Below are 576716 nucleotides of genomic sequence, written 5' to 3' on the forward strand. Positions count from 1 at the left end.
CGCACCTCGTCTGGTCAAGAAATTCCATTTGAATCACCCCGACAAGCCAAAACCCCCGAAGAAGACACGCTTGGGAGGGGCCTTGAGGGGGGGTGCTGTCATGATCACTGCTTCCAAGGAGTCAGGAACAGCCCAACATCCTTGGAAGCAGACCCCTAACCGTTATTTTAGGCACCAGCCGGTCCCCACTGGGACCTTTTGGACCTTGTCCTGGCGCCGGTGGTACCAGGCTCAACAAAGTCATCGGTCCCGGCACTGGAAGCGCCGGGCTCATATTATGTATGAAGATGCTTGGGTGGACTTACCTGCAGCAGACCATGCTGCTTACTTACCAGCCACTTAGAAGTCCTCTGTGAACAGGAACTACTTTCTTACCTGGGTGGGGCAAGATCCACTCCCTGGATACAGCACTGGAACTCTTCTGGAACTGGAACTCTTTTCTTACCTAGGCGGGGCCGTGGAGGAAGACGCCTCATCACTCCAAGGCTATTTAAACCACACCCGATAGATGAAACGTGCTTCGCGTTATTCTGCATCTGCAGCAGAACGCTCACCGAGTCTGTTCCAGCCTTTCTTCTTTCGATCCTGAACCTGCAAGAATTATACTTACCATTCCTGTATCCAGTCAACAACAGCACCTGCAAAGACAAGAAACAACAGGTTAGCAAGGCAACCTTTACACGCAGTGCTTACTCACCTGATCCATCGGCTGCGGCCATTTCTTCACGCTGCACCTCCGCCTGTGAAGACAAAAGCATTGTTATTACTTACCGGCACTCCGCGAATTCCGGATTTCTTCACGCTGCACCTCCGCCTGTGAAGACAAAAGCATTGTTATTACTTACCGGCACTCCGCGAATTCCGGATTTCTTCACGCTGCATCGCCGCCTGTGAAGACAAAAGAAGAGACATTAGACAGGTATTTACTTACGCCCATCGCGCTCGTCACAATAGAACGCCTGCAAATACTCCGGCGTCTCTTCAGCACGAACTAAGCAGCAAGGGAAAAAGACAGTTTGAGCGCTTGCATTTACTTACTCATTTCCAGGCGCTTCACTCCATCTTCCATCTCCAGAGTCCTGCAAGACAAAAAGGGAAAAGCATTATACAGAGTCCTGTTCAATATTAACGTGCCACGCACCTAAAGACTATAAAGACTAAAAAGGTGTCCGGAAACTCACCGCTCGTGCAGTTAACCACTGTAACGATCCTCTGAGTTCAAAAGGCCTATGTTTCACCAGTGAAGGAACTGGCAACGGCACCCTGCACCAGACGCAGATGGAGAGTCCAGCATTCACCTATCTAAGGTGAGCACGTTGACCTTGGGGCTCTACGGAGAAGCTAGGAAGAGAGGGAGAGAGAGGGACATTCAACAACCCAGACCCTTAACCCCTATATTCTTTCACCTGCAGAAACCCCACCCTTCGAGTTCGACACACAGTGAGAAGAAGTTCGACCCCAGAAGCCAATCGAGTCCTGCACATCACTTTTCGAGTCGCAGACACCTTCCTGCCAAGACCAGCGCCTCCGTGGGAATCAGGTGAGCGTTACACACACACATCCAGTGCACCCACGCACCTTATGACTCTTCCCTCTCTTTCTCTACTGACTTGAACAATGATTCCCAAGGGCGTTCAACCTAACAGCACCTTGGGATCATACCAATGATACATAAGGCGCTATATAAATGCAAAGTAACATACATAACATAAAGGCCAGTAAGTGCCAGACTGGACAAGGATCTGTGGTCTACCTTGGACATGAAGTAGGTGGAGGGAGGATTCAGCCTCTACCCAGTAAAGTACAAGCAGTACAAGACTGGCATACCTCCACTAACCAAACACAGGTGAGAGCCTTCTTAGGTTCCACTGGGTACTATCGAAATGTCATGGCAGACTATGGCACCATAGCTGCCCCTCTGACTGCTCTCACTACTCCAAAGAAGCCCAAGAATGTCTATTGGTCTGAGGAGTGTGAGAAGGTCTACGATGGCTTAAAAGGCTCCCTGTACTAGGCCCCTGCCCTCCGGGCCCCTGACTACAAACATGCTTTTATTGTGCAGACAGATGCCTCCGGCACTGGGATAGGTACTGTACGATCACAGGTAGATGAGAAAGGCAAGGAACACCTGATTGGATTTAGTAGTCGCCAGCTTAAGGACAGAGTGCTTAGGTGGTCCACTGTAGAGAAAGAATGTTTCTCTGTTGTGTGAGCCCCAAGGAAGCTGAGGCCCTACCTCTATGGGATCCACTTCACTATGCAAACTGACCATAAGCCCTTAAAGTGGCTAATGAACATGAAGATGAGAGAATTCAAAGTTGCTCAGGTTGCCCATAAGCCTGTAAGTGTTTGACTCCACCATTGAGCACAGGCCAGGAAGTGTCCAACATTGCAATATTGATGGGTTGTCCAGAGGGTTTAGTCAACCTGAACATGAGGTTCATCCAGGGGTGGATTCATTCCCCCTGTCCTTAAGTCTGGGAGGGGCGAGTGTTAGGAAAGATTTCCCATAGGTGCAATTTTCCCTCCATTTGTGAACCCCGCCAAACTTCTTGCTTTTGTTTGGCTTCCCTAACTTGACTTTTACCACTGGAGCACAGCCTTCAGCTGGACTCCTCTAGGCTTTCGATCATTTGCTATGGGGAAACTGACACATCCTTCAGGCTGTCAGTACTGGGAAACAATTTTTCCCTTAGTCTTCGACTATGTTGCCATTTCTTGGTAATTTTTCATCTATGTGGCAAGTACCTTACAGTACTGCGCATACAGATCATTTTGTTTTATGGCCCTAGCCACCCTCTAAGGATTTTCCGGTGTTTGTGCAAGTGGACCTAGGATGAACTGGTGGCAGCAGTTTACTTTTAAAGTATTTTATTTTTCTTTGTTTTTATGGACCATACCATGTTTACCGCTTTTGGCCCAAGACTGTGGCCAGTGCCAAAAATGGCCTTGCCACAAAGTCTTTTGTTCTGTCCTTTGGCCATTGTGTCCCTTTTCCTTCACCCAGGTTTAGAGACCCAGATATTTCTTATTTGGACATGCAGCCTCCCACAAAAACAATCTTTCGCTGGCTCCTGCAAGACATGTGTGCTAGTGTCCAGGAATAGGATTGGGACTGTCTGGTCCCAATCCACACTAATGGTCCACTATGTCTGGTAGGCCTGAATGACTGGAACTACTGTGGGCCAAGACTGGCCCACCCATGGCGTGTGCAAGAGAACAGATCTTCCATTGTCTATCTGGGATTTGAGCACAAAACGAATCTTGGATAAGAGAAGAGGCTATGTATCCATTCCAGGTCAATCAATTTAAGTTCACACCGAACTACAGAAGGAGCCAAGAATCCTTAATGAAAGAACAGACTTGAGGAACTGCCAGTGACGTGCTAGGAAGGTTTGGCACCCTGACCCTGCTGTTGTACCGTCGGACCCCTGCTTTTGCATCATTGCAAGAAGGCCTGCAAGGGCGCTTCACCCCTTTGGAGTAGTGGGAACAACTACCCTCTGCACCTCCTGCTTACCCTCGCAAATAGCCCCTTCAGAAGTGTTCATAGGCCATCCAGCAAACTTTTCACCTCAAACCCAGGGTACCGCACAGGAACACCTCTGTTCTGAGTTGAGACTCAAGACTTTGGTAATCGCTTACTTTTGGTCCTGGGCCCTCTCCCGCCAAAACCTGTTGTCCTAGCATCACTGGGTCATGATTTATGAGAGTGTGCCATGCTGCAAGCATTTGCAGTCCCCTTTGTCACCCCGCTGTGTTGACTGTTGCTGTAAGTGCCTGCTGACCTGCCCCACCGTGCTCTAAGACGTGCTGCACCATATCTATCCTTCTTTCTTCGAGAGCTGAGAAAAGGCTACTGTACCACCATGGATGATCATCCCATCCCACAGCAACAGAGACCCAGAGCGTCTTGTAACTGCAGGGGTGAAACCTACTAGCAAAGTGGACTAGACTGGCAAAGTTTGTTCCAGGCTATGCTGAGGGTCGGTGAGCACTTTCATCATTTACCGGTGGCCCCCTGGCATATCTATCTGTTTTTACGGACGGGAATCCCTTAAGAGATACTCACCTTGGCTGGGCTAGCCTGCGCTCCCCAGTTATTCCCAAACTCCGAAAGTCACTCTATCTGCAAGGGTAGACCCTCCGCAAGGAGTAGGACTTTATTCTTCATTGCCTCAATCCCCTTCCTGAGCAGCTACAGCTCCCTGAAGAGAACCCGCTTTTAGCTTTACGCACGACCGCGCTTTGTTAGCACACTGCTGTACTTTGAGCACAAGGCTCCTCACTTCTTAGGGCTGGACTACGTATATTGGGGATTGACTATGAAGAATTACCTAATGCGATATCTGTGTTGAACTTTACCCTTTCTGTTGCAGGTTGCGGTTATTTTCTCCCCTTTCATCAGCATTATGCTAAACGCATTTTGTATATATATTACATAGTGAATAGGCATGTGTGGTGTCTGTTTTCTTCATACTGTGGTTTAATTGTGTTTTGTTATAAAGGCCTATAATAAATGTATTTTTGAAATGAACCTGTCTAAGAGTGATCTGTGGAGTTTTACTGTATGTGCTCATTGTGGGCTTCTGATCACTCTCACCCCTGCTGAGACTTTGTCTTGACCACCTGCCAAGCTACAGTAGATTGGTCTTGCTTGTCCAAAAAGGTTCCCCTGTTCCACTAAACTAGGTTGGGCTCCTAAACCTCTGCCCACCAGGTCAGAGTTTAGAAATCCATCTTAACACCCACCATTTCCACAATCCACCCGCTGCTCCACACAATCATCCCATCTTGGTAAAGGACACAACACAGATTCAGTCTGAGTACCCACGTAAGAGGAAATTGTAGTGGTTCTAGGTTTGGACAGGGTCACAGTTGTCATGGCACCGGCCTTTGGTATCTAGGCAGAACAACATCATAAGAGCATTTGACAAGGGCAAAAGATAATAGAAAAAAGACAAGAATAGTCCAACCAAGGTTCATTTGTGATTCCTGCCTCGCTCTCCATGATTCCTCTGAGCCTGTGCAAGGCAGCAACAGTCTGAGCCAGGTATCCATTCTCTGAATCATTTGGAGGCACAAATGTGCAGCACATGCTCCCTATCTTCTGGCAGACCCCTCCCTCCATAGCTGTTAGGAGGTTAAGGATATACCTATTTTGTAAGGCTACAAACCTCAGGGGCTGCAGTTTTTCCTTGATGGCACTGAAAGCTGATTTGGACAAATTGACAGAAATCAAATGTTCTTACCAAGTCACCTGGAGCCACTTGGCATTTGCCGCAGCTTGGATGCCAAGTGTCAGAAGGGATGAAAAAAGGTCTCTTCACGAATAAACTGCTGATACTATTCTGGGATGTCCATTAAAGCTTTTGAAGATGCAGCTGAGTGGTATTTAGACCGCTTGATCTGTCGCAATAGTCCCTCATTTCTGTGATCAGACAGAATCATTGATATGTCCATGTGTGATGATAAAGGGAACACAAGGGACACAGTGGACAAGGGGGGCACAGATGTGGCTTTGAGCATTGGTTGGTCAAGGACTAAGTGTTCATCAAGAATGACAAGGACAGGCACGTGTAACATCATGAAACTGCACACACCTCACCAGGCTGGAGGCAACTGCCTGTAGGCATACGGTCTGCAAATCCCAAAAATGTCCAGAGGTGCAGCTTTACCTCCAGCCAGGTCAGCGATGTTAAGCGTGTGGCTGCAGTTCCCATTTGTGCAAAGAGGGACCATGCCATTGCCCTTAAAATACAGAGAAATAGGGTAAGTGTTTGTATCTCAACATGTTTTTTTGGCTCCTTGAGCCATGTCAGATTTTGTAAATAGTTCTGCCACACATTTCCACATTCTTGATTTACACATGCCACCCCTTCATCTGAGAATCCCCTCATCCCTCCAGCTCTACAACTCTTCACCCCTTGCTCTCATCAGTTATTGATGATAATAGCTCCTTTAAAACTCAAGTGGACTCTTTTCAAACACCAAACCTTCTTCTGCTCATTACGTTTTGTAGCTGAAAATTCTTCGTCAACAGATAAAATGGATGCTTGACTGATAGCCCTTGAAACTGCCCTTGGACCCTGCACAAAGCTAGATGCACTGGACACAGTGTGTCTTCTATCTCTATTTCATCAGGGATAAACACCGTAGGGACACCTGAAGCATGGGGGATGAGAGAGCAGATGAGGCAGAATCCTACAGATCTCTCTCTCCCAACTCTTCTCATGTGGTTATACCATACGTTATCTGTTGCAAAACCATGTGCATCTACTATTGGGTCTACATTTTCCTCGTCCTCATTGTTCAGGAAATCAGCATTAACATTTTTTGAATCTTAATAACATGTCCCTGAATTCTTTCAGGCTAGATACATTTACATCATTCACACCCATACTGTTTGTCATCTTTGGACATGATGACAAAAGAAACAAAAAAGACATATGAACAATCACCCTAATATACATTTAAATCCAAAGTTTTCTTTATCTTCTTGAAAAATGTCAGTTCCTGGTTTTTATCCACACACCCTTTTCCACTGTAATGAACTGTGAAGCCTTAAGGCATACTCAACTTTGAGTCTGCTCCTGTGCCGGTGGAGGGACACCTGTATTCCTTTGTATTTCGCCGATATGGACCCAGTTCTTGTTGCCCCACACCTTCACAGCAGTCTGAGTTGGAAAAAATCACACAGTTCGGCCCATGGAAACGCCACTCAGTCCAGAGTCGCACAAAGGTTTGGATAAAGATCCAGTCCCCGGGGAGCAGAAGTTGCTTATGCAGATCGTAGGATTCTTTACTGCTTCCTCCTGTAGGCTATTGGTAAAAAGACACAACCTGTGAAGATATACTTCTGACACTTTTGGTTAAAGCCCTAAGGTACTCCCTAAATTCCTCATTCTGGAGCCCTGTGGTCTTATGTGCATCTGCTGCTGTGCATGCAAGTGAGAGCGGTGTGTGTAATCTATGCCCCGTCCTGATCTCAAGAGGGCTGAGGTGGTGCTCTTTCCCTGGCTAATTCCTCAAATATAACACCAAAGGCAGACATTACAACCATTGTTTACTTAAATCATTACACAAGTTAAATGGAGTCACCTATTGTTCTGCGCCTCAACAAATTGACATAGATTGAATATTTCAATGAAATATTCTCTTAAATCTCAAAGAATCTGATGTTGCTTCACATCAAAAGGACATAGTTCCCACAATTCCCTCGACGCGTGTTTCTCCAAAACAATCATTTGGTTCTTCAGGAGGTTTGGTCTAACATTCAGACATTTCAAACATTCATCTCTAGATAGGAAACAGCACAAATTATATGCATTAATTTCACTTATATTCCTAATAGTTTACTAAGCTGATACACCATCATTTGATGCTTGATTTGGATTAGCAAGCTATTCTCCTGTCTCTGCCATCTACATCTCCTGAAGTAATTAGATGTGTGCAGCAGGATTATCATCCAGCCACATTGTTTTAGCTATAACATAATTTATAACTGGTATATCAGGATATGTAATTTGCAGCCCCCACCGTACCTGCGCCCTGCAATTAGTAAACGCTGCTCCATCATGGGCATTTGTAGCCAACTGAACTCACGTATACCCTGCTCTCCTCCAAAGCTCATCTGACCCTTCCCCATTAGAGCTGTGAATAAGCTTTTCATATCCCCTGTGGCCAACATGACACCGGCAGTATGTTTCTCTAGTGCATAAATCCACTTCCCCGACTCTGCAGTGAGTGAATGGAGTATCTTCATGAAATTATTCCGGTCCAGGTGTGACCACGGGACATAATACGCCTTTCCCACACCCTTCTGGAGCAATGGAAACTGAGTTGCACCCGCTTTTACTGGGGCTTCCCCCATCTCTACCACAGAGGGTCCTGCGATACCATGGTATTCACTCTGTGGAGCGGGAGGTGGGGCTGCTACACCCTGCTCTCCCTGCTCGACATCGACATCCAATTCCCATTTCCCTTCAGCTCCGACTCCTGTTTTCACTTCCCCTGACAATTATAAAGGCACAGGAGTATACTCAGCACTACCATAGGGTGCAGTTTCCCATTCTGCCTGCTCAAATCCTGTACCCATAGCAATACGTCTGTTCCCCAGGTCCACACTGACCTCTTTGATAATCAATTTATCCAACCTTCTTTCCTCTAAGTCCTTTACCTGTCTATTCACTTCTTCTCGCTGTTCATTTCTCTGCCGCTGTAACAACACTACCTCTTCCTTGGCTAGCCTCAGTTCTTTTTACAATTTTTTCCACTTGTGTTTCTCAACTACCATTCACAGCCTATCCTCTATTTTAGCAGTTAAAGGCATAGTCTCCTCTTTTGCACTTATTCTCAACCCTTCTTCAACTCTTCTTACTGCCGGCCTCAATCTCTCTCATTCCTCCACCCTTAATCTCTCTGCTAACCTAACAGTTGAGGGAGTTCTTTCTTTCCTGATCTCTGTTTTCAACCTTTCTTTAGCCCTAACCCTTGAAGGAGTTCCCTATCCACAATATCCTCAATATCCCATTTTCTAGGAATCGTAGCTGATGGAGGCGTTACCTGTGTCCGTCTCACAACCACTGGAGGGGTCACTGGAGAAAATGGAGGTTCAAACTCTGTGTCTGTATACCCTTCTGTGGGCGAGAAAGCATAGCCCCCACATGGGGGGTGGTGCAGGAGGAATTCCTGCACCCTCCTTTTTTTTCGGCCCTTCCTCTGAGACTTTAACATTCTGGGCTTTCCCGCATTTTTATAGATCCTACATACCTCTAAAAGGTTTAACCGCTTCTCTAACTTTGAGCCCATGTGCCTTGTACTTAAAAAGTATGGATGTTTTTCAATATCCCCTTATCATAGGTCCCGTCAGTAAGCCAAGAATTGAGCATTTTAACCTTAGTTTCCCATAACCACTCACAATGGTATTTTAAAATCTTCACCTTATAGCCAGGAGGTACCTGCCACAAATGTTTCACCCAAGGAATCCCATTCTTCCCCATTTCTAGTTTCCTAGTTATTCCCCACACTCACTTGCCTTACTCGCTTTCACCACAATCAAATGTCTTAGCTTTTCACTTTAATTATACTTCTCACTCTTACACAAAAGACAACATCTTTATCCAAAAAACACATACTGGCCAATATCTCTGAGATATCTCCTTCGCTCGAGCATAGAAGGGGCACATATGTTCAACTAAAACACTGCTACTCTCACTCCCTTCATCACTAGCACAGTATTCTATACTACAACACTACCTTTTCCTGACTACAGGAAGATACCCTTCACTACTTCGACTAACCAAGAAAAACAAGGCTTGGTCTCCGTCTGCACAGTCAATACAAAATGAAGGGATCCAAGGGTGTACTTCAGGAAGGTATCTATGGGTGGACTTACCATAAAATGCCACCTCACCTCTGGGTGAGGGCTCCAGCCAACCAAACAAGCAAACTCAAGGATACCAGGACAAACTTCACAATGGACGTATCGGTGTGGATACCTCCTCACACCTCTAAGATAACAAACTAGGTAAAAATGTGTACAAAGTTATACAAAGAACTTACAGCACAAAACAGCTCACTCACTCCTTCAAAGCATTCACCCTTTCAATCCCTGTTACCCGGCTGACTCCTCACACCCACTCCATCTCTACCCTTACCAACCCCCTTAAATCAAAGAAACAGCCCTCTTTTCCATCCTATTTCCCCCTCTTGTTTTACCCCCCAAAAGTGCACTCGCGTGAACCCAAAGTGCTCTGAAGTGGGGCTCCTTCAATTCACCTGCACAGATGGACCACAGTACTATGCCTCTGGGGAACAGACAGGCCTTTAACCAATATTGCACCCGTAAACCTCTCTTTTTCACCATGCACGGAAGACTGGTCCCCACAGAGAGGCGCTGCAGCTGAGTTGTGTGGACAGGCGCCCCGCAACTTCTCGGAAAGCCTGGGGTCCCTTCATGGTCGTCAGATGCAGGTATGGGCCCCCAATTACCTTAACCCAAGGCAGGTCCACCGCCTAAGAAGCGAGTGCACGTTTACATGTAACACAAGTTTATTGTACAATCATCCCGGGAAGGGGCTAGATGACGCTGTGTAGTCAAACTAACCAGTCTCTCCGAACCACATTAGTTGACACATTATATACATCTTTGCAACTGTTAAAACACTTCAATATATTTTTTTAGAACCCACCCCAACATGTGATCGGACAAGACCTATACAAAAAAAAATGCAATCTTTCTCCAATTCTCCCATTCTCATTGGTTGCAGTTATCTTAACTACCATCTTCATCTCATGTGTACAACACACCCCTTTTTAGGATTTGTCCATGGCAGGTCATGACATCATCATACAGTTACACATTCACATACAAACATAATACATTACATGTCCCAGCTGGCCTGAGTCCTTTTAACCCTAAATGTAATTGCACATGGTTTGTACTGATACTGCAAATGACATGAGGAGAAGGAGAATAAACAGTATTAGGTCAAAAGACCTTTTTTGAAAAAACGAAACAAAAAAAGTTTGATTTAGAAAGACTGCACAGAGCGGTCTTTCTAAATCAAACTGTCGTGCCCCTACTGCACACAAGTGCACGCAGAGGCCAACAGGCTCACCAGGAACTGGAAGCGCCATCAGGGGATAAAACAGTATATGTGTGCATGTGTCTGTGTGCGTCTTTGTGTTTTCTTGGGGAGGGTAATTCTTGTGTGGGGAAGGAGGCAGCGGGAATGGAGGAAGTGGGATTTGGGGGTGAAACCCTCCATTTTCTAGCACATCCTGCCCAAGAGGGTGGGTGGCAGAGCTAGGTCATGATTTTGCTTTATGTGGGCCGCCAAAATCTGCCGAAAAATGTTTTTCTTTTTATGAGGTGACCTGCAAAAAGTAAAAATATGACATAGAACCGTATAAACAGGTTCCCTTTGAAATGACGATAACCATCTCACCCACCCCAATTTACTGGCATCTCCAGTACATTCTAATCTATATGACTGGATTTCTCTGCAAGCTCCCATGCACTAAGATTACATCTGCCTTCTGTGAAACTGCCAGACCATAAAAACCCTGGCCAGTTTGTTAGCTTACTGTCTTCTAAAATCATAGTTATGCATTACCTCTCCTCTGGGCTCTCAACCCCTGCAAAACCAGTTGTTCCCAAAGACTCATATTCACCTCACAAACTCCTGACTGCAGAGTTTAATCAATTTATAAACAAGGCACACTACATGTAGATTTATAAATTTCCTGTGTATGTAGTTGGTCCGATAGCACAGCGAGTAGAGCGCTCGCTTTGACATCTGTGCAGGTTCGAATCCCAGCAGGGCCCAACTCAGCCTTTCATCCTTCTGAGGTCGATAAATGAGCACCACACACCGTGGGTAATAATAAGCAGTGCTCAGATACCGGAGGGTTCGTAGCGCTATACAAATGCTAAATTATATTTATTATTATGTATACCAGTGTGCATGCATGTTTAATATAATCTTTTCTTTACAGTGGGTTCTTCATGACAAGTCCCCTTCCCCCCATGCGTATTATGCAACTCCTCGTCGCCCAGCTTCTAGGCATTTCATAGCACACTGTAGAGGAGGAGCCAAGTGCCTCTACCAGAAGTCCAGCCCCCATTTTACCTATATGTTGGAAACAGGACATTGCGACATGCACAATGCCAATAATGGTCCCTATACTGCGAAGATTCCTCAAAACAAGGTATCCATTAAGAAAGCCCTATATGAAGTACCCATGGAGAAATGACAGTCTTTTAAAGGAGGTTCCTGAAGAAGTGTGAAGATGAATGAAAGAGAGAACTGATGATGTCACATGAAGGAGGAATGATGCACCCAGAAGAGATGCCAATTAATAGAATATATAGACCTTATATAATCTGATGGCGAAGTAAAGAATTGAAAAACGTTTAATGTGCAAAATGAAGATTGCACATGCAAAGAGCACTGAAGAAAATGCATGACATTTATAATTGTACAGATGTTGAAACGCAAGTAGACCAAGTAATCATAAGGCTGGCTATACATAGTGAATAGACTGCAGGTGGTGCAGCCAATATATATATATATATATCTGTATAGAATCTGGATTGTCCACAACGCATTTAAACAAACTAGGACCCCATGAACAGAAGTGCTGAAAGTGTTTTGCAGTTGAAGAAAACAGTTGACAATGAGGGAAGATTCGAGAAAGGTTGTCTGGCCCAGTGTCAAGGGTTGGGGCAGCCAAGAAACAGGTTATCTATTCGAGAAGATACAATGAACTTCAGAAGCGGAACAAGCTCCTTTTGAGGTGTAATGGAAAAACTCTAGAAGTGCCAGGTTTTCTTCATTTAATAGTGTTAAATGCAAAGAAGGAGCTCAAAACACGATCTCCTGTCACATGGTCAAGATGAAAATAGACTTTGGGCGAGCTACACTGAGACCTGATGATAAGGTCATGCTCACACTCCCTTCTATTCTCAGGCGCAGTGATACTTGCAAGGCTGAGTTCAAATACTAATTGAAAGGCAGACAGCAGGAGTGATGATGGATGATGGGTTAATTGGGGCGGGAGGCATGGTCAAGTCCAACCCTCCAGCACCTGGGGTACCAGTTTGCGTGGTGCTAGCGCGTGGAATATTCCAGAAGGGTAAAAGCGTGCCAACCAATTGTAGAGGGCCACGTAGCAAAGAGCTCGATAGTTTGAAAGCCAATTAAACGTTGTGTATTCATGACAGCGAAGATGACTTGCTCTAGGGGTGGGCATAGCTGTCCACCTGAATGTAGAGACCCAATCACAACCCGTCCCTATATAGAAAGTATACTTAGATGTTCCCCTTAAGCCTATCCTGATCCCCAGTACATTTTCATTATTTGCCACGCAGTATGACTTCACGTATGACGAATGTGTGTTGTAAAAGAATGTTTTTTTAATTAAATGCATTGAGACTTAAGCTGTGGGACATCCGTTAATGCCTGTTGTACTCCCTGTTTTAGACATTTGCAATTAAAAACAGTTGTGTTTTGCCAACTTCTTGAGTCAGTCTTATCATTGGTGTAAGAGTAAAATTTGCATCCCCATCCGTACCATAGAGCGCTATCTCACTTAAAAGGGTCTGCAGGTTCACGTGGTAGCAGAGGGAGGATGGTTCAAGAAAATCCATCGATTAGTAGGGCTCGAGATTTTCAGATAATCGAATACCCTCTGCCATTTAGCCAGAAGATCGCAAAGTTTCCTGTTCAGAGCGGCCGATATAGAACTCTTGCAAGAAAATCGATACAGGTGGGACGGGTCTCTCTTTGACGAAATCCCTCCTGGTTTCCACAGGCACTGAGGGGTCTGAAGGCGATGGTGGTCGATTGGAGGTGGGGAGAGGATACCAGGGGCCTAGAGCTGAAGAGCGAATGGTGAGTAGACTAAGGGGAATGGCAAAATGCAGGGATGGGATTGTGGTAATATAGAAAAGTAACATGGGTTTGTTTAGTACATAACGAGGAGTGTTAAAGATATATAACGAGGAGTATTAGAGAGCCCAGTTTCCTAGCTCAAGTAGCTTTAGAAGGAGTCATTTCAAAACTCAAGGGGGTAAAACTAGGCAGCACAAAAACAGGTTTATGATAGGGAATGACTCAAACTCCAGTCGGGGTACTTCAGAGGCTAAGAGAAAGGGAGCATCATGGTGTAAATGTGGAAAGTCGACTAGTTTGTATGTTTGTTTGTCTATTTAGAAATTTAAAAGAGGTGTTGAAAGCGATGAGAATAAAACTGTGAGGTTAAAGAAGAGATAAAAAGTTATGTAATCTAGGTCATTGTCGGCGCCGACTGAACAGGTAGATTGAGATAATTGAGAAGTAGAGGCATTTTGCGGAGAGGGTTGGAGCACACTCATACTTGTTGCTTTTATGAAACATGTCTGTGTAACTAACGGTAAGCAATTACAGTCAATTGAGACTTGTCACAATGGCGGATGTTACTACACTGATGCATCTGTAGAAGACGCTGCCAAAACACGCACCTAAGCTCAGACAGTATAGTGCAGAGTGGGTGAAGGGCACTGCAGACAAGATGGTCATACCTTGGCCATAAGGGGGATCGCTGTCAAAGGCGTTATTGCAACACATGACCACATACTTGTACGCTACATACACAGGGAAGAAATTGGAGTAGAGGTTAGCTATTTTAGAGCACTGGAAAATGTACCATGAGGAGCGGGAGGATCCGCCTCCTGAGGATTGGATTCTTATCAGTGTACGGACGAAGGTGTTGAGCCTTCTTTTCCCCTTACCTTTCCCGAAGTAAACAGCGATAGTACAGAAGGTGTAGGATTGTATCCTTTAAAGGCAATAAAAGCGGCGACAGGATATAGTAATCTGATATATGAACCACCTGCCTACAGCAGTGACGATAGTCCAGAAGAGACTAAAAGAAAGGAGGAGGTCTTTTAGGTCTTACAGAACAAGGAGGAGAAAAATGAACGACCGAATATGTCGATAGACATAGAGCGAGAGATTAAGATCGAAAATGGAAAGGAGAAAAGAATAAAGCTGACAAGGTGATGCTTGTGCAGAACGAATGGATGGGTGGAGAGGTATTGCTCAAGCTTGATGGGAAAAGTATCAAGGAAGTGAGGCAAAGGGAAGATCAAGATGAACAGGATACAAAAGATAGAGAATGAGAGAAAAGATTCAAAGAAGATGAGCATAAGTGAATGAATAGACAAAAATGAGAACAGATGTATCAGGAAGAACAGCAGAAAAAAGAAGAAAGGGCAGAAGAGAGAGCAAAGGAAGTATGACAACAGGCAGAGGGTAATCGAAGAACTAGATAGGCAAGAAAAGAAGAGAGAAGCGGAGGAAGCACAGAAGTTAAGGGATAACGAATACAAAGACAAAGGGAAGAAGAGCGAAGAGAGAATTAACGAAGGGAAGGGAAGAGAAAAGACCAGAAGAGGAAAGGGTTAGACAGGAAGCGAGAAAGCAAAGAGAATTAGGCAAAGAAATGGAGCAAAAAAGGGAACACAACATTAATTGCATTCAGAAAGAGTTAATGGAAACGACTCCAGTGATATGATGGAGTAATATAGAGGAGTTCCTCCCGTCGCAGGGAGCAGCGCCAGGGCCATCTAAATTTACATTAGATAAGAACTTCGAGATAGGGAGTATCGGAGATAGGATCGATAAAGCCTATCAAGATATGAGAGCAAGAGGTGACTCAGGAAACAGAGGAAAAGAAGATCGATCTATAATCGCCCAATCACAGGGTGGAGAAGGAAGCCCATTCAGTCTCGAGCATAGAGCCTTGTCATTAGTCAGGGTGACTCTAAATATGGGTGATGGGGACGAAAGCCATACTAGTTGGGCACTAGATATGTCAGACGAAGAGAGAGAAACCTTCCGTGAGGAGGAGGGAGGAAATGCATGCGGTCCCGAGTGATGTCTGCAGACAGACAAGGAAGTGAGATGGACTGATCCAGAGCAGCCTAAGAATAGGACGCCAGATCCCATGGCTTATCCAGAGTGACCTAAAGGACGATTGTATAGCGAGAAAGGAGGGTCACCACCATATGTGAACAGGTTGAGGTCATTGCAAGGCAGAAGGCGATTAGGAACCATTGCCCCCACTATGGATAGGCAACCAATGGGAGCCGATTGCGGATTTGAGTTCACATAGTTCCCTTTATTGGAGAAAGGAGGAGCTAGACCGCAGTATATTCCCTGTCCACAAATGGATAAGGATAACTTAAGATGCAAACTTCTGAGCATAATGGCGGTTGTGGAGAAATGGATTCATGAGCGAAAAGAAAAGATGACGGGGGGAAATACTCTAGCAATAGGTCTCCTAGCAGCCATTCTTGGGGGCACAGAACACAGCGCACAAAGGAGCACCATTTAACAATTGTAGAGCAGATGTCTAGAGAGCGCCCACGGTACAGTATCCTGATACATCAGATATGGGTGCAATTATGGCAGTAAAATGAAAGATGATGAAGATCAGCTTGCTTACATTCAATGTAGTCAGGAATGGTGGACTCTTGAAACGAGGGAGCTGTGGGGGAAATCAGTGACAGTATTTTACCACATTTTGTGTCAGGGATTGCCAGAACAGGTACAGACACAGCTTAAGAAACTAGTGGAAATGGAAGCAAAGCCATGGGCAGAAACACAGTTCGCGATAGCACATCACTGCCGGCTGTTGCAAAAGAAAAATAAGAAGGAAAATGCTAGAAAACTTCAGGAAGCCAAGTTAGTTCAGAAGAAATTGTCAAAGTATGCCTTAGAAGGGGCGGTACTGACAAGCAGAGAAGAATTCGGAATGCAGCAAGCAGCGGGTGCATCGCAGGTGAATAATGAACGCCAAATGCATCAAGGAGGGGATGGGTTTATGCTGCGAGACAGAGGAATGGGTTAAGGAGGAAGAGGTGGTTTTCAAAATAACCAAGGCAGGTTTCACAATCATCAGAATGATAATCAAAATGTGCAAGGAGGATTTAGTCAAGGGGGGGTAGTCAGAAGAGCTCCTCCTATATGTTGGACGTTTGGAATGACAGGGCACATTGTGCGAATGTGTAGAAGCCAAGGGAATGCATAGAATGGGCAATTCTCAAGAGGGGGGCAGCCTCTCCTCCAGCATGTAGCTCACAAGCTAGGGATGGGTTTGCGCAAGATCAGACAGTGTACCAAGCACAAGCGTCACAAATGCAACAGGCATTGCAGCTACAGTAAGCACCATTGAATCCGCCACAAGGGCAGTCAAAACACACACACATACAGATACAGCAGGATGCAAACACAGGCCAGTTATTGACACCTAGAGTAGGGGGTGTCACTGTGGTAGGAGGAAGTCCTTTTACAGGTACAGGGATACGTATTGACCCACAATAGGACAGCTCACAGGGATACTTGATGTATTCAGTACTATCAGCGACATCAGACCCCCAAGAGGAACCAAGGGTTGATGTCACTATAGGAGGCAAATCTTTTCCTTTTTTAGTAGACACTGGGGCTACTAGTTCATGTATACGAGAGGGAAAATATCCAATGTTGGGAAATGCCATGAATGCGCAAGGTTTCTCTTGAACTAAAAGCAGAGTTCCTTTTACTGATGAATTACCAGTCTCCAAAGGAGAGATGGCTGTGCCATTATTGTTAATTTTCTGGGGTGAGATTTAATGACAAAGATAAATGACAATTTCTTTCACTGATAAAAGCATAGTGTGTTCTACTCCAGGGATACATTATATGAATGCGGGCAAATTTATATTGGCGCTTACAGGGCAAATGGCTCTGCGAAGAATGCCATTAGAGCCAGATGTTTTTCTTTATGGAGTACGCATTTTGTTGACATGGCTACCCGGCTTAGTGGGAAAGATTATGAGAATACCTGATGAATTTTTGTTCAGGCCGCAGATACCTATGGACGAAGAGGCGGGACAGATTATTCCCCTAGAGTTAGATACAGCATTTGTGCGAGGAGAATTGGCCATGCTCTGCTCAAAGGAACAGATGACGAGGGCAGGCCATTGAGAACAGTGATTGCCATTGGTGAAGGGTATCAGTTGAATGACGTCACTGATGAGGATATGTTCAGGGATGATCAATCAGATGATGAAGTAATATTCGAGATGAATATTACATATTGGATCAGAATAGAGAAAAGAGAGATCCCACAGCGAATGGTGACAGTGCGGCAGCACCCATCATTTTTTGATGAGGATTTGGAAAAAGTGCCAAACTCTTTATGGACTACAGGCCCCTATGACGTAGGCCTATTGAAGGGGATAGGGGTGGTTAAGGTTAAGATTAAGCTGAAGCCAAGAGCAATTTTACCTTGTGGAAGACCGTACCCAATGTATCGAGGGGCGGATGAGGGTATTTTTAACACTATATCAGCCCTGATGGAGCAAGGTATTATAGTGACATCAGAGTCACTTTGCAATACCGGGGTGTACCCTATGAAGAAATCGAAGGGAGGGTCATGGAGACTAATTCAGGACATGAGACCAATTAACCAGATTGTAGAGGCAGAGTTTCATTTTGGTTCCGATACTGGCGACAATACTATGTAGTATCCCCACAGAGACACAATATTTCACAGTGATTGACTTGAAACATGCATTTTTCTCAATCCTGTTGCATAATGACTCACAAGACTTGCGTGATTTATGTTTTGCCAAACTAAACTGAAGAGCACTTGTTTGCCCCAAGGGTACTGTGAATCTCCATCAATCTTTAATAGGGTCCTGCAGATGCAATATTGATATGAAAAGTGTTGTGCTGCAATACGTGGACGATATTTTGGTTTGTAGCACGACAGAAGAGGAGTGCAGGCAAGATTTGATTCAGTTAATGATTATTCTACCAGACAAGGGATATAAAGGGGACAAAGAGAAGTTGCAATATTGCCAAGAAGAGGTGTTGCACATAGGTCAGTTAATCTCACAAGAGGGGAAGAGAGTCACACCTGAAAGAGCTGAGGTGATTATGAAAACAGTAAAACTGCACACGATAAAACAAATGCAGCAGTACTTGAAATTATGCAACCATGCTAGAGCATGGGTATTTGATTATAGTTCATATACAAGACCCCTTTTGAAGAAAGCACAAGTGAATAAGGAAACAATAGAATGGACTGAGGAAATGGAGGATGGGTTTGAAGAATTGAAGAAAGCAATTTGTACAGCTCCAGTTTTAGAAATTCCCAACTATAATGAGGAATTCTTCTCGTTCTCACATACGAATGGGACAGTCATGACAGCAGTGTTTACACAGAGGACTACATTGGGCATATTACAGTGGGATTTTAGATCCAGTTATGAGAGGGTACTTTCCTTGTGAACAATTGCTGGCAGCAGCCATGTTCACAATAGAGAAGTCTACTAATATTGTGATGGGGTGGTCTATGACTTTGTTTGTTGAGCATGCTTTGTTTGCCATTTTGGAGAAACCTAAGGGTACATTGACATCTCAGAGGGCTTCCACATATGAGGTAGTTATATTGAATCCAGCAATCAAGATAGTCAGGTGTAAAATAGTGAACCTTGCCGCGTTTAAAGCTGAGCCTGTGGCAAAGGGTGAGCATGTGCATGATTGTGCTAACTACATAGAGTTCTACGGCAATATCCCGCACGTAAAGGAAAATGCGCTGACAGGGGGGGAGATTCTCTTTATTGACGGGTCTTCAAAAATTGATCAAACTGATGGGAAAAGGCCTTCAGGTTCAGCTGTGGTAAGACACAGAGTTAATGGGGAATTTGAAGTGGTAGCAAGTTCAAGACTACCGTCTAACTTTTGGGTATCCTGCCTAATCAAATGCAAAGACTTCAAAAAGCTCAACCTGCAGCAGTAACAATGATCTTCAAGCTAGGTAGAACTGCACATGTTTCTCCATCTCGTCGTGCTCTTGAAGACCGCATTAGATTCATGGTGGCTTGCCTTATATTTAAGTGCATTAATGGTCTTGCCCCAGTATATTTAATGGAATTGATTCAACCGTATCAACCCTTAAGACACTTGTAATCTAGTGATTGTCATCTTCTGTCTATCCCCGCTCTGTGTATACATCCACGGGAGATAGTAGATTTGCTGTTTTTGGTCCAAAATTATGGAATTCACTTCCTTTAGGAATAAGGACCCTTGAATCATTAGCTCGGTTTTGTAGGGCCCTGAAGACTTTTCTGTTTACATAGGCCTTTTCAGTCTATTCTACTGTTCTGGTTTGCTCTGCCTTTTGGGCTAGACTATGCTTTACATTAATGTTTGCTCCAACTGCGCCGCTATACGGTTTGTTATGTCATGTGCACAATACAAATGTAAAAAATCAAAATCAAATCACAGGCAGCAGAATTGGTGGCACTTATTGTCGCACTTGAGAAACATGCAGGGCAGGAAGTGACGTGCACAGTGACTCCACCTATGTGACGTCAACTGTGCATGCAGGGCTAGCATGTTGGAAAAGGAGCGGCTGCCTCCAAGCGCACAGCACTCCAGTGCAACTCACAATATTATTGGACAGGCTCATCAAGGCACTACAACTCCCAGTAGCCATTGCAATAGTTAACTGTGCAGCACATACTAAACAAACTGACTTTATCTCTTGCAGGAACGAAACCGCAGACAAAGAGGCCAAAAGAGTTGCATATTCACCATATATTTCAGGTTTTGATACTCCAGATGTAAAAGAGAAAGTAGCCACAATTATGATTATAAATGAAGGGTTAAATCATTTGTCAAGCACACAGTTGATGGAGTTTCAAGGCAGTGCACCGCAGGAAGAGCAAGAATTGTGGAACCGAAGGGGGTGTTCTTTGTCCCCCTCCTAAGCATTGTGGCGACAGGAGAGCACTGGAATGCCGGTGATGTCTGTAGCCTTGTTAAGGGTAGCGCTTGTTCAGCTGCACCAGAGAAAGCCTCACAGCAGCTTTTGCGGAGGACTGGTTCGTACCAAACCTGTTAGAATACATTGCATTTTATGCAGTAAATTACATTGTATATCAAATGTTTACTGCTGGGCACACACTCTGAATGATCGGAGGAGGGATTCCTTGACTGAATCGTCCTTTTCAGCATTTACATATTGACTATGTTGATCTGCTACAAGTATGTAGTGGATACAGGTATATGATAGTGGTGATGTGCCTCTTTTCTAGTTGGATCGAAGCAGGTTCTTGTACACACCCTGATGGCACTTGCGCAGCAAAGCTTTTAGTCCGAGAAGTCTTTCCTAGATGGAGAGTATATGAGGTGCTGAGATCTGAGAATAGGCCCCATTTTGTTAATGAACAGGTTAGCTTATTGCTTAGTATAAAACACTAGTTTTCTTCTGATTATCACCCGCAAACGAACGGAATATGTGAGAGACTCAACGGTCTTCTCAAGGAGAGAATTGCAAAATTGAAATTGACACTGAAGAAGGGATGGCTCTATTGCCTGCCCCTTGCATTATATGAATTAAGGAATCAGCCTGGGTCGGACCACCACCTCACACCCCACGATCTAGCGACAGGGAGGCACATGAGAACACTCTTGGTTCCTCCATCAAGGAACAGAAGTGAAGCCCAGAAGACTGCAGAATTGCTAGGAAATTAGATACGTACTTATTTTACATGTATGATCGCTAGTATCTCTGTCATTTTAGATCAACTCAAGCACACGGGGTGTTGGTCTCAGGACGCAGATGAAGACCATTCAGCAACCAGAATTCAAGAATGACTTCCTGTGCCTAGATTGTTTGTGGAAGATCCAGTCCTAGTGCGTAACTTCACTAGGAAGTGGCACAAGCCCCGGGTTAGTGGTCCCTACATTGTGGAGAACATTACTCCCTCAGCAGTAAAAATCCAAGAAAGAGGCGCATGGATACACTTGGGTGACGTAAAACCGTATGCTGGTGAGACCAATGCACCCCAACCATTGATTCGGAAGCAAGGCAAGAAGAAAAAGTTCAGCATGTGCAGACTTGATTGATGACGAGGAAGAAGGATTCGAAGATTGCTGATTAAATAAATGCAAGTGTGCATTTGGACTTTGACTCACCCCGGACACACTTTATAGATATTATGACAGGAGTGCTAATCAAAGTTCTCGAGTCATAGGAATCTTTGAATTGGACTTTAGAAAGTGTTGATGTGCTAGATAGGCCTAAACTAGAGTTTGATTTTCACTACTGGAAGCGCAAACAGTTTCCTGATTCTTTTCTCAGAGAGTTTCTCTTTGGTTAACCCCATGAGCCTATATGATGCCAATGTCCATAGGCTACTTCTTGCTGTTTTCGTTTTTATACTCAGAGTTTATACTGCTATTGTTGGATGCTGTACTAATATACATGATTTCCTGCAAGATCCTAAGAATGGCCCTACGATTAGGAGGTTGCTTGCAGCAATAATTGAACAGATCTTGCAATTACCTGGTCATTTAACAAGGTTGCCCGAATAAAAAGGTGTTTTCCTTCATTAAAGTAGTACACATTCACAATGTGGACTGTCGAGAATGGTACAGTTTTGGAAAGTGAGCAAACAACGACGTGTGAAGAAATGCAAATGGTAGGGTCTGATGTATTGGTTTATAATATATGCGTTCTCAACATTTATTATTGTTTTTCTGATTTTGCTAATCCATACTGTCTACTTCATTGTTCTAAGTAAGGTAGAAGTCCCTTTGATTCTTTGCACTCCAGTGGCTTAAGCAGAAGTGTCTATTACTGAAAGACCAAGGCCATATGTGATTATCCCAACACCAGTGACATACGTAAGGTCACCCATTTCTCTCACAAGTGTTCCTATGATTCACCCTGTAGGAAGGACCCTTATTGACGTACTTCATGAGCATTATGCATACACCCTCCTTGCAATAGGGAGACACAAGAGAAGCATAAGGAAAGATGATTATGGTTAAATAACTATCTAGATAGTACAGCACATTTGGGGAATAACATGTGGTATCAGCACATGAAAGAAATGGGAACATGGACATCCAAAGAGAGTTGCTAGTTTTGTGCTCTCCTACCTTATTCGATTGGGAATTCCAAGATATTCATAGCTATAGAAGTAGCAGTCTAGAAAGCTCACTGCCTGATGCACCTTGCACTCTGCCATGCAAGAGGTCAGTTCCAGGGTCGAACAGCATCCTTGCTATGGGTGAACGAGAAGACAGCTCGAGAAGAAGATGATTATGTGCAAGATTTAAAGACAAGAGACAGACCACATAACATAGACCATGTGATAAGATATGAAGAACCTGGAATGAAGGGAGCAGGAATCAGATGGGAAATAAACAAAAAGCTCAATTGTTAAGGAAATAATTATGAAGAAATAAGAAGATGCAAGGAGAGAGGCCCGCTGCAAATCAAGGGAACAGCACTTTCTCCAGAACGGTGGGAGGAAGGCCAGCCTTGTTGTGTGCAGAGCAGTGGCAGTAACAGGATATTACAAAGCAGTTATAGATCATGTGGAGAAGGGGTGCAAACCTCTTTGGCCGAAGCTTGTAAAATTGCAGACATGGGTTCAATACAAAGGAGGCCAGCTGCAGATAGTGCCTCTAGCCAGTGCAGAACTATGTTTCAGAAACAATGGCACAAGAAAAGTTGGAATGAATCAGCAGTGCGGTCGAATTTTTGATGTATCAGGAATGAAAGATGGAACAGTAGTGATAATGGACCACTACTAGGCCTGTGGATCCAGAGAATATATGAAGTTGCCCAAGGAATGGGGAGGGCTGTGTTCTATAGTAATTGTTCATGTTCCAGCATTGGTGATTCCAAAGAGTGACCTGAACATTGGAGAGTTTCCAAAAGCTGATGGCTCACCTGAGAAAGAGATCAGTTGAATTTCTCAATCGACCAAAGCGGGAGAACTACTTTTCAGATAAATCGATACAAGCCTTTAATGACATTCCATATGAACACAGGTTGTTCAGTCAGACTTCGGCAAAATTCATGACAATCTTCATGCCAGGGATCCAGACGATGGCGAATGCCAAATTGTTACAGATTACCAGATTGGAGCTCCTGCAGATGATCAACACTACCATAAAGGGATTCAACGCTATTAAAGAAGAGTTGAGAGTCATAAGACTGATGACCCTTCAGAATAGATATGTCCTGGATATGATTACAGCCATGGATGGAGGGGTTTGTGCCAAAATCAGAGAATCATGTTGCACATTCATACCTTCTCACAATGACGAGAATGGGACCCTGACAGAGGGCATAACGATGCTGATGAACTTACACATCAAGATGGAAGATGAAGTAGAAGATATTGCAGATGACAGCTGGTTTGCGTCGATCTTCTCATGGGTTCCACAATGGATGCCGAATATCTTCAAGTTCCTTGGAGCATTGCTGGTGATGATCATGTTTGGATTCTGTGTGATCAGAATAATAAGCACACAGTGCAAGAAGACAGCAAAGAAAACAGTAGGAATGAAGATCATGATCGATATCGATTCAGGGTTTAGACCCAAAGGGCCAACAGATGAAGAAATCATGAAGTATATAGAAGCAAGTATTCTAGCACCTGAGGGAACGAAGTGCCTGTATCCAAGGAATCACAAGAAGTATGTGGGAAGATGGATCTATTGCAGCCCGCACTGACAATGTAGTCTCTTGACCTGGAGTGTTGATGAACATGTATGATCTCTGAAAGGAGTAATGAAGATATGGACTCCAAAGAAGCACTTCTTCAGACGAGGATGTCTAGATGTGAAGACTGATGGGAGAGTGGTCGATGAATCAACCAGAGAGGGCAGTGTAGAGGAGGAGTCGAGTGCCTCTACTGGAAGTCCCACCCCCATTTTACCTATATGTTGGAAACCGGAAATTGCAGCATGCACAACGCCAATAATGGTCCCTATACCGCGAAGAGTCCTCGAAACAAGGTATCCATTAAGAAAGCCCTATATGATGTACCCGCGGAGAAATGACAGTCTTTTAAAGGAGGTTCCAGAAGAAGTGTGAAGATGAATGAAAGAGAGAACTGGTGATGTCACATGAAGCCGAAATGACCCACCCAGAAGAGATGCCATTGAAGAGAGTATATAGACCTTATAGAATCTTATGGCGAATTAAAGAATTGAATAAAGAATTGAATAACATTACATGTTCAAAATGAAGATTGCACGTGCGAAGAGCACTGAAGAAAATACAAGACATTTTATAATTGTACAGATGCTGAAACGCAAGTAGACTAGATAATCATAAGGCTGGCTAAACTGGTGTTTGTTAACACATACAGTAACATGTCAAACAGCATCAAAAAAATCATCCTAAAGAAGTAGGTAGTGCTTGACAAAAGTGAGACACCAGTTCCGAGACCGATAGTGACCTTCAAACGTAGCAAAAACATCAAAGACCTTATAACATGCAATGACATTACCCACAAGAAACAAAGCCAGAAAAAAAATAACAGAAATTTGGAATCTACCCCCTGTGACAGGACATTTTCCATGTGGTCATTGCATCTACTGCCACTCAACTAGCAGAAGGACAGAAATCGATCTCGGTTTAAGCTCGCCATGGAAACAGACTAAACACACCAACTGCAACTCCACTATGGTAATCTATGCCATATGGTGTCCATGCAAAAAATTCTATATCGGCAAAATGGATAGAAAGGTGAAACTAAGAATGGGAGAACATAAAAGTTGTCTTAAGAATAGAACTGCAAACGCACCACTGGTAGATCACTGGGTGGAAAATATACATACACCTGAAGACATTAAATGGACTGTCCTCTACAAACTAACATCTAGCTCAGACACTAACAGAGACAAGAGTCTACTGTTACGGAAAGAACAACAACTAATCTTTCTGACCAAAAGTGCCACCTGAGGTCTGAATGAAAAAGTCGACTGGTTAAACATATAATGTGAATACAGCTCTGTAATTCCAGCAACCTGTGTAATATCCTTATGTGTATAAGACATCACGATAGACGGCTTACAAACATACAGGTCGCCTACTTGATGTGGGTGCTCTGAGTCAACCCATAGTTTCCCTGCTCTGGACACTGCACTGGGTAGCTGCTGCATCCGTCTATCAGCATTAGAGAATTGTGCCTCCCATCATTTTCCACTCGGATATGAGACTGCAGGCAAACATACAAATAGTATATTTGATTGCCCAGTCCACGGAATGGACACCTTTTAGTCCTCGTGACGTGTGGGAGGGACCTCTTGGTCCTCGTGACGTAAGGGAGGGACCAATGTTCCTGCACCACAGCCCCGATACATCGGTCAATCACACAGCACGCAAGGAGCAAGGGCTTCCGTATTTTAGAGAGTCATGCAGTCATGTGACCTTATACTTTCAGAACGCAACTGAAAGAGACGGCACTGAACACGAGGACCGTGTACACTGGAGTTCAGCTGGACGAGGTAAGCGGAGCTCAGGTCCTAGAGTTAAACTTTACCGATGTAGAGCCCCATGCTAGACACGGCCAGATCTAGCATTAAGATGTTTTCGTGCCCTGCCTCAACGTGGCCCTGACGCGATCCCCCTGTTTAACTTTTCCCAGCTCTCCGACATGATGCACAGCCCATAACCTGCCCGAATCCAGCATTTGACAGACGCACTTCCAACTCTGTGTAGCATTTGAAGAGCTACAGTGGACGCATTTACGCGAGCCCTGATCTCCTCGGCTCACCTTTCTTGTGCAGACCCGAGGTAAAGATGGAGCCACAACACATAAGAACGGTGATAAATAGTCACATGCATTTTACTTTGGTTGGCTCAAAAATGGAACGTCAATAGTTAAAAATGGTGGCTTGGACTGCTGCTTCCTCTTTTGCCAAGGATTGCTAAAACCAGTTCCAGCGTGTTTAGAGAAACTGTAGGTGAACACATTCTGATCATTCTCTCGTTGCATTTTGCTTGTAGACCAGACACTGTGGTCGGTTTGCTGTTCCACTGCCTTCCGCTGCGCCCTGACTTGACGGAAGCGTAGCGAGCCTTCTATCAACTTAACTACTTAAAGTCTGGTAGAAAAGCTCCAGCTGCAGCAATACTAACGGTAAGATCCGCTGCTGAGATCTTGTGTTATTAGTGTTATTTTCCTCATGGTAATTCTCACTCTTCTCTCCCAATTAATGCACTGAATCAACTAAACTCACAAAAGAGAACTTTAACAGGCATTGTGCCTAAGCAAGCTTAGATAAACCATCATCGGTCTAGGGAGCCTAACCATCGTGTATGCCCCAGCTGATATTCTCTGCTTCTGTTTTCCAATTCCAGGGCTCACACCGGTTAGCCAGAGTATCAATTAAGTTGTACTTTACCTAGCCTGATCTTGGAACATCAGGCTTTTAGTTACTGTTGACTTTGAACAGTGGCTTGCAAGACAGATGGAGACTGATCCCGTTGTCTTCCTCTTTTTTTCCAGGTGATACATAGAGTCACCAGATGCCACGTCGTGGATGTGCCTTCAACCTGACAATTGTAGTCTCATAGGTTGTAGTTGTGTTGTTGAAGCATTACGTTGAAGTGTTTGTTTCAACCTTGACTGATTAGTCATTAGATGGGTTTAACCCATATCAAGTTTAGCATCTTGAGTAAACTGTTCCCCACAGTGCATTTTGCTTTACCCTGGACAGTCCCTGACGAATTTCCCTGCATTGAATTGAATTGATGATGGTGAGAATGAGTGGAGTGTTGAATGCAGCCTAATTTTAGTATTTGCACAAGCATATGACACGTTATTGATACCACGGACATTACTGTGCTTTTCTTTGAACTATAAGCCCACCACACCAACTTAATTACTGTCTGTTGATCTTATTCCACTGATTTGTTGTAGGTTACAATCTTGTAGAGTAGGATTCCAAGGAGGAGGATGGTATAAACTGAATTTGTCATATCTCTCCTTTGTTGCACTAACCCTACCTCAACTGTGGAAAAAGATTCTTTTCTTTTCCTTTTTTTTAATTGTATATAATTGTGGTTTACTGTATGGTGTGTTGTTGCACTTAAATAAAATGGTCTTATTGTTTTCGATACCATTGTTCTGCCTCATTATTTAATCCAATAGAGGCAGCTGCCCCGTGTGGCATACTGGTTCCTCTACGATACCTACCTGGGATGTATTGCCAATTGGCACCCCTCTGACCTTATTGTATTGTTCTAAAGGTGATGTACCTTCATGAGGGTTGGTTAGAAATGGGGTACCCACTCCCTCAACCGCTTGTTGTGTTGTGTTGCTAGCAGTTGAAGAAAACAGCTGACGATGAGGGAAGATTCGAGAAAGGTTGTCTGGCCCAGTGTCAAGGGTTGGGGCAGCCAAGAAACTGGTTATCTATTCGAGAAGATAAAACGAATGTGGCAGGTTTTATTCATTTAAGTGTTAAATGCGAAGAAGGAGCTCAAAACACGGTCTCCTGTCACATGGTCAAGATGAAAATAGACTTTCGGCGAGCTACAGCGAGACCTGAAGATAAGGCCATGCTCGCACTCCCTTCTATTCTCAGGCTCACTGATACTTGCAATGTCGAGTTCAAAGACTATTTGAATGGCAGACAGCAAGAGTGTTGATGGATGATGGGCTAATTGGGTGGGGAGGCATGGTCAAGTCCAAGCCTCCAGCACCTCGGGTACCAGCTTGTGTGCTGCTAGCGAGTGGAATATTCTAGAAGGGTACAAGCGTGTCAACCAATTGTAGAGGGCCACGTAGCAAAGAGCCCTATAGTTTGAAAGCCAATGAAACATTGTTTAATTCATGACAGCGAAGATGACTTGCACTAGGGGTGGGCATAGCTGTCCACCTGACTGTATAGACCCAATCACAACCTGTCCCCATATAGAAAGTATACTTAGATGTTCCCCTTAAGCCTATCCCGATTTTTTTAATTAAATGCCTTGAGACTTATGCTGTGGGCCGTCCGTTGACACCCGTTGTACTCCCTGTTTTAGACAATTGCAATTAAAAACAGTTGTGTTTTTCCAACTTCCTGAGTCGGTCTTATTATTGGTGTAAGAGTAAAATCTGCATCCCCATCCATCCCATACAGCGCTACCTCGCTTAAAAGGGTCTACGGGTTCGACACCATATCTGGATTGTTTATATTTCATTTGGCTATTTTGACATTTATCTTGCTGCGTGTGTAAAAATCTAGTATGTATCAACTTGAACACAAAGTAACACTTGAAGTAACACATCCCATTCACATTTAACTACAATGGATACATATATAAAATTGCAACATCATGCTAACTTCATCTCACCACCAGTCACACATATGGCACGCACAACGTGAACCCCTCTTCATCATTGGGACATTTCCTGGCCACCCCAACATGATCAGGGCGGGAGTACTACTAATTTAGCACCAATGGTGCAGTTTCTTTCCACTGCTATGTTGTGAAAGTGGTCTGCAATGGATTGGCGGAGGAGGAGCAGGGAGGGGCCTTGAATTCTAAGATGATCTTGTGGAGTTACCTGCTGGTGTTATGAGGATTAGAGATTCTGTTCCAGTAGAAGGATTTTTTCGCCTTCTGGATTTCTGCCTTGTAGACCCTGATCTGATAGGCGTATGCCGCTTTATTCTGTTGTGATGGGAAGGCCTGCCATCTGTGTTCCAGGATGTGATTTTGTATTTTGAGGGCTTTGAGAGATGGGGTGAACCATATGGGTGATAGGGCTTGTCTGTGGGAGGAGGATCTGAAGGGGGTGAGAGGTCTGAGAACATTGGAGAGCCATTGGTCTAAATGGGTGATGGAAGGCAGACCTCCAAAGAGGGGGAGGTTGGGAAGGGAGGCAAGCAGAGTCAGCCAAGTCCATAGTTACTATGACCTTGTACCACAGATGGAAGCAGTTGATGTTCAAGGGGTAGTTGGGTGGGGAGCAGGAATTGCTGTCGTTCATGTGACGAAGATGACCGCGTGGTCCTTCCAGATTAGTGGACAGGGGGGTGTGGATATCGGGTTGGAGGAGCTGAAGATTCCATCTGGGGTATGACCTGTGGAGTGTGTGGTACCTGATACCAGTTAAGTCATGTGGAGGGCTTCCCAGTTGTCCAGGAGTGGTCGTGTCCTAGGGATATGTGGCACATTGAGCCACATATTGGGGTCTCCTGGCATAGTGAGGGAAGGGTGGGTGACCAGGATGGCCACCAGTGCATCGCTGAGTGTATTAGCAAAGTATCTGTTGTTGCAGGGAGGTATGTATATGAGCAAGAAGCTGTGGGTTGTTATGGGGCTGATAAGGAATTTCACTAGGAGAGATTTGCAGTCTGCATCTCAGGCTTGTTCCTCAGAGTTTGAGATGGTGAAGTGTGATTTGTAGAGGATGGCGATTCGGCCTGCCCTGCTGGTTCTGTTGTGCATGATGTGAGTAAAGCCTGGGGGAAAGGCGTCATGCTGAATGTGTCAGAAATCCTCGGAGAACCAGGTTTCTGTGACGAAAAGAATATGAGGATATAAAGTCGTATATGTTGTGGCGATTTTTGGTGACGGATCTGGCATTAATTAGGATGCATGAATGACTGCTGTTAGGATGGCCATTTGCAGCGGTGTAGGGGGAACAGCAGGGGTGAGTAGATGGACAGTGTTAGCTGTTCCCGGTAGAAGGGAGTGGGGGTTGGTGGGCAGAGGGGCGAGTGAGGGCAGGGGCGAGGATCCCTTGTGGCTTGTCCCGCGGGAGTGGTCAGTGCAAGTCTGTGGTTGGTTAGGCTGTGCAGATAAGGGAGAGCTGAGGGGATTGCTAGAGGGAAAGGGGTTTATGGGGAAGGTGAGATGTCATGTGATAAGAGTGCGCACGAGGTTTGGTTCTTTACGGAGTGGTCCGGTGTGGTGGTGTTGGGTGGAGTGAGGGCGTGGGGGGGAGATATGGTGAAGTCCCTCATCAGGGGGGTGGAATTCATGATGGAGGGCGAAAAGGGTTCAGGCTGGTAGCCAGGTGATTGGGGTGTATGGTTGGGGATATGATCTGGTTGCTGATTTATACTGGAGTGCAGGGAGGGGTGGATGGTGCTGGTGCCTGGTGTTTTGTAATGTAGGTTGAATAGTGATTTCATGGGGGTTGGGTAAATTGGGAGAGGTCATAAAGGTGTAAGTGAGAGGTGCAGTCATGGATCTGGGGTGGAGATAGGGTGAGGTGTGCTGGGAGGAGAGGGTTCGAGTGGTACGGTGTCTGTGTTTTAAATAATCTGAGGTGCCAGTGGTGTATGTGTAAGGGTCAGTGGTGCAGCTGAAAGTGAGCTATTGGCAAGAGTAGCCTAAGCATCATTTATGGAAATTAAGACATTGATGGGTTTGTGTGGTAGGGGGAGGAGAGGGGTGGAGGGCCATGTGGTGGTGGGCGGTAGAGTTCTAGGGGTGTGTAGGTTGATTAAGATGGTTAGGATGGAGGACTTTGCAGGAGGAGGTGCAGCAGGAAATGTCTGGGGAGGTGCAAGAGGTGTATTATCCCACTGGGGGCGATCATGAGGGGTGGAGGAGGGTGGGGTAGGGGGCTGGGAGAGGAGTTGGTAATTTTTCTGGAGCACTATAGTGCCCCTCTAACCTGCTAGGTGTGATGCGTGCAGGTAGATTCAAAGCGGGTGAAGATGCAGCCAATTTCGGTTGACTTTCAAACAGTGGCAGGAATCTAGTTGCAGCTACATTTAAAAGCGTGGCTAATGTCAAAACCGCAGCGCTATTCAAAACAGTGGCTAGCTTCTCAATGCAGCTAGAATGACTACACTGGCTGGTGTTGCAGCACAGCTAGATTCAAAACAGTGGTTAGATACTAAAGCGCAGCCAGAATAAAACCAGTGGCAAGATTCTCAATGCCGCAAAATTCAAAACAGTGCCAACATTCTAAAAATGTAGTTAGATTCAAAACAGTGGCTAGATACTAAAATGCAGTCAGAATCAAAACAGTGGCTAGATGCTCAATGCCACAAGATTCAAAACAGTGGCTACATTCTAAAAATGCAGTTAGAATTAAAACGGTGTGTGCTCTAGAACCTTGAAGCATCTGTGTGCTAGATGGAATTACCAATAAATTATCTCAGACCAAATAACCGGGCAGATTCAAAGGAGATGGTAAAATATTTCTTTAATCTCAAGAGGTAAAGCAGGGCGAATAAATACACATCAAGTCGATTCATGCAGGATGACAATGACCTTTCATCCATTTGCAGTTTATATAATGCTAGATGCGCATCTATGGCATCATCCTACATGGCAAGTTAGAAAAACCTATCGAGGGTTGGGATTGTATTTGGGGAATATGCCCACCTATAGAATATACGCATGTCATTCCTTTATTGGCGGCCTCTTATCTGTAAGAGACACCCTTAGCTACTTCTATGCACCTGGTATAAGACACGTGTCATAGCAGAGAATGTGGCAGCTGAATAATACTTAGCAACATTGTATGCAAAAGTGCATGGCAGGCTTTTCTAATTGGTTGGCAACCCAGCTCTAACGTTGGACATTTGGCTTGCTAGCAGCACGTACATAGAAATGAAACTCAGGTCCTTGGAAAAACGTCAGCTTTCCCCTTGTTTCCCCAATTAGTCTGCCCTCTCTCATCAGTAGGCCTCATGCCAGTGTCTTCTGTTTGAAGACCTTGCCAGTCTGCACTGCCTCGGGACATTCAAGGGAGTGTAGGCACATCATTATTTTAGCTCTGGGCTTAATGAATAGCCCTTGTTTGCAAGCTCTTTGTCATGTGTTACAAGACCATAAAATTGTGCATTTCTACTGTGCTTTAGTACCATTTGATTCAATTATGCTGGGCGCAGTTGCTCCTCTTCGCCTTTAGAGACTTGCTCACTCTATCCCATATTAACTTTGTGCTCTTTTAATTGTCAAATATTTGGCATCAGTAAATGTTCTTGTTGCTCCTAATCTTTGGGAAATATATCCTTGCTCGTAGACCCCCTTTGTGCTTTTTTCCATTTCTAGAAATAGCATCTTTGGTTCCAAGCCAATGTACTCCTTTATTTCGCAAGGGGAACAGCTTCTTCTTCATATTTCCATGTTAAAATCCTGGGCTCGTATTAAGAGGTAGCTGGGTTGATTGACATAAGCTGTCATCCATTTTCTTGTAATGGTCATCCTAAATCTCTCATAAGCATGCTTCTATGTATTCTTTCTACCTTGCGTTTCAGCATATGTACAGTTATTGACCAGTGGGTCACTTCATTTTTCTTTGTGTCCATACTTACTGCATCATGGAGCACATATTTTCTTAGTAATCCAGTTTCATCGTTGTTCTTAAGTATTTTCATATTGTTTCAGCATAGATTCATATATCTTCTTTTGGACATTCTTTTGCGGTCAATAGACTTTGTTTAAGGTACATCCATGATGCATACCATTTTATTCATGGGTGCATTCCGACAACTTGGCAAGAGACATCCTTCTTGGTAGCTTTCCTCCACTGTTTCAATGTGAGGGTATCTTCTGAATGACTGCCTAAGTGCATATCGTCTTTCAAATAATCGACATAGTATGGACATGTCGCATTAAACTTGTGCATGGGTTCCCAACTGTGGCTCCTTGTCTGTCATTCCAATAGGGTGGTGGTGAGGGGGGTGACTAGGGAGAATGCACCCACTTGCTCCTCTACAAGTGGCTACATTCTAAAAATGCAGTTAGATATAAAACAGGGGCTAGATTCTAGCTAGATTCAAAACAGTGGCTACATTCTAAAAATGCGGCTAGATTCAAAACAGTGGCTAGATTATCAATTCAGCTAGATTCTCGACAGAGGTGCATTCAAAGTATACATAACTGACCCAAGGCAAACAGGCAAACAGCTGATGCAGGCACCCAGGCAGGTACCTTTTGCTTTGGTGCTGAGCCTGCTGCCCGGGTAAGGCTGCCCAGGGTGAGTCTCTAAAGACGGGGAGTTTCGGTCACGTGTCCATGTCATGGACCAATGAGGAGCAGTCTGGATGAGCAGTGGGAGTGGGCAGAGGCGGGCCTGGGTTGGGCCAGCAAGTGCACAATGCACGGGGAGCAAACCAGGGAAACCACTAAATGGAACGTGAGAAGCCATAAAAAAAGGTTACATTTTACTTAAGAGGGTTATCAGCCCTCAGTTCAAAGATAAAATGGCTGATGGATGTCTGAGACAGAGAGATTAGGTCTCTGATGCCTTCTTGCAGTTCCGTTCATGTGTCCCCTCCATGGACCAATCGGGGGCATTCTGGGTAGGCTGTGGGAGTGTGGAGAGGCGGCTTGGGTTAGGCCGGCAAGTGCACGATGCAGGGACGTCATTTAGGGGTTGCCTTATTAAATTTATTTATTTATTTTTAGTAATGCAAGCTCCTGGGCTGTGGCCAGCACCATGTCGCTCTTTACTTCTGGAGTGGCTGGCTTTCTTGTTCAGGCCCCTTTGAAAAAAAATAAGAAAAATAAGAACAGGAGTGCCACAAGTCTAACACTTTCAGCACTGACCCTAAATAAGAAAGAATAGGAATAGCAAATAATGTGTCTTTCTGGAATTGTATACAATAATTGCTAGACTCATCAAAGGTTTATTTCAGGCATACTTCGGGGGGCGAGTCACTGATTAGTCTGTTCTTAAATGTCTCAACTCAGTCTTTCATCCTTCTGAGGTCAATAAATGAGTACCAACACAGGTTGGGTGATATTGGGTGTACATTTTTTCTATATAAAGTGCTGAAAGGTCGTGTTCCATCGCTTCCCGCAATATCACTTTGGGCGGGGTCAAATGACATCACTTCCTGTCATGTCATCGGGGGTCAAGGGTCGTCTCATGTCACTTCCGCTACCCCTGGCATTTTGGTGAAATGACGTCCCTGGCACGATGCACAGGGAGCAGACCAGGGACACCACGATATGAACGTGAGACGCCACAAAAAAAAGGTACATTTTACCCAGAGTGTTATCAGACCCCAGTTCAAAGATGAAATGGGCGATGGGTGACTGAGGCAGGGAGATTAGGTCTGTGGTGCCTTCTTGCAGTTATGGTCACGTGTCCCTGACACAGACCAATCAGGAGCAGTTTGGACAGGCAGTGGGAGTGGGGAGAGGCGGGCCTGGGTTAGACTGGCAAGTGCATAATGCACGGCAGCAAACCATGGAAACCACGATATGGAACGCGAGAAGCCACACAAAAAAAAGATAAATCTTACCCAGGAGGGTTATCAGCCCTCAGTTCGAAGATGAAATGGGCGATGCGTGCCCGAGGCAGGGAGATTAGGTCTTTGATGCCTTCTTGCAGTCTAGACAGGCAGTGGGAGTGGGGAGATGAGGGCCCAGTTAAGGCCAGCAAATCTAAATAGTTTTCTAGGTGCAGAGGAGAAAATAACGACCCTGGCATATGGGTTGTTACCTGGAGAAGCAAAAATAAAGTTCCCAGATTGGGGGAACTCGCGTCCCTTGCACACTGTCTATGGCTCAAGAATAAGCCGAACTTTCTTGAAAGTAGCTACCCCAACCTGTGGCCAGCTTTTTTGACTCTTTGTTCAGATTCAATGATTTCCGTAAACATTACACTCTCAATTATTGATTCAAAAACAATTTTTTTTACAAAATAATGACAACTTCATTTCTTCATTTGAGGCTCCTTATTCCTATTGCCCAACGAGTTTCAAGATTCATATTCTCTTCTTCAGGGGCTAGCTATGTAAGATAATTCTAAAAAAAAAAAAATCAGATAACATAGTTTTTGTTTAATCGCGTCACTTTGATCAATTGTGCTTAGGCCAGCAAGTGCACAATGCACAGGGAGCCAAACAAGGAAACCACAAAATGGAACATGTGAAGCCACTAAATAAAAAGGATTAATCCTACGCAGGAGGATTATTAGCCCTCATTTCAAAGATGAAATGGGTAATGGGTGCCTGAGCTAGGGAGATTAGGTCTCTGATGCCTTCTTGCAGTTACGGTCATGTTTCCCCGACACAGACCAATCAGTCGCAGCATGGGCGGGCAGTCGGTGTCGTGACTTGCCGCGTAGTGAAGAGTAATGGACCTCCGTCCACAAATCACCCACAGGGAAGAGTAAATGAACTCCCTGTGCGAGCTTTGAGGCCACAGGTGGTTTGATGGTTCGCCGGATCTGATGACGCCAAGGACCCCAGAGGCTGTTGAAAGGAAGTAAGATTAGCACAGGCAAACACAGTACTTTGGTATGAAGAAGTGTGCAATAATCTCTTACCTAAACCCAGTAGGGATGATCCTGGGGTAACTTGGGTCTGGTGCGAGGGAGTACCGCAGATCCGGACAGCCGTGTCCCAAAGGGTAAGTACCGGCTGTACCTGTGGCGCTGTCGTAACTTGAAAGGTACTTGAAATCACGTAGAGCCAATGTTCGAAGAACGTAGAGCCAATGTTCGAAGAACGTAGAGCCAAAAAAGGGTGATCCGTAAACAATCCGTTAAGCAAAGCAAAGTGTCCAGAATACCGAGATCCGTGCAGTTCCAAGCGACAAGATTTAAGGAGTAAGCAGGTCAGTCCGTAGTTCATAAGCAAAAGTCCAAATCCGAGGTAAACAAGAAACAGGATATCCGCAAGCGCCGAACAGAGACGTGGAACAGCTGTGAAGCGGTGAGAAACTCGAACTTCCCGGTTTTTATGTACGTCGACTCCCTATCACGTGAGCGGTGCTCTGGACACGTGATCGGGAAGTCTTCGCGGAACCAGGAAGTAACCGCGATCGGATGCTCCATCTCGAGCGCAGTCTCCATGGGAGTTGCCAATGGAAACGAGGCAACAAACCGGTCCAGCCTCTACGCACGACCTGCACTCGCTGGTGACGGTGACTCCCTCGCACCCTAAGTGAGGATATGTCTCGGGAGGTGGGCGGCAACCCGGGGAAAGTAACAGTGTGTGCTGGGGTGACAATCAAAGAGGTGCCTTGTGTCGAGACTGGTTTGTTGTGCATGACAGAGCCCCCCCTCAATGGCCCACGACCACGTGGGCAGGAAGGGAGATCCCGGTGGAAACGGGAAACGAGTTTCGGGGCATGGACATCTCCAGCAGGGACCCAACAACGCTCCTCGGGGCCAAAACCCACCCAGTCCACTAGATACTGAAGACCACCCCTAAACACACGAGAACCCAATATAGCAGAAACCTCATACTCCACTGAGTCACCCACCGTGATAGGGCCAGGCGTAGACCGGAGACGAGTAGGGGCCGGACAAGGTTTCAACAAAGAGGTGTGGAAGACGGGGTGAATGCGCCAGGAGGCAGGGACTGAGAGGCGATAGGCTACAGGGTTGATCACAGCAGAAATCCTATAAGGGCCCACAAAACGGGGAAGCAGCTTGCGACAACCAGGAAGCCTAAGGTGACGAGAAGAGAGCCAAACCCTGTCCCCCACTACATAGGAAGGCGCCACTGCCCTCTTACGGTCCGCTGCAGCCTTCATTGTTTCCCGGGCCTCTTGAAGATGTGAAAGAGTTTGGGCCTGAACGGCCGCCAAGTCGCGGGCACAGGCGACAGCAGCCGGGTTGTCAGAGGGTGCTAGGTCTGGGATAGGTAAGGTGCGGGGGTGTTGACCATACAAAACATAAAAGGGAGAAGAGCCAGTGGAGGAATGGGTGGAGTTGTTGTATGAGAACTCAGCGAGATGCAGCAAGCCCAGCCAGGATTGTTGGTGTTGCAGAATCAGACAACGCAAATACTGTTCCATGGCCTGGTTCACTCTCTCAGTTTGGCCGTCCGTCTCCGGATGGTAAGCGGAGGAAAAGCGGGAATCGATACCCAGGAGAGCCGTGAGAGCACGCCAGAACCGAGAGGTGAATTGGGGCCCTCTGTCCGAGACTACAATGGTGGGTAACCCAAAGAGACAAAAGATCGATTTAAAGAAGATATCGGCCAAAGCTGGGGCGGAAGGGATACCAGAACAAGGTATGAAGCGAGCCATTTTGGAAAACGAGTCGACCACCACCCATATGGTGTCGAATCCCTTGGTCCTGGGTAGGTCGGTTACAAAATCCATGGAAACCGTGTGCCAGGGTCTGGGGGGTACAGGTAATGGAAGCAGGAGCCCCACCGGACGCCCTCTGCGGTGCTTACACTGGGTGCATATAGCACAGGTGTTAACATACCCTTCTACGTCGTGTTTCATGGAGGGCCACCAACACCAACGTCTGAGAATGTCCAACGTGCGCTTTTGTCCGGGATGGCCATTGATGGCGCTATCGTGGGACCATTCCAGGGCGAGATTGCGAGCGTCGGTCGTAGGTAACCATAATCTGTTTTGGATATACGGCAACCCTTCATGAAACACCGGATCCCACTCGGTGACTTGATCGGGATGTAACGTAACCCATGTGCGGATCGAGTCTAACAGAGACAAAGGAGGGGTGCAGAGACAAATGACATGTTGGTTTAGGAGGTTTTCTGGGTAAACAGGTAAGGACACCCCACCCGGAGAGCGAGACAAGGCGTCCGCCTTCTCATGGGACAGCCCGGAACAATGTTTGATCTGGAAGTCAAAGGCTGCGAAGAATAAATGCCACCGCACCTGCCGACTGTTAATGCACCTCAGCGAGGCCAGATCCTGGAGGTTGCGGTGGTCTGTGAACACCGTGACTATGTGCCTTGCCCCCAACAAGTGATGCCGCCAAACTAAGAAGGCATCTTTGATGGCCAACAGTTCCTTCTCCGTGACGGTGTAATGCAGTTCCGTAGCAGAGAACTTTCGGGAATGAAACGCCACCGGATGCAATTGACCCGATTGAGGGCATCGTTGGGACAAGACCGCCCCAAGAGCGAAAGAGGATGCATCAGCCTCCACAATGAACGGGAGTTCTGGGTCGGGATGTTTCAAGACAGGAGCAGTTGTAAAAGCAGACTTCAGGGCGTTAAAAGCCGCTTGGTGTACTTCCAACCAGACAAAGGGTGATTTGGGGCTGGTTAGGGCAGTGAGGGGAGCTACCAGCGACGAGAAGTCCTGGATGAAGCGTCTGTAGAAATTCGAGAACCCAAGGAAAGACTGCAGGGACTTGATGTTGTTGGGTTCCGGCCAGTCCAAAACCGCGCGGACTTTGGACTGGTTCATGGCTAAACCCCCAGGGGTAATATGGAATCCCAGGAATTCAACGCTGTCGGTGTGGAACTGGCACTTCTCGGGTTTGGCGTAGAGCGAGTGTTGGCGGAGGCGTGACAGTACCTCACGGACGTGCCCTATGTGTTCTTTTATGCCCTGCGAGTATATCAGGATGTCGTCAAGGTATACCGCCACGCATACGTCCAACAAATCGTGAAACACTTCGTTCATGAAACGCTGGAAGGTAGCAGGGGCGTTACAAAGACCGAAGGGCATGACTACGTATTCAAACAATCCGTAGCGTGTACAGAAGGCTGTTTTCCACTCGTCTCCGGAGCGGATTCTGACCAGGTTATAGGCTCCGCGGAGATCGAGTTTAGTGAAAATGGTAGCGTGGCTTAATCTGTCTAGTAATGGTGTAATCAACGGTATGGGGTATCGATTTTTTATGGTGATTGAATTTAGTCGGCGGTAGTCCACACAAGGACGCAGATCGCCCTCCTTTTTAGGGACAAAGAATATAGGGCTGGCAGCTGGAGATGTGGAGGGACGGATATGACCGACCTTCAAGGCTTCATGGATGTACTCCTTTAATGCCTGTTCCTCCGAAGGGGATAAGGAGTAGATGCGTCCTGAGGGGATTGTGGAATCAGGGACTAGGTCAATGGGGCAATCGTAGGATCGGTGTGGTGGGAGCACCTCCGAGGAACCCTTATCAAAGACCTCCTGGAACTCACTGTATTCTGTAGGGAAACCAACGGCAACTGCCCCCACCACATGAGACTCCGGAGTTGCAGGGACATCCCCGTGCAGTGTGAGCTGCGCTATGGCCCCTAGGGCACGTGGAGGTGATTCTGTGTCGTCAGGAGCGGTGAGACAGAAATTCTGGCACGTCTCAGATTCGAAATGGACCTGCCCCGACTTCCAGTCAATCAAGGGATTGTGTAGATGTAACCAAGGAAGACCTAGGATGATTCCGAACTGTGGCATTGTAATCAGATCGAAGGTGATGACTTCCTGATGCGTGTTTTGTACAATGAGAGTGATCGGGGCGGTTTGTTGCTTGATAGGGCCTGATATCAATGCTGTACCATCCACCGCTTGTACTGGCTCTGGATGTTGTTTGGTGATCAGAGGTAGGTTCAACGATCCGGCCAAGGTTATGTCGATGTAGTTACCCGTGGCGCCGGAGTCGATGTAAATCGAGACTACGTGGGCGGTTTCGGGTGTAGGGTTAAGTGTAGCCTGTACCAACACTGGCCTGATCCTACCAAAGGCGGGGTTCCTGTCTGGGGAAACGGGAGTACTGCTCGAGCCGGTCCCCGGATCTAGGGTCGAGCATTCGGAAAAAAACGGATTCTTGAGCTTAGGGCGTCTGGGACATGTCTTTACAAAATGGCCATTCAGGCCGCAGTAGAAACAAGCATGGTCGGTTCTCCTGCGTTCCCTTTCTTGTTGCGTGATGGGACTGCGAATGCCACCTATTTGCATGGGTTCAATGCCTGTACCAGAGGAGGAGGAAGGAGTAGTGGCAATGGGGATACCTGTTTCAAACCGACGCTCGGAACGTCTGGCGTCGATTTGTAATGCGAGGTCCACTAACTCAGTGTGGGACGTGGGCAAGGATGGGACAACGGCCATGGCATCTTTCATGGTGTTATTGAGACCCCTATAGAAAACGACTGCCTTTTTTGGTTCAGGCCAGGATGTTTCAGCGGCTAGCTGGTTGAAACGGGCAATGTATTCCAGGAGAGTCCCCTTCCCTTGAGTCAGGTCTAACAGCTCGAGGTCCCTAGATTGGGCTTTGTGACGTGTGTCGAACACACGGGACAATTCTGTGACTAGTAGCTCAAAATCGTACAGGGCAGGGTTGTCGTTTTCCAACAAGGGGTTGGCCCATTCTGCCGCGGTACCGGCCAGATGGGACAAGGTAGATGCCGCTTTAGTGGTGGCGTCAGGAAACGCCTGAGGTCTACAGAGGAAATGTAACTTACACTGGTTTATAAAGGTACGAAACTTTCGGGGGTCACCGTGGAACCTTTCAGGGGCGGCCAAGGGAAAAGGCGTGGGCATGAGTACCGGTAACTGAGGTGTTGCAGGAGCGATAGGAGGCTGGGGAATAATCGGCTGAGTAGCTGGGGGCCGTGCTGCAGCAGCGGCCTCTCCGAATTCGGCATCAATGGGCAAAGGAAATCGTGTGCTCTGGAGTAAGTCTAGCCTCTGGTGTATCGTAGCATTAGCGGCAACCATATCCGCTCTTAGCAGTGTGAGTGCCTGTACCAAGGCAGCCACGGGGTCCTCAGCCGTAGGCTCCATACTCTCCACGACGCAACGGCTTCACAGTCTGTCGTGACTTGCCGCGTAGTGAAGAGTAATGGACCTCCGTCCACAAATCACCCACAGGGAAGAGTAAATGAACTCCCTGTGCGAGCTTTGAGGCCACAGGTGGTTTGATGGTTCGCCGGATCTGATGACGCCAAGGACCCCAGAGGCTGTTGAAAGGAAGTAAGATTAGCACAGGCAAACACAGTACTTTGGTATGAAGAAGTGTGCAATAATCTCTTACCTAAACCCAGTAGGGATGATCCTGGGGTAACTTGGGTCTGGTGCGAGGGAGTACCGCAGATCCGGACAGCCGTGTCCCAAAGGGTAAGTACCGGCTGTACCTGTGGCGCTGTCGTAACTTGAAAGGTACTTGAAATCACGTAGAGCCAATGTTCGAAGAACGTAGAGCCAAAAAAGGGTGATCCGTAAACAATCCGTTAAGCAAAGCAAAGTGTCCAGAATACCGAGATCCGTGCAGTTCCAAGCGACAAGATTTAAGGAGTAAGCAGGTCAGTCCGTAGTTCATAAGCAAAAGTCCAAATCCGAGGTAAACAAGAAACAGGATATCCGCAAGCGCCGAACAGAGACGTGGAACAGCTGTGAAGCGGTGAGAAACTCGAACTTCCCGGTTTTTATGTACGTCGACTCCCTATCACGTGAGCGGTGCTCTGGACACGTGATCGGGAAGTCTTCGCGGAACCAGGAAGTAACCGCGATCGGATGCTCCATCTCGAGCGCAGTCTCCATGGGAGTTGCCAATGGAAACGAGGCAACAAACCGGTCCAGCCTCTACGCACGACCTGCACTCGCTGGTGACGGTGACTCCCTCGCACCCTAAGTGAGGATATGTCTCGGGAGGTGGGCGGCAACCCGGGGAAAGTAACAGTGTGTGCTGGGGTGACAATCAAAGAGGTGCCTTGTGTCGAGACTGGTTTGTTGTGCATGACAGTCGGAGTTGGGGGAGGCGAGCCTGGGTTAGGCAAACAAGTGCACAGGGAGCAAACCCGAGAAACAACGATATGGAACATGAGAAGCACAAAAAAAGGATAAATCTTTCTGACGAGGGTTATCAGCCTTCACTTCAAAGATGAAATGGGCGATGGGTGCCTGAGGTACAGGACTGCTGTTCACCACTCGTATATGAGTACTTGCTCACTTGCAAAACATCTGTGGAGTGTCTCTCTACGGAATGCTGGAAATCCGATGCTGCTCACATGAACTGGGACATTGTTCAGAGTGGGCTGGCATTACCAAAAGGTGGCAGTCCCGCGTGAGGAAAAAGGTAAAACAGCATTTCCCGATTTTTATGTATTTACCTGATTGTGACGCTACGCTGGTGGGGAAACCAGTGAGGAAGTACCAATGGGAGAAGCAGGGGAAGGATAAAACCAGGGACACGAAACAGGAAGGTGTGGGTTGTTCAGGTGAGGTCAGAGGAGGTGGAGGTGGCAGACCATGAGACCAGAAGGATGAAGGGTGATGTGGAGGAGCATTGAGGACATTTCTAGAAAAGTTGAGTGTTAGGAAAGATTTCAATTATGTGCAATTTTCCCTCCATTTGTGGACCCCCCAAACTGTCAGTACTGGGAAACTATGTTTCCCTTAGTCTTTGACTATGTTGCCCTTTCTTGGCAACGTTTTAATAGTGCACAGTGTACTTTCCAATACCGTGCGCAGAGGTCCCTTTTTGTTTTATGTCCCCAAATACACCAGAACGATTTTTTGGTGATTGTAAAAGTGTACCTGTGACAAACTGGTAGCAGCAGTTACTTTTCATAATGTTTTACTTCTTTTTACTGTGTTTACTGTGTTTTGCGCAAGACTGTGGCCAGGTCCGGAAAAAAAGGCACAGCTTCACAGTATTATTTTCTATCCTATTTCCATTTTGTCCATTGCCTTCACCCAGGTCGAGTAACCCGGGTTTTCCTTATTTGGGCATGCAGCCTCCCGCGAAATCCGATCACATTTGCAGGCTTCTGCCTGTCATGTATGTGTGACCAGGAAGTGGGTTGCGACTGTCTCATCCCAATCCACGCCACTGGTGCCAGGATGTCTGGAGTGCCTGAATGACTGATACAACCATGGGTTGTGAATGGTCCACGTCTGGGATGCCTGCAAGAGAGCAGATCTTCTATTGGAAGTCCTTGATTTTGGCATGAAACTAATCTTGGATAAGAGAAGGGGCTCTGCAGACTTTCCAGATCGATGACCTGTGTTCTCACTGAACTACAGAAGGAGACAAGTCTCCTACACAAAGAAACAAACTCGTGAAACCGCTGGAGACGCTTTGGAAGGTTTTGGCACCCTTCACACTCTGCTGTCCCGTCGGACCCTGGTTTTCTTCATCGCCCCTTTGGAGTAGTGGGAACAGCTACTCTCAGTGCCCTCTGCTTACCGCCTGAAAAAGCCCCTTCGGAAGTGTTCCTGGGCCATCCAGTGAACTGGAAAGAGTAAGAGGATCCGAGATTGGAATCCTCCCATCCCCTGCACACTCTATGATACCACCTATTGGGCGGTTAATGATTAGGTTTAGATAACGGTATTAGAAATAGCTTACAATACACAATTTCAGTTTGGAAGTTCATGAATAATACACGCAGACAAATGTTGTAAAACAAACATGGCAATTTAATTGTAAAGAGTCTACAAGCAAAATATATCCACTAGTCCAATACAATCGGCTGACGCGTTTCAAGGCGATTCCTCTTATTCAAAAGCCTAATCGGACTGTGGAAAGATATCACATAAAAAAGACACAATGAATATGTTGTTGTCCCTATCTCTAAATTTAAATCTTTAAATGCAATGAAAAATATCATGCAGAAAAATGCTTTGTGATTAATACAACATGGACGTGTTGAAGACATCATGGAAGAAGCAGAAAAATGCTCTGTGATTAATACAACATGGACGTGTTGAAGACATCATGGAATAAGAGAATGCCTAGCAGAGAAATACTCTGTGGTTAATACGACAACAAAATATTGAGTACTACATGGCGTGAAAGAGTACACATATTCGACCGTGTCGAGAGGTCTGGTCAGAGTATAAATGAATACACGTTGATAGATATTAAATACCCAGTTGGGTTCAAAGCGAACGGATCAATGCTTATGTATGGAAACATCCAGTGAACTGTCCAGCTCTACCTCAGGGTAACCCACAGCTGTGCACCCTCTTGAGTGCAGACCCAAGACTTGGGAAATCGCTTGCTTGTGGTCCTGTGCATTCTCCTGCCAAGTTTCACAGGCCGATCTCCTCTGGGTCCCGAATTAGGAGAGTGCGTAACACTGCCCGCATCCACGATTCTCGCATCACTACTTAGTGGTGACGGTCGCCATAGATCCCCTGCTGTTCTGCTCTCCTGTGCCCTGAAGCCAGCTGCATTGGAATTTTCTTCAGACCTCCTTTGGAAGCTGAGAAACGGCTACTGCCCGGTCACAGACGATCGTTCTCCTCCGCAGCTGCTCAAAGCCGGAGCACCGCGAAACTGCAGTACTCAAACCTACTAGTACCTAGAATAAACTGGTGAAGTTTGTTCCGCACTGTGTCAAGGGTCGGTGAGTACTCGCATCACTTACTGGTGGTCCCCTGGCACAGCGATTCTTTTCACACATGAGTATCCCTTAAAGGTATTCGACCTTGGCTGGGTTAGCCTGCCCTCCCTAGCTATTCTCGACATTTGAACACTGCTTTTTGCCACCAAGGGCAGGGCCTACTCGAATAGTGGGAACCAATTCTTCATCACCTCAAACACCTTCCTGACTTGCTACAGCCCTCACAAGAAGACCGCTTTTTTTCACTTGCACGATTGTGCGTTTTTAGGCACAACTGTACTGTTGAGCACAAGGCTCCAATCTTCTTAGGGTTGAACTCGAAAGTTAGGGAATGAACTCTGAATAATTACCTAATGCCATCTGTGTGCTTACTTAATCCAGGCTTCACAGGTTGTGGTTATATCCTATCACTAAATTGCATTAGGAAACGTAATGCATGTATGCTGTATAGTTTAAGGATTTGTGATTTCTCATTGCAAAAGTTACTTGTGTCTAATTGGTCCGGCTGACAAATGTATAGATATTTTCCATATATACTTGCCTAAGAGTAATTTGTGGTTTGTTGCTGTGTGTGCTCATTGTGGGCTTCCGATCACTCCAACCCCTCCTGAGACGTAGTCTTTACCTGCCAATGTACCTAGATTGGTCTGGCTTGTCCAGAAGGTTCCCTTGTTTCACTAAACCGAGAGTGGCCTCCTAAACTTCTGCCACCAGGTCAGAGTTTAGAAATACATCTTAACAAATTGGTGTACAGCCATGGGATAGGATCGGAGGTACCCAGTGTTGCACACTGCTAAGGTACCCAGGTTACACTTGCTCGAGAGACACAGGGCCCGATTAATGAAATCGGGTGCAGAAATGGCACAAGGGGCGTGTGCCGAGAAGGACCCTGCACGAGCTGTGGCGCAGATAAAAACTAGCGCAGCACTCGTATTCATGGATTTCCAGAGGTATCAGTAGCCGTCGTGCAAGTAACAGCACGCTGCGCGAGAAACGCCTCCACGCACACCAAAAAGCAAGTGAAAGGCCTAACACGGCGTAAGCCTCCGTGCCATTGCTGGCCCAGCATCCAGGACCCTAGCATAACCGTGCGTCAGCTCCTCGCAATCCCAGAGAAAATGCGTGCCCTCCCATGCAAGCCCAGGCTGTACACCAGTGAAATCGCACGTCAACACCTCTCAATCCCCGGCCGCACCCCAGCAAAATCGGGCACCTCTTCGTAAGTGTAGGTTACACATCAACCACTGTAGAGCACACACCACCCCTGGGCCCCCGCACCCGTGACAATCCCTTGCAGGCAGCCCCCTCCAGAAATGACACCACCTGCAGGCAGCCCCCTCCAGATGTGACACCACTCCCAGCCCCCCTCACCTGTGACAACCCCCTGCAGGCAGCCCCCTCCAGAAGGCACACCACTCCTCAGTCCCCCTCACCTCTGACAACCCCTGCATGCAGCCCCCTCCAGAAGGGACACCACCTGAAGGCAGCCCCCTCCAGAAGTGACACCCCCCCTCACCTGTGAAAACCCCCTGCATGCAGCCCCCACCAGTAGGGACACCATCCCCAAGCACCCCGCACCTGTGACTACCCCATGCAGGAAGCCCCCACCAGAAGGGACACCACCACAGCTACCCTCACCTGTGACAACCTCCTGCAGGCAGCCCCCACCAGAAGGGACACCATCGTCCAACCCCTCTCACCTGTGACAACCCCCTGCAGGTGGCCCCCTCCAGAAGTGACACCACCTGCAGGCATCCCCCTTCAGAAGTGACACCAGCCCCCATCCCCCCTCAGCTGTGACAACCCCAAGCAGGCAGCCTCCTCCAGAAGGGACACCACCCCCAGGCACCCTCACCATGACAACCCCATGCAGGCAACCCCCTCCGGAAGGGGCACCACCCTCCAGCCCCCTCAACTGTGACAACCCCCTTGCAGACAGCCCCCTCCAGGCGGGACACCACCCCCCAAACCCCTCACCTGTGACAACCCACTGCGGACAGCCACCTCCAGAAGGTAGACCACCTCCAGCCCCCCTCAGCTGTGACACCACCTGCAGGCAGCCCCCTTCAGAAGGGACACCACCCCCAGCCCCCCTCACCCGTGACACCACCTCCAGGCAGCCCCCTCCAGAAGAGACACCCATGCAGGCAGCCCCCTCCAGAAGTGACACCACCCCCATGCCCCCTCACCTGTGACACCCCCCTGCATGCAGCCCCCACCAGAAGGGACACCACCCCCCAGCCCCCCGCACCTGTGACAAACCCATGCAGGCAGCCCCCTCCAGAAGGGAAATAAACCCCAAGCCCCCCTCACCTGTGACACCCCTGCAGGCAGCCCCCTCCAGAAGGGACACCACCCCCCACCCCCCAGCCCCCCGCACCTGTGACAACCCCATGCAGACAGCTCCCTCCAGAAGGGAAACAACCCACCAGCCCCCCTCACCTGTGACAACCCCCTGCATGCAGCCCCCACCAGAAGGGACACAACCCCGCACCTGTGACAACCCCATGCAGGCAGCCCCCACCAGAAGGACCGCCACCCACAGTCCCCCTCACCTGTGACTACCCCCTGCAGGCAGCCCCCATCAGAAGTGACACCACCTGCAGGCAGCCCCCTCCAGAAATGATATCACCCCCCAGCCCCCCTCACCTGTGACAACCCCCTGCAGGCGGCCCCCTCCAGATGTGACACCACCTGCAGGCAGCCCCCTCCAGAAGTGACACCACCCCCCCATTCCCCCTTCAGCTGTGACAACCCCCTGCAGGCAGCCCCCAAAAGAAGGGAGACCACCCCCAGCCCCCTTCAACTGTGACAACCCCCTGCAGGCTGCCTCCTCCAGAAGGGACACCACTCCCAGCACCCCTCAACTGTGACAACCCCCTGCAAGCTGCCTCCTCCAGAAGGGACACCGCCCCCAGCTCCCCACACATATGACAACCCCCTGCAGGATGCCCCCACCAGAAGGGACACTTACCCCCAGCCACCCTCACCTGTGACAATGCCCTGCAGACAGCCCCCACCAGAAGGGACACCACCTCCAGCCCCCCTCACCTGTGACAACCCCCTGCAGGCAGCCCCCTCCAGAAATGACACCACCTGCAGGCCGTACCCTGATATTGTGACACAGCATCACTGCAACGATTGTGTGTTGCACACCTTGAACGCCGTGTTGTGACATCATCCTGAATATCATCAGGAACATGCATTCCACAAACCAAAATAAATGCATTCACCAGAGCTACATCCATGTGTGCTGCATATGCTCACACGCACTTCCTGGCCTTAACCATCCCCCAACATACACGTGACAAGTGAATGTTAAAGTGAGGTCCTGCTGCCCATGCAACAATGGCATGTCATTAAGCTCCAGTGACTGAATATTTGCCAATGACAGAAGCAAATATACCAACAATGTGTGTTACATAAACAATGGGCAGTGTCATGGCCACTGGGCAAGGGCCCATGTCTTTATTACCTATAGGGTCCAAATGGACCCAGTCCTGGCACCTCTGCACCAGGCTCATAAAAAAGTGTGCTTTGCACACTTTGTGCCTAAGGCACGTGTATCAGGGCCGAGCTTGGCCATAGAAGATCATTGGGGAGCATGTGCAAGAACCTCTGGGAGTGGCTAGGTGGAGCCACAAGGCGTGTCCAAAGGGAGGGGCCGGGGTCAGCCTATTTAAGTCCAACCCGCCCACATACTGGCGCTTTGCGTTAGTCTGCCTTCTGCAACGTAACGCTTACTGCCGTCCTTACCTGTTTTCCTGCTCATCTCGTCGCGCATGTTCCAGATACTTCATCGCTGAAGGCACATCTTACCGGATTCCAGCTACTCCATCGGTGAAGGCGCATCTTTCCTGATTCCAGCTACTCCATCGCTGAAGGCGCATCTTACCGGACTCCAGCTACACCATCGCTGAAGGCGCATCATACCTGACTCCAGCTACACCATCGCTGAAGGCGCACCTTGCCTGTCTCCAGATATACAACCGCTGTATGCGCACCTTACCCGTCTCCTGCACTCCATAGTCTGCAGCGCATCGCATCTTATCTACTTTCCATAGTCATCGTGTGAAAACAAAGAGAACATATCAAGGCTGAGTACCCCAAAAGGAAATACACCGAACACGGTTTACAAAGGAACATACAAAGATCTTTATTTTATACTGAACAGTTTCAAAGGACAAAGCAACAGATAGCTATCGGACCTCAGTATAACACAGCGAACTCCAGCGTGGTTCGATGTGCTCAGTGAGTGGGACTGTACATTAGAATAGTCGCACCTTATATACCTTTGAAAACATGATGTCCAACCCTACTGTGGGTTAATATTTGTTAATAAATTACGGATCTAGGATTCGTGCCGAGTTCACACATCTGTACACTTAGGGTTTACCTTAAATACATCCGCCAACAAGCCTAAATGGCAACAGTGTACTTTAGGATTTCTCATAGAGACCTTCTCAAACATCTATACAATGTAGTTTAAACAAATGTTCTCAGTTCAGTATTTGGATACATTGTTTGTAACATATGCTCGCGGATTAGCTTCATTGGCACAAGTAATCCTTTACACACAGGTCAACGAAGGACAAGGTCTCAGTTCATGACCCTAACAAGTGGCCTGCAGGCAAGTTATACATTAGTTTTTACACAGAGGTCAAGATGGCCATGCCACATTTTCGCAATGACACTGCCCACCATTTTAGCTCACAGGGTGACTTTGCAGAGAGAACCTAAAATGGCGGATTGTCCTAAAATGGTTGATTCTAAGGTCGGGACCTTGCAACAAGGATTTCTTCGCAAGTGGCTTACAAGCAGCTTGGCGTAGGCCAATATACATATATTCATCACAATAGGAGGCACGATATAATTTCCCGTTTGACAATCGGAGTTTGAGCGCTTTCTCACCTGTTCCGGATGTACAGCTATGCAGGAGCTTATCTTCCATTCTACATCTTCGCGGAACACTCCACCCTGCAGCCGCGGACTGGTGCAGCCGCGGACTGGCCTCCGAACAGTCATCCTCTGCTCGACGTCGCCATACCAGAGCCTAGCGTTCTACCCTGACAGCCAACTTACCATCTAATTCTAAGGCTTCATCATCCTCTGGGGAATCAGAGGACTTGCTCCAAACACTGCGACTATGGGCAGCCATCTTCACACCTATAGAGGAGAAAAAAGACATTGTAAGAATTACGAACTATAATCACGGCAAAAGACATTATAATAAGAATACGAACAATAATCATTGCTAACAACATTCACCTTCTAAGTGGTCGGTCACAACCGGTCTGGGTCGCCACTTCCACGGGCCAGTGAAGCAACTAGGACCACCCAAAGCACCCCTGCTATAAGAAGCAGGACGTAGAGCACATCATTACGAAAAAACAGGAGAGCTTGCATGGGCAAACGCTTGCTCACTTCATCCTGGTACAAAAGGTTAGAAGGGAATCACAACACCACCACGCCATTACCATTGCCTCTCATCTTCTCTCAGGGGCAGTTCCAGCATCCAGAGCAGTTGACTTCGCAGCCGCTGGGGGAGAGAGCCTACCCAGGGGAGCCAAGTCCAGGGAGGGCTCCAACCATGCCCCAACGTCCCGGCTGAGACCAGGTGAGCGTAACAGGCAGGTGCGTCACAGCCTGAGCATCAATGAGCTGGTAGTATTCCAAATATTCCCTAACAATCACATCACCGTTCCAGGCATGTGTGAAGCACAGGGCAGTTAGAGAGTGCACAACTCACAGAGACTGGTGAATTGGGCAGCAACTGTGGAATAAAAAAGAAATGCCACTATTGTATCCCAGTGCAAGAGGTTGACTAACGCCTGAGCAAATTAATACTGTGGAAACACATGCTGGTGAAGGTTAATGCACTACATGTGTGTTGCACACCATTAACTAAGGCATGTGCCCTGATGGTGAACATGTAACACTCCTACAGTCACCCCACCTCCCTCCACCGCAACCGCAGTGATGGCAAACAGAGTGATGTAGCACATATGAAAGGAAATACCATTTGATAGTGCAAAACCATCCGTCCACTGCACACACCACCGGTCAGCCACATGTGAATACTGCCCTCGACAACCATCCTAGAAACAATACACAGGTATGTACGCAACCAGACACATGACTACCAATGGAGAGAAGCACAGCTTCTAAATAGTGTAGCAAACATGCACACACTAAAAAGAACAGCAAGAAGTGATGATTTTGAGTAAATAAAAAATATAATATACAGAAGTATTCACATCATGCTGTGTCCTGCCTGATGCTGTGCACCTACCCCCTTGCGATGGTACACTGTGAGAAAAAGAACCTCCTCCTTAGAGCCTGCTTCTGCCATAGCGCACTGTGCCAGCTTCGTAAGTACACCTTCTGGGCTGATGATGTTACCCGGGGGTGTATGACCCATGCCCTGCTCGTGGGTACCCGCTCTCTCTCCATTGCATGGGCTCCTGTTAGTGCCTGGATCGGCACAGTGACCACATCAGCTGATTCACTGTCAACTCCCAACTCAGGCACGGATGTTGTCTCCATCAGATGGGCCAATATGGGTGGGACTGGTGCACAGGGGGCCCTGGTGTTATCTGGGCCGGAAGGCGCCCCCAGAGGACGACTGGCACACAGAGGAGGAAAACAAGGAGGGGGGGTCACATTACTGGACAGACCACACAGCACAATCTGGATCACGAATGTTGCTAGCCAGTTGCGTAGACGCCATACGTCATTGTGATGATGTGCAAGCACTCGACAGCAAGCCTGCACTTCATCACGTATGACGCCGGTACGCCTCTCAACACCGACCAGCGGAGGTATCACTCTGTCCCGAATGGCAACAGCCGCTGGCATTGGAGTGTTGGTCTGGGTGGAAGCATCTGACACCTGGGGCTGGGTCCGGGTTGAGGCATAACGGCAAGTGCATACAGCTGTAGCCGCTGGCCCAGTGACAGGAATTTGCACAGGCAATGCAAGAGGCCAGCACAGCCTCATGCCCCAGGGGTAGGACTGCAGTAGTCACACCCACCTCACCACCCCCGCCTGACCCCATGGGCTGTGTTACTAAGGCCACCTCCTCCCCTCCACCCCTGCCAAACCTGCATGACTCCTGAGCATCTTCTGCACTGGATGGCCCCTTTGTTGTCTCACCTGTCCCACCCACCCCCGCTGCTGAGGAGTCCACGACTACCTTTGCCCTCTTGGACTTACCCCCAGCAGCATTGGCCAATGGCCCTGACCCGGCACCAGCCACCTCGCTCCCTGACGATGTGCTATCCAGGGGGCGTGGCTGAGCCTTGCACCTCTGCCTGGTGGAGGCATTGCTGCTGCCTTGCTCCACAGCACTGTCTCCGCCCTCTTCTTCCAACACAACTGTGGATAAGGAGGCATAGACCACAAACATCAGAGCACTGCACCAATGTGTGCGTGGCAACGCAAACTTGCACATGCAGTTTACTATTAAAGGGAACAACCATCATCCTCCACCACAACAGCCATGTACATGACTACACCACATACATGCCTGTCCATCCCAACAGACAATCACATCCGGGGACATGGCACTGTCACAACCTATCAATTGCGCATGCTACACACACATGCATCATGTTCTCATACACATGTCATGCACACAATGCAACGTCAATGGCAATCCCGCCACATGACTACGTCACACATTGAAATCCACCTGTTTTATCCAGCCATGAGTGATGGCCAGTCACACAGTCACATCTTTGACACATACACATGAACACCATGCATGCACAGGTTGCCAACACCACCTCATCTGTCACTTATCACACGTGCACGTTTCAGACACATGTAACAAAACACGTGCACATTGTGAAAGGCAGCAGTACAACACACAATGCAAATGAAATCTCATTAAAATTACACATGGTTCACTGCACTCATGTAGAGCACTGTCTGGGTCATGCATGCAGACATCCGTACAAGAGGCATACTTGCTGTAAGCCTAAGGTGCTCACTCCCAACATACAGGAACATGCACATGCACTGTGGAGCCTAGCAACATATGGACACTCACCTGACGACTCCAGACGTTGCTGCAACTCGCTGACCTGGGTGTGCAGCATGTTGGTGGTGTTTTGATCCAGCACCTGCACCCCTCTCCGGTGGCACCTGCCTGGAGGCAGCGCAGGGCCTTGTTGTGGGTCCTGGATTTTAGGTCCTCCCAGCACTTGTGCACATGTTTGAAGGTGTGGGATGCCCCCCTCTGTGTTGATGGCATCCACAATCCCATCCCAGATCAGTTTATGTCCTTCCTTGCTGCGTAGCGTCGGTGCATTGAAGAGGGAATCATAATGCCCCAGGACCTGCTCCACCAGGATGTCAACTTCCTTGGCAGTGAAGTTGACAACCCTCTGCCTCGCTGCCACAGGGTTTCCGCTTACTTCAGAAGATGTTGGTTGAGACATGGCAAACCCAGAGGCAGGTGTGGGTGGGCAAGGTGGTCCTGGGGCTGGGCTGTGGAGCGGTGGTGATGGTATGGCACGTTGGGAGTCTGGTGAATCAGCTGAGGTGGTCACGGGGCCAAGGACAGGAGCACTGGAAATGGCTGGACAGCAGGCACTCAAAATGCAGGGCAGGTGGGCAGCAGGCACACACAGTGGGCAGGCAGTAGCAGATGGCTCGGTAGGAGGCAACTCGGGGCAGTAGGAAGCAGGTAAAAAAGGGTCTTAGGCAGGAGCGTGGGTCTTCTGTGTCTATTGCGTGGGCAGACGGAAACAGAGTGACTGTTACTTTGCGTGTTCAAAATTAGCGCAGACATGAAATCAGAGGAAAGGCCCTCAGCGCGTAAGTAACGTGACACGCGCTGCATGCGTTCATAACACCAGAATCGGGAGAAAGAAGTGCGTAGAAGCAAATCCGACCGTACGTTCGATTGGGAGTGGACAGATGAGTGCATTACTGAGAATTCTGGGGTGCCACACAATTTGTACAGTACTGTGATAGTACGAACTTCTTATTTTGGTGGGGGATTTGCCTACACACATACGCGCATCTATGCTCTCTTTTTTCAGAGACTAATGGTGAGCCGCATACCCATTATTCATACTCTGGGTGCCCCTGTGCATCGCGTATCTCCATTATTACCATTACAGTAGCTACCCAGGCTTCGCCTACACATTTTTTGTGTTGTTGGGTGCCACAGCGTATCGCGGAATGCTTCTTCTTTTTACGGGAGCTACCGAGGTGTCACGTACACACATTTTTGATTTTGGGTTGCCTGTGCGTTACGTGTCCCGTAGCTTTTTTCACCAGAGGCAATATTGAGCCTTGCTGGACCACAAAAGTATGTTTTCCATCACATACACTGCCCCCTGACAACCATTGCCCAGGACAATTGCTTGGTGTGCCTTCCATTGTACAAGCCCATCTGTACCATGAATGGGAAGGCCCCAAGAGGGAAAGGTGATAGAGGTGGCCAGGGTTGGGGATGTGCAGCAGAGGCTGCTGCCCCCCCTTCAGGGGTAGGGAACATGCTGAGAGAGCTGTGGTCCCCCCGCAACAGGGTGAGGGTGCTGCAGGGGCAGCTGCTGTCCCTACCACCTAGGGTCAGGGATCTGCAGAGGCAGCTGCTGCGGCTCTGCCCAGGTCCGGGACCTGCAGTGGTGGCTGCTGTCGTCCCCCACCAGGTACACGGTCACGCAAGGGCAGCTGCTGTCCATCTCTCAAATGGTAAGGGACGTGCAGGGAAAACTGTGGACCCCCCCGGTCCGGGACCTGCAGCGGTGGCTGCTGTCATCCCTCCCACCCCCCAGGTACTGTCTGAAGTGTGTGTTACACATCTTCCAGTACATGGTGTATATAGTTCATCCACACATGTACGTAGGTGCTTCCTTGCTACAGATAACTTCCACGATGACTACCAGCTTGCCTCACAGTGTGCCATGAGTGATGTTGCATTTCACAACACTGTGCACATCCCCAGTGCAGCTATGGCACTGACCCTATAGTCAAACATTAGTCAGGATTCATCCATGTTAACCTCCCACACTCGGCACATACTCCATGGGTCCATGCCCCTGTACCTCCTGTGTGTCACTGTCCCTTCTTCCTATTTCCCAGTGCATGTAATTACTCTTTCCACATCACACACCTGGAAGTCCATACTCAGGCCATGTCCACATTGTGTGCACTCTCTTTGCCAGTTCTACACTGGTGTGGCATGTAATTGATGTGCATTTGGTTGTGAATATCTGCGTACGTGTACACATGTAATGTAATGGCATGTTACATAGCCACATGACGATGCCCATTTAGTATGTATTTGTCAATAGTTTGCTGTGCCATGGGCCAGAATATGCTTTCGGAGAACCATATCTGATGTCAATGTGTCCAGTGGCTGCATGGTCAGGAACATAGGATGCAAGTCTGCATACGCCATGATCTGATCGCTTCTTGCACGTAGTGTGTGTATGCAATTTCTGGCATGGTAACATGCACGGCAATGTGTTGCAGGACAGCCTTGTGTTATCAATGTATTTTGTCGACACAATTAACATGATTCTTCATGTCTTTATATGTTCTTGTGCAGGTGATGAGGCACTAGATGCAGGGAGGAGGTAGAGGAGCAACGGGAGTCTGAGCCGGAACAGACCACCAGTGGAGGACGTGGTGTGGCAGCCCATGAGAACCCACTGGTGCTACAGGCCATCCGGGGAATGTTTTGGTTCGACAACGACTCCTATGAAACCAGTAGCTCTGGGGCTGAACTGGATGTCCAATCGTCAATGATGTCGGAGGTGAGTGCACCAAGTGTTGGAGCTGTTGTTGCCTGTGAGTCTGCAGGTCAGATGCCCTCACAGGGCCAGTCAGTGGTGTTACATCCGTCTGTGGTGGTTACGGCTGCAAGGCCACGTTCCACACTATTGGTTTCTGGTCCTGGGCCAGATGTCCAAGGGAGGTATGCAGTCCTGCAGCCACAGATAGTGGCATCACAGCAAGTGCCATGCTCCCTTGGGTCAGGCAGGTGTGGGCCCTGCACACGTGGTGGACGTGGGCAGGCTGGGGAGACCTTGTGGGAGCAGTCGATGTTGCTTCTAGCGCAACAACAGGCTGCTGCCTATGAGATGTTGGCTGAGGGCATGGATAGGGTAGCCAGTTCCATGATACCACCAGAATCACAGGTAGAGCATGAGCTGCAGGCATTGCGGTCCACATGTTGCACACACAGGCTGTATATGGAGGCCAATAGCAGGAGCCGACGGGCCGATCTGGGGTCTCTGCAGGCATCCCTGCTTGCAGAGGGTCGGGCCCACAGGGAAGCCCTGAGATGAGAGTTGTTGGTCCTCAGAGCGTCAATCAAAGTGCATGAGGCAGCCCGCAGGACACAGTACCAACAGGAGATGCAACTATTGAGGCAGACCATCTCAGAGGAAATCCGTGCATCCCTTGAGGAGTTGCATGAGGACCTCTGAGGCTTCATGTTTCAGATGCATTCATCAGTGTCCCGCCTGGCCGCTGCCACTGAGGACCATGCCAGGGCACCACGTGGTCAACCTCCCTTACCACTACCACCTTCTGATTCTACCCAGGAAGGTGGTTACAGCAGTGACATGCCTCCCGGTCCATGATAGCCGAGTGATCCATGAGCCCATGGAGGAAATGGTTTTTTTGACCATCCACCCATGTGGGAGTTGACGTGCACTCTGCCCGTCCCCCACTCCTCGGTGGGCCCCCTGCCCATCCACCCTGCTGGGTCCCCCCCTGGTCCATGATGTATATTTTTATTCTTGTTTTATTATTTTTTTACAACCCCCCCCCCCCCCCTGGCCAGTTGTTGGCAACGCATTTTGTTTTGCCCTTTCCTGTTTTTATTTCATTTTTATCTCGATTTCCCTTGAGGTGTGCCATTAACTCCTCAAGGACAACATGTGTGCTCTGGTGCACATGCAGGCATGCCTAGTGAAGTCAACTAGCATGTTTGCATGGTGGTGCACAGGGTGGCATGTGCAGGTAATTATAGGTATGTTGTTTCGTTGCACGTGTGTGCTCGGTCAATGGTACTTCACAATAGCTGTTTTAATGCATTCTCCCATGTTTTTTCAGTAATCCGCGATGTGGCAGTGACGGCTGCCCTGAGGGAGACACCCTGCCCCATTTCAAGTCCATGTTCCCCATACCCTCCACCAGACACTGGTCTTCCTGTGCTAGATTAGGAAACGCAGTTCCTGTGATGGTGATGTGGGATTGACACCATGCAGGCAGAGTCAGCGGGTAAGCTTTTGCACTGTCTTGCATGTTGAGCATGTGTCATTGGTGTGCATGTTTGCTGCATGTGTTGGTTGTCTTATATGTCCTTTGCATGCTGACATTCCGGTAAGGTAATTTGAGTGGTGCTCTTGTCACTGTGTTACCTACCTATGTGTATACCTCTATGGGCGCACCTACTGTGCAGTAGAGTATGTCATTGTACATCTGAAGACCAGGCCGTGCACTCCTTGATCTGTTATTTCCTTGGGATTCCCTCTCGGTGTGACTCTCGCTACCTCTCTCTGTTGTGGTACACTGTACTCCTGGACGAATCACTATCAATTTCCAATCACCCTGTGTTGCTGCTGCACTGTGTGTTGTATTCATATTTCCTTTCAGTGATCATGTATGTGCATGTTGTTTGTGCTGTTACTCTGCATAGTATTCGATTTTGGTGAAGCGTCTCCCGATGGTGTGCATCGTATGCAAGGCAGGTGAGTTCCATGGACTGGTAAGTTCTTGGCATTTGCTGACACTTCTGTGGTGTTTGCATGGGAGTGTGTCACTGTGTGTGTTCACTTTGGATTGACTTACTTTCTGCTCAAACACTATTCCTTGAGGGGGGCATGTTTCACACAGGGGTGATTGTAATGGCTATGGTCATGTTCATCAGATGGATTGCTGGGGCCACTGCTCACCGATTATGATAGCTGTGCATTCTAACTGTGGTTTGAGCTTTCATGGTTGTTTGGGAGTGTGCAGCATGGTCATCAGTTTGGGGACTGTGGCAGGTGGGCCTCATGGAACTTTTATCGTGACTAATGAGTGACACATCAGATCCCTAGCAGGGTTTGTGGGATTGGGGCTGTTCGTCACATTTGGCACGTCCAAATTATGGATCAACTATTAGGGTGTGCTAAAGCATTGTGAAGCCACAAACATGTTGATATGTCTGATGTTATGTGGGATAGTTGGTCTTACAGCACATCAGGTTTCGTATTGTTAGTGGGTTGTCTTTCATTTCTCATGCATGCGGCACCATGGTGTATGCAGCTTCTAGTGCAACACGTCTGGGTGCAAGGTGGTGCTGCATTGGAATAGATGCAGTATTAGACCATTGCTATGCAGTGACAATGAAGTGTGCATTGAACATGCTCTGGTGGTTAACAGTGTACATTTAGCATGAATTAGTTGTTTATCAATGTATCACTTTGCTTTGTGTTGTCGGCTTATGTCTTCCATTGCGGCTCCATCAGTGTGCAGCAGTACTTTGTGCCATCAAGCATGGTTCTGGCGGAGGTGCAAGAGGTGAGTGGCTCAATGATTACCAAGACCTCCACTATATGTTCTGCAAGAACTCCTTCACAGTACCTTTGGTATGCACTCGCAGCATATATGTCTTGCAAATACACATGACTGACAGAACCGACTAGTGACAGGCTTTTCAAACACAACCCTCTGCACCTCTGCACCCCCTGACACTCACCATCGTCATTCTTTATTCTCCTCATTCACTCATGCCTCCCCTGAAGTAGTCAAGAGAAGGGGTCATCCCTATTGGTGTCCCGCTGCTCCTACAGAACCATCATTGCCAACATCTCCTCTCTGTCAAATGCTCTTGGTGATCTATGCAAACACTCCTTTCCTGGTGTTAAGTTTCCATCCTCCATCAAGCGCTCACTTGTGTGCACCATCCTTACCATGACATATGCACAGCCTTCCCGACCACCAATATACTGGGGAATAGCTTTAAACACCTTCCAGGAGAAACTGCTTGCCAAGTTGGCCCGCACACAAATGGACACCCATGAGGTCATTCTTGGGGATGTACATGGACACCAGTGTGGATTGAAACTGTCCGGAGCACCAGACACTGCTCTACAGGACTCACATGAATGAATGGTAGCATCCCTGAATTCATAATGACCTGCAGTCCTCATCATCCTTGATGTCTCATATGCTTTTCACACAGTGATGCATTCCATCATAATTTTGATGCTCCATGAACGGACAGTGAACTTGCTTAGGTCATTCTGAAAAAATTCTATTCCATAGATACACCATACTGTGCTGCCCGTCTCGATTTCCTTTGAGAGGAGTCACTCATTATTTAACCTCACCTGAATATTTGTTTTAGGATGTAAAAGAACAATCAATCTCAACAGTCCCCCACGATCCCCCAGCTGTATATTTTTGCCATAAGAGGCTTCTATTAACTGAATCGAATGTGGCCGAGAGATGCATAGATGCTATGAAGATACGTCTGTAGCTTTTTGCCCATGCCAAATCTTGTAATGGTCTAATGACAAAACCATTGAAGAACTTGAATAATCACAGTAGAGGCTGGAAGACTGCATAAAACAGAATAATTAGTCTTGTAATTGCAATGCTTTCCTCTTACCGACCTCCCATCTCAAAGGGCCCCTCCTTTTTCTGCTCCTACACATTCTGCCAAGCAGCCCTAAAACCTTTCTTGCTAGGCTCTGAAAATACATCTCACCTATTACTTAATCTATTCACTGATCCATCAAAAAAGTTAATTGTCTTAGTGATCAGCAAATAGGGGAATTCCCACGGAACTATGATCCTGCACACCTTTGCTTGGGAAGTTCTTAAATTAATTTTAGACAATGCAGCAAGTCAATATATAGAGGTAGAGAACATTTCCAGTATTGCACATTTCTAACTAGGGCCTTGTTCTGTTCATTGTATCACTGCTTTGAGAGACATTACACAGATTGTAAAATATTTTTGGAGCTACTTGGGTCCAGTAAATGCCAAAGGAAAATGCACACCTCTACATATGTTGCGGTTTATTAATAGTAGAAGGATTTGCAAAAGTGTGACGTATCAACTTCCGGGGCACCAGTGGTCCAGGGATGAAAATCGGTTTCTAAACCATCAATCGGCACCAGAAGGGATCCGAATAGATTGGAAAAACAAGCAAATCATAAACCTCCTTTTCAATTTGGTTATGTGGACAAAACAGCAGGCTTATCTCTGAAAGTTTGTGGATTGTTGGTTAATTGCAACACAGCGAAAATACAATTATTACCCAATGATAAAAAGGGAGAGTTCAGTCGAGGCTGTTTAACAATATCTACTTTATTATTATGACAGACAGTTTGAGCAACACTACGAAATACCACCCACACTGGAAAGGAATGCAGAGGATAGACAGTTTCAAAGAAGGAAAAGGTATGCACTCTGGATACTGACAGGAGGGCAGTCGGTCTGGTTAATAACCACAACCGTTTAAGGTTTCTTGGCTTCAGCACCAACAATCTCCTGTATGTGTGAGGTCATAACCAGAGTGCTTTGCAACCGAAAAGGTAAAGGGGTGAAAACATGTAATACTAAGTCCCACCCATCTTCCTGTCTGTTGTGGATCAAAGGGTCTCTCTGGTTAATGGAGCTTTTTGTTGTTCCGGTTTAAAGCAACAGGTCTCCCTTGAAGCTGCGGTGAGACCAGACGCACTCGCTCCTGCAAACCACATTCTCATACCTTATGAATGGGGTCGCCCTGCGGGGAGGACTACTGTAAAAACACCGTCCCAGACATGACAGTTCATGGTCAATCGATATTGAACAATGGAGCCGGCTTCAGATTGACACATTTGCATATGAATGGTTGTTAGGGTTTCCTGTCTCATTGTTAGCCTCTCTGGTGTCATGCCCCATTTGGGCCTGTTTGGATTACCCAATGAATGGTATGTGAATCGCTGCCACCAGCTCCAGGCCCCCCCAAAAAAAAAGGACAGGGCAGATCGATGGAGCATTTCTTAGTCAATCGGGCTGGCCATGGCAGGGGGAAGGTTTGCTCTCCCCACATCTGGAGATGCATTGTGTACTCCCCCAGAGTACACAGGTCTATGCGTATGTCGTGCTGCGAGCATAGGAAAATGTGTGTGTGTTAGCCCCAAACATTTTCCCCAAGTTTCATCTACCATCATTCAATTTCATTTAAACATCTCAAAAAAGCCTGTGCGGATGGTCTAATTCCTCACAAGTGTGCATATTTTATAAAGGACAATAACTATATGGAGGAAAATAACATTCTTATTTTCATCATTCACATAGCATTCTATGGTCCATGTGCCATTCTAAATTAAGAATTGCTTTGGTAATGACTATCTGTTTTGCCGATGGGGTCTCTTCATGTTCCATTTTGGCCCTGGAGTACAGTTCATAGGAAACTACTTTTGCTGCAAGGGTGAGGTGAAAATAAATGCACTTTGTGCTGATGCAAAGGCAGATCTCTTTGAGCGGCGCTGACACTAAATAGGCCCTTCCATGTGCTCCTGCAAATCGCACGCTCGTCTGGCCCTCCCCACAAGACTTCAACAGTGGTTGCTGCCCTGTTATGACCCCGATTTCTCAAAGTCCCCTCACCAATTGTGCATGCCACCTCCCCCTGCATGATTGTCAGGCCTCTGTGCCCCTTCAGTCCTATATGCAGGGCCTTAAGTCGGACCCTACAACTGGTCCCTGGTTTTAACCTTGAGCTGGGGCCAAGCCGGTGCCCAGGTCGTGTGCCGATGTCCCTCTCCGCAGAGCGCTGCAGGAAGGAAATGTGTTGCTTGTAACATGTGCCGGCATTCTGCCCGATGGAAAACTTGTTCCCTTAAATGAAAGGCAAATTATGAATTTTTCCGTTTTCGAGGAGGGCTGGTACTACCCCAGCCCGGCCTTGTCGGGGGTCGGCGCAGGAATGGATGGCATGAAGGCCTAAGGAGGGCCCTTCTGGGAAGTGGTGCGTCCAGAGATGAGGGATCTTGCTGGGTGACGGGACATCCGTGGAAAGGGCATCAAAAAATGGCTCCTTCTAGGGCAGGAGTAGCCAACCTGCCACACTACAGATGGTTTGACCTAAAAATCCCACGATCCCTCAGCACTATGCTGACAGGCACTGATGGGAATTGGAGGCCTAAACCACGGAAGGCTGACAGGTTGGTTACCCCTGTTGAAGGGTTTACGTATTGGCCAATTCTAATCAATCTGAGGGTCTTGGTTGCATTTCAAGTGTCTCTCGTTAATTGTGAGAGGAGTGCAGAGGCATAGCCAGTCTAGGGCCTGAGCGGGAAAGATAGGCGTTCATATTATTTAATGAACACATCAGTGAGATGAAGTCAGACTCTGTGTCCTTCTTCTGACCCGCCACACTGAGCATGTGTATATGCGTGTGCATGTGCCTGTCTGTGTGAGTGTGTGTCTGATTGTGTGTGTGTGTGTGTACGTATCTATGTATGCAAGGCTGGAGTTCGGGGAGGGACATTTGAACATGAACATTTTTTTGACGGGCATTGCATGTTTTACTGGCGTTTTTGGGCAAAGCATTGCCGACTTGAGTCGTGTTATGTGAAGGAGGGGTTAGGGTACATGGGGGAAGAGGGCATTTGTCCAGCCTGCAAGGCAATGCTTTCTTAATGTGGCATGACATTTGTTTTACTGATGTTTGGGGGCAAATACTACACGATGAGTTCTTCTTATATGGGGGAATATGTGTAGCCAGTAAGGACATGTCCTTTTTACTATGGCGTGGCTTTTTTTTACAGTCATTAAGGCAAAGCCAACAGGAGTATGTTCTTACATGTGGATACTTGCATATATTGGTGAAGCTATCGTCAACATGTTTTGTTATAGAGTCATTACTAGCATTGTGGGCAAAGCAAATATGAGCATTTTCTTACTTGGGAATGCTGGCATACATAAGTGCACCAGAATGGGCATGTGTGGGCACAATCAGTAAAACATTGCTTTTTTACACTTACTGTAATATAATGGGGAAAGGCATTATGAAAATACATTGAAAAATGCTCCTATGCTTTGTTGGGGACTTGGCATCTAATGGACTTTTTCATGTCTTACTCTACAAAACCTATAAACTGTGTAGCTTTTTACCTAATTTATCATAGAAAGTGTACTGTAAAATACACCATTTTAACTCATTATTTAAAAAAAATGTTCTCCTCCAAGCCCCCCTTGATTGGTGTGTGCTGTCTCGCTACGCTCTTCGGCCGGGGAAGAGACCATGCAGCCTTCCCTCTGCAGGCTCCCCTTCGATGGGCCCTACTACATTAGCTCCATGCCCCGCTTGTTACAAAATCCTGACCACGCATCTGGAGGAGTGCCAGTGAATTAGAACTAATAAAAACATATTTACAGTCTTTGACCAAAAAGTGGTTATTGGCTCTTGTTATACTTTCAATTGCGAGTTAAGCTATGGGGAAAAAAATAAAGTACGCATCAACAATTAATATTATTTAAACACATATATACATGAGAATAATGAAAACAAATGGGAATTCTTTTCTCAAATAATGTCGATTTTTATCTGCCTTTGTATGCACTTTAGTTACAAGTAAACGCATCCAGCTTTCGTTGATATTCCAATGATTTTATAAGGTTGGAGCTCAGTTTGCAGTGATCATTCTAGTGTTTCGCCATGGGCGCCATGTTGTCTAGAAGCTGCTCTGTAGGTAGGTGGGCTCATTTTGGCTGCCTACCACCAGAAGAACCTGCAAAACACACACAAAGTAAGGCGTTACATAAATGCTCCTGAGGCAATCCAGGAGGACGCATACACTACTGGTAAAAGGACTGCTCCAGTGAAAGTAAACCCAAGCATTGTTTGGTGTGTTGACCGCCTTTTTAGTGTGTGAAAGCAGGTGATGTCTTCTTGGGAGCTAATTCCCAAATGTTAGTCCTCCATAACTTCAAGTGGGCCGGGGCTACCGTGGGCAGAGTGCCGGCAGTCTCCAAAAAATGGTTTTCAGCTAGGGCTTTGATGGGCGCCCTTATTACTGATTGAGCCTGAAATCATTTTGTGTGCAATCTTCTGTCGCCATCATGTGGCAAAAACGTGAAGTGCCCCTTGGTTTCGTTTTCCACTGTGAACAATGATCAAAGTTGTTTGGAAAGGGTAACACAACCAATGTCACCTTCACATGTTTTCCTTGTGATGCAGGCAGAAGACGGCGCGCAACACACACAGGTAGCGCGCATTCATCTTTGTCCAGCCCGCAGTGCTGAACTGCTGCCTCTAGGAGACAAAGCAGAGCCTTCAGCGGAATAATGGGGGGTTGGGGTGGGCATGAAATCCCCACTCGCTGTCACACTGTTCGCTGAAGTGCACTGCATCTACCCTTGCACGCCAAGTTCACTTCAGCTGACAGGGTGTGACAGCAGGTGGAAAGTTCACTCTGACTTGTTGATGGCTCCATCATTACACGCTGAGCCCCCTGCTTTGTGCCCTAAAGGCGGCAGCTAGTCTAGTTTTAAGTTTAAGGAACTCGATGTGCTGTTCGATATAGTCTAGTGTAACGTAATGGATGTTTTAGATAAGTTGATACTGTGTTATCAAGACAAGCAGTAGAGATTTTTTAAAGCAAAAACAACACATGATTTTTAAACTTAACCTTAACTGTGAAGAGCCTCTGTTGATTTAAAAAATAGCAATCTGCACTTTTCAGCTTGATAACATGGGATTCCAACGCATCTAAAAATACAATGCTGATTTACAATAGACTAAGTTACAAAGCAAAACAGTGTCCTTAAACTGAAAACCACAAGTTAGCTTATTTATGTAACTTACTATATTTTCTGTGTTTTTGTGTCAGAAGGCACCATGTATTCAAATCGTGCATAACAATACATGCATGGCTGTTCCAACATCTGAAGTTGGCCTGATGTGAGATGCACGAGGAAGCCTGGCTTTTTGGCTCCCATCCAGACTTGATGCAAACAAGAACACCTGGGGCCATGCAGAGTGTAAATTCCTTCTGTGTTGAGTGATGTATGAGTACTGGAACTGTAACTAAGAGACCTTGCGGGTCACATGTAACCTGCCTACTGAAATTGCTTTAAAAACTCTTATAACAAGCACCACAATGCCTCTGGGCTGTGAGTGCGCTATACAAATGCAAATAAATAAACAGAGTGACCAAATAAGCCACCTGCCGCCCCTACCTTCTGAAAGGTTGCTTCGGGCAGGCGGCCCTTGCCAAAGCACCTGCCCCTTAGACCACGCCCAACAATTAGGTCACACCCCTTGTTAGACCCCACACCCTAATTTCTCATCCTAATGAAAGCACTGTTTGACCCTCTGAATTAATAACACTGGCTTTGACCTTTTTTAAACCCAAGCTGCACCAACTTCATAGTCTTTGTGTGCAGTTATTTCAATGTCCTTGTTTCTAACCCCGCATATGATATAATGCTGGGGTATGTGCCTGGGGGGTAGAGGGGAGGCACAGCCCAGACAGATGGGGGCATTCAAAACTCCTTTCGCAAAGTGGAGGTCCCCCTCAGGGGGCGTCTGGCATACACCATCCCCACTGCTCTAGCTCATAGATCCTCAGCTATGGCACCACACCATGGACCTCCCTAGCTTGGCAGCAGGGATGGGCTGGCTATTAAACAGAAGGGGTGTTGGCTAGTGAGCCAGCAGCATCGAAGACTCCTGGGCTGCTTGCTTGTTAGTTTTCGGGTTCCATCTGCATGTGGTCTCTACCCTACCCCATCCCCTCCCAAGCCAAGGGCTGCCTCTACGAGACACGCCATTTAAATAGCACACGGAGCCTGAGACTTACTCCAGAATCTCTCCTCCACAGTCATCAGTGTAAACAGATGCATGGTCACTGCTGATATCTGTACTCACGTTGCAGATAATATGTTCAAGTCCTGGAATGGCCAAATCAGTGTTTACTTCTGCGGTTAAGAAAATGGCTAACATTAACATCAAGGCCGTGAATCAGAGTGCGGCGTGCTACTTAAAACAGACTATTATTAGCTATGTTTATTTTTACTATGGCCCATGCGCACTGCTCTGTACCAGGCTATATGTGAAGGAAAAGTGTTTGTTTGGGATATAGCACCAGACCTGCGGCACAGCGATTACCTGTGGGGCCAGAAGTCTTCTTGTTGAGGCAGTGTTTCTGAATGCAGGGGCGCGCTCATGGCGGTGAGTGTGAAGGGGAGACATTTTAAACGTTTTCGATCTGGGCTGGAGGCCCCCCACATATGGCGCTGGCTGCCTCCCACTCCCACCCGTGGCCCATGCTGCAGCCCAGCAGGCTGGTGGTCCTGTGAGCCTGTATTCTCCAGGTCGACCACTCGCTATAACCATTCTCAAGCACATCAGACTCCACAATGCAGGACTAAATAGTGTTTAATAACGTTCATGCCATGGAGGCGGCTTCCATAAAAGCTCTCCTGAATCATGCATAGTACAGTGCTAATGACTTAATTGCATACAAAAATAGTGCACAGGCTCTGCTTTATGTACATCATTCTATAGACGGGCCCTTCTGGGTTTCCGGGCACGATGGCGGAGGGGCGGGGATGCGGTAGCTCCCTGTGCTTTGCCACATCTATCTATACGCATGCGTGCCTCTCTTCATTAGCCGCCAGGGGGCGCTTCAGAGGTGGGTGCGTCTGGGCACCCACGTTGTCTCGTCCTTACTTTATTCAAAGTTTGAGCCTTCCCTTTGAAGAAGAGGATGAGGCGCTAGAAAAAATGGCCATTTCACCTGTTGAACTAAGGACATCAGGCTTAAAGGTAATTCAAGAGCTTTTCATTGGGGGGCCATGCTCCCTAAGGACTAGGGGTGGGTCTGATGGGTGTGGGGGATGTTTTTAGTCACCACACTAGCATTTTGCCTGCTGTGCCTCTTTTGTCATCTCATGCTTCAACAGTGGTATTCAAACTGGGGATGGGGGAAGTGGGAGGGGGGGCAAAGGATGTCTGGGGAGAGGGAAGACTCTTTAAAAAGGGAGTAAGATTACTGTTTTTAATAACGCAATAGAACCCGATGAGGGGAGGAATTAACAGCTGGGTAATGCCCATGGGGCTATAGTTACAAGCCAGAGCGAAATGAAGGCTTTCAAAAAGCCCCGGGGGCATTACCAGACCGGTAATGTCCCCCCTCCGATGGTCCTATTTCTATTAGACCCAGACACACTGTATCAGGGTACTAATGGCATATTTTCTCCAGTGGAGAAACTGCGTTGAAACTGTTTCTCAACTCGAGAAAAAAAAGCAAACAAATGGCCACCAGGGATAGGGGAGAAAGGACTGCACGTAGTCCGTTCTCCCTTTCTATGTCAGACATTAAAAAAATAGAAAATAATTTAAACAAACAAAATGGCCACCATAGAACGGTGAGAAGGGACTACATGTAGTCCCTTTTCTCTTTCCATGTCAGACGGGGAAGAAAGGAAAAGAACTTGGGACACGGCACTCCGAACCGAGTGCTTCAGGTGAGTCTTTCCCGGACAAGTAACGACCCAGTGAGGGCCAATCAGATCGTTTGTAACAATCCAATTGTCCCTCACTGGGTACTCATATAAAGTATATGCATGATTTTCTACTGCTTATATTTTCTATTAAAGGCAGTCACCTTAATCCTTTTTTAAAGAAATGGGCACGCCTTTACATCCTATGGGTCCCTTAGTGGGCCAAGCCCCTATGTAGGGGGGCCCAGAAACAATATTTTTACTCAAGGGGGGCCTTGGTATGAACAAGTTTGTTTTAGGCAAATGGACCCACCTCTGGGCATTTGAGAGGATTATATGCACAGATGCGGTGTGGACTGAGAACACTGGAGAGAGTCCTCCCATAGTGGGGAGAACTTCCCACACTGCCGCCGGGACGGGACCTTCCAGTGCCTTTTAAGGCTGACCCGGGAAGGCCAGACACTACAGTCCATTCGCACTTTGCCCTCTGTACTGAGGAGGATAATATAATCGTTGATTTGAATGGAATCATTGGGACTAGGAGGCTCACCCGGTCAAGTAGCAGGCAATGCTATGACTCGTGGGTCTGAAAGCAGAGAACCAATCTCTTATTTAGTTACGAGAGACTGACTCGATAGTGTCTGTGTAAGGGCACTTGGTTACTCATGGTGGGAGCATTGGGGTTGCTAGCTTCATATTGGGACCTTTGCGTGGGGGAGCAAACTGTGACCAAATTAAGTCTTTGTTAGGTGTTACCTTCCCAGAGTATTATTATTGGTAATTTAGATAGTGCTTCGTGCTGGACTTCTCCAGCTTCTAAGTGCCAGACTGGGGATCAGGGGTGGACCAGCATCAACATTTTGATTTTGAGATGAGGAGGGTTGGATGAGTTTTAAAAGCTAGTCATGAGTGGGGCCATTAACCTATCAACCCGCACTCCCTCCCCTACCTCTAAACCCAGGAAGGTGAATAGCTATTACGCCAACCTTAGGCCCATTAGAGGCATCTTTCATCCCAATTCAGAGGATGTTTAGTCTTAGAAATTGAGAGGATATTTAATTTTAGAAAGAGATGCTAATCATTGGAGGTTGGGGCACCTAAACGCTGAGCCAAGCAGTTAAGCCTTTGGCTTGATCATAGAGGATATATTGATTTCAGCTTGGCTGGTCTTTTGTCCACTGCCACTGTATGCATACTTTGCTCTCCTAGGTGATAATGTTGGCAGGCTCTTGCAGTAGCTCGCCTTTCCCATCAGCACCCCTGGGTTGAGCGTCACGGCCGAGTGTTGCCTTCTGCCTGCAACCTCCTCAAAGTGGCAGAGCCCTCTCAAGCTAGGGGCTGTCGGGATGGGACCTATTTGCACAGCATTGTCTTGTTCTCGTGACAAGTGCATTGCCCCTTAGCGATTACCCCAACCTATTCTAGTGTAGCCCGGTAGCTCCCCATATCGCTTTCCTGGGCTCTGCGGGGTATATTCCATGTACACTGCTTGGCCCGGTCCATAGACCTTACAATACCTGATCCACTCTACACAGACAGCACAAGAAACCTCTGGGGAGTTTATAAGGGCCGGCTGGTGCAGTGGGATCCAGGGGTATACAAGGCGTGGGAGGGGGCCAATGCGACTGCACAGGTTGCTCTCCCCTAAGCTTCTCGGAGCAGGGAGGGTAAGAGTGGCATTGTGAGGGCTTTCCTTTCAGAACTGGGAAGGGAATAGGTGTGGGGGCAGTTTAGGGGCCCTCTTATAATGTGAGGACGTGAACGTCAGTGGTGCTCTTTTGTCACAGCAGGGGGGGTGCAGCAATTTATCGGTGGCAGCTCGCATAGCTTTGTAGCCACACCGTGGGGTCGAGTGCCCCTCTGTGCGTACGCTTGGCGAGGTGGCAGCAGGGCAGGGGGTCTCTCCACAGGCATCTTGCCGAGTTAGAAGGGTATTGGTGACAGATGACGGCGTAGACGGAGTGTGCACCCCCCTTTGACCGTGGTTAGAGAGATGACAACAGTCGCCCATCTAGTATAGGGTGGGGACGAAGGGGTGTTGTTCCTTACATCTCGCTTGATGTCACAGTACGCACCTCGAGGTCTCGCTATTGTTGTTGAGGGAATGGAAAAATGCGGCTTGTCGGCATTACAAATGGAGAAAAAATGCGACATCGGCCGCACTACTAAACCTACCCAGCATTTGCTTTTGGAGATAATGAGGCGCCCGCGGGTGCTGCAGGGAGTGCCTGACAAGCGCACCCTGTGTTCTCAAGCCATGAGGCCAGGTCCAGACACACCCAACCACAGCACGGGCCGCCTCTAGAACCTGCATGGAGGAAGCTGGCGTCAGCGGCTATTGCGAAAGGCGCTCCTCTGGTCAATCTTCACGCATTGCGCACAAAAACACGAGTTTACATTTGGGAAAAGGGGTTTTAAGGAGCACAACATTGCAATCCAATTGACTTCGCATACATAAGTGCCACAATGCATCTCCTTTTCAAAATATCTGTCTCAGGATATTTGGGGGTCAATCGGCCAGACCCCATTGCCTAACTCCCAGACGGCGCCAATCATAGCGCGCCAGACGGCAGCCACACCATCCTCAAGCGGCTGCCCTAGATTCGAGGCTGAGATCACCGGCAGACCACCCCGCCCCCCCCCCCCCCCAACTCCCCGTGTAGTTAACCAAACTGTGCAGTTACAATATGACAATTCACCTGCATGCTGTGGAGAAAAAAAATACACAAGACATCAGCGCTGGAAGAGTCTAATGGGGAGTCTGGAAAATTCGGGAAGGTGGCCAGGAGTCAGTTACAGATTTGTCAGGAAACGTCCAAGTCATGATTTTCACACTCTCTTTAGGGACAGTTTTATTCCATATTATATTCACACCCCGGAGGAGCACACATCCTGATGTTACCTGCCATGTTCTCCTTTCCCGGAGCAGGGGGGGGCCTGTGCGCTTTCTGACAGCTCTGCTTTTTGGGTTGTCAAGGAAGAAAGGCGCCACAAGGCCAACACGTCAGTGTGTTAGCCCTACATTGTCTCACGAATCAGGCTTGGCCATTGAAGTTCATATAGGTTTATAAATATATTTTCATTTCTATATATACAGTGTATAGTCCGGGGAGCGTCGCGCGCAGTGAGCACGACCAGCGTTACAGTATAATCCGCAGCAGGCCAGCGTAGCCGACGGCCAGCAGCAGGCCCGGGCTCCCACGCAAACGCCAGCCGGCGCTGTAGTCCTCGGGGCAGGAGTACACCTTGCCCCACTGGTTGCAGAGATTGCCTGCACAGCACTGGATCTCTACCTCCTTGGGGATGCCACTCACAGCGGGGTAGGTGTCGGAGCACAGGTCCTCTGTACAGCAGCCCTTCTTCAGCGTCTTTCGGTCCGGCCCTTCAGTGGAAAGAGAGAGGTGCGTGTTATTATGATGACAGAAGGTAATTTTTTTAAATTTCCATCTCGGTTGCCTTGCTCTTAAATAATGGTACAAAGCCTATAGAACACACATTCGAAATTTGCCCTATATTTATTTTATTTATTTTTTAAATTTAAATTGTCTCGGGATGATAGCTTAGGGGCAATGTGCTCGCCTTGGATATAAAACGACAGGAAGCAACACAGGTTCGATCCCCTGGTCCGCGCTTAGAAACCTCTGTGTATTAAGCGCATTATAAATAACCTATCATATCCTTTATAAAGCGCACAGGGCAGCCCTTGGGCATCATGGCACTGTTACAGTAGAGCTTAATTGGTTACAGTAATGACAACAGAAACAAGACAAATGAGAGTGATGAGCGTGGAGCAGACCGAGGTACATACAAGCAACCTGGTGCTGCTATATAACAATATTATCACTCACTCGACGACGAGTGAAGCATCAAGCCGGAAGATAGCCCTGGGCTGATGGAGGGGAAGGAGATAAAGATGTATGTGTCATCGGCCAAGAGGTGGTGATACGAGAACCCAAAGGACGAGGTGAGCTTGCCAAGGAACACAGTCTAAAGAGTAAATAGGCATGGACCAAGGACTGACCCATCAGGGGCCCCGAGTGAGAGAGAAGGGGCTGGGGCTATCACACTATTCCTGGATACAGAAAATGGTCAACCTGCAACCCAGTGAAGCGGAGAGCACGAAGACTGAGCTGAGTGGCAGTTCGGAGGAGAGGGGAGTGGTCAATAGTGTGGGGGGCAGCAAAGAGCTCAAGGAAGAGGAGTATGGCAGATCGGTGGAAGTGTTGAGCCGGAGTGAGGAAGTTAAAGATATGGTTCAGGGTAATTTGCATGTACTGATGGCCGTGGAACGTAGACTGTGGAAGGGTCGTTGAGTCCATCAGTTCCAGGTGGAATACCATGCATGTCCGTTTTTTTTAATAGTAGGGACGAATGGAAAAAGATTGATTCAGGCTAATCATAGGTTTGCTTAGGAGGGCTAGGACAGCGGTCGCCTTGCAGTGGGTTGGGAATTTCATGGGAGGAAGGGAGAGATTGTGGAGAGGAAAGAGGGGAGTGCAGAAAGGGATGTCAGACCCTTCATGGTCTGTTGTGCAAAGGCATCTGAAGGAGGGGTTGGCAGATCGGAAGATGGGTGCCATCGACTGGTGGAGGAAAATCAGGGAGAATAGGGGTGCTAAGAGCGGAAGTGGTGAAGTAATTGGTTTTTGGGCATATATACTTCAGGAACTTATAAACTTCACAACCCAGCTGTGCAAATCTTCAATTAGAGTTTTCTGGTCTGATGTTTCTCCTACCTTTTTCATTTGTTAAACAAGATCCAATTTTACATCTGTACTTAAATTGATCCCTAAAAATTGGGTTACTGAAGTTTCCAGCCCTCTAGGAATTAACATGAACAGAATCATGAATGCGATTTTTCAATCATGACTCGCTGTAAACAGTCATCAATGAGGAAGGATGCCTATTCAAACAAAAGTCTATTATAAATGTTCTGGGTTCGTTTCCCAACCAGAAGGGAGCAGGATAAATGAGTTGGGATGAAAATGTTGAACATGAATATTTATTTATTTCACGCCGGCAGGTCACAGGCATCGGGGCACATACATATACATGAGACAACATAAACGGGACAAACAGTCATGATTCAAGATTCACTAAGACTGGGAAAGACTGATTACCTGAATAGTAACGTTTTTAGTTCCTTACAAAAGCAAACCAATTTCTCTACCAATCTTAAATTCGGCTGGAGAGAGTTCCATAACTGGGCAGCCCTGATGCAAAAGGACCTTCCCAGACCTCTTGATTTTTTTAAAGCGGGGCATACAATCTGTGCATGGTTGGAGGAGAACAACGTTCTTACTGGTGTATAGCGGGTGATGGCAGATTTTAGGTCGGATGGAGCATTGCCATAACCACAACGGTGGACAAGGGTAAATACTTTTAAATCTATGTGGTCTTGTATTGGCAGCCAAGGGCGACCTCTTGTATATTTTGAGATGTGTTCTTTCCATGGAATATTCTTAATGATCTATATAGCGTCATTCTGAACACGTTGACATTTCTTTATACAAGAGATATTTGAACCAAGCAACAGGGAGTTACAATAATCCAATCATGACAGGATTGTGGCTCGGGCAATGGTAGTGCAATTTTCCTCTGTTAGAAAAGGGCGAATGTTCCTTGAAAGGCGAAGGTAATGATTACAATTTCTGTTAATCTGGTTGGTATGTTCTTCAGTGTTAAGAGAGGATTCCAAGATAACACCCAGCGTTTTTACTTTGTGCTGAACTGAGATGGTTTTGTCATTTATGAGGAAATTTTACATCCAGGTTATACCTGGCATGGGATGAACCGAAGATCAGAAGTTCGGTCTTTCCTCAATTGAGGCACATCCAGTATTGGGACATCTGGGACTCAGTCAGATTATATGCAAAAAGAAGCTTTGATGAGTCCTGGGAGAAATCACCACTTAATTCTAAGACCAGCTGCGTGTCATCCTCATCGTTGGTAAAAAAATAGGCCAGAGTCCTCAAGGAGAGTGCACAGGGTCCTGACGTAGATGTTAAACAACACTGGTGATAAACAGGCTCCCTGAGGCACGCCACATAGGATGGAAGAAAGTGGATAGAAAGCATCACGCCAGTGTATGCTTAACACACACAGTGTGTAAGGAAGGATTCAAACCATTCAATCGCTTCTTTAGAGTAGTTTCCTACGGTGTCAAGTGTGCTCAAGAGGCGCTGATGGTTTAGTACATTAAAAGCAGCGGAAAAGGTCAAGAAGGACCAGGCGGCCAGTCTTGCCTTTTTCCATGATCCCAAGCATGTGAGATTGCAAATCCACAAGAGCAGTCTCCGTACTGTGGCCAGGTCTAAAGCCAGATTGCCTATGGTAAAGTATGTTGTTAACCTCTACAAAAGACTGAAATTGAAGATTTGCGACTTTATCTAAGATTTTTAATAGGAAGTTGCCATTTGTGTTTGGTCTGAGGTTCGTTAGGTCTCTGGGGTCACCTCTGTATATTTCTGGGAGGGGGTCACAGTGACTGCCTTAATGGACATGGGAATATGCTTGTCACGAAAGGAGGCGTTGACTATGCGAGTTAGAATCAGTGAAAAAGTGGTTCCATATTTGAGGATGACTTATGAAGGATGGATGTTTTCTTCAAATGACGTGGGTTTCATTGACGAAAGAAGTTTCCCCATGTCTGAGATAGAGAGAGATCGATGATAAAGAAAATTATGGTCGGGCGGAGTGACCTTGTAGAGATGTCAAATGATTATCCCTAGGTGTCGGAGATCTTTGAGCAATTGATACCTTATCCCTGGCCGTGGTAATTTCAGCTTCTAATGCTACCTGAACTTTGGCGCAATCTGATGCTGAAGGAGAGTGCAGAGTGGATAGCGCTTTTAATTGTATACCAAAAACAAACGTATTTCTATATCTTTGTGAGACAAAAAAAGCTTTGATTTATATGGGATCGAATACCACTCTTGATAGTTTTATGCATATCTTTTTAAGACTTTCCTCTATCAAAAGTGGATCTTAAGCAGATGCTTGATGACTGTGTGCTTTTATTTTTACACAACTCATCTTTCCCTGACATCAATGAGATGCTGCTTAAAGCTAAAGACAGGCTATATCCCCCTTTTGCAATCTTCACAGTTAAATAAAAGGGATGTGCTTGGGTGGCCCTGTCATATATAAAGATCTGAAATGCGTGTATTTGGTCTTATCCTCCCAGGTGAGTAGAAAGACATTGTTCCATCATCAAAAGACATCTATAAGAACCACAGATAAGCAGTTATTTAGATGCATCTAAAAAGGAAAATCCTAAAGGATGTCCCATAGTACCTCTGCAGACGGCTCTCAACTTGACTACGGTCAGGGTTCGTGAATCAACTATGAGAAAATAACTGAACAAGACTGATGGTTATGGAAGGAGAGCCAAGGGGTCACCGCTGCGCTCTAAAAGTGCATTACTGCCCATTTGAAGTCCGAAAACGTGCACATATATGATGCACACGACTTCTGGGACAGTTCTTCCTGGATAAGGGGGGACAAAAGTAAAACGTTTTCGTCTCAGTATGAAACATTCAGTGAAAACCAAATACTATGTCCGAACAGAAGAGCCTCGTGTCAAAAGTACATCATGTTGGTGGGAGCGTGATAGTTTGAGGCTGCTTTGCTGCCCCAGGCCCTGGACAGCTTGATATCACTGGCACCACCATACAGTCTGCATTGTAGCAAGCTGCCCAGGACCATTCATATGAGATGAAAACGTTTTACCTTTGTCCCCCCCCCCCACTGCCTCACCCCTCCTCTCTCTGCACTTACATGTTCTGAATGCTCACAAGGTCTTGTAGGTCTTTCTCTATCTTTCATTGTTGTATTGTTCTTCATTCCCATGTCCCCTCCCTGTTGCCCTGTCGGCGCTTTGAAACACAATTTACTTGATATATAGGGGCCTTAGAAATGCACAATAAATAAATACATATATAAAGTTTCTAAATAAGAATGTCAGGCCAGACATTTGGGAGCTAAAACTAAATCAAAAGTGTGCCATGCAGCAAAGCTATGATCCAAAACATAGACGCAGGCCGATAAATGGGTGCAGAAGAATACATTATGTGTTTCAGAATGGCATACTCACATTCCAGACCTAAACCCCATTGAGATAGTGTTGCAAGACTTCAAACAAGCTGTCCATGTAAGGACGCCCTCACATTTCACCGAATTTAAGTAAGGGAGAGTGGGCCCACATTTCTCAAAATGGGTTTGAGAGACAGACCAAAAACTATAGGACTCCTGTAGTTTAAGTCGGTGTGGCTCAAAGGGGGCCACCAAGTGGAGCATCTGAAGGTTTTCATACTGTTTCCACACGTGGATACTGAATGTTGAACCACTTGTGGATGAATAAATGTTAAATGATGATCATGTTTTTGAGTCATTCGCTTAATCAGGTCTTTGCCTACTGTCAGAATGAAATCTCATAACATGTTAGGTTTACAACACTGCATGTGAAAGATCCTGAATGCCCCCATAGCGTTTCAGCCTTGAAACGGAGGTTATTAAAGCAAATCCAACCCATCATTTCTTTAGGTGACTCCTGCTCTAGACTCTTTTCTCGTCGGTTTATTTTGAGGAGGGCAATCTTCTTTGGTAAGCCATCCTCAGACTTGCTTGTGCTCTTAAAAAACTGTTTTAACTTCAGAGTTGTTTTATTAAATGAGCACTTTTCAATTAAGAGTGTACTAAACTTTCCTAATTTGTTGCCCTCGTTCTCCTGGAGCTGCAGTGTCTACCTCTACAAGCCCAAATCGCATTGAATGGGTTTTAAAGCTCTGTGCCTCAAGTGCCCAGTTCCTGTAATTGACAACTGAAGATTCTCAGTGGTGTGTGCAAATTGTGTGGGTCTCACAGTGCCACGAACATCTAACACAAAAGGCAAGTCCATGGAATCTGTTTTTTCCCCTCGTTAGGTCCTCGCCGGGTCCTGGGATTGTTTTGTACTGTTGCAGAGCGGATGTAAACCTCTTGTGTTCTTTTATCGCTGTTCATATGTTGGCATATGAATTTTGTTTCTCACTACGTTAAGTGTTTCACTACCCTCTTTGGGCGAGCAACATACTGTAAAATGTCATAAAATAAATTAAATGAATTAGGCATCTACACTACGAGTCGCTGAGATCTACACCTTTGTGTACCAAGGGATGCTCCTTCCTCCTTTGGCTCTCTCCTCTATCTTCTATTAACAGTTAAAAATACCCAAAGGGAACACAGCTTCTTAGCTCCATTCACGGGATCTGGGACTTGAAGTTTGAAGAAGCGCCATACTAGTGCCACAAGATCCATTTTTAGAACAGGCAGCTGCAAATATCATAACTTTATTTGAACCACCAATCACAGCTCCCAAGTGCTTCGAGGCTACAGGAGTTGTAGCACACCGGATGCCAGCTCCTATGACTTATTCACTGAATCTGGTTTTATCTACAGAGATCAGAATTGTCCAAATTTGCAACACATTCTGACAACCTCCCCCTCCTCCACTTCCTCATCCTTTGTCTACAACTAACCTACCGACTGGCAAAAGACACATTCCTCTTTTGCGGGGCTCTTGGTTAATACCAGGTTTGGACTTAGTTACTCTACTCCACTTCGTTTCCCACTTCCCTGTCTACATTCTTGCGGCTTGGGACTGCTGGAGAATGCCGTGCACAGAGGCCCGACCAGCCTGTAACATCACTCTATCGAACAGAACAATGTAAATTGCTAGCTGGCTGCTCCACGGCATCCAAACCCCTTGTGGGGTAAAACAGATGGTTCCCTATGTTCTGGGTAGAGATGCCCTTTGTTTTACCATCAACACTGTCTACCATCTTTCACTATCTCACTTACAAATCAAGAATCTTATGGCAGTTAATAGGCACTTAATAGCACGTCGTGGTCATGCAAATGATGAGCTGTGCACTCAGATAAAACAACAATAAAGCAACTATCACCACCATTCACAAATCTCTCCATTATTTATTGGCCAAAGTGCAGACACTAACAATCCCCTGTGGCAACACCACGGGTGCAGCGCCTGCTCCCGCCTCATCACATAGGCCCTACTTGATGCCCTAGACCAGGCAAAGAACATCAGGCATACTTGCCTGTCACGATCTCAGCCCAGCACAGACACTCACCCCGTTTTTGCCGTTCTCTGGTTCCCCCGTTCTTTCGGCGGTGCAAATTGCCATGGCAACTGGGCAGATGCTATGCACAGAGACATTGCTCTGCAGCTGTCCCGTTTACCAGTCGAACTGCCTGCAAATCAATACGGTCACAGGACCGACAACGCAAAATCTTCACGTTGAGTCTTTTTCCCCAGGCTCCATAATAAAGCACGAATGGATTGAAGTTAGTGCCTGTGTTTTGCGCTCTGCTTGAAGACACGTTTTGTATCCTTTTGACTCCGTTTCCTCGTCACGGACTGCCCTTGCCTCTCAATTCTGTTTGGGTTCTGCTGATTTCCTGGTAACGATATTTTTTGCTTGCCTTTTGGATTGCCTCTGGATTGTCCCCGTGTTTATTCTGACTTGTTGCTCTCTGAATCTTGGGATTGGATACTACCTGTTGTTCCTTGGGGACTTATCTTGGATTCGCTTCTGTGTTTTCAACCCCAGTTACTAACTTCTCACTATTCCTTAGGTAAGATACACCTTATAATATACTCTCTGTTTAGTAAAGTCGACCAGGAGATTTCTTTTCCTCTTCTCTTCCTATTCTTTAGTGAGAACAGAGTTTTGTTTGTACACTATCAGACGACAATTGAAAGCCCAAGTGTGCCAAATCATACGGTTAGTGTTGCTCTTTTCCCTTTATTTCGTCTGTTTTCTCAATTCAACACTAAGACCTGCCCTTATTCTTAAAGCCTGGCGCACACCTGGTGGTGTTTTTTCTTTGCTCTTTCAGTTGAATAACACCTCTGTTCATATACACATAAACGTACAGAGGGGTGTATAAATAGAAAGGTCGCCCTCATTGAGGAGATACACGGACTTCTTGGTCTGGGTTGCACAGCAGCATAGATCCCGTGTCAAGTCTCTAGGAGTATTCCCTTGGTGAGTACTGACATTGGGGGTTATTAAGACTCTGGCGGTAGCCGTGCCGGAAAAAAGAAAATCCCCATTCCCATTGGACTCAATGGGAATGGGGAGGACGGATGCACCGGCACTGTGCGGAACAGTTCCGGTGCATCCGTCAAGGTCTGCGAGCGGGTGCCCTTCCGCCCGCCAGGTCAGACGTGGCGGGCTGAAAGGTACTTGCTCGCAGAACTCGTAGTTTGCCGGTCCGGAAACAACAGTACCGGCAAGCCTACCGGTACCGTTGTTTCCGGACCGGCAAACTCGTAAAATGGCGCTCACACATATTGTACTTGAAAGGTTTAAGAGCTGCAGCCTCCATCTCAAATAGATTAACACAAGCACAGCAATGAAATATCAAATGCATGTGTAGGATACACCAGGCAATTAATTGTTTCTGGGCACTAAGTACCATGCATTATAATATATGAATTAACACACAGCAGGCATATTACTACTAAGAGCATGATTGTACAAAAATCTCCTATTTCAGAGAGATTGTAAAGGTTCATGAAATGTACTAATTATTGCAAAATAACACCAGCCAACCAGACTATTAGATGATTCAGCAAATGGAGTATATCACATCTCTGTCATTGTCATCATTTCCAGTGACACGTGCTGTACTTCCATTCGGTTGATGGTGCCAAGCGGCGAGATGGCCCGGCTTACCAAAGGCTTCCATGCAGCGAACCAGGCTGCCACTGCATTTGACCATCTGTTGCTTCTCAGGAGCGCACTCATTATTGCCCGTCTCGTTGCAGCCCCAGCACATGATGCCGTTTGGGAACCTGGGCTTGGACACTAAGAAGAAAAAAAAAAAAGAAAAAAAAAGGTCAAACGGAGCAGTGGAGTGCTAGAAGCTGGGGTCCTTCCCAGCCAAGGTAGCCTCATCTATGCCAGGGTTCATTACAAGACATTGATTGGCTCTGGTAGCCATAACCACCGTGCATAAACTGGTGGAATAGGAAGCCATGGTCGCATTCCATTCCAGAAGTCAAACCACCCCATAATTGCAAAACCATTATGTACATTGACCACACCATTTTGATTGTCATCAACGTGTTTTTTATGATTACAATTTGGTCAGAAACTGCATCACAGTGGAAGCACGTTACTTTGTCGCGTGCCTCGCTCTGTCAAAGACCAGAACCTGAATCTGCAGAGTACTATGCTCTCTGCAGATTCAGAGTGCATAACCCTGCACCATGTACTTAAAAAGGAGTTGCCCACTCCAAAGCCCACCCTTGGTCTTGCTCATGCCACGTTGCGTTAGGTGCTTTCCAAAACTGCTTTTATCCTAATTTCTTGTCCAAAGCTGCAAATCTGTTGATCTTATTCTGGAGACAATGCTATGACTTTTAGGCTAGAAGTCAGGGATGGACCTTGTGTATGGGGGGTCTTTGCCTTTTCCCCTCTGAACTCTGGTTTTCTCATTTTATCAGCTCCATCTGAGCTGACTTGATGATGTCATTGACACCACAATGGCCAGATTACAGATACTTTGCACCGGTGCAAGTGCAAAGTTTGCACGGTATTAGCACTAGGGCAAGCAGTGTTTCCCGGTGTTCCCCGCCAGCTCTGCGGCGTAATTTACTATAATTCAGGACCAACATCACTGCGTTGGCCAACGGTTGTGCTGCTATTGTTAGGAAACCACTGGGATGAGACACCGTAATATTAAACTGAGCGCTTCTTGGCAATCTACACTTCTGTATTGTCATCTGGCCAGCAAGGGACACATTGCGGTAAGAAATACACCTCGTATTGCTCTGCTGCTGAGTGCAGCGGCAATCCATGATCTCTTTCAATCAATTACGCGGCTGCTGCTTTTCTGCCACACATATAGTCAGCGTTGCGCACCCCAATAACGCCGTCAGCGGTAATTGCGAAGTGCGTTAAAGGGTTAACTCCATCTCCCGAATAGCACAGAATCAATCAGAGTGCGCCCATATACCACACCTAGATTAAGTGCTGGCAGAACATTTTAACTTTCTACTTCAGCTACCAATTTAACTTGTTAGGTGTGAAGAAACTCTCAAAATAACTTTACATTAAATACAATTACAAACAATACTGAGAGTGCCTTTATAATGCCGGACGAATTGAAAACTCTGACGAATAATTACAACCTGGGGAAGAAAGACCAGGCCACCTCTGCTACTACACTAAGCATCACAATTCAAACTCTCAAGCGACCAGTTCACCATGTAGAACTACAATAAAAAGAATGGGAGTTGGCACAATAAGTCCTTCTTTACTGTTGAAACTGTCACACAAAATAGGGAAAATTCAAATGTTGAACCCACGTGCTTACTGCAGAGACAGGCTCCTGAGAGCAGCAATATTGAGAACACTATAGATCCCTCACTTGCGGCAATAGACAACAACAAAGTTTTGCCCGCATTATGTTATACCTTGCGTGACACTATTGGAACGGACAAACAGTAGCTGATGTGACTGAAGCAGCTAAATCTAGAGCACATCGCTCAGTTGATACTGAATCTGCACATGCAGTAATTGTCTTCCCTTTGAACGATAGCGGCACACAAAGATTATCTACATCTCCCAACATGGGCCTGGCTGGGGAGGATTCACGTGTCTCCAATGCGGTCTCTGAATCGATAATATCCCAAAACGAAGTGCAAGCTCAGCTTGCAGCATCACAGTTTGCAATTAAAGTTTTGTCCCGCTTGAGTGGAAAAATATTGGACGAAGTTACATGGATATCAACTAGTAAACCCTAACGAGAGGATAAAAATAAAGATTTGGATGCCTCAATTGTGGCTGCCGAAATACAGGCCCAAAACCCGGTACTACAATAGGGAAAAGAATCCATCTTGATCTTCAGTCCAGATGAAGCAAGTCCAGCACAGGTCGAATTCGATGAGGACATTAGTGAGGTATCCACAATTCACCTCAGTAGAAAACAACGTAGACAAAAGAAACGTACAAACCGACAAAAACAGAGAATACCGAGATATTGGCAGCTACGGCTGTTCAGAAGAAAAAAGTTAATATCACATAGACAGCCATAAGCAAGAAGAACAGTACAAAGGTAAAGAAGAAGAAGAGCGCCAAATCTAAATGTGAATTGACTCGTTGGTTGATAAATGATAGAAGTAAAAATGAAATTGTTGAGGATAAAAGACCGGCAAGGATTGCCAGTGAATATACTGCTGAAGTGGAAATAGTAAAAGTCAACCAGTATTTACAATAACACGGTCTACCCAGGGAATTACTAAACGGAAGCCACACAAGTCAGATCTGACTTTTTAAATTTTTTTACATTTTTTTTTTGGAAAATGTATTTTCAATTCAAAACACAAGAATAACATCATCATACAATACAAGAACATATTTACAAAAATATATATATACAAAGTCACAAAAAAAATCTAATTTGCCCCTTAGGATTCTGGATATGAAAGACTGACTTTTTTGAACCAATTAGAAACACAACGCATCAGTTCAGCAGAGTTCACTGTACTACGATTGAAACTGCAAACTTGGTGAGACTATATAAAAGCAGATTCTCTGAACTAGGGTATGACTTGGATGTGGTAGTGGAAACTATCCCTCCCACATATTGTCAGCCGCAGGCCATTGGAAATATATGGGAGCGTTTGAAGTCTGCTAGCACAAATATGGGAAATTAGAGCAATACCAATACCTTGTGTAAACCCGTATTCTTTGTGGGTTTAATTGTGTGAATGGGCAGAGTGTTACCGTTAGCGAGCATTCTTTTTCTGTCTCCCTTTCTCGCTTCCCACCACCCCTGCGCTCACGCCATATACTGTCATATTGCTTTGCGCTTCCCGCCCAAACAAATTGTTTCCAGCAGCACATGGTATGCTCCGCCTGCCGGGGGAACAGACCTGTGCGTGAGGTGTTTTCACCTCAAGGGTGACTGCAGCTCCCCTGCCGGCCACCGCAGGTGGAATGTCCCTGCAGAGGATAAAGCCCTGCGGGGATCCTCGCCGGGCAGCCAGCGCCGGGAGATCCGTGAGGGAGACAACTCTGGAGCATCTCAGTGGGCAACCAGGCCCACTGTCGTGACAGGACCTCCACTGAGGCCGTCCTTTTTCTAGTCCGGCTGTCCTCTCTCTCCCCTACCCAGGGTTGAGAGCATGTGCTGGGGTCGGTGTCAGTAAGAGAAGCTCAGCGGGTGCTGAACAAAGGGCACCTCACGTTAAGGGACAGAGCAGCGTTGACCGATTTGCGCTGGGTATAGCCGACAGGTAGGAGCGGGAAAAAGTGGGGAATAAAGCACTGCATATCGCGTTTTTAAATACTGCAAACAAGTGGTTCCTGTCAGACAGGCCGTACTGTAAGTTCTAAAAGGATTGTCGCAGAGAACTCAGGGGGGCCTAACGTTATGAGCTAGCCCCACAGAGTGAGGTAGTGAAGTAACTTACCTCAGGCACACGTCGAGTACCCAGTCAGGGTACCAGTTGGCAGGCCACAGTGCTACTTGGAGGGTGTTACCCACCCGGATTGTGGGGGGTGTGCCATTGTTTCTACAGGGGCCGCATTTGGCCGTGGGTGGCAAGTTGGAAGGTCTGAGTTTTTTGTTGTTTGGGCAATACCTGCCCTGTGTGGCTTTTCCCGGCCATGCACGTGTCTCGTGCAGCAGTCTGGGGAGGGGACACTGACGTGGGAGAAAGACTGTTCACCTGAGTGGCCCTGGTTTTTGGGGTGAAACAGGACCTGGGCTGCCTCGCTCAAGGGACCGTTATATATTCAGCCCAGCCTTACAACAGAGGCGGCCTGACAGGAGAGTTGTGACTCCTGTTAAGACATATCAGGGGGATCGCGGGTCTATGTGCGATGGATAGTTACGCGACGGTGATCTGGCGGGTCGATCTGTGAATTTGTGTTTTAGAGGTTGAATGCTCATGTGGTAGCCTGCAGCTACCAGGAGTATAGCATTTCTGACGCTGGGCTCAGATTACCCCATGTGTATCGGGAGGCTTGCACTTGTTCCCAGAGTAGGGAGTGAATTTATTGAATGGTTTATGTACCAAATGTGAATAAACATGGTCCCCAGTGACCCTGTGAACATTATTGAATTATTTATTTACCAACTGCGAATCCATTTGTTCCCAGAGTACGTAGTGAATGTTATTGAATTGTGTATTTACCAAAGGTAAAACAACTTGCTACCGGTTTACCCCTATGACACTAATTATTTATTGACCAAATGTGAATTATCTTGTTTTCAGGTGACTCCAAGGATACTATTTAATTATTTATATACCAAATGTGAATCATCTTGTCTCCAGGTGACTCCATGAATGTTATTTAATTATTTATTTACCTAAAGTGAAGAACATGCTCGCAAGTGGCCTACTGATGTTATGTAATTATTAAATATCTGTGATCTGGTTTTACACATTCTGTTTATAAAGAAGGCTGCCAAGCTTTATCAAATAAAATAAGACTGTGACCGTTATTTAACCAGGTGCAGACTTATCACGGATAGCCACCAGGGCTGTCCTGGCAATAGGAGAGGGCAAACCCTCCCCCATAGCCCCTCACATGTGGTTCCAGCCATCATCCCCCTGGGTGGTCATTTATGCATGTGTGCCGTGAGGTGTACGTATTCCATGTTCAGGACTCCTACAGGTTGCTGCTCACCCCTTTTTAATCGGAAACATAGGGAGTTACACCTTATACTTGCAAGAGAATATATGAGGGGTTCTGAATTGGTTGATCCAGAATAATGATCATTAGGCCTCACCAAAAAATTGAAGCTCGACTATCAGTACTTCGAACACGCAAGGCTTTACCCATTTTTTAGAAGCAGACGGGTCGATTAAACCTGTTACAGAATTATATCTTCCTCTTGCAAGAGAGATGGCTTCTCACTGAACTTGGCATAGATGGATACCAAATATTCCAAATCATGCCAAAAAAGGCCCCAGGGGAGGTCCATTTGTGGGACTGATAATTAGAGTAAATAATTATATAAAAGCCACCAAAATTATATCTAATGGTGAAAATCCATCTATGCTAGCCGTGAGAGTCCGCTTTCCGAATAGCTTAACAGATGTTGTAATCATAAATATATACAACCCCCCTGGATCTTCAGTGTACTGATAATATCATAGAATCAGTTATAGAAATAAACAGTGATACAAACGTTCACAGTAAACAATCATTAATTATAACAGGGTAAGATTTCAACACCCGTTGTTGCTGTAAGAATGATATATCGGAAACTGAATTTGTAAATAGTTCCTCAAAGATGGCAACTAACATTACGAACCATTAGGGAATTGTATGGATCGATTCTTTGCTAAATTGGGACTGTTACCTAGTGAATGGATGCGTGTTTGGTTATAGGCTGGGTAAGTAAACCTGGAAAAGTGTGGCAAAAACAGCTACATTGCATTACCTGTTTTGTAATGAATCAGTTATCCCTCGCATTAGGACGTTGGAAGTTAAAGGAAATTAATTTAGTGATCATGCAATCATTACTCTAACCTTGGTGTGCTGGGGGCAGTGTGCTGGTCCAACACAAGTAGGCGGCTTATAAGTGACTCAAAGCGGCAATCGAAAAAACTGGACAGAGAAGAATCTAGAGAGAGGCAGTAAGTTTGTAACTATTAACCCTGCAATATTATTAGATCATCTCATTGGCCAGAAGGAGGAGGGGATAGAGACATGGATTACAGACACAATGTCCAGGCTTACCATACAAAAGAGTATTTAACTTATTTGACCAGCACTAAGAAGAGACAATACTTAAACTGTTAGAGACACAAAAAGGGACATGAGAAGTGAGGTACGACGCCTCAAGAATATGGAATTAACCCATCCATGAATCAAGCTGACCCATTTTCTATACCATTTTTTGACTAAACGGGTAAAGGGTGGTTAACCTCTAGTAGAAACACCCAATGGCCAATTATGATGGCTAATACTAACAATGAGAAAGATGTGGACATTGCTTGTCAAGTTTAAGTCATCTAAAGCAAATCAAGTCACTTGTAGTATTGGGGAACAAGAATGAACTAAATATATTGGCGATACATTTAATTCCCTTAACGAATACTTGGAAGTAGCGGACCCTATCAAGGAAAGATTTGAAATCCTCTTTGATCAGGATGATATTGAGATGAAAATATGTAAGCTTAAAGACTCAACAGCCCCAAGCCCAAATGGCCTTTCAAATATTCTACTGAAAAGGTCTCCGCGCGCGCACCAGGCAAGTGCACTGGAAAGTGCCAGGATCGTGCCGCTTAGCTGTTTTCAACTCTGCTCTGAAAATACAACGTGATATATTTAACGTTTATGGCTATATTCAGCTTTTGCTAAGAATATCCCTACCCACTTTCTACCTGCTGCCTATAAACACTGGCACGCATGCGCATCAGGGAAGTGAACTACTGCCAAGATCGTGCCCGATTGTGCCGCTTAGCTGCTTTCCTGCCGAGCGGAGAGTGGAGAGCTTCTCCTGGGGCGCTGTCTCTTGAGTGTTTATAGAGACAGTAAGGTATTCACGATATACTCCAACTATTTACCATTGTATCAGTTAACAATGACTTCGGGCGTGTATTCATTAAAATCAGGCATGCCTCAGTCAAATTGTACAAATGTGGACGCCCCACTCTTAACATAACTCACTAAGCAAGTCCATGGCTACAGTGGCTGTGAAAACGCACTGCCTAAAGTCTCAACCTCGACCGCATTCATTGGGGATTGATATTTGCTCGTATTGCCGGACCAACGCTGCTGTTACAGCGACCTCGCTGTTAGAAGAAACTCAAGTCACCTCGATTCTATTGCAAGATGACTATCAATGCGCAGCCTCGTCCGTGAGAGCTACCTTGATTACTGCTGACCAAACTGAATTAAATTTAGCATATATAACAGATTCTGTCCTGGAAGCCGCCTTCCCACACTCTAATCAAACATTGACGGGTCCAACTTCTGCGGCTTGCTGATTGATTAATGGTGTCTCCGTTGCATAATATTAAGCCTATTTCCACCAAAACAATACAGCAACAATCATGCACCTCTCGTAATGCAGCAATAGCAATGATACATGCCAAGTCCACTACTTCATTGTTTGACAATGTGCGAGAAGCAAATAATTTAACGAAGATGTGGTATTTGTGCATTCTAACTCTGGTGACATATTAGAGCCAATAGTGCAAAAACGGGACATCACGTCACTCAATCATACTATAGAACCATTAGATCTCGATATGCCACAGGATGCTTAGACACCTAGTGAACATAATTTATCTCAATCACGAGTTATGTTTGCGCAGTCAACGCATAATTTGTCCGCCTTGTCCCTGTATTTTGCCAATCCTACTCCCAGGTGCTCTACTCTACCTCCAGCTAATCTTTTGAATCGTCAAGCACACCATACCTCTCCCACTAATGGATCAGCTGTAAATAATGCTCTAACCGCTATGAGCACAGCTTTATTGTCAATAGTGAGACTGTATGAGACCTTAGACCAAAGGATAACGTATCAAACAAATATCATGACCCCAAATTCTAGAAGAGAATAAGCTCCTTACTGAATATTATAAAACGTCAACGACTAACTCCTTGGTTTTAAAAGCACCTCTGCGTAAAGCATCCTGTACGCAAACGGACAACACAGAGAGAGAAAACATCTTACCTCTCGAAAATAGTACTCCTGACGACGCAATTATGTTGCAGCCGAATCAAATAACGGAAGCCTCAACAAATGATCCAGCGTTTGAATCGATGGTTCCAACGAGTAAAAAAAAAAAACTTAGATATACAATCAGATACTAACACTCAAACTGTACTTCGGTTATTTAAAGAGGCTAAATCTACACCCACATTCAACATCTATGCAGGAGCCACGAGGAAAAAAAAACCTATCAAAACCAATTTATACAAAAAATACCACAAATCTGATAGCAAGCCATATGCAAATGCGATCAAGGCGCTTTATTAACAACTTGACTACGCGCACACGGCTGGTGATGAGATCTAAATGACCGGTAGAGAAGCAATCAATCACAATTGCAAACAAGAAGTCTAATCAACCAACATTGAGCAAAGCAAAGTTAAAATATCAACCTCTAGATGATGTGGTAGCTATATCTTTAGCTACCAACAAGCGGGAAATAAATACTCCCTTGGTGAGTCAATCTGATGTACAAAAACCAATAAATTACGAAAAGGTTACGACAACATCACAACCAATGACCCTCACGACTGCTCCTGTGGCTAGAGACATAAGAGATGATACTCAAAATGTTTTAGGACAGCAATTAAGGGAAAGCAACATTGAAATAACAACTGAGCAGCTGTCAGTGGCACCACAGAATCAAACCCCGCCAGTTTTCCAACGATTGAGCAAATGTGGGTGGAAATACAAAAATCTCTTGCAACTTACATGTCACTGAATAAAGATTGCATTTCCAGTGACAATCCATTACCAGTACCTTCTTCTGACCCAAATCTGTGTGGTACAAAATTACAGCCCTCAGTCAAGAGGACTGAATTCACTCAGTGGCCATCTATGGCAAGCACCAAACCGCTGCACTGTAGAAACGAGGCACCACGAACAATCCTAGCAAAAAAGAATATACAGCCGATATAGAATGCAAGGACTCTGCAATATAAAAAATATCACCACCAGTTGATACGATGCAGAGAGCTTCTGTTTCCTCAATATGATCTGAATAGATCCAGTACATTGAACATTTCCATGGAATTACCCAGCCTAGAAGTTATTACCTCAGTCAATATTGAAGCAGTGGAATTAATTCATGACTATGACTTGCCCCTGCTCGGCTATCGTTCAGGTCTGGGTTGATATTGAATACCCTGTGGAAAGCAAGAGCCTCTTTATATGATCTAGGATTTCTGTTAGTCCAACATAACTTGATTCCAAATGAAAACATACAATCTCACTTAGTAGACAACCAACCAAGAATGTATGGTCCTGGTAAACTACTAGTTGATCATAACACTGGGAAATTAATGGTAATTTCTGAAACTATGCTTAACCCTTTTCGCCCCCAAGCATATCAATGACTTGCCTCTGAGGTATTTCGCCTAGTCTCCTGGAATACCAGAGGATTTCGACATCTGGTGAACTCGAACACAAGCAACCTTGTGATATACAGAATTTTGATATAGTTGCTATCCAGGAGACCTGACTCTTGACTACCCTGGAATGACTGACATAATCAGTGTACCGACAAGAGCCGTCCTTAGGGGGAGACCTGAGGCAGGCATTTTGATTGCAACTCTAAGATCAAAGAAACTAATATTAGAAGTATGGTTTTCACCCAGCCCGTGTATGCAATTAGCTAAAATCAAAAGACACACCTTCACATTTGCCCTCCTTAATATCTACCAGGGTCGCGTAGACCCATCAGAATATGACATTTTTCAACAGATAGAGACCATAATGGACAAGATAGCCATGGAGACTGACCTGATTCATACAATAAATTTAGGAGATTTAAATCTTGTTTATCACAGGTCAGTGGACAGGGGCAAATTATCAAACAACGATGGATACGATTGATGAGAGGCGTTCTGTGATGCTTAACGGCACTCTTCCAGGTGATATTCCATCGCAATGCACCTTGCAAAGGGGTTTGCAAAAAGCCACGATTGATTACATCTATAGTGATCTGATATTTACGATTATGGCAGACTCCCTAAGAATACAGCACAATGACTACAGTGACCATAAACAGCTATGGGCCTCATTACGAGGTTGCAGGTAGCCTTGCCGGTTTTACCGGCAAGGCTACCTCCAAACTCGCATCCTGGTCAAGCACCTGCGAATGGGCAATTACCAGGCTATTCCGGCCAAGCCGGACCTGGTAATTGCCCTTTTCCGGGTGCCGGGCCATAGGGCTCAATGGGAATGGGGAGGGTGGTAGCACCGGTACCGTTAATAATAGTACCGGTGCTACCATCATGTTCTGCTCGCGGGTGCCGGTACGGCCTCCAGGTCAGGCCTGGTGGTTGCAAGGGCACCCGCGGGCAGAACTCCTAGTATGGCGGTACGGTAGCAACTCTGCTGGTAGCGATACCGGTGCCGTTGTTTCCTTACCGCCATACTTGTAATGAGGCCCCATGTCTCTCGTGGTCATGGCTGAATAAACACTCAGATATACAATCTAGTAGTTATCAAAGACACATTTGAATAAATAACGGTAGATCCTTGATAAAATTGACCAAATCTTCTTTAGTTTCTCTCAGAGAAATGCTAAGGCTGCAAGCTGTCGAGAGTAGACCATATCTTGAAGGATCTCATGTAACCGCTCTGCAAAGCTTTACGGAGATAAAATCGATAGGCAAACAAATGTCACCAGCAATGGCACGTTTTTGATCATGAATTGAAATTAAAGATGAAATATGCAGAGGACTCAGTGACCTTCCATATATGCTGAGACAAAGCGAAACCAAACATCGCAAATATGTATATAAAAACTGGCTACAAGGGAGGAAAGCTCTGCAACTACAAAGAGATGGAGAAAAAATGCTTAAGCAGATTGTCACTAAAACATCTGCGGGAATTTGGTCACTAACAAAAGAAGCAACACACAGAACAGTTATCTGTGCAAATAAGTGCTAGCTCAGAACAACAGTGGAGGCAATATTATTCAGATCTTTATCAATCCCCTCTCCCTAGATGTCAAATAAATATTGATAATGTGATATCTAGTCATCAGATATGTTTCAACAGAGAAGACATCCTGCAACGGATAGTCAAATTGAGTTCATCAAGGACCCCTGGTCCTGACGGCCTTAGTAATATTGTTCTGAGGCAGCACCTGGAAGCCTGCGAAAGTATTTTACACCTAATCTTTAATCGAGTCTCAAACACAGGATGCATTACTCTATCCTGGAGGAAGTCAGTTATAATCCCCATTTTTAAGAAGGGAGATAGGACAAGCCCTGCATCCTATAGACCAATTGCTCTACTTGACTAGCCAGGAAAGATCTTTGCTGGGCTATTAAGAGATTTTAACTCGTGGCTAGACAACATGAAGCTGCGAGACCCCTTCCAGACGGGGTTTATCCCTGGTTTAGGCACAGGTGTGAATCTGCTCACGATTAATGCAATCAAGGCTCATGAACAAAAAAGGAAACAACCGTTGTCCATGGCATTTGTAGATTTCCGCACAAACTGCTTTTCAAGAAACTACTTGATGAACACTGTTTTTTATACATCGTAAAACTTTTATATCAATAACACACGGATACTACAATACAGATTCGCCTCAGCACAACTGGGCAACTTACAGCCTCCATATGAACATATTGAGGGCTGAAGAAGGGATGTATTCTTGCTTCGACCCACTTCAATTTCTTTATTGTCGACTTGGGCCGAAATATTGTAGGCCTTATAACTGACTCACCGAAGCTCGATGGACAGACAATGAAGTGACTACTTTAAACTGACGATTTTGTACTTATGTCCAAAACAGAGAGGGGCCTTCAGATGCTACTTAATGCCTTTAATAGATATGCACAAGCCAATTATCTAACAGTCAATACTATCAAAACCCAAATAGTCCAATTTGGATCAGCCAGAAATAGGAAAAGAATTGTAACTGGCAGTTGCAGAATCAAACGCCTCCAGTGGTTATAGAGTATATCTATCTTGGTCTCAATATAAATAATCACCCTTCTGATCTTCCATACTATCAAAGCCTTAGAAGTAAACTAGCCACAGTCATATCGCAAGCTAGAATAGTAAATGGGAAGTATGGTACATTTTCTATCATACCGTTGCTTATGTATTACAAACAAAAAGTTACTCCGATCTTACTATATGGTCCTGAGTCCAAATCTTGGAAATAATGACACCTTCTGGAAACAGCTTGAAGGCAAGTACTGGAAGTCTGTTCTAAAGATGCCAATGTCACAGCCCACACCTGTTCTTAGGTATGAGCTGGGCTTGTTATCCTTGTACAGCATCTATACTTGGAAGCTGTGTTCACTGTTTCGCAAGTGTTTACTCACAGGAGATTCCGTTGATTTATTGTCCACGATATCCACTTATGTCAAGACATCTAATCATAACTTCATCAGCCAATGGAGATCTAAAGTTCAGAATATTCTTCATGAGTCTAACATTTAATTTGATTTATTGGTTATGAATCCTGAACAAGCGAAGAAAAAGCTTTGGCAGATCGATTGCATTAGGACAAAGGATCAGTGCATGCTTTATAAGGACTTCCAACAGAATCAGTTTCTATTGGAAAAGCATGGAACTCTACCCTCCTATCTGATGAGATCGCCTGATCCAATAGACAGGTCTGCGTTCATGCATTTTAGACTCAATTTGTGGTATACAAATGAGATTTTGATAAGACAAAAACTACTCCCAAACTGATGTGTCGTTTTTGTCATTAAGACTGTGACATCATCAAGCACCTTATTGTTCAATGTTCAGAGTTGTTGTCTGGTCACATTGTTTTTTAAAGATCATTTTAAAAATGGTGCTGTTATGACAGCACATCGTCTATGGGAAAGTTTATTCCACACTTAAACTCAATCAATTAGATATTCAATTACGATTTTTTTATTTTCTTTGTAATTAGATTCTTTAGAAAAATTTTTGGGACTTATCACTTAGGGGAAAAATGTGAAAATGTATCTGTGCGTCAATTTTTAGTGGTGGATATTCAAATCTGATTTTCTGCATTTGATCCTGCTATGCTATGTTTCTTTCTTAGTTTTTTAAAAATCTTTTGTATTTTGAATAATATGTAATGGAAAAATTGTAAATTTGATCAATTAGTAATTGTACAATAACATTGAAAGGTTGATTCAGAAAAAATCAGCCATATCAATAAAAAAATGGTCTCCTGAATTTTGGGCACAGTTGCTTTTTATCCTCTACTCTAAAGACTGTGTAGAGGTTATTATCCCCTCCTCTTGGCGAAGTTCATTCTTAGTCCCCATTTATAAAAAAGGTAAAAAAAGAACATCGCCTGCTAATTTGAGACTACTCGTGATGCTTGACGTATCAGGGAACATTTTTGCACCTTTAAATTTTGGACGGTTTGGAGAAATGGGCTCTTTCCATCAACTTGCTGGACAAATTTCAAATGGGCTTTAGGGTGGAACCAGGTACAGCTCGCTACTATTGGCTTATTGATACCCTTACTATGGGAAACAAAAAACTAAAAGGTAATCTTTATTTGCATGTGGCCATGATTGACAGCGCTTGACACAGTAGATAGAAATGGACTGTGGTAACAAACGGAAGCACTAGGCTGCCCAGAAGACCTTTTGCGTGCTGTACGTGGGCTGCACGAAAAGACTACTGTACAGGTCAGGTTGGACAGTATGGGCACTGTCACACGGCCAATAGTAACTTGTAGAGGTGTGAATTCATAACTGTCCCCCAAGTATAGCTGGTGTGAAAGTGGTGTGCATTTCATATGCCGATGATCCTGTCTTGTGTGATCGTACACATGGCGGTCTTAAAAGATCATTGATTGAACTACAAAAATATGCAACTACAAATGGGCTACAGATTAATTATGACAAAACTAAGATGATGCATTTTGCCTATAGGTATGTATCAATCCCTAAGATGATGGTGGTGGAGAATCACATAGAGCATGTTAATTGTCTCAGATACCTGGGCCTGGAATTGACTGCGAAATGTGATTATTTAGCTATTATATCAGAGAAGAAGAGAAAAGCAATCACATTGACAGCAATGATCTCAAGGTGTGTTAGAGAAGTATCTGGCTATAGCCTGCATGGCATATTGACGTTATACAAACAGATATTTTGTTCGACTATGTTGTATGGGCTTGAGGCGCTGTGTATGGCTGACCTATCCTGGCTGAAAATCGCCATAGAAGGAAAAATCTGGAGAAACATCTTATTTTTAGAACCAGGTGTGCCTATAGAAATAATAAAATTGGAAATTTGGAAAATGGCTTAATATCCTTAGTAACGCAGGCCCTGAAAAGAAGATGCGTGTTATACTTCAAATCTAGATCCGTGCCGATATGGCCATTATTACAACTACTGGGAGAGGAAATCAGCATAAATGCGAATAGTACATTTACACAGCTGGTGACTAAGACCTTTGAAGTGATAGGATGGAGCCCAAATTGTACGCCACATGCTCACAGAATGCCATGAACATGGTTCACTTTACATGAAGCTGCTGAGTCCTTTTACAATGAAGTTTAACAATATAAAAAAGTGATTAATTCAGGTGCTACTGTTTAAATACAGATAATCAATCTATGCACATAGCACTTTATCATGTCTGGATTGGTGTAACATCAAAAGGAAAGCTCAATAAATCTAGTAGGTTAAGTAGAATTTAAGATTGCCTCCTAAAAATTGATTGCAGGTGGCTGGTCTTCAAATTATATATTAGATTTTTTTAAATTGAATTGATTGTTTTATTGTTAAATGTGTTATTTGTAGGCTTTTACTGAAAGATGTTATTAGAATTAATTTTCTGTAACTTTTTGTAATGAAAGGTACTATTAGAATGAATTTGTGATTATTTTTAGTATCAAAATATGCAATTATATGTGTGTTTTGATATGTGAAAGGTCGCATGAACTACCCACATTAATAAATAAATAGAAAACCCTGTTCTTATATTTAGCAAACTATCTGGGAAACATCCACTAAATTTAATATTGAAGGAAATAATGGGAAGAAATTGTTAAGAAGTCATGCTCTTCGGCAAGGCAAATTAAACCTTTATTTAAGAAACTGCATTGGGAGGTGCATATTGATCTATTAATGCTGATTAACGACTAAGAAAAATGCCAGCCGATTGGGTTGGAATAGGAACTTGACTTCTTTGAATAAATATAAATTCTGTAAGGAATATGTTCAGATGGCACCCAGATATTTACGGGTAAAAGACTACCTAAAGCGCTTATCAAAAGAAAAACTGGACAGCAGAGGGTTTATGAAACTTCGATTTAATCATTTTGAGTCCTTAAAAGTGATGCATCCGAAAAGAAAGATGGAGAAACAGATGCGGTCTGGTCGCTTGTAAGTAAATATGAACTAGAAACCGTGAAACATGTATTGATCTATTGTAATATTTTATACAAAGTTTGCATACTTGTCTTAGTTTTGTGGAAAGAACCAATATTTTTTAAAAAAAAGGATTTCTGGATGTGCTGTTTTAATGGACCCCCACATAATTGATTATTGCAGTAATTACAATTTGGGAGCACATACAATGTAGATTAAGACAGGGAACAAATTTAATGTTATATTGTTATGTCATATGTATTCATATGTAATAGTTTCTTGTATAAATGGGGTTGGAATTATGCACTGATACATTTTTATTATTTATAATTTAATGTCATTTTATGCCACTGTTCTTTTTTTAGAGGAGTCTATATGGTATTCTGAAAACCATAGATGCACTTTAAATAATTTTTTTAAAGTTTGACCTTACAAATAAGCACCTTTCCAGTGATGTCTGAATAAAAGCAAATTCTGTGTTTCCCAAATGTTAACTTCACACATTCCCTAAAAGCTGCATGCTCGATTTCCCAAATATGACACAATTAATCAGACTTGGTAAACTGTTTTGGTGCAAAATGTAGTAATGATTGATTAGGAGGAAACCACATTGTATAAAACGTTCCTAAAACAGTCTGGCATATAATTTGCTATGCAATCCTACCTTTGTTGTTTTTAAAACCAATAATGCAAAGGAATTGCTTTATTTTGACGAATGACAGCTTGTTAATAAATGTGAAGCATTCTGCAATAATTCTTTAGCATGCAATATAAAACATACGTAATCAGGAACAAGCGCTTTATGGATCCAAACAGCTTTTTAGCATACTTGCGACACGTATTTCCCCAAATGTCTCAGTGGCATTAAATGCATGTGTGTATGAGGGGGCGTGCCATGCAGCACCAAGATGGTGGCGTGAGCTCATAGCTCCGGCTGACAGGAAGAACACATTACTTACCAACTGGTAATGTTCCTTCGACCGGATGTTCCTCCCACGTATTCCTCATCTTTCATATTCGTATCATCAGCTTTGTTGCTTCAGAAAAAAAATTCCACATCAGAGGGCGCTGTGCTTGATGTTGTGGCATCTATGTCCCTCAAGGGCTGCCTTACAGCATCAAGCGCAGTACAAATAGCCGTGCCCGTTGGCTTCAGTTCTGTTTTTTCGATATCCTCAACAGAGGAGTTGACCGGGCGTACCCTTAGACCATAAGCTCTCTAGGAACCCGCAGTATAATTCATGTAAATTGTACAGCGGGGTAAGCTGAGAGGGTCGATGAGGAATACGTGGGAGGAACATCCAGTCGAAAGAACGTTACCAGTTGGTAAGTAACTTGTTCTTCGAATGGATTGTGTCCTCCCACGTATTCCTCATCTTTTATAGACTTTCAAAGCAGTGAAAATCTGGAGGAGGGAGTACCAATTAACCCTAATCATGGACCGTATGAAGAACGGCCTTAGCAAAAAGACTTTGTTTAGATTCGACCTCATCCCAACAATGTTTCACAAATGTATGTATAGACGACCAAGTGGCCGCTGCACAGATATCCTGCACTGGGACACCCCTTTGAAGATCTGTCAAAGTTGCCATTCCCCTAGTGGAATGAGCTCTTAGCTCATCTGGGGGTTCTTTACCTTCCAGTTTGTAACCTTCTCCGATTGCCAACATTATACATCTGCATAAGGTTTGTTTTGTTACTGCTAAGCCCAATTCGTGGCCGGTATATCCAATAAAAAGTTGGTCACTTTGTTGAAACTTTTCAAGTCTAGAACTATAAAAGCTGAGAGCCCTTTTTGGGGTCCAGCTTGTGAAGCCTTTCTTCCTCCTTACCTGCATGAGGGGGAGGATAGAAAGATGGCAAGTCATTTTTTGAGACAAATGAAAGTCAGAGACTACCTTGGGTAGGAATGAAGGTTTGACTTTGAGTATTACTTTATCTTTATGGAAAATGGCATGAGGAGGCTTACAAGAGAGAGCCTGTAACTCCCTCACCCTCTGGGCTGATGTGATAGCCACTAGTAGGAATGTTTTTAATGTGAGGAGCCTTAGAGGACAAGAATGCAAAGGCAGGAACGGAATGCATGTAAGGAATTTTAATACTAACTTTAGATCCCAAACAGGGACATGGATTGGGACTGGGGGGTACATGTTAGTGAGACTCCTCAAAAATTGTACAATCAATGGATTCTTGAAATAAGATACTTCTTCAGAGGAGCGCTTAATGACAGAAAGCGCCACTAGGTATCCTTTTATTGTACCAATCTGAAGCCCGAGATTGGCTAAATGTAACAGGTAAGAAAGTACCATAGGTGTTCAACATAGGAATGGATCCACATTCTTATCCTTGCACCAGTTACTGAACTTATTCCAACGATACCGGTACAAGGATTTTGTTGCTGGCCTTCTGGCCGAAAGTAAAATCTCCATTACGTCATCCAGGAGGTCCCAATACTTATATCCCAGTCTCTCAGAAACCATGCGTGAAGGCTGATTGTCTTGACCTCTGGATGGAGAACCCGACCTTCCCCTTGCTAGAGAAGATCCTCTCTTTGTGGAAGACGTATTGGAGGACAGATGGACATGTCCAGAAGGTCCGGATACCACATCCTCCATGCCCAATCTGGGGCAATTAGAATCATGGTTTTCCAAAATGTTCTCACCCTCCTGATTACGTGAGGAATCACGGGGACTGGAGGAAACACGTACAGGAGTGGAAATTCCCAGTCAACTACTAACGCGTCCCCTAGAGCTCCTCTTGGAGGAAATTCCCTTGAGCAGTACTGATCGCACTTCCGATTGACCTCGGTCACAAACAGATCCACTTGAGGGGTTCCCCAAAGGGTGAAGATCTCTTGAAGGACTTCCTGAGCTAGTTCCCACTTGTGGGAGACTGTGCTCTGCCTGCTCAGAGCGCCCGCCACCGTGTTCTTCTCTCTGGCTAGGCGAACTGCCGATAGAGAGATTCCTTTGTGTATTGCCCAGAACCAGAGCTGCATTGCCTCTCTGCACAGTGGTAGTGACCCTACGCCTCCTCTCTTGTTGACGTAGTACATGGCCACTGTGTTGTCCGTAATTATCAGGACATTCTTTCCCCGTACAGAGGACAGAAAGGACTTCAGCGCTAGTCTGATGGCCCTCAGCTCCAAAAGGTTGATGTGTAGTTTGGACTCTAATGGAGACCAACGTCCGCTGATTGTCAGATCGCTGGTGTGGGCTCCCCACCCGTGAGTGAGGCGTCCGTCACTACTGTTATCTCCGGCCATGGTTGTCAAAAATATTCTCCCTTGAGAATATTGTCCTTGTAAGCCCACCATAGCAGATCTTGAGCCACTCAGGTCGGAATTTGCAGAAGATCTGACATATTCCCCGAAAACTGGCACCACTGAGTCCTGAGGGCCCATTGAAGGGATCTCATTCTCAATCTGGCCTCTGGCACCAGAAAAATGCAGGATGCCATGAGGCCGAGCAACCTCAGAAAATCAAAGGCCGGCAGATGCTGGGCATACTGGAACTTTGTTACCATCTGCAGAATGTGCTCAGCTCTCACCTCGGGAGGCGATGTTTTCCCCGAGGAAGTATCAAGGACTGCTCCGATGAATTGGAGTCTTTGGAATGGTATAATAGGAGACTTCTTGTAATTGAGGCAGAAGCTCAGTCTGTGTAGGAAGTGGCAGGTAATCCTCAGATGTTCCTCGGCCTGTTCGGGTGAACGAGCCCTGATTAACCAATTGTCCAGGTAGGGGTAGACATGAATCCCCCCTCTCCTGAGACTTGCTGCCACTACCACCATCAGTTTGGCGAAAACCCTGGGGCGGAGGTCAGCCCGAAAGGCAGAACTTGAAATTGAAAATGAGAACGACCAACCGCGAACCCCAGGTACCTTCTGTGCTTCAGATGGATTGGCACATGAAAGTAAGCATCCTGGTAGTCCAATGATACCAATCAGTCTTGTAGTTGTGGAGAGCCTGAAGGATCTGAGAAAGGGTTACCATCTTAAACTTGTCCTTCCCGATGAATTTTTCAAATTTCTTGAGTCCAAGATGGGTCTCAATCACTGTCCTTCTTGGGAATGAGAAAGCTTAGGGAATACCAACCCTTGTTCCTCTCCACTGCAGGTACATGTTCTATTGCACCTTTCACTAGCAGGGTTAAAATATCCTGTACAAGGAGTGGATACAGAATTTTGACAGTTGTATCCCGGTGGATGATCCGGAGGCCTTTTCTGAAAAGGAAGGCAGTAACCCAGGGCTACTGTTTCCAGTCCCCAAGCATCTGAAGTAATGCCCCGCCATTCGTTCAGATGGTGAGAGATTCTGCCTCCCACCGGGGTCTTGTGGGTAAAGACCTCAGAGTGGCTTAGAGGCGGCTGCAGCAGCGGCTGAGGCGACATTTCCCACTGCTGGGGCTGATCTAGCACCTGTTCCTCATCCACCACAAGGGAATCATTTTTGTCCTCTTTGACTAGCCTGTCCTCTTTCCCTTTCAAATGAGGAATAGAAACGAAAATGACAACCCCTCCAGGAAGATGAGCCTGAGTAGGAGTGCTGCTGAGGTTGTCGTATGGAGGTGCTAAGTGACTTACCTGCCGCCTTAGAGGTCTGAAGATTCTTTAGACTATCATCTGCCTTGCTGTCGAACAACCTCAAGTCGTCAAAGGGCATATTGAGTAGTCTGGCCTGCACATCCAGTGTAAAGCCCGACTTTCTCAGCCACACAAACCTGCGTAGCACGGTGCTAGAAGCCATGGACCTACTGATGCGGTCAGCATTGTCCTGACTGGAGACATTCCCCCATTGCCTCCTTTCCATCCTTCACAATAGTCAGGAAGCCGTCTAGTTCCTCGCCTTCTGGAATGCGTGAGCCGCCATGCTAACAGTCTCACAGGGTGCAGGTAAACCTCGAAAGGGTACAAGTAACATTGGTTGACTTTAAAGTCATACTGCATCGAAGAAAAAATCTTGCAAGCCCAGACATCAATTCTCTTGCCATCCCTATTCGGGGGAATAGAGGGATAAGCAGACTGTCTGGTGGATGTAGCTGCTTGGACCACTAAGCTTTCAGGCGTAGGGTGCTTAGTTAAATTGCCTGGATCAGAGGATGAGGTCTATATTTTCTGGGGAAGTTTTTGTTCACCGCAAGTCCGGATTCTGGAGTTTCCCAGTTGGACATGACCTTCCTTTCAAGGGCTGTATGACAAAGCAGTACTGGATCCTTCTGAGGACCCTGGCTCAGAATATCCGTCATGTCATCTTGTTGGTTGGTAGGAGAATTCCTGCTCCAGTCCATGAACTCCACAACCATATTCATAATATTCCTGTATGCTGAATCAGCATGATCAGCTGGGTCAGGTTTATCAAACTCCAAATCAGTCAAAGATCAGACATCTTTGATTCTGGGTCAACCAGCTCCTCAGGAGTGTTCTTTGTTCCATATTTCAACCCAAATGGGGAAGAATCCTCCTCAGAAGATTGCTCGTCCTCATAAATAGAAGTCATAGACTTAAGTCTTTCCTTGGCAAATGGGTATAAACCTTACCCGTGGGTTGAGGCCATGAAGGCATCAGCATTGGTTTCACCAATGGCGTTGATGACGCAACAGGAATCGACGCTGGCTTCAATAAAACCGAAGGTGTCTTAGACAAAGGTGTTGTTGAGAATCGTGTCGACGAAATCTTCGACACTGGTGTTGAAGGTTTGAAACCTCACGCTACTTTGTCCGGCGTTAGCTTCGATTTATGCACAGATAGGCTTGTCGACTTGCTCTTTTTCTGAGGTATCGTAGAAGGTTCTCTAGACATTACCCTCGACGATTTCTCAACAGATCCGAAGGATGAGCTGGGGCATGATCTTCGCGTGACTTCGAGGGGGTCGGGCAGCATTCTCGAAGATTTGCATTATTGAGGCTCTGAAAGCCTCCCATTTTCTAGGGGAATCATGTTTAGTTGGATAAGTGATAACCCTTGTAGAGTCAGAAGACGAAGAAGAAGAGGGAGATCGGTGACGTCTCTTCTTCGCCTTCTTCTTCAAAGAAGATTTTCTCGACCGACTCCTCGATCGAGACTTCGACTTACACCGAGACAGGTCCCTAGACTCCTCATAGTCTTTATTCCTCTTCGAAGAAGCCTTTTGAAGTTTCCCTCCCCACTGCCAATTCCTTGAGAGCTTTTCCTGTCATGGCCTGACAGGACCCGCAGTCATCGGTTCAATGGTTGGGACCCAGGCACCACAGGCAGACGCCATGCGGATCAGTGATGAACATTTTCTTCCCGCAATCCTGGCATTTATTTAAAACCAGTTTTGGGGGTCGAAGGATTAGAAAATGAAGACATCTTGACAAAAAACTGAAGCACCGTTTCATAAGGTTGCAGTGATGTATTTCTTGAAATACTCCCAGTCGTCAGATGAAATAGTCTTCATGGCTCTGAGGTGAATGCTCTCTGCATGGACTAACTCCATATCTTCATACATTTAACATTGCATGAGTTTACTGCAATGGAGAAAGGCCAGACGCTTGCTATTATCCTTGTCGGGTTGTTAATATTGCTGCACAGAAGGTTCTTGAAAGTAAGCTGCAACTTTATTCTTGTGGGTGCATCGGCTTTACAATAGCTGCGTATATTTTCACCTGCTCGCCTCTGAGGAGATGTCAGTCCGCCGCGGCGCTTAAAGCTTGCTGGCAAAGTTCACATTACGGATCTGAATAGTAAATATTACTTCATTGCTGGTGGGAAGTTTAATTTACACAAAATTCTTCCATCGTTTTCCGCAGAGTTCGACATATGTCCCACTCTCCATCTGCTTCCTCAGTTCAATAGTTCCTCCCGCATTAGACGGAGTCACTGTCACAATGAGCAAACCAGATCGCCCAGCCCAACAGCAGTGGGAACATTGGGGCACATTAAGGGCCCTGACTGGATCAAGCCTCAAAGGAGGGCCACCTGGGCTCAGTCCTGGCACCTTTGGCACCAGGCCATTGGAGCTAAACCCAAGGAAAACACAGGTGTAGTCGATCTGCCACCGGATGATTGACTTCTGTGCTAATTTCAGTTAAGGGCGTGGCTCTGAGCCATTAGCTTTTGCATTAGTCTGAAATCATGGGCGTGGAAGAGAACTTCTGGAACTCATTGTACCTTGGGAGTGGCAGGGCGTGGTTGGCTATATATGCCCCACCCAAGCCCTAAAGCATGCTTCGCGTTATTCTGCAGTTAGCAGCGTAACGCTCTCTGAGGAACTCCTGCCAGCAATCTTCCACAAACCTGCAAAGAAAAGCCAGAGACCATCGGGCCTCGCATACTCGCCTGTGCCTCCAGCAACGTCCCGGTTGTTCGACGAGGACTCCAGCTTTCATCGGTCACCGGCACCTGCAGAAGCAAGAGAAGGAAAACAAGGTGAATCGCTGAGCTAATTTATCGCGCTCTGTCACCGCCGCGCATTACTCACCGCTTCCGTCGCCAAGCAACACGATCAAGGGTCAGTGAAGTAACTGGATCCTACAGGACATTGCGCTGCTGCTGAGACTAAGCAGGAAGGAGAGCCCACCAACCAAATACACAAGGTGAGAGCATCCCGGAGTGGGGAACACGTGTGGAAGGAACAGGGTGGGGGGGGGGGTCACAGGTGGCAGCACAGACAGTCTCACTCACCACCCTTTCCCTTATCGTAGGAGCTGAACCAAGGCCAGTCCAGGGAACAAAGGGCACGCAGCGCCTCAAACCAGGGAAGCAGACACTCCACGCACCAGCGCCCGATGCCCCCGCTGAGACAAGGTGAGCGTTACAGTGACGGAGCACACCACAAATGGTGTGTGAATACTAACTGAGGCCTATTCATCATTGACACCCGGTGTCTGAAGGGGATATTGTGTGTACTTTTTATATATAGACAATTAGTTATTCTACTGTATACGGTTACAGATACACATGGCTAATTACATTAAAACTATTTTCATTGAAGACAACACTACATTAAACACTTGTATGGAGAAAATCCTTGAGGAGCTCAGAAGCATTTGCTCTTCTATTTCTTCACTTGACACTCGCTCCTCAAATATACAAGAAGAAATTAAGTGTTTTAAAAATGAAATGAAAATGATGACAGGCAGACTTGGTGAAGTAGAGGAAAGAATATCCTTTATTGAAGACAGAGTTGAGGGTTTAGAAAATATGCAACAAAAAATATTCCAAATGGAATCTGAGATCAGGGAACTAGAAGACAGAAACAGAAGAGATAACCTGTGCTTCTATTGCATCCCTGAGAAAACTGAAGCAGACAACCCAATAAACTTCATCACTAATTGGATCCCTAAAGTTTTGGGAATTACATTTTCCCCTCTGTTAAAACTGCAACAAGCTCACCAAAATTGGACCTCAGTTTTCATCAAGTAATTCAACCTTGAGACCCTTTATTGCTCATTTTCCTAGGCATCAACAAGCATGCCAAACATTATTAGCTGGCAAAAAGAAATTGCCTATCCTTTTTCAGGAGCACAAAATCTTTATTTCTCCTGATTTTTTTCAAGACCACGCAAGCCAAAAGAAAAAGAGTTCTCGACATGAGACCCTTCATGAAAGACCTAGCCATTATATACGGTTTGCTTGTCCCGGAGAGAATGATCATTACAATCCCATATGGCCCCACCAAAGAATTCACTGACCACAGTGATCTCTTCAATTTGCTTCAACCCATTCAATCAACTCTGATGGAGGCCACTTCTGCCTCAAACTCAACTACTCCTGCTTCTAACACTGAATCGTCCTCACAACTCACAGTTGTAAGAGCTAAAAATAAATACAGTACAGCTCACAGCAGATCGGAATCGCCAGCCCTTTCTAAAGTTCAGCACAGCCAAGACCACAGTAGAGATAAATTAAGATCATCAATTAAGGCAGCAGAACCATCTCTTTCTTCCTTGCAAGTCTAGCATCTATTATTTTTGTAGTCATGTTTCTTGTTGAGTGCTTCTTGACATATTAATTAAAAGGCAGTATTCTCTCTACTCTTATTGCACTCTAACCTTTTATTGATTTTGTCCTATCCTTTTGTTTATCTGTATATGTGACATTTCTCTCCTGTCAATATGCTACTACACCTTAGGTCCTGTTTATCTTGTGCTTCTCAAACTCCCATGATATGCTTGCTTTATGCATTTTTTGTGTGGACTTCTTTCTTTCATTGATGTTATATCTTTCCTTTACACCTTAATTCTTTTACAACTTTAGCATACCTTTATGATAGAAGTCATTTATAACACCCCTGTACACAAGTGTTTCTAGGCGCAACAAGACAAGGAAGGGTAGACAGAGGGAGGACACAACAAACAATCTTACTTGGCCTTCTGTCCTTCAGATCGTGCAAGTGTGAGGGGGAGGGAAGAGAAGTGCCAGGCGGAGGGGAGAGTACAGTGCAGTGGCAAGACGCGGTAAGTGATGTTAGATGCGGTAAGTGCTGCCAGGGTGGTGGCTCAAGTAAGTGTAGAGAGGCAGAGGACTGTAGGGTTGCAGGTCCAGTCCCTAAGTTGATGGGAGGCCCGGACACAGTGTAGGGGCTACTGGTCATCTGGTCATGCAGGAGCCTGGAGCCTGTGAGGTTCAGTGGATGGCCAGGTAACCAGTTAGTGCAGCAGACAGGAGCATCAGCAGGGTAGAGAGAGAGAGAAGGCAGAAGCAAAGATTATGGTCTTGAGTTGCTTCCAGAACCTTAGGTGGTCCTGCTCAAGTTTGAGAGAGGCAGGGTGGCTGTTCCAGAGGGAGGCCCCAACCGAGCACAGAGTTCTGCCCTCCCACTCTCTGCCTGGAGAACCGTCTGACCCTCAGAGAGTTGGAGGTGGATGAGCAGAGGGCTCGAGAAAGAAGATACTTAGGAAGAGAGAGTTGGATGTTGTCTGGTCCCCAGCCCCAGAAAGCCTTGTGGACAATGCAGAGGGTCTTAAACTTGATCCTTGCAGCCACCGGGAGCCAGTGGAGAGATTTCTGGGCTGGAGGGATATGATCCAAGGACAAGTCTTGCAGTCCTGTTCTGGATTAGTTGCAAAGGGCGAAGAGTAGAGCAGGCAGATTTAGAAAAAGGCGGTTGCAGTAGTCCAGCCTAGAGAGAACCAGGGCTCTGGAGAAAGTGAGCTTCTGGGGGGAAATTGAGAAAAGGAAGAATGTCTCAGAGGAGGTGCATCCGGTAGTGTGACTTCTTAGAGATGTCTGAGATGTGAGGAGAGAAAGAAGGGAGTAGTTTCTTATCTGTAACTCCATTTCTCCAGCATTGGTACATTTCATGGATTCACATGCTTAGAATATTCCCCGTCGTCAGGCTGGGAACCCTCGGTATATTTATAAAGACGCTTTACATAGGAAAAATTTCGACATTTCTGTGTCCTATCTACGTCGTTTTGGCCCACTTACGCCTGCCCCAATAGGACGTAGTGGTATAAATAGCCCCGCCCCCGTGGCTCCCTTTAGATGTTAACCCCCAAAGTAGTATGGGGTATATAAGGTTTGCATGCAGGGAAGGCCGGCGGGCGCATGTGAACCCATGAAAGATACCAATGCTGGAGAAATGGAGTTACAGGTAAGAAACTACTCCCTTCTCCAGCACTGGATCTTTCGTGGATTCACATGCTTAGAATAGATTGTATAGCAGTACTCCTAAACTGGAGGGGTGCAATGCAAACCAATATCATCATAGCCACACATGCATTTAGCAATGGAAAAAACTTCCAGTCATGGTACATTAACAGTAAAAACCAATTAAGATACATTGATAGAAGGATACACCCCTCTATGGGGCTTACCTTACTGAAACAGGTGTCGTAGGACTGCTCGTCCCATCTGCATATCCTCTGCATGTTGCTGCTCGTGGCAATAATGCCGGGTAAATGTATGCGGCACCGACCAGGATGCCGCTTGACAGATATCCCCCAGCGGGATTCCGGACCACAATGCTGCCGATGACGAAGTGGATCTCGTTGAATGGGCCTTTGGAAGCTTTTCCACAGGCTTCCCTGCTTTCGAGTGGCAAAAAGCTATCGTTGACGATACCCAGCGGGCAAGTCCTTGCTTTGAGATTGCTTTTCCCTTTGCCGAAGGGCCATAAGCCACAAATAGTTGTCTTATAACTCCTAAAATCTTGAGTACGATTGAGGTAAAACTTTAGAGCTCTTTTTACATCCAATGTATGGAGAGCTTTTTCCGCGAAAGATGAGGGTGTTGCGAACAATGTCGGCAGTACCATAGAAGAATGCTTGTGGAATATAGTTGGGACTTTTGGTATGAAATGAGGGTTGGTTGCCAATACCACTGTCTTTGAAAAACCTCAAGTATGGAGGATCAATAACTAACGCCTGTAGTTCCGAAAGTCGTCTTGCCGAAGTAATAGCCACCAAAAAGGTTAATTTCCACAATAAGAATTTTAAAGATTACGACGACAGGCGCCTTCATTAGTCCTGCCAGTACCAGGTTGAGACTCCAGTTCGGAGGAAACTTTTTGGTTGGAGGAAAAATTCGAAATAAGCCTTTTAGGAAATGTTTAACTAATCTATTAATAAACAGTGGTGTTGAATATCTTTTACGAGTGAATCTCAAAATGGCTGCCAGATGAACCTTTATCGAAGAAAAAGATAAACCCCTTTCTGCCAAGTCCAGCAAGTATGGAAGAAGTTGCTCTGCCGCGATGTTCAAGGGTTCTAATCTTGGTTGATCCTTGCACCACATACAGAATCTCCTCCACTTACATGCATACGAAGTATTCGTGGTCGGAGCCCATGCTGCTTGTAAAATTCGACGACAGTCCGATGAAATGGTCAGAGCCCCAAGTTTGGAGAAGTCAGGAGCCAGGCTGTCAGGCAGAGGCTGTCTGGGTCATGATGCCAAACTGCTCCCTTGTCCTGAGATAGAAGGTTCAGAATCTTCTGGAACCTCACTAGTTGCGTTATCGACAGCTGGAGTAGGTCAGAGAACCGCGACTGTCTCGCCCAGTAAGGGGCCACTAGGATCACACGACATGGGTATTTGTGAATCCATTGTAGAGTTCGCCGGATGAGTGGAAACGGAGGGAACGCATACATAAACTTGCCCGTCCACGGGAAGGAGAATGCTTCCCCCAATGAGTTGGGTTGTGGCCATCTGCTCGCATACTGTGTGCACTTCTTGTTCTCTCTCGTCGAAAAGAGATCCAGGGAAGGATGGCCCCATTTCCTGAAGATATTTGCCAGTTGTTGGTCGTTCAACTCCCACTCGTGCAGTTGATTCATCTCTCTGCTGAGAGAGTCTGCCTGTAAATGTTTTACTCCTGGCAGGTGGTAAGCTAATATACTGATCTTCTGTTCGAGAGCCCAATGCCATATTTCTTGAGCTTCGGTCGAGAGAGTTCTGGAACAAGCACCTCCCTGCTTCCTTAGGTAGAACATTGTCGTATTGTCCGTTAATATTCTTACGACTGACCTTTATGCGTGGTAAAAATTATTTAAGGGCCCAACGTAGCGCCCTCAATTCCAGTACGTTCATATGAAGGGTCGACTCTTCCGGGGACCACTGACCTTGCACTTGCAGGGACTCCAGATGGGCTCCCCATCCTGTCAGGGATGCATCCGTCACCACCTTCATCTGAAACTCCGGTTCCTGCAGGGGCATCCCTCTCGTTAGATTGTCTAAGAGTTGCCACCAGTGAAGCACTTGTAGAAGCTTGTTGGTGATAGTCAATTTGCCTGACCATAATCCCCGACTTAGGAACCATCGGTCTGCCATAAATTCTTGTATTGGTATCATGAATAGACGACAGTTGTTTACTAATGGGATACACAATGCCATGGCCCTTAGTAGTGACACATTTTCTTACCGACACTCTGGTGTTGGCATTCCACTCCTTTGCCTTGTGCCTGAGTTTGTGAACTCTCTCCAAGGATGGTTTTACCAGTCCTGACTGCGCCTGGAACTCTGCACCCAAAAACACCAAATTCCTTGAGGGAGTCGAGGAGGACTTCTCGAAGTTGATTGCAAAGCCTAACCGCTTCAGAAGTTGCATGGTGGCTTTTAGACTTGCTTGTGCTATTATCGGCGACGACCCCCTTACCAACCAATCGTCCAGATAAGGGTAAACATGATGACCTTTTCTTTGTAGCCAAGCTGCTACTGGAGCCTAGCACTTTGTGAACGCCCTGGGAAATGACTTTAGTCCGAATGGGAGTACTTTGAACTGATAGTGGGTTCGTCCGACAACGAACCTCAGAAATCTTCTGTGTCATCAACGTATTGGTATATGAAAATATGCGTCTTGTAGGTCTAACGACGCCAGAAAATCCCCCGGCTGTATAGATACCTCCTGAATCGTAAGCATTTTGAACTTCAGGCTTTTCAGTGTCTTGTTGAGATCTCGGAGATCTAGAATGGGTCGCCACTTGCCGTTGGGTTTTTTGACAACGAAGTAACGGGAGTAAACATCCTGACCTCTCTCGGCCACTGGGACCAATTCTATAGCCCCTTTTTGCAGCATAAGCGCCACTTCTTGTTGTAATATTTGAAGATGGGGTTACACAGAAAACACAGGTGGAATGTGCGGTGGCACGTTTTTGAACTGCAAAGAGTGGCCTCGTTTCACTGTGTCTAACACCCAACGGTCCGATGTTATGTTCTCCCACTCGTCGATGCGGCGAGACACTCTGCCTCCCAGGACGTCCTGAAGCTCGTCATTGTTGGGTCTTTGACTGCTTGTCTTTTGTGGAAGATGAATAACCTCCTCTCCTTCTCGAAGCCTGATAGTCTCGGCCTCTTCGAGTCACCTGGGCAGCTCGCCTATAGCTTTAAGAGGAGTACGTTGGCCTGCCGAAAGCCCGGTCCCTGGATGACACAAATTGGGAATTTCCTGATGCTCCTCGGAAGGGACGAAAAGATCTAAAAGTTCTGCCGCTCTGTAGGGCTCCAACAGAGCGTGCTGTGTCCGAGTCTTCTTTCATGCCTTTTAAGGCCTCGTCCACCTTCTCCCCAAACAATTGCTCCCCTTCACACGGCATTTCAAGCACTTTGTACTGTACCTCTGGCCTAAAGTTTGTACACTTAAGCCAGGCTTGTCTTCTCAAAACCACTCCATTGTTTATTTATTTGAAACCTGATTCCACCAGGTCTACGGCGATGTTAATTGAGTGGTTTGACGCCTCTTCCCCCTCACGCACCAGCAACATGGCAGATTTTCTGTGCTCATCCGGTAGATGTTCCAGGATGGAGGCTAAACTGTGCCACATCTTCCTGTCATATCTCGCCATAATAGCCAGTGAGTTAGCTGCCTTTACCGTCGTCGCTCCCATCGACAAAACTTTCTTGCCAAAGGCATCCTGCCTCCTGGCCTCGTTGTCCGAGGGAGTTGTGCATTTATGCTGTGACCCCGCCTTTCTTGCAACAGCTGCCGATACTACCGATTCCGGGGAGGGCTGTGCAGACAAACATTTTGGAGTAGACTCCAGAGCTTTAAACTTCTTTTCCAGCCTACCTTTAACCGCAGGCTCTGAAAACGGATGGCGCATGGTTCGTAACCCTTCTTGCCAGACGTGGTCTAGAATGGGGACCGAGAATACAGACTTCCCATTCTTCCCCATATGATCAAACAAGAAGAGTCTTTCTTTTCCTCCTCTGGGGTCAAGCCAAACTCAATACATGCCTTGCCCATCATTGCGTGGAAGGAACCAATGTCATCCGGCGCTGATGGTTGTGCCGGACCTCTTGGAGCTTCCACCCCTGCCTCCGATTCCCATGTCGGATCTCCTGAAGGGGATGATGAAATGTCCGAAAAAGACTCTCTATGTTCTGACTCGGAATCTGTTAACTCTCCTTCCTCTGGGTTGGAGCGTGGAGGATCCTCGCTAATCCGACGGGATGCTGGCACCCTGGTCGTTGACCGCAGGGCCGGACCTGGTTCGTCGTCGGCCGGCGTAGTAGGTACCACTGCAGGTGTACCAATGTGAGGCAACTTCGCGTCCAACCAGCTCAATAGAGTCTGTAATGTGGACAACACTTCCAAGGACAACACCGCCTGGAGATTCAGTAAAGACGATGTAACTGGGATACTTTGCCCACTCGAGACCATCAACTAATTGACACTTTGTAGTCCCTTTGGACCAACCACCTCATCACGGTAGTCTTCCACAGATGATATTGAGAAGGCTGCTTCCTGTTGTAATAGGGCCTCTGGTAAGATCGGATCATACACCTCCGGTTGCCAGCCCTCCGGAGGGTCCACCGTCGACGATGCCAACTTCTCAATCGTCGTCGTCTGAATCGACGAAGCGACTGTAGGAATAATCTGCGTTGAAGGTAATGAAGGCGTCAACAACCAAACTCCCGTCGACGACGTTCACGCCTTTTTTGAGCTTGATTTATGCTTCGACGAATCTCAACTCGAGGATGATCTGTGATGGTCTCTTGAGGAGGTCTTTAACAGATCTTTTCTGTCCTTTTTTGACGAGGAGGAAGAAGATTAAGCTTTTTCTTTTGATGACGATTCCCTCAAAGAATGTTTCTCAGAGGGACGCTTCTCCGTCAAACGTGGCTTCTTCGCCGGGGGCTCTGCAGATACAGAGCGTCAGGGAGCTACCGGAGATTTAGATATCGAGGCCAAACTATGTGTAGAGCCTACCTCCAAGGAAGGGTACACTCCCGCCCCGTCATTCACCAGACGTCTATTACGGTCTCTCGGTCTTCTGTGAGAAGCCTTTACAAACGTCACAACTGTCCGCAGAATGATGAGGATGAAGGCAATACAGGCAATCCATGTGCCCATCTCCTTTGTAAACCTTTTTCAGTCTGCATGTAGCACACGGACGGAACAACGCCTTCCCAGACATTGGGAAAGAAAAACAAAATCAGCCTTGTAAAAGAGAAGATAACACGAGGTGATCCCACTACTTTGGAGATGGTTGAAATCTGAAGGGAGCCGTGGGGGCAGGGCTATTTATACCACTACGTCCTATTGGGGCAGGCGTAAGCGGCCCAAAACAACATAGATAGGACACAGAAGTGTCAACATTTTTCCTATGGAAAACATCTTTATAAATAAACCGAGGGTTCCCAGCCTGTCGACGGGGAATATTCTAAGCATGTGAATCCATGAAAGATCCAATGCTGGAGAAAGGGTGGAGTCGAAGATGACACCAAGGTTCTTTGCCTCACAGGAAGGTGCGGGTGGAGGACCCAGGTTGAGCGCCCATAGTGCAAGAGGGAAAGCGGGAGTAGGGGTCTGAATGAGAAGGATCTCAGTCTTACTGGCATCAAGGCAGAGATCGTTGGAGACACACCATTCCTGAATCGCGGATAGACTGTCAGGAATGAGCAAGAGATCAGAGGAGGCTGAGGGGAGCCTGAAGCCGATTGTCATCCGCATCACACTGAAAGTTAGAACAGAAGGTAGACATGAGGTGGGCCAGGGCAGCCAAGTAATGGTTGAAGAGCCAAGGTGAGAGGTTAGAACCCTGGGGAAAACCACATTTAGATAGAAAGGTGGGAGAGAGAAAGGACCCAAGTTGGGCCTTGGAGGGTCGATCAGAGAGAAAAGATGTGAACCATGCTAGGGTCTGACCCGTGATGTCCAGGTTGTCACAGAGACTATTGATTAGGACGGTGTGGTTGACCGTATTGAAAGCAGAGGATAGATCAAGGAGAAGGAGGACAGAAAGAAGTTTAAAGTCGAGATTAGAGAGCAGGTCTTCACAGGTGTTCAGGAGAGCAGTATCTGTGCTTATGGCTGCTCTAAAGCTAGACTGGTGGTCATGGAGACAACCAACAGATTCAGTATGGAGAGCAAGCTGGGAGATAGCCAGCTTTTCCAGGAGTTTGCCCAGGAAAGGAGTGATAGAGATTGGGTGGTAGTTATGACGGAGAGGAAGGATCGACAGAGGGCTTCTTGAGAAAAGGGTGCACAAGGGAGTGCTTTAGGGGGAAGGGTAGGTTCCAGTGGAAAAACAGTGATTTTCGGGGGTGAACACGGGGAAGGAGGAGAAAGGAGGAGGAGGGAGTGGTAGAGGAGACAGTGGACAGGATGTCTTGAGATTTAGTGGTGAAGTGCATAGCCAGTGCCATGCAAAGGACCTGGGAGGGAACGGGAGAGGTGGAGACTGTAGCAGGATTAGCCAGCTCCTTGCAGATTTTGAAAAGTTCGGCCAAGTTGTTAGAGTCCGCAGAGATGTGGACTTGGATCTAGGGTCTCTCCTTGGACAGGACAGAGAGTCTATATTGCCTTTGGAGAAGGTGACAGACTATTTTGACTGAGAATGAGCCTGATGCCCTCCACTTCCTCTCAGCCACCCTGGCGTTTAAGGGTGGAGAGGTCGGAATCATACCAAGATTTGCACTTGGATGTGGACTTCAGACGGATCCTCATGAGAGGAGCAAGTGTTAGAGATTGAGAGATGCAGGTTGGAGTGGGCTGTGCCAAGAGTGTGAGTCAGTCGCAGGGGAAGGAGGAGGAAAGTAGCGCCGAAAGCTCCACTGACACACACCTCATGGGCCGGATTACCGAGAACGTGGGTGGCAGTGCTGGGGTCGGCTTTGCCTGGGGGACAGAGAGCAACAGGCGAGAGAAGAGAAGAAAGTGGTCAGTCCAGGAGAGAGGAGTGGTTAGAGGGTTGGAGAGGGGGATGTCTGAGGAGATGAGAACATCCAGCAGTGTGTGTCAGGTCAGAGGGAAGAAGAGAGAGACTCACAGAGATTGCGAAAGAGCCCATTGGAGGGGCTAGAGATATCCAAGTGGATGTTGAGGTGTCCAAGGAGGAGAAGTTGAGAGGTAGAGGCTAGGAGGGAGGAAGAGAGGTCGACCCACAAGACGAGGGCGACCTGGCCAGGTGGCCTGTAGATGGTGGCCACAGTAAGAGAGGCCAGGAGAGATAGAGACCCTGCAGACCAGGCTTTCAAAGGAGGAGTAGGCCTGCATTTGAATGACAGAAGCAGGGATCCACTCTGGGAAGATCAGGGCTACTCCACCGCCTGGATGGTTGGAGTGTTTGACAGCAGAGCGAGAGTTAAGGGTAGCGATTTGGAGCAGATTGCTACATTTGAAAGACTTCCGTGGAGCGGTACAGACATGAGGTATGCCCTGCAGAGGTGTTAGAGGTCCCTGAGAGTGGGCGGAAGAGGAGGAAGGAGATGATGGAGTAGTCAGAGAGGAAGAAGAGAGGGCCAGAGAGGTGGCAGATGTTAAGACGGATTTCTGAACTCTGTCCTGGTGGCGCAGAAGTTCAGAAGGCCAACCTAATTACTTGGAACAGGGTAACCTCTGGACAAGCCAGACCAATCAAGGTAGCGATCGCGGCGGTCAAGACTAGGTCTCAAGAGGGGTGAGGGTGACTGAAAGCCTGCAATGAGCACACAAAGCAAGAGCGCTTACAAACTACTCCAAACAGTTGTTATATCAAAAATAGATACACATTTATTTTAAGGCCTTTAAAACAATGACCATAGCGAGAAAATCACAATATCACAATATTAAACCAACACATACCATATCAACACAATATATATACAAATACACAGTCGCAAGCGTTTAAAGCACGAAATGTGTAGTCCACCTGAAAGGAAAGGAAAACAGGCAGTGCGATAACGCTTTAGACTCAGTTCGCCTTCAGAGGCACCTAACTAGATGGAAGTCCGAGCCCTGCGAAGAGTGGAGCCTTGTGCTCAAAATACCTGCCACGCCGGTGCCAACGGGCAAAAGGGGAAGCTCTTCGGAGGAAGTCAGGCAGTTCGGGTTAGTGCACAGCAGAAGGAGAACAGGTTCCGCAACTCAAGCGCAGCCTCCACAGCAAGCAGAAGCAGAGCGCGAGTACGGCAAAAGGGTGCTGTTTTTACACAGCAGGGAAAAGCAATGGGATACTGCAGGAGGGCGACCGGATCCTAGCTAAACTACTCACCGGTCCCCGAAGCAAGCAGACCCAGGCTTCTCCACGTTAGTTTCAGCAGCTGGCAGGTTCAGAAGAGCAGGGAACGCCTCGTAGTCGTGTAGAGCAAAAAGACGTCCCAATCGACGAAACCAGCACAGTTTGTTGCCGCAGCAGGATAACGGAGCGGCCGTGTGTATTCAAGCCAAATGTACACTCCTCCCTTCAGACTTGGGAACGCCAAGTGTACGAAGCGTGGGAGAGTGACAAGGACTCGAAATACAACACAACCTGGCGGCAGTTACAGAGCAGGACTCCCTTGTAAGCTGGTCAGTCAACTGGATGGCCCAGAGACACTTCCGAAGGCTTACTTGGCAGGAGATGATGAAGTCGCCGGGAATAGCTGTTCCTGCTATTCCAAAGGTCGAAGCACCAGTACAGGCCTTCTGGTTCGATCCAAGGAGGAAAGGGTTTCACAGGACGACAGCAGTGCAAAGGAGGATTCCTTCAGCGGGTCACCAGCGATTCCTCGGTCCAGCCTCTTGGTTGCAGGATACTTGGCTCCTGTATTCCTTAGTTCGTGAGAACTCAGGAGATCGACATGGTAGTGGTGTTTCCAGCCCCCTCTTATCCACGGTTCCCTTCGCGCCAAAACGGAGTGGAGCCAATGGGAGATCCGCTCATCAACACACACCATACGTGGACCAATCACGGACCACGGTGGTCCCAGGCATTCACACCACCCTAGACTCTCTGGCACCCAGGATGTGTATTGGGACCAGACATCCCAGCCCACACCCTGGAGGCACACAAACGACATGTAGAAGCCCGCGAAAGCAACCACGTTTCGCGGGAAAGTACATGCCCAAATAAGGAAGGCCCCGGGTCACCCGACCTGGGGAAGGTGAAGGGAGCAAGACGGTCAGTGGACAGGACAAAGGAGCCTCGTGGTCTGGCCATTTTGGGAGCCAGGCCACCATTTTGGGTTCAGTGCGAAAAACGTGCTCAGAACGCCAAAAGGAGCTCAAAATAAACAAAACGATCGCTGCCACCATTCCAGTCCCTGAATGACTTGCACCGATCAAAATACCATCCTAAAAGAGTATCTAGGGTCTGTAGAAGGCTAGAGAACCAAGAGAGCTGTAACTTAGCTTACAGTGCCCTCTTGTGTCATGTTGCACTAAAGCCGCAACATGATAAAAGAAACTACGGGAAACAGCGTTCCCCGGTACTGACTGTCTTAAGGGCATGTCAGTTTCCCCGTAAGAAAGGAGCGAAAGCCCAGAGAAGTGCGGCAGAAGGCTGTACTTCTCTGGCAAAGTCAAGAACAAGGTTAAAAACAATAGCAAAAAGTTTAGGGGTTGCCACATGGAAGGAAAACTCCCTACAATTACGAAATCTTTCCTAACAGCAGAGGAAAGAGGAGGCAGAGCAGCCAGAGAAGCAGAGAAGGATGCCAGAGAGGTGGCGGAAGATGAAGGTGGCGGAGGAGCCAGATAGGTGTAAGTAGGAGTAGCAGGAGAAGGAAGGAAGTTGATAAGACGCGGAAAGCATCTATCGAAAAGGAGCAGATTGGGATGAGGGCCCTGGACCAAAATGGTGCCATTCACATAGACATTAATGATGGTCTTGGAGGAGTGGTAGGGGGCAGGAGGACCTCCCACCGACTGCCACCATTAATGGGAGAGGAGGAAAAAGGAGAGAGAGAGAGAGAACAGAGACCATATGTGGGGTCCATAGGCCTGGAGAAGGAACGACAAAGAGGATGTCACTGAGGGTCTGTCTGGAGGAAGCACTGGTGTAGGTATCAGCGATAGGGAGGCCTGGGTTGGAGACCAGTACGTCCCTTTTAAGCTTCTTCCTACCAGACATAGTGAGAGGGATAGGATAGGAGATAGAATAGCAGTTAGAGAAGATAGGGGAGACAGAGCACCACGGAGGGGTGTGAGGCAGAGAACAAGAGAAGGCAGCCCAAGCAGGAGGGGGGCAGGTCACACACTAGGGGCATACAAAGGGGAAGGCACAAGAGGAGGACGGATACAGTGAGCACAGAGAACCGAAACTACAATGCTCGCAGTTAGGGGGGGGCTAAAGTGAGGGAGACAGTGCAATAATGTGCGATAATACAATAGAGACCGGGGGGGGGGGGGGACAAGAGTGAGAGGGGAAATGCAATACAGTACAGAATACGAAGAACACTAGTAACCCTGGGGGGCCTAGAGGAGTAAGAAGAGAAATGCAACAATGCCACAAATATACAATATAATACAATAGTCACAAAACAATAGAGAGTGAGAGGGGAATGCAAATGCAGTACAATATTCGCAAGACACTAGTAACCGTGGGGGACCTAGAGGAGAAGAAGAAAATACACACAATACAACAGTTGAACAATAAATAGCAACAGCTAGTGGGGACCTGAAGGGGGAAGGAAGAGAGGGGGGATGGACCCAAGAAACGTGGGGAATGGCACGAGGAGATGGGCAGAGACGGGAAGAATACACAATGCTGGGAGAAAGTGGAGCCTGAGTTGCAGGGGGAAAGTGCACCTGGCGACGGGAAGAGGGGGGGACAGGATGCATAAGGCCGGGAGAAGCGGAGCTTCAGTTGCGGGTGGAAAGCGCAGGTGGAGACGGGAAGAGAGGGGAAGGACGCATAAGGCTGGGAGAAAGAGGAGCCTGAGTTTCAGGTGGAGAGTGCACGTGGAGACGGGAAGAGAGGGGATGGACGCGCAAGGCATGGAGAAGCAGAGCCTGAGTTGTGGGTGGAAAGTGCACATGGAGACGGGAAGAGAGGGGAAGGACGCGCAAGGCCATTCCCTTTGTCTTGTGCACCCTTCCTCATATATCTCCCCTTATGTTTCTTCACTGCTAAATTGATGATCCGTTATTATGACACTGGTTTATTTATTGCGCTATCAATAGTTGTATAGGTTATCAGTTTGTGCTATATTTCACTTATAATACTTTTAGTTTACTTAAACTACATAATCACATTCATAGATGGCTATTAAAATTGTAACTTTGAACGGTAAAGGATTAAATAACCCCATCAAACGCTATAAAGTCATCTCCTAACTTACTAAATATAATGTTGATTTTGCATGTATTCAAGAGACACATTTGGACTCAGAAATCGAGAATAAGGGGATTAAAACCTCTTGGATTGGTCATGCATTTTGTTCAAATGCTATGTATAAAAAGGAGTCTCTTTCTTGACTGATAAAAGTATTCAATTTTCCCTAATCAAAGAAGAAAAGGATACAGATAATCATTGGATCATTGTGGATGTGATTGTTAATAACTTACCAGTAACCTTGGTTAATGTTTATGGTCCTACTTCACCTGACCCCTTTTCTGTTTAAATATGAAACTGAAACTTTTACAGATAAACTCTGACCGTCGTTTTATTTGTGGGGACTTCAACCATATTGTTCACTTTATTCTAGTCCGAAAGTCCTCCTCCAACTTTGTTAATTCTAAATCACGTAAAAGTGTCCTTAATATCTTAGGTAACCTTAGTCTAATTGACTCATGGAGATTTTGTCACTTTGATGCTAATGATTATACCTTTTTTCACCTCCCCATCAATCCCTATCTAGAATTGATTACATATTCATTAATTCATCTTTAACATCATCCTTAATCAATTCTGATATTGGCTCTATTACAATCTCATATTACGCTCTAGCTATTTCTATGTTAGAATGGATACTTGCACCCAAACCTTCACCAATATGGACATTTAATTCCTTTCTACTAAGAGATGTCTCTTTCAATGAAAAAAAAACAAGACTTTTATGAAATATTCGTTTGATATCAATCGCCCAGAGCATTCTTCAAGTCAAAACAACTGGGATGCCTTCAAACAACTCTGCATGGGTTCATTATCCAATTCGCTGCCTCAAAAAAGCAAGCTGGTTCTATATCCAATGAACTGTTAACCACCATTAAACAACTTGAAACATCCTATTATAGTAACCATGACCCTAATACTGCTAAATCTCTTACGAGTAAACATATAGAATTCAATAAAGTATGCACTGATAAAGCTGCAAATTCTCTAATTGGCTCCAAATCAAATGTTATAGTGGATCAAACAAAGCAGGTAAAATTCTGGCTGCTTATTTAAAAGTTAAAAAGAAATATTGTTAATTACCTCCATTACTGGCCCCGAAATCAAAAGATTAGCTAAAGAACATGATATCGGTAAGGCCTTCCTAGATTTCTATTCTTAACTCTACTCAGCACACCCTTACATAAAATTGCCTGAAATTGTCTCTTTTTTTAAACAAAACAATTCCTACTGATCCTGTTGCTCTATCGTCACTTAATAGTCTCATCTCTTTATTAGAAATCAGACAAGTCATTCTAGATCTCAAACCTGGAAAAACTTGAGGCACAGATGGATAGTCCATCGATTTTTATAAAGCATTTATTGACTTTATTTCCCCCAGGCTTTTAGAATTGTATTCTCATTTTATCGATAATGATAATAGTGCTGACTCCTTGGTGAAGCATTTCTTATACTATTTCTTAAATCTGAAAAAGACCCTGCATTAATTAAAAACTATAGGCCAATTTCCCTAGTTAATTCAGACTCCAAGATTTTTGCTAAAATTCTAGCGAAAAGATTAGAAACCTTTCTTCCTAAACTCATTCATATTGATCAAACTGGGTTTATCAATGTTCTGTCCCATGCCTCAAAATCTAATGATTCCCTAGCTCCCCTTACCTTAGATGCAGAAAAAGCATTTGATCGAGTTTCCTAACCCTTTATGCTACAATCCTTAGAATGGCATGGTTTTTAGCCTTATTTCATTAATCTTGTACAAGTCCTTTATTCTTCTCCCTGCACCCGAATCATCATTAAAAACTCACGCTCTACTTCTTTTTAAATATTGAGAGGTACATGCTGGGGATATCATCTCTCCCCATTATTATTTAACTTGTCACTTGAACTTCTTTTACAGAATATTAGATATAATGCAAACATTAAAAAGGTATCTTTTTAGGAAATACTGAAATATCAGCTAACGCAGATGACATTCTATTATACTTATCTAACCCCATCTCTTCTATGCCAAACTTAATCTTTACCATAAAATAATTCTCTCTAGTTTCGGGATATAGACTAAATCTTGACAAATCTGAATTTTTACTACTTACTACTGCCTGCACTCTCCCAAACACCCCGCTATTTCGAATGTCTTGGCAGCCTTTGCATATTAAATACCTGGGCTTACATATCACTAAGGATGTACTCACTACTATTGCTCTTAATACCAATCTTATGCTACAAAAAACTACCAATATAATATTGTGATGGACACCACTTTTTCTATCCTGGTGGGGTGGTCTTTACTCCATCAAAATAATCATTAGTCCGACAATCGTTTATTTTCTATAAATGATGCTTGTTTCTCTTTCAACAAATTTTTTTAAAAAACTTGACTCCTTACTTCCAAAGTTCTTATGTAACCAAAAAACACCAAGAATTGCCATTAACAAACGTACACTCCCTAAACTTGCTGACGACAGTTAAATTCCTCGATTATCTACTATATCATAAATCACTTGTTCTCCAAAAAATGTCCTAATTTTTCTTTATGAAAATCAATTACGTAGTGGATGAATATTAAGGCCAACCTATCTGCCACTCTTTCCCTTTCTCATTTTCTTTTAAGCTCATCTTGGCCAAATATAATTTCTTATCCCTCTCTAGATTTTTTAAAGATAATCTGGAATAAACTTCCAACTAGCTCCTTTTCTCAAACTGATCTCGGGGAGATCTTCTTTTGGTTTAATAAATATTTTCCTAACAAAATCAAACATTTTTAATAGATGGTACTCTTCGGGTATTAAACTTATAAAACATTTATTTCCCAACTATACAGAAATCCTTTTGCACGATTATCTCAACAATATAATGTTCTATATTCGTACGCATCCTTTCATAGATCTCTTGTTAACTCCTTTACCAAATCTCTTCCCACATTAAGGCAAAAATCCCCCTCACCGTTATATCAATGCTTTACAAACCCTCCATCAAGGTGGCCAAGCTGTATTCCTTTCTAAATGATACCATTAAAATAAATCTATTTATTACCACTTTAATCTGGCAGTGGGAACTAAACTGGGATTTCCAACACTCCTGAGATGATTGTACCAATATTTGGAAACTATACCACTCCTCTTCAGTGGCCCCCAATTTTACTCACTCATTTCTTTATTTTACATCGTGCATTTCTTACTCCCTCAAGAATTGCCAAAGCCTCTAATAATTCAGCAAATAAATGTTTGTCATGTCATCTTCCCAATGCAGATTTCTCTCATTCAATCTATCAATGTAAATGTGTGCTTTCCTTTGGTCCAAAATGTGGGGTTGCCTTCAAAAGATTTTCCATTTTCAAGAACCAATGTCACTTTGCAATCTTATGATTGGTCTCATTTTTAATCCCTATCTACAAATAATTGAATCTTCTAATTTGCATAACTTTGTTAGTATTGCGTTTCATGCAATTACTTCAAATTTGAAAGGTGCCAGTAAACTATCCTTTATAACTTGGTGGAATTACATCGGCTCTATTCATTGTGTTGAAAAATGTTATGCCTTTTCAAATAATTGTCTTCATAAATTCAAGAAATGGGAAATGTTTATGTAATATCTCAACTATTCTGATTAAATATCCAAATGTATTTTCGAAATTATATTCCCTTTTCCTCTTCCTCCCCTTTGTTCTTTGTCCCGTCTAGTTTGTTTACCCTGTTTATTCACATAATTTCTATTACTTCAGTTTCTATGATCATATTGCCATTTAAAATGTTATTACTCATGTTCAAACATTATATTATTCTTAAAATGTTATTTATCATTTATGCTACTTAATTAATACATTTATATGGTTAATAAAATTAATAAACAAAAATAATGTATGTATTATATAATACCTAGACTTAGTTCCACTTTACAAATCTTCCATATATAATTTATGATTGGTTAAAGTGGTTTGATAACATCTATATAAGATCGCACTACGATTATTCTTATGTAAGGACGTCTGCCATGGTAGAAAACATTTGATTACATGCCATCCTGCCGCAGGGGTTCTAGAAAGTGAGCTCTGATGTAACCCTGGGGAAAGATGGAAAGGGCCTGTGGTTAGGGAAGCACTTCGGCAGGCCAGGCTGAGGAGCAAATCAGACAGGAGCAACCTAGCCACACAGTGGGTGGGTGTGACCTTTTCAAGTGCTGGTCTTTTATGTCTGCCTCATCTTATCTTATCCCTCAACCTTTGCTCCGGTCATGCCTGTGCTTGGCAATGGACCCCAGCCCATGATCACAAGAACCTTACCAGAAATTGTTCTGTTGTTGCAACGGTTGCTACTGCAGCACTGGAACTGTGTGTACAATTGGGAACCCCCGGTGTTGTAGGATAATAGGGCTCCGCAGGCTTCCCCTGAACCACAGCCCTTTATGGAACTGTTGGTCATGGTACCTGAAATACAGAAAACGGATAAAGTGGGTTAGAGAGATGGCAGTGCTGAGAAAATAAAAGGTACTCCCTAGCAGTCACTGGCACAGCAACTGGAACATTATTTTATTTTATGTAACTATTGAGTGCTAGTAGTGGGAAGCAGTGTAGTACTGTAGCTTAGTAGGGGTTATGGAGCGGGGACAGTCCTTACAATATACCACTTATTACTGCCCATTGAAGTTTATAGTTAGTAGGAATATGCAGAGTGTTGAAAAAGAGGGGTGGTGGAACGCGGTAGGCTGCAGATGGTGGTCATAAGGAGGTATACTGGACGGGGTGGGCTTAAGGGGTGTCCATCTTCTTGGTTGTGAAGAAGGTGCTCCTTGGAGAGTCCCAAATCCTTTCCCATTCTTTATCAGCTGCTGTGAAAAACGTATCGCAGTTAAAGGGGACAATTTCCCCCAAAGATGTGAAACAAAGCATTTGGAAGCATAACCCGACCAGTCCCACAAATAAGCTGCATCACATTTACTTTCACTCCTTAAAAACTTTCAAATGCCCACCCCCCCGCTTCCACTCAAAGAGCTCCATGTACATGTTCAGGTCAGTGGCACCAGCAGAGCAGTGCCAGGAAGGAGCTCCACTATTATGACTGTCCGATCTGAAGAGAAACTTGAAGTTACAAGTGCTTCTTTCAATTTACAAAAATTACTAATTACAATGAGGTACGTCTACAATATATTTGTACATTGGAAAAGCGAATTACTTTTTTACTCTCCAAAAAAATCACTTCACTCACAACTTCTAAACATATGGAAGAAAATATTGTATCTGGAGCCCGAGTTTGACACACAAATCATGAAAAATAGATTAACACTATCGAGGGAAAGAACTCCAAGCGAAACAACAACCACACCAGCAATCCTGCCCCATCACATGCCTGCATTCTAGCAAAGACTTTAACCCTTGGATTAAGGAATTACTATTCATACAGAGAGAGAGAAAATGACATGAGTACTTACCATGCCAGTGAAATTAATAATATTATAGCTTTTCCACAAAGGAGTTCAGCAAAACTAATTTACACGTGTTTTGCTCTCACTGGCACTCAGAGGAATGTAGCTTGGACCATACAAGAGAGAAGCAACCAGTACAATTGAAAATAAACTTCCAGAGGCCCGTAGTTTCACACAAAAGATGCAAAACAGGGAAAGAAATGCCTATCTTTCAATTTTAAGACTATGCTGAAATCCCCCAGACACCTGGAGGAGCAACTATTGATTCAAGTTGGCCCAAACATCAGACAGCACTCTCCAGCCAATACATGTAATGCTCAAAACTTGGCAAGCACCATACTGTAAACAGGTTGCCTTATGTTCCCCTTGAGATGTTCTGTGTGGATTACAGCAATGAGTTACTCAATGCATGGTGTGCTTTAGTTTTAGATAATATGAAATATTTCTCAATTAAACTAAGGAGTACAAAGCTGTTACTTGGAAACAACTACTGTTTTTGTGGCCTAAGTCCACACCTTCTCTTCCTCCCCTAAATCGCCATCTATCTGGCAGAAGAAGCTCTAATTTTGGGACGATCAAATGGTTTGCCAGATACTGGGACGAGCTACGTTTAGTGGTTCTGAGAATCATAGGCTCATCTTCATTGAATTAGGAGTTTTGCAGAAACAACCGGACACCACTGGACCCCTCTTCTTGTGCCCCTCTGTTTAACACATGATCGCTAGGGTTTCATAAATGGCTGGAAACCTTTTTGTGGGTGCAATCTGTCCCTTTCTTGTTTTTGTTTAATATGGCGCCACTATGACCAGAAATATAGTCTCAGATCACTTGGTAACTCATGTTACTGATTTCCCACAATGTGGTACTTGGGTTTATCACATGGGGATGGGGGGGATTTGTGGACAGTGAAGGGCTGTGTTGGGCCAAGCAGGGTATCAAATCTAGGACGCGCTGCCCTGTTACCAAGGCGAGCATGTTACACTTGTGCTAACCTCCCTGCTGTACTTTGAGCGCATTCCAGTTGCCTGACGTCTGTCTGCGCTGCCATTAATGCCAGAGTCAGAGTTTCTGAAAATTGTCAATTTTCTGGCATCCTGTTCATGATATGTATTTTGAACAATGTTTGCTATTATGCATTGCAATTGTTCTAATGTTTGTATTCTACTACTGTTTCAATGTTGCTTTGCAGTGCTACAGCGCATTTCGGTGCTATGTCTTTGCATTTTAAAAATTATTAAAACATTCTTGCGCAATTTAAAAAAGAGTATCTGCCGACTTGAGGAGAATCGGAAAGCATCCAGAGGACTGATAAACAAGATTAATAGCCAGAAGCGGCTCAGAGAAGCTTCTGATTGAAGAGCAAATCCATCCCTTTTTCTTGTCCTCTTTAGTGAGGGCAGAAGAGCTCAGTTGCATGCGCACCGGATGCCACCAGCAATGGTCACGTAGGGATGGAGCAGGGGTAACATCCCTGGAAATTCCCCCTAGATGTGGAGGGAATCGTTGCCCTTTAAGGTCTCTAAATCTTTGCATGTTTGGGGGTTACAGGCAGAAAGGACATTGTCAGTATTTATTTGCTTGAGGTGGCAGGATGTCTGGTAACAAAATAAAAAAATAATAAAAACGTTACCTGTTGAATCAATGAACATTGGCTATGTGTCCGGCAGTGCTGAGGCAGTAGACGCCGGTCACTTACTCCAACCAGGAGCAACAGAAGCTTCCATAATACCTGTGAAGGAGTCTAAGACATCGAGCATAGCGCTCTGCAATTGGGTGCTCTGTTTGATATCTGCTTTCCAAGTCACTACTTGGCAAAAGGGGAGCATTTGCCAAATTGTTTTGCCCACTTCAACGCCGTTTTAGCAGGGCGAGATGAAGTGGGGCTCGGAAAACCTCTGACTGTGCCTGTGTGGCTGAGAGGGAGGCAGAAACTCCTTCTTGTGGGGAAAGATTCCACACTTGATGGCATTAGTGTACAGAAAACATGGACAATCTGATATGGCACATGTCTCCATCTCTGAGGCTTTCATCAGAATCCTCCTTGGATTGGGAGTCTGCATCGTGGCCGGCTGTGCAGAAGAAGGCATCGTTTTCTCCCCAACGTCACATATGGCGGACCCCGGTTAAAAGAACCGACTTGGTCCGACCCTGAGGAGTAATGACTGCATGATCACGGATATCAGTGCATGTAGCATCAGAGGTGATGGTTGAATTCTAAATCAACAGCTTTCAAAAAATAACTCAATCAGCAAATCCCCACCCGTATCCCCGTTCTCAGGTTCCCGGCCAGGGGCTTACCATTGTTGTATATTTCAGTCACTACGTCCACGCATTGATTGTTGGTGTTTCTGCAGGCGAGCTGGGTCGGAGTTTTGCAAGTCTCGGCGTCCACGCAGCTGCTACACTGTAGCTGTTTGGAGACAACCCCCACAGCTGGCAGGGAAGAAGAAAATAAAGCAAGTGAGACATAAGGAATTAAAACCATCTAAAGCTCTTGATGTTTGCCTTTCTCTCTCTATATATATCTCCTTTTCTCAGTCTCTCTCTCTGTCTTTTGCTCTCCCATTTGCTTTCTCTATGTGCTCTCTTCCCCTACGCCCCCTTTTTGTCCCCCCTTTCTCCCTCTGCGGGAAGAGCCGCATTGCCAGAGGCATGTTTGCCAGAGCCACCACAGCCAGGAAAAAGCAGCTGGACCAGAGGGAGCCCAGGAATCCTGATTGAAAGAAAAAAGATTTTAGTCAATTTGACTATTAACAGAAAGAAGCTCGTTTTAAACTTGTTCAATGTTCTTTTCTCACGGTCTCTCCCAGTGTATATTGTAGTCATAATAAGAATGCTACACTTGTTTTAGCTAGAATAACCATGCACATTCCTTTCTGAGAGAAGGCTCCCCAGTTTGGCACACTCCTATTGTACTCTTTCAAAACATGCTTACGCATGAAATGAAAGAGCATTTCAGGAACAGAAGGAGACAGATCTTTCCGTTTAACAAAACTCAGCCTAACATTAAAATAACATGCTTGTATTTATGAAACATATACATTCATTTGTGTAGCCTGAGGATTTGAGGACATAGGTCGGATTTTTTTCTCGTTTCTGGAGAGTTTTAGAAGAGGAGGGCTGGTTCTCTTTGTGAGCATGTCCGGTGCCCAACGCACAGACATCCTTAGAAAATATATATACAGGACAAACGTATGCATCTTAAGACAAGTATTTCTAAGCACCAAAGAGTGGAAACACCAGCACTCTGCGGTCAGCGGTTTGACGCCTGAGAATTCATCTTTTAGTCCATCGAAGCCACAGAAATTGGGTCACATGCAGCAGGGTGTAGGTAAATATATTATTTTTCTTTACTATAGTTACCATGCACCTGCAGTAAAAATATGACATTTCTCTTATATTTGTGTTTCAATAGCAAACTCTAGTGTGATGCATGCTAGTGAATGGAAGGAACACTATGCTTGTACTCCATACAACCATTGATCCAAGCATAAGTGTGCATGGGTGCGCCTCCTTTTATGTTCCATGCAAGGGTGCACCCACTATCATATACTTTTATTGTTAGAAACATGAAATGCAATTAGCCAGCATGTTATTGGATTCGAGTCGTAATTACATGTAGTGCGTCTTTATAAATCCAAGACTAAAAGCACCTCCTTGGTTGTGTCTGAAAGGCTTGCACACTCCAACTCCAAGAATAGGCCTAAATTCCACTTGCTGGCGCGTACCACTGTTAGTGCCTGCTGGAAGATGATCTTTTTCAAAGAAATCTAGCTTGTATGACTCTGTATCATAGAGTGCTCAGAAGTGTGCCACTTTGGGATAGTCTATTGGGTTCATTCCATGTTTGGTGCTTTGGTAAAACAATGGCGGAAAAGTGGTGGTAATTCCATTACCGTCTCTTTGCCACCACTTGTCTGTACCGTCAAAATAAACATTTACTGTAAAGTGGAGGGGCCTTTGGCTGGAGGTAGCTCCCCCTCCTAACTGACAAAAACAGTAGAATTCCTGTTGAACAGAATTATCAAAAGTGATTATTCCTCTAAATCCCTCTATGGCGCCCTACATCTGCAACTCCCTCTCCTCGCTCTCTATCTTCCCCTCTGGCCCGACTCACTCTGCAGGGCACACTCTGGATGTTCTGATCTCTACAGATCTTTTGAGTGGTGACTCCTCTCTCCTGGAGTGATCACTCTCTCCACCCCTCAGGCCAAACCAACTCCAGCACTGCCACCTACCTTCTCGGTTATCCAACCCATGAAGCATGTGTCAGTTGAGGCCTTCACTGCCACTTTCTCACCCCCTCCTCCCTGTTTGGCTGACTCACACCCTGAAACAGCCCTTTCTATGCTCCACTCTGCTATATCTGATACTCTTGATGTTCTTGCCCCTGTCATGAGGATCCGCTTGAAGCCCAAAGCCATTTGCAATTCTTGGTACGACTCAGACCTCGTCACCCTTAAATGCAAGTGTAAGGTTGCTGAGAGGAAATGGTGTGCTTACTGTACATCCTCTGACAAACTGGCCTGCCGCCTGCTCCAAAGGCAATACCGTCTCTCTGTCCGCACCAAGAAGAGAGCCCTCATCCAAGCCTGCATCTCTGAAGAATCCAACAACTCGGTCAAACTCTTTAAAATCTGAAAGGAGCTGGCCAATTGTGCTGCAGTCTCTACCTCGCCTGTCCCCTCCCAGGCTCTCTGCATGTCCCTGGCTTCTCATTTCATCTCTAAAACTCAGGACATCCTGTCCTCTCCCTCTTCCTCTCCTCCTCCCAACTCTACTCCCCTCTCTTTCTCTGGCCCTTCTATGGCTACTTCTTCTCCCTCCTTCTCTGCCTTTCCCCTGTTCTCCCCAGACGAGGTTTCTAGACAAGTCCGATCTATAAAAGTCTCGTTGAAACAGGTTCTCCACTGTTTCTCTAAAACCATCAAGGACCATGTTGACACCATGGCTCCTGCTTTGGCTGACTTCTGCAACCACTCTTCGCCACTGGAGTCTTCCCGTCCCCCCTGTAGCACTTCCTTGTGCACTCTCTTCTCAAGAAACCCTCAGCTGACCCCTCCTGCCCTGCTAACTACCGCCCAATCTCCATCACTCCTTTCCTGGAAACTCCAGCCATCTTCCAGCTTAATCTTCACACTGAATTGGTTGGTTGCCTCCATGACCATCCGTCTGGCTTCGGAGCTGCTAGAAGCTTGGAAACCACTCTTCTGAACATCCGTGAAGACCTGCTCTCCAACCTTGACTCCAATTCCCTGTGTCCTCATCTTACTTGATCTCTCTTCTGCCTTTGAGACGATCAACCATGCCATCCTGCTCAACCATTTCTGTGATAACCTGAGTAGCACCAATCTGGCCCTGGCTTGGCTGACCTCTTTTCTCTCTGATCGACCCTCCCAGGTCCAACTTGGGTCCTTCCTCTCCTTGGTCTCTAACTGTGGTGTTCCCCAGGGGTCTGACCTCTCTCCCTGGCTCAACACATACCTGGCACTTCTTGCCCACCGCATTGCTGCTCTTTGCCCCAACTTTCAGTGCTATGCGGACGACAGCTCATTTTTAGGCTCCCTTCTGCCACCTCTTCTCCTTCTCTCATCTCCGACTGTCTGTCCACTATCCAGGAGTGGTGTGCCGCCAACAATCTCTGCCTCAATGCCAGTAAGACTGAGATTCTCCTCATCAGCACACCTGCTCCCGCCTTTCCCTTTCCTGTCGCTCACTGGCCGGTCCCTCTTCTTTCTCCCACCTGTGAGGCTACAAACCTTGGGGTCATCTTCAACTCCACTCTCTCCTTACATCTCTGTGTCTAAGAAGACACACTATCAGCCTCACTTCCTCAGAGGTATTCTTCCTTTCCTCTCCTTCCCCCAGAAGCTCACAGTATCCAGAGCTCTGGTTCTCTCTAGGCTGGACTACTGCAACAGCCTCTTTCTAAATCTGCCTGCTTCTACTCTCCGCTCTCTTCAACTCATCTAGAACAGGACTGCAAGACTTGTCCTTGGCCTTGTATGGGAGGAAAGGTCTTCAAGACCCCCTCCCCTCCATTCTAACCCTCTCGCAGATTATGATTCGTCCCACGGCCACCCATGCACCTGTGGCCAGGGATGCGGGATGGCTGCAGGACGACCCATATGGATGCACACCTTGGCCATAAAGCTGGTCCCAGACCCCATTTTGTACCACAATCAGGATCCATTTTGTACATGGTACCACAGGCCTCATGGACAAAGGCTGCCTGCAAAGCTGCAGCTCTCCCCTCGAGATTGCGCACAGCGAGCCAGTCACCTCCATCAGCCCCTGCCCTCTGCATCCCTGCAGTAGGCATGTTCCCACAGGAGACTAGGTGCGAACAAGCTACATGAAAAACACTATCTTTCACCTTCCGCAGTTCATCGTTGACCTAAGAATGACCGGGCAAAGGCTTGGGTTTGAGGAAAACAATTTATCTCCACAAACATGACCCGTCCCCTTGCTGACCCCACATTTATGACAGACACTGTGGATAACTACCCAACCTTGCTCTCCTTTTGAAGTGACAAATACATACCCCACGCCTATATGACACTGTTTCACCCACACTGCTAATCCCGTAAAGGTCATAAATCCCCATCTGTAGTTGTGTATAAAGGGACTGATTCTATGAAACGAAACAAGAAGAACTTTACCTATTTTACTGCACATAAAACTATCGGTTAGATGCCTAGGCCCCATGCAGTTGGGCGAATCTTATTCTCTGCCAAACACTTGCACTAATGCATGATATGTTAATTTACTTGTTCGATATGATGCAAGGTACACGATCCAGATGCTCACTGGTTCTCCAATATATGTATGCTTTTCAAACATGTTCAACTAGCATACAGTTCTAAAATGTGTATAATGCAAAAACGGTAAAGCCACAAGTCTGTTGTAGATAGTTTATTTTATAATATGCATGTACCTGCAACTACACTGACCTAGTTCTAGCCTGCATCCTAATGATTAGTATGTAATCCTGCAAGGTGGACAGGCAGCAGGCCACAAGGTCTTCTCTTCCCACTCCTGCAGCGCTGCGCACATAGCCCCCGCCATCCTCCCCCCACATGCTGGGCTAATGGCTAAAGGCCCTTGTTCTCTGATGCTACAATTGTATTCTCTCGCCCTTCTGCTGAACCTGAACCAAGTATCCACCCTCCCCTCAACCCCCTGACCTGTGATGTCAATATAAACTTGCTGCACACACCCAGACTCTAGTTAAAGAAATATGGGCAACAATCCCCTCTCCTCAATGCCTTTTGAAGTAACATCACAGGCCCCATGTGCCATGTACCACCCCAGACCCATGTCCCCCCGTGTGGCAATATATTTCTCTCATGATAAACAATAAATAAGTGCCTTAAGAGATGTAAAGGAATGATTGAGGAGTGCGATAACAATCTCATGAATAAGCTTGTCACCTGGACCTATGTAGTCTTACTTTTATTGTTCAGGTCAGATGGTTAGTGATATATCTCTTATGTGTTAAACTAGATAGATGACAGTTGAAGTATGTGTGGCCACAGGGGCAAATGTCAAGTAGGGTAAATTGTAGCAGCTCAAGACATCACCTGACCCTGCGCTCCACCCCGAAGAGCACAGCTGATCCTTGCACCCTGCACTGGCACCACATGGACTTCCACCAATCCTGGAGCAGCGTCCTTAAACATTGTATATTGCCTAGTTTATGCCACCCAATACCAACGACTTATGTGCCCCATATAGATTACCTCATTGATGACATTTTGTAATAAATATGAATGCCTTCAACTGTTTGGCAGAGTGCTCTTGGAGTTTGCAGAGTTCTCTGCTTGCCCCATTTGGTTTTGGATAAACTTTACTTTTTATCTTCACCCACAATTGGTCCTGGTCTCATTCCCTCCTGGGGTGTGTCCATTATTGACTCTCATTGGGGAGTTCTTATTGCATTTGTGGGGATGCTCACTTTCAACCTAAAGCCTAGGGATTGTATCTCTACAGGACTGAAATCTCTGCACTGGCTCCCAGTGACTACGAGGATTAAGTTCAAAACACTCTGCATTGTCCACAAGGCCTTCTGGGGCCTGAATACCTCCAACTCTTTTCCTAAATATCTTCCTTCTCGTGCTCTTCGCTCATCCGCCTCCAACTCCCTCAAGGTCAGTCGCTTCTCCAAGCAATGAGTTGGTGGTAGATCTCTTCCTTCGACTGGGGCCTTCCCCTGGAACAGCCTCCCTGCCTCCCTGAAACTTGAGGAGAACCATCTCCGGTTCCGGAAGCACCTCAAGACCTTCCTCTTTGCTTCTGCTTTCTCTCCTCCTCTCCCCTGCTGAACTCCTGACTGAAACTGCACTGGTCACCTGGCTACCCTCCGATCTCGGGCCCAGGTCTCCTTCCCCGCCAGCTGCACACTTGCGCTGCCTCCTGGGCAACCCCGGCCGTTGGGGGCTCTTTCTGTATCCCTACAGTCCCCACCAGCTCTTCACACTTGATATCTGCACTTACCCCTGCACTTTCCACAAGCTGGCTGCACTTTTACCTATTGCTTTTATTTATGTTTTACTGTTGATCCTATGTATTGCACTGCCCCCTTTGCACTTTCCCTTTCCCCCGTCCCCTGCACTTCCGCAATCTCAATGTCACCTGGCCTAGTAAGATCGTTGTCTGTCTTCCCTCTGTTCCCCCTCCCTTGCCACATCGCGCTTTGAAACACTTGTGTATAGGCGCGTTATAAATGCCATATCATATCATGAGTGGGGACCAACACTGCCCTTACACCACTTGTAATATCGCAGTAAATTGGTCAGACCAAATGGTAGAAACAATGTCCAATTTTGGCAGTAATTGCCATCGAATTACGGCCAAACTTGCAATGAGGAGCTATGTCTCTGTTCTTTATGGCTGTGATCAGTGATGCAGAATCCGATTTCCAAAGATCCGATCATTGACCGTCTGTACATGAGTCTACATGGACAACACATAAATCACAAAGGCAGTTGTCGCACATGTGATTTTCTTTGTCATGCCAGCAAAGGATTTCTTTACTAGCACCAATTTACAACCCTAACATTTGTCGCTTTTCATGAAACTACCCTCGTCTGCTCTTTAATAAAACACTTTGCTTCAAGCAATGGTAGCTGCAGCAGACTGGCTGGCAGATGGCTTCGTGGAATTATTTGCGTGTAAACTGGGTATTTAGGTGCCATTCTGCCCACAAATTCCCATTCGCCAAACAGGGATTTGCGGACAGATTGGCACGCAAATCACCGTTTTACACACAAATAATTCCATGAATCAGGGCCTAAGTGCCAGGGGTTTTGAAAATGTCATCCGCACCCCATCTACTTTAGATCCGGGCTGTCTTGCCTTAAGCACTGCCGGCAGGACCTATTGCAGGTCCTGTTGCAGTGCATAGCCTGGTCAGTGCCACCGGTCCATGGCCTGCTGCCATGCCTCAAAGTGCGCTCTCTGTGCCCGCACAATCTTCAGTAATATGGTGTTAAAAAGGTGTGCTTTCATTGTGATATTTTTTTATCATGATATATAGGGATTTATTAGATTAAGGGCACATGGGTTATAAGGTAATATATCGGCGTTTTTAGTAGTTTGTGATTTCGACCTTCGGCGTTTAAAGACAAAGTGAATCCATGTAAAATTGTATTTTATAAACTAAATGACGAAAAAAGCCATAACATATTTTTTTAGGTTCTGGCTCATAGCTCCACCTGGTGGAAACTGCATAAATATGCATCTTCCGAAGAGGTCTGTGATTATTCCCTTCTTTTGTCTGTTTCTGGAGTTGTGATTTGATGAATGTTGAACATTTTCTGCATGAACTTAACCTGCAGTCAACTTACTGGAAAGACTAACGGATGTCCAGACTTGATACAGCTGTGCTTGTTTGCCTGATTTTTTTGTTTCAAGTGTGTACCCGTTTCTTGTTAAATAATTATGATTGTGATGACTTGTAATGATGTGGAGGCACATTGGCTGTGTTTTCGTCATGACATGAAGTGTAGCAGAGCAAGTGACAGCACACTGAAAGTCAAAGCCTATTAGCGTTGCCAAGTCCTATTTTATCTTTTATGAATTTGTCAGCACTCCTTCCCGTGGTATCACACCTGCAGCAAGACCTGGCATGCATCACTCCCAAGTAAACGTGAACCAACAACCTATCAGATCGCTGGGTCATGTGCCTTCCAAGTGTTTTGGCTGACGTTATGTGCTGCACAGCGCCGCCGAAAGGGCGAGAAGGAATAGTGCTGTAGATGAGTAGCGAGGATGGCTGCTACATCAGGGGGAGAAGTACAACCTTGGTCTTGTTTGGCTGCACTGCTGTGTGTGTAAGTGAGCAGCACATTTAAGGCCAGGCATGTGTTCATGCTGTCTCGGAGTAGGCTTTTTACAGTCAGGAAGTGGGTAACGTGGCTTACATTTCTATTTTTGGTGTTGCATCACCAGAAATGCAATGTTAGAGTGATCTTGAGGCTGAAAAATTGAAACGGGGTTGGGTTGGTGAAATTTCTTTTCCACTTTTAACTCTGGTAAAGGGGGTGTTTCGATTCTTATTAAGAGAAACCTGCCAATATCAGTCCTCTCGAGCAAGTTGGATAAAGAGGGGAGAATTATGTGTTTTGCTCAAAGTGCAGGATGCAAAGATACTCTTTTGTAATGTGTACGCTCCAAATCTGGATGATCCACTTTTCTTTCATGAGCTTGCTGCACTGCTTCAAAACTACAATGTGGATTCAATCGTCATGGCGGGTGATTTCAATCAGGTGCTAGATCCGGCACTGGATCGTTCAAATGGGGATCGTTCTAGAAACCCCAAGAGAAGCAATTTAGCATTTCAGAGTTTAATAAGGGAATTCACCTTGTCGGACATATGGAGATTACAACACCCGTGTGACAGGGACTACACTTTTCATTCTCATTGTCACGATACATACTCCCGCATCGACTTTTTCCTGACCTCAGAAGCTGCTACGATTCCAAGATTGGCCTGATTGCCCTGTCAGATCGAGCTCCAATATCCCTAAATCTCTCACTGCAACATACTTTGAATAAATCCGCAAGACGGAGAATGAATTCCAATATTCTCAAAAACGACCTATTCAGAGAGGAGATTAGAGAAGAAATGGATAACTTTATTCAAAGAAATCAGACGGCTGATGTTAAGATCTCCAGTGTCTGGGAAGCTTTGAAGTACTTTGTCCATGGAGTGTTGATATCAAAAACCAGCAGACAAAACAAAAAAAACTGAGAGCTCAGGAGTTGCAGAGGTTAACAGAGGAAGCTAAGCGATTAGACAACCAATTTGCTGCCATGAGAAGTGAAGGGACGAAAATTGAATTGAGAAAAGCCAAATATGAATTGAATATACTCATCTGCTCGCAAATAGATTATGCACTTTTCAGACAGAAAATTAACTATTTTGAAAATGGAGAAAAAGCGGGAAAATTGTTGGCAGACACATAGGTGGCCAATAGTAGTCGCAATTGAGTGTCAAAATAACGTCATTGAAACTCAACAAAAGGGATTTAACAAATTGTTTTGTGACTTTTATGGAAAACTATATGAATCTGAGCTGACATGTGAAGTGGCGGAGATTGATGAATATCTTAATTCATGTGAGGTGTCTTGTTTGTCAGAAGAACAAGCAGCTGGTCTTGATGGACAATTCACAATTGAGGACATACGATTTGCTATCTTAAACCTTACCATGGGTAAATCTCCCGGAACGGATGGCCTAGCTGGCGAATTTTATAAAATTTTACCTGATTCAGCTTTAATCTGATGTATACAAAAATCCTTTTGATACCGACCTGCTACCTGATTCAATGCGCCATGCATTAATAACTGTTCTGCCACAAAAAGATAAACCCGCTACAAAATGTGAGAGAGCAACAGACCAATAAGTCTGATTAATTGTGATTGCAAAATGTTGGCAAAAATGTTGGCGGTACAATTGGGAAAAGTAATAAAAACTCTTGTTCATGAAAATCAGGTTGATTTTGTCACTGGTAGGGCTGTAGCGGATAACATGCAGCGCCTATTGCTGTCAATTGAAAAAGGACACACTCAGCCAGTAGCCAATGCAGTTATCTCGCTGGACGCTGAGAAGGCATTTGATCGAGTGGAGTGGACCTTCTTGTTTTCGTGTCTGAAGAGAATGAAATTTGGTCAGAACTTTCAACGATGGGTGCATTTGTTGTACAATGATCCGTCTGCGAGTGTGATCACAAATGGCCCCATCTCTGATAAGTTCACGCTTCACAGAGGTACGAGACAGGGCTGCCCGCTCTCACCTCTGTTGTTCATCTTGGCTATGGAACCTCTAGCAATATGCTTGAGAGCAGATGTCCATCTACAACCAATAATTGGTCGCAATCGTAACAAATCTATCTGGTTGTGCGCAGATGATCTACTGATTGCCCTTCAAGAGCCAGCTACTTGCATTCCTCACTTAATGATTGATATTCAGATGTTTTCAAGAGTCTGCGGTTATAAAATCAACTGGGGGAAATCTGTAATACTTCCAATCAACAATCTGTGTCAACAAGCCACTTGTGCACAATTTCAGTTTAGATGGTGTGTGGATAAAATGAAGTATCTGGGCATATGGATTAGTGGTGAGGTGATGAAATTACCAATCATAAACTTTGGATTGCTCCTCCCCAAGCTAAAATCAGATCTGGAAAGATGGGGCCTCTTGAAACTGACTATGTGGGGGAAAATAAACTGTTTAAAGATGAATCTAGCACCTCGGGTAAATTATATTCTGTCAAGGTTACCAATCAGGATACCAGGACACTTTTTTAAAGAAATAGACAATGCTATGCAGAGATTCATCTGGGATGGGAAACCACCAAGGCTGGCAATTTGGAAACTACAACTTCCCCTGCAACAGGCAGGGATGAATTTACCAAAATTTAGTGACTACCATCTATCTTTTTCTGCACGCCATCTGTGCAAGTTCATTGAATCTACTACTGAACATCCATGTGATTTGGTGTGGGAGTGTGGTGTGGTGTCCCAGCTGGACCTGGAAGCTCTGTTGACCACTAAGAAATGTAAATCCAAAAAAGCTAATCCTTTGACTAGTTTCTTACAGGATTGCTGGTGTGAAATATCCAAGCATATGAATGCAGATCCTTATTGGCACTTGAGTGCCCCCATTTGGCTCAACCCTGCCTTGAAATGTCAGGAAAAAAGTTTTTTTTGGCCGGACTGGTTCCTGACGGGCATAAAGTACATCCATGATCTTATAGAAGGGGGGAATTGGATCTCTTACACACAACTTTGCCAATCTCACAACATGGTGGATTGTACATTCACCGAATACAGGACATTGAGAGCTATTGTGTCAAATTGTCTTGAAGAACCTCAACTGAAAACTCAAAATGTCGCCTGGTTGGCACTGCAGACATGTTCAAGTGCTTTCCACCCAGCTGCCACATTATATGGATTCATGAAGACATGCAGAATAGGGCAACTGAGATTGGCAATTGTCAGGGAAGAAGATCTAGGAGAGGATATTGATCAAAAATGTTGGCAACACTGCTGCGAGAACATTCGCTTGATGTGTTTGGACTGGGGCCTTAGGGCATCACAAACGAAAATTCTTTTTAGAGCCTACTGGACACCAGCTAAGTTATTTCGGAGGCAACTCTTGGCGAACGATCTCTGCTGGAAATGCAAAAGTGCAAGTGGCTCCCTCAGTCATTTGTTGTGGTTTTGCCCAAAAAAAAAACATTTTGGGAATATGTGAATGATTAGGACTAGTTTTGAACTGTACAATCCCTCTATCTGGCTCCCTTCTTATTTTAGGCGACACATCTCAGCTGGACGATTCTACCTTTGGAAAGAAAACTTGGTTGCTCCGGCATGTATGATCAGCAAGAGGATGACACTGAGAATGTGTAAGTCAAGCAGCTCCTTTAACATCGATGAGTGGGTGGAAGAACTACTCACTGTTTCTACTTATGAGAAGGCCATTTACAAAGACTCAGGAGATGTTGAGAAATGTTGGGACATTTGGGGAAATTTCATTGCGGTGTATGGGTAATGTATTCCTAATTATTTGGTCTACTAGGTCTCTGGACTGTGAGCTATAATACCAACATGGCTCCCTCTTTGTCTTATTATCTGATGCTTTGTTAGCCATTACCAATGCTTGAGTGTTTAATTATGTTTAGGCTTTTTATTCTTTGTTCTATTTTCCTTTTCTTTCTTCTCCTTTATTTCTTATCCTTTTCAAATGACCTTGGTACTGGTTTGATTTGATATGTTATTGTGCGTGTTAACATGTTTCAGATGCTTGTAGGATTCTTGTTATTAACATCTATTCAATTGTTGTGGTATTTTGTTTATTTGAAAATAAAAACTTTGAATCTAGAGCGCTTGGCAACTGATGTTACTTACCATCATTAGTATTCCTCACAATGTGATACTTAGTTTATCAGAAGTGGGTTGGGAAAGTGGAGCACTGTAATCCGGTTATTGAACCCATTCTGCATGGCAAGGTCCTCCGCCTTAGACATGCATGTTCTGCTTGAGCGATTCTTCCACATGTGCTCTGCCCTTCTCTCCTGCAGTGCATCCTGGTGTGTGAGGATGGCTTTGAGGACAAGCAATTGATTATGTCTATTGCTGGAGACTGTGCCTGTGATCCTCAAGGGTGGACTGGCCAATAGGGAACTCTGGAGATTTCCCGCTAGGCCTCTGCACCCTGGGGCTCTGTCGTGTGGTAACCCATCTTAATTTTCAAATGTTTCATAGGGAAACGCATGTGCTTGCTGAACGCTTATAATACAGGGCTACTTTTGAAAAAAAAATTTCCATGTCCACTTTTGGTTCCCAGTCCACCCCTACTGGTCTTTCAACTATATCTAGTGTTGGCTTCTGCTGGCCAGTCCTTTCTTTGTGTCCTTTGATGATTCGGTAGGTGGAATCTCTCTGCTCTTCCGGTGAGCTCTGTAAAGAAGGTAACTCACCCAAGTACTCTGCTCACTTGGTTAATAATCTGTATCGACTTTTTCAAAAGGCCATCTCCTCTACTGGTTTCTTTCCCTCACTTGCAGATGGAGGCTTGGCTCAGCAGGGCACACTTGGTCTTACCCTGTCTAATGTGTGAGACTGGAGGGTGGCATGGCCATTAGCCACTGTGATGTTGTCCGGTGCTGGATTGTAGCAAGAAGAAGTCTTCATATGCACATTTGTAATATAACCGAGCCTGGATGGGGGCAGCGAGGGCATTACAGACTGCAGGCTACATCCATAGCCCAAGATGCTTGGTGAATACCTTTCGGACAGGATGGGGCTTGGCTGTCACATCTACTGTGGGCTGGGTGGGGGTCCCAAGGCCTCACAAGTATTCCTGCTCTGCCGTGAACTATCCTTCCACATGGTCCCTGCCCTTCTATATTGCAGCGCATCCTGGTGTGTGAGGAGTTCTTTGAGGACAAGCAATTGATGTGATGCGTTCTTGGTACACATCAACTGAACAAATGTGTTGTTGGTAAGACTGCTGGTAAAAGTATTAATTGCTTCTCAGTTCTTCGCTTGGCTGGAGAGTAACCCCCAGCCAAAGGTAAACCTCCCCATAGGCGCTCCATCAAGTCTTTCCCCATGCCCTGTAACTTCAAGCCCAATTCCTGTCCCTCATGCATGTTCTGACCTCTGCCCAACTCTCTTCCCCTGATTCACGTTGCCTTACCATGCATTGGGCGCGTGCTTGTTATAGCCATACTCCCTTCCTAGACATGTGCTGCTTGCCACCTGTGGTCATTGGCACATGTACATCCTTCCCCCCATCTGATCATCATCTCATGTATAGTAAACAAGCTGCCAAGGTGTCCCTGAGCTCAACTGCATAATTATTTAAATCACTAATCAGAACCCCTGCCACCAGCTTGCTCTTTGGTCTGGTGGTCTCCTTATAGAATGAGCAGAGCAGAGACACATTCCTGGAGTGAGGTAACGGGGGCGCTGCCTTTAAAATATCCAACCTCCTCTACTTTTTCTATTCCTGCAAATGATGACTATCTTCATCTCACTGCATGTGCCACCACCGTACTCTGTGTATGTGTGTGTTCCCCTGCGCTTTGTATCTGCCCTCTTGTGGTTTGTGCTCCCTCCATGCTGCGTTTGTGTGAGGCCCTGTATGACCACCCATGATCTTTGTGGCCTTCGGTTGTCAGTGGGTGGGCCCTTTGTTGGTTGTATTGTTTCCTCGAGTGTTTTGATGGGCTTGGCAGAGCCAAAACCATTGGCTTTTACAATGCTTGCATAAGTACACATTTGCAAAGGTGGGCTCACCAACCACTATTACTGAAAAAGGAGAAAATGCAACTTCAACAAGCATTGGTTTGAGTATGTGGGCATATGATAGCAGTGCATAATGCTTAGAGATCAAGTGGGTGACGGCACATTTGGTTAAGGCATTTTTATCACAACACTGCAGCATTTCAGTCACAATTAAGCCGTTAACTTCCACAAGACTACATAGACTACACATTTTGAAGTTACCGCCTAGCTCAAAGAGATACCAGAAGGTTGTGTTTTGGGTGGGGAGGGGAAGGTAGTGGGTGGGAAAGGCTATAGAGTTAGCATGGCCATGGGTATTCAATTGTTGGGAAAGGAGCAGAGAGTGCATTGAGTGCACAGTCTGCAGTGGAGGCGGTCGCTTTTCCCACCCATGTGTGTGGAATTCCAATTAGCCAATTGGAGATGAGCAGATTTAAAACTCGGGGTCCAACATGAACCGTGGCGTGAAAGCAGCAGAGAGTGCATTGACTGCATCGCCCTCAGTGGAGGCGTTAGCCAATTGGAGAAGAGCAGCTTTAAAACATTGGGTCCCGTGCAAAGTGTGGTGCAATAGCTGAATGCAGTGCAGTCTGCAGTGGAGGCGGTCGCTATTACCAGCCGTGTGTGTGGAATTCCAGTTAGCCAATTGGAGAAGAAAAGCTTTAAAACGCTGGGTCGCATACGACTCGGTGGCGCAAGGGCAGCAGAGAGTGCATTGAGCGCACAGTCTGCAGTAGAGGCGGCCTATTGTCCCAGCTGTGTGTGGAATTCCAATTAGCCAATTGGAGAAGAGCAGCTTAAAACCCTGTGTCCCACGAGGTCAGCAGAGAATGAATTGAGTGCACGGCCTGCAGTGGAGGCGGTCACTTTTCTGAGGCGTGTGTGTGGAATTCCAATTAGCCAATTGGAGAAGAGCAGCTTTAAAACCCCAGGTCCTGTGCGAAGCGTGATGTGTATGCAACAACATCAGAGAGTGCATTGAGTGCACAGTCTGCAGTGGAGGTGGTCGCTTTTCACAGCTGTGTGTGTGCGGAATTCGAATTAGCCAATTGGAGAAGAGCAGCTTTAAAATTCTGGGTCCCATGCAAAGCGAGGCGTGAGAGGAGCAGAGAGTACATTGAGTGTACAGTCTACAGTTGGCAGCTGATAGGTAAAATTCTTGGAACATTTCGATGCTCCAGCTGATGTGAACAAGAGTGGTGAGTCAGAAATACAGTGATAAGTGTAAGGACGATATACGATTCACTTGCACAGGGTCTTCTTTACTCATATTCATTATTGAATGACTTGCCTTCTGGTGTGGTGTTGAGGTGCATGCCGCGTTTTCCTGTTCTTATCAGCTAGGTTAGATCTGGGCTTAGGCCGACAATATGGCAAAAGCAGCATATTACAGCCTGGCTCCCGTGCTGTAGAAGCCTTTGCCATCAACTGTTGGCTGACCCTCCCTGTTGTATGCAAAGACTGTGAAGCTCGGGAGCCTGTAGTTCGCAGTCGTGCCTGCGTGGCATTAGTCGTTTGAGACGCCTGTGTGTGAACTTAGACTCCAGGGAACAGTTGAAGTAGGACGTTGAGAATTGCTCCAACAGGAAATTTGAAAGTAAACAGTGCTGCACATATCATTTGCGTCATCCCAGAATCTGTCCACCTAAAACTATATGTGCACCGTCTGTTCATGCGAAAGCGAAGGAAGTATCTAAGATCACATGCCTTTTTCCCCAAAAAGCGACACACTGGATGTCATTGAAGAAGAAATCATTCTGAATGAACTAGCCTCTCCGTTCAATACTTCTCTACAATGTTTGGGGTCTACATTAATTGCAAAGTTTATCTCCCCAGGTCCATCATGTGTTCACGAGTGTGATATAAGCATTCAAACAAATGTTGTTACACAGGATGTGCAAACTGAGCATGTTGCGGTGGAAAATACGGATAGTTATGTGAATAACGTACTTGATAAATGGGGGGAGGGAGCCCCCTTGATGACAAGGACGGGGATAATGAGAGTAACATGTTATCTAATGCCCATGTAAATAATTTATCAAATAAATAGTGGTGCCTTTTGATTACCACGATCTTACCTCTACACCTACGTTTTTTTAAGCGAATGGTGAACCTCAGTTATAGGATCGGATGGAAGATATGGAAAATTCCCATGATTCACATGTTTGTACGAACATTTGGTGATTTCTAGTTTACAGTCGATGCAGTATGATAAGGTTAATGGAAATGTGGGAGTATATCCAACACATGTGGTCGCGGTTAATGAGTTAGAGGGTGAACACTGTGATTGAAGTAGTTGTTATAAACTCAATGAGGCTAGATAGCAGATTAGGTGGAATAAGGAGTAGGAAGCGTACAAAACGAAACATTTCTCAAGCAGTAATGTATGGAAAGCAAAACAATCTTGGAGCTAGTACTGATTGTGCCCTGTCTGAAGAAAGCATCATGAATTTAAAAGAACAGGACTTGGTGGGTGCTAGCATGCAACAAAATTGTGAAAAGTCAGCGGTGCCCAAAATCAACGTAAGACAAGGGGTAAGGATGACCATGGGGATGGAGCCAATAATAGTGTTATTGAGGTTTATCGCTTAGAATAACCTCAAAACATTTATCAATGCTCGAGGGTGAAGCCTAAAAGTGACATACGTTTTTAAATGCTACAGCAGAATAAAGAGGTAGCTACGGTAGGAGAGAAGAAACAGGGGGTGCATTTAGGTATCCAAGATGCTGTTAGAAGATCTGGATAATTTGTTTCAAGGCGCGGTAGAGTATGTATATGTACACAGTTAAAAGATGCCACTTCACAAACCCAGGGTTGGCCTGACCCAATTCGATCTAACAGAGGCTGCAGATGCACACCCAAAAGATGCTACCCCACAAACTTAGCAAAGCCCCCACACCCATACCAATTTGACATTGCAGCTCGCAGTTGGTAGCATGGATAGGAGCAGACTAAAAGGGATTGGAGGATATAATATGGAAGGGGTCAGAGTTTCCTCTTTTGACAAACACCCTCCCGTTAATAGGGCTGTGGTTCTTTGTATCTTCCATAGCATAGTGCTGCTTTGTGTAATTTCTTCAGAAGATATAAGAATTGTAGATCAGTTCGAAGATGCTGCACAGATTACATCAAATATTTGGTCTGGATCTGAGGATATATTGGAGTACATACTGCAGTATGATGATGATGATGATATATGTAAACAAGGGTATTGTGGCTCTTTGGAAAACCTTTGGGTGAATACATTTTGTAACCTGCATTCTACACTGGATCGACAGGGTGCACATAGCATGCCTATAACTCATAATCTGAGGGAGGGTCATTGTTTGTTGGATAAGAACAGTTTGCTACCGATTTAGGGACAATTTAATAAGGAGTTTAACTAGGTAAATGTCATAAATGAAAGAGTGGAAGGTTATTGGCAATGGTTCCGAGAGGTTTTTCAGGCCCATTTTTTAAATACGTCCAGATGACAATCAAATGTTGTGCTAATGGAATACCAGGGGTTATGCATATCAGCAGACGTAGGTCTGTTAGAGAGTATTGACTTGTTTACTGTACTATTATTGCAAGAGACATGAATGACTCAAACCCTAGAAATTGATGGAAGGGCTGCCATAGAGGCATTGGCAGTAAAAGGGTTCAAAGGTAGACCTAAGGGGAGCCTTTTTTATTTCAGTACGCCATCCATGGACTGTTAAGGGGATAAAGGGGAATAGACCGATGGTGTTAGCGTGACAGTTCACATGTGAAGCATAATGAGATGATTGTTATATATGATCCCTCTAATGCATTGATGTATAAGCAAAACATCTTGATTGGGTAACATGAAAACTAGCATTGCTCTAGTCATATCTGGTGATTTCAATATGTAAATTCCACCCGATTTAGACGGTTTCACAGATAACCATCGTCGGTCACAGCACTCCTAGCCTCCTCTTCCTAATGTTAACTGGAACACTCGTGGTAACCTCCATCTTGTGCCCATGACAGCCTGTTTGATCACATTGATAACTTCATTGTAATCACCTTACAAGAGACCTGGTCGACTGAACCTCTTGTAGTGGATGGGTGCAACTTCCTTTCTTCTCCAGCCACTCAGGGTCTGAGAGGTCACCCTAATGGGGGTTTGGCGTTGGGAGTTAGAAAACCTATGGGTCTGGTCTTAATCCCCATGTACTTCTCAGAATATCTTAATTGGAAGAGTTCTTCTTTCTGGGGACTCCTCATTGGCAAGAGAACTTGTTAACATCTATGATCCACCGTATGTCAGTTCCCATGATGCCATTATCAAGGGAGTTGAAGATCTCCTTACCAACTGGGTCGTATCCCAGCCAGCAATCATCTGCAGTGACTTTAATGCTAGGATACTGTGGGATGTGAATTGGAAGGTGCTGGACATTGCCTTCTCATGGTGACCAGCTTGATAAGATTGGCCAACGGAGGAAAAACTGGGGCAATTTCTTCTATCTTGTGGGTTTTAAGGTGGCTAACAGGGCATTTTTACCCGATTTGCCCCCCCCCCCCCAATTCACTAGAATGGGCTCAATCAATCGATTACATCTTATATGTAAACACTCCACATCTGTTAATTGACTTGTGTTTTCCATACGCAGAAGAGCAATCACTTCCCCCTCATCGCAAGTTTGGACCTGCAGCACTACTCTCCAAGCTCTGACCCTGTTGGTTCACTGCAGGTTAACAGGCAACTTAATCATTTGTCTTGGAGCGATTTTAACTTAGAGGTTGCATCCCCTGTGGCAAGCTCTATTCTTGGAGACTTTATCCTGCTAAGCTGCCACAATGATTCTTACAGATCCCCTGAGGTGGTCCGCTCCATTATTAATAACTAGGAAACAACTGTGGAAAGAATTATGAAGACCTCCACTGTCAAAACTGCAACTTGCTCCCGTGTGGGACTCAGCCCCACAAAAGTACATCAGCACTTTTTCGATAAATATATAGAGGCAAAAAAAGGGAAGTGTGCATGCCGCTGCTTGGCCTTCCTTCAACAGCCTTTTCTAGTGGGGCTAAGACAATTAAAAAGGGGTTTTCCAAGTGGCTCAGAAGGCACAAACGTCAGGTACATTGTGCTATGTGGAGAGATCTAGTTTTTGCATCAACTATCAACAACATGTCTATGTTTTGGAGAAATATCAATGGGCAAAGGGCTCCGACAAGGGACCTTAATGGGGTGTCAGAGCAGAACTGGATCTCTTACGCTGAACTATCCTTAGGGGGAGATTAAACTATTAGCCCCATGGCAGAACTCGGTCTCGCTGTCTGGCGTTTCACTAAAAGCCCGCTGGATATTCACAGGGTAATCATGTCCAGTAAGTCATCTCGAGCCCCTGGTCCGGACAGCATTTGCTATTTGCTGATGAAATCTGAGCCCGAAGTTTGGGCCAACGCATTGTGGTGGCTATTTCACTGGATTGGAGAGACACAGTCTATCCCTGCCTCCTGGTGAAATAGTATTATAGTGCCAGTACAAAAAAAAGGGGGGGTTATTCAGTTCCTGGCAAATACCGTTTGCTGGCCATGCTGGATGTGCCGGCTAACATATTTGCCAGCATTCTTTTAGAAGAGCTTGGAACTTGGTCAGAGAATAAAAACATTCTCCCTTATAATCAAACTTGCTTTCGCAAGGGGTTGAACACTTCAAGTTAAAGACCTGTCAGATTTCTGGCGCTATCGGATCGTTTGCCTATAGTGGTGGTGGATATTCCACAGGGACTTTGTTTCAGTTGTACCAAGCAAAAATCTTGCCCATTATCCTCTATGGATCTGAGATTTGGGGAGTCAGCCATTTAAAAAAGATTGCTTAGATTACCCACCTACACTGCTGTAGAGACAATCTATTTCGAATTTAACTTAGTTACTATTTTGATTCATCATCAATTGAACATATTGTCTACTTATTGGAAGCTTGTCAACGCTGCAGATGTCTCCTTGAATAGGCTAGTCTACGGGGTGATACAGACCAGAGCGAGTCCTATGTTCCCTAGCTCTATCACCAGCATTAAGTCCTTTGTTGAAAAATGGCTTGGGAAGGAGCCGGAAAATATGCTTGCCTTGCTCTTTAAAGCATTCAAACACTATGAAATCTATTTTAATTACCATGAGCAGGGAGCAATCATTAGTGAATTTGGCCAGTCAAAGTACTGCTACGCTCCATGTTGAATATATACAAGACATGGGTCAACTCCCCAGCTATTCACCATTTTCTTGGTAACTCACTGGTGTGGGAATGCCTAAGACTAAAATGTAAAGTAGCTGGGTCTTTAGAAATACATGGTGTGGCAAAACATCCCTATACAACCTCAGAAATTGTAGACTGTGTGGGATGGGGAACTGGAGTCAGTTAAATATCTTTTGGTTAGTTGCAATTCCCTGATGAGCTTTCGAGAAGCTTCAATGCGATTTGCTGGTTTGGACGTGTTTTCATCAGGGAATGAGATTTGGACACTCTTCATGGAGGGGTTCCGTCAAGCTTGTATGGTTCACTTCATTGTCTTATGGAAGAAAATTGTACATAGCTTGACAATTCTATCCACTTGAATGATCTTGTATAAATAGGAGGCTTGATTGTTTTAATATTTTATGATTGATGTCGATTGTGATGTATGAAATGTGTTAAAAGTTTACCTGTGTTAAGTACATAATACTAATGATAAAAAAAATCTAACCCCATAAATCTGAATAAGTGTAATCAACAGGGTAATGCATGGGCTGAAATGTTGTATTCATATCAGCTAATAATGCTTATTGGATGTTGTGCTGGGGACGAACATAAAGCATTCACACGTTTGAGCGGAGGAGTGTTAGGACGATTGATTATGTTTTTGGAATTGAAGCAGCACTTGTGTAAGTGGAAGATATGGCATTCGCACCTGGGGAAGGGCATTCAATCCCACAGTCCCAGCCACCCGAGGCCCTTCCCCGCGTAGCGCTTTATTTTTCTTTCAATGCAGGGAGGCAACAGGGACACTCTCCCTGTTGCCTCCTTGCCCCCAAAATCACCTGAATCCTCGCCACGCCCTCCTTTTACCCGCAGGACCGGAGCTCCTCCAGTCTGGCTGCTACCATAGACATGGAAAAGGGACTTGCTCCCTTTTCCATATGGCGGATGGCATTTTTAATTTAGGTTTCATCGGGAGATCGTCTGCGCAATCGGTGCAGATTTCCGGATGAAAAATTAAGAAAATCATTCGCACCCCGGATGAACTCCGGGCTGCAAATGGCTTTCTTGCCCTACCAGGAGGGCAGACATAGCCTTTAACGGCCCACAGCCTGAGCTGACGCCCTTGCTTCACTCCGGCCTGCCTTAGCTCGGGCTGGCGGGCCATTAAAGGCCATGTGCATGAAAGCCATAATCTTACATCAGGAAGCAATCATCTCCCTCTCTGTGTATTGTCAAATTCTACAGAGAGAGTGGGTCATTATAATAAGAATGGGGAGATTTACATTAATATGGGAGCCAATCACACACAGTGGGATGCAAAGTACTTAAATATGGTGCTTGTGGTGGCAGAAAAAGACGTACACAAGTATATTGGAGATTGGTTGGGGGGGGGTAGTGTTAAGGATGAAGGTACCCTAATCTATGACTTTCCTATCATGGTGTCAGGAGTCTGGCTGATGGGTATAGGGCAAAGGCTATACCTAAGAGTATGCACTGTGGATTAGGAGAGATGCACTAGGTAATGCTAACATATAACATAAACAGGGTACATAGCAAGCTGATCTGAGATGTAACAGGTATTCACAGGAACTACAGGGGCAGGAGCTGGCTGTAAGCAAAGAGACACAGAGGAAGCAAAGGCAAGCAAATATACTGTGCAACACAGATTGATCAGAATAAAGGGTGTACTGGAATATGATAAGGGGTCTCTAGGAATTAGGGAAAGCCATTGGGATCGGTACCAGAAGATTACTCTTAATGGTCATACAGCAGCGTCATAAGTTAGGCGTGGCGAAGAGACTGTTGTGCTCAGTGAAAGGGTGAAACTGGAGAGCATATACTGAGGCAGGTAAGACTCCAACGGACTAGATGAAGGCACCAGATGCCTTTCCCTTATCTGATCTGAATGGAGACCAACCCAGGGGGTCACACTGTAAATGGATACAGAGCGGAGGTACAAACAAAAGTGGACCAAGATGTAATACAGGCAGAAAGCAGCATAGAAGGAAATAACCAGCTACGGGACAGGTAGAGAAACAAAGTACAAAGCAGAGACTGGAATATCAGGACACACAAGACTAAGGACTGAGACAAGATAGGTTGCTGCCAACACAGCAAATATGAGGGGTTCAGGAAACTCAAGAGTACTTATGAGCAGGCACTAGGACTATGGACTGAAGTCTGGTAATATTGCAGGCAAGGAACAAACAGGAAAACTTCAAGAGACTGGGATTGCAGAGAGAAAGAGAGAAAAGCTTGGCAGAAACAGGGCAAGTCTGAAGCAGAAATGCTTACAGAAAGCAGGGTGTTTGCAGAATGTTACAAAGGCAGCAGAGATATCAGAACAGAACTGGAGGGCCTTAATAGCAAAACAGGACAGGCATTGTAACACAGCAGCAAAGGCAGGCAGTGGTTCAGAAGACAAAAGCTGGAAAATCACAGAAAGGTTCATAAACAGGCAGACTGCAAAAACATACTGGAAAGGGTGCTGTGAGGCAGCAACAACAAACAGGATTCAAAAGCCGAAATCAAGAAATATTTAGGAAAGTTCCAATAACTGGTCACAGGCGCACAGAACAAACTCTCAGCGGAAGCAGTTGACTGAACAACTGCTTCTGTTCAAAGTGAGCTTTTCAAGGCCCTCCCAGCCAATAGCCCAACATGGTAGAGCTGGTTGCAGTCTCAGGAAGCAGTGTTCAATTAAGCCCAACCCAGCCTGCAGCAGTGGATTGTAATTAAAGTCTCAAGAGCTCCCAGCAGCCTAGCCTGCAGTAGCTTGGAACAGGTGTATGCAATCAGGGCCTTTCCAGCTCTTATTAGCTTGCTGCAAACAAAGGTACTTTGTATGCCTCCTCCAGCTTTCTGCCTCTTGGACGGTATACATGTACCATAATGCATCTTCTGGTTTAACCTAAAACTCGGAATGGGACATGAAATTGGATTGTCAGAAACTACAGTGATAAAACAAGTAAATGAATGCAGGGGCAGTTTGTAGGTTTTAGCTTCACAATTATGCTATAAACGGAGTCTCTGAATGTGCTCATGTAGCATTGCTGGGTTGCAGGTGGGTAGTATCGTGACGCATGGTTAATCATATTAAAGTAGAAATTATGATGAAGAGAAACTATAGGACCACCAATGAAAGATGGAATAGGGAAGTGTCATGATTCCTGCCCCTCCAAGATGTCAGGCTGGAGCCAGGCCACGATCACCTACATGGCCCTCAAGGGCCTCTCCATCCCTCCAAAGACCCACTTGGAGTCAGACTTGGCGCTTGTGGCACCAGACTCACTCACTCCCATAGGATAACATTGGGGATTTGACTTGTAGTGCATTGATGGGGACAAGATGGATGCCCCCACATATTTTGGTTCCCAGAACTGCATGTGCAGTCTAGTCCTTTGGGTGTGGTTCAGCCCAGAGACACCTGGGATACCCAGAGACTATTTAAGCCACGCCCAGGCTGAGAAACATGCTTTGTGTTTTCTGCACTTGCAGCGTGACACTCACCGTGTTCGGATCGGTCTCCAGTAGGCCTGCATCTTTCTTCTGTGCTCAGCTCCTGCAAGAACAAGAACACTGTTAGGAACAGCCTTACCTTGCAGCGCTTCTGCCCATTATTCATTGCTTCTTCTGTTCTGCGGGCATCTTCGGTGGTGTAATTCCCATCCCGGCTTACCTGAATCCCAGCCGCTCTGGGGGACCTCTGTCTCCGGAACTTCTCATCCATCTGCATGAGGGAAAAGACACTCCAGGTTAGCGTGGAAACAACTAGAGGCGCCGCATACTGCAATTACTCACCGCATTTCTTCTTCATAACCGGCATCCACGCTGAAAACGTCTCAGCACCTAAAAGACACAGAAAAAGAACTCAGTTCAATACAAATACGAAAGGGTCGCATCGCGCATCGCGCTCTCACTCACCTTCAGCGCTACTCATCTCAGCAGCACGTAGCCATCCCCGGATGCCGGCCATCATCTAAGGAAGGAAAGGAACGAAGTTAGAGAACTGTTTAAAAGACTCATTATACTTACCTGTCGGACTCTTGCCAGTGAAGTAACTAGGCAGCAACGAGCCTGCACCAATCAACGCGCTCCTGCGCTGAAAGCAGGATGGAGAGCACACTTTCCAAGAAAACAAGGTGAGCTGTGGATCAAAGGGAAGGGTTGGACCCCGGGGAAGAAGGGGTTCAAGCACACAGAGACAATAAGGAGTTAAACTCTACCAATCCTGTGTTTCAGGCCCAGTCTCCATTCGAGTAGACTCCAGGGAAGGGTTCGAGGTCGTAAGAAGTCAGAACAGGCTGAGTGACGTCCCCGTGGATACCAGGTGAGCGTTACAGGAAGGCTTTAAAAGTAGACCATGTGATAGTAGAGAACTAGCAGCCAAGAGACAACTGCGCCAGGACTAAGTATACACATTGAAATATATGCAAGTTGTTCGAACATTGCTGGACTAGCTGAAGAAATTAGAAGGTTGAAAGGTAACCATCATAGGTGGTTACTGAACTACTCCAGGGAATGTGCTTTTGGAGTTTGGAAATAGTTGGCTCCTCACGCAAGGTCGAACAATAATAGAGGCATATGGTCGGTAATTAAGGCTTTACCGATTAATAGTGTATGTGATGAGGTCTGGTGTGAATATAGGAATATTAGAAACAAGTTTTTGAAATGTTATGACAATAGGATGAATTTCTATGAACCTATGATTTTATGGCAAGTTTTATTGGATGGAAATAACGTTAATGTTATGTATCAAATGGTAGCATTATATACTGTGTATGGAAAATGGTTGTGAATTATCGAGGGGGATTGTATATTAATTCGTAATGTTTTTCCCTCCATAAAATGGCTATGGAAACATTTATGGGCTTTTTAGGGGGATGTAATGATTTACTGTGAATTGTTTTGTATTGATAAGTGATTTGCATATAGAAAGCGATTTTGGTTGTAATTATTTTATTTATTTTTTATTTAAAATAATATATACATATTATTTTAAATAAAAAAGAAATAAAATAATTGTTTGAAAAATAACCAAACACCCTTAAACTGTGTGTCTCCTTACATTTCATCTTCCTTCGATCTGCACTCCAATGCGATAGTTTCAACTTAAAAGGGGCTTTTAAGCATCACTTCATAGCCAAAATGAATAAAGAAATGCAGGCTTCGTTAGGAGTTTTCCGGTGCAGTGCAGTAATTTATTTATTTTGAAATCTTTTTTTATTGTGTATGTTAAAGGCATATCCAATAACCTGTATAATGAAGCCATGGTACAGTCCAGTATCCGTTGCATAATTCGAATTATTCAGAAAGATACAGCCATGGAGGATCAATTGAAATCAAACATTAACACGATACCAAAAGAACTGGCCCTTGGGTAGGCTGTCTGCTTGTAGCACGCCCGTGAGGTCTCTAAACCTCCCTTCCTTGTACATGTCGCCCCATGTACTAAGCCTAAACTTCTCCCATTTCCTAGCCATAGCCAGCTCCACTAACCCTGAGCAGGCATCTGGTAGCATAGGGGCCTGCGGGGAGTATGGGTTGCATGCCTTCAATATTTTCATTGATTTCTCTTCCACACCAGTCTACCTACCGTTGTAAGTAGCACCTGGCTGCCCCCAGATCCACGCCCACCCATAGGACTTCTTTTAGGACAACCAGACTGGACAGTGCCTGCAATAGCTCAGTCTCAACCATGACTTCGTCTGATAGCCAGTGCATCACATACTGTAGCTGTGCAGCCAAAAAATACAGATCAAAGCATGGAAACTGTGCACCCCCATCCTCATGTTGCATACAAAGCGTCTACAGGGCCATTCTCTGCCTGCCTTGGTCCCACAGGAATCCCCTAAGTAGTGAATCTAAACAGTGGAAGAAACGCACAGGAATACAGTAATGCACATTACCAAATGGGTAAACCAGCCTAGGTAACACAATCATTTTAAGCAGACCAATCGTACCCATTAGGGACAGTGGCAGCTTCCCCAGAACACCACGAATCGTTGTATCCCCTCCAGTGTCCTCTCTGTGTTCTTTGTATGCATGTCCTCAGTTGAGTGTTCTTTATTTATCCCCAAATATCGAATAGTGTGTTCCCAGAGTAATCCTAGTTCCCGTAAGTCTCTGGGATCATAATGTCTTATTCCTGCCAGTGGGAATAAGGACGATTTCCGACTAGTGAAGGATATCACTGACAGTTCAGCAAAGTTGTCCAGCACCTCAAAAAAAAATGGGCAAATTGCGTTCTGGCTCGCACACATGAAATATCATTGGCATACATTGAAACAAGGTGGGTTGATCCTCCCACTGTTCCTCCCGCCTCCATAAATTCCTGCCTTGGGGCTCAAGAGCCAATATGTATAGTATGGGCGATAACTGGCACCCTTGCCAGGTACCCTGTTGTATGTCCCAGGCCACGGAATCCCATTTCCCCATCGTTCCTTTGGCCACACTTAATGAAACCCCTTCTGAACCCAAAGCTGTGCATCGCAGCCACCATCCAATCCCAGTAGACGGAGCCAAATGCTTTGGTGGCATCAAGTGACACCACCGCCATTGGGGCCATGTTTGAGTTGGTCTGATCAATAATGTGTTGGCACCTACGCAGTTTGGGGGGAACTATTGTGACCAAGGACAAATCCTGTCTGGTCCCGGTGGATTAGGGAAGTGATCACTTTCCTAAGCTTGCCAGCTAACAGTGCAGTTAGGATCTTGAAATCCTGGTTCAACATTTAAAGTGCGACATGAATCGCACAGTTCGTCCGGTTTCCCTTGTTTGGTTATGGGTACATCCACTGCCTCCCTCATGCTGCCAGGGAGCTTGTCTCCTTTTTAGCCCTCCTCGTATACTTTCAGCAGCACAGGTGTGAGGGTTGTTGCAAAGGTTTTATACATTTTTGCCGGGAGCACGTCGGAGGCCGGCGTCTTCCCAGACGGGAGCGACCCAATCACCTCACTCAGTTCCTCCTCCGTTATTGGTGACTCCATGGAAGGAGCCTGCTCCGCAGTGAGTTTTGGAAACCTTATCTGGGAGAAGGCCTCCTGCAGCTCCTCAGGAGCCACTGGTGCAGCGTGTTCGTTCAGGGTCCCAAAGAATGTACTAAAGGCACCATTTATTTCACCCTGTGACCTCCAGAGTTCCCCACACTCATCGCTTATCTGTGTTATCGGCTTTCGGGGTTGTTCCACTTTACATAGCCATGATAACAATCTCCCCGTCTTCTCCCCTTCTGCATGTCTATGTGCTATATGGGCTGCATAGTCAAACTGTCAGAGTCTCTCCCATTTTTCTTCACCTTGGTTGCATAGGGCATAGAGGTGCCTCTCATCTGTCAATGTCTTGGTATCATTTGCTTCTGCAACACAGATTTTACCATCACTACATCCCAAATTCTCCTTCAATGTTTTCCTGATCCCCCCCCGATACCCGCCATTACCTCCCCCCTAGTAACCATCTTCACGGTTTCCCATATTATGCTCGAGCTGTCCAACCTACCCACATTTGTCCCAGCTGGTACCTGAATATTTCATCCTGCAGCATCTCTGCTGACAGGTGCCAAGTCAGTATTGGAGGCCAGAGATCTCGGAAGCCAGGTTCACAACAAGCGGGGAGTGGTCGGAGATGGTGCGTCCCATGTATGTGGCATCTGTGAAGTCAGCCAGGCGCTCAACACCAACCAGTATATAATCTATGTTGGTGTAAAGCTTGTGCAAGGCTGAATAATAGGAGTACCCCCTCCCATCCCTGTTCTGCTTCCTCTGGATGTCTGCTAACTCAAAGTCAGTAATTATCCCATTAAAAGCATCAGACACCGACATCGACCTAGACTGCAATGAGTCCGACCTATCAAGGGTTGGGTTCCTCGCACAGTTAAAGTCCCCTCCCCAGAGAAAGAAGGCCCCCCCTCAGATGGGCTAGTTTAAGTATCAAGGGTTGGAGGAAGGTGGGTAGGCATTGGTGGTTGGGGCAGTACGAGTCCACCATACATATTTCTATGTGTCCGTGGACTATTACGTACTTGCCCTCACTATCCACATCAGTACTTATATGTCGGAAGGGGATCTGTGTATCAATCCACACCAAGACTCCTCTAGCAAATTTGGTGGAGCCATAGCCCTCTCCTCCCCACCTAGCTATCAGCAAGTCTTGGTCAGCTGGCAGAAGGTACCAGAAGGTGCGTCTCCTGTAATAAAGCAATTGCAATCTTTTTTCTTCACAGAAAGGACCTCACTCTGTTCCTGCGTAAGTACGTCCCCAACTCCCTGACATTCCATGTCACAATCTTAAAGAATGCATCAGTATACAATACTCACCCCCCTCTGCATGCTAAGAGCAATAGTAAGGGACCGCTCTTCCCCTCAACCCCCCACACTACGAAATCCCCAAGTGCACAGCTTGTGTCAAACTGTGCCAACAAAACAAACTGTAACCTTAACAGAGCATCCCAGAACTTGAGACAATAACAATACCCAACACCTTCCAGCCTTTCAAGCGTGCCCATACCCGGAGTGACACAAGGCCACTGGGGTGTAGGCATTCGTACCGGCCAACCGAAACTAGTGGTAACCACCAACTAGGGGGAGTCAGATAGTCCACCCCCTGGGCAGCAGCTTGTACTTCTGCCTTAAAGCAACTTTTTCAGACATACACGTCTATCAACATATATGAGCTAGGTCTAATCACATTTGAGGATGCCTAGTAAGTGCTTTGCACCTATCCCCTGCCATCCGGTGGCATCTTCATGTTCTTTTCCTGCATTCCATTATGATCCATCCACATATTTACGGCTTCCGCAGTTTGACACGTGTGTCTTCCCATTGTATAATATCTTTAGTCTGGCTGGGTATAAGAGCATGTATTTTAGGCCTTGCCGATGGAGTCTTTCGTAGCGATGAACGTGTTGTGTTTCCTCTGGACCAGCGGGGTGTAGTCTGGATATATTGCAATTTTGATATTCCCCCTCTGCATGGCGGCCCCCTCCCTTAAGTGTTGCAATATCACCTCCCGGTCTCTGAAGTTATGAACCCTTGCTATGGCCGGTCGTGGGTTGGATCCTGGCTGCGGCCTCTTCTGCAAGGATTGATGTGTGCTTTCAATTGTGAATCCTTGGGACAGCTTCCCAGGGCCCACCTCCTGCAGTATCAGGTTTTCAATGTATGTTGTGGTGTCAGTACCTTCACTCCCCTCTGGTATTCCAAGCACTCTGATGCTGTACTGGCGCGAGTGCCCCTCTGCATCTTTGCCCTGCTTTCCAATACAGCATTTGTAGCTTCCAAGACTTTCAACCTTAGCATTAGTACTGTTGTGGTGGTGGCAGTTTCCTGTAGCAGCGACTCTGTTATGCTGACTCTTTCAGCAAGTGACCGAACATCCTTTCTCAGCAGATCTTCATCAATTTTGCATTCCAGGGAATATCACAGGGCTGCAATGGCCTCTAGCATTTTATTGTGTTAGGGTTTCGACTGGGTTGTCTGCGTCAGTTCATTACCCTTGTCTCCTGTAATGTCCAAGCGCCTTCCCTGGGCTGTGAAGGAATCCATAATGGTGGACTTGCAGTTACCCATTTGCTTGGTGGAGGCATGTTGCAGGTGCCTGGGACCACCTCACTCTTGTGCTGTCCAATCGCACTATGCAAGCCAGAATGCCTAGGCCCTGCACAGGTGCCCAAAGTCCTTAAATTCGATCCCCCCCCTCCCGTCTGCGGCACGGGCCACACAGTTGCTGATCCGTCTCTCCTCAGTGGCAGCTACTTCACTGGTGGACGCCCAGTCCGCCAACAAGTGATGTAATGTGGCAGGCCAGCGGATACTGTACCCGGCTACAGCAATTGTGTATTGCGTTATCCTTGAGATGGGAAGAGTCTCCTAATAATCAGTTTTGTGTTGGTGCAGTCGTTCAAGTGGCCAGGGAGGAGCACCCACCCCAACGGCTTCCCAGCTTCCAGCTGCCAGACTCTGCATTAGTGGTGCCAGGGGTCCCTCAGAGCTCCATGCAGTTGTCGGGTTCTACACTTCCCATGAAGCGGGGGAAGGGAGCGTACCAGGCAGATCGGGGGCCTCACAGGCATCTGTACATCTGGGCCCAACAGACTCAAGTGACAGCCCCTCTAGCTCTCCGGGAGGTTGTCGGCTCCTGGCAAAACAGTCTATCTGGGTGTGACTCACTGCACTTGCTCTGGGGTTTATTGCACCATTCTCCCCAAATCTCCTGCTTGGCTCTGCTCCGTGGTCTTCCTTTTTCCGCTATTCGATAGCCTGTACACCCCGGATCCTTCACTGCAGGCCCTTGTCTAGAGCCTGCATATCCGCAGATTGTGTGCTCACCATACCTTCTCCATTTCTCTGTCAGCCTGAATTTGTACATTGCCGGATCTGAGTCACTTCTCCATCCCCTGCCCGGAGGGTCTCTGCTCTGCTCTCCTTAGTCTGCATCTGCCAATAGTCAGCACGCATGCAGTCGTCGGGTGTGCCAGGGCGCTGCATCCCTCACCAGCGTCTCTGCTCCCTATTGTATGGATGTGTTGGCTCTGTAGCTGTGAGGGTTCAGAGGTGGACCGTTAGCACTCCGGAGTTGCCTCCATCTTGTTCGCCATCTCACTCAGGATCCGACCCTCACGTAGGCTCCTGGGCGTCACGCCTACAAGAAATAAAAAGCGCAGCAGGCAGCGCCAGTGTTTCCTCGCCAAGATGGTGCGGCACACGTAGGAAAAGTAAGTATTTTGCTGTCCTTAAAGGATGCAGTATTAGGATCTAGGCAGGAGCTCCCACCGAACACTTCCTCACGGCATGGACCCTGGCCACGCCCCTCTTCCGGTGCCATAATAACATGCCGGCAATTCCATTTACCAGCAGGTTACTGCACCAGCAAAGTTCAAGTTTGCAGTGGGGCACCCGATTTTCCTCCATCCAAGAGCTGGAGGTAAGTCAGGCCCCCTACTGGCAAGAATAACTGGTATACTGATGCTGGTAATTCCAGCCAATACCCTTTGGTACTCCATGTAACGGGGATTTATTACCATTGTCAGCACTCATAATACGGCGGTAATTCCACTGGAACGAGTGCCGGTAATGGTTATACAGTTTGGTGGTATCTAGGCAGATTTACCACCAAACTCATAATGAGGCCGATAAATGACTTTTAAAGAAGAAAATATCTGCCTTTGGCAGTTGGAGGGCAGCGAGGCATGATGGCACATGTTAGTATTTTAACATGCAATGTTTAGTATTGACTGTAAAATCAGTCACTAATTTAGCCCTATATTCTGAGGGAGGGGTCATTATCAAACATTAATTACCCACCCTCATATTATGGCCCGAGGCAAACCCAAGGTATACAAGTTGGGAATAGGTCATGATCCCGAGGTCTATAAGCCATGATCACCAAGGCACAATAACAATATAGGTTTTGGAGCTTAAAAAAAGATATTAGTTTAGTAATGGCGAAGTAAATAGACAAAACATATTAGTGAATTAGATGTTGTTCTACTTTGTATTATTTGAATAAAACGTTTGCGCTTTTTGGGTAAGCAGTTTAATTGTACACTTGATTGAACTCTAACAGTTTTTTAAATGGGCGTTCATTAAGGGTAATGTAAAAGCGAAGGGTTTTTGTATAGAAAAGTGAAAACATTTTTTCCATGTTTTAGCTTTCACTTTGTGATGTTTAGTGGCATGCAGGTTACCCTGAAGATTCGGCAATTAGCACTGTTGCGCTTTGTCTATGGAGTGGCAACAGGATATTCTTTGGTTTCTGCCTGAGTCGGACAAGGATGTCGGGCAATTGCTATGTTTTATTTAGTTGTGCTTATAGCACTGATTCATTTTCTGTGTCCGAGAAATTATTTCATGTGTTACATTCTCTGCTTCTGAATTCAGAATTAACAGAATGTAGTCAATATCAGTAGTTATCGACTGCATTCCGAATATTCGTATTGGGTGAGATGTCAATGATGACCTTCAAGTGATAATATAAATTATGTGCAGTTATATGATAAATTATATATAGCGGTCAGCAGCAGGAGTGACTCCCCAATTAAGGTTCAAAAACCACAAGCTTCACTAACATATATGGTGATTGGCACCGGTTCTGAGCTTTGCCACGTTTAGGCAGCTTGGAATGTTCAAGCTGAGTTTGGGAAAGATCGGGTGAGGTTTTGTCAGATCTTTTTCTCGTTAACACCGATGGAGAAGTGATGCAAAACCTATTGAACTGAAAATCTGAAAATCATGGTCAGGGGTAAAGTGGTTTTTGGAATGGTGAACGTCTGAACAGCAGTAACCCCTGCTAAAGAGGATCGGAAATATATCTATGTATTTGCAGAGTCTCGAAGCAAATTCGAATCATACACTGATTTGGTGAGAGATGGCTGAATAATTTCTGAAGCTCCACCTCATTAGGTTTGTGGAACTGTCTAGATCCTGCAATCCCATTGAGAGGCTGACCGGCCCCTGCAGGGAGCGCTAGAGGGACAGCCTACATAGCGGGCTGTCCCCTCTGGCCGCCTCCCTTTGGGGGCGGTCAGCCTCTACTCTCCCTCCCCTGTGAGGCGGAAGAGGCGTCCCCAAGGGCCTGACTTCCGGTGGCAGGCACTTAGGGGATGCATATAAGGCGGGGGGCTGCTGAGGGTCAGTCTCTTTTCTAGCAGCTCCCTGCCTTTCCATTACCACCCACCCTCACTCTATGTTGGGAGCTTAGTCTTAACTTAGAAAGTAGTAGGATGAAAATGACAAGGTAAAATGGTGCGAGCTAGATGAGGAGGTATTTCAGTTTGGTGAGGCTTTCATATTGCCAATAGGAGTGCAGTTGGACAGTGTTAATAATGGTGTAAATGGTCATATTAATATTGCATTGTGTTGTGGTATTATGTTTCTAATTATCTTTTTCTGTCACAGGCGGAGTGTCAGAGCGGTCCTAGCCAGTGAGGGTTTTAGACGCTGCGGCTTCAGCGGTGAGCGGTTCAGGAATGGCCGGGCTCGAGACAAATTCAAGCGACGAGCACTGACTGCTCTCCAGGGCACTTAGGCTACAGCACCTCTCGTCAGTGGTCCCCAAAATGTTTACTGACTGGCGGCACAACCAGAAGTGTATGTCAGCTTCTGCCTCTGGCAGACAGGGAATGACATGGCTCACCCTATATATGTAATTCTTTAGTATGTGGCTGTGACCGTCCCATTTTTATGTTGCTCCAAAAATAAAACTGTGACCTTGTTTTCCAAAGACTTTACAAAGATGTCTTTGGTTATTGCGTGATGTATTATGACATATGGTGGCCAGAAGAGGTGGGGGCGGCTAATGGGGGATCGCCCCGCTAAGGAACATTTAGTTCAAAGTGCATCAGGTCTTAACGTTGCCATGCTCCGACACCGGGGCGTGTAAAAAGCATGGCAAACACGTGCACGTGATGGTCTTCAAGGGAGGGGGGGTGGATTATGTGGTGGATTATGTAATAGCTTGCTCTGGGTCTCCAGATTTCTGAATCCTGAATCTCGGGAGGAGGGATGGGATGAAGGTGTGCTAATTAGCAGACAGAACCAGATCTTCAAGCCTGTCCTGGGAAGAGACTTGCATGTTACGGCCGTCCATGATGTACGGGTTATGCTAGCCATGCGTTTCCATCAGTGCCCAGTCTGCATCGCTCACTATGCAACGTTTTTAGGAATCCCACTGTACCACATTAATTTTATGTAGCAATGTTGCTTTTCTTTTTTCAATCTTTTTTTTAAGGCAAACTATACTTTAAAACGTTTCGTTTACATCAGTGCAAAGACGTGCCAACGTTCTTGCACCTATGTATGGATTTATCATCGGGTTATGGCACCTGCAAACCTTACTGCAGAGTACTGCTTGATGAGCAGATTAAGAGGTCAACTGTGTACGCTGTTCATTCAGTTTCATTTTAGAAGTTCTAAATGCGGCTGATGAAAGCTTCAGTGGTCTTATCGGTGAGCTCAGCCTAGGGTGCCCAACTTTGCTGTATTTTGCGGGATTGTCACGTAATTGGGGGCTCTGTCCCGCAGTTTGCCGAGTGGTATCGCGGTACACGGGTCGAACAGACTCTGTTCGAGCACAATTAGGCATGATGGGGCCAGCCTGCTGTAGGGTGCACAGGCCACAGCTAATTGCTGTCCATCTCCATGTCTCACAGATTAGCTGCCACTTGCCAGCCACTGTTATTCCGATTAGTGGGAAAGAACAAGTTACTTCTTACCTTGTAACATTCTTTCGATGGGATGTTCCTCCGACGTTTTCCTTATCTTAGATATCTCTTTCCAGCTTTTGCTGGCCTCGGAAATTTTTTCTCTAGAGGGCGCTGCGCGTCGACGTCTGCCGAGTCGATGTCCCTCGACAGCCGCCGTATCGACGTCGACGTCATCCTGCCTATAAAGGCCGCGCGCAGCGTCCGTTGCTCAGTTCCGTAGCCCACAATAATTCTTTCTGGACTAGACTAATCACCCTGAAGGAGCGTAAGCTGCAACAACAAGGGAAGTAGTACTGCGGGGATGGATGGGAGGGTCGATAAGGAATACGTCGGAGGAACATCCCATCGAAAGAACGTTAGAAAGTAAGAAGTAACTTATTCTTTGAAGGGATTGTGTCCTCCGACTTATTCCTTATCTTAGATAGGCTCCCATAGCAGTATTCTGTTATTGGAGGTGGGAGTACTGACTTCATGCTTTCTCTTATTGATGAATAGAGTGCAATACTGCCCTTCCAAACCTAGTCTCTTGACTGGAGGAGGAATCCAAGTTGTAAAACCGTGTAAAGGTATGGACGGACGACCATGTGGCAGCCGCACATATGTCTCTAACCGGCACTCCTCTTTTGAGGGCCGATGAAGCTGCAATACCTCTGGTCGAATGAGCCCTAAGATTTTGAGGGGGCTCTTTTCCTGCCAGTTTATAACATTCCAAAATGGCTAAAATGATCCATCTGGAAATGGTCTGCTTAGTTATCGGTAACCCCAGCTTGTGACCTGCGTAGCCTACAAACAGCTGGTCTGCTTGTCTTATCCTAGCCAGTCTACTAATGTAAAAACTTACAGCCCTTCTTGGGTCCAGCCTGTGTAACCTCTCTTCCTCTTTCCCCGGATGAGGAGGAGGATAGAAAGATGGAAGGGTAATCTTCTGAGTGATATGAAATTCAGAAGAACAAGTTACTTTCTTACCTGGTAACGTTCTTTCGATGGGATGGTCCGACGACGTATTCCATATCTATGACATGTAATCACCACAGCTGTGCTGCTTCGGAAACTTTTTCGGCGTCTGCGTCCTGCGTCGATGACGTCGATGCGCCGTCGTCGAGGACCTCCTCCGACGTCATCCGATGTGATAAGTAGGACGCACGACGCCCATAGCCTCAGTTGTAGTTTTTTCCCCCAAAACGTGTGACATAAGACAACTGCCAGTCAGACACAAAGCCTTGCAGAACGTAAGCTGCAATCGCAAAAGAAATTCTGCAGCGGGGAAGGCCGGGCGGGAGCGATATGGAATACGTTGTCGGACCATCCCATCGAAAGAACGTTACCAGGTAAGAAAGTAACTTGTTCTTCGAGGGGATTGGGTCCTCCGACGTATTCCATATCTATGACAGACTCCCAAAGCAGTACCAAAGCAAGGAGGAGGGAAAGAATTTAGAATCAAAATGTAGAATAGCCAATCAAATAGCAGAGCAAAGGACCGCCTTGCCAAAGGCCAGATCCTGTGCTCGGATGGAATCAAGGGAATAGTGACGTACAAATGTATGTACTGAAGCCCAGGTGGCTGCATCACAGATGTTGCGAATAGGAACACCCCTCTGCAGGGCAGTAGACGCAGCCATACCCCTGGTAGAATGGGCCCGCAAGCCAGCCGGTGGGTCCTTACCCGCCAAACGGTAGCACTCCGAGATGGCCAAAATAATCCAGCGAGACAAAGTCTGTTTCGTCACAGCTTGCCCCAAACGCTTACCAGCGAAACCAAGAAAGAGTTGATCATCCACTCTGACCCGGGACATGCGTGAAACATAAAAGCTTAAAGCTCTCCTAGGATCAAGCCTATGGAGCCTCTCCTCTTCCTTACCAGGATGCGGAGGAGGATAGAATGCCGGAAGAACAACCTTCTGGGCCAAATGAAATTCCGTCACTACCTTCGGAAGAAAAGAAGGACGAACTCTAAGGACAACCCTGTCCTTGTGAAATACAGTGAAGGGAGGCTTAACTGAAAGTGCCTGTAACTCACTCACTCTGCGAGCGGAAGTAACCGCAACTAAAAACACAGTTTTCAGAGTCAACAGCCTCAAAGGGCAAGAATGCAAAGGCTCAAACGGAGCACCCATAAGAAACTTAAGAACCAGGTTTAAATCCCAACCGGGCACCAGGAAAGGTGACGGAGGGAACACATTAGTGAGCCCTTTCAGGAACTGTGAAATCAAAGGGATTTTAAAGTAAGAACACTCTTCAGACGAGCGCTTAAAGATGGACAGCGCCGCCAGGTAACCCTTAACGGTACCCACTTGCAAGCCCCTGTGGGCCAAAGAAAGTAAAAAGGACAGAACCATGGGGATGTCACATGCAAAAGGATCCACATTCTGAACTCTGCACCAGTCGCAGAACTTACGCCAACGGCAACGGTACAGAGACTTTGTTGCCGGCCTTCGGGCCGAAAGCAACACCTCCATCACGTCCTCAGGGAGGTCCCAATCCTTATACCTCAACCTTTCAGAAACCAAGCGTGAAGGTTGAGGGATCTGACCTCTGGATGGAGAACCTGACCCCCCTCCCGTGAGAGCAGATTGTCTCGGTAGGGAAGACGACGTGGAGGGCAGATGGATAAGTCGAGAAGGTCCGGGTACCACGTCCTCCGAGCCCACGCCGGGGCAATGAGGATCATCCGGGAACCGAACTTCCGTAACCTCCGCAGCACTTGCGGGATGACGGGGACTGGAGGAAACGCGTACAGCAGCGGGAATGACCACTCCACCACGAACGCGTCTCCTAAGGCTCCTTCTGGAGGAAATTCCCGCGAGCAAAACCTTTCGCACTTCCGGTTGACACTGGAGGCGAAGAGATCCACTTGAGGGGTCCCCCAAAGGGCGAAGATCTCCAGGAGAATCTCCTGAGCCAACTCCCACTCGTGAGAGATCGCGCTCTGCCTGCTCAGAGCGTCCGCCGTCACGTTTTCGGCACCGGCCAGATGAACCGCCGAGATCGAAACTTCCTGCTGGATGGCCCAGAACTCGAGCTGCATCGCCTCTCTGCACAGAGGAAGGGACCCTGCCCCCCCCTTTTTGTTGAGGTAGTGCATGGCCACTGTGTTGTCCGTCAGGATCAGGACATTCTTCCCTCGCACAGACGGCAGAAAAGCCTTCACGGCTAGCCTGACGGCCCTCAGCTCCAACAGATTGATATGGAGTCTGGACTCCGACGGAGACCAACGACCGCTGACTGTCAGCCCGTTGGCATGAGCTCCCCATCCCGTGAGGGATGCATCCGTCACGATCGTCACCTCCGGCCAGGGAAGCCAAAATGGAGCCCCCTTCATCAAGTTGCCTTCGACGGCCCACCACAGAAGGTCCCGGGCGACCGAGGACGGCACCTGAATCGAGTCCGACATCCTGCCGGAGGACTGCGACCATTGCGTCTTGAGTGCCCACTGCAAAGATCTCATCCGCAGGCGAGCCTCTGGCACCAGAAGAATGCAGGATGCCATGAGGCCGAGCAACCTCAAGAACTCGAACGCTGGGAGCGTCTGGGCATGCTGAAACTTGTGCACCATCTGCTGAATGTGAAGAGCCCTCACCTGGGGAGGAAAACACTGCCCCAGGGAAGTGTCGAGCACTGCTCCGATGTACTGGAGCCGCTGCGTTGGCGTCAAATGGGACTTCTTTAAATTGGGGGAGAAGCCCAGCCTGTGAAGGGAGCGACAGGTGATCGATAGATGATCCAGGACTTGCTCGGGAGAGCTCCCCCTGATCAACCAATCGTCCAGGTAGGGGTAGACGTGAATCCCCCCTTGCCTGAGATGCGCTGCCACCACCACCATGAGCTTGGTGAAAACCCTTGGGGCGGAGGTCAATCCGAACGGCAGGACCCGAAACTGAAAGTGCGAGTCGCCAACCGCGAACCTCAGGTACTTCTTGTGCTTGGGATGGATCGGCACATGGAAGTAAGCATCCTTGAGGTCGAGTGACACCAACCAGTCCTGAAGCTGAAGGGCCTGGAGGACTTGAGAGAGAGTAACCATCTTGAACTTGTCCTTCCTGAGGAGTTTGTTCAAACCGCGCAAGTCCATGATGGGTCTCAATCCCCCGTCTTTCTTCGAAACCAAAAAATAAGGGGAATACCATCCCTTGTTCCTCTCCGCTACAGGCACCAGTTCTATGGCGCCTTTCTCCAGCAGGGCTTGAATTTCCTGCGCAAGGAGCGGAGCCGGACTCTGCAAAGAGAGGTTCCCCGGTGGATTGTCGCGAGGCCTGTGCCGAAAAGGAAGACAGTAGCCGTGGGTTATGATCTCCAGAACCCACACATCTGAAGTAATGGCTTGCCACTCTACAAGATGCTGCGCCAGCCTTCCCCCAACCGGCGAACCATGGGACATGGCCTCACGACTGAATGGGAGCGGCTGCGGCGTTACCTGAGGGCAAAGAGGCAACTGCCCGAGCGGCCCTGGCACCACGGGTACCCTGTCGTCCACCTCTGGTACCCCTGCGTTGGCCTCTTTGACTGCCAGCTCCTCTCGCTTTACTGAAGGATGAGTAATAGCGAAAGGAACCACCCCTCCACTGCTGTCCCCTAGGACGAAAAGGCGGAGGTTGGCGAACTGCAGCGCCCAACGACTTCGCTGCAGCTTTTGAGGTCTGCAACCTCTCAAGGCTCTCGTCAGCCTTGCTGCCAAAAAGGTGTTCACCATCAAAGGGCATGTTGAGGAGCCGGGACTGCACATCAGGAGCAAACCCCGACTTCCGCAACCACGCAAACCTGCGTATCACGGTGCTCGCCGCCATGGACCTACTGACGCATTCAGCCAAGTCCAGACCCGACTGAACGGACTCACACATGGCATCCTTACCATCCTGGACCATAGCAAGGAAACCATCCCGTTCATCCCCTTCGGGAATATGTTCAGCCGCTAACGCAACACAGTTCCACAGAGTGTGCGTGAAACGTGACAAGGCACAAATGGAGTTGGCCGCCTGAAGCGCCATACCACCAGAAGAAAACACTTTCTTCGCCCAGCCATCAAAACGTTTGTCGTCCCTATCAGGAGGGATGGTAGGGTACGACGCCTGCTTTGCCGGGGCCGTGGCCGCCTGCACCACCAAACTTTCCGGAGTGGGGTGCCTGGTCAAGTAGCAGGGGTCGCTACTGGCTGGACGGTATTTACGCGACAAGGATCTGCCCATCGCCGGGAGACTCTCCGGAGCAGTCCAAGCCGCCGCCACCCTTCTCTGTTAAGCCATATGGAACGGCAGAACCGGGTCAGTTGGGGGACCAACATCAAGGATGTCCGTCAGATCATCCTGCACAAACTCCCCTGGGGGAGCAGACCATCCCAGATACTCAGACACCCTAGCCATAAGGCGCCGGTACGAGGAATCGGCATGGGAGCCAGGCTCAGGCCTACAAAATTCCACCTCCGGAGAGGTGTCCAGTCCACTGGTATCCAGCAGTGACTGCCTCAAATCGTCAAACTGACTATGGCCCGAGACAATTTCATCTGGCACCTGACTAGGAACCAGGCCATCAGAATCCTCATCCGCCTCCGAAATATATTCCAGGTGGCGAAAAGGCACCCGAGAGTGCTTGCTCTTAACCAGAGCCTTCCTAGGGGGTACACCCGTGACACGGGGCACCTCCGACACGAAAGGCGTTGATGGCGTCGAGCGAATCGGCGCCGACGCCGAGAAAACCGGCAACGGCGCCGAGAGGATCGGCGTCGACGTCAGATGCAGCGCCGCCAGTATCGGCGGCGTCGACACAGCCCTCGAAGCCGGAGCCCCGAGCGTGTCCCTCGACGACCTGATCGTCGACGGCTTCGACGAGGCCCTCGAAGCCAGAGCCTCGAGAAAGCCTGTCGACGCCCTCGACGCCACAGACGTCGATGTCTTCCTCAAAGACTTCACAGGAGCACACGGTCTCGAACGCGTCGAGGACCGGGACCTGGAACGGGTACGGCGAGAACGAGCCTCCTTGTCCGAACAGGACCGCTCCCGTGACTCGTGCCGACCACTCTTGCGAGCGGCGTCTCTCGACCTCACACGGCCGACCCCACTCGGGGGCGCGGACGGCTGAGTACCCTGCGACTCAAGAATCGCCAACATCTTCTTCCCGATGGAAGCCCATTCCTCCGGCGTCGCACGGCTGGTGGGGTAACCGACGTGCCGTGCAGAATCCTCGGAAGAGGACCTGGAAGGCGACCGGTGACGGCGCTTCCGAGAATGCCTCGAAGAGGCCGAGGAGTGGCGAGACCCACTCCTAGAAGAAGACCGACGAGACTTCCGACGATGACGCGGAGAGTCACCCCTCGAATCATCCGTCGAAAGCCCCACCGACTTCGACTTCCGGGGCTTGGACACCCGACCTACCGACAACTTCTTCTTACGTTCGCGTAAGGCTTTGGACGTGAGCGACTGGCAGTCGACACAGTCATCCGTGTCGTGGGCCTCCCCGAGGCACCAGAGGCAGGCGTCGTGCGAGTCAGTCACCGACATCTTGGACCCACACTCCCCGCACTTCTTAAAGCCCGGACGCGGGGTTGAAGACGAAGTGGAAGACATCGCCGAAGGAATATTCACAACGAACAGGTTCGAAGAACCAGAAAGAACAGAACTCCAAAGAGTCGAGGCTTAGAACCGAGAAACACGAAGCAACACGTTCGCGGAAAAAACGGAACTGAGGCTATGGGCGTCGTGCGTCCTACTTATCACATCGGATGACGTCGGACGTCGGAGGAGGTCCTCGACGACGGCGCATCGACGTCATCGACGCAGGACGCAGACGCCGAAAAAGTTTCCGAAGCAGCACAGCTGTGGTGATTACATGTCATAGATATGGAATACGTCGGAGGACCCAATCCCCTCGAAACCACCTTTGGGAGGAAATTAGGCTTCACTTGCATAACAACTTTGTCTTTGTGAAAGATTGTATGAGGGGGTTTACAAGAAAGAGCTTGTAAGTCGCTCACCCTTCTAGCAGATGTAAGTGCTATTAATAAAACAGTCTTAAGGGTAAGAAATCTTAACGAACAAGAGTGGAGTGGTTCGAAAGGTGTGCCCATCAGGAAAGTTAGGACTAAGTTTAAATCCCATAGGGGAACCTGGAATGGTCTTGGGGATAAACGTTAGTTAACCCCTTTAGAAACTGTATTATCAAGGGCAACTTGAAATAGGATGGTTCTTTCGCAGTGCGCTTGAAGATGGATAGCGCTGCGAGATAGCCCTTGATGGTGCCAACTTGAAGGCCTGAATTCGCTAAATAAAGTAGGAAGGACAAAACCATTGGTGTACCACATGAAAAGGGATCGATATTCTTTTCTCTACACCAGCTGCAAAATCTGTTCCAACGGCAGCGGTATAAAGATTTTGTTGCTGGCCTTCTTGCCGAAAGCAACACCTCCATAACATCATCAGGGAGGTCCCAATCCTTGTACCTCAGCCTTTCAGAAGCCAAGCGTGAAGGTTGTGGGTTTTGATGTCTGGATGGAGAACCTGACCTCCCTTATGTGACAGCAGATTCTCTCTGAGTGGAAGTCGAATTTGAGGGCAGATGGACAAGTCTAGAAGGTCCGGGTACCACGTTCTCCTGGCCCAATCCGGGGCAATTAGGTTCATGGTTTTCCGGAATCTTCTCAACCTCCTGATCATTTGAGGAATGACAGGGACCGGTGGAAACGCATACAGAAGCGGAAACTCCCAGTCCACTATGAACGCGTCTCCCAGAGCTCCTCTCGGGGGACATTCCCTTGAACAGAACAGATCGCACTTCCTGTTGACACTGGTGGCGAACAGATCCACCTGAGGGGTTCCCCAAAGGGCGAAGATCTCTTGAAGGACTTCCTGAGCTAGTTCCCAATCGTGGGAGACTGCTCTGCCCGCTCAGAGCGTCCGCTGTCAAGTTCTTCTCTCCGGCTAAGTGAGCTGCCGATACAGAGATTCCTTCTTGGATTGCCCAAAACCAAAAAAAAAAAAAAGCATCGCCTCTCTGCACAGAGGTAGTGATCCTGCGCCTCCTCTTTTGTTGAGGTAATGCATGGCCACTGTGTTGTCCGTCATTATCAGGACATACTTTCCTTGTACAGATGGCAGAAAAGCCTTCAGCGTAAGTCTGATGGTCCTCAGCTCTAACAGGTTGATATGTAGTCTGGACTCCGATGGAGACCAACGACCGCTGATGGTCAAGTCATTGGCGTGGGCTCCCCACCCCGTGAGTGAGGCATCCGTGACTACTGTTATCTCCGGCCAGGGTTGCCAAAACTGCTCTCCTTTCAGAATGTTCTCCTGACAGGCCCACCACTGAAGGTCTCGAGCCACCCTGTCGGGAACCTGAAGAAGATCTGTCATTCTCCCTGAGAATTGTGACCACTGAGTTCTCAGTGCCCACTGGGGGGATCTCATTTCTCAGGCGAGCCTCTGGCACTAGGAAAATGCAGGATGCCATGAGGCCTAGCAACCTCAAAAAGTCGAAGGCTGGGAGACGTTGGGCATTTTGAAACTTGGTAACCATCTGTAGAATATCTTGAGCCCTCACCTCTGGTGGCAAGGCTTTTCCCAGGGAAGTGTCCAGGGTCGCTCCGATGAACTGGAGTCTCTGCAATGGTATCATTTGTGACTTCTTTAAATTGAGGGAGAAGCCCAGTCTGTGAAGGGAGTGGCAAACAGCTGGATCTGAGCTTGTTCCGAAGATACAGCTCTGATCAACCAATCGTCCAGGTAGGGGTAGACATGAATCCCTTCCCTCCTTAGACTTGCAGCCACTACCGACATTAACTTGGTGAAGACCCTCGGGGCGGAGGTCAGCCCAAATGGCAGCACTCGAAATTGATAATGAGAGTTGCCAATTGCGAACCTCAGGTATTTCCTGTGTTTGAGATGGATTGGCACATGGAAATAAGCGCCCTGAAGGTCCAGAGATACCAACCAGTCCTGGAACTGAAGGGCCTGAAGGATCTGAGAAAGAGTTACCATCTTGAATTTGTCTTTCCTGAGGAATTTGTTCAATTCTCGCAAATCCAAGATGGGTCTCAGTCCTCCGTCTTTCTTTGGAATGAGAAAGTAAGGGGAGTACCAGCCCCTGTTCCTCTCCGCTACAGGTACCGGTTCTATGGCACCTTTCTCTAGCAGGTCTAAAATTTCCTGCAAGAAGAGCGGATCTGGAGCTTTTTGAGAGCTGATCCCCGGTGGATGACTGAGGTATGCGTAGGAGAGGCAGGCAGTAACCTTGTGCAACTGTCTCCAATGCCCAAGCATCTGACGTGATAGCCTGCCATTCTGCCAGATGTTGAGTTAACCTGCCTCCTACAGGTGTCTTGTGAGGGAAGTCCTCAGAGTGGTTTTGGGGCGGCTGATGCAGATGCCGATGGTAAAGAGGCACATGCTGTTGCTGCGGCTTTTGAATATCTACTCCATCCACCTCGGGTAGTTCTTCTTTGTCCCCTTTGAGCCGGTTGTCCTCTACCTCTTCTGAATGCGGAGTAGAACCAAAAGGACTTGCCTCTCGCAGAGGTTCCTGTGGGACGAAAAGGTGTCTGACGGATTGCAGCGCCTAAGGATTTTGCTGCTGCCTTTGATGTTTGCAGTTTTTCTAAACTGTCATCTGCCTTTTTCCCAAACAAAGAAGAGCCATCAAATGGCATGTTCAAGAGCCTGGCTTGCACATCTGGGGCAAAACCAGACTCTCAACCAAGCAAATCTCCTGGTTGTTGTACTTGCCGCCATTGCTCTGCTAATACTGTCAGTCGAATCAATGCCCATCTGGAGGGATTCGCACATAGCGTCTTTACCGTCCTGTACGATATTTAGGAACGCCTCCCTTTCTTCTCCCTCCGGGATGCAGTCAGCCGCTGTAGAAGCACACTCCCAAAGTGTATGGCTAAATCTAGCAAGGGTGCAAGTAGCATTAATAGATTTTAACGCCATGCTACATGCCGAAAAGACTTTCTTAGCCATAGCATCATATTTTTTATCGTCCCTGTCCTGTGGGACGGCAGGGTAAGCAGTCTTGATGTCAGTAGAAGATGCTGCCTGTACCACCAGACTTTCTGGTGATGGGTGTTTGGACAAAAACTCCGGGTCTGCAGAAGATACCCTGTATTTAGTAGACAGTTTTTTATTTACTGCCGGGACGACATCTGGGGTTTCCCCAGTTCGTCATGATTTTCCTTTGAAGAGCTTTATGAAAAGGTACTACAGGATCCTCCTGTGGACCTTTATCAAGAATATCTGTGAGGTCATCCTGTTGGAAAGCCTGTGAAGGTGTTGACCACCCCATCAATTCTGTGATCCTGGCCATTAAGGCTCTATAAGGGGTTTCAGCATGCTCCCCCGGGTCTGGCCTAGCGAACTCCAACTCAGGGGAAGTGTCTAAACCACTTGCCTCATGCAAGGAATCATGGAGTTCCTTTAATCTGCGTTCCTCTGAGGATAACTCCTCTTGAACTGGGGTTGCAGATCCCTGCAACTCAAATGTCTCTTCTTGGTCAGATAGTTCTCCCTCTTCCATAATTGAGGACATTGTTCTCAATTGGTCTGAACTCACAAAGGGTGTGAAACCCATCTCCAAGGCAGAGGGTGCCAAACTTGTTGTAATCGTCCTCGAAAAAACGTTGATGTCGTCGACGCCGAAGGCTTCGAACGTGGCGTCGAAAACAAAGGCGGAGGATTCGAGGTCCTCGATAGAATTGGAATTCTGCTTGAGGATGTCGACAATCTCGACGACATCGTCATCGAAGACCTGGGAATAGCCACTGGGTGCGCCGCAACCTTGACTTTCCTTGGCGTCGACGCCGGTGTTGAGGATGGCGTCGAGTCAACAGACCCGTGTGTCGAAGGTCCCTTTGACAACGGCGTCGAAGACACCGACCTCGGCATCGACGGAACCTTCGTCCACGGCGTCGACGGAACCTTCGAAGAAGGATTCGAGGTCTTAGATTTACTCGAGGGTTTGTGACGCGCTCGAGAAGCTTCCTTCGCCGGGTACTGCGACTTGCGGCGTTTTAGACCTTCGGGTCTTTCGACCAGAGCATCGCTCTCGGCAGTCTTCGAGGGGGTCGAGGCCGCTTTCTCGAAGACGCTCATCATATTTTTTCGGAATTCCTCCCATTCAGCCCGGGAACTATGTTTCGTGGGGCAAGGGATTCTCTTAGGTGAAACAGAGGAAGAGGAGGACGAAGAAGGGGATCTTCGACGTCTCCTCTTCGAGTGCTTCGATCTCGAGGAGTGATGGGACCCGCTTCGAGACCTGGAGCGCGAATGGTGACGAGGAGACGAATGTCTCGACTTCGTCGAGGAAGAAGAAGCTTTAGAAGTCTTACCTTTTTCCAGCTTCCCCCTACGCTCCTTCAGGGCCTTAGCTGTCATGGACATAGTCATCGCACTTCCAACAATGGTGTTCAGCTCCCAAACACCACAGACAAACTCTGTGAGGGTCAGTCAGCGACATCTTTTTTCCACTGTCTCGGCATTGTTTAAAGCCGGATCGAGGGGTCGTCGGTTCCGACAAGGGAGCCATCGAGTATGGATCGAATATCTCGAGGAAATTGGATTAATTCTCTACGGAACTGAGCAACGATCTTCCGAGGCACTTAGTAAGCGCGGAAAAACGGAACTGAGCAACGGACGCTGCGCGCGGCCTTTATAGGCAGGATGACGTCGATGTCGATATGCCGGCTGTCGAGGGACATCGACTCGGCGGACGTCGACGCGCAGCGCCCTCTAGAGAAAACATTTCCGAGGCCAGCAAAAGCTGGAAAGAGATATCTAAGATAAGGAATACGTCGGAGGACACAATCCCTTCGAATGTATGTATGTAATGTAGTGGCAGCTAATCCGTGAGACATGGATATAGACAGCAATTAGCTGTGGCCTGTGCGACCTGTGGCAGCCTATAATAGGAGCGGGAGGGGGTCATATACATATATTTCCCACCAATCGGAATAACTGTGACTGGCAAGTAGCAGCTAATCTGCGAGACACCCTAAATAAGAGTCCTATTGCATTGCATCCGCAGCTGCTGACTTGACAGGCCTGCTGTGCAGATGCATTATAAGTGCGTTGCCTGGAGTCCTGCTTTAATGGGAGGTGATCCACTTCCCATTAAAGCGGGACTCCAGGCAACGCACTTATAGTGCATCTGCACAGCAGGCCTCTCACGTCAGCAGCTGCGGGTGCAAGCAAAGCCAGGTGTTAAGAGCCATTTACAAATTGTTAGAATTACAAACGGGGCAGGCCAAAAGTGAATGACGCTGTAACGTCATCACCACCTTGTGGGCAAGTGTCCCGCAAAAGCATCTCAAAAAGTTGGCCACCCTAGCTCACCCAGATGTGGAAATCTGGGAAAACAGGTTGTGGTGCATCACAGAGATACTTTGAAGAGCACGACAATGCTGAGAGGAAGGCGGTCTCAGAGCACTCTTAGTTTTGAGAGAGCATGTTCAGACCTGGAGTGCAGATTGGAGCGAAAATACTTCCTGGTTTCCGATTTGTTGAGGGTGGTTTCTGCCTCGTACCTAGCATTTTCGCTTCCAGTCTCACAGTGTTGCAGCTTTTGGAATTGAACTGGATGGCAGAGATGGCACATTTTTTGGCTGGGTACATTACTTGTCATCAGCGTTTGTAATATCATCTGACAAGTCATGCACCATTTGCAGGGATACAAGAAGGGTGCGTCTCAGTGAGCCGAAATCCCACACACTTATCTCTTTGGTTTTTTATTCCCAATTCCAGGGCACAACCCTCACTGCCCATGTGCAAGATTTTAGTTGTACCCAGCATTGACAATGAGAAGGCTTCAACCTGAGCTGCAGAGAAATTGTGCCTTGTCGCTGGATTGCAGCCCACAAATCATACATTTGTGCCAATTCAACATTTGTAATAGTTGGTTTAATGCTCAGCAAATGCATTGCAGATTTGTATGATGAACTAGTAGGAGAAGATATATTCTGCCCCGTGAGCACCTGCACTACCCGAAGCGCAGGCTAAGGGCCACAAGTATCACTAAGTTGAAAACCTGTACTTTATACACCCAAGTGGCTTTTTAAAAGTCTACATTTCAAATGAAGTCACTTTTTTGTGATTTGACATGCTGAGTGGAAAACTTCTGGTGGTAGGCTGTGAGAAAGCAGCATTTAACATGTTGTGTTGCAAATCCAAGTGTACCAGAAGGTTTTTTTCTAAAGTTAATTCAGTTTCCTTTGGAGTTAAATGCCCTCCCCCTTCTCCAACTCGGGTCTGATTATCTTTCAGGCACTCACTCGAAGAGGGAAAGCAAGACGTTGAGTCTGTAAGATGAAATAGAGAGGTAATTATTTGCTTTATTGCAAATATATTGACTCTCTTTTAAATTATCTGTATAATTGGCTTTCCACCCCCTCTACATTTTCCCTGCAACTCATGCTGAAGCCTTGTTATTTGCATTGCAGCCCAGAAATCATACATTTGTGCCAATTCACTCTTTACAACACAATGTCAGTTAGCTTTTCTTTTGCAACAGCAAAAAAATTGTCACTGATGACCAGTAAGAGGCAATATTTGTTATTGAAAACTTAGTTGAAATGTTGTTTAATCACTCCAATTCTCTAACCACATAACCATTTGTTAACAGGTTTTTTAAAGGGCGGCTTCTTACAAGCATTTCAAACAGTGTACATACATACGTTAAGCCCAATTAAAAGATACAGAACTTATCAAACAAGAAAATCGAGATATGGTTGTTTATGAGCCGTTATGCATTCTGATCATCATGGTGGCTTTGCAGCTGTTTTTACTAGTGACAAGCACAAACATAGGGCCCGTGGTGACATTTTATGGTGATCGGTCCTACATAACTGCGCAGTGCACAACATTCATATTTGTGCCTGTAGTTGCTGTTCGTCTTGGGGGCTGGCGCAGCATCCATGGTCCTGTCAGTATTTTTCTAGACCATTCCAAGATGTCCGCCACATTATCTAATACTTAGCTAATACTTAGCTTGACTTGCAGGCTCTGGCATAGCTCAGGGCAACGTGCTTGTTTTGGAAGCAAGACGGCACTGAGCAACATGGGGGTGATACCAGTACCGCACTTAGAGGCTGGACTCCGGCCTGAATGCCATAAACGCCAAATTATTTTTTTTTTCCTTTCCTGTCCTGTGGCCCATGTATTACAGAGTTATCGTAACCATTTGTGTTCCTCGCACTTGGTCTTGCTTCCATGAGTACCAACAGCATTGTCATCACCTGGTCTATGCTCGTCGGGTCTCTGAAGTCTGATACCAAAGAGATCTATTACCTTTTTCATTTTGTATCTAGATCATTTACCTACAGAAAGAGGGCATGCACTTGGGCTGGTCCACAGGCCACTGAGCTCAATAGAGAGGTGGACCAGCGGTGTCAGGGATAGGGCGTCTATAAACATCTTTTCTGCCGCTCTTTCTCTGTGGTAGAAAGGTCAGGACCAAGTTGAACCAACAAAACAACAACCTCCTTTGGGCTTACCTCTGATTTACACATTTTACTATCATCGCATCAACTAGGTTCCTTTGATTTGTAATGAACTAAAATGAGAATGATGTTATCTACCAGGCATTGTGGACAGCAGTGACGCACTTCATGTTCCGTTAACAATTTTTTGTTAAAATTGTGTAGCTACACACTGCAATTATTTTGAATAATGCACCACACGATGCATCTTTCCATCCTAACGCATTTGAGACCATCTAGTAGATGCACCAGTTACCTTCCCAAAAACCTCTTTCAAAACACTGTGTGTTGCTGTATCAGTTATTTGATATCAAATGTTATAAACCATGCATAAACCCATATCTCCAGCGGTAATTCCAAAAAACAATCTCTAAGGAATCCGAGTGAAAGGAAAAAGTGTGTGCCACTCTGGCCGTCACCTACCACCCGAGGGTAGAAACCACATCCACCACCTAAGGTGATCTAAACGCATTCTCCTGGACAATTAGAACTTCAAATGTGGCTTTGCAAGACATGCCGTTCATGCCTGCGCATCACCCAGTCAGCCACAAAGGAAGGTCCGTCAAAAGGAAACCATCTGCCTCGGTTATGCAACTAGGCTAATGTTCGTGGAATAACCATTGCAAGCGCATTAACCCACACACCAACTAGAATAAGGATACAAATCATGAGTCAGAACTACAAGACAACATACTTTCCCACAGGATGCCAATAATATGGTGAGTCTGTGCGTGTATATATTATACATATATGCGTGTATATATTAAACATATGTGTGTGTGTGTGTCTTGAGGAGATGCACATATGCATGCCATTGCGCAAAAGAAATAGGACAAGAACCGCATATGCTAACAAAGCTTCACTTGAATATCAGGCAGAATGATGGAGGGTTATTTTATTGACGTTAAAGACATCACAGATGGCATGAAATATATGACAGGAAGAAGAAACATGATTATCCGTGCATGGGACTCGCCCACAAATAACGTAGCACTGGGAAAAGGCTAGACCTGGGCTAGATCTTGCAGTTTTTCCTCCATCCCAGAACGTGTGGTGATCACCTTGCCACACACCCTCCCTTTTTGCCTCTTGTTCATGCCATCGTCTGTGGACTATGAAATACCTTGTTTTCAGGAGGGCCAGCATACATATGAGTAAAGGGCCCTCGATAATCCTGGTCACTATAAGGTCTGCTGAATCGTCACAATGCCACCACACAAACACACCGCTACACAACTTGTTTGTTAAAATTCTTAAAAGTCGAACCCCATGCAGTGAATGTCGTCTAAGTTTGTCATGCAAACCCGTAATTCTGAACCTTAAATGAGTTAGTCCAACGCATTGTTATCATATCCGGTCATGGATCTCGCAGTGCAGATAACGGGGCCAGCAGAACCGTGCAGATAAGTAAGTGCACTGCACTGTAAACATTTCTATCATTAACTTTCATTCCTAAACGAAGAACCCTCTAGAATTGCAAAAGATGGCAAGAAAACATCTGTTAGCCTTGTCTTCCTTTGCATAAACATGATAATGCCTGGCTAATACGGCGTTCAGTTTAGCAGTCTGCAGGGATTTCACCCTCACAATTTATACTGTGAATAGTTTCGTCAAGGCAATTTGACTGGAACATAAAATCGGTCCAGGCACCAATGAAAAAGTGGCCCACAATCACATATTACAAATTGTTTTTTTTCATAACAGAAATGTGAGTACTTACCAAGGGGGCGTTTTTAATAAAATATATTGCAAATGAAGCCCTTAAAAGCATATATGCTTCGTAATATTGTTTGAAATTAGTGTAGTAACTTATGAAACTGGCGATAAGAGTGGGCCATTCTGGCTATAAAAACGGGCCCATACTAGAATCATGGTCTTCCACTTTGGGCATTGCCCGACGGCCCTAGATGCCATTCTGACCCTGCACCTCGACAGATATACAGGTAGATTGGGGGGGGGGGGGATATGCAGGGGGAAGCCAAGCACCGGAGTGACTGAGTGGGCGGGGTGTCATGGGGGATCCCCTCCAATATAATTGCAAGAAGAACATGATTATAGTGCAACAGTGAAAATTGCCACGACCAAACAATCCACTTTAATAATTAGGTGGATGGAAGAACATAAAACCCAATATAACATGGCCCTGTGCTTGAATGTTTTCATTTGCAATGAGCAACAGGGGAATTTGAAGAGGCACACCCCCAAACAATCTTGCATTGCCCAACTAAGGTGCTTGCTCATTCTTATCCCTCCCATCCCACGTTTCCCAAAGATTAACCCGTGTACAAAGTGTGGCCGGATGTGGTGGCCAGCATGATTCACAAACGCGTTGATGAAAAAAATTGTTTAAAAGCGAAAGTGGCCAACGACACCATAGATGGCACGTATGGGCCTAGGCACGTATAGCACCATTTTAGTGGCGCACATGCAGAGATGTGTGCCAAACAATGCCATTTGGAGTTATGATTTTCCTGGGATTTGTGTACCCAATATTGATTATTTTCAAAAATATGGAATCTGGTTTGGCTTTATTCAATGCGTTTTAAAAAAATAAAGTGCTGTAGATATCTTTGCGCATATGCTCACTATAAATATTATTCTTATGCAATACCCTCAAACATTGGAATAGAACTACGAATCTAAAAAGTGTGATACCGCCAGATTTGGTGAAGTTTGGTTCAGCTGTTTTATTATTAAAATATCCGTTTCCACTTGAAGCATTCGACTCCCCCGTCCATCCCCCTTTACAGATCTATACTGATTCTGGCAAAGACATTCCCACCAGTTCAAACGAATGCCTTGGAAAACATGGTGCGGATCTGTGAAGAGCAGCAAGATATCTGAGCCATCACAACTCTGCAAAAAGAGACGTTTTTAGTTGTACTTTTAAACATTGAGTGATGTTGAGCGCTGTTTATAATCCCCCGTTGAGAATCAGCATGAGTGGCGAAAATGCCCTGGACCTCCTGTATAACCTCCATACATTCAGGTGCGCAATGCTCACTCCATTGACTATTGGAGCATTAAAACGACGTCCTGTTCTATATTTTTCAAACGCTCACCTGAGAAACGGTTGGAGTTGCAGTAGTCGGTCTCGCAGCAGGTGGAGGTCATGTAGAAAGAGTTAGTTCCCGTGTCAATGGCTGAGGTCACGTTGCACAGCGTGGTGGAGGCGCAGCCTTTCATTACGGAATTAGTAGTCAACAGAGGAGCTGCAGAAAATGGGCACACACCAAAGCCAGGTCATAGGGTGCTCAGACAACAGTCACAGACAGGCCACTCCCCCGTCTCCTCCCTTCCCAACTCAGCAAAAACCACGTGCTTCTTGCTACTGGTGTCATCAACATATCCTGTAGGGATATCAGGTCTAGACAGCTGACCCATCTATTATTACATTTACTCTTTGGCTAACTACGCTCGCGTGGACCAGCCATGGGAATACTATCACCAATCGCTCAACATGCGTGATTTTGAAATATGATCGGGTGTTTTCGTTCCTTAATTACCGATTTTGAAACATGGCGCTGCCTCCAGTGACAGCAAGGACTACGTAGAGGAAGAAATAGACAATTACATACCATCAGACTGTAATCGGCACACACTCTTAGATGGCAGCCCTTTTAACCTTTGACCTTGTAACCTAATTCTGCTCACTGAAGATTCTTCCCTGGCTAGTCCTTCTATTCCCTGCAATCACTGGATAATGTTAGTTTTATTTCTGATTAGCCATAAACTGGTCGCGTAAAGACATGAAATCTCCCCAGGACCTTCAACAAGCCCCATGATTTCATGTTTTTATGAAATATATTTGTTTGCATTTCACAATAACAAACAATGCACTTCCAGAAAACCATCACTGCCCAAATCATTCTCCCCTCCCTTCAACCCACCCCCGGATCTCCCCGTGTAACCCAGAATCTATGATACTGTATAAACAAATATTTCTTTCAAACTTCTTGGTTTTTGCACTGAACGCCATTACTTTTCACTACCCCATGGGGGACCACACCATTTCTAGGGCCTTTATTCGGGAGTAGCCCAACGGACTGCAGAAGGGACCAAACCTCGAAGCTCCGAATACCAGAATCTGCATCCTGTCGAAGGGCCGCCCTGGTAATCGCTCCATACTCATCTGTGATGGGGATCCATTCCATAGCTCTAGAACTATTCACATCATGCAACATTTCTGTCTTATTTTCTCATTCAAAAATCTCCCCCGCCTTTTTGCCCAACTCGCTTTCTGTGGATAATCCACTCCTTTTCCACTGGATTGTTAAAGAAGCTCTGGCTGCCACCAGTACATAATGGGTCATGTGCGGAAGGCCAAACCATCTCTAGTGCTATTTCTCAAAATCAATTAGCATTAGAATCCTATCCAACTCCCTGTGAACCCTGGTCTCTAACCCATCCGAACAGCTCTTTCAAATGAGGTTTTCCCCCCTACAAAAGACCACCACAAGTGCCAATAATTGGCCCTTTGCCAACAACCTCTCCAGCATAAGGAGCCGATTCCCAGAAACGTCCTTGACAACCGGGTGGGATCGTACTGCCACCTTTGCAGTAACTTAATGCCATGTAGCTTATATTGACAGGCTACCGACCTTTTGTGCACCCTTAAACACAGTTGCTTCCACTTCCCATCAGTCAATTTGGCCTCATTATACGTCTGGTGGTATCCAGTTGGATACCACCAGACGGTAATACCGTTACCACTGCCTGATCTGCCAGAATTACCAGCAGATTACAGGTGCCGGCAAGGGAAGGTAAATCCTCATTCCATGGAGTTCCAAAGGACTCCATGGGAGGATTGCTGGTATTACCAGTACCAGTGTCACTGGTGCCGGTAAAACCGGCTGTTCTTTGCCAGTGGGTTGCCTGACTTACTTCTAGCTCTTGCCTGGAGGTAAATCAGGCCACTCCACCAGCAAACTTGTACTTTGCTGGTCCGGAAACGTGACGGTCAATGGAATGATGGCACGTTAATTCCAGACGGGCAAACTTGTAATGAGGCCCATGCCTTTGCAATATCTCTGGACCATTTCACTCTTGTTCCCAACACTTTGCCCACACCAGGGTTGCACAGAGCTTGGAAATCAGGCCCCTAGAACCTACAGTGGTACTCAGAATGTCTTCCGTCACTCAGCTCTCTCTTTAAATTAGCTTTCCATTCCTTAACCGACAGAACACCCTTAAATTGTAAATAGTTGGATATTGCCAGGTTACTCACAGTAGTGACCACATCCTAGTCCATAGTCCCCCTTCCTCCATACTTAAGGGACATCTCTCCGTCCTGTGGGACGGGACCGGTGCACTTTGTAAAAAGCATCCAAATTTTTCAAAAATGTGTCCCTCCTCGCTTTCCTGCGCGGGGCCCGGCACGCGGCCGTAACGCCGCCCACCTAGGCTCCGCCCCGCGCATCGCCCATCAGTCCTTTACTATCGCAGGGTCCAAGACCCATTAGCAATAACAGAGGAACCTTATTAGAAGGGACGGCGGGCGGGCGTATGGAGGAAAGGGGACTATGGACTAGGAGTAAGGTGGTCACTACGGTGAGTAACCTGGTAATACTCCTACGTCCCGTCCCCTTTCCTCCATACTTATGGGAGATTCCCAAGCACTCCTTACAGGAACTATGGGTGGATGGAAATACCCCTTACTGAAACAGGTTCTTCAACACAGCCTGGCCGAACTGAGTGTCAGCCCTAGAGCTCATATCGAGGCAGTAATGCTTACAGAAAGCAGATGGGGAGGCCCAGGTAGCCGCTCTAGCGATGGACTCCCAGGGAACATACTTCTGAAAAGCAACCGCAGCTGCCTTGCCCCGCACCTGATGTGCATGGATACCCTTAGGAGGTTTCAGCTTTCGGACGGTGAAAGATTCCGTGATACAGGCAGCAATCCATCTGGAAATGGATGCCTTAGACGCCGGCCTGCCCTGGGGTTTACCGAAGGTCACAAACAGTTGGGAAGAGATCCGAAGCTCGGCCGTCCTGTCCAGGTAGAACTTGAGAGTTCTTCGGACATCCAGGCAGTGTAGAACCCTTTCCGCCTCCGAGGCAGGGTTCGGAAAAAAGACCGGAAGGGAAATCGACTGATTCAGATGGAATTCGGTCACTACCTTTGGTAGGAAAGCTGGGTTTGTCCGAAGGACTACCTTGTCCTTGTGAAAGACCAATAAAGGATGCTCCACCGACAATGCCTGGAGCTCACTCACTCTCCTCGCTGATGTAACGGCGACCAGAAAGGACACTTTCCAGGACACGTAATTGAGGTCAACCGTAGCCATTGGCTCGAAAGGTTTATGGCACAGCGCCGTCAGGACTACGTTTAAACGTTTAAGTCCAATGGGCGGGTGAAGACTACGAACCGGAGGGTAGATGCGTGTCAAACCAGCAAAATGTCTCTTCACCACCGGGTTAGTTAACGAATAAGAAAACCGGTCTGTAGAGAGGTAGGCGGAAATCGCCGAGAGATAAGTCCTGCAGGACAAGGCATGCACCCCTGACTCTGCTAGGGAGGAGACAAAGGACAGCACTGTGTCAATCGTCGCCACCCTCGAGTCCAATTCTTTCTTCAAACACCAATGACAGAACCTGAGCCATTTACTCTTGTATTGGGATCTGGTCGAGGGTTTTCTGGCTGCCTGGATAATGCGCATGTTATCCGCAGACAAACCCAAAGGCTCTAGAGCCGTGAACTCAGGCACCATGCCGCCAAGTTGAGCGATTGTGGGGAGGGGTGCCACATCTGCTGTTCCCCTTGGTGAAGAAGATCGGGAGTTACTGGTAACCTGATCGGCGGACACACCGACAGGTGTTGAAGTTCTGATAACCAAAACCTGGCCGGCCACCACGGAGCTATCAGTAGAAGAGAACAGTTGACAGAACTCTTCAACTTCCAAATAGCTCGATGAACCAGAGGAAGAGGCGGGAAGGCGTAAGCTCTCATGTTGTGCCATGGGATCTCGGGTGCGTCCCCCAGAGAGGAGGCTCCCAGCCCCCCTCTGGAGGCGTACTGAGGAAGCTTCTTGTTTACCGCCGTGGCGACGAGGTCCACCTCCGGTGTGCCCCAACGCGAGAAAATCCATGATAGGATCTCCGCCTTCAACTCCCACTCGTAACTGACTACTGTCCTGAGGGCATCCACAGTGACATTCAGCCGGCCCGGGATGTGCAATGCAAGCAGCCAGACCCCATGAAGCACGGCCCACTCCCAAATCTGGATGGACAGGTCCATGGGAGGGGGAGACTTTGTTCCCCCTTGCTGGTTTATGTAGTACATTGTCACTGCATTGTCCGTTCTTATGCGGACCACCTTGTTGACAATGAGAGGTCTGAACACCTTGAGCGCCAGAAAAATCGCCAGAAGCTCCAATTGATTTATGTGCAGGAGCTTGTCCTGAGGTGACCAGAGGTCCGAGACCTGAAGAAGATCTAACGTCGCACCCCACCCGAAAAGGGAGGAGTTCGTCGTGATCGTCACCATGGGGCTTGGGTCCTGAAACCCGACACCCACTGACAGGTTGCTGAGAGAAGACCACCAGTCCAGGTCCACTCTCATGGAATCCGGAATCATTATACGTTTGGAATCCGGGTTCACAGCCTGACGCCAGGAACTCCGAAGAGCCATCTGGGTCCGCCTCATTTTGGGACGAGCAAGAGGAAGAGCCAGCACACACGAGGCCTTGAGGCCCAGAAGCCTCTGTAACCACCAGGCCGACATGCTCTCCGACTGCGTAAACATCGGACACGTGGCCAACAGATCCGCCATTCTGTCCCCGGTCAGATACACACAGCTGTCTATCGTGTTCCAACGAAAACCCAGGAAAGTCAGGTCCTGTGAGACCGTCATGGAGGATTTCCGCCAGTTCACCGACAGCCCAAGATGGAACAGGAGCTGAAGGAGAGACTGGAGGTTGCCTGCTGCTGCCAACGGGCAAGGGCTGCGTAGGAGCCAGTCGTCCAAATAGGGATACACATGGATACCCTGCCGAACTGAGGCCAAAAGGAAGCACCCGAAACTGGAAGTGCTCCTCTCCCAGAGAAAAACGGAGGTATCTCCTGTGTGGGTTCCAAATCAGGATATGCATGTACGCATCCTGAAGATCCACCACGCTGAGCCAATCGCCCGCCTGCAATGAGGAGCGAATTTGGCTGGGCGTAATCATCTTGAATTTCTCTTGGGGTAGGGAAAGATTGAACTGGGAAAGGTCTAGGATGGTGCGCAGGCCAGCCTGGTTGGGTTTGGGCACCGTAAACAGCTGGGAGTAGAAGCCCTCCCCTCGCTCCCCAAGGGGAACGGGTTCCACAGCTCTGAGGAGCAGAAGTTTCTGAACCTCGGCCTTGAGGGAGGGTGAGCCCGACAGCTGAAAAGGGGGGTTGAGGGGTGGGGTAGGGGGTAAAGGTAAGCGAAAGCCCGCTAGAGCGACTGACAAGACCCACCTGTCTTCTGTGATGGTCTGCCATGCCTCCCAATGAGACGCAATGCGTCCTCCCATCGGGGTCTCGTGCGAGCGCGGAAATCCCTCATTTGGCAGGTTTATCGGTGGCGGTGCCACCTGAACCTGATGAGGAGGCTGAGGAGCAGGAGAAATACCACGTACGCTGTTGTCTACAGCGGTTATTCCCCGCAGGGGTATCTACTCTGCGATTTTTGCGGTCGAGGAAGCCTCTAAAACCAGAGGAAGGTCGACCTTGCGACAACAGTCTTTGAGTCTTGAAGGGAGGTTTAACCAGAACAGACAAAGATTTGGCCATCTGAGTGCGGTCTTTGGTTTTGGTGAGCTCTACATCAGTAGAAGAGTGTAAAATCTCCTTACCATCAAATGGAACGTCCAGGACCTTGTCTTGCACCTCCTTCGAGAACTTAGTGGCATGCAGCCATGCTTGCCGCGAGGTATCAACCCCTAACATCAGACCCCGAGCCGAGGTGTCTACGTGATGAGCCGCAGCCCCTGGCATCGGAAAGGCCTCCTCTGAAATCCTCCAGCTTCTCGACCGGGATATGCTTCTCAAACTCCCGCCAAAATCAATTCTACATTGGCCTGCCTGAGCTGCAAGGCCGAATTGGCAAAGATTTTCCTCCCTAGGGAGTCCAGGAGCTTGTCCTCCTTTCCCAAGACCCGAGTCGCAGAGGAGGAAGCTGCAGGTCTGGATTGCAACGTGTCCGCAGCCACCACTGTGGAGGAGGGAGGCGGACAAGACGACAAGGCCACTTCTTCCGAGGAATGTAGCCTGTACCTTGCATCAATCTTTTTATTTACAAAAAGTCCCGAGTGTGGCTTTTCCCAAACTCTCCGGACCTCAGCCAGAACGTCCTGCTGCAAGAACAGGCCGGTACGCTCCAAAGGAGACAAGGTGAACACCCCAGAAAGCACGCCCTCCTGCGGAGCAGGTGCCTCGGACACCGGAACATCTAAGAAGCTCATCATGTCCAGTACCCGGTCATGGAAAGCTTTGGTAGAGCGGGGCAGGTCCTCGTTGTCCTGATCGCCTTGAGGGTCATCTGACAGGTCCAGCTCCTGCTGAGCCGAGTCAGGCACTGCCTTGTCCCCCGGGGACAATGGCGGCACAGGCGGAAGCGCAGAGGCACCACGGGCAAGGGAGGCACCGGCGGAACCACCGACGGGACGGGTGGAGCAGGAGGCGCGGGTGGACATATCTCCTTGAAAAGCCCCTTGAAATATTCCCTCATGGGATCGGTGCACATAACTGCTTGAAATTTACCGAAAAAGGCGTCCTCAAGAGATTGTTTCGGAACCTGAGGAGGCCTCTCATGAGGTGGACAAATCCAGGGACGCAACGGGGGAAGGGTGCCACACAGGCCCCTCCGTCGACGTATCCACATAATTCAAGGGAGCCGCCCCCGCGGACAATGAAACATTGTGCGGAAGAGGCATCCGAGCGTTCCAATCAAACTGGCCGGTAAGGATGCGCACAAGGGACCTTAGGTTCACCCGAAGGACCGAACCCTACACCAGGGGCCGAGGGCGTAGTTGTAGGGGTAGTACCTAAAATGGCCGCCGTGGTCGTGGCGGGAACGGGCGCCATTTTGTCCTCATCTGAGGGGAACTGCGGCACGTGAGGAAGTGAGGCAGGGGTCCCCGTCGATGGATCAGAGGTCTTAATTTTAGCCTTAACGTAAGGAACCTCGGCAGAGCCGGTACTATGAGGCCTGGAATGTTTCTGCGACATACCAACCGCCAACTGAGCCTTCGAAGGAAGAGCCTTGGCACTGCCGGTAAAAGAAGAAACCTTCTTCTTCTTCTTTGCCCCCTCAACAGATCTGGTGTCACCACAAGAGCGGGAACGATGCGCTGTCACCGACAGGGCCTTGCCAGCCTCAGAACCGTTGGTAGCCTTAGCCTCTGTACGAGGGACCTCGGACCTAGGCCCGGTAGAAGCCTTATCGGCACGGGCCTCGAACATGCGTTCGGTAACCTCAAGCCCAGCCAAGACCTCGGGGCGTACCCCGGTTTTGTTTTTGAGGGAAGCCGAAAGAACGGCCTCAGAGCAAGCTCCGGTACCGCACAACTCAGTAGAACTGGGTCTACACACAGCCCCCACAGGAGGGGCCTCGGAGAGTACTCCAGTGATCACAGGCTCCTTCCGGAGACCCTCGGAGAAAACTCCGGTAGAATTATTAGGCCCGACAGGCACCTCAGGGCGAACCCCGGTAACAGAGCGATCAACGCCCCTCCCGGCTCAAGAGGAACCCGGGAAGGTATCCCCCGGCTGGGGTGCTCTGAAAATCAAATTATTTACCTGGCATTTTTTCTTCTCGTCGATGAACGCCTGAAAATGCGAAGGAGGAGTCCGTCCGAACACCTCCTCCCACCGCTCCAACCGACGTTGAAGAGCCCGGACCGAAAGGGCGTCACAGTAAAAACAGGAGTCCCAACGGCGTTCCGGACCCAAACACTCTAAACAAAGAGGATGGGGATCCGCCCTCGCGAAGTGACAGTGACACGAACAGTCTGGAAAATCTAGTTTAAAAGACAGACTAGTAAACGAACGCTAGCGAGAGCCAGAGAGGGAAAAACGGATGAAAATCTTCCAAGGATGCAAGTGCGTCCGGCCCCGATCGTGCAGAGAAAAGGACTGATGGGCGATGCGCGGGGCGGAGCCAAGGTGGGCGGGGTTACGGCCGTGTGCCGGGCCCCACACAGGAAAGAGAGGGGGGGGACACATTTTTGAAAAAAATGTGGATGCTTTTTACAAAGTGCTCCGGTCGTGTCCCACAGGACGATGAGATGTCCCATAAGTATGGAGGAAAGGGGACGGGACGCAGGAGTATGGACAGACTACATATAAGTAGGCTCTCCTCCAGTTCCTGAATCGAGATAGTCTTAACCGCTCCACAACTGTCCCACCCTTTCTAAACCTGCCTCAAACCATTCTTGAAACCGAAGGGGATCAGGGAACTGATCTTGTATTTGGGGGAGCCCAAATGTGGCTCAACGGCGACGGCCACTAAGAGACACCTCTCATATTTTGTTGATTTTTCAAAAAATCCCAATAGAAGGTAAATATACCATGCCGTAAAACTCATAGCAGAACTCTCTCCCTCACGGCCCACAGCCATTCCCCGATTGTCACCGGTCTCAGCTAATAGTTTTTGAGTGCAACCCATTGCTTTGGATTATCTTTCCTTAGGTGGGTTATTATAACCCTCATCTGCATTGCCCTATAATGGGTCTAAGTCTGGTAGCCCCACTCCTCCCCCTGCCGTCAGCAAGATAAGAGTATTTATTTATTTTATTGGACATTTGTCTGGCGCCTATACACAGGTGTTTCCAGGTGCCACAACACAAGATTTGGGTTGGGACGGGGGTTGGGGGAGGTGGAACAAAGGAATCAAAAGTAGAACAACAATAAATGGTTAAAGTGCTGGAAGGGCTAAGGCGGCAAGTGCCAGAGGAAGAGGGGGGGGAGAGGGTGAGTGCCGTGGACAGGGAGGACCAGTTGGGCTTGTCTGGGAAAGGACGCCTGAGGGCAAGTGCTGGCACAGGATCCTGGGGGGAATTGTAAGGGGTGGTCTGGCCCCTGTATGACTCTCAACGGACCATGCCAGTCGCAGCAGACAGATGGAGTTTAGCACAAGGAAGGGGAGAAAAGGAAAGTCTTGAGAAGTTTCCGGAAGTAAATTAAGATCCGGCTCAAGTCTGATGGGGAAAGGAAACCATTCCAGAAGGAGAAGCCAGCGAGGAAAGGGATCTACCCCTCACTCTCTGCTTGGAGAAATGTTTGACCTGCAGAGAGTTGGAGCCAGAAGACCGAAGGACTTTGGCTGGGAGGTCTTTTGGGAGGGAAAGCTGGATGTAAAGAGGTCCCAGGCCCCAGACAGCCTTGTGGATGATGCAAAGGGTCTTGAAATTGATACTTGAGGTCACTCAGAGCCAGTGGAGATATTTTAGGGCTGCAGAGATGCGGTCCCTGGACTTGAGGCCAAGGAGAAATCTTGTAGTCTTATTCTGGATTAGTTGAAGGGGGCGAAGGGAGGAAAGAGGCAGGTTGAGGAAGAGGCTATTGCAGTAGTCAAGCCTAGAGAGAACCAGAGCTCTAGAGCTTCTTGGGGAAGGTGAGGAAAGGTAGAATGCCCCAGAGGAGATGAAGCTGAAAACTGGTCTTCTTGGCAAGGTCCATGTGTGGAGAGAAAGAGAGAGGAGTCAAAGATGATCACAAGGTGGTTTTTTGCCTCACGAGTGGGGGGGGGGGGGCAGAGGGCCAAACAAGTCTGGCCAGAGAGTTGGGGGGGGGGGGATCTTTTTCCTCTTCCCACTACACAGGAAATATCTATCCTTCGCCCCCTTAAATACTTGGCCCAGAAACCAAATGGGCAGCATTGGAAATATATACAAGATTTTCCGCAAGAGTGTGATCTTTAACACATTTACCCTATCCATCCATGAAATTGTGAGTTTGGCCCAAACCTCCAGATCATGAAACAATTGGGAAAACAGCAGGGGATTGGTGGCCTAACATAAATCCACAAACGAGTGGGTCAGCACCAGCCCAAAATACTTTTAACCCTTCCCCCGAATCGCCACTGCAAGCAAAGCCAGGTCCACCGTATCATCTGTCAATTCCCTATCAAGTGGGAGGAGCATCGACTTCTGGACATTCACTGAGAAACCTGACCGAGCCCCATACTCATGGATTGATACCAGTGTCACCCATATCAAAGTCAATGGGTTATGAACATGTAATATAATGTCACAGGCATATATTAAGAACTTATTTTCCACTTCCCCCTCTCTAATACCCTCAACCTTGGCATTGCCCCTAATCATATACACCAATGGTTCCAGACTCGATGCAAGACAGAGGGGAGACAGGGGGGCATCCCTGCCTCATACCGCTTTGCAGGCCAAACTGTCTTGACCTTTTCCCATTAACCATGACCCACGCTTTGGGATCCATATAGACCGCCTGAATCCCCTTCAGGACACAGGCCCAAAACCAAACCTCTGAAGCACTGCATGCAGAAAATCCCATTCCATCCGGTCGAATGTGTTCTCTGTGTTGAGAGAGAACAGCCCCGGCATGTCTCCTTTCTCCCTTACAAAGAACAAGTTACTTTCTCACCTGTTAACGTTCTTTCGATGGGATGTTCCGACAACGTATTCCACATCTATGACAAGATCACTTGTCATAGATGTGGAATACTTCGGAGGAACCAATCCCTTTGAATTCCATTTACTGCAGTGTTTTCTTTAAAGTGTCCACCCCCGGTCTCCCTGGGATGAACCCCACATGGTCCGTTTTAACTAGTTTACACATATACCGCTCAAAACAGGTGGCCAAAACTCTCGTAAAAATGTTTGGTCAACTTTTTGCGGGCCCCTCACTTATCAATAACCCCCTCCATGTCGCCGCCTATTTAGCGTTCAGAAAAAGACTAAAAACTTGACTGTTCAACAAATACAACTAAGTCTGCAAGACGGTCCTCTGTAAAGCTCCACCTTTCCTTGCACCCAGACTGTCTACCTTGTCCTATTTATAGTTTTTGCTCTGCCTTGTTACCTAAGATATAACAGCGCTGTGATACTTCCTGGTCTGGGTGCAGTCAACAAATGGAATAAATTAATTAATTCAACAAGGATATGGGTCTATAAGACCAACATTGGGTTGGGTGGGTCATTACCCTCTTTATGGATCACCAAAATGATTGCATGACTAAAGGACCCTGGGGCACATACGGCATCTAGGATGCAATTAAAATGTTTTACCAAATGGGGAAGGAGCTTCATCAAAAATCTCTTAAAACCACCCACTGCAAACCCATCCTCCCCAGGTGCTTTTCCCATCGGCATTCTTCTTATGGCGGCTTCAATTTCCTCCTGAGCCACCAGGGTCTGCAGTATCTCGGACTCCTCTGGGGTCATACCTGGGAGGACCACTTTGTACATAATCACCCCTATTCGTCCCATCTCCCCTTTCTTATGTAACTTGAAATAAAAATCAGCAAACTGTCAGCTAGAGCCGATGAACCCGTGAACACCAAGCCTCCCGCTGTCTTAATCTCTTACACCCACTACTCAGATCTCTGTGCTTTCGACCGAGCTGCCAAAAGCACACCTGCTTTTCCTCCTTCACGTAACACTTTGGTTTCAGTAACCGGAGCTTCCTGAACATTTCCCCAATTCCTAGCGCCTTCAGCTTGATTTTCTTTCCTTTCAGTAAACCTAAAATGTCCCCTCTCTCCTTCCAACACTTTTCCCTCCAATTGGGAGTTGCTCTCCACTACCGCTGTCTTCCTCTTTCTGCAGGCCCCTTCACTTATCAATAACCCCCTCCACGTAACCTGAGCTGCATCCCAGATATTACCTGTTGCGATCTCCCAAGAGTCGTTAATCTTTCATTTCCTGTTTCATCGTTTCCCGAAGATCGAATCTTTCCAAAGAATATCATTACATTTCCACGTTGAGTCTCATTTATTGAGCCCATCAACACGTACATCCATAAGGACCAGATTGTGGTTCTTTCATCCCACGAGTTGTATCTCGCTGTGCCCTGCATTGTCCTATCTTGCAACAAATAGTGTACTATGAATCGGTGAAAAGGTAAACCCTCCCCTGTCTGGGTTCATATGACGCCACACATCCGTCAGGGCCTGGGACTTTCCCAATCTGTCCACCTCTTGCACAACCCACTGAGTATTCAGGTCTCTCAAGGAGAGTCTATCCAGGCTTGGATCAGCCCACACATTAAAAAATCCCCCTCTGTAACCATAAGACGAGCTTCCTGGCCCACTATAAGGTCGAAAGCATGCCTACAAAAGGATGTCTGCCCGTGGTTGGGTCCATTTACCGTAGCTAACACTATCCATATCCCTACCATCATTCTGCGTACCGTGAGGAACGTACCCCCAATGGCTTGTACACCTCTGGGTCATTAGGACTAATGTTCTTCAAAGCAATATTCCTACCCCCCCCATGCCAATTCTAGAGGACCAGAAACACTGCCTCACCTGCCTGCTAATAATCTCGCGTTCCTCTCCCTCCTTCCATTTTGTGCCCTGCAAAAACAGTATGCCCAATCTTCCACGGTGGAATTCACGTGCCACCAGTTCCCTCTTTGTGGATGAGTTTAACCCCTTCACATTGAGAGTCCCCATCCTCAGGAACCCCCTGTCAGACCAAAACTTTCACCCCACACCATCATTATCCAGTAAGCAGCTCCAATACATAATCGTCCCCTTCCCAGACTGCTGCTACCTCCTCCCAAGATGTCCAAAGGCCAGAGTTGTCCATAAGAGTAACCTGCACCCACTTCCCTCTTACTGTCACACCCTTCCACTAAACCCCAAACTGCCAAATTTCACACTACAACCTGAGACACCCAATATCAGGTGGGCCACTAAGGTAACTTAACTCTCCACCCTGCCAAACCTAACCCCTCACACCTGTCGCCTCACACACTCCCACCAGTCCTCTCCTCTTGAGCCACAGCTCCTTGGAAGTCACCTCTAGCAATCACCCCATCCATTACAATTTGCTCACATGTCACTTAGCCGGGGATGGGGTGCCCAACATCAAATATGTCCTTACCCCCGGTACTCTTTTATGTAGTGTAGGACAATGGGAATTCCTCCTCCCGTTCCTAAGCCCATCCTCTGATCTTCCAGGTGAACCTGTCACCTCCCCTGAGGCAAGGTGATGCAATGCGAAGGTTGCTTCCTGACCAGTCACAATTCTGTAGTCTTGACATGCCTATTCAAGGAACAGAACAAATGGGAAGGCCCACCTATATCGGACATCTGTCTCTGACAACCAATGCGTGAGCTGGCGACAGTCACTTCTCCTTGAACGCGTGAGAGATGAACGGTCCTGGTAAATCCTTCTTGTGTCTTCCCCTAGCTGGAGCGGTTTCTGTGGTTTCGCTGTTTCTAGGATCTCTGCCTTCTCTTATCTACTAGAGAAATCTCACTAGCACAGGATGCAGGCCTCTTCCACTGGGAGCTCCAACCCTGTGTTCTCGCTCAATTTGTACTTCCCTACCTCCATCATCACCACACATAGTGTTCTCAATGTCTTTCACCACCTTCTCCACCGCTTTGAGTGTCTCACCTCTTTTCATTTAGGGCAAAAACCCTTTGATTATTCCTCTTTTCTCCGTTCTCAAGATCTTCCACTTCCACCCTCACTTCCTCCTCCCTAGTTTCAAGATCCAGGAGCCTTGCATCATATTTCATCTCCATCAGGTCTCCGGTAAGCTGGTTATCTTCCACATTCTCCATCTTACCTTCCAGGGAGTCGACTCTCCCCTTCAAGTAGGATATGGAGGAGTGAATGCCACTCCAGAGCGCCCTTATCTCTTACCGCCAGCACCGTCAATGGACTGGCTCTTGCCATTTCCAAGATTCAGCATCATATGTCTCCCCGGATCTTGGACACGGCATGCCTCAGCCCTGGCCTAACCACGGCAGCACACATCCTTCCGTCCGCAAGGGGTGGACAGGCCACTAGCGTCCCTAAGTAGGCTCCGGGCCGGCAGCATCCACATGGCAGCATGACTCACAGCCACATTGCATACGAGGAAGTTAAGGTGCCAGCGCGGCACCTCAGTGGGCTCATCTGATCAACTCCTGCATAGAGTACTTTACAAGTCACTAGTTCGAGCCCAGGTAGGACTTTGCCTTCCCTTCTTCCAAGCTGGTTAAAATGAGTAGTATTAGTTTGGTGATATAATTATAATTCAGGTTCCAAGAACTTTGGCGTGTCAGGGGCACCTAGCTGGCCGCCTCCGTGCAGACTGCGCCAGGGCAGGTCGCCAATTATGGGGGTGGCATATTTATTTAAAGCAAATTGATTTTTGTATGTAGTACTACTCAGTGAACGGGGTATCCCTATGTACACTGGGGCAGGTCCTCCACTCCTGAAGCACTGCTGACTCCTCGCCCCTAACCTCACTGCCTGACTCGCTTCCTCCCTGGAATAACCAAGTGTGCTCTGTTTGCTTTCTGAGGTGCCTGTCCCAAGGTCGAGTCTCGGTTCAGCACGTGGGCAGGCACAGACCCAGACCATACCTTCCAGACCCTGACATCTTCCAGTGACTGAAGACTCTTGCACTGCTAGCAGTGTGTATAGCCTTTCATCAGCCCCTAGGTCACCGTGTCACCTCCTGTGGCTGTCTAGAGACAAATGCCCCCATGCAGCGGCCTATCAGAGGGTGCAGGCCCCATAATTGCAGCATATCACTTGTTTCTTCTAGCGGACCTTTTAAAGTAAGTGTGATTTATTATTCATGGCTCATTTAAGAGACTATTGTTTTGGACAATACACTCGTAATGGTTCTGTTGAAGGAAATGCCAATGAACATTTTCATTCTGGGGGCACACAGAAAGCACCAGTTAGCTGCCTAAATATATGCCCTCCTCCAGGCCAACTCAATTATATTACACAAAACAGTTTTAAACTAACTATTATTTTCAGATGTTCACATTTAACACATTCAACACACCAAAATGTATTTATTTTTGGTATAATAATATTTGCTTCATATGTGAACCCTACATTTGTCAAACACTGAAGCATAAAGCAGGTAACCTTTTCACACCTGACATTTTGTTATAAGTTTTGGAAGGAAATCTTCAAACCCCAAAGGCCATTTTTTTTGCCTTTTGCTGAATTGGATTCTGGTATTTGTAGTCTCCCAGTCAAGTAGAGGGGAATAATGTCACAATTGGACATGTTTTGACTGGCGTATTTCGGATCTATGTGATCACTGCACATGTTTAACTGCACACCCCAAAATGTTGAATTCTGTTTTGTTTCACCCCATTTCACTGCGTATATATATGGGGGAGACCCCCGTTGCCTCCATACCCCTTCACACTTATTAACTTTACCCAGCCCCCCACATATATATGTGCAGAAATGGGGCTTTTAAAATTCAACATTTTGGGATGCGCAGTGATGGGGGCGATACCCATATTCTATACAAATTTATATATTTGTGCGAGTACCTTACTGTGGTTTTTGTACTTTTCAAGCCATCTTTATAAAGCAGAGTATTGTTGACAGCCAACCAGGGAGGTGAAGTGGGGAGGTGATGGGAGTGTAAGTGAGTCACAAGAGAATTTGCAATCCTGGAGACTGGAGTGGATAATTTTCCTGATTGTGGCCTTGTGCTGCTTTTCAGGGCACAACGAAAGGATACATGTGGGCATCGGAGAACAAAGCTGATGAGAATGAAACATTTTTTTTTGTCTCTACTATAAACAATTGCTGCAGCGTTACATGTGTTAACCATGAGAAGTAGCCAGTGCATCTTCATACTGGCTAGTGCAATATATGTGTGGTTGCCCCACAAGATAATGCACAGTTTGGACACTGAGCAGGCAAAATGTAGTCTATTTTGAGCAATAAAATAAATCTGAGCAACACCATTTGCCAGGTTGTTTGGTTTGAAGACGGAAATAGACTTTGTAAAGAATAGTACACTTAAGTGCTGTACAAACACTAAAATAACAAATTCAGTCTGGCTCCAATCTTAATCCTGACTGTAAACCCTACTGCGGGGCTTACAGATTGCTTTCACACCTCAGCAGATGATGGGATCTCAAATTGATTTTAAAGTGGCAAAGATAACATATTTTGGGTGCACCACTGCCATGCAAGTGATTTAAAGTGCAATTGATGTACAGTGTCTCATTTGAAAAGAATCAGTATGAAAGAAATTGCACCATTTTCAAGCTATTATTTTTAGCATTTCCTTTGAGCAGAATTCAACTGCCAGCTCCACCCCCTCTGAACTCTGACTCATCGGAACTCCTCCCCTCCTCCATACTCCACTACCACCCCAGCCCTTGTGGGACCCCCCCCCCTTTACATTTTTCCCCATTTCTACAACTGCTTGCAGCAGACTCAAAATGTCTTCCTTTGTCGCCTGATGGGTGTCTGCCATCCCCGCTGCTCCCCTCTCTGGCCCAGGGTAAACACAAGTAGCCATTCCAGCAACTCTCCGAAATCACTGCAGACTGATAATCGCCTGGTCAGAGATCCTAGACCTCATGTCCCCCAGCATGTGGCTCTTCCCTCAACAGTACTACCCAGTAGTAGGCAGTCAGTAATTGGTAGTTGGGTCTTCAGAACACCAAACCCTCTTATTCCTCACACGGTAACGTCCCAACTGTAATGCAGGCATGGAAGTAAAAAATTATCGATCATGCAGTTCTTTTCCAAGGTCAATACACCAACCAGGGCCTGAGGCTCTTCTCACACGCCTCCAATGTTGTCCTGGGTAATATACAGGCACCTCCAAGACAGCCGCCGGGTACAAGTCTGTCCCACGCCCTCTGAGCGAGTAAGGAGCAGCAACCGCTTTCCTGAGCCAAGTAATCCCTCCATCACGGAGTCCTCACTCCACAACGTCCTCTAAGGCCTCCACACCGCCACTAAGTCTGCACGATAGTCAGGAGCTAACCTCTTGCGCTCTTTCCAATGACTAGCTTTGGAGCGGTCACCTGCTCCAGCAATCTCTCTGCACCGACAGGACATTCTGACACTGGATCGAGTTGGGGCTGTCTACTCTCTGCCTGCCTTCGGTCATCTCACCTGTCCTTCCCTAAGGGGGGATTTGGGAGGGGGGGTAGTTTGGTGCTCCAAATTTCTCACTTTCGTGGGGTGGAACGAGGCTGCAAGTTATGCGGCCATCACGTTCCGTGCCCTCTACCAGTCTCCATGATTTCATATTGTTATATGAGTACTTACACACATTTCTCAGAGATGTACAATTCTGTGTACAGGCACAAGATTGTTTGCTTTGTCAATTTTAACATTCGTAGGTGTAATTGCAACATTCATTGCCCCAAAAGAAGTGGAACTGGTGGCTTGTCCATCATGGACAGTGGTGTGGAGCTCCACCGCCCATTGCAGAGGGGCTGAGAGTAGTACATTCTGCAATGCTCAGTGTCTGATTAGCTGCAGGAGGCTACGCATGTCCACACAGACATTTGCATTATATGCCACTGCCTAGACAAAGAGACACTTGCCTGCCAAGCCATTGGAGGCCTTAGAGGCATGCACCGTAACTGCATTTACTTTGGCAGTCATGCCAGCTGAGGGCTTTCTGTTATTATGGTATTTATTGAGTGCAGACTTAGATTTGCGAAGCAATGGCCCGCTTTACAAGTCATAGTGGCAAGCACACAGTGAAGGAAGCATAAATACAAGAGTGCAAGGTGCCAATGACGGGGGAGAGGGAGGGAGAGAGCGGGCAATGTGGCAGCATGTAAAATACAAGCAACCAGGGGAGGAAACGGGAGCAGCAGATCACCCAGCCTCACTGGCGGAGTTCAAGTCTGCACATGTCCCTCTGATGGATCGTAGCCCTCCAGAGATACTGAGTTTCTCAGTGAGGAAGCTTGGGGACTTCAGGGTGATACCCTTGTAGAAGATGCGGCAGGATTTGAAGATGAAACCTGTATGCAGCGAGATTCAGTGCAGTTCAATGCGGGTCGAGGTCATGTGGTTGAATGTTTTAAGTCCTTTGATGAGTCATGCTGCAGCATGTAGGACACATCTCGAAAGTGCTAGGGAAGTCACTGAAAGACCATCGGGGAGGGATCGGACCAAGGCCTGGATATCAGATCTGAAGTGGTTTTCTGGGATGAAAGTCTTGATTGTTGAAGAGGGAATGTTGATACCACGTCATTTGTGTCTTCCTTGCTATATGCTCTTTGGTGGAGAAATGTCTGTCATGTATGGATGTCAGGTTGTTTGTGGTTGTTGGTCAGCAGTAGGAATTCAGTCTTGGAGGGGTTGAGATTCTGGTCAGTGCTGGATCAATGTGAGGCAGGCCTTGAACGTGTGCATTTCTTCGATAGAGGATATCTTGAAGTAGAGCTGCGTGCCATCAGGGTACTGGTGGATGTGGTGTGAATACAGAAGGGTTCCAAGCAGTTCCATCTACAGGTTGAAGATCCCATCGGAGAGGATGGATCCTTGTGGGACTCCACAGATTATGTGTTGAAATGGTGACCTGGAGGAATCAATTTGGATGAATTGGCGGTGGTTAGCAAGATAGGAATGAAATCAGCTGGGGATGGTCTCGTTGATCCCCCATACGGCTATGTAAAATGTTGGGGGAACGTCTGGTGTTCTACTGTTTGTGGCATAAGGGGCAGGAAAAGGAAGTGTTGTGACTTAAACTCCCTGTCCCTGCTTTCTGTGCATACCAATGAGAGAGCACTAGAAACAGCATAATTCAGTTGAGATGGAAAGACATACCTCAGAGCAATGTAAGTATACAATGGTTTCCGTCTGTATTTGCAGGATTGTACATGCTGCCTGTGTGAAACTGTGTATATGTCTGCAAGTATGTGACTGTGTGTGCATTGTGTTTATGGTGTGTGCTGACTGTGTGCGTGTGTTTGTGTGTGCATGTCAGACTACATAATAGTTTGTGGCGGTTCCTGACTCTCAGGTACTCTAACGCTTCATGCCAGGTAGAGAGAAATCGAGATGAGGGGAGAGAGAGGGAGAGAAAAAAGTAGAGAAAAAGGGAATGAGGGGGAGCGAGAGAGAGAGAGAGAGAGAGACAGAGCGAGAAAGAGAGGTTAGAGACAGTGCGCACGTGTGTGGAGGGGTGTCAGGTCAGTAGACAATAGCAAAACAAAAGAGGTGATGGCTTGAAGGTTTCAAATTAATCTTAACCTCCTGCCAAGACATCACCACTTTTGTTTTGCATAAGTGACCCCGAGTGCGACGGTATGCCCAGGCGTGGGTCCCATGCCTGCTGGGCCTAGAGACCCAAACTGCTCCTCACTGGTGAGGCCCAACAAGGCCAAAATATGTTTGGGGATGCTTGTGGTCTCGTGCAGAAGGAATGTGACCTAGCAGTTCAGGATGGACTGCCCCTTTTGGGGTGGGACCAATCCTGATATGGCCATTCCCCTTTTGTAATGGCTTGGCAGGCGAAGAACAATGGTCTGCCAATGACAGAGGTTAAGACAAATTCCAAACCTTCCAGCCATCAGCTCTTTCGTTTTGCGCAGGTCAGTAGACAATGGCACTAACTTGCCTGTGGTCAGTAAGGAGAGATATACTTGGCCATAGAGCACATTTATGGGGTAACTTGTGAAACTAACTTAGAATGTCTTATAGATAGAGGGCTATCTGAATGTGGAATGTCAATTTGGAAATGGCATATTAATTATCTGCGGGCAATATGAAACTGGTAAATTATATTTCTTTTCTGGAAAGTATGTGAAAATTAAATGGTGATAGGATGTGGGCAATATACATCAAGTATTGCTATTTTAGGGGGGGGGAACTACATGGCCAGACAATGGGCCACAAGTCTGCCGGTATTGTGGCACTAAATCCGCCAGAATACCGTCAAACACAATTACCATGACCAGCACTTGTCTGCCGGTGTTACCGGCAGATCACAAGTGCCGATGTACACGGTAAATCCTAAATGACATGGAGTCCAATAGGACTCCATGGGGGGGATTGTGCCGCTATTAGTGGCCGTTCTGGTAATACGGGAAGTTTTTTTGCCAGTAGGGGTCAGATTTACCTCCAGCTCTTAGCTGGAGGTAAATCCTTAACCACTACCGGTAAAGTTGTAGTTGACCGGTTCGGTAAAAGAGCCTGTAAACGTTATTATCAGCCCTTTTACTGTAACCAGATAACTCCTATGGGGGCCCAATGTTCCTAATTAGACAATGAGAAACTGGCCTGGTCGTTTTGTGGCGCACTGGGAAACTGGCATCGCCATTTGCAGGGGGAAAGCATGTCCCATTCGAATAGTACTGGTAATTTCAAACTCGGCTGGTTCTAAGGCATGATCACAGTATGGGGCAATGATGTGACATGCTATTGTGCTATACTGGGGGCATCGCAAAACCACCAACATAATCCTATATTGTGTGATTAATATGGAACTTGTATGGCTATTTTCTGGGACAAAGTTGTTGCATAACAAAGTGCAATATGAAACAGAATGTACACTATTGAAACTGGCTTGACAATTTTCTAAATTCATTGCGAAAGTCTTATTGGGAAACTGTCTCGAAAGTAAAACCAATATGGTAATTTTCTGTGGGGGTTTTGATGTGGAAATGTGGTAATAAACTGAAATTATTCATTTTATGGAGGCAGAGCGGAACTTCCAAGGTAACGTTCTGTTGCAAAGACGTGCCATACTAATAGGGTTAACTTGTGAAATTAGTATTGTTATTTTCCGCAGTGATCTGAAACTGGCATGGTTATTTCTGTGGATAATGTGAAACAGGCATGTATTTTTCTGGAGACAATGCGGGTCTGCAACAGTATCAGGAGAGGAGGGTTGGACAACTGATGCAATCATTTCCTGGGGCAATAATGCATCATGAAAATATGCTGATCTGGGACAGTGTGAAATGGGCCTGGCACTTTTGAAAGAGGCATGACAATACTGTGGTGCTTTCAAATGCTGCATGATAATTATATAGGAGAAATGTGAATTGGCATGGGAATTGTCTGGGTCAATGAAGAAAATGGCATGACAATGTGCTTAGCTGGTGAAAGTTGGCATAGCACTGTTCAAATGGCATAACATATTTTGGAGGCATCTAAAGACTGGCATTAGAATGTTTATGTGGAAAATAAAGAGACTGCCCTGGCAATGTGCCTAAATTGACTTTTGGAATGAAGTGTGCCAATGAGGAAAATTGGCATGGCAATGTGGCATCAGAGTCTCACGTTAAAATGAATTCTAAAATATAAGATCCAAAAAATAGAGGTTCAATGCTCCGCCTCTACTCTTGATTCTTAACAGATTGACAAGATTGGTGTTAACTTTGAGCAGATGAAGGATGCCAGTGATATCAACGCTGTGTAAATTGAGTGCAAGTATTAGTGATACGAAGGAGGTCTAGTCGCTAAGTAGGAGGTAGAGACACATTCTAGTCGTATACTGTCTAACTATTGCACTGGGTGGGTCAATGGTGTGGTAAATGTGCATAGACATGCCAGCGATATAGGAAGTGACAAGCACAAGGGCTCTTCAATGGTTAGCTGCACCAGGGAAATAAACTCTGGCCACACGTTTGGCGCAACACTTACTTGTGGATTGGTAGGCCAGCGATATGCACGTGGTCTCATAGGCGAGGCACCTTTGTCTCACCATCCGGCAGGAAGCAGACGACCCTCGGCACTGGAAACATTTCAAGCTGAAGACTGGAATGAAAAGGGACACAGAAAAGACATCTGTAAATTGGATCCTGAAAAGTGAATGCCTGCAGAGATTGCACCCACAAAGCACAGACAAGTGGAAGAGCAACGACATGGCCGGGAAAGGATTGTGTAATTTGTATCGCAGTGAATGGATCAACAGATTCAGCAAAAAAGAACACTCATTATATGACATCTCAAGGGGAATACAAAGATTCATCTCCCACCAGATTATATAGGAGTACACAAAGTCTTCTCCCAGCAAATACTTCAGAAGTACACGGACAGACCCAACTTCAGGCATATTCCTTGGGGGCAGTCAGATTACCTACCCAAATATAATGCAGGCAGAAATGAACCACTGCACAGATAGCTTAAACATCTTATAAAGGGAGACTGGAGGCTTCATATGTCAATAAACCCACGCATCTCTCTGGCGGGAGCATTCAGTTGTGGATTAAAGTAGTATTTTTTAATGTCTCCCTAAATTGCATGTAAACTCCCAAAGTATGTATTTGTTGAAGCGACCAGCTGATCTAATAGAAGTAGTCAAGTTATGTTGCATGCGCTAGATCCCGAGGTGTGTTCAGTTCATAAATATGAAATCTTTGGGGTACAGGTCCACCAATCACTTAAATCAGACAGAACTAAATTTCGGATTTAAACTAACGAAAAAAAAACGTTCTAAAATGAGGGCCATCATTAGGAGTCTGCAGGTTACTGCCTTTGTTTGGAGCCCAATACATTATTAGGTATGGGTTATTTACTACATAACGCTCATCTACGAATACCACACGCATCAAGCAAAACCTAGTTATAAAGCCCCCCTGAAGTGGTCGAGGTAAAAATGTAAGGCAGACTGCAGGTGCTACGTCACACCAGAGGTGCTCTTGTGATGCAGGGCAGAGGTGCTCTTGTGATGCAGGGCATAGATATGTGTCCGCAAGAGACGGCAGTCGCATCAGTGGGGAAGGCGTATGGTGGTGATGGAGGAGGGTGGCTGGCAGCATTAGTGCGGGCCGCTCAGCCCAACGTTGCACGAAAGAGGGAGTTTGAAGGGGATGGCCATGGGGAGAGAGATGGATTTCACCGATCAGCAAGCTTCATGTGCCCACCTGGGGTACTAATAAAGATCAACTTTGGTAGACATGCTAACTCATTCACAAGGCATGTTGCCATGTATGCGTTGCTGGTCTATGCCCAGAGGCGCTTCTTTGTAATGGGATTCGGGCACTAGCATCAGAGGGTGGCTACTGTCTAGAGGCCCAGTGAAGAGTATTTGGCAGTGATATATGTCACACGAGGACTCTTTTCTCTGTGTCATACAATCCATGCTTGCATCCATACAGATTAAATTGGAAAAGAAACCTTACCTTACTTTCAAGCACCCTTCATACCGCCTGCACAGCCACAGGGAGGACCGGATGTCCCTGCCCTCCTCTCCAGCAAGTATGCACGCTAGCTGACAGGAGAGGAGAACGCTCTTGTCAGTCAGCTTTTGTAAGTTGCAGGTCACCACAACATGAACAAGTTGACTGACAGGAGACCCTTCAAACACTCCCCAGACCCCATTATTAGCAGCTACATAGCGGGAGACACACCCCTGCTGAAAGGCAGGCAGCACGGTCCCCCTGCAAAAAAAAAAGCACACAGGACACTGTTGCCTGCCATTCAGGAAATGTGGCACCCCTTCATAGTGGCGAGCCTCCACTGCAAAAGGCATTGTTTTTTAAATGTCAAAATGTACTGAGGGATCCCTCAAATTAACGCCCTATAGATTTGCTCTCTGTCTCATCAAGGCTCTAAGAAAGATTAATTCCTGCCTTTCCCTGTGATTTTGCCATTAACAGATAACGTCTCCTAGACAAACAGCATGGCCTTCAAAAAGGGAACTGGTCTAATCTCCATTTGCTCAGAGCGGTGGATATTATAAACCGTGGATCCAATAAAAAAAGAAAATAAAAAATTCTTGTAGTCCTCAGACCTAACCGATGTTTACAAGAGATGCGACAGACAACTCCTGTACAAGAGGACCAGCCTCTAATTTCTGTGCTTCCTGGCAAACCTGATGTCTGGCTACCTGACTGGTTGCACATTTCATGTAACAGACCGAAAGCTGTTCAAAAACTCCCCCAATCCACACAGCTGTTCCAGAGGGATCCAACAATGGGCACTTCCTGTTTAGTTGCTTCACAAATGGCATCCCTGCAGATCTTCAGAGGACCACCAAGTACTTGGCTCTGATGATGATACAGTCACGGCTCAGTTTCAGTAAAAAGGAATCTTTCAGTAAAAAGGAAGTAGCTAAGAACCTTTGAAATAACTTGACAGACTCCCTCCCTGAGACAGTGACTGGCAAATCCATCACAGCACAGGCAGGGCCACAGCAACACTGTTGATATGAAAAGAAAACAGCAAGCAGGAACACCAACACATTTGACTCAACATGGAAGTACTCAAATGAGAAAATGGCTGCCAATACCAAGATGCAACATTAGACGCAAACTCAACTCGAGAGGATGGGAAGCCACAGTACAAAGCATTTGCGAAACTGCAGAATGTTGCCCACTCAGCCTGATCGTTTCCTTCCATGCTATCCAGAGCAAAGTCAATGCTACCAAGTTAATTATCAAACTTACTCCAACACACTCTTTTCTGGTGTGGAGTGGCTGCTTAAAGTGACGACAGATATCACCAAAAAGTACAACAGAAATCCCTAAGCATATCGGCTGGTGGTCCACACATCACAAGCAGCCCTCTACAGAGAGCCAGCCATTGGGATGGTGGCCTAAGACAGTATGAAACCAAATAGCAAGAACTGGTGTAAAATGTAAATGCACTGATCACAAAATTCTCACCATTACCGGAAACCTACTGAATGCTGTTAATAGCGTATCCAAGCGTTGACCGTGTCAAGCAATGTAATTGAGAAAACATAGCACAACACAAGCAGTACATTTTATTGATATGCAAACCTCAGAGAGTGAAAAAGGAGTAATGAAGCTTAAGTCTCAATATCAAAAATCATCACATAAAAAGAACAAGCGGTCGGGGTCTTTGTATCAAGGCGACAACAGCATGGTGGTGTTTCTCCACACACCTCATCAAAAAAGCTACAACTCTGCAGTAACAGAGGTAACTTGAAATGTGTCACATTAAGGCAAGAGCTTGCTCAATTGAGTCGACAGGTTGTAACAAATTTCACTGTAAAGAGGACCCCGGGGCAGGAGAGCACATTTAATTTGAGCAATTGTACCACTTGTACCCACAAAAGCCCAAAGGCAATGTTGGTGAGCGCATCCTAGGGAGTTTGTGTGGCAGCATACACATCTGGGTCATATGGCGGGAGAATGCAGGACATCTAACCTTCAACTCCTTTCCACTAGTGAGCATCTCAGTTGCAAGAGCTGGTTGGGGCTCTAGTAAACATAAGAAAAGTTGTTGCATACTCATTGTCACTGCTTCTACTAATTACTGTCTATAATAATTGTCTGTGTGACATTTTCAAAAAAGGAATATCTGAGAAGCGTGGTGGGTTTGTTGGGAAGCCTGGACAAGAAGGCTGTGACGAAGAAGGAGTAGAGGGATGAGTAGTGTATTCAGCCCTGCACTACTACTAAACCAGCAGTGACCCCAATCATAAAGGTGAAATAATCACAGCCAGACAGGTGCACCTCATTTGCCTATTTTAGTAATGTGGGCAAGGGCAATCTATACTCTTGCCCAGTGTTGTGAGCTGGTACAGATGCAAAACACACAACAATAGTATGGTGGTACCAACATAAACGAATTTCCAAGCAAGTTTCTATAAAGAATAGATAGAACAACTAATTAAATACTAAAGAACCACCACTGTAAAGCAAACACATAATACAGACTTTGGAATAGAGACACTCTGGATAAAGACAGAGGTTGCGGCAATTTACTTGGGCAGAAAATATCAAAAAGTACTTTAAAATGTCTTAACATGGAAAAAGAGTGGGTTCTTACAAGTCACTGTGGCCCTTTACTGCAGACCAAGGGACATGACTACTGCAAATAATTTTATGGCTTGACAATGTCAGGCTGTGCTTCTTGGTGATTTTCTGTAGTCAAGCCAGTGTCGAGACAGTCAAGTCGATATGCTTCAGTGGAAAGTCGACATTGGGGCAGATTGAAGATGGGGTTCTCTGTGGATGGAGTAGGCATACAAAATGGGTTGAGTTGATGGCTGCCAACAGGATGAGTTGACTGTTGCGTGGGTACAGTAGATGCTTCCGCTGGGTCAAGCCGGTGCTCGTTAAGCGACAAGTCAGTTGCCTCCACAGCAACGACAATGCCCCTTCACTGGGTCGGGGCAGCGTCAAGACAGCTTGCATCGAGAAGCAAGAACACATTTTGAAGTTCTTATAGGGTCAACAGTAGCACAGCCGGTCGCGTAGCAGCTCGAAGTGAGTGAAGCATGGTTGAGCCGGCTCAAAGAGGTATCGAGCAGTAAGCAAGGTTATGAGCTGCTTCTCGCCGGATGTGTTGCTGGGAGGCCCAATCCATGGTTTCTAGGGAAGAGCAGAGTCCTTTTTTTCTGCACTTCCACTCAAGGAACTTGCATGGCATCTTCAGTGTTCCTTTACCTCCAATGCACAGGATCCTGTTTCCAGTGAGCAGGCAGCACAGACAAACCTTTGCCCCTATCCTCATGCTCCTGGTGCTTGGGCACACATGTGATGGGACCCTGCACAAATCACTCTACTTTATATGCCTGTAGATTTAACTGTAGGATGATCATACAATCATGGTAACTAATAGACTGCAGATGTACTTTTATAATGTCTGCCTGCGGGGTGCTGTGCTCTGAATTGGAGACGAGCAACACTGAACAAAACACCACATTAAATACATAGAAAATAACCATATGTCTCTATAAGGAGCAAAACGTTCTCTAATTTTGTCACACCCACAACGAAACAGATCTGTTAGTGGAGTTTGTCTGCAGAGGCCAACCTGGTAGTTGACCCCCCTGGTCTGACTACTTTGAATCACTTTGGGTGAATCTGCCTAGTGCAACATCGACAGGGATGATTCGGCTTGAAAAGCGTGTGGCAATTGCACGCCATCCTCCTATGCGCCTCGAGGCTATTGCGTGCATTAGGCACCTGGAACACAGCCCGCCCCAGGCACTCGGCGTTCACTAATCCGGCTGCCATAGTGAGGCGGGAGACACGTGCTACTGAAGATTCCGGCATTGCTTCAGTTCTCTTGCACCTCCGCGTGCGCGGCTTATAATAAACATAGAATATTACAGACGTTTACTACACAATCCTTAACTGGATCAAACATATTATAATTACTATTACATCTACTATTGAACCGGAGGCTTGTAATAGATTTGGTATTATGTAATCCTTCCCAGATGTCCTTTCTTATTTTATGTTGGGAAGAGCTGTCCTCCTTCCCTTGTGCCTGCTTCACTAGTGCACTACATGGAGACAGTATTGGCTGTGCACGTCATACGTGCGGGTGCTCCCATTCAGAGTAGACGAGAGCATTCTCTAGAAAGGTTACGCTGCATCAGCCTCTCGTAGATATCTCAGGCTGCCTGCTGTGAGGCATTATTGACTTTAATTTCTCTGCCACTGTGGAACTATAGCGGTTCCATATTTACTCCACTTTTGGTGATGATCGCTAGCTCCCTACCTTTGTCCTTTCTTTAAATGTCGTTCTATGCAAAAGCATCTCCCCGATGTTGACACATTATTGGAGAAACCGAGAAGAGAATGTATGCTCTGAAGCTGGATGGAGGTGTGCAGCCTCGTGCTCTCACTTACACGGTGGGGCAGTCACCAGGGTTCTTGCAGTTAGTTATAAGAAATGACCATATCCGCTGCAATGGTGGCTGATGCCTAATCTTATTTGCAACGTCCCCCTCTGCAGACAAAGCAGCAGCAAGGAGGGGAGTTGAGTGGTGAGGGGTTTGCGGTGGAGCGGGGGGGGGGGGGTGGTTGATCTACCGTGGGCACTGTTTTCCCACGCAGGAGTTGCCTTACTTTCAGCCAACAACTTCTGTGTTTATTCAACGTCTGGCTTCATCGACTTGGCTCATTTGATGGTGCAAATCTATTAAATTCATTTTGTGGATTTGATGTTTTGATGTTAATATGAACAAATTTAGAAGACTGCTTAAAGTGCAAATGGCATCTTTATGCTGGGCAGTTGAAGGCAATGAGGAAGGCGAGGAAACTTCATCGACATGACTGGCGCTGCTTCCCTCTACCCCACACACTCAGCCCCAGCTTACACTCAGCCCTACCGAGTATCCCCAGAGTTGCCAACCAGCACTTGCCTACCCGAATACCGAGGACATAAGAGTCATTAGAGTCATTCTAAACCGTGGTCACCTTGCCCAAATGGTTTCGAATACTGTGAATACCTTGCTTAAAACTGGCCATAATCCGGCTCTGCTTAAACACGCTCTGGGAACTTTTCTACTAAAAAAAAAAAAAAAAAAAACACACGTCACTGGACTCTTCTATACTTAAGTTTCCCTCCGAATTATCTTCTTCCTTTTCTTATGAAATCACTTGAGTCTTTGGTCTGTCCTCTCCTCACATCCTTTCTTGAGGAAGCTACTTTTTTCTATTTCTCTCAGTGTGGCTTTTGGCCAGGACATGGCACAGGGTGGGGGTGGGAGGGGAGTTACAGGGGGGTGGAGGGGGGGAAGAGGGCGGCTCCGGTCTTGGTTGTGGATGACCTTGCTCAGCCACACGATCAAGGTGGCGCGGTAGCTTTAATATTGCATGATTTATCCACCGCCTTTGACAGCATCGATCATGCAGTCATGCTTGGTCACCCCCACCATGCTGTTTTGTCCTGGTTTACTTCTTTCCTTTCCCAGGCATTCTCAGTCTCTTTCTCTTCCACCTTTTTGTTCTGCTCCAACTGCTCTTTCCTGTGGTGCTCCTCAGGGTTCTGCGATCTCCCCAGTGCTGTTTAATGTGTATGTTCAGCCACTTATCAAGCTCATGTTCTCCCACAGCTTCTGCTGCTATGCTCATGCTGACGATGTCCATGTTGCCCAGATCTTGGTTTGACTACTTTTGTCTCTGCCTGATGCTGCCTCCAAACTCAGGGTTTGTCTTGAAACCGTGGGAGAATGGATTTGGATCAATTGGGTTAAACTGAACAGTGGTAAAACAGAGGTGTTGGTTGTGGGTTCTTCTGCTGCTGTCACTCTTTAGTTGTCTCTCTTCTGGTCCTCCTCACTTGGTCCTTGCCCTACCCCAGTCTTTTTGGAAAGATCTAGGGATTAAGATTATGTCATCGCCGTCAATGGCGGCCCAGATCAGCGGTTTGCCAGACGGGGCATCTTAAACTTAAAATGCTGCGCAAAGTACTTCCTTTTCGGTCTTCTCATCTTCATGCACCTGTGGTGTCCTTTCTGGTACTGTCTTTCCTGTATTACTGTAACTCTGTTTCTTGCATAACCAGTTTGGCTGATTGGGTGTCTACAAATCTTTCAGAATCCTGCGGCTCGGGGGGGGGGGGCAATTCTAGTTCTAGCTGCACTCATATTTCTCCGATTTTGCGCAGGCTGCATGTGCTTCCAGTTGCAAATCACGTTCAGTTAAAGGCACACTGCTTGGTGCATCAGTGTATGCATGGTTCAGGAGCTACCTATTTGCAAGTGAAGTTCCGTTTTTATGTTCGTCGCCTGGTCTTGTGATCGGCGGAGGCTGTATGGTTGAGGTTTCTCAGTTTAAATTGATTCGATTTAGCGATTGTTCAATTTCAGTAGCGGCTGCTTCATTGTGGAACCCTCTACCTCGGGCACTCCAGGGCTGTGGATGACTACTTGTTTGTCGACAGACAGATGAGTGCGTCATTCATGGCATCGACACCCCCCCCCCCCCAAAACACAAGAACGAGATAAGTACTTCATATATGGCATGGCCCCTCTTCTGTCTCTATACCGTTAGTGCGAGAGACGGTATTCACTAAGGAACCCTACCGACCGTATCCTGGGACTATCAAAGAAGAGATGAATTTGCAAGTTCAAGAAATTAACATGCTGTAACTAAAGATGATGTGAACAAGTGACCTCACTGCCACACAGATACATTAGATACAAAGCAAATACACACACACCATGAAGAAACACAGGCATTAGGTCAAAAGTGTATTTAGACATGAAGAATATTAGCTGCACCAATAGACACTAGAAACATTTAATCAATGCATACACTGAAACGCAAGGCAAAAGATATACATGCAAAGCTTGCTTAAACATAGGAATGCAACAGTAACGAGTGGCCATGATGGATAAAATGAACGACGGAGCCACGTTAGAGTGAAAAGAAAGCATAAAAGGGAGCCTCAAAGCTGCTGGGATATTTAATATTAGCTGAAAATACAAATCCGTGCCTGCCAAACAGTGGCTGCACAGCCCCTCCAAGGTTACAACGAAAAAGGAGGTTCATAATAATGCCAAAGCATAAGCCACCGGATAAGTTGTGACAAATGACTAAAACTAACACTTATATCTCCTATATGTAGTCAATTGCCTTATCCAATCACAAATCCCCGTAGGTTTCTAACCAAGATTGTAATTTGACGTCAATCGTGACGTATTTTGAGTTGAAAACATGATGTTAACCATTGGAAAAGTTGGAAGAGTTTGAGACTTGAAGCATCATTGCTGTACCGGTTTTATATGGATTTCATAAAGCAGAACTTTGCCATTTACTTTGACTCTTTACGTCATTGGGTGTGGGACTTCCCGGCCTATCTGTTCCACAAAGGACTGGGGTTTTCCAGTCTACCTTTACATGCTCTCCAGGTGTACTTGTTTTAACCTCTCTTGCTTACCGTCCTAAGTTAGCACTGAAGTGCCTTCAGGCGTATGTTGAGCTCTATAAATACTGATTAGATAAGAAAAGATCTGTTACTCTTGTAATAGCTTTCCTCCATTTTTCAGCAGTAGTGCACTTTCTGTGTCCCACTTAAATTCCTTGCATCCATGCGTTTTTTTACGCTTCTCACAATTTAGCCTCAGTTTATGCAGGCCTGGGTCTTATGTTGCTTGTGGCTACATTCCCCAATTGCTGCCAAGTGCCAAGTGTGACACCTACGGGCAGTCCTGGTTTTCTACCTTCCATGCTGGGGCTTCTAGTCCTATACTTTATGTAAATGGGGAAAAATGTAACTATAAACCTCAGCATGCCACATGCAAACTCAGGACTAGCTGAAGAGGTCACATTTTCCAAGGGGCCAATTGACAGGACCTTGGTCTATGCACAGAGGTGAGGGCTGCGTCACTGGACCATGCAGGGGAGCTGCTGTCCTTCTCCAGAATATATGAAATGTGAGGGTGACTGAAAGGCTCTCATGCCTCTGCTGCCCTTTTTGTACATATGTAAAATCAGTGCTATGCACTGGCAGGGCCCCATCTGTGGATGTGCATGAAAGTCTTTTTTTTTTGTTCATATGTCCTCTGCAAAAATATTCTTATGCAGACAAAAAACAGAATGGTAAGCCTAAAGTAACTGCACTTTGGGTAAAACATTTTTCTATGGTGGATTTAATCTTTCTCAGAAAATGCTCTCATTGGTGTATGGTCAAACAGTATGGACCGAGAGGCACAGATAGTGTCAAATGCATTGCTGGCTCATTTAGAGGCTTAAGTGAACCTTCATAGCTGGTGTCGAGGCTCGGTAAATACATCTAGTGTAAAGATCACTGCAGTGCCTAATTTGCAAGTGCAGTAAGATAGCTCATAGTGTTAATGCACATCCGAGAAAAGGCTAGGGTACTGGTCATAGGGGCTAATAACAGTAGCAGAACTTGTTTTAATGCACATGCTGCAAAAGTGTGAATGTGTTTTATTAGGTTAAACACCTGCAACAGAGAGATTTGTGTAACATAGGGGTCTATGGAATACTTAATCAACAGGTTAATGCACGTGAGGCAGGGCAACACACCTGCTTTCGTAATGGTTAATGGTACCAGTCAAAAGTAAGGTGGGTTCATACACCAGCTGTGAAGAGATGTTTATAACCCGAAATCACATATTTATTATTAGCCTCTTCTCTTCCTCGCTCCCTCTCCCCTGCTAACCTCCTTTCTCCTCTCTCCTGCTCCCCCCCCCCCTTTATCCTCCCCAACTCTGCTCAGTTTCGCTGACTGGTCGCCTGGTGCTCCTCCAAAGCCTCACAGGACCCAGGCTCCCCTGCCTGTCCTATACTTGCCTCCGAGCCACTGCACTCTGCCTCGCACGTCTGCACTCGGAATACGTTTCATGTGAGGGGCAACCTCTCTGCACTTAACCCAGGCCCCTGAAGGACTGGGCGCACTTGTTACCCCCACAACCTCCCCCACACTTCCTGTTTGCGCACTTGCATGACCTTAATTCACTAGGCCTAGCAAGACCGCTTGTCCTGTCCTCCCTCTGTCTCCCCTCCCTAGCCTGGTTGCGCTTGAAACACTTGTGCATAGGCGCATTAATGATGACCTATCATCAATCAAAATGAATGTTGCCAGGCCTAATACGGTAGTTTTTTTGTTCTGCATGTTATTTTTCTCCTCCTTCCCCCCGCCTTCTTTCCAGACTCCTTGTTATGCACTTGTAATATCTGACAAGTCGTTAGGCCTAGTACAGCAGCATAATGATTGCATGCTCTTCCCACCCCCGGAACCCCCTTCTCTTCTTCCCTCCTGTCATGCACTTGCACTAGCAGAAATGCCTCAGGCATGCTAGTTCATTGTGTTAAATAATTAGGAAACGTCAAGGCATAAGAATTACTACTGTATTCCTTGTTCCCTTCCCGCTTTGAAGCGCTTTGAAGCACTTCACTTGTGTATATAATCGCTTTACAAATAAACAATTGCAATTTACAAATCATCAGCCAATTTACTTAATGTATAAAACGTATACAAAATACACATTTCATATGACTTCATGAAATATTTCAATTTACAATCCAGAAAGAAATTAAGTAGAAACAACAACCATAACTCGATCAAAATATGGTTAAATTGTACGCATAATATATCTTAACCAAATCCTAAATATTTCAGCATACTCTGTCCCCAATGCTTCATCAATATAGTTCAATGAAGCAAAAATAGACTATCCATGCCTCTACATACAGACAAGTCCTTTGCCACCCTCCCCAGGCTCATATTCCAAAAAACGGAAGCAATCCCTTAGCTCTCAATAGTATATACTGATCATAAAAAAGAAAATAAATGGGCCTCTCTCCTGATATTTTGTGCACCTCAGTTTCTTAGGCCTACCCAAGTGGTTGGGGCCCATTGGACCAATCTGAAGCACTCCACTAAATTCTGCGCCGTTAGCTCCTCGATCTTGATTTGATGCCAATCCCTCATGAAGCTTGTATTCCAAATAGGACATAGTGCTCAAATTTGTATCAGCTTTAAACAGTGTACGAAAAGAAGTAGTGTAACTATGTTCCCAGCTGGCCTGTCCACGCGCCCCACAAACACCATCCCGCTGCCCCTTCCCACACTTTATCCAAACCCCCAAACAAACACATCTGTTTAAGGGAATGATCAGTGCACTGCACTGAAGTGCAAGTTTCAAGATCTTCCTACACTTTATTTTTAAAACAAAACCATTCCGGAATGGTTTATTTTGAAAATAGAAGTATGGGAACCGTAAAACTTAAACAAAGTAGAGGAGCACCGCTCCCACCCACTTCGACCACTAACCTTTAATATCACAAACCCTTCCCCAGCACTCCTTAAAGAAGGATATGTTCTTTTCAAAACCGCCATGCTAGCCAACATGAGCCACACGCATCCAAGACAGAGGATCTGCCAAAGCACTTTTAGGCCTATAACGTCCACTAATGTCTCCCTACACACTGTGGTGGTTGAATCAGTAAACCCAATTCATGGCTGAATAGCAAAGTTATATCTGAGATTCCTGCAATCTAATTCAGGTCACATTGTAGTCAAGGACGTGCTTCTAGGAACCCTCAACGCCATTCAAAAGATGTTCACCCTTTCTACACCTTTGTGGCAACTAGTTTCCACGATTTCTGACCAATGCCCAACGGAGGCCACACCCTTGTGCACAGATACACACACACATATATTCACTGAAAAAACCTTAGTTAAGGTGCAGTTAAGTTGTGAAGACTTAACACAACAATCCTTGGAATTCAGTGGATGTGGGAAGTCGTGACCAGGTCAACTCGGCGAACTCCCTTTGATGTCACCCCAGAATGCCATTTTTGAATGTCATTGTGAATACCTTCTCTTATAATACATATGTATGTGCTCAAGGGCAAGCCGGTCATGACTTCCCACATATGTTGAATATTAAGGATTTTGTTGCGTTAATTCTTCACAACTTAACTGCACCTTAACCAAAGGTCTTTCAGTGAATTTCAAGGGCTTTGTTATACCATTGTTTTTTTACTGGCCTTTCCATGGCCAGCAGACGCGGCCACTGTACATGTGTCCCCAATTTGTTTTTTCTGGACCCACTAGGTGCCACGCCCGAAGGCCATGGTCATTCTACATGTCCTTCGGGCCCACTAGCCAGGGTCTCTGGCCCTGGCCAGTGAACACGGCCTTCGGCCTTTCCCACTCAATAGCCATGGCCCTCTCCCATGACCATTGGCCCTGGACATCAGCTATGGCCCCTTTAAATGTTGCCCCAATAGCTTTCTTCCAGTCCCACTAGCCATGGCCTTTGGCCATTCTACATATTGCTTCAATATGTTTCCAAAACAAGCTCACCAGAATTCTTTTGGGCACACTAGCCATGACCTCTGGCCATGGCCAGTAGCCACAGGCTTTCACGGTGGTCCCTTGATATGTTGCCACAATAGGTTTCAATGGGGCCCACTAGCGTTGGCCTTGGGCCAAGGCAAGTGGCAAAGACCTGCGGTTGTGTCCACTTTCCATGTTGCACCATTCGGGTCTTTAAAGTACCCAGTAGCCATAATCTTCGGCCACTCCCATTACCACCCCCACCTCACTCTAGCTATAACATTCCACTTTTACATTTATTAATCACATTTTTTTAACTTTAAATAAAAAAACGTTTTCCCATAAGTGCCGTTAGTATAGCCCCATTAATAGTAAAGCACTACAAATAACCCGTCATTCATGTTTAAATAGTATAAAATAGATTTTTAAAAATATGCTTTTCACTATTTTGTACGTGCAAATGTGTAGTTTCACTGTTTTCTGACAATGCAACCCAGCAGCAATTTTAATTACTGGTGTTTAACCTGCGGTTCTTTCAGGCGTTGGGTATTTCCAGCATCTGTCAGCAGAATGCATCTTCAAGAATGTCCATTATTGTGCTCCTTAATTATCTGCCGCATTCCAAAAGCTCGAAACCTATCAGCGCCATCTTTGTGATCCGTGAATGCAGTATTACTTTACACACTACATTGCTGTGGATTTTTATGACTGTATAGCACGATTTTTTAACTGATGTTTGATTCTATTCTATTGGTCTGGAAAAAGGATAGGGTAGTTCTACACAAGCTCGTTTTTGTGACCAAAATATTCAAAGGATCCCTAATCATGTATTTGGCTGCAAAGTCAAAACATTTGTGCACAGTCACAAAAATGCATTTAATTGAGAATTAACAAAAACGTAGTTCATATTTATTTTGAATGCAAACTCTCAAATACATGTCATGAAATCTGCTAGATGAAGTTTTTATTATTTTTTTTTCTCTCAGAATAAATTGTGCCTTTCATGCCTCAAGGCAGTGGGGCTCCTTCAAATCAAGGCTTGACAGGAAGCGAAACCTGCAAATCAAGCACTTGGTTGTTTGCTTTACTGTAGCAATAAGCCCTGAGACCGTGGGCCAATACTGCCCCAGGTAATGCCCTCGGGGCCCATAGTTAACGAGGCCCCAAGGGCATTACCGCCAGCGGTATTGGCCCCCTTTAGACCGGGGTACTAATAGCATTTTTTTCCTGTTCCACATTTCGGAACAGAAATAAAAATACAAAATGGCGGCCATCGGGAGCGGACGCGCTGGAAACAGAAGTGTTCCCAGCGCGTTCGCTCCCGAGAAAAAGAAGAAAATAGAAGGTAAGTGGGGTTGGGAGGGTGGTGAGGGGATAGGTTCCCAGGGAGTGGGGTGGAGGAAAAGGAAAAAAATAAAAAATAAAAAAAACATCAGAGTCCCCGGCGGGGGACGAAGGCAGCCGCCAGCCTTGTGGAGCTCGGAGCGGGGATTGCCCAGTTTCGAGCCTCCTCATTGGCTAAGGGGCTGCCACGCGCCACCCACCCCCCGCCAGGAACAAACACAGGCACGTACGTGCGTGCGTGGGATTCCCAGCCGGGTAATTACCCGGGGAGGGCCAATCAGAATGCTTGTTACATTCTGATTTACCCTCGCCGGGGACTAATAACCTATAACTTTCTGCCAGCTGCAACTCTGGATCCAGTGGGTTTGCTAAACTCATCTACATGAAATCTGCAGAATTGTTCTATAGAGCACCCCCTTATATTTCCACCACCAATGCTCAGTAACAGCAATTTAGGGGACACTCTTACCAAATGGCAAGCAACTCTGGAAATCCGTTAATCTCAAGACATGCGCTCCCAAACCTGGCCTCTGGAGGTAACACAATTATCATACCATAGGCCACTAAGTAGAGCAGTCGTACCCCTCCTTAATACTGTCTCACATGCTATACACATGCAGTACCGGAATCCTGGCACTCGCTAGCCTCGCACAGAACACAGCCCGGCACACGCCAGCACTTAACAGGTGTCCCCAACTCAGGGGAGTTGCTAGGTCTGGAAAAGACCTGGGGCTAAGCTGATGTCAGTACTGTTGGGACTGGGGGCTAGCTAGTCTTTTGGCTGTAGCTCCTGAGATTCTATCCGGGGCTACAACCAAAAGATCAGGGGCTTTAGCCCTCTTAGCCCCCCGCCCCTTGCAACGCCACTGCCCCAACTAATGCTGACACCAGGCGGGCATTCAAACGACTTCCCACTCACAGAAGAAGTTGCCCTATTTTTCATGTAACAGAGTTACGCTCTGCCATCTGATGAAGAAAATATAAATTGCTGTGGAGTTGAAAGTTTGCATTATTGTAGCACACTAAGCTATGAGGTTATGACATTGTTTATGAAGAAAGGACATTTGTCATTACGTTTCTTCTAGAATCTCCTCGTCACATAACGGCACGACACAGCTTCAACACTGAATTTTTCTATAGAGCCTCTACACCAGTAGAAATACGAAAGGCTGAGTTGGCCTTGCTGGGATTTGAACATGCAGATCACACACACACACACTGCAGTAGTGAGCACTCAACCCACTGAGCTATCTTACCGGCTATAGTAAAATTAGCAATTACATGCCTGAATGTTCTGAAAGTCAAAGCCGATTTCACTCTGTGGTGCATACCATTAAACTGGTAACTGAGATTTAACAGCAGGCAAGTTCTCCTGCAGGTCTGGTGCAAAGTTGGCCACATACCATTGGGAGGGTTCATAACTGTGTATTAACAAATCTAGAGTAGCTCGGGGAAAGCAGAGCACTCACACAGCATCCCATACTAAAGGCACTCGTTACCTCATACATGCAAACCCCTGAACAGCATGCCATGGAGAAAGGAACGATGGACACATTACAACAAAGCATTAATTGTGGCACAATGAAATCAAGGGCCACTTGATGTGCTATGGTCAAACATTTCTAGACTGTACACAAGTTTTTAGGCACAAGGATTCTGCAAAGTGACCAAGGACACTGATATGAAATGTCTTGTGATTATCGTAATAGAGACAACGGCAGAAAAAAAAACATGCTTTATCTGCAACTTGCGAAAAGCAAAATACATAGTCCGAAATGGATGCTTATTCTACTCTAAAAGCTTTTTGGAAGTTTTTGTCTACATTGTGAACTTGAGGTCTTTAAGAACAGACTAACTCGGTGATTCACCCCTCAAGTGTGCCCAAAATAAACCTTTATTAAGTCTATCAATTATTGTATAGAATTACAGAAAGACTAATTATTTCTTATTCCTATTCTTTCTTATTTAGAGTCACTGCTCAAAGTGCTACACTTGTGGAACACCCTGTTTTTTTAAACAAGAGGCCTGAACAAGAAAGCCAGCCACTCAAGAAACAAAGAGCCACATGGCACTGGCCACAGCCCAGGAGCTTCATTAAAAAAGAAAACAAATCTTTTAACAACATTTTTAACGGGTAGCAAGGGAGACCTCAGGGGTCGCAGGTGCAGCCCGTGGCTACCCACAAATGACTTCCCTGCTACCAGTCAGGCCCATGTAAAAAGTGCATCAACAATCATGTAAGCATGCTTGTTATCTTAAAAGGTACGAAAGATCAGATAGTATGAAGGCTGCATGCACATTTCTGGAGGAGAATCCTTTGACCAGCATTCATACCTTAACATAAACCTCTGGGACAAATGACAGCTACGTGACTCAGTTCATTCCTGCACGTGTAACGCTCAATAACAGAGCTAAAGTTCCATGCATACCTCAAACTTTCCAACCAATTCAGCCCCGAAGTTACAAAATGCGTACAAACTGCATGCAGATTCATATTCAGGTTTTGGGGTGGCCGTTTCTGCATAACAGAGTGCAAGTCTTTTTGATTACATCACATTTTATATGTTCAGCAGCCAGCCCCCTTACAGACTCTCCATGCAGTCTTGCATTATCTCTGTATCTTCTCTTGCTCCATTTCCACCCCGACCAGCACCGCACTCGCTAGTGAGTGAAGGGGAAAGGGGGCGGAGAGAGAGAGACAGACAGACAGACAGAGAGAGACAGAGAGAGACAGAGACAGACAGAGACAGAGACAGCGAGAAACTCATGTGGAGAGTTTACTGAACATGGACATCTATTTAATGACTAGGCTTCAGAGCCTTAACTACAAATCTATGAACATCCCTTTTTAATAAGAACAGTGCCTGCTGGGTTGCTATAGCATTATGATGAAATATACCTTTTTTCAGTGGACAACTACACCCTCTGTAATCTGGTGGGTGGGCCGTTCAAGGGCCATGCATTGTAAGTCTGGTCTAATATCGATATCGCTATTAGGGTGGGTGTTGTTGCGAATATATTCCTAATGCCTTGTCAACGTCTAGAGTGTAGCTGTCATAGAGATGGTCTCTGCTATATTTAATTTGAGATGCGTCATACAGAGTTTAGAAAGTTAGAGGTCTCTTTGGAAGTGGGGTTTTGAAATGACTTCTGCACCCATTTTGAGCATCTAACATGTTGATGTTAGCCTTTGGGACACTTTTTTTTTTATCGGTGATGGATCCATGATTTCAAGGTCTGTGGTATGAGGTTGTCTGGATGCCTTAGTTTACATGGACTAATGTGGTGATTCCCATCATTAATACGCTTCATAAAGCTTTTGATGTAAGCTTATCACTGGACTGCATTTATAATGTGTGTCAAATTCGTTTGAAAATTGGCCATGAATACATTTTTGTTAAACTTTTAAGAAATGGCTCTTTATATATTCTTGTTTGATGTTATCCTATGTAATGTCTCATCCTAAAGAAAGGAAGGGGATAAAGTGAAGCACCCCACATTTGCTGAATCTGTGGTAGCTATAGTCAGCCTTTGTAATGATTTGGGGGATTTAGGTTTCGTAGTTTGCATGCATATGTGTAATGTATTGATCAACAAGGCATTTCCATAGTTATGTAAATGTTATATGTACATATTTTTTGTATTTAGAGATATGGCTTGTGATCAACCTTTCACTATTCAGCATAATGAAAATAAGTAAATGTTTGCGAAATACATCACTTTAGAATCGTCTCATTATCATCATAAAATGTTCTCTTTACATGAATAAAATATACAAAAGAAAGAACTAAAAGTGATCATCCACAACTTGATACATTGATATTATCACATTACCTTGTGTGGTAGTCGCTTTACCTATTAAGGAATGCTAAGTATGCAAAAACAGAATGATACAAAAAAGGCTTTGCAGTTATCTCGTTAAAGTCAGGAAAAATGTCCATAAGGAATCTAATAGTGGCTAAAATTAGAGACACTTGGTGACACACCAAGGTCAACTTCCAGAGGTCGACTGCATCCTAAAAAAAACGTAGAAAGGTATAGTTGTCTTTTACCCGCTATAAATCTACACCCTGTGGTCACGTCTCCTACAGTTTCAACAATTTCAGGGTTCTTACAAAATCTACACAATCTGAGTGCTCTTGCAATCTTACTACGAGCCCCTAAGATATGTTAATGTTTGTCTAAGTAATGTGTTTGTTGTGTTCTTTCTTTGTGGCAGTGATATCTTTAGTTAAGTCTAATTTGAGAACGAATGTACCTATTTATGGACAATAGTGTTACCATATATACAGAACTGGGTTGTGTTTCTGTAGATTCTTGGTATATATTCTTTATGCATACGTTTGAGAATTCATGTTTATTTCTTTTAATCGTTTTGAATGTTTATAATAAAAATGAAATAGTTTTACATTACACTATTACTGTTCCAATTGGTCTTTTCCGCTCCATTTTGAGACAATACGCTGCAGTAAATTACATGCTGAATTTGTAGCCTATGTAAAATTCTGTAACATTGTAGGACAAGGTACTAGGACTAGAACAAAGGTGAAGGACTAGGACGAAGGCGGACTAGGACGTAACAGGAGTAGAATGAAGAAGGATGAAGGATGGAGAATAAGAATGAAAAACTAGGATGAAGGATAAGGACAAAGGAGAAAGAAGGACTGAGACTATGGTGGAGATGGGCAATGGAGTACTAGGGTGATGGAGAACTATGGACTAGAATGAAGGGCTGAATGTCTAGGACAACAATTAAGGACTATGATGAAGGACTAGGATAAACGTCGAGAATTAAGGAATGTGATGAAGGAAAAGGACCAGGAAAAAGGAAAACAACTATGAAGGACTATAACAGATTGTGATGCAATATTTAGGAGAGAATGATTATGATAAAGGAGTAGGACTACTATGGACTATGAAAAAAGAGAAGGACTATGATGAAGAATGAGGACAAAGGAGAAGGATTATGAAAACGTACTACGAAGAAGAGAGACTATGAGGGAGAAGGACAATGATGTAGGAGAAGGACCAGGATGAATAACACTGATGTGGGAGAAAGGCGAAGGACTAAGATGAAGGAGCAGAATTATGAGGAAGGTCTAGGATAGTCTATGATGAGAAAGAAGTAGGAAGAAGGATGTATGTGTGATAGGGCCGTGGGTCTGGCCACGTAAGCGGGGGCAGGCACCCATCTCAACCTGAGGTACATGACCAAATGCAGAAACACCAGAGCCTGACCTACTCCAGAGGTGGTGTGGGGAAGTTGGGTGGAACACAAGACTATTCTTACCCATGGAATGGGTCATGGCTCATGGGAAGAAGCACAGTCCAGACGCAAATATCAACTACAAATATCACAATGCACCTGGCTCCAAAGAGCAGGCCCAGCACAAGAGGAAATGACTGGCTACACTAATGGAAATGCACTAGCCTTTCCCTTTCAAGCAGCATTTGGGAGATCCAACTACTACCCCACAAACCCTAGCCATGACACAGAAGAACAGTGGGAGAGCAGCGGTGCAGATTGAACTGGAAAGGGACTATACAGGAATAAAGGAGACCCAGGAACACTCCCCAATCCCGGTTTAAACCCCGACCTACCAAGAGGGAAAGCACAGAGGGCAATCACTGCCCGAGACTGCATGGTAAGCTGGACAAAGACGGAGGCTAGAAAGGGAGACGTGCAAAAGGCACTTATGAAGGCTTCCACGGGAAGTCTAGGCCCGAAAAGAGAATGTGACTTCAACTCAACAACTTGATTCATACTGGGGCATCACACTCCAGGAAGCACTCCCCACAGGGGATGTGAGGAGTTGGGTATAGATTTGGAAGCAAGTGCTTCAGGGAAGCAGCTTACTCAAAATACCCAATGGGAGTGGTTAGAAGCTTCCAGATAGGGAGGGGAGGGGAGGGCTATAAAAAGCTATACAGTCAATTTGCAATGAAAGGTGTTTGGGTGAGGTCGGAGAAGCTGGAGGAGGACCAAGAGCCCAGAGGGGAGGGCGCAGCAGGTCGAGAAGAATTTGGAGGAGACTTGGGGTGTGTTTGGTGAGAGTAACGGTACAAAGTTGGGTCTGAGAGAAAGTGGTACCAATTTGGCTGTTTGTATGAATTATGAGAGAGAATGTTTAGATCAGGATAGCTGAGGGGGTGGAGTTAAGAGGGCTGAGAGGGTAGACTAGGAGGGGGGGAAAAAAGAGTAAATTGACGGAAAGAGAGGACAGAGGGAAGTGGCTTGAGGGAGAAGGAGAGTAAATATACAGGGAGTGTTGGGAGGAGCGAGGGGCAAACAGATAAGATCAGGAGGGAGCTGCAGAAAAAGACAAGAGAAATGAGCTAGAGAGAGAGTAATGAGACCAGGAGATGGATCATATGGAGGAGAGAGAGAGAGAAAGGAGCAGTTAGAGAGTCTGAGACAGATAGGCAGAGAGGAGGGTGTAGAGAGTGGAGAGAGGCATATGGAGAGAAGAGTGAAGAAAAAGGTTAAATGGCAGTCATGCAGCAGAAAAGCATGCCAGGGTGATCATGCTACCCCCACTAAAGTCACTGAGGTAGTCCCTGTGGGAGTTGGAGAGATAAGGTTACAGCCTTTAGCCCTTCCCTACGATAGGGATGAATAGACATTAGGGGTACCCTAGCTATAGTGCATCTATAATGTGACGGGAATTTCTGAAATGGAAAGACCGAGCTAAGGAGGTGGGAGCCCACTCAAGGTCAAGAGAAAGGTGTACTGGCAAGCCCAAATTCTTTGTTTTTGTATAACAAGTGTGTAAAGAAATATGAAAAAGTATGTATTTTTCCCCATGACTCATTGGGAGAATTCTCACATATGATGAGGACTTTGATGAAGGAGTAGGACTATGATGAAACAAAAAGACTAGGATGAAGGAGTAGGCTGAAGCACTAGGATTAATGAGAAGTACTATGACAAAGGAGAAAGTCCCGGATAAAGAAGAAGTTCTATCCTAAAGGACTGTGATGAAGAACAAGGTCTATGATAAAGGAGATGCACCATGGCGAAGGAGAAGGACCAATTAGACATACTAGAATGAAGGAGAAGGACTATGATGAAAGAATAGGCCTAAACGGTAGGAATATAATAAATGACAAGGAGTAAGAGAAACTACTATGATGAGGAAAGAATTCAGATGAAGGACAATAACGGGGAAGCAAAACAAAAGAGTTGATGGCTGGAAGGTTTAGAATCTGGGCAACCCTCCAGACCATCGTTCTTCGCCTGCCAAGCCATTACAAAAGGGGAAAAACCATATGCAAATCAGGCTTGGTCCCACCCCCAAAGGGGTAGTCCAGCCCGAACTGCTAGGTCACATCCCTTTTGCACGAGACCACGGGGAAGGACTATAACAAAAAATAGGAGCATAATGAAGGAGAAGGACAAATGAGAAGATCTATGATGAAGTATGAGGATGAAGGAGAAGGATTAAGATGAAAGAGGAGGATGAAGGCGAAATACTATGATGGAGAAAGTCTATGACAAAGGTGAAGGACTATGACAAATGAGAAGGACAAAGGCCTGAAAGAAGGAATGGCGATTGGAAGAACAATAGATCCCAATAGCATTGCCATATCAAACAAATATGTATTCTCCACACCCTTTCTCTCTCCTCTCTGTAGCAGTGTTGTAACCTCTTTACCACAATATGGTACTAAAGCAATCCAATAATTGCCTAAACCAAAAATATCAAGTGGTAAAGCATGAGCCCTGCCTCTCTACTCCCTGGCTGCAAGCTATCTGGAGGTATAACTATTATACTTACAATTGTTTTACAAGAATCCTCTGCAAATATTCCATGTATGCACACAAAACTTAGACTGAATGTCAAAACCGTTGAATTCATTAATAAAGAAATAAATACAAGCGTTCGTAGCAAAAGAAGGGGGGGTGGTACACTTGCCAGGAAAGGTTAACATGCCTGTCTGCAGTTGAGCATTGCAAACATCAATCAGATTACATAGTAATTGAAGAGAGATGTTAGTGTAATTGACTGCAGCTGTACCCTTTGAGGCCTGTCAAAGGGGAATTTCATCAGAAAATCCTTGAAAGATTCACAAAAGATGAGTGGCAGGAAAATGCATCGATACCGCAAAAAACATGCTGTAGTCAGCCACAACATGTACATCTGGCACAGAGTACAAACTTAAATTTGGCAAGAGAACCTTCAATGGGCCAATCCAGGTATATTTTCAGTTTAGATTGTCCTTTTTTATTGTCTCTTATTTGATGTATTTTCTGACTTTAAGAATTTTCTTACGGTATATTTGAGGTTAACATTAAAACAGTAATTTAGAATGAGTGGGTTGTGTCAGAGCGAGACAGTGGTTATATGGAGAAAGCGTGAGAGAGACTTTCTGTCATCAGAATGTGACTTCATCCAAACAACCTTATTCATTATTTGGTGCATCCAAATCCAGGAAGCAATCCCCACAGTGTTAGACTACAAGCACACTGCCATTTTCAACTTGACACTGACATTCAGAAGGAAGCCCTAGAGAATTAAATGTAATATAACAACAATTGGAAAACATATATGATCAGATCCTCATTGTTTGCACCAGAAAACCATGTTGGAAGGCTAGTTCGTATGAACTGACTACAGTGCTTCAGATAAAATTTTGAAGTAGAAGTATTTTACTTAAGCAATAGGCCCCTTGCAGGGGGAGGGAGGGCATTACCACTTCAGACAATGCCCCGGGGCCCATAGTTACAGGCCTGATCGAAGTGAGGGCCTTAACGAAGGCACCAGGGATTTCCCTCAAGTGATAACGCCCCCCGCATGGGGCCTATTGATATTACTACCCCGGGCAATAAGACCGTGGTAATAAAAGTATTTATTTTCTGCTCCGAAACGCTCTGGCATAACTTTTTGACGCCCTCAAAAGTCATTTTACCCCCAAAGTTAATAGGGATTATTACCTGGCAGGGGTGTGGTGAGGCTGTGGTGGCCTCCAGCCGTGAGGCTGCTCGGAGCGGCTGGAAGCTGAGCCCCTCCACCCCCCCTTGGGTACTAATCCCTATTGTTAACCTTGGGAGTAAAATTTTTGTTTTGGGGGGAGTAAAAAAAGTTACACCCATTCCCATTTGGAGTATTTAATAGGTGAATAGAAAGGTTTTAACTTTAAAGATTATATGTTTTCTAATAAATATTTATCCACACCAAGTTATGCATGCACATTAAAAGGTACATTGAGTATCACGTAGTGATAATGGTGCAGCTGCGTGGATGAAAGCAGGGGGTCTAGTTCCTGTGTCTGTTTCCTATTTTTGTTGGGAGTGTTTTTACTCCCAAGTTTTATTTTTGTGGAGGATTTTCCTCATCTGTAGGGCTGATTGACTATGGAGTCTATGGAGTGTATCTGGTGCATTTAATGCACAATTGCATCAAAAACACCTTGCCCTGCCATGACGAGACCTGCCCTTGATGGGCAAAAGTTCAAGCAGGCCACTGAACATAACACCTGAGCATGTTAGAGTAAGCCACCTAACCAACATACTAATCAAGGTGAAATGGGTGACTGCGGTCCTCAAATTTTAAACACCTTATATTCTTGCCTCTGATAAGTCAAAGCAAGATTATGATAATGTTGGATATTTCCACACCAACTCCTAGCCTCATCTGCGGACTCACAGATGCTTGTTTTTTTCCTCATGGGGTACAATGCATCTATTTGAGACAGAGAAAGAGCAAGAGAGGGAAGAGAGGCAGAGAGAGAGCAAGAGAGGGAAGAGAGAGCAAGAGAGGAAGAGGGGCAGAGAGAGAGAGAGAGAGAGAGAGAGAGAGAGAGGAAGAGAGATATGGCAATGGGACCTAGAGAAATGAGACCCATCTTCTATCCTACCACCTTGCACTACACACACAAACCCTCCCATAGAAGGCCACCACAGGCTCAGCCGTTAGCACATCAACCCTAAGCGAGCCACGAATAAGCTCTCCTCTTTAGCCTTATTGCACTCTCCCACATCAGCAGTTAACCAGACCCAAAGCGCTGTAGTCTAGCAGATCTTGGGCTCTTCCCTGTGAATAACATACTTCCAAGTTTCTTCTGCAACACCCACAGAAAGCAGATTGGCACTGAGGAACCAGGTAACTCCGACTTGCACCCATCAACACCACATATTTCGTATCTGCCTTTGCAACTGTCACACTAATTCATCCTGCCACCCTTTTTTCATAAAGAGCCAAGTGTAGCAAGGCCATCAATAGTGGCAGACAGGTGTTATACAAGACCACTTGCATTACATTTTGTGAAGTTTGTGATGCACGGAGTGCCTACGATACTGATACAGGGAATTATTAAAATAATTAGTTACATGAAAATGTCATTTAAATCAATAAAAAAAATATTTCCATGAAGGAGTTTTTCAAATGGACTGAACAGTAGTCATAATGTGATTCATTTTGTGGTAAGATACCTGTGAACTATAAAGATCAACAAGCGAATTTGCCCAAGGACAGTGCGAAACATGACTACACTTGAAGGACCGAATTGCAGTCTACGGCATCATTGGAGGACATAGTTTGTAAGACAATAACATAACTCTAGGTATCTGGCGTCAGACTGTAATCTAACTTTACTCAGGAAAAACAAAATCAGGCCTTGACATTACTGCAGGAGTTTCATTTGCAAATGTGACACCGCACCCTGAACATGAATGACATTAGTCTGAGAAATCACTGCAGAAAATCATAGGTCAAGGCGTGCCATCAGTCCAAAAATATAACATGAGAGCGTCACCAGAGGCGTAGCCAGGATTGTCTAACCTATGGGGCCTGATGCTAATGTAGTTGGGCCCAGCACAGTGACATTAACATCTGTAAATAAACCCACAGTGCTGCTGAGGGGGGGGGGGGTTACAGATTTTGGGTGGGCCTTGGCCAATTAGGCCCTACCCTGTCTACACCTCTGTGCCTCACACTATTCCTGGAAGCTGCCATCCATGTGTAACACTGCATTAGAAAACGGATTCGGAGGCTCACGTCAACGCTCTCTAAAGTGAAGAACAGGACATCTGTGCTCTCCCCTTTCAAATATGTGACGAAATGAAGACATTGCAGCATGAAACATTTTTCTTGTAGCTTAAAGGAAACCCAACAAAAGGGGAATTAAGGCAATTAATAAAATCAAGAGTAACAAAGAGAAGGTAAAAGTAGAGTGAGAGCGCATTCTAAATCAGGTAACTGCCTAGAACGGTATTTTAAGGAGTCTAAACTCAAATAACACGTGAACAATGTTCTATGTGTTGGAGAGCCTAATACGAGGGAAGGCCTTTACCAATATTAGGCAGACAAGAGAAGCAAGGCACAAGGGGGTAACATGATTTCCACAGTCTCACACTATTTAGCCGAGTGGATCAGGATGAAAAAACTGGGTATCCTACATAATAACAAAACATTTGTTCTTGTTCAACTCAAAAATAAAAATTAAACTGCGACACGGACGACAAGTCTGCCGAACTATTGGGAGGAAGACAATGTTAATCATGCAGAAACTAAAGAAAGGCCCACGGAAGAAATCAAGCTGTCTCCAGAAGCGCAAATCAATTCACAGACAATCCAACATACTGGAACGTGTACAAGTTGCAAAAGCATTGAAAACATATTTTTGAATTAAAAATGTAATCTTTTTTTACAAACTTTATTAAAAAAATAATAAACTACATCATTTCTTTCCTTCCTCCGCTAAAACGTATTCCTCGTGTTCTTTCAGTCTTTTATCCAAATCCTCCAAAAAGAAGGTTAAAGCTATAGTTAGTTTCTCGTCTTCTCCTTCTAGCATCTTGATCCACCATTCCTCGGCGTCGTAAAATGGGAATTATTTTAGTTCAGGTCCCAGAATTTCCGTTCTTAGGTCTCTCAGGTCCGGGCACACAGTCAACAGATGTTTTAGTGACTGTTTCCCTCTTACAGAAGCCGCATTTGGTGTCAAGGTCTTCATTTAGTTTGTTCCTCATATTTTTGATCTCCATCGTGTGATATAAATTTAACCTTAGTTTTAGAAAATCTTCCGAGGATGCAAGTGCGTCCGGCCCGATCGTGCGGAGAAAAGGACTGATGGGCGATGCGTGGGGCAGAGCCTAGGTGGGCGGGGTTACGGCCGCGTGCCCGGCCCCGCGCAGGAAAGAGAGAAGGAACACATTTTTGAAAAAAATGTGGATGCTTTTTACAAAGTGCTCCGGTCCCGTCCCACAGGACGGAGAGATGTCCCATAAGTATGGAGGAAAGGGGACGGGACGTAGGAGTAATCCCATTAACGTCAAACAAGAATGTGATGGCAGAAGGAATGGAATGTGAGAAAGAGCACGCAGGGGTTGAAGAGGAGTGCAGTGGATGAGAGACTCAGCCGACTGTGGGTGGGTCCCCTACCTTACCTTTCAACTGATGTTAAATTCTCTGTACTTCAAGAGCAATAAAGTTGGCGTTAACTATACACACGAAGAGTCATTACACTGGCGGCGAATGAGCAAATAGTGACATTGGCCCACCAAAGGAGCAATTCACACAATTGTGGAGTACTTTGCGCCTCAAGGATGAAAAGAGAAGGACTGGCAAAGGTAAACCCGGGATTTTGAAGAAGAGCAGCTAGGCGTTTCTGAAATGCCCATAGATACTAATCCGACAGTGAAAGGCTGTAGAGACAGCAGCACATTCACAGAGGACATTGGAGCGCGGACCTGCATTGGAGAGCTGTGAGCAGATCGATGTGAGATGAGTAGTCACCATAGTGCGTCTGCACGCTGTGCAATAAGAAGCGGATGCCATAGCAACAAACAATGCCAAGAGACACGCAATAGAAGAAGTGACACCTGAGCACTTCTAATTGGTTATTTATAACTTATCCCAATATTTATAATGAAAGCCATTTTGGAAAAAGGGGCCAGGAAGTAGGAGAGACACCGGATCAGTATGTAACAGCATTAAGGGGTTTGACTGCCACATGTAAATGTGGCACTGAATTTGGGGGAGCGCCTAAGAGGTCAATTTATGTTGGAGTGCAAAGATGGAAAAGTCAGACTTGCCTTGTGGGCAAAATGTATCCCTACTTTGGAAGAAGAAATCAGTGTAGCCAAAGACAAGGGTAAAGTTAGAGACTAGTGATAATTGTAGATTTAGAAACAAGTATTTCTAAATAAAATATGAATAAAATAATATATTGTAAACCGTTTTGGCATAAAGCGCTATATAAACTTAATACAAATACAAGTAGGGGGCATGACAGGATGGATTTGGCAGGGGCGCTTTTTCCAGGACCAAGTGCAGCCACTCCATTATTTGAGAAATATGGCAGGAGTTTGGCGTCTGTGTATTCTTTTAACAAATCAACCACCCCCGCCCCAACATTGGTCGCAACCTCCCTTTGCCTGACCCCATGGACCCAGTCTGAAAATCCTTGCCCCTTTGGCATTCCCCCTGGACCTCAAAGCCCCCAACCTGGACTCTCAGCGTCACATTATCTGCCCAGACTCACTTTCTTTCATTCGACTTGAATGAAACCAGTCCCCAAACCAGGTGCATGACCACAGTGCAGGGCAAATCCAGTTCCCAAGCTGTCCTGCCTCACATTAACAATCACTCTCCACGTTCCCTCTAATGAGTCAACCGATGAATGACCTAGCCATTAGATGTGCATCCTAAGTTCCCATCTCCCATTCAGCTTCTCCCTTTAAAAAAGTGCCTTCCTCCCTGACACCAAAGAAGAAAAGCCTCTGATCCACTCAGTGTTTCCTTCTCGCTGCTGCTCCTGCCCCCATAGGATCTCATTTTCAGCCAATTGACACGAGAGGAGAGCACATGCTATGTCTGTCCAATGGTAAGCCGGGAGGAAAGGGGGCATGACTTCATTCTCTTTCTTAAGAGCCATTGGGGCACACTGCCCGGCCACCATTAACACCCTAATCAGGGGCATCTAATAACAAACCCATTTCGCATCACCTGCTCCCTCACCATAGACATTAAGGGACCCATTCATGGAACAAATGCGCGCTGAAATTTGTGTCGCAAGGAAGGCCCTGCGCGCGATTTCCCCGGGATGTGGGCCAAATCTGCGGGTGGCGCACACAGGCACACGTCACTGCAACATCCCGAATGCCGTGCACGACGCGCACAGCAAAAGCGCACAACGTTAGCACACACACCAAAAAGGGGGCAGAACATGCGCAATGGAGAACAACGCGTGAAAATAAGGGCGTAACTGGGGGAAGTATTGCTGGAAAGTACACGGAATGCCAACACGCACACGAACTACACGTATTCATGGAATCGAATAGGGGAAACCCGCGCATGCCAAAAGACACGCACAGGCCTAAACACGTCCGCCACACGAAGGCAGGTGGAAGCGTCCCCGCGCAGTATAAAAATGCATGCACACAACAAACTCGTACATACAGCTACAATGAATGTCCCATTTCTCGCAGCACTGATCATGGGACACCGCAGGAGGAGGAGAATAGCCAGGCCCGCATTTTATTTGCCCAGGACCAGCCTTTTTGGGATGCCGGATGACCAGGTCTATAGCAGGTATAGGTTTCCACCTCATATCATCCTATACCTGGTCCAGGAGTGGGAGGATGACCTCACACCACCCACCTTGTGCTCCCAAGCACTAAGCCCCTTGGAAAGGGTGCTCAATGTACTGCATTTCTTGGCCACTGGGTAATTTCAGCGGACCACTGCCATAGTGGGGGTCTCACAGCCCACACAGTCACGCTGCCTACATCAGGTGTTGGCAATCATGACTGCGTGACACAGTCCGCAGGCACATATACATGCCCAGAACACCCTCAGAAAAGCAGACCATGGTCCAGGACTTTTACAGGGTGGCAAACTTCCCCCAAAGTGCCCGGTGCCTTAGATTGCACCCATATGGCCCTACGTCCACCTAGGGCCACAGAGATTATCCACCACAACCTCAAGCACTGGCATACCACCAACGTGCAGGTAGTATGCGATGCAAAGGGGATCATCACCTCTGTCAATGCTAACTATCCTCGGTCCACCCATGACAGTTTTATATACAGAATGTCCGCCCTGAGCCAGGACCTGGAAGCTGTGAAGGATGGCGACACATGGCTCATTGGTGAGGTCAAATGCCTGTGCACATGCATGCATGTCACACACAGACAAATACACCAACCAAACTAATGACAACCATTATCACCTCCCCAGGGGACAGTGCCTACCCCCTGAGCACCCACATGTTGACGCCAATACGGAACCCCACCACCCCAGGTAAGATACAACGCAGCCCATATTGCAACCTGAGCCATAGTGGAGTGCTCAAGTCACACTTCTGCTCCCTTGACCGCTCTGGTGGGCAGCTACTCTATGCACCCCCAGTAGTGTGCAAGTTCATTGTGGCAGCATGTGTCCTGCACAATGTTGCAACACGGCGGGGCGCACCGGTGGACATGGTGGTGCCCCCACATCCCCAACCACACACAAAGGCGCTGCGCATAGGAGGGGAAAGGGCACATGGAGGCCGCCCAACTGAGGCGCCCCTCACATTTTGTGGCCTCCCAACCATGGCAAAGATGTACTAGTACCAATGGGAGGTGCACACAACAATTGTCCTGTGCTCCTGCAAGGCTGCCCGTGGCCCCTTAGGAAAAATGACGGGTCACGCAACGCTCAAGCATCCCATGAAAGCATTAAAAAGAGATACAGGAACACTGTAGCCCACGTGCGTGTAAACAAAACACACGCAGAACGCTGTGGCAGCCAAGAACAAAAAATGCGTACATGAACAACACGCGGGCTAGTATGACCGAAAAAAGGGGTACGCAACAAACAGGGACACGCAGTGGCAAAAATAGCATGCGCGACTCACCGTCTGCCTTGCGTGTAGAAGAACGCGTAGGCAACACCCCCGCCAAAAGAAGAAGTACACACTGTAGCCGCTGTGAAGTAATCGCGTGTGAACCCAAACGTCTGCAAAACACACGCACCGCTCTCCACGAAAAACACGTACAGAGTGATGGAAACCCACGTGGGACCTTCAACCCGTGCCGAGGGAAACTCCTGCGCGCACGTTACCTTCACACTAAGGGTCTTTCCTCAGAATTCACACAAACGTGCTGTTTTTCACGTGCCAAATCACTCTGTATCAAGCTGGCCACGCGACAAACACACGGAAAACGATGCTCCTGCCCAGAAGGCCGAATTAATGCCCCCCAGATCCCCAAGCAGCCTCCCACAAGCCATCTGCTGCTGCCTTCCTGCTGCCACCGTGCCCTGCCATTTGGTGCCTGCACATCGGTCATCTGCAGGGGTCCAGTTGCTGTGACCACCCCTGCTGGAACAGAGGACTCCCGACTGGTGTTCCATCACTCCACAGTCCAGCCCCAGGACCCAGTTGCCCACCCACATCTGCCTCGGGGGTTGCCATGTCCGACGCAACACCATCCAGCACCAGTGGCAACCCCCCAGCAGAGAGGCAGAGGGCTACCAGCTTCAGTGAAAACTTGGTATGCTGGTGGAGCAAGTTCTGGGGCATTATGATGCCCTCTTCACACCATCGCGCACCAACAAGGAAGGATGAAGAGGATCTGGAAGGGCATAGTGGGTGCCATCAATGTGGAGGGGATGGCACCCCTCGACAAACACATCCAGAAGCGCTGGGAGGACTACAAGTCCAGGACCCTAGAGAAGGCCCAGCGCCTCTTGGACGCAGCGGATGCAGTGGGGCGCGGGGTCCATCTTATCACCCAGAAGATGAGGGTCCTGGAGCGCATTCGCCCAGTGCTTCACCACCAGATCCTCAGGATGCAGGCCCGTCTGGAGTCGAGCGGTGTGTGCCCATGCATTTACGTTTAAAACAGTGCATGTTGCAGTGTGGTGGTAGTTAGCTACTTGGCTGCATGTGTGACATGGGTCATATATGGATGTGTGTGTGCAGGGACATGATGGTGCTGCTTGTGAGTCCAGTCAGGCGTGACCCACAATGATGGTGTATGTGTAACAAAGCATCATGTGGAGCAGCATGTGGAATGCACACATGTATGCATGCCTGTGTCTGTACTTGGACATGTTTGGGGTGTGAGAGATGTGTGCTGCTGTCATGGACATGCATGGTGTACATTTCCGTGTGTCTGAGTAGTGTGTGCGCCATGGATGCATAACACATGTCCGTGATTATGTGTTGATTCACTGATACACCAAACAAAACTGCAATTATCCTTGGATAAGTGCACATCCTCCTGTTGTTAATCCATACAAGACAACAACCCTATTTAAGAGGTGTATGTTTTAAACACAAAGCAGCATATCAGAATTCATTTGTTTTATTTATTTTAATCATATTTTAATCATGAAAAACATTTATAAAAGAATATATTAATAAGACATCTATTAAAAACCAATTATCAAAACACATATATTCGTCACACCAACAAAAAGAAGCTCACATCTCACACATCATTCCTCACATACTCTTTCATCCCCATACATACAAAAAAAAACCGCCAATCGTACTTGTGCAATAAACGCAATCCTGATAATTCTGTTCTGTAACTCAGAACATCCCATCTATTTGGGTTGATATCTTAGTTGGGTTGATATCTCTCCTCTCCAAACCACTTGCACCTCAAACATCTACCACTTTCTCCCAGCCTCCCTTCAGCTTTCATCCTCTTACTATCCCGGAGGTTGAAAAAATAATCAGTAATCTCAAACCTTCCAACTGCCAAGGGGACTCCTGCCCGGCACCTATCATCAAGGAATCCGCACACGACCTTGATCCCTTCATTACCACATTTATCAACTCTTCATTTCAATCCGGAACTGTTCCCAACAATCTGAAGGACGCATGGGTCATCCCACTGCTGAAGAAACATACACTTGATCCATCCATACCGACCAACGTCAGACCGATCACCACGGTCCCGTTCCTCCTAAAAATCTTAGATAGAGCGGCCTACCTCCAGATACAGAAGTATCTGGAGACTAACAACTTATTTGGCACAAGACAATCTGGTTTCAGACCCAGGCATGGGACAGAAACAGCTCTATTAGATCTGAAAACTCAAATAGAGGACTTTAAAGATAATGGCAAACTAGCCTTGCTACTACTTTTGGACCTCTCTGCAGCTCTCGATCTGGTCAATCACCAGGTCCTATGCCAACACTTGAAATCGGCTGCCCATTTTTCAGAAAATGCCACTAACTGGATCAGATCCTTCCTGGACAATAGACTAATGAGAGTATTCTCACCCACTGCATCTGCGACCGCATCGCCGGTCCCATGCGGAGTCCCTCAAGGGTCGTGCGTATCTCCGACGCTCTACAATGTTTTCACCAAACCATTGTTCGATGTGCTTGACTATCTGGGTGTCACCTATACCAACTATGCGGACGACACCCAGATACTCATCCCCATCTCTGGTGACTACATTGCAGATGCCAAAGCTCTGAACGACGTATACCAAGTTGTACAAGCTTGGATGGCTCACCACGAGCTCCGTCTTAATGACGACAAGACAGAGCTCTTCATCCTTGGCACCCAACAAAAACTTAGCAAACTGGACCCATTCTTCAGCACCTTCAATATTGATGGTAACTCCATCAAAGTGGCTAAAGAGACCAAAACCTTAGGTATCTACCTTGATTCCACACTATCCCTAAATCGACAAACGAATGCAGTCGCCGCAGACTCTGCTTGCACTTGTAAGTTGATTACAGCCTGCCGCCCATTCCTCTCTACCCAGAACTGCATCAGTCTTGCCAGAACGTTGGTGATATCAAAACTCGACTATTGTAACGCACTTTATCAAGGCACCAAAGAACGTAACCTTAACAAATTGCAGATATCCCAAAACAATGCTATCAGAGCAGCCCTCAATATTCCTAGGTCAGCGCACATATCCGACACTAGGAAGAGCTTACATTGGCTCTCGGTAGCCCAAAGAATCTCGCTCAACTCACTGACCCTCACCCACAAATGTCTCAACCATCAGGCCCCTATCTACTTAACTTCCCGCTTTTCTCAGTACATTCCTGCACAGACTCTAAGACCTGCCCAAGCACAATCACTCACTATTCCTAAATACAACTTACAGACTGCCGGAGCCGTTAGCTTCCCAGTCCTCGCCTCCAAACTTTGGAACTCCGTGCCACTGTCCATCAGAACTATCCCGTCCGCTACGCTCTTCAAACACAAAGCCAAGCTCTGGCTATCCTCTACTTCCCACTTACTACCAGCCTAGCCACCTGTTCCACTACCCTTGAACTACTGGCATGGTTTGCATGAATAGTTAACTCTGCCTGCACCTGCTTTTATGCTCTTATGCCTATTGTGTACCTCGTGACCTAAGTTATGCACCTGTGAATTTAATTTGTGCCTGTAACTGTATCAATACCAGTATTGTACCCTGTGCCTCTAGGATATGCGCTTGGTTGCCCTCGGGCCTAGCGCGCTATACAAATAAATAAAATACAAATTAGTTTCTCAAAAGTGCCTGTTTGACAGTTTTAAAAGAAAAGTCAAACGCTGGGTAGAAGTTCCAACATGGTTACTCATGAACACATCAATTCCCACATTTTGTCTATGTAAACCCAAGTTAGAGCCGACTCTGGGAGGAGTAGGCTCTATGGTGTTGTCGACTCGAGTTTCGGGCAACCAGAACGGTCTATACAATTTCCGTCTGGTGCACCTCATCAGGACATATACATTACAAACAAAGAACAGTTTAAAAGAGAATTTAAGTTGGTGTGCAATTGATTGTTGTCCAATTTTCAAAAGCTAATTTCTTTTGCTTTACAATGTGTGAAGTTGCAGTGACCCAAGTATGTTTCCCGGGGAGCCACTTCTACCCAAAAGTGCAGTGGCTTCAAGTCTAGTCTCTTCGTGTAATGTTGGCAGGACCAAGCCAAAGATAAAGTTCCTTCCTGGGTTGCGATGTTATTGTATCTTGCGGTTGTTTCTCATTGTCCACCAAGGTGTAGTTATTTCCCCGCCAGATGTGCTAACATGCCAGTTAGTTCCTGGGGATGTGGGGCCATCGACGCGTGATCCCTGTGTTCTCTGCCAAAAGGACACTGGATGTGGTCAGTGTCTTACACTCAAGGTGTCTGCAAACACTCGTATACTTGCTTGTGTGTTGACAAGCTGAATGGAGTCCAAGTTCCCCTGTGTTTCGTCACTGAAAAAACTTCACTGATACAGCTTAGTCATCCTTGTATCCACTGTGTCTGTGGGTAGAGGTGGCCAGATGCATGACCCTCCGGTGATGTGTGTGCATGTGATCAGCATGTCCCTTGATGCATGTGAGTTTCAGCCCACCATTGGATGTTTCTACGGTGCCTTGGACATGGATGCAAATGTTTGTTGCATGTGCCATGCCTGTTCGTGCATGTGTGTTGCCTGCACTGACCCATGTGTTGTGGAGGGACATGATGGAAGTGACGTTTGACAGTGCCACTCGTGCTATTGCTTTCTGTCCTGGGGACTATTGTACAGTACCCTGATGGTCGTGTTCAATGTCTCCCTTTACACAGTGGCGAGTGAAGAAGAGGGCGGAGACGGTGCTGTGGAGGAAAGCGGCAGGGATGCCTCCACCGGCCGGCAATGCAAGGCCCAGTCACCCTCCCTGGAAATTCCATCATTGGGGAGTGAGGGGACTTGTGCTGTGTCTGCACTACGGCTGCAGCGGAAGGGGCGGGTGAGCCCCCACAGGGGCTTGCGATGGCGGAAGACGGTGTAGAACCATCCAGGTTGGTGGTGTGTGCGGAGGAGGAGGAGGCTGCTACAGAGCCGCACATGGGGCCTGGTGGAGCTGGTACCACTGGTGCAAGTGGTGCAGTCCAGGGGCAGGAGGCAGCAGAGGTCGCCACGGAGGGACCTGTGCATGTCACTGTCCCTGACACTGACTGCATCACCATGCACCAGCAGGGATGCCCCGTCCCAGCCCCGTCCGCAGGTAGGGGGCAGGTCCTCGTCATCTAGCACTCCTCTACCTGCAGAATTGGGGACCCGTGACAGGATTGAGCTTGTCCTGATTGGTGTCGCATTGCGCATACATGACATTCATGTTGACGTGTGTGCTTCCTGGGGGACCACGCATGTCATCACGAAAAGCTGTGTGGCAATGTGGCCCAGTTGGGAGGGACCATGGTCGGGGGTTTCCTCCATGTGTCGACCAGTCTTGTGGCCCTCTCCTCCTCTATGCACACTAAATGCCAGTCGTTCTCCATGCCGGCTTCCAGCCCAGATGCCAGCAGGGACCCCTGTGGACCTGCCCCAACCAACGCAGCCATCCTGGTGGAGATCCCATCCCTGCCACAGTCGGAAGTCGGAAGTCCAGTAGGGGTGGCCACCCCACCAACTGGACCCCAGTAGATGGAGGATGTGCCGGCATCATCGGGCAGGACACGTGCACAACGACGCTTGAGGAATCCATCAGCCCGGAGGCCGTCGTGTCTGGGCGGCCTGCATTGCCTGCTCACCTTTGCCACCTCTGCTGAACCTGGGACAGCGTGTGCATATCAAACACCTAAAGGCACAAGCAGTCACTTTTCTTGAATTAGATTAGATTACATTGATGACAAGGACATCTTTCCTACACTAGTAGAAAATGTATAAGGGGCACATAACAAAACAAATATTTTTTTTGTATGTAGGGATTCTGAATTAGATGGCCGCAATTTTTAAAAAAACCTTCTCAGGTTAGGAAAAGACTGCTCTACAGCTATAATACATTTTCAGCAGTGAGCGGGAAAAAACATCTCTCAGATATTTGAACATTAACATTTTTTGCATGCGTTATATCCCTACGGCAGTGGACAGATGTGTTAAGTATAAAACATCTTGGGTCAGGGAAGATTAGTGACTTCGTAGGTTTTCAAGATGTCCCGATTAAAATCCTGGAAAAAACAGCGACAGAATCAACAATTAAATTTACACGAAAAGGAAACATGCTGAATACAAGCAGACCTTCCTGAGGGTAATGTTCAGCAGGAGAGGGGGTTTGTGTTGCTGAGAGGTGTTTAACCTTCTCACTTTAGTCCCTGAAAAGGCTGCTGCATAGATTATGTTTATGCCTCGAGCATTTACCCATGCAAATGGCCTTGAGAAATCTCCCCTGGTTACACAGAAGGCATAGAGTCTGAATAGCACAGTGAACCGAGCACTATGGTACAGGCCAACCATGAATTATAAAATCATATATTTTCCATCCTTTAAAAACAACTTTCATGAACCAAAATGTTTCAGTGGTCCTACTAAAGCCAGGATGCATTTCATGAAACTAAGGTGGTTTAATGCAACCGGAGCACACCTGCAAAAGTCGAGCTATAGGTTTCAGACAAATGCAAACCAGAGTTCTCAGTCGGAGGAATCAAGCACTACAAAAGCATTCAGGTAAAGCACTGGATCCCACCACATGATGCCAGATGAGGCAGGTTTACAGAGACCATCGGAATTTGAGGCATTTAGCATTTACTGCCACACATTTGAAAATCATTAGACAGAGATAGCTCAAGGGACATACGTCGTCATTGTGATCACCTGGTCATCATACAGTCCCGGATGTCGACTGCCTACCTCAATCTTCACCCATCCAAGACTGAAGGGGCCCTTATCGGTCCCTCGCCAAACACTTTGTGCCAGCAATTGCTCAATGATATGCACTTAGAAGCATTTGATTCACAACTCTCGGATTCAGAAAAATCCTTTGTCTTCCCCATTGACAACAGAAACACATAGCCAGGAAGTCCCAAACACCCAGGCTTCAAATCTCCACCCATTGCAAAATCAAACCCTTTATACTGATGCAAGACTTCCGGACCTTAGTGGAAGCACTTGTGGCCGTAATACCCTCCTGGTGGGGCTCCCAGCTGCTCACTTTACTCCCTTAAGAGCAGTCCACCACACTACAGCATGTCTTATTACAGGTGCATGGAAATTGGACTGAATCACCCCCATCCTACGCAAACTGTATCGTCTTCCTTTTCAGGCCAGGATACTGTTCAAGACTTAATTTATCATCTACAAAGCAGTCCTGAGTAGCACACCAGCGTACCTGGTGGCTAAGCACCACATATCTGGCGGCACACGTTCCTTGTGCAGAAAATCTACCAAACGGCTTGAATCACAACTCATCCGCAGAGAGAAGCCTGCAAACAATCCTTCTCTTGTCATGCACCCACCCTCTGGAACTCGATCCCGGTGACAGATCCAAATCTGCTCATGATTCTCCAATTTTGTAAATATCACATTACTTTTTCAAAAACACCAGACCAAAGACTAATCCCAATGAACGCACCGTCCTCAACTCACAGTTATACGCTACTGTTAAACAATGCCAGCCCAAACACTGGCTCCCCACACTCTGTACAGTGTTCCACAGCTCTTGAGACAGGTCAGCACTTTAAACAATTACATTTTATTTAAAAAGATGACATGCAATATATGCATTAAGCATGCAGGCGTTTGAGAGATGGCAATCGACAGGGAAATACCTACTCAGTCATATCATGAAATATGGGGTAAGGACACAAACACTTTAATGTTTACAGGTGATAAATAATTAATTCAAATTATCCTGCAGATGTTACATGATGTTAGATACATTGTAAGCAAGCTACCTAGATACATTTTCTGTGATTGCTGCAGAGGTCTTTAGCAACTTGCAGGGGATAGTTTCCAACAGGAACAGCTCCCGCTCACCTCTTTCTGTGGTCGCAAAAGCATGTAGCATTTAGAAAGGATAGTGCCACATTGCGCATCACAAACGAAGATATTCTACAGCCATTTTCCCAATTGTGTAAGAAACAAACAAGACTGCACAATGGCCGAGTTCTCACAACCCTGAACCGATCCTTTTTGGGATAATAGTGATGGGCTCTGAGCATTGGCTGGAAGTAAAGACAGACAACCTGATGACATCTCTCACTCTCGTGCATACAAATACAAACAAGAAATGCCTGTCCTACCGTGAGAGATATGTAAAGGAACAGGTAAAGCCTAAGTGCTGAATTCTGATCAAGTAAACTATGATAATCAGTCACAAACTCTGTTCAAGAGTGGAGACTACTCTGGAAAGAAGCATAGGCGAAAGGAAACATCTAGGGAAGAGAGAACGAGGGAATGGAGCGAGGAAAAGCACCAGAGAAGAGAGGGCAAAGGAAGGAAGGGTGGAGAAGGAAGCATTGATGAAGGAAGCACAGAGGACAGAATGACAACAGAGGGAAGGGAGGGAAAAGAAGTGCCAGGGAAGGACGCGCCATACAAAACACAGTGGTCAAGGGAACACACTCAAGCCAGCAACCGCACAAGACCACGGCATACAGTGAAAGTGGGTGCTGCCTCCATGCAACCAATAGAAGAGCAGATTATGAGAACAGGACCAATGTGCCATTTTCCCAAGAGCTAGTCTTTGAGGTGGCCCTTTGGTTTACAATTTGCAGAGAGCAAAGACTTGGTAAACTGAACAAGACAGGTTTCCAAAAAATGGCCGAAATGCTTCCGGTGCACTGATGAAATCGTTCACCAGAGCATATAAAACTGAAAAGGTACCTCTAAGGATGTGAAGCCACACACAGTTGATGATCCAATAATCAGAATGGAAAAACCTAAGCTCAGGCATCATCTTAAAGAAGTTATTACTAATCCTAGTTATCTGAGAAACAATCCGGTTAGATTAAAAGGTTAAAGCTGTGATTTGAAAACTAGCTCAAAGGATATATTTCCAGAGTCCTACACAGCAACAGCGGAGGATCATGCCGGTAGGCGATTCAAAAGCAGGAACATGGAGCATTCCCGTCAATTATGAATAAAAGAGCAGTTCAATCTGCAATTGACCAGATGAACCCAACCAGGCAAGTATATGGCAAAGCAATATAGCATATGTATTTTGTTTCTCCTTCGGCAAGGTTTTTATGTTCGGCTTTTGACCAACTTTGCATTTGGGGAGAAAACTTCTCTCAAGAGTGCATTAAAGAGGTAATAATGAAGTCAAAAATGTCGGGAGTGCCGGGTCCTGGTAGTTTGCCAAGCATGATAATTAAAAAGGAACACGAGTCCTGGGCTTCAATTTTTAACTTGGTGTTTAATAAGACAGTGAAAACTGCGACTATTCCTCCAAAGTGGACAGGGGCAATTTTAGTCCATATCCACAAAAAGGCTAGTCAGGAGGATCCTGCTAACTAATGTTTCATTTCCCCATTTGGATAGTTCTGCCAAGATTTTTGCTACAATGCTCTTTAGGGAGTTGGAACATTGGGTAGTGTACTAGTGCATTTTGTCACCTTTTCAGGCAGGATTAAGAAAGTGCCTTTAGAACACTCATAATGACTGTTGCATGAATATGATACTTCAAAAAGCGAACACAACAGGCAATCCCCCACTCCTTGCAGCATTTTTAGATTTTTCAGCTGCCATCAACCCTGTAAATAAAAATGTACTATGGAAGTAGACATGGGCTCCATGAATTTCAACATATCACTGCTTACCAAAGCTAAGGTAAGAGTTTTCCTCGATGCATGGATACTTATCCTCCTACATCAACAATGAATGTGGATTGAGACCAGGATATGCGCAAACACAGTAACTTTTCAATCAGTGCATAGCTGACATTCTTGATACTCTTGGAAGCACCCACAATTTTGCGCAAAACAAGGCAATCTGCACATTGACTATTTAACCTACGCAGACAATATTGTCTTGTTAGATGTGACGAAAATAGACCAGAGAACTTTTTTTCTACGTGGGACCATATTTAGCTTCCTCGCTTAATGTAACAATCACCCGGCGTATAGGGGCGGTGACGGTCTGGCCAGCCCGGGCCGACGCAGGCCCGAGTGAATGAGATTTGGAGGGTTTGATGATCTTTTGGCTTGTTCTTCCTCCTCCGAACTGAGCCCAAGACGTGCATCAGCTTTGCCGTTCTTCGCCTCTGGATGGTAAATTATGGTGGTGGTGAAATCAAAGTCAGCAAAGAAGAGAGTCCATCGTAACGGACGTGCCTACAATGCTTGTGCTGATTTTAAATATAGCAGGTTCAAATTATCTGTGCATATTGTTATTTGATGCTTTGTGCCCAAGAGATGAAGTCCCCATTATTTGAATGCAGCCTAAAAGGCTTACACAGCTCTTTCTCCTAAAACATCTATGATCAGAAGTCCTCTTGGTGAAGCAACTAATTCCTAGGATTCTTCTGGGACAAAACGGCTCCTATGGCGGCAATGGATTCATCGGTTTCCAGCAAAAACAGAAGGCCAAGATGTGGGTGGGCTAATGTTGGAGCAGTGATGAATACTTTCTACAATTCAATAAATGCATTTTGCGCTTATGTTGTCCACAGTAATTTCTTTCCTTTTTTTAAGCAGATTGGTGATGGAATGCACGACCTTAGAGAACGCAGGAATGAAGCACCAGTAAAAAAAAAGGAAAACCCTAGGGAGCTCTGTATTCCTTTCACCAGAAGGAGATTTGTAGGATTGTTTCAAATGTTCGTTTATCCATGGCAATCCCCTGTGGGGCGAGGATAAACTCCAGGACTTCGGACCGCAATATGTAGTAAAAGCATTTCTCCAGTTTTGTGTATAGATGAATCTTGCGTAACTGGGTCAATACTGCCCTCAGGTGTCCAATACGTTGTTCTTCGGACTGAGTAAATGAGTATATCGTCTTATTGTCTATGTAGGGACCGGCGCAAACATCAAGCAATTCCTGTAGAACATCGTTCATAAAGTATTGGATTGGTGCAGAGGCACTGCAAAGTCCAAATGGCATCACTTGGAACTCATACAAGCCCTACTTAGTCCGAAACTCAGTTTTCCATTCCCCTGCTTTGACCCGGGCTAAGTGGTAACTCCCACAGAGATCTTGGGCCTCATTACGGGCCTGTAACAAAGACACGGCTGCCGCCAGACCCGTGATTTTACCGGCACCCATGAATGGGCAATTACCGGGTCATGCTGAGGTCCCAGACAGTCATGCTTATAATGATGCCCCTTATCTAACTTGGTATACAAATACACACAATCTATATAAATCCTGAAAGCCCCTTCCTTTTTTGGAAGGCCATGGTTGATTTCGGGGGTCTGATGAATCCATTGACTTGGTATGATCCAAGTAGATCTTCAGATGTTTGTTTTCTGGAGCAATCAGTGCGTAAATACAGTTACACAGGATTTGGGCATTGGGCATTGGAAATCAGATTGATTTGGCAATCACATGGCTTATGGGGCACAAACATAATAGCAGTCTCCTTTTGCAAGAAATCCTGGAAGTTGTGGTATGCCTCTGGTAGTTCTGTGAGATTCCAAGATTGGTGTCTTTGGATTCCACCTGGATTAGGGAGCAATAGACTTTGGTCTCTGGAATCAGGGGGGTGACAATGCATTTTGCAGAATTAAGGTGAGAGATCCACCATCCACCTCTTCCAGTCAATGAGTAGGGTGTGTGTTGCTAGCCACTGTATGCCCAGAATAAGTTTATATTGTAAAGTTCCTTAAGGGTCTACCGTGAGTACTGAGTTTTACCAGATAATTGTACATAAAGCCACCCACTCAGAGTTTAAATTGTTATGTTAAGTTGATTTGCATCGTATCCATGCGCTCACGTGGCTCTGTAAGAAAGTGGGCAGGGTAGGTTAATAAGGGAAGAGGGATTTTGTAGAGGTTGTGCTCTTCTGTTGATGCTTGCAGAACCAGGAGAAATTGGCGTCTGTGCGCGTCGGCTTTCTGAGTGTGCTTTGATTGATGTAGCGGATGTGTAGTTTGTGCGTTTTTGTGTGTAGCGAGGCTGGCCCTTTTGGGCGTGTGTGATGCTTGGAAGATATACGGGAGAGGAGCACGGAGCAGGCGTGGTTAGTTTCAGTGGCAATATTCAAAGGGCAGCAGTACCCTATTCAACCTAGTGGTTATACTCAAAAAAGCAACTAAATTCCCTACAGTGGCTATACTCCTACATGCACCTAAATTTCACACACTGGCTATGCTCAAAACGCACCTGAATTTAATTCAATGCCTATCATCAAATATGCACCTAAATTCAATACAGTGGCTATACTAAAAAAGCAGATCCATTTCACACACTGCCTATACTCAAATGTGCACCTAAATTCCATATGAGGAGGGACACACAGTTTGCAGGCGTTGTTTGGTATTTAGCCACCCACCGACTGCCTACTGCCATTCCAATCCGCACGGCCACTCCCACACAGTTCCTGTCCCGTCCTAATCAAGTTTCACCATCAAACCCTGCCCTCGAAGTGTATGCCAGTGCCTTCCTTAAACAGTCCGCCGAGAGTAAATGGGCCCAATTTACAAAGTGTTCCTGAATGGGGTTTTGCCATAGGAAAACTCATGTAAATCAGCCCCAATGACCCAATTGGAGCTGCAAACCCACCACCGGTGCAACTATAATGGCAACCAGGTCTGCCCTCTGCCAATCAATTCGCAAGCCCTGTGCCTGTTCCTCACTGAACATGTCCAAGTTTCTTGAAACAAAAGAATGTCTAAGTAATTTAGAAACTTTAGCCAAGATGCATAACAGATTTAAGATTGCTGCTCTGCCACATTCCAAGAAAGAATGTGTAGTCCCTGTACGCATTTGCAAAATAAAACTGACCGGGTAGGGTGGTTCGTATTCATGTTCTTTCTAAGCACGTGGAGCTTGTTTCTGTCTTCCATATGAGCGGAACCTGCTTACACCACAGACACATTTCCCATTGTTACATGTGACTTATGCCGCACCCTCCCCAAATTCTAACCATCCTTGCACTATCCAGTTTTTCTTGCAGATATATAAGTATGGTAAGGTGCGGGCACACCACTGTCCAGTGAATTCTAATCTAATGTAATTCAATAAATAACCCTTTTAACTGTCAGCAGAGTTTCTTTTCTCAATGTATTGCCTTGATCCGTAGCATCTGTGTGCTCTACCTGGGAACTATGTACGAGTGAGTTGTCTGACCAATAGCTCTTCTTCTGCCACTGTAGTTCCACTGGTCCAGAATCATCATCAATATTACCCTGACAAAGCAGTCAGCCCCCCTCCTCCACCTCACTAAGGGGTTTAAATCCAACCAGTGGTACAGTCATGTGGCCCCACGCAGTGGAGGGACAAACCACCTCCCCAGCTAGATCTTCCAGTCGACTGCCTCTAAGTTATGAAATCTGTCCAGTAGGATTGTACTTGGGGTCGCATTTCAAGTTTGCCCCTTTGAGAATCATCATACTGGGTTTTATAGACGTAGCCCAATGGTAACCCAAATATTTGAGGTGACACCAGGTTGTATTGTAGCGAGTACTGAAATGCCTACAATATAGTATCTTACGCCTCCAGACTCGTGCTTAAAATTAAAACTTAACTTTATCCAGCCCTCTTCATTGTCACTCAGATTCTCCTCCAGATCTCTCCATGGTCATTTAAATTCTTCTCAGCACACCGTTTTGTCTTGGGTCAGGGTGCTTCCTCATTCCTCTGCCTTGGTGATGGGGTGGCTGATTCCATTAACCCAGCCATGGACCCACGCATCCCTTTTAGATGGGAAAAATAGAAAAGAGGGTTTCTCTCCTCTCCAGATCAGACAGTTTCCCTCTCTATCGCTTTCTCTCTCTGTCCCAAGGTACCTGCTTCCGCCCCGCTTTTGGATATGGGAGTGGTGGCTTCCTTCACCTCACAAACTACAGACACATCAGCTGCCTCCAAATGCAAGGAGCAGGTAAGACTCCGTCCTCAGGTCTTCTGTCAGACAGTCTCCCTTTCTCTCTTTTCTGGGGTCAAGGTTTCCACTCCTTCCCCAGCCATCAGTCCTTTTTTCCTTCAATGAGGGACTCTAAATCCCATTATCAGGTCCTTTGTCAGACAGTCTCTCTAGGACAGGATACCCCCCCCCCCCCGTCTTTCTGTTTGAGGTTGTTTGTCACTCCACCCACTCTCCCAACCATCACTTCCAGATGCAAACAGTATTTCTCCCTACCTCAACTGGGTGCATGTCAGACAGTCGATATAAGTATCTCCTGCCAGCGGTCTCCCATTCTTAGGATTCATTCTAAAGAGCCCAGTCCTTAGGCCCCCCCACTTACTCCAGGTTGCAGTAATAGAACCCAGCTGTGGTCTCCATCTACTGCACATCATGTCCTCGCTGCATGGTCTCGAACTTGTAGCTGGCAGAGCTTCAGTTATATGGCTGACAGCATGTAGGCTACCTTGGTCCACATAGCAGTCTCCCCATTTCCCTAAGAAGAGGTGAATAGCCCCTCTGTTTCTTCCTAGTCTGCGTCCTTTAGTATCTCCCTTCTTCTCTTCTTAGGCACCCGGGGATGGGTGTGCTTGTAAGCCAGACTGGGATTGGTTTTCCATTGGATGACTTGTCTCTGGTCTTCCGATTGGCCCCTTATCCATTGACTCCCTGACTGGCTCTTTACATAATTATTGTTATCCTCTTACGATTGGGTAGAAGGGAATCTGGCCTTACAGTTTCCAATTCATTGTTCTGAGGTTTTAAGTATGCTCTGTGTCATTGGCGGCATCTTGAAATTCCGTGGGGGTGAGGGGTGCGAGTCCAAAACATCTGCAGGGCCATATAATGGGTAACCATCATGAGTTCTACAGAGCCCACCTTACTGTCCAGAATGCCCAGTCACATGTAAGAAAAGACTTTTGGAAAACTGCATCCAAAGGCGATTTCTTCATCCAGCCATCTAACTCGCCCATTACATTTCAGCAAACATGGCCTTGTGGGAATATTTCTGACTTTGGTATCAGGAAATCGTTTTTCTAATATAGTTCCCCACTAAATTAACCTTTCCTAATTACTTTATCTCCCTGGCCTGCAGTTTTCTTTCCTAACACAATTAGGAGTACTTAGACACATGTTAATTCCTTATTTAGATGGCATATTTCAAGGATGATCTTGGGGACCAGACCAAATGTGACGTGGCTTCCGGTATGTGTGTTTTTATTTATTGAGCTTGGACATCTAACTCCTCGGAAATATTGTACATAGACACACTTGGTCCTCCTGATGATCAGTGCACTACTCAGGTTGTGATCAATCGATTCTCCTGGTTATTGTCCTTCTAGCTTGTCCCTTCCCTTGATAGGACCTGTGTGGGATAGTCTACCTAATATGTTCGAACTCGGTATAACCACCTTTATGTTCTTCATTTAACTCAATAGAACCTCCTTGATGTTGTTCTTATACTCTTGTTCACCCAACTATAACCTGTTTGATATTGTTCACCTCCTGTAATTCATATCAATATTTCCTCCATCATCATCTTCTCCCTATGTCAATTCACCATAATAGGAGTACAAAGGGCACAGTGCATACTGTATGTCACCTCAATGAATTCCCCTTGATATTGTTTGTCTATCATTCACCTCAGCCAGATATACTTGAAGGTTGAACCAGGTGGCAATGTGCTACTTTCCGAAGATCATCTGGGGAGGATTGAAGGTCACCCCAGTGGGTTGTTCATCAGCTGTAGTTTACCTGAATACATCCGCTTTGACATTGTCCATCTCCTCTGAGCCATCTCAATAAGCACTCATGAAGGATTTCCCGCCCAAATCCTTCGTCCTTGGGGCCTGTCGCCCACAATGGTGGCCTGCAATTGAAATCCCTCTGGATGGTTTCCTATAGTGGACCACCTCAATAAGTCTCCTTGATATTCCTCACCTCTTATGGTTCACCTCAACATGGCCTCCTGAGCATTGGTCTACTGCTGTATTTCACCTCTCAGTGACTCTCTACCACAATGACTTCACATTTATTAATTACATTTCCATGTCCTTTGTAGAGTAACGGATTTCAAGAGCATTTCTTTAGAAGCTTTGTGTTCTGGCGACAACACCACCACCATCTTCAAAGAAGATCTGTCGTTGCACGTCACACCTTCAGTAATGCAAACATGTCTAACTTCTCTAACATCACCAGATGAGCGGTGGCATGAATCATGAACACAGTGCTAACACCCAAATATATCAAACTAATTATTGTGAAAATGAGAGTCTAGCTTGTCTAGTAAATCTAACATTTGCCTGAGTATTAAGATAAAACAGGAGGGCCGAGAGATGCAACCTAAGTGGTTTGGGTTTAAGTGCGGATGCCACAGGGTGCATTTTCAGCACTGGACCATGCCATTAGATGGCTGCTCTTTGCACTGTGACTGATTGGCGGTGGGCTGCACAGTAGGAGGGCATGCAGTAATATAATTGCAACAGAAATGTCACCTTTACAAAAACAAAACAATCGCGGCAAAAATGCAGTGATTTAACCCAGTAAAGGTGGACCCCCATTATACCATTTTAGGGGATAGAGGGTTGCAGGGGTGTCCACCGCTCCCCTTAAATGGTATAATGGGTCTGGGGGTTGCAGGGGTGTCCCCCGCATCCTTTACATGGATTGCGGCGGCAAGACCACAGCCTTTTTGCAGAGATTTTTTGTGTAAACGGTCATTTGTGCCACGATTTTAACACATGGAACCCAGTAGGATACAGTGTGAGTGTTGCACTTTGAAGAACAAGCCATACAGTGTGCCTGCTGTAGATAAAGAGTAGATGTCTTCAAGTGCTTTGTGAGGGCATAGTGTGCAGTTTGCGTATAGGGATCAACCTGGTCGCAAAAGGTGCAGTGTGGTTTGAGTGGGTGCAGTGTGATTGCTGTAGAGAGCACATTCTGGTGCACTTAGAGTGCTGTGTAAGTGAGGTGACACAGTTGGGGCACGTGGTGTGTTGTGAGTTCCTCGTGTTGAATGAACGATGTAGTGTGAGAACATGTTAAGCACCGTGAATGTTCTGGAGTGCATGGTGCTGTCTGGTTAAGAGAAAGTGTTTGCCAATGCAGGACAGTGTATCTAGAAGCTGCTCTTAATGAGTAGGCTTGTCCAGCACCCCATGCATAGAGAGGATTAGGTATTCAACTGAGGAAGATTTCTTTACATACATCAATTGGCATTTATGTAAAAATGTGATCAACACCACCACTACCTGGTGCATGAAAAGACATTGCCAGTATTTACTGTCATTCTGTTTAGTCTATTTCATCTGACTCTGGCATCCCTCTACCCTAGAGCCCTCAACTCTTTAGTCTGTTTTCGTCTGGATCTCCATCTTTTCTTTTGAGCACTTTCTATCTCCCTTTCTTTTTTGTGTTGGCTCTCTTTTTTGTGTGCTTTATACTGTCTTTCAGGCATCTGTTGTCGCTGGCCTTTTGTGTTTTCACATACTGTCCTCTTTCCTGCCCCTATGTGCTCTCTCACATATTTTGCAATTCCATCTCATTCCATTTGTGCAACATTCTTTTTGGGATATATGTAACGTTTCTATTGTCTACCTACAATCTTTCTTTTTTCCATGATTGTGTGTACTCTGCCTCTCTCCCTTTTCCATTCTTACTTCTGTTCCCTTATCGGTTTCATATCAAATCTGTCCTGTCCACCATGCCCTTAAACTCTTAACATTCCCCTTGCTTTGTGCTATCTCTGACTATCCCCCACCATCTGCATTATTTTTCTCTGATACCTCTCGTGACTATGCAGTCTGCCCTGTGCGGTCTTTCATCCACAGCGCCTCTTTCTCTCTCCTCCATTTCATTCCTTGGCATCAGAAAAAGTTCTGTTTGTGCTTTCTCTTTCAATTCTTCTTCAATATCATACCTTACGCTGCCCATTCCACATATACATGCATCATTCTTCTGTCGTACTTTTCTTGGTTATCGCCCTCTCTTTTGTGCTCTGTGCCTAACAAGCATTGCACTCAACCTCTCTTTTCCTCTCTCTTTATCTCTCCAGCCTAAGTCTCTTTTTACATTTTATTTTGCAAGTACATTAAGGATTTTAGCACGAAACCAACCATTAGGTAAAAAAGAAAAGATGTTAACAAAGAAAAAAAACAGAAGAAAATAAGAAGATATACTAAGAAAATAAAATCAAGTAGACAATAATAAAGTAAATTCTACAAGTTCGTAAAAGTAAAAACCCCTATTAAAATATACCTTACTCTAATTTGCAGTTGAATTCCTGTTGTAGCAATCATGTCATACCTCCTTTATTCCAGGAGAAGACAACTAAACTAATCTCATGCATGTTCAGAATTCTCTCTACGACTTCCCGAGTCAGCGATTCACGTTTCTGTATACTAATATTCAAAAGGTTCCTCATACAACTTATGTACTGGTGATGAGGAATTCTTCCATCTTTTTTAGAAACTGCATTTTAGTGATAATTATAGGTCGGTTTATAAATGCTTGGTGAGAAATGAGATTTGTTTCAGTTACCTGGGCAGGTGGCGCCAGCTTCCCGTACCTAGCATCCGTACAATGGAATGTCCTCCCTCCACCACTACGTGCGGAGACTTCACACGCTGCATTCCGAAAGGCACTGAAAACTATGCTCTTCGCCTGAACAACTCTGTACGTACCTATCTGCAAACTGAAATATGTATGACCCGCAAATGTATATTTATTCAGTACCTTACTGTATGAATGCAAAATCCTGTAACCCGACAATAACTGTATAAATGAAACATTATTGTAATATGTATAATCAACTTGTACCATCCCCTGTAACTAAGTGCCCCGCAAGTAACAGCGCCTTGATGCCCAAGTGCTGTTTGTGCGCTATATAAATGTAAATAAATAAATACATAATGACTCCTTTTGACAGACTCACATCATCCCCAATTATTACTAGTAATTATCACCGACAACTGTTAAACAAAGCCAATTTAGGGTTTGTTTCAAACCTATGCTCCTCTCAAACCAACTCCCCCGAGTCCCCCTCACCTGCACTGCCTACCCATCACAGCAATCTCTGAAATTCCTGTACACTAGCCCCTTGGAAAATTCTCCTATGTACAGCACTCTGTTAGTTCCCAGCTATATTCGTGCTTCAAAGGTTGCATACATGCATATTCACACATACATACACAACACGGCTCAAAATGTGCACTCACCACTAGCCATTGGCTAGCAGTAATTTACTTTTGGCGAGTAAGACTGGTGTGCTGTGTATGTGCAGGATTGGGGTGGTGAGTGACTTTTTACGGCTGGTTAGTAGCTTGCAATTTGAAATGTTTCCCCAATATACCTAATCATATCCACAGTATTTCTACTCTACTCTCTGTACATCAGGGGCACGCAACCCCAGCATCCAGATAACAACTATTCATCTGGAGAGGCGTGAAGAACACTTTGTATAAACCTTGGCGAGCCGGCATGTTAATGTGGTGAGTTTTTGCTGGAACCTCCATTAGAAAGCTCCTGTTGACTATGTTTTGAAAACGATCTTCCCATCCCTTAAGGTTTGGTTCCCTCTCACTTTGGGATGTCTGCATTATAATAATGTAATATTGTATTTCTTTTGGCAATATGTTTAACAAAAGAGGAAGTCACTGACTTCGGTTAGTCTCACCTGGTCTCATAAAAAATAACTTGACCTGCATATGCTTAAATTAGCTGCTGGTCATCTCAGTATATTGCTCTCAAAACTGAAGAAATGTTTTCATCTGAGAGTTTATATAAAGTTATCCCAAGAATTCGATCCCTGCCACCACCCACAACTTCACTCTTATCCAAATAGAACTGTGTTAATCCTTTAGGGTGCACAATTTGTAGTCGCAATTAGCAACTGGCTAGTGATAATTGACTCTTGGCGAGGTTAGTAATGATGTGCTGTATGTATGTGTAAAATTGAGGTGGCAAGTGACTTTTTATGGCTAGCTAGTTATGATATGATATGATTTAGTATTTATATTGCACCTCTACACAAGTGTTTCTAAGCCACAAGATGGGAGGGGAACAGCGGAATGACAAGATCTTACTAGGCCTTGTGACATTCAGATTGTGAAAATGCAAACGAGAGGTGCAGGGTAGAGGGTGGGAGGGGGAAGTGCAGTCAGGGGAGCAGGGCACTGAGTAAGTGCAGGGATGGCAAAGGACTACACAGGTGCAGTCCCAGACTGGGAGTGCTGGATAGGCCAGAAGGCTGTGCAGGGTGGCTGGTTGAGGGGTAGGAGGGTGTGGTGCCCTGTGTGGATCTGTGGTCAACCACACAGCCAGTAAGGGGGAGCAGACAGATTAGCAGGGGAGAAGGAGAGAGAAGGAAGGGGAGAAAAGGAAGGTCTTGAGCAGCTTCCGGAACTTCAGGTGGTCCGGCTAAAGTCTGAGAAGGGCAGGGAGGCCATTCCAGAGGGAGGCACCTGCAGAGGAGATAGATCTACCCCCTCTCTCTGTTTGGAAAATCTTCTGCTCCGTAGAGAGTTGGAAGTAGCTCAGCAGAGGGCTCTAGAAGGAAGGTATTTAGGAAGAGAGAGTTGGATTATAGTAAGGACCACAGCCCCAGAAAGCCTTGTGGATCATGCAAAGGGTCTTAAACTTACCAGGAGCCAGTGGAGAGATTGCATAGCTGTGGAGATGAGGTCACTGGGCTTGAGGCCAAGGATAAATCTTGCAGTCCTGTTCTGGATTCGTTGAAGAGGGCGAAGAGTAGAGTTGGGAAGATTGTGAAAGAGGCCGTTTTAGTTCTAGTTTTATTTTTTTGTTCTGTATGTTTCACTGTCAGAGTGTTAAAAGTCAAATGTTGGCTATTGCACAATAAACAAATTAAAAACATTTAAAAAAAGAAAGAGGCTGTTGCAATAGTCCAGCCGGGAGAGAACCAGAGCTCTGGAGACCGTGAGTTTCTAGGGGAAGGTGAGGAAAGGTAGAATACCTCTGATGAGGTGCAGCTGGAAGTGGGCCTTCTTGGCACGGTCCATGATGTGAGAAGAGAAAAAGAGTGTAGAATTGAAGATGACACTGAGGTTTTCTGCCTCACAGGAGGGTGAGTGGAGGAGGTCAAGGAGGGCAGCCAGAGGGAGAGAGGGAAAGCAGGAACAAGGGTCCCAAGGAGAAGAATCTATGTCATACTGGCATTAAGGCAGAGATCGCTAGTGGTGCACCATGCTTGAATAGCAAAAAGACAGTCAGGAATGAGTGAGGAGGGAGAGGAGGCTGAGGAGAGCCTGAAACAGCTTTAGTATCATCTAACTTGAAATGTTGACTGCTGATACCATAAATGTGTCCAGTAGTATAATCATGTTTTGTAGAAATGCTTGCTAATTGCTAGGAGGATCATTGTGTTTCCAAGACTTTGGGTCTCATTACGACCTCGGCGGTAGCCATGCCGCTATTGGCGGCATGGCTGCCGTCGAAATCGCGTCCGGGTCCTCAGAATGAGGAATTACCGGGCCATTCCGAGTTCGGAATACCCGGTAATTCCTCCCTCCAAGGACCCGGACCTTCCCCCATTCCCATTTCAGCCCCCGTAGGGCTGAATGGGAATTGGAGAGGGAGCAAACAAACGGTCATTACAAGTCGGCCCGTTGTTTGCTCCCTCTTCCCCTCGCAGGACCCGGTAAGCACGCCTGGTTTGACCAGGCGTTGCTTCCAGGGTCCCGCGAGGGGACCTCGTAATGAGGCGGTACAGGGTAAACGGCGCAGGCACCTTTTACGGCGCCGTTTACCCCGTACTGCCAGGGTCGTAATGAGGCCCTTTAGGTTTTATGAAGTAGTTAGGGTTGTGAAACTTCGTATCTGCCCATGTATTTGAAAGAGCACTCAATATCATTCTAAAGTCAGGGAGAGGCAGGTTTCGCACCTTTCAAATTATTGTTCTGTGATGCAGAATTCTAACATTTTACATCCGGGAGTGTTAGTTCTCCATTTTGAATAGCATGCACACACAGCTTACACCGACTACACCTGACTTTTTACCAATCCAAAAGGAATGTGATTACAAAAGATTCGTAGCCTGATTCATGGAATTATTTGTGCCGAAAATGCAGATCTGCGTGCCTTTCTGCCCAAAAAACCCTGTACGAAGTATGGGGACTTTCGGGCAGAAAGGTGTGCAAATATTCGTTTTCGGCGCAAATAATTCCATGAATCAGGCAGTTGATCTTATTCAGGTTTTTTATTGCCAGGTTAACAGGCAATGCGCAGATTATATATAAAAATGTGGGAACAGTGATTTAAACGAGACATGCCCCAATAAAGATAATGACGGGTGGATATTCCGCTTTTGAACTGGTTTCCATGTTAGTTAAAATTTGTGTGATCCCATAACAGCTGGATTCTGAATACATGCTACCCCTAAATAAATAGCTTGTTTGTTAACCAAACGATTATAATTGTTGATCTTCCAGACCACCAAAGTCTGTATTTGGTCTGCATTCAATTTGTATGTCGACTTGGCTCCAAATTCTCTAGCCAGTTCCATAATATATTTATATGTATTGGTGAAGCTCTGTCATTAAAACATGTCATTGGCATAGGCCAGTTTCTTGATGGTGTGTCCCTCTGGAAAGGAAAAATGTCTCACTACACTGCATTGGTTTAATCTGGCTATGAATGCCTAAATCTAAAGGGTAAATAATAATGGCAGCAACTGCGGGCAGTCTTGATAGTCCCCCTGAGGATGATTAACTCTTAAGTGCTTAATTTGCCAAAGATAATCGTAGCTCTAGGCGTGTTGTAGATAGCAGAGACAAATGTCACTGGGAAGCAAGAGGTTCAAATAAGCCCATGTAACAGGCCAGATAACTTTTTGGCATCAAGCAGATGTATAGCTAGCATAGTCCTCTTATTCACAGTGACATATATTGCCATTGCATTTAGGTTAGTATGTGCTGTGGTTTCCCAGCCTGGGACAAAGCCATTGGGCCTCATTACGGCTTTGACGGTAGCCATGCCGCTATTGGCGGCATGGCTGCCTCCAAAATCGGGTCCGAGTTCCCTGAATGGGAAATTACCGGGCCATTGCGAGTTTGGAGGGCCTGGTAATTCCTCCCTCAGGGAACCCGGGCCCAGACCTTGCCCATTCTCGAATGGGAATGGGTGCAGGGAGCTAACAACGGGCCGATTACGACCGGCCCGTTGTTAGCTCCCTGGTCCCCTTGCGGGACCCGGTAAGGACGCCTGGTTTTACCAGGCGTCCTTTACGGGCCCCGCAAGGGGACCTCGTAATCAGGCGGAATGGGTTTAACGGGTCCGCATCTATTAGCGGCACCCGTTAACCCATTCCGCCAAGATTGTAATGAGGCCTACAAGGCTGATGGCCAGAAATTTTGAAATAATCTTACAATTCATGTTCAATAAAGAATTTGGCTGATATAACCCACATACTGTTTAGAAATAATAATTCCAGGTATCTTCAGGTCTCTGTCTCACGATTTGGGTAAATAGACATATTAGAGTTTGAAAAATACATCCCTAAATGTTTTGTGCGCCTCACTCAAGATAGCATCACTGTCTGAAGCTTTCCCAGGGGATGAATGCTACATTGCAAAAAACGAATGCCCGGTTATTGGTGCTGCAAACATCAGGGAGAGTGATATTAACCGCAGAGATGATAAACGGGATTAAGCTGTGGCTGGGTCAGACCTATACACAGCATTTTACACATCTGGCACATTGTCATAAAGACATTTCGATCTGATATGTCACATCAGAATTTGTTAATTCTTTAACAGAGTTATCTATGTCTTTCTGATTTGCAGGGGGGGGGAATTCGTCCAATCTTATCTTTGTATGTATATGTCCTCTGTTTCTGATTTATTTCAAAAATAGGCTCAATTCATGCTCCAGAGCAAATAACAGCCGTTTCTTAGTGCTACAAGCTTGGCTTAATTCTGCTTACTTTTTCAGTTGTTGGTTTATGCAAGATCCTCAAGGAACGCTTTGCCTTTGCCTCTATGTCGAGGGCACCCATCTTGGCTAAAGTTAGATCCTTGCCATTTCTGATGTTTATAATAAATTATTTTACATTACAAGGCCTCTAAAGAATGCTTTAAATGCACCCCCTACAGTTCCATACTCAGTGCGGCGGAGAGTAATATCCCAGAATTTAGTGGAATATAATAGTTCTCAGTCTAAAGACCATTGACAGGTGGTGGTTATTACTGATGGCATTTGAATGCCAATGACCACCTGAGAAGGATCTTGCCAAGTTTTCCACTAATATTCAACATCAAATCCTAAAATGCATATCTTAGTGTGGAAGGAGAGGTCAATTCTACTGACTTTGTACTTGTGAGAAATCAGAGTATGATTGTAGTACCACATTTTAGATCCCATATTCCATCAAGCCCACATTTATGTCTGATAATTGAGGTTTTTACCTTAGGCTTGCGATTAATGCATTGAACAGAAGAACAATCCAAAAGTGTGTGAGAAGCAAAATTAAATCTATTTTAATTATAAATGGACCCTCCGAACCACAGGATCATCAATGTTTTATAGCTATATGGATACTAGACTGTATTCTACATTCGCACCCGGGGAAGGGCACTCAGCCAATGAGGTGGGTGGAACAGCGGGTGAGATTACACAATCCCCAACTGCTGTCCCAGTCACCCAAGGCCCTTCCCCGGGGGCCGTTCCCCCCCCTCCCATTTCGGGGAGGCAACAGGGAGACTCTCCCTGTTGCCCCTGCCACAAAATGTCCCACTTCCCCTCCCCACCCCCTCCACTTAACTGCGGGACCAGAGCATTGCGTTCCGGTCCCGGCGCTCCTCCCATCTGGCCACCGCCATAGACATGGAAAAGGGACTTTGTCCCTTTTCCATATGGCAGCAGGCATCTTTTTTTTCCCCCCCCATTTCATTTTACATTCAGAGATCCGCAGCGCAGATCTCCCGATGCAAAATTGTTAAAGCCATTCGCACCCCGGACGAACCCCGGGGTGCGAGTGGCTTTCACACCCTGCCTGTCGGGTGGACACAGCCTTTAACGGCAGGCGTTAAAGGTCCCGTCTGCCCTCCAGGCAGGGCGTGTAAGACACAATCTGATGTCATACAGAGAATAACACACTGACCTTTAGCATCGATTTATGTTTATTTAGCAACTATTTTTACGTTCAACACAACAATTCTCTACTCCTCAAGTGGAATATGTCTGATTGCCTAACTCTCATGTGCATTAAAGAAGCATACTTATTACAAACTATCGGCTACTCAGAGGTGGACTGGGAACCAAAAGAGACCCTGGATATAATGTTCAAAGTGGCCCCATATTACACATTTTTTCAGTAAGCCCAACCATTTTTCTATGGGAAAATTTGGAAATGTCAAACAAAAGAGGCCCAGGGTGCAAAGGCCTACCAGGAAATCTCCAGAGTTCCCAACAGGCCTGTCTAGCCCTGCCTCTACTCTGCAAAGGGAAGAAAAGGCCCCACCTGTTCTTTCTCTTGACTCCCAGAATAAAACAGGAAGCTGAGAGGGGAATAGACAGAGGTAGAGGGTGCGTGTTTCCATCCCTGGTCCCATCTTTACCCCTTCGGCAGTCTCCTACTGACTGCTGTGTGAGGAGGGTTCAAAGTTGGGAAATAAACAATTAAGAGCAATTTTAAAGAGCTGTGTTTGCTTTCCATCCCTGGCTCAGAACCCACTGATGCAGGGGTTCCAAGGGCAGTGCCAGGGCTAGAAAAGAAGATGCCAGAGGTAGCAGCTTCTATCTCTGGTGTCCCCGAAATTACTTGTCTGTCCAGCCTCAGTGGCATTATTCTTCTGCACTATCAGCGCACAGGCCTTTAAAGAATGTTTGGAATTTTATAATACAAGTTCTGCTTCCTGAAATACGAATGTGGTGAACTACTACAGTCCGCCATGATATGTAATACACAACATCACAATGAGATTAGAGACTACATCTGCACCCAGGGCATGGGTGCAGACAGTGCTTTAAGGGGGTCATTTTGGGCATGGCTTGCGTGATGGGCGTGGACTAAGACTTGATGGGCGTGACCTAAGAACATGTACAAAATGCACACAGGTGTTCCGGCCTGCATAACTAAGTGCATATTGCAACACAGTCTTCTTGGTACATTCCTTAAAGTCTAACAAACAACTAATATCCCCTCACAAAACCAAAACAAAATATGAAAATCAAGGCACAGGACCTCAGCCCTGTAGCCTTTGCTGTGCTCTTGATTTTTCGTTGGCAGCTAAATAAAAGCTCTGAGAAACACATGAACAGAGAAGATTAATAAAAAAAGGCAGACGGTGGGTCACTGGGGTAAAGAAGCGCTTTGGTATTCTAGTCTGCATAAACTCATGTAAACATAGATTTTGTTAGATAGTATTCAAAGACGGCAGTGCACAGGGTTAGTGATCTAGGTTTTACTTTTTAAGTAAGTGTGTGCTTTGTGGCTTAGCATATGCTTCACTGGTGCATACGATCAGCGTTATGCCACAAAGCAGGCACTTACTCAGAAATGTGCAAATAAAAGCAATTATTGTAAATTACCTGGTTGTGGATTCTCTCGTATGGCTTGGGATCGTCTCGTCGCGGGCAGGGACACGGATTGGGAACAGGCGTGCAGACGCAGCAGGTTAGGCCAAGCCAAAATGGTGCCCCCTTTTATCAGGGCTGGCTGCTTGGGCTTAGGGCTGCAACTTCCTATCACGACCCCTTGCAAGGCTCACAAACATTGCGAGGGGTAACCAGAGGAAGTTGTAGTAACTGGCGCCTTCAACCACGATGCTGTTTGCTGCCACTGCTGTGGCAAACAGAAGTGCCAGCCAAAGCTTTGTGCAAATTGAAACTTCCTCTCACGACTCGCAAGAGGAAGGTGCCCTTTTTATGCCGGCACAAATGCTGGGGATCCCTATGGAGCCCGCTGGCTTTATGCAAAAGCATAAAGCCGGCGGACTCTGTAGGGATTCATTGTAAACCTGGCATGTATCGTTTACAATTTAAAACTGCAACTTTATGCTGCCTGCCTTGCATATTTGCACTTAGCCATGCAAATGACCAAAATTTGGCGGCGGGGAGCTGTCTATGTGTGGGTCTATACACAGCGGCTCCCCATAGCCAAATTACTTGGAAATTGAAAAATCCCCCCCCCAAATCTTCAGCAGGCACTGAACCTAAGGGCTAGACGCTTCTACAGGAGGCAGAGAGTGGGTGGTAGACCTCTGCAGGTGCCTCCCTCTGGAATGGCCTCCCTGCTGTTAAGATGGATTTCTGAACTCTGACCTGGTGGGCAGAAGTTCAGAAGGCCAGCCTAGTTTCTTGGAACAGGCTAACCTTCTGGACAAGCCAGACTAATCAAGGTAGCTTGGCGGCAGTCAAGACTAGGTCTCAGGAGGGGTGAGGGTGACTGAAAGACCTCAATGAGCACACAGAGTAAAGGACACTTACAAATCACTCCTAGTCAGGTGTAGACACATAAAAAAACATTTCAAGGCCTTTGAGTTTCAACACACAAATCAAATCACAGTAATACTATTAAGCCAACACAATCCTATCTAAATACATATATACAAGACCAATGGGGTCTAAAGGGTTAATGCATGATATCTGTCCACAACCTAAAAAGGGTGAGGAAACAGGCATTGCAAATAGTTTAGCCCCGTCTACATCCAATACACTGCTAACTAAGAGGCAGTCCAATCTCTAAGAAGAGTGGAGCCAAATGCTCAAATGTACATGCAATGTTAGCGCACGCTGCAGTTTTAAATGGGAAAAACGGGGTCTCTTCAAGGGTCTGTAGCAGTTCAGGAAGGTGGGTGAGGCGATGAAGACTAGGTTCCGACTATTTTCAGAGGGCCTCCACTTGAGGGCAGAGTCGATTCCAAGAGTTGGGAATAGTTTTCTAGCTCGCACTAGCAGTGGAAAGGAGAGGGGCCCCCTGGGGGCCACTCCTGCGTAAAAATGGATGGTTAGGGTTGCGATTACTCACCGACCACGGCACACTCAGGACCAAACTTCGGCAGTCGAGTCCACTTCCGTTGCAGCTTCAGTGTAGCAATTTGACGGCTCTGCAGCTTTCAACGGCGAAGATCCAGTGATGATTCCCAAACGGGACAGTGGCAATTTCTCCGCTCCTGGTGGATGGATCAGGCCAGTTTCAATGCAGCAGGCTTCAGGGGCAAGAGGGGCACAAATGCAGCACACCTGCAAAGTTCGTCACCACGGCTGGGCAACACAGTAACCACGGATACTCCGGTTCTGGCACACTCGTCTCACTTCAAACATGGGAATGGCAAGTGTACGAAATTGGGTGTGAGGGTGCCGTGAACACAGGGCTAGCGATATACCAAGTTTTGAGGGCCTCCTCGAAACTGCGGCGGTTTCAGGGCAAACAGTCTGCGGAAGCTGGTCAGCCCACTGGTTGGCCCAGGGACACTTCCGAGAAGGATTACTTGCAGGTTTTGATGAGGGTGCCGAGGATAGTTGGTCCCACTATTCCAATGGGTCAAAGCGTCTTCGCAGACCTTCTAGGATGACCAGATGCAGAGGGGTGCCACGGGACGACAGCAAGTTCAGGGTGCCAAACCTTACAGCGGGTCACCAGCGGTTCCTCTACTCGGCTTCTTAGTTTCAGGATACTTGGATCCTATCCTTCGTTGAGTGAGAGCTCCAGAGATCGACATGGTATGGGAGTTTGGGGCCCTCTCTTATCCAGAATCTCCTTTGCGCCAAAACAAAGAGGATCCAATGGGAGATCTGCTCACATACAGGCATACCATACGTGGAGGAATCACAGAGCATGGTGGTCCCAGGCATTCACAACATTTCAGACTCTGGCACCCAGGATGTGTATTGGGAACAGACATCACTGCCCACATCCTGGAGGCACACACACAAGGCATGCAGAAGCCCGCAAAAGCTTGGCGTTTCGTGGGAAAATGCATGCCCAAATAAGGACTGACCCGGGTCGGTTCAACCTGGGGAAGGTTTAAGGGCAAGATGGCCAAAGGACCTCGTGGCATGGCCATTTTGGAGCTAGGCCACCGATTTGTGCCAAACGCGGGAATCGCGGTTTACCTGGCAGGAAAGGGGTAAAAATATGCGAAATGGTAAGCTGCCACTAGCTCTGTCCAAGGCACATCTGCACTTCTAAAAAATCCTTCGAGTGTATCTAGGGCCTATGGAAATGACTAGTAGACCCAAGTGCAATGTACTGGAAGGTACATTGTACACTTTTTACATGTTGCAGAAAAGTTGCAACATTGGAAAGGACTAAGGGAAACAAAGTCTCCCAGTACTGACTGTCTTAAGGACATGCCAGTTTCCCCATAAAAAGTGAGCGAAAAGCCCAGAGGAGTGCAGCAGAAGGCTGGGCGCCTCTGGTAAAGTCAGACTATGATGTTTAACATCAGCAAAATGTTGGGGGGTACACAACTGGAGGGAACATTACACATGAAATGGAAATCTTTCCCAACACTTGCCACTCTCAAACTTGAGTCAGACCACCTGAAGTTCTGGATGCGGCTCAAAGCGTTCCTCTTCTCCTCTGCCTTCTCTCCCTCTCTCCCCCCCTGCTGACCTACCCGTCCGCTGTACCGACTGGTAGTTTGGCTACCCTCAGAGTCTCACTGGGCACCAGGCTCTTTCTTGACCCAACCCTTGCACTGCCTCCGGGCTACCACGCATTTAGGGGCTATAACTGACCTTACAGTCCCTAGTTCTCCTTGCGCCACCCAGAACCGCGCTGCCCTGGCTGCACTTACTCAGCATTTCTGCCGTTTTCCCCTCCCCTTTCCCTTGCACCCCCTCCCCCCTTTACCCTTGCATTTCTCGTTCTCGCGCAATCTGAATGACACAAGGCCTAGTAAGATCGTTTGCTTGTCCACCCCTCCGTCTACCCTCCCCTTGTCTTGCCTAGAAACCCTTTTGTACAGGTACGTTTTAAATTACTTACATCATATCATAGCCGATGCTGTAGGAATCCATTAATTTCACACCTGCATAAAAATGTCCTGCAGGCATAAAATGTAATACATTGTTGAGACAAAGGAGGAATGCACGGTTGAGATCTTATCTCTACTATGTGCCTCACCTGCGCCTCATCATTGCTTGAAAATGGGCTGGAGCGTTAAATGGATGCGTAGAATACGCCTTGCTTCTACACCTCCATTTAACACACCACTCATCATAAAATGAGGGTGTATGGCACCCTTAACAATATCTAAAACTGCTGTAGTTTGCAATGGAATACGATTTTAAATTTACTTTTTTATCCAATTTCTTCAGAATATGGTCGCATAGAATACATCCATCATATGGAAACATTTGATGGTAAAACCCTGTCACTACGATCTGGGAAAAAGGGGTGGATTGGACATGCTCACGTCACTCAATCGCACCTATTTCTGGGGGAATTTGCACACAAACAGGATAATTTTTCATGACTTTTAAACTGCATGCAGGGGACCACTATCGTGTGTGCACTTATGTTCGGTGGATGCCATGGCCGCCATTTTAAATGTTCACAAGTTTATGGGTAAACGGAAAGTGTAAAGAGAGGCAAAAGTGTTTACTCTTTCGTTTTACTCTCCGTTTTGTGAAAAAATAAAGGACCTCCTGCAAATTACGAAATGTGAGCGATATTTATAAATGTATTCCTCTGTAATCAACCTGGGTTTGAGCAGGTGCAACACAGAGGCACATTTAATAAAAATCCCTTTATTTTACGCCTGTGTGCAAATCTCATGCAGGTGTAAAACGAAATGCACTGACAAGATCGAGGTCAGCACGTGGAGATCTTAGTTCCGGTGCAGGCCCCACCTCCAACTTGCCAGTGGTAATGGCACTGGCTGCCATGACCCTTCTAGTGTCTAAGCACCTGTGCAGGCCCATGTCTAAGCACCTGTGCAGGCCCTCCCAGGTTATATGGCATTTGCCCATAATCCATCCTCAGTGGGCTGCTGCTGACAGATAAGAGTCCTCCATGGTTTCAATTCAGGCCTCGACTGCTGCTTATAGCAGGAACCTCACTCAAGAACCGCATTCACCGTTATGTGCACATTCAACATGTGCCAGTAGCAGTGAGGTCCTGCATAGGTTTGTGAATTCAATCGATAGGCGGATGTGACATGATGGCGTGCTCAATGGGCACTTATCTGTAATCGCTCACTTTTTGTGTGAATCACTTCATCAATGACAGACCACAGCCCACTGTCCCCGAGTGGTGACAACACTTCCCCAAACCAGAGCTTCCAGTCCAAATGTTGACGACACAATTGTCTTCCAAATACCCGTACAGCTTACTAATGATGACATTGTTAACCCAAACAATTATCACAAAGGTGATGTCATAATTGTCCCAAATCATAGCGCAAGGTGTCACTAGTGTTGACATCACTGCTGGAATCAAAAGCCTTCTTGCAGAAAAGTGACGTCATCCCCAACCAACTACCTCAAAATTGAGGACATCATTGTTCAAACAAAGATCTACTGCACTACGAGTGATGACATCAACCCAAATAAAACCCTAATGAGCCAATACTGATGATATGATTGTCCCAAATAAACTCTACTGTGTAGCAGGTGATGTTGTCCCAACTAGACACAGGTGTCCGGTGAGCGATGATATCACTGTTCAAAATCACAACCTATATTAGATGACTTTGACGGCCACGTGTGAGAACATCACTGCCCAAATCAAAAGCCTGTTTTACCAATGGTGAGGATACGTACAACCATGGTCATGACACCATACCACTGTTCCAACTCAGAGCCTACCATCCCTCAAGTGAAGATACGATTGCTCTAAACCAAACTCTACTGTGACATGGGCAATGGCTCCAAACCAGGTCCCGTGGTACTATGTGTGATTGCATCATTGTTAAAAATAAGTGCGCCTCGGCAGGTGTGTGTACATTGTTCTTCCAAACCAAAATCAACTGTCCTACAAATGAAAACATTTTGGTCACCGGGAAAATCCTACAATCCCAGAGTAGACACCACGGTCGCTCATGGAAGCATACTGAAGAAAGGGTGTTGAAATCTGTGTTCGTGCAGACGCCATCTGTATTCCAGCCACGGCCACCTTTGTCTAAAACCAGTGCCTAAACTCCAAAGGATGAGGATATCATAGTCCCAAACCAGGGCATGCATCCCAGAGGTTAAGACATCATTGCTCCAGAGCAAAACCTTCTGTCCAACAGATGTGGACATTCTTTCGAAACAGAGCCTACTGTGTCATGTGTGATGACAATGCGGACCTAATTCAGTCAACGCCTGCTGTCCAATGGGTGGTGACCTCATAAACACATGTTGCATTAAAGGCACTCTCCGGACATCTCTGGATGTCACCAGTTTGCAATGCAAATATTTATGAAACAAACTCGCTGAAATGTTTCACAAAAAGGTGTGATTATTGAAGTTTAAAATGAAGGAACGTACCCACACCACACCCTCCTCCCCTGAGGGTTTGTGAACTTAAACTTCACGACTCAATCATAAATCTGTGAGCAAGGAATGGGCAATTAGAGGGGTTGGAACCAGCCTCGAATGGAATACAGAGGCAACATAAGAAAAATGCTCGAGGGGAGGTTTAGTGCAGACTCGAAAGTCCAGATTTGCACTGAGGCCTAGGCACTACCTGCAGTTCAAAGAAATGTAAATCACTCAAAATCTGCCAGATGTCGACACGTCCTCTGTGGTATCTCCAACCCGTGTTGGTCCTTTTGTCCAGATGCCTGTTTGATGGGATGTGCAGTTTTATATTTACGTATTAAAATTAATGGTCCTAGTTCAAACGTATGTTGTGTAGAAGTTGCTAACTGGCGCACGACTTGAGGGTCTGTCCCACAACTGTAAGGTTGTTGGTGAGAGCTGTGAGCCTCAAAGGCTCCTTGTAAACCCAAAGGCCGAATGTATACTTGATTGATGTCAAATCCCCCATTCACGGAACAATTACCCTCTATAGCCCTCACAGTGCCGACTATTTAAAATGATATGCAGGGAGTCAAGAAAACAAGACATAAGGTCAGTGACACAACTCAAAATGAGGTGCAGCTGCAAAAAGTGCCTTTTCATTTCCACCAGCCAGAAAGAAATCCCGGCAATTAACCAATCAGGGGCCCTTGAAATGTGGAGAGCACATGCACTGCAGGAGCTGCAGGGGTGTCTGTTATGTCCCTGGAGCAGCCGAATCACGCTTACTTTGAACAAAAAGGAAGCCATTTTCTAACGAGCCGTACTGTAAATGTATGGCGTAAAAAAGCCTTGCCTTAAGATCATTAACATCACAGCTCATTTTTGTGCATTTGTATGGCAGAGAAGAGGGACGCGCTTGGCCTGAATGTTCACTGATCTAGATGATAATGAGGAACATACCACCAACATTTATCACTACGTGGATAAAGAGATTGAAGATGTCAAAAAGAAAAATGCCAGTCGCAATATCATGCAACCGTATCATCACATAAAAGCCAAGCAATATCGGAAACAGAATGATGAGAAACAAGAAAGAAATCTAAGTTTCAAGAATAAATACCATCAGCTGAACAGATGTGGGATCCAAAACCCATTGGGGAAATGGCCACCAGTTGAGATGAAGAAATCACGAATCACCAACCTCACAGCAGGGAAAGCACTAACCCTAGTCAAGAGCTTGAGATTTTTAGAATCAGCTGCACCACACAACGCTACCAGCAACACACGTGAGGCAGCAGAGGCAAAGAGCACACAGAACATGAACATGAATGTAGACTGCGGTATGAAAACACAATCTTGGAACAGCCAAAGGGAAGAGCTGCCACAAGGACAAAACATACACTTCTCACTTGCATATCATGAAGAGCATTTCAACAATGGGAACAGCAATTCGAAAGGAACTCAAATAAACCTGTACAGAAAACTTCAATTAAATGCATTTTTCTTTAATGACAGCTAACACTGAACTTAAGGGCAATGCTATACACCCATCAACACAACACCGTAAGTAGTAAATGGAATTCACATGTTAATATCCCTAACAGAGGAGAACCAATAAACATGTTGAAGGTCATGAGAGAGCATAACCTTACTGTAGACCAGAGAGCTCTCAGATGCAAGCCCATCTGATACGTTTTATGAAGCATTCACCAAAAATCTGAAACTATTGCATGTGGAGGCCTTGCTCCTCAAATACAAAACAAAATACAGGGACACACAAGCTAGTTACCTGAGCAAACAAGAATCAAGAACCGCCCATGACATTAAAAACAGAAATGTCGAAATCAAGATAGCCAACAAAGGCTGTAACATAGAATCATCCAGACTACGTGCTACAAGCTGAAGTACCATTTTCAGATAACATGATATGAGAGGTAAACAAATGATCGTACACAAGAGATACAAGAAACCCTGTACAACAAACTAAAATCCTTTTATGAAGATGGACTTTATTAACAGGAAAATAGCATGTCTTAATCACCTAAACAGGGCAACACCCTACTTCCAACTGAAAGTCTACAGAAAAAGAGCGCCACACAGGTTCGGACTGGCCTATGGGGCAATAGGCCCATGGCCAAACCAAACACACAAAATGCTGGGGGGGAGGGGGACAGTATTTTTGGTCAAACAAAGGCCTCTTTTATGGCCAATTTGATGAGGAAATTCACTCTGCGGCTAGTAGTTTTGACTAGTTTTGCTGAATAAATGTTCTTTAAAATGCACAATTTGCATCACATTTTATTAAAAAACTCCCCCTTCGTTACTGTTCGAACAGTATCACAAAAGGAATGAATAGCCATTTGCAAATATGGGCCACTTTTTCATTGGTGCCCAAGACTATTTTATGTCCCAGTCCGACCCGGTCCCACCAGTGACCCATCATCAGTATCCTGGGATACTTCACAGAAAACGTCAGAATACATAGACACTAATTTGGCACCACATATAATTAAACATATGTTTTACCCTAGGGACAGCATGCACAACAGATAGGATTGTGTAGATTAGCCACATGGAAGAATTTAGCCAGTAGCCAATGCACTAACCACCTCACATCTACTTCCTCAGACAAGCCACCCAAAACACGACACACACCCACTGGGCTAGCCAACCTATACCCTAACACACACCCAACACAAGAAACACAATCTTACAATAAACAAACCCAGACACTGGACCTTAGCCGTACTGACACAACAAGCCAGTGCCTGCAACCTTAAATATCTGCCAATCTACACATAAAACACACAGACACATCCAACATAACGCACAGTCACATAGAAAACATCCCAGGCATTGGACCTTACACGTTTGGATACAAGCCAGTGCGCACTACCCTACATACCAGCAATCTACACATAAAACACACAGGCACACCTAACACACCAAACAGTCACACACAAAATATCCCAGGCATTGGACCTTACCCGTTCGGATACCAGAAGCCAGTGCACTCAGCCTACCACAGGCAAGCCAACACACAAAGACGCCAGTTTCTCCTGGTTCTGGACCTATCCTATCATTCTTCCCTCACTAATCAACCCAGTCTTCTTTCTTGTAGAGCCACGTCCGAGCCTGGAGACTGCCCCTGGGTGGTAGCAGTGTGTGGTATAAATCAACATAACAAATATGCCGTCTCAATCACTTAACAGTATGGCCTGAGCACACACTACATGCTAGTTACATATGATGTGCTGAAATGTTTACTGAATATCCAAAATGATTGATGTCAATTCATGAAGCAACACAAATTCAAAACATTAAAGCTTTTTCTAGAATCCCAAGACTCAATGTCTTATGATTGTATGTGTATGTAATTAGCTGAACTAATAAAACGAAACAATAAAATACATGTATAATGCAAATATGGTAATAGCATTTAGTAGCAGCGAGTTCATTTAAAATAGCAAACATGTTAAGATTTAGGAGAAAAGCACCAGGCGTTTGGATCTTTGTTTTTCTGGAATACACAAATTGTCATTAGGTTTGCATGACAATTCCAAAATAGTCTCGTGCATGACTCTGTCTCCAAATAACTAAAAGCAGTGAACAGGTGGCCCAAAATATACGCTTTCAACCCAATTCCTTTAACTTACATTGCCTATGAGGTGACCAACATATACACGCCTATCGAGCATGCCCATAATCACGACCACCATCAAATATTTCTTTTGAACCAAGTCAGCACGCTACTGTACTCAAAATCAGATGATCCCGAAAATGCTTCTCTTTGTGTTAGCTACATTTTATTATTTTTTTACTGCTTTTTATAACAAAAATGGATAGGCGTAACCATGTGTGCTAAATATACACCTTTTAAGGGGCACCATGAAGAAGAGCATGCGCGAAAACTATGTTAATGAGGTGAACACATAATTACTTGGTCTTGCTACATTGATGTTATCTTACTCATTTGTAGTGGTACCCAGGAGAAACTATTTCAATACACAAAATGGCTAAACACCAACAGCTTCCAAATAAGGCTGCCTCTTAACAGCATTAAAGGAGACACCCGGGAGACTTATTAGATCTGTCGACAATCAAAAAGTGCAAACTGTGCAGCAAACTGTGCATAAAAGCACAGAGTAAACTGAACTTTGCACCCTGTCATGAGGATGAAGGAAGACAAGACCAACCTTATAGAAGTATCTACTACATAGTTGTGTGGTAGCGAGCTGAGCAGCCAGGCTTGTCTCAAGAGGGAATGTAAGCAGTATGTACAAGGATGTTACACAGAGGTCTTACAATCACAGTGGTTCAAGTAGACACTAACACTCAAGGTTTCTTGGTAAAACACTTATTAATTTATTACACAATCATTTAGAAACCATTCACTAGAAGGAGGCAACTTAATATTATACACACTTCAATATGAAACCAATACGTTTCGGAACACATCAGGCTCCCCTGAAATAGGAGCAAAATGGCATTTCAGTTACTTTCAATGGGAGTAAAAAGGCACAAGTTAGCAGAATAGATCAAATACTTTCTTAGGTAGTGCAAATAGTTTTAGTTTACTACAGGACTCGTTTCAGTTCAATAGACCTAGGCCAAAGTCAGTGGACTAGTGTCTTGGATAGGAAAGAGCAGTTCTTGAAGTAAACAGTAAAGTCTTTGCCAAAGATCTCAGAAGTAGTTTGTACGAAAAAGAATCATATGTTGGTTCACAAGCTGACTAGGCCTGCAAGTTGGTAAAGTTCCACGAACTTTCACCACGAGAGAGGCGTTCTCTCAATCGTGGTGGCACAGTACCTTAACATGAAGTAAAAGATGCAGCTGAAGACGTTGGTTCCTGGCAGTTCCTGCAGATCTCACTGTTCCTGAGCCTCAGTTGTGGGGACAAGAGGGAGGACGTCGGGGGACTCCTGCACTGCACAGGATTGTTGGAAAACGCGGACAAAATGGAGTCACTTCGGTTCGAGTAGCTGTCATCAAGCACACAAGCTGGTGTCCTTCCCCCTGGTTAATCCTAACCAGCTCCGAGAATGGTATCCAGGTGGTTTACGAGTTGATTGGTCCCCCAACTCAAAGGAAGAAGTCATCCTTGAAGGGGCTTCTCTGTCGAGATGAACTTGGCAATTCGGACCTGCAGCAGGGCTTCACAAGGCAAACCAAAGGTCTAGGAGTTGCAGCAGCCGTCCTCTTCCAGGTCATCTTCGGTTCTTTCGTTCCAGTGGTCGACTCTGCTTTCCAGTCCAAGAGACTCGCTTTTTAAACAGTTTTCTCCCATTCATTCCAGCCTAGCTGCCAGGGTGGCTGTCCTTGCCGGACAGTCAGCCAGGCAATCACACCAGAGTGCTTTTGGGTCTCCTAGGAGACTAAGCACAGGGAGTTTCGGGCACCTCCCTCACTTCCTGCCCACCTAACGCCAGAGGTGGTCTTCAGCCCTGAAGCCCGCTAAAGGCATAGAAACAAAGGGACCAAACCTGGTTTGGCGCGCAGAGACAAACGCTAGAAGGACCTTTCCAAAAAGAAATGGCGAAAAAAGAAGACCGGGACCTGTTTAAACATAGGGGTTTAAGGCGCCATCTTGAAAAACATGGCTCCTGCGATTTTTAGCTACTGGTGTTCGCGGTCGGGAAAAATCATGGTAGTTCGTTGTAAAACCACTACCACCAGCCATTTCGATAGAAAAGGGTAGCATTTGACTGCTACATGAGTTTCTAGAAACAGGGGATACTAGATAACCCCTCCAGCACTGTATAGGAAGATAGTGTGTGCTGGGTCTAGGAATTACCAGGTTACTCACCATAGTGACCACCTTACTCCTAGTCCATAGTCCCCTTTACTCCATACTTATGGACATCTCTCCGTCCTGCGGGACGGGACCGGAGCACTTTTGTAAAAAGCATCCACATTTTTTTCAAAAATGTGTCTCTCCTCTCTTTCCTGCGCGGGGCCCGGCACGCGGCCGTAACCCCGCCCACCTTGGCTCCACCCCGCGCATCGCCCATCAGTCCTTTTCTATCACAGGGTCCAAGACCCATTAGCAATAACAGAGGAACCTTATTAGAGGGGACGGCGGGCGGGCATATGGAGGAAAGGGGACTATGGGCTAGGAGTAAGGTGGTCACTACGGTGAGTAACCTGGTAATACTCCTACGTCCCGTCCCCTTTCCTCCATACTTATGGGAGATTCCCAACCACTCCTTACAGGAACTATGGGTGGATGGAAATACCCCTTACTGAAACAGGTTCTTCAGCACAGCCTGGCCGAACTGAGCGTCAGCCCTAGAGCTCATATCGAGGCAGTAATGCTTACAGAAAGCAGATGGGGAGGCCCAAGTAGCCGCTCTAGCAATGGATTCCCAGGGAACATACTTCTGAAAAGCAACCGCAGCTGCCTTGCCTCGCACCTGATGTGCATGGATACCCTTTGGAGGTTTCAGCTTTTGGACGGTGAAAGATTCCGTGATACAGGCAGCAATCCATCTGGAAATGGATGCCTTAGACGCCGGCCTGCCCTGGGGTTTACCGAAGGTCACAAACAGTTGGGAAGAGCTCTGAAGCTCGGCAGTCCTGTCCAGGTAGAACTTGAGAGTTCTTCGGACATCCAGGCAGTGTAGAACCCTTTCCGCCTCCGAGGCAGGGTTCGGAAAAAAGACTGGAAGGGAAATCGACTGGTTCAGATGGAATTCGGTCACTACCTTTGGTAGGAAAGCTGGGTTCGTCTGAAGGACTACCTTGTCCTTGTGAAAGACCAAGAAAGGATACTCCACCAACAATGCCTGGAGCTCACTCACTCACTCTCCTCGCTGATGTAACGGCTACCAGAAAGGACACTTTCCAGGACACGTACTTGAGGTCAACCGTAGCCATTGGCTCAAAAGGTTTATGGCACAGCGCCGTCAGGACTACATTTAGGTCCCAGGGCGGGTGCAGACTACGAACCGGAGGGTAGGTGTGTGTCAAACCAGCAAAATGTCTCTTCACCACCGGGTTAGTTAACGAATAAGAACACCGGTCTGTAGAGAGGTAGGCGGAAATCGCTGAGAGATAAGTCCTGCAGGACAAGACATGAACCCCCGACTCTGCTAGGGAGGAGACGAAGGACAGCACTGTGTCAATAGTCGCCACCCTCCGGTCCAATTCTTTCTCCAAACACCAATGACAGAACCTGAGCCATTTACTCTTGTATTGAGATCTGGTCGAGGGTTTCCTGGCTGCCTTGATAATGCGCATGTTATCCGCAGACAAACCCAAATGCTCTAGAGCCGTGAACTCAGGCACCATGCCGCCAAGCTGAGCGATTGTGGGGAGGGGTGCCACATCTGCTGTTCCCCTTGGTGAAGAAAATCGGGAGTTACTGGTAACCTGATCGGCAGACACACCGACAGGTGTTGAAGTTCTGAGAACCAAAACCTGGCCGGCCACCACGGAGCTTTCAGTAGAAGAGAACAGTTGACAGAGCTCTTCAACTTCCAAATTGCTCGATGAACCAGAGGAAGAGGCGGGAAGGCGTAAACTCTCATGTTGTGCCATGGGATCTCGAGTGCGTCCCCCAGAGAGGAGGCTCCCAGCCCCCCTCTGGAGGCCTACTGAGGAAGCTTCTTGTTTACAGCCGTGGCAAAGAGGTCCACCTCCGGTGTGCCCCAACGTGAGAAAATCCATGAGAGGATCTCCGCCTTCAACTCCCACTCGTAGCTGACCACTGTCCGCCGGCTGAGGGCATCCACGGTGACATTCAGCCGGCCCAGGATGTGCACTGCAAGCAGCCAGACCCCATGAGGCACGGCCCACTCCCAAACATGGACAGATCCACGAGAGGGGGAGACTTCGTTCCCCCTTGCTTGTTTATGTAGTACATTGACACCACATTGTCCGTTCTTATGCGGACCACCTTGTTGACAATGAGAGGTCTGAACGCCTTGAGCGCCAGAAAAATCGCCAGAAGCTCCAATTGATTTATGTGCAGGAGCTTGTCCTGAGGTGACCAGAGGTCCGAGACCGGAAGAAGATCTAACGTCACGCCCCACCCGAAAAGGAAGGAGTCTGTCGTGATCGTCACCATGGGGGCTGGGTCCTGGAACCCCACGCCCACTGACAGGTTGCTGAGAGATGACCACCAGTCCAGGTCCACTCTCATGGAATCCGGAATCATTATCCGTTTGGAATCCGGGTCCACAGCCTGACGCCAGGAACTCCGAAGAGCCATCTGGGTCCGTCTCATTTTGAGACGAGCAAGAGGAAGAGCCAGTACACACGAGGCCATGAGGCCCAGAAGCCTCTGGAACCACCAGGCCGACATGCTCTCCGACTGCGTAAACATCTGACACGTGGCCAACAGATCTGCCATTCTGTCCCCGGTCAGATACACTCGGCAGTCTATCGTGTTCCAACGAAAACCCAGAAAGTCCAGTCCTGGGAGACCGTCATGGAGGATTTCCGCCAGTTCACCGACAGCCCAAGATGGAACAGGAGCTGAAGGAGAGACTGGAGGTTGCTCGCTGCTGCCAACGGACAAGGGCTGCGTAGGAGCCAGTCGTCCAAATAGGGATACACATGGATACCCTGGAGACGAAGATAGGCCGCAATCACCGACATCATCTTCGTGAAGACACGCGGCGCCGAACTGAGGCCAAAAGGAAGCACTCGAAACTGGAAGTGCTCCTCTCCCAAAGAGAAACGGAGGTATCTCCTGTGTGGGTTCCAAATCAGGATATGCATGTACGCATCCTGAAAATCCACCACGTTGAGCCAATCGCCTGCCTGCAACGAGGAGCGAATCTGGCCACGCGCGATCATCTTAAATTTCTCTTGGGCTAGGGAAAGATTGAACTGGGAAAGGTCTAGGATGGTGTGCAGGCCACTCTGGTTGGGTTTGGGCACCGTAAACAGCCGGGAGTAGAAGCCCTCCCCCTCCCCAAGGGGAACGGGTTCCACAGCTCTGAGGAGCAGAAGTTTCTGAAACTCGGCCTTGAGGGAGGGTGAGCCCGACAGCTGAAAAGGCGGGTTGCGGGGTGGGGTAGGGAGTAAAGGTAAGCAGAAGCCCGCTCGAGCGACTGACGAGACTCATCTGTCTTCTGTGATGGCTTGCCACGCCTCCCAATGAGACGCAATGCGTCCTCCCACCAGGGTCTCGTGCGAGCGTGGAAAACCCTCATTTGGCAGGTTTATCGGTGGCGGTGCCACCTGAACCTGATGAGGAGGCTGACGAGCGGGAGAAATACTGCGTATGCTGTTGTCTACGGCGGTTATTCCCTGCAGGAGTATCCGCTCTGCGATTTTTGCGGTCGAGGAAGCCCCTAAAACCAGAGGAAGGCTGACCAACGGCCTTTGAGCCTTGAAGGGAGCTTTGACCAGAACAGACAATGATTTGGCCGTCTGAGTGCTGTCTTTGGTTTTGGTGAGTTCTACATCAGTAGAAGAGTGAAAAAGCTCCTTACCATCAAATGGAAGGTCCAGAACCTTGTCTTGCACCTCCTTCGAGAACTTAGTGGCATGTAGCATTGCTTGCCGCGAGGTATCAACCCCAAAAATCAGACCCCGAGCCGAGGTGTCTACGTGATGAGCCGCAGCCTCCAGGAGATCCTGGGCCAAGACCCTGGCATCGGAAAGGCCTCCTCGGAAATCCTCCAGCTTCTCGACCGGAATGTGCTCCTCAAACTCCGACAGACCTCTCCACATCCGCATGTTAGCTCCCGCCAAAATCAATTCTGCATTGGCTGCCTGAGCTGCAAGGCCGAATTGGCAAAGATTTTCCTCCCTAGGGAGTCCAGGAGCTTGTCCGCCTTTCCCAAGACCCGAGTAGCCGTCGCAGAGGAGGATGCTGCAGGTCAGGATTGCAACGTGGCCGCAGCCACCATTGTGAAGGAGGGAGGCGGACAAGACGACAAGGCCACTTCTTCCGAGGAATGTAGCCTGTACCTCGCGTAAATCTTTTTATTGACAAAAAGTCCCGAGTGTGGCTTTTCCCAAACTCTTCGGACCTCGGCCAGAAAGTCCTTCTGCAAGAACAGGCCGGTACGCTCCAAAGGAACATCTAAGAAGCTCATCATGTCCAGTACCCGGTCATGGAAAGCTCTGGTAGAGCTGGGCAGGTCCTTGTTGTCCTGATCGCCTTGCGGGTCATCTGACAGGTCAGGATCCTGCTGAACCGTGTCAGGCACTACCTTGTCCACTGGGGACAATGGTGCCATAGGCGGAAGCGCAGGGGGAGGCACCACGGCAAGGGGCGTCGCCGGCGGAACCACCATCGGAACGGGCGGAGCCGGAGGCACGGGTGGACATATCTGCTTGAAAAGCCCTTTGAAATATTCCCTCATGGGGTCGGTGCACATAAGCGCTTACAATTTACCGAAAAGTGTCCTCAGGAGATTGTTTCGGAACCTGAGGAGGCCTCTCATGAGGTGGACATATCCAGGGACATAACGGGGAAGGGTGCCACACCGGCCCCTCCGCCGACGTATCCACATAAATCAAGGGAGCCGCCCCCGCGGGCAAAGAAACATTGTGCGGAAGAGGCATCCGGGCGTTCCAATCATAAACCGGCCAGTAAGGATGCGCACAAGGGACCTTGGGTTCACCCGAAGGACCGAACCCTACACCAGGGGCCGATGGCGTAGTTGTAGGGGTAGTACCTAAAATGGCCACCGTGGTCGTGGTGGGAACGGCCGCCATTTTGTCCTCATCTGAGGGGAACTGCGGCACGTGAGGTAGGGGTCCCCGTCGATGGATCCGTGGTCTTAATTTTAGACTTAACGTAAGGAACCTCGGCAGAGCCGGTACTATGAGGCCTGGAATGTTTCTGCGACATACCAACCGCCAACTGAGCCTTCGAAGGAAGAGCCTTGGCACTGCCGGTAAAAGAAGAAACTTTCTTCTTTGCCCCCTCAACAGATCTGGTGTCACCACAAGAGCGGGAACGGTGCGCTGTCACCGACAGGGCCTTGCCGGGCCCCTCAGAACTGTTGGTTTCCTTAGCCTCTGTACGAGGGACCTCGGACCTAGGCGCGGTGGAAGCCTTATCGGCACGGGCCTCGAACATCCGTTCGGTAACCTCAAGCCCAGCCAAGACCTTGGGGCGTACCCCGGTTTTGTTTTTGAGGGAAGCCGAAAGGGCGGCCTCAGAGCAAGCTCCGGTACCCCACAACTCAGTAGACCTGGGTCTACAAACAGCCCCCACAGGAGGGGCCTCGAAGCGTACTCCGGTGTTCACAGGCCCCTTACGGAGACCCTCGGAGAAAACTCTGGTAGAATTATTAGGCCCGACAGGCACCTCAGGGCAAACCCCGGTAACAGAGCGATCAACGCCCCTCCCGGCTCGAGAGGAACCCGGGAAGGTATCCCCCGGCCGGGGTGCTCTGAAATTTAAAGAACTTACCGGGCATTTTTTCTTCTCGTCGATGAACGACTGAAAATGCGAAGGAGTCCATCCGAACACCTCCTCCCACGCTCCAACCGACGTTGAAGTGCTGAGACCGAAAGGAAGTCACAGTAAAAACAGGAGTCCCAACGGTGTTCCGGACCCAAACACTCTAAACAAAGAGGATGGGGATCCGCCCTCGCAAAGCGACGGTGACACGATGAACAGTCTGGAAAATCTAGTTTAAAAGACATAGACAGACTAGTAAACGAACGCTAGCGAGAGCCAGAGAGGAAAAAAGGGAAGAAAATCTTCCGAGGATGCAAGTGCGTCCGGCCCCGATCGGGCGGAGAAAAGGACTGATGGGTGATGCGCGGGGCGGAGCCAAGGTGGGCAAGGTTATGGCCGCATGCCGGGCCCCGCGCAGGAAAGAGACGAGGGACACATTTTTGAAAAAAAATGTGGATGCTTTTTACAAAAGTGCTCTGGTCCCGTCCCACAGGACGGAGAGATGTCCATAAGTATGGAGGAAAGGGGACGGGACGTAGGAGTATTTAGAAAGACTAGTGAAGTCAATTTAACTTTGCATTCTCTGGGAAACAGTAGTTTATCCCAGAGAAGGTATTTAAACCTTGGGACAGCCTGAAAGGCTTCCCTGTGTCACTGCACTGAGGATGCTGTGTAACACATGAAAAGATAACTCCATAAGCATTATCTAAAACTCCATAATCAAAAGAAATAAACACAGAAAACAAACAGAATTAAAACAGTTCAAAAGTCCCAAAGTTTAGCAAAAGAGCTGGAGGGCTCTAAAGTGGGAGGAATTGGCACATTTTGAGAATTCTCCCTAACACACACACACCACACACACACTCTATTTCAGGAATCAGTATCCAGGCATTAAGTAAATGATAGCACAACATGAACTGGACTTCATGGTGTTGGGTGTAGTTCCAGCAGGAGTATGCTAAACCCCCAAAATCCTCACCTTTCTCAGAATCAAGAATATCCTCTTTATGTCAATGATCTCAGGCCTGTTTGCATTATTAAGGAGAGGTTGGAGGCTGACTTGCAGGATTGTGGTACCTCAATACTGGAGGTTGTTAACAAAATAGTACAGAGTATAAAGAGAAACAAAGTCTGTGATTATGTACCCAAAAATCCAAACGGCTCACAGGAGCCTACCTTGGACAGTATTCAGCCAACACACAGTACAGGGAGTGGGCTCCCTGCGCACTTCATGCCATATGCTAGGCATCTCATTGTGGTTGGGGCTGGTCCATACTTTGGTCGTGGTTCTGCACTCTGCGTCCTTTCCTCCATGAAATCGTTATATTTTCAAACTTGACACCCTCAGGAGGATACAGCGTCATGCTCCTTTCTATATAGTTTTAAATTGAGAAAGTAATTAATTCCATATTCCAATTGGTGAGTCAATTTCCCTAACTGGGTCCCTGTTTGTGATGGGTCCTTCCAACTCAAGTCCATCTCCTCCACGGGTGTTTCTTTGCCCAAGAGGACCAGTTTCACGAGTTGCATGTTCCCCCTCTTGCTGCGATTGTCATTTGCATAATGATACGCTGAGTGAAGAGTTTAAAAGGGCCATCATCATCTTGAAGTCAAGACCGATTAAAGATGACATCCACGTGGTTCTGCGCTCATCCTCCTAGTCTCTCCATTGTGTTCCAGCCACTAGTATGAAGATTGGTTAAAGGGCTTGCAAGCTGGGAAGTCTCCCTCCGGTCTGCTTGCATTCTTGAACATATGTGCAGGTTTACAAGTGGCCTGTCAAGCCAGTTTGCGGACCCTTTGCTCCAAGCTTGGGGAAACTCTTTATGCAACTGTAGATATGCAGTCCTGATCCAGGACTCGCCAATCACTTTCTTGGTCTAGCTCGTAGTGTGTTTCCGATTCATAGAGTGATGCTACTGCTTCCCGGTGACATCTTCTCCCCTTCCCTTGAATCTGTGTGGGTACAGATAACTCACTACATCCTACATGGGACTTTCACAGCATCACAAGCCCCATGACACCTGGGTATTATCTACCAAGGGTTTACTGAGCACCAGGCGATCCACCATTTACCGCCTTCAGTGGTTGCATCATAGATGCAGTGGGTGCCTCTGGTCCCCAGAGCTCCAAAATCCTCTGTCACGGCTGCTAATAAACAGTGGCCACCATAAAAAAATATTGACACTGCTATATGCTACCAATTGTTAGACCCGATTGAAGAGTTGGAACATTTATCTTGCATGAAGAAATGGGAGGCGGATTGGTGTATTGAAATCTAGTCCTCTTCTTGGGCTCTCACCTGGGAATGAGCGCATAGGGCTTCCTGCTGCACGCAGGTGAAGGGATGTGCATATAAAACATGATGCAGGTGGTACATGTCACCAGGTAGGTTACATGAAATCAACTCATGTATAACTGTTACATGTTGGAGGGGCTGTGGAGAAAGGGGCAGGATTGGGCATTTGTGGGGGTCTTATAAGCTCTCACAGGTATACTGGAAAGAGATTCTCTCGCATGTAAGAGATCTCACAGGGTTTCTCTTCCTTGAGACCCTAAGGTGATCATTTTGGGAGATTCTGATGAAGGCATCTACCCAAATGGGGGACAGAAGGCAAAGGTGATCACCCAACTCCTGATGGATGCCAAATTGACAGTATGGAAACTACCCGACCGCCTGATAATGGCGCAGTAGTTGGTGATGGTCTGGACCTTTATAGTCATGCAGAAAAGAACTCATAGCAAGCCTTCTATGGCGCATGATTCCTGGTAATGCAATTTTTAATTGCCCATGAACACTTGACCCCACAGACCACAGTTACTTAGAAATGTTGACTTACTGTGATGTATAATTTTGCTGTCACTGGAATGTTGGGGATCATTTCTTGTTGTTTGTTCACTTAAGTTATATAATATCCGACCTTTGTGATATAATGTCTGAAGAAAATTTTAAATAAAGCTTGGGGAAACATTTATATTATTGACAATATGCCCCTGGGTAATGCCCTTAGAATTAAGCTCAAAAGTAGTTAGGGCGCTATCTGCCAAAAAAAGAAAGCCAGTTGTGCTACAAAACAAACAACTGTCAACAACTGTCAAGCAAGCTCTGAACAGATTAAACATGAGAGCTGTGATGATTGCCAAGGTGCGTCACTCCTCCTCAGTGTGAGCCATTTCCAATGAAGGTAGGGAGGTGCAGGTGCTACCCAATAGCCCCTATAGAGGTGGTTTAATGTGGGAGAACCTCCTTGGGAGGGACTGCCCCTCTGGAGACAAGGACGATCACTTAGGGTACAGTCCGTTCAGCCACGTCACTCCCCAACATTCCCTAGCCCCCCCTTGCATATCAAGCCATTTAATCTAGAGGAAGCCTGTGTATTTTCGTAGCACGCAGGATACGGCCATAACCGAACATACTGAGACAAGGAAGAATAGAGCAACCATGAAGAGTAACCAACTCTGTACTGCCACGAGGTGGCTCACCAGAAGCATGAAGAATGCCAAAGAGACATCTGCACGAGCTGACGCTATGCCATTGCGGAGTACCAGAGATAAAAAGGAAGGGATTAAATAGTGTCCAATCGCGGGGAAGCCAGAAACCCGCTGGAGCCAAGGAGTTGCAAACTCCAAATGAGGGCTGGAAGTAAGGCTGTGCAGGGGATGCCGGTAGCAGGCTGCGAGAATCCAATGTGGGCCTGAGGAGAGCACACCCAACTGAGGCCGAAGGGAAGGAGCTGTGGCATGATCACAACAACGTGGTCTGCCTGGTCCCAGAGCGAAGCCACGACCGTAAGGAGCGGAGGACAGAAAAGACATAAAAGAAAATATATGCATCTTGCTGCGTGGCCCGGTAACGCATCGTGTTTCCCAAGTTTGTTTAAAAAAATGTTTTATAACTTTTTCAAGAAACACAGTTTACTTCACATACAAAGGATCCGCTAAACATTTCGCCAAAAGCAACATGAAATGTGTCTTTCTACCTTCCCCGCCCCTGCCCAACCCCACCACCCTAAAGTCTAAACCCACGCCTCCCCCCCAGCTCCTGTAACATCTGCATGGCACTCACATGTTCATTCTCACTGGTCTACTTTTACGTGGGTTTTTTATTCTCTAGAACAAGTTCCATCTTCAGTTTGATTATCTTTTCATTTCGTATAAAGTTTGCGGAGCGTCATGGCTCCCGCCTCTGCCAGAAGTCAGATTGGGTTCTCTTCATCCTATGTGATTATATTTACAACAAAAGTCTGACCATTCCATTTCAACAGATCCGGGATCTCTGTGGATTGCCGATGATAAGCGTTACATTATATATACATTTCGGGCTGTGCTACTCATTCTTTCTTTCCGGGCGGCAACCCTCTTCCAGCGTGCCGGCAGGCATGCCCTTCCTGCCAGGAGTAAGATATGGACCATTTTTTGGTAGTCGTATATATTCTCCCTCGAGTTCTTGTAAAGCAAAGAAAACTAACATCTGGGTTTTTCCTCTTGTGAGCCAGTTCTCTAATCCAGCTTAAGACCTCATACCATTAGGATTGAACCACAACACATGCCCACCACTTGCGCCAATAGACGGCCCTTGATCCACACTCATGCCAGCACATTGGATTCACACTTTGATACATTCTGGAGAGCCTAACCGGGTCATATTGCAATCTATGCAACAGTTTAATGACATGCAGTTTGTACTCACAGGAAATTGATGTCTGGAAGGCACAGCTAGATATTCTTTGCCACGTTTGAGGGTCAAGTTCCATCCGCAGGTCTCCCTCCCAATGCTGCCTCAGCTTACCAGAGAAATCCCTTCTTGTCTCCACTAGAGCCCGGTATAATGCACCAATCAATCCCTTGGAATCAGACGCGGTACCTAAGATCCTCTCGAAGGGTATGAGCTCCCTCTGTGCCTTTTCTCTCCAAGCCTCGCTCGTTAGTACCTCCTTCAAATGTAAGTACGAAAAAATGGAGTGCATTCTAATTCCCAAGGCCTCTTCTAGCTCCGTTCTTGTGATGAATTACTTTCTCTCCCCATTTGTCCAACCTTTTCCAGTCCTGCTTCAAACCAAGTTTGGAACCTTTCTGGATTCGGAATAGCATCCCTAAATCCTGGTACCCAAAGATGTCCCAATGGTGCAGGCCACGTTGTAACACCACTTAAGCCTGCTCCTTGTCGCCAGATACTCCAGATGGTTCCCAAGATGCGGCGATCCCGTATCCTATGTGGTAACTTCTCTCTAGGAACCAACAACCATTATCCCTACCGTAGTCGGTCGTAGATGACAGATGTCCAATCCCACCCACTGTAGGTCTCCTTCCACTCTAAGGTGTAGTATCAAAATCCTAAACTGAGTGGCCTTATAGTACAACTGTACGTCAGGCAATCCCACCCCCCCCCCCCCATTTTCCTTGGGAAGACTCAGGACATCACTAGAAACCCTGGGTTTCTTCCCCTGCCGCAGAAACTATTTGCTTCGTAAATTTGAAGGAGGGGTCAGGAATCTGAATGGGCAGCATCTGGAATAGGTATACAATTTTAGGGAGAGCCACCATTTTAAGCGCATTTATACATCCCAACCAAGAGATTGTAAGCTTGTTCCATTTCTCTAGTTCTTTATCCAATTTGGACATCAAGGGGGGGGGGGTAATTTGCTTCATACAATCCCCCAAAGTCTCTTGTGAAGTTAATACCCAAGTAATGTAGTGTCCCCAAGTTAACTTTCATGCCTAGAGATGAGAAACACCCCCCATCATCGTCCCTTTTTCTGTGCAAGGGAAAAAAGGACTGATTTTCCCTTATTAATTTTAAACCCTGCCATGTGACCATATTGTTCAATCAAACTAACCGCAACCGGTACAGAAGTCAGCGTGTTTACCACATGCAGGAGCATATCGTCGTATATAGACCAGTTTTGTATACCATCCCTCCCACCCCAAATCCCTCCACTCAGTGGTCCTCTCTCAACCTATGGGTCAGGGGCTCCAGGGAGAGTACAAAGAGAGCTGGGGAAAGAGGGCAACCTTGCCTCGTCCCTCTGCCCAGTTCAAACCAATGTGAGTATCCTCTGTTCACTTCCACGCATGCCCTATCGGAGGAATAGATACCAGTATACCACGTATATGTCTATTGCCTATTTTGTATGCACTGCCTCTAGAAAGTCCCACTTTAACCTATCAAAGGCCTTCTCGGCATCAACAGAGAGGAGATTGGGATTGCCTGACCAACCTTGAGCCTCATTTATCAAATGCAATGTCTTCCTAATAGTGTCTGCCCCCTGACACCCTCTGACAAATCCCACCTGTTCGGAATGAGTCAGTCTCAGTAAGCATCCCTCCAACCTGGCCGCCAGGACCCTAGCATATATCTTAGCATCTATATTTAAGAGAGAAATTGGGTGGTAAGAACCACATGACTGAGGCTCCTTGCCCAGCGTTGGTATTACTGTAATAATAGCCTGGACAAATTAATCTGGGTCTTGACAATTTATGTACTCTTTCAAAGGAGTACTCACAGATCTTCTTTTCCATGGTAGACCGCACCCAGTTGATCACAGGAACGTCCCCCCAGTCGTCCAGAGACCAGAAAACTGGGTTATGTGCAACCCAGGGTGCCGCCCCCTGGGAAAACCTCTTGGGGAAGAAAACCCAGAAGAAAGCGGTAGTTGAAGTCTTCAAAGATGTTGTAGCAATGGAGAATTAAAGCAATCCAAGGTCTGTAGAAATGACTGCAAGAAAAGTTCCAGCAATCCAAGGTAGAACGAACTGTAGTCCGGTAATACTCCAAGCAGGATCAAGGAAAACAGAACGGATGTAGTGACAGTGAGCAGCTGGAAGCACTGTTGGACGTAACCTCGTAGCGGTTTGCAGGAAACGGAAAAGGATCAGCTGTGAGGCTCCGGAAGATAAGGGCTGCGGTCCCAGAGCTGGGCGCGGCAGAAATAGTAAAGGGGGAAAAAAGATTCAAGGAAGGCTCTGAGGAAATAAGCTGCCAGAGCAATAGCGGAAGAAAGTAAACAACTGCAGGTAGCACGGCGGCAAAAGGAAAAAAGTAATAGTGGCCGCGGCAAGAAGCAGCAGACGAAAGAATGGGAGGGAGAAAGAATAAGTTAAGGTTGAGAAGGATGCAATAGGAGAAAAAGCAAAAAAGCAATAATAGAACGATAGAGACGGGAATCAAGAACAGGGCAGAAGCGGATTAAGGAAAAGGGAAAGAATAACGTACATAATAGTATCTCGCAAGGGGTAGCTGCAATCACGGGGGAAAGCAGAAGCAATGCTAGTTTAGAATGAACGGAGTAGCAACGCAATTACCTGTCTTTCCCGGAGGCAGATATAGAATTGAAGGGAGCTGTAGAACAGGTTCCTCCATCTTGGATGGAAGTCTAGACTGGAAGACTAGACTGGAAACAACAGTTCTTTGTGATGGAACTGAGTAGCCGCCATCTTGGTTTCCATTGGGCATAACGAGGGTGATGAATCTTCCAATGTTTCCAGAAGGACCAAGGGGTACTTCTGACACTGGGGCTCTGCCTGTCTCCATAATATCACTGAACAATATTGTCAGGAAAGGGAGCAGGGCCCACAGGAAGGATTTGTAAAATCCCAAGGTGAAACAGTCTTCACCTGGTGGATTCCCCAGCTGGAGGCGGCCTGTAGCGTTCTTAAATTTCATCTCTGGTGATTGGGGCATCCAAGGCACCGGACTCCTCTTCAGTTAGCAATGGGAGGTACGACTCCTCTAAGTAATTCTTAATCTCTTCCGCATCAGCAGTCCCTTCACTCTTATATAAAACCTCAAAACGAGGCAAATGCCTCCTGGATCCCTTCTACTGAAACCTCTGAAGTTGCCTCCCTTCCTTCTCTCTACAAGACCCAACTTTCTGCACGTTGTCCCCTTATCCTTGCGGCAAGATGAGCGTCTGCCTTATTTCCTTTTTCATAACATTTCTGTTTCAAAAACTGTAAATTGCAAACTATCTTCCCTTCTTTCAACTGTCTCCATTCCTCTCTTGCGGCCCTAGCCTCCACAATGCAGGCGTCCCTGGTACTAGTTGACGACTGTGCAAGCCTTTCCAAAGCTCATTTTATTCCGCAGTCCATTCTCGATAAGGGTATGCTCCCTTTTTATACGGGCCCCCTCTCTGAACATGCCTCTCCACGTGGCCTTCGCAGCATCCCATACATATCCCTTTCGCGCCTCATTGCTTTCTCAAATTTTTCTTTAAACACAGGGTCTTTCAACACAGATTAATTACACCTCCATTTAGAGTTCCTAGGGCACAGACTACTCCATCCAATGTCCACTGACACCATGTCAAGGTCTGACAAACTGGGTGAATCCCCGATCCCAGTGCCAAGTCCCTTGAAATATTTGTGCTTGTATTTGTTTTATTTGTATAGCGCAGCCAGGCCCGAAGGCAACCGGGCGCATATCTTCAACAGTAATTACAGGCATGACATTCAAAAGAGTAATTACAATCATGGCAGAGTTACAGTTAACGTTACAAGACTTCTATTGCATCAGCAAGCGCAGTAGAGTGCGAGAACAGTACAGAGTCCTAAAGATAGTCTATTCTCGTTGACGTTCCACGTTGGGCGGAGTAGAAAATAAACCCCTTTTCATGTGGTTGGTAACGCCATATGTCCAGCAACCCGTATAGTTGCGTAGCTGTAGATAACTCCATAAACCTCAGTTTCTAGGATTCCTGTCCCCTGAAGGCTTGGTCTGCCAGTCCAAACTTACATCCATCCACACATTAAGATACCCACCAACTATAAGATGTCCCAGTCCTTCGTTCATTACTTTCTCTAGGGATCTCTGTAAGAATCTTCTTTGACCATGATTTGGGGCGTAAATGGGGGAAAATGTGAACCTGATTTTTTTGATCAACATTGACATCAACCCGGCTCTCCCCTCTGAATCTGACCAAACCTTAGTAACTTCCATTCTGATTCCTCTACGGACTAAAATCCTGACTCCCGCTTTTCTCATTATCCCTGATCCCCAGTATTCGCATTCAATCAGGCCACAAGGAATCTTAAGTTCTTTGCCCCTCAGATACGTGATCTCCTGAAGGAATATGATGTCGACCTCAGAGCTTCTAAATTCCCTAGCGACCCAAGACCTCTTAGTCTGGGAGTTGAGACCCTTTACATTCAATGTACATACCCGCAAACTATCTCCCTTGGTCCACTCTCCCGAGTCAGCCATAACAAGATCTTTTACCCAAACCGCGTCTCTGATTCAAAGTCAACCGTGTGCCGAGTAAGTTCATGAATGAACATTGCAAGAACCATACCATAAGTTCTAAGTCACCTTCTACCCCAATTTCCCCTCCCCTTTCAATCCTCTACCCCCCTCCACCAAGGCACCCGGCCCCTCGGCGTTACCATCACTAGGTGAGTGCCGAACCACTAAACAAGCCCGACATCCAGGCTCCAGCCCCTATCACCTCAATCACCAAAGCCCTCACCCAAGCCCCCACAAAGTCAACCAATACAATAATCACAGACTGCTGTTCTACATCTCAAATCCCTGGTGTCTTAACAATAGCACAACAATTGGTACTCACGGAGCAGTCTCTTCTTCCACTGGAATTTCTTTTCCTGTCTTCTGTTTGAAGTAATAGTATGCCTCCCAGAAAGCGCTTAAGAGACCAGTGTCTGGGCTCCCAGCGCCTCGTGGGTGGCACCCTCGGGAAACCCTCCGGGGAACAAAACCCAATGTCGGCGTCTTTGCAGGTGTTCAGGAGATAATTCAAGCTCTGCAGCAATTGGATCCGGAACGCTGTATTCAGGAGACTTCCGACTGTGAAGAAGGACACAGCAAGGGGCTGAGCCTGCCGCAACAGGAGAGGTTGCCGTAACAGGAAGGCTCTGGGAGACAGGAGCAGTACCGAAAGGAAGTCGCCGGAGGCGAAGGAGCCGGGGCTTGGAGAGGCGGGGCTCAGGAGGTAAGAATTTAGGCAAGGCGCCAAGAGGAATGGTAGGTAAGGCGAGCTAAGGATAGCAGCCTGGTGGGAGAAAGAAGGAAAAGGTGGATATAACGGAGATACAGAATCAGAAAGACCGAAGTCAGAACGGAAGAAAGGTAAGAGAGAATTGCTTAGCAAGTGAGCGTGATACAAGTAGCTGCACAAGGTGTGGCGCGAGTAGCGACGCATCTACCTGCTCCCGTGCTGTAAAGATATGGTATTGGGAGAGAGGAGGTCGCCATCTTCATGAGAACTAGACCTGCACTGGTGGTTCACAAAAAGGGAACCAAATAGGCACCATCTTGGTTTCTGTTTTAGGTAATAGGGATGATGCAATTTCCAAGACCTCCAGTAAGACCTTTGGGTTTAACACAGTGAACCAACCCTACAATCAATGTCACCCCCTCAACCACAGTCACAGTTCACACCTCCTCTATGCATTCTGATAATCATTGCAACCATGAAGAAAACTTGCAGGGTCACCGTGCCATCCTCCTCAGAGTGCGTTTGGGATGTGTTGGCCGGGGACGTATTCAGTTTCCTAAATTTCCTTGAGCCTGGGGTTTTTCCTCCTATTCGGGCTCTTAATATGCTATTGCCCATCTCCTTCCCCGTCTCCTTGTGGTCCTGATGTTGAGGCCTGACTCCTAAATAGCTCTCCTGTAACTCTGTTTATTTCTTCTTCTGTAACCAGCCTATACTATATCTAAGGAGATTATCCCCATCTATATTGGACTCCTTTCCCATTCAGCCATTTCATGAAAGGCAAACACAAGCGCCTCTTCGTGAAGGCGAGGGAGGACATGCCTTGGAAGTCCGTAATTCTGGCAGTACCCAACAGCACAGGGCCCTTAGCCTTCGCCTTCTCCAAAATCTTGAGCTTGTCCGGGTAGATGCAAGAACTGATCTCGGGGCCCCTGGCCGAGCCACCTGCCCTATGGGCACTCACTTTGTTTCAACCATCGAATAGTCAGCAAGGAGGAGTTTTGTGACTTCATGTATATTTCTCCTGAGATCCCTTTCAATCTCCCCATCCTTCTCTGGTATCCCAAAGAATCTGAATTTATTCCTCCTTTCACCATTTTCAAAGTCGTCCATTTTCAGCACAATCTCTGCTTCCCTCCTTTCCATTTCGCCCATCCTCACATCTATTTGGGTCTATATTTCACCTCCTGTAGTCTCTCCTCCATTTTGTCAAGACTAGTATTGATTTTATGAAATTTACCGCCGATATCAGCCTTCATGCCCCGGATTTCTTCAAGTAATGAGGCAACATCCTTCTTAGTTGCCATCGAGTCCACCCCACCGCTGCCATTGTCCTCCCTGTATTATTTTCCATAGCATCAGGCCTGCCAGTGTATGCAAATTCAGCCAGCCTAGATCTAGACTCCATATAGCACCTAGCCAAAGTGGAACATCCCAGTGGGATAGTTAACATCAACCCCCCCCCTTCCTTTGGAAAGCCAAGTAATGACTCACATGGCTCCGCTCGGGTCACAGGTCCCAGTATTACCCCACAGAGTAGGTTATTCCCCTTTAACACTCGTCAGGCGAAGACGACCCTCACGACTTTTGGAGGGGGGGGTGGTCAGCCCCAGCTTCACTCGATCCTGGACTCCCGAGGGCCCCTTCAAGCTTCAGGGAGTGTGTGATTCTCTCCCAAATGTGTCCTCTTTTAGACGCTCTTCAGTTCTGTCTCCAAGCTGACTCCTGCAGAGTTCAGGGTGCCCTTCTCGTGAACATCACATCAATTCAATTCAATTAGGATATAGGTGAGGTGGGCACACGTCCCGGGATCGAGGGCCCACACCTCTCCTACAGCCCCTTCTTAAGGTGGGCCCAGTGTGGAGTTAGCTGCACAGTCACAGGGGCCTCCATTGTTTTGTTTTTTGTGGGTGTCCCACTGTACTCCAAATACTTACTAGTCTCCACTTTGTTACTCCAGTGCCCTCCGGTTTTTAAAAGTCTTGCCAGTGTGGTATTTCAAAGGCCCAATCCTTCACCTCCCTCTCTCCAACGTGGATCCTTCAAGCCTCTCATAGCTACCTACGTCTCCCGAGCTCAGAAGACGGTGCGGCGGGCACACGCCCCAGTTCTGGGGGCCCGTACCTCCCGGATAGTTTTTCCTTGTTGATGTCAAATCAGCCTTGCCACATGGAGCGAGCCGTTCCCACCCTTCTCGACATGGCTCCCAATTCAAGGAAACCGCTGCACTCTGCAGCACTAACCCCCAGAGCACCTTAGCACTTTTAGAGAGTCTGGCGTGCCTGCCTTTGAATTTCCTCAAGCAGGTACCATGCCCAGAATGCACAATTCTTTCGGGTGCCTCTTTGCTCCAACCACTCCAGCAGGGGGCGGGCCTAACCAGTGGTGATATGTCCATATGTATGGGGAGAAAAAGGGCCTCCCAAGCAGCCTCTCTGAACCTCGTTCGGGATGGGCGACTGATCCACTGTGCGGCACAGAGTCACTCTGATTCTTCCTCCGTAGCCCTTACAGAGAAGAGCACGGTCACTGCGCGGGCCTGCACAACCAAGAAATTACTCACTTTCTTGCGACGTGTTTGGTGGGCTGGTTCGCAGTTTATATCGGGTTTCCGAGCCGGATTCACCCCATTGGGTCCTCACTCGACCCGTCTTAACATTTCCAGTCCTAGGGTGGCCATAAGTGGCGTAACACTTACTCTACCCGGGTCTGGATAACAGAGGAGCATGCTCAGGAGACTTCCATCTGCGCGCCCCCTCCCCAAGTTCGTTTTTAATGTTGATGACCATGAGGCCATCAACAATGAAAACAAACTTGGAAACCATGGCGTCAGGCTGCACAGCAAAGTACGTTTCTTTTAAAAAAAAAAAAAAAAATAAAAATCAAAAACAAAAATTACACTCTTAACATCCATGTAGGAAACTAGATGGCTGCTAAGAGGTGAGGGGAGAGATGAAGGGATGGAGGAGCGGGCAATGGAGCTCTGCCCAGCAGCACCCAGGCTGCTTGAAACACAGGCTTGTACCAGACAATACAGCCCGTGTTCTGAGCATCCAGTGGTTTAATAATGATTGTAAAGTAGCAAAACAGCAGCTCTTGGGAAGCATCAAAAACCTGTCTGGATATGATGACAATGATGTCTGTTTTGCAAGAAGCAACTATAAAATTGTGATTGCTGACAAGAATAATAAATATGTTTAAGAGAAGTGGATGGACCTCAAAGATGCCATACCCGACAGGGATTGTGTAAAGTTCTGGAAATTGCTTGCCACTGGCACTACCGAAGATTCTACAATTCAGCATGGCAATATCTCTGAGCAGAAAATCAAGGCCATCTATGCCATTAAAACATCCATGTACAATTGATGGAGAGTTACAAACTGAACCTTTAGTGTTTTTCCTTAAGAGAAGTACATGTTGCCCTACAAACCCAGAAAAGGAATAGAGGACCTGGTCCAGACAGAATACCAGTATTTTTGTTCAAATCAGAACCTCTGATTTTGGACCCATTTCTGGTATGATTATTTAATGCTATGAATCTTGGAGGAAAGCTGACATAATCACCATTAACGATAAAGGGTGCCATAACGAGTCAATGAATGGAGAATAGCACAGGGGCAACGCGCTTGTCTTGGAAGCAAAACTAGCAGAATAACAGAGGTTCAAATCCCGAATCTGCGCTTAGAAACCGAGCTCAGGTACGGTATAAGGTGTGTTATAAAAAAAAAATTAAATAAAATAAATAAACCCATGTTAAATGTTGCCTGCGAGTTAGTTGGGCCCCTCCAGACCCACCTGAAGACCGTATTGTGTATTCAGTAGTGGCGGATTAGCCATGAATTACAGGTGGAGCTTCAAGTTTCACACACATATATTAAAACTCCGCTTTTCCCCCATCTGCCCTTTTCAATGCCTTGAGGTCAATACTGAGACTTCCTATTGCTCCCAAACAGAGAACCCACATGGAAGGTTACCAAAGGGATCAATGCTGACACGGGGGACACCGTGCTTCAGAGTAGGGTTTTTTATTTCCTAACCCAATACAGTGTGAGACTGGTAGTCACAAGCCACTTCAATTCAACAAATTAAATTAAAATGAGCACTATTTTCTAAATGGAAGACTTAGAAACCAACCAATTGAAAAGCATACATTGAATTCCAGTGCAGTCCAGGATCCCCTTCACGATCATGTGCATTACAAACAAATGCCTGGATGGCTCCACACCACAATAGCCAGAAGAAAAGACCTCACAATACTGACCTAACAAACCCCAACACTCTGCAAAGGCCGACCAGTACCCCGCCTCTGGAATAGCTGCCACAAGACATAAAGCTCACCCTCAAATTGATGTCTTTAAAGGCAAAACTCAAGACCCATCAGTTATAATAAGACACCCAGGAGGAACCAGCTCTGGAATCTAAAAGCACCAGGAAGCAATTAGGTTGGAGCTGGAAACCAGTGGTGTGGAGTCATCATGTATATTGTCAGCATTATACTTACTTCTGCATTTACTATGTGGCATTCTCTAGCACCGTGTGCACCTATCTAGCCTAACTGCATCTATTACTAGCCCCATTACTTGTTTTTGCACCTTTGTACATGAGGCTGCCTCAGCATTTATCCATGTTGCTATCATCGTGTGGTTGCCTCTGTCCTTTATAGGACTAGCTATACTAGCATACTGCATCTCCCATGCAGCAGGTAATACAAACCGTTCCTAGCACACTACATCACCCAATGTACTTGAACGGCTCTAATAACACCCTGTGACATCATACTAATCCTCCAAAGTCTAATAACAGCACCCATCCTCCCCAACATGTCACTATCTTGTTCCATCTAGTCTTACCAGTTTACGGCATCACCCACTGTACTACAACTGGTCCAAGTACATCTCTGTAAACCTACACTACGTCACTATATAGTCCTCCGTATTGCCCGACGCCTAGCCACTTGAATCTAGCCATAATCTCACCCCCGATTACCATTTCACGTTTACTCCTTAGCTTGACCACATTCCCTGTCAACACCATGGCAGCACCTTTAAGCCATATGAATGAAGCACCTACCACCTTCTTACCTCAGTTGTATGTAAGTGTAATTGGCAATAAACCTAACCACCCTAACACTCTTTGTCCTACACATCACCTAATAACCCCTAGTCAAAAGACAACTGCTATCAGTAACTATATGCTACAATCATCTAATTCCCTTTGGACCCTACACTCGGCCAACAGGCCCACACCTAACCAACCATGCACCACCAAATGCAGAAACCGTAGATTAGGCTCCAGACTTACCAAGCCCCCTTCTATTCACACAACGGGGCACTCCCAGCCACCCTCCAAGCGGTCCATTCACAACTCACCCAAACCCACTTTCAAATCTAAATGTCCAACTAATACTCCCAGCACCTGTGGGATTATCAGCAAAGACCGCACCAAGTCCAAAACCAAGGAAAACCATAAATTCAAAGGAGCCCTGATCAACGCTATATCCCTTGTTGCCCATGCCCTCGAAATCGCAGACATCACCACATGTAACCAACTAGACTTCCTAGTTGTCACTGAGACATGGCTCCACAAAGCAGCCGGACCTGCTCTTACTCTAGCTATCCCAGCTAACTTTACCATCATTAGGAAAGATAGAGAAACTTCCAAAGGGGGCAGCATAGCTGTCACCTGCAAATCGGACCTAGCTATCAAAGAGACAGAAATCATGTCACTTCCTTCAGCAGGGCTACTCTCAGTTAAAATGGGGTTTTCCCCCTCACGTACCATCACCATGCATGCAATCTACAGACCTCCAGGACCACTAGGTTCATTCAATGAAGACATAATGACTCTTCTGAGCACCAACACCAAACCTGGATCCCAAATCTTCATACTTGGTGACTTCAATTTGGGCTTCAATGACCCTAAAGACCCTAAAGACCCTAACGCAGCTACCCTAGCAAACACCATTGCTGAAGCTGGCCTTACTATTAGGAACACTGAACCCACTCACTCTAAAGGTCGTATCTTGGACTGGGTTGCAGATATCAACGGCACCTCATGTATCACTGCCACTGAACTGTGTGTCTGGACAGACCACTTCCTGATTTCATTCACTATCCAAGATGGCTCCCAGACAAATGCAACCAAGCCTTTGCCACTGCCAGCCCTCACCAGATGCAAAAATAACGTAACTGCCACTAACCTCCTACCTCTGATTCAACCTATCCCAAACCCCACTCACCTCCCCACTGATCCTACAGAATTGGTTGAGCTCTATAATAACACTATCAACGCTGCTATAGACACTATAGCTCCACTAAAACTGAGCAAAGAAAAACCCATTGCTCATCACCTGGTTTACCCCTAGTCTAAAAGCCCTTCATAAAGAAAAAAAAGACAGGCAGAAACTACATGGAAAAAGAACCTGTCGATACAGAACAAAAATGCTCTCACCTCCCTCGCAGTCAGATACAAAAAAGAAACCATGCAAACAAAAAAGGAAACCTTCAATGAAAGAATCAAAAAGGCTAGCTCAAGTACCAGAGAAATCTTCTCTATACAGGGAATTAGAATCTCCAATTGCCCCTAACGACTCGTGCACCAAAAACAAAATTTGGTGTACCAACATACAAAACGCCCTATGCAACAAAATAAGCTCCAAGGGAAAATACTAGCCAAAAAAACTACGCTTCATAAGATTGCTCTTACAACCCAAGAAGGCATGCCCAGCACCTATTATGATTTTTTTTTTTTAAATGTATTTTCTTTCAGAGAGAGGTACAACAAGACCAAACTGGCCAGTGGCTAGCGAATCACAGCATGATATAACAACATAGATGAACATTTACAGTATACACTACACATTTGCACATTGTTTGACAGTACTAGAGCGGTGACAATCGATTGTCCTCTTCATCAGATAACATATTACATAGATAGAGTCTGAACAGCGTCCATATGTCTTTGGGGCGGCATCTCGATGGCAATGTAATAATACATTGTTCTTCTAGTTCAATAACCGTCAACAGGTCTTTCAAGAAGTCCAGTCGCCTGGGAGGATCTATGGACTTCCAACATTTCAGTATATTTCGTTTCGCAACCACACATGCTAAATTGAACAATCGTCTAGTTACAGCCTTACCAATATCCCCAAAAAGGTATTTCCGTGGGGAAGGTGTAGCAGGTATTGCCGTAATGTCTTCCAGAATCTCCGCCACCTCCCCCGAGAATTTAGTTATCGGCCGGCAGGCCCAATACATGTGATAGGAGTCTGCGTCAGGGGCGTCACATTTAGGGAATTTCCCCATGTGGCCCTGCACAAACTTAGCTAACTTGGCTGGGGTGTAGTGCAACTGGTTTAGAACTTTAAACTGAATGAGACATAGCCCTGAGTTCATGGATACACATTTATTCAACTGGCAATATCTCAACCATATGGTTTCACACAGCTCCACACCCAGATCTTGTTCCCAGGTCTCTTTAATGTTATTACATGGCTTGGAATGGATCTGAACAAGGCTGTATAGTGCAGACAGACTTTTCCTGTGTCCCCCTGTTTCTTTCATGGCTGCAATACATTCGTGTGTGGGTGGCTCTTCTGGGAAGGAGGGCCATTTGGCGGCGAAGGCAGATTTCATCCTGTGAAACTGAAATCGCTTAAAGTGATCTCCACCCACTGCCCCGACAAAATCGTCCAATGCACAGTATCTCCCTTTCGGGAACATGTCTCGTATTCTAAATTGCTTCTGTGGGTCCCAGGTACCCTGGAGTGCCTTATCAAATGTGGGGCTTATGCCAGGAAAGTCCCACAATGGCACCTCCGTGCCATACGGGGTTGTAATGGCAAGTCTCATATCCTGGCCCATGCACGCGCAGTGGCGCTTACAGGATCATATTTGTACGTGTCCTTCCGATTAAGGTCAAACATAACCGCTCTCAGGTCTGAGGGGGATGCCGCAAATCTTTCCAGGGTAATGTGTGGTGCCGTGTCCTCTGGGTCGAACCAGTGTCTCGCGAAGTGTGCCTGTGATGTTAGGTAATAAAGTTCAAAGTCTGGTGCTGCAATCCCACCTTTTTCAAAGGTTTCTGTCATTTTGGACCACTTCAACCTGGGCGTTTTCCCTCCCCATACAAATGTAGTGGCGAGCGTATTGAGTTTGGTGAAGAATGTTCTGCCCGGCCAAATCGGTATGTTGCAAAAAAGATATAGGGGTTTGGGTAGCACTATCATCTTAAGTAACAATATTCGCCCATATAGGGATAGAGGGAGCTTGTTCCAGACTTTCAGTTTAACTGTTAGGGATTGTAGGAGTTCACCATGATTTTCTGCGAGCAATGTACTCCCGTCTCTGGATACCCTGATCCCCAAGTAGCGGATGTGTGTTGGTGACCATTTGAATCCCTGTGTGTCTGACATATCTCTAGTTTTAGGTGTAAGCGGAAACAGTTCTGACTTAGAAGTATTCAGAGGACCTCTTAACCTCAGCCATAATTGGCGCTAGATTTACCTCTGGGTTCCTAATATATAGTAGGGTGTCATCCGCATATAAGAAAATGATTTGTGGTCTCCCTCTCATACGAAGACCTCTACATGCATGGTTTAGTCGGACGTATTCAGCCATGGGTTCTATTGTAAGTGCGAAAAGGATTGGGGAGAAGGGGCAGCCCTGTCTGGTGCCTCTACCCAGGCGAAACAGGGATGACATGGTTTGATTTGTTAGTACCTTTGCTCCCGGGCAAGTATACAGTAACCTGACACAGCTAACGAAGTATCTTCCCAACCCAAATCTCTCAAGGACCTGAAACGGATAGACCCACGAGACAGAGTCAAAAGCTTTCTCGGCATCAAGGGACGCCGCCACCGCATCCGCCGTTGGGTCTATCTGTGTCATCACTCCAAAGAGTCTGCGCAGATTAAGAGCAGTGGACCTTGTTGGTATAAAGCCAGCCTGGTCGGGATGCCCCAATATAGGCATATAGGGCAGGAGCCTGGTAGCTAGTACCTTTGCGAAAATCTTTGCATCGGTATTAATGAGTGAGAGGGGTCTATATGACCCCATGTCCTGAGGGGATCTACGGGGTTTAAGAAGGACCCTTATCACTGCATCTCGCATAGTGTCTGGCAGTATGCCGCACTCCATCGCCTCTTCCCATACTTTCAGTAAGACAGGGGCTAGTATGTCATGGAATTCTTTGTATAATTCGGCACCTAGACCGTCGGGGCCGGGGGCTTTACCTGATGTTAATGCTTTCATTGCCTCTGGAATTTCCTCGAGTGATATGGGGGTGTCTAATATCATGCGTGTCTCCGGAGTCAGGGTTGGGAGATCAATCACGTCCAGATACTCCACTATTTCTTCTTTAATTTTGGTGTCCCTATTGGAATATAGTGATTTATTGAATGTGGCAAACATATCATTAATTTCTTGGTCCCCATTGACTATGTCACCACTAGGTGTCTGGATTGTCGCTATAGGGGGATGGCCGTGTTCGGCCTTAAGCATCCGGGCTAGGAATCTCCCTGCTTTATTGCTTTCCCCGTATCTACGAGTTCGGACCGGGGCAGCCATGTATTGTACCTCCCTCGCAGCAAGTTTATTAAATTCTGCCAATGTAGGTGTATTCGAACTCCAGGAGCTCAAGTTTGGCCTCCATTGTGTCCAACTCTTGCCTAACTGCCTTCGGTAGACCCGTAGTTTTGGCCATAATTGCGCCACGTACCCAAACTTTAAATGTTTCCCACAGTGTAGCGCACCGGTCAACCGACCCCTCATTTAGTTGAAAAAATTCCTCTATTTCAGTGCGCAGTGATTCACAAACATTAGGGTCTCTAAGTAGAACAGGGGGCATTTTCCAGCGTCTGGCCCTCGGGGCAGCTTTGCCGATACACAAGTAATTGACACAGGGGAGTGATCTGAGAGGGTACGGGGGTACATTTCGCAGTGCTGGACCATATTCGTGAGTGTTGAGCTGATAAGCCAGTAATAAATTCGAGATTCAGAGTCATGCACTGATGAATAGAAAGTGAAGCGCTGTTCTTGGGGATGTAGTTCTCGCCAGATGTCTACCATGGTCATCTGTTGCATTATTTGTCGTATAGCTAATGCGGTTTTGGTCAAGGTTCTATGAGAAGTTGTAGACCTGTCGAGGGTCGTGTCAAGTATCGTATTAAAATCTCCTCCCCAAATCACTGCCGCATTCTCCGCTTGAAGCAACATATTATATATAGCATTGTAGAATTCACGGTCTTCTATGTTGGGCCATACGTGTTAACTATAACCATCTTCCGTCCCCCCAACTCGCCCCAGATTACAACATATCTCCCTTGTGTGTCAGTTTTAGCGTCCTGGATACGGAAGCCCAGATTCGGATGTATTAGGGTGATTGGGAGGAATATTCCGTATAATATCGCAATGCGCCCCATCTAGGGAGAAAATTGGAACAGACCTGCCCCAGTGCGTGAGTTTCTTGCAGTAACACGATCTGGGGGTTATGTCTGATTATGTATGCTGCGATTTTCCTGGCCTTAATCGGGTTGTTTAGGCGCCGGATATTCCATGAAAGAAGTTTAACAGTTACCCCCCTGTCACCCAGTACCATGCTATTCTATTAGTATCAATGTGTGAAGTAATTCGCTTACGCCACCAACCTTAACAGTTGAACCCGATGCAACCCGTCTCTGCATTTTAGAACTCTTGCCAACCGTGGCAAAACTTTGTACACTACCCCCACTCCCGCCCGCACCATCAACCCCAACCCGAAGATGTAACCCTTTCCCCATAACCTGTGGAACTTTCCTGAGGGTCACTAGTTGCAGTCGCAGGGCCTCCATCAGTAGAGGCTCACGATTCCACCCTTTTCAAACAATATCAATTGGAGCCGTTGCTCGAGAGAGAGAGACGTCTTCACAGCTTAAGTAAGTATGTTTCCGTAACTCCATTTCAGTCGGCTGAGTCCGGGACTTCGTCTCCCGGTCGTGGTGGCCTGTTCCGATCACGTGGATGTTCTTTGGGAGGAATGGGGATGGACGCCTCAATATATACGCTATGGCTTCCGCAGGGGTCTCAAAGAAATGCGACCTGCCTCCATGTTGACTCTGTAGTTTCGCCGGGAAGATGAGGGCGTATGGGACATGACGCAATCTCAGAAGCTTTTTTGGCTTGTTCATAGGATCTGCATTGCATTTGGACGCTGGTCGAAAAATCTGGATAAATGTGGATTCTGTTTCCTTCATATTGCAGGGAGCCTTTTTCCCTTGAAAGTTTTAGTATCGAGTCTCTGTCCCTATAGTTCAGGAGGTGCACAATAATCAAGCGCGGTGGCGCCCCAGGCTTGGGTGTCGGCGCTAGGGTGCGATGAGCCCTCTCAACAAGAAAGTGGTTAGAAAAGGATTCCGTGCCCAGAAGAGTTTTCAAAAAGACCTCAACTTGTCGCTCCATCGGACCCTTACAGAAGGATTCTGGAATGCCGACAATACGGATATTGTTTCTTCTAGATCGAGATTCCAGGTTAACGCATTTGCTCGAGTCTTGCGCAGTTCCCCTTTCAGCTGTGCTATATCTCGACCATGTTGTGTTAGCATATCTTCATTTGTGCTGATTCTGTTCTCAGCTTCTGTAACGCGAGTGCTCTCCTTGTCCACTCTAGCCTTAAGGGAGCTGATAGTTGAAACAATATCGTCCAGCTTGATGTTCACTGCCAGGAAGCCGTTCTGTACCATGGTCATTAGGCGGTCTTCTCTGTCGTCATGTTCAATCACAGCAGGATTGTCATCCCCCATGGTTATGGCGGCCGGCGTCTCCTGAGGTTGGGAGCTGGCATAGGAGTCCATTGGGCCCGTTTTTTTCACGGCCGTGCTTTTTTTCTCGTTGCGGCCCATGAGTCACCTGCGCAGAGCAATGGTCGATGGCGCAGGTCAGGCCAGTCGTCCACACAGGGTTAATATAGCCTGTACAGAACAACGTCAATACCTATATTGTGCAACCTGTTAGGTACCAGTGTACTGAATCTTATGTCACGTATATGATGTTGCCACACGGGTCCTCGGTTGTTCTGCGGGGAGGAAATGCTCCCTACGGAGCTGCCCCGCAGTGTATATCGGATTCTTATCAGTGCTAGCTGCAGGCGAGGGCCACGTACTTTGTAAGAGCGGTTAGCCAGAGTATTAAATTGGATTGAGGCCGAGCTCAGGCCGCTGCATATGCTGGTTCGGGTATTGTGCAGATAGTGGTGGCAGTGGTCTCGTACTGGTCACGCTTGGCAGTGCGTTTCGGATTCCTATAGGTGGTAGCTACAGGCTAGGAGCGGGTAGCTTGAGCATTTAACTGAATTGAGGCTGAGCTCGGGTCGAAGCACACACTGGTTCAGGTCCTTTGCAGCAAGTGATGACGGCGTTCCTGTCTTTTTGATGTCACAAGTCTTCGTATTAGAGCTTCACTGCCGTCACCGTCAGCCCGTCCCCATACAGGCACACAGCGGTCCGCTGACTGTATGTCACGCCACCTCCCGTGCCCGTGCACCGTGCCCCGGTCTTCGTGGTGCTGGACGCCCAGCTCCCAGGCGAGACCAGAACTCGGCGCAATCGGGCCAGTTGCGTAGGGGGCCCCCCCCTGCTACAGATCTCAAACGTCCTCCGGCAGCGTGGGCTGTGTTGAGGGGTCAATAGAGTCTTGTGTGGGCCCCCTAAGCGGTGACCAGCGGCGGGGTGGTGCCCTCTGGAGAACCCACGCCGAAACTTGCAGGTATAGTACAATGCCCAGCACACTTCACGGATGTTTTGTCACCTCCCACGTTAGCACTGTCTCTGGGTGGCAGCCAGTATAGAAAGGATTTTATAAAACTTTACTTCGGTACACAGCCACTGTCTCTGGGTCCGCACGCTTTTACATCTCTCACCTGCTCTCGCAACGTCGGACGAGGGCTCGCTCGGCGGCCGGCCCGAGTCGGCTGGGGCCCTGCGTGAAAGATGGTGTGCCGACCCAGTCGTTATCCGGGAGGTGGGCCGGAGCCACAGACCATCTCGCGTCCACCCTGGGTCCTGATGTTTGCACACACGGTCCGCCCCCATGCCCGTGCTGTGGGGCTGCACCGCGGTGATCGGCGGTCCTCCCCCACGCAGCGTTGTGCTGACGACGGCGCCTCGGTCTGGCGTAGGATTCTCCTGGAGCCCCAGGGCGGCCCGCGGTCCACTGGAGAAGCCGTTAGTCCGAAGGGAGCTGCGAACTCCGCCGCGCCTCCGCGGTTTCGAGCAGGATTTGCACACAATGTGCAGCAGGAGTACGGGAAACAGACGGTGTAGTAGTTTCTTCTCTCTGCGGCTCCAAAAAAGGATTTATTTATATATAGGATGTTCGTGGGATCGGAGCGCTCCGATCAGGCTGCCATCTTAGTTGCGCGCAACAGCACCCCCTCCCAGCACCTATTATTAAGGAAGCCGCAAAGGACTTGGCTCCTTTCATCACCGCCTTCATCAACTCCTCATTTAAATCTTGTTCTGTTCCCATCAATCTTTAAGATGCCTGGGTACTACCCCTCCTAAAAAAAACTAATCTGGACCCCAGCGTCCCGAGCAACTATAGGCCAATCACGACAGTTCCATTTCTCCTCAGAATTCTAGACCGAGCGGCCTATCTCCAGATTCAATCCTATCTAGAGATCAATAACTTATTAGGTACCCGACAATCCGGCTTCCGGCCAAGACATGGAACCGAGACGGCCCTCCTCGATCTTAAAAACCAATCGGTTAATAGAAAAGACAGTGGAGAAATGTCCATTCTCCTACTCTTAGACCTCTCTGCTGCATTCGATCTGGTGGACCATAAAGTCTTATGCAACCACCTCAAATCTGCCACAATTTCTCCAAAGAGGCGTCTTCATGGATAAACTCCTTCCTAGACAATAGAACTATAAGAGTCTTCTCGCCCACCTCATCTGCGGATCCAGATCCTATCACTTGCAGCGTACCGTAGGGGTCTTACGTCTCCCCTACTTTGTATAATATTTTTACAAAGCCTCTCTTTGATATACTTGACAATCTGGGTGTCTCATACACTAATTATGCTGATGACACCCAGATTCTCATCCCTATTCAGGGAAACTACGACATAGATGTAGGGCTCATCAATAAAATCTACCAAATCATACAAACCTGGATGGCCACCCATGGTCTATGTCTTAATGACAAAAAGACCAAACTCCTAATCATAGGAGACTGTGCAAACTCCCTCACCAATACAACTCCATCGCTATCGACGGCATTCAGATCAAAGTAGCCAAGGAAGTAAAAAGACTCTGCACTCAACCTCAATAAGCAAGTAAATGCCACAGCCTCGGCAACAACATCCAACTACATTATACTAGCCAGAGCCTTAATACTATCCAAGCTGGATTATTGTAATGCCCTATATGCAGGCTGCAACAAATATATTACCAATAAAATCCAAATCCTCCAAAATAACACTCTAAGAGCTGCCCTGAGCATCCTGAAAAATGCATATATCTCGGATACTAGAAGTTCTGTCAACTGGTTATCAACCAAAGACAAAATCTTCCTCAAATCTGTCTCCCTGACGCATAAGTGCCTCCACCAGGCAGCTCCTCAATATTTAATTACCAGATTTACCAGACCTAGCTCCTCCCACCCAACTAGAAAAGCCAATTCCCATCTCCTCCTTGTGCCCAGATTCAAACTTACGATGTCTGGGGGGGAATAGCTTCCCCGTCAAAGCAGCTCAATGTTGGAACTCACTACCTCCACCACTTAGGGAGGACCTCCCGTACCAACTATTTAGATCTAAGACTATCCATTGGCTTAAGGAACATTATATCTAATATCCCTCTAGGTCGTGCTTTAATATATCTCCTGTCAATTGCATATACCAAGGTCTATCTCCTGCCTACTAGAGGACTCATGCTAGATTATGTGTATATACTGTACATCCTGTGTGCTACTTGATTGTTTGTCCACTATTGTCCAGGTGCCTCTAGCAATGTAACCTCTGCTGCACCATCCTGGGCTGCTATGTAACTAAGTTTAACAACCCTCTTGCTACTTCTGCGCCTTGCTACCCTCTGGATTAGGTGCGCAATAGAAATAAACAATACAATACAACAAGCTACACGTGCAAACTGATCTACGCATGCAAACCATTTCTGACCACTGATAGCTGCATTACTATTGCACGAGCACTAATCCTATCCAAATTGGATTACTGCAACACACTTTACTTAGGGACCAGTAATCACAATATTATCAAACTCCAAACCCTCCAAAACAATGCCCCAAGAACCACCTTAGGCATCCCTAAAGATCACCATGTCTCCGACGCAAGACGATCCACCGATTTGCTAGTCATTAAAGACCGAATCAAGCTTAAAACACTTAATCTGACTCACAACTGCCTCAGCAACAAAGCACCCATCTACCTGGCGGAGAGATTCACCAAACACCTCAGGACGTCCTATCAGAAGGGCATATTCTAATAATATTAGAATCCCCAACATTTTCTCAAAAAACAGGAGGATCTAGCTTTCCAGTTCTGGCAGCACATCTCTGGAACTCATTACCAGACACCTTAAAAGCATTACCCTCTCTCCCCTCCTTCAAGGCTAAAGTTAAAATAGGTCTACACGCTTATGACCACTAACATCTTCCATACGACTTGTAAATATTGGAAATATTGTATTTACTGTATGTATTTTTATACCTGCTTACTCACACTGCTGCAAAGTATCCCTGTACCCTGTATTACACTGTATTTTGCATCTCCCTCATATGTACCTGTAACCAGTGCTCCAGATAAGATTTTGAGGTGGGACTATTTTATGCATGATTTTTCAAATTAGAGAGTAAATGCAAAAACAAGAGAATCAAAATGAGTTTTCTCCTCTGCAAGAGAGTAAAATGTATCCAACACATATACCCAATGCATAAGTCAAATCGGACCCGTAGATTAAAAGAGTTGTAGATTAAAGTTGTCTGGCTTGCGCAGAGGCCTTCACATCACATACAAACGGCACATCCCGTCTGAGCACATAGTAACAGCACATCGCTCCACTTGATAATGGCATACATCCTCCCTGAACATGCTAGCTACACATGTCCTCTTGACACATACTAACGAGTACGACACGTACTCTGTGCACATGGTAAAGTAACATCTCCATTCAGCATTTTCAGAGATGTGCTGTTAGCATTTGAAGAACAAATGTGTCATTTGCATGTGTAAATTGCACCTTTACACCGTGCGCTTGCTAACAAGCACATCTCTATGCATATGCTAATGGCAGACATTGTTTTCACGTATTGAAAGAACACGTTCTGCTTGGCAAGCCTGATATTTGTACACGTTGACAGGACATATCTCTACCCATAGTGACCTCAAATCTCTTCTCTGGGCATGCTATTGGCACATCTCTTCTCGTCTGCTAATGGTGCATCTTCTCTGCGCACATACTAGTGAGACAGCACTGTACATGCGTGCTAACTGCGTGAAAGTGCACAGAGGAGATGTGCATGCTAACGACATGCCTTCTACACACATGCTAATGGGACGTATCCTCTCTGCACATGCTAACTGCCCATCCCATCCATGCACGTACTAACTGCACATCCTGTGCAGCGACGGGATGGGCAGCTAGCTGGTGCAAACTCCACATCCTGTCTCTGCACATGCTAACAGCACATCTCGGCTCTGCATGCCAATTGCACTTCTGTTCCATACTAATGGCACATCTCTTTGTGGCACATACAAATGACACATCTTTACTAAGTACCTACTAGGGGGCATTTCTTCTCTGCGAGTGCTAACGTAGCATCTCCTCTGCCCATGCTATATTGGCACATCTCCTCTCTGCCAGTCTTAACGGCAGGGCTCCCTTCTGCACAGGCTAATGTTGGCAAAGCACATGCTAACGTTGCATCCAAAGAAAGGGTGGAAAGCTACCGGGCAGGAGGGAGGCCTGCAATTCCCAAGTTCCAATTACATGGAGGACTGACGCAGCCTTGATGGGTGTAGCGCAGAGGGAAGACCGCAGAGGAGTCGCTTCTTTCTTACAAGAAATGAAATAATGAAGAGTGACCATTCACACAAGTTACTATCAGTGCTGGAAATGGCCAAAATGTACTGGGGCCAAATGTGTACCCGATTTCCCCCTCCCCTTCCCTTATTCAGCCTGACTCGAACACATCCTCAACAGCCCCCACCACAATGCCCAACAGTGCTCCCTTGGCATTCTGCTTCGTTTTGCTGTAATAAAATTCAAACTGGGATAATAACTGTTACCACAGTGCTTAAAGGATGAAGGAATTTTGCTAAAAGTGCTATGTAAGAACACATACTCCCTTTCCACATGTTATTGGCATAGCCTCCATTCTCCTCTCTGCACATGCTAACTGAGCATCTCTTTTCTGCATGTGCTAGTGGCACACGGCCTCCCTGCATGTGCTAATGGCAACTATTTCCAGTTCCCGGGCTGCCCCACATCTCTCATGCAGGGTAATGGAACCGTTCATCCCTGCATGGGGTAACGGCCCATCCCTCATGGCATAGCCCACCAGCAAGTGCACGTCTTACTACAGCCAGCATAACTTTATAAATTATACATTACAGAGCAGGTTTGCAACAGGCCATGGTGCAGCAAGTAAAGTAATTATTGCAGATGTGTTGGCTCCCGCCCCTTTATTTCAGCACTGTGAGGGGAGCGGTGGGGGTGGCTGGTGGCCTGTGAGTGAGCCGACCTACCCGACCTCCCTCCCATGTAGGAGCGCAACAAAACCTATATTTCAGGGGGCGGGGGGTTAAGTCGTGATGGGAGGGGCCACTAAAATAGGCAGGGCAAACTTGGAGGCTCTGCCCCCACTGTTCTACCCACCTGCCCCCATGGTCTGGTGTGGGGACCAACTATAGATTAGTATATTTTAAAGCACAATATGCAGAGAGGTGATGGAGGACTTTCTTGAAAGTAACAGCTTTAAAGTTTTACTGCGTTTGTTCAAGTACATTTTTCTGAACAAACACAGTAAAACTTTAACGCTGCCAGTTTCGGGGAAAAGGCTCACCTCTCTGCCATTCAGGAGTGCACCTAGGCTAAAATGTAGGGGTGGGCTCACCCTTCAAATGTTGGGAGAGGCACTAACTTCAGAGACTGTGGAGAAGTGGGAAACTTACTTGTGTAGGGGCACCTACCTTCATTAACCGTTGTAATAAGACTATTCTAGTGCAGCTTCAATGTTACAATCAGTTAACTGCCCTCTCCTTTGAGTCTAAAACACCCACTTCTTGCAGATCCTGAAGGTCCTAGAAAGTGTGAAAATGGCAGATGGTGTGCAATGAAAGACTCAATATCATAGCAAAACAGGACATTGCAGAGTGTGGGGCAGTACTCTGCACGGCCCAAGCAACTTTACTGGGAGCAACAGGGGAGAAAATGTAATGTTGGTTCTACCACAGTCCGCTATAGTAGAATCTCTGGTGCACCGACTGGCTGGTGAGACTATGTCGGCCTGTCGAATACAGTGTTACAAGACTGGGGGAGGGCTAGTGCAGCAATAATGCAATTCTATGCAGCAGTATTGGAGCCATCAGAAGAGGAGCAACAGGATACACCAATGTGTCCCTACACTTATTAAAACGGTCCTATTGTAAGGGTGTGAACATTATCATTTATAAGCATTCCAATTTTTGCAATTGAAGTCAGGGCGAGATTACATTATTTGTCCAGGATCACACAGTTACGCTAAACAGCAAAACTTTGATTTTAACCCACTCTTTCAATTTGGGAACAGCCACCTTCTTCCACGTTTTACTTGGAACAAAAATGTAAGTTTTGGGTGTCAAGACCTACAATAATACTGTCCTATAGAGTTTACTTGCAAAATAAACAAATTGCATAGTAAAGCATCATGACAACATGTAAATCCTTATAGCAGCACCTTTATTTTCCACAGCCTGAATAGAAAACTATAAGAGGAAAAGGCAAAACATCCTGATTTACCCACTTTATTTTCAGCACTTTAAAAACACACAAAAAAATAAGTTCTGCCATAAACTCACTTAGGTTTGGCGATTTGTCACAAACCTCTACCATGTTGTTATGTATGGTTAAAGAACATTCACTAAAGACATCGAAGTAAACTTTACTTTTTAGCATATGAAGCTATTAGACGTTATGGTATGAACACTTTTTAAAAGGGTGCATGCTTTATTGTGTTGCTCTTTAACTGTAACACATTTTCAAGGGGACTCGTGGTCTTTTAGTTGGAAATTATCATGCATAAGAAAGGCTATGACAAAAGAAACACTACATTGCCATCTAGTGGTGGAAAGTATGTTTTTTAAATGAATAAATACACGGTACACAGTAGAAAATGAAATAATCAGTTTTGGCTACAATTAGATGCATAAAAAGGCACGATACGCACCTTATCTAGAGGGCTGCCTGTAACCTAAATATTTGCAAACGCCCAGTTGCCCGAGGGCCCGGTGCGCTCTATAAATAAACAATACAACAATCATGGTCAGGGGTAGTTCTTTCATAAAAAGCAGCCTGTGGCCAACTTGCCACTCATTATGGAGGAGCCCTATGCCAAAGACGGCACAGTGAAAATCCCAAGTGCTTCTTAAGCTGCAGAAAGCACCTGAGAAAGTTATCCCGAGTTGCCCATGTTGTGAGGGAAGCCAACTTTCCCCGTGGCTTACAGTACCCCAGCTGCACATGCCCAGTGCCCCATGCAAGGCTGGGGGTGCTTTGCTTCACCAATCATGCATAGTCGATTGGGCATGCTGATTGGGGTACTTCAGACCATTAGTGGATAGGGGCAAACCTGCAAACCATGCCATATTGGCCTGTCAGGGGAGTTGAAATGTCAGCTCTCACAGCCATGCTGCCAGGAACACCTTCTTCATGATTCTCACTTGCAGAGTGAACAAAGTGAGCCATCTGGGTGGAAAGAATCAGGTTGCGAAAGATGTAGTCCGGAGCTGAAGCAGTCGAAGGGAGCACGTGTGTGTGTGTGTGTTCATGCAAGCGAGGGGTTGTGTGTGCCTGAGAGTATCGGCCTCCTTACGAGGTTGGTGGTAAAACCCGCCGAAAGGCGGCGGGCTAGAGCCAACTCTGTACTACCGGAATCTCATGAGCGGTGGCAGAACGGTAAATCTCCACTCCCGTAGAGTCCCATAGGGCTCCACAGGAATGGGGACACTGAAGCAGTAGCACTGTTATTAAAGGTGGCGGTGCTATGAACTTCCGGCAGGTAAGGCCTGCCGTAAGATCCGTGGTCCCTAAGGGCAAACTTGTAGTTTGGCGGTCCGGAAAGGGTGCTGGTACGTTGCTACTGGCACCCTTATTTCCAGACTGCCAATCTTGTAATGAGGCCCTATGTATGAATTAATGTGTGTGTGTGTTTGTGTACGTACGTGCATGCAGGCTGAGGAGCAAGTGACCAGCGGAGGGCATAGCGCAAAAGAATGCAAAAGAGCCAGCGGTCAGATATTGTTTATTGGGCAATGCATTTCTGACGGTGTCACACAATGTAATAAGCTGCATATGTTGCGGCGTACATTACTACTTTAGGGTGTGTTAAAGTACACCTTCCCTAGGTCATACTGGATGCACGCAGTCAATACTATGGCATCAATCACCCCCTTTCATATCTGGGGGTTGGCCGGTGGGGCACAATTCAAAACTTGACCAACACACTTGAGTAGGGGTGAATGAAGCCCATTTATACATAAAAACTTCACCTCTCCAAAAAGAATTTTCATGAACAGAGATCTATTAAAATTAATTTCATATTCAGGCTGAGAATTAATTACTTCAAAATCCGCTTTTTACTTATTTGGAAGAGCCTTAGACATTATTCCAAGTATTTCCTTCCAAGATCGCTGCAGGCAAGACAAATGTCTGATCCCACCTAGAACGACATAGGGAAATAAGCCCCGTACTGGATCAGAATGCATTTTGGTTTTGGGGGCACTCGACTCATTATCTGCTCGATTACCCGAAAGGCTCCAAGAACATGATCATAAAAAAACCATGGCATGAGGGGGGCTCAATGGCAAGCACTGGGGCGTGGCTTGTGGAAACCGAAGATGACCAATGAAAAGTGCAGAATAGAGCAGGTGTAAAAGCATGGAACTTTAGATCCATCAATGATGAACCAAAGAGCTGTACATAGATCGCCAGCTTTTAAACATGTATAATGCCTGCCATACGATATGATTACAGAAAAAAGCTCTAACAGTATATGTGTGATATTATATTCACAGTGCTGTGTTTTTTGCAATGTTGTCTAGTCAGTGCCGTCTACAATGCAATGAAGGCTGCTGACATGGAAAAATCAAAGAAGTGGCCCCGAGGCGCAGCCGAGCAGAGTGATGTATTTCGCAAGGCAATCTACTTTGAAGCCTGGCCGCAAGCAGTTGCTACGAGGCAGTCATTGCTGACTTGTTGTGGCTGCATAACAATGTCTTCTTACATGCCATCACCAGTGTGTAGTAGAAGTAGTAATGGGATGATTGGGTAGAACCATCAAGAGGGTGTACTTAGAGTAGAAGAACTACATTATTGGGCAAATCCAACACAAAGTTGTACTTACAGTAGCTATACTCGTCTTATTGGGCAAAGCAATCATGAATGTGTAACTAGAGTAGCAGTACTATATTAGCGGGCAAAACCAATACACGTTTGAGCTTACAGTAGTTGTACAGAACGTATTCAATAAAAACTTTGTGTGTGCATACTCGCAGTAGCAGTACAGGCATTACAGGGTAGGCAATGTCTTTCACTTGGATGGATTTGGGGGTGGTCAATGTATTCCACTTGAATGGATTTTGGGGTAGACAATGGGCCTCGTTCTGACCCTGCTGGTATGCTGGCGGTAGAGCCATCACGATACCGGCAACTGTAGTTACTGTTTCCATCACCCGGTACGGCAGCATTGCCGCCGAATTACGGCTGCCGGAGTGACGGTGTAAATCCCCATTCATTGAGTTCCATAGGACTCCATGAGGGGATTTGCCGTCATTACCAGCACTGCTGGTGCCGGTAATTAGGGCTTTTTTTGCCGGTAGGGCAGCTGGCTTACCTCCAGCTTCTAGCTAGAGGTAACCCGGGTGCACCACCGGCAAACCTGTAGTCGGCTCAGCCAGTAAAGTGCCGGTTTGCATGAATACCAGCACTATTTTACTGTATGGCCCGACATAGAATGAGGCCCAATGTATTGCACTTAGATTGTGGGCGTAGGCAATGTATTACACTTTATGGATTTGGGGGTGGGCATTGTATTGCAGTTGGATGGATTTTGAGGGTATACAATGTATTGCAGTTGGAATGATTTGGGGGTAGACGATGTGTTGCACTTGGATGGATTTTGGGGTAGAGAATGTGCTGCACTCAGATGGCTTTGGGGTAGGCAATGTATTGCTCTTAGATGGATTGTGAGGGGTTGGCAATGTATTGCACTGGAGGTATTTGTAGGGGGTGGCAAATGTGTTGGGCCACATCATTAGAAAGGTAGTCATTGCTTCTGCTCTTAGATGGTTTATAAGTGTAGCCAAGGTTTTTGCTCTGTGAATATGCATTAGGGTAGCCAACATGTTACACTTAGAATAAGGGGACTGTTGGCCAATGTGCTGCACTTGGAATAATTTAGTAGGGGGATCTGGGTGTTCCTCTCGCAGTATTTTGTGAGTAGCTATTATTTTGCACAGATCATAACCTCTGCACCAGAGGATCTCTTGTGATATTCTTTGTTTAGCACTTGGAAGAATTTTGCAGTTGACCAGGATGCCACACTTAGTTGAGTCCATGAGGGTGACCCAGTTATGGATTCTAGGCGATTGTAGAAGGTGTTTCACTACTTTGAATGCAGGTGTCGGCAGAATGCTGCCTTTACTGTTAAGTGGGGTCTTGATATTGCCACTTAATGATAGCTGGATGCATGCAGAATGTAGTCCCCATAATTTATCAACCCAGATGTTTTAGAATTTTGCTGTATGCAGCAATTTTAGGCTCTCATTTCATTATAACAAATACATTTTTCCTCACACATTCCTCACTTTCAAAATGAGTCAAAGGCGCGTCCACACACCCGCATGCATCTGCTTTTGCATATAACGCGAATGACACTTTGCACAACACTTCTGCTATGAGAATGTAGCTAACTTTCACGACAAACATTAGAACTTTAGCGACACATATAATACACCTAATTGACTATTCTCTTACACACACCCTTCAGCTTATTTCCCTATTGTACCTATCTCCACCCATACACATGCCAATTAGACATGGGTGTCCAACAGGGGCTCGTCCAAGCCCTCATAACCTTTAATGGCCTTTATGCACACACGCATACTAGCACCTCCTAGCTTTCCCATACTTCGGTCCCCCAAGGGTTTTCAACCTACAGCGCGTTGCGGTCATACCCATAGTGAAAGGTGCTAAATGACAAAATGAAATTACAATTATTGGGAAAAGCTAACACCAATGTGTAGCTACAGTCCTTAATGACAAAACCACTATTCGTGCCTGGCCAAAGCCAACATCATTGTGTACTTACAATAGCAGAAGTGGCATTATTTAGCAAATCCAACACATATGTGTGTGTGCGCGTGTACTTACACTGGTTCCACTGGCCTTGCTGGACCTAAGCCATCATGAGTGTGCATTTACATTAGTACTGATCTTAATGGACAAAGCCATCATGAGTGTATTTAAAGTAGCAATACGGAGATAACTGGGCAAAGTAATCATACGTGTGTACTTACAGTGACATTGTGGTCACACTACAAAACAATGCAGTGTATTGTTGGTGACCTGGCAACTACTGGAATGTTCATGTTACCCACATACCCAACTGTAAACTCTATGGCTTTTTACCCAGCTTCACACAGAGAGTGTACTGTGAAATGCTTAATTTCAACCCATTATTTTAAAAACATTCTCGGGGAGAAGGTCCCGGAATACACCCCTGGTTGGTTTGTGCTCCCTCACTATGCTCAGTCACTTTCACTCATTAGCAGGGGTATGTTCACACCCCCTCCATTGAACAAATTCATCCACCACCACTGACCACGATAACCCATGTGAAGTCCCTACCCGGCTGGGCTTTAAATGCAAAGAGAAACTGAAGGGAGCATGTTAAGAAGTCACAAAGCAGTAGAAGTGCCTGCTCTAACGAAGGGGCCCTATACGATCAATGGCTCAGGTAACAAAAGGACAACTGTGCGGCCTACTAGGCGTGGATGATTTTTTGGTCTGTTACAACATATATTCCTGACATGATAGGGAAAAAATCTATTCCTAAAAAAGGCATGTTGAATATCATTAATCTGTAGATAAAGACATTTACTAACATTTTAAAAATAAAAAATAAAAATTGAATAGAATAGAATCTCAATGGGCTGGCCAGGCAAGGCTCGGGCCAGCCCGTGCTAAGGGATTTAAGCCAATGCCTGGTTAACAAACCGGCTGAGCCCACCTGCCACCACAAACAAAACGTGAAAAAACGGGGTTGACTCAGTGCCCTGCAAGTAATGTACGTTTTTAGCTCACTGAGCTATCTTGTTGATGAAGCTTTTGCTTCAGTGCATGACAAGCAGATGAAAAGCAGCCTTGAGCCAACACACAACACTACACCAGCACAGATCAGCTGTTCTCGTCTTTGTTTTGCATTTAAGCATGTTCAAAGTTAGATTTCTGCAAGCAGAGCTCTGTGTGGGGATGAAGGGTGTCATTGGTTTCTAACATGTCCCTCAAAAGGTGTGAATGGTGGGCGATTAGAAATGGGAGAATTCATAAAGTTGCATGTAGTGGGAAACTAAGACTACCAGCAGGTGAGGGTCTGATGTATTTTCTTTCACTGTGTTTCTTTCAATCCTAATGCTCATGTTGTAAAACGCAAATAATGTTTAGGCTCACATTTCTAAAGGGGGGGTTATGTTGAGGGTGTGTGAGAGGCAGGACTCCAGGCACGGGGTTTTTGGGGAGCAGGGGAGGCAAGAATCCAGTTAGAGGGAGGGCCTGCACAAGGCATGGACAACCTGAACTATTCATCTAGTTAGCCCTGGGCCTGTGATGAGAAAGACAGATGCATGTGATTGAGAAATTACCGGATAACCTCGCCCCCACAGCCTTCCAAATGAGCCCTTACAAATAATCTTTGTACACAAATCTTTCTGATCAGCAATACATTTAAATTTAATATAATTTCTTTGAATTCTGGCACATTTAAAATGGGTAAAATAAAACTACAATCACTACTGTAGAGTATTCTTGAAAGACGAACGTTGTCTGCTATTGCTAGCGACCAGACCTGAGAAGATATGTGCTCAAGTGCTTATAGTGTGTGATCTTCAGCAAATAATGTTTTTTCACTTTGCTTTCTCTGCCATAACTGGAAGTCTGTAGAAATAATTCAGTTCACAGTGTATGCCATGAAAAAAGTTGATTTTGCTCCATATATTACTCATAACAACAGTAGTGACCATTTGTGTGCTGTACCCGACAGTTCTTTTTATGGCAACATTTTGTAATGTAACTTGCAATAATGTTCTTGAGAATAAAAGACGGTTGTCATGCCAATTGTCATAATTGTCTTTGTTTTTTGGTGATGGCAATACTTATACAAATTAGGCCCTGTGCTCCTACTTTGCCACCCGGGCCTCAGAGATCCTTGAAGCCCATGGTAGGGGCTTTCAGTTGTGGGGTTGGGGAGGCAGGAAGCCGGGTAAGGGGGTTGCATGTTGGGAGAAGGCAGGATACAAGGATTAGGGGTTATGTTGTGTGAGAGCTGGGAAACCAGTCAGTGGATGTACTGGGGGAACCGCCAAACTCGTAATGAGGCCCATTGTAATTCCCTAAACAGCTCCACAGTGCCTTTTCAAAATATCCTAAATTAATTGCAGAAAGAGTGCAGTTCCACGACACAATATTTGCATGCAATGGCAAATTACAAAGTACTTAACTCTTATAACGTGCAGAGTTATCAGTAAGCTTACGTCTTGCACTTGAAATTCGCCAAGTACTTCACAATTGCATTGTTATTTTACTAAATTCTGTAAACCGGATAAAAAAGGGGCACTTCCGCACGTAGATGGGGCTTTAGCAGCCCTTTTAGGGACCTGAACACGTGAGGCTGTTCCTTGCACATGATGACTATCTCGGACATATGACCTTTAGCTTTTGCCTTTGATGGCAGCATGTCGTCATGTGAGGCTGTTCCTTATGTATGGTGACTGTGCCATGCATAAGGTGCATTCATTAACATAAAATGGCAGAGGAATTGGAGATGGCACTTGGACTATGATAGAATCGACTGGACACGTGAGCCCCTTTCTTGCATATTTTGACTATGAGGCTCATAACGAGTTTGGTGGTGTGGGAAAAAGTGGAGGTAGTATTTTTACCTCAATTTTTTCCGCACCACCAAACTACAAGTTTGCCGGTATTACCAGATGGCAAACCCGGTGACATTTGAAGGTAATGCCTCCAGTGGTGATACCGACTTACCAAGTGGCAGTATCGGTAATTTCGTCTTCCGGTATGCCAGCAGATTTACCTCTGGAATCCCAGCAAATTCCTAATAAGCCTCTATACCTGGAGTGTGTGTGGCTATAAACGATATAGGATAGCAATACTCACTCATAAAAAACAACCCTCAGCATATTATGTCAGAATGAGCAGCTGTTTGGCTTATGATGGCTAGACCTGGTGTGCGAGGCTGTAACTGACATGTTGTGGCAGCAACAGGCCATATAAGTGCATGTGACATATAAATGCAGCGCCCGCATAAGATGTTACTGCAATCTGCACCCATGGCCTATCATGACCAGATTCGTGGCATAGCAAGACAGCAAGCTAGATAAAGCATTGTTGGTAACTAAAACAGTCTTTTGACTGCATTTGTAGTTCTTAGCTCATCAAGCTTAAACTTGGTTGAGGTTTCATTAGAATGTTTTGCTACATTTCTAGTTTTCAAGCTCCTTTGAAGCAGTCATAAAACAGCAGGAAGGAACCCCCTAAACAAGCACAAAAAAAAATAGAAAACCGTTTTGACTTAACATTTGCATGATGCTCTCTATTAACAGGACACAGTAACTGCATCCCACTGTGAGAAGGCTAGTCAAAGGCTGGATTATGTAAATTAACTCCCATAACCACCCAGCATCAGCCTAAGAGGATTCCTGTCTCACACACCAATATAACCATTACCTTTAAAACCCTGGCAGGACTCAGGACCTCCAGGAAGGCCTGACTGAGGCTTTTACCTCCAAGGAAACCCTGGTCGAAATACCACCCTGAGTTAAATGTGCCCATGCTTCCTTCCAGAACTCCCATATATTGAACCTGGCTGGAAATATGCTGGAATCCTATTTTGATGCCTTCCACTGGAGTTGGGTGTGAGGTGTGCCATCTCTTAACTGGCTCTCCACCCCTGTTTTTCATTTTTGTCTAGCCTGGATGGGTGTGGCCGTTTCCTGTTAACCACATTCCTATGTTGTGCGTTTTCTCAAATCTGGTTGTTACAAATATCCATGTTAACTTTGTCTACCCACCTCCCTCTTGTGTCTCACACGATAATGTATATATGCTTTATTGGCGGGTACTCTACTATTTTTCCAATCATACTGTCATGCTTCACATTATAAGGACTAATTGTATTTACAATCTCGGTTGTTATGATGTTCATGCTAACTTTACTTTAAATGATGCCACTTAACATAACATCTTGGAATGTTCAAGGATTGCATTACCCTGTTAAAAGGCATAAAGTATTATCTCATCTTAATAGAACAAAGCCATCGATTATGTGTATCCAAGAAACACATCTCTCACAAGCTGAAGCTGCTAAACTTAGACACCTCGGGGAGGGCCACGTTTTTTCTAGTGCGGCAAATGGCAAAAAGAATTGAGTGAGCACGCTTATTAATAAGGCGTTCAAAGGCAAAGTTATAGTGAATTGGTCCGATGATTTAGGCAGGTGGGTGCAAGTTAAAATGTGAGAAACCATTTAATATACAGTTCTTAATGTCTACAGTCCCACATCTCCCGACCCCTCTTTTTGGTTACAAATGAGGAACCACATTTAAAAATCTGATCCTCATAATCTCATTGTATGTGGAGACTGCAATGACATAATAGATCCTTTTCTTGACAGTCTAGTGCATGTTTCAAAAACACAAAATCTCACACACAATTTCATATCAGAATTAGGTCTCACTGATGCATGGCACATAACTCATCCCTCTGATTTGGAGTTCACTTTTTTCTCCAATCCCGATCATTCTTTTTCTAGATTAGACTATGCATTTATTTCTAAATCAATGGTTACCCTTATTCTTAATGCCCTAATTGAGTGTATATCACTTTCAGATCACGCTCCAGTACACATCCAACTTGCAACCCCAAAGACCAATCACTATTCTAACAGATGGAGATTCCATTCAGCCCTTTGGAAAGATCAATCATTCCAACAACTGGGATTGTTATAAAACTGTACTTAGAGGTCACATTATATATTTTATTGTCAATTAAAGGAAAATCCTGAATCAAGAATCAGACCACATTCTTAAGCAACTTAAATCCATCGAATCGCAATATGCACATCTCAATACTACGTCCCTTCTTAATGATATTATGAAGCTAAGATTACAATATAATACAACTGTTAAATCTTTTAAAGTATGAAGCAAAAATATATGCAGTTTCCAATAAATCTAGTAAATCTCTGTCTTCATATCTGAAATTTAAAAAAGAAATTTTTAGGATTGCAGTCATTAGAGATCAAATGGGTAATAAAACATTTTCAGATAAAGAGATTTTCCAGGTCTTTTCTAAATTCTACTGGGAATTATATACTTCTGAAGCTCCTCACAATAATATTCATGGTCAAGACTTCCTTAAATATGTCCCTCATGTTGCATATCCTAATGCTTATCCCCAGTCACTGAATGTCCCCATCTCCCCCAAGGAAATATATAAAGCTATTAAAGATCTCAAAAAAGGTAAAGCCTCTGGCCCAGATGGTTTCCCTATTGATTTTTCTACCCACTCAATTATCTATTGGTAGCCAAACTTAATGAACGCTTCCCTCGTTTTATTGTGGAAAACAAAGCACACTGTTCCTACTTGGAAGCTATGACAATAGTATTCCATAAGCTCAATAAAGATCCTGAACTTCCTCTAAATTATAGGCCAATTTACTGCATCAACACAGATTGTAAAATCCTTGCTAAGATTTTAGCTAATAGGCTCTTTCCTTTTTTACCTAATTTACTTTAAAATTATCCGGTTGGATACATCAAGGGTAGACTGTTGTCCTCTAACAGACTATTTTAAAATGTCTTAGGCTCAATCCACAACTCCAAAAATCCCTGTGCTGTTGTGGCCCTAGATGTGGAAAAAAGCATTTGATAGGGTAAAATGGGACTACATGTTTGAAACCCTCAACTGGCATGGTATTGACACCCCTTTTCTCTCCATGATTAGAGTACTATACTCTAATCCTTAAACAGCCATTTTTATTTATGGACAAATGTCATCATACGTCCCTTATTCAGAGGTACACGCCAAGGGTGCTCTCTTTCTCTTTTATCTTAGTTTTAGAACCCTTCTTAGAGGCAATTAGACAGGATAAAAATATACTGGGTGTTCACTGTGGTGGACTATAGGTCAAAACAGCGGCGTATGCTGATGTATTTCAGATTGCGAAGAATCCAGATATTAGTGCATAATACCTCTTAGACATTTCAAAATTCTCACTTTTTTCAGGCTATAAATTAAATGCAGGTCCATTGGAAATGTTACCCCTCAACATACATTGTCCCAAACATAATACTCAAACTTTAGGCATGAAATGGTGTCCCAATGGCATTAAATATCTTGATATTCATGTTCCACATCCATCAAAGATATTAGTAAACAGAATACTGGGGTTCTACTGTCAAGAATTAAGGAGTTAAACTCATGCCCCCGCCCCCTTTATGTATCGTGGTGCGATTGTTTGGAATCTATTAAAATGATGATCTCTCAAATTATTATGCATCTTCTTTATATGTTACGAATTCCCTGTTCTCTTCTTTCTTCAAGTCTATAGATTCCTGTTTGGTTACATTACTGTGGGGAAAAAGGGAAGAATGCCTCTATGCAAACTTTAAAAATCATGTGCTTATGGTGGAGTGGGATTTCCAGATTTAAAAAAAATACCATTTGGCTATTGTTATGAGGCAGACACAGTTGTGGTTTACTCATGTGGAATCTAATAATATGCCTAATTGGTTGCTTACAGAGAGAGCTATGGTTTCCCCTTTAACTCTTGCTGATTGGGTACAACGTTCATTCATGAACTGTTTTTTTTCTGCCACCTTTTGCTGAAAATGTTTTGCTGAAAGAAAACATTGAAAAATATGTTGTATGGAGGGCATATAAGGGTGGTGTGTAGGGAGACCACAAAATAAAAAAAAGAAATTTGATGATTTTTTTTCAGCAAAACATTTTTGGCAAAAAGTGTCACAATTTTTTTTTTTTTTACGATGAATGAACATAGAACTGCTGATTGTTACATTATCCAGGGTAAAAACAGATTCATAAATTTCATCAGTATTAGCCTATCTGCCAACTTTCTTAGAACCTTCACGTTTCCTTCTGTTTCAAAATCCTCTCATTTTATCTCACCATATATTTGGGTGAATCCATTAATAAAAGTTAATGGAAGGTCTATTTTATGGAAACCATGGCTGTCTCTGGGCATTAAGTATATTAATCAGGTTTTTGTACAGGGAGCTCCAGTCACTTTTAATGAATTTGCTACTAACTTCCATATACCGTCTCCTATATTTCCAAAGTTACCACGTCTGCCAACCTGCTTCAAACCCTATACTTTTTACATCATAGAGCTTTTATCACTCCTCTATCGCTCTTTAAATGTAAAGAAGCTCAGGGCTCATTTAAACATATGTTTGTTTAATGCATTGATGTTAAACTGTTTTGGGAAAGTGTGTGGAACACATTCACGCTTATTTTTAATTTACAAGATTTTTGTTCTGAATTTCTTTTCCTAGGCAGCGTAATACTATATGATGTTTTAGACAACAAAGCTTGCTATTTGTTTGACTTCCTTATTTTAGTGGCAATCCGGCTAACTGGAAAAATAATTGTGGTGGAACTCCATTTTAAAATACATAGGATGGAAAGATGTAAATCCTCTTCTCGCTCTCTACTCTTAAAGCATGAGTTGAAGTGGCATCTTATCTAGCAGAGCCCCCAATTAATAATCAAATGAAGTTCTATGCACGATACCTCTGCACTTTTTTACCCTCCCCTTCCTCCCTTTCGTGGAGGTTTGTCTTTCTTTTCCTTTCATTTTCGTTTAGTATGTTGTTACATATATTCCAAATTCTACGTTTTCCATACATTGATTTTATATGTATACGCAGTATTAATATAGTTGATATCCTAACCAGGATTGTTAAAATTTCTCATCATATTTTTGTCTTGCTGAATTCGCTGTAATTATTAGATGCCTTGTATGCTTTTGGCTTTAAATAAAAATATGTATTTAAAAAAATCAATAGAACATTTAGAGGCAATTGAAATAGCACAGCACACGGCCACAGCCGAACAGTCCTCGTGATGAGAGGCATGTGAAGTAGTTGGAATCATCTCCCAGGTAGAGCAGACCATGTCGCTAGATTGGCCCTTTTCCGCAGTAGAAACATCCACACTGATTTCCGAAACTGCTGGGTTATCTGGCAAGGCTTTCCAGGCTCCCAAAATTGTACACACTGGCGGCCTCCTTCCCTACGCCACAGATCTGAAATCTGCACCCCGAGGCAGTAGCGTAAGAAATGGGCTGAAGAGCGAGAGAGAAAAGCAGGGGACATCATTTTCAATTCAGGTTTTTACCCCACGATTGCTACTTTCCTTTTCCCTACACAACAATGCTATCCTGTACTGCACTTCAGACTAGTCCGAAAAATATCTGCCTGAATGACCCCAAACACCTAGGGTAAATTTACAAAAAACGAGTTTTATTTAATCTCAGCAGGGATGACTCCGTCATTCACACTTCTGAGCTCCATCAAATTGGGAACACTTCGTCGGTTACTAACAATCACGCATGTTGCTGAATTATACTTATTTTTGGCAATCCGAGATTTTCCAGAAATTCCATGTGGCTTAGAGATTTCCAAGCTGTGCCTCAGGTGGCTCTTCCTTGGCACCGCAGACAAGAGGACGACTCGCGAGGTATGCGAGAAAGAATCACTCACCGGTTGGGAAGAAAATCAGGATGTAGAGGGTCCCCAGGGCCGCCTTCATCCTGGGGCCAGGTCCCTGGGTCGCCAGACAGCACGGTCCCCAAGTGCCCCTCAGACGTGCAGCAGCCCGCTTGCCTCCCTCTCCGCCATTGAGTGCGCAACTAGACAGTCGGGGAGCCCGCGAGATATTTTTTTCCCTTTGCTAAGCGTGAGAAAGGTCAAAAATGTGTAGCACGTCAAACCTGCTCGTCAGCTCAGCTCGCCACTCGTACACTTCGGCCCGCCTCGCACAAAGTGACGAAATGCGCCAGCCCTCGCGAAGGTGAGCTCCGCGGCCGCCCAAAAATGGAAAGGGATATGACGTCAGTGCACGCCCACGCGCTTCCTGGAAAATGGGGTGCCTGTTCCGGTGCTGCCCTGTAACCGGGGAGACTGCAGGCCGTGCTCTCGTAGCAAGGTTCAGTGAAGGGCGACATGGACCCCATGCACCGTGTACCTGCCGGTCACTGGGATGTGAGTATTGCACGTGGCTGTCCTGCACCCTACAAGTCCTGTTTAGCCGAGGGATGTGTGGATCCATGTGTGACATGCCTCATCAAATGTCTCAGCACAGATATTTCAAAACAAAAGGTTTACTCAACTACGTGTGCACAGGGCCGGCCCTAGAATGTGTGCGGCCAAGTGCTGGAAATTAACTGCGGGGTCCCTTAATTTGCATGAAGTAACATCACAGGAGGTGCCACAGGATAATGACCACTATGTATGTAGCATACATGTCAACCCTCCCGATTTAGGCAGGAGACTCCTGACTTTTCTGTGAGAAATATTGACTTCTCTCACTTCTCCTGCCTAAAATAATTCCAGCGCCAATACATTTCTATGGGAAAAGGTATGTCTCCCGATTTTTCTCTCTCAAAACTCCCTCTAAGGTGCCTCTGAATGTTGGCATGTATAATGTAGGCAACAGCGTTAACATTTATATATGTATATATCACCCATTGTCAAGTTTCAATAATGTAAATGGTGCTGCTAGTAACTTCTATTCGTATTCTCCGGTCTGGGATTACAGGATTGGTGGATAGATGCCTTCCTGGGTTGCCCACGTTGCCAAGAGCATATTATCCCCGAAGTGTTGGAGGGGGACATGCCTAACATGTGCTGGGGCTAGTGAGAGTGCTGTCACAGTCTGTGAAACTTCAATGTTACAAGCAGTTAACTCTTCTTCAAATCTCAACCACACACTTAAGGACTGCTACGAGAATGAGCTGCCTCCTGTCCTCTCCTACGCTTCCAATCACCCCCCTGACATGCAAGCACTAACCTCCCATCACGATTTCAATTGCCTAAAAATGTATGTATATGAAGGCAGGTGCTATCAGTGAAATGCTTTATGTTAGTAATTGCAGGGCCTTCATGAACAGCGAAGCCCAGGAGCCGTTTAAAGTACGTGGGCCTCATTAGGAGGCTGGCAGTAGCCGGCTGCCGTTTGTATTTATTTTTCTCCTGAGCCCAGGAATGGGCAATTACCCGGTCATTACAGGGCTCAAAGGGAATGGGGAAGCCAGATGCACGGTGCATCCGACATGCTGTGCTCGCGGGTGCCGCTCTGACCGCCAGGTCTGACTTGGCGGGTAGAAAGGCACCCGCGAGCACAACTCGTAGTTTGCCGGTCCGGGAACTATGGTACCAGCAAGCTTACCGGTACCGTAGTTCCCGGACCGGCAAATTTATAATGAGACCCTGTGTCTTGTTCTGTACGGCCAGGGGTCTGTGGGTCAGCCGGGTTGAGTCAACATAGCCCAACATTTTGGGGCAGAGGCTAGAGCCCGGGCTTCACAATGGTGTCACTGCATTTTTTTTATAGTCTGAGTCTCGCCGTGCGCTGCCCACTCGCTCTATACCCCATGGCCCCCCATGCTTGCACTTAAGTGCAGCTTTCAAAGGCTGGCTCCAGGATGTGTCGGGATATGCTCACCTGCAAACATCCAAGCTAAAATCAGTATGTTTTCAGAAACATTTCTGCACACAGAAGCCATGAACAAGTCTGATGAGCATAGATGCCCAGTTGCCCTTAAATGCAGAGCAAATCATTCAGTGATTGATTAGGGCTTTCCCAACAGTGCTTTGGTATAGTGCTCACAGCAAATTGACATCATGTAGGAGCTTCATTACACGCTCATCTCCACGAATAAGATCAAGCTGACATTTTGCGATAGAAGAAACGATTTTTCCTCCAAACTGTACTAGATTGGGACTTGTTCTTATTGAGAAGAGCATGACATTCCAGAGGAGAGAACCAGTATGTGAAAATCTGTTGCTACCTTTGAAGAAGAGGTGGCTTTTTGGGGACATCAATGAAAGTGAAGTTGAACGACAGCGGCTCGGTTGCCATGGCTTGTTTCCCCCTCGTCTTAGAGTATGTGTAAAACAGATTACCTTCAATTTGATCCTAGCTTCCATATCAACTCAATGGAGGCCATTAAGTGGGAAACATAGATTCCCATTTTCTCTTTTGCCGGTATGCAGCTGCAGAGTTTGGAACTCTCTGCAGTCTTGTGCTGGATTGGCTTGCTTAGGTATAGCGGCTGCAGTCATTTAGTCATGGTTGATAATGGTAATAAAATGGCAGTCATGTGTGCTGCGATAAATGAAGAGGTTTCTTTCTGTATTACTGGGACCTGATGTTTGAAGGAGTTCACTACACAGTGTTGACAAGTGAGAGAGCAAGTCTAGAAGAAGCATTTGGTTTCTTGCTTTCTCAGATTTACTGATGGTACTTCCAAAAGGATGGGCGCCGAAAGGGACGAGAGGAGATCAAAGGTGTAGGATAAAAGAAGTTCTGTTTCAAATCATTCCGTTTTAGAAAACAACATTACATTCCCTATTTTGTAGAGTGGTGTTAATAAAGCATTCTGAGCTTTTGGGAGTTTAAGGTGTTTTTTTTTACACCAGAAAGCAGATTTATGGCATGTCTGCACTCTGATTAAAAAGCTCAAAAAGGAACATTTGCTGGAGGAGGGCAAATATTTTAGGCAGCTAACTGATGCTTTGCATGTGCTTTCAAAATGCAAATTAACCTTTGCACTTCTTAACACATTAAAAACGCGTTGTCCAAAACAATGGTCTCTTAAATAGGCCATAACTTGTAAATCGCAACTGCTTTAAATCCTCTGCTTTAGGAAAGAAAGTGATCAGCTATGCCTATTGGGCCTCTGGGAGTGGGGTATTTGTCTCCCCAGAGTCGCAGCAGGAGGTTGAGATGTGACAAGTTGCTTCACAGGACACACAACAAGGGATCTCAGCCTCAAGGTAGAACAGCCGCATTTCAAAAAGATATTCCACAACACCGGTAAGCTTCCCCATCATCATGCATGCTGAAGCGTGGGCCGCTGGGTGCACTGCAGGACACTGCAGCAGAAAGTGTATCTACTCTGAGCACACGGCCCGCGCTGCAACCTGCAAAAAGAGGAAGTCAATAGCACCCTCTGCGCAGGGCCCCATCAGGCATTGCCAAGTGCAGCCGCACCTACTGCAAGCGCCTAGCGCTGGCCCTGCATGTGCAAATATGCGCAACAAAACCTACATTTCGTGGGTGGCTAACTGGTGATGGGAGGTGCCACTTCATTAAATGGGCATGGCAAACTTGGAGGCTACACCTCCACTGTTCTACCACCAATGTCTGATGTAGGGACCAACTATCAAACAGTAAATTTTAAAGCGCAATTATGCAGGCGATTGAAGACTTTCTTGAAAGTAGCAGCTTTAAAGTTTTACTGCGTTTTTTCACGTACATTTTTCTGCACAAATACAGTAAAACTTTAACACCTCCAGTTTTGGGAAAGGCTCCCCTGACCTCTCTGCCCAACAAAATGCAATTGCGCACATCCAGGGGTGCACCTAGGAAAACATTTAGGCGGGGGCTAACCCTTCAAATGCGAGAGATGACAGTGACATTTTCATTCGCGCTGTAAAGGACGGCAGGGGAGGGTGGTTTAAAAACGTTACAGCTCTGCGCAGCTTGCCACCGCCAGGGGCACAACTGAGAATGCTATCTACCATGGCAGTTTGCTGCCTTCTTATTTCCCTAGAAACCACTGAGGCCAGGCCGTTTGGTCTCTGGGTGTTTTGGGACCAGCCCCAGATTGGCCAGCATCGCCCCACTCCCCTCACCCCATTTTCCTCCCTGATGGGACTTCCTAGATTGTTATGCCGGGACAGATCCCCTTTGATTCCCAGGTGCCCTGATTGTGTGTCGCTGGTGGATGGGGGGGTGAAAGGCTGGGGCCCCTTGTGCTGCCAAAAGATTCTAAAGACCCCTTTTATTCATCCCTTGCTGCAGGCGCCTTATCAGCTCCTGAATTTGCCCTGCTTGTTACCCCACTGCTTATAGCCTTGGACATCTACCTTCCTGTGTCTGTGGCCACTTCGGGTCCAAGGACAAATGACTTTGCTGTTAACAAAGACCGCGCACGGAAGTCCCGCCCTACAGCTCCCATTTCTGGGTGTTGGGGGCTGGAGCCCGATTAGCTCAATGACGTTGCACGCCTGCGCGCAGCATTGTGGGTTTCTTCAGCAAACTATTTCCAACCATTGATGTATTTTGCCACCTGTTCAGGGTGCAGTGCTTAGCCATTCAAGCCTCGGATAATTACACCAATCCTGCAATTGCACACATTGGCCCTCATTACAAGTTTGCCGGTCTGTAAACAACGGTGCCGGTAAGCTTACCGGCACCATAGTTTTGGGACTGGCAAACTACAAGTCTGTGGGCGGGTGCCGTTCCGCCCCCCCCGGGTCAGACCTGGCGGGTGGAATGGCACCCGCCCGCAGTCTTTCCGTTATTAACGGTGCCGGTGCTTCCGTGGTCCCCGTTCCCAATCGGGATCAACATTTTACCAGTGCCTGACTTATTGGACTGCCGGGGCTGTAATGCCCTGGTGATTCAGGCAAGTCAGGCGGCAGTAGATCATTACGGGTCGGTACCTGACGGTTTTACTGGCACAGTTCCATCAGACCCATAATGCGGGCCATTGTCTGACCTTCGAAATAATGCTGCAAGACCAGAAATCGTAGTGAACGGAAACAATCGGAAATGTTGTACCACAACTTTTATTTTTCACTGTTAACAGTTCCACTACATTTTACAACAATTTTCACCATTCCAAAACTAGATTATTAAGCTAAAGCATCCCTCTTCATTTAGCCAGCATATAGCAATTACAGCTTACCTTAAATCTGTTTGACTGTACATTTAGACCGCCTATTAGTGAGGGGAAGATGGAGAAGGTCCTGCTAACACTACGAGGAAGTCTCTCCTCACACCTCACCTCCGTCTGATTTTTGAAAACCCTGTCAACTTGTTATCTTCGATTAAATGCTCCAACTTTATGGCTGATAAAGGTCCAGGCCATTTGCAACGGATGCTATTTTAAAGTCAGGTGGCAGTGTAGGATGTGCGGCTTCATTCCACTGGACAAGTGTGAAGTTATAATGGAAGCCCAAGTGACTGGCCATTTGGACTGATTAAATGCACTGAATGAAACTTAATAGCACAATTAAGGTGGATCAAATCTGATTGGCTTCTGGATGTAAAGAAAGTGATCATATCCAAGCTGCTTGCAGGAATCTACTGTGGCCTCCCGTAGGAAATAAAGCTTACATTTCTCTGCATCATCTTCCAATGCATCCATGTCACATATTACACCTACTTTAAGGATAGTATTACACAGTATATCTCAAGATGGAACCTTTGGTCCATCAGATATCACAGACTATGCATCCATAGGACTCTGTCAGATCAGGGTTGTAAGAGGTTAAGTCTGGGGCCCTGGCTTTGGAATAAATTACCTAATTCTATTACTGACAGCACTTTTAGGCCTCTGTTGAAGAAGCATCTGTTCAGGTAGGTGTTGGTTATGGGTTCCAGTGGAGTTAAGATCAGCAAGTAGAGCCATTATATAAATGTTTGAACTGAATGACCAGCTGAGGGAAAAACATGAAAACCAATGCAGGGGGAATCCCTTTTTCTTACCCGTTCCATCCGCTTGGCTGTCATGCTGCCTCGACGCATGTATATATTTTCCACAACTGGCCCACCGCAGATCCAATTCTATGTCAAGATTGGAGGCTCCCATTATGCTTCTCTTTCTTTTATTCGACAATAAAGAAAAAAGCTCAGCAGCAAGATATTTGTGCACCAAATGTGCCATGAGTAATGTGCAGAAAACAGGTGCACCAAATATATATAATAAGAATAACAATATAACAGTAACATCATAACATAAAAGGTAAGAGTCTCTGAAGAAACTACATTTCCCAGGGAGCTTAGCTCCAGTTCATTTAGAGGCCATCAACACGTGACCTAGTCCACCCATAGTAGTTCAGATCCCCTGCATAAACAGTCCTAAACATGATGACGCTTCCTCTTTCTTTGCTGCTCACAGCAAGAGATAAGTACTTCATGTTTAGCACTGCTTACATCATGATTTTATAATTTAAAAGATAACGTTGCAAAATTTCATAATATATGTTTACTGCATGGTTATAGACTTATACGAATTTTACTTTCAATATTTATTTTAAAAAAAATAAAATTAAAAAAAATAATTTGTACTTTTATGTTGAGCTCCGACGCCAGTCCTCTGGCCTCGGAGACCGCTTAATGTGAAGCTCTGCTTCACACGGTCACAGCTGATCAGCCGTTATTTAATCTGCTCGTCGAGCGGATCCCTCAGCGTACTCGCGCCGGCTTACCCGCAGCTTCGTTGCGCTCCTGAAGCACTGGGAGTCGGGCGCGGCCTAGCCGGAGCACGCTGCACTGCCTGCAGGCCGCCAGGGGAGCTCCTGCTCTCCTGGTCCTTTCCTCTACATTCCGGCGCTCGAGCGCGCGTGCCCGTTATAATATAACGGTTTCTTGAAGCTCGAGAACCAGAATCTTTCCTCAGAAAAGAACGAGTGTTTCTTCTCGCGGGTTTTTTCACCGCGGATAGATCAAAGAAATCTCCTATTCAGCATATTAAGAACAATTACAAAGCTTAACTGAAATAAGATTACTGGGCAGTGAGAGAAGGCGTTCAGAAGCCCAGAAAAGAAAAAAAAAAAAATAAGTGAGTAAGGTGCATTTATTTTATAATGGCAGAACAGTACTCGCCTCAATCAGATCAGGCTTGGTCTGAGGCTGAGGGAGATCACTGTTACATAGATGAAGTGGCAATGGCTAATAGTTTACAGAAGGTTCTGGGATCCTAAAGCTGTAACAGATATGCTCATTCCCATACAAAATCGCCTAGACACTATGGAGGAGCATTTCAGAGGGACCTCCCCTCCTGGGAGGAAGAGAACACAGAAAAGGAAGCACCTTACCGAAGGGGGATGTACACCGGCTCGCAAGAGTAAAAGCTCTACGACCCCCCCGTGCCAGCCTTCTAATGTCACAGCTGCCGTAACAGACGCCTTCTCAAGGCTTAAGGTAACCCCTTCCCATCAACCCTCTTACCCCGAGGACGAAATCAGTGGAAATAGACCCTCAAGCCCGGAGGGATATGGACAGGGCTCCGAAGAAGAAGGTCATAATAAGAATGTCTACGGCGCTGATCTTTCTCACTCCTCTTCAGATGAGGAATTTCATTTTGAGGATTCAAAACCCTCCGTGTCAGGGATTGCGGCAGACCCCATCCCTAAAGACACAACTGGGACCAAACCTTCTACTGAAGGTACATTTACCCCGGGAGACTTATTACACCCCAGGTCCACCGACTGGGATCCATCTTCCAAGACATCGAGTTACATCTACCTTAGGCTGCGCAAGCCATTCGATAAAGAAGTTCGGGCCAGACTACATGCTGAATGTCCACAACCAGACATTGCGGATAAAGTAGCTCTGACTCCAGAGCTTGATTCTAAAATGATTACCTTTCTGGGTAAAAACGTTAAAGACCCCAGGAAGGGTATTGAACGCGCCTGGAAGGCCTGCCAGGATAAAGTACTGGACATAGCAGGTCCACTAGCAAAAATCTCCGATCTTGCGAATGCAGCCATCACCTCATCGGACCCCATCGACCCAGTGATACTGTCCGGTTGGGTCCAGAGGGCTATTTGCCTCTTGGGCAACGCCAGTTGCGCCATCTCAACAGAGCGACGGAAAGGCATCCTATACAAAATAGATGCCAAATTAACCGAACTGGCAGACACAGAATCCGGCCCAACTGCGCAAGGCCAGCTTTTCGGAGATGCTTTTATGAAAGAGATGACAACATTCGTCAGGACATTCACGGCGTTGGACAAAGCACAGTCTTCTATAAAAAGAGTATTTGCAACCAAGGTTTTCTCCAGGGCCGGACGAGGAAGAGGTCGCTCTTCCGGCCGTTACGTCTTCGACAAGAGACCTCAACAATCCCGAGGTCAGCATAATTCCTGGCAAGAACGCCCCGACACTTTCGTCCCCTCAAGAGCTGGACCTTCATATCAATTGTCTATAGCTTCTTGCAGGTTCTTTTGCAGTGCGCTCTTTTGCCAAAGACAAAGCGAGTTGCTGTATTTTACTAAAGATAGACAATATCTCAGCGGCAAAATACATCAACCATCTCGGCGGCACCAAGTCGAGACCCCTAGCAGAATTAGCCAAGGACTTCTGGCATTTCTGTCTGGATCACCAGATTTCAGTTACAGCGGAGTACCTTCCCGGCCTGATGTTCTCAAGTATATGTAAGCAATACCCACCCACCTTGCTGATTTTATAGGCACAAGACATCATGATATTATTATAAAAATTCCCCCCGGAGGCGAGGGCCCCATCCTCTGGGTTCGATTAAGCAACTTTGGTCAGATGTTCTAGGATAAGGGTATTAAATCTCTTAACCGTATTCTTATTCCAATTGACCGCTCTCCCTCGTTTTGTAGTTGAGAGACCCATATAATCTGGTCTTACTTGAAAACCCGGGAGAGCCATAGTCAGAGTAAAGAGTAAAGGAGTGTGGTCACCCAAATCAATGTCTATGTGGGTCAAGTTACCACAGACTTGCTTCCATCCATTAGAGACGTAAAAAAATAAATCCTAGAACTATTAGGGCCCCTCTTGCAGGTATGTTTGGGTAGATTTGAGTTAATGGGGTGATCCAACATACCTAATCCCAAGTCTCTAAAAGTTTATCCCATCGTATCCCTCTGCTAAGATTAGGATGAAGCACCTTAGTGGTAGCCCACCTATCATTCCACATAGTACCTCTGCGCAAAGAGAATTAAAGTCTCCTCCCATCACAATACGATCGCCGAAGCCCTTCTTATACCAGTCTCCCAGAATCTCTCCAAGAATCTCTTCCACTTTCTCAAAAGGTATTTTCAGAGGATTCCAGTAAAGGTTCAGCAAGAGGATTGTATCAAGTCAATTTGCGGGAATAATGCAATAACTTGAAGCCAGTAACCACTATAAATCACTCTACATTGGAGCCCCAAATTACAATCAATAGCAACGGTCAAACCACCACTAGGCCTGCCTGCTTATACCCCTAGAAGCCGGGTAAGAAAAAGTATAGAAACCTTCCATATGGATTTCGTTAAGCATCAAAGTTTCTTGAAATAGATAAATGCGTGGGAGAGTATAAGTTGCATGCTTACTCAAAAATGTATTCAGGTTTTTACCCCCACATGAATCCCATGAGATGATCCCAATATCAATACTGTCGGGGACAGCCTGATCCCTGTCTAAGGGTCTCAAGGGTTTTAAGAGCTGGCTTTACCCAGGACCAATCCTGACCATTATTTAATAGACTAGAAATCAAAGTCAGCACCGGTTCAGAATTTATAAGTGGATGAGAAACCGAGTGTATAATTTGTTCCGCTGGAGCGTTAGTAGGTTCCTTGTATGACAGGAAGCTATCAGCCTCTTCAGCATTAGCTAAGGTTAACAGGCCAAAACCCAAGGACTCAATATTTTTTTCTTGTGCACGAACCATATCGGCTGCCATCCCGAATGGAAACTGCTTACCTTTCGGTGTTTGTTATGTCCTGGGAGAGCTATAGCATCTATATCGTCAGTTGTTATAGATCGGAGTAGTGGTATTTTTTTTAAAGATGTTTAGTAGATTAGTTCTGTTCAAATTAGCCACTGGATCTGCCTTGTTGTTATTAATCCAACCGATGATCTTCCCTGTGTTATTCGTCGAGGTTGGCTGTTTAGATACTGGCTGCTCCTTGTCGTTTGGTATAAGTAGTTTAGCTGTCAGTTTCTCCTGTGTATTCACGGCCAGTGTATTTATTAAACTCTTGGGTGTATTGTTAGAGATTAGTCCACTTTGGTTGTTAGCCATTGGCTGTATCCTGCTAATCAATGATGCACTAAGTGGAATATCGGGGACCAATAATTGTGGGCTCAACACTGGTAGTATACTCAATTGATGTGAGCCTGTGGAAATTCTAGCATGTTTGGTGCTAACTATTTTCCCAAAGGCTGTCATCTTAGTTTGCTTTGTTTGTGGGCGATCTTGTCCTGCCCTAAATTGATTTCCATCTCTAGTATCAGGGTTTATATTTTCTTCTCCACCTGTCGGCATGTGTTCCTTGGTACCTTCCCCCAATCCAACCCCTCAACATTAGTGGGAACTCTACCACTACAGCTACCACTTGGTTGCTCTTCTTGAGCTTGTATATTTCTAATAGCCTTAAGATTAGAATTCCTCCCCATAATTTTAGTTTTTTTCAACATCTTGGCTCCTTTTTTTGTTTTTTTCCGCTTACGAATAGGCGGCTGGGGTACCTCATTAATATCATGATTAGATATATTGAGAGGTGATTCTCTCTGTCTTTGAGGTCTGGGAGAAACCAGAATTTCCTCATCTAATTGACACAGTGTTTTCTTAGTATAATTGGTTGTCTGTTTACACTTTACCCCCTTTTTCGGTGGAGTCTGGTGAACAACAATAGAGTATTCACTACTAATGTTGAAAAGCACCCCCTCATTAGTGGGTTCCATAATAGGATCCCGGTCGCCTCCCCATTCCCTATTGTTGCCATTGCATCTAAAAGTGGGGAAGGACTATCGGGAGCACTCGATCTATCTCGTTGCTCATTATTCTCCACACTCTCCCCCCCCGGGCATGGGGTTTCTTCATCTCTTACCCCTCTATAGGAAGGGGCTGGCCGTTCCCCTGAAATCATGAATTCCAACAGTGTGGTACTTTTTGCATCCATAGTGGTCAGCCTAATGTTTTGTTCCTCCCTTAGTTTGATTAGTCTCTTTGGTATTTTGGTTGTTCTTCGTCTTACCTTCCACAAGACCTTCTAAAAAGGCCAATCGTACAGTTAATTCATTAAAAGCTGATTGTTGTCCCACCAGGGATCCACCCAGAGTTTCGTGTCTCACCCAAGATTTTAAGGGCCAAATTCAAAAAAATGTGCAGGTTAGATAGAAGTGGGAAGAGATAGTCTCCTACACCCCTGTTAGTGGGTGAAAGATGTTCATGTCTGCCCATGGATGTGGATCGATTATCTGGTATCTCCTAGTCGGGTTCGGTGGGTCTATCACCCTCCCCACCTTCTGTTTGGGTGTTACCATCTTTCACACTAATAAGTGGATTCGCTATCTCTTGGGCCGGTATTATGGGGTCATTGATCTTACCCCCTAAATGGTCCCCAATGGTTTTATTTTCTGAAATTTCGGATACTTCTCGAGCTGATGCCCCCTCTGACAGACTCCTCAAGCCCTTCCGATTAGGAAGTGAAAACCCTATCGGCATCTCTAGATCAATAATTTCTTTCAGGAGGTCCCAAGTAGCGTCCGCCATTTGCATAAAAGAGTCATCCATGTCTGTCTTCATCACCCCCTCCCTGATTACGTTTTTGGTGGCATGGGGTTGAAATCCCTCTAGATCGATCCCCCAAACTAATGCGTTTTGGTGGATTCCACAAATTGGAGCTTGGCGCCATGTCCTGGTTGGTGTTCCCAAATATGAACACCGCCAGAGAATGGTGAGTGATAAGGTTCTTTTCAGGTAAATGCCTCTCCTTACCACTTTCTATCGCTCAACCATTAAAGGAATCAAAAAATGGACGTCATTTTGCTTTCATTTTTTCCCTTAGGTCTGCCTCCTGAAGTGGGGTAGATGCATGAAAGCGGACCACCCTTTTAGTGCCCAGCATACTTTCCTGTAGACATTCGGCGTAGAACCCAATTTTTCTAAATGTTTATGTTGATCCGTAGGCATGGACTCCATCTCACTCCCCTTTGTAGAGTTCTCACCCCCTTCATAGTTTAAGTCTTCAGGTGTACACGCGGGGAGATCCTCTACCATAGGGGCTTTTATCCCCCCCTCAACCCCCCGGTGTTAACACCTGTTGTGCTTCTGTCACCTTAATCTCTTGTATCTCTACGGATCCAAAACCACTTCTCAGCGTCGGCATTATTAAATGGAGGGGCAGTTGGGAGTAAGAATAAATAGGAGAGGAAAAGAAGAAAAAAAAGTACTCTAACAAGCTCAGCCGGAAATATAGAGCTAGGATTAAAGTATTTTATAAAACCCTCAATTTGAAAACATGCAAATGTAAAGTGAAATAAGAACACAAGGATTATAAAAAGATGAAAGAAAACTTTGCACAATCAATGGCCAACGGATAAATTAATGTCCCCAAGTGGAGAGCACACCTCGCAGCCCCTAGGGTGATACTTTCCTTAAATAAGTGTGGGACAAAGTTCATTTGTAGGTCAAATTTTGCACTTGCATCATGTGAAAGAAAAATACAATGTATAAATATGTATATAAATTATTTGCCGTCCTGGGAATGCCCGATAGCTTGAGGAGCAGCCTTAGGCCGTCTCTCCCCCCCCAGTGACCAGCAAAGAAGTTCAAGTTAAAAGTTTCCTCCAATATGGAGGTTAAATGGAGCAATACGTGTCCCAATGGCTCACAAAACAACAATGTCCTGCTTGTCATGTAGAGTGAACGGGCTCAGCAAATGGCGGGATGAAAGAGAGCACCTCCGCAGTCTCCCAGCAATCAGGTTTCATCGCAGTTTGTGTTCGTGTTAGCAGTTACCCCCTGCCTTCATGCCAACGCTGCTTCAAAATACAGATGACAGTTCTGGTCTCGTATTCTGGCGAACTGGCAGTCTTTGCACTTCCAAGGGCAGGAAACGATGCTAGGAGTAGCAGTCAAAAGGCTATAGTCCCGCCTATACTGCCTCCCAACAGTCACAAACAGCAAATTCAAAAGCACTTCACTCCTGCAGGGCTTAATGCTGCAAGGGCGATGTCAGCAACTTTATATATTACTTCCTGGAAGGGCGTGTACACAGTCCTTAAAGGTGCAGCACACAAAAGGACTCCAACATGTATCACAAACGAAAAGTCGCCGCCGCAATACAGCCACAAACAGCAAATTCAAAGCCCTTCATTCCTGCATGGCTTAACGCCGCAAGGGCGACGTCAGAAACTTTATATATTACTTCCTGGAAGGGGTGTGTACACAGTCCTTAAAGGTACAGCACACAAAAGGACTCCAACGTGTATTGCAAACGAAAAGTCGCCGCCGCAATACAGCCACGAACAGCAAATTCAAAAGCCCTTCAGCCCGGCCTGATATTGTGAATAATGATATAACTGTTTTTTTCAAAATAGCTTCTGTCTGACAAAATGTTGAATTAAAACACTTCTTTGATTAAATCAAAGTGTTACGATTGTGTTCATATAATGTGTGTCCTGAATATACCTGAAAAGTAAAATTCAATTTGATTCTTAGATTGTCTCAAAAAACAGATCCATATCAAATAATTTGAGGTCTGTCATCCTGGTAGGAACATCTGTTGTGTTTTTTCAGCAAACAGCACAAGTAGCAGAGACTGGAAGCTGTAGGGACCCAGTTACAAGGGCTGAGGCTGAGTGATGCAGGCAATCAGGACAAGAAACGGGTAAATTGCTGCAGGGTGCTGCACAAAAGCAAGTAGCAAACACACTGACAGAAGGAAGATGGTGCAGGACAAAACCTGCAAGGCAAGGCTTTAAGATTGGAGCAAGGCAACACAGGAGCAGGGAAGAGTCACAGGCAAAACAAAAGGCAGAAGTCAGCAAGGCAAAGAGAGATTCCAAATGGGTCACAGCTGCACGAGGTTCAGAACGCAATCCAAGAAAAAGGAAGTTTGAGGGCGTGCAGCTTTTAAGCATTGTTAGCATGGTCGAAAGCCAGGGTGTAGCTGCATGATTGGGCTGAACGCAAGCAGTCACTGGCATGGACCTTTGGAGAGGATCCAGTGCTGACAAACACCAGAAGTTTTTGTATGGAAACAAAAGCATAATAATTGCTGTGGCATTTGGAATGTTGCAGTCCATTGAAAGGAGTTGGTTTGCTTCCAGTTACAGTGAAACCAGTGTGCATGCAACTCAGATTCCAAAAGAGTTTCTGGATTTGGCTGACATGTTTTCCAGGTATCTTCCAGGTGAATTATAGGAATTAAAATCCATGTTTTGGGAAATACAGATTTATCGAAGGATGTTAAATAATGATTCAGGGTCTTCTCTGGATATGGTAGACAACACCTTGCAGGATGCAGAGATGGGACAGTCATATGGCAACACTCATACTCATCTTAGTAAAGACAAAATAATGGAGAACACTAAGAATTATTATTTGAACCCTGATATTCATGCCAAGAAGGAAAGAACAGTAGAACAGTAAATAACCTAGAGAATCATTACTGGTGCCTTAATACTAATCCCCGTAAGACCAAAGGGGTGGCGAGAAGCAAGAATCATTAATGGCACTATCATACTCAAACCAGTAAAACCAAAGAGGGGAAGAAAAGTGAGAATCATTATTGGAATATTCATACTCGTCCCAGTGAGATTAAAGAGGTGGAAAAAAGTGAGCATCATTACTGGAACATTCATACTCCTCCCAATAAGATTAAAGAGTGGAGACAAGTGAGAATCAGTATTGGAACCCTCACACTAGTTCCAATAACTGTCAAGTGGAAAAGCAAAGAGATAACCTTTTTGGGAGCGTCTCTAACTGGCCCAGCCAGGGAAAACAGTGGACATTGTGTAAAGAACAACTAAAAAGTGTGATAAAGGGAGAGGAAGAATAATAATCCCAGAAGGGAAGCGAAGGTGTCAAATACCTGATTGAGATATTGAAGAGCTCTATTACTGAACTGTATGAACTGAGCAAAGTAGTTGCCAAGCACTACCCGCAAATAAGTTACTAAAGTGACTGTGCTGGGAAGAAGACCACAGGAGAAGGCTGCCATTCCCATGTGCCTTAGTTGATTTTGATAGTGATAGGGAGAGGATAGATTAGCTTTGGACAGAGGACAGATCTTCTTTTTGGACTCACTAACGACTGACAAGCACCCTAATTAGTTTGTGTTAGGCAGGGGAAACCCATAGTTTTGGGATAGTCAGGGTTTCAACCATTTCATTTATTTAATAAAGTCCTTAAAATGGAAGATACACATCTCTGTCCTTCTTCTGGCCACCATAGCCCCTACTCCATCTACCCATCCGATCAGTTCCTTCTGCCCATTTCCAATTCAACTTCCACTTACTGAAGCTCTTCCCCCTCCTACCTCATTTGTTTGCCACTATCTGCACCAGTTATCCCCATCTACATTTTCTTCTGTAATCTGCTCTACTCTTCCTATTGATATTTTCTCTACTCTCTCCCCTGACCTAGCCATCTCTAATCTGAATAGCAATCTGTCCTCTACCCTGGACTCTCCTTACTCACTAACATCTTATTTCCCAACTCAAACACCCCCCAGCCTTAGCTTTCCTCTAACCTTTGCTCTCTTTGTTCCTCTCTATGTCAAGCAGAGTGCTGTTGGAAAAAAAACCTTGATCTCATAACAACTTTCTACACCTGTCTGCTCTCCACTCCTCATATGGTACCTCTCTTCTTAGTGCCAAAAAACGTTGCCTTACTTACCACTTCCCTTTCACACCACCCCACTGTTTATTTCAACTAACAAATACACTACTCTCGCCTCCCCCACCTGATCCATCCACCTCATCTATGTTCTCTGTAGCCCATTTTGCAGATGACTTTATCTCTTAAGTCTCCACTCTCAGTTCCTCCATCCCTCTCAATGCCCTCTCTTCGTCTCCCCTCCTTCCTGTCAACCATCATCCCCCTGTCCTTGTCATGCCGTTTGCAAGAAGGAGTCCCTGGCGTCTAGAAAACCGATGGCGCCTCCTCCGCCATTAGAATGTTCCACCCTGACTTTTCACTTCCTGTTGTATCGCTCTAGTCTTTTCTGCCTCTCTATCCTCTGTTTCCGTATTTAACCACGCCTCCTTGCTTGGTTCAGTGCGTTGCGTAACGCTCCGTACCTCCCTCTCTGTGCCTTGTTTTTCTACCGTGCCTACTTTCGCTATCTTACCAGTCCCAGTCCGGTGCCTCCTCTTCCTTCCCACGTTATTTTTGTCTTTTTCTTCCCGCGGTCGGAAGTACCTTGTTTTCTTGTACCTTCTTTGCTTTTACTTTCCCTCTGTTTACTTTGTATCCTTCTTCTAGTCTACCGCCCTTTCTCTCGGCTCCTCGGCCCCTCCCTCTCTTGCTCTCACCCTGTCCTCATACCTGTTTTTCGGGTGTCATTTTTCTCCTCTTACCTGACTTCCTTTTCTGTCTTGGCTTCTGTCCTTATCCAGTTTTTGGCTTTTTTGTCGCCCTGCTTACGAACCGGATTTCCTTCTCTTTGGCATCCCGATCTGCCGGTGTTCACGGACACAGCATCCAACTCCTTCCATCACGTGATCATTGTTACGGTCACGAGGTCCTTCACGTACCTGGAACCACAATACACCTGGATACAGCTACTCTGCAACAAGTCTCAACATTCAAGAGAGGTTTATTTGAGCATCCGCTTTTTTCCTCTCTTCGTTGCTTCTTCGGGAGAGGGTCCCCTGCATCCCTGTTCTACCAGGGAGACAGGGTGGCTTCTTACTGCAGAAGGCCTTTTCTCTTCACTAAAAGGAAAACATCAAGGAGAAAGGGGCGAAGGGACAAGTCATCCTCAGAAGATTCAGGTGAGGAGGAGTGGGTTCAGGATAAAGACAGTTCTAGTTCCGAAGAAACCTGTGACAAGTTTGACAACCATGACAGTCCTATCCCCATTTTTCCCCTTTTCTCCTCTTATTGGTGTAAACAGTACCCTATTTCTTTCTCGTGCTCACCCTACTGCTTCCTTGCTTTCCCTATTCCCACTTCTGTAGGCCCTCATACCTACTACCACTGGTACTGATGTGATTTCTATTGCCTCTACCTCCAGAGCCTACCCTTCACCCCAGGAGAGTGTCAATGACCCTTCCAGCAGTGGCTGTTGTAGGAATAGGGGTAGGGAAAAGCATGTACAACATCACCATGCAACTGAAAAGAGAGCAGGCAACAACCCTTCAGTAGGCGGCTTCTCTCAATTGCCAACACAGGAGAGGTTTACCAATGTCACACATATTTGTATTGATTGTCCACTTCTCACATCACCCAGTAACCCTTCACATTTGTATTAAAATACATTTATCAAATAGATGCCTCACACTTAATATTCATGTTCAAATAGGCATGACTCAGTAACGAACAATTAATGCTTCTTACACTCTCATGTAAAAAATAAATAATTTAATTATGAGACATTGATGATAAAGAGACATTGTCATCAGTACACACTACACACTTAAAATGCATAAAGTTATTACTGAAAAGGCTGAAATCATCTTCATTACATCTACCTCAAATAAAGACTAAGGGCCTCATTACACATTAGGCGGTAAGGGTTTACCGGTACCGGTAAGGGCACCGGTACCGGTAAACCCTTACCGCCTTACTACGAGTTCCCTTTGCGGGACCCGACCTTAATGGCTGGTTTTACCAGCCGTTAAAGTAGGGTGCCGCAAAGGGACCTCTGCTAATTACGGTACCGCAATTTGCGGTACTGTAATTAGCTCCTTCCCCATTCCCATTATACCCTATGGGGGCAAAAATGGGAATGGGGAAGTGCTTTGGTGAATGGGGAATTACCGCCCCCGCTCACCTTGGAGTAGGGCGGTAATTCCGCCATCCACCAAGGCGGACACAGTAAAATACTGGCGGCAACCATGGTGCTGATAGTGCCATGGTTACCGCCTACCGTGTAATGAGACCCTAAGACTGATCAACCTTCTCCAAGAAATCCTAATCATCTTAAAAGCCAAGGTTGTGACAGGTAACCTCACAGATCCTGCTAGGAAATCTAGCACCTGCATCACCAAATCATGATAAGCAATCTCATAGAAGCATCTGCTTCAATCAATACCTAAATACCTTTCTCAATGTGATGTCAAATGAAGGGCAAAACAAAACACCTCATACTCACTAACTGTAGAGGATAGAGAGATGAGGGATGCACAGGACTGGGTGCCTGGAAAAATTCACAATTCAAGGAAAAATTGAAAAATGAAAAAAATGGAAAAGATCCAAGCCACCTATTACTGCACCATGAGCCTTCTGTCAGAAATACATAAAAATAGGATACAATGCTTCAAAAATTATTTATGTCCTTTGGACATAGCATATAACCAATCCAGAATAAGTTGTCTGCTCTTAGACTGTGAGCTGAAGTGCCTTGGGGGTTTGTGGGGAAGCAAAGATCTTTCCACAAGCAGCTCAAAAAGAATTCAAGTTCTGCTAAAAAATGTTTCAAACTAGTCAGAATTCAGCGTGGGGCTTCCAAAAATCCAGTAAAAGAATTAGGAGGGAGTTGACCCCTCCCATCTGGAAAGCCGTGCTGTTCTTCCTCTCCTTCCAGCCATCTGCCTCCTCGTCTTCTTGCTCTGCTGCCACGAACATCTTTGTGCAGGGGCTGAGCTTACTTACTTATATACCTTTTGGGCCATCCCTTATTCCATGCCTAGAATCTCCAAACTTTGTTCAGCACCGAAAATCTTTCTAAGGCAATAATATCAGCTACACAGATCTTTTGGGTGTAAGCAAGGCCAAGGACACAAACACCATCCACAACTAGGAATTGTTTCAATAAAAAGTGTTTCAGCTGACAACGCTTTTCTTGTGTAAATGTTAGCCAAGGACAATGTCATCATTCGACACTAGGAATCCTTCCAACAAAAGTCAGCGAACTACAGAATCCTGTTTAAAACCACAGAACAAAACTACAGAAAGGAATGCATTTTGTAGTTTGCAGTTATCTTTGTTTTGTATTTTGCGAGAACATTGGCTTTATCCCAGAAATAAGGCTACATAGTAATGAACGGCATTGTTTACACAGTAAGAGTGCGATGTACCCAGCTCAAGGCCTTTATTACGCAGCCCTGGCTATTGGAAAACATCTTTATTGTATTGTGCATTTATATTGCAACATGCAAAAGCAAATCCTATGGCTTGCATTTCACTAAATATTAAAGTGTTTTCATCGCACTGTGCATTTAGCAAGAAGGCCTGGTCTGCGGCTCAGACCACATGTTGTTTTAAGCATGGTTAATATGGGCAGATATGGAAAAATAGATGCCAATACCCTATCTGACAGCCCTTATTAATCTCTCTCTCTCTCTCTCTCTCTCTCTCTCTCTCTACCTCTATCTTTCCCATACTTTAAAAAAAATCCAATCATCATTCCCATCCTAAAGAACCCCTCCTTGAATCCTTCCACCCCCTCTAACTTCCAACCACTCTCCCCCTCGTCTCCAAGCTCTTGGAAAGGCTAATCTATTCTCAAATCTCCTCTCACCTTTAATATTTACTCCCGTATGCCTGCTATTCAGTAAGCTTTCATCCTGCACATTCCACTGAGACCACTCTTCTTCATTTCACCAACTCACTTCCTTCGGCTCATCACAGCAAACTTTCCCCAATCCTTATTCTCCTCGACCTTGGCAAAGCTTTTGATACCATCAACTATCCCACTCTTATTTCTGCCCTCTCTTCTCTTGGGTTTTCTGGCTCTGTCCTACAATGGTTACACTCCTATCTTTCTGCACGTACTTACTATGTTTCCTGGGCTGATAATACCTCACCCCATCCCCTTCTATATGGTGTTCTCCAAATTTCATTCCTTGGCCCTTTACTATTTTCCACCTATACTCTACCTTTTGCATCACTCATTGAATCCTTTAATCTCTCATGCCACTTTCAGGAGGACGACTGACAAATCTTCTTCTCTTTTCCCTCCACTCCTGTGTCCCTTCCTGTCCCTCTGTGGTCCAATCCTGGATGTCTTCTTGGTTCCTCCACCTGAACCCATCCAAAACCAAAGTCCTTTTCCTTCCCCCATCAACCTCCTTCCGCAACCCTTCCTCTTACTCTTTGTGTTCCCTCCACGTTTGTTTAATTCTCCCTAACTGCCCAGAATCTGCGGATACAATTCTCTGACTGCATAACTTCCACTGCTAGAACCTGCTGATACCAACTCTTCAATAACCATAAGATTCATCCTTTTCTTTCATTTCAAGCAACAGACCTTCTCGTCTTCATGTCTATCCCCTCTTGCCTCGACTACTGCTGTGCCCTGTTACTTGATCTTTCTTCTTCACATCTTGCCCCCTATGCTTTATCTTTAATTCGGCCATTCGGCTCCTATTATTGTTACCTCCTCAGATCTCTGTATATTCTTCACTTTTCTCTATCTTTCTGCTTCACCATGACTCTCACTTTCAATTTGACTTTCACTTTATCGTCTTCAAGTGCTATCTTGGCCTCTTCATCTCTCTGCTTTGATCTCTCCTTACATACATTCCCACTCTCTTCTTTCTCAACATCTGCACCTCTTTGCTTCCCCCAAAACCTTCTTCCGCCCCCTCATGCTTCATCTCTTTTATCCTTCTTGCCCCTTAACTTTGGGATTCCCTCCCAACTGACAACTGTTCTGCCCCCTCTCTGCATTTTTCATTCTCATCTCAAAGCTCACCTCCTTCTGTCACTTTCTTCTGCTTAATTTCCTATCGGTTGACCATTTGCTCTTTTTTTGTACCATTTTCTGTAACCCCTGTATAGTGCTTTGGTGGAACTGCTATATAAATATACATAAAATGCAAAAGTAGGCTATGGGTTTCAGGACTGCCCCAATCTGAAGTATTTTACTTCGATAGAAGTCTGTCACAAACTCACCAGCATATATATGGGGGGTAACGGGGTGAAAGGGGTGGGGTAGGAGAAGGGTGAGTGGTGTTGGGAAAGGGCAGGGCTTGAGCGGGACACCCCCCAAAATGGATTAGTTTTGGCAGCAGAATTCTTTCAAAGTACTTTGAAGGAATTGCTGTCAGCAAAATAACATAGAACATTTCATTTTTAAGTCTTGGAAAAGGACATCTGCAGTGGTGTCCTTTTTTGAGTAGTCAAGTGATTGGTAGACCCTTCCCAGCAAACTGGGAGATGAATTTGTGGTAAAAACTGGAAAGACCCAAACATGCATGCTTCACTTTGGCTGTAGAAATGGCTCCAGCATGCATGTCATCAGCCTCAAGGTCACTTAAGGAATACATGTTTTCCACTACAGCAACACATCTCTCTTCAGGTGTAGAGCCTCCGGCAGACATTCCAGAGCCTGCCTTCAGCTCATGAGATACTTGTGGCATGCTTATCCTCGGTGTCAATGATAAAGGCATACCTGCGTAAGGGTCAGATCCTGCTGCATGTCTTTCAGCCCCATAGATTCCTCCTGAATCCCAACCATCTATTCCTGAAACACCTCGAGACTACAATTCTTATGCTTCGGGAAGACCACCAGAATGCCTGCCTTCTAAACAAGAGCTTTCTCCCAAGTGCTTGACTTCAGCACCAGAGCCTCAAGAGTATTCAGCATTAGATATTGAGATGTTTGCCAGCATGCCTCCCTCCTGTCTGCCCTCAGGTGAAAGACTAACAGATAGTCTGCCATGGTCTACTGAATGTTGCACTAGCCTGTCACCATCCTCAAGGAATTACACGTATCCGTTCACAGTGGCAGAGTTTCTTGTTCCTTCAAACTCTGCGTCCTTCACAACTTTCTTTAATTGGTGAGTATCTTCCTCACCAGAGGCCTGCCTCTGATACTTCTATACTAGGGCCTGATTATAAGCACTCCAGCCCATCTGATTTTGCCCACAGACCTCTATTTTCATCAGTACTTTGAATTCTTGTAGCTGTGGTTTGAGCCCCTTCCCTGGGTTCAAAAGCAGCATTTCCAATCAAAATTCCAAATAAGAAGGATTCCTTTTTGCGTAGCCAAGTTCTATTCATAAAGTTCTTCTTGCTCCAAATGTCCTTCACTTGGCACACAAAATGAAATGAAGAGTCTTTATCTTCAAACTGATAATCAATATCTCAATATCATTTCTCTTTCTTGCAAAACAAGCAATTCAACAATGCTTCTTGATTCACAACAATATCATTGTCAGGATGATTTTATCTACAATTCATCAAACACAATAGTGGTCTTGCAACATTCTTTCCTTCACAACCTTCAACCACAATGTAGTACTTCAATGTCTTCTGCAGTGTCCACTACCCTACCAGGACTACCACTAACAATCCCTATCCTGGTATACTTCCATGCAAGGACAAAAACTCCAGGCTATGCTACACGTACCCTTTGGTAAGGCCTGCTTCACACTTTTTAGAAATTTACTTGACTTTCACCCACATTAAGATTCACAACTTCATCTGTGAAGACACAATACACATTTATGCTGTTTGTTCCACTGATTTATTTGCCACAGGCAATGCAGGTTATGTTGCTCTTCACCTTGATATTTCTCACAAGGAACGCTTCTCTCCTACCTCCCTTTATTTCTTAATTCCACATCAAACAACTGTTGGCAACGTCGCTTTATCACATTTTCCCTTTTTTGGCTTATGCAATACTTGTTGGTGTAAGGCTTAACTATTGCCTTTTTCTCACTCTGGGAATAATGGTTACAATCTCTTTGCAATATTGTTCTCTTGTTATTTTGCCAATGCTAGCTCTGGTTTCCTGAAGTATTGCCCCCTCCTTACTTTAGCAATGGTGGTTATAGTTTTCCTTCAGTATTGCTCCCTCTTTACTTTAGCAATGCGTGTCTTTATCTCGCTTCAATATTGCCCCCTCTTGGTCTTGGCAATAGTAATTATAACATTTTGTTTCTGGCTTTCCTTTAAAGTGAGTATATTGCTCATGTAACTTCTTGCATTAGTTGGATATTCAAAATATTGTTTAGTAGGCAGTGTTCGACTATGACGTGTTCCGTTGTTAGCTAACATAGGCCAACTCACTGGTCTCTCTACACGTATCCGCTTCAACCGTTGCCGCTGCTTCTTCTGTGCTTTCCTGAATGTTTGACCACTTCGGTTGCATTTCCGTGGCCTGCGCCGCTGTCATGGTCATGAAGTTTGGGGCACAGGCATGCAGGGGTCGCATGTACAGGAAACCTGGGTGGACACTGTCCTGGCGCCTTTGGCACCAGGCTCATGAACAAAAGTAAACAAGAACATCCATTTAACACCAAAAAGCTTTTATTATGGACATAGCACTTTAGATGCATTAACCTTGAACATTCCATCCATTAAGCAGGATGCATTAACCTTGAACATTCCATCCGTTAAGCAGCCCCAAGGGTATTCTTGGGTGTGGCTGCTAATGGATTGCCTTTGCACGTGCTCGCTCTCTAGGAGTGGCAGGGTGTGGCAGGTAAGCCGGCCCTAATGGGCGTGCCCACGATCGCAGCTATATAAGCTGCCCCGATCCTCAAGACAGACACTTTGCGTTATTTTGCACTTGCAAGCAGCGTAATGCTCACCGTTGCCTGAGGTCAGACTTACCTTTGAAGATCCTGCTTCTTGGACATCCTGCTTCCTGCCAGCATACTTACCAACTGGGGAAAGCTGTTCTTACCTGTACATCTCTTCAGCGAACCAAGTATTTATCTTTACACTTTCCGGAACGCCGAAATCTTCATATTGGCACTGCAGCACAACACGCTCCATCGTCGACAGCAGCGCCTGCAAGGAAAAACAGAAGACAAGGTTAGACATCGAAAAAACTGTCCGTTTAATGGTGCGCTTCGCCATACTTTGCACTTTTCCTTAAACCATCACTTACCTTCTGTCGAACATTGCGGTAGCATCCATCTTCCATCCGCCCGCGTCTCACAGCTGCATTGAGGCCGCATTTCCATCTAAGGGAAGATAACAGACGAGAGACATTTTTGCCGGGATAAATAGGAGCAACATATAAAGACATTAAAGAGAACGAACAGCATCACAAGAGCTCAAGAAAGACTTACCAATCATAAGGAGAAGCATAGTCGCAGCTGGACTTGACTAATCCTTATCAGGGATCAGTGAAGGAACTAGATCCCATTCGACGTGTCTCTGCCAGAAGTAGCAGGACGGAGAGCTTGTCTTCCATAATTCACAGGTGAGCTTTATGGGCTGGCGTATGCTCACAGAAACCGTACTTTGGGGTGAAGGGTCCTCTCGAACAACAATCACAGATTGGCGCACTCACTTACTCTTATCTCCACGCAGGAGCAGTATCACCACGTACCACCGCTCCCAGCTTTTCTACTTAGGGAGAGACCTGAAGGGGGTGATTCAAGTTCAGGGAGGGCTGCAACCGTGCCCCAACGCCTCCGCAGAGACCAGGTGAGCGTAACAGCCGCTTGGGAAAGTAGCCTGTCTTGCTTCTCCTGAACTCTGGTGCTCGCCAGCCACCGGAACCAGGCCTACAATAAAGCTATTTTCTCTGTCTCACGGGACAGCCTGCCACGACACTGCTTCCTGCTGCACGATTTCTGCAGTTCAGGTTTTCAGCACCAAAGACCCTCTCAGTACTTTGCTTCAGAAATAGCAGTGGCTCTGGCATCTTTGTTCCACTGCTTCTGTTGCTGCAACTGCGGCTGGCAACTCCTGCTGCTGCTCCACCTTCTTGTTCTGATGTCCTGCACCCGAGGGGGCCCTAAATATTCAAATGTCACACTAAGGTCTGGGCCATTAGAATCACTAGGCTGCATATTGTAGTTTGGTGCCTCTGAGTCCCTCTTCCTCGACCCAGTACTTAGAGCATTGTGGGACTTGAAGTCCCGACTGTTCTGGTTTCTCTTTGTATCACAAATACAGTCTTCAACTTTATTTAATTTACTCTGTTTAGTAAACATACCTTTAGGGAAGGATTTTGGAGAGACTAATGATTGGTTTAAACTTAAGGAAGAATCATACTTTTCAGAAGCCAAGGTCTTAATGTTCTGATTTCCATGCTGATCACAATGGTTTTCACTACCAACAAGGCAGACAGGTTTGAGAGGGGAAGATCTACTCTGACAGCAAGCCATTAAATATTCCGGCATCATAGAAATCTCCCTTTCTGAAGACGATAAATACTGCGTCCCTCCTAATGGAGCCATCCTATTCCCTTGGGGCCCTTCTCCCAGTTGATCCTCCTGGCTAATACCACCCCCATGGTTAGGATCAGGTAGCGGCTGCCTTCCCCTGGCCACCTTGGAAGAGACTTTAGGCAGGGATTCTGGGAGGACTGCAGGATTCATCACAGTATACTGTCAAGATTTGCTCTCTTCGCTATCATTCCCACCATATGGGGTCCTGATTTGGGGTTTATTCCCTATTGGACATTCCTTCCGAACCCTACTAGACAGTGCTGTGGTAATTCAGGAGCATTAAATCCATATTTTCCATTTCACTTACGTTTCAGATTCATTCCAGTTTTTTGGCAGCAGGTATGTTACTTTAATCAAAAGAATGCCTGGCCCACTACTTTATCTCAACCCTTACCTTACAGGGTAATGTTGCGTGAAGGGTAAAGAGCACCTGTGGCTGGCAGGTGCTAGTAAACGGCACACATGAGGTGTGTGCACGTTAGCCAGCTTTAATAGCCTCAGTTTGCTTCAGTCCAGCGCTGGTCATTGTTGCAGTGTTCCTGTTTATGACCGGTCACTTGTTCCTGGTTCTTATGCTTAGTGTCTAGTTCCTAGTTTCTTTTTTCTTTTTTCTGGATTTCGAATTTAGTGTGCTTATTGGTATTTTCTGCTTTCTGAATTCTCTCTCTGTCGTCCTCTGTTTTGCAGTTGGCACTTTTCAGTGCTTCGTTTTCCTGTACTGCCCGGTTTGTCTGTGGTCTTTATTGCTTCAAGTTTGCCCTGTTCTGCAGTGTAACCTTGATCCTTTAGACACCGCTCATTGAGAGATATCCTATTTTGTACCCTTTTACTTTGCTTCTATGGGCAGGTAGTGGGGAGGTTTTGCACTTGTAATTTCGTTTCCCCTACTCCTTTACTTTCTCTTGGAGTCTGTTTCTGGTTTTCCCTTGTGCTTCTTTCTTTGTTCCCTATTGATTGTTAGGTGTGGTGTGCTGTTGTATTCAGCTCCTGTGTGAATTACTGTTTCCCTCACTATTCTGTAAGCACTATTCTTACTTGTTACTTTCAGGAGGCGTATGCATTAATTATCCCCCCTTTGCTTTTACAGCCTTTCTGGGCCCCTGTTTGATCAGCCTTGTTTGTGGGCTTCTCGTCTTCACTGGTATTATCTTTAAGTTACCTTATACAATACCATTAAGGGTCATGTCATTGCTCGTCCTGTATGTGAGTTTATGTAATAACCATTGTGGGTGAAGAGCTTTCCGAATTTCTTTGTAATCAGAAGGAGGTTCTAAGTGCTTAGCCCAGATCCCTTTTCATATAATTCATATATGTGTATCACATTCCACTTGCACATCCTGGGATTAACATGCCTGTTTCTTGGTTCCTGAGTGCGTGTTGTTTGATACGTATTACTCACTGTGTGATCTTGAGCATATTTCCTTGGCCAGATCCAATGCCATCTGTCTCTCCATGACAACTTGGTTTTCTCCTCTACCGTTCCTCTGTCCACCTCCACAGATGGCAGCACGTCTCCTTCCTCCTCCTCAACACTCTCTTCATCCAACCTTCAATTCTCACCTCTAATTGTTATCAAGAACTTCAACTCCAACTACCTCAATAATCTCTTCCTCCAGCTTCAAATTCACCACTCAAGGTGGTATCAATTAATCCTCCAACCTCCTCAACACTCTCCCTCCAACCACCATATTTTGCCTCAAGATGGTACTTAGTCTCCCTCCAATCTCCAGCTTGATTGCCAATACACAACTAGCTCACCAATCTCCTCCAAACACCTTCCTTTAGCTCCTTCTCAAGTGTCTCACACTGCCAGGCTGAACTGGCTACTTTTTTTTTATAGAGGGTCTAGCCTCATTTGGCCGAAAGTTACAGACATTGATTGACCCTGGACTGTGTGGGCTGTGCTGGTCTGTGGTTGAAAAAAAAGCTTAAGGCATGGTCCAGTAAAAATGTTTATTGTCCCTACGGGTCGGCCATGTTTTTTTAAGCCTAAGTGGCTCGATTTTAGAAAACTTTCCTATGGACCTTACCTGAGTTTTCGTCCATTAAACGCACGCGAAAACAGGCACCAGAGAGCCGCCATTTTGTGATAATCCTATCACTTGCCGCATCGCCCTGGCTGACCTGCTTCTGCGGCACTAAATCAATTCCCCCGCCCCTGAGCCTATCATCAGCAGACTCGTACCGCCCATTTCCCAACGCCAAAGCACGTCTTGTGTCAACATTCGCTGCGCTTCAGCTAATGACGTGTCGCCATGGAAATGGCAGGACGCCTCTTTCCTCAATAAGTATAAACAGACCGTTTCACAACACACAGCAGCAGATTTTCGATTCCATTCCTCTCTCTGTGTTACTTAGAGTATTTTGTGACTCGTTTCTGTGCTCTGGTCAGCTACCTTCGCCACTTGTAGCCCGTGTGAACACCTGTACCATCTTGGTAAATTATTTTACTTTGTTTACCACACAATGGCTACAATAATGCCCTACATGTACGAGCCTGAGTATACCGAGGAGGAACTACTGGAAAGGGAAGCACGCAAAAACGATGGGGATTCTAATGCCAACCGAGGAGAAGAACTGCTGCTGCCGAGAAAACTCGGGATGCCTGGCCTACATTTCGGAAGGCGAGCCGCGACCGCAATGCATCACCGAGCTGCCAGACTTCAGGGCAGCCTGCCTCACACGGGCCGTGTTGAGAATAATGATAGTGCTTTATGCACGCGCAACTGTTCGTCCTCGTAATCCGAGTAACGAGTAAGTATACTCTGCTTGTCATGCCACTCCTATTTCATGTTCTTCTACTATATCCAAAATTACATCTACATATCATTGTAACGCATGTAAGTCGTTCAATAGTGTGCATTGTCTAGATAGCATTTGTCCGTGCTGAATGCCATTAGTTACAAGAATTGTCATTGACAAAAAACGTTTATTAAACTTATCTTGGTCATTTAAAAACAGTTTGTTTCATTCCTTTTCACAGGTGGTACAGGCTGGTGGCCTATCGTTCCTTTACATGGTGGCTCCACGGGAGGCTTGGACACCGCGTTCGAAGAGTGATACCCGCCTGTGCCGTCGTGCCATAAGAGAAACGTTCCCGAGTGACAGCGGTCAGTACAGGGGTTTTTCTCTCGCTGTGCTGCAACCTGACCTGTATAATCTTTAAAGTCTTGTATTTTTGTGTCATGAAAATAAGATACAAAATAAAACACCACATATATTTTAAAAACGGTTGTTTCGATTTTTTAAATGAATCAAGTGTGTCTCCATTCAAGGATGGACGTCAGACATCTGTGCTCCGAATGGGTGAAGGTCTGGTCGCTGTGAAGCAGGGTGGTCACTATCTATCTAAGCTAACATAACATATTCTCGATAATGCATGCACTAAATAACACTTTTTCAAAGTCTTTCAGTAGGTTATGTCTCTATAAAAGTCACACATATATCTATTCTAACAATTACCATTGGATTATACAGGCCTTAGGTTAAGGGTCTTGACCACTATAATACACCGGTTGAAGTGTGGGTCTGTGCTCACAAGAATCTCCGGTATGTGGCATTTGTTATTGATAAGCAACGATATACTATCAAAGGCAGTTCGCACCCGTGGATGAGCGCTGGCATTTGGGGCTGTCTGGGGCGCGAACGGTCAAGGTGCCAAACAACATGTACACTTCAAAAGGTATCCCACGCCAAGGGGCCATTGCTCACATGGCCTCCTCAGACCCCGTGTCTCCAGCCAGGCCTCCCCTTGAAGCAGGCCGCCCCCCTGCAATCCACATAAGTGTGTCTCCATTCAGCAGTCTTCCTGTGCCTTATCTGCACGCCCCAGGCCCATCCATCTCACCCCCTCTATCAAAGGCGGTTCGCACCCGGGGATGAGCGCTGGCATGGGGGGCTGTCACGGGCGCAAACGGCCAAGGTGCCAAACAGCATGTACACTTCAAAAGGTATCCCACGCCAAGGGGCCATCGGTCACATGGCCTCCTCAGACCCCGTGTCTCCAGCCAGGCCTCCCCTTGAAGCAGGCCCCCCCCCTGCAATCCACATAAGTGTGTCTCCATTCAGCAGTCTTCCTGTGCCTTATCTGCACGCCCCAGGCCCATCCATCCCACCCCCTCGATCAAAGGCGGTTCGCACCCGGGGATGAGCGCTGGCATGGGGGGCTGTCACGGGCGCAAACGGCCAAGGTGCCAAACAGCATGTACACTTCAAAATGTATCCCACGCCAAGGGGCCATCGGTCACATGGCCTCCTCTGACCCCGTGTCTCCAGCCAGGCCTCCCCTTGAAGCAGGCCGCCCCCTTGCAATCCACATAAGTGTGTCTCCATTCAGCAGTCTTCCTGTGCCTTATCTGCACGCCCCAGGCCCCTCCATCCCACCCTCTCTCAAAGGCGGTTCACGCCAGTGGATGCGCGCTGTCAGGGGCGCGAAAGGCCAAGGTGCCAAACTACATGTACACTTCAAAAGGTATCCCACGCAAAGGGGCCATCGGTCACATGTCTTCCTCAGACCCCGTGTCTCCAGCCAGGCCTCCCCTTGAAGCAGGCCGCCCCCCTAATACCACAACATACATACGTCATTCATTCACAAACACACCCATGTTTCTAATACTTTATAAACCACTTGATATGTCTCATGAGAACATCTTTGTGCTTTGCAAGTCAACTCCTGAACGTGCTACCTGGCAACCACTGAGATCTACGCTAATCTGCTCGTCGTCGTGCTATCCGTGAACTTCTGTGACCGCTTAGAGCAAACCCATCAGTGTGCTACCTGTGGCCACCCACCTATTCTCCTGCAACATACTGCTCTGCTTGCTGAATCCAACTGTTTGTTGGTCAAGGTAAGGCCATGTATCCTAGTCATATTTCGCAGATTTTTAAATTTCTATCTATTTGCGAGTACACAATAGTGCTATGTTCATCGGTCTCATTGCTATTGACTTGAGTTTCCATTGCTATGCTATCAATAGATCTATTTATTTTCATCTGTGTCTATTGTCATCGAATTGCATCCTTCGGGGGTCCAGTCTATAATGTAAGCATGTTTCCTTCTCGTGCAAGACAGAACATCGAAGGGACGAGTCACATGTTCAGATTTTAGTCACATCATTTAAACATTTCTGCAATTTATGCAAATACTAAGCTGCACATAATGAACTGGTATAGTTCCTGCGACCAAAACAAACCTTGCATTGATCATTGTATGATTCATTTACTTTTGTATCAAATCTTTATTCTTGAAGATTGTATAATAATGTCGATATTTACTTTTTAGATTTATCAACAATGCCTTCCTGTTCGATTAGCGGTTGCCCTTCGAAGACCCATGCGAAATCTGAAGGCACTACAATGCATGTATTCCCGAAAACTGTTGATCGAATAAGAGAAAGGGTCAGACATTGTGGATATCCACTGGATGAGCTGGAAAGTAGAGTCCACCAAGTCTTACAGTACAAGAGGGGTGATCGATACCGCATCTGCAGCCGGCACTTTTCCTTGGACATGTACACAACATCTTGGATAACAAAGAAGAATAAACGGCGAACGACACGGAAATTGCTCGAAAACGCTATTCCCACTCTATTCGTCCACATTCCGTCACCGGTGAGTCAAGTGTCCGGATTTAGCTTTAGGCCTTGCGGTAGTGTGTAGGTAGCGGAATGGATTAATTGATATTGTAGGTGTTCTATCCCTTGTAATAATTTCGATATTGATATGAGTGTATAGTTTTTTGAATAATGACATTTATCAATATATTCTTTTTCGATTTCATAACCCACAAACGCAATGTATATATATATGGGAACAGGGAACTGTGCTGTATTGAGCATTTTTCAAGTATTCTGTCGCCTTACATGGCTATTTTTATTATTGGCATTTCATTATCAATCATTAATTTACCTTTACAACTTCTTGACTATCCCTTGAATCTGAAGCAAGAACATTCTACATCCTTGACGTGGTCGCAGTTATCAACCACTTCTAGCGCGTATCAGGTAATATTACTAGGCTAATCCGCTACAGACTTGTTTTATGCATGTCAAGTAATAGTTTTATTCTATCGTTTTTATCTATTTTATCTATCTATTTTACCGAATGTTTGGTTAGTGCTTTCCAATTGATATACACCTTAGTTATCGTCCACTGGTGTTTGTTTTCAGTTATAATTAGTGTTATCCATACTAATGCAAGTACTGTCTTTCAGGGAGATGCTGAAGCGTCCGCCACATCTACAACATTTCCAGATGTTCTTCACCAGCAGGAGGTATGGATACTGACAGCTCCATCGAGCGTCATCATCAGAGCTGGAATTCTTGTCGTTTGATTGTTCTACACAATGTTTCATTCGTGGTTAGCCGTTGATATGTACCTGTGCTGTTGACCCCAGGTGTGTGTTATGTTTTCACTATTGTAATCCTCACTAATGCAAGTACTATGTTTCAGGCAGTTGATGGAGCGTCAACCCCTGCACTTGATGCAGAGCCTGACATTCAAGTAATTCCAGGGGAAGTGGAAGCGGTACCATGCGTATACGAATCGGCGCAACAGCTTTCGGAAGTGCGCACTACATTTGCAACATCCATAGATATTCTTCAGCAGCACGAGGTATGGATACTGACAGCTCCATCATGCGTGATCATATAACGTGATTCCATTTGCTATACTTTCTTCCCTATTAACGCAAGTGCTGTGTTTCAGGGAGACAACGGAGCTTCCACTACAATCACAACATCCCATTTAGATGATGCAGATGTAAATAAATCGGAGAAATAAGTCGATGAAATGTGATCATATTTAGATTTTCCTTGATTCTTTTAGACAATGCATCATTTGTGGTTATCTCTTTATATGTACCTGTGCGTTCGACCCCAAGTGTGTGTTATGTTTCCAATATCGAAGACCATACTAATGCAAGTACTGTGTTTCAGGGAGACGACGGAGCTTCCACTACAATCACAACATCCCATTTTGATGATGCAGATGTAAAGGAATCGGAGAAATAAGTCGATGAAATCTGCATACTTATATTTTCCTTCATTGTTTTAGACAATGCATCATTTGTGGTTATCTCTTTATATGTACCTGTGCCGTCGACCCCAAGTGTGTGTTATGTTTCCAATATTGAAAACCATACTAATGCAAGTACTGTGTTTCAGGGAGATGCTGATGCCTCCTCTCCAATACAACCATTCATGGCACTCCATGCAGAGCCAGAGGTATGGATACTGACAGCTCCATAGAAATAGATCATCACTGGTCGAATACTTGTCGTTTGATTGTTGCACACACAATGTTTAAATCATGTTTGGCTATTGAGATGTACCTGTGTGTTCGTCCTCACGTGTGTTTTATGCTAACAATATTTTGATACATAGTAATGAAAGTACTATGTTTCTGGGAGACGATGGAGCCTCATTCCGTGCTGTCTATGTGGATACAGAAAATATAGTCGTTGCAGCGCAAGAGGAAGGGAAGACATGCGGAAACGAATCGGAGCTACAGCGTGCAGATGTTGAAGGTCCAGTAAAAAAAGTTGCAAAGAAAAAAACCCCAAAAAAGGTTAGTTGCAAACAGTTCATAACTTTAAAAAAATGTTTGTGCTGGGGACTATTTTATGTTTTTTTCCAGTCAATTGGACTACACTTTATCTTGTGTTTAAACTGAACATCCCTTTTCCAATCTCTCCTCCAGTTACCCTTGGGTGTCAGAACTATACATACAAAGACAGTGAAGCGAATGAGAGATGTTGCTTGCCAGACCATATACACTAAGGAGGAACTATTAATTGAGGCGAGGCATGTTCAGGCTCGAGATGCTCATGTCCAATGGCCAGAACATGAATTAACTGTGTTTGGAGAATACAGCAAAGTTGCATTGGACCATTGCTACAGTGCGACCACACCACCACAAGAAGATGATATTGAATGTATTGAAGATAGCTCTGAAGTAGTTGCAGATCAATTCACAGTCTACACCCGCCAAAAAATTGCCACCCAAAAACCTGTCGACATTGTTGTGTTCTCCCATCAATGTTGAAGTAATAGATGTCGAAATGACAGAGAATGAACCAGCCGCAGCATCCATAGATGCATCAGAACTTGATATCAGCGATATTACTTTCAATGTGTTGAAATCTCCACAACATCACAGGCCGAAACAACGTTGACGCAGGATGACAGTCTAATGAAAGAGAGCAAATACATTGTATTCGACAGTTGTTTGATGGAAATTATAAGTATGCTGAAATGTGTGCATTCCGTTAGAGGGAAAGTATGTGGGAAGCCATTGATGTCATGGGCGCTACTCCCGAGGGGCCAGGACTGGCCCAGCGCCCTCGGAAGCAGACCCGTCTTCCACTACTCCGGACCCAGCAGAGCCCTACAGGGGTCCTTTGGACCGTGTCCTGGCGCCTTTGGCGCCAGGCTCATGAAGGGTTTCAGTCCCGACTCCATAGTCGCCGGGTTCATATTGATAAACAGTGTAATAATGCTTGGGTGGACTTACCTGAGGCAGACCATGCTGCATATTTACCCAGAACAAACCAGTCTGGTTGAAGTCCCCAGCCATCAGGGCTGGGAGGAACTATTCCCTCCGTTCAGGAACTCTTTTCTTACCTGGGTGGAACCGGTGGAAGAACACACACTGGAAGCACTTCTCTGCTATTTAAACCACGCCCGATGGAAAACACGTGCTTCGCGTTATTCTGCAGCAGCAGCAGGACGCTCACCGAGTCGGCTCCTGCATTCCAGGTCCAGAGTCATCTTCAGCTTCCGCGCAGCAACCTGTGGATGAAGAAAGACACAGAACAATACTTACCAGATCCCGGAATCCAGTCACCGGCAAAACCTGCAAAGAATAAACATAAGGTTAGAAAAGTGCAACTCGCTCGCAGCCGCACCCGCTTACCTGATCCATCCGTGATTGCAACCGAGCTAACCGCGGCCTTCTCTTCGGCAGCTTCTCTGCACCTGAAAGGCAAAGGACATAATTAAAAAGGGGTTCGGGTGAAGGCAGTCGCATTCATCTTAACTTACCAGTTTTTGCACGCGCAGTAGCGGCCGCATCTACCTCAGCATCCCGGCACCTGAAAAACAGTAAAAAGACATTATTTGAGGTGCCATTAAAAGCGGCCAACGATCATTATACTTGCGTGCATCGGCACGTGCAGTGGCAACGGATATAAAGCCCGCAGCATCCCGGCACCTGAAAACTAGAAAAAGGACATTATTAGAGGTGCCATTAAAAGCGGCCAACAAACATTATACTTACGTGCAGCGGCAACAGAAAACTACGCCCACAGCATCCTGAGGCCTGAAACAAAGGAAAAGGGACATTATTGAGGTGCCCATCTTTTAAACCTAAAGACTACAGTATACTTACAGGCATCCGCTCGTGCAGTAACGGCGGCATCGCTCTTTGGCATCCCAGCACCAGTGCCATAACTAAGGCCGCAAAAGACTTGAGCCTCAACACTGAACTCATCCAGTGACGTAACTGGAATCCACGCACCCCTGCACCAGACGCAGGATGGAGAGCTCAGCATTTATACGCCTAAGGTGAGAGCTCGCCGAGACAAGTAGAAAGCTAGGCTGTGGGAGAAACTGGCGATTGGTGGGAGAAGGAATCCCATCAAACGGTGATTAACCCTTTTTCTTCCACCTGCAGAAAACTTACCCTGCAAGTCAGACATTCGATAAGAGGAAGCCCAGTCCTGAGAGTCGTCCGAGCTCTACGCTTCTCAATTGAAGAAACGATAGCAGCCCAGCCGGGATCAGCGCCTCCGTGGGAATCAGGTGAGCGTTACAATTGATTAATGTGACTCGTCAAATAAAAGGCAGTAACGTCAAAATAAATGCCGCCTGTAGATTAAATCATAGGTTCTCATGGTCTGCACAAACGATCCTGGGGACAATGCCAGCAGGCAATCTACTGTGTGCAGCTGCATCACTTTTTAGTGGCTCCAGTTTCAGAAAGTTAGAGGCTTTTTTTCAGTTTGTGGGACTCCATTTCATTTCTAAATTGCTGTACTACATATACCAACGTGATTGTCTGTTTCCGGCCATTAGTGATGCTTGGAAAATTGAACAATTGTCTCTAGTAAGTACATTTGAAGGGAAACGTTTCAGGCTAGCCGGCGATGGACAGTGCGACAGTCCTGGATTTTCTGCCAAGTACTGCACCTACCACTTTCAGGACATGGATAGTAAGAAAATTGTGAGTTTGGTGGTCGTGCAGGTAACACAATGTACATCCTCAGTGGCCATGGAGAAACTAGGATTTCTAAAATCAGTGGAATATCTACAATCAAGGGGAATGCACATCGACCTCATAGCCACGGACAGACACGTTTCAATTGCCAAGACAATGAGAGAGCAGTTCCCACATATTAATGATCAATTTGAAGTATGGCATCTTGCTAAATCAATCAGTAAGAAAATCTCGGCTGCAGGAAAAAAAAAAGGTTTTGAAAGTATTTTGCAGTGGTCCCAGTCTATCACCAACCATCTTTGGTGGAGCTCAAAAACTTGTGAAGGGTCAGTGGAAATACTACTTGAAAAATGTCAGTCACTGATGCACCACTGTACCAACGTTCACCGCTGGACAGAAAACCAACATTTCCACCAATGTGAACATGGCCCTTTGTCCCCAGAGGAGGCACGGAAGAAGAAGTGGTTGATTCCATCTTCACGACACACAAAGCCATTGAGAAGATTGTTTTCGACAAAACTCTATCAAGAGATTTGAGAGGACTGACAGAATTCTGTCACACAGGAGATTTGGAGGTGTTCCACAATATGTGCCTAAAGTACAGGCCAAAGCGCTTGCATTTTAGCTTTCGGGGCATGAAACATCGCACTCTACTGGGGGTCTTCGCCCATAACAGCAATGTCGGACGTGAACAATCTAGGACTAGGGGTAAAGTAAGGATGCCTCGCTACACTAAGGTGTTTTCAAAACGAAGTAAGCAATGAGTGATCAAACCAGTCTATGATGAAATGCAGTTCGACTTTGTGAAAGGCCTTATTGTTGCTGTGTTAGAGAAGCACAGATATGGAATTTTGGACGTTTCTATGCAGAGCAGTGATCCATTGCCACCGAACCTTGCAACTGTGCCATGTCCACCCGAAGCACAGCTGGTTGTGAAGTACAAATCCCGGTTTAAATAATTGCAATACGATTGTCTTTTTGTAAATAAATGTTATTGTACAGTGTACCTGTAACCCTAACTTCTACCTTCACCATCATGGGTGGCGAACAAGCTGGGTGTCATCTTTGAATTCTCTCTATTCACCTCATATATGTGTATGTATATATTTTTCTCATTTCTCATCTCATGTTAATGTAAATGCTGTGCCCTGTTAACGGAGGGGAGGCTTGCGTATTGCAAATAATAAAACAAACAAACAAATAATAAATCTCACTTTTAACTCAACTCCTCTGGTACTTTAATGTCTCCATAGTTATGATTTTTTGGGGCTGCAAAGCTCGCAGACAACGGGAACAAAGTTGGGGGCCTTAGAACGCGCCAAGCGGGCCGTGGCATTTGGGAGAGAAGCCAGTTCGCATTTGCACATTGAGGCGCACTACATAGAGGGATTCTAAACTTCAAGTTCTCACAGATGCCTTTACTACGTGATGTTGCAAATAAAGAATGCGAAGGACAGCGGCTTTGATTTTCAGCTCGCGCCCAGAAGAGGCCCACAAGTCGCACTGGAAGTATAAGGGTCTATTGTTTTTTTACCTTGAGACAGGGACCATGCCGAAAGAACTACATTTGAAGGGGGTGCGCAATAACGTAAGAGATGATAAGGCAGAAAATTCCGAAACTAGACCGAGTTTCATTTTAGTTCAGTATACGAAAAATCGTTGTCAAGAGCACGGTCCGTTTTACAGACTGCATTACGAAGAGACACAATGGAAATTTCAAATATAATGTGAGTAAATCTTTAGACGCTTTTATACCGGAATGAAGAATTAATGAATGGATGCATGAATAAATGAATAAATGAAGAGCTAGGAAAAGCAAGGAAAACGTGTTCGTAGTGGGCACATGGGCATGCAGGTCCACTGGTCTCACCGATCTCGGTCCTTGGCCCAGCCACATTTCCCTGCACTGCCTACCTGCACTACGGGACTGTCTCTGTATCCTTCAGCCCCTTCTCCAAGCATTTACCTTGCACTTGCCACCAGCTGGCCCTATTATTTATCTTGTATTCGACTAACCATGTACAGCACTTTTACCCCCCTTCCCCATGCGCGATCTGAAAGACACCTGGCCTAGTAAGATCGCTGTCTGTCTGCCCTTGTTCCCCCCTGCCTCGTCGCGCCTTGAAACACTTGTGTATAGGCGCGTTACAAATGCCATATCATATATCATATCATTCCACACGCATGTAGACTAACTGTCGTTTATCATTGTGTGTTGGCCTCGATTTATTTCGTTACTTTTCGCATTGATTTTAGACCCGAACATACTCCATTGAACTATCCTTGCAAGCAAATAGTTTCTGATCGGCCGTAATAAATAAAATGAGTAATATTAATGAAGATCGGCTGGCGAGACTAATTATAATTTTTTTGTTTTCATAACAGGTATTTGCTCCCCTTCTGATACTGTCATCGGTTTGAGACACCGGCAGACGGTTTTTTCGTGAGACACCTGCAGCTTCGTGTGAACAACTGGAGCACACTGACAATTATATGGGACGATCGCCAAGGGCCCACATGCCCTTACGCTGTACTAGTGGCTAGAAGCAACATATCAACCTTTACGATGGACTAGTGCCTAGTTGATGGAACAGCCTTGCGGTTCACCGTGCTTCCAAAGTGCTTCTTTTAACGAAAAGCAACACCCTGTGTACCATTGCGGATACAGATAAAAGAAAATAAATGGCTTTCGGAGTTCATATGGCAATTGCTGAATATTCTCTAAACATTTAATGTCAAATAAATGTACTTTACCAAATGTGCCGTGTTGCTGTTTGATTTTAAAGTACAGTTTCACATTCCGAATTGTGGCGCGCTGTGTTGTGAGATGGTCTGTGTTGGTTTCCGGGTTCTGTGTGGAGTCGCATAGAAGACGACTGGGCGCGTTTGCCTAGGCAGCACAGTAACGTCACAGAGAGAGGTGGGGAATATGAATGTTTTGATAATGTCGGGCTCAGGGGCGGGGGAATTGATTTAGTGCCGCAGAAGCAGGTCAGCCAGGGCGATGCGGCAAGTGATAGGATTATCACAAAATGGCGGCTCCCTGGTGCCTGTTTTCGCATGCGTTTAATGGACGAAAACTCGGGTAAGGTCCATAGGAAAGTTTTCTAAAATCGAGCCACTTAGGATTAAAAAAACATGGCCGACCCGTAGGGACAATAACATTTTTTACTGGACTATGCCTTTATGATCGCTATCTTGGATTTTAGAATGGCCCTGGACATGTGTGACATCACTTTCCTTGCACTTTGGCAATCATGAGAAGATATCTGGTATGGTTCTAACTTCTTAATTGTTGGCAATTTGCAACTTTGTAACTTCTTCAATATTCACACAAAAGGAAGAACTGGCTTTGTTTAGTTTCTGTCTCACATACAACGCAGGTCTGTTTAATTTTGTCCTAGCCTAACTTTATATCCATACGGCTTTCTAGGTATGCCTGGGTTATGACTAAGAATAGGAAATTATTTCTTCAGCATAAGTGCTGGAGGAGAAAAAGTATTCCCCTGCTGCTGACTTTGAAACAGTGGTAAAACAGAAGACAGATGGCTGGAAGGTTTTGAATGAATCACTGTTCTGGGAAACCTTCCAGGCCACCATTGTTCAGCCGGCCTTGCCATTACAGACGGAGAACGATTATATGAAAATCAGGCTTGATCCCATCCAAAAATGACCAATCCAGCCTGAACTGTTAGGTTACAGTCCTTCTGCACGAGAGCACAAATAACCCCAGACACGTTTTAGCCTCATTGGACATCGTCAGTGAGATATAGCGTGGGTCTCTAAGCACGTCCATTTTGGGAACTACGTCTGGGCATACCCATACCACTTTGGCAAAACAAAAAGACTGATGGCAGACATTTTCGGAAAGGATTATAAACTCTGGTGTTACAGAAGGCAACCCCCCCGTTTTTTCGTTTTTTCAGTCTGCCATTCCATTATAGAAATGGAAAGACCATCACAAAAGGGGAAGTCCGTCCTGAACTGCTGGGTAACATGCCTACAGCAGAAGACCACACACAATACCAGAAATGTTTCAGTCACTTTGGGCTTCGTTAAATTGTAGCTTCGTCTAAGTATGGCAAGCTTGAGATTCTCGTCCGGTCATAATGTCCCACTCGGTGTGACTTCGGAAAAAAACCAAGAGTGATGGCTTGAAGGCTTTGAATGAATCATAACCTCATTACTCTGGGCAATCTTCCAGAATTTCGTTTTTTAGCTGCCATGCAATTACAGAAGGGAAAAGAGCACATGTCAATCAGGCTTGGTTCTGCCACAAAAAGGGCAGTCCAACAGAAACTGCTAGGTCACATCCCTCCTGTACGAGACCACAAAAAAACCAGACATTTTTCATCCTCATTGGGCATGTCACTGAGGTGTAGTTGGGATCACTAGGCATTGCAAGTTTGTGACCCATGTCTGGGCACACCTCATACTCTTGGGCTGTTTTTGGCAAAACAGAAGAGTGATGGCTGCACAGTTAGGAATGAAGCATAGCCCCTGGCATTGCTCTGGGTAACCCTCTAGACCTTTGCTTTTCAAACTGCCATGCAAATACAGAAGGGAGAGACCATATGCCAATTAGCCCTTGTCTCACCCTAAATAGAGCAGTTTAGCCTGAGCTGCAAAGTCAAATCCCTTTTGCACGAGGCCACCAGCAACCTCAGACTTGTTTCAGCCTCATTGAGCATTGTGCGTGAGGTGTTGCTTGAGTCTTTAGGCATTGCCATCACAGAACCTACATCTGGGAATACCTGTTACACTTAAGGTGACTTTGACAATACAGAAGAGTGATGGCTGGAAGGCTTTGAATAATTCATAACCTCTGAGCGTTATCTGGGCAGCAATCCAGACCACAGTTACTCAATCTGCCAGGCCATTACAAAAGTGTAAAAACATATTCAAATTATGCTTGGTCCCACCCCAAAATGGGCAGTACAACTCAAGCTACTAGGTTGCATCCCTACTGCACAACACCACAAATAACCCCAGAAACAGGATAATAAGTGAGGCGTAGCTTGGGTCGGTCGCTAGGCATGGCAAGCTTGTGGGCCACATCTGGGGAGAATCGTTACAGACGGAGTGACTTTATCAAAAAAGCAGAGTGATGGCTGAAAGGTTCTGGCAACCCTTCAGACCAGCATTTTTCAGCCTGCCATTACAGAAGGGGAAAGACTGTATGGAAATGAGCACCTGTCTGCACCAAAAGGATAGTTTAGCCTAAACTGTTAGGCCACACCCCTCCTGCACGAGACCACAAGCCACCGCAGACATGTTTCAACCTCATTAGGCAGCGTCGGTGAGGGGTAACTTGCATTATAGTAAGCTTGGGACCCATGGCTGGGCATACCTGTCCATCTCTGGGTGACTTTGTGAAACAGAAGAGTGAAAGCTGGACAGTTTGAAATGAATCATCATAACCTCTGGCACTTCTCTGGGCAATCATTGTTCTTCAGTTTGCCGTACCATTAGAGAAGAAGAAAGACAATATTCAAATCAGACTTGGCCCCACCCCAAAAGGGGCAGTCCAGACCTTCTGCATGAGAACACATATAACCCCAAACATGATGCAGCCTCAGTGGGCATCATCCAGGAAGTCTTGTGGCCCATGACTGATGTAATTGTCCCCCTGAGTGGAACAGGTATTCTCAGATGGGTATGCTGTGCCAAGAGACCCAAGCCTCACCTCAGCCGTCAGCGTTGACTTTGATATGTTACATATTTGCCTCCTTTAAGGGAAATGCTTTATCCCCTACGCTGGGTGTTTGGTTCTGGCCAGCGAGATGGAATGTGTCACTAAGTGGGTTAACCTTTTGGAAAGGAGTATCTGTGAGGGTTTTAAATGTACCCTTTTCCCTCTTGTAACCCTGGGGTCTGTATATGTGGTGGGTTTGTGGATGCTCATGTGACTACTCTTGTAGTTAACATTGGGTCTGTAAGGGCGTTGGAGATGAGAGTGCTACTCCGATTACCATCATGGTAGTCATACTGGTTTGTATCAGTGGTTAGGGTGTGAGTGTTCCTGTGAGTGCCTCACACATTACTTAGACAACCCAGCGAGGGTTGCCTGGTGCTTCCCGGGATACTTATATCAGGCAGCCCCTCGCCCTTTTCACCACCCCACTGTAAGTCCCCAAGGTTACATAGGGAAATTCATCACACGCCAGGTGTTTAGTTGCTCCCATCATGTGTTATGATAATCTCAAATTCCACATTCATATCAGTTAACGTGTTAAGCATGGCAAAGTCACCAAATGTAAATTGCAGCGATCACATGTTTAGGTGCTGCCATCACAAGTCAAGTGCAGCCTCAAATGCCTCAGTAGTAGCATTCATTTCCAGTTAATGCCTCATATGCATGGTATAATAATTTGTGTTCTTATATGGTGCTTCTTGTCAGATTCCTCCCACTTCTAGGCACTGTTAGACCATTTTATGATACTCTATATATCAACTTTGAAAGGGTGAGAGAGTCCTGCACAGGATTCGAACTTACAAAGGACAGACTGTCCCCTTTCAGGAGGCGGGCACTTAACGTCTGACCTATATATACGTACAACTCATTTACCATTAGTGAGATTCTGGGCACTCACACATGCATGTGTAACTGTAGTATGCCAAGCGTGCCTTAAATGCCACCGTAATGCCACCCAATGGCAGTTAGTTCCTCATATGCATGTCACTGGTCCAATGTGCCTTCAACGGTATAGTTTACAATCATTTTCTAAAAATGGCTTTGTACATTTTTTCACCCCTTGCTAAACATTGTTTCTGTTTTTAAAAATCCAATACATTGTTGGTCAGTCCTACTGGATCAAAGTGCTTTACACATTGGCACAGTCTCTTTTTCACAATGATTGATTGTGGGAGAACTCCCAGGACGCCATACAAATTGAAATTTGGCACAACTGGCAACCATTATTCCTTAGATAGAACCGCCAAACCCCTCATTGAATTGTTGTAATTGTTTATTCAGTTATAGTGCGCACCGGGCTCTCAGGCATCCAGGCACAAAGCAGGTTACAAAGTTACAAATGACAGGATATCAATATACAGATATATACAATAGGCAGATATATACAGGTGAATGTAGCATCAAAGTACATAAATTCAATAAATGGATTCCTTAATTGCTGTTTCTTATTTAGGTGAAGTCTGCAGAGAGAGGTACCAGGAAACAGGCCTGGGGTCACCGGTCTAGGGAGTGCAGCCACTTCTTGACGTTAGTCTTATTGATTTGGTATTTAAATAATGTAATTTTTGTTATCAATGTTATTCACTCAATATTATTTTAAGAATAGCAAATTGTTTTTCGGGACTTACATTAGAGTGGATGTATTAGTGTATTGGTTTTGCGAGCGTTTTTGGCAGTGGTTAGCTAGCAATGCTTGATTAAGACCAAACTACACATTTTGAAACCATAGAAAATGTTTGTTAGCACCCCTGCTCGAAAAGTAGATTCAATGTATGGCTTCTCCATCCAGGCCTCGCTTCCTAAAGACCTTAGTTTTGCATTGCACCATTCTGGGTCAATTGCTTAATGTACTGATTCACCTTTCAGAACAAAGGACAGCTAAAAAGACATTGCAAACAAAGGTATAGGTGATGGGGCCTCCTCCTCCCATTCTAACTCCACCCTCCATGTCCCTCTTTGCTTATGAAACAGCTTCTGCTCCTTTTGTGGCTATGTGCATATGCTACACACTAGGGGCACAACAGCATTGGGCTAATGTGGCTCCTGCATCCCCCCAACCTCCAATTTCTGGACGTTTTTGAAGGGACCTGCTGACCTTTAGAGCTGTCATAAGCAGGATACAATGCAAATGGTGAACGGAGTCGGGGATGGAACACGTTTATTTATTTATAACATTTTGTAACGCCCAAACTCAGGGGTATCACAATTTGTTGTACAGGATAAGCATGGTTAAACAATGAGAACAGTAAGTGCAGAGGTAACGGATCAATGGTAACTTGGTGGCACAGGCGTTGCTAGGGGAGGCTGAGTTTTTTTTTGCCCTGGGTCTTTCGTTTTAGCCCCAGATAGAAGCTCAGGGCCTACAACCAAAAGGCTAGCTAGCCCCGAGTCCCGACAGTCCTGGCAAAAGCATAGCCCGGGTTCTTTTGCAGACCTAGCAACACCCCTGCTTGGTGGCAGTAGTTGGCAGTAATTAGCAGTAAAGGATGACATTATTCGTATTTGTAGACAAGCCAGGTTTTGACCAACTTCTTGAAGGTAGCGTAGGAAGGCTCATCTCTGATATGTAGGGGTAGAGTGTTCCAGAGTGTGGGGGCAGTGACAACGAAGCTAACACCACCCGCTCTGGATTTTTTTAATCGTGGGGTGGTGAGGGAGATACTGTGGCAGAGCGGTGAGGGCGCAAATAAAGTTTTTGAGAGATACTCTTGTTAAGGTAGAGAGAGCAGCCTTGTAAATGCATTGATGTGCCCGGCTCAAGGTTTTAAAGTCAATGCAGGCTTTAATGGGAAACCAGTGGACTCCACATCTAGCAGCAGAGGTGTGGTCGGAGCATTGTAAGCCCAGCGCAGCACGGAGAGCTTTATTTTGGAGGAGTTGAAGCTTTGCTTAGTTGGTAGTTGAGGAGCCCATGATGAGCTTGTTAAAATAGTCAAGTTTACTAATGATAATAGCTCTTGCAAGCGTGAGGCAGTTGGTTGGAGAAAGGAATTGTTGACTCAGGGAGATGAGTTTTGCAGAATAGGCTGTGGAGGAAGCTAGGACATCCAACATCGAACCCATGCTCAAAAACCCTCTCTTGACCCCCTTCTACCAGCCAACTACAGACCTACCTTAAACAGCCGCTTCATAGCCAAACAAACGCACAGAACATCCTACTCCCAACTATGCCGTTGCACTGAATCTAACCTCTTCCTCCCCACACAGTCTGTATTCAGAACCCTACGAGGAACTAAATCACAACTAGTCTCCATCTGGGCTGATCTGAAAAGAACCTCAGACACAGAAGGTTGTGCAGCACTCCTCCTTCTCAACCTCTCGGCGGCCTTTGACACCATTTACCACCCCACCCCCATGAACAGACTTCACTCACTCAGCATCAGGGATTCACAATTGAAATGGATATCCTCCTTCCTCACCAACAGATCCCAAATCATACACATGACACCCTTCTCTTCGACCCCACGTCCTGCCACAAACTGAGTACCACAGGGTACCTCTCTATTACCCCTGCACTTTAACCTCTACCTGAGCCCCCTCCCCGCTCTTATCCGTTCACATGCACTGTCTTGCTACAACTATGCAGATGACACACAAATCATCTGTAAGCGATATTCAATCAACACTGCAGCCAAGTCAATGCCTAGTCTGGGATGCTGAGGAAAACCCTTATTAATGTATTGTTATGTCTAGTTCAGTACTCTGGATGACCACCCTTGTATAACACCCCCCTCTTAGAATCCCCCTGACCCCACTGAGCCAAGAAGTAGGTTTGTTTTGCAAATTAAAAGGTTTATTTGAGGATTTAAACAATATATATATTTCACACTTTATAATAAATTAATATCTGATAGTACACTTAGACATGTGATGTTGATCAACAATGGGTAATCTAGCACTAGCACACTTCTTTACAATCAATGAGGCGTTAGTATAGAATGGATAAAGTAGCAAAAATACTTTTATGGTTTCAAATGGATGCAATGTTGAATGAAAATGCAGTACAGAAACTAACTGATATGGTTTCACAAGATATCATATGTTCACTTTTCCCCTAGTGGCAATTCACCCCCCCCGCCCCCTTATATGCAATGCAAGGAGATGGAAGTAACACACACAGTTCTCAGGAATGCAATCAAATACAATACGAAATTCAATTCCCACCCCAGCAAGCTTAGAGAAAACAGGTATGAGTTTTAAAACACAGGCCCAAGTGCTTTGAATGTGGTGGCAGTGAAGTGAGAAATATGCTGAAAATGCTTTTAATTCCCTTTAGGAGGTTCAGGGTGAGTGAGAGATACTTGGGATGAGCTCAGGCTCACTTTAGCAATGATTCAGGGATGGTTATTAAGAGGCAAACGAATTTTTAGCAAAGGAAAGCAAAAAGCTGCTATCTTTTTACAGGTAAAGAAATCAGGCCAAATCGCGTGGATCGCGATTACGGCAAAAGTATAAGGAGCAAGTCGGTTTTAGGTTTGTTGGAAAGCTTAGATCCTAAGCTTTCAGAGGAAAGTTAAATCTCGTTCCTAGCCCAAACGGTTCAAGAGATAGGGACGATTAAATAAAGATAGTTTTCGGATTTAAAGTAAAACTCAAAATGACAGGTGACAGCTTGCAGCTGCAGAATTGACAGGTGACAGATGTGCAGCTTTAAAAATGACAGATGACACGATTTCTAGGAGGCAGTTCTACTTAGGTTAAAATAGTTTGGATTAGATTATTTTAACTAAGAGATTGGTTCTGCACAGTTCTGCTAGGTACTCACAATATAAATTTGAACTAGGCCTCATCACGGATCTGGTCAACACGTCAAGCTGCGGTTCTGTCTGTTCGGCGGGTCAATCAGGCACCGGTTTTGCTCACAGCGATCTGGTTCAGCTCTTCTCTGCTGGTCTAGCCTCTCTGGATTCTGGATGTAACACTGCTTTCTGGGTACTGCTACAGGTTCTGGGGATTGATGGATTGGAATTCTGGATCTCTGGATGTGAAGTCGTCGGTCAGCATGCTCAGCAGCAAATGGAATTGAATGTCTCTACCTGTCCCAGCAGTCTCTTTTTATGTGTTTTGAAAATGGGTGTGTGCCTGGGCCTAGCTAAGCCTGCCCCTCTCTACTTGTCATTGGCCCAATTCTCCTCGCTCCCTTGATTGGGGGAACTGAGTTGTGAGTCAGAGTGATGAGGTAGATTTTATGGCCAGAGGGCCCTCCCCTGTCATCTTAACACACAAATCTATATTTGATCCAAATACATATTTTCCCAAATACACAGTTGTTTTTACATCACCTGCACACATCATATATCACATGAGGTAGGCACTGTTCCGACTCTGGCGTTTCTAGGAGCTTGGGTAAAGAAATGGCAACTTATTTTCGATTTTAGTGGGTTATGCAACATTGGTTTTTCATTAAAAATTATACACATATACACGGCCTGTCCATACATACTGCAGTAAATTCCCATGTCTCTAACTTAAACACAGAGTCTGTAGTATCAATAAATAGCAGGGCTTTGCCCCAGAACATCACACAAATTGGAGTTTGGGCTTGAATTGTGGGCAAAGTTTTCGTTGTAAGGATCCCCAAATTTCACATTTCTGTCATCTGGTTACCAAGATTTATCAGTGTTTCTGTAAAATATATATTTGCTTTCAATTCAAAGTACTGCAGTGTTTGAGTCCGCCCCCAAAGTTTGGGGATGACAGTGATCACATGTCTCTCCTGGCTGGCAGATCTTTGTTGACAGGAAACAGTCAAAATCACCATATCCTATTCAAGGGAAAAGGTCTTTTGTGTGGGCTCCAGCAAGCTGAGGTCAACAGACCAGGGGGCCACTTTGCATTTGGTTAGCATGAGCATGTGATATCCTGGGCTTTCTGAGGTGAGAAGGTTTCCCAGCCTTTTGGCCTGTTAATCAAATCAGATTGTCTCTGGGAACAGCAGGTGGTTAGATTTTTAATTAACCCACAGTCTTTTGAAGTCCCAATTGTCACAGAAGGCTGATTAGCTTCTGAAGTAGCAGTTCTCCTGTCAGAGTTTAGACCGCTAGCGCCGCCTTGAGTCCAAAGCGGGTACTGCATGCATTTTATTTTTGGATCAGTCTTGAATTAATGCATTTCAAACAAGAGATTTTACATGGAAGTATATTATCCAGGTTCAGCACATGGCACTGGTGTGGTTGTGCAGTAAAATAATGTTGTGCCCATAATTTAGCCATATTTGACCTGAAGAAAATGAATTCCCAATAGTTATGGGTTGCTTTTGGCAATCAGCATTGCCCCTTTTGCAATGGTTTCAGGCTACTGTGTGTAGCCCAATGGTGGTTTTAGGCCGTGCCCTTCTGTGCCCACAACATAGGCAGAAATGGGTGGCAGCCTATTCTTCATGCATTTCCCTGTGCATTTTCTGGGAAGTTCTGGCCATCATGATGTTTTCAATGCCATTAAGGCACAGTTCTTTTGTGGTAGGGCTCGGATGCATGGGTAAAAACATCCCACAAGCTCCCCCTTCTTGCGGTGGCCATTCTGATCCTTCACAGATGGAACTCGCAAGATCTGGGATGTTTTCCTCATCTTCTTCCGGTAGATGGCACAGTTCAGCATCTTTTCCCCCATCCGGTTAGATCGATCGGTTCTCCTCGCCGGTCCTGATGGGAATATTGGGCGGTACCCCGGGCCCCTCGGATCTTTGCTCCCGGTCCTTGGATCGGTCTACTTGGCCAGTCTCCAGGTTTTCTTTCTCCTAGGACGACAAAGGAAAAGCGGCAATACCTATTCGTAGACATTTTTCCATCACTACTAATGGTGTGGCATACATATACATTTTATACTTTAACGTACCTAACATTTTACTTTTGAGATACAAGTTATCATTCAAAGACAGTGGCTTACAAGAGTATAATATTTTAGAGACTATATGTGGGATATTTTAGGGTTGGAACTGAATTAATCTGGAGCGGTCCCCTCTTGTATTGCAGAGGACTCCTCCAGTTGCTGCAAAGTGTGCCTGGGATGGCAACACTTTAGCTGGTTAATATGGACCCACTTGTCTTCCCATTCCGCCAGACTGCCTTTGGGGATGCAGATCTTATAGGCAACAGGGGAGATCTTGTCTATAATTTCAAACGGTCCCTTCCATGTAGGCAAGAATTTTCGCTGTTTGGCCTGGTTCCTTCGGAAATTGTATAGATAGACCCGATCACCCACCTTATATTACTTTCGGGTAGTTTTTAAATCATAGTGGGTCTTCATGCTCTCGGCTGATCTTTCTAGATTCCGCTGAGCATAGGCAAAAGCATGCTGAAGGTGTTTCCTTAAATTCTCCACATACTCATGAGTTGTGGAGGCATTTATCAACGTTTGCTCTTGGGTTCTGTAGAGCAAATGCTGGGGAAGCACCATCTTGCATCCAGTCATCAACTCAAATGGTGACATTTTGGTTGCAGATGAAGGGGTAGATCTGATGGCCATTAGGACCAGAGGTAATCGGATATCCCAACTTGGCCCAGAATCTGCCACAAACTTTTTTAAGATGCTCACAATGGTTCAGTTATATCTCTCTACTGCTCCAGAAGAAGCTGGCCTGTAAGCAATATGTAGCTTTCTTTTGACCCCCAGTATCTCCCACATCTTTGACATTACTTCACTGGTGAAGTGGCTACCTCTGTCTGACTCCTTTGAGGTAGACCAAAACGGGAAAAGATGTGGTTAATCATCAGGGCAGCTGCTGTTTCTGCCTTGCAGTTTGGGGCTGGGAGACATTCCACCCACTTGGTAAACAAGCAGGTAACGGTCAACATGTACTTGTTTTCTCTAGAGGAGCGAATCACAGGGCCTACAAAGTCGATTTGCAAATCTGACCATGGCAGTGTCATCCCCCTCTTTTGGAGAGGCGCACCGTGTGTGAGGGATGATGGCTGAAATTGTGCACACACAAGACACCCCTTCAAGTATTGGTCGAGGTCCTGCCCCATGTGTGGCCAGTATGCAACCTCTCTTAAGATTTCCAGTGTTGTGTGAAACCCCCTATGACCGGCGGTGGCCGCATCATGGGCGTGACTTAACATCAGGCTTCGGAATGAGGTAGGAGCCACCCACTGATCGTGGCCAGCTTGGGATTTCCTTACCAACAAACCGTCTTGGATTCGGAACATTTTTGGACATTTCATCAACACTCTAAGGTCCTCTGTCCCAATGTAATCTGTGTCCGTCAGGGGAAAGTTCTCAGGGTCCTCAAGGTGTTGGTAAAACTTACCAATGATTGGATCCCCCTTCTGAGCTGTAATCAAATCAGCATCAGGGGTCTCCTTGCTCCATTGGGCAGTTGAAAGATCATTGTGAGCATTTGTCTGGGACCTAGTGATCGCAGTGACATGGATTTCCCCCAACAGGAACTCTATTTCTATTAGATCCCCTTGGATGGCCCCGGTTTTGGCCAGCTGATCAGCTACGTCATTTCCAGTTTTGTCTGGTCCCTCTACTTTGGAATGACCCTTGATCTTTTTCCAGTAGATGGTCATCCCATTCGATGTGACCAGATCATCAATATTTTGGATTAACTTCCCATGTTTCAGGGGTTTGTTATTAGCGCATAACATGCCTCTGGTTTTCCAGTTGACCAGGTGCTCCACGAACCCGTTCCGTACATAATCCGAATCTGTGATTATGACCAGTTCATGGAGTTGATGCTGGACAGCAGTGAGGATGGCCTGATGCACAGCCATCAATTCTGCCACCTGACTACTTCGGGGACCAATTTTGTATCCAGAGGAGGGTTCTGGAAACTCCTTCACCCATGCATTCCCTACGCCGGCCACCAGTTCTTTCTCCCCGTTGTTGTCAACATGGTAAGAGCATCTATCCACATAGACAGTGGGCATTCCCTCACACTTGTCTTCTTCAAAGACTTTGTGTGGGGAATTAAGGTATGCCTCCATGTTGTCCTTGATTTTTAGACTTTCGTCCTCGAGACAGTTTTCTCTGGCACAATCATGCAAGTCAGCCAGACCTTGCGCGAGGGGACTCTTCTTGTTTTGGCCATATCTGACCTCCACAGGAAAGCCTTGCATTGACAAAATCCAGGAAGTAATTCGGGAATTACTCACATTTCCGGCCCGGATTCTGTCACTTTGGAGATATTGCAGAGGCTGGTGTGGAGTCTCCACTATGATGTGTTCCCCCTGGATAAACGGGCGGTAATTCTTCAATGCCCACACCGTTGCCAGGAGTGCCTTCTCACAATCGTTGAATTTTTCCTCCACAGAGGATAAAGTTTTGCTCGCATAGGAGATTACTTTATTGACCTGGTCATGCTTTTGGTATAATACTGCCGTCAAGCACGTATTAGAGAACCCCGTCTCCAGGAAGAACTCCTTGTTTCTGACAGGGTAAGCTAGGCAAGGTGCTTGTGAGAGGCTTCTTTTGAGTTGTCTTACTGCCTCGGATTGTTCTGGACCCCATTCCCACTTGACCCCCCCTTCAAGAGATGAATCAGGGGTCTAGTGATCTCTGCGTAACCTTCAATGAACTTTCTGCTGTAATTAGTCAGTCCAAGGAGGCTCCTTAGTTCCCGCAGAGTTGTGGGGTCTTTCAGTTTCTGGAGTGCTTCCACTTTCTTTTCTTGGGGACAGAGACCCTGAGGAGTAATCTCATGCCCCAAGAAATTAACACGGGTTCTACACCACTGTGCTTTCTGAAAGGAAAGTTTTGCTCCGGCGGCCCTCAACTGTGTCAGAACATAACAGATCTCCGCTATGTGTTCCTCCACAGATGAACTTTTGATGAGGACATCATCTACATAAGCCAGGTTACCCCTCGCACCCAGGTCGGGCATGGCCTTATGTAGGAAAATGTTGAATTAATTGCCGGAGTTGAGGTATCCGAAGGGAGTCCGGGTCCATGTGTACTGCTGGCCCCCAAAGGTAAAAGCCAGTTTGTATTGGTCCTCCCTACTGACAGGCACGGTCCAGTATCCATTGGTCAGGTCTATTGCTGTGAATACCTGTGACCCCTGAATCTGGGCCAGCCCTTGGTCAATGTAGGGCAGAGGCCATCGGGAAGTATGGACCCGTTTGTTGAGCTCCCTAAGGTCGGCGCAGAGTCTCCACTGGCCGTTTGGCTTCAATATTCCCAGCACCGGATTATTGAAAGTGCTGTGGACTGGACGGATTATTCCCCGGGACACAAGGTTCTTAATTATTTCAGTAAGGGACTCCATGGATGCGAGAGGCAAGCGATATTGCTTCACAAACACTGGAGTCATTCCAGGGTCCGTGGGAATTGTTGTGGTGTGGATGTCGGTGCGACCACAGTCATATGAGTCTACCGCAAAGAGATCTTGGAAATCCAAGAAAACTTGTTTCAACTTTTGCTTCTGTTCCAGAGTCACACAGACATCAGCTAGGTTGACTCTCTCTTCCACCATCTGCCTGAAGCCTGGAAAGACTTCTGGTTTGGCTATCTCAGCGGCCTCCTCCAGCTGGATGGAGAAGTCCCTGGTCAGAGTGCTGATTTGGACTGGAGGCTTCAGGTGGGAAAGGCAGCCCTCATGGACCTGGAAAATCACCTCATCCCTCCTGAAGTCACAAGTCACATCTTCCTTACCATAAGGGCAAGAAGTGTACACCAGGAAGTTCCCCCCATGCCGGGTGAAAATCCTGTCTGGTGTTGTATTGTCCTCACTGTCACTGTCAAAACAGTCCTTGGGGATTGGTCCTAACAGTTCATTTCCTAAATCCATGGAGAAATGTCGGTCATCAATCGCCATTCCAATAATGGTGCCTGCGGCTAGAGTAATACTCTTTAAGTCGCTGTTATCCACCTCTATTGGAATGGTGTCATGTTCTATGTTGACTAATGGTGTTGGGTTTACCCCTAACCCTTGCTGTTGGAGAGAAGCATTTAGATGGATATAAGCATCAGGGTTTTTCAATTTTTGTCCTCTTTTAACTTTCACTTCCAGGGAGAATTGTCGGGTCCTTTCTGGGATGGTGACTTCCTCTTTGATCTGAATTTCAACTGCATAAGGTAGCAATTGAGCTGACCTAAATGCTTTTTCTGGATCATCAAAGCCCATGGGATTATCCGCTAATCGGGACCAAGCTTTGAAGTTTATTAGGTCCAAACTAATGGCAAAGCGATTGAGAATGTCACTGCCTAAGTAAAAGGCGGCAGTGACGTCTCGCACTACCCAACAATTATGGACTATGCTCTTGTTGCCAATGGAGATTTTGAGCATACACCTGCTTGGCAGGAGATGTTTGGAATTAAGTGCTTCCAGGTCCATTTCCCATTTGTCTATCAGTTTGAATGTGGGAATGGCTGGATATTTTGGGAGTTGGCGGAACATGGCTTCGCTGATGAAGCTCTTACCATTGTTCACACACACTCGAGCGAGAACAGAGTCCTTCCCATCATTTAACTGAACAGGGATGAACAACTGCTCTCCAATTTGCTGAATATCAGCCAGGCTCTGAGCTGATTTCACATCTTTCTGGACTATAGGAGTGGGAGTTTCTGATTGTGGTTTGGTAAAGAATTTCAGGGTGTTTCCTTCTAGTGTGGAATACCACCTTAAACTGAAAGGAAGGTTGATTTTCAGAAATAGAGAGGACCCCCCATCACCAGTCTGTTGTCCTACTGCTATTACTGTCACGTCTGGAGTTTGGTTGTTCTGGAAGTGAAATTCTACTTGGTCAGATTTTTGTTCAACCATATGGCAGATGCCGTTTAAACTAACATGGTTGACACTCTGTTTTAATTTTATTGGTTGGCTAGTCTGGGTCCAGAGGACCTTGTTTACACAATCTATTAGGGGTGACAACCTTCTCAGGAGGTCATTCCCTAGTAAACAAGGGATGCCCTCTGGAGTCACTACTATGACCGGGTGTTTCACCTTGTGTCGCCCAATTTTAATGTCCAAGTCTGCAGTCCCCTCAACGGGAATTTCCTTCCCGTCAAAGTTCTGCAGTTGTCCAGGAAGAGAGGTGAGAGGAATTCGGTAATTCTCCCCCCTTCCTGCATTTAGTTCCTCAAAGGCCCTTTTGGACAGAAGGGTAGCTTGGGATCCAGTGTCCACCAGTGCCAAAATTGTACCCTGCCCCTGTACTTGTACCGGGGCATAGTATCTTCCCTCCTTCTCCTCAAGGGGGCACAGATAATGCACATTTTTGGACAACTGGTGGGCTAACTTTCTGGTTTTGGACATGGCGAGAGAAGAGATTTGGGCGGAATTCTGTGGAGAGTCTTGGGAATCTGAAAGAAAAGTTGGCAACTGGAGATCAGAGCCATTGTGGGTGCCCCTGGTTCCGGTTCTGGGCCACCCCCCCTTTTTGGAGGCAGTCACCAGGATGGGTTTGAACCAGGGGATTTCGGTATTGTGGGTTCTGGGATGAGATGATGGGCGGCGGTAGCTCAGTCTCCACATCTCCCCAGTCTGGATTGGAATCCCTTGGGACCCATTTTTCCTTGGGAGGAGTTCCCCCATCTCTGAAGGAGAAGATCCTTTTCCCAGGATCTTCTGAGGATCCCCCTCCCTCAAATTGGACGACCTGTACCTCCTCCACAAAGTGGGTCTGTTTGGGTCCTTTGTTTCTCCTACCTCCTCTCTGCTCCTTGGGTGGCAGACTTTCAGGGGCAGGGGATTTTGTTTCCGGTTCCTGGTTTTCCAGCGGCTGTTTACAAGTTGGGAAGGAAGCTTCCTCCAAGGCTTTACACCCCCCTTCCCCTTGTGCCTCCTCCCTGGGAACCGGTGGGTTATCGGGGTGCTGCCCCCGTCATTGTTCTGGAGCACCAGGTCCAGAGTTTGGGGCATTCTGCGGTGACATGCTCATCTGAGGGTTCTGTTGAGCCCTCAGTATGTGACCCAGATCCCGTGCCATATTTTGGACCTGGCGCTCAAGTTGTGAAACCCGCTCAGGCTGATACGGGGCTCTATTTTCTCCCCTGGGCTGATCCCGGGAAGGGTAGCTATCCCTTCTCTGGTAGTACCCCTGGTTGGGAAGATTTTGGTACCCCTCCACCCTTGGCCTCCCCTCTCCCGGATTAGGTTGTCTGGGCTCAGGGAATTGGGGAAAGAAGGATGGATGATTTTGGGGCTGGAAATTGGGCAGATACCTGGGGAAAAAGTTCTGCCCAGGATTTGGAGAATTTCTGCCCTCCTGGGGGAAGTTAGGAGGGAAGTTCCCCGGGTCAGGTGCTTGGCTGGATCCCCCCCCTTGGGCTGGAGGAGTCCACACATAACCCAGGATTGGTCGGTTTCCCTTGTAGCGGGGACTTACATAGTCAGGGGAGTGGGGGACCCCATTTGTGGGACTACCTCCTCTACTCCCTGTCTGTGACTGGCCCGAGTGTCTTCGGGGCTGTGAATTATTTGGTGCAGGCAGGTTTTTAGGCCCCCCCCATCTCCAAATCTAAAACGGGGGCAACCTTTACCTCTGCCACCTTGGCAGCAGCAGGGGTGCTGTTGGTTTTGGGGTTTTTCGGCGCATTATTTTTATTTTCGATGGGCTTCTGCACCTCATAGATCCGGGTAGCCTGTTCAATGACCCAGTCTAAAGATCTTTTCTCATGAAAATCTCTCACGAGCTGGGTCATTATGTATTTGGGTAAGGTATGGAAAAACGTATTGATAAATTCTCTGCTATCCGTGCGCACCCTTCTGGTGGTCTGCGCAAAAGCACGCTTTAATTCTTGCACAAACTCTTGTGGGGCCTGATCCTCCCCACATTGCAAATTGTAGGCTGCCTTGCGAGCCTCTTGAGGATTTCTGTGCACAGAAAAATGTTTCAAGATGGCCGCCCTGTATGTGGACCACCTTGAATGGTTTTGATCCTCCAGCCCCGCAAAGAAACTGGAGTATTCTGGTGAGAAGGTCCACTTTACATATTGAATACAGCTTTGGCTGTCCTTCAAATGGAAAGTCTCCATCATTTGCTCATAGAGCTCCAAGTGTTCCCAAACAGAATACTTGGCGTTCTTATGATAAGGCGTGATGACACTCCTTATTGCCTTTATGTGTTTCAATGGGTCCTTAAGCAAGGCCCTTTTTGCCTTATTGGCCTTTTTGGTTCGGGTAACCCTGGTCCATTCATCCTCCGACTCAGAAGCGCTGCTCCCAGAGGTGCCCGTCTGATCTACCAGGTTTTCCCGGATTCTGCGAACCTGGGAATGGCTGGCAGAATGTGGGGACCTGGTCTCCTGTGTCCTGTGACACTCAGAGGAGTCTTCAGATCCCTCCTTGCTACCAGGATTTGCTGGGTATCCCCCCCACTGACCTAACTGGGCAGAGGTTTTCAGGATGCCCTTAATGGGCCTACTCTCCTGGGGTTCCCCACTAAATTGCACTGTGCTTGGGTGCCCATACCCGGATACCCGCCCATCCATTCCTGGGAGGTACTGGCCTATGAGCCCCATACTTCTAGCTGGATAGTAATCTGCCATCCCCGTGGCCCTGGGCTCATGTGCGCGAGGGGACATGGGGTGGCAGAGTCCAGGGACTGGGAGAGATGAAGGCCTCTGGTACTAGGGCTCCTGAGGTTATGCTCAGGAGTTTCTCTTTCCCAGCGAACCTCATCTCTATCCGCCCCTGCTTCCTGTTGCAATGCAAAAGCCTGTGCTTTCAGTTCCTCAGTTAAGGCCTTGCTAGACTCTATCAGTCTCTCCTGCATCGCTACCTGTTGCTGGAGCTTATCATTGTGCTGGCAGAGAGCCTCATTTTCTCTCTGTGCCTCCTGATTGGTCCTGGAGTACTGGGCCAGTCTCTGCTGCAGGAGGGTTACCTCCTGAGCTGTGTCCCTATTGGCCTGCTCCTTTCTTGCCAGAGCATCCTCCACCCTCCTGGTGTGCTCTAACAAGTTCTGGTGTTCCTTTTGGAGGTCACCCAGTCCCTGGAGGGCCAGGTGATTTTCTTCCATTTTCCTTTTTAAGTGGCAGACTTCCTGGCCTAAGGTATCCCTTTCCTGACTAAGAGCCTGCATCTGTGCCGCCAGGTCGTCCCTTTGCCTTTGGAAGGCACCAGCTTTCTGGCGCTCCTGATCAAACTCTGCCTGGGTATCCAGGTCTTTCAGAATCAATTTATTGCTTTCCTCTTTCTCTCTGTCTAATCAAATTTGCAGGGTGGCTACCTGCTCTGTGTATGCCCTGTTGAAGTCCAGTTGTTGCTCCAGCGTTTTCTGGCTCTGCAGAAGGGAGTCCAAACCTTCTTGGTACTCCTTTTTGCAAGGCCAGAAATCTGGTATCCTGGTCAGCCTTCTCCTGTTGCAGTCTATCCATGTCCTCTTTTATTTTAATGATATACTGCCTACTATCATTTTCTGACTCCTGGCTCCTCTGCAGCCTCTGCTCAGAAGAGACCAGGTCAGATTGGGCCTTTTCTAACGCCAGCTGTTGCCTTTGCCAGATCTTGGCCTTCAGCACATTTGTCCTGCATGGCTCCCATATATAGATACAAATATGCCGCTATCCTAACCATCTTGTCGTGTTCATCTTTAACTTTAGGAGCCATGTATAATTCACTCAGGGCCACATGTAATGGACCCTGATCTCTCCATGTATCTGACCCTGTTTCAGTGACCTGTTGCGCGATTGCCTGCAGCCAGACCGTTTGGTCCTGATGAGTCCACTCACCTCCCACAAATAGCTTATGTAAGAAGTGCTCTCTGGCTATTTACATATCAACCAAGGTCGTCATTCTGGAATTTGAGTTCCTTCCTGACTTACAGAAGTTTGTATTTTATTTTGCAAAACAGACCGTTTCCTTCGAGCGTTCCTTTGAGGGGTGCTTTCACAGTGTAAAACAGCGTGGTGATCTAACTGGATATGTGTATCTGGTCAGTTGGCACACTGTATTAATCTGCACAAATGGTAAACCTAACCCAGAATATCCCGGCTCCGAGCCCCCACTTTTGTAAGCGATATTCAATCAACACTACAGCCAAGTCAATGCCTAGTCTGGGATGCTGAGGAAAACCCTTATTAATGTATTGTTATGTCTAGTTCAGTACTCTGGATGACCACCCTTGTATAACACCCCCCTCTTAGAATCCCCCTGACCCCACTGAGCCAAGAAGTAGGTTTGTTTTGCAAATTAAAAGGTTTATTTGAGGATTTAAACAATATATATATATCACACTTTATAATAAATTAATATCTGATAGTACACTTAGACATATGATGTTGATCAACAATGGGTAATCTAGCACTAGCACACTTCTTTACAATCAATGAGGCGTTAGTATAGAATGGATAAAGTAGCAAAAATACTTTTATGGTTTCAAATGGATGCAATGTTGAATGAAAATGCAGTACAGAAACTAACTGATATGGTTTCACAAGATATCATATGTTCACTTTTCCCCTAGTGGCAATTCACCCCCCCCTTATATGCAATGCAAGGAGATGGAAGTAACACACACAGTTCTCAGGAATGCAATCAAATACAATACGAAATTCAATTCCCACCCCAGCAAGCTTAGAGAAAACAGGTATGAGTTTTAAAACACAGGCCCAAGTGCTTTGAATGTGGTGGCAGTGAAGTGAGAAATATGCTGAAAATGCTTTTAATTCCCTTTAGGAGGTTCAGGGTGAGTGAGAGATACTTGGGATGAGCTCAGGCTCACTTTAGCAATGATTCAGGGATGGTTATTAAGAGGCAAACAAATTTTTAGCAAAGGAAAGCAAAAAGCTGCTATCTTTTTACAGGTAAAGAAATCAGGCCAAATCGCGTGGATCGCGATTATGGCAAAAGTATAAGGAGCAAGTCGGTTTTAGGTTTGTTGGAAAGCTTAGATCCTAAGCTTTCAGAGGAAAGTTAAATCTCGTTCCTAGCCCAAACGGTTCCAGAGATACGGACGATTAAATAAAGGTAGTTTTTCGGATTTAAAGTAAAACTCAAAATGACAGGTGACAGCTTGCAGCTGCAGAATCGACAGGTGACAGATGTGCAGCTTTAAAAATGACAGATGACACGATCTCTAGGAGGCAGTTCTACTTAGGTTAAAATAGTTTGGATTAGATTATTTTAACTAAGAGATTGGTTCTGCACAGTTCTGCTAGGTACTCACAATATAAATTTGAACTAGGCCTCGTCACGGATCTGGTCAACACGTCCGGCTGCGGTTCTCTCTGCTCGGCGGGTCAATCAGGCACCGGTTCTGCTCACAGCGATCTGGGTCAGCTCTGCTCTGCTGGTCTAGCCTCTCTGGATTCTGGATGTAACACTGCTTTCTGGGTACTGCTACAGGTTCTGGGGATTGATGGATTTGAAGTCTGGATCTCTGGATGTGAAGTCGTCGGTCAGCATGCTCCGCAGCAAATGGAATTGAATGTCTCTACCTGTCCCAGCAGTCTCTTTTTATGTGTTTTGAAAATGGGTGTGTGCCTGGGCCTAGCTAAGCCTGCCCCTCTCTACTTGTCATTGGCCCAATTCTCCTCTCTCCCTTGATTGGGGGAACTGAGTTGTGAGTCAGAGTGATGAGGTAGATTGTATGGCCAGAGGGCCCTCCCCTGTCATCATAACACACAAATCTATATTTAATCCAAATACATATTTTCCCAAATACACAGTTGTTTTTACATCACCTACACACATCATATATCACATGAGGTAGGCACTGTTCCGACTCTGGCATTTCTAGGAGCTTGGGTAAAGAAATGGCAACTTATTTTCGATTTTAGTGGGTTATGCAACATTGGTTTTTCATAAAAAATTATACACATATACACGGCCTGTCCATACATACTCCAGTAAATTCCCATGTCTCTAGCTTAAATACAGAGTCTGTAGTATCAATAAATAGCAGGGTTTTGCCCTAGAACATCACACAAATTGGAGTTTGGGCTTGAATTGTGGGCAAAGTTTTCATTTTAAGGATCCCCAAATTTCACATTTCTGTCATCTGGTTACCAAGATTTATCAGTGTTTCTGTAAGATATTTATTTGCTTTCAATTCAAAGTACTGCGGTGTTTGAGTCCGCCCCCAAAGTTTGGGGATGACAGTGATCACATGTCTCTCCTGGCTGGCAGATCTTTGTTGACAGGAAACAGTCAAAATCACCATATCCTATTCAAGGGAAAAGGTCTTTTGTGTGGGCTCCAGCAAGCTGAGGTCAACAGACCAGGGGGCCACTTTGCATTTGGTTAGCATGAGCATGTGATATCCTGGGCTTTCTGAGGTGAAAAGGTTTCCCAGCCTTTTGGCCTGTTAATCAAATCAGATTGTCTCTGGGAACAGCAGGTGGTTAGATTTTTAATTAACCCACAGTCTTTTGAAGTCCCAATTGTCACAGAAGGCTGATTAGCTTCTGAAGTAGCAGTTCTCCTGTCAGAGTTTAGACCGCTAGCGCCGCCTTGAGGCCAAAGCGGGTACTGCATGCATTTTCTTTTGGATCAGTCTTGAATTAATGCATTTCAAACAAGAGATTTTACATGGGAGTATATTATCCAGGTTCAGCACATGGCACTAGTGTGGTTCTGCAGCAAAATAATTTTGTGCCCATAATTTAGCCATATTTGACCTGAAGAAAATGAATTCCCAATAGTTATGGGTTGCTTTTGGCAATCAGCATTGCCCCTTTTGCAATGGTTTCAGGCTACTGTGTGTAGCCCAATGGTGGTTTTAGGCCGTGCCCTTCTGTGCCCACAACATAGGCAGAAATGGGTGGCAGCCTATTCTTCATGCATTTCCCTGTGCATCATCCACCGTTCTGGCCATCATGTTTTCAATGCTAGTAAGGCACAGTTTTTTGTGGTAGGGCTCGGATGCATGGGTAAAAACATCCCACACATCTCATCTTGAAAAATCCCAAAGCACACCTCCAACCCCTCCCCCGACCTTGCTTCAAGCCTCACAGGAATCAATCTCTGGATGACAGCTAACCACCTCCTTCTCAACCATGGCAAAACTGAAATATTGATCTGTGGGAAGACCGCCCTCTTCCCTCAACCACCCCTTGGCCGCCCTTTCTAGACCCTCCGTCCTCCCCAGCTCTATCACACTAAACAATCGTGGATGCCCCATGGATGCAGATCTGATACTATCACATCACATCAACTCTGTGTCGAAATCATGCCATCTACACCTATGCCTCCTCTGATGCATCTTCCCTTACCTCACCTACCCTCACAGAGTTGCTGCATTCATGACCATTGCCCTCTCTTGCCTAGACTATGAAACTCCCTCTGTCTGGGCGCCCCTGCATCTCAACTCAGAAAACTCTAACAGGTTCAAATTATTGCAGCCAGACTCAACCTTGCCTTAGGCCATAGAGAGCACATCACACCCACCCTACGCGTACTGCACTGGTTCCCCGTCAGCGACAGGCCACTTTCAAGGCTATGTGCATCATCCACCGTGCTCTGCACAACACAGGTCCGGAATAGCTGCAATACAGCTTTCAACCTACAGACCCAACGGAAACTTGAGATAAGTCTCAGCTCTCCTTTTTGGTCATCGCTTCTGCCGAATCGACCAAAATAGGGGGATCCTCCATCTCCGTCTTCACTGACCTAACCTGCCTCTCGGGTTGAACCTCACCCCCAGACAGGTAGGCCCAGGGCATCGATGAGCCACACCAGGAGACTCCAAGAAAGTACAGAACATGCACAGAAAGGATTCCTGTAGACCTGCATGACAGGACCTGCACTCCACCAACGTAACAAGTAATCAGCTAGGACTCACAGGTACGTATCACACTCCATCCTGATGGAAGACAGCAATATCCCTCATATGGCACGGCCCCTCACCCACACACCCCTGCAATCACCCGCTAAAAATCCATGGCTAGTGGGCTGGTAGTGTTTTAAGCAATAGAGTGGGCACGGGCGAAGACTGATAGTGTTGTAAAATATACAGTGGGCACGGACAAAGGCCATGGCTAGTGGACTGGTAATGTTGTAAAATATACAGTGGGTACGGCTAAAGGCAAAAGGCCGTGGGCAGTGGCTTTGTAGTGTTTTAAACTATATAGTGGGCACAGCCAAAGGCCATGGCCTTTGGCCATAGTGGCTTGCTGATGTTGTAAAATATACAGTAGACACAGCCAAAAGCTGTAGCCACTGGCCATGGGTGAAGGCCATCGCTAGTGGCTTTATAGTGCTGTAAAATATATCTGGCCATGTGGCTAGTGGCCTGGCAATGTTGGAAAATATACAGTGGACACGGCCAAAGGCCATGGCTGGTGGCTTTGTAATGTTGTAAAATATACAGTGGGTACAATTGAAGGCCATGGCTAGTAGCTTGGTGTGCGGAAATAACTATGGCATAACAAAACCCTTGAAATTCACCGAAAAACTTTAAAATGTAGTTAAGGTGCCAAATTTATCGCAAACGAAACCCCTGAAATTCTGCGCATTTGGGAAGTCATGACCGACTAAACTCTGCGCATTCCAGTTGGAAATCCTGTGAGCACATACATATTACAAGAGAAGGGATTCACAATGACCTACAAAATGGCATTAGGAGGGACATGGCATTATGGTGGACATCAACGGGAACGCGCTGAGTTAAGCCGGTTAAAGCTTCCCAAATGTGCTGAATTTGAGGTGTTTTGTTGCGATAAATTTGGGCATCTTAACTTAACTTTAAAGGTTATTCAGTGTATATATATGTACTCCATGCCTCATGTCTCTTACTGCTCTTACTGGTGTGGCAGAGAGAGAGATGTCTGCGAACCTGGTTGCCCAAATCAGCTAACTCTCAGCAGGACGAGACTCCGGGAGCATTGGTCTTGCAAAGAGGACTTTGTCAAGCTAACCCAAGGCCGACCCATGTAGGAGGCCAGATAGGATAATTGCCTCCCAGATATCCCAGAATACCCCAGTATGCATGGCACCTCAGAACCCCACTGATTTGCCAAGAAATGTGAGCCGGCATGGTTTCTGCATCCCTCCAATGGATCCCATCTCTCCTGTGACGGGCACTCCCTCAAATGACCTAAAACATTCACCATTCTGCAACCAGGGCCCATAAACTGTGTGTGCCTCCACTATCAGTGGCAACTATAATTGATGCCCTGTTCCCTGGGTCTTTAGCAGACAATATGCAGCACGCACAATGAGTCTCCCAATCCAGTTCATCCTAGCATTTAAAGAGATAAACTTTCCTATGCACAGGTTACACCCCTTTCTCATCCTTTGTAGGCTACAGCCAACAAGGAGAGCGAGGTGGGTTTCTGAGGTGCTGGCGGGCGCCTGGTGGGGCTCCCAGGAGATACAAAGCACTGTTCTTCTGTAAGAGCGACTACTTAAGCCCCCTGCAGGTCCCGCACAACCAAACACCTTCAGGAACTATCCACCAACGACTTCTGGCACCGGCATCAGCAGTCTGTCACTGGCGTTGCAGTGACCTGATACATGATGAACATTTGCCATCTGTGAGGAATTTGTTTGAAATTTTAAATGAAATTGAATGATGTTATATCAATCTCTGGAAAATGTGTGAGGCTAATATGCACACATTTTCCTATGCTCACCGCATGACATACACATCGACCCGTGTACTCTGGGTTGACACAGCCTACAGGCACAGTCCCCCCATCATAGTTAGTTGAGATATGACAGCCAGGATTACACCAGGTCATCTCAGAAGGGGAGGGCAAAACCTTCCCCCTGCCATGACCAGCCAAATTAAATATCAATGGCTCCATGGATCCGTCGTTTCCATTTGTGTAGCACTGCAGATGGTGGCAGCAATTAACATACTAATAGAGTATACTTCAAACATGCCCACATGTGGCCTGGCTGCAGAGGTTAACAAAGGAGACAGGAAATCCCAACAGCCTTTGATATGCACTGTCTCAACCTGAAGCCAGCTCCCGCCATTAGTATCTTAGAAGTACCTTAGAAGGTATGAGTATGTGGAATGATGGCAACAGAAAGTCTGGTCCTGCACAACTTCAAGGGCGACCTGCCACTTTAATCAGGAACCACAGAGAGCGCCATTAACTAGAAAGACTCTTTGATCCACAACAGGAATATGGGTGGGACTTAGTATTACATGTTTTCACCCCTTTACCTTTTCTGTTGCAAAGCACTATGATTATGACCTCATGCATACAGGAGATTGTTGGTGGGGAACCAGGATTGGTTCCTTCGGGTAGGCTTAGCCTACACCAATAACCGTGGCTTATTCGGCTTTAAAAGAGGGCGGAGCCCCTCTTTTGGCAGATCATCTGAAGACGTTGCACGAAGTAGCAAGAAGAACTCAGCGTTGAACCCTGACTGAAGGACAGTCTGCCTTACATCTTCCACCAGTGAAGGAACACCAAGACCTCCAAGACGCTAGCAAGATCCCTACCCTAAACATCAACCAGGGAACAGAGGGAGATACTGAATCTGGAAGACCCTCTAGCAGCTCCAGAACCGGTACCCAGACAGCACACAGCATGCTCTGCTAAGCTCTGAAGCATGCTTCTTAGGTGGGAAGGGACATAGAGTCTCTGAACCAAACTAAGGACAAGACAGCTGCCTGCAACACGCCCCTCAACTTTGGGCTGTCTGCCTTAAATGATGACACAAGCCTAGTGAAGAAGCTAAGAGGAGTGCAACTGCCAGCATCTACCGACATCTGCCTTAAAGGACATTTTCGAGTCAGTCGAGCCCCCCGGACTGCAACCAACTGTACCATTGACTGTTGTTACGCTGCAGTCACTAAAGCTGTCTGAGACGCCTAGACCAGTGCTTCAGAACCACCGACCAGAACTTAGACAACGATCCTTGACCCCGAGCAGTCATGTAGGCGAGCCTGCAGCCTTCTGTCCAGCCTCGCTCGCCGAACTGCCTGCCTGCCGCCTGATACCCGCAGCTGTCTCCCGTCTTGAACTCTGTTGCAGAAGCCGCAAAGTGCCCTGAAACCGACCCAAAGCTGTCGAGCACAAAGAACTCTGACAAGCACAAAGTACATTGTGGTTCTGTCCACCTGGTCCTTCTCCAAAGGACCCTAATGACATTTTAGGACCCATTGCTCCCTTTGTGTTGAAACCAAGTATACTTGAACTATTGTGATTAATTACTTTACCATCTACCCTCCTGTCAGTATCCAGAGTGCACCCCTTTACCTTCTTTGAAACTCTGTCCTCTGCATTCCTTTACAGAGTTGTACTTTGTAGTGTGCTAGGACTGTCTGTTGAGATAATAAATAAGTAGATATTTTTATACAGCCTTGACTGGGCAGTTCCTTTTATCATTGGGTAATAATTGTATTTTCGCTGTGTTGCAACTAACCAACGATGCACGACCTTTCGGAGATGAGCCTGCCGTTCAGGAGGTTTATAATTGACTTGTGTTTCCAATCTGTTCGTATCCTTTCTGGTGTACTAGGGGTGTGGAGCTGATTGGTTGTTTAGAAACCGACATTCATCCCCGGACCATTGGTGCTCCCTAAGTTGATTTGTCACAACATCAGCGCCCATTGGGTCCCCACGCCACGTAAGTGTGCTGCACCCTACGGGGCACACTTTACAATTACTTTGGTTTTAGTCTGTCCATCAGTTATCTCTGTGTTAAGAACGCAATGTACACATCTTTTTCTTTCAGTAAAACCTCACTTGGAGTACTAAATACCTTTGGATTAGTAACTGAAGAAATGTTGGTACAACTAAACCAACACGCTTTTTGTCTGTTACCTTTCAGCATAGGATTTGAAAGTGATCTTGTGTGTTTAACCCTTTCATTCGTTTACGCTGCTTTTAAACTAGATGTTCGTTTATAGGTTTTTTAAAAAACTGTCTCAACTGTTCATTAACTTTTACCTGAACATGTTTTGGTGCTTACACTGAAACATAGTCTCTTTTATCATCCGCTGCAGGACTGTCAAGTTGCCCTTCTGGCACAGTGCCCATCACTTCCAAATCTTCATGGGGTAAGCCCTTGTCTGCATTGTCGGCACATTCAGGAATATCGGAGCCTATTGTTGTATGAACAACCACCAGTACAATACACCAATCGTCCTCTAAAAGTACCATCTTGCAGGCAAGTTACAGTTTAACATTTTTTGTTAAAATAGTTAATGTTCACGTACAGTATGTTGTGCCAATGGTTGCTCGTCAGCCACGAGTTGCATTAATACCCACCCTGAATGGCATTCGCTGCATGAGCGAATAACGAGGAATACCACTGGCGGCTTCCATTAAGTTCTCCCTCCAAGAAAACATTGACATTGATAGTCAACTGGTGTATTTTTCAGGTCATGTTTTTTAAGAAACGGAATTAATATACATGCGCTTCATAGATATTTTGCAAGCCGAGCACATGACACTCAAACATACTTCAAAGGCCTGGTCTGCTGCAGCACACATGATGATCCGTAATCTACAGCAGCAAGTCTTGCATGTGCCCTTCAGAAATGTGTCCACCATTAGAAACACTCGATCACAAGAGACAAACAAACGCGTGTGCCACATCTCTGCGGTGCCCGATATTGTGTGTTACTAAAATACTATTATAAATAATATCCTAGTAGAAAGTTGCAAAGGTTTGACATATCATGCGTGGAGATGTAATTAAACTAACTTGAAATACTGTTCCAGGGTATATAACGCAAGTATTTGCTGCCATGCTAATCAATATATTTAAATCCAATTAGAAATGTTCATATGTAACAGCGTGCTGCCACCACATGTACGATTACTTTCAAAGTATATCCAAGTGTTGATATTGGCAGTGTTTTCCCCTCAGCTGTTCCAGGGGACTTGCTGGCACTACGATGCTCAATTTGCTTACCTGCCGGAGTTCTGCCCAAATGAACAACATTGCCCTCCAATATGCCAGATTAGATGTCAATGTGCTAGCATGTCAGTTTTCACATTGACTTCGTAATTTTCCCATTGTCGTGTCAGTTAAGCTCGTTGTCAATTCATAGCTTTGACCCACAACAAGTAACATGCATGTTTCATATTGCATTCAGACATAAATAGCAATGGTAGTTTAACATTTCCCCCACAAAAAAGACCATGGAAGTGTCTTTGAACGCAGAAATGTTTCCATGCCAGTGTCACACTACCTTAAAGTAATTGCTATGCCATGTTCAACAGTTCCATGCCACTTTCACATTGCCACTGTTAAATCCACTGTCATGTAATGTCCTGCAACCAGAGGATAGATTACAATGCAAGTTTTTGCATTGCCCCTCAACATTGTCAGTTTCTCTTACTCCCTAAAAAAGTCTTATAACAGTTCTCAGTGGCACCATAAAACTGTTCTGTTTCCCAATGCCCCAGTTGAGCACGTCCTGCCAACCCTCGCACAGAATTACTGTTGCAGCTTAACATGATGTGATTAATGACTTTCCCCATCACATGAACCTAGATACTGAGGTTGTGGCAATGGGGACCAGTGTTGCCGACCGCTTCATGAAGTGCACTCTATAATGCGGTGTGAGGGGGGTTTCCAAAATCCCTTTCTTATTTCCGTCAGTGCCTGGGCCATCGATCCTACCTGCTCCAAACTTAAGGCAACATCAAGACAGGGAAGGAGTTTTGAAAACCACATCTCCCATAATGCATCCTATTTTCTGTCACAAATCCTGGAGAGGATTCTAAAACATCTGAACCAGATTCAAAAATGGAAAACTTGGCAGGAAATGTTAGATGCCAGAAGAGTACTCTTTTTCCACTTCGAATCCGGGAAGTATAAAACACTTGGCCACATCATTTCACAAACCCCACATATCAGTATGCAACTCCAAAAGTGCAACATTCACACAATCCTAAAACCTGGACCAGAATCTCCTATGTCACCAAGAACAAAATCTAAACTGGATTTGCAAGTCAAACTCTACACAGGAGAGGGCAGACTGCTGGTAGCTGGTACAGGATCATGCACAGTGTGTGTCCAGCTAACCACACAATGCGTAACCAACAACCCAGCAAGAATGTCTGCATGTTCCTTTCCTCACCTGGAGAGACTTGTGATGAGACCCCTCTCTACTCTTTTACATGACCATTTGTACACGAGTATACAGTAAAACCAAAGTTTTCAGGAGGTAACAAGATGTTCTGACTACTGGAGGCACTAAAGTTAAAACCTCCCAGGAGACTGGCCACAAACCCCAGCTAACTCCCTAGAACCATCATAAAAAAACCTTAGGTGTACCAGAAAAGCTTCAGAATGCAGAGTAACAGGTTTTTTATGGGGTGGGGGGGGGGGGGGGGGGCAACATGTCTGAACACATACATACCAAACACTAACTGGGACACCAAGATGGCTGCCCCATCTCTTGAAACCTTTGCTCCCCCATCCCTGTCTGTACAACTAACCAATCAGGATATGCACTAGTCCCCTTTCTCGAATTATTTGGCAGCAAGGCTCAGCCCACACATAAATGGAGAGCTGTAGCTTCCGGTGAGTTTATTGGACTCAGAGGAAGTAGACATACCTGCTGATCCTCCCTTGATAGAATCAGGGGCTGCTGCCTGGAGAAAGGAAGTGACAACCTGGAGAGGCTTCAAGGAGGAAGGTAGACAGCAGTTAAAGCCCTGGGAGCCATTGAGGGGGAAGGCTGAACAGAAGGGCACAACAGCTCCTCTCAAGTCCTTCAGGGAATTGGCATGCCAGAGCCAAATGTTTTTCACCACCAACCCCTATGAAAGGATTTAGGAAAGGACTAAGGGCCATGTGAGGAGGGCAAGAGAACATAATCTGCCTGAAAAGGACCCTGAGTGAGGGGGTCAGAAATACCCATTAAGACCAAAGTCCCGAAGGGACATATGAATCCTAAAGCCCAAGGTACTGGAGGGCCCTGTCATGAATCCTGAACCTCCTATTGCTCAAGTGGACACCAAGTCCACTTGAGTAATAGGAGGGCAAGGCAACCCGCTCTATACTTTTGTTGTACTTATTGTTTTCCCCATATCTAAGAGTAGGGGTCCTTCTGGTGAAAAAAGACAAGGGTGACCCATTAGAGAATGTGTGATGAATTCTGAACCTCAAGTGCTAGGAAAGGCCTGGTTTTGAAACTGAGCAAGACATGGTATGGAATGACCACCTCAAAAACCTGAAGACGGAAAGCGCTACAAAGAGAAACCTGTGGAACTGAATATCTCTGATAGGTCCGGGGACGTGTGGTGAAAGCAAAGAGGCTAATGGAACTGAAGGACTGTGAGTGATTATGGTAGTAGCTGTCCCAGAGGCAGTTGTTTTGATCAACATAGGGCTGTACCTCAGACTCTGAAATACTAGGTTTGTGGACTTTCTGTTGGCCACATCGTGTGAATAGTTCCTTTGTAGCATAGCCTGTCAAGGTGGGACAAGGATTTATACAAATTAGGCATTACTTTGACTTGGGATTTTTGAGATTCTGAACCCGATTATCACTTATTTAGTTAGTTCTTCCTGACACTTGGTTATCTGGGAGTCCCTCTTTAGAGTTTCCCCCTAGTTTCAATAGGCCTTTATCCAACCCTCACCGATGTTACAATCTTAAAATAAAATGTTGTAAACTTAACACTTTGTCTCCTTGAGAGTGTCTCATGACGCCGTGCCACGTTATCACAATTGTCGCCAACAAAACGTCTATATACATTTCCTGTTGTCACCATGCTGGTTTTTACATTGCCTGTACAAAACTGCTCTGGCAGTTTCACGTTGGCCTCAGAAAATGATCCCGTACCATTTTCACAATTATACCCACAACCAACATTATAGTGCCAGTTTAAATTGACGTGATACGCACATTGTGATGCCACATTTTTCCCCACACGAAATTATCATAACAATGTCATTACCCACAAGAAATTGCATCATGTCAGTTTCATGTTAATCCAGAAAACTCTCATGACCGTTTCACATTACCCTCAAAAAAACTATTTGCCAGTAGCAGAATGTCCTCAGAAAAGAGGTCCATGGCCAGTGAGGAGTGTCATCTTGCTGTCTGTGTGAAGGAGCATTCCAATAACATCAGTAACAAAACAGTCTACCAGGCTGGGCTGTGTTATTAGTACTCGGTAACCCAATTATTTTGTTTAAAACGTTTGTTCATTGGCTTTTTCAATGATAACAACAGTACACTCTCCCCCCCCCCGTCCCGCCAAACTGTACCCCCTGATCCTTGCCAGCTGCCACCAACCCCTGTGAGTAGGTGCGAAGCAAGAATTACACAGATTGTCTAATGTGAGCGTTTCAGCTAATTCCCAAAATGCGCAGTCTGTGTGGGCAGTAGGGTTCCCAGTATGCAGAACATTTTAAGCTGTCCCCCTGCAGCGGGTAGGTTATCCATCCTAGTGCCACAAAGTTCTAGACTTTAGCTAGCCAGTCTTTTTCTCACGGGGCCTCTTTTCACTCCAGTGCTGTGCGATAGATAGTACTGCAGCCAGCCTTAAAATGACATATGCTATCCTCCTAGGTTTCGGCCATCTTCTGCATTCCGGGTCCCCAAGCCCTAGTAAATATTCTTTGATACCCCTCTTGATCTGGCTGCTAAACTGTTTCTATATGATAGGTAATGGTTTGCTCCACCAAATATGATCAGTCCCCCCACCCCTGCATTCGCGCCAGCAGTCTTGTGACATTTTCATGCTAATTCAGTGTAGCCGTGCCGACGTGTAGTGCCATTGAGTCATGACCTTATACCATATTTCCCTTGTCTGGGTAGCCTGTGTGAGCTTTGGGATGTCCCGCCATAAGTGCTCCCAGTCGTCTAAGTCTATGGCCTCCCCGATTGTCTTGTCCCACCTGTTCATGTATGAGTTCTGTAAGCTAGGGGCACTATCTACGAGGAATTTCTAAATGTTGGAGACTAGCTTCTTGTCACCCGGGTTGCTAATGAGATACCTTTCGAAGTGAGTGAGAGGTCTGGTTGCAGCGTCTTTATTAGAGAGAGACAGCAGCCTTTGTCTGAGCTGCAGATATTTTAACCTGTCACTTTCCCCCAGTCCCAACTCTGTTTTGCACTGTTCAAATAATGTTTTGACCTCTGGAACCCGGAACATGTCCCCCATCTTTATGCATCCCAGGGCCTTCCAGCTAGAAAAGGCACCCTGAGCTAGCACTGGGGAGAATTGGCGGTTGTGTAAAAGTGGGGTGAAAGGGATGGGAATGAGGTAATACCATGTGAGTACACTGCCTTTTCCCAAGTGTTGCCTAGTAGCCCCGTGATGGCACTCTTGTGTACATGCTGGGGTCTGTCCCCCTTGTTCAGCCATGCACCCTCCCCCAGAGGAATCCCTGTCACTGCCCTATCCATGTGCACCCATATTTTGTTGGGGTTCCCTGTAAACCAATATTTAATTAGCCTCAGTTGTGCCACTGTGTAATATAGAGAGAAGTTTGGGAGGCCCAGCTCCCCCTTGTGTAGAGGTGCCATCAGTGTTTTCAGCATGACCCGCAGGGCTTTGTTATTCCACACAAAGGTAGTCGGCATCTTGTTTATTGTCTGGAAAAACTGTTGGGGTATAGGGATCGGGAGTGCCGGAAAATAATATAGAATTCTAGGTTGAACCGCCATCTTAATAGTGTTAATTCTCCTATGCCATGACACAGATAGGGGGCACCACTTATGGAGTTGTGCTTTGATAGAGTCCTATAAGGGTTGCAATTTGCCCCATAAAGTCTTGCTAGTGATCTGGTAATCATTACCCCCAGTAAATGTATGCCCCGTGGTGCCCATTGGAAGGAGGTGCCCTGTTTGAGTGTCCCCTTCGAGCGACAGGTTCAGGATTTCAGACTTTGAAATATTTACCTTCAGCCCCAAAACTGCCCCACACGCCCCTATCTCTCTTATTACAGCTGGAAGGGTTGGATCACGTTCTCCGAGTGAGAGGGGCATATCATCTGCAAATGCCATCAACTTGTGGTCCTTGCCTCTGAACGGGATCCCACATTTTCCCTTGTGGATCTGATCTTGTTTAGGAAAGGTTCTAGGTGCACTGCGTAGAGAAGGGGGGCGAGGGGGTAGTACAGCTTGGTACCCCGAACTAGGAGGATGTTCTGGGAGAGTTGGCCATTGATCAAGATCTGGACTGTCAGGTTGCTGTATTTGCCACGAATCCTTTGTAAGAAAGACACCGTAAACCCCATTATTTCCATCTTGCAGAACAAAAAGGACCTCTCCACACGTTTTTCTGCATCTAGCTATAGGAGGACCGCTGGAGTATCTTTCTTTAATGTTTTCTCAATGAGATGGCAAACCCTTTGTATGTTATTGAATGTTTGAAGCCGCTTGATAAACCCAGATTGGTCAAGATGTATTATTTTAGGGAGTACCTGCTCCAGCCTATTCCCTAAGACTTTCGTGTACAGTTTAGAGTCTATGCTAATCAGAGCGTTAGGTCTGTAGTACCCGCATAGCGATGGATCCTTGGCTGGTTTCGGGAAGAGTACCAACTTTACATCTTCCATCGTGGGGGTTATGGGTCGGGGTTGCTTAAAGTGTCAAAACGTTGTGTTAGGCTGAGCGTCAGTTGCCTTTGGAAAGCTTTATAAAATAACTCCGGATAGGTGTCTGGGCCAGAGGATTTATTGAGCAGGAGATCCTTTATAGCAGTGAGCACCTCCTCTGTGGAGATGTCGTCCTCCAATTGATTCTGCTCCCTCAGGGAGATCTTTTGCAGTGGAATCGCATGCAGGTACACCTCTTGCAAAGAGTGATCAGGGCAGTTGGATGAGCACAGGGAGGAGTAGAAGACTGTGAATTGCTCGATTGGTTGATTGGTCACCTGGGGGGTTGTAATTCCCTGAATTACCTGTGATGCTGCCTTTTGCTTCCACTGGCGTGCTAACAGCGCATCCACCTTTACATAAAATCTTTGTCGCAGGTATAGCAGCCCTTTCTCTGCTTTTTTAGTGTGCTCGAGCTTACCCCAAAGGCCTCGGTATCTTTTGAAGAGCTTTATCCCTGTATTAGTTTCCATTTTGCACGTACATCTTAGAGTTCTAGCTCTAGGTCGGTTTCTAGCGCCCTAGTTTGTCTCACCCTTTATGCCTGTATTGCTATCAAGTCTTCCAGAAAAGTTGCCTTGAAGGCATCCCAGCAACTTCTTTCTGCTACCTCTGAGGAAGTGTTAGCGCAAATAAATCTTTTGGCCTCCATGTCTTCCCTCAATACAGGGTCAGTTAGATGCTACCGGGAGAAGGACCAGCTGCAAAGCCCTTGTGTTACTGATGGCAAATCTAGAGTGATCGTCATGAGGACATGATACGATAGGAGGATCATGCCTATGTGCAGCTCCTTAACATTACCCAACAAGGAGGCCGAGGACAAGCTATAGTCTATATGGAAGAAGGATTTATGTACATGGGAATAGAATGTGTACCCCTTGTCTGTCCCTTTGAGTGCTATCCAGGCGTCTTTCAAGGCCAATTGGTCAATTCTGGCGCATAAGGCTTGCAAAGGATGGGGCTTCCCAAATGTCTCTACGTCTGACAGGGCTGCCCTGAGAAAGCCATCTTGTCCCGCGTTTGGGGCATATAACGTGGCAACAGTAAATACTGTTACCCCCCTTTGTAGATTCAGGAACAGGTATCTCCCCTTGTTGTCCGCCTGTGAGTTTGGGACCTGGATAGCAGGGTCCGAGTGGATGGCGATGAGGACCCTGACCACTTTCCCCTCGGCATTAGCTTGGTATACGCGTGGAAAGTCCCGCTGTTTTAATCTATGCCTATCTTTCTTTCTGATGTGAGCTTCTTGGAAGGCTCCTATGTCTGGCTGCACTTGTTGGAGAAACCTTTCCACTTTCTGCCATTTAGTAGCGAAGTTCAGTCCCCTGACATTAGGTGTCAGACATTTGAATTTACGTACCTACGGTTCCTGATAGCACTGTACCTCACACCCAGTGCCCCACATTTCCTTGCATCCGCCATATGTGAAAGCCTGCACCCACTTACTACCCTCATACCACCCACCCCCTTCCCACCACCCAGCCCAACTTGAAACCCCCATTCCCCCAACCCCCAAAGTTCCTAAAGAGTCCTCAAGCTGACTGCCATCAGCATTGGCCCGCTATGTAATCCAGGGCAAACTAGCTGGGTGTCCTAAAACCCCTTGCACACTTACAATTGAGTTCCGGCGAGACATTCCCCGTCTCCGAGTGCCCCTGCGCTATATCTCGCAGTAGTTGATTGTCCTAATTTCCTTCCTTGATAAAAGTAATTCTGATGCTGACAGCTGCAGGCCTTCCTTAGGGCATTTGTCTTTTAGGTGCTGCACTCAAGCGACAGTTCCTGTATCGTGCCCTGGTGACTTGCAACCTTTCCCACAACTTCCTCATCAGTGGTGCTTCTTTGCCCCTCAGTGCTTTGGGGCTAATTTCCTCATCACTTAAATTTAGTGTGTGCACGCCTTCCTCGCATGTGGTGATTCTGTGCTGATGCCCATCCTAAGTGAACAAGAGGCCAAAAGGGAAGGTTCATTTATATTTATCTGTTTAGCTGCAAGGGCTCTTAACACCGGCCCCATCTCTCTGCACTTTTGCAGTGTGGACTGGGCTAAGTCCTGGTATAATTGAATTTTTCCCCATTGTGAGTAATGGCTTCGTCTGGCGGTCCTCACCAAAGATTTGTTCTTTATGAGGGTATCATGATAGCGCCACCAGTTTGGCCCTTAGTCATGTGCCCGGTTCCATCCATTTAGGGCCGTTTCTATGCACACTATCAATGAGAATCTCCTCCAACTGTACGCCCCCTAGGAGGTCTACAAAGATCTGCTGCACAGTGTCTTTAAGGTCTTTGTCTCACACTTCTTTTGTGAGATTCTGTATGGGAATATTGGATCTCCATGACTTTTTTTTAAGGTCTTCACATTGGAGTTTGAGGTTATGGGAGATCCTGACCAAGTCCTCAATGGTGACTACTGTTTTCCTGTAGTCATCTACTATATCCCGCAGCTCTCGCTCTTTTGTTTCTGCCCCCTCTTCTAGTGTTACTACATCCTTCCTCAAGCCCCGAATTGCCCACTTTACTTTTATGGTGAGGGTCCCGAACTGGGTTTGGAAAGATGCTAACAGTTTGTTTTGGAAGTCATTAAAGCCGGCCTGAAGGTCATCCTTGGTCATGGCTATGGTGTCCGAATTGCTGCCCAGGAGGGCACTTTCCTGATCCTGATCTGTTGCTGCTTTGGGAGCAAGGTCCGGGTCCCTAGCCCAACACTGGCGCAAAGGGTACCCTCTCTCAGCTAAGCCAGTGGGTGCCGTTTGCCGGGAGTCCCCCGACTCTGCCTGCTGGCATTAGGTGATGTCTCACGTGGGTCTTGGTGCCAATCGCCACTGTCCAGGTGGTGAGCCGAGGCCACCAACCCTGCCAGTGCCCTGTCACAAGGGTCACCCCGGCTCCCACCTGCCAATCAGTGTTTGCAATGATGTACTCCTCTCAGCTGCTGTGCTGGTGCCAGGTATGGGGGTTTCGGGTCGGCGCAAGGCCGCCTTTGATGATTATATGTGCTGGGGATCCCATCCACTACAGACCCACAGTCACCCATTGTCCACAATCTCCCTGGGGCCTCCTGGTGCCTTGGCTCTGCTATGGCTATGGAACTGTTTACGGTGTGGGTAATGTGAGTTGCCTATGATTCGGTGCGGTGCGCTGACCACCTGGACCCCAGACCAGGGGAGCGCTCCTGCCATGTGCACAATGCAGGGCCCATCCACAGAAGCGGCCCTTTCACATTGGGCGGATCTCTGCCTCAATGCCTTTAATCCTCTCTGCTGACCCCCCAGGCACTTTGCCGGTCTCACCTGGTGACTGCTTGTGGGCCGCTCCCCGTCATTGCAGGCTTTCAGGCAGCGGACTGATCCTTTGTTTTCTCCAGTGTCGGCTGCACTGGCTGCTCTGCCCCCTTGTCGCCACCCCCTGGAGTCGTCGCCTCTGGGTCATTCACGTCGGGACGGCTCTCACTTGGGCGAATTGCCCCATCAATCTGTGCTCGCAGGGACCGTTTCTGCTCTTGCTGGCCCGTTTATCCGGCCAGCTGTTTACACTGCTGCCTACACCATCAGCTCCCGCGACAGAGGGTTGTGGGGGCATTGTGCCACAGGCCAAGTCCAAGTATCCTTGCCAGCCCTGCAGCTGACAGACATGGCCAGCGCCAAAGTGTAACAGGTGGGGGCAGGTAACCTGTGCCTCATGGCTGCCAGAAAAGGGGGAGGGCACGGGCAGCCTTAGCACTGAGGTTACACAGCCAGCTGCTCCATCTCTCCCCCGTCCTCCATTGCATGTCCCGCCGAAAGGCAGACACACCGTCGCCAGCAGGAGCAATAAGAAGGAAGGGTAAGGTTTTAAATCAACACCTTGCCCTTCCTCCGAAAGGGATGCAAAGCACCAGGGACAGGAAAAGCAGGACGTAGACAGGGAACAATAGTGTTAGGCATCATAAAGTGCGATTGCCGTTGGCCTCAACCGGCAGGCGAGCTGGCAAAAGAGCCCCCCCCCCGCACAGGCACAACAAAGACCCAGGGGCAGCCCCTGGGTGCACTATAAGGAGCTGCCTTGGCAGCAGAAAGCCAGAATCAGTTTGGGTCCCTGCACGGGGACCCTAGCAAACCAGTTTGGGTCCCTGCACGGGGATCCAAACAAAAGATTACTTTGCGTACGCAGAGTCTCTCTACTTTTGAGCACTGATCTGCTCATTGCTCAGCTCCTAGCGCCGACACCCTCAGTGGGGCGGCACGGTGGCAGCCATTGTTGCTCCCCAGACCCCCCCCGTTATCATACCGCATTCGTCTCTCACTCCTACCAATCTACCCTCCTCCCCCAGCAACCCACCCCCGTCCACCCAAAGGATAGGCAAAGACCAGTAGGATGAGTGGGAGGAAAAATTGCCACAGCAAACTTTATTACACATAAAGTCAGGAGTTATCTTACAGGTGTTCCGTTCACGCTCAGGATTTTCTGCGCTGAGAGCAAGCAACTATCCCCCCCCGCCCCTTCTGGTCCCTGGGGGACCAGACGCGGGCGCCCAGTCCCTTCCTCAGCAGTCCCTCTCTACCCTTTGGCCATTTCATTTCTTTATTTTGCAATTTCTTTTCATTTTACTTTGCAATTTCTTTTCATTTTATTTTGCAATTTCTTTTCATTTTCTTTCCCCAACGCTATTTCAGTGCGATTGCTATTCCGTGCTTTACTTTCCATTACATTTTCCATTTCCGCTTAGGCTCCTTCAAAAGGATGCGTTCCGGTCTCATTTTACTTTTGCTACCTTTCCCCTGGATTCCCTCTTCCCGTTTCCCCAGGTTGGCTTATTGATCCCGGTTAACTTTCTCTCCCCAAACAGGTCTTCCTTCTTCCTTTTTCGGCCCTCCTACCAGGGAGCCCCTCTCCCCCCCTCAAACGAGACCCCGATCCGCCCTATCTCTCCCTGCCGCCTTAGACCCATCCCCCCCGGCCCCCAGCGCGCCCTCCTGTTCTAGAGAACCCCCTCCGTCAAGCGCTACCTATCCCCCAGAGCCCAGCATCCTTCTTATCCCCATCCTCTTCCCCTGCCTATCGCTAAGGAGGGGTCCATCCCAACTAACCCCCCTGCTCCTCCTGGCCCCTACCCCCGCACTCCAAGGCCCCCCCTCCCCCAAGTTTCTTTTCGATCTCCTTAAGCTGCCAATCACAAAGGGCCCCCTTCTCTGGGGCCCCCCTTCCCCTCAGTTACCAACGTACTTGCCGGAGCCCCGTTCCCAGTGCCAAGTTTTCATTTCACCCCCCCCCCCCGTTGCTGACTTCATTGTTCCTTTCCAATTTTCAGTTTCCAACGATGCACTTCACTTTCCAATTTTCAGTTTCCAACGATGCATTTCCCATTTCCCCCACCCACTTTTGGAGTTGGAAAGGTCTTCCAAGCCCCCTAACCCTCCCCATTCACGTGGGCCTCCCCTGAGTCTAATACTCCTGGGCGCCGTTCTTAATAAACTGATGGCTGTGCAGTTCCCCTTGTGGTATCCGCCAGTACTTTCTAACGGGAACACCAGGTAACATCCGCTGGGCTTGTCTGCAAGAGAAAACATCACACATCAGTACAACCTTGAAAAGGGGAGGGCGGGAGGGCAACGTAGGCGAGAGCCGGCAAGAGAGACCCAGCGACCTTTCCCAGGGTATTTAAGCCCAATGGGCGCGCGAGGTGATGACGTCACCTGCCCCTCCACCCCCCTCCAGGGGGTGCGATGCGTGGCTCACCCCCCCCTCCCCCATGGATCCTCGAGCCACCATGCCTCGTGAGGCAGTCGGCACTAAGGGGGGCCCCCGCCGAGGGGCCCTCCTTCGTCGGGCGCGGGAGCCCGTCGTAGCGCCGACACCCTCAGTGGGGCGGCACGGTGGCAGCCATTGTTGCTCCCCAGGCCCCCCCCCCGTTATCATACCGCATTCGTCTCTCACTCCTACCAATCTACCCTCCTCCCCCAGCAACCCACCCCCGTCCACCCAAAGGATAGGCAAAGACCAGTAGGATGAGTGGGAGGAAAAATTGCCACAGCAAACTTTATTACACATAAAGTCAGGAGTTATCTTACAGGTGTTCCGTTCACGCTCAGGATTTTCTGCGCTGAGAGCAAGCAACTATCCCCCCCCCCGCCCCTTCTGGTCCCTGGGGGACCAGACGCGGGCGCCCAGTCCCTTCCTCAGCAGTCCCTCTCTACCCTTTGGCCATTTCATTTCTTTATTTTGCAATTTCTTTTCATTTTATTTTGCAATTTCTTTTCATTTTATTTTGCAATTTCTTTTCATTTTCTTTCCCCAACGCTATTTCAGTGCGATTGCTATTCCGTGCTTTACTTTCCATTACATTTTCCATTTCCGCTTAGGCTCCTTCAAAAGGATGCGTTCCGGTCTCATTTTACTTTTGCTACCTTTCCCCTGGATTCCCTCTTCCCGTTTCCCCAGGTTGGCTTATTGATCCCGGTTAACTTTCTCTCCCCAAACAGGTCTTCCTTCTTCCTTTTTCGGCCCTCCTACCAGGGAGCCCCTCTCCCCCCCTCAAACGAGACCCCGATCCGCCCTATCTCTCCCTGCCGCCTTAGACCCATCCCCCCCGGCCCCCAGCGCGCCCTCCTGTTCTAGAGAACCCCCTCCGTCAAGCGCTACCTATCCCCCAGAGCCCAGCATCCTTCTTATCCCCATCCTCTTCCCCTGCCTATCGCTAAGGAGGGGTCCATCCCAACTAACCCCCCTGCTCCTCCTGGCCCCTACCCCCGCACTCCAAGGCCCTCCCTCCCCCAAGTTTCTTTTCGATCTCCTTAAGCTGCCAATCACAAAGGGCCCCCTTCTCTGGGCCCCCCCTTCCCCTCAGTTACCAACGTACTTGCCGGAGCCCCGTTCCCAGTGCCAAGTTTTCATTTCACCCCCCCCCCCCGTTGCTGACTTCATTGTTCCTTTCCAATTTTCAGTTTCCAACGATGCACTTCACTTTCCAATTTTCAGTTTCCAACGATGCATTTCCCATTTCCCCCACCCACTTTTGGAGTTGGAAAGGTCTTCCAAGCCCCCTAACCCTCCCCATTCACGTGGGCCTCCCCTGAGTCTAATACTCCTGGGCGCCGTTCTTAATAAACTGATGGCTGTGCAGTTCCCCTTGTGGTATCCGCCAGTACTTTCTAACGGGAACACCAGGTAACATCCGCTGGGCTTGTCGGCCAGAGACCAGTCGCTGCGACCGGTGTCACCGCCACGACTCACAGTGGGCCACCGGCCGCAGTGAGTTCCCCCTCATGCACCTGGTCGCCTTAGCACAGGAATCCCCAGTTAACTAACAATGCGCCTTTCCCCCCGTGCATTCCATCCGCAACAGGCACGCAGGCCCTCCGGCTAACAACCGGTGGCGTGATGACTTGTGTCCCAGCCTTCCCCGCTGGAGCTCCTCCCGACTGTTTGCTGCTGACATGGGCTCCCCGCAAGAGGGCCAACTGCCTGGCAGCGGCGTGCCGAAAGAGGTCTTCCCTTGACCGTTCTGTTCCATGACTGGAGGCCCCCCTCGTCCCATTTGGGAGGGGGACGTTTTGGGCCCCGAACAGCTTCCTTCCTTCGCAAAACCCACCTCGACACTACCCCCCCTATCAATTGCAACCCATCCCCTGCAGAGCATCCTTTAGGTTGTACTCCATCACCCTTACCCCCCCTCCGGATAATTTAATTTTTTTTTTTTTTTTTTTTTTTTGTGCAACCCGCAGTATCCGAACTAATCAGGCATGCTTGACCCATCCCGGGCCCCTGCTGATTTGGAATTTCCCCACTTTGACGAGCCATGCCAACCACGATCCGTAATGCACTTTTGTAAGCTATTTTATTATTTGACCATTGTTGTTGTCTGTTTTATTATTTGACCATTGTTATGTCTACATTCCCATCTAATAATGATTGCTGATAAAATTAAGTTCCGGCTGAGCCCTTGTGCTCCTTAAAAGAGAATTGTCCAGTAGGCCCCATACTTTCGATTGTTCGTGCCTTGACCTCCCTTGCTGCAGCCCCTTCCATTGTCGGGCCGTGTTGGCCCCCCCTTTTCCTCGCCACTAATCCCCCACCTGCTTGTGCTCCCATCGCAAGCCGTGGTCGCTCTCCATGTTTTTTCTAAATCTTAGGTCGTTCCTCAGCCAAAACATGCCCCCCCACTTCCTGTGTTCCTCAACCACGCATTCTCTGTAGTGTTGAAGGGCTGGCCCCTGGTCGTGGTCCTTCTCCATTATTGTCTGCTCCATGACTCTGAATGCCGCCAACCAGTTCTGCAGGTTTTCGTCCGGCCTCACCCTTTTTCCGGCCTGCCCTCTGCTCCCACATGACTGCCGGGTGTCCTGCCCTCGGAACACGCCCTCCAGTAGGCCGCCGCCCCCTGGCGTTGGTGCCCCAAACCGTTCGCTCGACCTTGCGTGTCCACAAACCTCGTATTCGTTGGCTGTAAAACTCGCCTGGTTACCCCTGCTCCCTGTAAGTAATGACGTGCCTGAGTAGGAGGAGGCGGCTGCAGCCCGGGAGCTGCTCGCTTCGCCGTCCGGCTGTGGGCCCCCCATCCTGGCCACCGCAGTTTCCCATCCTTCGGTCTTGGCCAACACTGCAAATCTTGCCCAGGCCTCTGCGTTCATTATCTCAAGCGGATGCGGCAAACGACCGATCTCGCCCCTAGCTTCTGCTACCGACTGCTCGTCTCCCATCTTCTCCCGGTCGATCCTTGGAAGATGAAGCGTGACGACCCTGTCTTCCTAACCCAAACTAGGGGGCTCGCCGCCGGCTCCTCTCCCTGCGTGGTACGTGAGCTGTCTGGTGGACCCTGAAGGATGAAAGAAACACGGTGAGCGAGCCGACCAGCTGTCGTTGCCCCCCCAAAAACCCCATGCTCCAGGGCTATGTGTCGTCCTTTCAGTGTGCTGAAGGACTTGCCCATTCTTCGATCCCCCCCACCCGTGTAACCTCACCATCGCCCACTCCCCCTTCCTGGCAACCCCTGTAATTGTGTGCGTACTCTGCCCCACCTAGCGACCCCCGCCCTTTGCCCCCCTTCCCTCACCCGCCCGAGCACCCCTCTCCTACCAGAGAGAGAGGGGGATCAGGCTTGCGCGCCCTACCCTCACTGCCTCCTAGTAACCGCCAACGCACTACCCCCAAGCCTCTGCCTACCACGTGGCTAAGTCCTATTATTGCACTGCACACCACCTGGTAATCGGGACCCCTAGCCATCCTATTTTTGTTACCGACCCCATTTAGGTTATATTCTTGTAATGAAACCCATCCCTATTCCCCGCCGCGGTTTAAACCCCTCATGGCTCGGAATGCTAGCCTCCTCCTGTGATGCCCTGATGGCATGAATGATTAAACCCCTGTGTGGTACTCCAACCCTTCCAGACCCCTTTAGCGCCTTGAAACACTTGTGTATGTGCGTGTTCTAGAATTCCCCACCGTATCAAAACGTGCGGTGTTCCTAGCAACCATTGCTTCCTCCTGCCACCACTGGCACCTGCAAACCCCATGGCTGCCTCCCATGTATTTAAATCCCAAGCCTGTTCCCCAACCCAAACGCCGCTACCCTTTGCCCACAGCCAGCTCCACCTCTCCATGGTAAGTGCCACTGTCATGCTGCGTTAAGACTAGGCGCCTGTTGAGTTTTTTTTTTTTTGCCCCCCCCCGCCCATCACCGCAAACCGAGCGCCCCCGCCGTCCCGTCTTATCGGGCCTGCCGTGAAAATTGACCCATCCAGCGACTGCCCCATCTAGCCACAGCAGGTAGGCCCCCCCCCCGACCTTAAACCCGCTTAGGCCGTTCCTTACCAGCCTAGCATTGAACCAGTTGCATTCTGGGACCTGTGGTCCCAGTGGTACGCAGGTTAACCCATCTGAAAACATTCCTGAAATTGCTCTAACGGTTAAAGCAGAGCATACCGGTGGCCTCACTGGTGCTGTCGGCCACCTCTCACCTACCCCTGGAGGTATAGGTTCAACAACCTTCTTTGCGGGGCAGGCAGCCTTAACATAGGTGCCCAGCCGACCCATCTGGAAAAACTTTAAATAGCTTGTGAGAGGTAAGTTGCCCTTTTCTAATTCCGGCTCTACCGGCCCAAGGCAGCTCTCCCATAGCCCTGATTTCTCAAACCCCCCCCTCGGACTTCCCCAACCCGGCCCGACCAAGCATTACCTTGTGCCCCCACTTCAACCGTCGCCAAGCTTGCACAATCTTATTTGGACATAAACAACTGCCCTATTATCTCCGCACGTTTGTTTACCACCCGTGCCAGCAACCAATGCCTTCTATGGCGCCCCCCCGGAAGGCAAAACTCCCCGTCACCCGTGCCGCAACTGCCAAGAGGCATTGCAACCACTTTGTCGCCCTTACTCCACCTCTTCTTCTCGTGTTCCAACAATGGCCATGTAAATTATCCCCCCCCTTTCCCTCATACCCCCCCTAGATGCGCGCTATCCCACCAACCCCTTTCTGGAGATCCCCCAGCGTGCCCCCCTTCCTAAATCCTGTCAAAGTGGGCCACATATGACATTTCTGCCAGCCCAGATCATATTCTAAGGGGAAATTCTGAAATAACACCCAAGAACCCCAGGGTACCGAGGCCCGCCGGGAAATCTCCATAGTTCCTTATAGGCCAATGCTCCCCTGCGCACACTAGAGCCTTAGTCGCTCCTGCCCGCGATCATAAACGTGCTGCCTTCCTTCCATATTGCCTGCAACGCGATAAGGCAAACAGATCAAACGTACTGTCCCGCCCGCCTCGCAGCAATAAAGTGCATTACCGCATTAAGCGAGAATGCAAATGGAACGAAACATCGTTTCCCGGCGCGTTACATACAGCCATAAGTAATTGGACTGCTGCACCAGTTAGCATACCGGGGCCACACCGAGCAGGAGAGATGTGGGTTGGGTGGATGTGCGGTGCCACATGGTGCTGCTGCAAGACCCGATACCCTTCGGCCTTATTTGCAATAAAAGCGTACTTTCAGTGTGGCCCTTTACCCCTTGCACCATTCCCTTTGGTGTTACGGTTCCGGGTGACCCTCATTACATTGCTAACCAACGTGCCGCGTTGCGGACTCCCCTTTCTTGTGTCAAATGGCCATCTGTGTTCTACCCCGAGCCTGCATCAATTGTAGGGGCTCCTTGCATCGCGCGCCTGTTGCGGCTTTAGCCTTCTTATGAATTTTAAGTGCTGGCGCGCGCAGCAAAGGGTACAACTGCTTGCTCCCCATCTTCATTGCACGCGCTTATATTGTCCAGAGGTAAGCAACATGAATAACTGGGGCCCGAGAGTGGCACCTGCCTTACCTTAAACCGAAAGTGGTATTGCAGCAATAAACTCTAGCACCACTTATCTACCTAGCAGCCAATAGAATTTTCCGTAACATTGCCGGCATGCTGTAAAAGGTGTTAATTTTCAAACCAAGAATCTTAAGCAAAATAAACCGGCATAGCGAAATCTGAATAAGACCCCCTTAAGAGCCTGGCCCGAGAACCCGCGCCAACACACCTAAGGAAACCAAATCAAAGAGAGCAACTGTCGGCCTCAAAAACACCCTTGGGAGTGTGTGAATGGCCTGTGTGCCCTAACCTGTCCTAACCCAAAGCAGCCACCATAATGTAGCCATTGCCCCCCGCGCAACATGCTTCCGACTAATCGGTGATGTAAAATGAATACCTGCAACTCCAAATCTGCCCAACCGCCGGCTTTCATGGCGATGCATTCCCCTGATTAAAGCCCGCGCCATTTAAACTTAAAATGAGGCCCATGCTCCCCAACCGCAAGCACGCTGAAAGCTTTACCGCCCGGGGCCCCGCAGCCCTTACCACCCAACCCGCCTCTATCCACAACCGTACCCCTCGTACATGTTCAATGGGGCAGCTGTTATTGCAAATGTTTTCCTTGTCCTACTGCAATAACTAAACTTGCCATTGATGCCTAAGGCATCTCACCATTATATTCGAAATTAACCTACCCGTGTAAACCACCGGCTCGCGGAATGGAAGCCTGCTGCCCCGCCTGATAAATTTGGGCCCCCCCAGGCAAACCCGGCACCTTGGGCATTTCCCCTAAACCGAACGAGGCCCCCTCCAAAACGATGCCCCCCACAATGCCATCATCCCCCAAAACCCTACCACAATTGCACATTTCTATACATTTCCCAGGACCTCGTCCTCTTGGCCTTGCCCCTGAACCCCCCCTACTGAGACAGGGAGCAACGCAAGTAAAATTACAACCTAAAAAGCGCTCCGCTTAAATAAAATGAAGATCCTTATCAGCCTCTTGCCAATCACCTCATAGCAAGCTGGCTAACAATAAGCACTTCAACTCCTTTAAAAATGGCAGGAGGCGCTATACGAATACAAGATACACTCAGCATAATCCCTCCAGCCCGGCACATCATGGAAGAATGCCGACAGACACTGCCCAGCAACAATATAGCGGAGCCCCATTCAAAATTCACACTTTTCTAACCAACAGGAACCATGTTCAAAAAGACCGGTAGCGCCAAATATGGGAAATAAGAGAAACTTCACACACATTGGTGGCAGTCAATCCCTATCACTGCATTCAGAATTTTAAAGACTTTGCTCCAACCGTTTCTGAAGTGATCCACTACAGACATAGCGGACTAACCAGTGCATGGAAAGGAGAGTGAGGCGTCGTCCCGAGAAGAAAGAAAATAGCGGCAGAGCAAATGCGAGACGCGCGGAGTACGGGCTGGAAGCTGCCGCCAAATTATCCCCCTTAACCGCTGCCTCCTCGGTGCCGTGCCCAACCGACATCCTCCGACCCCTTCATTTCAAACTATGGGTCGAGCAGTGTAGCTACCATTTCCCATACCCGGTCTGGCCCCTTAGCTGCGCCGCCACCGCCCAATATCGGCACATTTAAGAACGTTAATTATGCGGTGGCTAGGTCACTACCGACTTTGCCCGTTGCATCCTATGCCCCCTTCTTAACCGCATCGCCCGTGCATAGCCGGCCACCCTACCATCACTTTGTCCCGACGCATAGCCCGCCCCGCATTGCAACTTTGCACGGTGCGACCCTTATCCCAAATACGCTGACGCCCGCGGTACCCCATTCCCGAATTGACACTTACCTGAATTCAAACGCACGCCCCCTAGGTCACTACCGACTTGGGTCCCCCCAAGCAAATCCCAATCCATGCAGTCGACCAAACCTTCCACCCCCCCCCTGCCCAACCACCACTGTAACGCCGTTGCCACCAACTCCTGTACGGCATGCTATAAAATTAACGCTCACTTAAAAGGAAGGCTTGAAAATCCAAATTCTCTAGTCCGCCGGCTTTCGTGGCGACGCGAACCCATAGTTTTAACACCCCGCTCCTATCGAACCCTGACCAATTCGTGTTAATTATTTATTTATTTTTTTTTGTGTATTGCTACTACGAAAGTTTCAACATTTCTTGCGGCGATCATAACATGCAGTTAAACCCGTGCAGGCCCATAACCACCTTTTGTACACCCGTGCATGGGCCTCCCAGATGCTACCTCCCCACAACATAGTACCCTTCCTGCTACCGTCGTGCAACGTGTATAATCCCCCGAATGGCCCCCTCTATATTAAGCCCCCACACCGCAGGGAGAGACGTGCCGGCAAAACAGCTGTTAAATACCCCCGTCTACTACTCTGCACAGGCTGGAGCCAAGGTTCCATTCTCAAGGCCAAGCATTAAATGTACAGGTGCAATGAGTGAAAACCCCCCACACGGAAATATACGCAGCCTTTTAGCAAACAGTGTCACCATAGACTCGCCCACCACATAGTGCAGCCTGTCGCCCATAACAGCCGCCTGTGTTCAAAATTCATGCCTCACAAGCTGAACCCAAACATAGCCTAGGCCGCAACACCATAGCCACTCACGCGACTTGTACAACTACCAAGCCTGAAATCCAAAACCCACAATCTGCCCGGTGGCAGTGCACTTCATATATTATTCGCAGTAGAGACAATCTCAGAAAACACTCCCAAAACCAACCCTCAAACCTGCTGCCCAATGAAACGGGCACAACCAGTTCTCCAGTAGCACACTCAAACGCCACAACGCTAATTATGGTGCCAGTCTCTCACAATGGAGTCAGTGACAATGCTAGTTCGAACGGTAAAGAGTACGTTTGTGAACTAGCTATCTGTCAATGTGCAGACGCTCCATTACAGCACTGCGTCCAGGCTGTATACATTCCCGTGTCGCAGGGTGTGCAGGGCTGTTAAGGCATTCCATGTTCCTGCAGTCACTCTCCGTGAGAGACTGTTCCCCCTCCCACCTACGCATAACAATGTTTACCACAGCCTTCCCCATGAGCCATAACCGAGGAGACCTGCGATACCCACGCGACAAGCGCAACCGCACCCAATACCCCAAAAAGTCGGCCAGTGTGACGGCCCCTCGCCCACCCCCAACTGTGACCCAATAATGCCGAACGTCACCAGCCCGAGATAAATCATTCTGCGGGCCAACCGTTGCCTGGCTAATCAACCATCTTATGGCATGCTTCAACTTGCTTATCTGCCTCCTGCCCAGAGTTAATGATTCCTATAAAGGCCCACAGGGTAAACACACCGGAAGCTCGGCGGGTTCCCAGGGTGGCGCGTGGCGCACGGCTTAGAGACACGGCGGCTCAGTTTGTAGGTCCCAAGTAAAACAATAGGCGCCGGTGACCATGAACCCCGGACCTGCAGCATCCAGGGCAATTTTTAGCTTCAGTCGTGTGACAAAACCCCTATGAACAGTGCCGTCTCCCCTTTACTACTCACCGACGCTATTCCCACGTGCACTCCTCCCGAACAGAACTGCCCTTGCCGTCAGCAATCGTCCTCTTGTGAAACCGGATTTAAATGCAACTGGAATTATTACACGTACCCTTTCGCCTTCGCTTCGCCCGCCCTCCCTTTCCTTCCTTCCCGACCGGAACCGGATCAGCAGCACTGTTTCACCGAAGCTACGACTTCGAACGCCCAACACCGGACTGCAACAGGAGAACAGCAACGCAGGATGTACGCGCCAGCAACAAGACAACAGCAACGTAGGCGAGAGCCGGCAAGAGAGACCCAGCGACCTTTCCCAGGGTATTTAAGCCCAATGGGCGCGCGAGGTGATGACGTCACCTGCCCCTCCACCCCCCTCCAGGGGGTGCGATGCGTGGCTCACCCCCCCATCCCCCATGGATCCTCGAGCCACCATGCCTCGTGAGGCAGTCGGCACTAAGGGGGGCCCCCGCCGAGGGGCCCTCCTTCGTCGGGCGCGGGAGCCCGTCGTTCTGGTAACGTGGGTTTTTCACTTTATTCTGTTCCAGAGAAGCATTTTTAAACCCACTCGGTTTCATCCATTTGCAGCTTGATATCCCCGTCGGGGGCAAAGAGGACCAAAGACGAAGATCAGCCGAAGAGGAAGCCCCGCCGGGTGCTTCAGCAAGCGCACTGCTTGTGCGACACAGAGGCCCTCATTACACTGTAGGCGGTAAGGGTTTACCGGTACCAGTATTTTACCGGTACCGGTAAACCCTTAGCGCCTTACTACGAGGTCCCTTTGCGGGTTGGAGAATTTAACGCCTGCTTTTTGCAGGCGTAAAAAACCAACCCGCAAAGGGACCAGGGAGCTAATTACGGTACCGCAATTTGCGGGCCGTAATTAGCACCTTCCCCATTCCCATTATGCCCTATGGGGCAAAAATGGGAATGGGGAAGGGCAATGGGGGAAGGGGGAATTATCGCCCCACCAACCTTGGAATAGGGCGGTAATTCCGCTTTCCACCAAGGCGGTGCCGGTATTTTACCGGCATGAAGGTGCTAATAGCACCTTGGTCCACCGCCGTCCGTGTAATGAGGCTCAGAGAGTTCTCCTGAGCTGAACCACGCCACTTCAATCGCGAAGGGTTTATCATGATTAAGCTGCTTGCTGGTAACATGAATTTTGCCTTACTCCGCACCAGGAAGTGCAAAGCCCCGCTCCATAGTCGTGGGTGAGGCAAACGTTTTGAACCCAGCCATTCCACACAGCACACTGAGTTAGAAACCGCAGTGCGATAAACGGCTTTGAAAATGCACTAACCTGGATAAGTGATTCTATGGCATGACAGGAGGCTTCATATTATGCATTTCCATCTTTACTCTGAAACCACAGCAGCAAAGAAAAAACTTTACAAACAAAAAGTTTCAACAACAGAACTAGATAAGAGTTCAATGTCCATGCATGGGGAACTCCCCAAACCATCATGGAGGACAGGTCATGCCCTGCAGGGAACCAATGAGCAGGGACCCTCCTCTATATATATCCATTGCTCTAACCCCAATCACTCTTTCTTTGCTGCTGACACCACAGAGCTAAATCACCCTTTCAGTTGTGTCTTACATGTTAATCAGTGTTTGCCATATTAATTGGTGTTGCATATATATATGTGTGCCTTGCGGCTTTCACTTTGGAAAATTGTTTTTCCTTATTTTAAATGTATTTGCTGTGTTATTTGAACGGCCACTTACTTTGTGGCTTCTAAAAGAATTAATGGGCCACGAGCTCCCGTGCTTCTTCCTGCAGTATGGTTCCTTTTATGGGTTTGGGGCGCCTGGCAGCGCCCGAGCTGTGTGTTTATTTTACTTTCTTTCTGAGATAATGCGCAGTCACATGGGCCCTTGTGGAAGCTAAAGCTTTAGCTTCAGGCCTGTCGAGCGTGATTTATGTACAGAATGTCAGCTGTGCTGGGTCTTTGAAGCCTGGGCTTCAGACCTCCCGTGCACACCCTTTGTTTATCTTGTTTATTTTTCGCGTGAGGCCCATTTAGAAGCTGTTGCTTACAGGCCTGTCACGCGTGGGTTGCCTAGTGCGCCCAGTTATGTTTTCTTTTATTTTGAGAGTATTTGTCAGAGCGGGTCTTTGAAGCCTTTGCTTGGACCTTGCACGCACAGCCAAGGGGTAGTGCTGAGTAGCGCTTTTTTCTCCTGTAGCTAGTGAGCCACCAGTGGCTCAAATGGTAAGTGCTTGGTCTTGGAATGCTGGAGACCTGAGTTCTAATTCAAGGACTGGGACAACCTTGGCATGATTTAAAAACAAATTTAAATCTTTTTATGCTGAATTATGAATGTCAAATTTTTGAATTTATCCATAAGGGAATTTTCCTTTCTTATACGCTGCCCTGACGCAGGGGTAGGGTTGAGCAGCGCTCGGATACCTGTGGGTTTGTAGCGCTATATATATAATTGCTGATTTATGAATGCTAAATTGTTCACTTTATACCAAATGAGATAAAAGGGGTTTTTCCCTTTAAAGTAATCCTTATGGGAAAGGTGCAGGCTTCCACAAATGGGTCTCCCATTTCAATCCCCATGCGCGCCCTGGCAACAGCTTTGCTACTGAAGCGCAGGTGAGGGGAGCGCCATGCACCACCTTTACATTTTAGAAATGAAATACAAAATACTACAAGGTGTCTCACTATTTTTGGGTATCTTGCGTCAGAATTTCAGCACATTTATTTTGAGTGCCGCTGCCTGCTCGGCTTCAGGTTCCACCTGAGTTTGGATGCGAGGGTTGTTCCCTGGCGTGCTGCTGACTTCCATACCCTGCTCGGGTAAGCAGCTTGTGGTGCGCTTGCTTGGCGTATTCCTTTGACACAGCAATGGTTAAGCTGTGTGTGAAGCATTGCCGCTTCTCTTTGTTCAAACAACTATTTTGTTTGTTTTATTTGTTTTCTCACTTTATCCTTCAAAGAAAAGACAGGGGTTGGTGGAGGAGGTTGTTAAATGACCTAGAAGGGGATTGGGCCTTCCTATCCAGCCATCATTCAGGCACAATCCTGTACTAGAATGATATTTTATATCCCTTTACGGGGGAAAAGAAATGTCTGCTTAATTACCCCTCTCTCTCTCTCTTTTTCCGTTAGGTAAGTTCAGGACAACTCAGTCCGTTTTCCTTTAGGTTTCTCCTCCCCTGAAGGGGTTAAGTTCGCAGGTTAGGGGGTGTACCCACAGTTCTGGTCTGTTCCTCATATCCTGTTTTCTTAATATATATCTCCCCTAATGCATGGTCCTTGGTTTTTGTGTCAGTTGATTTGGCGGACCATACTTGCCTTCATGAGGCGTTAAGAACCTTAGACTTCTTCCCTCATCAGGGGGGGGCGGTCTTGGGAGACAGTGCCATCCTCTTGTTTTGTGAGCTAACCCTCTTGACATTGATTGCACAGTCCTGGGTATCCTTCTTTAGTTTAGGGGACATAAGGGGTAGGACCCCACGAAGGAAGAGGGTATCTGGGTTTTTTAGGACATGTATAACCCAGTTTGCTCACTGGCTAAAGAGGGATGTAACCTCTATGTTCACTATTTGATGTGCAAGTACTGGGCTACTTGATCGAGATCTGTTTGCCTGCTCGGCAACGACGGCGCCTCTGCTCTTACGGAGCGGCGTAGTTACCCCTCTTGTGAGAAGGGATGGCTCAAGGGCAACGCATTCCTCTGAGAGGTTAAACTATACAATCCAGGTTCGGAATTATAATACTAGCACTTGAAAATGTGCGGATCATGAAGGACTGGATTATAAGAGCGATTGCCTGCTCGGCTTCGATGGAAAACCTTCACGGCCACAGGATGACCTAAGCCCTTACCCTTGCGATTTCATCTCAAATTCTTATTGAACAGGTGGCTTTATTAAGATCTTGCCCCTCAGGAGAAGGGAGCAGCTCCTTTGGATGTTTTCCTGAGTCTACCTATCCGGTAGAAGGTGCTTCAAGAAGTGCGCACAGTTACTCCTCTGCTCGAGGGGCTTGAGCATGGTGTTTTTTGTTCCTTTGGAAGGATTGTGCCGACAGCAGTCCTGCTAGTCATAGGATATCTCCTGTAATGCCTTTGGTGTTCACTAGGTTTTTCGTAGATGATGTTCATCTCAAACCCCTGGGGGTTGCTGTGGGTTAACAAGGATCCTATTTGTGCTCTTTCTCTGTCAGTTTTTCCCTTGCCCTCATTTTAGAAGGGGCGGTGATAACAACCTCCCTCACGGTTTCTCAATTATGAATGAGATAAATATGCTCTCACTAATTGGGAGTGGACATATAGGATACTTCTAATAATAAGTATTTTACAAGTTTTAACATATATTTGTGGCACTCTTTAAATGGAAGTATTGTTATGCTCATTGTTTCCTGTCTCCTGGCAGATGGTATGGTCGTATTAGACCTCGAGGGTTAGTGTTGGGGGGTTTCCTCCATTATTCCTCCCCTCAGGAGTTTCCGCGTCAGTTCTACTGATGGGTTCACTCTTATCATTGTCCTTCCCTTTCGGTTTGGCCTTTCCCTTCAGCCCCTGGTGTCACCAAGTTAATGAAGGTGATAACTCACCGAGGTTCCAAAGGTTCTGGCGTGTGTATATATATATTTGTTTCTTGGATACAGTTAGAGATGTCCCTTCCGCAATCACAGAGTTTGTTCTTGGTTTTAGGCACGTCATTATAACTCTGTATCTTATCCTTTGGGATGATAGACTGTACTTAAGTAAGGAGTTAGCAGTTTTCTCCCCTGGAAAGGGTGATTTTTTCCCTTAGCTAGTTAACCTAGATGGGCAGAGGGCCAGCTCCTTCTGTGTCATTGTTCCAAGCACCCCGCGAGAATCTATTGCTCTCGCATTTAGATCCGCCTTTGGAACAGTTACCTAACCCTGTTACACACAAGAGCCTTTCTCTAAGATCAATTCCAGTTAGCTCTGTGACTGGAGCAACATATTGTCAATCAGGATGTCGGTCCGATAACTCAGCAAGTGCATCACTCGCTTTAACATCTGTGCAAAGCCTGCTGATGCAGGATCCAATGGGCAGAGCCACACTCAGCCTTTCATACTTGCGAGATCGATAAATGAGCTCCACACACCGTGTGTTATAACAAGCAGGGCTCAGATGCCTGATGGTTTGTAGCGCTTTATGAAAGCTACATTATTAGCTCTCTCTTGGCCTCAATCTGGTACGGTTGGAGTTCCGATTGGGTGATCTCTTTTCCTTGTGAGAAGGTGGATGCCAGTCCACTGTCTTCGGACGGTTCCTCCGGGACGGTTCCTCCGGGATTGCTCGGTTCCTTTTGGGGCCTTCTCGGGAGGGGGATGGTTCCCATCCCTATAGGATTTTACGGTGCATGTTGTCTAGTGTCCTCCCTATCCACCTTTCTCTATCTCTGCCCGTCACTTCTCTCTTATGGTTCCTCTGTTATTCATTAGAATATATTTTCATCTTTTCCTGGGGCTTCAGAAGTTCTTTGCGCAGTGCACTATCTGGGTCATCAAGGACTTTTGGAAAGCCTTTAATAAGCCTGTTTTCTTTTAGATGGCGGCTATTCAGTGAATGGGTATGTGATAAGATTTTGCTTCTGTTTCTCATTTAACGGAAATAGGTTGTTCTGGTAGAACGGTCTACGAAGGCTACTTTACATGCCAATGATTGCATTTTACTGCCATTATCGCAGAGAAACATGGTCGCTAAGGGTGAAAACGGTGGTTGGCAGTACTTGGTGCGCGGGACCTTCAGGTCCATTGGTTTTGGGGTTCCACCTTTACTAGGTGTTTCTTATCGGCTTCGATTATATCATATGGTATTACCACATCTTTGTTTTTTCAAGTAAGGATTGTCTGTGCTACAACTGTTTTCAAAGTTATCCATGTGGAGTTTCTTTCCTGTTAAAGTACATCTCCTGTTTCAGCCCTTTAGATATGGACAGTGGAATGTTCTCCCGGGGGTCAGGATTTATTGCCAGATTGGGTACCCATAGGGTTTCCTCCATTTATTATCCAGGTCTGGGTCATTTTCTAATGTATACGTTTTTAAGTGTTTTTAAATGCTTAAGTTGGACTTATCCCCTAAATACCTCTCAGCTGCTTTCCTGTGGGAACATTATTGCGGGGTCTCTTACCCTTGGGCCATATGGATTAAGTAGATTTGCAGAGAAAGGGAGTTAATTGCTCCTTGGTCCTTCAATGGAAGATGCTATAGTGTTTAAGATGCTCTCCTGGGGGAGGGAATTGTCAAAGCAGCTGTTTTGGTCATGGGAATAATATTTGGAATAATAATTTTATTTTATCACTAGTGTATTGCTCAGGTTGGGATTTGGATTGGGATGCAAGGGCTTTGAACTTGCATAATATGAAGCCACCTGTCATGCCATAGAATGGGAAATCCCCCTCACTAACGTGACAGGGGGTTTAGATTCTATTAAAGACAGGAGGCGAGTATTATTCCACCCACCCTCCCTTTGTATTGGCTGTTCTGCTTCCACCCACCCACCCTGTTACATTTCATATTGTTTCAGATTTGGGTGAGAAGTCCTATCCAGAAGAACTTCGTCATAGATTCAGGCTGTGGGAAGGTTGAGATCTCCAGTTTCACTGGATCCTTTCTCCGCGCTACGCAGTTCAACCGTTTCATTGGACATCTGGTGCAAGACAGCTGCAGAAAGAGGGGTTGGGGTTAGAGTAATGGATATATATAGAGGAGGGTCCCTGCTCATTGGTTCCCTGCAGGGCATGACCTGTCCTCCATGATGGTTTGGGGAGTTCCCCATGCATGGACATTGAACTCTTATCTAGTTCTGTTGTTGAAACTTTTTGTTTGTAAAGTTTTTTCTTTGCTGCTGTGGTTTCAGAGTAAAGAGGGAAATGCATAATACTCGCCTCCTGTCTTTAATGGAATCTAAACCCTCTGTCACTTTAGTGAGGGGGATTTCCCATTGGGAGCGGAGCAACAGTGACCAGCTAAGCCGTCTGCAACAGCAGGGATATTTGCAACGCGTTGCAGAAGGAAGGCAGAACTCCTAAATAGAACGAAGACTCCAATAAAGGCAGAGCCCGCTGGAAAAATGAAACGAAGGCTCCAGACATTGTAAGCAACCAGGCCGTGTAAGCAGAGCCCGGCTGGGGTTTACTAAGCAACGGACAGCAAGGTGGAAAAATTGCACTGGAGTGCAGCGTACAAGGCATAGGAAGAGAACATCATTCGAAGCAGGACAACGCGACAGCTCCACGGAAATATAAGCAGTCAAGCTTCCCAGTAAAAGTAAACAAACGGAAGAAGAGTGTGCTGCGTCAACATTACAGCCAAAAATCAGAAAGACACGGACAACACGTGGGTGGCAATGCTAATCTGCTGAAACCTGAAGACACAGCCCACTCGGAGCACACAATGAACGGAGGCTCCATGCACTTGCAGGCAAAGATGAGCGGGTGTGCACAGATCACAGGAATTTCTTGAAGGCAGCATTGCAGCCACAATGCAGAAAAGCACATGGGACAATAGATGCAGTGTTATGATACTGAAGTGAAGCAGTTTTTTGGCAGTACCCAAAACCAAGGGTGATGCACAGTTCTTGAAGCAAAGGAAGCGGTAAGTGAAAATCCAGCGACCGTTACAAGAGGGCGGGGAAAAGAATCTCGGCTAAGGTTACCCGGGCAACCGCCAACAGAAAGTTCAGAGCAAAAAGCATTGCGCTGAAAACGGCATTTCGGAAGGGGGCGAACAGTCCCATTTTCACAGTGTGAAGCAACAAAAGTAACGCTGCAAAATTTGAAGATGCTAGTCTCAAGGTTTTTTGGAAGCAGGATGACACGGAGCAAGTAGCATTGCGCAACCCAGAGCTCGTCATAGTGGATGGATCAAAGAACAACTTCACAAACAGAACCTAACGGCAGCCACAAGGTTAGTTTTCTCTACGAGCAGAACACAGCATAAGCTAAGTCAAGCTAAAACTCCATAAAACAATACCCTGAACACGGGGCACAGAAGATTTTATTCCGTCAGTTACAGAAACAGGATCACACTGACAAAGGCATCGGGAGGTCCATTCTGACATTTCGCCCTCCATAGGCGCAAAGACTAAGCCAGGTACAGAGCTTTGCCGCACAGTCCTGGGCGAAGCAAATGTATGTAGCCCAGCCAGGACATGCAGCATACAATGGCAGAGGCAGAAACCGTGATGCGACGTACGGCAGTGTAAGCACACTAACCGGTTTAAGTGCTCAAGAACAGACTAATGAAGAACAGCTAATCTGGTTGCACCAGAACCCATTAGATAAAACGAAGTTCGCCAATAATGGCGGACACCCACCTATAAACCTGTTAGTGGAAACAAGACAACACAAAGCATAGCCAAGTTTCAGCAAACATACAGCTCTCTAAAAACGCTATGATCTTTAAGCCAAGACAAAACACATGCCCATATACAGTGGTATTCAAACTGTGGGTCGCGACCCCCTAGGGGTCCGCGGGTGCATCCCAGGGGGGCCCTGAGAGCTCAGCATGAAAAAAGATTTTTTTTTTTTTTTTTTAGATTGGAAGAAATGGGCAGGGGTGGCCCACATGGGCGGGCTGAAGCATGAAACTGTCTCAGGCAACAATGAAAAAGTGGCCCACAGTTGTAAATGGATATTCATTCCTTTAGTCACAGACTGGGCCTCACTACTATGGCGGACCAGTAACAACGGTGCTGGTAAGCTACCGGCACCGTTGCTACCATTCCGCCATAGTAAGAGTTGTGCTCGTGGGTGCTTGACAGCCCCTGCCAGGTCTGACCTCAGCTCGTCGGATGCACCAGCACCGTTATTAACGGTGCCGGTGCATCCGAGCTCCCCCTTCCCATTTGAGCCATATGGGGCTCAAATGGGAATGGGGATCTACCGGCACCTTCGAAAGGGCAATTATCATGTCCGCCTAACTCGGCATGACCTAGTAATTGCCCATTCGCGGGTGCCAGACCCGGATGCAACTCCAGTGGCAGCCGTGCCGGTTTTACCGGCACAGCTACCGCCAGAGTAGTTATGAAGCCCACTGTTTCAATAGTACCCAAAGGGGTGCTTTGTGTTAAAATGTAAGTAAATTGTGATATATTCAGCAACAATGGTCAACATTACTAACTGCATAGTGGCCCCTCACCCATTATGGAGGAGCTAAGGAGCCAGCCCAGTGAAACAGTGAGCACTCCCTCAGCTGCTTTATCCAGCTAATGGAGTGCTCCTGGGCTGGCTGAACTGTCAAAGGGAAACACTGTTTCCCTTTGACAGTTCAGTTTAGTTCCCCAGCCGCACATGCTCACTGAGCCATGCAAGTGCTGGGGCGTTTTGCTTCGCCAGCATTGCATAGCTCATTGGAAATGCTGGCTGGGGCACTGCATGCCTGTATGTCCGAGGGGGAGCTCCTGCGCCTCCTCGCACATACGGACAGAGCAGCTGGAGCAGCACCCACACACAGGCCAATGCAGAAGGTACGTTTATGTTCATTGTTTTTATTTAAACATGTGTATGGATGCGTTATGAGTGAGTGTATGGTGATGGATGCTCATGTGAATGATAGAGTGATTGCTGTATGAATGTGCAGCGCCTTGCATATACACATAATCATGTTCATTGTGTTAGGACCAGTGGGGCCCAGGGGACAGGGATGGTATCTTTTTACCGGACATCTATCATTCAAAACCCTCTGCCTTGTCCACAAGGCTTTCTGGGGCCTCGGTCCAAAATACCTTCAGCTATTCCTCCGCAAATACCTCCCCTCTCGAGCTCTTCACTCCTCTACCTCCAACTCCCTCAGGGTCAATCGTTTATCAAGGAAACGAGCTGGGGGTAGATCTCCGTCTTCGGCTGGGGCCTCCCTCTGGAACAGCGCCCTGCCACTCTAAAACTTGAGGAGAACCATCTTTCTTCCTGCACTTATCAGACCTACCCTGTCTGCTGCCTTAAACGTAGCACTTGCAAATTGCTGGCTGCACTACCACTGTTTGTTGCCTTTATTATTTATTTATTGTTATTTATCTGTTTCTCCTCTGCTTCGCACTTTCCACTTCTCCCCCCTTCCATGCACTTTTCCCCTCACATTTGCGCGTTCTCAATGTCACTGGGCCTAGTAAGATCGCTGTTTTATTCTCCTCTGTTCCCCTCCCTTGCCTTGTCACGCTCTGAAACACTTGTGTACGAGCGCGATAGAAATAAAATATCAATGCCTGCCCCCTGGACTCCCAGCAACAATTGCAAACTGTTTGGCTATTTACCCATTTTTTGTTAAAAGTATGCTCTACAATGCAACATTTTAACCTATTATTTAAAAAAAAATTCACAGGGGGAAACCCCCCCGAACCTCCCCTTAATGCCCCTCCACTTAAAAAAGATTCACCAGCCGCCACTGGCCCTCAGACTGTGTTGGGAACGGGATGGGGGAACCGAGGGACTATGGTGGGAGCACAATGGGCGGGAACCATGGGATAGTGATGGGAGCAGAGTGGGGAGAGCCCTGGGTGTGTGATGGGGTGGGGAGAGACCAGCGACTGGGTAGGAGTGGGATGAGGGAGCCCAGCGACTTTGATGGGAGCAGGTGACGGCGCGCAATATATACTGTCCATTTGGCATTTCTGGGGGGTCCCGAACCGACCTGCCCAAATTTTGCTCAGGGGGGCCCTGGCCAAAAAAGTTTGAAGACCACTGCCATAACAAGATGCGAAAGGGAGCGCTTTCTTACAAAGCAAGGGAAAACGCTGTTGAAGGCAGGGCAGCTCGTTGCATAGCTAGTCTTTTATCAAAACAAGCAGCTCTCTAAAGCATTTCAAAGCGTCATAGCTCTCAACCATTTCTGTTGCAAAGGCGGGTGAAATCACCCGATTTTGTTTTTGGCGGGTGAGATGCCCATTGAAATGAATGGGCGTGCTGGAGGCTTGGCGGGTGATTCAGCCCTTTACAAGGCGGGTGACACCCGCCAAAAGCGTGTGAGTTGAGAGCTATGCGTCATGGACTCAAAACCATGACAAGAGTCAAGCGTGAGTCAAGTTTTACAACACTACAATTAGTACCCTGAACATGGGGCACATCAAGGGGTAACCAAACCAAGACTCACACGATAGTGCATTTCTTTCGAAGCGAGGGGAAACGCCTTGGAAGGCAGGACAACACAAAGCAGAATTGACAAACTAACAGTTCGCAAGCTCAATTGCTGGTCCAAAAGACAAACGTTACGAAATTGATGAGCAATTTTACCAACCATAAGAACAGTATCCTGAAATACAACATGAGTCTTAACTACAAACCGGGTACCCTCAGGAACGGGCACAACAAGCCATAAAACAGCCCCCCAAGAAATCAGCACATACCCACCACTACATGCAAGCACATCCAACAACAAATGCACACTTGGCAAGGAGTCACGTTAGTCAGAACATAGAAATACAGAGAAAATCATCCATACAAAGACTGACAAAGAAGAACCTAGAGCAAAGGAAAAAGTTCTGGCGGTCACGCAGCACTTTAAAAATACCGAACAGTCAGCTCAGCTAGCAGAGCGCTCACTTTATTCTTCCGGAAAGAACCTGCTGACGCAGTTTTGAAACCCGGTAGGATCAGCACACAAGCCAATACAAATCAGTCACACTGCAATGGCACGTGTTTTGCGGTACAAGAAGATGGTCTGCAGCAATAGTGAGCACAAAGCAGCCACAACAAAACACAGCAAGAAGCTAAGCACGTTTAAATGCCTCTCCAAGTATTTAAGGGGAGCAGAAGCGCAAATTTATATCAGCCAGAAACAGAAGACTAATAAAGGCAGAACCCGTGAAAAGGGATCTCCAGCTGCACGTAGCTATCCGAACAGAGCATGGCAAAATATTTCTGTGTATGCAGAATAAATAACTGAGCCCTGAAAATAGGGTTTGAAACATTGCATTTCGCACAACATAAGGAGAACCCGTACATGGGGGACCCAGTTGCAGCAACACTCTTGAAGGAGTGCAACAGAATTAGGCCGCAAGCACAGAATGGGGCGACGCAAATCCGGCAAAAGAGCACAGAAAAAGACGTGACATCGGGAGCTAGCGGTAAGGACCCATGAGAAGAAGGGGAGACAGCACCCAAGCACCAAAGACAAGGAAGGTAAGAGAGCACCTAGGGGGGTAATAGAAGCACACAATTTTCCAAAATGCTGATGGTTCTATAGCCAGCCGGGGGCCTAAGTAAGCACATACTCAGTCAGACAAAAACCAAGGCTAGTCCCAAAACTTCCTGAGATCTGAAACAAACAAAGGATAGACAACCGACCAGTCAGGTAGCACAGCGAGCAGAGCGCTCGTTTTTGCTCACATAAGCTCAGAGGCTGCGAATCTAGGTTCCGATACTGGCAGTGCCAAACACAGCCCACCATCCTGACAAAGTCGAGATGTCCATCACATACCTAAGGGTGGTGAAAAGCAGGCTCAGAGGCTTGATAAAAGGTCCTCTCCCATGCTAGATAAAGTCAAAACATTGGCTTTTGACACTCCGAGCAGAGCACCCACCGAATAAAAATGGCTGCACACAAGATAAACTTGGTTGAGGGCAAATGATCAAAAGAGGGCACAAGAAGGTACCATGTTGCCAGCAAGCATCACTGGCCCGAAGGGGGGTGGAGTGAAGGGACTTTCACGCTCTGAAACACTTGTGTACGAGCGCGATACAGATAAAATATATCATATCAAGACCCTCACAGAAAGATAATGGGTTAAAGAAAGAACAGATGACAAACACAAATGTCAGGCCAGCGAGGCACGGAGCTGAGCCAGGTAAGAGCAAACACCAACCCACAGCCCAATTTCTGGAATAAAACGCACACACATGGGAGGGTCACCCATGGACACAAGGTAAATAAATTTGTAGTAAGGCGAAGTACTAATATTAACCCAAGGTGCTCGCATCAGCAGCACACGTACTCAAATGAGGGAAAAAAATAGAATAACCCAGAAGCATAGATGCCACACAAAATCCAGAAGGGTTCCAGAAGGTGGGAGTTCCTGCAGCGTGCTGCATGAGTTACATGGGATGGTGACCAGTTTTTTCCAGTCTCCAGAGCGCGGCAAGAACAAACACAGTGTGGATCCACTCAACGAAAACAAAGGATCACTGGCTCCTTTCAGCTGATTAAAACAGAGTCCCAGTTACGAGCATATCCAGTCGACGGGGTTAAGAAGCAGAGGCATCCAGCGCAAGAAAGCAGGTAAACAAGCTAAACTGGGACCAGAATAAAAATCCAAGGCCTACCACAACGGGCAGCCAAAGTTAGCAGCAGGGGCAAGACATCTCTAACGAGCATAGACGCCATCCCGCCAAACTGTCTAAGAGCAGAAGAAAGGGGGAAAACAACAAGAGTGAAGGAACACTAAAAAGAATAACAGTGTTTGGTTTAAGCACAAGGAGGGGCCATAACATATGAACGCCGCACCAACTCATTTTGCCGATCCAATAGCACAGCGAGTAGAGAGCTCACTTTGACATCTGTGCAGAGTCTGCTCACGCAGGTTTGAATCCCGGCAGGGCCAAACTCAACCTTTCATCCTTTATCCTTCCGAGGTCGATCAAAAGAGCACCACACACTGTGGGTAATAATAAGCAGCGCTCAGATACCAGAGGTTTAGTAGCGCTATATAAATGCTAAATTACTTAGCCACCAACTCATTTCACTTATAGACACATGCGTAGTGAAACACGCACTCGGAAAAGAGACAAATCACAGACAAAAACAAGTCACAGCTCACAAGGCAGCAACAAATAGAGGAAATACTTGTAAGAAATAATTAAGACAAACAAAAAGGCCAACAACGGAGGGCCGGCCCAAAGAGCTGCAAGTAGCACTAAACCTGAAAACGGGTTAAAAAATAAATATATATATATATATGTATATATATATATTCAGTGAAAAAACTGTGTTAAAGGGACGTTATGGTTAAGTTGCGCTACTAAAAACCTATGAAATTCAGTGAAAATACTTTGTCAAAGGGACGTTATGGTTCCAAGTAAAACCGAAAAACCCTTGAAATTCGCCAGTTATGGTAAGCTAAGCAACCATAACTCGCGCCACCACCGTGCACTGCTAAGACTAACACCCAGGACATCAAAGATGACATCACAAATGTCATTGATGACATCACTGATAACATCACATGTGTATGTACTTTTCATGAAATATGTGTACAAGGGATTCTTATTATAATGTTGCGAAACAAGTGTCAAGGATCATTGCGATAAATATCATACCCTAATTAGTGCATTGAACGATGCATTGATATAAATGGCATTCTATTATGGGGTTCTATCTAGTATACTAAGCTACTCATACAGAAACATAACATTGTGTGCAGCGTACAAGATGAAGGTATAATATTTGTAATGTTAATATGTTGAATAATGAAATGATAATTGTTTTCTTAATAGATTTTTGTGTACTGTGAAATATGTAATACGTAGCTAATAAAACACATGTATTACATAAATGCATTACTATAGACAAAACACAAAGACACAAGAACACATACCAATATGGGTATATACAGGGAAAGTGAAATTAGCAAAAAAGCACAAATAGTAGCAGAAACAATTCATAACTTAACTGATTATTTTCATGCAAATAAATGATTGCTCTGTTTCAAAGCTGCTATTTACCCTATGTATATGTATCACTTGATGTGATTGGACCCACAGGGAAAGTACAGCCGTAAAAAAAAAAACAACAGAACTATCAGAAAGTGCTCATAAGTCTATTGATTATCTTTATGCACAAAAAGGATTGCTGTCTTTCAATCTTGTGTCTTCCCGTATGTATATGTTTCATATGATGTGACTGGACTCTAAGGGAATTACTGTAAGAACCTACTTGAAGGATACGTCTACAATAAAATAACATTTTTTTTTGATCGGGGGGTGGGGGGAACACGAGGGGGACACGGGGCATGAGCAGGGGGAGGGGGGCAACAGGAGACAGACACGGGGCATGAGCGGGGGGTGGGGCCAACAGGAGAGAGACATGGGGCATGAGCGGGGGGGTGGGGAGAACAGGAGACAGATACGGGGCATGAGCGGGGGTGGGGAGAACAGGAGACAGACACGGGGCATGAGCGGCGGGGTGGGGGGCAACAGGAGACCGACACGGGGCATGAGCGGGGGGAACAGGAGATAGACACGGGGCATGAGCGGGGGGTGGGGGGAACAGAAGACAGACACGGGGCATGAGCGGGGGAGTGGGGGCAACAGGAGAGAGACACGGGGCATGAGCGGGGGGTGGGGGGGTACAGGAGACAGGCATGGGGCATGAGCAGGGGGTGGGGGCAACAGGAGAGAGACACGGGGCATGAGCGGGGGGGTGGCCGGGTACAGGAGACAGACACGGGGCATGCGCGGGGGGTGGGGGGCAACAAGAGAGAAACACGGGACATGAGCAGGTGGGGGGAACAAGAGACAGACACGGGGCATGAGCGGGGGGTATGGGGGTACAGGAGACAGACACGGGGCATGAGCGGGGGGTGGGGGATACAGGAGACAGACACGGGGCATGAGCAGGGGGTGGGGGGGCAACAGGAGAGAGACACGGGGCATGAGCGGGGGGTGGGGGGAACAGGAGACAGACATGGGGCATGAGCGGGGGTGGGGGGAACAACAGAGACAGACACGGGGCATGAGCAGGGGGTGGGGCAACATGAGACAGACACGGGCATGAGCGGGGGTGGGGGGCAACGAGACAGACACGGGGCATGAGTGGGGCGTGGGGGGCAACAGGAGACAGACACGGGGCATGAGCGGGGGGTGGGGGGCAACAGGAGACAGACACGGGGCATGAGCGGGGGCTGGGGGGCAACAGGGGACAGACACGGGGCATGAGCGGGGGGTGGGGGGAACAGGAGACAGACACGGAGCATGAGCGGGGGGTGGGGAGAACAGGAGACAGACATGGGGCATGAGCAGGGGGTTGGGGGGCGACAGGAGACAGACATGGGGCATGAGCAGGGGTGGGGGGCAACAGGAGAGACACAGGGCATGAGCGGGGGGTGGGGGGAACAGGAGACAGACACGGGGCATGAGCGAGGGGTGGGGGGGAACAGGAGACAGACACGGGGGGTGGGGAGAACAACAGACACGGGGCATGAGCGGGGGGTGGGGAGAACAGACACGGGGCATGAGCGGGGGGTTGGGGGTCAACAGGAGACAGACACGGGGCATGAGCGGGGGGTGGGAGGAACAGGAGACAGACACGGGGCATGAGCGGGGGGTGGGAGGAACAGGAGACAGACACGGGGCATGAGCGGGGGGTGGGGAGAACAGGAGACAGACATGGGGCATGAGCAGGGGTTGGGGGGCAACAAGAGAGAGACACGGGGCATGAGCGGGTGGGGGGAACAGGAGACAGACACGGGGCATGAGCGGGTGGGGGGAACAGGAGACAGACACGGGGCATGAGCTGGGGGGTTTGGGGCAACAGGAGATAGACACGGGGCATGAGCGGGGGGTGGGGGAACAGGATACAGACACGGGGCATGAGCGGGGGGTGGGGAGAACAGGAGACAGACACGACACGGGGCATGAGCGGGGGGCGTGGAGGGCAACAGGAGACAGACACGGCACATGAGGGGAACAGGAGACAGATACGGGGCATGAGCAGGGGGTGGGGAGAACAGGAGACAGACACGGGGCATGAGCGGGGGAACAGAAGGCAGACACGGGGCATGAGCGGGGAGTGGGGGGAAGGGGAGAGAGGCAGGGGCATGATCAGGGGTGGGGGGAGGGAGAGAGACACATGGGGCATGAGCGGGGGGTGGGGGGAAGGAGAGAGACATACGGTGCATGAGCGGGGGGTGGGCGGGAGGGAGAGAGACACACGGGGCATGAGCGGGGGTGGGGGGGAGGTCGAGAGACACACTGGGCATGAGCGGGGGGTGGGGGGAAGGGATGAGAGACACACGGGGCATGAGCGGGGGGTCGGGGGAGGGAGAGAGACACACGCGGCATGAGCAGGGGGTGGGGGTGAGGGAGAGAGACACGGGGCATGAGCGTGGGGTGGGGGCGAGGGAGAGACACACGGGGCATGAGCGGGAGGGGGAGAGACACACGGGGCATGAGCGGGGTGGGTGGGAGGGGGAAAGACATGAGGCAAGAGCAGGGGCGGGAGGGGAAAAGACACGGGGCAAGAGCGGGGGTGGGTGGGCTGGGGAAAGACACGTGGCAAGAGCTGGGGTGGGCGGGAGGGGGAAAGAGACATGGGGCAAGAGTAGGGGGGGCGGGAGGGGGAAAGAGACACGGGGCAAGAGCGGCGGTGGGCGGGAGGGGGAAAGAGACACGGGGCAAGAGCGGGGGTGGCCGGGAGGCGGAAAGAGACACGGGGCACGAGCGGGGCATGAGCGGGGGGTGGGTGGGAGGGAGAAAGACACACGGACAGGAGCGGGGGGTGGGCGGGAGGGAGAAAGACACATGGACATGAGCGGGTGGTGGGCGGGAGGGAGAAAGACACACGGGCATGAGCGGGGTGGGGGATTTACTGTGCAGGCGGGATACAAAGCCTCTCATGAGAGGAACAAAGATGGCGGGCGTCTCTGCAGCCAGACGCACTGCACGCTTTCACGCATCCAATGAGAGAGCACGTCAGATGTCCGCGGACATCACGCAAGCTGCTTGCCCAATCACCGTCCTGTCCGCGGAGCGAACAGGGAAGTGTGTCCGCGAAGCGAACACAGATATCACTAATTTTTTTCACTTACATTTTTGTCATTTTTTTAAAAACTACTGGACGGATTTACACCAAATAAAGCAAAGCACGCTTTCGGGACCAAGCCGCCGCTCCTGCTACAAATTTGGTGTAAATCCGTCCAGCGGTTTGGGCTGTAGGCGTGAGCAAAGTTTTTTCCCATTATGTCTATGGAAAAAAAAAAGTTTTGGGACCACCCCTATAACTTTGCCCCCCCCTGACGAATCCACACCACACTTTGCAAAAATATTCAGAGTGACCCAAATACTTTTTTTGCAAAGTTTGGTGAGGATTCGTCCAGGGAGAGCGAAGTTATAAGCCGCCCAAAAAGTGCTCTTCCTATGGAAACAGCAACTTATCCATAACTACATGGCCACTACCGTGGCCATGTAATGTAATATATATATATATATATATATATCAGAACACAAATTTAGCTAAAATATGGCGCTCTGCCTCTAAAAGTGGCTGGTGCTAGGAAAACAAATTTAGCCAAATCCGTTAATTATCAAAAACACACAAGCCCCTACACGGTTGTAACACTACAAAAAACCACATATCAGGCAAGTACAAAAAGATCCCAGCACACAAAACCTTGCTACTTTAAAATAACATCTTTATTATAATGTGTCACAGCACATCATTAAAAACGAAGGTGAAAGCATTCACCCCTGTCACAGCCATAAGGTTGCAGAAAAGTCACTCACCCCTAGGGTGGAAAAAAGTCACACGTTCCGCCTGAATGCTCAGGCTTCCTCAGACTGTTGAAATGCAATTGTGCTGGTAACACCATAGAGTTTAAAAGGGGTAAAGACAGTAGTAAAAACGTTTCAATTCCTGTTGCATCACGTGTCTAACAGTCATGTGACCACAATCTATAGGAGTCTCTAACATACCCGTTACCAAGACCTCCATATTGGAATGGTTAGTTTCCCATTAATATAGTACAAACATTGCTGAGACTCAAAGAGAAGATCTCTAACTACAACAGATAAGTATCTACGGTAATCAGTAAAGCAAATGTAATATTCCTAGATGTTCAATTTCAAATAGAAGATAACAAATTGACATCCAAATTATTTAGGAAACCAACGAGCTCCAATTCAACTCTCCATGCCAGAAGTCATCACCCTAGAGCCCTAATAGACTATATTCCCTATGGGGAATTCTTAAGAGCAAAAAGAGCATGCTGTAATTACTTAGATCACAAAAATGAAGCCAAAAACATAAGTCAGAGATTTGTCAGACGTGGCTATTCAAAAAACACCATCTCTAAATGCTATATTAAAGCAGAGGCTAGAGAATCTCTTTTTTGCCAGGCAAAAGAAAACCAAGGACAACAAAATTAGGCTCATCACAGGGTTTAGCCATCAGTCAAAAGAAGTCAAAAAGATCATAAATAAACATTGGAAGGTTCTGCTTACCGACCCACATCTTAAATCAGTTTTAGATGATGTCCCCAATATTACATATCGTAAGGCTCCTACCCTTAAAACTATGTTGTCTCCTAGTATGGTAATAACTAAAGCAGCTGACAGTACGAAAATGACCAATTTAAGCAAGAATGGCTTTTACAAATGTGCTAATTGTAAAATGTGCAATCATATGTCGAAAGCTCCTTTCATCAGTGTGAATGGTTTAAGCTGGAAATATAAACATAGAATTTCCTGTACCACTAAATTTGTAGTATATGTGATAACTTGTACTTGTGGTTTACACTACATAGGCTCAACCATAGGACCTCTAAAATGCAACTTTCACAGCATTATAGAGCCATTAAGAATGGTGATTTAACCTATCCACTTACCAGCCATTTCCAAGAGAAGCACAATGGAGATGTGAGACACTTATCCTTCTTGGGGCTGGCACACATACCGCACAACAAGAGACTAGGCAATCGTCAACTTAAATTGAGGCAACTAGAAGCAACTATGATTTGTAAATTTGACACTCTGAGACCGAAAGGCCTCAACATACATGCTGAAATGTATGTGTTCCTTCAAACATGAATATTACGCAGGCATATTAGCCCCTGGATGAAAAGCTATTGTATCTGTCATTTTTTAACATTGATACATGGAAGAGCCATTGAATAAGATTGAGTGGATCATAAAGAAAATTGCCATATATGTTATGCTTCATTTTACCATCTTTAAGCAGAAATGTTTTTTAACATAATAGATGTGTTACTTTGCACATTCTGGCGTTGCCAGTTTAGAGGACTTTTTCTTAGTCATAGGAATTGCATTTTGCACATTAACTGTCCCTATTCTGGGACATGGATGAATGAGATCCCTTTCATTCTCACTTTGCGATTTTCGCACGACACAATTGATTTAGGACACTGTATTGCCATTTTGCACACTTGTGATGCTGCTAGTTAAGAGTACTGTATTTATGCCATAGGAATTGCAACTTGCACTTTATTTGTCTCTACTATGGGACTTGGTTGAATCATTTACTGTACAATTGAATTGTTGACTTAAATTGAAACATTGGGTTGCATCCCTTAGGAAAAGGCTTTAAACTTAGCAATAACTGTGGCTGCTGACCTATAATTGATGTTTAGACAACTAATCAGACATTTTTACCTATTTAGGTGTCAATACGAAAGGCTGGTGCTTTATTCGTGAATTTTAGGCACTAGCCCTTTAAATATGATGGTTGATGATCGCTGTTGAGTGCTCCAACGCTTGTAAGTGCTTGCCCCTAGGGGGAGCTTATGCCTGATAGCGGCCATTCAAGCTGCTTTCAGCCATATAATGACAAACAAGCACATTAGTGCATCAAAATGTACACCGATTTTTTTCAAATGTATGAATTTTTAACAAAGACAGTAGTAAGCGCGACAACATCCCTGTTTCACCGCACATAAACAACAGTCTGTTGTAGTTAGAGATCTTCTCTTTGAGTCTCAGCAATGTTTGTAGTACTATAGTAATAGGAAACTAACCATTCCAATATGGAGGTCTTGGTAACGGGTATGTTAGAGACTCCTATAGATGCGGTCACATGACTGTTAGACACGTGATGCGACAGGAATTGAAACGTTTTTACTACTGTCTTTACCCCTTTTAAACTCTATGGTGTTACCAGCACAATTGGATTTCAACAGTCTGAGGAAGCCTGAGCATTCAGGCGGAACGCGTGACTTTTTTCCACCCTAGGGGTAAGTGACTTTTCTGCAACCTTATGGCTGTTACAGGGGTGAATGCTTTCACCTTTGTTTTTAATGATGTGCTGTGATACGTTATAATAAAGATGTTATTTTAAAGTAGCAAGATTTTGTGTGCTGGGATCTTTTTGTACTTGCCTGATATGTGGTTTTTTGTAGTGTTACAACCGCGTAGGGGCTTGTCTGTTTTTGATATATATATAAGCAGTGGCTAGCACCACACAGCACAATGTAACAGGCCAACGCCGGAGGGCTGGGGTCAAGAAGCAGCAAATAACACGATACCTGAAAATGGGTTGAAATATGAAAGTTGACTGGTAGCAGTAATACTAGAAACTAGGGTAACACGCCAGGGCTCCCAAAAGAGCAGGGGCAAGCGCTAGCATAATGCGGGAAGTGAATTCATAAAAATACTAAGCCAGCCCACAGCGAAAACAGTAAAAAAAAAACTACAGGCAGAGCAGAAGGACGACCAGAAGGCCTCTTTTGGGGGGGCCATATGTAAGTAACGCAACAAGTTTATAAAATAGAAGGGGGCCCAGAGCCAGTAAGACCAGAAACGGTCAGAGCAGAAGCCACCCAACCCAAGGGGAAGTCGAGGGATAATTTACCTTAATCAACTTGGAGTTATTGGTTTTAGCTTGCTGTGCTGTGCATAAGAGGCCAAACGCATGATGTATGGCCGCACATAACTATAAGCTAGCAAAGAACTGGTCAAATAGCAAGGGGAATGTTTTACAGCATTAAAATGCACCCCCGTAAGGAAAAGACCATGTAAATGGCAAAACCCTCAAAGGGGTCATACCAGGCACGGTAAAGGGGTGAGCTGCAACTTGATTGGACAGACAATTCGGCTAGGGGAAGAGGTGAGGAGCAACTTTTGGGGGAACCTGTATAGTCGGTAACCCATCCAGGTCGTAGCAGCACGGACCAGAGGGGACAACCTCGGGACCCGATGCCCAAAAGTACAGCATATTATGGTTACTGTAATTATGATTATGTTTTGTTATGACCATAACTGTGCAATAAAATCCCACGGCCTTTTATTACCAACACTCACCCAATGTTTTCGTGTTATTACCTGGGGGGAAAGGGTATGGGTTTCTTACACCCAGGTTATGTTATCAGTCTGTCTGCATATGGGTCCAGTGGTTCTGGCCAGCGCAAAGTGTAACAGGCGGGGGCAGGTAACCTGTGCCCATGGCTGCCAGGAAAGGGGGAGGGCAGGGGCAGCCTTAGCACTGAGCTTACACAGCCAGCTGCTCCCTCTCTCCCCCCTCCTCAGTTGCATGTCCTGCCCAAAGGCAGACACACTGTCGCCAGCAGGAGCAATAAGAAGGAAGGGCAAGGTGTTAAATCATCACCTTGCCCTTCCTCCCAAAGGGGTGCAAAGCACCAGGGACAGGAAAAGCAGGAAGTAGGCATGGGGCAATAGTGTTAGGCACCATAAGGTGCGATTGCCGTCAGCGTCAGCCTGCCGGGGGGCTGGCAACACAGCCCCCCCCACAGGCACAACAAAGACCCAGGGGCAGCCCCTGGGTCCAATATAAGGAGCTGCCTTGGCACCAGAAAGTCAGAATCAGTTTGGGTCCATGCACTGGGACCCAAGCGTACCAGTTTGGGTCCCTGCACGGGGACCCAAACAAGAGTACTTTGCGTACGCAGAGTCTCTCTACTTTTTCCCAGAACCCTCCCACCCTAGGAAAAGGGCCAGAAGAAAGTAAGAAGGCAGGTCACTGTACGGTGACCACTCTGTCATGGGACAAGAAAGGCAGCACGGGCCAGAGGGGGCAACCTCGAGACCCGATGAGCAAAAGTACAGCCTCTTATGGTTACTGTAATTATGATTGTTTTGTTATGACCATAACTGTGCAATAAAATCCCACTGCCTTTTTTTGCCAACACTCACCCAATGTTTTCGTGCTATTACCTGGGGGGAAAGGGTCTGGGTTTCTTACACCCAGGTTATGTTATCAGTCTGTCTGAATATGGGTCCACTGGTTACCACGTTTTCAGAGCCGCCGCAGCCCACTTTACTCTCGACTCCCACATCTCAGAGTGTCAGCACGCTCAGGGACACTTTAACTCTAGCGCCCAGGCTCCTGCTGCTATCCATTCACTGCCAGCACCACGGTAGCAGTTGGGACAAACTGGAGAGGTGTTTTTAATTGCCAATGCTCGGTTGTCGGGGCCGCTCCGAAACAGAGCTGTCATGCTCACCTCTAGTGGACACTGGTCGTTATTTTGGAATTGGTAACCCAATTCTTTCACTACCCCTCAATGTAGTGAAACACTACAGGACCTTATTAGGCACTAAAAGGTTTTATCTGGTAGATTGAATTGCCTTTCAGCACTGACCTCTTTTGGCACTTTGCAAATGTGGATTAAGTACAACTGCAATTGCCTCGGCTAGGGAAATGCTTACACCAATAAGAGGAGCACTCTTCAATCTCTTAATTGTGAGTTACAAGATTCTGGATTTTTCACAAAAAAGTACAAAATGTATTACTGGTATGTTTTGTAATGTGTAATGGAGGCTATGTTTGACAAATGTCTCATACCATGTTTAAGGGGTGGCAGGCGGGCAATTGTTGTGACCTTATGACCCGGCTACAATCTAAAAGATTGTTCATTTTTTAAAATTCATTTTGAATAAAGATTGTATTTTTAAGCAACCATACAAATGTGTGTTCTTTACTCACGTTTGATGTTTGTATGATGGGACTGAAGTATGGGATAGATAACTGTCATGGCATCATCTTGAAATGTTTGCAATTGTTTGATGACAAGCGGGACGGTAAAGAGGAGGAGCCAGAAGGACTCACCTTAGAGTACATATAGTGGAAGTTTCCCATGCTTTTTAGCTTTGCGTTGACAATATTTACTCTTCCTAATTTCATTACATTGGCAGTTTATGGCAAACAAATTCAAATAAAATGTCTTTTCATCACATTTTGGCTTTACAATCTATCACTGGGAGAACGATATGCAATCAAAGTATAGCTGTTCATTTCACATTTCTATAAAAATGTTTTTGAAAATTAGCAAACCCTTCAGTATGAGATCTTCTTCCTACCGAAATCTATGTCTCCATGAACAATTCTGCCAATGCTTTTTCCAGCCCTGTTATGATTCCGAAGTGCTGCTTCTTTTTATTTTTTTCCTGTTTCTGTTGTTGATCCCTAAATGGGCATGTCATCATCAAGCTGAAACATTTCTATTGTTGCTTAAGCAAAAGCAGGACTGCAAACATATTGTAGGTCACTGAATTTACACGTACCCATCAAGATAATGCGTTCTTGTTGTTACAAAGCCAAATACAGCAACCTTAAGCCTGATAGTCTGTGTCATCTATTTCTTAGTTACCCCAATCAATTCCCATGATGTTATTGTTACTAGCCCCTTCTTTATTTCAGTTCATCCACTGTTGGTGTCCTATTCATCTATATAAGTCTGTTTTCTATTTCCATGTTTCCATTTATGGCATCAAATCCATGTGTATATATCAAAATGTGTATAAAATGTACATTTCCCCTTAAATAATGTAGCTTTGTGTAATGTTAAAAAATGTTTAAGAAGTATTTGTATATAAATATTGCAGGATCATTATATATAATATAATCCCAGCTAGAGCTTGCCGTACACTTGGAAACCAGAAAATCCTTGGCAGATACAATTATTGAAAGGGTCATGACTTCACGGGGTAACCTTAGCTCCTACTTATATTAATCATTGCAGTTAATTTACGAAGCAGTACAGGGTATAACCAAATTTGTTTACCTTTATTCTGATATTCTGAAAATTATCTTTGCTCAGGCTGCTGTGACTTGGTTGTTCAACTATTGATATCTTCTTTGAGGGTATTCACATCCTTCAAAAAGCAGTTAAGTTACAGTCTTCATTCACACACCCTGGAATGACTCCATAAAGTCTGTCAATTCAGTATTCCTTTGTTCTTTCAAACATCTGAGTCATACTTCCTCCTCGGTTTGGAATTGTCACTCCTTCTAGTATTTGCAATTTCATCTGATGCTACGAATCACAATGACAAAGTCTCAAGTAGCATAATCTCCCAATGGAACCTATCTAAGAGATGGAACCTACCGCAAAGAGACGGGTCCTGCCTGCCCACCAGTGGGAAGGGGTTAATAAGAGAATCCCATGGGGGGGCTGAAGTTGACTGTAAGGAGTGCGGCATAAGAGAGCGCCAGTAGCCATTGGGGTGATAGAGCCCCACAGCAGCCCGCAGTCTGCAAGAGAATGATGACTTCGTAGCTGTTCAGGGGGAGTTGGCATTTGTAGAAGCTTACATACACAGCATTCTACTGGATGAGCGAGGAAACCACCAGCCTTTCCGACGGCATACGCCAGCCTTGTACTGCTTCCAGGTTAGAAGAAAGGACCTCACGGCATCTAAGCACCATGCCCTGAGATGACGTAGGACCGCGAAGGTTCTCTCCGTGGGAAATGGTTCCAGGGAGAAGCACCAGTGGTGCGCCAGACTGAAATGTGCGCCCAGGTTCAGTGTGTGGACTCATATGGGAGAAATAAAAGGAAAAAGAAAAAAAACGAAGAAAAGTTGATGAGGGAAGGACGCTTGTTGAGCTATGCTGCGGCTCGCAGGAGAAGAAGGCACTGAACATATGGTGCCGACAAAGTCAAGTACAGTTTGACTGTTGGAGTAATCGAGTGGGCAGAAGATATCGGAATGCTTGGCACGGCGGAAGTTGGAAAAGGATTCTGAAGTGCCATGCCCAGAGGTACAACGCTGCGCAACTACAAGTAAAAGGTTTGACGTTGGGTAAAAGAGAGCAGACCAAGGCCTGTGTTGGTATTGCAGGAGATAGTGGGGGTCTGAAACATTATCGGATGAAGGTACTGTAAAACTATGTGCTCAGTGACTTAGTATTTCAAGGCAGCACGCTGGGGCTGCTTCGACCAATATTTGCAGCATGGCGTGGGTTGGAGTAGAATACTCAGATGTACAGTATATGGTGATTAGTGATTCTGAGAATTGCTAACACCGGTAACGAGTGCCTTGCATAGGGAGTGCCATTTGCCTGGTGATGGTGGCTGCTGTGTCTGGGGATGGTACAGTTGGGTATGGTGTTAGCCTAATAGTTACACTGATGGAGCAAGAGGTGAGTGGGACTGTAGTGAGAGTGATTAGTGTGAGTGTGTTAGTTTAAAACTTAAGATAAGTTTATTATTATTATTATCTTTATTGTTTTGGTTTTTATAAACCTTTACAAAATTATTCATGAAATTCTTTTTACAAAACATTTTTAAAATGCACAATTTAAACCAATACAAACAAACTAATCATACTCATTACAATCCTATAAAAACTAAAGTGTATACCTTAAGATAATAATTCACTTTTTTAAAACAAACAACCTTTCTTAAAATTACCAAACATTAAAAGACCATTTTACATCACATTAAAACACGTAAAACTTCATAATTTTAAACAGTACTTATAAAAGTAATTCATAACATATCTCATATAATCCTTCAGTTCGTTTCACGTATTTCAGCAATTCATGTTACATCACATATTATCCTCAAGAATTCATTAACTCGTATTTTCATTATCGTTGAGTTACCGTTGAAGCATCTCGTACCAAATATTTTCTCTATTTACATTTGATGCATCACTAACAAATTTTGAGAAATATTCAATCCTTTGCTTCATAAGTCTTGGACAAATCAATAACAGATGTAATAGTGATTCCTTTGTATCAGGTATATGACAATGTCTGCAAGTTTTGTAAACCATCTAATTTTTGGCACAAATGCTTTGTATCTCATAGGTATTCAAAACTTTAAACCGGAATCTCATTGCGTACCATTTCCAAAAGGAGATTAACTGTGTATATAAAGATGAATTTAGAACAACCACGTTGTTCTCTAGCCAGTCATATGCTTTTATCAATTTGTTTACTTTCTGTGGGTTTACTATTAAGGTCTCATTTGTAAGTCCGAGATCCAATAATTTCTTATCACATAGCTTTTTTAGATCTTTCATAAAAACTCCATCTAGATCCTTTCCCAGAGTTTGATACAATGAGTTTGTTTCTCCAAGAAGACACTTACGCAGTAAACTTAGTTTTTTGCGATATACTATACTTTGTAATGATGTCAATCCTAGTTCATAGCGTATCATTTCCATAGGAATACATTTCGGTAAGTGTCTCAATACCTTACGCCATATACATGCTTCAATGTTTTTTAGATATGGTAACACATCATTTGAACAGAATTCAAGGCCGTAAGCCAATTTTGGGATTGCTTTTGTGCGGTTGAATAGAATACAAGCGCTTAAAGTAAATTTTCCATATCTCCTTTCTATTATTAACATCTGATTCGCAGTGCATAATGCTTTAATTTTGAGTTCCTTCTTCATGTAGCTAAGTGTATATGTACTGGAGAATGTATAACCCAAATATTTCAAAATCGGTAGATTTTTTATTTTTATGCCACCACAAAACATTACCAAAGATTCTTGTTTCAGTGGTTTGGTCCCTGTTTGATAAATCACTGTTTTGTTTGGGTTTATTAGCAGTTTTGTTTCATTCATAAATACTTTTTAAAAGAAGTCATTATTCTCTGCAGACCAATTTTTGTTCCATCGAACAGGAGAAAGTCATCTGCGTATGCAGTCCACTTTATGGTTGTATTACCAATCTTCGGGGAGACTAAACCGCTAGTATCCAGAATTTTACCTACCCGGGATACATATAGATTAAATAATGTAGCAGCAAATCTACAACCCTCACTTAGTCCATTGTTCGCAATAATTTGTTCTTATAAGTCACCTTTATTACTTAGGCGTACTTTCAATACGGTATCTGTATATAGCATTAGTATGAGTTCTAATAGACCTTTATCCATTCCTAGATCATCAAGAGTCCTCCACAGTATATGTCTATCAACCTTATCAAAGGCCATGGAGAGGTCCATTGATGCAATATACAGGGCATGATTACCTTTCGTCTTAGCTCTCTCCTGCAGACTTGTTACTATCAAACCTCCCATATCCGTTCCCATTGATTGTCTAAAACCTATTTGTCTTGTATCCAGGATATTATTGAGGTTAATACATTTATTTATTTCTTCCAGGACTATTGCAGTAAATATTTTTGATTCAACATCTGATAGCATAATTGGTCGGTAGTTTAGAGGGCTAAGTCGGTTACCTTTTTTGAATATTAGGATTGCATACGACAACTTCCGAGATATCGGAATAATTTTATCCCTTATGATCTGGTTAAATAAGCAGTTCAATAGGTTGGCCCATAAGTCACTATTATGTTTTAAAGTAGTGTATGATAAATTATTTGGACCAGGGGTGGACAACCCTTTTGCCTTTCTAATATACTTCAAGATGTTCTTTGTTGAAATGTCCAAAACCCATGGATGGATGCTATTGTAGTTGATCATTTCCTTCACATTCAAACAGTTATATGAATTCTCAAAGTATTTCACCCATATGTCGCCTGCTATCGGATTCATTGAGAGCTGCAACTGCGTAATTTCAGTGCCATTTATGAGTGACCAAATTTTGCGAGTACTATTACCTTCCATAGCTGATATCATTGCCTCACCATCTCTTTGAGCCATATGTGCTCGATGGGATATTATCCAATTTTTATATACTTGTTTACAATGCTTGATTTTTTAAATAATTTCGTCTGAGGTATACTTTGATTTTTTTATACTAAGCACCTCTTTACGCAGTTGTGACTTTCTTTCCTTTATTTCTTTATCAAACACATGAATACTCTTACGTGCTATTTTTTGATCATATGTTTTCCTTACATTTGTTCTGTCTAACGTTTGTTGCATATAATCTTTGAAAGTTCCACCGGAGTAGGTTACCAATTTCCACTCAAGCGGATAAATCTGATAGTCATGTAATAGTAAAGAATTAACCTTTTCTAGGTTATGACTGGTCCATTTAACCCTATTTCCTGCTACATTAATTTCCAAGCGTACATCACATAAATCTGTCATCAGTTTTTGTTTATACCAGGGAAAACATGTTGATATCATTGCATGATCACTTTCCTTAATACCATGAACTTTCAGATTACATCTAACTTCAATAAAATGATTGCTTACCATTATGTAGTCTAGAATTGAATTCAAAACTCTAGATTGCCAAGTAGGAGTGGTGTTATACATTGGTTGCATTTCCCAATTTGAGGCAAATTCCAGCCGTAGGCAACCTCTGTATACTTTGTTTGTTGCTGAGGTAGAATTAGCTCTTAATGATGCTAACACCCAAGTAGCGTCAGGAATCTCTAGATTGCAGTCAGCGTTCAGATCACCGGCTAATAAAAGTGCCCCCATTGGATATAATTCAAGCCAGTCCGCTATCCTGCAATTTAGGTAATCCAACAGGCCGATAAGGTGTTCATTCGTGCGTGACACTGCATTCCAATAAATATTGATTATCATATCTATGTCTGTTGGGGTTGTTTTTAATTTAAAGGTTCCAATTATCACGCAATCCATTATCAGCTGATTGGACATTATGGTGATATTTACATCTGATCTGTATGCCATTAAGAGACCTCCACTGGGGCGACCAGATGAGCCTTTATTCGCTTTCAGATTTATGGCACCATAGCCATCCCACAAGAAATTTCCAATTGCCCATGTCTCTTGTAATAATACAAAGTCGTACTCCTCTAGTGAACTCACTAGTTCCTTATTTGTAACCATTTGTGAGTAACCCCTCGTGTTCCAAGAGACAATGCTAAAGTTCTCATATTGGCTAAAGCGGTTTCTTCTGCGATTTTAAATTCTCTATCGATTCTCTAAGTGACATTGCAAAAGACCTCCATTCCTGCATGTCGATCAAGTGAGACCTTGCTTCCACTAGTGCTGTTCTATCATATTCTTTATCTACCGGTATCTGAGCTCCACTTGTATCATTACCTGAGACCACTGGCATATGTGTGTTAAACTCCTGATTTTTAGGAGCGTCACTACGAACAACATCCTGAAATTGCAATACATCAAAGCCTCTCTTTTGTAAGGCTCCCGCCTCCTTTAATATTAATGTCCTTACCAGTGGTGAGTTTATAATCAATCTAACATAATCATATCTCTCATTATGAATGAAGTCCACAAGTTGGATATCAGCAGATGATATTAATCTTAACTCAGGTATTTCGCTAAATAAAGATAAGAGGTAATGTCTGTTAAGTGAGCTTGGTCCTCCTTCATCAAACACATAGTATATTACAAGGCTTGGTACATTTGGAAAGGCAAGACGTCTTAGATTTTGAGTTACAGGTCTCTTAGCATCTTTGTTCCAATAATTGGAATCATACTCTGATGCAGATGTATATCCACCATTTTGCGTGGAGTTGATTACAGGCTCCTTATATAACGAATAATAGTTTGTTCTAAGTACGTCAGCAGAATGATTTAGATTAGTCACCATGCGTTTTGCTTCACTGAGTTTCTGATTCAAAATATCTTCCATAAGTGTGCTTATGTCAGCACTATTTAATTGTGGCAATTGTGCCGCATTAGGGCTAGACATCTCTCGATCAACACTTGTTTTTTTGTGTGTATTATTATCTATTGTCTTTTCCTGTACTTGCACAGTATTAAATACTTGTGAATCATCTAGTCTGCCTTCTAAATAGCGTTCACTAGTGCTGTTCGTACTATGCACATTGCTTTTTGGTGTATCCATCGTATTAGAATTCTTGCTTTTTGCTTCGTTAAATTTTTGTTTCAATAGATCTTCAATAATTGAGCTTATCGCTTCACCATTGATATCGTTGGTATCATTAAACATTTATTGTTACTTTGCTAGTATCTTCATTTACTATGGAGTTAATGCATTTAGATTTAACCTCGGATTCCATAGATATATTTTCAATTATCATTGCAGAGGGGCCAGTTGATACGTTTACACTTTTATATCCATGTGGAATGTCATTTCTATTTTCAGTGTTAGAGACCAGCTGAATGTTGGTTACCATGGCTTCCGAATTAATTTTATTAACTGGAGTGTTTGGTCTGGATGAAGCCTCTGGATTTTTGAAGATGTCAAAGATATCTTGCACACCTCTTTCAAGCGCACATAGATTACTATCTATCCTTTCTGAGGTAGCTTTATTCTTCATTACCTCAGAAAGCATAGATGTCCCCTCGCTGTACCCAGGACGGGGGGTTAAACCATTCTCATCAATGATACCAGTCACATTTTTAGTAGATGTGTTATTAGTGACAGTAACACTGTTCTTACTTAAGACTTGTACGTTCTTATTTTTATTTGTTGTTTGGCATTCCGGCCATACTTCGCATGTATCCATATTTCTCAGGAATTTACGCGAGGTCACATTACTAGCCTTTGTAATTTTAGCCTGTTTTTTTCTTTGTTTTTTCTCTTTTCTTTTCGATATTTTCTCAACAAATGTTGAGTTTTCATCGTTGCTTATCACAGTCACACCACCATTTTCCACGTTGTCAACTCCTATATCTTTCCCAGATACATCTAGTGCTGATGTTATATTCGCTTCAGGGATGGTGTGTGTTGGGTCTTTAGTTACATACATGTTTGCTGTTGATTCATTTATTTTTAGGGACTTGCTTGTCAATGTATCATCATACTTATTTTCACTGACTGCTCTGTTGGGATTAATTGACGAGCCCTTGAAAGCATGCATATAAGTTTGCTTGTTTACTGTGGTCACATCACATGTTTTATTCATCAAATTGTTGATGAGTTCAGGTAAAGCTATAAATGCCATCACCATTTATTTTAGTAAATTCGTGTGTATTTTCAATTCCGCCAGAATTAGTGAGTGTTTCTCTGTATTTAAAGACTCTACAACAACTTCAGTGTTTACATTACCAATCGGAGGCTCAATCACAGCTTCAGAAATCATGCTCTTATCTAAATGCTGTGACATAGCTAGCAGAGAGTTTTCAACTGAATGGAATATTTGTGGAGTATCTGCATACTTATGAGTCACACTCTCGTTTTTTCCAGAGTTGCTAACCAAACCTGCTAATTGAATCATCCCATTCACAACTCCATCCTCAGCAAACAGTGATTGTGAGCTTTCACTCAATTGAACATTATCACTATCATCAGAGATTTCAGCTCCTAATCTCTCTTCTAGTGAGCATTGTTGAGCACAATCAAGAAGTTCCTCTGTTAAGAAGGATGAATCAGATTGCGAGGCTGCAACGGCACGCGCAACACTCATGCGAGTAGCCATCTGATTGATAGGCAAAGCTGGAGCCAACTGTTTGCTGATTGCTGATTGGACAGTATATCTCTTTACCTCATTTAATTGTAAGTATAATATTTGAGTCAAAACAGTGTAAGCAATTAGTATATATACTTCTTACCAGCCCCACAGCCTAAACAGGCGAAACAGGCCACTTGAGAGGCCACTTGCTGAGGCACACGCGCTGATGGCGCGCAGTCTCGTATTTTTATGGGGTCCTCCCCTTCAGTGGGCGTGGAATATGATAACAGAATAGAATCTGTATTAATATTGTGAACAAATGATGTTATATATATATAGAAGTCCTTAATATATATATTATGTATTCACCAAGTCTTTGTCACGTGTTCACTCGAAGATTGCGTTCCTTTCTTCCTGCATGAAAATAGATGAAGCAGAAGGCTGAGAGTCACGGCAGAGTCTCCAGGCGAAACAGGCCACTTCAGAGGCCACTTGCTGAGGCGCACGCGCTGATGGCGCGTGGTCTCGTACTTTTATGGGGTCCTCCCCTTCAGTGGGCGTGGCCAAGTCTTTGTCACGTGTTCACTCGAAGATTGCGTTCCTTTCTTCCGTCTCGCCCGCTGTCTCCAGCTTTCCCCGAGCGTAAGTAGATAATGGGTAGATAAGGGGGACGCCTTCCATAGTAATGAGTGGCTGCTGTTGGAGTCACAGCCAGTATGTTGGGGGGACGCCTTCCCATTCATGCGACTTTGAGAAATTGAGTATGGGTAGATAGGGGGGGGCGTCTTCCATACGAATGAGTGGTTGCTGTTGGAGGCAGAGCCAGTATGTTGGGGGGATGCCCTCCACCGTTATTCAGAGTTGCATCCCTCACAAAAAAGAATGCCTTGATGGAGTATTCCCTGTACGTTTCCTTTTGTGGATTTGTTTGTGTGTGAAGAAGGGAGATGTGTTGTATCGTGCTTGGTGTGAATGCAGGTGCTTGGGAATGCTTGAAAGAATGTTGGTGTGTCTGAGAGAATATTTGGCTGTGAGTGTAGGAATGCCTGTCGTGAAGATTCCAAAGTATGTCAGTTGGTGAGGCCCAGCCTGGGTGATGGGACCCAGTAGTTCATGATTACCATTTTAAAGAGACTGTGTGTAAAATGGAATAAAACTCACTTGTGGAACCTACCCGAGTTTACTAAGGAGCTTTGATTATTACAATACTCTTTTCATTTCTTGGATAAACAACTCAAATACCGTTATTATTGGTACAACAATGAAAGCCTTTTAAACATGTAAATGTTTCAGTTTTTTGTTGGCTTGGTTCATCTGTGTGCCTTCTGCGGTAAACTCTGTTTGCATCAGAAATCTCTAACATTTCTACTTCAAATTGCACAGCCAAGTGCAGTTGTGACAGTGGTGTGGCAGTGGTCTGACTCTGTTGTGAAGCTCTGGAACCCCTACGCGCCCTCAAGATCCTCATCTCGGCATCCTGTGTCTGTATTATGTGTTGTGCACACTACTCAGAGTCCTTTTTTTGTGTCTACAGTCTCTGCCGTGTGAGGAAGAGGAAAAGGAGGCTCCTAGATATAACACAGCGCAGTGCAACGCGCTTGCAAAGTGCACAGCAAAGTGCAGTTGAGGCAGTCGGCTCAGGAGGACAGAACCTGGGGTAATTGCTGCTACTATTATGTCAATTTACGCACTTAGAAAAAAGGCTTCAATTTATACATGAGTGATCTCTAGAGTAGGCCAAATCAACCAAGCAGAGACAAGTACCTCCATCTCCTCTGTTCAGCATTTGGGTTGCAGCAAATCCCTTACTATTCTATCCAAGAGAAATGGACTGCACAAAAAACAACAGTTTTTCCCCTAAAACTGCCATTAGCCCTTGTGGGGCATGTGATATGAGCCTCTCTACTCAGAGGGAGTTATTGCAGGGTCTATAAAAGGACCACCCAGGCTAGACTAAGGGCATTGACCCTAATGGGTGGGAGGAAGTCCCCCACTTTCAACCTAGTTGGTATTTTATTTTTATTGTATTGTTCAGTTATATAGCGCTTATACACAGGTGAAGTGCTTCAGGGCACTTCAAGGTGGGAAGAGAACAAGGGAATACATTAATCATTCTTAGGCCTTGCATATGCCGAATGGCCTAACCAGAAAAACTAGCAAACTAGGCCTGACGACAATTCTCCTAGTCCAAGGGCATGAGTGGCACAGTTGAGACCATACTCGGGGGTGGGGGGCAGAAAACGGGGGGGGGGCACAAAACAGATGCACTAACTGGTCCTAGTATATTTAGATCATGCATACATACTCACGGAAGTGCAGAGACATGGGGGATCCTGGGGGAGGGACAAAGAGTCTGGTCCAGCAAGGCCCTGGTTTAAGTGCAGATAGATTTCCCTGCTCAAGGAGTGTAAACTGAAAGTGCAGTAATATTGAACAAAGGGCAGCTGCCCGGATGCAAGTGCAAAAGCCTGGCAGGGGAGCTTGGGACCTGTTGGCTCTGAAGGTGAACCAAGCAACCAGTCAGCAAAACACTGAACAGAGGATGTAGCAGGATTAGCTGCCTTTTCATACGACAGTGGAGCTATTGTATTGGACACTACCTCAGAGCCCGAGAATGTCTCCTCCCATCTGATAACAGTGGCAATTTATGCTTTGCACCTTATTAAAGGCTAACAATACCCCTTACGAATACTCTGTCTCTCACTCGGTCAGGGGGGACCACAAATATTTATATATAAAGGAGACAAATTCAATGTTTTCAAAAATTACTGATCTATACATATGGTCTGATGCAACAAACCCTCCCTGTACATCTAGTCTTGAAAAAATAGCCCCAGTACGTGATGTTTTCCCATAGTATCAAAACAAATATTTTAATAAAGTTCCTCACAAGAGGTAAAAAACTCATAAAAATGTTTTGCATGAAAAAGACCCCACACAACAAAACATGGTAGATATAAAACCAGTACAAATTACCAATTTCACATATGTAACCACATACAATTAATACAGCACAGTACGAAACACACAAATGGTTTTCACACTTCTTCCAAAGCTGAGTCTTATTAACTCAGACAAACCACAATCCCGACATGTTTCAGTTCTTTAATTGCATGAATTGCACAAACTTTCTTCAGGGGAAGAACTTGATTTTCTTAGTCTCCACCATGAAATCCAGGGCCACACATGGAGATTTCAATAGTACTCCTGAAGTCAGAAGAATAAAAAGAAAGAAGGGGGCTATCACTATATGTCACCATCATCCATATTTGAAAGTCATAAAAAGCTCAAACACACAGCTCAACAACCCAGTAGACATGCTAATTAATTTCAATGTACTGGGTGAGGTCCAGGGGTTGCTCTCAACCCTGCCTCACAATCTCTACAAAACAACTACATAACTCCTAGTAGGATATTTGTAGTGCTGGTGTAGCAATACACACTTTCGTAGCTGTAGACTCCATTTATCAAGTCTTAGTAATTTTCTTAGTAGCTCTTGAATAGCCTAGGGTCCTAACCAGTGCTGCAAAAAGACACACAACCCATTGTAGTATGTCAAAATGGGACCACATTAAAACACCTTAAACCATCACCACTACACCACTATCACCATATTACGAACCATCTTGTGCCCTTCATTCTGAGAGTGAGAACTAAATGCCCTCCTATACCGAGCACAAACACATCAAGTGAAAAGAAAGTCTGTGCCGTGCATTACAAAAACGTGCTGTAGTACTACTAACAGGTAACCCCATCACCACGCCAACATCAATGCTGCTATAATACCTCCTAATATGATAAATGACTGTCCACCAGGTTTCCACCGTGCTCATTCACAGTCAAAAACGATTTTTCTTTCTTTCAATTGACACCGCACCTTCAAAGTGAGGTACCTTTTAAACAGTAAAAACACACAACAACAACGAACATCACCCTGCTATCACTATAGGTCACTAGACTATGCCTGTAGATACAGGGATATAACTTTTCAGCCACGACCACACTATATATACCTGATTTCCACAGCAGTCTTCAATGACAACGGTCTGAGCGGCAGGGAAACACTGACTATACAAGTAGCGCGTCTATCATCACAGCATACTGGTCGTGCTTCGTGCGGTATTAAATAAACCCATTTCAATGGGGTGCCGCGATAGAAAGTGGACTGCAGATTTCGTCCTCCATAGATGTAAAAAGAGGACTGAGCACCCTCGTTTACACTTGTGATAAGACATGTTAAGACGTGTCAGTAAACACGGGTCCACACCAAAAAACACCATTCTTTTTTAAATAGAGAATAGATCCAATGTGACATGCCCAGTCTTGAAAAAAATATTGAAAAAATTAAATGATAACAAATGAGAGCGGCCATAGAAATAGAGAACAGACTTTAACACTATGACCTGCCCCAGCCAATAGGAAAAGAAAAGAATAGTAAGTGACAGAACCCCAAATAGCTGAGGTTAGTAATCAGCACTGGATTTCATGGTGGAAAACAGAAACAATCCAGTCTTGTTTCCTTTCTACAGCATCGACCAAGCATTTCCCAACCAAAAAATAGTTAATATGGAGTTAGAGGATTCAGACACCGAATATATCTGTTTTTTAGAAATCATCCCGATGGTGCATTAACAATAATTTTGCAGAACTGTCAAAGGCACAGTGGCACAACTTCAGGAGGCACAAGATTGACCAGTCAACATCATAAAGGCAAACCTTTTTTCAGAAGGCATACGTTTTTACTAAATAGACACAGTTATTCATACCACACCGTTACCCAATTATTCATGTGTGTGCTGCCAATCGATTTCCTCATTAAGACCAATGATGTGACTTTGACATTTGAAAATCATTTTTTGTTCACAGTATTAATTTGCTGTCTGTTTCTGATTTGTTCTTACCAACAATTTTCTTAAAAATGACCCACCTAAAATCTTCATGGGAGTGTTTCATCTGAACAAAATGTTTAACCATAGGTGCCATTAATATCTGATTTTTTATGCAACTCTGGTGTTCTACCATACGTGTGCGACATTTCCTGTTAGTTTTTCCAACATATTGTAGTCCACACGTACAAGTGATTAAATAAACAACATTCTCTGTGTTGCAATTGGTCATGTCATTAATTGTCCACATAGTGGTTGAATTCAACATTATCTGTTTAGTTTCTTTGGTCGAGGCACACAGTGCACATTTCCCACAGGGGAAGCGTCCCTTCACCGGTGGGAGCCCCCACAGAGTAGTTTGTCTTGGTCCTGCCATATGCTTAATCGATATGTCATTCCTAATCAGCATCTCTCTGATGTTCTGACTTGTCTTGAAAGCCACTAATGGAGGAGGAATGGATTTGTCATTATAGACTTTATCCATGTATCTACAGTCATAGTCTAGTGACCTATGATATGGCATTTGTAACGCGCCTATACACAAGTGTTTCAAGGCGCGACGAGGCAGGTAGGAGGGAACAGGGGGAAGACAGACAACAATCCTACTAGGCCAGGTGTCATTCAGATCGCGCAAGTGCAGGGGTAGGTGGAAGGGAAAAAGTGCAAGGGGAAAGGGGAGAGGGGGAAGTGCTGAACAGGGTAAGTAGAATAAATAATAAATAGGGCCAGCTGGTGGCAAGTGCAAGGTAAGTGCGGACAAGTGCTGGGAGGGGGGGGCTGTAAGGGATGCAGAGACAGTCCCGCAGTGCTGGGGTTGCCAGGGAGGCAGTGCAAGTGGAGAGTGGCTGGGCCAAGGACCGAGGTCGGTGAGAGTGGCCCAGGTGCAGGTTCAGTGCAGTTTCAGTGCAGTTTTCACCTATAGTGAAAGTGAAAGTTTTCACCTATAGTGAAAGCATGGTGCCGTTCGTTGTTGTTGTGTGTTTTTACTGTTTAAAGGTACCTCACTTTGAAGGTGCGGTGTCAGTTGAAAGAAAGAAAAATCGTTTTTGACTGTGAAGGACCACGGTGGAAACCTGGCGGACAGTCATTTATCATATTAGGAGGTATTATAGGAAATAGACAAAGTTCCTAATTCTCTTGAAAACATGGCATACTAGTAATACGTTAGGATGAGTGTATGTATTATTGGACTTCTCTCAGACGGTACAACTGTGAGTTAGACTTTGACTTCACTATCTGAGACATAGCAGACACATTGAATGCGTCTGCTAAGCCTCAGTGAAGTCAAAGTCTAATTCCCAGGTTGTACCGTCAAAGAGAAGTCCAATAATACATACACTCGACAACGATGAGACAAATCCAACCATAAATAGGTCCCAGCTTCTCCATATACGTAACTCACTGGATACATCACCAGAGCTGTTAGGAGCTACAGTTTGTCCACAAGACCTGGACTGGAGCTTAAATCTATCCTCAAATGTAGCTGGAATTAATCCAGAAACTACAAGCTACAACACCTTCGAACCCCTGAGTTAGCAGGTGGGTCAACGATCTCGGCCCTAAACTGTATGTTGAACTCATTAGTGTGGGTATGTAAGAATATCAGTCACGAAATGAGAGACGTTAACGAACAGCTAAAAACAATTAATTTCAAAATGTGTTTTATGAAGGGGTATATTATGGCTCAAACTCATACTATGGGAGACAGGGGATTCTCGTTTGGCACACCCTTCCATGTACCAACTTAAGAATTAGAGCTCATTCCAGAAGACAAAAACAGCAGGTGTGGTAAAATGCTGGTTCATATAGTCATTCTGGAGGCTGATACTTACTTGCTATCAGATTCCGTAAGGAAGACGTCCCAGCATGCTAAAGACTTTGTGGACTCGAGGCGACCGAATGTATCGATCAGTAGTGACTCTATCCCGTCGGGTAAAGAGTCTACTCTGTCTATTCATCAGGCTATATCAGTGGCTTTAAAAGTTAATTTGGCAGGTAAAAGTAAAAAAAATCTAAGAATATCAAGAATATTAACTCTAAAAAACAGAGAATTAAGAACATTTTTGCGAAACCTTAGAAAACAAATGATGACACCCGAACCCCCTGAAACTCGTTTGGAAGAGCCCGTGCCTCCCTTCACAGTAACTAAGAAAAAAAGAAGAGGAAAAATCCTTGACACAGCAGAAATTTGGGCTGGACTACCCTCTAAAAGTATCAGAGGGGAACATTCTACCCATCGTCCGAAAGGCTGGCTTCAGGATAGCTATCAAGACCTGAAAACCACTCTGCCCATGATGATGATTCCGTCATCCAGCTTCCCACGGATCTACACTTGGGATACAGGACAATCCAGCCGTGCTGTACGAGGGTTTGAATCTGGCTTCTATTCTATCGAAACCACTGATTGTGCTAGCATTAGATAGAAACATGGATCAGCAGGATGTACTAGGTCGAGGGTATAGGAACAATTTTTAACATAAGGAATGTGAACATGGGTGAGGTTTCTGAAGATACCAATTATGAAGGGGTGCATGGCATTCTGGGTCTAGAATTCATTTTACAGAACAAACACAAAATTGTGCTTAGTTATGGTAATAGGTTGGGCATTCTTCAGAATATCCCCAGCATGCACTGCCTCCACTCCCATCCACACCCTTAACTTCTGCGAGTTCCTGTCAGACCACTTCCACAACATAGCCCTAGTAAGAAACAGCACTTAATTAAATAGAGCGCTGCTGCTGGTTTTGCGGTGGGGCTCTATTTAACAGAGCAAAAATAAATGTTACGTTCCTCTGTAGGGACTCGGTTTGGGGGGTGCCGAGGAGGAGGTGGGGGTGCAAAATTGAGTTGACTCGCCCCGGACACGCCAAACCTAAGGCCGGCCCTGCTTCCTGCTCATGGATACATGGCGTGGGGGAGGTTCGGATGAGGAAGAGAGTCTGAGCTGAGCCCGGAGAAGACGTGCATCCCAGCTGCTCACTGAGACGCTTCACCGGTTGTTATTGAATTTGATGTATATATAAAGACACAGTAACAATACCTACATCAGGGTGCATGTGATAATGTCCCTACTTCCACAGCTATCACTAAAATGGTAGGCCACATGTGCCAATGTGCCAGGAGGCAAACCCTTCTGTGCATGCCTTAGACTACTGGGTGTAGCTGCCAATGCACGCAGAGATGCATATGTCTCAATGTTTTAGTTCTGTTTTAGCATCACCATCATAAAACAAATGTTGGACATTCACGCCCACGCCAGTAAATACCTTTCTCTAAACATTTCTTTCCAGTATCATATAAAACCTGAAATTTGCAACCGCCTCCTGAAAGGGTCCTTTCGAGGCGGGGTATGTCCTTCCAAAATGGAAACAACAGTGTTCGTACTTTTTAACTTGGAGTCAAAGCCTGCAACGTGCACCAAGCATACCTCGTGAACTGACGTTCCAAAGCCATATTCGGTCGTCACATCCGGGATAAAGAACTATTGAAACTGTGTCTTCACTGCGCCCAAAAATCCCTTCTTTTGGCCTTTTCAAGTTTTCAGACATTTTTTATGCGTCACAAGAGGAAGCAGAAATACATTAAGATTTTTCACTCACTGAAAAAAAAACCTACTGGGATTCTTTGGCCACTTGTCACCGAAGCCATGAAGTTACAAATTAATTATAGCCCTTGTGACTGGAACATGGCAAAGTGAGACAGGCATGAAACAACACCGCGTCTTCTAGGTGAATAGGCCAAGCTTTCTAGGGGAACGGGTATGTCGAAAGAACGCTTCTTCCAAGAACCTAGGTGCTCCAGGCCCCTGTAGGGCCGGGGACATTTCAGAACTTTGAAAATAGTTTTGAATTTCTGAAATCGGGGAACGAAGCAAAAAATAAAGAAATCAAGTAACAATGCGACCAAGATGCACCGAATATGGACACACTATTCATATTTTATTTTGTTGAAATGAGTTTATTTTTGATTCATAATTTCACAAATTGTTCATGTAAACATTTTAAATTCGAGTAAATATATATATATTTTAAAGAGCAACTACATTAAAAATGCAAACAATGGAAAGGCCAATGATAAGCTACAATACTCACTGCAAAGTGGGCAAACATTGGGAACGCAGGGTTGCTGGGGAAGTGCCACTCATGTCCTAAAGCAACCGAGAGGGTTTGCTGAGGATGTGGACGGCCACATCCTCAGCAGTAAAGTGGGGAGGAAGTGCTTCTGAGGAGTGCATCATGTCTTCTCCGAAGCTTTTTGTGTTGCTGTCCCACTCAGGGCTGGTGCAAGCGCGAGGCAAACTAGGCGGCTGACTAGTGTGCTGCCAGCAGCGGGGCGCCAAAAAGCGGTTTTTCCCCCCTCTACTTTCATGATTTACAAGAGAGATATAAATCAATCTGAGCTAAAGTAGCTACATGATGTCCTCCGGCAATTAGGGGTGTCCTGCTGCAAATCTACCTACACGGACACCACCGCCCGCCTGTCTCCTCCAGCAGCGTGCCTATCTAAGTCTGAATACTCCTGACTATCTCCAGCCTCCTTCCCCTGCCTCTATCTACCTAGCTACCACCAGCTTCTCCAACTGCACGGACGCAGTGGTCCTCCACGACTGCACTCTCAGAGGATCTCTTTGCCAGCCACCCTTCTCAGCGCTGGCCCATCTTCTTCTGCGCTGGCCCATCTGTCTGTCTTTGCCCCCAACTCCAGCTACAAGGACACCTCAAACTGCCTGACTCCTCCAGCAGTGTGCCTGCCTCTGTCTGAATCATCCACTGACTATTCCGGCCTCCGTTCCCTGCTTCTGTCCACCTTCCTACCACCCGCAACTCCAACTGCACAGTAACAGTGGTCCTCCACAACTACTCATGGGTGATACCCGCTCTCTATCCTTTGCCAACCAGTCCACCTCCTCCAGCGCCCCAGCAAGCGCTCCAGCGCCGCAACTCCAACTGCACGGGAGCAGTGGACCTCCACACCTACTCCTGAGTGATACCGGCTCTCTATCCATCGCCAACCAGTCGTCCTCCTGCAGCGCTCCTTCACTGTTCTTCACAGCTCCTGGCCCACACTGTGCTAGCTATCTATACCTCACGGACATGTTGCAGCTGCAGACTTCCTACCTGTTTCCCTTTCTGAACCTTTGTTGACCACCACCTGGCCACTGCCACCTATTATACTGCCCACCATCTCCTGGACTGTGCTGCCTACGTTGGTCCCTGCTCTCATCATCCTAAAGGTTCAACTGCGGCGGATCAACTCAGCTCCTCTTTTCATCTGATCCCACCACCTGGTCCCTGGGCGCCTGCCACCCTCTTGGCCCTCCTCTCCCAGCTTCTGTCCTTGACCTGCCTCCTGTGTCGCTCACCCTTTCCGCTCTACGGCCTCCTCTTGCTTACATTGACCCTTAATCTTTCCATCCCAAAGAATCAACTACTTCTTACTTCTCCTCTTGCTCTGCTCCTAGTTTTTTTCACCCCGTCCTGTTTGACTTCTCCCCATTACACCTTCTCTCTCTCCTCCTTCCTTCTTTCTCTACATGTACCTTCCCTTCTTTTCCTCTTTATTCCTTCATCATTCCACTCTCATCCCCTCTGTTAAGCGTGCTGCCAAACCTCCTTCTCACCATCCTCTTTACTCTTCCCCCCTCATTCCCTCTTCCCATTTTCCCCTTCCTCTCCTACTCTCCATCTCCCTCCTCCTCATGTCCATTCCCTTCTTCTAGCCCCTCCCCCAATCTTCCTGTTCCACGCCTACCCTCTCTCGCCATCCTAATCTTTTCTACCCCCCACTGCTCAACCATCCATCCTCATGAACATTGCTCTTTGGAATGCCAGATCCCTCTGCGATAAAACCGCTGCAGTTTTAGACATGTTCTTTCGTCTCAACCTTCATTTCCTATGTCTAACTGAAACCTGGATCCACCCTCACAACACTACTGTCCCTGCTTCCCTATCCACCTCCTCCTCATCCTTCTCTCATATCTCTCGCTCCACTGTCTGTGGCGGAGGCATTGGCCTCCTCTTCCACCCTAAATACCTTTCCTCTACCTCCTCACCTTCTCTTCCTTCTTTCCCTTCTTCTCCTCACCCCATCTCTTTTCTAATCATCTATCGGCCTCCTGGCCCTCTTTCTTCCTTCTACAACGACCTCGATCACCTCCTTTCATTCATCTCTCCCTCCCCCTCTCCTCTAACTGTACTAGGCAACTTTAATCTTCACCTCCCTTGTCCCCCTCATTACTCACCCCTTTTCTCAATCCTTGACTCCTACCTCCTTTCCCCTCTTCATTCCTCTCCTACTCATTCCTCTGGCTCCACTCTTGACCTTATCTTCAACTCTTCCTACCCCTCTTCCACTGTATCTACACTACCTATCTATTTTTCTGATCATGCTTTACTCTCCTTCTCCCTTACTCCTCTTCCCCATTCTTCTTCTCCGAAGCCCTCCCCCTCCATCTTTTCCCATCGTGACCTTCGCAACTTTGATCCCTCCCTCTTTCTCGACACTTGCTCTTCTTCACTCCCTCCTCTACAAGAGTTTTCTTCACTGTCGGCCAATGACGCACTATCCACTCTTTCCTATTCTATCTCCTCCTCTCTTGATCTACACTACCCCCTTTCCTTCTTCCGTCCAACCCAGAAACCCTCTGAACCATGGCTCTCTCCTCAACTTCTCTCTATTCGTCGTCTCCTCCGATGTCTCGAGAAACTCTGGCTCAAATCTCCTTCGCTTTCCAACCAAACCTCATATTTCTCTTACCACTCTCTTTATGACTCCTGTCTCTCCTCGGCTAAACGTTCCTACTACTCTAACTTTCTCCTCTCCCAAGCCTCTCACCCTTGCCGCATCTTCCAAACTCTCTCTCGTCTTCTCTCCCCTCTACCCCCGATCCCTCTGCCTCTTCCACCCTTTCTCCCTCAGACTTTGCTAACTTCTTCTCCTCCAAGATTCTTGCCCTTCGGCAAAAAATCAATTTCTCTGCTTATTCCCTCCCCTACCCCTTCTCCCTGCTCCCCCTCAACTTGCATGTCTGACTTCTCGCCTGTCTCCCCTTCTGACATGTCCATCCTCCTCTCCAAAGCCCAGTCCTCGTCTGCTCCAACTAATCCTCTCCCCTCCCTTCTTATACCTAAGATCTACCCTCTTCTTATTCCTTACTTAACTTCCTTCTTCAACACCTGCCTTTCCTCAGCTACATTCCCCTCCGCTTTCAAGCATGCCACTATCATTCCGATTTTGAAGAAACCATCTGCTGGTCACCTCTAACTTCCGTTCTATCTCTCTTCTCCCATTCCTCTCTAAGCTACTCGAATGCCTTGCCTACTCGCAGCTCTCAACCTTTGTCACCAATCTTTCTCTCCTACCCCCTCTCAATCTGGCTTCTGTCCTAAACACTCTCCTGAAACGGCCCTCACCTACATCCTTAACTCCCTCCTCTCCGCTTGCCACTCTTAGCAATCCCCTGTCCTTATTCTTCTTGACCTCTCTGCTGCCGTCGACACTGTCGATCACCCCCTTCTTCTCAACACTCTTTCTCCTTTTGGATTCAAAGGCTCTGTTCTTAACTGGCTATCCTCTTACCTCTCCTCCCGCTCTTTCACCGTATCCTGGGGCGGCTGTTCCTCTCCAACCCAGCCTCTGGAATACGGCGTACCCCATGGCTCAGTGCTTTTACCTTTTCTCACTCTACACCTTCCTCCTTGCCCCTGTTATCTCCTCATTCGGTATTTCTCACCATTTCTATGCTGATGACACGCAAATCTTCCTTTCCTTCTCTTCCTTCTCTACCGACCTCCACCTTAAACTCTCTTCCTGTATTACTGCCATTAAAAACTGGATGTCTTCCCACTTTCTTTCCCTCAATACTGATAAGACTGAAGTCTTATTCATCCCCTCCAACTCTCTTCCCCCTCCCTCTCCTCCACCTTTCATTCACTTTCCTCCCTCTAATCTCCCTATCTCTGTCCACGCTCACAATTTAGGCATTCACTGTGACTCCTCTCTCTCTTTTTCCCATCATATCTCTCACACCTCTCGTGCCTGTCGCTTCCACCGCTTTAATATTCGCAAATTATGCCCCTCTCTCACTTTCCATGCTACTAAACACTTAATCTCTTCCCTTATCTTCTCTCGCCTCTTCTACTGCTCCTCCTTAATCTTTGGACTACCTACTTCTCATCTCGCCCCCCTCAAATCTATCTACCATTCTGCCGTCCGTACCCGCTGTCTCATTACCTCCCCTGACTCAATTTCTGCTTCCCGTTCTTCCCTCGGCTGGCTTCCCTTTCACTCTCGACTTAAATTTCATTTTCTCTGCTTAGTCTTTAAATCTCTCCATGGTCTTGCTCCCCCTTATCTCTCCTCCCTCCTCTCTTTCTACACTCCCTCCCACTCAATTCGTTCTGCTAACCATTTCCCTCTCACTGTTCCTACATCCCCTTGTGCCCCCTCCCGTTTCCGCTCCTTCCAGCTCCTAGCCCCACTAAACTGGAACTCCTTACCTCTCTCAATCCGCTCTATACCTACCTTCTCCTCCTTCCGAACCTCACTTAAATCTCTCCTTCTCCATCCCCCACCATGAAACCCTTCCCCCTTTTTACTCCCCATCCTTCTTTTATCTTTTCCCCTTGATCATCTCCCTCCCCTCAACCCCCCACACGCCCCATTCTCGCCCTTATTCCCCTTCTGTTTCCCTCCTCCTTCTCCTCCTCACCTCTCCCTCTCCCCTCCCACTTCTACTGCTCTACTCCCCCTCCTCCCTTTCAGTTTAATTGCTCTACTTACTGTTTTGTTGGTTTGATTCATAATTGTAAATTGCTTCTACTGTTATAATGTTTTTTGTATCCAGTTGTTAAAATGTTCAGCGTTTTGGAGTAAAGCGCTATATAAACATAACAAATACAAATAAATACAAATACAAATCACAGGGCTCACATTTCTAAGAGTCTCCAACATGACAGTGGAAGCAATGCTATTGCATATTGACACGTTTTTAAACAGCACTGGTACATGGGCTGGCTCAAATAAAGCACAGAGGCCTAGAAGGAAGAAATGTTGATGAAGCAATGTGATCAGGGCCATGTCACTCACACCAGACAAATGCAAATTAATGGTAAAACCCTCCTGGAACTTCTGTCAGCAGAACATGGGCCAGGCAAAGTACACCCAACAGGTAGGGGCAGATGGAGATGGGGTGAGTGTATGGGTCTTAATCCAGTTCAGCAACAAAGGCCTTTAACCAAATAATCTCATCATGGGCCAGAGTATGCTGTGCTTGCAGAACGTTTACTCAGAAACATTTTCCTTAGCATGAACAGCCTGATAGATATACCAATGCTGGAAGGGTTGATTCTGAGTAATGACACCACAATTGATTTGTTGCAGCATTTACTCCAAGGTAGATGTAATACATATTTATTCATGCAACATTAAACTACTTCATGAGTAAATAGACTTTAATTTGGGCAACACACTATTTGAAAGTTGAGATTCTTTGTATCTGGGTAAATTCACAGATTCAAGCATTATCTAGCAATTCTTGGAAAGTTAACACAGAAAAGCTGACCAATACATTTTGTGATTTTCTGTGCTAACTTCCCAAGCAATGCTGAACCATATTGGGTCAGCCTTGCTATGTTTGCTAGCACATTTATATCCAGTGCAGGTTATACATTCAAGGTAAACATGCTGCCCGAGAATATCTGCTTGTAGAGAGTAAATGCCTAGCACTCAACTTGTCTAAGTTTTATGTAGGTCCTCTGACATTAAAATGTTGATCAAACATTAAACTTACTGTCAAAAGTGTTAAACGAATTGAACATTCTGGAATGTCATACTAGCAATTTGATAGTGGAAAAGGGTATGACCATCCAAATCTATGCCAATTAAAAGCAGGGCCAGAGCAACTAATAAGCCTCAGGGGGTTACAGTGAGCACAGAAAACGCTGATGGCACTTTTCCTGCAGTGCACTTGCCCTCCAAATGGTCACATATGCTCCAAGCTGCCCTGCCCAGCACTTTGATTTAGGACTTGCCCTTTGGCTATCCCTTCCCACCTCTTTGGACAGCCTGGGATTGACTTGTGGACATACTGGGCATCCTTTGGAGTGGAGAGACCTTCTGCAATGGGCAACGGTGGCGTGTGTGTGTGTTGAGCAGGCCAGCAAGAGCTCCGCTGACCACACCACCTTCTTCTCCTGGCCTTTCTACTATCCCACAATTAAGTTTGGTAATGAGCTATTTTGAGTGCAACAAAGCGGGCAAGCATGCACAGTGCTCCCATATATTCCCACCTGTCTCCCCAGACTAACTGGTAACTGGTAAAAGCTGCTGATTGGGGTAAAGGTCATATGAAAGACAAGTTCTCATGCATGAGAGATGGCAGGCTGCATGGATCGAGAGCTCATGCTGTACCTGTTCTTTGCAAGTGAAACTTGCACCGTCACAGCCTATGCTGTGAAATTTGTCCTTTGATGGATCTTGCCCTGCTGTGACCATGCTGCACCTGTACTAGTTTAGGAAGTAAACCGCACAAGCCTTGAACATGCTTTAGGTACCCGTATCTGATGGAATATAGCACTGGTCCTGTGCCTTAAATGTACCACTTTGAGTGAGGTATGCACAGACCCTGGCAATCAGTTGCTCTGCCAATGCTGTACTTGTGCATATTTGTGACAGAAGCTTACACTGACTCTGGCATGCCGTGGCAGTACCTGTTTGCACGGGACTTGCACTGACCCTGTCCATGATGTGCCCATTTGTGAAAGAAGCTTGCAGTGACTCTTCATTTAATGTATCTGTTTGTGAGGGAAACTTACCAGGCCTTACCCATCGGTCCATGCACCACTATGTTAGGGAAACATGTAATATATTGCACATGCTGTATGTATACCCACTTCTGTTGGAAACATGCACTGGCTTGTTCACTCTATAACTTTACTTGTTTGTGAGTGAAGCTGCATTGACTTTCTTTATGAGACAATTTACACTTCACCATGTTGAACTTTTGTGAGAGAAATCTTGCACTAGCCCTGTCCATGCTATATGTGCACTTGGTTGTTCTGGAATCTAGAAGGTACTCTGCACATGATGTACCGGTTTGTGGAAAGTGCCGACTAGCCCTGTCCATGCAGTACCGATCGTTTTTGCAGAAAGATTGTAATAGCCTGGTCTACGTTATCCATGTCTGAGCAAAAGCCTGTGCTGGTCCTGCCTAAGATGTTCCTCTTTTTATCTTTGTGAGGGAAGCACGTGCTTCTACAGTAAATGTGCTGTATTTGTGAGGAAAGCTTGTACTTCTGGAAAGTTTGCAGAACTGCTGCCTAGACTGCGACTTATGGTTTCCTGCATCAGGTATTTGGGGGTGTGGCCTCTTCCATGCTATACCTGTTTGGTGTGTGATAGCAGCTTACAGTGTTGCAGACCATGAGACATCTGCCAATGTTTGATGGGAGTTTTCAATTTTGTTCTTTGTGCGTATGCCACTTGCTCCAATACCCATATTGTACTTTTACTGTACATCTGGGAAGTTCCAACTCCTTCAGCATTTTGGCTTTCTTGTGAGGGAATAAAGTTTGCAATATTTGTGCCAGTACTGTACCTGTTTTGTGAGTTAAAGAAGCAGCGAGGCACACATTTATGAAACACAATGAATGACTTTACACAACAAACTGAGCAGTACCAGAAGTACCTTTTTTGGCCAGTCTGTGAGAAATTGAACATTTTAAAGAACATTGGGCCAGTAAAATTGGTTAAACCTCCCAGCTGCACAGTGCACTAAAGCCCCTGTTTAGAAAACCTGGTGGAAACCGAGCTTTCACCACATTTCCACTCCATCTCGTGGATTCTGGCTGGGAGGCAGAGCCACTGTCCCATTTCCGTATCTGTCAATAGTGGCAGTACATTGGTGGTAGACAGCCTGGGACATTTTTTTTTGCCAGATGGATTCCCTGAAACATCAGATAGTGTTTTGGCTAGTCTCCTCTCCATCTTTAAGACCAGTGGTCGAAATGAGCGGGAACGGTCGGGAGTGGTGTTCCATTACTTTATTTTTTAATGTTAACAGCTCTGCTACTTTTAGCAACCGTTTCACCACTCCGGAACGGTTCTTTGTGAAGTTAAAGCACTCCTCTCCATTCTACCACCAGATATCAGTTACAGCTAAACTGAAATCCGTTTCAACTCAATTGTCTGTCAACCAGCATGGCTGCAACACTTGAAAAAGGTGTTGTATGTTGCCTCCTTCCTTCCTACTCTCTCCGCCGCCTGAGTCAAAGTTCCACTACTTTTTTGGTACACTTCTTTCACAGTCTAAGATGCCAAAGGAACTCCCTCCACACAGCTGAGAATGCAGTGGAGGAAAGGGGATGTCTCTGCAATCCATTATACCTGGAAAGGGGATCTGAGGGGCTACCACCAGCCAAGGCTAGCAGTGGTGGTAGCAAAGCTACTTTTAACAACTCCCATCCTCTCACTTTCAGTCACAGAAGCAGTGGTTTCTGCCACTCTCTATGGTGGAATCTTAAGAGATAGAGGTGGAAGTGTGTGTGTGTGTGTGTGTGTGTGTCAGTCGAGGGGCGCAGGGGAGGAGTGTGGGAAGGGGATATCAACTGAGATCATAGATTGTGCCTATTTGTATTGCAAATCCTTCCTGGATTGTTCATATTTTATACTCAAGCCTGTACTGTATAATATATATATTGTGTGTAAAAGAGAGTGATTGCATTTTACCTTGTTATGAAAATGTCTAAAAAATGATGGTGAAACTGCAGCTTGAGAACTTGATGGGAAAGACATGCAGGTGAAGTGGTGAGGAAACAACTACAATGAGGGGACTGTAAATTCAGGACAAATTGGGGTTGGTAGTGGGGCAGCAAAATTAGCTTTCGACTAGGGTGGCAGAAATCCTTGCACAGGCCCTGGTCCCACTGTAATTAAATGATGCAAGATTGGAGCCCGAGTCTGTGCGTCCCTCGAGTGCTGCTGGGTAAGATGCAAAAACATTACAATATGCCCTCTTTTGTTTTTCTCCAATACACGAGTGTGGTTGGTGCGTCTGCAAGCTTCTGTAGCACAGAGGATAGATTTATTTGCCACACTGACAAAGCTATGCGCATTGTCCCCACCAACAAACGGCATTCTGATCACACATGTGTATATGGAGTTAAGGCTGCTAACCATAAAAAGGTGATGTCTACAAATGCAATACTAAGAGACTCCATAGCGAGTTTGGCAGTGCAGTAAAAAAGTGGCAGTACTGTCAGTTTTTTGGCCAGTGAGAGAATTACCACAGTTTTTACTGCACTGCCGAATTCTGAGTCTAGAGGAAAAGTGAGGGATTCACATACAGAAAAATGCTGGAGGTAAATCCTCCACTTTTCCTCCAAAAATCAGCAGAATTATTGCAGCATAATTACTGCTATCACGGTAATTCCACCAAAATCCCCATGCAGCCCTATGGACTCCAAAGATGGGGATTTACACCGTCCTTCCACCAATAATAATCCTGTGGTAAGACCATGAGACTGAATGGCGGTAACGATAAACGTGTTTCTGGGTAATTACGTGGATTTACTGCAGAATTACCACCATGCTTGTAATGAGACGACCCTAAGTCTAAAGGAACCATAATGCTCCCCTTCAGCTGAAGTCTTTTCAGAGTGAAGTTGTTGCTTCACAAGACTCACTTTAACTATACCATTGATTCAAGCTACATAATAATTTAAGCCAGTTTGTGGAAGCCATGGTGTAGTTACAGTTAAGGTCTAATGTGCAGCGTGATAAGGTTTGTATCAGGGAAATACTTCATTCTTAAAAAACTCAGATGAAGGGGCGCTATGTTGCAGCCCAAAAGCAAAAAGCCACAGAAATTCATGAGTTATTGTTCCTAGGGCAGCCGTAAATCGCCTACTGCCATTCCCCATGCTTTATGTCAGAAATTGTGATAATTGACATTAGAATTACCTTAACTGTCCATTTGTTTTTTCTTGTTTTTTTAGGTCAGTCCTTAAATCAAAGATGAAACTCAAAAGAAACATTATGGGGGAGCTACAATTTTACTTTAGCAGGTTTTGTTCCTACTACCCTTAGGAACTATGGCTATGTGCAGGCCATCTGTGATGTTATGTGTGTCCTCGTGAGCAGTGCATGGCTGTGCTCAGGTTATGGTTGCTTTCGGACATACCTCGTGCACTGTCAAAATACATATTTTGTCTTCTGGGCATGGTCTTCAACTACAACACACCCAATGTGCTCAATAGGCACTTTGACTAGGGCATGGTCTTCGGCCGTGCCTCAGGCTTCTCCAAGAGTCGACATGCCAGGAGCCTCTTTTGACAGGGTATGGCCTCTGCAATATACAGAAGGGATTTTTGCCAAAATACTGAGAACATGATATTCGTGGGACTACATTTGACATTTTAGAGCTTTTCTAATAAATGGCTGCTGAGTGTCATAGGAGGTGGAACCACAATCACCCCAACAGTGATGTTGCATCATCACAACAGCCAACGGTTGCATTATAATTGGACAAGTCACGTGAAAACATATGTAAAAAAATAATTGTATGTATAATCATCAATAAGCAGCAAAAACCAATTCAGAGCAGTATGAAAAATCTAAAAAGTAATCATACACCCTCAAGTTCACAGAGTTTAAGGGTTCTGTCTCTGCCCCTGGGATGAGTGGGCACATGAAAAATAAACCCAAAAAAGTTAACAAATGCGTATTATTTGCATGCTGCTCCTTGAAATGTTTGGCCATGTGAAAGGATGCATCTGATGTTTTGATGGCTATGAGATGTTGAGAAATTCTGATCTTAAGCTTGCATGTAGTACTGCCCACGTACCAGTTGTTTAGTGGGCAGCTCGGCACACATACCACCGATGTGGTCTTGCATGTAATTAGATGTTTGATTGCACGGGATGTGTCAGTCTGGATGTATAAATGTTTTTCATGGAGTCACATGGGCGCCACTTTGCATTTGTGACACTTGGAGAAACCAACAGGACATTTTGACAGCACTCAACTCTGCGCCAAAGGCCTTTTGATTGGTCGGAGAAAACTGGAAACCAACTTATCCCTCAATGATGGTGCCCATCTGAACGTGAGATTAGGACGAGGAGAAAGCAACAGAGATAAATCCTTATCCATCAAACAGTTTGTTTCACAGAATAAAATCAGCCCGCCGAGAGCTGCGGCGGTTGAGTACACTGGCGCTTTTCCAGCTTGAATAAGTGGGTGTAGCCTCACCCTTGGATCAAAATTGGAAGAGCAGCAATCATGAAGGAACTTCTCTAAACGGATACAGGGCCACCAGTCTTTTAAATTCACATATGGCAGTTGAGGAAGGTGAGGTAAGAAGCCCAGTACCTGTCCATCACGCTCCCAATGCTAGTGAGTATACCACGTTGGTTAACGAAGACTGTCCTGAAGAAAGTGGGTGACATTTTTTTTTTAAAACACTGAAACCGGTAGACAGAACAAACTGTAAGAAGGGTAAGATTGCTACCCATATAACAGTTTTGCTCCACTCTCGTTGTTGCTCCATTTGATCTATAAGGGGTTTACACAAGAAAGTGGATGCGTTGTGGTCTTCACAAACATTTGAGATGGATGTTTTAGTAAAATATCTTATGCTTTTAGATTTGCTCTTTGTGAGCAATGGGAGTTATTCATTTTATCTATGTCATTAAAATCACAATATACTATAAATAGACAACTGAATCACAGTGCAATCGCCCTAGCTCCCATATTTTAGACACGTATGAGTGAGATTGTCGGATGAGAAGAGGTGGATTCCTGTTACCTTGCACAGCCCAAGAACGAATTGATTTGTCCTTTCCTTTCTTTTCCTGTCTGCTGTTAGATAAGCGTCACACCAGCGAAAACTAGTATTAGCAATGGGCAGGCAGTGTTAGATAGACCTTCATGCTATCCTTGTGTCTTTTTGTGTATAATCTATGTCTAGACACTAAAGGTGACCTCCTTTTCCACATTTTGATAAGTGTGGAATATGTTGCAAGTGGAAGTAGGTTAGACGAGTTGATCCTCTTCTGTGTGAACAAACTATATGTTAGCACTAACCCTGTGTACTTGGTTCCTAGGCACCCCCTTCTGTGTTTTTCATCTTGAGGACATGCCAATGTCTTTGGATTATCTTCTTAACACTCTCAGAAGAAGTGCTGTAAGTCACAATCAGATGGGGATCATCACTGTCTGACTCATCACGTTTCCTATTCATATTCAACACATGGTCCCTCTTGAGTTCTCCAGCCTTAATATAAGAATTCTCGATAAACCCTCTGGAATAACTACGAGACAACAAATGGTTAGAAGCCTGGCAACAACACAAATTGAGTTACATCTGAGCAGTTTCGATGATATCGTACAAATTCCCTGTAGGGGAGACTGTTCTTACAACTTGCAGGATGGCTGCTGCTGGCGTGTGGGAGGAGACTCGAACTGGTGGGGTTTTCATATACAAAGGTGTGTATAATATTCACATCTAATGTGACAATGACATCAAGGTACACGATTTCTGAAATACTAAGATCCTCAGTAAAAGACAGATTCACGTTATTACAATTTTGCTGACTGACAAAATCAACCCCTTCAGCCTCCATCCTATTCCATTTAACAAAAACATCTATAATATGCCACCAGGCTACAATCAGATCAGTGAATGTCTCATGGTGCCTGTGAAGCAAGAAGGCAGCCAATCAACAGCGAAAAATATTCCACCCTCCTGCAGCCAATCCTACAGATACTAGATTTGTGCATAGATTTGTATTTATGTATGGATGTATGGTATTTATAAAGCACAAACCTAGCTTGGAAGCAACAGAGCACTGTGTATAGTGAACACAGCCACAGGGTTACACGTTGGATGTGGGGCTAGCAGTGGTGCTTGGATAGATAAGGCTAGCGGGGGAGGTTTGGCATGAATTCATCCAGCATTTCTGCTCGATGGTAAAAGCAAGCATTGGAGTTTTCATGGGAAATTCAACTTCTAGTACCCCCCATGTAACTCTCCCCCTGAAATGGAATGCCATGAAAGTTTCCAGATAGATGAAAAGTCAGATGTATATTTCTTTAGGAAAGCTTTGTGGGGTGTCAAAAGTACTACCCCTATGGGGCATGCAACTTAACCATAATTAATGAGTCACTATCGCTGACTCTGTAATATATATATAAAGAGCAGAGTTCTAATAAAGAACTAGAGGGCTAAGATTCCAGACTTTGTGAGAGCAAAAAGTGAGGCAGCGTTTGCCATTCAGTTGCCAGCCCTAGACGCCATAGTGGCGGAAAATGAGCGATAGGCTACAAGGGAAAGTGACATGTTTTTACCATCAGCATGATGTCCATGGCTAACACAGTTTCTGCTTGAATCTTGGCCCTCTATTAGAACTCTGTGACGAAGAGACAGAACAACATTACAGTACAAACACTCACTGTATACCACTACAAATTAAAGATTACAACTCAAGTATTAACAATGACTCCATACCAGTACAATCTCCTCACTTTAACTATGGTTTTGATATTACCTGCCTAATACTTGAAGTGAGGGTTAAGGTTGTATTTGCAGTGGTATGGAGTGAGTGTTTATGCTTGGCGATAACGGTCATATGGAAAAAATGTGTTTAAAGGTGAACAAGTTATTAAGGAAAGAAAGAATGCTGTTTTCAGCCTACTACTCCATTTCATTTTCCTACAGAGAAAAAGTGCAACGATTGAACACCCATGATGCGAGAACGGCTGAACAGATTTGTCGGTCAAACTGGATTTATTTTGGTAAACATATCATAAAATCAAAATCACGTTACACAAATAAATAACAATTATAAAACAGACACCAATACCATTATACAATAATTACAATCATAAAGAAAATAGCAGAGGGTGATAATAAAAGAGTCAAAGAAATCGTTTCACATGAGTTTAGCCAAACTCGTAACATTGGCACATACACAGTAATGAATATTAGCAAGTGGCCCACAATTTGTCTTACAACGACCTATATCTTTCAGAAATAAGATCCGCTAGCCAACCCTGGAACCCCAATATACAGAAAAACCATTAGGGCTGCTCTCAAGTAGGAAAGCAAGGCCCATGTGATCACTGGGGTTTCAGCCATTAAGATAAAGAACACGTGAGGCCTACATTGCCTAAAATTGTAATTTCGCAATAAAGGAATGAATGTCCGCCCGCAGACCTTAACTTAGGCAGGATAGAAAAACTAAAAGTGCAATAGGTCTTCGGACATCGCCTGACATAGTTCACAGCTGGTGGTAGATGGCAGAGTGGCTGTCCATTTACTAGTCACAGACCTAAAGGGGAGGGCATTGAACCTGGCTCTAGTTATGAGGGAGCTTTCTCTAACATGTTTGGTGCAACCGAGATCATTTTGAAGGGAGTTAACAGTAACACTAGCATGCACAGGATTAAAAGGTTTCATTAGCTTCATCTGTTCCCTCTGTAGAGGCAAGTGCCACGCTAATCTCATTTTGTATGTCCAAGCTGCTTGACTAGTGATATCAACAGGGTTGGTAAATATTGTAGTGACATTAATCAGATGTGACATTTTTTATGTACTTGAGCCAGAGAATAGTCAAAATGTTATGTTCTAAGGATAATAAAGAACTCAGAATGTGTCGGGCCATGGCAGCTCTATCAGAACATCATATTTACAGCCAGAGGGACATAGGCTTCAGTAAAGGTTTGTCTTCCAAGTAGGGTAAACCCAACTCCTGACGTGCTGTGAAATTTGCAGTGGAAACTGGTAAGCTCAGGACCTGTTTCCGTTTCTGTACTTGTTAACTGGGATAACTTGGTCAAACCCCAAATCCCCATGCCAAAGTTGGCTGTAGCTTTGACTTTGATCATCCCATTAACGTAAGTTGATGGGATCACATTTATATGTACTAGCAAAACAAATACCCTGCGTAGAGCCTGTGTCATGCTATTTAGTTGTTTAATGCAGTTTTTAGCACCCAGCATAGACAGTTTAAAGGTCATCCCTAGATAGTTATAGAATGTGGTAATTGGTACTCTGTCTCCATTTACAAAGAAAGAAGGTAGAGGCCCAACCTGCCTTTTATGGGAAGTAATTTGGCATAACAGTAGATCATTCATCAAATGGGTATAAAGATTAATTAGAGTTTGTAGGGTTAAAGTGTTCTGGTAAGCAAAACAGTGTTGTCCGCATAGAGCAAGATAGAAATTGATTTCTTGACAAAGTGGGGGGACATCTGCTTTGAGTTACACAAACCTTTTCATAGATCCGTTAACACAGAGTGAAAATAATATGGGGTCCAGAACACAGCCCTGCCCGATGCCGTTTCAACCGAGAACCATGAAGTGCACTGGACATCGCCTCCACTATGCACACATACTCTACAATTGAATCATAATAAGAATGTGGTCCTCTGAGCAATTATAATCTCTCAGACAATTCCATAATTTGTTTCTGTTTACTTTGTCAAATGCTGTTTTGAGATTCATAAATGTAAGATAGATTCTCTTCTTATTCAGCGATAATGAGTTAGCCACAACCGAATATAGATTTACGGCCTGTTCGTTAGTGCCCAATCCCTCTATGAATTCATGTTGAAACTCAGAAAGAAATGTTTCTTTATTCATCCCGTTTGAAGCTTAGCCAGGATGACTCTTCCATAGAGCTTGAATTGTGAGTCCAAGAGAGAGATGGGCCTATTAGAGCTTGGTATATCTCTGGGGCCTTTTTTTTATAGATTGGCTAAATAATGGCAAACTTCCAGGACACAGGGTGGCAATTAAGCTTTACAAAGGTATTCAAGCCGACTGTTAGAAGCGGGCCCAGAATTCTTGTACATTTCTAAACCGATCCACAGGGATACCATCTGGCCCAGGGCCTTTACCAAGTGCTAATCTGGTCAAAGCAGTAGGTACTTCTTCTAGTGAGATCTTAAACAAGGTTAGACACTCTTTTGGCGCAAAGCTAATGGATATGTCGCTTTCCATTGCACTCAACGTGTAAAGGGTACTGTAATGATCCACTCAAGCAAATTCGGATACATATAACATCATTTTGTTATGGGTTATCAAGTGGCCAGGGCCATGATTTACAAGTTCCCAAAAGATTTCAGTATTATTTTTGCCAGAGGGCAGCAGTAAATCCTCTTAGGCTTCCAGGTCAAGAGAAGCATTCCTGGTGGCTAAAACATTTTAATATTCTTTATGTAACGTTACAATATCGGCTTGAGAGTGGTCAGGAGACTTTCAGGTAGTTAGTAGATTATTTTCCACCTCACAACAGTCATCAACAGAAGGATTTAATTATGTTTCCATGTTACGTCCTTTCCCACTTCTGTAGAAAAACCAGAGGTTTTGGCCATTACCAAATTAGTTTCAGTTGATGAATCCAATATGTCCATCAAAGGAGAAGAGAGTGGTCCGATGATTTCTCCCTGCATTGGGATCCCCTTTTCTTCCTTCCATCTAAAAGTTCTCTTGGCATTTGCAGATGACACAATTGGTATATGTGAGATCACCGATTCAGGGCTCCAGAGAGGCCAAGACACTCTCAACACAATAGCAAAATGGTCACTGAATAAATGTTCTGTCACTCAAAAGTCCTTTAGATTATCCCACTTGGAAGCCGAATGGCAAAAATGATCAAAGGTGGACTTACCCATGTGGTTGAGAAAAGTGAATTTGCCTGGTCTATTGTATCATGTCACCCATTGACTGATCTCATACCTCAGATTGGCAGGTATTCATGTTCAGGCCTCTCTGACACATTCTCGGATCTGTGATCTCGGGATGTAGAATATTGAGAGTTATGTACTCATTCTCATCGAATAGGGCTGGGTCTGGACCATGCCCAATTTTTCCATTAAAATCTCCCCCAAATGCATACCAGTCCAGACCTTCCATAATTGGATCAGCTAGTAAGCCCATCATTTATTTTAGGTTTATTAGGGGTTGGCTTTGGATGGTGCATTGACAAATTTCCCATATAAACCATCGGAATCCCCTTACTATTCATGAACAGAATAAATTAGGCAAATTCTGAGGTGGTCGAAATTTTGACCCAAGGGGTTAAGGAGGACCTCACCAGAATGGCGAGATCACCACCAAAGTAGTGACCACAGGACTTCTTTGAAGCTAAAGTCTGGAAGGCTAAATAACAATCTAATTTGATTTGACTACAAATCCATGTATTTTGAGGCAAGAGTCATAGTAACAAAGAGTTGCCACTGTTTCAAAGGTTATTAACTTAGATTTATACTCAGCTATATTCCATGAGATAATACTACAGGGGGAGGATTGAGCCCCTGCGTGGGAGTAATCTTCTAGCATATTACCCTGGATAGGAGGGCGAGATTCTTTAAATTGAGTGTAGCGCTCAACAGGTGCAACAATCAGTCAATCTGCCTTCCCCAGGGATGAAAGCACCTGGAACCAAACTGACAGATTTGGACTAAATAAGAAACAGAAATAGAAAGCACTGCAGGTGTTATTTTTTCTGGTTTGGGGTAAATCCATCCTGAGGTTTATAAGATATTTGATGGAGAAGGGGGTGCCTCCTGCTCCCATAAACGTTATATATCTCTCATGGTGCTTTGCAGTGGAGAGGCTGAGATGCTTTTCAGAAATTAAAACTCGCCTTTTATTTTTTGCTTGATGGAAGCAATTCCCCAACAGGCTGCTTTTACCGAACGGTGGCCTGTCAGGGAACAACACATGCGGTTACTGCGCATACAGAAAGTATCATAAAGGATGACACTGATGGAGAGGTATGAAGAGGCTTTGGGGATGTGTTGGGGGATGTGTATGTGTGTGCGTACGTGTGCATGTATTTGTGTGAGGTTCGTGTGTGTGTGTGTGAAGATTTTGAGAGTCAATAATGGCAAGGCAGGTAGGGCTTTGGGGTGGTGGGCATGAACCCCGCGGATCAGATGGCAAGGCCTGCCGGGAGGAGGGCAGGAGAGAAAGGGGGTTGTGGTGGTGTCCCCCACATTGAGAGGCCAGGGAAGAGGGCATTCGGAGGGAATGATGTTTCCCAGCAGCACTGAAACCAGGTTCAGGCACCAGGCTTCGGCAAATTCGGCCAGCGAAGGAGCCATCATAGACCCATTCCCACAGGTATCGGGTAATATTTTCGCCAGCAAAAATATCGCCGTACATATGGTCGTCGGGAACGGCCATAGGCGATATTTTTGGTGGGGAAAATATTAGGTGCGAGGGTTGCGGGGGTGTCCTCCGCACATAAAAAAATGATGTGGGGGTTGCGGGGGTGTCCCCCGCAGGGTCCATGTGTTATTTTCGCAGCAAAAATATGGCGATATTTTTGCGGCGAAAATATCACATGGAACCTTCCCACAGTGATGCCAATGGAGGCTAAAAAAGAAAAGTAGAAAAATGCTATTTTGCATGGGAAAAAGGACATATTGACATCAGGCTTGAGGTGGGGAGGAGGAAGAGGACCACATGTGAAGTGGAGGAGTTGGGGTGGAATCGGTAGCCTGTTTGGGGAAGAACATTTTCCACTTATCGGGGGACTCCTGTGGGGATCGCGCAAGATTACCGATGTAATGTTGCAAGATGCGCTTGGTAAAGAAAATGTGTCACATGAGCGGAAGAGCGAAGAGGGAATAGGAGAGGGGTAGGGGCAGGGCAGCGAAAATGCAAAGGAGAGGAGTAAGGAGGATCTCATGGTGAGTACCAGTGAGGACTTGCTGCTTTGAACAAATTAACACTTTTTCATTTTCAAGCATTTTCCATTTAGTGGGGGAGTCAGCAAATGTTACATTGCCACGAGAATGATCACTGGAAGATTATTGCAGGAACAGGAAGAGGGGTGTTACTTTTACATTTTCACAGATCACCTTTATTAGGCAGGGGGCAACGGGTCTACGGGAATAATTGGTGCAACATGTACAATGTACACAGCTGTGACTAGTGCAATACAATGGCTGTGGCAGTGGACCCATCTGCCTTTGGCCATGGCTAGTGGGCCACTGGAAATGGCCGAAGGGCAGTGGATTCTGAGGTTGCTAGCTGTTATGGGGCTGCATTACCCAATAGCCTCCAAGCTGGGGACAGGAGGTGGGCAGGCCTCATGCATATAGCACACGCAGACCAAGAGTCACAGAGACATACATTAGCTTTGCCGTCAGAACAACCATGTGCAGTCTCACAACCAGGGCCTCCGTTCCCCAGAATACACCACAAGGGAGTGCACCGGCCCAATGACAGGAATATAGAAGTAAGGATTCCATGAGTCAATGTCCTGAGGAAAATGTAATTGCGTAAAAATGTAGTCAACAAAATGTATTCTTCAAATATATAGTCATTCACTACAAGCAATGCAAAACTGTAATATGTTGCTACTTTTAAATACATATAAGTACAAAGCCGTAACCCTAACTATGAACCACATCTCTAAGAAATCCCCCATAATAACCCCAACTCCATTTCTTTTTTTTTTTTTTTTTTAACTTTTGTTTATTGGCAAGAAATGGCAGCTGGCATAGCGCAAGTTACAACAATCCAACACACACAGTTTACATTTCTGACATGAATGGAAAGCATAAATTCTACAGAGGAGCACATGTATTCCTATCTAAGGTCAATTACAGTAGAAGCATTTATCAAGTGTTACGGTCTGACCTCAGTTCCGGAGAAGGGGGTGATGACAAAAGTTCCAGATCCACTTTGCGGTTCAGGTAGCTACAAAACCCAGTCCATATGTTTTTAGGACTAGCATTACTGGGCAACATGTTAATATAGTCTTCTTCACAAGATTGCATCCAGGTGAGGGCTTTAGCCACATCTCCAGGGAGGGGGGGGGGGGCTCTGCGTTTCCAGCATTGCAGAATGCATTTCTTGGCCACACTCGCCGCCACATTCAGAAATGTAGCCTCCGGTTTCGCCTCAGGCCCCTCCCAGAGCCCAAACAAAAGAGACAGGGGGTCAGGGTCAACACAGAACCCCACAATTTCGGAGAGAGTTTCAAGCACCGCATTCCAGAACGGGGTCAGTGCCCCACAGAGCCAGAACATATGGCCATGGTCCGCATCCTTGGATCTGCATCTTTGACAGGGGTGGGGTTGATCCCGGGCAAACTTCCCAATTGCATGGGGAGTATAGTACATGCGATTTAGCAGCTTATATTGAACACATCTAATTCTGCAATTAAGAGAAACCTTGCGTGTATGCATGCACATTATGGACCACATCCCATCTGTGATGTCTAATCCCAGCTCCCTGCCCAGGCATCGCGAGCAGTGTGGGGGGGTTCTACAGCTCGCGCCACCAACATTTTATAAAGGGAGGATACAATGCCCCTTCCACCAGCGGAATTGGAGAGGTAGCAAACCTCGGGGGATTCAGGGGGCTCGTCCGGATATGACGGTCACATGTCTTGGACCGCAGCCCTAAGTCGAAAGTATTGTAGCAACTCAAGAGGGGACTTGGAGTGCCCCGGCTTCCACATCTCCGGGATGATGAATTTCCCGTCAGGGAACAGGTCGGAGAATGATTTGTATCCCAGGTCCGAGCAATGGCGCATGAGGAGCTTATCTTGTGTGGGGGTGAGGCCAGGGAACTACCAGACGGGAAGCCATTTGTAATACAGGGGGGAGCCAGAACCGGGCTTCAGAATCTGCCGCCACGCTCTTATAGTGGAGGCCACTGGGTCAGCAGGGGCCTCCGAGCGGTATGAGTGAAAGAGGATCAGGGACATGACATTCACCTCCTCGGTCGCCAGGATTTCAAGCTTAACATGCGGGGGGGGATCGTGGTGATGGTACCAGTATGTAGCATGCTGGGCCTGAGCGGCTATCCAATACTGAGTGAGATCAGGTGCACTGAAGCCACCTCTCTCTTACGGAAGGGTCATATGCTGCCACTTCCTGCGCACGGCACCCGAGTGCCATAGAAAGCGGGCTCATCCCGCATGCAGGTCTGCAAAGTACTGTTTCCCTAGAGTGGAACATTAGCTAGAGTGGAACATTAGCAAATATGTAAAGGAGTTTCGGGACTATGATCATTTTTATGAGGGATAGTCTCCCCGATAGTGAAAGGGGGAGATTATGCCATTTTTCCATCCTGGCGCCGGCATATTGCGCAGCGGCCCCATAGTTATCTGACAATAAGGAGGATTTTGAGAGGGAAACTTGGACCTCTAGGTATTTAATGCCCCCCGGTGCCCATTTGAGAGGAAATTTGCAAGTAGGTTGGGGCGCTGCCGGTGTGAGGGGTAGGATTTCTGATTTAGTACAATTTATGGTGAAGCCCGAGAATGTGCCAATTTTGATAATTTCGCGCATGATCGGATCAAGGTGGATCGAGGGGTCTCTAATGTATAGAAGCACGTCGTCAGCGTACAGTGATATAATTTCAGGGGTATCTCGCAGCAGGATCCCTTTGCGCAAGTGGTTGTTTCGTACACTATCCGCCATGGGCTCAATGGCCATCGCAAATAGTAAGGGAGAAAACGGGCACCCTTGTCGCGTCCCCCTGTGGAGGGAGAACGGAGCCGAAAGGTGAGAATTAACTAGGACCCTAGCCACAGGGCTAGTGTATAGGAGTTTGATACAGGACAACATGTACGGGCCAATCCCCATCTTCTCGAGCACCGCCCACAGGTACTGCCACGAGACCATGTCGAACGCTTTTTGGGCATCTAACGTCACGGCCACGGCATTGGCTCGGGGGTCTATTCTAGATATGACATTAAATAGTTGCCGGATGTTTAAAGCGGTGGAGCGGGCCGGTACAAAACCACTTTGATCTGGGTGGATTAGGTATTTCATGATGGGGAGGAACCTATTTGCGATAATTTTGGCAAAGATTTTGGTATCAGTGTTAATGAGTGACAGAGGTCTGTAGGAGCCACATTCATCCAATGGCTTACCTGGCTTGGGTAGCACGGTAATGACAGCCTCACGTAGGGACCGGGGGTGGGTAGCAAGATGCATCGACTCCTCCTAAACCTCGTGGAGGCGTGGAGCGAGGAGGGCCACATGCTCCCGATAAAATTCGGCGGTCAGGCCGTCCAGGCCGGGGGCCTTACCCTTAGGGAGATCCGAAATAACAGCAACTACTTCGTCAAGGGTGAAGGGAGCATCTAATTGTTCTTTGGTGGCAAGGGATATAAGGGACATTGGGATGCGGTCCAGGAGGTGGTCCAGCTCCTGCGGGCTGTGTTCACCTTGCTGGGCGTAGAGGGTTGCGTTGAAGTCTACAAAGGTCTCGAGAATGGGCCGGTCCGCCCAATGCCGTGCCCCGCTATTGTCAATGATACTATCAATGCGAGCTCTACCACCCTCGGCACGGGCGAGGCGGGCGAGGGTTCCGCCAGGTCTCTCTCCTTCGCCGTACTTCCGGGCCGCAATGGGCCGGGCGAGGTATTTAATCTCACAGTGGGCAAGGGACTCAAACACATCTAGTTCGGTTCTTATCAGCGCAAGCTTAGGTGGGGAGGGGTTGGTCGCATAATCCCGTTCTAACTCTCCGAGTCTTGTCTCAGAGCGACGCAGGGCATTTCTGATATCTTTCAGTACTCCAGCCTCCCTAGAGATACACATGCCCCTGATGAAAACCTTAAAGGCCTCCCATCTCACCCCATCCGTGGTGTCGTGCCGCTTATTATTATCGAAGAACGAGGTGATATCTGCTAGGATGTCAGCCTTGAAGACCACACCCTGCAGTGCATCTGATTTAAACCGCCAGTTAGAGTGCTGGGGGAGGGACGGGTGCACGGTGATGTCCAATGTGATCGGGGCATGGTCAGATAGTGTGCGTTGCAGAATCTGTGTGGTAAGTGTTTTGCCCATGAGCCCTCGGAGAGAAGGAAAAGGTCTATCCTGGAGTGGCTGTCATGGACAGAAGAGTAGAATGTGAACTCTTTCGACATTGGGTGGAGTTCTCTCCAGGTACCTACCAGTCCGGCAGAGAGCATATGCGCCTGGAGACGTCTAGCAGCTCTGGACCTTGGCGATGATTGGTCTGGGAAAATCACCCGGCCTAGGGCGAAGGGCCAGTGACCGGTGGGCTCGCTCAATAGTGAAAAACGGCGAGAGTTGAGGATTACCCAGGAGGTCTCTCAGAAGGGTCTCGACTGCAAGTTCCATTTTGCCCTTGAGGACTGTCTTGGGAACCCCAACAATGCAGATATTATTCCTGCGGGATCTGGACTCTAAGTCGTCGCACTTCGCCTTGACCTGCTTCATATCTCGCACCAGGTCGGAGACCGTATTCTGGAGCACGTGTACCTCATCCTCAGTGGCCCCAATCCTGGTCTCGGCCTCCACCAGCCTAGTACCATGCTGATTCAGTTTGGTGCGTAATGAGTCCACATTAGCGTTTATGTCGTCCAGTTTTTCATGGAATGCCGCAAAGTTTTTGGCCATCGACTCCATGAGCGTCGTGAGGTCTGGCTGGGGGAGGACAAGAAGGTGCATCCAGGTCGTCCTGAGGGAGGGCAGCCCCACACTGGTCTTGCTTCGCAGGTGATTTGGCAAATTTGTCCATTGCTCCAGCCTTGTTGGCCTCGCGTGCCTTGCCGGACATGTTTGGGGTGTGCACCACGAGTAGCCGGGTATGTAGTGCAGATAGGCAGCAATGGGGCCCAGAGGATTGGAGTGGGACCACAGCTCATAGTCAGGCAACAGCAGGCAGCCGCCCAAGAGACAGGACCGAGGAGTACTGGCAGTGGGTGTATTGTAGGGCAGCAAGTTCACTCCAAGGAGGAGGTAGGGTGTCGAAGCAGCAGAGTGGGTAGGAAGGGATAGTGGCCTGCGGCGTACACCCCGGAACCAGGAGGATCCCAGACAGAAGGAGTCAGCAATGGAGGGCAGCGCTGTCCAGGGTGCTCGGTGCGCTCAGAGCGTAGCAACTAACCACACACTTCAGAGGCAGGAGAGTAGTGGGGTGAGCTTGGTAGAATTGGGGTCCACAGGCGCTCGTAAGAGGGGGCAAGCGCGGCACGCGGATAAGGCACGGAGAAGAAGTTACGAGTTAAGCAGCGTGCTGCGCCCAGCCCCTTACCTCAGAGCACCGTAGGCCAGTTATGCGGATGGTGGTCCTGACGTGAGCGACCCCCGGGCCAAGGTATGTCGATCCGGGCGCTCAGATCCGCAGCGGGAGGTAGAACCAAGGGAAGCCCAAGTACAGCAGCCCAGCCCCGGCCCCACCACGGGACCAGCGATGATGGTGGCAGACCGCAGGCCGGGGTCACAGGAATGTCCTCTGTGTCATCTGTGACGGCGGGGGTCCGCCAGGCAGGAGCCGCAGGGTTCCCACGGGGCCAGCGACGCCGGCACCAGCCGCCAGGCAGGACCCGCGGGGTGTTGCGACCGCGGGGGCCGCTTCGGTAGCCCCCGCCGCAACTGCAGGGAGAGCTGGTCCGCCGGGGCACGGCGCCCCCACCGACATCAAGGGCAGGAGCAAGCAGGGCATGGAAGCCGCGCCGAAGAGTCGGCAAATCCAGGCGGCCGCTCCGGCATCCCCCGCGACCCCAGAGAGAGAGCCGGCCCGGCGGGGGGCCAACGCCGCCGCCGGGAGCAGGAGCGGCCGGGTGAGGGAAGCCGCATCGGAGCCCGACAAACTCACCCCTCCTGATGAGACGGAGGCACTAGGGGCAGCGGCGCCAAGCCGTATGGAGCAGCAATGTCCAGGAGGGAGAAGCACGGCGCAGACAACAGAAGGAGCCGGGTGGCCGTCTCCCGCAGCAGAGCCGCTCTCCAAGGGCGAGGGGGGGATGGGCCACCGGGAAATCACGTGGCCCAGGCCCCGGCCGGCAGCAGCACAGTGAAACGGCTCCGGTTTCAAACCAACTCCGGTCCGAACAGTGTCGAGGCGTTGAGGAGCAAGTATTCAGCTTCCAAGGTCCAGGACATCCGTATAACCGCTGATTCAGGCGGATATATTGCAGACGGGCCATGGAGCATTGAGACTAAGCAGCCATCTTGTTGGCTGCTCAACAGCACCCCCTTCCAACTCCATTTCTAACCCTTACCCTAACTTGAATTACAACCCCTTTTCTACCCTACACTTACCTAACACTAACCTTGGAGCGTGCCAAACCATTTTATTTGCATATGACTGAAAACAATACACCAAATAAATAGGAAATGAACAGTGAACCTAACTCCAACCCCATCACCATCTCACCACAAATTCCATAGTCCTTGCCTTAACCCTAATCCTTGCTCTTATCCTAACCTTAGCCTTAACCTAAATGCAACTCTAACACTAACCCTAATGCTTACTCTACTCTAAACTCTAGGGTTATTCTAACCACTATCCTACGCCAACGTGGCCAGCCGTCTCTAACCTCAATATTCCTTTCTTCAACACTTACCCAAGCTATTACTCTATTAGCGATAGCCTTACAAAGCCTCTATCTTAACACTTACCCTGACACCTAATCTACCCTGACCACTAACCAAACCAAATCCCAAATCACTGGCCCTCCCACAACCCCCCTTAACCTAACCCATAGCCTTACCCTAACCCTATCCTAACCCTAACCTAGACAATCACAAGCCCATTAAACCCCCCTTAACTCTAACACGCTACTAGCACTGCATTTATGGCTGCTTTCCAGCTGGATTTATTTACTGCTATTTGCGAAGAGACTTTGATCAAAATATTTTCTCTGACTAGATTTTTTTTTTTGTTTTCTCTGACTACATTTTTTTTTTTTTGCAACATTTTCACTGGCTACCAAAATAACCAGTGGGGTGCTCAACAACTCATGAATCCAGCACCTAAATTGGAGGTAACATTGCACCCAGCAGAAGAGACTGCAGTGACTGCAGTGATGTGTGAAGCCGCCTAGCACAAACTATTAAGGCTGGAAGAGAGGGGGAGAGCAGTTAGTCGCGGAAGCCTTGGAGAAGGAGGAGGAAGGCTAACATGAAGGGCAGCACAGCCCCTCTCAACTCCTTCGGTGAATTTAAAAGCTAAAGCCTGGGGCTATCCACCTGTGACCCCTGAGGAAAGATAGTAAGAGGTTCAATGTCCCAGTGGATACATTATCTGCCCACTGTTCCAGCCACCCGAGGCCCTTCCCTGGGTGATGTTGTAGAGGAGCAGCTGCATGCCTCTGCAGGAAGTCCCACCCCCCTACCTCCTATATGTTGGAAAGCAGAGATCGGCCATGTTTGACACCAGCAGTTGTTCCAATACTGCAGCGTATATATTCGAAAGAAGATACCCATTGAGACAGCCCTATCGAATGTATCCCCGAATAGATGACAATCTGAGGGAGGAACTCCCTGAAGGAATATGAAAAAGAGCAAGGAGAGGAGCTAGTGACGTCATGTGTGATGTCTAGAGATGTTGGCTAAAGAGAATGCATGCATCCTATAGAAGCTAATGATGAAGTTAAGAATCAAGTAAACTTTCATATGTGAAAAGAAGATTGCATGCACACAAAGTGTTGCAGATAATTAACTGTTCAATAATTGTACAGATGCTGGAACTCAAGGTAGATTAAGTTATCAAAGAAGCTGGCTATATGCAGTGAATAGAATGCAGGCAAAGCCGCCAATGTATAGAAGCTGGACATCAGTGTCATGAATTTTAGTAAGCAGGACCCATGAAGAGAAAAGGCGAGAATTGTGTTGCAGTAAGAATAAGCTGAAATTGTGGAGCTGCATGGCAAGGCTGTCTGGCCTGGTGTCAAAACTGAAGCAGCCAAGGTCAGTTACCTATTTTTGAAAGGAGTAAATGTACAAAGGATGAATTATCTCTTGTTAAGGTGCAAAGAAAGAACACAGAGAGTGCCAAGCTTTATGCATTTAAGACATTTAAAAACCTGCAAAATGGACCTAAACCCTGCAGCATCAACTCCATCCACTTACGTGGGGCGGTACTGATGCTGCAGGGTCCTTTTTTTTCTTCTTTTTTTTCATCTTATCCCTGCTTACCGTAATGGTAAGCGGGGGACACCCCCGCTACCCCTGAACCCTGTTACTGAGACCAAGGAGAGCGGGGGACACCCCTGCAACCCCCGCTCTGCTTCGGCGCAGTAATGGGGTCAGGGTTTTTTTTTACCACGCTCTGGCGCAATTGTAGTAATGTCGGCACAATGGTGGCCACATTATGGTACAATTCCATCAGGATTACGTAAGGTGACGTCTCAAACCCTGTGTAGGGTATAAAGTAAAGGCAAGAGCTAAGGTGATCACAGTGTTTATACATGTGTAATGTTTGACTAGTGTGAATGTTGTTTGTAGAGTAAACAATCGAAGAGCGTTAGAAGTTGTGAAAACATTGAATAAATTGAGGAGCAACAGTGATTGAGCTTAGCAAAGTGATTGGTGCCAATCAAGAAAAATAGGTGTATCAAGTAAGAGAATAGTTAGGCTAATACAATTAGAGGCTTGAGCAGCGATTGATGGTGCGTGCGCATAATTATTGTTTTTAAAAAGTTGAAAAGTAGTGACTTTAGCAAAGGTATAAAGTTTATTTTAAGCAGTCTGGTAAGTATTGACAGTCAATGGAGACCTGTCATTATGGGAGACACTCCTTTCATGCACTTATGCAAAACGCTACCAAAACACATGCCCAAGCTCACACAGTATAGCGCACAATGGGTAAAAGACATGGCAGATAAAATGTTCATGCCATGGCCACAAGGGGGGGTCATTGTCAAATGCGGTATTGCAATATATGACCACATACTTGCACGCTGGGTACACGGGGAGGAAATTAGAGAAAAGGTTAGCGATTCTAGAGCTCTGGAAAATGTACCAAGAAGAAACAGAAGATCCCCACCTAAGGATTGGATGCTTAGTCAGCATAAGGAGGAAGGTGTTGAGCCCTCAGCTCCTCTTACCTCACCTGAAGCAAAGGGTGTTGCCATGGAAAAATGAGGGGTGTATCCTTTAAAAGAGTTCAATGCAGCGACGGCGTATATTAATCCGATATATGAACCCCCTGCTTACAATAGTGACGATAGTCTGGAGGAGAATAAGAGAAAGGAAGGAAGAGATTTATAAAATCATGCAAGACAAGAAGAGAAGAGTGAACAGTCAAAATTGTTGACAGAAATAGACAGGGAGATTAAGAGATGGAAAGGAGATAAGGATAAGGCTGACGAGATAGCGCTCGTGCATAAGGAATGGATGGGAGGACAGATATTACTTAGGATAGATGGGAAAAGCATTGAGGAAGTTAGGAAAAAAGAAGAAAAGGATGAACAAGATACTAAAGAGAACGAACGAGAGAAGCGATTGAGAGAAAACGAGCAGAAAAGGAAGAGCAGGGAGCGATGAGAGCAGATATATCAGGAGGAGCAAGAGAGAAAAGAAGAACAAGCAGAAGAACAAAGAAGGTACGATAATAGACAGATAGCGATAGAAGAGAGGGATAGACAGGAGAGAATGCGATGCAGAGGAAGCTTGTGAGGGGATAAATACCTATCTAGACACAAAACAGCACATTTGGGGAATAACATGTAGTACCAGCACATGAAAAAGGTAGGGAGAAAGCATCTAAGGAGGGTTGCTACGTCTGCTCTTTCATACCCTATGCCATGAATACAGCACAAACTTTAATTGCCAACGAAGTTCCAGAGCACGATGCAAGGTGCCTCAGTCACCTTGCCAGCTGTACAACGCGAGGACAATTCCAAGGAAGTTGGGCCACTTTGCGGTGAAGATCGAGATGGCCATTTCCATACCAGGATGATTATATCAAGACCACACAAATGGAGAAGGAGCCTTGATGGAAGAGCACAATGCTTGTGTATCCTGCTGCAGGACAGGACGAGGTGGTCATTGAAGAGATGAAGAGAAAATTGCCTGATATAATAGACATAGCTGGATCGCCTGGATGTTGGGAACAAACTCAGTTTCTGATCTATGGATGAGTGAAGTCCAAGAAAGGATGTGAAGATGGAATGGTGTCCTGTGCAGTTAACCTTCTGACGACAGAATATGTACAAGAAGTACAGAGGGTGAATGATGGGTGTTTGAAGTCATGGGCTAAACGCGGCCAAACTACTGACATGGGTAGAAGATGGATCAGGTCCAGTGGTTGTAATCCCATTGGCCAATGCGACACTGTGTTTCCGAAGACATGCAAAGAATCATGTGGGATACAACAAAGAATGCAGAACTACAATTGACGTTCCAAGAATGGGAGAAGGGACATCCGTCCTCATGCACTGTTATTTGGCTTGTGGACCTAGAGCATATCTAAGATTGCCCATTGACTGGGGCGGAGTTTATTCTTTAGTGCTCATCCATGTTCAAGCATTAGTGATTCCACAAAGCGACTTGAACATTGGTGAATTTCCAAAGGTGGGTGATCATTTGAGAAAATGAAGATTGCTCGAACTTCTCAATCGGACCAGAGGAGAGAATTACATTTTAGTCAAATTGATAGCATATGACTCCATTCCTGATGAACACAGGTTGTTCAGCAAAACTGCCTCAATATTTACAACTATATTCATGCCTGGGATCCAAACGATGGCCAACGCCAAGTGGCTGCAGATTATGAGATTTGAGCTTCTACAAGCAATTAATGCTATCTTAAAGGGATTCAACGTGATCTAGGAAGAGCTGAGGGCCATACAACTAATCACCCTCCAGAAATGATATGTCCTTGACATGATCACAGCAATGGAAAGAGGAGTTTTGCGCCAAAATTGGGCCATCTTGTTGCACATTCACACCTTCTCATGATAAAGAGAATGCGACCTTGATAGATGCCATAACATTGTTGACAGGCCTGCATAACAAGATGGAGGATGAGACAGATGATCTTGAAGATGAGAGTTGGTTTGCCTCCCTGTTCTCATGGATTCCTCAGTGGCTGGCAAACATATTCAAGGTTCCTGGAGCTATATTAGTATTGGTGATGTTCGGATTGTGTGTGATCAAGATAGTGATTGCCGAATTAAAGACAACAGCAAAGAAGGCAGTGGAATGAAGATCATGATGTCGAATCAGGATTCAAACTCAAGGAGCTGACTAATGAAACTGTCAGAAAATACATGGAGGCCAGCATCATAGCACCTGAAGGAACGAAGTTCCTGTATCCAAAGAATCACAAGAAGTATGTGGGACGGTGGGTCTATTGTAATCCAAATGGACAATGCAACTACATGACCTGGAGTGTAGATGAACAAGTCAAATCAGCCGGTACACCGGAGGGGGTGATGATGATATGGACGCCGAAGAAGCACTTCTTCAAGAGAAAATATCAGAATGTGGATACAATTGAGGAGGCGGTCGAGGACTCAACCAGAGAGTTAAATGTAGAGGAGCAGCTGCATGCCTCTGCAGGAAGGAAGTCCCGCCCCCTACATGATGGAAAGCGGAGATTGTGTCATGTTTGACACCAGCGGTTGTGCCAATACTGCAGCATATATTCGAAAGAAGATACCCATTGATACAGCCCTATCAAATGTATCCCTGACGAGATGACAATCTGAGGGAGGAACTCCCTGAAGGAATAATAAACAGAGCAAGGTGAGGAGCTACAAGAGACATGTGTGACATAGCAAGATGTTGGCTAAAGAGAATGCATGGATCCTACAAAAGCTAATGACAAAGTTAAGAATCGAGTAAACTTTCATATGCAAAAATAAGATTGTATGCACACGAAGTGTTGCTGAGAATCAACCATTCAATAAATGTACAGATGCTGGAACGCAAGGTAGATTAAGTTATCATAGAAGCTGGCAATACATAGTGAAGAGAATGCAGGCGAAGCCGCCATTGAATAGAAGCTGCACATCAGTGTCGTGAATTTTAGTAAGCCAGGACCCATGAAGAGAAAAGGCGAGAATTTTGTTGCAGCAAGAATAAGCTGAAATTGTGGAGCTGCATGTTGAGGCTGTCTGACCTGGTATCAAAACTGAAGCAGCCGGTCAGTTATCTATTCTTGAAAAGAGTAAAAGCACAAAAGCTGAATCATCTCTTGTTAAGGTGCAAAGAAAGAAAACAGAGAGTGCCAATTAAAAACCTGAAAAATGGACCAAATCATGGTCTTTTGTCACATGAGCCAAGGATAAAAATAGAGTTGAACTTTTAGAGTCCTAGAACAACGATAGTGAGTGCCTGCACTCCCTTATATTCCCAGAAACAAGTGTAAAGGAACGACTATCCCTTGCCCCTCAAACTGAATGTAGTGGAGATAGACCCAGAGCCCCTCAAACCGAACGTAGATAACTTGGTGGGGTGATCAATGATTCAAAATGTTGCGGAAACTAGAATTATAGTGCTTTGCAGGAAATTCCTTTAAGGGATGATTTAGTTATGGAGTCAGAACATCTTGAACGGTAGAGAATGTGTCAGGTATGATATGATATGATATGGTATTTATAACGCGCCTATACACAAGTGTTTCAAGGTGCAATGAGGCAAAGGAGGGGGAACAAAGGGAGGACAGACAACAATCCTACAAGGCCAGGTGTCATTCAGATCACGCAAGTGTGTGGGCGAGGGAGAAAGGACAGTGCAGTACATGGGAATAGATAATAACAATAAGTAAAAGTAGCGGCCAGCAAGTGGCAAGTGCAGGGCAAATGCAGGCATCAAGTGTCAAGAGCTGGTAGGGGGACTGTGGGATACAGAGACAGTCCCCAAGTGCGGGGGTTGCCAAGCAGGCAGTGCAGGTGTGTGAGACTGGCGGGGAGGGACCTGGGCCCGAGATCAGAGGGTATCCAGGTTTCCAGTAAAATTCCGGTTACAGCCAGGAGGTCAGCAGGGGAGAGGAGGAGAAAAAGCAGAAACAAAGAGAAAGGTTTTGAGGTGCTTCCGGAACTGGAGATGGTTCTCCTCAAGTTTAAGGGAGGCAGGGAGGCTGATCCAGAGGGAGGCCCAAGCCGCAGAAAGAGATCTACCACCAAATGGTTGCTTGGAGAAGCGGCTGACCCTGAGGGAGTTGGAGCGAAGAGCTCAAGAAGGAAGATATTTAGGAAGAGAGAGTTGAAGGTATTGAGTCCCCATGCCCCAAAAGGCCTTGTGGACAATGCATAGGGTTTTGAACTTAATCCTCGCAGCCACTGGGAGCCAGTGCAGAGATTTCAGTCCTGGGAAGATACGATCCCTGGGCTTGAGGCCAAGGACAAGTCTTGCACTCCTGTTCTGGATGAGCTGCAAAGGGCGGAGAGAAGAAGCAGGCAGATTTAGAAAGAGGCTGTAATCCAACCTAGAGAGAACCAGAGCTCTGGAGACAGTGAGCTTCTGGGGGAAGCAGAGGAAAGGAAGAATACCTCTGAGGAGGTGAAGCCGGTAGTGTAACATCTTAGAGACATTGAAGATGTGAGGAGAGAAGGAGAGTGTGGAGTCGAAGATGACCCCGAGGTTTTTAGCCTTGCAGGTGGGTGCAGGAAGAGGGCCAAGAGAGGATGGCCAGAGAGCTACAGGAAAGGAGGGAGTGGGTGTGCCGATGAGGAGAATCCCATTCTTCCTGGCATTAAGGCAGAGGGCATTGGTGGCACACCACCCCTGGATAGCAGACAGACAGTCGGAGATGAGGGATGGAGATGAGGTGGTCGAAGGTAGCCTGAAAATGAGCTGGGTGTCATCCGCATAGCACTGAAAGTTGGGGCAGAGAGCGGCAATGTGGTGGGCAAGGAGTGCCAGGTACTGGTTGAACAGCCAGTTAGACCCCTGGGGGACACCACAGGTAGAGAAAAAGATAGCGTAGAGGAAGGACCCAAGTTGGACCTGGGAGGTTCGGTCAGAGAGGAAAGATGTCAGCCACACTAGGGCCTGACAAGTGATACCCAGGTTATCACGGAGACGATTGAGCAGGATGGCATGGTTGACAGTGTCAAAGGCAGAAGAAAGATCAAGCAGGATGAGGCCACAAGGGGTGTTAGAGTCAAGGTTGGAGAGCAGGTCTTCACAGATGTTCAGGAGAGCAGTTTCGTGCTTCTGGCAGCTCTGAGGCAAGACTGATGGTCATGAAGACAACCAACAGATTCAGTGTGGAGATTAAGGTGGGAGATGGGCAGTTTCTCCAGGAGCTTGCCCAGGAAGGGAGTGATGGAGATTGGGTGATAGTTAGCCAGGCAGGAGGGGTCGGTAAAGGGTTTCTTAAGAAGAGGGTGCACAAGGGAGTGCTTCAGGGGGGATGGGAAGACTCCAGTGGCAAAGGAGTGGTTGCAGAAGTCAGCCAGGGCAGTAGCCAGGGAGTCGTTGTAGTCCTTGATGGTTTCTGAGGAACATGGGTGAACCTGTTTTGACGAGACTTTCATAGATCAGACTTGTCTAGACACCTTGTCTGCGGTGAACAGGGGAAAGGCAGAGAAGGAGGAAGGAGAGGTGGCTGCAGAGGGGCCAGAGGTAGAGCAGGGAGTAGAGGGAGGGGAGAGGTGGAGTGTGAGGACAGGATGTCCTGAGTTTTAGAGATGAAGCGAGAAGCCAGTGCCGTGCAGAGGGCCTGGGAGAGGACAGGAGAGGTAGAGACTGCGGCAGGATTGGCCAGTTCCTTGCAGATTTTAAAGAGTTCAGCCGAGTTGTTAGATGCCGCAGATACGCAGGCTTGGATTTGAGCTCTCTTCTTGGTGAGGACAGAAAGCGGGTATTGCCTTTCTAGCAGGCAGCAGGCCAGTTTGTCAGAGGATGTACCCGAAGCACGCCATTTCCACTTGGCCATCCTGCACTCGTGTTTTAGGGTGACAAGGTCTGAGTCGTACCAGGAGTTGCACTTGGCTTTGGGCTTCAGGCAGATTCTCATGACGGGGGCAAGGATATCGAGAGTATCAGATATAGTAGAGTGGAGCGTGGAGAGGGCTGTGTCAGGGTGAGAGTCAGCCAATGGGTGACGGGGGGTAAGAAGGTGGCGGCAAAAGTCTCAACTGATACACGCTTCATGGGTCGGATGACTGAGAAGTTGGGTGGCAGTGATGGAAGTGGCTTGGCCTGAAGGGTAGGGAGGGTGAGATGGGAGGAGAAAGTGATCACTCCAGGATAGAGGAGTGGAGAGAGGGACAGAAAGGGGAAGGTCTGAGGAGATCAGAACATCCAGGGTGTGCCCTGCAGAGCGAGTCGGGCGATGTCATGGCCATTGGACAAGGGTCCAGGCCCTCATCACCCCCAGGGCCCAAATGGACCCAGTCCTGGAGACTATCATTGGAAGGCACGTGCAAGAGTCCCTGGGAGGGGCAAGGTGGAGCCAAAAGGCGGGCCAAAGGGAGGGGTCAGGGCCAGCCTATTTAAGGCCAACCCACCCACATGCCTCCGCTTCACGTTATTCTGCTTTCAGCAGCGTAACGCTTACCGCTGTCCTTACCTGTTCTTCATCTCGTCGTGCATCCACTTGATTCCAGCTGCTCCATCGCTGAAGACCATCTTACCTGATTCCAGCTACTCCATCGCTGAAGACGCCTCCTACCTGAATCCAGCTACTCCATCGCTGAAGGCGTATCTTACCTGATTCCAGCTACTCCATCGCTGAAGGTGCCTCTTACCTGATTCCAGCTACTCCATCGCTGAAGACGCCTCCTACCTGAATCCAGCTACTCCATCGCTGAAGGCGTATCTTACCTGATTCCAGCTACTCCATTGCTGAAGGTGCCTCTTACCTGAATCCAGCTGCTCCATCGCTGAAGGCACTCCTTACCTGAATCCAGCCGCTCCATCGCTGGGCTCGTATGTTACCTGCATCCCATCTCTATTGGAGTCGGAGCCTTTCCTCACTTGATCCGGGCTTCCGGCAACGCGGAGCTCCACTTCCTTTCTTCATCTTCGTGGTACCTTCATCCGCAGCCGCAGAGCTACTCCTGAGCCTCCAAACTCCGCTCTACGCCTCCAGTCTTCTCCTGCAAGGGAAAAAGAACACAACAGGTTAGAAACCATATAAGTAATGAACGCTTCGCCGCGCCATACCTGCGTCTAGAGTTCCATTATAAAGGCCAATTTACCAGCTAATTCGGGAGTTCCATCATCCTCAAGGGAATCCCCAGACTCGCTCCACGACTCTGATTGTCCATCTTCACGCTTATTGGGAAAGAGATAAAAAATTGCTAGAATTACCATTAATAATCAAGGCAAAAGACATTATAAAGAAAACAAACATTAATCATAACCAAAAGACTTCCCTTCTAAGTGGATTGGTCATGTGGCTATGGCTTTCGCTGGGAGTTCTGGTGGTTGTGCCCATGTACGGTCACTGTGGTGGTCTGCTTATTGGTCTTGTGGCCTGTTCGGGAGCACCTTGAATTATTTGAGCAGATGATGGAAACTTTCCATCTGAAGGAGAGCCAAAGCTGTATTCAGTATGTAAAGTGGACATTTTCTCCTGAGTACTCCAACTTCTTTGCGGGGCTGGCGGACCAGAACCATTCCAGATGGTCCACCTATAGGGCGGCTATCCTGAAACATTTTTCCATTCATAGGAACCCTCAAGAGGCTCGCAAGGCAGCCTACAACTTACAATGTGGGGAAGACCAGGCCCCACAAGAATTTATTCAGGAATTAAAATGCGCCTTTGCGCAGACCACTAGAAGGGTGCGCACTGACAGTAAGGAATTTGTGAACACCTTCTTTCATACTCTCCCGAAATACATTATGACCCAGCTAGTGAGGGACTTTCATGAGAAAAGATCACTAGATTGGGTCACTGAACAAGCAACACGCATCTATGAAGTACAGAAGCCGTTGGAAAGTAAAAATATTGGCGAATGCCCCAGACCTACCAACACCCCTGCTGCTGCTAAGGTGGCGGAGGTGAAGGCTGCCCCATTTTAGATCTGGAGATGGGGGGGGCCTAAAAACCTTCCCACGCAAAATCCGACCAACCCCAAACACAGAAGGCCAATCCCAAACGGGGAGCCAGGGAGGTAATCCCACAAATGGGATCCCTAACTCCCCTGACTACATCATCCCACACTACAAGGAAAATAAACCCATCCTGGGCTATGTGTGGACTTCTCCAGCCCAAGGGGGGATCCAACCAGACAGCTGGAAACCCAGGAAACTTCCCTCCTCACTTTCGCCAGGATGGCAGTAATGCCCCAAATGCTGGACCAAATTTCTTTCCCAGATACCCACCAAACTTCAACCCCCAAAACAACCCATCCTTCTTTCCCCACTCTCCTGAGCCCAGACAGCCCAATCCGGGAGAAGGGAGGCCAGGGTGGAGGGGTACCCAAACTTTCCTAACCAGGGGTACAATGCGAGAAGGGATAGCTACCCTTCCCGGGATCAAACCAGAGTAGACTTGAGGACCCCGTACCAGCCAGAGCGGGTGTCCCAACTAGAGCGCCAGGTCCAGAACATGGCACAGGATCTGGGTCGCATGATGAGGGCTCAACAGAACCCTCAGATGAGCATGGCGGCTCAGAACTCCTCCAATCCAGGGTCTGGTGCTCCAGAACAATGACGGGGGAAGAACCCCGATAACCCACTGGTTCCCAGGGAGGAGGCACAAGGGGAAGCGGGGTGTAAAGCCTTAGAGGAAGCTTCCTTACCCACTTGTGAAAAGCCCCTGGAAACCCAGGAACCGGAGCCAAAATCTCCTGCCCCCGAAAGTCTGCCACCCAAGGAGCAGAAGGCAGGTAGGAGAAATAAAGAGCCTAAAAAGGCCAATTTTGTGGAGGAGGTGCAAATCTCCCAGTTTGAAGGAGAGGGATCATCAGAGGATTCTGGGAAAAAGATCTTCTCCTTCAGGGGTGGGGGAACTCCTCCCAAATAAAAATGGGTCCCAAAGGATCCAAATCCAGACTGGGTAGATATGGGGACCGAGTTAAAACCGCCCATCATCAGTACCTAGAATGGCCAGCACGAAAATCCCCTTGTTCATACCCACCCTAGTGACTGCCTCCAAAAAGGTGGGGGGGGGGGCAGCCCAGAATCAGAACCAGGGGAGTCCAAAACTTCCCCGATATTTAGTTGTCACCTTTTTCTTACAGGTTCCCAAGATCCCATACAGAATCCTGCCCAAATCACCTCTTTGTCAGTATCCAAAGTAAGGAAATTAACCCACCTGTTGGCCAAAAATGTGCATTATCTTTGCCCCTTGAAGGAAAGGAGGGAAGATTTTATGCCCCGGTCCAAATACAGGGGCAATGTACAATTTCTAAACTGGTGGACACTGGATCCCAAGCTACCCTTCTGTCAAAAAGGACCTTTCATCAGCTGAATTCGGGAAGGGGGGAGAAATACCAAATCCCTCTCCTTCCTGGACAACTTAAGAACATTGACGGGAAGGAAATTCCTCTCAAGGGGACTGCGGATTTAGACATTAAAATTGGGCGACACAAGGTGAAGCACCCGGTCATAGTTGTGACTCCAGAGGGCACACCATGTTTACTAGGGAATTACATCCTGCGTAGATTGTCTCCCCTCATAGATTGTGTAAACCAGGTACTAACCGACCAATAAAATTGAAACAGAGTGTCAACCATGTTAGTTTAAATGGCGCATGGCACATGGTTGAACAAAAACCTGACCAAATTGAGTTCCACTTCCAGAAAAATCAAATCCCAGACGTGACAGTAATTGCAGTAGGACAACCAACTGGTGATGGGGGGTCCTCTCTATTTCTGAAAATCAACCTTCCTTCCAGTTTAAGGTGGCATTCCACACTGGAAGGAAACACTCTGAAATTCTATTCAAATACAAAATCAGAAAATCCTTTTCCTATAGTCCAAAATGATGAGAAATCAGCTGAAAGCTTGACTGATATTCAGAAAATTGGAGAACATTTGTTCATCCCTATTCAGTTAAATGAGGGGAAGGACTCTGTTCTCGCCCGAGTGTGTGTGAACAACAGTAAGAGCTTCATCAGCGAGGCCATGTTTCGCAAACTACCAAAAGATCCAGCCATTCCCACATTTAAACTGTTAGACAAATGGGAAATGGACCTGAAAATACCCAATTCCAAACATCTCCTGCCTAGCAGGTGTATGCTCAAAATGTTCATAGGTAACAAGAGCATAGTCCATAATTGTTGGGTTGTGCGAGATGTCCCTGTTGCATTTTACTTAGGCAGTGACATTCTCAATCGCTTTTCCATTAGTTTGGACCTAATAAACTTCAAAGCTTGACAGAAATAGCGATGATGACACAACACCAGACAGGATCTTCACCCGGCATGGGGGGAATTGCCTGATGTACTCTTCCTGCCCTTATGGTAAGGAAGATGTGACCTGTGACTTCAGGAGGGATGAGGTGATCTTTCAAATCCATGAGGACTGCCTTCCCCACCTGAAGCCATCAGTCCAAATCAGCACTTTGACCAGGGACTTCTCCATCCAGCTGGAGGAGGCCGCTGAGATAGCCAAACCGGAGATCTTTGCAGGCTTCAGGCAGATAGTTGAAGAGAGAGTCAACCTAGCTGATGCCTGTGAGACTCTGGAGCAAAAGCGAAAATTGAAACAAGTTTATTTAGATTTTCAAGATCTCTTTGCGGTGGACTCATATGACTGTGGTCGCACCGACATCCACACAACAACAATTCCCACGGACCCTGGCTTGACTCTAGTGTTTGTGAAGCAATATCGCTTCCCTCTCGCATAAATGGAGTCCCTTACTGAAATAATTAAAAACCTTGAGTCCCGTGGGATAATTCGCCCAGTCCAAAGCACCTTCAATAATCCGGTGCTGGGGATTTTGAAACCTAACGGCCAGTGGAGACTCTGTGCTGACCTAAGGGAGCTCAACAAACGGGTCCATAGTTCCCGATGGCCTCCTCCCTACATTGACCAAGGGCTGGCCCAGATCCAAAGGTCACAGGTATTCACTGCAATTGACCCGACCAATGGGTACTGGATTGTACCTGTCAGTAGGGAGGACCAATACAAGCTGGCCTTTACCTTCGGGGGGCAGCAGTACACATCGACCCGGACTCCCTTTGGATACATCAACTCCAGCAATGAATTAACATCTTTCTACATAAGGCCATGCCCGACCTGGGTGAGAGGGGTAACCTGGCCTATGTAGATGATGTTCTAGTTAAAAGCTCAACTGTGGAGGAACACATAGCAGAGATATGTTATGTCCTGACACAGTTGAGGGCTGCCGTGGCAAAACTCTCCTTTCAAAAGGCACAGTGGTGCAGAACCTGTGTCAATTTCTTGGGGCATGAGATAACTCCTCAGGGTCTCTGTCCCCAGGAAAAGAAAGTAGAAGCCCACCAGAAAATAAAAGACCCCACAACTCTGTGGGAACTAAGGAGCCTCCTTGGACTAACTAATTAGAGGAGAAAGTTCATTGAGGAATACGCAGAGATTACAAGACCCCTGATCGATCTTTTGAAGGGGGGTCAAGTGGGTGTGGGGTCCAGAACAAGCCGAGGCAGTAAGATAACTCAAAAGAAGCCTCTCACAAGCACCTTGCCTAGCTTACCCTGTCAAAAACAAGGAGTTCTTGGAGACAGGGTTCTCAAATACATGCTTGATTGCAGTATCATATCAAAAGCATAACAAGGTCAATAAAGTAATCTATGCGAGTAAGACTTTATCCTCTATGGAGGAAAAATTCAACGATTGTGAGAAGGCACTCCTGGCAACGGTGTGGGCATTGAAGAATTAGCGCCCGTTTATCCAGGGGAAACACATCATAGTGGAGACTCCACACCAACCTTTGCAATATCATCAAAGTGACAGAATCTGGCCTGAAATGTGAGTAATTCCCAAATTACTTCCTGGATTCTGTCAATGAAAGGCTTTCCTGTGGAGGTCAGATATGGCCAAAACAAGAAAAGTCCCCTCGCGCAAGGTCTGGCTGACTTGCATGATTGTGCCAGAGAAAACTGTCTTGAGGACAAAAAGTCTTAAAATCAAGGACAACATGGAGGCATACCTTAATTCCCCACACAAAGTCTATGAAAAAGACCAATGTGAGGGAATGCCCACTGTCTATGTGGTTGGGTGCTCCTACCATGTTGACAACAACAGGGAAAAGGAACTTGTGGCCGGTGTAGGGCATGCATGGTTGAATGATGCCCCTGAACCTTCCGCTGGGTACAAGATCGGTCCCCGAAGTAGTCAAGTGGCAGAGTTGATGGCTGTGCATCAAGCCATCCTCACTGCTGTCCAACACAAACTCCACAAACTGGTCATAATCACAGACTCAGATTATGTACGGAATGGGTTCGTGGAGCACCTGGTTAACTGGAAAACCAGAGGCATGCAATGTGCTAATAATAAACCTTTGAAACATGGGAAATTAATGCAAGATATTGATGATCTGGTCACCTGAATGGGATGACCATCTACTGGAAAAAGATCAAGGGTCATTCTAAAGTAGAGGGAACAGACAAAACTGGAAATGACCCAGCTGATCAGCTGGCCAAAACCAGAGCCATCCAAGGGGATCTACTTGAGATTGAGACCCTGTTGGGGGAAATCCAGGTCACTGCTATCACTAGGTCCCAGACAAATGCTCACAATGAACTCTCAACTGCACAATGGAGTAAGGAGACCCCAGATGCTGATTTGATTATGGCTCAAAAAGGGGATCCAATAATTGGTAAGTTTTATCAACACATTGAGGACCCTGAGAACTTTTCCCTGACGGATACCAATTACATAGGGAAAGAGGACCTCAGAGTGTTGATGAAATGTCCAAAAATGTTCTGAATCCAAGGAGGTTTGCTGGTAAGGAGATCCATAGCTGGCCATGACCAGTGGGTGGTCCCCACCTCATTCCGAAGCCTGATGCTAAATCACGCCCATGATGCGGCCACAGCCGGTCATCGGGGGTTTCATACGACACTAGAAATCTTGCGAGAGGTTGCATACTGGCCACACATGGGGCATGACCCCTTGAAGGGGTGTCTTGTGTGTGCACAATTTCAGCCAACATCACTCACACACCGTGCTCCCCTCAAAAAGAGGGGGATGACACTGCCTTGGTCAGATTTACAAGACGATTTTATCGGGCCAATGATTCGCTCCTCTAGGGGGAACAAGTACACATTGACCGTAACATGCTTGTTCACTAAATGGGTGGAATGTCTCCCGGCCCCAAATTGCAAGGCAGAAACAGCAGCTGCCCTGATGATCAATCACATCTTCTTGCATTTTGGACTACCCCAAAGGATTGAGTCAGACTGAGGTAGCCACTTCACTAGCAAAGTGATGACAAAGATGTGGGTGTTATAGACTGCGTCACGAGGACGTTGCGTACCTGTTCGTCTGGTTGAAGACCTTGATGATGATGCCAGGCTGTCAGGAGTCCTGCGTTGATGTGGTTGATGACGCGAGAAGCCAGCCCAGCTCCCGCCCGAATGGAACCGGGTTGGAGATGAACCAGCTCCTAACGCCACGAGTCTGCTCACCCCTGATTTACGTGGCGTCAGGACAGTGCAAGCACTGACAGGGGGAGCCTTTCCAGATGACGATACTGAGTCCCAAGGAAGACTGGATCCGGAAGATGGAAGTCCCAAGGAAGACTGGATCCGGAAGATGGAAGTCCCAAGGAAGAGGACACAGTGGAAGTTGGTAGGAGGCAGGATCCGGGAAGGGAAGGTAGAAGTATGGCTCACAAGGTAAACTCAAGGCAGAGGGAGGCTGAATGGGCAGGCAGACAAGGTACAAGGGCAAGGACCAACTAATAGACACAGGGGAACCACCCAACTCAGAAGAGGGGAAAAGGAACCACCCAACCACAGGACAAGGGAAGGGAGGACAAGGCAAGGCAACTACCGATGTACCCGAGGGTACCAGGAACAAGGAGGACAAGAATCAGGTAACAGGTAAGGAAGGCACAAGGAACCGGCGAGGAAACACGATCCTAATCAAACCGCGTTGAGACGCAGTTTGAATGAACAACCGGGCTCCTTAAATAGGACTGCCAACCCCTAGGAGGCTTGGAACGCACGCCGTGCCGTCTCCCAAGCGTTGGCTGGCTCGGAGAGAGGCGTGGACCGCAAGGTCCTCCAAAGCGAGTACTCCGTGCAGCGCGCATGCGCGAAGATCGCGAAACGGCCGCCCGCGCATGCGCTGACCAACCTGCCCAGGAAACCCGGAAGCGCCCGATGACCAGAACAACCCAGGGACCCCTAAGCGAAAGCGCGGGTACAGCCTCCAGGACGGGGCGCGCCGCTTCAAGTAAGTGGACCCCAATGCGGGCGGCGTGACAGTGGGAGATACTTGGGATGAAAAGGAAACTACATATTGCCTACCGGATAGCCTCTAGTGGTGGGGTTGAGAGATACAACAAGACAATTGTGAGCATATTAAAAAAGTTTGTGGCAGATTCTGGGCCAAGTTGGGACATTCGTTTACCCCTTGTCCTGATGGCCATCATATCTACCCTTTCTTCTGCAACAAAAATGTCTCTGTTTGATCTGATGACTGGACGAAGGATGGTGCTACCCCAGCATCTGCTCTACAGAACCCAAAAGCAGATCTTGATAAATGCCTCCACAACTCGTGAGTATGTTGCGAATCTGAGAAAACACCTTCAACATGCTTTGCCTTTGCCCAGCAGAATCTAGAAAGATCTGCAGACAGTATGAAGACTCACTATGTCCTTAAGACAACTAAAAAAGAATACCAAGTAGGAGACCGGGTCTACTTGTACAATTTCCAAAGGAACCAAGCCAAACAGCACACATTCCTCCCTAGTTGGCGGGGTCCTTTTGAAATTGTAGACAGAATTTCACCAGTCGCCTACAAAATCCCTATCCCCAAGGGCAGTTTGGTAGAAGGGGAAGACAAGTGGGTCCACATCAACCAGCTGAAGAGTTGCCATCCCAGGTACAGTTTGCAGCAAATAGAGGAGCCACCGGAAACCCAGAGGGGGACATTCCGGATACTAGGAAGAATCCACCTGTTAAAACCCTTAGTAAATACAGGCGGGGAATATTGTAAATTGTATCCAATGTATGCATCTGCCCCACTACATGAATAGTAGTGGGGACATTTCCATAACCATGCTGTTCTGTCTCATAGAACTGGAACCAGGAATTTCTAAGTACCAAGGAGGACCACTCAGGGACCGGGATGAAAGACCCAAGGAGCCCGGATTATCGCTCCATACTCCCATCCAGAACCGGCGAGGAGAGCATGTCGATCCAGTAATGATGGGAGAAGCAGACGACTTTCTCCACCTAGACCAAAGAAAGAAAGAACATCCCAATCTCCCGACTTCCCCTTGACGGGCGGTCAAACTCAAATCGTGAGGGGGCCTCTGTGGGATGCTTTTGCCCACTTTTGCTCTGCCATGTGGCATCACTATGTTATGATGGTGCCAGAAACATTAAAATGGCCGCAAAACCCTTGTGCGCGCCAAAACATCTGAAAGTTGAGCTTTGCAAAGCACAAAAAGATGGCTGCCCAATCAGCCATGCATGTTGTCAGTGGTGGAACAGAGATTTCACTCCTGAAACAATGCACTGGGCTCCACAACATGTGCAAATGGAGCACAGAAGGAAAAAGCAGTGCTTTGCTACAGGAAACCCCAATATCTTGCTTTAAATCACTGTTTTTTTGTTGCTGAAACTGCAGAATGCCAGTACAAAGCACCCTCAAACATCCAAAATTCTTTCTGGGTGCTACAATTCTCTTAGTGTAAGAAATCATTGTGAACTTACAATGTCCTGAAAAGCTGAAATCATCAAGGGATTTCCACAGCAAAAGTGGCCTGTCTGTGAATCTTTCAAAATCTGGGTGCAGTACCCTCGGCTGCCTGAATGACAGCTGTCAGGGGCCTGCAGGATTAAACTTTAAACATGTATAAACTGAAATCAAATGTTTGCAATCTAAGATGCCTGTTGTTAAGAATAACCCATCTTGTAATTGTTTTGATTCCATGGTTTAAAATCCTGAATATGTATTTAGCTGTGCTTTGATCCCACAGGTTTGTTTTATTCTAAGGGAAAATTCAACAGAAGTAACAATTAAAGTAAGCTGGCTAAAGCTACCAAACTGGAATAAAAGCTTTCCTCACAGAGGCAAGGTCTCTCCTTCCAGCAGGAAATCACACCAAAGCGATAATTATAGGGTTTGGGAAGAACCTGGTCTGCAGTGGGGAAGAAAACAATGGCAAGCTACAAAGCAGGAAATGCTAGGTGTGAGGACAGTCGTAAAATGGCCTCTGCCAAGAGAATAGGGAGGAGAGACTGCTTCTGAACTGAAGGGAGACGAAAAGAGGTGGACTCGAACAGCCATCTGTGGCTGAACATTCACAAAGAACATTTTGTTTAAAGACTTCTAACTTACCACTTAAAATTGTCAAAAATACAAAAGTAACAGAATTGTAAATCTAAATTTTGGTTGCACATTTCAAGAGGCGGAAAGATTGTGTGATATGTTCCGGAAAGAAATGGCAGAAAATGTGATTTTACACCAGATGTATTTCTGCTAGAAGTATGAAACTTTATACACTTATGCCCATGTTATACGCACACACTTATAGAAATTTGTGTTCCTGATGAAAAGGGCGAAATTCGGTGAAATGCTGACACAAGATCCCACAGCGACAGGGTTTTGACGAGTAGCTGCCACACAAAATATGTAATCTGTATATGTGATTGTTATAGAGGTTACTCACGTGTAAATATGTCTTGTGTCAAAAGTAGCTTTTGTGTTCAAGACGCTAGGGGTGGACTCTAAGCCTCATAAACCCACACCATAAAGGTGAAACACTGTTGATCTCCTCCTATCAAGGCAGAGAGGAGACCCTGACCAATCACCTGTCAAAGGGGCAAGCTTAGGCTAAACCAGCACACACACTCCCTTTATCATAGCATAAATATAGACAGCAGAGGGCAGATAAAGACAGACAGATTCACTCACTGTCCCAATGCTGGCAGAGCACCCTGCTGCAGGACTTTACATCTTCCTTGCTCCAGACTCCAGAAACTTGGCAAAGCAGAAAGACCTATTGCATAGCTGAACCACTTTCAGCTAGGCCTCAAACTCCAGAACCAAAATCCCACAATTCTAAGGGGAACCAAAAGACAGCTGGGCTGCGCTGTACTGCTTGCCTGCTGAAAATAAATGTCATCATAACCAAGAAGGGCAGATCCTGTCACGCCTCTTAGGAAGCGCTGGTCCCTCTGGCATCGGTGGACTCGACGCTATGCAGCTTCCATTTTTTCTCCCAAGATGGCGTCTCGGTCCGCGTGCAGAGGTCTAGATGTTCGGCTCACGAAATGCAGTGGGTCTCCGCCCCCTACTCCACGAACAGCTTATCTGGCTTCCTCTCCAGCAAGCCGATGCGTTGCTACTCTCCTACGACAACGCTTAGTAAGTACGGACCTAGGCTTGTCTCTGTCCTTTCTTACATACTCTGAGCTACTAACTCTGTTTCTTTTCCAACTGTTAGAAAGGAGCGACTAGTACCCCCAGACCAGAAGTCTCTACACTTTATCTTGGGAACAAGCGCCTCCACATACACACACACCTCATTCGCACGCTCATTCCAATTCCTACCCAGCTTCCTCTGAGGTAAAGGTACGCTTCTACCGGTACATGCTACCGATATATGCCCATTCACTATCATTTCGCCCTGTCTAGATCTAACTTTGTTTCTTAAATAGTGGAACTACCTTTGCATCCGGATCTTCAGTCCCAGCATCCGTTTCCCACTAATCTACATTTTAAGGGTATCTAGTCCAGCCATTCCTTTCACTTACCTCACTTATCCTTTGCCTTACAACTACTTACCATTTCTATTGCTCGTCTTTCCCTGGATAGACATCTCCGTCTGGAACCAGCCTTCTGCCTAGAAGAAATCCGTGAAGCAGACGATTCCCAGACATGCAGAGTTTTATTCCCCCGGAGGGTTTCCCTGGGGTTCTTCTCTCTGACTGAGACTTTATGTCGCGGCCTGGGAGAGGAGTTCCAGGGGGATTCCTATAGCATCGGTTCTCCGACAACTCTGACACAGACACCTCTCGGAATCCACTCCGAAGGTGAGTTCTTGAAAAAAGGTCCAATCCCTGACATATATTTATATTGTTAAGAGGTAAAACTATCGAATTTGTTACAGATCCAGTCCAATCCTGTGCTGTGCTGTGACCAGACTGCCTTGCAGATCCAATCCAGTCTGGAGCCGCATGGTGACCAGTGCGCCTTGACGCTGCCCAATCCGATGTGCCCAGCAGTCTGTCCTAAAACCAGATCCAGTTTATGGACCAGAATCCTGACGGTCCGTTTAAAAACATATCTAGTGAGTATCTATAGAAAGAACTGTGTCACTAGCATATGTACTGTCTATAGTCAATCCCTATATTAAACCCATCCTATCTTGTATTCCGAACCTATGTTGTTAGGAATATTTTTGAATTGTCTGAACTCTCTATCCAAACCATCCTATCTTCCTCCTGTACTAGTATTGTTATTGTATTGTTAAAACTATCTTTGCACTGATATTTTCCATCTGAAGAAGGCGAGCTCCTCTGCAGGCAGTCACCCTGATCAAGTGGCTGTGTTCCTGTGTGGTACACGTTTATTCATAGTCATCCTCTAGTGTAAGAAATCCCTTTTGTCATTTTAAAAGTGCATTCCTGTTTTCCCTTCTTGCGCCTATCTCGAAAAAATGACCTCCACTAAAACGCTCATAACTTCCTGAGTTTTCCGCATCCCAAATCCATACGGCTCTCCCATTATCGCGATTATAGCGCAGTGAAAAGTTTGCCACAAATTTTGTTTTTGGGAAATTCTGACACGTGTAAAACAGCTTTTGATTGCTCCCAACTTGAATTTTAAGATTTCAAATTGTTTCTTGGTATTAAATCATTGCTTGTGCAACTATCCAAAGTGGCTCCCATACGAATTTATAGTAATTTCAGCAATTTTGACCATATTTAGTGTTTTAACCCAGTCCATTCTAAAATAACTTTAAAAGCCATTCTGACAGCTTCACAGTCAATTCCGTTTTTCTCTTGTGTTTGCTGGGGGAAAGTGGGATTGATATTTTGTGTGAATTCTGTCAGTCCTGAATACCTGCTCTCGCCTCCTATCTCTTTATTTTGCTTATTGGGGGTTGAGGGGTGTGCAGGGGGAACCTTTAACCACAGTGCTATCTGACCTAAACACACACACAAAAGTATTATTTCTGTGCTGAATTGTTTTGCTCACTATTACTTTTTGTGTATTAAAGAGATTATTCAGTGTTGCATCACCCAATTGGTGATTAGTGTGTACCCATTAAAACATAGTGTGATTAAGTTGTAAATACATAAATAAATATTTTAACTTTACAAACCAGCCTGATTCCTGGTTCAGTCTGACGGGGGGGGGGTTCCAGGAGAGGGGCGTGATATGAGTGGTATATCGTTCAGAATAAAGAACTTTTAGACAAAAATAAATAAGGATTTCAGTTGTGCATTACACGCTAGGCGTTGACTTGGGTGTGTGCCGGATTGAAATCACTTACATGCGCAAGCCGTATCTGACGTGTGACTCCTAGATAAGGGATAGCCGGTCTAATGTTAGAGGAGTTGACATGCTATGTTGATGGGGTTGGTTGGGTGCGTGGGTTAAGAAGCTTCTATGTACTTTGAGGAGGTATGTGGAATGATGGGGGCTGGATAACTATGAGGGGGAAGGCTTCTGCTTAAGGGAGAAAGGGAGTAGGGGCGTGGGTGATGTGTGGGACACCAGATACGAGCCAGGTCTGTGCCCTGCTGTATGTAAGTGCTTTCCGAGCAGAATCTAAGATAGGCCCAGTTGCTGTCCTGTGGGAGGATCATGGTCACTAGGTAGGTGGAAAGGGGTTAGTGAGGTATCCAGCGTTCTGGAGTGTTGGCTTTCATGGTATTAGAAAAGGAGTAATAGGAGTCTTGCACACAGTGTTGCGAGAAATTGCACTGAGTATTATCCTTGGGATAAGTATTGTGAGGATCACTACTGCACGATAGTTGGTTGATAACTAGTATTGATTTACCCAACATGTATGATTCAAATAGCTAGTAGTGGCATATGACTTAATGGAAATGTGGAGTATAGTTTGGAGGGTTATTAGGGCTGTGTTGCAGGAGGCAGGTGGTGTTTGCTATGTGTACAACTGATCTAGTACTATTAGCTACAAACGGCACTGCGAGGTGCTAGTGAGGATATATGCTGTGTGTTGAAGATGTGTTGTAGTAATGGGGTAACTGACGTGAAGTTGTAACATTACCATTGAGGCAATAATGGTCCAAGCCACACATATGATACAGGTAAATATTACAGTCATAAATAGAAAACCATGCATTTGAAAAATCGGTATTGGTCGCAATAGGCACTTTACAGAATAAAGATTTTCCATAATAACTTACTAGAAAGTCTTAATTCTATTAAAGACACAGAGGCAAGCATTATGCTTCTCTTCCTTTATTATTCCATATAAGGAAAAGCTCAGCAGTCAGATATTTTTGCGCACCTTACATATCAACATAGCCATGATGAAGGTGCGTGAAACATATAGTAAACATACAATAAAAAACACCATAAAATGAATCCCGAGTCCATAACAGCTCCTTAATGGCAAAGACTCCATTTCCCATGATGCTCCCGAGGTCATGTAGTGTCCATGCCCATGTGTTCCTTGTCCTCCAATGGGCGTGCATGTATCCTCATAAACAGTCTTGAACAAGAAATAACTTCCTCTTTCGAGGCTGTGAACTTGGCTGTCCGATCATAACAAGAAGAAACACAATTGCGGTCAACCCGAAGAAGAGGTGTCAAAACTGCAGATTAGCCGGACTTGTCTGTAGACGCTGTCAAGAAAAAATACAGAGGTATAATTACTTCATGCGTATAGTAACCCTAGTTCCCTTGCGGGGTGGGAAGGAAAGGATTATTGCATTAGAATATGACTAAGCATGCAATATCATTTAACAATAGTCTGTTGCAATGCTTAATAAAATACTCTAACGCGATGAGTGACCCTTTTCCTTCGCTGGGTGGGATAATGCTCGTCTCTGGGTCTTTAATAGAATTAAGACTTTCTAGTAAGCTATTATGGAAAATCTTTATTCTATGTCAAGACCAGAGGCTCCCATTATGCTAGTTCAAAGCTTACTTACCACAATCGAAGCAGGCTGTTCTACTGGTTTCAGGTAGAATTCTTTGAATACTGACTCTCCTGCCCAATCTGCCATCCTCATGATGTCCTCTAAGCGAACACCAATCTGGAAGGCTTTGGTGGCCATGGCCCCTCTAACCGGATGGGCGCCGAATTGAAGAGTATCTATCCCTGCTTGCGCTAAGGTCCAGCGCACCCAGCGTGCTAAAGTAGGGACTGATACTGCTTTGTGAGGTTTGCAAATGGCTATAAGAAGCTGACCATTAGGCGATGTTCTGAGCGAAGCTGTCACCTTTTCGTAAGTTTACAAACATTGTACCAAACAAAGTTTGGGTTGCTCCCTGACAGCTGGGTAGGAAATCACTCTTGAGTTGCACTTTGTTCTTCTTCGTATGTGAAAAACAATACCGTCTGGGGAAAAAAGACCTGCCTGCCAGGTCTAGAGCTCTGACGTCCGAAACTCTCCTACAAGAAACTAGACAAAGCAAGGTAGTAAGCTTGCTAGAGAGAGCCGTACGTGATAGCTCTTCGTTAGGCGGCCAAGAAAGAAAAAGATTGAGTACTTTGTTAACATCCCATAATTTATCATAATGGGCCAGAGGCGGGACTGTAAGCCGGACATCTTTAAGCAATCTGCAAACAAGGTGATGCTCTCCGGCTTGGGCCCCCTGTATTAGGTCATGACCTGAGGAATTCGCAGAGCAATATGCGTTCAATGTTCTGTAGGCCAGCCCTCTTTCCACTAAGCAGGCTAAGAAATTGAGAATCTCCTCTAAAGGTGCCGAAACTGGGTGAAAACCCCAGTCTTGACACCAGATCCTCCAGGCACTCCAGGAATTGGAATACCTCTTGAGAGTTGCGGGGGCCCAGTTCTCCTCAATGAGATGAACTGCTTTGAGGGACATGCTCGGAGTTTTCCATCTTGCCCTGAAATCCTCCAGGCCGCCAGAGTCAGAGACCCGGAGAGGAGGCGGGGATGAGGTTGTTTCCATGGATTCAACAGAAGATCTGGAGATTGGGGTAGAAGGATTGGAGAATCCATAGAAAGTTCCAGAAGAACTGGATACCAAGCCTGAGAAGTCCAGACTGGGGCTATGAGGACAAGCTCTGCTTGGTCCTGACGGGCCTTCGCCAGGGTCCTCACTATTATGGAGGGAGGAAAGGAGTAGTGGACCCCTTGCGTCCAGACCTGTAAGAACGCATCTGTCGCTGAGGCTGCTGTGTCGGGTCTCTAGCTGTAGAACACTGGAAGCTCCGTGTTGAGACAAGAGGCAAAGAGATCTATGGACATTGGGCCCCAGATCTGTTGCAGGTGGAGAAAAACCTCTCTGTTGAGCATCCAGTCGCTGGAATCAGCGTAATGGCGAGAATGCCAGTCCGCTACCACATTCCGGAGACCCACAAGATATTCCGCCGTGACTGAAATCCGGTGATCCAGGCAGAAATGCCAAAAGTCCTTGGCTAGTTCTGCTAGTGGACGTGATTTGGTACCGCCCAGATGATTGATGTATCTCACTGCGGATATGTTGTCCATCTTCAGTAAGATACAGCAGCTCAGTTTGTTCCTGGCAAAGTAGCGAAATGCGAATGAGCCCGCAAGAAGCTCTAGGCAGTTTATATGCATTCCCAACTCCTGTGGGGACCAAGTTCCTCCTGTGGCTACTGAGCCACATCTCGCTCCCCAACCAGAACAACTGGCGTCTGATTCGATGATGATATCCAGGGTGGAACTGAAGATGGCTCTGCCGTTCCATGCCTCCATGTGCATGAGCCACCAATTGAGTTCTGTTCTCGCCTGGAGGGACAGAGTCAGGTGTTGAGAGTAAGATAGACTGCGCCTCAGGTGTTGGCCCTTCAGCCTTTGTAGATCCCAGTAATGAAGGGGACCAGGAAATATCGCTTGGATATACGAAGACAGATGTCCTATCACCCTTGCTAGTTCCCGTAGAGAGAAGAGATCCCTCTGTAATAGCCTGAAAATCTCCCGCTTGGTGGAATGTATTTTGACAGCTGGGAGACGAAGTTGTGCATTTTGGGTGTCCACTATGAATCACAGAAATTCTAGGTTCTTGGAGGGACAAAGAACTGACTTCTCCCAATTGATGAGAAAGCCGAGGCTGTGGAGTAAATCTATAGTTAGCCTGGCTTGTTCTTGTAATAGCTCTTGAGACCGAGCCATAAGAAGAATGTCGTCCAGGTATACTATCAGACGGAAGCCCTGTTCTCTGAGTCGAGCCACCACCGGTGTTAGCAGCTTGGTAAAGGCCCAAGGTGCTGAAGAGAGTCCAAAGGGAAGGCTTGTGAACTCCCAATCCTGAAGATTCCAAGAAAACCTTAGGTGCCTCGCGTGTGCCTGATGAATGGGCACTGCGAGATAGGCATCCTTTAAATTCAGGCGAATGAGCCAATCATTTGGCCTCAGGATGTCCCTGTGCATGTGGATGCTTTCCATCTTGAAATGCTGGTAGATTATAAACTCGTTGAGCTCTCTCAGATTTATTACGGGCCTCATCTTTCCTTTCCTGCGCACCAGAAAAATTGGGCTGAAAAAGCCGCCCGGGCTCGAACAGGGGGGAATTGCATTCTTTTGATATAGTCTGTGAATCTCGCCATCTAGCGCACTCCGATCTACTTCAGACATAACTATGGGAGTGGGGCGACTGACCTGAAAGGGCTGCACGAAAAATTCTAGGCGAAGGCCGTGCGCTGCGTCCCTGACCCAGGCGTCCCCTGATAATCCATCCAAAGCATCTGTAAAGAGCGTAATGGGTGTATGTGGCGCTGGCGCTGATACGAGAAGACTGACCTGTTGGTTGATGTTGGGTTGCGTTCTTAGGTGCTCTCCTCCAGGAGCGTCCTCTACCTCGTCCTCTAGACGGGAAGAAGGTATCGGTGCAATCTTGCCAAGCACTGTGTTGCTCCCTTTGGTATTGAGGTCTTCTGTCAAAAGAATAGCGGCCGGAAGAGCGACCTCGACCGGCCCTGGAGAAAATTCTAGATGCAAAGACCCTCTTGATGGAGGCTTGGGCTTTGTCTAAATTGGTAAAAGTACAGACAAATTTAGCCATTTCCTTAACAAAAGGATCTCCAAAGAGTAGACCTTGAGCTTCAGCACCAGACTCGGTCAGTTTAGTGTCGATCTTGAAAAGGATGCCTTTTCGACGTTCCGTGGAAATAGCCCAGCTTGCATTACCCAGCAGACAGATTGCTCTCTGTGCCCAACCGGAGAGGATCACTGGGTCAATAGGGTCAGCGGAGTTAGAGGCTTCTTCCGCCAGGTCCAGGATCTTTGCGAGTGGACCGGTGATGTCCAGAAGCTTGTCCTGGCAAGACTTCCAGGCTCGGTCAATGCCTTTACTGGGATCTTTCACGTGCTTGCCCAAGAATGTAATCATCTTTGAATCAAGCTCTGGAGTCAGAGCTACTCTATCTGGAATTTCAGGGCGTGGGCATTCTGCCCGCAGCCTTGCCCTGATCTCTTTCTCAAGAGGCTTACATAGCCTATGAAAGATGTAATCCATTGTTCTGGCCGATGGCTTCCAGTCAGAAGATCTGGGGTGTACTAAATCTTCGGGAGCGAACATCCCCTTCTCAGAGGGTTGCTCCTCGGAGTCTCTCCGGGGATGGGGGCTGCCGCAATCTCCGAGGTTGTGGGTTTTGAACCCCATATCTGGGTATCCTCATCTGAGGAAGAGTGTGATAGGTCTTCATACACTCCTGTGCTTTGGTTGTCTTCCATGCCCTGTCTAACTCCCTCTGGGCTTGAGGGTCTCATACCCCTGTTTTCCTCCTCGGGGTTAGAGGGTCCTTCAAAGGAAGGGGTTACCTTCCGACTCATAAAGGCTTTTTTCAGCCCGAAAAAGGCATCAGATACGGCAGCGGTGGCAGGAATCGCTTGGCTTGGGGGGGTCAGAGAGCTTTTGCTCTTACGAGCCGGACTACATCCCCCTGTGTAAGGTGCTTTCTTTTCTGGGTCTTTTTTCTCCCTGACGGAGATGTCCCTCTCATGCGCTTCCTCCATGTTATCTAGGCATTGTTGTATTGGCAGGAGCATGCCTGATGCAGCTTTTCTAATGCTGTTTTCCACAGTAGAACCCAATGCCTTTTGAAGGCTTTGTTCCATAGCTACCTCATCAATGTAACATGAATCCCCCTCACCTTCAGACCAAGCCTGATCAGATTGAGGGGAATACTGGGCTGCCATGATAGTATAAGGACCTTATTAATTCTTTATCCATTTTTTTGTTGTAATAAATGCAGCTGATGACAAAGAGACCTAAGAAAGGGACCAGGGAGAGCGAGAGCTCCCCCTGGTGGCTCGCGAGCGGTGTTGTGTGCTGTGAGAGGCTGTGCTGCTTCCCCAGAGCCCGCGATAAGCTCTTTCAGGCTGGGGAAAGCAGCGTGGCCCCATCGGTACCCGCTGCAGCGTTCAGGAAAGAACGCTGCAGGCGGGCACACGCGAACGAGAAGTTCGCTCAAATAAGTGTGTCCGACGCCAGCAGGAAACAGCTGGCGTCGGCAGTGACAAGGAATGTCCGCCTAGTAAGAACAGGCTACTGTAAACAATCGTCATGCGAGTAAGATTTAAAAATACAATAAGCAAATTCTAAATCATCCGTTCAACAATAATATGCTCAAATAAGCAAATTCAAACAAATATGCTCAAACAAGCACATAAACATAATTGAACAAGAAGTAACTTATCTCTTGCTATGAGCAGCAAAGAAAGAGGAAGTTATTTCTTGTTCAAGACTGTTTATGAGGATACATGCACGCCCATTGGAGGACAGGGAACACATGGGCATGAACACTAAATGACCTCGGGGAGCATCATGGGAAATGGAGTCTTTGCCATTAAGGAGCTGTTATGGACTCGGGATTCATTTTAGGGTGTTTTTTTTGTATGTTTATTATATGTTTCACGCACCTTCGTTATGACTATGTTGATATGTAAGATGCGCAGAAATATCTTGCTGCTGAGCTTTTCCTTATATGGAATAATAAAGGAAGAGAAGCATAATGGGAACCTCCGGTCTTGACATAGAATTGGCAAAGTGGTAACAATAGTAGGGACCTTAGGGGATTTCAAATCCACCATGTGACAATGGCCGGAATAGAAACTGACAGAACAAGATAGGGGGGGCAGCAATGATACAATCAACAATTAAACCTATCTTGGAGGGGTCTTGTGTATTTTGCAGAACATTTCTCATTCCACAGTATATTTTTAATTTTCATATTTTCCATTCAACCCTATTGTAGATTTCTGGGTCCTTACTAGGTGTTTGGTATGGCAGATCACCTTGTGAGTTTTGCACATTATTTGTCATTCCATAGTACATTTTTAATTTATTTTTGTCCTTCTCACACTTAATTGCACGCAGTGTGATGCTATGTTAGTCACTATGAGCAGTGCATGGTGGGGCGTGAGTTATGATTGCATAGCGGTCAGACCCAGTTCTATTTTACCCCGATAGCAGATCCGTCGACCACTATTCAAAGCCTGTGGCCATGGCCAGTGGCCACATTGGCTATGGCCAACCCCCATGGACTTCCAAGCCACACAAAGTAGCCACTGAGCCCCAACATCTGGTCTGTTCAAGATGTTTCCTGCACACTTTGCTGCTGTCAGATCTGTGGGTCCTCCCTGCATCTGTGAATCTGCACAGGATAGATGTTTTTTTTCTCCAGAAAACTGCTTATTCTCCCCCATGGGGCATATCTTCCCCTAACCGTGGTGAAAACATGCTGCAAAAGATTTTTTTTACCACATTTTGCTGCACCGATCCGCTGATCTCGCATCAGATCCACAGATCCAATATGGCTGATTTTTACGAATTTTCATGGGATCATCCACTAATCAAAAGACACACCATTCTTTGTACTATGGCTCTGTGCATATCTGCAGATCTGCACCCAGTCAAGCAAACTTAATTATTTTCTCTTTAGCCAATCTTTTCAGTTTAAAATCGCAGAGCAGTAGATTTAACTGCCAAAATACACATAATTCAAAAGACTCCCAACTTTGTGGAAGCGGGGTACAAAACAATGGAGGAGAACTTAAGGGCAAGAGGTTGGCTCCATGAACACATGAGTGAGAGACAATGGAGAAAAGATCCATGTGGTACCTTTGCATTAGTCATTGGTTAATTTCTTGCCCTGGATCTTCCTTCTCTACAGACGAAAGGATGAGTTTAGAAAGCAGATGGACATGCCACTTATGCCCCTTCCCAAAAAAGTAGAAGACCTATTTTAGGACTACTAGTGGGAACCAACATTCGTTGACAACGCTTTTCTTCTTTTTAGGTCTAAGACAAACTGATCAATAACAAGTCCGCAAACTAATCGATACAGAAGATTATTTCGAATGGATTGTGTCCTCCCACGTATTCCTCATCTTGTGATAAATCGTTATCTCCAGCTTCGCTGCTTCGGACATTTTTTTTCTCGGCAGAGGGCGCTGTGCTCGAGGTCGTGGCGTCGATTGTCCCTCGACGTACTCTGTACTCTGTCGACGTCACCGATTGGATAAATACTTTGCGCTGCGCCCGTTGCTTCAGTTCCGTTTTTCCAATCGCTTCGCTATCGAGAACGGCGCGTTTCTATTTTCTGTGAAGAAAATGTCGTCATCTTCGACACCTTCGACACCCAGGACTGGGTTTAAAAAGTGTGCAGATTGTGGATCTAAGATGTCGATCACCGATCCCCACCAGATTTGTCTCTGGTGTCTCAGTTCCAGTCACCGAACCGACGACTGCGGGTCCTGCCAATCGATGACCGAAAAAGCTCGTCGTGAGAGGAGAGGTAAACTGTCGGTGGGGAGGGAGGCCTCAAAAAAGGTTTTGTCTAAAAGACATAAGAAAACGACTGATTCTAAGGAATCGGATCGACATAGGCACTCGAAGAGATCTCGATCTAGGAGTAGATTGAGACGCTCTTCGTCGTCATCGAAGAAAATTAAGAGGAGACATAGATCTCCCTCATCATCATCTTCTTCTTCAGAGTCGACCAAAGAAATTTGTTGCCCGACTAAATTGGATTCTCCCAGTAAGTGGGAAGAATTCCGCAAAAAGATGATGGAGGTTTTTGAGAATGTGGCCCGACCCCCTCGAAAGACCCTCGAAAAAGCCATACCCCTAAAGTCGCTCCATTGGACGACAAAGGGAAGTCCAAGGCTACCATGGCTAAGACCAGTAGCGCCGAGGAATCCAAAAAACCTTGAGTCGACGTAAAACCGTCAAAGACTCTTCGAGAGTGGAGCACATCTCCAGTGGCGTATAAGAAACACAAGTCGTCGAAGACTTTGACAATTTTGTCGACGCCCTCGACGTCGATAATTTCGACGCCAAAGCAAGATGCGTCATCGACGCCATTATCGAAGTCATCTTCGAAAACTTCGAAGACTTCGAAGACAACCTCGAAAACTTCGAGGGATTTACCATTTTCTTCGAAGCAGATGGAAGAGGAAGAAAGGAGATTCACTCCTTTACCCAGATCAGATTTTTTCAAATCTATGTCAGCAATCTATGAAAAGTCTGCTTCAGAAGAAGACGAGGTTTCTCCTTTGGGAGTTACTTATGGTACAAGACAAGTTCCTGAGGAACTTATTGACCAGGAATCTAGAATGAGAGACCTGAGTGATACTCTACATTCTGCCAGTGGAGTTGACACATCCCCAGAATTATAGTTCGCCAAACCTGATCCTGCAGAACATGCAGATGCTGGGTACAGGGGTCTTATGACCAGAGTAGTTGAATATATGGGTTGTGGTAATACTTCACCCATTTTTTAACAAGATGACATGACTGATATAATCGTCAAGGGACCTCAGAAAGATCCTGTTCTCCCTTTTCACAGGGCCCTTCAAAGGACTGTAGAGAAAAACTGGGAGAAACCAGAAACTATTGCTGCTGCAGACAGCACTTTTCCAAGAAAATATAGACCAGCTGGAACGGATCCTGAATATTTGAATAAACATCCGACTCCAGAGAGTTTAGTCATTCAGGCAGCATCTACTTCAAAACAAACTGCTTATCCATCTATTCCTCCAGATAGAGAGGATAAAAAAATTGATGCCCGGGCACGTAAAGTTTTCACGTCAGGCAGTATGGCACTCAAGTCGGCAAATGTCACCTGTACCCTAGCCAGGTTTACCCATACCCTGTGGGACTGTATTTCGGCGGCGGCTGATCATATTCCGGAAGGCGAGGAAAGGGAAGGCTTCCTGAATATAGTCAAAGACGGGAAGGAGGCAATGGGGGAATGTCTCCAGTCTGGACTGGATACTGCGGATAGCATCAGCAGATCCATGGCTGCAAGCATTGTGCTACGCAGATTTGCGTGTTTGAGGAAGTCGAGATTTGCACCGGACGTGCAATCTAGACTCCTCAACATGCCCTTTGATGGCTCGAGGCTCTTTGGCAGAAAGGCTGATGAAAGCCTAGAAAAACTTCAGACCTCGAAAGTGGCAGCTAAATCACCTAGCGCCTCTTTGCGCCAGCCTCTAAAACCCTATTCCGGCTCATCTTCCTGGAGGGGTCGTTCTTTTCGCTACTACTCTTCTTTTGGTAGAGGAAGAGGACAGGCTTCTCAAAGGGGCAAAAGAAACTTCCCTCGTGGAGCACGAGGAAGAGGTGCAAAATCAGCCTCAGGAGCGGCATCTGTACCCTCAGCCACTCCTGCAGCCGCCTCCAAATCCCTCTCAGACCTTACTACACAAAACACCAGTGGGAGGCAGGATCTCTCAGGATCTGAAGGAATGGCGGGGCATTACCTCAGATGCTTGGGCACTGGAAACAGTAGCCCAAGGTTACTGTCTCCCCTTTCTAAAAAGGCCTCAGAATCATCCACCGGGAGCCAACTCCGCCAAAATTCCAGATCTGCTCCTGTTGCAGGAAATTTTAACCCTGCTAGAGAAAGGTGCCATAGAACTGGTACCTGTAGCGGAGAGGAACAGGGGTTGGTACTCCACATATTTTCTCATCCCAAAAAAGGACGGAGGATTGAGACCCATCTTGGACTTGAGAAACTTGCACAAGTTCCTCAGGAAGGACAAGTTCAAGATGGTGACTCTCTCTCAGATCCTTCAGGCTCTCCAACTCCAAGATTGGTTGGTATCATTGGACCTTCAGGATGCTTACTTTCATGTGCCAATCCATTCAAAGCACAGAAAGTACCTGAGGTTCGCGATTGGCAATTCTCATTATCAGTTTCGAGTTCTGCCATTCGGGTTGACCTCCGCGCCGAGAGTTTTCACCAAACTGTTGGCGGTTGTGGCAGCAAGTCTCAGGAGAGGAGGTATTCACATATATCCCTACCTGGACGACTGGTTGATCAGAGCAAGTTCGCCAGAACAAGCTCAAGAACATCTTTCGATCACCTGCCACTTCCTCCACAAACTGGGCTTCTCCCTCAATTTCAAGAAGTCCCACATGATACCATCCCAGAAACTCCAATTTATCGGAGCAGTCTTGGACACTTCATCGGGAAAAGCCTTGCCTCCCGAAGTGAGAGCTCTCCACATCCAGCAGATGGTAACGAAGTTTCAGAATGCCCCACATCTACCGGCCTTCGATTTTCTCAGGTTGCTCGGCCTCATGGCATCCTGCATTTTCCTAGTACCAGAGGCTAGGTTGAGAATGAGATCCCTTCAATGGGCTCTCAGACCTCAGTGGTCCCAGTTCTCAGGGAATATGTCGGATCTTCTGCAAGTCCCGAGCACAGTTGCTCAGGATCTTCTATGCTGGGCTTGCAACAACAACATTCTCAGGGGAGAGTCCTTTTGGCAACCATGGCCGGAGATAATGGTAGTGGCGGACGCCTCACTCACGGGGTGGGGAGCACACACCAACGATCTGACAATCAGCAGTCGTTGGTCTCCATCGGAATCCAAACTACATATCAACCTGTTGGAGCTGAGGGCAATCAGACTAGCTCTGAAGGCCTTTCTGCCCTCTGTACAGGGAAAGAATGTCCTGATAATGACAGACAATACAGTGGCCATGTACTATCTCAACAAGAGAGGAGGTGAAGGGTCACTGCCACTGTGCAGAGAAGCAATGCAGCTCTGGTTCTGGGCAATACGAGAAGGAATCTCTCTGTCGGCAATTCACCTAGCCGGAGAGAAGAACACAGCGGCAGATTCTCTGAGCAGGCAGAGCACGGTCTCTCACGAGTGGGAGCTGGCTCAGGAAGTCCTTCCTTAGATCTTCGCCCTTTGGGGAACCCCTCAAGTGGATCTGTTTGCCACCGCGATCAACCGGAAGTGCGATCAGTACTGCTCAAGGGAATTTCCTCAAAGAGGAGCTCTGGGAGACGCATTCGTAGTGGAGTGGAAGTTTCCACTGCTGTACGCGTTTCCCCCAGTCCCCGTGATTCCTCAAGTAATCAGGAGGTTGAGAAAGGTCAGGAAAACCATGATCCTAATTGCCCCAGATTGGGCCAGGAGAACGTGGTACCCGGACCTTCTAGACATGTCCATCTGCCCACCAATACGTCTTCCGCAAAGAGAGGATCTTCTCTCGCAAGAGGAAGGTCAGGTTCTCCATCCAGAGGTCAAGACACTCAACCTTCACGCATGGTTTCTGAGAGGTTGAGATACAAGGATTGGGATCTTCCGGATGAGGTAATGGAAATCTTGCTTTTTGCCAGAAGACCAGCAACAAAATCTTTGTACCGATGTCGCTGGAACAGGTTTAGTAACTGGTGCAAAGACAAGGATGTGGACCCTTTTCAGTGTGGCACCCCAATGGTGCTCCCTTTTCTACTACATCTAGCTAATCTGGGTCTCCAGATAGGAACAATCAAAGGTTACCTTGCTGCGCTGTCCATTTTCAAGTGCTCCTCGGAAGAGGTTTCATATTTCAAAATACCGTTAATTATTCAATTCTTAAAGGGGCTTACTAATGTATACCCTCCAGTACCTTTTCATGTACCAACTTGGGACTTAAATTTAGTATTAACATTTTTGACTTGCATACCTTTTGAGCCTCTGCACTCATGTCCATTGAGGCTTTTGACTCTAAAAACTGTCCTCCTTGTGGCCCTATCATCAGCCCGCAGGGTTAGCGAACTTCAGGCTCTCTCATGCAAACCACCATATACTATTTTTTATAAGGATAAGGTAGTCCTTAAAGTTAAACCTTCGTTCTTGCCAAAAGTAGTCTCGGACTACCATTTGTCACAGAAAATAGTACTACCAACTTTTTATCCTCCTCCTCATCTGGGCAAGGAAGAGGAGAGATTACACAGACTAGATCCCAAGAGGGCTCTTAGTTTTTACATCTCAAGGATGTCTAAATTGAGACAAGATGACCAACTATTTGTGGGTTATACTGGTCATAAATTAGGCTAATCTGTAACAAAACAGACCATTTCCGGCTGGATCATATTATCCATAGTTGTATGCTACAGATTAGCGGGAAAAGAACCACCAGATGGACTTCGTGCCCATTGTACAAGGGGAATGGCTACTTCTGCGGCTCTAAAGAGGGGAGTTCCGGCAGCAGATATTTGTGCAGCTGCAACCTGGAAAACCATGCATACTTTTGTTAAACATTATTGTCTGAACACTGCCTCCTCTAACGAGGGTTTATTTGCAAAGGCAGTTCTGCATTCTGTCCACGAAAACTGAATTTAGTATTCCCACCTCCAGAAATTGATACTGCTAGGGGAGCCTATCATAAGATGAGGAATAGGTGGGAGGACACAATCCATTCGAAGAACAAGTTACTTACCAACTGTAACGTTCTTTCGACTGGATGTTCCTCCCACGTATTCCTCATCGACCCTCCCATCCTACCCCACAGTACAGTTTACGTTTTCTTACACTTTCCTCTCACGAAGAATGTATCGGTCATGGGACACGCCTGGGTTTTCCTCCTATATATATATATATATATATATATATATATATATATATATATATATATATATATATTTCATCGAAAAAACAGAACTGAAGCAACGGGCGCGGCTCGAGGTATTTATACCATCGGTGACGTCGACAGAGTACGTCGAGGAACAATCGACGCCACGACCTCGAGCACAGCGCCCTCTGCAGAGAGAAAAAAATTCCAAAGCAGCGAAGCTGGAGATAACGATTTATCACAAGATGAGGAATACGTGGGAGGAACATCCAGTCGAAAGAACGTTACAGTTGGTAAGTAACTTGTTCTTTTTAAGCAATCCCTCATAATCAATGGTGAAAGGGCGTTATTTGGGAATTAGGAGAGTACCTGACTGACCTTTTGCCAGTTTTAGGCTGTTAAGTTGAGGCACAGTCAGTCATATTCAGTGACTCACAGTGAGGCTTGACCAATTTCTTCAAGAGTACAAGTCCGAAATGTTTAACAATCTGGATGGAGGATGGAGAGAATTATTTACTACATAGACAAGAAGATAAGTTTATATGAACAAATATGGGATAGGTTTCTAGAATTATAAATCATTTGTTTGAAAGTATTGTCCAGCTTGATCTATTCTGACGATGTGCAAATGTTACACGACCTAACTCTGAAGAAATGAATTGTAATTTTTGTAATTTTTTTTCTATATATATATATATATATATATATATATATATATATATATATAGGAAACAGCAATTTAACCATAACTACATGGCCACTATCGTGGCCATGTAATATATATATATATGTTTTAATGTTTGATTGTTAATGTTATGTTTGTTTGGTTGAAAATTCAATATATATGTAAAGAAAAAAAGAAATGTTTAACAATCTTCAATTTTTTCATTGGTATTTATTTTGCAAATTCGGACTGGATCACCAATCCACCGGAGTCAGGAAGATTGGGGCATTGCTCTGTTTTAGTGCTTTATGGGGGGGTGGGGACCCGCCTCCACCCTTCAAGGATTCATTAAGCACACAATGGCTCTGGGAGTGCTGCGGGGTTGTGCCGCAAGCTTGGTTGCATAGCTTGACAGGTGCAGTTTAAGAGGTATGCAGGCCATGTGTGGCACCCTGCTTTCACTGAATGTGAAGACACACAACACGTGCTGCCTGTATGATAGCCTATTGTGTTAACGCAGCACAGCCACAGCTAAGGGCAATACTAGACCAAAACCTGGGGGGGTGGAGGGGTTACACATCAAATGTTGGGGGAGGGGCCACTTTCTAAGACTTTGTGTGGACAAGGCCAATTAACTTGCATGGTGCCCTATCCCCATTGCCCCAAAGGAATGTTTTGGGGAGGAACTAATGTCAAATTAGCAAACAATGGTGGAATTTAATATCCATTGGGCCGGTGATATTGCCAAAAACACAACTGCTTTAAAATGCAAAATGCACATTTTGATGGGATGCACGCTAACATTGTGGTTGTGATGTGGTGCATGGCGGGAATTGTCGCTATGTATTTCATGACGAATATCCAGCGGCCTTTTACCATAATCCCATCTAAGACTGAGTGGCGCACCAGTTGCAGCGTCTTGGAGGAATCAGTGGGCAATCAGAAATGAGGTCACACGAAACAGGCCAGATACTATGGGCCCTGGATTTGTGGCATGGCACAGTGTTACCTGACATGGCATCCCATAGCCCAGGGTCGGACTGGGGCATAAAATAGTCTCGGGCCCAAATGCTAGTTCATTCCCTTTGTGACACTGTTTGAATAGTACCCAAGGGGGAGTTTTTTGATAAAATGTGATGCAAGTTGTTCATTTTAAAGAATATTCATTCAGCAACACTGGTAAAAGCTACTAGCCACATAGAGAAGTAACTCATAAAACTGGTCCACATTGGCCAAAAATGACCCACTTGAAACAAAAAAACTGTCTGACACTAGTATTTTGTGTTTTTGCTTCGGCCATTGCCCTGTTGCCCGATAGGCCAGACTGAGCCTGCCCTAACCTAATAATACATATTGACACACAATGCCAGCATGAAAACATAAGATATATAATTTGTCTACACTAAATTTCCCAAAACACCTCACTAACCCACCACAGATACAACAACACAACACTCCACACTTCTTAGCCACCACTCTGACAGACACAACAGTCAACCACACACACCATTTACTTTAGCAACCTGGAGCCCACATCCCTGCCCTGCTCCTGTGTTAGTTCCCTAGCCCACTGCTTACAGACCCCAAAGCTCCATAAAGCAGTGAAAAAGGTGGATGTGTTATGCAGGACTCAATAACATAGCATAACTGGGCATAGCAAAGAGTTTCACACATTCGTATTTGGGATTGTACTCTAAACGGCCCAGTCAACTTTGGTGACTGGCAACAACATGGCAGGAGATTGATGTCAGTCCGCTATGCTATAATATACGATGTAGTGACTGGCTGGTGAGACTAAATACTGCAACAATAACGCTGTTCTAAGTGGTAGCTCCGTGAGCCACCAGTGGAGGGGCACACACCGACACCATTATGTCTTTAAAATCATTAAATCTGCCCCATTGTAAAGCAGTCTTTTTCTAATAGTGAGAGTTTATACTTATAAGGACTCTACCTGGTGCTGTCAAGTCACAATTTGATTAACAATTTGTTTGAGCTGTGAACCTGGGATGTTAACCCCCTCTGCAAATTTGGTACTTAACCACTTACCTTTTAATCAAATCTGTGCACCCTCCCGCCTTCCCCTCTCACTTCCGTATTTTGCTTCCCTTCGCCCTCCTCCCTACCCCCCCACCATCCCCGATTGGTGCTTTGCGTGCACCACAGCAATCTAGCGAGGGCCACAGACCATGCTCCCACTCAGGTGTTTTTTCTTACTAGGTGAGTTTGTGATTCCTTGAGCCCCAGCAGGCCCAATCTTGCTTTTTTAATCAAATCCAGTGGACCCCAGGCCCATGTGCACCCCCTGCCTTCCCCTCTCCCGTCTGTGTTTTGCTTCCCTTCGCCCTCCTCCCTACCCGCCCACTGTCCCTGATTGGTGCTTCACGTGCACCACAGCTATCTAGCGAGGGCCACAGACCGTGCTCACACTCAGGTATTTTTTCTTACCAGGTGAGTGAGTGAGCCCTTGAGCCCCAGCAGGCCCAATCTTGGTTTTATTAATCAAATCTAGCAGCCTCAAGGCCTGTGTGCACCCCCCTGCCTTCCCCGCTCCCTTCCGTGTTTTGCTTCCCTTCGCCCTCCTCCCTACCCACCCAATGTCCCTGATTGGTGCTTCGCGTGCACCACAGCTATCTAGCGAGCGCCACAGACCATGTTCACACTCAGGTGTTTTTTCTTACCAGGTGAGTGTGTGAGCCCTTGAGCCCCAGCAGGCCCAATCTTGTTTTTTTTAATCAAGTCTAGCGGCCCCCAGGTCCGTGTGCACCCCCCTGCCGTCCCCTCTCCCTTCCGTGTTTTGCTTCCCTTTGCCTTCCTTCCTACCCGCCCAATGTCCCTGATTGGTGCTTCGCGTGCACCACAGCAATCTAGCGAGCGCCACAGACCATGTTCACACTCAGGTGTTTTTTCTTACCAGGTGAGTGTGTGAGCTCTTGAGCCCCAGCAGGCCCAATCTTGTTTTTTTTAATCAAGTCTAGCGGCCCCCAGGTCCGTGTGCACCCCCCTGCCGTCCCCTCTCCCTTCCGTGTTTTGCTTCCCTTTGCCTTCCTTCCTACCCGCCCACCGTGCCTGATTGGTGCTTCGCGTGCACCACAGCAATCTAGCAAGGGCCACAGACCTTGCTCACACTCAGGTGTTTTTTCTTACCAGGTGAGTGTGTGAGCTCTTGAGCCCCAGCAGGCCCAATCTTGTTTTTTTAATCAAATCTAGCTGCCCCCAGGCCTATGTGCAACCCCCTGCTTTCCCCTCTCCTTTCCGCGTTTTGCTTCCCTTGGCCCTCCTCCCTACCCGCCCATCGTCCCTGATTGGTGCTTCATCTAGGTCTTAACAGACCTTCCGCAGGCAGCCCTCTGCCCGGCAGCCCATGTTGCTAAGGGACCCTACGCAAAGGGCAGCACCAACAGAAGCGGCTACAGAAAGTGCCAGCAGGTGTCCACAGGGGAAGCCAGTTGCCAGCTGTCAACCAGCAACTACAAGGACCGCTACGGTAGGGGTGGCCTGGGTTGGGAGTAGAGCAACTACTCTACCCTGGAACCCTAGCCACTTAACAAACCTATCTAAAACATTGTGATTTTTTCCACTGCCCCCCTCGCTCCCACACTCTCATATCTAGCTGTGTTTAGTATTGCACTCATTTGATCTGTTGGGCGTGGGCCTCTCTCCCACTATGCGGGAATCTCAAATCTAGCTGTGTTTAGTATTGTACACACCTGCTTCAAATTGAACCTCAAATCTAGCTGTTTAGTATTGTACACAACTGCTTCAAATTGAACCTCAAATCTAGCTGAGTTTAGTATTGCACTCAATTGATCTGTTAGGCGTAGGCCTCTCTCCCACTATACAGGAATCTCAAATCTAGCTGTGTTTAGTATTGTACACAATTGCTTCAAATTGACCCTCACATCTAGCTGTGTTTAGTATTGTACTCAATTGATATGTTAGGTGTAGGCCTCTCTCCCACTATACAGGAATCCCAAACCTAGCTGTGTTGTGGATTAGACACAACTGCTTCAATTGACCCTCAAATCAAACTGTGCCTGGTACGGTATTCAATTGCTCACCTGTCTCTGAACTCTAGCTGGGTTTGGTACTATACTACATTGTTCTGCTAGGTTACCCTCAAATCTAGCTGTGTTTAGTATAGTACACAACTGCCTCAATTGACTCCCAATTCTAACTGTGTCTAGTACTGTATTCAATTGCTCACCCGTCTCTCAACTCTAGCTGGGTGTGGTATTATACTCAATTGTTCTGCTGGGTGTGGACCTCCCTCCCACTGTACAGAACCCATATCCAGCTGTGCTCAGCCATCACCTGAAACTAGGCCTCTCCCGCTGTCCAATCACCTCAGATCTGGGCGCTGTATTATTACCCCAAAAACCCAGACCTCCCTCCAGCCTCTAAGCAGGCCCACAACCAGCAACCTGAACATCCACCTGCAACCTTTTAAAAACTGCCTGTCCGGCCTCCAATTGAAGTGTTAAGCACTGCCTGACACTATTGATCATCCACACTGGTGAAACCAAGCCCTACATCCCACCAATACCCGAGATCTATCACTAGCTACCTCAACTGAGTCCTAAACCACCTGTCAACCGAATGCCCAACACCTAATACCAGCAACAGTATAGGAAACCCATAGGAAACAATCCCGACCCTTCGACAGAAAGGACAGGCTGCGACAGACAGCATCCAAGCATATCAAGACTAAAAGAAACACCAACACTGGGCTTGCACAATACATCACAGAGGACCATTTACCCTGCTACCTCTGCATCGTGGAACAAAATGCCCCGACACAGAAAGGGACGCCGAGAAAGAGAGCAAGATCGAGCAACAATGGTCACATACACACAATACCAACAGCACCGAGCAGAAGCAGCATCAAATGCAGGAAATACACCGCCTAACATGGTTATCATCAGAACAAACTATGTACGAGAAAAATAGTTATATCTTACACCGTACCTCGCAACGACCACAGAGCCTCGATACCCTAACAACACCGGAATCTTGACAGACACAAAGAATCCCACTCACCTCACACCATACATTACAAGAACAGAGGGGCACCATCGATACCCACAATATAGCAGACAGGACAACGAAGCCTTGGTAACCAACAACCCTGCCATTAACCTAACAGATCAATTCAATGAAGAAGAAGCCATCGCTGATCTTCAACCAACCACCATGATTGAACGGCCACGCCATGAACCTAATGGACCGCTTCAATGAAGAAGCAGCCGTCGCTGTTCTTCATCCAATCAACATCAATACAGAAACACCACGACGGACAACTACCAACCGGAACGTGGAACAACCATCAGACAAACTCCCACCAAGACAATCCACTGTAATCTAATAAACGCAAGGTCAATGTCCAAACATTCAACCGAAATATACGACCTCCTATCAGACAGAGGCATTGACATCCTATTTGTAACTGAAACATGGCTAGATGACAATTACAAGATAACCCTCATCAACTGCCTGCCTGAAAACCTCAAATGCATGCAAGCAAACAGAAAAACTAAAAGAGGGAAAGGACTGGGTATCAAACTGGAAGATCCATTAAACATCGATGAATGTGAATCCTTAATACTGCGTCTATCAGTAAACCCCAAAACAAACCTGAAATTCATACTGATGTACAGACCACCAACCTACAATGCAAACTTTGTAGACACATTCATGGAAGCAATCACCATCCTAGCCATCATGCACAACCATCTGATCATTCTCAGAGATTTCAACATCTGGTTTGATGAAGAAACCACAACCACACAAAAATCCTTAACCGTCCAACTAGCAGCAATGAATCTACAACAAATAGTCAAAGGAGCAACACACTCAGCAGGCCATACACTTGATGCAATCTTCACCAACAATAAACTCATTACCACGACACCCCCAATTCAAATAGTCTGGGGCGACCACCTCATCATCCCATTCATAATCACAATGGCCATTTCAGTAAACAAGCAACACGACAAACCACTGGTCACCGTGAAAAAAAAATGGAGAACCATCAAACATTCCAAGCAAACTGAACTCCTGGAACTCAGCAAACCACAAGCAACAATTATGGAAGAAGCCGACCTGGACAAAAAAGTGGCCTTACTCCACACCTGGTTCGTACCAACTCTAGACAACATTGCCAAAGAAAAACCTTTCACTCCCTCACGAAAAAAAACCATGGCAAAATAGTTCACCCCACTACTCAGCGCCATGAAAAGAAAAAAAACGAAAACTAGAATCAGAATGGAGGACCAACAACAACACTGCAAACAAATCGAAATTCCTGCAACAGATCGGCTCATACAAAAAGGAAATACAAAAAGCAAAGAGGAAACACTACAACAACCGAATCTTCAAAGCACCAAACACCCATAAAGAACTCTTCAAAATCATAAATGAAATTTAAAAAACCACTGGGATGCAATAACACTTCAATCCCATCAACGAAACTATGCGATGACCTGGGAGACGAGTGTACCCAGGAGACCACCGGCCGGCCCATAGAGTCGGGGTTTGCTCCAAAGGTACTTTAAAACGAGATAGCTGCACCTTGAGATGATTTGGGGGTGCAGATGTATTACTCCAACACCAATCAATAAGGACAACTCAATGGTTTGGCAAAGGGAGTCCGTTTAATGACCAGTACAAAAAACAGGGAGTCATGGCAATCAGCAGTGATGTGATAGTCTGTCTCACTTCAACTCCACTGAACTTCATACAAAACACATCACTGAAAATTCGTCATAAGTGACTTGTAACACTCAAAAGTTTAATAAGCATTTCTATTGGTTAGGAAAAGGTAACTTTAATAGGGGTGCTATATCTGTATATGGTAACGGAGTGAGGGATTGGGTAAAACACTGTCAGGTGGGCGTCTAAGCCCTTGCTTCAAAATGACTATTGTGGACGTCACCAGAAGTACGACGCCCCATTGGCTCTACTAACTATAGGTCAGTAGATTATTTGGTCCATTGTGATTGGGTTGGCACCAACCCTATGCATAAATTTCCTCTTTGCTTAGCAGCACGCAGAATGGACAGCCAGGTACAGGGTGCCCCCCCAGCTACCCGGCCATCCTCCAATTAAGGTTACAATAAATCATCACTTCAGCAACAATATGTCAATTATGTTACTGTGGTTGGCCTCGAAACTGCATCTTCTGTCTGGAAAAGTTCTGATATCTCTTGCTTGGGCGGATGCCATGCGTAGGTGTGAACTCGTGCTTCTCCTCGCTCGCCTGGTCACGTGATGCAGACAGCGTGAATTTGCTTAGTTTCTCTTGATTTTTGCATTTAATTCTTATTCGGCTTGCCAACTGCCTACATTTCCTTATCTTGACCTATCATAGGCAGGATATTCTGCTCTTAAGTTTCAATTAGAAATAGCTACTGTTCGTTCCTTCTATTGGTATGACCTTGGCTCCTTTGCCATAAGTTGCATCTGCTAAGTTTCGATTCAGCCGTCTCTTCTCATTTTGCTAGAATATGAATCTTGTCTTGTTTGACGTAAAGTAACCTAAGTTGATTCTGCTTTTCATGTAAATTGGAATCGCACTTATAATACTGTTCTTCGTTTTAAGGTAGATTATGCAAACATGGAGCTTGCTGCGCTATTCTTCTACTAAGCATAGCAAGCTGTACTGTTTTCTTAGCTTTCTTGCGTTTCAAGTATATGTACAGGTGTAAACTAACCGACTATAGTCATTTTGCTTACAGCTTAACTCTCTTATATTTGAATAGCTTCCTATCCCTATAAGCTCACAATCTCTTTTCTCTTGGCATTTCGTCTCCTTGTGTCATTCTTGGTTTGTCATTTGTTCTCTCTGTGAGTCCGTCCGGGCTCTCGTGACGTCACCATTCGTCTTCCATTAAGACCTTTTTGGTTTCTTCCGGGACGGTACTTAGCCAATCTTCATTTCGTTTCATTTGTTGGTAGGGCTTTCTCAATGGATACCTAACTGATCATGGTTGTCTGGTTATTGGTACTTCACTCGGTGTTGCTTTTCTGATGGGTACTGGGCAGAGCCCTACTGGGGCTCTCTGCTGGTTTATTTGCTCATCATATGTCACATATTTTGGTGTGAATGTTCCTGGTACTTCAAAATGGGCGATGGGAGTGCAGGCTTTATTTGGGACCTCCTCTACACTCCCCCCTCTGGGCCATTCATCGACCACTTTCACCTCCTCTTTTGGATGCATTTCATTCGATTCTTCTATATTTATTTTTACTTCATCGCCTGGGTTCATTCCTTCTTCATCTTCTGGATCTATACATGATGGTTTGAAGAAGTGTCTCTTTGGAATCCATATCTTTATTACTCCTTTCAAGCTTTCTGCTGTCCTTACATGTTCGTCTTTGTTCCATGTCATTAGTTGGCAATGTCCATTTGGGCTACAGTAAACCCATCTTCCCACATACTATCTGTGCCTCCTGGGATAGAGAAACTGTGTACCTTCTGGCGCGTGCCTGCTGACCTTCACAAAGTCTCTTATTTCTTCATCAGTCAGGTCTTTGGGCTTCCATTCTGGCTTGACAACAATCATGATCTTCATCCCTATAGCTTTCTTTGCAGTTTTCTGGCATTGCGAGATTATTATCTTGATAACACAAAATCCTAGTAATATCATCACTAGCAGGGCTCCTAAAAATTTGAATATGTCTGCCATCCATTGTGGGATCCAAGAGAATAGTGATCCAAACCAGCTGTCATCATCAACCTTGTCAGTTTCGTCAATAATCTGGTTCTGCAGCTTCGTCAGCATACCTATGGCTTCTGTTAAGGTTCCATTTTCCTCGTTGTGAGATGGTATACATGTGCAACATGATTCTCCTATTTTTGCACAAACTCCTCCATCCATAGCTGTGATCATGTCAAGCACATATCTTATCTGGAGAGTCATCAGTCGGATGGCTCTTAACTCTTCCTTAATTGCATTGAATCCTTTTATTGTCGTGTTGATGGTCTGCAGTAATTCCCATCTGGTTATCTGTAAACATTTAGTATTTGCTCCAACTTGGAATCTTGGCATGAAAATTGTTGCGAACACTGATGAGGTGAGGCTGAACAGCCTGTGTTCGTTTGGGATTGCATGAAAAGCTTCTTCTGATTTGGCAGAGAAGTAGTTCTCTCTCTTCATTTGAGTTATCAGTTCCACAAATCTCTTCTTCCTCAGGTGAGCATCTGCTTTTGGGAAACTGTCAATATTCAGGTCACTTTTCGGGATCACCAATGCTGGAACGTGGACATTCACTATTGTGCATATGCCTCCCCAGTCTCTTGGCAGTCTGATGTATGCTTTGGATCCACACGCCCAATAACGATCCATGATTACTGCAGTTCCATGTACCATTCCTGGAGCGTCAAAAACTCATCCACAGTTCTGATTCTCTCCTGTTTTCCTTGTGCCATTTTCCTGAAGCTAAACTTTGGGCTTTCTAGTGGCACTATCTGCAAGGGTCCTCCTCTGTCTTCGACCCATGGGAGTAGTTTTACAAGTTTTGGCCATCAATGCTTGCATCCGTTTCGTACCATGTTGATGGTTAGCTCGTAGTGACCGATGACCATCCATGCTCTGCAAATCACTATTCCTTTTTCCCATCAGTCTGGTGAAAGCACTGTTCCCCAAATTTGCATTTGGCCTCTATTCTATTCTTCCATCTCGGAGCTTCTTCTGGAGTTTTTAGACATTTAGTTGAGACATTTAGCTTCTGATTTGCTTCTCTTCTAATCTCTGCTCCTTTAACTGCAGGCTTCTCCTATCTTATAACAATGTGTTTCGTCTTTCCAGTGTTTCTTTTCTTTATGTCCTGGACATGATCGTCTTCATTTGGATCAGTTGCTTCAGTTGCCCATTTCAGAGAGGCATCACTACCCATGAACTGGCCTCTGGTTTTGCACATTGCTACGTGTGACATAGAGTGTGCTGTCTGGTCATCGATTTCTACAGCTCGAATATCTTCGACTTCCCTATGCTGTATGGTAGGAGTGCGCAAACAAACCATTCCCCTTTTGAACTTTGTCTTCAAACTTCTTTCATGTGCTGGTACCAAATGTTGTTTCCCAGATGTGCTGTGCTGTCCAGGTAGTCGTTTAGTTCATTGTCATCTCCATGCATACTTCTCTTGATTCTTAGTGTTTTCCTGTAGTTGGCTATGACTACATCCCTGAAGGCATCTGTATGGCTTTTTCTTGCTGGAGGATTCTCAGGTATTCTGGTCCATGGTGCAGGCCTTCTCATCTGCGCCATTTCGGTAGATCGAATTCTGGCAGCTCTTTCTCTCTCTTCATACATCTTTCTCTGTCGGGTTATAAATGTTCGTATCCATTCCGGCATTGGTCTAGTATATGGTTGTACTGTGGAACTAGTACTTGTCCCTTGCGTTGGGATGTATATGCTCGGTAATACAATCTCCGCGATTTTGTTCTTCAGTTCCTCTTGTAGTTCCCTAGCTCGGGCTATGTGTGGAACTAATGAGTCTACTATCATTTGGGTCTGTACGGAGAGTTTCTCGGTGTTGGCTCTTGCTTTCTTAAGAGTTTCTGATATAACTGCTCATGTTGTTTTTTGTTTTACTTCTCGTCTTCTTACAACACCTGCTGTGGAGTTTCTTGTGGCAGGCAGTCTCTCCTTCTCTGCTGCTTTGGTGTGTGGTTCTGCAGTCATTGACACTAGACCTGTTTTGTGTGCATTCAGTGTTTACGTGCGTGTAGTTGTCAATAATGTTACTTCATTCATCCCTTGCCTACCCTGTCTCTGGCTTTTTCTTCCGTTTGTTACCACAAGTGTGTGTGTATCGTTGCTAATCACATCCATTTCAAGTTCATTCACTCCACCGTCAAATCTTCTAGGGACTGGAATGACTGTATAAGGTCTGGGTGCCTTTGTGGGTTTTATGTGTGCATCATTAGGTGGCTGTACTGAAATTGGGACGCTTTGTGCACCAATAAAGAATGCAGTTCTGATCGTTAATGACAGTAAAACAATAATGAATACGATGCCTAGGTACATTATGCCCCTGTAGGTCAGGCGACAGGATTTTCTTCCATAGAAGCGGGGTTGGTTCTCTTCTTGATTGCTGTTCTGGACCCCCATCTCGATCATTCAAGAAAAGTCAGTGTTTATTATTTCTCTGTGTTTTAAGAGTTTTCAGTACTTCACAAGTGTCCCTCCTCTCGTGAGTTTCGAATTGTCCCTTTTTATCAGGATACAGTTCCTTTGCTAGACTATGGGAAAAATCAAACTTAAAATAACATTTTAGTGAGTCCTTTTACTGTGCATGTTGAAAATAGGTAAGCTCCCAATCCACTCCCCTTATTTGCTTCAATCCTGAGGACATGGTGTATGCCAATAAATATGAAGGCTTAGGGACAAAAATAACAAATATCAGTTCTCGCCACCGCTTCCTTGATCTGTCCCTCGGCGGAAGGTTCTTAGAATCTCCTCAGATAGCTCCTCTGATGGTTTTAAAGTTCCACTTGGAGTACGATTCCGTGTAAGAGCATTCCCATCTGTGCAATATTAGCTGGGTCTCCAATGAAAGTGAGGACATCAACAGCAATTGGTCTCCCCACACGCTCTGGAAAGTCAGTGACTAGGCGAAAAAGAACATTATGGGCCAACCCTGTGTCTTCTGGTGTCAGGGACATCCGTCCTGCCCTGCTGAGGTTCAGGATTATTTGTTTTCTCCCAAATGTGAACAATGTCTCCACTGTCCAGTCGAATGGAGTGCAACCAGAATGATTATCTTATTTTAAAAGATGGCTTAAATGTTCTGTATTTGCGGGATCTCGAAGAAATGTGAGTGTGTCTGTTGTTCTCCCGAAAAGAGTTGGACAGTCTTCGATTATGCAAAAGAACAGTGTGTTGATGAGCTCATCTATTTCTGCCTGTGTTGGGATCATTTGATTCTTTTTCACTGTACTCAGGGAGTAGGATAAATTGTTTGGCAATGATAGTGAGGAATAGTCTTATTGTCTTTTCGTTTTCAGGATCTTGTAGGAAGTCAGTGACACTGGTGAGCCTCCCTACCAATGACGGGTATGATCTTAACACTAGATCAAGGTAAATTATTATGTCCTTCGTGACGTCTCTACTGTGGGACACCATAAGTGATTCCGAAGAGTGTCTCAGTATTAAATGAGTCGGGATATTGTATTTGCTTCCAATGTAAGTGTCCTTGGTCAAAATTTGGCATACTTGTTTCTCAAGGCTTAAGTGTACCTTAGTCCAAAGTTCAAAGTCATCCACCTGGGTTGTGGCTTGTGCGTGCAATTTTTGTCTCCACCCTGTGACTAGGATGCACAAAGTGTCTGTTTTTTATGTCCTTATCTCCTTTTTTTTCTTAGAGGAAGTGTCCAATAAAAGCCACAACTTGCAAAAAGTTCTTCGACTTTGTCTGGCTGGTCATGCGTCCATCTTCCACATCATAGATCACGCCTGCACGTGCTGTGGTTCTTCCCTGTCGCTCGTCGATTCCTCTCATTGGGGTGCAGGCAGGGGGCCTTCTCTGATGTAGGATTTTATATCACCGAGAAAAATCCAAGCTCTCCAGCCTTGCAGTTTCACTGCGGACGGAATTCAGTCTTCCACTGTAAAAGGACTGTTGAACATTGGCTCGTCACACTTTTTCCTTGTGTGATTCCTTACAAGGACGGCATCACCAGGGAAGATGGATGGAACATGTAGACTTTGAACTTGGTCTGTTGTAGTGTCTCCTTCTGTGTTCTGTGCTGCACTGCACCCTTTTTGTCTTCGCTGCAGCTGGTCTGAAATTACAGTAAGGCAAGATGTCATGCAGTTCAGATAGTTTTGCATTTCAGACCCTAAAACCTCTCTTGTTGACTGGGCATCACATCTAGTTCTATTTCGAGGTGTCAGAGGAGTTCTCATTCTCCTTCCTGTAGCTATCTCATGTGGTGTAAGATGATAGTCGGACCCAGGTTGGTTCCGAAGAGCATACAGTGCCAGAGGAAGGCAGTGCAACCATCCCTTCTTTAGAGTAAGCTTCAACTTGGCTATCCTTTCCTTTAACAAGCCGTTGAGCTTCTCACAGACTCCATTACCTTGTGGATGATACGCCGACGAGAACTTGTGCTTTATACCAAGCAGCAAGCTATTCTGCTCAAACACTGCATTGACAAAATGAGGGCCATTGTCTGACCTCATGACCTCGCATACCCCCCATCTGGGGAACACTTCTCTCACTAAGAATTTGGCCGCACAGGTAGAGTCTGGGTGTTACATGGACCTGCCTCAATCCATCTAGAGAATGGACACACCACAACAATTAAGAATCTGTTCCCATTACATACTTGAATCATGTCATCATAGTCAACATGCAAATGTTGAAAAGGCCCATTTGGCCATGGGATGATTCCTCTCATTACTTTCAATGTGTGCCCCGCTGTAAATTGCTGGCAAATTATACAGTTCACTATAAAGAATGCAACATGCTTGATTACATTTGGTATAAACCAGTCTTCAGCAAGCATTGCTGCTAGATTCTCTTTTGTCATGTGCGCCGGGTAATGTAACTGCTCCAGCGCTATTTTTAATAGGGCTACAGGCATTACTGGTTTACCGGTGTTGTCTTGTCGCTACAAGCTGTCAGAGGGGTTTAAAGAACACCCTTGACGTTTCCACATATTCTTCTCTTCCTGCGGTGCCTGCCCTTGGAGTTCCATTAGTTGTGTTTGCCCCAAATCACTGTAACTTTCAGGTGCAGTTCATTTAACCATCATTCGTTCTTTGGTATGGATAACTTCTACTTCCATTATCGTCTCACTTTTGGATGCCATACGCTTGGCTTCCGTGTCTGCTGCTTGATCTCCATGAGATAAAATATGTCCCATTCATGTGGGCGGCGCATTTCACAACTGCTATGCCCACTGGGAGTTGTAGTGCCTTCATCAGCCTGTCCAATGAGGCTGTGTGCTGCACTGGTGTGCCGTCTGCTCGGAGGTAGCCCCTCCTTTTCCAGCGCGCTAAGCCTGCGTACACTGTCGACGTCACATAGGCGGAGTCACTGTACACTGTTACTTCCTGGTCTGCGTGATTCTCAATGGCGAGTATCAACGCCAATAATTCTGTAGCCTTTGCTGAATACTGAGATGGTATTCGTGCACTTAGAAGCACTCAAAACTCTCCATTTGTTGTGTGTTTCATTACAGCAACGCCTGTGTATCTTTGCCCATCATTTTAGTCGATTCTCGAAGACCCATCGAAAAAGATGTTCGCTCCTCCTGCCAAGGCATTTTCTTTAACCCTGGGGATTTCATCATAGAATTCTTCATAATTTGTGCAATCATGTATGGGCTCTCCTTCAGTGACTGGCTCTGCTTTAAACAAAGCTGGGTTCACTATCTTACATCGAACTATTTTAATCGATGGATTTGATATGATCACTTAATAAGAAGAAGCTCTCTGAGATGTCAATGTGCCCTTTGGTTTCTCTAGAATGGCAAATAGTGAGCGCTCGACGTACAACTTCATTGAGCATCCCATTACAATGGTTGACACCTTCTCTATGGTGAACGCTGCAGCAGCTAAACTTTGTTCACACAGGAAGTGGCATCTGATCACTGGGTCCAGATTCCCGCTGTAATATGCTATGGGCTTGTACCGCAACAAGGTTCTTTGAGCGAGCACTGCCGTTATGACGCTGCCATTTGTGTGTGAAAACAGGTAAAATTCCTCTGCATAATTGGGGATCCCTAGAACTGGTGCTGTGCAGATGGCTTTTTTGAGTTCAGTAAACCCTTTCTCCATGGTCTCAGACCATTCAATATTTTCTTTCGTCACTTGGGCCTTCTTTAGGGCTTGAAGTAAAGGCTTGGTGTAAGAGCTGTAGTCGAAGACCCATGCCCTGACATAGTTGCATAGGCTTAAAAAGCTCTGCATCTGCTTTATCGTGTGTGGCTTACCCGTATTAAATATGGGTCAGCTCTTTCTGGGGTCACTTTCTTTCCTTCATGTGAGATCAACTGGCCTATGTGCACCACTTCTTGTTGAGAATATTGTAACTTTTCCTTGTCAACTTTGTATCCCTTCTCAGCCAGTATAGTCAATAGCTGAACAGAAATGTGCCTACATTGCTCTACTGTGGTGCTGCAAATTAAGATATCATCCACGGATTGCAGGACGACACTTTCTAGTGCAATATTGCTCAAGTCCATCTGCAGGATTCTGTTAAAGATAGAAGGAGACTCACAGTACCCCTGTGGTAGCCTCGTGCTTTTCAGACGCATTTGTCTAAACGTGAATGACATCATATCTTGTGAGTCACGGTGCAACGGGATTGAGAAAAATGCATTTTTCAGGTCAATCACCGTGAAATATTTTGCCTCAACATATTTTGCCTTAGTATCTAAGAATTGCAGCTGGGTTTGGGACTAGAGGGAACTTGGCCTCAACAATATTGTTTATTGGCCTAAGGTCTTGAATTAGCCTCCACGACCCCCCCTTTACTTTTTTTCACAGGGTACACTGACATATTACATGACAACTCTGACGTCACTAAAATGCCTTGCTCTATCATGGCAGAAATTGTCTTAAAAATCCACTCAACTGCCTCTCTGGACATGGGATATTGTCGTGCCTTTGGTAAAATTGCTCCTGGTTTCAGCCTAATCTTCACTTCTCCAACCCCCTTCAAGTGGCCTACGTCATAGGGTCCTGTAGTCCATACTGAGACAGGCACCTTGGCATTTTCGTCATCAAAATATTCAGGACGGGTTTATGCCAACATCATTCTCTGAAGTACTTCTCTTTTAATCATCTTTACCCAAAAGGTGAGACTCACTTCCACTCTTGTCTCTCCCATATCTGTTTGTTCTTCAAACAGCTCGTCATCGGTGACGTCAGTCAGTTGATATCCCTCTTTGATGGCGATTACTGCACACAATTGTCGGCCCTCATCATCATAACCATCAATCAAGGCCACTCCCTTTCACTGTAGCCGTGCGTATCATCAAGGGAAATACTTGTCCCTCCTCCTCGTGCATGGGTTTTCTTGGTCTAAATAGGAACTCATCACAGGTTCTCATGATTCTGTCTGCAAGGCCTGGGAGCCCTGACATAAGCACACGCATACCATATGCAAATATCTCTGGATATAGTGGTATAGCCCTCATGGCTGGGTGTCCCGCGTATGCTCTGATTATCTCGCATACGTTTCAATAGTACATTCCTGGTGTTGAACATACTATGCCCTCCTTCGTAAATGAGATTGTCATGTTTAACTTCGTCATCAAGTCTCGACCCAAAATGTTTACTGGTGTCTGACGCGAGTATAATAAGGGCACATTCATTTTGCACTCTCCTATAGAGACTGGAAGTGCATTTGTGAAGGGAACACGACTGGTAGCTCCTGTAAAACTCTGAGTATTTATGGCCTCGCCGGACAAGGGAAACTTGCCTTCATGTATGCACAAGCGTGTTGCACCCGTGTCAACTAAGAAGGAATTTTCTTTATCTCCTATAATGACATCTACCCTGGGTTCCCTGTGAGGGTCTGATGTCATGTGCTGGTGCATTTCCCCCATTCCCACTGTTACCCCTCATTTCAGGGTTCGTGGTCTGCCCTGTGCTTATCGTCTGCGATAGTAGGAGTGGTGTCTGTTGGGATTGTCCTTGTGGGAAATTCCCCATGCTTTGCGGTTGCACACCTTGTCTTGCTCCTGGCGCGTGTTTCTGTACCGTGTGATTCTGTGCACCACCCTGCTGTAAAACTACAAGTGGATTTGCCATGCCTGTTCCTGTTCCTTGTCCGCTCTGCATCATGCCTTGATTTCTGCATGTGCGCACCAAATGCCCTGTCATTCCACACAACCAACATACTGGCGGTGGGTGGATCATTTGCCCATTTGACATATCTTGGTTACCATTTTGTATATTTTGATTGTTTTGGAAACCTCCCTGAATGATCTGCCTTGCTCTTCACCTAAATCCTATTCCCCTGGGATAAAACCCTGTAGTGCCTTGATTATTTTGCTGTGGACTAGCCACCTGCTGCATGCTTGATTCAGCTGGGCAAGTTATCATGGCTCCTTCAAGAGCATACTTTGACGATTTCCTTTGTACTAGTTTTGCTTCCTCACCCTTTCGAGTTGCTTCCTTTTTGTGATTCTTTTCCTGCAGCAATCTACAATAATGTGCAATGGTCAACTGTATTTCGGCCCATGGCTTGGCTTCAATTTCCACCAATGTCTTGAGTTGTTTCCTTATCGGCTCTGGCAACCCTTGGCACAATATATGGTAAAACACAGGTATAGATTTTGTCCAAGATTCATAAGTCTCGAGCACACATGCGTCTTGAAAATTCTGTATGTAAATTAACAGATCTTCAGACTCCTTCATCTTTCGCATCATTATAGCTCCCATATCAGAAGTGTCTGGGTAAAGTACTTGTAGTGCTTTCCATGCTACGGCTCTACAATTGTTAAATGGAGCTCCGTCATGCGTGGTATTAATTGTGGTTACCCCAGGGTGGCCGGCTCATGCCCACATGTCGTCTGCTCTCTCACCAATTATGGTGATTAAGAGACCTTTGATATCCCCTATAGCTAATGTGTTTCCTCCTGTCATTTTTTCTAACTCATGTATCCACTTTCCAGCTCCCGATGTCAGCATTGGAAGCTTGTTTTTCAAATTGTCTTGATCTATGTGTGGCCATGGTATATATTGCAGTCTTACTCCCCCCTTCTCGAGCAACAGAAATTTGAACATGTAGCCCTCTCTCTCTTCTGTCATTGTTCTCCTGTCTATTGCAAGGGTAATATTCCTGCATCGCCGTCTACCTGGTAATGTCCTAAGTCTGTCCACATAGGGTGGCGAAGACCCCCTCTGACAATGAGATACTCCTTCATATCGGTCAGGCTGCGTGGAAGACTCTGATGCTCTTGGTGCAGATTCGCTATTGTCTAACCAATCCTTCCCTCTCATTTTCTTTGTGCTCCTCCCTTTCGGAGTTCGACATTGTCTGTCCCCAACTAGTGTGACTTCTCGTGTCCTCTTTGTTCCTACTTATTTCTAATCTATCCAGGGATAGCTCCCTGTTCCCACTACTTTGGGAGACATCTTCCGTGTCATACACCTGAGTGCTCTCTAGGCGCTCGTCTTCCCCCTCCCCTTGGGGTATTTGTTCTAGCCCCATTTCATCATATATTCTATCGATCATTTCTCCAATGCTCCTGGTGTCGAAGTCATTGTCAATATTTGCCCTAGACGTGCCTGGTACTGAATCATACTCAGGAAAGAATTCTTCGATGTCTTCCCAGTCTACAACTGGAACTGTTTTTTTAACCTCTTTCCCCAAATATTCAAGATTGCGTGCTCTCTGTCTTTGCTTGCGTTCCCCGTCATCATCAAATTCTTTGTGTTTCCTCGCCTCCTCTTTGACCCTATCTTCTTCCTCTCTCTTTTCATTTCTACATTCATCTGCCCTTCGCATTTCCTCATCTCTTCGTCTTTTAATTCTTTTCTCACGTATCCTTTGCTCTTCCTCTAACCTTTGCTGTTTCTGTCTGTCTTGATCATTGGTTGCTCTTGGGTTGCGATTGAGCTGTCTCTCTTGCTCTTCGCGATATAGCTGTTCTCGCCTTAGTCTGTCTTTCTTTCTTATCCTTTCGTCTCTTAACTCCTTCTCTTTCCCCTTTCTTCGTGTCTCATCTAACGTCTCCTTTTGTTTCGCGTCATGATTGCCTTTGCCATCGAGTTTCAACAAAATTTGTCCTCCCATCATTCGTCTTTTGCGAATGCTATCTCATCAGTTCTATCTTCGCTTCCCTTCCATCGCTTCCCTTCTCTCTCTTTGTCGAGAGATGCGCTTGTCTGTGCCTGATCTCTTCTTTCGTCATCACGTCTCTCCTTGTCCCTTGGGACTGCGGAGTTAATATTCTTATCCTTATCCTTCCCTTGATTTTCATCACTACTATGTGTAGGTGACTTATGTGCGGGGTTGCTATACCGCGTGGCTGCTTTAAGCTCTCTTAGTAGGTATAATCCTTCTCCCTTACTTTCTTCAACTTTTGTTTCGGGTGGGGCAGGTGGCGCGGTAGGCGTCTCACCCCCCTCTGTACATACATTAAGTATCCAATCTGTCGGCTGCTCTTCCTCCTTTCCCTGTTCATATATTTTCCACAACTCGAGAACAGCAAGGAGTTTTTCTAACATATGTGGTATACAAATACATTGTCATATGTTGTAAGGGCGGCTTTAGATAAATACCCATTTTGTGACCATGGCATAAACATCTTGTGGGCAGTACCCTTAACCCACTCGTTACTGTATTTCTTTAGCATGAGTGTGTGTTTTGGCAACTGCTTGCATAAGTGTGCTAATGGAGTCATGTCTTCCATGCTTAAATCTGTTCCCTTTCTACTTATATAACACTTGTCAACATTTCTGTGTGGTTTAACCAACTTCTAACAATATCAGCGAGCACCAAACACTGCAAGCTCCGATCCAAATTTTCACAAAACTTTATACTTTCTGATTTATTTAAAAAATATCAATTCATATGCGATTTAATCTCAGCTGTCCAATCGTACAAAATTCAAATCTGTTTTCTTAAAAAAAACAAATTCCATATGACGTCACAACAAAACATGTCAGACAGATGTTTGACAGACTAGATAGACACCAGCTGGACATAGATATCTCTGCCTCTAATTATTACCCCTTCATGGGGTCTGAACGTACCCCTTTCATGACGTCTTTAAACATTGTGATAGTCTATCTGTTCCCTATTATGTGGGACTCTGGGTACACATTTCTTCTAGCAGCTATATTAAAGCATATGCATAAGGCAAATCCTCTCTCTTCTCGGGTGTGTGCCCCGGTATCCTCTCTCTTCTCGGGTGTCTGCCCCGGTAACCTATTGTTTACTTTTATTACTCTTCAGTCATTATCCCTTTATATATATATATAGGGCCTCATTACACGGTAGGCGGTAGAGGTGTACCGGTACCGGTAAGGGCACTGGTACCGGTAAACCCCTACCGCCTTACTACGAGTTCCCTTTGCAGGACCCGACTTTAACGGCTGGTTTACCAGCCGTTAAAGTAGGGTGCCGCAAAGGGACCTCGGAGCTAATTATGGTACCGCAATTTGCGATACCGTAATTAGCACCTTCCCCATTCCCATTATGCCCTATGGGGGCAAAAATGGGAATGGGGAAGAGCCTTGGTGAATGGGTAATTACCGCCCCCGCTCACCTTGGAGTAGGGCGATAATTCCGCCATCCACCAAGGCGAACACAGTAAAATACCAGTGGGAACCATGGCGCTATTAGCGCCATGGTTACCACCTACCGTGTAACGAGGCCCACAGTCTTCTCTGCTTTTAACTATATTTAGTTTTTCCCGCCTCCCGCAGTTACCTATTCCCGTTACTTGTTCAAAAGCATGCAATTTTGCCAGAACATTAGTCTTTTTCACTCACCGTTCGCATGGTTCCTCTCTGGACCCTCGGGATCACCGCCTTTGTTACCGCCTTCTTCGACTTTTCACCCGCTCAGCTGCCCGTAGGAATGGGAAAGGATGCGTGGGGAACAAGGGTCCCTTCAGGCCCACGTCTACAGTACTTCTCTTTAGTCTACCACTGTCTACGGAGAGCTTCACAGTCTACTCGGCTGAATGGCAAAGGGCTTGTGATGTTGCCGAAGATCTAGAGTTACTTTATGTCGACGGTTAATAAATAGGTGTCTTATTCAAATTGATAATCGATAACCATCCGATCTCTGCTACCAAGTGTACCGAGGAGACCCCCAGCCGGCCCATAGAGTCGGGGTTTGCTCAAAGGGTACTTTAAGACGAGATAGCTGCACCTTCAGATGGGTGGGGGTGCAGATTTATTACTCCAACACCAATCAATAAGGACAACTCAATGGTTTGGCAAAGGGAGTCCGTTTAATGACAAGTACAAAAAAACGGGTAGTCATGGCAATCAGCAGTGATGCGATAGTCTGCCTCGCTTCAACTCCACTGAACGTCATACAAAACACATCATTTATACTGAAAATCCGTCATAAGTGACGTGTAACACTCAAAAGTTTAATAAGCATTTCTATTGGTTAGGAAAAGGTAACTTTAATATAGGTGCTGTATCTGTATATGGTAACAGAGTGAGGGATTGGGTAAAACACTGTCAGGTGGGTGTCTAAGCTCTTCCTTCAAAATTACTATTGTGGACGTCACAAAAAGTATGATGTCCCATTGGCTCTACTAACTATAGGACCCTAGATTATTTGGCCATTGTGATTGGGTTGGCACCAACCCCATGCATACATTTCCTCTTTGCTTAGCAGCACGCAGAATGAACAGCCAGGTGCAGGGTGCCCCCTCAGCTACATGGCCATCCTCCAATTAAGGTTACAATCAATCATCAATTCAGCAACAATATGTCAATTATGTTACTGTGGTTTGCCTCGAAACTGCATCTTCTGTCTGGAAAAGTTCTGATATCTCTTGCTTGGGCGGATGCCACGCTTAGGTGTGAACTCGTGCTTCTCCTCGCTCGACTTGTCACGTGATGCAGACACCGTGAATTTGCCTAGTTTCTCTCGATTTGTGCATTTAATTCTTATTCGGCTTGCCACCTGCCTACACTTCCTTATCTTGACCTTTCAGAGGCATGATATTCTGTTCTTAAGTTTCAATTAGACGTGGCTACTGTTCGCTCCTTTTATTGGTATGACCTTGGCTCCTTTGGCATGAGTTGTATCTGCTGAGTTTCGATTCAGCCGTTTCTTCTCATTTTGCTAGAATATTAATCTTGTCTTGTTTGGCCTAAAGTGACCTAAGTTGATTCTGCTTTTCATGTAAAGTGGAATCGCACTTATAATACTGTTCTTCATTTTGAGGTAGTTTATGTAAACATGGTGCTTGCCACGCTATTCTTCTAAGCATAGCAAGCCGTATTGTTTTCTTAGCTTTCTTGCGTTTCAAGCATATGTACAGGCGTAAACTGATCAGCTATAGTCATTTTGCGTACAGCTTAACTCTCTTATATTTTAATAGCTTCCTATCCCTATAAGCTCACAATCTCTTTTCTCTTGGTATTTCATCTCATTGTGTCATTCTTGGTTCATCATTTGTTCTATCTGTGAGTCCGTCCGGGCTCTCGTCACCATTTGTCTTCCATTAAGACCTTTTTGGTTTCTTCTGGGACGGTACTGAGGCAATCTTCATTTTTGTTTCATTTGTTGGTAGGGCTTTCTCAATGGATACCTAACTGTCCATGGTTGTCTGGTTATTGGTACTTCACTAGGTGTTGCTCTTCTGATGGGTACTGGGCAGAGCCCTACTCCAGCTCTCTGCTGGTTTATTTGCTCATCATACGTCACATATTTTGGTGTGAATGTTCCTGGCACTTCAAAATGGGCGATGGGAGTGCAGGCTTTATTTGGGTCCTCCTCTAAACAACTTCAAAAATAAAATTAAGCCATCCAACAAACCATACAAAGCAGACCACGCGATCACACCATAGACCCCCACATATCCTTGCAAGGAGCATTCGAACAAACTACAAAGCTTTCCCGAAATATCAGTGGAGACTTTCGTAAAACTGGTAAATCAAAGCAACAAATCAGGCTCTCCAGAAGACCCTTGCCTCTTAGGCATATATAAATCAATTCTCAAACAAGGAACTCCCATGGAATACCATAGGAATGTCCTCAACCTTTCAATCTCAACAGGTAAGGTACCACAGGCTTTCAAATTGGCATACATCAGGCCGCTACTCAAAGACACAGCAGGAAACATAGAGGATTTAGCCAACTACAGACCCATCTCCAATATGCCGTATATACCCAAACTGTTAGAAACATACGTCTACAAAACAACCCAAGAATTCATAGAAGAGCACTGCCTACGAGACCATGCACAAGTTGGATTCAGACCAATGAGAGGAACATAATCTGCTCTCCTCTCAATATGGGACGACCTAAAAACAAACGCAGACTCGGACAACAGTACTGCCTTGATACTTCTTGAACTATCCGCAGCATTCGACACTGTCAACCACGACATCCTCATAACGAGATTAGAAAGGATTGGGAATAACAGACACCGCCCTACTATGGATCAAATCCTTCCTAACAAACAGAATGGAAACCGTATGGTTGAAACCTTTTATCAAAATCATCAAAAGACAAGGCCTCACCTGCTACAACTATGCTGACACACACAAATAATCTTCAAAATACAAGACACCCGAGAAGAAAACACAACACTAGAGATTTGCCTTTGTGATATATTCAATTGGATGAACATAAACCACCTCAAAAATAACCCAGGTAAAACAGAGATAATGATCGTCACAAAAAACAGAGGAGACATCAACTACATCCCCTGGCCAAGAGAACTCGGCACGACCCCAACGCCATTGTCGATTGTAAAACACCTAGTGGTCCTAATGGACAACAACCTCATTGTAGAGCCACAAGTAAATGCTCTACTCAAGAAATGCTTCTTCCTCCTGCGAGCGGCAAAAAGGAAACTACCGTTCCTGTCATTTGCCAACAAAAATCTTACCATCATCGCTCTGGTCATGTCCAGAGTAGATTATGTCAACAGCCTACAACTAGGCATGCCTGAACGACTCCTAAAAAAAACTACAACGCATAAAAAATGCAACAGCCTGACTCCTTCTCAAATTACCCCGAAGAGAACACATCACACCTGCGGTAAAAATACTACATTGGCTACCAATAAAACAGCAAATACAATTGAAATCCATGTGCATCACGCACAGAGCTATACACAACCAAGTTGCAGAATTCCTGAGAGAAAAATTACACCTATACTAGCTGACAAGAACGCTCAGATCAAGCAACGACATCCGCCTAGAAACGAAACCTTACAACAAAAGAAAACTCAGAGGATCCTCGTTCTCTCACCAGTCACCGAAAACGTGGAATGACCTACCAAAGAATATACGGAACACAAAAAACCACCTAGTATTCAGGAAACTGCTCAAATCCTTCTCTTCACTGCATAACTAGTAGACCACCCAGAAGAACGCCCACACCGCTAAACAACAATGAATAAAGAACCCGACCTCGGTCCCCACCAAACGACCAAACACGAACAGAATCCAAGGAACACACTCCACGACATACCATAAGACATCTTCAGAGATGGCCGCAAGAGGAGGACACTATAGTCTGAACTCATAGACAGACCAAGACGAAATCACTTAGACGACTCATCCACAGCATCCTGACCCGTACCACACCCATAGTTCAAGCCGACATATTCACATAGATGGTAGGGTAAGAGGAGACCACTACTCCTGCTCCGACATCCAAGGAGAAGAATGGACGCTTCAACCTCACTATGCATAGTTCATTAGAATACAACAAGTAATGCATTGCCCCAAAATCGGAATTCCTGCCAGGCATGGGCCTCTCTCTCCCTTTGCGGGACTCTAGATTCTAACTGTGTTTTAGGACTCTAATGAAATATTCAATGGTTTCTCAAATCCAGCGAAGTGAGATACAACACTCAATTGCTCTGCTGGGCGTGGGCCTCTCCCCCATTGTACAGGACTCTCAAGTCTAGCCGCTTTTGCACCAGGCAGGATTCCCGAAATCCAGGCATTCAGGCATACTGTGATTAGCTGCAAAGCTTAGAACCCACTAACCCAAAAAAACTTCAAAGCTTTCTACATACTTATCTCGCTCAAAAACTAACACAACCACCTCTCGCACCACAAGCTGCATGCACCACACCACTACAACACATAAACCGCACCAACAGCACACGAGGACTGATATCACTCCGATACTCGCACCAAAAGCTCAGCACACAGTGTATACCAAGTTGAAGCGTCCAACAGAACACCACTCCTCCTTCTATCCTACTCCCTCTTCACCCTACTAACCCATCCCACCTTCTCGTTTGCAGATCCGCCAGAGGGACTGGGACCAACTACGTTGGTGAGGGTGCGCGGTACAAATATCTTTAACATTTAACATTTAATCTTTAGAGCTCTATGCAGTTTTCAAGCGCTACTGCTAGTTTTGGCTTTCAGTGACTACTGTAATGCTGTCTTATAGTGTTTACTTGAAAGATACACACATCCTACTGTAATACAAGCTGACAATATATAACTACTTCTAGAAACACGTAATATCATTGTACCATTATTTTTCACATCCTGAATGAAAAAACTACAAGTCCTACAATTCAAAATGACAGCCTGAAAAATCTGCTATTATACAGCATGGTGCTTTCAGCACTTTAAGAAATGCACTTGTTGCACCCATTGTCGGGGCACATGGCAGCTTTGATTACCCAGTTGTTGAACGCTCCCTTAGCATGCCGGTAGATAAAGATATGGGATGCATTATCCATGGAGAAGATCGTGGCAATCTTTTTCCATACTTATTCCAAATATTTAGAAACATGGGCACCTTTTATATAATATGTTGGGGATAAGGAACAGATGTGTCACAATCCCCAGCGTCTTCACAGTTTCTCCCTTCTTTGAAGTAAAAGGGCTGATACGATGTTAGCAAAGGGGCTAACACCTTTGGTGAGAAGGAGATAGAGAGAGTTACTACCTGTTGAGACGGCATATGGCTATTTGAAGTACAGGTGCTGGTCCTCTCTTCCCTGAAGCACAGACCGGAAGTCTTGACTTTGTAGGGGTTAATAATTGGACAATTTGTTTTTTTTTTGCATATATTTGTGTTGTCTCAAGCATTGTGATTATGCTTCGTTAACCTGATTTCTTTGGTTTTGTTGGTTTGTAAAATGTAAAACCGAAAATAAAGCTTGACAAAACAAAAAGAAATGCAGCGGGTCCTTTTACTTAAAAAAAGTCAATGAAGATTCCCCTGCTACAGCGCAGGGATCTCTTGATTCTATTAAAGACAAGGAGGCGAGCATTAATTTCCCACCCTAGATACACAGGAGAGGGGAAGAGTATTAATGGATAAATCTGTGCAATGTATTTCAAGATGAGTTACATGCATTCCTCCCAGAATAGGGTGTGTATCCGCCGCCCTAAACATGTACTTTTGTTTCTACCATTAGGAGATGAACAGAAGAACGGTTGAGTTTGACCGGGAGGTAGGCGAGTCAGGTTCGAAGCGGCAAGTTGGAATGCGAAAGATCGACTCGACAGAGTAATCAAAGTTCTGCGACTATGTTGGCCTAGTTGGCGGCCCAGTTTTAGTTTGGATTGCAGTTGGAAGCAGTCAAGAAGAGGAACAGCACAGGAAGAGGAAGGGCTAGGTCACCTAACCAGGACACTGGGGATACAGGGACCTAAGACTAATGGGACATGTAGTTTAATTTGAAAAAAAAGTTTATTTCAATGAAAAGAAATGTTGTTATTTGTTGAAACTGCTGGAGAGTACAATAAATAGAACATGCTGCATAATGCTGTAGCAGGGGCAATCTTCATTCTATGTTGTCAACACATAGGCGAGCATTATGCTTGTTTAAAGCTTCTTACCACAGCTTCTGGTAGAGCATTAACCGGTCTAAAATAAAATGTTCTAAATGTTGTATCACTAGCCCAATCAGATGCTTTCAGAATATCTTGCAAAGTCACGCCCTGCCCCAGTGCCTTTGAGGTCATTGCGCCCCTAACCGAATGCGCTACAAATTATGACATATCTATGCCTGCTAGGCTCATAATCTCTGTGAGCCATCTTGCTATGGTGGCTGTTGCTACGCCTTTATGTGGCTTCCTACGCTGTCAGCAGTTGGGTGGTCCCCATTGGTCTCAGCTCAGCTGTTCTACTCTCGTATTCTTTTATGCATGCGCCCACACACCACTTTCGATGCTCTTGCATGTAAGGGTAAGTTATCGCTGAGGAGTCTGTCTTTGTTCTCCTGGCCAGATTGAAAGCCACTCCTTCTGGTCCATATACTTTTCTATTCACTTCTAGCGCTTTGACGTCTGCTACTCTCCGACATGATACCATACATAATAGCATCACTCATTTTCCAGATAGTCTTTCTAACGACAGGTATTTATTACTGGGCCACTCTGCTAGTAATTTTAGCACTACTGCCACGTCCCATAAGGACTCGTACCTCGGTTGTGGTGGCTTCCTAAACCTTATTCCTTTTAGAAGTCAGATTACTGCCACATTCTCTCCTACTGGCACTCCCTCTAAGGGTGTGTGACCTGCTGATATCGCAGATCTATACAGAGTATACAGAGTTGCGCTAAAAAATTCAGTATCTCAACTAAGTGGGCAGAAACGGGATGAAGACTTCTCCTTCTGCACCATCTCGACCATCTGTTCCATGCTGCGTTGTAGCCCTTTCTAGTTGAAGGGGCCTATGACTCAGCGATGAGGCTCGCAGCCTGCGCGGAAATTCCTGGGAGTTTCCAGCATCTCCTGCTATCTTGCACGCCATCAGCGGCAGAGTCCCCTTCACTCTCAGAGGGTGAAACGACCCTCGGGGTAGAGCTCTCGGGTAATCTGTCACTAGCTCCATGACCACCGGAAACCATACTTGTGATTTTCATATCGGAGATACTACAATCAGATTCGCTGCTTCGCTGCATACTTTTGACAGTACCCTGCTCATCATCATGAAAAGTGGGAATGCGTAGAGTATCTCTCCTCTCCAATCTTGCAGAAAGGCATCTACTCCCGCTGCTGCTGGGTCCAGCCTCCAGCTGAAAAATCTTTCCTTCTGCGCGTTCAGTCTGGACGCAAACAGGTCTGTGTGAACTGGTCCCCAGCTCTCTTCTATCTGTCAAAAGATCTCTCTGTCCAGCATCCAGTCACTGGAGACTGCTAGATGTCTGGAGTTCCAGTCCGCTACTACATTCAGCGAGCCTGGTAGGTATTCCGCCACTACTCAGGTATCTGACTCTAGGCAGGAGTGCCAGATATCCTTGGCTATCTCCGCTAACAGTTTGGACTTCGTCCCTCCTAAGTGATTGATGTGCCTGACTGCTGAAATGTTGTCCATTTTCAACAGAATACATGAACTCACTTTGTCTTTCATAAAAGCCCTGATCGCAAATGATCCGGCTAACAGTTCTAGGCAGTTGATGTGCAGTCTGAGTTCCTCTGCACTCCACCTGCCTCCTGTTTGGAGTTCTCGGCACCGGGCTCCCCAGTTCTCGCGGCTGGCGTCTGATTCTATTACTATGTTGGGCCGGTCGCCAAAGATGGCCCTCCTCTTCCATGCTTCCATGTTCTGTAACCACCACTCCAGCTCTGTCCGGGACTCCTGATCTAGGGGCACCAGTTGGTGGTAGCGTAAGCCTTGCTGAAGATGTCATATCTTCAGCCGCTGGAGTGCTCAGTAATGCAGTGGCCCCGGGAATATCGCTTGTATCGACTCTGCCAGCAAGCCTACTACTCGCGCTATTGTTCGCAGCGAGATAACAGTTCTGCTGAGACAGATTCTTATTTCTCTTTTTATATCTCTTATCTTTCTGTTCGGGGGCTCTAGAGTTGCTGTCCTTGTGTCTATGATGAACCCTAGGAACTCTATCCTCTTTGCTGGTCTCATCTCTGACTTCTCTCGATTCACTAGAAACCCGAGGGATGTCAAGAGGTTCGCCAGCCAGTTGGTCTGATAGAGGAGTGTATCTCTGCTGTTTGCCATCCGCAGGATATCGTCTAGGCAGATAATGATTTGGATCCCTTTCTCCCTGATCGCTGCGGCATCGTCGCAAATTGTCATAATTACCCGTCCCAGTCGAACGCTAGAAAGGGACGGTAATCTTCTTGCACTGGTATCGTAAGATAGGTGTGTTTCAGATCTATTCTTGCCAGCCAGTCGCCCTGTCTGAGCGTGTCTCTGAGCTGGTGGGTACCCTCCATCTTGAAATGGTTGTAGACTACCCAGCTGTTCATGTCTTTCAAATTTATCACCGGCCTAACTTTGTCTTTCCTGTGGACCAGAAAGATATTGCTTATGAATCTCAGCTTTGCTTGGCACGGTTCAATAGCTCACCTTTCCACTAGACTCTGCAGCTCTGCGTACAGCAAGTCTTTCTCTGCTAGCGCTGAGACTAGTGGGCGAGGGGTTTGGTACTGGGTTGGGGTCTGTGTAAACTCTATGTGCAAGCCTTTGGCTGTCCGCAAAACCCAAGCGTCGCTGGAAAGCGGGCACCAGTTCTCCCAGAACTTCACTGTCCACCCCCCTACTCGCATATAAGTGAAAACTCTCACCTACGGGGAAGTTCTGCCCTCTTCCCTGGCCTCTGCTCCGCCTTCCTCTAGGGAAATGGCCTCTTGGCGGGAAGAAAGTATCTGGTTGCCTGTTATCCCAGTACTGGATTGAGGCCTTCTGGAAGTTTGGTATCGACCGATCACTCAGCCTCTGTACCGACCGTTGCCACCAAAAACTCTTCCGGGGAAGATTTTCTTTATGGAGGCCTGAGCCTTCTCCAGGGAGATATAGGTCCTTACAAACCTCCCCATTTCCTTCCCAAAGGTCTCTCCGAATAACAGCCCTTGTGCTTCTTCGTCCGCCTCATACGATGACAAGCCTCCCAGTTTAGGGTCAATTTTGAGCAACAGCCCTCGTCTGTGCTCGGATGATAAAGCACAGTTGGCGTTCCCTAAGAGGCATACCGCTCTCTGTGCCCAGTTTGCTAGAACCCCTAGGTCTACTTCTTCTACTGTGTCTTTTGCTCGCTCGGCTAACTCCATGATTTTAGCCAGAGGCCCAGCTAAATCTAGGACTTTCTCCTGACAACTTCGCCATGAGCGGTCGATCCCCCTTCCCGGGGTCTCTGTTGGACTTGACTACGAAGGCCAAAATCTTAGGGTCGAGCTCTGGAGCTTCTGCCACTTTACCCGGCGGTTCCGGCTTTGGGCACTCTACCCTCATTCTGTCTCACTTGTTTCTCCAGTGCCTTGCGCAGTCTTTGGGTCATGTATTTTGCGACCCTCAGGGATGGCATCTATTCGGAGGATGTTGGGTTCTGGATGTCTTCCGGGTGAAACATATCCGAAGTCTCCTCTTTCTCTAAGTTATTGAGTTTTCTTCGTTTTTTCTTAGGAGGAGGCAGACTTCCTTCATCCCCTTCCTTATCGGCTTCCTCCTGTGAGGTCGGGAGTGTACGGTTTCCTCTTCCGGGAAACTTTCTTCCATCTCGCCCATATTATCATCCCCTGGGTAGGGGCTCTTAAGGCTCGGCACCCCCGACTTATTTATGAAGGCCTCTCGCAGCCTATTAAAAGCATCGGTAGCCTCTGGGGCTCTTGGAACCGCCCCTTCTGTTTGGCCCGGGGGGTCAGAAGAGTTCTTTCTCTTCCAGAACTTAGTACACCCTTGGGGATCCTCTGGCGTGGCCCTTGTGGACGTGCTTGCCCTCAGTAAGGTGCTTTTATCTTTTTGGCTCAGAAACAATTCTATTGTCTCCAATCTATCTTGGAGGGGTCTGACCCCCTGAGCCACTGCCTCAATGAGTGAGTCCCCAGCACTTCTTTACAGCTATATGCCAGGTCTCCTGGGTACACAGCCTCCTGCTCCTCTTCACCCCACTCAAAATCTGCCATAATCTTGTGCTGTCAGGTGCCTGTCAATACCTTATTAGGTGTAGTGGCAAGTCCACTGACTCATTTCTACTTGCAAAAGGCTGCACCTCGACTGCCAAGCAGTCTCTGATTATATAGGGCCGTAATATGTGTTCTCTGCAGTTTAACTGGAGTTTTATGCTACTTCACGTGGCTTTGGTGAGGTGCCGAGTAGTGCGGCACGGGCCGCCGGTTCCTCTGAAAAGAAAATCAGATTGGTATTTAAAAACGCTGCACGGCTTCCCCCGTGCTATACGCATCATGGAAAAGTCATCCTAATCAATGTGTCAACATTTCCAAACATTAGAATTGCTTTATACACATTTACACACTGCGTTCTACAGAGCTAAGTTAGAAGGGTACTTATCTCTGGAGAGCAGGAAAGAAGAGGAAGAGGACAGGAAGAGGAAGGGCTAGGTCACGTGACCAGGACACTGGGATTACAGGAGCCTAAGACTGATGGGACATGTAGTTTAAAAAAAAATATTTAAAAAAAGTATGTTTCAATGAAAAGATTGCAATTTTGTTATTTGTTGAAACTGCTGCAGAGTAGAATAAATAGAAGATGAAGCATAATGCGCGCCTCCATGTTGACATAGAATTGTATGGAGGGGCCCTGTTATGTGTGCACTTGCATGCAAACAGCACTCGTGCCTGCAAGGTTAGCCATTTGCACTGTCAGGCTCTCAATCTTGCGCGGGGGTAGCACGTACACCTACCTCCCCGTTGGGTCTTGGCGCCTGGCTGGGTAGAAAACACGGGCCACCACAACCCGCCGGGGAAACAGGGTTAGGGTCCAATGGATTGGATAGGTAGGGGAATTAGGGTAACCGGGAAAAGGGTAAGGAAGTGGTAATGGGTAGGGAAGGGGGTTTTAGGGAAGGTCCGACTTGCTGTGCCCTGCTGGGGCTCCTGAGATCGAAGGTACTCCGTCCTTGCACACACTCTCATAACCATGCAGGCTATTGCCTCAATTCTATAACACAATATCAGTATTTACACATAACACCTTTTGCAGAAGCGTTCCTGTCACGCTTTGGTTTTTAACATTTCATTGGTTGTTTCTCAATCACAACCAACCCATACAATAGGCCCCTACAATTATTTCTAAGCACAATAATTGGAATAATCGAACAGCACTTAGCTTCGTATGATGCTGCCGAGTTGAATGCAAGGCTGCTGTACCAGTTCTTGCTGTAGCACTGCGGCAACGAAACGAGTTCTTGCTGATAATTCAGAGGAGCGCCGCTACAAGAGAACCAAAAACAAATATGAGTTCAGGCAAAGACCGTGTTCCCTCACACGGTACTAACGAACACTCAATCTGCCCAGGGTTTGCAAGAGGCTGTGCTACTACATACGGAGTAAGGTAATGATTGGCAACTTGGTCTTTCATGTGCTATGAAGTGGTGCCGAAGCTTCCCTCCCAGTCCGATGCATATACCAAGTGGCGGATCCTAAGTGGCACTCTTCCCCACAGAGCGACTACACACACTGAGTTATCAGTAATTATACAGCAAGCGTTCCTTGTCCGATCGCTTGTTTGTAGCAATTGCAAAGAGAAATGCACTTATCTGTCAGGGTGCGCAGGGCCTGCAGTTTTCACAGGCGGGGCGTGGCCCCGTCGGTCGCTGCCTGCAGGAGCTCGCTGCTGACACGTCGTCTTCGCTCCGTATCCTTAAGCGCAAGCGGGGATCCTTGCGCGTGTCGCGCGCACGCTCAGATCGTCGGGCGTTGACCTACATGTAGTTCCTTGGCTCGCGAACGCGCAAGCTTGCTGGGAATTGAAGTTTTCTACCGGTCCGAATGCCGGATAGTGCTTTCTGCTGCCCCCAGCTCGCTTCCTGCAACAAGGGCATAACAAAGTCCTAAAATACAGCGGTTTGTGCCAGAACAAACCCTTATTGGGTCCAGGCTGCTGCCTCTTATGTACCAACTCTGCTAGTCCCTCCAAACCCACACTGGTTACTGTTGTGGCCCTGACATGCACTATGAAGTGCAAAACAAAGGTGTAAATCCAGGCATAATCGCCTGTGCGCCTGTTTTTTCCCTTTGTGGTGCACATTGAATAAATTGCCACTTGCCATGTATGCATAACAGGCAATGTTTGTAAATACACCGATTTTTAGCTGGATGTACCAACTCTGCTAGTCCCTCCAAACCCACAATGGTTACTGTTGTGGCCCTGACAGTACTCCCCCTCCCAACAGGTCCTGCTTTAGCGGGGTTATTCCTGTGAAACATGTGCACCAGCCGGGGTGCATGAACATTCAACGCTGGTTCCCACAAGCGTTGTTCGGGCCCGTAACCCAACCAATCCACCAGGTAATACAAGTGCCCCAGACGAAAGCACAAATCTAAAATTGCTTTCACCTCGAACTCAGGAACCCCATCAATAGTTATTGGGGGAGGTCTTTTGGGGAGAATGGACGCTGGAGCCGGCTTGAGCAATGCCACATGGAACACAGGGTGAAGTTTCATTTGTGATGGTAAAGTAAGACGGACTGCTACTGGATTTAGGATCTTTTCCACAGGGAATGGGCCTACAAACCTGGGCTGAAATTTACGTGGGCCTACCATTTGCAGGTTATGCGTGTTCAACCACACCCTATCCCCAACCCTGTATGTTGGAGCCTGTCCCCTGTTAACATCAGCGTATTTTTTATAGGATGCCTTAACACTGTTCAGATTAGTCATGATACTCCGCCAGACCTTCTCCAGATGTTTTTTGAGCAAAGCAACGTCTGGTACCTCCGTGTTGGCTGCATGTGGCATGGGCTGGAAACGCAGATGAGACCCATAAGTACCATAGAAAGGGGACACTTTGGTGGATGCATGTACAGCGTTGTTGTATGCTAACTCCGCCAACCAGATAACATCTGCCCAAGTGGTTTCATTGTCAAACGTCATACAGCATATGTACTGCTCTAGGGTTTGGTTCACCCTTTCTGTTTGTCCATCCGTCTCAGGGTGTTAACTGGTGGACAATTTCAATTGCATATCTACATTGGCACAAAAGGCTTGCCAGAAGCGAGATGTGAACTGTGCTCCTCGATCTGATATGACATGTAGGGGTATGCCGTGAAGGCGGACAATATTTTGTATGAAAAGATGAACCAAAGCCTGGGCCGTGGGAACCCCTTTACAAGGTATAAAGTGTGCTAATTTAGTTAGAGAATCCACAACCACCATTACAGTGGTATAACCATGACTCATTGGTAGATCTACTATAAAGTCTAGAGATATAGTATGCCAAGGTACTGGTGACATGGGCAAAGGAAGTAATAATCCAGTTGGTTTTCGGTGGTCTGCTTTGTTTCTTAAATAACATTCACACGTACTTAAGTATTGTTGAATGTCTTGTTTCATTCGGGGCCACCAAAAATGACGTGTTAGTAGTTCATAAGTCTTGGCTAATCCGGGATGCCCCATGAAAGGGGAATCATGACACCACTTGATGGCTTTTTGACGAATGGCTGGCGTGGGTAGATATAAAGCAGTTCCAAAAAAGGGTAGGCCATCCTTTACAGTCTTTTTCTTGTTAGGATTGTACCACTGGGCCAGCTCTTGTGCTGTTAATGCTTTCCTGATATCTGCAAACATATCGTCCACCACCACACTTCCTATGATGTGCGCTGGTGGTATTATAGGTTTTGGCGCTTCTACCTTGTCGCTTTTAGTTTCCAGTTCAGTATAACGGGACATGATGTCAGCTTTCCTATTTTCTATTCCTGGACGGTATGTGGCTACAAAATCGAAGTCAGCAAAATACGTGGCCCAACGTAATTGGCAGGGGCTTAGCGCCTTGGCAGATTTCAAAAATTGCAGGTTCCTATGGTCGGTCAAAATCGTTATTGTATGTTGGGCTCCCATCAAATAGTGGCGCCACTCACTGAACACTGCCTTAATGGCTAGTAGTTCCCTGTCTGCTATTACATAATTGCGTTCCGCTGGTAACAAGGTGCGGGAGTAGTACGCTACTGGGTGCAACTGACCAGTATTGTCTCGTTGGAATAATATGGCCCCGAGAGCATAACTTGAGGCGTCCATTTCAATAACATAAGTACGGGTTGGGTCTGCATGTAATAAGACTGGAGCTGTCATGAATGCCTTTTTCAAGGCCTGGAAGCGTGCTTCTGCAGCCGCATCCCATCGAAACGCTACTCCTTTCTTTAATAGACGGGTAATTGGCTGCACCATTTTTGCGAACCCATCAATAAACCGTCGATGGAAGTTTGCAAATCCTAGCACCATCTGTACGTCCTTGACTGACGCGGGTGATGGCCATTCAATAATGGTCCGTACTTTGCCGTGGTCCATGGTTACTCCTTCAGGTGAGAGAATAAACCCCAAAAATTCTATAGTAGTTTGGTGAAACACACATTTCTTGATCTTGGCATATAGCTGGTGTTCCCTTAAGCGCTGCAGGACAGCTTTAACGTGGCTCTGGTGTTCTTCTAGGTTTTGGGAGTAAATTAGTATGTCGTCTATGTAGACAATGGCGAAAAGATCCAAATAACCCTGCAAAACCTCGTCCAGGAAATGCTGAAAGGCGGCGGGTGCATTGCAGAGGCCGAATGGCATGCCTTGATATTCATAGAGCCCACACTTGGTTCTAAACGCAGTCTCTACTCGACCCCCTCTCCCACCCGCCCCAGATGGTAGGCACCTCGTAGATCGAGTTTGGTATATATTTTAGCACTTCGTACCTGTCCAACAAGGTAGGTATTAATGGTAGCTGGTATCGGTTTTTTATAGTTATTCGGTTTATCGCTCTATAGTCAATACAAGTTCTTAATTCTCCGGTCTTTTTCGGGACGAAGAATAATGGCAACGATACTGGTGACATGGAATGACGTATAAACCCATTAACCAAATGTGTTAATGCAGTTCCTCAAGTGCTCATTTTCAGATTCTGTTAAGGAGTAGATGCGACTACACTGTAACGCTGCACCGGGCTCTAAATCGATCCTGCATTCAAATGTTCGGTGGGGTGGCAAGGTTTCCGCTGCGACTTTACTGAAAACATCCCTGTAGGCTTGGTAGACGGCTGGTAGAGTGTCTGTGTTTTTGACTAGGCATCTTCTGGACTTTAGGAACCTCGACTGGATTTCAGTGACAGTGTTCAGAGCAGTGGCTGGATGAAGAATTTAATGAACCCTGAGTCCAATTCACATCCAGATTGTGAGTTCTCAACCAGGGTAACCCCAAGATCATCCCAAACTGGGGTGCTGCAATTACATCAAATCTAATTTCCTTGTGGTGCTCAGAGGTACATTCCAAATGTACCCATCTAGTCTATTTAGTTATGAGGCCTGAAGTGAGCTGTGACCCATCCACTGACTTCACTTCCTCCTGGAATTCCTTGTCGTGGAGGGGTATTCCTAATTCACATGCTAGGTCCTGGTTAATGAAATTGCCTGTAGCTCCGGAGTCTATCATCAATGATACCTGTATTTGCCGGGTAGCCCAGCTAATATGACCAGAGATTGCCACATGGGCCACCTGCACGTGATGGGTATTTGCCGAAAGTTTCGTGGTGTTTCCTGATTGGCTCGCCCGGGCCACCCTCACTGGCGAGCTCTCTCGTTTCCTGGCTTCTCCCCCCTTGGGTTTTACGGGAAACTCCCTAAGAAAGTGTCCACCCTTTCTGCAATATAAGCAGAGCTTCTCTCTCCGCCTTTTGTACTTTTCATCTTTGGTTAATGGCCCACGTACTGTTTCAATCTGCATAGGTTCATCTACAGGTTTCTCAGTCTTAATAGACTTTGGTTGTTGATCCAATCTGGCTACGGGTTTAGATTCCCATTTTCTTCTATCCTGCCTTCTTTCGCTCTGCCATTGGTCCAGACGTAATGCAAGGTCTATCACGGAGGAGCAGGTTTCTGGCTGTGGGTCCACTTGTACTATGAGATCTTTCATCTCATCCCGTAGCCCATGATAAAATAAAGCCAGACGCTTCTCCTCTGGCCACTCTGTTTCTATTGCTAATCGATTGAAAGTGGTTACATAAGTAACCAAGTCCTTCCCCCCTGGCGTAGAGTGAGTAGCTCTCTATCCTTAATCAAGGTTGCTGCCTTACGATTAAAAATCTTACCAAACTCCTCAAGAAAAGTATCCCAACTATACAGTATGTCATCATCCTTGGTTACCAGGGGCGTGGCCCATGATGCTGCGTCTCCACCCAGGTACAATATAACAAATGCAGTTCGGGACTGGGCACTACAAAATATGCTAGGTTTGGTGATAAAGTGCAGCTGAAACTGCATAATGAACTGGTTGTAGAATTGCGGATCCCCATGATAGGTCTCTGGGGCTGACAAGGGCAAAGGTGGTTCAGCTGACACTTGTACCTGGACTGGGGTGGGTGGAACTTGATCCCTGGGTAAGGGGCTAGCCTAGGCAGTGCTCTGTAAGCAAAGTGTATGCACTTGACAAGCTAGATTTACGTAATCCTGGCGAGTGGCCTGTAATTCCCCTTTTAATTCTTGTAATGCTGCTAGAACCTCTTCCATGGTGTCGTGCTACCCAGGCGCTTAAAGAAACTTGGGCTTGCACTACTGTCAGGCTCTAAATCTTGCGTGGAGGTAGCACATACACCTACCTCCCCGTTGGGTCTTAGCGTCTGGCTTGGTAGAAAACACAGGCCACCGCAACCCGCAGGGGAAAGAGGGTTAGGGTCCAATGGATTGGATAGGTAGTGGGAATTAGGGTAACCAGGAAAAGGGTAAGGGAGTGGTAATGGATAGGGAAGGGGGTTTTAGGGAAGGTCCGCCTTGCTGTGCCCTGCTGGTGGTCCTGAGATCGAAGGTACTCCGCCCTTGCACACACTCTCACAACCATGCAGGCTATTGCCTCAATTCTATAACACAATATCAGTATTTACACATAACACCTTTTGCAGAAGCGTTCCTGTCACGCTTTGGTTTTTAACATTTCCCTGGTTGTTTCTCAATCACAACCAACTCATACAATAGGCCCCTGCAATTATTTCCAAGCACAATAATTGGAATAACCAAACAGCACTTAGCTCCGTATGATGCTGCAGAGTTGAATGCAAGGCTGCTGTCCCAGTTCTTGCCGTAGCACTCTTGCTGATAATTCAGCGGAGCGCCGCTACAAGAGAACCAAAAACAAATATGAGTTTAGGCAAAGACTGTGTTCCCTCACACGGTACTAACGAACACTCAATCTGCCCAGGGTTTGCAAGAGGCCGTGCTACTACACGCAGAGTAAGGTGCACCAGTTTAATGACCAGTTTAATGATCGGCAACTTGGTCTTTCATGTGCTATGAAGTGGTGCTGAAGCTTCCCCCCCAGTCTGACGCATATACCAAGCGCCGGATCCTAAGTGGCACTCTTTCCCACGGAGAAACTACACACACTGAGTTATCAGTAATTATACAGCAAGCATTCCTTGTCCGATCGCTTGTTCGTAACAAATGCAAAGAGAAATGTACTTATCTGTCAGGGTGCGCTGGGGCCTGCAGTTCTCACAGGCGGGGCGTGGCCCCGCGGGTCGCTGTCTGCAGGAGCCCTCTGCTGACATGTCTTCTTCGCTCCCTAACCTTTAGCGTAAGCGGGGATTCTTGCTCAGATCATCGGGCGTTGTCCTAAATGTAGTTCCTGGGCTCGCGAACGCGTGAGCTTGCTGAGAATTGAAGTTTTCTACCGGTCCGAATGCCGGATAGTGCTTTCTGCTGCCCCCAGCTCGCTTCCTGCAACAAGGGCATAACAAAGTCCTAAAATACAGCGGTTTGCGCCACAACAAACCCTTCTTGGGTCCAGGCTGCTGCCTCTTATGTACCAACTCTGCTAGTCCCTCCAAACCCACACTGGTTACTGTTGTGGCCCTGACATGCACTATGAAGTGCAAAACAAAGGTGTAAATCCAGGCATAATCGCCTGTGCGCCTGTTTTTTCCCTTTGTGGTGCACATTGAATAAATTGCCACTTGCCATGTATGCATAACAGGCAATGTTTGTAAATACACCGATTTTTAGCTGGAGTAAAAATCAGGCAGATTCCATACAAATCCAAAGCTTTTGCACCAGCATGAAAATGACATGCTGGTGTAATTGCTTGTGCCTTTGTATGAGGGAGAGAATGCGGGTGGCTTTAAAGACAATTTGCACCCGGGAAAGGGCGCTCAGCCAATCATGTGCCTGTAACAGAGGGCGAGATTACACAATCACCGCCCGCTGTCCCAGCCACCCGAGGCTCTTTCCCGGGTGGTGTTTTTTTTCTTTTTTTCCCATTGAGGGGGTGGGGGCAACAGCCCCAAAATGTCCCGCTTCCCCTACCCACCCCCTCGACTTACCTGGGGGACCGGGGCATTGCGCTCTGGTCCTCAGCTCCTCTGTCTGGACGCCCCTTTTCTACATGGCGGCGACCATCTTATTTTTCTTTTTTCTTTTTCATTTTACATCGGGAGATCGGCTGCGCAAGCAGCGCGGATCTCCCTATGCAAAATTGTGAAAGTAATTTGCACCCCGGACGGACACAGCCTTTAACGGCCCACAGCCCGCTTAGCTCGGTCTGGCAGGCCGTTAAAGCATGGGCATAGAGTGGCGTTTTAAGTGGGCGTTTTAAGTGGGGGGGATATAATGGTATTTATCTCCCCCAGAATATGTAAGTATTGTTGTGAACAGTGCAGTGTGCAGTGTCTCTGCACTGTCTGCAGTTGCATCATGCAGCATGTAAAAATACATCTGCAGGCTGCAGCCGTCAGCGTCCAAAAAAAAGTACAAGTTCCGCAGATTGTCTGCAGAATAAAAGAACTTCTACTCGCACAACACATATTTCCCAGAATGGCCACTGGAAATCCTGTCCATGGAAACAAATGTCTTCACCCACCCCTCTCCCTTCCCCTACTGACCCCTCCCCCCAGTCTGATTCAGAGTAATAAGATGGAGGACTGAAGGAAGGCACCTGACCCCTCACCTGTGTTTACAGTGCATGCATACTCGAAGCCCTTTCATGAAGCAATTGCTACTGCGGCTTGAAGGTTAGTACAAAGGCAAATGTGTGTGTGCCTGTCTCTGTGAGAGAGAAAGCGATACTGTTCGTGTGCAAGTGCTATATGGTGTATGAATGTGCGATGTGAGCAGGGTCGAACTGGGCCATAAAATTGTCTTGGGCACCAATGAAAAAGTGTCCCACAGTTGCAAATTGCTATTCGTTCCTTTTGTGACACGGTTTGAATATTAACCAAGGAGGAGTTTTTTGATAACGTGTGATGCAAATTGTGCATTTTAAAGAATATTTATTCAGCAACACTGGTCAAACTACTAGCTGCAGAGTGAATGGACTCATCTACTGGCCCAAATTGGCCAAAAAAGGGCCCATTTTGACCAATAACTGGCCGACACCAGCATTTTGTATTTTTGGTTTGGCCATGGGCCTATTGCCCTATAGGCCAGTCCGGGCCTGGATGTGAACATATGTGTGTATTCAAGTGTGAGTTTGTGTTAGAGTATTTGTGTGTGAGCTTGTGTGAATTCTCGAGTGAGATTTAGTCTGCGTGGGGATGTTGTGTTTGTGATGTGATGAAAAGAGATAGGGGGTTGCGGGCGGTGATGGAAGGAGCTGGTGCATGGCCACTTTGCGAGAGGATGGTGATTGGTAAACGTGACAAGCATTGACCTTTTTTTAATGTGACATGGCAATATTATTGGCATTATGGGAAATGGCAGCATGACTGTTCTTAAGGTTGTTATTCCCTATGTTGGCATAGCTTGCATGAACATATTTTTATGCAATAGCCTGGCAATGTGCCTGACATTATGGGCCAAGCCAACACAAGATTTATTACATGTAGTTACTTTGTTGTGTTGGCACAGCCTGCATGGGCATATTTTTATGCTGTGCCATTGCAATGTTACTGGCATTATGGGCAAAGCCAAAATGAGTGTTCTTATTTGGGTAAAAGTTACACAACCTGCATGGACATGTTTACAATGGCAGCATGGGCATACTTTCTTCATGTATCATGACAAAAATAATGGCATTTTTTGGCAAAAACAATGTGAGTGTTCTTAGGATGGACAATGGTCTATAGTGGCATAACCTGCTTGAACATGATTATAATGGCATGGTAATATTACTGGCATTATTGCCAAAGGCATCATGAGGGTTCTTCCATGGAGATACTGGCCACTATTGCCACAGCCAACATTGACACTTTTTAAAATCTAGTTACATAGCAGTATTGAGGTATTATGTGAAAGGGCAATTTGAGTTATATTAGATAAGGATATTGCCCTTAATTAGCACAACTAACATGTGGCAACAACATTATGAGCCAATCCATCATAAGTATTCTTACATGGGAGTACTAACATATGTGGGAATACTGCCATATATGAGTCCGGCCAGTGTGAACTTTTCTTTTTAAAGTAGCATTACTATCATTATGGGCAATACCGACATGAGTGTGTTCTTATTTTTGGAATACTGGCGTATATTGAAACATGAAGATTGAAAATGTCTTTTGACACTAGCAGAATACTGGGACATATTGTGTGCAGAAGGATCCAGAAATGCACTGAACAATACTCTTGTGTACTGTTGGTAACCTAGCATCCAATTGTTGTATTGTATTCCTGTGATACCCCACCCAACCAATTGTATGTGTTATAGGTATTTACCCATTGTTTCAAAAAAAGCTCTGCCATAAAATGCACAATTGTAATTTTTTATTTAAAAAAATAAAATCTAAGGGGGTTATCCCACCGATCTCCCATTGCTTGGTTTTGGAAGCCCTCACAATGGTTGGTTGCTCTCACACATCCATGAGAAATATGTATTCCCGTCCAATGAATACATTAATTCACCTGCAGACTCATGTGTTATTCATTAGCACTAACAATGGATGCTACAGCCAAAGAGTGTACTTGGACATGGGCTTTAGCCATTTTAACCAGCCCACTTTCTTAGTTGGCTAACATTTGCTCACTATCCATCTCCCCTGCTTTACCCTGTTTTTTCATTTCCTTCTAGAGCTGGAATTAATGGAACTAAATGAATCAAAATGCATATGTCTGCTTGCTTACTCCACCCTTGCTCCCGACCCACATTACCTCAAGCACTGTGACTGCCATTGAAAGGGGATATTTATAAAGCTTCCATTGGATTCTCCAAGACAGTCACCTTTTTGTAGTTGTATTTGTTTTTGAAAAACAAGTTTGCACTTCCATCTTACATCTGTTTGCCACAAATTGGGTGATAGTGGTGATAAAGCATGCTTTCAAATGCCATACTGGCAAAAAGGAGCTCTGTGCAGCACCTGCCAACAACCCTCACTGCATTCGCACCTTAATTCAGATGGTGGGCCATTACTGGTTGGCACACACTGGCTAGACATGCTTTATTATGCCACTACTCAGTTAAACAATACAAACAGAAAAATGAGCTAGAACATAGAGTTGGATCAGCATATGTACAAATATATTTTGGTACCATTTCCAGAATGTTTATGGTGGCCCACTCAATCTGAGTTGTGGGATTCTGGGCCTCATTAGCCGTTTGTTGCCCAGAATTATCCACTCATGGACGGCTTTCTCCAATGTTAGTTCCATTCCCTCTTTTGACTGTTTGACTGTTTATTCTGTTTGTCCTCGCTCAAATGACATAATCGTGGATCCCAACTCCTCTTCAATCCTTGCATACAGCTCTCATTCTCTCCCCTGCCCCCTTTCCTCACACTCTGCCTGAACTGTTTCTCTTTACCATCACTAAGCTCTGGGGCTAAATGATCTCTGCGCTCTTACTGGCATCATTCCCCCTCAAGCCATTTCACACTGCCTGCGTTTAACCCAAATGACTCTAGTCTTCTTCCTTGACCCACTGCCAGTGCCTCTCACTTTACATGCACCATTCAAGGGGGGTGGGCAGCTCAACCTACTCTTTACTGCGCCATGCTCTCTGGTCTAATGCTGTTGGATTGCCCTGGCCATGCTGTCATACGCAGGCTCCTCTTGTTGCATAATCCAAGTGCTCCAAGTTGCCACGGTAAAGCTGTTCAGGTGGAACATGCAGGCTCATTAAAACCACTTTTGTTTCTTTTTGGGCTAACACAACCACTTGGACAGTACTTTGACACCCTTGGGAATATTTACACGCACGCAACACACAGGGCCATATGTTACCCGCTCCATCTGCTGTCAGGGAGAAGGCACCGCCTGCCAAAACTTTGCCTAGGGAATTGCGGCTTCTGTAGGCAGGGGGAGACCCGACACAACTTCCTGAATCCGGTTGCTATGTAATGGGATGGAGACGCACTTAACAACCCTTATAGCAGCAAGGCGCACAAAATGGACTGTCCGGCTGCTGGCCTGGCCTGATGGATCATGTCATTTTACCATGTAAAGTCCCCAAGGTGTCCCTTATCCCCCCAGATTTTATGTGTCTCGTACGCCCCTGCGTTAGAGGCTGTGTCCGCCCTCCAAGTACGGCATTCTGTTCCATTCCCCCTCTCAACCATACACACAAATGAAAATATGGTGTGCGTAAAAAGCAGGTGTGCAACTTTTAAGTATGATTTTGCCCATGCTTGTTAGGCTACATAATATTAAACATGATCCCCACTCTAAAAGAAATTGCATTAAAAGGTCACCTGCTACAGAGATTGTTTGTCACAAACGTCCAGCTTGCTGTAATGCATGATGCCAAGAACATTTGATATCCATATAAAAGCAACCCCTTGTCTTGCATGTCAAGGTAATAGAGATCATGGGTACTAATCTTTAAAAGGGAGCGTTTGTTTTACACATTTTAATTGTCTTGGAAGCAGACTCAGATTTGCTGGTTAATTGAAGCTGCACTGGGTCTTTGCTTTGGAAATGACCCATTGTTGTGCCAATGGACTAAAAGTTCACACCTAAGAAGGGCGCTGCTGATAACAAAAGTAAAGTGTTTGCCCAGGTCAGGACTCCGTTCATTGACGGCATTTCCTACTGCTCACTAAGGCTCTGAAGGTCATAAGGTCGCTTCAGGAATGGCCTAGAATTTCGGGGCGTGGGGAGGTGGAGGGGCTGGAGTGCATTTAGCTCAAATGCAGTTGGGCCCAAGGCCATAGCAGACAAGGTTCCAGTGCCAGCAAGATAGCTCAGTGGGGCTATGTGCCTGCTTCAAAGCAGTGTGTATGCGGGGGTTGAAGTGGGTACATGTTAATGTAATGTAAAGTTGTCTCGCTCTCGTTTAGTGCAACTTGCGTCCTGTATGTAACTTACGGATTCCAAGTTCCATACCCAGTAGAATAGCCCCATGGGTTAGGGCACCCACTGCAGAAGTGCGCGTGCAGTCTGCAGGACACAGATGCCAATCCACCCAGGGCAGCCTGGACGGCACATGCTATCGAAGTCGATCCATCGAGGGTCCTTCATGCAAGAAATAATAACAGATTATCGGAGAGTGCAAACAATTCCTTTTATGAGCCACTTTTTAAAATGTTAGTAATTACTGTTTACCTTTTCATCCTGGGGGGCGTGATCAACAGGTGGGGTAAGGAATGTAGACGGTCGGGTCACCACACCTGTTCCCGACGATAAACAGCCAGCAGAGGTCGTGACGACTGGAGCTGCGCCCCATAACTGGGACGTGAGAGTTTGGGTTGGAAAGTATTAGTGTGCTGTGTTCATGAGGTCACGAAACTCATAACTCTACAAAGAAAAGGTCGCCCCAGCCCGTTCTCTGTCCCCAGGGCCCTGCGCTCTGTCATTTTTATCCGGTTAGGGAGCGGAAGAGGCAAGCGAGCTGACTCATCGCCGCCACTGTGGCGCTTGAAGACTTCGCACGAGAAGAGGTGCTCATTGGACCAAAGATAGTGGCTAAAAATCGCCTCACCCGTGTATGCCCACAGCTTACCACTTAAAGCCACCAACCCATCCCTATGCTATCCCCAATGCACCCCTGGGTAAAAGTAACCCACTCGCAATTAATATACCCCTCACCCACAGCACACAAAAATGCAACACGAAGTAACCAACATCCAACGCGCACTGAACATGGATCATGACCAAAAGACCCCAATTTTACTTTAAAAGACCCACAACACTGTCATGGAGCAGGCTCGCGTACCTAAGGGGAGCGCGGGGGGGGGGGGGGGGGGGTAGGGGGGCGAGGGGAGGGGGGCTGGAGGTGGGTCATGGACAAAACACGTCCTGCCATTTGCTTGGGCCTCACTTGGAAGGGTAACCAAGGCGGGCGTAAATTGATGTTATTTTTAGCGCTCAACCATCAAAACACCCGATTTTGTTTTTGGCTGGTGAGAGCCCATTGAAGCAAATGGGCTTGCAGGAGGCATGGAGTAAGCCAGCTGTTTAATAGGCGGGTGATACACACCAAAAGGTGTGAGTTGAGAGTTTTGCATGGCTATATTTATGGGATTGCCTGACCTTAAAATGGTGATCACTAAAGTTTTGTTGTGACATCCGCTGTGGCCTGGAAGTTTTTTCTAGGCACTGCCAAGGCACTCAGACTGGATGGATAGAAATCTTAATCTTAATCGAGTGCTCGTTTTCTGTCAACGTTGCAGGGTGCACTGGCTTTTCCACACTCCCCTAAATTCACACCGGGCCTACTCTGGAAGCACTTCCCCGGTTCCCTACTAGTACTGTTGCACGTTTCTTTTCATGCGACAGTGAGCAATGTGCATGGGATTGGAATCACTCAGCTGGCTTCACTAGATCAGAGATTATGTCAGAAGAAAGATAAGAGAGGCATCTGCAGGTTACAAGTAGAAGACAAATGAGGCTTCATGGAAAGGCAGCAACTTGCCTGCTGACTGATGCAAAGGGTGTACGGATCTCTCAGCTCACTGAAAGCACAGTGCCAGAAGATAGCTTGTCACAAAGGGCCCAGATATGAGCTGAATATGCTTTGTCTGTCGAAGAAGTAAATTAGGCAGGTTCAAAATCACCAACCACTCCTGAACGTATAGTTCTTTAGTAACGTGCCTGCAATGGATGGAGTTCACAGAATAACTCTGAGTCCAAATAACCGAACCAACTCAGGAAGATGGCAAAGGTCGCTGTTTTATTAACAATTATCTAAAACAGGGAGGTTACAATGGACATCAACGGACGTTCACTCAGCTCTCGACAAATTTCTCATAAAATCATCCTTATATGCAAAAAAATGCATCAGCAGTGACATCATACTACGTGACAAATAAGAAAAACCTACAACCAATTATAATTGGTTCATGGGGAACATGGGGAACATGATTGGCTGTCCTACTGTCAGGTGGACAACCTATGCCTACCTATAAAACATGTAATCTTCACACTATTAAGTACACAGTTCATCATTGGCTCTCAAACTATAAGGCCCTTCATTATAAGGCCCTCTACAATTGGTTGGCATGCTTGTGCCATGCCTGGAACATTCGTTTCACTTAGCATACCCAGGTGCCAGGAGGTGGACTTGACTTTACCTTCCCACCCAACTAGCCCAATATCTCTCATCACCTATGCCTTCTGCCATGCAGATTGCCTTTGAACTTGGCCTTGCAAAGTATCCTTGTCTGTGGGAATATATGGGAGTACAAGCTCCCACTATCGTTGTTCTAGGACTCCAAGCTCAACTCTATTTCCATTCTCAGCTCACGTGACAGGAGACCATGATTCTGGTCCATTCTGCAGCATTTAAATGTCTTAAATGAATACAACTTGGCACTCTTGGTGTTCTTGCTTTTCCTCTTAATAAGGGGTGATTCATCCTTCGCACATTCACTGCTTTCAAGAATAGATAGCCAAACTTGACTATTTCTGTTTTAATGCCAGGCCAGACAGCCTCGTCAGGCTCTTCCACAATCTCAGCTTATTCTTGCTGCAACACAATTCTTGGCCTTTCCTTTCCAAGGGTCCGAGCTTACTAAATTCATTACACCGATGTTCAGTTCCTGTATAATGGCAGTTTCGCCTACAGTCTATTCGCAACGTATAGCCAGCTTCTATGATTACTTAATCTACTTGCATTTCTGCATCTGTACAGTTATTAAACGGTTGCATTTCTGTAGCACTTTGCATGCGTGCATTCTTCTTTTCTGCATATGAAAGTTTACTCGATTCTTATCTTCATCATCAGTTTCCATAACATCCATGCATTCTCTTCAGCCAGTATTCTCAGTGTGTCACACTTGTCTCTTGTGATGTCATTAACGTATCTTTACTCATTTTCATATTCTTTCAGGGAGTTCCTTCCTCAGATTGTTGTCTCTTTGGGGATACATTCGAAAGGGTTTTCTCAGTGAGTACCTTTTCTCAGATACTCACTGCGTATTGGCACAGCTGCTGGTGTCAAACATGGCACAATCTCTGACTTTCAACATATAGGAGGCAGGGGGGTGGGATTTTCTGCAGAGGCATGCATCTGCTCCTTTCCAATCCCCCCTCTGGTCGAGTCCTCGACCACCTCTCCATTAGTCTCTACATCTTAATATGTTCTTTTGAAGAAGTGCTTCTTCAGGGCCAAATCTTCATCACCCCCTTAAGGGGGCTGGCTAATTGAACATGTTTGTCTACACTCCAGGTCATGTAGTTGCACTGTCCATTTGGATTACAATAGACCCATCGTCCCATGTACTTCTTGTGATTCTCGGGACACAGGAACTTTGTTCCATCGGGTACTACAATGCTGGCCTCTATGTATTTTCTGACATCATTATCTGTCAATTCCTTGGGTCCAAACCCTGATTCAACATCGATCATGATCTTCATTCCAACTGCCTTATTTGCTTTCTTCTTGCATTGGGCAACTATTATCCTGATCACACAGAATCCGAACATCACCATGACCAACATTGCTCCAAGGATCTTTAATATGTTTGCCAGCCACTACGGAATCCATGAGAATATGGAGGCAAACAACTGTCATCTACAATGTCCTTTATCTTGTCTTCCATCTTATTATCCAGGTTTGTTAACAACGTTATGGCCTCTGTCAGGGTCCCATTATCGTAATCATGCGAAGGTATGAATGTGCAATATGAAGGCCCGATTTTGGCACAAACTCCTGCTTCCATTGCTGTGATCATGTCAAGGATATATCTGTTTTGCAGGGTCATTAGGCATATGGCCTTAAGCTCTTCCTTGATAGCATTGAATCCCTTTATGGTGGTATTGGTAGTCTGCAGGAGCTCCCATCTTGTGATATGCAACCACTTGGCGCTGGCCATCGTTTGGAGCACAAGCATGAAGATAGCCGTGAAGATTGAAGCAGTCTTTCTGAACATCCTGTGTTCATAAGGAATGGCATCAAAATCTTCTATGGATTTGGCTAAGAAATAATGTTCTCTTCTGGTCCGATTGAGAAACTCAAGCAATCTTTTTTCTTTTCAACAGGGCATCTGCTTTTGGAAATTCTCCAATGTTTAGGTCACTCTGACGAATCACTAATGCTGGAACATGAATGAGCAACAAGGAGCACGTTATTCCCCAATCCTTGGGCAGCTTCATGTAGGCCCTAGACCCACAAGCCCAATATTGATCCATAAGGATGGCTGTCCCTGCTCCCATCCTGGAAACATCAACTGTAGTTCTACAGTCCTTGTTTCCCACATGATTCTTTTCATATCTTTGGAACCACAATGTTGCAGTAGCCAACGGGATTACAGCCATTGGGTCTGATTCATCTTCTACACATGTCAGCCATTTGGCATGCTTAGCCCTTGACTTCAAACACCCATCATTTACTTGATGTACCTCTTGTACATATTCTGGCTTCAGTAGATGAGCTGCACTGGACATCAGCTCTTCCTCCGATCCCTTCTTGGATTTCACTCTTCCATAGACTAAGACTTGGGTTTGCTCGCAACATTCAGACGATGCAGCTATTTCTGTCACATCAGGGCAATTCATTTTCTTCATCTCTTCAATGGCCACCTCATCCTGTCCTGTTGCAGGATACACAAGCATCTTGCTCTTCCATCCAGGTTCCTTTTCCATCTGTGTAGTCTTGATGTAGTCATCCTGGTATGGAAACAACCATTTCGATCTCCATCGCACAGTGTCCCAACTTCCTTGAAATTGTCCTCTGGTCATGAATGCTGCAAGATGGCTGAGGCACCTAGCATCGTGTTCTGGAACGTCTCTGGTAATGAAAGTTCACACTGTATTCGTGGCATAGAGTATGAGAGAGCAGACATAGTAACTCTCCTTAGATTTTCTTTCCCCCACATTTTTCTTGTGCTGTTACCACATGCTATTCCCCAAATGTGCTGCATTATCTAGATAAGTATTTATCCCCTCAGTATCCTCCTCTGCATTTCTCCTGTGTCTGCCAAAAGTTGTGTAATACTCATGAAGCAAATTAAAGGTAGTTCTCACAGTAGGGAGAACCATAGGGACCTCTCCCTCAGCATAAGTACTGACATGATAGAGTGTGAAAGATGAGGAAGAGAAAAACAAAGAGAACAATCATAGAAGCATGTATTATGCACAAGAAAATAGGCATCAATTTCTCGCACCATACAACTACTCGTTGCACTTGTTCTTCACCTTGAACAGTTCTACTTTCCTCTTTAATCATTTTTAATGCAATCATCAAATTCTTTATACTTTCTTCTCACAAGAGTAGGGTACGCCTGAAATATAAACACAAATACAGCAAGCAAAAGTCGATGAATGTCACTGTCGGTAAGCACCATATGATTTACTGCTTAGAACAGGTATTCTCCACAAAATGAATCTGGATACTGATCTTGTTTCCAATTTCTAATCAAGAACTGACCTTTAGGCATGCCTCTTATGCTTCAATATGTATTTCTAAAGTTCATTTTCAAACCGCTGAAATTCTGTGCAAGTCTTTTCACTCACTGCTAAAATATCTACAAGGAGTGTCCACTTGAATTTCAGTCCAAGATAAATTTGTATTAAACACTGGTTGCTTTATCATCCTTCTTGTCATGCTTACCTTTGGTGACTTGCAGGAGTGCCTGGTCCCGTCTGTACTGATGTGTAGCCTCCTCGCCGGTTGCCTTCATCCGGACGCTAGTCCCAGCGACTCCTTCCCCCACGGGTAAACTTGGGATTAACTCCCAGGGGACCGTGAGGTTGTAGGGACCTGGGAGGTTTCAAGACTTTTGGATGTATCGTTCTGGGGGTCAGGATGACCTAAGGGTAAGTACAGGGGAAGTGTAAGCGCAGAGCCTTCCCTTCTTTCTTCCCCATTTCTCACCCCTGGTTTGGCTGGCTGATGCAAAGCGAGCGCTGCTGACCGTAATGTGTGCGACTGCGGTTGCGGTCCTCGGGTACGTATCGACCTCCAGTTACTTCACTAAAGGTGCGTGGTACAGGCCGGCTGCGACACACAGGATACAACAGTGATAAAGGTAAGTCTTGATTAACACGAATGTCACTTCCCAAACTTACTGTGCTTGCAACCTTGTTCTGACCAGTGACGGAGTGGACTCTCACAATGGCCCTCATTACGACCCAGGCGGTAAGTTACCGCCTGGGTCGTACCCTTACCACCATGGCGTAAACTACGTTTACGCCATGGTGGTTGGTGTATTTACCGCCCCATTCCAAGGTGAGTGGGGCGGTAAATCCCCATTTCCCATTTTACCCTTCCCCATTCCCATTTTCGCCCCATACGGCATAATGGGAATGGGGAAAGGCGATAATTACGGCACCGTAAACTACGGTGCCGTAATTATCGCCATGGTCCCTTTGCGGCATGGATTTTAACGGCTGCAAAAAAGCAGCCGTTAAAAGCCATCCCGCAAAGGGAACCTTGTAATCAGGCGTTAAGGGTCGGCGCCGTTTACGGCGCCGTAAACTCCTTAACGCCTGAGTCAGAATGAGGGCCAATGTCTTTCTTCTTCCCAGGAGCTGAGCGACCGAAGGTCGGTGCTGCTATGAGATGCTGATGGGACAGAACAGGACTCAAAGCGCAGGTGAGCACACTAGGTGCTGGGACGGGTGGCGGTCGAAGAACGGGATAGGATCTCTCACAATATTACTTTGCTTTTGAGGTCTTCGGATATTGCATTAAACGAAGGAAGAATCAAGTTCAGCAGGCGATGAAGAACCAATGTCCAAGATGAGCAGGCTACCGGATACCTCCGGGTGCTGTTCAGGAAAAAAAGCAAGAACGAACGCAGGGATGAAATCTTTACGCAGGGACTTAGATCCTTGTTTCTAGTAAGTCTCTTCAAGTGAGTTTACACTGCTACCCATCCATGTAAAGTCGTTTGCCGGTATACTGAGAGCAGGAGCGGTAAGCGAGACACTGCTTGTGCAAAGAGCAGAAGAGACGCTAAGCAAAGGGCATGGTCTGGGCAGGGTTTTATAGCCTTGGGCCACGCCCTGTCAGGGTTAGACTGCCAGGGGCGTTGGTTCCTCGTATGTGCTCGGTGCTCCTTTGCACGTGCCCCGGCGTTCCTTCTCTCCTGATAGGCACGTGGGTGCAGATTGCGGCCTTGCTTTGTCCTACACACTTACGCCAGCCCGCCACCATACCTGTCCACCACCTCCCTACTCTAGTATGGGGGGAAAACACCTCTCCCCTGGGCTCCACCGCGCTGGGCCCGTAATAGGATCATGACATTCTTCTTCGTCATCGATCGAGTCTGCACATGCTGAAATTCTTCTTCTTGTCTTGCTTCTGGATTGGTAACGGTGGGATGGCGGGTCTCAACTTAATAGGTCATTCTCCTTCATGCAGAGTATATCATCATAAAATTCAACATAATTAACACAATCATGCACATGATCGCCTTCTTCTATTGGCTCAGCTAATAATGTGGCAGGATTCACTATTTTACATCTTACAATTTTAATTGTTGGGTTCTAAATCATTACCTCATATGCTGAAGCTCTTTGAGATGTCAATGTGCCCTTGGGTTTCTCTAAAATGGCAAACAGAGCATGCTCCACGAAGAGGGTCATAGAGCAGCCCATGACAATACTTGCAGATTTCTCAATCGCGAATGCAGCAGCAGCCAATGACTTTTCGCAAGGAAAGTTTCCTCTCATAACTGGGTCTAAAATTCCTCTGTAATAAGGTTTGTAGCCCCAATGCAGTTCTCTGCGTAAGTACTGCTGTCATGAGTGTCCCATGTGTGTGAAAACAGACCACATTCCTCAGCATAATTGGGAATTCCCAAAACAGGGGCTGTACAAATTGCTTTTTTCAGTTCCTCAAACCCTTGCTCCATTTCTTCAGTCCATTCTATATTTACATTTTCCACCTGTGCTTTCTTTAAAGCTTGCAGAAGTGGTCTTGTGTACGTACTGTAAATAATCACCCAGGCTCTGACATAGTTGCATAACCCCAAGAACTTTTGCATTTGTTTCACTGTGTTTGGTTTTGATGTTTTCATAATTGCCTCGGCTCTTTCATGCATCACTTTCTTTCCTTCATGTGAAATCAATTGACTTATGAATAACACCTCTTCTTGACAGCATTGCAATTTCTTCTTGTGTACCTTATATCCCTTGTCTGCTAAAATAGTCATCAACTGAACAGAATATTGTCTACACTCATCTTCTGTGGTCTACAAATTAAGATGTCATCTGCGTACTGTATCACCACACTCTTAAGATCAATATTGCCTAAATCCATCTGTAGGACTGTATTCAAAATTGATGGGGCCTCAAAGTACCCCTGGGGCAAATGAGTATGTTTCAGTGGGGTTTTTCGGAACGTAAATGACATCAAGTCTTGTGAGTCCTTGTGTAACAGGATCGAGAAAAACGCATTCTTCAAATCGATCACCATGAAATATCGAGCTTCCACCGGGATACTACATAGTTTTGTTACTGAATTAGGAACCAAGGAAACTCTGCATCTACAATATAGTTAATCATTCTCATATCTTGTATAAATCTCCACAACCCTCCTTTAGATTTCTTAATCTGATACATTGCAGCATTACACAACGATTCCCATGGCACCAGAATTCCTTGTTTCATCAGTGCTGACATCGTCTGAAATATACCTTCATCGGCTTCTCGAGACATGGGGTACTGCTTTGCTCAAGTTAAAATCGCTCCTGTCTTAAGCTTTACTTTAACCTCCCATATTCCCTTCTATAAACCTACTCCATAAGGGCCTGTCGTCCAAAGGACGCTTGTCACTTTTTCCAAGTCTTCCTGAAAAAATGCTGGATGTTGCTGCATTATCACCATTCGCTGTGAACCTTGCCTTTGCTCTATTCTTATGCAGTATGTAATGCTCATGAATATCACTACTTCATCATCTGTTTGGTCTTCCCTGAACATGACGTCATCAGTGATGTCAGTCAATCTGTGCCCTTCCTCGAGAGCTATTACTGTTCTCCATGGTCACCCTAATCATCTACTCTTTCAAGCATTACCATTTCTTTTCATACGATGGCTGCTTCCAATTCTATAGGGATAGTCTGCCCCCCCTCTTCATCCATAGGTATTTATGGTCTAAACAAAAACTCGTCAGGTATCCTCAAATTTTTTTCCCATTAAGCTAGGTAGCCATGTCAGTAGATTGCTCACTCCATACAGAAAAATCTCTGGATCTACTGTAGCACCTCGCAGTGCCACTATCCCTGTGAACGCCAGTATAAATTCTCTCACATTTAAATAGTGTATTCCTGGAGTGGAACACACTATTCCGTGATCAGTGAATGAAATCATCAAGTTAAGTTTTGTCATTAAATCTCTTCCCAAAATGTTAACTGATGTCTGTCATGAATATAACCAGGGAACAGCATTTACACTCTCCTATAGAGACTGATAATTCAATAGTAAAAGGAACTCGACTCGTAGCTCCAGAGAACCCTTCAGCATTCATGGCAACTCCCGACATTGGATATTTTCCTTCTCGTATAAATGAACGAGTAGCTCCAGTGTCTACTAGAAAAGAAAAAGATTTACTTCCTATTGTCACATCGACCCTTGGTTCCTCTTCGGGGCCTGGTGTCACAGATAGTACTGAACACATCAAGTCACCCTGGGGGCTGTCCTATTGTGGTTACAGGCTCATCCCATCCCTGTGAAAGGATTGCCTCCTACCACAGTATCACCTCTTATCCTGGGTGTCAGTACTTGTCCTATATTCGCATACTGCTGTGTCCGCATTGGGGCTTGTTGCGACTGCCCTTGTGGTGGATCCATTTGCACTTGTTCTCACTGTTGCACCTGCTGCACTTGCGGTGCTTGTGTATCAGGAATGGCACTCTGTCAAGAGTGGCACAGGGTACCCAGGTAGGTTTTGGGTGGCTGTGCTGAAGTAAGGTAGCAGATAAGCACACACAGCAGGAAGTTCAACAAGAAAGAAGAGTAGGAAACTGTAGCTGTGAGCCAAAAGGGGCAAAAGATACAAAGGTACAAACAAACTGGATTCCCTCTTGGGGTGTATGCTGAAATGGCAAAGAGTGTTGCACGAACCTTAGGAAACTCCAGCCTTCTGCACCGATTGCTAAAACAGACGCCCACGCTGTATGCTCATGGCTGGGAACAACAGCAGTGGGTGTCTCTAACACTGAAAACGGGACAAGGGAAGGGGCAGAGGTTGCCTGCCGGAAACCAACAGGCAAGCTCTGTACAAAGGGATTACATAAGACACATGAGAAGACAAGAACAGGTATATCCAGCGAAAAGGAAGTCAATGAGCAATCTAGCAGAAGGAAATGAATGAAAGGCAGTTAGGCTGAAGTAGATAACCTAAAGTGGAGTACAGAGGACTCAAGGAAGAGAACAAGGGAGCAGCGGTCAGGAAAACAGAAGGGCTGCAAAGTAGGAAGCAGGTCTGCAGTCAAGAGTGGCACTAGGTGCAGGCAAACTGTAGTGGACTGAGGAGGACTGTAGTAGGCTGCAAGGCAGGGAGTCCAGAAGAACAGGACAGAGAGAGAGTAGTAGTAGGCGACAGACAGAGAGCCCAAAAGAATAGGGCTGCGAGGTAGGGAGCCCAGAGGAGCAGGGCCGTAGGTAGCTAAGTGTAAAACCGGCTGTAAGGCAGAAGAGTGTAGCAAGCCGCAAGGCAGTGAGCCCAGAGGACAAGGGCTGTAGGCAGCGGAGGGAGACAGGCTGCAAGGAAGGAGCCCAGAGGACACAGGCTGTAGGCAGTGGAGGGAGCAGGCTGCAAGGAAGGGAGCCCAGAGGACAAGAGCTATAGGCAGCAAAGAAGTGCAGGCTGCAAGGTAGGGAGCCCAGAGGACAAGGGCTGTAGGCAGCCGGAGTGAGGCAGGCTGTAGGCAGGGAGCCCAGAGGACAAGAACTGTAGGCAGCCGGAGTGAGGCAGGCTGCAGGGCAGGGAGCCCAGAGGACAAGGACTGTAGGCAGCCGGAGTGAGGCAGGCTGCAGAGCAGGGAGCCCAGAGGACAAGGGCTGTAGATAGAAGGCAGCGGAGCGAGATCGGCTGCAAGGCAGGGAGCCAGGAAAGGGCACTGGATCAAAACAGGATAATGCAGCAACAGGAACAGCATACAATGTAGCGTGTCACGGCAAACAGGAGCAGGGAGATCTCAAGATGCAAGACACTGTGCTCCTGCAGGCAGCTGCTTATATACAACCCTGCCCTGTTCTGAGGCAGGCTAATTGACAGCACCTGTAGCAGCACACCTGAAGACAATCTGCCACCTCCCTCTCTGGTCCTGAGCAGGTGGAAGCAGCACTGGCCGCTAGGGCTTCTGGGGATTGTGGTCCCAATAATGATGAATGAGAATAGCCAGGAATTGAGGACTGCAGCCAGGTGCATTATGGTAAATGTAGTTAATTGAATAAAATAAGAAAGAACCAACGTTGAGCAAATGGAAATAAAAGACCAAGGCGTGAAAAGGAGTTGTTCAAGGAGTATTAGGAGGATAAATGAGTACCAAATAGTCCATGAAGGTTGCCAATGCGTGCGCCAGCGGTGCAGGCATAATAGTATGCCCCTCTCCAAGCCCCTCTCCAGGCCCCCTGAAGACTGACCAACAAGAAGAGCACGTCCAAGGCCTGTTACACCGCGAGAGAGTCTTATACCAAAAAGGCACAACATGAAGCACCAAAAACTGTTTAATGCTGCAAGGTGAGAGTCTTGAAGGGAGGAGACATTACCAATGTTTCGAACCTTTGAGGTATAATTCAGAAAAGACAACTTCTTAGGGACCAAAAACCCAACAGTGCGTTCATGAACTGAGGAACTGTGGAGATGTGCTGCAGACTCCATGGCATATATTGCTTTGAAAGAAGTGGTCTTCCTTAGGACTGGCAATGGTACAGTGCTGAAAGGTGGAACCAGAGATTCAGCTGAATTGGTTGCTCTAGGACGGTCGTCCAAATAGTCAGAAGCAGCAATGGCAACATGTAGATTTGCGACAGAGACTTCAGGAGCAACAAATGTTGCCGGAACACCATGAGTTGCCGGAAGATCAGGAATGGCAGTAGGAAGTTCAGATGCTGTAACGGCTGGAAGTATAGGTGTCACAGGAGCACCAGCCGACAGGGACGCAGCTGAGAGTGATGGCGTTGTGACTGGTAGTTTAGGTGCTGCAGAGGCACCAACAGGATCTACCGGAGCTGTAGCCTTAATAGGAGAACTTTTAACTGGCTTTGCAACAGGTACTGTCCTTGCAGGCAGGGAGGAAGGGGGTGCTTCGACTGCAGTAGGAGTGATCTGAGATGAAGCATCAGTAGCAGATTCAGGAGTACTAGCAGGGGGAGCAGCAGAGATTGGGCTAGCAGATCTTGTAACAAGTAGCATGGTGGATGTAGGACCAGGAAAGGGTAAGCCTTCCGAAGGCTGGCCTGCAAAGTCTTGTGTGCCCAAGTTGATACATGGATCTGGGGTATTGACAGTAGGCAAAGTTGGATTCCAGACAGGTACTGGGTATGTTACAGGATCTGACTCATGGTCAGGAGTGCCAATGTTCATAGAAGCAGAGTACATCTCAGATCTGGTCACTTCAGTAGAGGCTGTAAGTGGGAGTAAAGGACTGACATCAAGGGCAAGAATGGAACAATCCTTTGACTCAGCGGAATGTCCAGTCAGATGATTACACTTGATCTTTGGTGTAATGGCCTTGTGAGCGATCTGGCCCACTGGAGGAGTCCATTCTTCACTATCTGAACGACAGCCTGTGTTACTGTGGCTAGTAAGTGAATGAGCAGTGTCAAGCTTTAACTGATATGTATATGCCAAGTTCAGGTCTTCCAACTGCTCTGTATAAGTCTGTATCCTCTTCTGTGTTACCAGTACAGGCCTTAATCTGTTAAACTCTAAAGACAGAATGTCGGGTGTTGGACATAGTGTCAGATGGTCTGGTAAATTGTGTCCCTTAGCTAGATTCTTATAATGCAGATAGACAAATTCATCATAGAGGTCTTCGGTTTGTCTGTTAAGGCTTAAGAGTTGTTCTTGTAACAGGTATGTTCCATTAGCCTGTTCTACAGCTTCAGAATCTGGTGCAGCCGAAAATTTGGGTGTTGCAATAGGAAGACTGACCTTAGAGTTATCGTGGTTAGTAGTTACAGGGGAAGCATTAAGACAACCGATGGTCAGTATTGGTCCTTTGTACCCAGGACCAGCTGCTCTAACTTCAGGATACTGAATGTCTTGTCCTATTAAATGAGTGGTATCGGTAGTCTGGGGAGGTTGTTTAGCTTGCCAAGCTGATCTTGAGGATGTCACTTTGGCAATAACGTACTCTGGTTGAGAGTTTGCCAAAATGATTGCAACATCTTTGGTTGAAGCAGTGTCAAAAGTAATGCCAGAAAGCGCATGAGTGTTATCCACTGGTTGGGCTAACAAAATCTGCAAGAATTCGTTATCTTGCTGTAGTTCTTCTACAGATAGAGACTGTGGATCATAGTTGCAAATGTCATAGTAGTTATACATAGAAGGGTCAGAGAGCCAGTGAGTGTAGTACTGTGCTTGTAAACCTTTGTTTACTAGGGCGAGTCTGTCCTTTAAAGTAGGGTTTTTGTTTGCTGTCCTGGGGAAAACTTTAGATTTTTGTAGAGGTTTCTTGTACCGAAAAGAAGGCATCTTTGGTCTGTGTGTGCCTTTCCTGCCTATGGAACAAGAATCTTTTGGGTCTTGCATTCTATCAGGAATGGCACTCTGTCAAGGGTGGCACAGGGTACCCAGGTAGGTTTTGGGTGGCTGTGCTGAAATAAGGTAGCAGATAAGCACACACAGCAGGAAGTTCAACAAGAAAGAAGAGTAGGAAACTGTAGCTGTGAGCCAAAAGAGGCAAAAGATACAAAGGTACAAACAAACTGGATTCCCTCTTGGGGTGTATGCTGAAATAGGAAAGAGTGTTGCACGAACCTTAGGAAACTCCAGCCTTCTGCACAGATTGCTATAACAGAGGCCCACGCTGTATGCTCATGGCTGGGAACAACAGCAGTGGGTGTCTGTAACACTGAAAACGGGACAAGGGAAGGGGCAGAGGTTGCCTGCCGGAAACCAACAGGCAAGCTCTGTACAAAGGGATTACATAAGACACATGAGAAGACAAGAACAGGTATATCCAGCGAAAAGGAAGTCAATGAGCAATCTAGCAGGAGGAAATGAAGGAAAGGCAGTTAGACTGAAGTAGATAACCTAAGGTGGAGTACAGAGGAATCAAGGAAGAGAACAAGGGAGCAGCAGTCAGGAAAACAGAAGGGCTGCAAAGTAGGAAGCAGGTCTGCAGTCAAGAGTGGCACTAGGTGCAGGCAAACTGTAGTGGACTGCGGAGGACTGTAGTAGGCTGCAAGGCAGGGAGTCCAGAAGAACAGGACAGAGAGAGAGTAGTAGTAGGCGACAGACAGAGAGCCCAAAAGAATAGGGCCGCGAGGTAGGGAGCGCAGAAGAGCAGGGCCGTAGGTAGCTAAGTGTAAAACAGGCTGTAATGCAGAGGAGTGTAGCAAGCCGCACGGCAGGGAGCCCAGAGGACAAGGGCTGTAGACAGCGGAGGGAGATAGGCTGCAAGGAAGGAGCCCATAGGACACGGGCTGTAGGCAGCGGAGGGAGCAGGCTGCAAAGAAGGAGCCCAGAGGACAAGGGCTGTAGGCAGCGAAGAGGTGCAGGCTGCAAGGTAGGGAGCCCAGAGGACAAGGGCTTGGAGACAGCAGAGGGTTGCAAGCTGCAAGGTAGGGAGCCCAGAGGACAAGGGCTGTAGGCAGCCGGAGTGAGGCAGACTGTAGGCAGGGAGCCCAGAGGACAACGACTGTAGGCAGCCGGAGTGAGGCAGGCTGCAGGGCAGGGAGCCTAGAGGACAAGGACTGTAGGCAGCCGGAGTGAGGCAGGCTGCAGGGCTGGGAGCCCAGAGGACAAGGACTGTAGGCAGCTGGAGTGAGGTAGGCTGCAGAGCAGGGAGCCCAGAGGACAAGGGCTGTAGGTAGAAGGCAGCGGAGTGAGATCGGCTGCAAGGCAGGGAGCCCGGAAATGGCACTGGATCAAAACAGGATAATGCAGCAACAGGAACAGCATACAATGTAGCGGGTCAAGGCAAACAAGAGCGGGGAGATCTCAAGATGCAAGACACTGTGCTCCTGCAGGCAGCTGCTTATATACAACCGTGCCCTGTTCTGAGACAGGCTAATTGACAGCACCTGTAGCAGCACACCTGAAGACAATCTGCCTCCTCCCTCTCTGGTCCTGAGCAGGTGGAAGCAGCACTGGCCGCTAGGAAATGGAAATAAAAGACCAAGGCGTGAAAAGGAGTTGTTCAAGGAGTATTAGGAGGATAAATGAGTACCAAGTAGTCCATTGTTGCCAATGCGTGCGCCAGCGGCGCGAGCATGATATTGTGTCTGATACAATGTAGGATTTTGGGCACACACTTCTCTAGTCTGTGTACTATATGGTGGAAGGTAAGCTGTGCCCCCTCTCGAAAATTAGCCATTTTGTATATTTCCTTGCCTCCCACATACCTGTGCAATGTGCCTGTCATCCCACAAATCCAACATATTGGAGGTGCCTTGAGTACTCTGGTTCTTATTCTGCGTACCTTGAAACCCACCTTGATTATTTTGAAATCTTCCTCCTCTTCCTGTATTGCCTATACCTCTGCCTCGTGACACAAACCCACATCCACCTTAATCCATTGGGCGCAGATTAATCACCTGTGATGTACCCACTGCTTCCTTCGTTCCCAATCCTTCTCCGCTTGTCAATACTGCCCCTTCTATGCACATTTTGACCGTTTTTTTTTCTGAACTAAATTGGCTTCCTCAATTTTCCTATTCTCATCTTTCTTCTTATTTTTCTCTTGTAATAACTGACAATGGTGTACTATTGTCAACTGTATCCCAGCCCAAGGCTTCACTTCCATCTCCACTTGTTTCTTTATCTGTCTCTGTACTGGCTCAGGCAACCCCTGATATAAATGTGGTAAAATAATGCCACTGTCTTTTCCCACGGCTCACAAGTTTCAAGTTGCCATTTTTCCTGAATATCCTGAATGTAAGCAAAAGGGTCTTCATCTTCCTTCATCTTACGTGTCATAATTGCACCCAGATCCGATGTGTCAGGATACTGTACCCTGAGTGCTCTACAATTATTAATCGTCACTCCATCATGCACAGTATTCTGTGCTGTCACACTTGAATCACACTCCTCTCCATGTGTCATCAGCTCTCTCCCCAAGAATAGCTGTCAGGAGACCTTTTATGTCCCCTATGGCCAACGTGTTTCTTCCTGTTATTTTTTTTCTCATTCGTATATCCATTTCCCAGTGCCCGAAGTGAAACTCAGAAGCTTATACCTTAAATGATCCTTGTCCATCTGTGGCCATGGAATATACTGTGGTCTAGCGCCCCCTTTTTTCCAATAAGTGAAACTACATAAACCCTGCCCCACAGTAGGATTCTACTATTAGTCTATCCCTGGCAGGGAAAATTGTCCCTATCTGCCTCCTTGTGGGTAACAACCTTAACCTGCTCACATGCTGTGACAACTCTCCCTTCTCACTGTACAATCATCCTCAAGGATGCTCAGATATGCTATGGGACCTGGCATTCTATTCTTAGGTTGTTCCAGATCAGACCATCTCACTTCTTTATCCATCTGCAAGCTTCCTTCGGGGGAACACGCGCTCCCTTTTCCTACCTCAAGGGTAGAATCTCTTTCCTTGTCTGACATGTCTTGTCCCGAACTAGTGTGACTATCATCCCCTTCACCCTTATCCAGATTCAATCTACTTAAAGACAATACTCGAAGTTCATCACTGAACAGGCTTACCTCCTCTCTTCGTGATTGAGGCATTGGGGATTGATCATCACTCCCTCGAGCTTCAAACTCGCAATTTTGTCTCAACTGTTGATACCTTATCAATCCTCTCTCTGATGCTTTCCGCATCAAATCTTTCTTCATCTAATGCAACTCTAGAGGTTGCTTGCGTTGCTTCCTTTTTCGGAAGGAACTCTTGGCCCTACTGGTATCAAGACTAGTATCAAGACCTCACTGCCTCCTTTTTTATTTCCATTTCTTCATCTATCTCTCTTTGCTTCCCCGCATCCCGTCTAATTCTTTTTTCCTCATGCCTTCGTTCTTCCCCTCTCCTTATTCCTTCCCTTCTTTCCTCTTCTTTCCTCTGTAATCTTTTGTCCCCTAGTCTTTTCACTTCCTCCTCTTCTTCCTTCATTTCCTGTATCTCTTTTTCTAGCACTCTCTGTCTATTGTCATACTTTCTTTGTTCTTCTGCCTGCTCTTCGTTTCTTTATTGATCCTCCTGATATATCTATTTTTGATGCTCTCTGCTCTTCCTTTTCTGCTAATCTTCTCTCAATCTCTTCTCTCGTTCTTTATCCTTTCTTTCTTGTTCATCCTTGTCTTCTCGTTGCCTAACTTCCTCGATACTTATCCCATCTATTTTTAGTAAGATCTGTCCTCCCATCCATTCGTTCTGCACAAGCGCTATCTCGTCAGCTTTATCCTTCTCTCCTTTCCATCTCTTAATTTCCCTACCTATTTCTGTCTACAATTTCGACCGCTCACTCCTTTCTTCTTTGTCTTGTATGATCTTATAGATCTCTTCTTTTCTCTTATCCTCCTCTGGACTATGAGCCGCTTTCAACTCCTTTAAGGGGTACATACCTATTTCATCTGTGCTAGCGCTTTTTACTTAGGGTGAGGTAAAGGGAGCTGAAGGCTCAACACCTTCCTCCTTTTGCTGACTAAGCATCCACTCCTCAGGTGGAGGGTCTTCCCTTTCTTCCTGGTACATTTTCTAGAGCTCTAAAACCACCAATCCTTTCTCTAATTTCTTCTCTGTGCATGCAGCGTGCATGCATATGGTCATTTGTTTCAATACCACTTTTGACAATGATCCCTCTTGTGGCCATGGCATGAACATTTTATCTGCCGTGCCTTTCACCCATTCCGCAAAATACTGTTTGAGCTTGGGCATGTGCTTTGGTAATGTTTTAGTGCATCATAGGAGTATCTCCCATAATGTCGAGTCTCAAATGACTGTCAATACTTATCAAACCTATGAAATACTCTTTATACTTTTGCTTAAATCACCACTTTTCAGCATCTTTAAAACAACAAATATGAGCATGCATAATCAATCGCTACTCAAACATCTAATTTCTTGATTAGCTATCCCTACCTTTTTTATTAGCTATCTGTTCTCTTGATTGGCACCAATCAATTTACTTTGCTCAATCACTGCTGCTCCTCAACTTTTTCAATTTCTTCACAGCTTCTTTCACTCTTTGATATTGTTACTCAACAAACAACATATAAACTAGTCGACATTACAAAATTATAAACACTCTGATCACCTTTTCCTCTCTCACCTTTACTTTATACCCTATACAGGGTTTGAGACGTCACCTTACGTAATTCTAATTACGTGTTTTATGTTTCTGCTCTACTCCCTTGAGTCAGGACTCCTAGACACTACCTTCTCTTCACACAATATTTCCTGTTACTTGAAAATGATCACATCCCATCCCCTTCCTTTGCCATTTCCCTTAGTCTACTCACCATTCGTTCGTTAAGCGACTCGAGGCCTTAGGTATGGACTCCTACTTCAATCCGACCACTTTGCCTTCCATCCGCAGATCGCTCATGGAAACCGGGCAGGAATTTCATCAAAAGGGGACCTGCCCACTGTCTCGGTTCTTTTTGCAAGTTTATTCCTATTGGCCGCTCTTCCCAGGAAACACCACGATCTTCTGGCTAATGACGGAGGATACTCGATCGTCCGAAACACTGGAGACAAACTGGTTTGGATCTTTTCCAATCATCCTGTGCTACCGCCTAAACTTATGGCTTATTAGTAACGTACATGCAATGGATGGGGTTCACAAAATAACTCTGATTCCAAATAATCCAACAAACTCAGGAAGATGGCAAATGTTGCTGTTTTATTAATGATTATCAGAAATAGGGAGGCTACAATGGACGTCAATGGATGTTCGCTCAGCTCTCGACAAAGTTCTCATAAAAACATCCTTATATGCAAAAAATACATCAGCAGTGACATCATAATACGTGGCAAATAAGAAAAACCTACAACCGCTTATTATTGGTTCAAGGGGAACATCTAAATATACTAGGAATAGGATTGTGATAGGCTGTCCTTCTGTCAGGTGGACAACTTATGCCTACCTCTAAAACAAGTAATCTCCACACTTTTAAGTACACGGTTTATCATTGGCTCTCAAACTATAAGGCCCTTCGTTATACGGCCTCTACAATTAGTTGGCACGCTTGTGCCATGTCTGGAGCATTCGGTTCACTTAGCAGCACGTATGCTCATACCCAGGTGCCAGGAGGTGGACTTGACTTTACCTCCCCACCCAATTAGCCCAATATCTCTCATCACCTATGCCTTCTGCTATGCAGATAGTTTTTGAACTTGGCCTTGCAAAATATCCTTGTCTGTGGGAATATATGGGAGTACAAGCTCTCACTATTGTTGTTCTAGGACTCCAAGCTCAACTCTATTTCCATCCTCAGCTCACGTGACAGGAGACCATGATTCTGGTCCATTCTGCAGCATTTAAATGTCTTAAATGAATAAAACCTGACACTCTTGGTGTTCTTTCCTTGCCTCTTAATAAGGGGTGATTTATCCTTCGCACATTCACTGCTTTCAAGAATAGATAACCGACCTTGACTACTTCTGTTTTGATGCCATACCAGACAGCTTCGCCAGGGTCCTCCACAATCTTAGCTTATTCTTGCTGTGACACAGTTCTCGGCCTTTCCTCTCCATGGGTCCGAGCTTACTAAATTCATGACCGATGTGCAGTTCCTATACAATGGTTGCTTTGCCTGCAGTCTATTCACTACCCATAGCCAGCTTCCATAATGACTTGTACTATAATTTGTAAATGGTAGTCATATGTACTTGTACTTGTATAGTTATATGTATATTCATGTAAATTTATTATGTATGTACTGTTTATTGTAACCTGTTCTCAAGAGTATGCGCCCAGTTGCCCCTGGGCCTGGTTTGCACTTTACAAATAAACTAAACTTCAAACTTCAAACTTAATCTACTTGCATTTCTGCATCTGTACAGTTATTGTACGGTTGCATTTCTGTAGCACTTTGCATACGTGCAATCTTATTTGCTGCATAAGAAAGTTTACTCGATTCTTATCTTCATCATCAGTTTCCATAAAATCCATGCATTCTCTTCAACCAGTATGCTCAGTGTGTCACACCCGTCTTTGTGACATCACTAACTTCTCTTTTACTCCTTTTTATATTCCTTTGGGGAGTTCCTCCCTCAGATTGTCATCTCTTCGGAGATACATTCAATAGGGTTTTCTCAGTGGATACCTTTTCTGAACTACTCGCTCGGTATTGGCTCCTCGTGTCAAACATGGCATGGCCTCTGACTTCCAAAATATAGGAGGCAGGGGCGGGATTTCCTGCAGAGGCCTGCAGCTGCTCCTCTACACTCCATACTTATGTTATGGACATGTATTCACCAAATTGCACCTATTTTCCCCTGCAGATGTTCAGGAAAAATGACAGTGAAATCTCATTAAATAGTATGACTGTTAAGTTGAAATTAGTTTTTTTTTAAACTCGTGGTGCTGCTCAATAAATCCTGTATGTTGTCATTGCTTGGCAGCCTATCTGACATTCCCGACATGTGCCATGAGTTCTGCACCTTCCTCCTTCTGCTTCCTCCTGCACATGTTGAGGAATCCTGCCTCTCGTGTACCCTGCCAGACAGAACAGATCTTGAAGACTAAATCATCAGATCCCAGGACTAAAGGTAGGTTTAAAATGTTTGTCTGTGTGCTTGTGTGTTCGTTTCGAATGCTATGCAATTTGTGTTTGATTATGTGTGCTTGTAACAGTTTGAATGAGTGTGTGCACGCAAGCTCCTGTGAGTAAGGGAGTTTGTGTGTGTGCATGGATGTGTATGTTTCTGTGGGATAGAGTGTATGTGTGTGAGTGAGTGATTGACTAAGTGAGAGTGTGTGAGCAAGTGCAATGGGTGAATGTGTTTTGTCTGGTTGGGGAGGTGCCGAACCAACATCATCTAGCATTTGGGCACTTCATTATAAAGTGATTGACATGATGGTTGCTGGCCTTAAACTCTGCAAAGTCTTGGTTTACAAGGGATTGTAACCCGAGACTTTGCAGAGTTTAAGGTGGATTATAGCCACATGACATTATTTTCCAGACCCGATATGTGAGTTGAACATATGCCCTATTATTTTGAAAAAGGCTCTAGTGAAGCCGAAACACGTGTCAAAACAAGGGGCAACTAAGTGATTTGCATAAACCTTATAAATACAAATCCTTGAAAATGATTACTGTGTGGCGCAGTTATTTTGTGTGAAAACAAAAAACATATATACTTATCTACGGAGGTAGGGGCAACAGGTTCCTCCGACATCTTTTCACATTAACGCAACACGTTTGAATAACAAGAATAAATAGGTCGCAAAGAGTTGTACCCCTACCAAAACACCCCCCAAACAGTTTTCTGTTTTTTTAAAGTTAGGGAACATTTAAGCACTTGGAGGGGGCCCAGGCTCCTGTATCCACTAAAGAAATGCTGAGGAAATCATACCAAAGCACCCGCTCTAGTGCTACACCATTCACTAGGATTTGAGGTCTTAATGGCTTTTGGGTGCCAATCTCATAATAACCAACCCACAGTCATTTATTCTATTCTTGTCCCTTATTTGCATAGTAACTCTTGAAATCTGTGATCAGTTTCCTCAGGCCTAGTTCACTACAAGAGATTATTATGGCATCATCAGCTAAAAGGACAAGCAGTCTCACCTGCTGTCATCTTAGGTGCATCTGCTTAAATCCCCTAAAACACTCATCAGCATCCTTCAAAAATTTGAAATATCAAGTCAAGTTTGACCCGTTGTTCACTACACTACCTAAGTGGGAAGCGTTGCTTAAAATTGGAGGCGCAGCAGCAAGTGTGATTGCTTTTATAGCACTTTTCACAAGGTTGCTGACTGCGGTAGGGTGTTCTTAAAAGGCTGAGTGTACAGCTAACCATAGGCTGTTTCATTATCACCATAAAAGGGGGGTAAAATATTGCAGTATTGTACAGCTACTAAAATTCCATTTCCTGAATAGCTAGTCAGGAAGGTTTTCAGAAAGAAAGAGGAAGTATGCTCTGTCCAGCTACCCAAGATCAGCAATGGAGGTAAAGGAAGACATGGTCTGGACTCTGTGTAGGCGAGGAGTTCCAGGGGCTTCTCTCCCCAACAGAATGGAAAAAGCCATACAGGGTTGTCAAAAGTAGCACAACGTCACCCATACAAAGACCTTATACTTGATACACCTAAAGAGTACTCCTGGTGGAAATGTATATCCAGCGACCATGAAGCAATGAGAAACCTTTCAAGAAACATATGGATGAAGGCATCAAGGTTTTCTAATCCTTTTTCCGTTATTTTTAGTAAACAGAAAAATGGGTCCTTTACTCTTTGCAGCCCAAAGCAGGTGAAATGACATCAATGTCAAGAATCATCTCTCCACTGTCTTTGGAGAACTACTGGATCAAGTCCAAGTGGTAAACGTGTGTTTTGCAAGCTTTGCTGGGTGCTTATCAGGTTGCACCTCATGCAGAACATTGCCATGCTGGAGGTGCCATCTCCCTGACAATCCAAGGTTCAAAACCAATGAGAAATATGCACAATGTGCACACATGTACAGCATTTCCTGTTGTCCTCCACAAAACTAACCTGAAACCCTCAGTCTACCATACTCTTAACCTCACCAGACCATCCCACACTTCTGATCTCTGGTTTATGGCTTATTTTATCTTGCTTCTGCTGTTGACCAGTTTCTGTTATTAGTGTGCCTTCAGCATACTCTTCCACATGGCCATATTGGTTATAATAATATCTTTATTGTGTTCAGCTCATAAGAACTTTTCACAAAACAAAGTCAAAATTTCATGTATAAAATACATATATATGAAATACATAAAATCACACATAGAAATACACCAAATAAGTGAATGTCAAACAAGCAGCAGCTATTACATTCAAAGTCGAGCTCAATATCAGAGCACAGAATCAGAGATCCCACATTCAACCTTTGAGCATCTCCTTTGATCTTAGCCATACTTGGTAAAGGGCCAAAATTTGCAGAAGTACCATCAGTATTCAAATAGTATGCCCAAAATTACTTAGATTTTATTGAGGAACAGTTGTGGACTAAAGACCCAAGTTCCTTGATGTAGATTGAACATAGGCTAACAGAGCTGGTAAGGATGGGCCTAGGGGTTTCAAAAATGTCTTATAATTTGGGAGATGAAGCTGTGCTCCAACAATAGAACTAAGAGGTAGCTGGTGTGTACGTAGTAATAATAGTGGCGTACAGCTGGATGTGGACATAGCAACATATATGACTGTGGTTTCAGATACTTTTAAGTTACTTCAGCTCCCAGTACATAAGACTTCAATGTATACAGGTGCTCAAAATTGGTGTTCCAGTCCCACATATTCAAATTTCTGTTAAAATCGGAGGTAAATCCTTCCCATGAGGATTCCTAGTCAATCTGTGAAGCCCAATCAATGATCTTAAATAGCTCCTGTACAGAAGCCTCACCCCCCCCCATCCTTGTCCCACCGGGACCTTCTCCCAACAAAAAGAATATCAGACATTTGGGAGCAGCCCTGGTTCTAATGTACAACATCCCACGCTTCTTTAGGACCCTCCCCTGTAGGGAGATGAGACCCATTTCCAAACACAGATATTCCATGTATAGAGATTGGGTAATTGAAGCATCTTCTGCCAAAAGAAAGTTTCAATTCGATTTAACCACACCCAATTGTTCATGCTCAGCAATTCAAGCCCATACTGGATCACCGGACAAACGCATTGATTGTATAGCGTTAAGACCCCTTTCAGGATAAACCCAGCTGTCTGTTTGTGGCAAATCCGTAGATTAACATTGTCAGTTGTTTGGCCTTCCTGGTTTTAGCTTTAATTATTAATGAATAATCCCCAGTTGAGGAAGTTTCAAGGCCTAAATAAACATAACTGTTGGTATAATCAATATTACCTAAGATGGTACTCATCTTCAGTCTGTTAATTTTACGGCAGGTAACCAGCATCACTTTTGTTTTGTTTAGGTTAATGGACAGGTCGTTCTTCAGACTGTAGGCCTGCAACTCGTTTATCATGTTTCTCATACCTGAGAAAGTACTGTCAAAGAAACCCAAAAAGTCTGCACATAAGAGCAAAGATATTGTGGTATTCCCCACTCTAGGCGGACAATTACATTGCTCATGTTGCCTAATCGGGAGATGCAACAAATATAAATTAAAAAGCTGTGGAGCCAGCACACAAACTTGCTTGACCCCCTGCTAAGTCGGATTGATGTTGTAGTTGCCCTTCTTGATTCAGGCGCACTTTGGCAGAGGTGTTAGTATGGAATAATGAGAGGATTTTCAGAATCCAACTGGGACATCCCAACACTTGCTGTACCTTGTGGGATAATCCTGAATGCCAGCTGTTGGGTACTAAGAAAACAACTAAAGATGCACTAGTCAAGGTGCCCGTGACCATCTGCTGTGCAATGTTATGAAACTTAAACTAGGTCCTGCATACCTCGAGGTTAGCCACCCTGGCCTAAGTCCTATTTGAATTACATCTCGCCACAATACGAAAGGTCCATATACCTGCGAGTAAGACTAGGCATTCTCCTAGTGGCCACCTTTACACAATCCTGTCAGCCAGCAAATGTTGATCAATGCCCAATGTGCGGGATGGCAACCGAGACTGTATTACATTTCATGTTGCTATGCTGTAAATCAAAATATGTAAGGCTTATGTACTTGAGGGCGGCTGGGAATAGGGACACTGGAGCAGCATTGATATTTTTGAGGTGTTTGGGTCCGCCCGGTATATCCACAGGGTATGGCTGTTAAGGAAGACGTTTTTTAACCCAAGCCCTAATGTTCCATCAAATGTATGCCAATGAAGCCGTCACTGACGAACTCTGACAGATATGGTGATTGTTTTAAAAGAGGCTGCAAGCAGGGCTTTCCTCCTAGTTCCTAAATGTAAATTGTCTGCACTTTATGTTTTTATTGTGGTAAATTGTTTGCACCCTGTGTATTAATAGCAGTTGTTTCTATGTCTGTAATTTATTTCTTTACTTGAAGGCTTGACGCCGAATACAAGTTTGTTGACTGACTGATATCCTCCGTGAAAGGAGTATAGCACAGTGGCAATGCGCTGGTCTTGGAAGCAAGACCTCACAGAGCAAAAGAGGTTTGAATCCCGGATCCGCGCTTAGAGAATGAACTCAGGTATGGTATTAGGTGCATTATAAAAAAAAACAATTAAATGAGTAAATAAAACTTCGCCCACAAATTGGCCCAATAAACACAGTCAAACGCGGCTTGGAAGTCTATAAACGCAACATAGAGACTAGACTCCATCCTGTCTCTGACCCTTTGAAAAAGGACATCCACCAATCTAATGTTATGCAAAGTCGATGAGCCCAGCCGAAAGCCAGAATGGGTACAATAGGTTCTTAGGGCCTCATTACACGGAAGGCGGTGGTCCAGGGTGCTATTAGCACCCTGGACCATGCCGGTAAATTACCGGCACCGCCTTGGCGGAAAGGGGATTTACCGCCCCATTCCAAGGTTGGTGGGGCGGTAAATCCCCCTTCCGCCATTGCCCTTCCCCATTCCCATTTCTGCCCCATAGGGCTCTATGGGAATGGGGAAGGCGCTAATTACGGCACCGCAATTTTGCGGTGCCGTAATTAGCTCCGAGGTCCCTTAGCGGGTTGGTTTTTAACGCCTGCAAAAAGCAGGCGTTAAAACACCAACCCGCTAAGGGACCTCGTAGTAAGGCGGTAATGGTTAACGGCCACCGTTACCATTAACGGTGGCCGTTAACCATTACCGCCTTCCGTGTAATGAGGCCCTTAGTCTCTACCCGATTCCATAGGGCTTTTAAAACCATGGTGGTAAACAGGAGAATGAGGAGCCTGTAATTACCAGGTAAATCTCTGTTCCCTTTCTTAAATGTGTGAATCAAAATAGAACAGGACCAGGAAGAGGGTAGTCTACGTTCCTGACATACTCTGTCAAACAATAGATCTAAAATCAATGACCATCTGTCTGGGTCACGTCAGAATACAGTGCCATTAGGGTTTCAGTTGTCTAATAGTGACTCCAATATCCCTTGTACTACATGCAAGTGGCCACTTCCCGGCTTCAGTTTCAACCCCAATAGCTTCAGTAGGGTGCTGGCTATGACTAATGTATCGTATCCAGCTATCATCCGATATTAAATTGATGAATGACAGGGTTGAGTTCCCCTTGGCTTTGGATAAGAGTTGCCATATAGTACGCATATCCTTACCCGTCAAAACCTTTACCATTTGGCATTGGCATCAGACCTTTACCACCTACACTGCCAGTTTCTGTACCTCTGTTTAATCCGTGCAATTGGAGCCTTCAATTCGTTCGACGGGCCTAGTGATCATCTAAGTGCTCTAATCTCTCTATGCATTTGCTGTTTGGCATCACGTATCTTAATATCGAATGGAACCGATATTCTTCCACCACACAGCAAAGAGTTTCTAATTGGCACCAAACCTAGGGATGAAATCTGGGAGCCACTGCATGATCCCTTCAGCAGAGCATTGCTGTAAGTATGATGTTTCTTGTGGCAATGCTTTCCCAACTGCTCTAGAAATACTTTATGCGTTCTTAGCAGTCCAGCAATTGCGAGCCCCGGCATGGTCGACCCTGATGTCCCCAGTTATCGCTTGGGGACTGGGTTCTTTCAAGTCAAGGGTCAGTAGTACTGTCAGGAGTGCATGATCACTATAGATGTTTGCGAGAACTGAAAAACCAAGCACCCTATTTAACAGAGCGTTATTCTCACATACGTAGTCAAGTGTACCCTTGGTACAACCATTACTCCATGTGGTTTTACTCGGGCAATCCCGCGGCGTTCGTCCATTCAATAAAGTTAGGTCCCACTCCATGAGGAAGGACAACCATCTATTTCCCTTCCTAAACGTCCTATGATCAAGCATCACACTCCCCGGCCTCACATGTTTGTACTGAGCGGCTAACAATTTATCCCCACAGTGGGAGTTCAAGTCACCTCTCATAATCACCAGCTCATGCTCGAGGCTGACAAGCCATTCAGTGAAAATCTGATCAATGGCGTCAAAAATAGCTTCCTTTAAATCATTTCCGGGGGGTTCATAGATATTTAAGACCAGAAATGATTCACCACCTGAGGCCGAACCAAGATACACCTCAATGGCATCAGATTTCCTTTAGCTACTTTAAACCCTCAACCTTCTACAACTTAAGCCCTGCTTTCTGCCGACTTAAGAGCCCCCCGATGGGTACCCCTTTGGGCCACTCACAGCATGCTCTTGATGAACATGATAGCTAGCCAGCCATTGCAATGGATATTTAAGGAAGGTATCCTGCAACATACAAATGTCGTGTTTCATTAACAAACCAATAAAATCCCAACCAGAAGTAAAATGAGAAAACCCTGTGTGTTCCAGCAGACCAGTGATCCAATTCAATTAGAGGTAGTAGTCAATGCTGTGAGCATGTGTCTAAGCCATTACGAGCCTTTATTGTTATCATAGGTGGTGGCCTTTCGAAATTGGACCAGGAGGCACAAAACCCTGGGGCCCTTTACTGCAAGTAGGACAGCAACCAGGGGCTGAATCACTAATAAGGGATATATCATGGACATATCCCATATTACGCAATGTGTCTATAGGTACTGACCATAGTAGCAGTCTCAGGTAAATAACAATGAATACGAAATATTTTTTGCCCTTACAATTTCATGAGATCAACAAAGTCAAAGTCCGAAGAGTTTAAACTCGTAGAAATTGTATTCTGTGCAAGACAGCCAGCAGCTCTGAGCAATTCAGCCTCTTTCGAATAGATTGTGTCCTCCTAAGTATTCCTCCTCTTTTGATATTCGTGTACCAGCTCTCCTGCTTTGGAAAAATAAATTTCACCAGAGGGCGCTGTGTTCGAGGCCGCGGGTTGTAGTCCCTCGAGAGCCACCATTGAGCGTCGACGTCATCCGCTGTATAAAGGGCTCGAGCAGCACCCGTTACCTCAGTTCTGTTTTTCCAATGCAACTGCTTTGTGTTACGAACCGCGCATCAGATTTTTCCTCGATGATGTCCTCGTCATCTACTCCCACCACACCCAAGACAGGGTTCAGAAAATGTCAGAAGTGTGGTAGGAAAATGTCAATAACCGACCCCCATCGGAATTGCCTCTGGTGCCTCAGCCCAGACCATCGGGTTGATGAGTGCAGTCTTGCCAGGTCATGTCCAATAAGGCTCTTAGGGAACGTAGAGGTAAGCTGGCGGTGGGGGAGGAAACCTATAATTCTTCCAAAAGACAAAAAGATTCGGATGAATCTAGTCGAAAATCTCAACATGAGTCGAGGAGGTCGAGATCAAAGAGTCTATCGGGGAAATCCTCCTCGTCTTCGACTAAAAAGTCAAGAAAGCAACATCACAGGTCTTCTTCCTCCTCTTCCTCTTCTGAGAGGAGAGTAACTTATCCATCAAAGCATGATTCCCCAGAAAAATGGTAGGCCTTTAGGGCTTCGATGCTTTAAAATATTCGAGAAAGCGGCCCAGACCCCCTCAAAGTTGCTGCGCGGTGGTCATGCCTCTACTCATTCTAAAAGTGACAGAGGAAAATCAAAATCTAAACACGAGAGAGCTGAAAAAGAGTCGAGAGTGTCATCAAGGGGAAGTTCCCTGACGCCTCTTACTAAATCCAAACCTCCTGTGCATAAATCAGTGGTAGCGGAATCGACATCGAAGTCGAAACTCAACTCACAGTCGACGACTACTGCGTCAAAATGATGAAAATGGCATCGACGCCTTTAACTGTATCGAAGCCACCTTCGACAGTATCGAAGCCGCCTTCGAAAATGTCAAAGCCAGAGTCTTATTTATCGACTCCTTCGACGCCTTTATCGAGGCATTCATTAATCCCGATACCCAAGTCGACACCATTACCCATGCCTAAGTCGATACCAACCTCTTTATCTGAAAAAGTTTTCTATCCTCAACCCAGACAGGAATTTTTCAGATCCATGTCATCCACTTTTGAAGAACACTCCTCTGAAGAGGATGTCACTTCAGCTGGATATAGGTTTGGAACCAGAGAGGTCGTGGAAGAGCTAGTGGACCCGAATTCCAAAATACAAGATCTTTATGACTGTCTGCCAATTGCCAATGGCCTAGACACTTCGCCTGAAGTGGATTTTGAAAGACAGACCACAGAGATCATGCTGATCCTAGTTATAGGAATCTTATGGGAAGGGTAATTGATTTTATGGGTTGGAAGGCAGCTTCCCAAGATTTCGACCAGGATAACATGACAGACATCTTAAGTGAAGGTCCTTTTAAAAGATCCTGTTCTTCCATTCCATAAAGCACTTCAGAAGGAGGTGATGGTAAATTGGAATACTCCTGATTCTATTGCAGCAGTAAACAGGAAATGTGTACCAAAATACAGGCCATCGCTATCAGATCCGGAATACCTATCCAAACATCCCTCCCATGAAAGTCTAGTGGTTCAAGCTGCAACCTCTACTAGGCAATCAGCTTACCCATCAATACCACCAGACAGGGATGATAAAAAAGTTGATGCTTGGGCCCGGAAAGATTTTACTTCGTGCAGCGTGACCCTTAAATCAACTAATGTCACTTGTACTTTAGCAAGATTTACATATACCCTGTGGGACTGCATGATATCAGCGGCTGAACGCTTCCCGGAAGGTGAAGAATGGGATGGGTTCCTGACTACAGTAATAGATGGTAAAGAGGCTATGGAGGAATGCCTTCAGTCAGGACTGGACACTGCGGATAGTGTAAGCAGGTCCATGGCATCTAGCACAGTCCTACGCAGGTTTGCATGGCTAAGGAAATCTGGCTTTGCACCTGATGTGCAGTCTAGATTACTTAATATGCCCTTTGACGGCTTGAGGTTGTTTGGCAGCAAGGCAGACGAGAGCTTGGAGAAGCTGCAGACCTCAAAAGCGGCTGCAAAATCACTTAGTGCCGCTATAAGACATCCTCAACAACACTCTTACACATGCTCATCTTCCTGGAAGAGTCGCCCCTTTCGCTTCTACTCCTCTTTTGGAAAAGGGAGGGGGCAGGCCAGTCATAGAGGCCAACAGAGAAAACCCTTTCGTGGTGGAAAAGGGAAAGGTGATAGATCAGCCACAGCAGCGGCTACTACCTCCTCAGCCACTGCTGCAGCCGTTGCAAAGCCACTTTGAGGGCTTCACCCACAAAACCCCGGAGGGAGGCAGAATCACTCGGTATCTGGTTGAATGGCGGGGCATTACGTCAGATGCCCGGGCACTAGAGTTAGTGACCCATGGTTACTGCCTTCCTTTTCATCAAAGACCTCAAAATCATCCACCGGGAGCCAACTCTGTAAAAATTCCAGAACCGCTCCTTGTGCAGGAGATTTTAACCCTGCTAGAGAAAGGTGCAATAGAACATGTACTTGTAGTGGAGAGAAACAAGGGTTGGTACTCCCCTTATTTTCTCATGCCCAAAAAAGACAGAGGATTGAGACCCATCTTGGATTTAAGAAACTTGAACAAGTTCCTCAGGAAGGACAAGTTCAAGATGGTGACCCTTTCTCAGATCCTTCAGGTTCTTCAGCTTCAGGACTGGCTGGTTTCATTGGAACTTCAGTATGCTTACTTTCATGTGCCAATCCATCTCAAGCACAGAAAGTACCTGAGGATCGCAATTGGTGGTTCTCATTATCAGTTTTGGGTTCTACCATTTGGGCTGACCTGCGACCCGAGGGTTTTCACCAAACTGATGGCGGTGGTGGCAGCGAGTATCAGAAGAAGGGGGATTCACATCTACCCATATCTGGGCGATTGGCTAATCAGGGCGAGTTCATCCGAACGAGCCCAGATACATCTGTCCTTGACCTGCCACTTCTTACACAGACTGGGCTTCTCCCTCAATTACAAGAAGTCACAAATGATTCCAAGCCAAAGACTCCAATTCATCAGAGCAGTCCTGGACCCTTCCTCAGGGAAAGCCTCGCCTCCCGAGGAGAGAGCTCACCACATTCTGCAGATGGTAACAAAGTTTCAAAAGCCCAACATCTACCGGCATTCGACTTTATAAGGTTGCTAGGCCTCATGGAATCCTGCATTTTTCTGGTGCCAGAGGCCAGATTAAGGATGAGATCCCTTCAATTGGCCCTCAGGACTCAATGGTCC

The 576716-nt window shown here is 46.1% G+C and overlaps 1 protein-coding gene and 2 long non-coding RNA genes across 4 annotated transcripts; 2 read left to right on the forward strand and 1 right to left on the reverse strand.

Annotated features, from left to right (window-relative positions):
• The first annotated feature begins 25732 nt into the window (after nucleotides 1-25732).
• LOC138521627 (uncharacterized) lies at nucleotides 25733-27474 on the forward strand. The gene is made up of 4 exons (XR_011283083.1): nucleotides 25733-25859; nucleotides 26000-26148; nucleotides 26362-26494; nucleotides 26864-27474. It is a non-coding gene; the product is annotated as an uncharacterized lncRNA (long non-coding RNA).
• A 38220-nt stretch (nucleotides 27475-65694) lies between these two features.
• PLAUR (plasminogen activator, urokinase receptor) lies at nucleotides 65695-313077 on the reverse strand. 2 transcript variants are annotated; one of them, XM_069640871.1, is made up of 7 exons: nucleotides 312976-313077; nucleotides 196877-196990; nucleotides 175382-175531; nucleotides 123484-123618; nucleotides 120047-120190; nucleotides 78521-78652; nucleotides 65695-70161 (listed from the first exon to the last, which is right to left on the reverse strand). In XM_069640871.1, exons 2-7 carry the CDS (start codon nucleotides 196938-196940, stop codon nucleotides 69920-69922), a joined length of 867 nt encoding a protein of 288 aa, XP_069496972.1. In that variant the 5' UTR covers nucleotides 196941-196990; nucleotides 312976-313077; the 3' UTR covers nucleotides 65695-69919. The 2 variants fall into 2 exon arrangements, with proteins under 2 accessions (XP_069496972.1, XP_069496971.1); XM_069640870.1 differs by having other exon boundaries at nucleotides 312746-313075.
• Nucleotides 313078-313108: 31 nt separating this feature from the next.
• On the forward strand, nucleotides 313109-450793 carry LOC138529949 (uncharacterized). The gene is made up of 3 exons (XR_011284845.1): nucleotides 313109-313246; nucleotides 377754-377917; nucleotides 450072-450793. It is a non-coding gene; the product is annotated as an uncharacterized lncRNA (long non-coding RNA).
• Nucleotides 450794-576716: the final 125923 nt, after the last annotated feature.

Source organism: Ambystoma mexicanum, chromosome 1q (genome assembly GCF_040938575.1).
Source record: "Ambystoma mexicanum isolate Mex_15411 chromosome 1q, UKY_AmexF1_1, whole genome shotgun sequence".
In the NCBI taxonomy this organism is placed as follows: Eukaryota; Metazoa; Chordata; class Amphibia; order Caudata; family Ambystomatidae; genus Ambystoma; species Ambystoma mexicanum.

Excerpts from the sequence above, each read along its gene's own strand:
- PLAUR (XM_069640870.1), bottom strand. The coding sequence starts at position 312,794 with ATGAAGGCGGCCCTGGGGACCCTCTACATCCTGATTTTCTTCCCAACC. Across the intron at positions 196,991-312,745 it reads CCTGATTTTCTTCCCAACCG|TCTTCAGCTTGAAATGTTTC; the intron begins GTGAGTGATTCT and ends TTTTCATTCCAG. Across the intron at positions 175,532-196,876 it reads GCTGGCCTACCAATCCACAA|CTCCTCTGTTGACTACTAAT; the intron begins GTAAGTGTTGCG and ends CATTTTCTGCAG.